This window comes from Bombina bombina, chromosome 7, assembly GCF_027579735.1.
Source record: "Bombina bombina isolate aBomBom1 chromosome 7, aBomBom1.pri, whole genome shotgun sequence".
NCBI lineage: Eukaryota > Metazoa > Chordata > Amphibia > Anura > Bombinatoridae > Bombina > Bombina bombina.
The window spans coordinates 510,423,857-511,000,572 of NC_069505.1; the positions used below are offsets into that span (position 1 = coordinate 510,423,857).

At 40.7% G+C, this 576,716-nt stretch overlaps 4 protein-coding genes across 7 annotated transcripts; 2 read left to right on the forward strand and 2 right to left on the reverse strand.

Annotated features, from left to right (window-relative positions):
• The first annotated feature begins 21,670 nt into the window (after positions 1–21,670).
• LOC128666916 (oocyte zinc finger protein XlCOF6.1) lies at positions 21,671–279,766 on the forward strand. Of its 3 annotated transcripts, XM_053721734.1 has the most exons (8): positions 21,671–21,797; positions 33,275–33,385; positions 142,515–142,670; positions 146,244–146,333; positions 183,629–183,736; positions 196,664–196,762; positions 198,681–198,785; positions 278,565–279,766. In XM_053721734.1, the coding sequence occupies exons 3-8, from the start codon at positions 142,619–142,621 to the stop codon at positions 279,449–279,451; spliced, it is 1,341 nt and encodes a 446-aa protein (XP_053577709.1). In that variant the 5' UTR covers positions 21,671–21,797; positions 33,275–33,385; positions 142,515–142,618; the 3' UTR covers positions 279,452–279,766. The 3 variants fall into 3 exon arrangements, with proteins under 3 accessions (XP_053577709.1, XP_053577708.1, XP_053577707.1); XM_053721733.1 differs by lacking the exons at positions 21,671–21,797; positions 33,275–33,385 and adding an exon at positions 103,087–103,201; XM_053721732.1 differs by lacking the exons at positions 21,671–21,797; positions 33,275–33,385 and adding an exon at positions 103,139–103,275.
• Positions 84,996–87,521, forward strand: LOC128666919 (gastrula zinc finger protein XlCGF17.1-like). The gene has a single exon (XM_053721737.1). It carries the CDS (start codon positions 84,996–84,998, stop codon positions 85,917–85,919), a length of 924 nt encoding a protein of 307 aa, XP_053577712.1. The 3' UTR covers positions 85,920–87,521.
• Positions 279,767–387,098: 107,332 nt separating the features above from the next.
• LOC128666915 (zinc finger protein 501) lies at positions 387,099–472,447 on the reverse strand. Of its 2 annotated transcripts, none has more exons than XM_053721731.1 (5): positions 472,364–472,447; positions 441,269–441,409; positions 431,030–431,156; positions 429,096–429,209; positions 387,099–388,660 (listed from the first exon to the last, which is right to left on the reverse strand). In XM_053721731.1, exons 2-5 carry the CDS (start codon positions 441,305–441,307, stop codon positions 387,579–387,581), a joined length of 1,362 nt encoding a protein of 453 aa, XP_053577706.1. In that variant the 5' UTR covers positions 441,308–441,409; positions 472,364–472,447; the 3' UTR covers positions 387,099–387,578. The 2 variants fall into 2 exon arrangements, with proteins under 2 accessions (XP_053577706.1, XP_053577705.1); XM_053721730.1 differs by having other exon boundaries at positions 387,099–388,663.
• Positions 472,448–529,004: 56,557 nt separating this feature from the next.
• On the reverse strand, positions 529,005–529,952 carry LOC128636476 (olfactory receptor 6Q1-like). The gene has a single exon (XM_053689488.1). The coding sequence runs from the start codon at positions 529,950–529,952 to the stop codon at positions 529,005–529,007; it is 948 nt and encodes a 315-aa protein (XP_053545463.1).
• Positions 529,953–576,716: the final 46,764 nt, after the last annotated feature.

Consider the following 576,716-nt stretch of genomic DNA (forward strand, 5'->3'; position numbering starts at 1 on the left):
TTACTGCATGTATGTGTTTAAAATTTGGGTATCCTGAAAAACAAATGATAATCCAGTTCAGTTTAATAATTGTGAAGTACTTTCTAACGGCTAGATTTAGAGTTTTGTCGGTAAAAAGCCGCGTAGCTAACGCTGCTTTTTTTGCCAACGCACCCTTCCAACAACGCTGGTATTTAGAGTTGTCTGAGGGCTGCGTTAGGCTCAAAAAAGGGTGCGTTGAGCCTAACTTAGCTCCACTTCAACCCTCAATACCAGCGTTGCTTACGGTAGCGGTAAGCTGGCAAAACGTGCTCGTGCATGATATCCCCATAGGAAACAATGGGACATTTTGCGCTGAAAAAAAACCTAACACCTGCAAAAAAGCAGCGTTCAGCTCCTAACGCAGCCCCATTGTTTCCTATGGGGAAACACTTTCTAAGTCTGCACCTAACACCCTAACATGTACCCCGAGTCTAAACACCCCTAACCTTACACTTATTAACCCCTAATCTGCCGACCCCGCTATCGCTGACACCTGCATTATACTATTAACCCCTAATCTGCCACTCCGTACACCGCCACAACCTACATTATACTTATGAACCCGTAATCTGCTGCCCCTAACACCGCCGAACCCTATATTATATTTATTAACCCGTAATCTGCCCCCCCAACGTCGCCGCTACCTAACTACACTTATTAACCCCTAATCTGCCGACAGGACCTCGCCGCCACTATAATAAATGTATTAACCCCTAAACCGCCACACTCCCACCTCGCAAACACTAGAATAAATAGTATTAACCCCTAATCTGCCCTCCCTAACATCGCCGCCACCTATCTACAATTATTAACCCCTTATCTCCCACCCGCACCGTCGCAGCTACTATAATAAAGTTATTAACCCCTAAACCTAACTCTAACCCTAACCCTAACACCCCCTAACATAAATATAATTTATATTAAATGAAATAATATTCTTATAATTAACTAAATTATTCCTATTTAAAACTAAATACTTACCTATGAAATAAATCCTAATATAGCTACAATATAATTAATAATTACATTGTAGCTATTTTAGGATTTATATTTATTTTACAGGCAACTTTGTATTTATTTTAACTAGGTACAATAGCTATTAAATAGTTAATAACTATTTAATAGCCACCTAGTTAAAATAAATACAAAATTACCTGTAAAATAAATCCTAACCTAAGTTACAATTAAACCTAACACTACAATATCATTACATTTATTAAATAAATTACCTACAAATACCTACAATTAAATACAATTAAATAAACTATTCTATAATACAAAAACAAACAAACACTAAATTACAAAAAATAAAAAAGAATTACAAGCAGTTTAAACTAATTACACCTAATCTAAACCCCCTAATAAAATAAAAAAGCCCCCCAAAATAAAAAATTCCCTACCCTATTCTAAAATACAAAAGTAATCAGCTCTTTTACCAGCCCTTAAAAGGGCTTTTTGCTGGGCCTTGCCCCAAAGTAATCAGCTCTTTTACCTGAAAATAAAATACAATACCCCCCCCCCACATTACAACCCACATACCCCTACTCTAACCCACCCAAACCCCCCTTAAAAAAAACTATCACTAACCCCCTGAAGATCTCCCTACTTTGAGTCGTCTTCACCCAGCCGAGCCGAATTCTTCATCCAAGCGGAGCAAGAAGATGTCCTCCATCCGGTAGAAGTCTTGATCCAAGCGACAAAGAAGAGGTCCTCCATCCGGGCGATGTCTTCTTCCAAGCGGCATCTTCTATCTTCTTTCTTCCGGATCCATCTTCATCCCGCCAACGCGGAACATCCTCCTTCCCCGACGGACTAACGACAAATTAAGGTTCCTTTAAGGGACATCATCCAAGATAGCATCCCTTCAATTCCGATTGGCTGATAGATTTTTTTCTACCTTAATTCCAATTGGCTGATAGAATTCTATCAGCCAATCGGAATTAAGGTAGAAAAAATCTGATTGGCTGATGCAATCAACCAATCAGATTGAAGTTCAATCCGATTGGCTGATCCAATCAGCCAATCGTATTGAACTCACATTCTATTGGCTGATCGGAATTGAAGGGACGCCATCTTGGATGACATCCCTTAAAGGAACCTTCATTCGTCGTCAGTCCGTCGGGGAAAGAGGATGTTCCGCGTCAGCGGGATGAAGATGGATCCGGAAGAAAGAAGATAGAAGATGCCGCTTAGAAGAAGACATCGCCCGGATGGAAGACCTCTGCAGCTTTAAGTTTGTGCTGGATTGTAAATCGTTATGCAGCTTAATTCTAGCATTGACTTATAATGGTCATTGAGAATAATTACTTGGCTGTACGTTAGCTGTATATTTAGTTTCTTTCAACGTGAAGATAATGTTATTGATGTTAACAGTATATTTGCTATCTGAGGGAAAGGTAGTGATTGCTCATTGGCATTCAGTAGGTTATTACAAAAGTAAAATACAACCTCTCATTATTTTAAGATTTTATATACAAAAAGAAGTGTTTTTAATAATTGTGGGCAGCAAAACTACATTAACCAGTTGCTTTCTTTTAATGTTACTTTAAATAAAAGTTATATTTTATAAGTATTGTTTCAGAAATATATTCTCAAATTTATTATCATATTATCAGTGCATAGAAGCATACTTTTTTGACACACTCACCCACAAGTGACAAGGCACTTAAAGGGACAATGAACCCAAAAATGTTGTTTTGTAATTCAGAAAGAGCATGCAATATTAAGCAACTTTCTAATTTACTCCTATTATCAATTTTGCTTTGTTCTCTTGCTATCTTTATTTGAAAAGGAAGGCATCTATGCTTTTTTTTGGGTTCAGTACTCTGGACAGCAATTTTTTATTGGTGGATGAATTTATCCACCAATCAGCAAGGACAACCCAGGTTGTTCACCAAAAATGGCATCTAAACTTACATTCTTGCATTTTAAATAAAGATACCAAGAGAATGAAGAAAATTTGATAATAGGGGTAAATTAGAAAGTTGCTTAAAATTTCATGCTCAATCTGAATCACGAAAGAAATTTTTTGGGTACAGTGTCCCTTTAAGGAGAGATCATAAATTTGGAGAAAATATAAAGGTTCCAAATTTTTTGGCTAAACAAATGAGACATTGTATATTGCTGACAAGATAACCAAATGTCCAAAGTCTAACATGATAACCCACTGATATATAACCATATATAGGATATCCAAAGTTACGTCTCTTTTTTGTTACACTATAAAGACCTTTGTATTACTGCATATTGCCTATGCAAGTCTGGACCTTTAAAGAGCCCATTGCATTGTCTGATTCCATTCCAGCCTCCTCCTTCCAGCATTTATAAAAATGTTTAACACATTCAACCACTGTTTCTTTCTGATTTTGTTTGCAAGCTAATGCAATTGACATACTTTGTTTATCCTTCCGTAATATGCAGTAATACAAAGGTCTTTATAGTGGTTATCTTGTCAGCAATACAGTATACAATATCTCATCGTCAGCAGTACACAATATATATCTTTGTCAGCAGAACATTATATTTAGATTATCAGCAATAAAGAATATGGGGCATATTTATCAAGGTCTGGCGGACCTGATCCGACACTGCGGATCAGGTCCGCCAGACCTCGCTGAATACAGCGAGCAATACGCTCGCCGTATTCAGCATTGCACCAGCAGCTCACAAGAGCTGCTGGTGCAACGCCGCCCCCTGCAGACTCGCGGCCAATGGGCCGCCAGCAGGGGGGTGTCAATCAACCCGATCGTACTCGATTGGGTTGTATTGTAGCGATGTCTGTCTGCCTGCTCAGAACAGGCGGACAGGTTATGGAGCAGCGGTCTTTGTGACCGCTGCTTCATAACTGCTGTTTGTGGCGAGTCTGAAGAGCCCAATGTGTTTGTCAGCAGTACAAATCATCTGACAACATATGCAAATATAAGCAGAATGGATATGATACTGAATAGTTACAGTTATAAAGAAATGCTCTACGCTCACTTTTTGTCTTTTAACGCCGGGTTTGTAAAAACTCGTAATACCAGCGCTGTAGGAAAGTGAGCGGTGAGAGAAAACTGCTCGTTAGCACCGCACCCCTGTTACCGCTCGTAAAACTCGTAAGCTGCCCGTAAGTTATTATCTAAAGATAGATAAAAAATGAATGTAATTAATATAAGTGAATATAAAAAACTGTGCGAGGGAAACCCCCCCCCCCCAAAAAAAACCCCACCCCCTCTGTGAAAAGGAGCCTGTAAGATTGGATACAAAGGTTATTTAAACAATATAACTAACTCGTCATGTATGGCTCATATATCATATAACTCAAAGACAGAAACAGGACTACCTACCAATGATTTTCTTTTTTTTTTTTTTAACTGCAAAATTATAGGGTTCCTTACTAATTAATAGTGTTACTCTATGCTTATTATATGTATAAGTGTCGATATCTATAAAAAGTACACAGTAATATGTAACCTCTTGTAAATATATATAATCTCACTAAATACTAAGCATGTTATAATATGTTTAAGTAACTTAACAGAGGTAAATCTGAACCCACAAACTTACACATTAGACTATCAGTCTGAAGACATATCAAAATAATAATAGGAGAACCTACAATATATAAGTTTATACCACACAGTTGGGTTGTAAGTCGTTCTCATATAAATGGTGGAATAGCATAGCAATTTTTAGCCCCAATCAATATAAAAAACATCACAAGCCTTAAAGGGACAGTCAACACCTGATACTTCATAACTCCATACCTTAGATCAGTAATAGAAGATGCAGCTGCACCGCATTGCATGTTGATGAGTTCGAAGGGTATGGAGTGATCACCCAAAATACAAACGTTTATTTCAGGTAGATATGGCCGACAAACTCCTCCCCCTTCTCCATCGTCCCCTTCTCTAATCTTTTCCCTGCTCGTTCCTGTTGAAAGGGTGACGTTGCTGTTTTGATAATGCGCATGCGCATTATCTTCTACCCGCTCGCAAACTCAAGCCGAAATCGTAAGTGCTACCCATTGCGCATGCGCGATTCTCATTGAACGCATGTTAACCCCAACCGAGGATTGGATTATGATTGGAGGATTCAATCAAAAAGAAAGTTATTAAGTAACAGTGGGGGGAGTTTGACGGCCATATCTACATGGAAAAAGCATATGTATTTTGGGTGATCACTCCATACCCTTAGAGCTCATCAACATGCGATGCGGTGCAGCTGCATCTTCTATTACTGATCTAAGGTATGGAATTATGAAGTATCGGGTGTTGACTGTCCCTTTAACTTTATATCGAGCTACATAGACCTATAATTAAATACAGTGTGGAAATTCTAAAATGACTTACCACAGTTTAACCAATATAGTGACCAAAAATGCCACTATCTTTGCAACCTAGAGTATAGCACTTTGGATACATTTTAAGAGTAACTAGACTGTTAAATAATACAAAGACCAACAGGTAAAGATGGATATATAGAAAAAGCTGCTGATGTAAAAAGCTTTAAATGGGGGGGGGGGGGAGAAAAAAAACAAAGGGCTAGCAGGGCTCCCCCGCGCATCTAGCCTATTCAGCAGCGGAATATAAGTCCCCCTGTATATAATAATGGGGTAAGGGCTTTTCAACAAGACAGTTTATTTCACGTATTTGCCCATAGCTCATGCAGACATCCTCTATATAATTAAAAGTGAAAGTAAATGCTAGCGTTAAAATGCTAGGATTTACTATTGAAACAAATAAAGGGCACTTTCATTCATGAAGTATAAGAAACTTCATGTAGAAAGCTCCTATATTTGATTCAATCGATCGCTGCTCTTAGCTCTTACAGCAGCACACGGCTAAAGAAATTTTGGACTAAGAGGTGACGTTTTCACCTCTTAGCCAATAGTCGTGCGGTAAATTTGGCTTGATCCCATGGGAGCCGGATTTACCGCATGGCTATTGGCTAAGAGTTGAAAACGTCACCTCTTAGTCTCTTTAGCTGTGCGCAGCTGTAGGAGCTAAGAGCAGCGATTGATTGAATCAAGTAAGGGAGCTTTCTACATGAAATATCTTATACTTCACGAATGAAAGTGCCCTTTATTTGTTTCAATAGTAAATCCTAGCATTTGTAAAACGCTAGGATTTACTTTCACTTTAAAGCAAAGCAAATCTCAGCAGAGTGTCCTTTTATACACTGGAGTATGTTAATCTTCCCAAAGTAATGTTATAAAAAATTATATTCCCAGTGATAACATAGGTCCCAGAGGGGACATTTAACATATAACCACAGAATTCAGCAGGACATTATTATCTTCGAAAAGTTATCAACAGGGCACTTCCGTAGGTTATACCAAATGATCACAGTCTGAGAGAAATATTTAAGCTGCAACCATCTTCTCGAGCCCCATGTCAGGTTTAACTGCTAGAGATTCAGGGCATCCGACTCAATGTAATATGTTTCTCCACTATTTACCAGGGATCACAATATGCACTGGGACAGAGGTATAAAGCAAGGAAACTTTTGGGAAAGCTTTCAATGCTCCGGATATATAACTGTCACCATAGCAGGTTTTTACAAGTTTTTTTTCCCTTTATGCGTTTTTAAATAAACAAGCAGTTTAGCTGCAAGACAGTCTCTGGATGAATGTAGGAAGAAAGATATAGTTACCGGTATATCTGCTCACCTCTGTTCAGTAGCGAGGATAGGGCTCTGGGTACGGCTTCCGCCGCCACTCGAAGCTCTTACCTACTTGCAACACTTGATTTAAGAGGGGCCAGTTCAAGGCAACACTTTCTGTCATGAGATGCAGGACACATGCAGGACACAGCAAAGATGGTACAACTCTATTTTATTGTAGAGCATGGAAATATACATTTGGTAGCATTGATCTCACTAAGTAACTGCGACACAGACAAATGGACCTAAGCCCGCCCCCATCTGGTGACGTCACTTCCCACTCTCATCACATCTTCCCCCCCTTTTCAAAGAACAAAACATACATTTCTTTCATGTAATTAGCAAGAGTCCATGAGCTAGTGACGTATGGGATATACATTCCTACCAGGAGGGGCAAAGTTTCCCAAACCTCAAAATGCCTATAAATACACCCCTCACCACACCCACAATTCAGTTTTACAAACTTTGCCTCCTATGGAGGTGGTGAAGTAAGTTTGTGCTAGATTCTACGTTGATATGCGCTCCGCAGCAGGTTGGAGCCCGGTTTTCCTCTCAGCGTGCAGTGAATGTCAGAGGGATGTGAGGAGAGTATTGCCTATTTTGAATGCAGTGATCTCCTTCTACGGGGTCTATTTCATAGGTTCTCTGTTATCGGTCGTAGAGATTCATCTCTTACCTCCCTTTTCAGATCGACGATATACTCTTATTTATATACCATTACCTCTGCTGATTTTCGTTTCAGTACTGGTTTGGCTTTCTACAAACATGTAGATGAGTGTCCTGGGGTAAGTAAGTCTTATTTTCTGTGACACTCTAAGCTATGGTTGGGCACTTTGTTTATAAAGTTCTAAATATATGTATTCAAACATTTATTTGCCTTGTCTCAGGATGTTCAACATTCCTTATTTTCAGACAGTCAGTTTCATATTTGGGATAATGCACTTGAATCAATTATTTTTTCTTACCTTAAAAATTTGACTTTTTTCCTGTGGGCTGTTAGGCTCGCGGGGGCTGAAAATGCTTCATTTTATTACGTCATTCTTGGCGCGGACTTTTTTGGCGCAAAAAATCTTTTCTGTTTCCGGCGTCATACGTGTCGCCGGAAGTTGCGTCATTTTTGACGTTCTTTTGCGCCAAAGATGTCGGCGTTCCGGATGTGGTGTCATTTTTGGCGCCAAAAAGCATTTAGGCGCCAAATAATGTGGGCGTCTTATTTGGCGCTAAAAAATATGGGCGTCGCTTTTGTCTCCACATTATTTAAGTTCATTTTTTCTTTGCTTCTGGTTGCTAGAAGCTTGTTCATTGGCATTTTTTTTTCCCATTCCTGAAACTGTCATTTAAGGAATTTGATCTATTTTGCTTTATATGTTGTTTTTTCTCTTACATATTGCAAGATGTCTCACGTTGCATCCGAGTCAGAAGATACTTCAGGAAAATCGCTGTCTAGTGCTGGAACTACCAAAGCTAAGTGTATCTGCTGTAAACTTTTGGTAGCTATTCCTCCAGCTGTTGTTTGTATTAATTGTCATGACAAACTTGTTAATGCAGATAATATTTCCTTTAGTAATGTACCTTTACCTGTTGCAGTTCCATCAACATCTAAGGTTCAGAATGTTCCTGATAACATAAGAGATTTTGTTTCTGAATCCATCAAGAAGGCTATGTCTGTTATTCCTCCTAGTAAACATAAAAAATCTTTTAAAACTTCTCTTTATACAGATGAATTTTTAAATGAACATCATCATTCTGATTCTGATGACTCTTCTGGTTCAGAGGATTCTGTCTCAGAGATTGATGCTGATAAATCTTCATATTTATTTAAAATGGAATTTATTCGTTCTTTACTTAAAGAAGTACTAATTGCTTTAGAAATTGAGGATTCTGGTCCTCTTGATACTAATTCTAAACGTTTAGATAAGGTCTTTAAATCTCCTGTGGTTATTCCAGAAGTTTTTCCTGTTCCTAATGCTATTTCTGAAGTAATTTCCAGAGAATGGGATAAATTGGGTAATTCATTTACTCCTTCTAAACGTTTTAAGCAATTATATCCTGTGCCGTCTGACAGATTAGAATTTTGGGACAAAATCCCTAGAGTTGATGGGGCTATTTCTACCCTTGCTAAACGTACTACTATTCCTACGTCAGATGGTACTTAGTTTAAGGATCCTTTAGATAGGAAAATTGAATCCTTTCTAAGAAAAGCTTATCTGTGTTCAGGTAATCTTCTTAGACCTGCTATATCATTGGCTGATGTTGCTGCAGCTTCAACTTTTTGGTTGTAAACTTTAGCGCAACAAGTAACAGATCATGATTCTCATAATATTATTATTCTTCTTCAACATGCTAATAATTTTATCTGTGATGCCATTTTTGATATTATCAGAGTTGATGTCAGGTTTATGTCTCTAGCTATTTTAGTGTCAGGTTATGGCTTAAAACTTGGAATGCTGATATGGCTTCTAAATCAACTCTACTTTCCATTTCTTTCCAGGGTAACAAATTATTTGGTTCTCAGTTGGATTCTATTATCTCAACTGTTACTGGTGGGAAAGGAACTTTTTTACCACAGGATAAAAAATCTAAGGGTAAAAACAGGGCTAATAATCGTTTTCATTCCTTTCGTTTCAACAAAGAACAAAAGCCTGATCCTTCATCCTCAGGAGCAGTTTCAGTTTGGAAACCATCTCCAGTCTGGAATAAATCCAAGCCTTCTAGAAAAGCAAAGCCAGCTTCTAAGTCCACATGAAGGTGCGGCCCTCATTCCAGCTCAGCTGGTAGGGGGCAGGTTACGTTTTTTCAAAGAAATTTGGATCAATTCTGTTCACAATCTTTGGATTCAGAACATTGTTTCAGAAGGGTACAGAATTGGTTTCAAGATGAGACCTCCTGCAAAGAGATTTTTTCTTTCCCGTGTCCCAGTAAATCCAGTGAAAGCTCAAGCATTTCTGAATTGTGTTTCAGATCTAGAGTTGGCTGGAGTAATTATGCCAGTTCCAGTTCTGGAACAGGGGATGGGGTTTTATTCAAATCTCTTCATTGTACCAAAGAAGGAGAATTCCTTCAGACCAGTTCTGGATCTAAAAATATTGAATCATTATGTAAGGATACCAACGTTCAAAATGGTAACTGTAAGGACTATCTTGCCTTTTGTTCAGCAAGGGCATTATATGTCCACGATAGATTTACAGGATGCATATCTGCATATTCCGATTCATCCAGATCATTATCAGTTCCTGAGATTCTCTTTTCTGGACAAGCATTACCAGTTTGTGGCTCTGCCGTTTGGCCTAGCTACAGCTCCAAGAATTTTTACAAAGGTTCTCGGTGCCCTTCTGTCTGTAATCAGAGAACAGGGTATTGTGGTATTTCCTTATTTGGACGATATCTTGGTACTTGCTCAGTCTTTACATTTAGCAGAATCTCATACGAATCGACTTGTGTTGTTTCTTCAAGATCATGGTTGGAGGATCAATTCACCAAAAAGTTCATTGATTCCTCAGACAAGGGTAACTTTTCTGGGTTTCCAGATAGATTCAGTGTCCATGACTCTGTCTTTGACAGACAAGAGACGTCTAAAATTGATTTCAGCTTGTCGAAACCTTCAGTCACAATCATTCCCTTCGGTAGCCTTATGCATGGAAATTCTAGGTCTTATGACTGCTGCATCGGACGCGATCCCCTTTGCTCGTTTTCACATGCGACCTCTTCAGCTCTGTATGCTGAATCAATGGTGCAGGGATTACACAAAGATATCTCAATTAATATCTTTAAAACCGATTGTACGACACTCTCTAACGTGGTGGACAGATCACCATCGTTTAATTCAGGGGGCTTCTTTTGTGCTTCCGACCTGGACTGTAATTTCAACAGATGCAAGTCTCACAGGTTGGGGAGCTGTGTGGGGATCTCTGACGGCACAAGGAGTTTGGGAATTTCAGGAGGTGAGATTACCGATCAATATTTTGGAACTCCGTGCAATTTTCAGAGCTCTTCAGTCTTGGCCTCTTCTGAAGAGAGAATCGTTCATTTGTTTTCAGACAGACAATGTCACAACTGTGGCATACATCAATCATCAAGGAGGGACTCACAGTCCTCTGGCTATGAAAGAAGTATCTCGAATTTTGGTTTGGGCGGAATCCAGCTCCTGTCTAATCTCTGCGGTTCATATCCCAGGTATAGACAATTGGGAAGCGGATTATCTCAGTCGCCAAACGTTGCATCCGGGCGAATGGTCTCTTCACCCAGAGGTATTTCTTCAGATTGTTCAAATGTGGGAGCTTCCAGAAATAGATCTGATGGCGTCTCATCTAAACAAGAAACTTCCCAGGTATCTGTCCAGATCCCGGGATCCTCAGGCGGAAGCAGTGGATGCATTATCACTTCCTTGGAAGTATCATCCTGCCTATATCTTTCCGCCTCTAGTTCTTCTTCAAGAGTAATCTCCAAGATTCTGAAGGAATGCTCGTTTGTTCTGCTGGTAGCTCCGGCATGGCCTCACAGGTTTTGGTATGCGGATCTTGTCCGGATGGCCTCTTGCCATCCGTGGACTCTTCCACTAAGACCAGACCTTCTGTCGCAAGGTCCTTTTTTCCATCAGGATCTCAAATCCTTAAATTTAAAGGTATGGAGATTGAACGCTTGATTCTTGGTCAGAGAGGTTTCTCTGACTCTGTGATTACTACTATGTTACAGGCTCGTAAATCTGTATCCAGAGAGATATATTATAGAGTCTGGAAGACTTATATTTCTTGGTGTCTTTCTCATCATTTTTCTTGGCATTCTTTTAGAATTCCGAGAATTTTACAGTTTCTTCAGGATGGTTTAGATAAAGGTTTATCTGCAAGTTCTTTGAAAGGACAAATCTCTGCTCTTTCTGTTCTTTTTCACAGAAAGATTGCTAATCTTCCTGATATTCATTGTTTTGTACAAGCTTTGGTTCGTATAAAACCTGTCATTAAATCAATTTCTCCTCCTTGGAGTTTGAATTTGGTTCTGAGGGCTCTTCAAGCTCCTCCGTTTGAACCTATGCATTCATTGGACATTAAATTACTTTCTTGGAAAGTTTTGTTCCTTTTGGCGATCTCTTCTGCCAGAAGAGTCTCTGAATTATCTGCTCTTTCTTGTGAGTCTCCTTTTCTGATTTTTCATCAGGATAAGGCGGTGTTGCGAACTTCTTTTGAATTTTTACCTAAAGTTGTGAATTCCAACAACATTAGTAGGGAAATTGTGGTTCCTTCATTATGTCCTAATCCTAAGAATTCTAAGGAGAAATTGTTGCATTCTTTGGATGTTGTTAGAGCTTTGAAATATTATGTTGAAGCTACTAAGTCTTTCCGAAAGACTTCTGGTCTATTTGTTATCTTTTCCGGTTCTAGAAAAGGCCAGAAAGCTTCTGCCATTTCTTTGGCATCTTGGTTGAAATCTTTAATTCATCATGCCTATGTCGAGTCGGGTAAAACTCCGCCTCAAAGGATTACAGCTCATTCTACTAGGTCAGTTTCTACTTCCTGGGCGTTTAGGAATGAAGCTTCGATTGATCAGATTTGCAAAGCAGCAACTTGGTCCTCTTTGCATACTTTTACTAAATTCTACCATTTTGATGTATTTTCTTCTTCTGAAGCAGTTTTTGGTAGAAAAGTACTTCAGGCAGCGGTTTCAGTTTGAATCTTCTGTTTATGTTTTTCATTAAACTTTATTTTGGGTGTGGATTATTTTCAGCAGGAATTGGCTGTCTTTATTTTATCCCTCCCTCTCTAGTGACTCTTGCGTGGAAAGATCCACATCTTGGGTAATCATTATCCCATACGTCACTAGCTCATGGACTCTTGCTAATTACATGAAAGAAAACATAATTTATGTAAGAACTTACCTGATGAATTAATTTCTTTCATATTAGCAAGAGTCCATGAGGCCCGCCCTTTTTTGTGGTGGTTATGATTTTTTTGTATAAAGCACAATTATTCCAATTCCTTATTTTATATGCTTTCGCACTTTTTTTCTTATCACCCCACTTCTTGGCTATTCGTTAAACTGAATTGTGGGTGTGGTGAGGGGTGTATTTATAGGCATTTTGAGGTTTGGGAAACTTTGCCCCTCCTGGTAGGAATGTATATCCCATACGTCACTAGCTCATGGACTCTTGCTAATATGAAAGAAATGAATTTATCAGGTAAGTTCTTACACAAATTATGTTTTTTTTTTCCATTTGAATATAACAAATAACAAGTTACAGAAAATATAAACAACGTGAATTACATCCAAACTTGAACATCGGGGTAGACTACCCTTGTCCACAGTGACCATGGGATTAATCTGCCCATACTTCCGGTCACTGTTCTAACTAAACTTAATCCCGATATGGGGCCGGAAGTTTCACCACTCTTCCGCTTGATGTAACTCTACATGAACTGTCCTCTGATACAGAAGAAGGTGATTGAGAGTCCGCTGGAGGCAAAGACATATCCCCGCTGTGATCTTGCTGAGGGGAAGGCACCCCTTTTAAAACAGGGGATCCCACCGGCGGTGGTACTGAGGCATCCAGTTCCAAACTTTCAGGTACAGGCTGAAGATGTTTTCGGTTACGGCGTGTAACTTTCCATCCTTCAGTAAGGACTACATAAGACCTTGGTTCTGGAGAACGTCCAATTAGACTTGTGCATGGCCGAAAAATTCGTTTCGTATCGATTTGGATGTTTTCAAATTTCGGTTCGGATCGATTAGAATTCGGAAAAATTCGAATGAATTTGTTTCGGATTCATTCGGATTTGAATAAATTCGGCTGGATTCGGTCCGAATCGGAAATTCGGAATTTCGGTATGTGTTAGGTGGGATGTGCTGTGTATTAGACTAGTATTAAGTACTGTATATTTGGTGTAACCCATAGCAGAGTGATATAACCTAATATACTGTACAATACTAGTGTAATCCATGGCCATCCGAATGTAACGAATAAATCCGAACTAATTCAAATTTATTCGGTAGATTCGGTACTACCGTAATTCGGAAATTCAAATCGATCTGAATCTCCGAATTTCAAATCAGAACGAATCGAAACGCACATGTCTACCAATTACCGTAACAAGCGTCTTCCATTTGTTCTCATCATCCAGTTTAATTCTGACACTTTGCCCCGCATTCAGCTCCTGCAAGGGCCTCACAGAATGTCTCCTGTCGTAGAAGAATCGATAGCCCCTTTTTGCCTCTTCATCCCTCCTAAGGACTTCGTCCTGAGGAATACAGCTAGTTGGCTGGAAGACACCCACAGAGGGTAAGGTGGTGCGAATCTGGCGTCCTAGCATCAGCTGGACTGGGCTAAACCCTGTGGCTTGAATGGGCGTCGCCCTATAGGACAAGAGGGCAAGGTACGGCTCAGATTGCTTTAAAATGAATTTTGTTGTTTGAACTGCCCTTTCAGCCGTTCCGTTGGCCTGCGGGTAATGTGGACTTGACGTGGAATGTATAAAATCATATTCCCTACTGAAAGAACTGAACTCTGTGGAAGCGAACTGCATTCCGTTATCACTCACCAGCTCCATTGGTATGCCCCACCGGGCTCTTGAGACGAGTGATAATGGCTTGACTTGTGATTTCATTCAAAGGTGCAATTTCCAAATACCTGGAATAGTAGTCGATCACGACTAAGAACTTTTTCCTGTGCAGTTTGCACAAATCAGCAGCTATTTTCTGCCACAGGCAGTGTAAAAATCAAGGGCTCCCTTCTCTGAGTAGGCCGGCGTTCCCGGCAAAAGGCACATTTAGAAACATGGCTTGCAATGTCGGAACTGATTCCAGGCCACCATACTGCCGTAGCTGCCCTTTCTCTGCACTTTGAAATGCCTAAGTGGCCATCGTGAATCCTGTTTAACATCTCCTGCCGCATGTTAATAGGAATAACAATGCGGTCCTAGAACAGCACCAGCCCATCCAGCTCAGTAAGCTGCAACCTTTCTGACTGGTAAGAACTTAAAGACATCCAGGCTGCCGACTCTCGGGCCAACCTTCTTTTATGTACTTTATAAATTCTTGAAGGTCTGTATCTAAATATGTCTCTTTCTTTATTTGTTCTAGCTTCCCTGAAGAAATGGATTTGGAGGCCAGAACTGAATCTACATACACTTTCACATCTGATTCCGTTGAAGACTCTTCAGCAGCAGCCAGTGGGAGCCTGGATAGTGTATCTGCCACAACCAGTTGTTTCCCCGGCACATGCACTGCCTGAACGTTGAATCTGAGCAGCCTCATTAGAAGTCTCTGGCATCTTAGGGGTGTTTTGTCAATATCATAGGAATTTATTAGAGGGACTAGCAGTTTATGATCAGTCTCCAGACTAAATTTCTCTAAACCCACTAGGTAATGCTGAAAGCGCTCACAGGCCCAAACTGCAGCCAGGCACTCTTTCTCAATTTGGGCATATTTTGACTAGGCAGCCGTCAGGTCAGTGTACGGAAACAGTAGGCGATGGGCTGTAGTTTGTTTTTATTCAGCTGCAGGAGGGCGGCCACTAACCACAGTCCCGTAGAACCCCAACACTGGGGCAGACCCCAGCAGGGACTTGACCTGCATAAAAGATTCTTCCTGTGAAGGTCCCCAGACCCAGGCAACATCTTTCTTTAGCAATTCTGTGATAGGGTGTAGTATTGTGAATACATCTGGAAGGAACCTGCCCACATAATTTACAAGGCCCAATATTTGTCTCAGCTCATGTACATCAGAAGGACTTTTCATCTGTTTAATAGCACGGATTTTTTCTGGGTCTGGCTTGATGCCATCCCCATTGATGATATGCCCAATGCAACATAACTCAGCTTTTCCAAAATGGCATTTCTCTTTGTTTAGCTTCAGCCCGGACTCTCTGATAGTCTGCAGCACACAGCTCAATCGCTGATCATGTTCCTCCAATGTAGACCCATACACCAAGATGACGTCCATAATGACTGCCGTGGTCTCTTAGGAGAGAACTCATTTCACTTTGGAAGATTTCAGGAGCAGAGGATATCCCGAAGGGGAGTCTGCAAAAACAAAACCGACCTACTGGTGTAATGAAGGTAGTCAGTTTGCCAGAAGCCGCTAGAAGCATCCAATGTAGAGAAGAACTTCGCCCCGCCAATTTCGGAGCTATGTCTCCAAGTGTCGACAGCACATATCTCTCTCTCTCTTCACCGCCTCATTCAGCCTTTTCAAGTCTACGCAGATGCGTACCTTCCCGTTTTTCTTCGCAACGGGCACAATGGGGGCACACCAGTCAGTTGCTTCAACAACCTCTTCAATAACCACCATATTCTTCATACGCAGAAGCTCCTTCTCCACTTGAGGCATGAGCGAGAACGGAATTCTGTGGGGAGTGATAATGCTGTATGGGACTGCATCACCTTTAAGTGATATACGGACTGGGTTGCAATTCAGTAGGCCCAATTCACCAAACATATCTTCTGAGCTCTCATTCACTCTGGCTACTAGGCCCAAACCACAGGCTGCTTTTCTGCTCAATAAGTTGTTAACACACTGACCTCTAATCACATGCACCCACATGGTGAATTTCCTTTGCTTGTACTCGCAGCTGGCAAGAATTTTACCCGCACAATCAATGCGGCACCAGGACTATGGACTTTTGTTGTAACTTTCGCCAGCTGGGGCTGTCGAGGCAGTTTTATGAACGCTGCAAGAGACATTACAGTGATGTCTGCTCCTTTTGCAATCTTTAAGGCAACTTTGGCTCCCATTACAGTAAGAGTAACCCTCCAATCATCTTCTGAACCCGGCCGTTCAACAACAGACCCCACAAAGGACACTTCTTGACCCTACTGGTCGCTATCCACCTGCATCTCCTTAATATATTATTCAGTCTTACACACAGCTTCAAAATGGCCCATCCTGTTACATTTTCTACATCTTTTGTCTTTAGCAGGGCATATGACACTCTGATCATGGGCACGGTTGCACCGTGTGCATCGAGCATGCTGCGCCCATCCACTTCTGGGCCTATCTGTTGCCCTAGGTCTACCGCTCACACTGTGCCTTTCACTAGCAGCTCTCCTGAACTGCTGCACCTAATCCACAATACTCTCAGACCTCAGATCAGCACTTTGCTTTTTCACCAGTTCACTCTGGCGGGCCATCATAATAGCCCATCTAATGTTAAATCAGACTAACTGTAGCTTCAGTGAGACATCAGCATCTGCAATTCCTATGACTATTCTGTCTCTGAATTGCTCTTCTTTAGCAACACCAAACTCACAGAATTCAGCTAGTTCTTACAGGCTGCGCACAAATGACTCCACAGATTCTCCCACACGCTAAGCACGTTTGTGAAAACAAGCTCTCTCATGAATCACATTTCTTTTGGGTACAAAGTGGGCACTGAGTTTATTTATAACTATTTCAAAGTAAAATTCTTCCCCTTCTATGAGAGTAAAAGCATTGAACACAGGCTCCACATCTTTCCCCATAGAGTATAAAAGAGAATTAACTTTTACTTCACCACTCTCCTTGTCCAGCTTGGAAGCAATCCTGAAGCGCTGAAACCGCTGACGCCATGTGGGCCAAGCTGCACGCTGAGAGAAGTCAAAAGGCTCAGGTGGGGTAAACTTTGACATCATCATCGATCAGGAAACAGAAGCGCAGGCAAGAACTTCTGACACCATATCATGAGATGCAGGACACAGCAAAGATGGTACAACTCTATTTTATTGCAGAGCATGGAAACACACATCTGGTAGCATTGATCTCACTAACTGCGACACAGACAAACGGACCTAAGCCCCGCCCCCAATCTGGTGACGTCACTTACCACTCATCACACTTTCAACTTTGGTTTTCGTCTGCAGCGTCTTCATTACAGGGAAAAAAACAATCCTTCCGCTTTCACATCTCTGCTTCTGGTTAAGATACGCTGGGTCAGGTCATCAGCTGGTATACTGTTACCAATTGCGGTGACTGCCGCAAGCCAACACCGGCAAATAAAGACTTCTTGCACCTGTACAATTTGTACTAACGGCCCAAATCAGGCCCAGGAAACAGCTTGGGCCATGGGGCAAGTGGCGTGGGGTATAGGTTCTTACACGCTACAAACACTCTTGCAGCCGTTGAGGAGCACCGGTCTCGCAATGCTCTGCCCCCAACAGGAAGTAAAAAAAACTTAACTTTTAATTACTGCTTATAAAATGTATAAGGACATCTTAAAATTCTAAAAAACATTTGAACATGCCTGCCGCCCGTGTAGACAGGTTCCTATGTATACGATAGATGTGGACCAGATCCACTGTTAGATACTATAGATTAGCACAATCTGGCTGATTATCCCCAATTGCACACTGTACTGCGAGTCTGGGAATAAAAAGGTCCCTATCTCTCTGATTTAGCCGATGGCTCTATCTGTGCACTCGCAGTACCCTTGTGCAATTATTTAAAGTGACTGTAAATTTTGATGATAAAGTGCCCAGTTTTTAAAAATTCGATTAAAAACAGGGGCTTTTAATCTTGACTGCCACTCCAGCTTCCCCCGGTCATCACAAGCCTCTTCTTATGTCAGAAATGACGGATCGGTCATACTCCAATCAAGGCTTCCCAGTTCCCCCCTGGGGGAATCAGTGTCTGATTCAGTGCTGTGATTGGAGGATGACGGATTCCTCATTTTAGACCCAGGAAGAGGCTTTGCGACGGGCGGAGGAAGCAATGCAGCGGCTGTCAAGATTAAAAGGCAAGTATTTTCACAATACGAGTGAAATGTAAATTTTGATGAATTAAAGTGCCCCTGTTTTTAATCAAATTTTTTAAAAACGGGGCACTTTATCATAAAAAATGTACATTCATTTAGACTGGTCCAGGATAACCACAGTTATTGTAAAGCAATTAAACAGAAATAATGCTTTTTTGCATGTAGATGTTGCACTGGGATACTGAGTCTAGAAATTAGCATATGAGCCTACCTAGGTTTAGCTTTCAACAAGGAATACCAAGAGAACAAAGCAAATTTGATGATAAAAGTAAACTGCAAAGTTGTTTAAATTGCATGCCCTATGATCTGAATCATGAAAGTTTGATTTTGACTAGACTGTCCCTTTAACTCACAATTGCATAGCGAAAATTATAGTATATGATACGGGGAGACAAACAAAACAGTGTTTAAACAGGTCAAAATATCTGCCAATGGAAATGGAGAACTGCTAAATAATAGTAATAAACATAATAATAATACTTCTGATTACTGCTTTTTAAACTTTAGGGGTGTTTGTAGCCTACAGATAATGTGTCACCAGTAATTGTGTATTTTTGTCTTTATGAAACTAGTGTACATAAGGGACACTGAACCCAAATTTTTTCTTTAGTGATTCAGATAGAGCATGCAATTTTAACAACTTTCTAATTTACTCCTATTATCATTTTTTTCTTCATTCTCTTGCTTTCTTTATTTGAAAAAGAAGGAATCTAAGCTATTTTTTTTGGTTCAGAACCATGGAAATGCATGAACCCTGGAAATGCTGGAAATTTTAAGCAACTTTCTAATTTACTCCTATTATAAAATTTTCTTCATTCTCTTGGTATCTTTATTGGAAATGCAAGAATGTAAGTTTAGATGCCGGCCCATTTTTGGTGAACAACCTGGGTTGTTCTTACTGATTGGTGGATAAATTCATCCAGCAATAAAAAAGTTCTATCCAGTGTTCTGAACACAAAAAAAAACCTTAGATTCCTTCTTTTTCAAAAAAAGATAGCAAGAGAACGAAGAAAAAAATGATAATAGGAGTAAATTAGAAAGTTGCCTGCTCTATCTGAATCACAAAAGAAAAAAAAATGGTGTTCGGTGTCCCTTTAATGCAGTGGACACATTTGTATACTGCCCTTAGACAGTTATGCATAAAATGCATAACTGTCTAAGGGCAGTATACAAATGTGGATAATGCCATATGGATAATGAATACATGAGTGTTATGTTTAGGATTAATGAAAATGCTCCTCCTGTGGTTTTATAATGTTAATAAAATAGTTATGAAATAAACTGTCAGTGCCTAAAATGTGTAAAGAATTAGTAAATCTTTCCAGGGAATCAACATAGATATTGCAATGCTGTTTCTTAGCATTAAGTATGATTGCTCTTTGCATTACTGACCTTAAAAACTAAAAGGTTACTAGCTCTACTGCTGAAAGGGTTAAAACTGGTGACCGGGTCAAAAAAATGTCTGTTTTAATAGTTTTCACATCTAACCACGACATTTAGAAATGTTTAGCACAAATTCCATTTTATATCGTACATCGCCACCTTGTGGGCATTTTTAAGTTTGCAATCACTCCTGTATCCCTGTAATCAGTACAATAGATATCTATTTTCCGCCCTATGTACGAATTGACCGTCTGACACCTCTTTTTATTCTGATTGGCTACCAATCCTTTTTTCCTTTTACGGAACTGAAATTGCATTATGGGAACTGTAGTCCAGAAACACATTTCCTGTTTTACCTGAAGTCGTTTAACTTTAAAAGGTTAGCTAGGTAAGTGTAAGCGCAACCACCTTTCATGTATATGGGAGCTCTCTATAATAATATGACATAAGTTATTGCCTAGGGCAGGGTAAGTTTTAGGTCAGTGTTTTAGGGAGGGGCACACTACCCATATGGGCTGTAGTAATGGTCAATTCTCTGAGTATACTGTGTTTTTGCACAAATTACATTTCATGTTATCCCTACTGATTATGGTTGTCACAATGGTTATGTTAACTTGGAATTATGAATTACACATGTTACAGGGTGTGCAGGTAAGAACATGTATTGTGTCATATGATTATTAGTCATGCTCCACCCTGCAGCATGTGTAACTCATACAAATCCTGCAACTCTACTAATGATCCTGCAAATCTATGGGTTTAGCTCCCACAAAGGGTAAACACATAGTTAAAGTACCACTCAGGAGATAGCTGTTTAGCCAATCGGCAGCTACGTTGGCATGACTGCTGCTAATTAGCTCAGCAACCATGACTCCTCAGGACCAGTAATTATCTGCAGTTCCCCATTGGTACTGGTAAAATCATCAAATGCTCTAAATTAGAGCAGGTTATTTTTTGAAATTCAATGCCCCTTTAAATTCTGTTACTGATGAGATTTTTTTTCTTTAAAGGGACATAAAACAAGTTGGGATAGAGACAAAATATAAGATGTACTTTAATTACTTTACCTGCAAATTTATACTGTAGTGCCTCGCCATTAACCCTTTCATTTAAGTTTCTGAATTTTAAAGCTCTAACTCCCCCCACACCTTTCCTTCTATGGCTGTATCTATATCTATTGTTGGTTTGGTAGAATGCAAAAACGCATAGGGATTATCTGCTGGAGCATGTCTAGAAGCTGTGAACTCAGTTGAAATACAATGCCTGTGTCTAAACACTGATAAGGGGGGTGGGTGGAGTTGGCTGCTCCAGGCAGCTTAGCTATGTAATTCATCTTGCTTATGTTTGAAGATTATTTTAAAATACTTGCCAGCTATTTTTAAACAATTTTTTATGCAAACTATTTTTGACTTAAAGGGACAGTCTACACCAGAATTTTTATTGTTTTAAAAGATAGATAATCCCTTTATTACCCATTCCCCAGTTTTGCATAACCAACGTAGTTATATTAATATACTTTGAACCTCTGTGATTATCTTGTATCTAAGCCTCTGCAAACTGCCCCTTTATTACAGTTCTTTTGACAGACTTGCTCCCAGATAACGTCACGTGCACAAGCACAGTGTTATCTATATGAAATACATGAACTAACACCCTCTACTGTTAAAATGCATTCTGGAAAGAGGTGGCCTTCAAGGTCTAAGAAATTAGCATATGAACCTCCTAGGTTAAGCTTTCAACTAAGAATACCAAGAGAACAAAGCAAAATTGGTGATAAAAGTAAATTGGAAAATTGTTTAAAATTACATGCCCTATCTGAATCGTGAAAGTTTATTTTGGCCTAGACTGTCCCTTTAATTAGCCCTTTTAGGATATGCACAGATCTCAACCTGTTTTATGTTCCCTTAAAAGGTGGAAATGGAGTTTGATGAAGTTGCAATTTATTTCTCTGAGGACGAGTGGATCTGTTTAAATGATGAACAAAAAGAGCTTTATGAGGATGTGATGATAGAGAATTACCAGACCCTCAGGTCTCTAGGTAAGAATTTATATTACACATAAAGGACACAGGAGATATAAGCTAGGATTGCTACATTATTCCAGTATTTGTTTTCTAAATTAAATTATGAGATTGGGGCTTGACAAATCCTGTGAGCAAGGGAGTAAAGTACTCTAGAATGGTACTTCTTTCTCTGATATCTTTTATCTTATTATATATTTACTAGAATGCAAAATGGAGTAATAGCTTTCCTTCTTCTTGGGTCCCTTTTTAGCATGTATAAATATCCCACTTTGCCACCACCAAAACACCCTCAGACCATCACATTGCATCCACCATGATTGACAAATGGCGTCAAACACTCCTCCAGCATCTTTTCATTTGGTCTGCGTCTCACGAATATTATTCTTTGTGATCCGAACGCCTCAAACTTAGATTAGTCTGTTCATAACACATTTTTCCAATCTTCCCCTGTCCAGTTTCTTTGTTCTTTTGCCCATCATAATCTTTTCTTTTTATTGGCCAGTTTGAGATATGACTTTTTCTTTGCAACTGTACCTAGAAGGCCAACATCCCAGAGTCACTGCTTCACTGTTGACATTGAGACTGGTGTATTATGGGTACTATTTAAAGAGCTGCCAGTTGAGGACCTGTGGGGCGTCTGTTTCTCAAGCTAGACACTCTTATGTATTTGTCCTCTTGCTCAGTTGTACACTGGGCCTCCCATTCCTCTTTCTTTTCTGGTTAGAGACAGTTTGTGCTGTTCTGTGAAGGGAGTGATACATAGTGTTGTACAAGATCTTCAGTTTCTTTGCAATTTCTTGCATGGAATAGCCTTCATTTCTCAGAATAGACTGACAAGTTTCAGAAGAAAGTTCTTTGTTTCTGGCCATCTTGGGCCTGTAACCGTACCCACGATTGCTGATGCTCCAGATACTCAATTAGTCTAACGAAGGCCAGTTTATTGCTTCTTTAATCAGCACAACAGTTTACAGTTGTGCTAAAATAATTGCAAAATTGTTTTCTAATGATCAATTAGCCTTTTTAAATGATAAACTTAGATTAGCAAACACAACGCGCCATTGGAACAAAGGACAAATTATAGCTAATAATGGGCCTATGTAGATATTTAATTAAAAGCAGTTGTTTCCAGCTACAATTGTCATTTACAACATCATTAATGGCTACACTGTATTCCTGATCAGTTTGATGTTGTTTTAATGGAAAAAAATACTTTTTTCTTTTGAAAACAATGACATTTCTAAGTGTCCCACAACTTAACACTAGTGTGTATTTGGATGTATTTTTTTGTTCCCCTAGGATTACCTGGGTAAAACTGACATTACCCCAGCGGCTGGGGGTAAAGCCCGATGTAATAATCCTAGTATTACCCAATTTTTTCTGTATAAAGCCCATCTACACTATTTTTATTTATTTTTGCCTAATTTTTTTGCTAATCCTCTGGCATCCACCCCAAGTAAATCTTGGGGAATCCGTCTTTGCCCAGCCTTGAACCCCCCAGGCGGAGTAAACAATATAGTGAAGATGGGGAATTAGAGAGCATCTGTAGCGGGTCTCGGTACCCCAGACTGGGTATATCCGGTAAAGTTAGCTTCCTCCCAACAAACGCCAACCCATGAACCTCCACTGGATACCGCTACTATTAGAATAACAACCGCTGCAAGTTGTTATAGCTACCCCCAAGAACATTAGCCAAGACTGAATGCTTGAGGGTCAAAATAGGAACTGCTTTATTGTACAGAAAACACAGCTTTTATACATTTCCAACAAAAGGGGGGTAGTTATAACAAATATTATACAATGAAACAAACATCAGACTTACGCCTAGATTTAGAGTTCTGCGTTAGCCGTCAAAACCAGCATTAAGGGCTCCTAACGCTGGTATTTAGAGTCAGTCAGGAAAGGGTCTAACGCTCACTTTCCAGCCGCGACTTTTCCATACCGCAGATCCCCTTACGCCAATTGCGTGTCCTAGCTTTTCAATGGGATCTTCCTAACGCTGGTATTTAGAGTCTTGGATGAAGTGAGCGGTAGACCCTCTAACGACAAAACTCCAGCCGCAGAAAAAAGTCAGGAGTTAAGAGCTTTATGAACCGGCGTTAGCCCATAAAGCTCTTAACTACTGTGCTCTAAAGTACACTAACACCCATAAACTACCTATGTACCCCTAAACCGAGGTCCCCCCACATCGCTGCCACTCTAATAAAATTTTTTAACCCCTAATCTGCCGACCGGACACCGCCGCCACCTACATTATCCCTATGAACCCCTAATATGCTGCCCCTAACACCGCCGACACCTACATAATATTTATTAACCCCTAATCTGCCCCCCCCAACGTCGCCGCTACCTACCTACACTTATTAACCCCTAATCTGCCGACCGGACCTCACCGCCACTATAATAAATGTATTAACCCCTAAACCGCCTCACTCCCGCCTCTCAAACCCTATAATACATTTTATTAACCCCTAATCTGCCCTCACTAACATCGCCGACACCTAACTTCAAGTATTAACCCCTAATCTGCCTACCAGACCTCACCGCTACTATAATAAATGTATTAACCCCTAAAGCTAAGTCTAACCCTAACACCCCCTAAGTTAAATATAATTTAAATCTAACGAAAATTTTTTTTTCTTATTAAATAAATTAATCCTATTTAAAGCTAAATACTTACCTGTAAAATAAACCCTAATATAGCTACAATATAACTAATAGTTACATTGTAGCTATTTTAGGATTTATATTTATTTTACAGGCAACTTTGTATTTATTTATTTATTTTTTTGTTTTTTTTGTTTTGAAAAAGCTTTATTGAAAGTTAACAAAATACAATTCACAAATAAAGATGACAGCGTATCACAGTATTCAGTGTCACATTATGAGAATTACATGTATCATAGGAATCTGTTAAGTAAGACATTCAACGTAACACATATATATGGTCATAAGAAGATTAAATTAAGTGAAAACGACAAACATCCCTATCAAATTAGAGTATGACGTTCATCAGAAGCAACGATGTTCGTCCTGAGAAGAAGATACGAAAAGAAAAAGGGATCCAGAAAAGGTGGCGAGAAGAGTAAGAAAGGGGGAAGGGGGTTTCATCTTGGGACAAGGGAGGGGGGAGATGAGAGAGAGGAAAAAAAAAAAAAAGAAGGGGGGTATAGTAGGGTATAGTACACAAAACTCTATATTGGTGCGGGAGTAATTGAAAAGTCTAAAATTTATCTAATTGATGGTCTCCAAAGTTCTTTCATATATTCATGAACTTCGACCCTGTCCTCCCTCAGATATCTAAATCTTTCTAATGATAAATGTTTATCCACTTGAGCCTCCCAATCGGCAGTCTGAGGGATACTAGTTGATTTCCAGTTTTTAGGGATGAGAGCTTTCGCGCTATTTAACATGATATATAATAAGTTTTTTTTAGGTTTCTCTGTAAGTTTGGGTAGTCTATGGAACAGAAGGAGGCTAGGATCTCTGTGTAATGTAATATTAAGTTTAGAGTCCATTATGTTCAATACTGCTGACCAGAACGTAGCTAACATTCCACACGACCACCATATATGAAGAATAGAACCAGTCTCCCCGCAGCCCCTCCAACATCTACCATCTGATTTCTTATATATTTTTTTGATCCTGACTGGCGTGAGATACCAGCGGGACATGAATTTGTAGTTGGATTCTAGAGTTCTAGCCGAAACTGAGGCCTTGGTATGGTTATGGAATATTTTTTGCCAATCAGTGTCTGTAAGGTCACAGTCCAGATCGCTGTTCCACTGCCTAACAAAAGTAGGCATGTGAGAATCCTTATGAGATATCAATAGCCTGTACATAATAGATATCAAGTGTTTAGGAGTGTGTGTTAATAAACACAAAGACTCCAGCGGAGTCAGCTGTCTTGACACTCTGTCAGCTCTTTTGTGTGTAAGCAGATAGTGTTGGAGCTGTCTATGGAAGAACCATGGTATGTCTAAGCCCGACTCCACCAGAACTCCCAGATCTTTGAGTTTTTTGTTTGAGATCAGCCTGTGGAACATTGTCTGGTCTAATTGTGTTTTATTTAGAGCTGCATGTGGGATATTAGAAAATGGGATGTCTGGATTTTGTATAAAGGGGGTGAGAGGCGAAGGGTTAGAAGAGATATGTGGGTATTCCACTAGGGATTTATCCCATGTCACAAAGAACTCTCTCATAAAAGGATATTGTGTGGCCGCCGTGGGTCTGTTTTTACTGGAGATCCAGCCCAACGAGCCCGCGTTTTGAGCTCCCAGAATGTGCCGTCCCAGTTGGACCCATATCTTATCTTTGGAATTAGCACACCATTCCACCTAATGTTGTAGATTAATCGCCTTTTTGTATATTAAGAGGTTTGGGATGCCCAAACCCCCCTTTTCCTTAGGTAGGTATAACGTGCTTTTGGAGATCCTAGGTCTGGTGCCCCCCCAGATGTAGTCTTCTAGCTGACCCTGCAATATTAGTAGGTATTGGCCAGGAAATGGGATAACTTTGTATTTATTTTAACTAGGTACAATAGCTATTAAATAGTTAATAACTATTTACTAGCTACCTAGTTAAAGTAATTACAAAATTACCTATAAAATAAATCCTAACCTAAGTTACAATTAAACCTAACACTACACTATCAATAAATTAATTAAATAAACTACCTACAATTTCCTACAATTAAATCAACTAAACTAAATTACAAAAACAAACAAACACTAAATTACAAAAAATAACAAAAGATTACAAGAATTTTAAACTAATTACACCTACTCTAAGCCCCCTAAAAAAATAACAAAGCCCCCCAAAATAAAAAAATGCCCTACCCTATTCTAAAATAAAAAGTTAACAGCTCTCTTACCTTACCAGCCCTTAAAATTGCCTTTTGCGGGGCATGCCCCAAAGAAATCAGCTCTTTTGCCTTAAAAAAACCCCCATACAATACCCCCCCAACATTACAACCCACCACCCACATACCCCTAATCTAACCCACCCAAACCCCCCTTAAAAAACCTAACACTAAGCCCCTGAAGATCTCCCTACCTTGTATTCACCCAGCCGGGTATCACCGATCCGTCCAGAAGAGGGTCCGAAGTCTTCATCCTATCCGGCAAGAAGAGGTCCAGAAGAGGGTCCGAAGTCTTCATCCTATCCGGCAAGAAGAGGTCCGATCAGCCAATAGAATGCAAGCTCAATCTGATTGGCTGATCCAATTCCAAGATTCAAGTTCCAAGATTGAACTTGAATCTGATTGGCTGATTCAATCAGCCAATCAGATTTTTCCTACCTTAATAACGATTGGCTGATAGAATCCTATCAGCCAATCGGAATTCGAGGGACGCCATCTTGGATGAAGTCATTTAAAGGAACCTTCATTCGTCATTAGTCCGCCGGTGAGGAAGGATGGCTCCGCGTCGGCTGCTTCAAGATGGACCCGCTCCGCTCCGGGTGGAAGAAGATAGAAGATGCCGCCTGGATGAAGACTTTGGACCCTCTTCAGGACCTCTTCTTGCCGGATAGGATGAAGACTTCGGACCCTCTTCTGGACGGGTCGGTGATACCCGGCTGGGTGAATACAAGGTAGGGAGATCTTCAGGGGCTTAGTGTTAGGTTTTTTAAGGGGGGTTTGGATGGGTTAGATTAGGGGTATGTGGGTGGTGGGTTGTAATGTTGGGGGGTATTGTATGTTTTTTTTTTTCAGGCAAAAGAGCTGATTTCTTTGGGGCATGCCCCGCAAAAGGCCCTTTTAAGGGCTGGTAAGGTAATAGGGTTAACTTTTTATTTTAGAATAGGGTAGGGCATTTTTTTATTTTGGGTGGCTTTGTTATTTTTTTAAGGGGCTTAGAGTAGGTGTAATTAGTTTAAAATTATTGTAATCTTTTTTAATTTTTTGTAATTTAGAGTTTTTTTTGTAATTTAGTGTTTGTTTGTTTTTTAATTTAGTTTAGTTGATTTAATTGTATGTAATTATAGGTAATTGATTTAATTTATTTATTGATAGTGTAGTGTTAGGTTTAATTGTAACTTAGGTTAGGATTTATTTTACAGGTAATTTTTGTAATTATTTTAACTAGGTAGCTATTAAATAGTTATTAACTATTTAATAGCTATTGTACCTAGTTAAAATAAATACAAAGTTGCCTGTAAAATAAATATAAATCCTAAAATAGCTACAATATAATTATTCGTTATATTGTAGCTATATTAGGGTTTATTTTACAGGTAAGTATTTAGCTTTAAATAGGATTAATTTATTTAATAAGAAATAATTTATTTCGTTAGATTTAAATTATATTTAATTTAGGGGGGTGTTAGGGTTAGGGTTAGACTTAGCTTTAGGGGTTAATACATTTATTATAGTAGCAGTGAGGTCCGGTCGGCAGATTAGGGGTTAATACTTGAAGTTAGGTGTCGGCGATGTTAGTGAGGGCAGATTATGGGTTAATAAAATTTATTATAGGGTTTGCGAGGCGGGAGTGAGGCGGTTTAGGGGTTAATACATTTATTAGAGTAGCGGCGAGGTCCGGTCGGCAGAATAGGGGTTAATAAGTATAGGTAAGGTAGCAGCGACGTTGGGGGGGCAGATTAGGGGTTAATAAATATAATGTAGGTGTCGGCGACGTTGGGGGCAGCAGATTAGGGGTTCATAGGAATAATGTAGGTTGCGGCGGTGTACGGAGCGGCAGATTAGGGGTTAATAATAAAATGCAGGGGGTCAGCGATAGGGGGGGCGGCAGATTAGGGGTTAATAAGTGTAAGGTTAGGGGTTGTTTAGACTCGGGGTACATGTTAGGGTGTTAGGTGCAGACTTAGAAAGTGTTTCCCCATAGGAAACAATGGGGCTGCGTTAGGAGCTGAGTGCTGCTTTTTTGCAGGTGTTAGGTTTTTTTCAGCTCAAACTGCCTCATTGTTTCCTATGGGGGAATCGTGCACAAGCACGTTTTTCAAGCTGGCCGCTACCGTAAGCAACGCTGGTATTGAGAGTTGAAGTGGCGGTAAATTATGCTCTACGCTCCCTTTTTGGAGCGTAACGCAGCCCTTCAGAGAACTCTAAATACCAGCGTTATTTAAAAGCTAACGCACCCCTTTGGCCGCAAAACTCTAAATCTAGGTGAATGTTAGTTAAACAAGATTCTAATCACATCCTGACTTACAAAAGGACAATGGATGACTCACACAATAACAGAAAGACACTTCACACCTAGACTAGATATAGAGACACAACAGCAGGAGGTCTCAGCATTGGATTGTCTGTGCTGTGTGTAATCTCCTTCTCTGTGTCTCATACCTAGACTATATAAACTCAAGCATTCTGAGACTGGGGGGGGGTGGTGGTTGGAGCAGTCAATACTGAATTGGGCTGTCACCTTATACTCCAACAAAACACAGGAATCCCAACTCTGTATCAGTTCCCTCCAGTCCTCAGAGTCTCTGGGAATTGATGGAACCTGGGTAAACCTGAATCCAGGGTAAAAGTACTCCAAATGTACCCTGGGCACCCACCTCCCAAATCATAGAATCCTCTCAAGTTCCTGGGTCCATAGTCGGTGGGGAGGAGGCTGGCCTGCAGTCCTCACAGAGTACAAAAGTAACGGAAGCTTCCGTTACAGCATCGTATATATGTTTAATGCAGTGATTTGCAAGAACTATTGTCTTAAAAGGACAAAAATAGTGCTGTGATTAGCTTTATCCAGAAGCGTTTGGGTAATCCTAGGATTACCCGGGTAAAGCCAGATGTTTAATCTTACATCTGGCTTTACCCACAGCCGCTGGGTAATGTCATTTTTACCCGGGTAATCGCAGGATTACCTGATATCTGACTCTACCCGCAACACACACACACACATATATATATATATATATATATATATATATATGTGTATATATGTATATATGTGTGTATATATATATATATATATATATATATATATATATATATATACAAATAATGTAGACTCCAGAGGAAAACTATACAAAGCTCCACACTTTATCTAAAGGGGTTGAAAAATACACCACGTAGAATCCTAGCAACAGATTATAGATGTTGGACTGTACATTAAGGTCCTAATCATGGGGTTGCAAGCAGGAAACAATTGAACTGAACCCCAAGCACACAGAGAATAGCTGCACTCCTCAAAAGCGCATATAAAATTACAAAATGTACTGATTAACTTTAAGACAGACTCAGGGAGTGGTGGAAAAAAAATAGCTTCTTACGCATTTCACACTACACAGAGCACTTACTCATAGATAACGGCATAATTCCAAGACACAGCTTAATACTGAATACAGCCAATCACATTAATGAGATAGACTTAATGGGGCAGTGTAGTCAAAATGTAACTTACATAATTCAGATAGGGCATGTAATTTTAAACAACTTTCCCATTTACTTTTATCATCAAATTTGCTTTGTTCTCTTGGTATTCTTTGTTGAACGTTAAACCTAGGTAGGCTCATATGTTAATTTTTAAGCCCTTGAAGGCCGTCTCTTATCTCAGTGTATTTTTTAAAAGTGTTTCACAGCTAGACAGTACTAGTTCATATGTGGTGTGTGTGTGTGTGTGTGTGTATATATATATATATATATATATATATATATATATATATATATATATATATATATATATATATATATATATTATATATTCGATATAGAAAATAAGGCAACAGCACCACAGTACAGGGTCCTTTCTTAAAGGTGAAAAATGTTCTTTATTGAGGTATTACAACCATAAAAGCGACGTTCCGAACCTACATGGTCCTTAATCATGCAACCATGTAGGTCCGAAACGTCACTTTTATGGTTGTAATACCTCAATAAAGAACATTTTTTACCTTTAAGAAAGGACCCTGTACTGTGGTGCTGTTGCCTTATTTTCTATATGGACTGTATACATTGGAGTTTGGCTGATACTCCTTGGTAACGAGCACACATATTGAAAACTGGTGAATTCTATGGTGCTGGACTCTACCTCTCTACCTTTTTTATATATATATATATATATATATATATATATATATATATATATATATATATATATATATATATCGTTGTGCTCACTCCCTTGAAGTTATTTATGAGTCAGCACTGATTGGCTAAATGCAAGTCTGTCAAAAGAACTGAGATAAGGGGCAGTCTGCAGAGGCTTAGATACAAGGTAATCACAGAGGTAAAAAGTATATTAATATAATCGTGTTAGTTATGCCAAACTGGGGAATGGGCAATAAAGGGATTATCTATATTTTTAAGGGACAGTCTACACCAGAATTTTTATTGTTTAAAAAGACAGATAATCCCTTTATTACCCATTCCCCAGTTTTGCGTAACCAGCACAGTTATATTAATACACTTTTTAACTCTGTGATTACCTTGTATCTAAGCCTCTTCTGACAGCCTCCTGATCACATGACTTTATTTATTATATATTGAGTTTCATTTAAGCCAGTTAGTGCAGTGTTGTGCTGACTCTTAAATAACTCCCCGGGCGTGAACACAATGTTATCTATATGGCCCACATGAACTAGCAGTCTCTTGCCGTGAAAAAGCTAATAAAAAATCATGTGATAAGAGGCTGTCTATAGCGACGTAGAAACAGGCAGACATGTAGAGGTTTAGATGTTATACAGTGTATTAATATAACAGTGTTGGTTGTGCAAAGCTGGGGAATGGGTAGTAAAGGTGTTATCTTTCTCATGATATTCTGTGTTGAAGACAAACCTAGGTAGCATATGGAGCACTATATGGCAGGAAACTGCTGCCATATAGTGCTCTAGACACATGCACGCTCCTGAGTCTTATGTCCCTGCTTTTCACCAAAAGAAACCAAGAGAACAAAGACGATTTGATGATAGAAGTAAATTAGAAAATGGTTTAAAATTGCATTCTCTATTTGAATCTTGAAAGAAACAAATGTGGGTTTCATGTCCCTTTAGGAAACAAATAGTTTAACAGAATTCGGTATGATTGTCTCTTGGAATTGGGGGACCAGCCATGGACTAACACATTTGGCGCATCTTCTGGTTTCTGTTTCACTTAACCCCTTAACGACCAAGGACGTGCCTGGCATGTCCTCTGGGCTTCCAGCTGCTTTCATGGTATTGTAGCGATGCCCTAATATTGAGGCATTGTGCAATACCCTTTTTTTAGCAAACCGATGCAGAGAGGGCCACTCTGTGGCCCTCTCTGCATTGGCCAGCGATGGTGCCGATTGTTGGTGGCGTGGGAGGGATACGACGGAGGCTGGTGGGTGGTCCATCGCTGGATCAGTGCCGGCGAGCAGGGATCCAGTTCCGGCAGTGCGCATTAGGAGACAGGAGCGCGTGCATGCACTATTAACTGCTGTGTAAGGGAAAGAGGGAGGGGGGAATAAGTGTTGGGAAAGGGATCTGGAAGGGGGAGGAGGTAGGGTATTGATGGGGGGGGCAGCTACTCTACAGAAAAACTGGATATTTTTATTATTTATTAAAAAAAGCCAAATTTTTTAGCAAACCGGGTACCGGCAGACAGCTGCCAGTACCCAAGATGGGGGAAAATAGGTAGAAGGGGGCGGGTTAGAGAGCTGTTTGGGGGGATCAGGGAGGTTAGGGGGCTAAGGGGGGATCCAACACTGCATTATATATATATATATAAATAAATACATAAAAAAATTAAAAAAGCCTTTTATTTTAGTACTGGCAGACTTTCTGCCAGTACTTAAAGTGAAAGTAAATCCTAGCATTTTACAAATGCTAGGATTGACTTTTGAAACAAACAAAGGGCACTTTCATTCATGAAGTATAAGATACTGCACAGCTATTGGCTAAGAGGTGAAAACGTCACCTCTTAGCAAAAAAATTTTTTAGCCGTGGGCTGCTGTAGCATCTAAGAATGGCGATTGGTTGAAACAAATAAAGGAGTTTTCTTTATGAAGTATCTTGCACTTCATGAATGAAAGTCCCCTTTATTTGTTTCAATAGTAAATCCTAGCGTTTGTAAAACGCTAGGATTTACTTTCACTTTAAGATGACGGTGACAATTGTGAGGTGGGGGAGAGAAAAAGAGAGCTGTTTGAGAGGGGTCAGGGAGGGATCAGAGGGTGGGATGCATTAGGTGGGAGTCTGATCTCTACACTAAAGCTAAAATTAACCCTACAAGCTACCTAATTACCCCTTCACTGCTGGGCATATTACAAGTGTGGTGCGCAGCGGAATTTAGCGGCCTTCTAATCACCAAAAAGCAATGCCAAAGCCATATATGTCTGCTATTTCTGAACAAAGGGGATCCCAGAGAAGCATTTACAACCATTTATGCCATAATTGCACAAGCTGTTTGTAAATAATTTCTGTGAGAAACCTAAAGTTTGTGAAAAAGTGAACACATTTTTTTATTTGATTGCATTTGTCGGTGAAATGGTGGCATGAAATATACCAAAATGGGCCTAGATCAATACTTTGTGTTGTCTGGTCACTAAGGGGTTAACCACTGAAATCTTTTTATGCAGGATATATTTATATGAAACCTTCACTTGTTACAAAGCTTGAGCGGGGAGAGGAGCCGTATGTGCGCTGTGTCCAGAGGATCCCTCAGGAGGAACTTTATATCAGTAATAAAGGTGAGTAATAAAACCGTAAAGAAAGTGCTCTGCGACTTAAAGGGCCATGCAACCCAAAATTTCTTTCATTATTTAGGTAGAAGATACAGATTAAAACAACTTGCCAGTTTACTTCTATTATCCAATTTGCTTCATTCTCTTGGTATCATTTGTTGAAGGAGCAGCATTGCACTACTGGTTTCTAACTGAACACATGGGTGAGCCAATAACAATTGTTATTTATATGCAGCCACCAATCAGCAGCTAGAACCTAGGTTCTTTGCTGCTCCTGAGCTTTCCTAGATAAACCTTTCAACAAAGGATAACAAGAGAAGGAAGCAAATTAAATAATAGAAGTAAATTGGAAAGTTGATTAAAATTGTATGCTGTGTCTAAATCATGAATGTCTAATTATGACTTTACTGTCCCTTTTAAAGGGGCTCTGAACACCTTGTAATTAGAAGACATTTCTGTTGTCTTGCAATAGAATAACATATTGGATAAGTCTGAACTTTTTAAAAACAAATTAACATTTTGTTTACTGTAGAGTTTTTCAATAGCCAAACTCTGCCCATTAGTTGCCTTATTTGAAGGAGCCAATCTGGGCTTGGTCCTGGAGAAGACAAGGCAAGCTACGGTCATAATGTTAATGTAAAGTGCACTGCTCCACAGTTGTTATCTTCTGAAGCCAATTAGGGAAATATGTATCACGGTTAGCCCTGATGAGTCTACAGTGTGCGTTTCCAATTCCAAAATCAATAGTCTATTGCAAAGTTGTTTTACTATGCATAATTAATTATTTAATACAGGAGTCATTGTGTCCTAATTATTTCACACACACGTGCTAAGGTCCCACATTAAAAATCACTTCATCTTCCTCTAACACCAACATTTTGGATTTTATATCTGTATTATTCCGTAACCATAACAGAAACTGCAGAAGATAAAATGTATATTTGTCACCTTTGGCCAGCTTGCAATTTATGTAAAATAAAATCAGCAGGTCAAAAATATCCAATTATTAAAATATTTTAAACATTTTACAATTACGCAAAATTCATTTTTCTTAGAGGGGTGGGATAGCTCATTTTGATAATGTATACTTGCTACTATCCCTATCCAAACTCACTGAACATGAAATAGCAAACCTAAAAATGTATCCTATATAGGCCTAGATTACGAGTGGAGCTTTCACAAGCACAATATTTGCGCTCCACTCATAATACCAGCGCTGGAAGCGCATGGAAGCTTTGCGCTCCAGTGGGAGCCTCGTTCTGATGCTTATAGACACGGCACAGAACCTAGCGCAGCAAAGGGGATACTTAAGCAGCGTTGGGCAGTAAAGTTTTTAAATATATATATATATATATATGTATATAGTCACGTTGATTGGATAGCCGTGTTAGTCCAGAGATTTAGATATCAAAATAACAAGAGTATTGCATTGAGCAATGATACTTTTTTATTGGACTAACTATACATTTATAAGATGACAAGCTTTCAGAAGAGTGTCTTGCTTTTTCAAGTCTGAAGCAATACTATTTATGTACTATACTACAAGCAATGTTATTTTGATATATGAATATATACATATGTTTATGTGTTTATATTTGTATATACACATATTAATACAGGTGGCCCTCGGTTTACAATGGTTCAATTTTCACCGTTTCAGAATAACAACCTTTTTTTTCAGTCATGTGACTGCTATTGAAAAGCATTGAGAAGCAGTGCATTGATTAAAATAGCCAGTAGGTGGAGCTGTCCGCTTGTGTTGCAGCAAAGATATGCAAAGCCAAGCACAGAAACAGGCTGGAATTAATTAGTCTAGCTAGACATGAGCTATCGAGCAGCTTTCATAGGAACAAGATCTTTCTGTCTATAAATCAGTCCAGATTGAAATGCATAGAAAGAACTGTTTGCAGAAAAATGCAAGTAAAGTCTGTGTTGTGTGATTATTTTATTATAATGCTGTTTAGCAAATGTTTTTGTTCATTTAACTTAGTTTAATTATATATTCTGTGTTGTGTGATTATTTTATTAGGTGTATAATTCTGTTTAGCAGTTAAAGTCTTCATTTCAAAGCTTTAAAAATAATGTATTAGGTGTTACTTATGCCAATTTTGAGAGGGGCCTGGAACCTAACTCCCTCACTTCCCATTGACTTACATTATAAACTGTGTTTCAATTTACAACGGTTTCGATTTACAACCATTCCTTCTGGAACCTAACCCCGGCGTAAACTGAGGGCTACCTGTATATATACATATATATATATATAGTAGGTAAGAGGCGGCACTCACTGGTCTTTCCAAAGTGTACTTTAATTGAACAAAGTGACGTTTCGGGGGGACACTCCCCTTCCTCAGAGTGTGTCCCCGAATCGTCACTTTGTTCAATTAAAGTACACTTTGGAAAGACCAGTGAGTGCTGCCTCTTACCTAATATATTTAACCTTTGGCACCCTGGCAGTTGCTATTGTGCTGAGAGTGCTCTTTTTTGGAAATATATATATTAGGGATCCACTAAAATTTCGGCAGCCAAAAGTTTCGACCGAAAATGGGCCTATCCCATTTGGGCCGAAAGAGGGGCAAATCAGCCGAAAATTGCATGCTCTATCTGCCCCACACCTACACTTGCTGGCCGCCGCTTACTGCATCCACCCGCACCTAAAATTAAGGCCGGTGCAGCTAGAGGTCTTCTAGGCCATTTGGTTAGCAACTACATTTCCCACAATACCTCTCGCTGCAGCACAGCCTACTCCCTCCTTTCCTACCTAGAGCGGTTCCTCTTTCTGCAGAATCTGCACTTCCTGTTCTGAAAGGCTCCGGTGTACTGTTGGTTTAGTGCTGTGGAGGAAGAGTTACTCCAGTTCAGCTCCGTGAGAAACAACGGAGGTTTGATTTACAGCTGTGTAGTGTGGGGAGGTAGAGGGGATTTGCTCTGTGTTAGGCTGCTGTAAATCAAACCTCCGTTGTCTCTAAGGGAGCTAAACTGCTGAACCGGAGCAACTCTTCCTCCACAAAATGCTGAATGATAATTGCAGTAATAGACAAAGCTTCTACGTTTTAAATCCCTAGTAAACAGTTATGCAAACAGGGCTTGATTTAGTGTATTGAACAGATTTTGTTATGGAGAAATGTAGCAGAATATAAAACTCCAGCTTCATAACACCCATTAATACTTTATCATTTATAACCAGCCTACATACTGTTTAAAGGGACACTGAACCCAAATTTTTTCTTTTGTGATTCAGATAGAGCATGACATTTTAAGCAACTTTCTAATTTACTTCTATTATCAATTTTTCTTCATTCTCTTGGTATCTTTATTTGAAATGCAAGAATGTAAGTTTAGATGCTGGCCCAGTTTTGGTGAACAACATGCAAATCTAACACATTATTTTTAGGACTCAGTTTATATTAAGCTAATAAGTAGAAGAACTCTAGTAGCTATAGGTCCGAGATAGATACTTATCAATAACAAATGTGACATAAACAGTAAAAGTTCAGAAGATTGGGCTAAAATAATGCCCAAGGTACTACTAGGTAGATATACCTTACCAAATTACTGTCCTTTGGCCTCAAGGCCTGAGATTTAGTCCAGACTCACAAATAAGATCACTCATGGACTTTTCAAGGAGAAGAGCTTGGGGACCTGTTCAAGGAGCGGGCTCTCTGCTTAGAGGCAACTTTTTGCCAAATTCTTGGATCCACCTTAGCTTGCCTTTTCTTTGGGGGCTTCTTAGGTTCTTCTACAGGTAATCCAGTAGGGGCCTCGATCTCTAAGGCTGCACAGAAGTCCCCAATGTCCTCCAAAGACTTACAATTTAATTTCCTATTACCGTGCAGGACGTATAAATGGAAAGGGAAACCCCATCTGTATAGAATCCGCTTTTGGCGCAGTAGTGTAGTCAGGGGTGCCAAATTCCCTTCTTCTCTGCAGTGTCCTTTGCGATAAATCCTGGAAAAACTGTAGGATGACACCCCTAAACTTCACCGGCTGATTCTTGCGGGAAAGGTTCAACAGTTTCTTTTTCTCTGAAGTCCTTAAACGTCATGATAATGTCCCTCGGCGGTGCAGAGTCAGGGGGTTTGGGCCTCAGGGCTCTGTGGGCTCTAACCCAGGGGATATCTGCAGTCGGGGAGGAGCTCTTAAGATGAGCGAAGAGGGCTGGAAAATAAGTCTGGAAATCCTTTGGAAGCACCGACTCAGGGATGCCACGTATTCTGAGATTTTTCCTGCGACTGCGATTTTCGAGGTCTTCTATCTTGTCATGCAAATCCGATAGCAACTCAATATAATGATGTGTGGCATCCTGAGTCGTGTTAATTTCCCCCTGTAGGTGATCTGTGAATTCCTCTAGTGCTTCCACTCTATTGCCCATGGAATGCAGATCTTGTTTCATTTCCGCTATTTCATCTCGGATGCATGAGCGGATAATGTCTGCGATGTCTTGTTTGGACGCTAGTGTGGAAAGAATATTGTTAGGCACAGAGGTACTCTCCCCAGGATCCTCTACACTTTTTTGTGGAGTCACCACCTTTTTTATAGGTGACCTGATGGTTTCTGTGATGATTCCTGCTTTTGCTCCTGTAGGGGAGAAGAACTGATCCACCACACTGTCCCTTTCACTACTCATTTTCAGTGGTTTGTTGAGCTTAGCCCAGGGGAGAACCCGGAAGAAAAAGTTCAGCCCTGTAGTTATAGTGTGGGCCACTGAATTAACATTGTAGTAGCAAAGCTGTGCCTTGTAATTGCAGTACAAAAATAAAATAAAAATAAAAGGTGCACCTAAGTTTTTCAGAATATTGTCCTGAGCTTCCCTGAGATTTCTGCCAGTCCCCGCTCCTACAGTCCTCCCTCCTTACCTTTATGCCGCTCAACAGCACCCAACCGTTAGTTATTTATATTCCAAGCCCGGTTAGATATATGCTTCAGACAGAACGTTAAACTTTTTGCCCCTGCTGCGTGTGGCCTCTAACTGTGTGCAGAGATGTTAGTATGGCGGCCTGTTATGGGAGGACTGGTGAGTCCGATAGCGTGTGGGTAAGTTATCACACGTGTGAAAGATGCGTGAGGGTTCTCTCTCAATCACCGCCGATTACCTGAGGTGTTAGAGTCCGGCCAGCCTGCGCACCGTTTTTCTATCACAGCTGAGGTCCTCTGCTAATCGTTGCGCTGCAGAGTTTCAGGAATTGCAGAGTGCGACATAGGCCATGAGAGTGATGCTGGCCCCGCGGCTTATGCGGGTAGTTGAAAGTCTCAAATTCGGCCCCTGGCCTCTCTGGGCAATACTCTGTCAGTCCTTCATAAATTGAGGGTAAAATTAGCGCAGATGTGGCTTTATTAGGCAGTGATATTGAAGCTGGTTTCCGGAGCTATGGTGTTAAGCAGCCATCTTAGCTGTGGCCAGCTCCCCATGCAGTTATGTTTTAATAAATTAAAGATTCTACTATTTTTTTTTTATTAAGGAACAATACACTTTATTCTGGGGGATATAAGAGAACATTTTTTTCATTAACCAGATATCTGATCTCTGGTTAATAAATGCTAGTGAAAATTTGCAAGCTTACAGGCGCACGTTAAATTAGCGTTCCTTTTGTAATCTAGCCCATAATAGGGAAAGTCAACACCAGAATTTTTGTTGTTTGAAAAGATAGATAATCCCTTTATTACCTATTCCCCAGTTTTGCATAACCAACACGGTTATATTAATATACTTTTTACCTCTGTGATTACCTTGTATCTCAGCCTCTACAGAATGCCGCATTATTTCAGTACTTTTGACAGACTTGCATTTTAGCCAATCAGTGCTGACTCCTAGGTAACTTCACGTGCATGAGCTCAATGTTATCTATTTGACACACATGAACTAACGCCCTCTGGTGGAGAAAAACTATCAAAATGCATTCAGATTAGAGGTGGTCTTCACTGTTTAAGAAATTAGCATATGAGCCTACCTAGGTTTAGATTTCATCTAAGAATACCAAGAGAACAAAGCAAAATTGGTGCTAAAAGTAAATTGGAAAGTTGTTTAAAATGACATGCCCTATCTGAATCATGAAAGTTTATTATGAACTTAACTGTCCCTTTAACAAAATATAATTTATTATACACTCATCCAATTCTCCCATTTATTAGGATTCCTGTATTTTATTTTTTTATTATTTCAAAAACACATGACTATCGGCCCTAACATCAACAACATATCAAAATGAGGCTGACAATCACTTGACCGTTATATGGACTTTAAACCCCGTTCTCTTGCTATCTTTATTTGTAAAATAAGATTGTAAGCTTAGGAGCTGGCCCATTTTTGGTTCAGAACCTGGGTTGCGCTGAACCTAAGCTTACATTACTGCTTTTTCAAATAAAGCTACCAGGAGAACAAAGAAAAAATTTGAATTGGAATAAATTGCTTAAAATTGGGTGCTCTGAGTCATGAAAGAATTTTTTTGGGGGGTTTAGTATCCCTTTAATTTTGACTTTCGGGTCCTTTTAACAGAGCCTTATTAATGTTAGTGCTCACCAGTAGCGCGGATGTGGTAAGGGCTAAACTCGTCCTTATCTTTTTTTGTTCCATTGCTGTTGTAACCATCTCAGCGTGTTGGGAGAAGCTGTCAGCACCAGTAGAGGTGGTGAAATACAGGTGGCATTCAGTTTACGCCGGGGTTAGGTTCCAGAAGGAATGGTTGTAAATCGAAACCGTTGTAAATTGAAACCCAGTTTATAATGTAAGTGAATGGGAAGTGAGGGAGTTAGGTTCCAAACCCCTCTCAAAATTGTCATAAGCAACCTATAATACATTATTTTTAAAGCTTTGAAATGAAGACTTTAAATGCTAAACAGCATTATAAACAGTATCAAATATTCACACAACACAGAATATATCATCAAACTAAGTTTAATGAACAAAACATTTGCTAAACTGCATTATAAACCTAATAAAATAATCACACAACACAGACTTCACTTGCATTTTTCTGCAAACAGTTCTTTCTATGCATTCCAATCTGGACTGATTTATAGACAGGAAGATCTTGTTCCTATGAAAGCTGCTCGATAGCTCATGTCTAGCTAGACTAATTAATTCCAGCCTGTTTCTGTGCTTGGCTTTGCATATCTTTGCTGCAACACAAGCGGACAGCTCCACCTACTGGCTATTTTAATCAATGCAATGCTTCTCAATGCTTTTCAATAGCAGTCACATGACTGAAAAAAAGGTTGTTATTCTGAAACGGCGCAAATTGAACCGGTGTAAATCGAGGGTCACCTGTACTGTGATCAGAATTTTTTTTTATTTTTTTTTAAATACAATTTTTATTGAGGAAGTTAGATATACGTTTGGTTACAAAAAACACAATCACAGAAACTCATAGTCATAGCAATTACAACAAGAAAATATATCTGGAAGGGGTATGAAAACTGCCCGAAAGATCCATACAGTGAGAACAATCATTCTTGTTAAAATGAAATATATGTTATATGCTGAAAGCAGACTTAGACTCAATGTATTTCCATTTCTGGATGTGATAAATTAGACCCCATTTTCAATAAACAGTATATTGCTTAACATAGTAAATCGTAATATGGTGCAGGTGCATAAAATTGAGGAACCCACTAGCGGGAATTTAATTATATAGATGGTTAAGGCAGTCAGTCCCACATTGTGAGTAAGAGGTAAAGTATTAATTAAGTTACAAGCGCACCTATATGTATGAGAGGGGAAGTAGTGAGCAGCGGACAAAAGCCTCTTCTATCAGGTTTGGTATCATGTAGGCAAAAGTAAGAATAGCTGTAAATTTGATAAAAACAGTTAAACTGCTAAAAGGGTATGTAAAGCAGTCAAAACAGATTAGTGCTCCATATTATAATAGCCAAAAGTTAAAAAGTTACTTAGGAGGGACATATCCCCCAAGTATAGAAAGTATTAATGTTGCATATGGCTTTTAGTGTGATTAGACTGCCTGGATACCACTTTTGGACCTAATTGCTTTTAGATATAGTTATCACTGTCACAGGAAACCCCTCCCTGGAGGCGAATGACAGTGATATGGACGTGTACCTTGCAAAATAGCGATGGCAATTAACCAGCAGTAATAAACACATAGCCTTTATACAGTATAATGTGGCAATCTATGGTGTGCTGAATTGGACTAGTTGCGTATACCATGACAGACAAGTTTGGCATAAGAACTAACATTGCCAACATTGTGAGCGCAGCAGGGAGCATAAGACAGAAACAAGAAATCAACTCTTAACCTATAACAAAACATATATAGAAAACAATAAAGTTAGCTGCAAACATAAGAACTGACTGACTGCCCTATGTTGTAGGCAAATAAACTGAGCTAGAACCTAGACCATTAACCAATAACTGCCCAAACAAGGTAGGAGATCAATAGGTGTCAAACGTTATCCTATGCCTACTCTGGCACCTGCAAACTTGAACTCTTGCTGAGTGTCCCAATAAGGTACCGTGTCCTTCAGGCAGTTTTAATTTGGGGAATAAAATAATGTAACCCTTTTGATTTACTGTGTTTATTATTATTATTATTATTATTATTGCTTTTACAGTTTTTCCCCCAGCATATTTGTCAGTGTAACACAATACTTTCCCTTAAAGGGACTATTCAGTTGTACATTGTGCCATTTCTATCACTTCACTTAGGGGTTAACAATATGGGCTCCATTTATGAAGCAGCGGATGCTGCTTCGGAGCCCCATGAATTTAAGAAGCAGCGGCCATAAGACCGCTGCTCCTTCACTTGTCCGCCACCTTTTAGGTGGCAGTTTGAAATCATTCCGATCTGATTAGGATGATTGACAGCCCCTGCTAGCACCCAACTGACCACCAGTGAGCAGGGGGCATGCCCAAGCCTTTCACTAGAAATGCTTGTGCAATGATAAATGTCAATCATGTCCGCTCGACATTTAGTAAATGTACCCTATGGGTGTCTTCCTTACTGCTTATATGCTTCAGTCTTGATACTTTAGCTACTGTCTTTACTTATTTATCTATATTTTACTATGGAGCAAGTTGGTGCAGCTCAGTGCTCTGGACCATCAGCTAATTATTTTGAAGGGAGATCCACTGATAATTTAACTCCTTCCTGTTAGGATTTTCAGGTATATCTATCTGCTCAGCTATGCACCTCATGAGTTTAGTCTGTATAGACAGACAGGGCTTTTCTACACTGCCTTTATATCAGTGTTCATGGGTATATGGGCTACTACGGCTGCACCTGGTAGGGGTGCGGGATTCTTATGAAAATTTAAAGAATATGTTTACTCTGCCATTAAAGGGACAGTCAAGTCCAAAATAAACTGTCAAAATTAAAATAGGGCATGTAATATTTAAACAACTTTCCAATTTAATTTGATCACCAATTTTGCTTTCTTCTCTTGGTATTCTTAGTTGAAAGCTAAACCTAGGAGGTTCATATGCTAATTTCTTAGACCTTGAAGGCCGCCTCTAATTTGAATGGTTTTTCGCCATTAGAGGGCATTAGTTCATGTGTTTCATATAGATAACATTGAGCTCACGCACATGAATTTACCGAGGAGTGAGCACTGATTGGCTAAAATGCAAGTCTGTCAAAAGAACTTAAATAAGAGGGCAGTCTGCAGAGGCTTAGATACAAGGTAATTGCAGAGGTAAAAAACGTGTATATTTATAACTGTGTTGCTTATGCAAAACTGGGGAATAAGTAAAAAAGGGATTATCTATCTTTTTAAACAACAAAAATGCTGGTGTTGACTGTCCCTTTAATAAATTATTGACTGTTATTTTAAATTCAGACACTTGGAAGGGATGGAAGATTATTTTTCTCTGGTCTTGATCAGCATCAGCATTAGCTCTTAGGAGCCACTCTTCTAATTTCTCAAAAGATGAAAGGGGTATTAATGAATGTGAAGATTTGCTCTTCTGAGGATGTTTTCTGAAACTCAGGATCCTGCCACTGAGGATGTGTTGTTTTTTTGTTTTTGTTTTTACAGCTGTGCATCGGAAAGGTTTTCATTTCGTCCGAAATTTTTTTTTTTTTTAATTTTAGCTCATGTTCGTTCTTGGTTGTATTAGTTTCCAATGAGTTAAAGTGCAAATTATTGCCATTTTTCTAATCTGAAGCCGTAATCTGCTATATTAGCTTTAATTTTGTCATTCTATGTAATCATTAAATTTCTTTTATTTATACGTTTCATTTTTGGCCACTACATTTTTGGTAAAACTAAAAAGTTTACTTAAAAGTACAGACGACCTCCAAGCAGTAGCAGGCAGCCAGGACAGAAGATAAGCTTCAACGTCACATGCTTCTTCTTTTTCACCTTAACCTATGATGAAAAGAAAATATGGATGTTATTGGTTGTGAACATGCCTTTGGTGATTCCATACTTCATTCATACACCCCCTTCCTATCGTTCACAGTGCCCTAGTAAAAACGTCAGTCTTACTGCTACCTTTACCTAAATATGTAAGGAAATTGCTTTTACCTTACATGAGGAGGAGTTAGATTATGACCAGCCAGAGGTGTCTGGTAGTTCTTCCGGAGCTGTGCCAAGTCAAGAACACCATAGTGACAGCTCAAAATGAGTTGCAGTTCCTTCCTCTGCAAGGGCTAGGCCTAATCCTCCTGCTACCACCACTACAGGCAGCTAACGTCATAGATTGATGTCGTAAAATCACTGGGCACTTCCACCGCAGTGTGAAGGGTAGCCAATTACTTTCTATTTAGGTTACAAATTATTAAAACAAAGAACAAATACAACACAGTCACTTTACATATAAACACTAATTTTCCATATCACATTTTCCATATCACTAATTCGGTTGAATTCGGTGTGATGTGGTGTTACTCATGCGCTGTCAGTAACACCATGCTATTGCGTCAACCATTTTACTGTGTCCTCAAAATCCCATACCACACATACTTGTCATTGGTTGAATTAGCGCAATGTGATTTTAGTCTTGCAGTGTCAGTAACACCATGGTAATGCGTCAACCAACAACCATTTTTACTTACTGCACAGCACACACAGCTCTCACGCTCAGATGCCTAATCAACATTCTCTTCTCCTAAACACACAACTCTCATATCACTATTTTGTGCACATAAATCTGACACTGTCACTCACTCATTTACAAACATTCATGTCACAAACATGTCACAAACAAACCCAGTAAGTATCTTAATAAGTATGTCCTAGTGTGATTAGGAAGTAGGTAGGTCAGTTAAGGTTTTAGTACAAGTTTGTAAGAGGAGAATGATGAGATGAAGGCGTTGTAGGAATTAGTAATGGTTGTTATTGGTTACAGGTTATACTGTAAACGATAAAAGGGAAAGAGCGCAGACTCAAGTGCAGTATTTAAAGTTTATTCAAGCAACAGACGAATAACAAATTGAACACTCACAAGATGGTGCATAAGTCTATGCATATAATAGCCGATTGCTAAGTCCCAAAAGCCGATCCCTTATGGCAGTACTTCCAGGGATGTATGACAGGTCAGTTCACTTTGCCGGCTTTACAAACGAACACACCCGCTCTGCAGTCGCGGGGTAAATGACGTTTCCTGTAGCCGTCTGAAGGAGTGCTGGATCACTGACAATTCCTGGACTACGGATCCCGCCGGGGATCAAAAAAGCTAAGCAAATTCTACGCGTTTCGTCTCGTATAGTCGAGACTTTGTCAAGAATGCTTAGCTGCACTTCTTTGCGCATTATATACCCATGGTGGGATAAAAATAATTGATCCCAACTAATTAATATATATTGTATATAAGGGTATATAAAGAGCACAGAATATCGGACAGTTAATACAATTATAAATACATGTCCATTTGCAGGACCTTTGCTTTCGCATTGTCTAGTAGTTGTTTATCATATCCTTTTTCCAAAAAAATTTTTTTTGGGCCCATATGAATTCTAATATTTATAATTTGAAATTTACATATGAGAGTTCCCCTGAATCAATTCCTTTTCTAGATCTGGTATTATATCACGATGCACAAACTAATAAAGTGTGTGTAAAGAACTTTCACAAACCCACTGATAGAAACAGTTTACTTAACGCAAAAAGTGGGCATTATAAACAGTGGAAGAATAATGTACCACTGGGTCAGTACCAAAGAATTCGACGCAACTGTACTTACTTAGAAGATTTTAATAATGAAGCTGAACATTTGACAAAAAATTTTTGGAAAAAGGATATGATAAACAACTACTAGACAATGCGAAAGCAAAGGTCCTGCAAATGGACAGGACACAACTTATAAAAGGACAAAATAAGAATAAGAGCAAAGCTAGGAATAGCTATGAGGAAGGGAATGTTAAATTTATTACTAGATATAATAATCAACATCAACAAATCAAAAGAATCTTGGGCAAACACTGGGAAGTATTAAAATTAGATCCTGTGCTTCATAATGTTTTAGGGGATAAACCAGAGGTTATTTTCAAAAAAAGCAAGGATATTAAAAATTATCTAGCTCCCACTAAACTTAGACATAAAGCAAACAATGGAACATTGACTAATTGGTGTGGGGGACAAGTAGGGCTGTATCCTTGTAAAGCTATAGAGTGTGTCATGTGTCCTCTCATAGATGCACAACATACTAGTTTCTCAAACTCAGATGGTAATCACACTTACAAATGCAAATATAGATGTACTTGCCACTCTACGTATGTAGTATACCTACTCACTTGCAAATGTGGCAAAATCTATGTAGGAAGAACAAAAAGAAAAATAAAGTATAGATTGAGAGAACATATTAGGAACATAGAGTCAGGTTTTGATAATCATAGTGTATCTTATCATTTTAAAGTATGTCACAATCAGAACCCTAATGATCTTAGTATTAAAATTATAGAATGGGTTGCACCAGATAAATGGGATACTAACAGATTGCTGAAGTTAAGGCAAAGGGAAACCTTTTGGATAAAAACACTAGACTGTCTGGAACCCAAAGGGTTAAATATAGAATTAGATATCCAGGCTTTTTTATGAAATCAACAAATCTTTTTATGACATTTAATCGTTGTGGTGGTTCTATGTATTTTAACAATCACATATATATATTTATTCATTTTGGAGTATTATTAATTTGTGCTCATGTTTTTTAGCCTTTTGTATATATTTTAAATTTAGTGTAGATGTATTAATTGGAAATGTTGTATTATCAATATAGAACTAGATATTTTTGCTGCTATATTTAATGCCATTTTTTAGAAAATGTTTTAATCAATTACTATGTATTTATAATTGTATTAACTGTCCGATATTCTGTGCTCTTTATATACCCTTATATACAATATATATTAATTAGTTGGGATCAATTATTTTTATCCCACCATGGGTATATAATGCGCAAAGAAGTGCAGCTAAGCATTCTTGACAAAGTCTCGACTATACGAGACGAAACGCATAGAATTTGCTTAGCTTTTTTGATCCCCGGCGGGATCCGTAGTCCAGGAGTTGTCAGTGATCCAGCACTCCTTCAGACGGCTACAGGAAACGTCATTTACCCCGCGACTACAGAGCGGGTGTGTTCGTTTGTAAAGCCGGCAAAGTGAACTGACCTGTCATACATCCCTGGAAGTACTGCCATAAGGGATCGGCTTTTGGGACTTAGCAATCGGCTATTATATGCATAGACTTATGCACCATCTTGTGAGTGTTCAATTTGTTATTCGTCTGTTGCTTGAATAAACTTTAAATACTGCACTTGAGTCTGCGCTCTTTCCCTTTTATCGTTTACAGTTTATCTTGTTGGGGACCCTGGAGTCTACCCCTATTTTGGAGGAGCAGCGACCATTCACCTTATTTGATAATATATTATTTAATACTCCTGACATGCAAAGACTGTAAGTAATTCATCAAAACGGACTATATATATATATGATCTTTTCTACATAGGATGGACTGAAGTATTTATTTAAAACATCCATTGAATTATTTACATAATTGTAATTTTTTTTTTTTTTTTTATGTACTAGGGTATGCATATTGTGTCATTTAGTACTATTTGATATCCAGGCTTTATTTTTTCCTTATTTTATTTTAAGTTAGCGCCCGGTTGTGTGTCACTCTGTTGCACACATATCCTGTTCTTGGTTACAGGTTATGTTAAGGTGGGTGATTGATCAAGTAAGTAGCAATTACATTAATGTAAGGATAGAAAGGTTTATTTTGAGAATGAAGATGAAAAATGAAATATTATTAGTAATATACAATATTAGTATATTAGTATTTCGTGTTTTGTTGCCTCACAACCTGGAATTAACATGGATTGTTTGAGGATTTGCATCATTTAATTTACAGAACATGCCCACAACTTTGAAGATGTATTTTTTTTATTTTTTATTGTGAAGCAAACTACAAATAGGACAAAATAACAGAAAAAGTCAATCTGCATAACTATTCACCCCCCTAAAGTCAATACTTTGTAGAGCCACCTTTTGCGGCAATCGCACCTCCAAGTCGCTTTGGATAAGTCTCTATGAGCTTGCCACATCTTACCACTGGGATTTTTGCCCATTCCTCCTTGCAAAACTGCTCCTTCAAGTTGGATGGTTTGCGCTTGTGAACAGCAATCTTTAAGTCTGACCACAGATTTTCTATTGGATTGAGGTCTGGGCTTTGACTAGGCCATTCCAACACATTTACATGTTTCCCCTTAAACCTCTCAAGTGTTGCTTTAGCAGTGTGTTTGGGTCATTGTCCTGCTGGAAGGTGAACCTCCGTCCTAGCCTCAAATCACGCACAGAGTGGTACAGGTTTTGCTCAAGAATATCCCTGTATTTAGCATCATCCATCTTTCCCTCAACTCTGACCAGTTTCCCAGTCCCGGCTGCTGAAAAACATCCCCACAGCATGATGCTGCCACCACCATGTTTCACTGTGGGGATGGTGTTCTTTGGGTGATTTGGTGTGTTGGGTTTGCGCCAGACATAGCATTTTCTTTGATGGCTGAAAAGTTAAATTTTAGTCTCATCAGACCAGAGCACCTTCCTCCATACATTTTGGGAGTCTCCCACATGCCTTTTCGCAAACTCAAAACAGGCCATTTTGTTTTTTTGCTGAAAGTAATGGTTTTCTTCTGGCCACTCTGCCATAAAGCCCAACTCTATGGAGCGTACGGCTTATTGTCGTCCTATGTACAGATACTGCAGTCTCTGCTGTGGAACTCTGCAGCTCCTCCAGGGTTACCCTAGGTCTCTGTGCTGCCTCTCTGATTAATGCCCTCCTTGCCCGGTCCTTGAGTTTTGGTGGGCGGCCGTCTCTTGGCAGGTTTGCTGTTGTGCCATGTTCTTTCCATTTGGTTATGATAGATTTGATGGTGCTCCTGGGGATAATTAAAGATTTGCATATTTTTTTATAACCTAACCCTGACTTGTTTTTTATATATATATATATATATATATATATATATATATATATATATATATATATATATATATAGGTATCCTCGGCGCCAATAAGCTACCACACAAGCTCCACCCAAAAAACAAGCGAGACCTCTCAACCAGATCTGAAAGGAAATAAAGGAAATTATGCGGCGGGGGAGCGCTGCAAAAACCCCTAAAAGGGGATTGGAAAGCTAAAGGTGGGGATCTAGAGGTAAAGGTATTTATAAGAGTATGTACACAAAGAGGATAGTCTAAAAAGTATATATGTTTAATATATATTAAATCTCTTAAAATTGTAGGATTACATAAAAAAACAGGTTACATAAAATTCACAACAAAGAGGTAAACACATCTGCGATAATTGATGGATATAATAATAATAATAGATATCATATAAATTAGTTATCCAGGTGGGATCCAAAAGTCTACTAAGTTAATAAAAAGTGCTGTCCATAATATCTAATGTAGATTAAAAAGTGCTGTCCAATGAAGTCCAATTTCTCCAACATAGGTGTGTCCGGTCCACGGCGTCATCCTTACTTGTGGGATATTCTCTTCCCCAACAGGAAATGGCAAAGAGCCCAGCAAAGCTGGTCACATGATCCCTCCTAGGCTCCGCCTACCCCAGTCATTCTCTTTGCCGTTGCACAGGCAACATCTCCACAGAGATGGCTAAGAGTTTTTTGGTGTTTAAATGTAGTTTTTATTCTTCAATCAAGTGTTTGTTATTTTAAAATAGTGCTGGTATGTACTATTTACTCTGAAACAGAAAAGAGAAGAAGATTTCTGTTTGTAAGAGGAAGATGATTTTAGCAAACGTTACTAAAATCGATTGCTGTTTCCACACAGGACTGTTGAGATGAAGTAACTTCAGTTGGGGGAAGCAGTTGGCAGACTTTTCTGCCTGAGGTATGACTGGCCACATTTCTAACAAGACTTTGTAATGCTGGAAGGCTGTCATTTTCCCTATGGGGACCGGTAAGCCATTTTCTTAGATTAAGTAAAAGAATAAAGGGCTTTATAAGGGCTTAAAAAACTGGTAGACATTTTTCTGGGCTAAAACGTTTACTTTGCTAAGCATATTTGACAGATTATAACTCTTTATAGTTATTATAATCTTGGGGATTGTTGTTAAAAAACGGCAGGCACTGTATGGACACCTTTTTCAGATGGGGGCCTTCTCTAGCTATAGGCAGAGCCTCATTTTCGCGCCACTAATGCGCAGTTGTTTTTGGAAAGCAAGGCATGCAGATGCATGTGTGAGGAGCTAAGAACCACTGAAAAAGCTTATAGAAGGCGTCATTTGGTATCGTATTCCCCTCTGGGCTTGGTTGGGTCTCAGCAAAGCAGATACCTGGGACTGTATAGGGGTTAAATGTAAAAACGGCTCCGGTTCCGTTATTTTAAGGGTTAAAGCTTTCAAATTTGGTGTGCAATACTTTTAAGGCTTTAAGACACTGTGGTGAAATTTTGGTGAACTTTGAACAATTGCTTCATGCTTTTTCGCATATTCAGTAATAAAGTGTGTTCTGTTTAAAATTTAAAGTGACAGTAACGGTTTTATTTTAAAACGTTTTTTGTGCTTTGTTGACAAGTTTAAGCCTGTTTAACATGTCTGAACCATCAGATAAGCGATGTTCTATATGTATGAAAGCCAATGTGTCTCCCCATTTAAATATATGTGATAATTGTGACATAGTGTCCAAACAAAGTAGGGACAATGATGCCACAGATAATAATAGTGCCCAAGATGATTCTTCAGATGAGGGGAGTAAGCATGGTACTGCATCACCCCCTTCTGTGTCTACACCAGTTTTGCCCACACAAGAGGCCCCTAGTACATCTAGTGCGCCAATACTTATTACTATGCAACAATTAACGGCTGTTATGGATAATTCTATTGCAAATATTTTATCTAAAATGCCTACTTATCAGAGAAAGCGCGATTGCTCTGTTTTAAACACTGAAGAGCAAGAGGACGCTGATGATAACGTTTCTGACATACCCTCACACCAATCTGAAGGGGCCAGGAGGGAGGTTTTGTCTGAGGGAGAAATTTCAGATTCAGGAAAAATTTCTCAACAAGCTGAACCTGATGTTGTAATATTTAAATTTAAATTAGAACATCTCCGCGCACTGCTTAAGGAGGTATTATCTACTCTGGATGATTGTGACAATTTAGTCATTCCAGAGAAATTATGTAAGATGGACAAGTTCCTAGAGGTTCCGGTGCCCCCCAATGTTTTTCCTATACCCAAGCGGGTGGCGGACATAGTAAATAAGGAATGGGAAAGGCCCGGCATACCTTTTGTTCCTCCCCCTATATTTAAGAAATTATTTCCTATAGTCGACCCCAGAAAGGACTTATGGCAGACAGTCCCTAAGGTCGAGGGGGCGGTCTCTACTCTAAAAAAAAGCACTACTATTCCCATAGAAGATAGTTGTGCTTTCAAAGATCCTATGGATAAAAAATTAGAGGGTTTGCTTAAAAAGATGTTTGTTCAGCAAGGTTACCTTCTACAACCAATTTCATGCATTGTTCCTGTCACTACGGCAGCGTGTTTCTGGTTCGAAGAACTAGAAAAGTCGCTCAATAAAGAATCTTCGTATGAGGAGGTTATGGACAGAGTTCAAGCACTTAAATTGGCTAACTCTTTTATTCTAGATGCCGCTTTGCAATTAGCTAGATTAGCGGCGAAAAATTCAGGGTTTGCTATCGTGGCGCGCAGAGCGCTTTGGCTAAAGTCTTGGTCAGCGGATGTGTCTTCCAAGACAAAATTGCTTAACATCCCTTTCAAGGGCAAAACACTGTTTGGTCCTGATTTGAAAGAGATTATTTCAGACATCACCGGGGGAAAGGGCCACGCCCTTCCTCAGGATAGGTCTTTTAAGGCTAGAAATAAGCCTAATTTTCGTCCCTTTCGCAGAAACGGACCAGCCTCTACTTCTACATCCTCTAAGCAAGAGGGTAATACTTCTCAACCCAAACCAGCCTGGAGACCGATGCAAGGCTGGAACAAGGGTAAGCAGGCCAAGAAGCCTGCCACTGCTACCAAAACAGCATGAAGGGATGGCCCCCGATCCGGGACCGGATCTGGTGGGGGGCAGACTTTCTCTCTTTGCTCAGGCCTGGGCAAGAGATGTTCAGGATCCTTGGGCACTAGAAATAGTTTCTCAAGGTTATCTCCTGGAATTCAAGGAACTACCCCCAAGGGGAAGGTTCCACAGGTCTCAATTATCTTCAAACCAAATAAAAAGACAGGCATTCTTACATTGTGTAGAAGACCTGTTAAAGATGGGAGTAATTCATCCAGTTCCAATAGGAGAACAAGGGATGGGGTTTTACTCCAACCTGTTCATAGTTCCCAAAAAAGAGGGAACATTCAGACCAATTTTAGATCTCAAGATCCTAAACAAATTTCTCAGGGTTCCATCGTTCAAAATGGAAACCATTCGAACGATCCTTCCTACCATCCAGGAAGGTCAATTTATGACCACGGTGGATTTAATGGATGCGTACCTACATATTCCTATCCACAAGGAACATCATCAGTTCCTAAGGTTCGCTTTTCTGGACAAGCATTACCAGTTTGTGGCACTTCCATTCGGATTAGCCACTGCTCCGGGAATTTTCACAAAGGTACTAGGGTCCCTTCTAGCGGTTCTAAGACCAAGGGGCATTGCAGTAGTACCGTACTTGGACAACATCCTGATTCAAGCGTCGTCTCTGTCAAAAGCAAAGGCTCATACGGACATCGTCCTAGCCTTTCTCAGATCTCACGGATGGAAAGTGAACATAGAAAAAAGTTCTCTTTCCCCGTCAACAAGAGTTCCCTTCTTGGGAACAATAATAGACTCCTTAGAAATGAGGATTTTTCTGACAGAGGTCAGAAAATCAAAACTTCTAAGCTCTTGTCAAGTACTTCATTCTGTTCTTCGTCCTTCCATAGCGCAGTGCATGGAAGTAATAGGATTGATGGTTGCAGCAATGGACATAGTTCCTTTTGCACGAATTCATCTAAGACCATTACAACTGTGCATGCTCAGACAGTGGAATGGGGATTATACAGACTTGTCTCCGACGATTCAAGTAGATCAAAGGACCAGAGATTCACTCCGTTGGTGGCTGATCCTGGACAACTTGTCACAGGGAATGAGCTTCCGCAGACCAGAGTGGGTCATTGTCACGACCGACGCCAGTCTGGTGGGCTGGGGCGCGGTCTGGGAACCCCTGAAAGCTCAGGGTCTATGGTCTCGGGAAGAATCTCTTCTCCCGATAAACATTCTGGAACTGAGAGCGATATTCAATGCTCTCAAAGCTTGGCCTCATCTAGCAAAGGCCAAATTCATAAGGTTTCAATCAGACAACATGACGACAGTTGCATATATCAACCATCAGGGGGGAACAAGGAGTTCCCTGGCGATGGAGGAAGTGACCAAGATAATTCAATGGGCGGAGGATCACTCCTGCCACTTGTCTGCAATCCACATCCCAGGAGTGGAAAATTGGGAAGCGGATTTTCTGAGTCGTCAGACATTCCATCCGGGGGAGTGGGAACTCCACCCGGATATCTTTGCCCAAATAACTCAATTATGGGGCATTCCAGACATGGATCTGATGGCCTCTCGTCAGAACTTCAAGGTTCCTTGTTACGGGTCCAGATCCAGGGATCCCAAGGCGACTCTAGTAGATGCACTAGTAGCACCTTGGACCTTCAACCTAGCTTATGTATTCCCACCGTTTCCTCTCATTCCCAGGCTGGTAGCCAGGATCAATCAGGAGAGGGCTTTGGTGATCTTGATAGCTCCTGCGTGGCCACGCAGGACTTGGTATGCAGACCTGGTGAATATGTCATCGGCTCCACCATGGAAGCTACCTTTGAGACAGGACCTTCTTGTTCAAGGTCCATTCGAACATCCGAATCAGGTCTCCCTCCAACTGACTGCTTGGAGATTGAACGCTTGATTTTATCAAAGCGTGGGTTTTCAGATTCTGTAATAGATACTCTGATTCAGGCTAGAAAGCCTGTAACTAGAAAAATTTACCATAAGATATGGAAAAAATATATCTGTTGGTGTGAATCTAAAGGATTCCCATGGAACAAGATAAAAATTCCTAAGATTCTATCCTTTCTACAAGAAGGTTTGGAGAAAGGATTATCTGCAAGTTCTCTGAAGGGACAGATCTCTGCGTTATCTGTTTTACTTCACAAAAGGCTGGCAGCTGTGCCAGACGTTCAAACGTTTGTTCAGGCTCTGGTTAGAATCAAGCCTGTTTACAGACCTTTGACTCCTCCCTGGAGTCTTAATCTAGTTCTTTCAGTTCTTCAAGGGGTTCCGTTTGAACCCTTACATTCCGTAGATATTAAGTTATTATCTTGGAAAGTTTTGTTTTTGGTTGCAATTTCTTCTGCTAGAAGAGTTTCTGAGTTATCTGCTCTGCAGTGTTCTCCGCCCTATCTGGTGTTCCATGCAGATAAGGTGGTTTTGTGTACTAAGCCTGTTTTTCTACCGAAAGTTGTTTCCAACAAGAATATTAACCAGGAGATAGTTGTACCTTCTTTGTGTCCGAATCCAGTTTCAAAGAAGGAACGTTTGTTACACAATTTGGACGTAGTCCGTGCTCTAAAATTCTATTTAGAGGCCACTAAAGATTTCAGACAAACATCGTCTTTGTTTGTTGTTTATTCTGGTAAAAGGAGAGGTCAAAAAGCAACTTCTACCTCTCTTTCTTTTTGGCTTAAAAGCATTATCCGTTTGGCTTATGAGACTGCCGGACGGCAGCCTCCTGAAAGAATCACAGCTCATTCCACTAGGGCTGTGGCTTCCACATGGGCCTTCAAGAACGAGGCTTCTGTTGACCAGATATGTAAGGCAGCGACTTGGTCTTCACTGCACACTTTTGCCAAATTTTACAAATTTGATACTTTTGCTTCTTCAGAGGCTATTTTTGGGAGAAAGGTTTTGCAAGCCGTGGTGCCTTCCATTTAGGTGACCTGATTTGCTCCCTCCCTTCATCCGTGTCCTAAAGCTTTGGTATTGGTTCCCACAAGTAAGGATGACGCCGTGGACCGGACACACCTATGTTGGAGAAAACAGAATTTATGCTTACCTGATAAATTACTTTCTCCAACGGTGTGTCCGGTCCACGGCCCGCCCTGGTTTTTTTAATCAGGTCTGATGAATTATTTTCTCTAACTACAGTCACCACGGTATCATATGGTTTCTCCTATGCATATTTCCTCCTGTACGTCGGTCGAATGACTGGGGTAGGCGGAGCCTAGGAGGGATCATGTGACCAGCTTTGCTGGGCTCTTTGCCATTTCCTGTTGGGGAAGAGAATATCCCACAAGTAAGGATGACGCCGTGGACCGGACACACCGTTGGAGAAAGTAATTTATCAGGTAAGCATAAATTCTGTTATTAATGATCCATGTGTGCTGATTCAATAGATTATCAATGTGTCCAAAGTTGTATCCAAAAAATATTGTGTCCAAGAAAGTGTACAAAAAATGTATATTTGTGTTGAAAAACAAAAATAAAAATAATGATGAATAACAAAAAATCCAATAAATTCAAAAAATGTGAATTGTGTATCAAAAAGTGGCCAAACAGAGGTGTACACCTAAAAGTATGAATAAAAATATGAGATAAAAAAAGTATAAATATAATGAATAAGAATGGGAAAAAAAGGCTATAAAATGTGTCAGACCAATAAACCCTTCCGGGGATATAGGGTGAGTCACTTGTATAGTTAATGACTTGTGAAATTCAAGTATAATTGACTTGCTGAAAATAAAATATCGAATGGATCCCAGATAGAAAAAGTCTTATTTAGGAAAGTCTTATATCCAGATGTTATATGATGATAAAAAGTATATTAGGTTCTTGTAATTTTAGGTCCCTTCTGATATGATGTCCATACGTGTGTTCAAAATCCTAAAACAAAATAAACAGACATAGAGCAGTACAGCTACTAGCCAATAGAAATATAGGTAGTGCACTTACCAATGGAATCTGAGCCGCTATCAGTAGTTCAAATGTCTACGCATTTCGGTCCTCTTCTGGGACCTTTTTCAAGACTGATAGCGGCTATGTCATAAACGTGCCTTAAATAGAGGTTTCCTACCAATGAGTTATTGACATTATCGCGCCAAAGTTTTCTTAAATATCGGCGCCAAACTGTTGTATAAGACCGGAGGTAATGTCTTAATGGATGGCAACTTCCGCTTCCTGCCTTGCTTTGGTTGGCAACGTCCGTGTAGAGTGCGTAACCGGAAGTGATGTTTTGTCCTGCATCGCCACTTCCGGACTTGCGCAAATATAGAATATACAACTGATAGCTATTAGAAACTGTATTAATGGATAACGTGTGACAATAGTATTTGGCAAATGTTAGGCAAATAATACTGTCGGCCCTATTATATTGGGATTAGAATAAAATTAAAATTACATAGCGAACTCAGATTCCAAAATTGGTAAGCACTTTTATCTAATGTTTTTACAGATGATTACACTTACATGTGTAATGTTAGCGACTATAGGGGTCTGTATAAATAACATTGTAAATAACAATGTATATGACAATAAGGTTAATAATCGAATATCCACAGATATAATATAAATAACAAAAATATATAGATACAGGGAGTGCAGAATTATTAGGCAAATGAGTATTTTGACCACATCATCCTCTTTATGCATGTTGTCTTACTCCAAGCTGTATAGGCTCGAAAGCCTACTACCAATTAAGCATATTAGGTGATGTGCATCTCTGTAATGAGAAGGGGTGTGATCTAATGACATCAACACCCTATATCAGGTGTGCATAATTATTAGGCAACTTCCTTTCCTTTGGCAAAATGGGTCAAAAGAAGGACTTGACAGGCTCAGAAAAGTCAAAAATAGTGAGATATCTTGCAGAGGGATGCAGCACTCTTAAAATTGCAAAGCTTCTGAAGCGTGATCATCGAACAATCAAGCGTTTCATTCAAAATAGTCAACAGGGTCGCAAGAAGTGTGTGGAAAAACCAAGGCGCAAAATAACTGCCCATGAACTGAGAAAAGTCAAGCGTGCAGCTGCCAAGATGCCACTGGCCACCAGTTTGGCCATATTTCAGAGCTGCAACATCACTGGAGTGCCCAAAAGCACAAGGTGTTCAATACTCAGAGACATGGCCAAGGTAAGAAAGGCTGAAAGACGACCACCACTGAACAAGACACACAAGCTGAAACGTCAAGACTGGGCCAAGAAATATCTCAAGACTGATTTTTCTAAAGTTTTATGGACTGATGAAATGAGAGTGAGTCTTGATGGGCCAGATGGATGGGCCCGTGGCTGGATTGGTAAAGGGCAGAGAGCTCCAGTCCGACTCAGACGCCAGGAAGGTGGAGGTGGAGTACTGGTTTGGGCTGGTATCATCAAAGATGAGCTTGTGGGGCCTTTTCGGGTTGAGAATCCATGGATCGCAGGCTTTTGAGTGTCCTTGCAAAGAAAGGTGGCTATATTGGTCACTGATTTGTTTTTGTTTTGTTTTTGAATGTCAGAAATGTATATTTGTGAATGTTGAGATGTTATATTGGTTTCACTGGTAAAAATAAATAATTGAAATGGGTATATATTTGCTTTTTGTTAAGTTGCCTAATAATTATGCACAGTAATAGTCACCTGCACACACAGATATCCCCCTAAAATAGCTATAACTAAAAACAAACTAAAAACTACTTCCAAAACTATTCAGCTTTGATATTAATGAGTTTTTTGGGTTCATTGAGAACATGGTTGTTGTTCAATAATAAAATTAATCCTCAAAAATACAACTTGCCTAATAATTCTGCACTCCCTGTATAGGATCAACAAACATATTTCAGCAAGTTATATAACGTTTATATTAGCTTAATAACACCATGAGATCAGATGTTGGTTAAGATCTATATAAAAGGTTTAAAACTACTGTTAAAAAGTAATATAAATATATATATATATATATATATATATATTCAAAAGTTCGATGAACATTTTGCATAAAACTAGAATCCACAAACAATCCGAACTTTTAAAAATCTTAAAAAATCTTCTTCAGCCCATACAGTGAGAAGACGATTGATCAAAATATTAAAATAGGTGATTTATAAATAATTTTAAAAGGAGACATTAAAAAGACTCATGGTAAGAAACCCCACAAGCTCATCTTTGATGATACCAGCCCAAACCAGTACTCCACCTCCACCTTGCTGGCGTCTGAGTCGGATTGGAGCTCTCTGCCCTTTACCAATCCAGCCACGGGCCCATCCATCTGGCCCATCAAGACTCACTCTCATTTCATCAGTCCATAAAACCTTAGAAAAATCAGTCTTGAGATATTTCTTGGCCCAGTCTTGACGTTTCAGCTTGTGTGTCTTGTTCAGTGGTGGTCGTCTTTCAGCCTTTCTTACCTTGGCCATGTCTCTGAGTATTGCACACCTTGTGCTTTTGGGAACTCCAGTGATGTTGCAGCTCTGAAATATGGCCAAACTGGTGGCAAGTGGCATCTTGGCAGCTGCACGCTTGACTTTTCTCAGTTCATGGGCAGTTATTTTGCGCCTTGGTTTTTCCACACGCTTCTTGCGACCCTGTTGACTATTTTGAATGAAACACTTGATTGTTCGATGATCACGCTTCAGAAGCTTTGCAATTTTAAGAGTGCTGCATCCCTCTGCAAGATATCTCACTATTTTTGACTTTTCTGAGACTGTCAAGTCCTTCTTTTGACCCATTTTGCCAAAGGAAAGGAAGTTGCCTAATAATTATGCACACCTGATATAGGGTGTTGATGTCATTAGACCACACCCCTTCTCATTACAGAGATGCACATCACCTAATATGCTTAATTGGTAGTAGGCTTTCGAGCCTATACAGCTTGGAGTAAGACAACATGCATAAAGAGGATGATGTGGTCAAAATACTCATTTGCCTAATAATTCTGCACTCCCTGTATAGTAGTTGGTAATCCTCTAGAAGTTGCCTCCATGGGAACTGGTATCAGGAGTTTGTTTTCTGAGGGATTTTCATAATAAATGCGATATTTCTATACTACTATTAAAACCTTTAGGGAACACGCAATCTATGTTAAAAATCCATTTGGATTCCAATCTCAGGAGTTGTTTTTTCGAAATCCCCTCCTCTCCAATTTTTCAAGGGTTTGCATATACCCATATACCTGAGGCTCCAACTACTACTGTTATGTGCTTTTTTAAAGTGCTTGTATAAAGGAAAGTCTTCTTTCTTCCATTTTATCTTTAGAAGATGCTCGCGTATCCGATCTTTTAATTTTCTTGCTGTCTGGCCTACATACTGGAGACCACATCCATACTCGATCAGGTATATTACACCTGTATCTTGACATCTTATGGTCTCTTTCATAACAAAAGTTTATTTCGTGACCTTAGATTTGAATGTGTGAGTCTTTTTACCATGTTTACATGCTTTGCACGAATAGCATGGAAAGAAGCCTTTCAGTTGTTTACCAAATACATCCCTCGGTTTGTTGTTAAAAACCGTAGGTATACTCGGTGCAATTATTGATTTTAGATTACGGGTCTTACGGTAGACAAACTTGGGTGATTCACTTAGATCCTTCCCAAAAATACTGTCCTCTTTAAGAAAGTGCCAGTGCTTTTTTATGATGTTTTCTATTAAAAATCTATTTTCCCTGTATTCCGTTATTATGTTACTGTAATAGTTGTTCCTTCGTCATGTTTTTTCTCTTTATACTTCAATAGAGAGTTTCTTTCAATTTCTTCAACCTCCTTGATCATTCTATTAATAATATTTACATCATAACCCCTGTCTAGGAACCTCTCTTTGAGAATTTGTGATTGTTCATTCCATTCCTTGTTGTTAGAACAATTTTTTCTTATTCTCATAAGTTGTCCTTTTGGAATATTTGACTTCCATCTGGGGTGATGGCAGCTTGTTTGATGAATGTAATTACTACAATCAACTGTTTTAAAATAGGTATTATTATTAGGTAGTATTATTTGCCTAACATTTGCCAAATAGTATTGTCACACGTTATCCATTAATACAGTTTCTAATAGCTATCAGTTGTATATTCTATATTTGCGCAAGTCCGGAAGTGGCGATGCAGGACAAAACGTCACTTCCGGTTACACACTCTACACGGACGTTGCCAACCAAAGCAAGGCAGGAAGCGGAAGTTGCCATCCATTAAGACATTACCTCCGGTCTTATACAACCGTTTGGCACCGATTTTTAGAAAACTTTGGCGCGATATTGTCAATAACTCATTGGTAGGAAACCTCTATTTAAGGCACGTTTATGACATAGCCGCTATCAGTCTTGAAAAAGGTCCCAGAAGAGGACCGAAACGCGTAGACATTTTAACTACTGATAGCGGCTCAGATTCCATTGGTAAGTGCACTACCTATATTTCTATTGGCTAGTAGCTGTACTGCTCTATGTCCGTTTATTTTGTTTTAGGATTTTGAACACACGTATGGACATCATATCAGAAGGGACCTAAAATTACAAGAACCTAATATACTTTTTATCATCATATAACATCTTGATATAAGACTTTCCTAAATAAGACTTTTTCTATCTGGGATCCATTCGATATTTTATTTTCAACAAGTCAATTATACTTGAATTTCACAAGTCATTAACTATACAAGTGACTCACCCTATATCCCCGGAAGGGTTTATTGGTCTGACACATTTTATAGCCTTTTTTTCATTCTTATTCATTATATTTATACTTTTTTTTATCTCATATTTTTATTCATACTTTTAGGTGTACACCTCTGTTTGGCCACTTTTTGATTAACAATTCACATTTTTTGAATTTATTGGATTTTTTGTTATTCATCATTATTTTTATTTTTGTTTTTCAACACAAATATACATTTTTTGTACACTTTTCTTGGACACAATATTTTTTGGATATAACTTTGGACACATTGATAATCTATTGAATCAGCACACATGGATCATTAATATTGGACTTCATTGGACAGCACTTTTTAATCTATATTAGATATTATGGACAGCACTTTTTATTAACTCATTTATATGATATCTATTATTATTATTATTATATCCATCAATTATCGCAGATGTGTTTACCTCTTTGTTGTGAATTTTATGTAACCTGTTTTTTTATGTAATCCTACAATTTTAAGAGATTTAATATATATTAAACATATATACTTTTTAGACTATCCTCTTTGTGTACATACTCTTATAAATACCTTTACCTCTAGATCCCCACCTTTAGCTTTCCAATCCCCTTTTAGGGGTTTTTGCAGCGCTCCCCCGCTGCATAATTTCCTTTCTAACCCTGACTTGTACTTCTCAACAACATTGGCCCTTACTTGTTTGGAGAGTTCCTTGGTCTTCATGGCAGTGTTTGGTTAGTGGTGCCTCTTGCTTAGGTGTTGCAGCCTCTGGGGCCTTTCAAAAAAGGTGTGTATATGTAATGACAGATCATGTGACACTTAGATTGCACACAGGTGGACATCATTTCACTAATTATAGTATGTGACTTCTGAAGGTAATTGGTTGCACCAGAGCTTTTTATGGGCTTCATAACAAAGGGGGTGAATACATATGCACATGCCAATTTTCTGTTTTCTATTTCTAAAATATTGTTTTATGTATATATTTTTCTCATTTCACTTCACCAACTTAGACTATTGTGTTCTGATCCATCACATACAATTCAGATTGATAAAACATTGAACTTAAGGCTGTAATGTAACAAAATAGGTAAAAAGTCAAGGGGGGTGAATACTTTTGCAAGGCATTGTATTGTAATTTAAACTTACCAGGACTTAGGCTACACCACCTATAGTTACCGTTGTCCTGGTAAAGTCAGCTTGATGCTGTAATTTTGGTTTCTTTCTGAATTTGGAAATGATTAAGGGTAAGGTTTATATTTGGCGGTTGGTTAGGTTAGGGTTTGTAAAGGTCTTACCTGGATTGGAGTCTGTAGCAGAGATATATGCTCACCCTTAAAGGTATCACAGCCCAAAGTGATCAGGTAAGAAAACCACCTGGGCTGTGAATAAATGCACAGGGGCTGTGTGCAAAAACCAAGGACCCGAGTATGCTGTGCAAACAAGGGTAAATCCAAGAGAGTAGTCAAGGTATTGCAGAGATCAAAGGAAGTCAGCAGGTAAACGATGAACAGAGCCGGGGTCACAAGCCAGGGTCAGTCTTAGGGATTCAAGACACCTAAACTAGAAACAGGAAACATGAAACAAAGAACTGACACTGAGCACAAGAAAAGGCAGGGCTATATAGCCAGATAATAAGCTGCTAATTGGTAGGAAGTCCCAGGTAAGCCTGACTGACAGGTTGTAATTGAGCACAAGTGATCCAGGCAAAGCAATATCCAGAGTCCAGCCCCAGTGCTGCAGGCAGGATAAGGAAAAGTAATGAAAGGCTTACATACACACACAAATAGAGAGAAGCAGCCGTGGCTTAGAGGCAAGAGAACACGCCTAGGATAAGAGAGGACCCAAGTTCAAGTCCCTCGCTTGCCCCTAAAGGGCTGATCCCGCCTGGCTGTCTGCATGGGACGGTGGGAACCGTGACGGTCCCCTCCCCTTAAAATCGCCCCGGGCGTGAACAGGTTGGGTAGAGGCCACTTTGAGTTTGGTAGCAAAGTCAGTCTCATCTTCGGACATGTCAGAAGTGTCATCTGGCAGGATGGCGACTCTCCCGTAGTCATCCAGACCTACAATTTTGTCGTCTTCTACATTACTGGGAAACACTATGCCAATAGTGTCCTTGGCAGCCTTCTTCCTATTCTTTTTCATCTTGGCTGCTGTCGAAGTACTAGCAGGTGAGGCATTCACAGCTTCAATGCTTTCTCGAATATCACAAGATCCTGCTTGCAGACAAGGGTACCATTCAAGGCATAAGTGCAGTCAGGTGGCAGTACTTTGGCAGGGCAGAAAGTAATGCTGGTGCTTGCTGGTACAGAAGTGATGATGGTTTCAGGATTAGGCAAATCATCAGAAAGTTGAGAAAATGCTTCAGGAGCAAGAGCTAGAGGCATAACCGGGGTCTGAGGGATTTCAGGACTAGCAAGAGCAGGTTCTGTAGGTCTACAGGAAATAACAGTCTCAGAGGTTTGTAGACTCTTCTGAACAGCAGAACATGGACAGCCGTAACAGCAACCTTGGCAGCTCACATAATTGCATGTAGAACAAAGAGGGTGAACAAAAACAGTGCCCGTTTGGAGAGCTGAAGACTGAGGTGGGCGAATAGGGCAATTGGGGATAAAGTGCCCTCTTTCCCCACAGTAAAAGCAATGACTCCTCTTTCTGGCTCTCTCTTGGGAAGCCTGCCTATTCCGGATTACCCCTATCTCCATGGGCTCCTCAATGTCTTGGGAAGGAGTATACGATTCATTAGGAGTATCAAGGTTTGCGGGTGAGTACTGGTAAAAAGCATCCCAGTCACAAGGAAGCCGTGATCTGTGGAAACGTGGAACAGTCCTAGGAACCTTAGTTTGCCTTGTGGTAGTACACTGAGTGGCCATGGCTGTTATGAAAGCCCCCCAGTTGTCTAGGACAGGACTCTTAGCTAGGAGCATCTGGTGTGCCCATTTTTTTATCTGCCCAGAAAGCAGGTTGATGGCTGAGCGGACCATGATGAAGTCAGTGGCATACGTAAGAGACTTTAAGGCAAACAACAGCTCACAATCCACCTTAAAGGACAAGAAGCAGGAATGGCTACCATCGAATCTCTCAGGTAATAGTAGAAAAGGTTCACGATACGCTGGTTCTGGGTGTACCGTACCTTTAAGAGCACAAAAGTCCTGCTACAAATCCAGAACAGTCTGAGACAAGTTGGATACTTGCTGGGTCAGGGCAGTGAGCATCCTGTTCATCTCTGTGGGCTACATAATGGTCAGTTCTTATGTGTCTTACCTGGATTGGAGTCTGTAGTAGAGATATATATTCCTTACAGGTATCACAGCCCAAAGTGATCAGGTAAGAAAACCACCTGGGCTGTGAATAAATGCACAGGGGCTGTGTGCAAAAAACAAGGATCCGAGTATGCTGTACAAAAAAGGGTAAATCCAAGAGAGTAGTCAAGGTATTGCAGAGATCAGAGGAAACCAGAGGTGCAGGTAAACGATGAACAGAGCCGGGGGGTCACAAGCCAGGGTCAGTCTTAGGGATTCAGGAACAAGCCTAGGATAAGAGAGGACCCAAGTTCAAGTCCCTCGCTTGGCCCCAAAGGGGCGACCACGCCTGGCTCTCTGCATGGAACGGTGGGAACCGTGACAGGGTAATGCTTTTGTTAATACTCACTGAAGGGTTAGTACTAGTTGTAGGGACAAGAGAGACTAGAGATAGTAATACTAGTGTTACGTTAGAGAAGTTGGTTTGGTTTAAAGTTAAGGATGGTTAGTAGCACTAGTTAATGGGTTAGGAAAGTTAGGCTATGATTTGGTTTTCAGAAGGATGATGAAGAAAGATGATGACGTTTTAGAGTATCCGTAATTGGCACTAAGACTTTGAAACCGTCACCTTGGCGGTTGGTGAAGGATAAGTTGTATGTATCATCATCAGAAGGTCTGTCTGTCCCGTGGACACAGCCATGCTCTGTTCCCTAAGCATCCACAACGTTGTATTAAAGGCAGCATGATGTTACAGGGCAGCAGCAGAAACATAAAGTCTCAGTAATTGGCACTGAGACTTTGGGTCCCTCACCCTGGCAGTGGGCAAAGGATTTAATTAAATAACATAATGTTCGGTAAAACAGACACAGACAGTTGCACCGAGAGTGTAGCTTCAATGAACTCAAAGTGTGGAAGGCAGGCAGCTTGTGGATACAGGAGCATACAATATCAAAGTCTCAGTAATTGGCACTGAGACTTTGGGTCCCTCACCCTGGCGGTGGGCAAAGGATTTAATTAAATAATATCATGTTCGGTAAAACAGAAACAGACAGTCACACCAAGAGTGTAGCTTCAATGAACTCATGGTGTGGAAGGCAGACAGTGTGTGCACACAGGAGCATACAGTATCAAAGTCTCAGTAATTGGCGTTGAGATTTTGGATCCATCACACTGGCGGTGGGCAAAGGATATTAGTAGTACCACATAACACACAACTCAAGTAGCCAAAAGCAAGCAGTATAAAACATTTGACATTTAATGGATTGTAAAATTATTACTTGACTAGAGAAAGTTGACAGTTCTTCTAAATTCAATCATCCTGGAACTGTAATGTAGGGTATCCCATCTTCGGCACATTGAATTTTAAAAATGTCATCTGCTCCATAAGGGTTGGGTCAAGCCGTGAACGCTTAGTGATGAGAGTGTTGCCAGTTATATAGAATATTCTCTCACTTTGGACGCTGCTAGTTGGACATGAAAGCAGCTCCTGGGCAACTACAGACAGGGCATTCCAAACTTCTGTAGACTTCTGATCCCAGTATACTAATGAATCAGAAGTGGAAGGTAATGGAGTTTCTTTGAGGTAAGCTTTCACCTTCTCTGAAGCACTAATCTCGCTTGTAAGGGTATAGGTGGTCCCAACCAAATTAAAATTTGGTTGCTTTTCTGAGTTTTCTGGTCTCGGAAGATGAGGAGGAAGAAAGTTGGGTACTGCTGCCACAAGGAGCTAAATTATGCTCCTCATCTTTTCCCTCTCTCAACATACCCCTTTTTCTTTGAAGCTCTTGTACACTTTACACAAGCTCATCCATCCAAAATGACAGATATTTTGTACGGTTTGCTATCGTACCCTTCAGCCTTGGATCGCACAGGGTAGCTAGCTTTTAATGTGGCATGTCAAGTAAATCACACAAGCATTTTTTTTAACTCCTCCCTCAGCTTCTTCATAAAAGAGGTTACCTCAGCATAGGGCCTGCCACCAGGTAGATCCTCACTGCCATCAAGGAAGCTGTCCATTGTGCTGATCAGGTGATAAAAGATTGGTACTATCTGACCCAGGCTTGCACTATCTTAACATAGGTCTTCAGTGGCATCTCTGATTAGCTTCCACTACCTGCCTATCATCCATTCCTCTCAAGAGGGCACATCACCCCAATGTGCCCTTGGGAAGATAAGGAGTGTATTGCCCTCTGCTGTTCCAGGATCCGCTCCAGCATGTTTAAAGTCGAATTCCAGTGGTTAGACACATCTTGCAGAAGGAGGTGCTGGGGCAGATCCGCCCTGTCTTCATCCCTCAACATCTGGTTACCCTTCAATCTTCGGTCGAAGTGTACAGTGGTCTTACGACACAACTCTATGATGTAAGCTAGCCTTCCTTCACTGTCCCTTGGGAGAAAGGCTGTCACAACAAGATAAAGGGTGTGTGCCGCACAAAACTCACACCAGCAAAATCTCCATCTCAAAGTGCTTTGACCATGTTAGCTGCCCCATCTGTAACTATGAAGCCCATGTGAACATTGTTCTCAGCCTTCTCTCCACCCCATTGCTGCAGCATTTTTTCAGGTCTGCCAAAATGCTGGCTGAGGTATGCTGGTGATCCATAACTTCTGTGTAGAGAAGGAAGGAACGTTACTGTTGCCTTCCAGCTACAGTTCTCTGCCCAGAGGCGTTGGGTTGCTACCAGTGCGCTGGATGCACTCAATAGGTTGGAAGTGAAGTGCATGTTCTGTCCAGCAGCATTTGACATCTCTACTGTTCCACTATGGCACTGGTGAAGGAAAAGTGAAGGTATCACCTTCCTCCTAAAGGTGGATTCAGGGCATCTACAATCTGCTTGAAGGGCTCTCCTTCAATCATTTTAAAAGTAGCACCTCCAATAAGCTGTGTAACCTTATTGGACTGCTGTTTTGACATCCCCCTCCAATGAAAACCACCAAAATGCTCAAGGGCGGGCTGCTGCTGCCGACTGCCTTAACCTGCCGTTCTCTCTGACCCTGCTTTTGGGAGGATAGAAAACGCTGAAGATTGTCCTCTGTCCTGGCTTGTGTTATTGCTACTAATGGAGGTTGATGCCAATCTTAGCGTGCTGCGGCTTTCTGTGGCAGTGCTGCTCCTACTCTGATCAATAAGAAGAACAGCTATATGGTGGTTCATCCTTTCGCTTGTAAGATGCTGTGAGGTAGAGGGGGGCTGCTGCCTTGCAGGTAATCCACTGTATCTGCTGCTGTAGTAGTAGTGGTGGTGGTGGTGGTGGAGGCACTGGTATTGGTATCAGCAGGAGGGCAAGGCCTAGCCCTTGCAGAGGAAGGAACTGAAACTTGTTCTGGGCTTTCACCATGGTGTTCTTGACTTGGCACAACTCAAGAAGAACTACCAGAAGGAGGTGTGATGGTGATGGTTGAGGAGAGACAGCATTCCTAGAGTCATCTCCTACACCCTCCTCTATTACAGACACCTCTACAGGGAGTGCAGAATTATTAGGCAAGTTGTATTTTTGAGGATTAATTTTATTATTGAACAACAACCATGTTCTCAATGAACCCAAAAAACTCATTAATATCAAAGCTGAATAGTTTTGGAAGTAGTTTTTAGTTTGTTTTTAGTTATAGCTATTTTAGGGGGATATCTGTGTGTGCAGGTGACTATTACTGTGCATAATTATTAGGCAACTTAACAAAAAACAAATATATACCCATTTCAATTATTTATTTTTACCAGTGAAACCAATATAACATCTCAACATTCACAAATATACATTTCTGACATTCAAAAACAAAACAAAAACAAATCAGTGACCAATATAGCCACCTTTCTTTGCAAGGACACTCAAAAGCCTGCGATCCATGGATTCTGTCAGTGTTTTGATCTGTTCACCATCAACATTGCGTGCAGCAGCAACCACAGCCTCCCAGACACTGTTCAGAGAGGTGTACTGTTTTCCCTCCTTGTAAATCTCACATTTGATGATGGACCACAGGTTCTCAATGGGGTTCAGATCAGGTGAACAAGGAGGCCATGTCATTAGATTTTCTTCTTTTATACCCTTTCTTGCCAGCCACGCTGTGGAGTACTTGGACGCGTGTGATGGAGCATTGTCCTGCATGAAAATCATGTTTTTCTTGAAGGATGCAGACTTCTTCCTGTACCACTGCTTGAAGAAGGTGTCTTCCAGAAACTGGCAGTAGGACTGGGAGTTGAGCTTGACTCCATCCTCAACCCGAAAAGGCCCCACAAGCTCATCTTTGATGATACCAGCCCAAACCAGTACTCCACCTCCACCTTGCTGGCGTCTGAGTCGGACTGGAGCTCTCTGCCCTTTACCAATCCAGCCACGGGCCCATCCATCTGGCCCATCAAGACTCACTCTCATTTCATCAGTCCATAAAACCTTAGAAAAATCAGTCTTGAGATATTTCTTGGCCCAATCTTGACGTTTCAGCTTGTGTGTCTTGTTCAGTGGTGGTCGTCTTTCAGCCTTTCTTACCTTGGCCATGTCTCTGAGTATTGCACACCTTGTGCTTTTGGGCACTCCAGTGATGTTGCAGCTCTGAAATATGGCCAAACTGGTGGCCAGTGGCATCTTGGCAGCTGCACGCTTGACTTTTCTCAGTTCATGGGCAGTTATTTTGCGCCTTGGTTTTTCCACACGCTTCTTGCGACCCTGTTGACTATTTTGAATGAAACGCTTGATTGTTCGATGATCACGCTTCAGAAGCTTTGCAATTTTAAGAGTGCTGCATCCCTCTGCAAGATATCTCACTATTTTTGACTTTTCTGAGCCTGTCAAGTTCTTCTTTTGACTCATTTTGCCAAAGGAAAGGAAGTTGCCTAATAATTATGCACACCTGATATAGGGTGTTGATGTCATTAGACCACACCCCTTCTCATTACAGAGATGCACATCACCTAATATGCTTAATTGGTAGTAGGCTTTCGAGCCTATACAGCTTGGAGTAAGACAACATGCATAAAGAGGATGATGTGGTCAAAATACTCATTTGCCTAATAATTCTGCACTCCCTGTAGTTTGTCATAATCCAATTCCTCCTCTTGTAAGGTAAAAGCAACATCCTTACATATTTGGGCAGAGGTGGGAGTGACATTGGCATCTAACACTCGTTTAGAATGTGGCATCAACATAAGGCTAACCTCCTCTTCCTCAGGCCTACTGCTGGTATTAGCCATTTCTGTCTCAGGACTGGAAACGGTCCTAATTCTCTTTTGTCCACAAGGAGTACTACTTTCTGGGAACAAGAGGGGACTGCTGCTGACTGTGGAAATGAAGGTGGGGGTGGAGGAATCGGAGGAGGCTATAGATCCGGTGGTTTTGTCACAGTAGCAATGTTGGTGGTACTTGCGATGTGGATCAATTGGGAAATAATTTGCGTATAACACTGGCCAAAGGTTGTGACCCAAACAAACTTTCTGTTGTTCCAAGTAGTTTTCTCAGCTGGTGGCTGTGGCTGAGATTCTACAAAGGAAGCACGCTTTATGAGTGGTAGGGAGTCACCGCCACCACTGATGGTGACAGCCAGTGAACCCATATTATTATTATTATTATTATCAGGTATTTGTAGAGCGCCAACAGGTTCCGCAGCGCAATATGCCGTCCCCTTATGTCTCTAACAGTATTGCTTGTGGTGGTGGTAGTGGTAGTGACATTGCATGTTCGATGTGTCTGTAGTGGAAGCTGCCACTGATGTTCTTGTTGGGCCCCTGTGGTCTTTGGGGAAGGAAAGGGTCTGTGGCTGCGCTTTTAGGGGCCAGGGCCCTTCTTGGCGAGATTATTTCTCTGTAGTTTTTTTTTTTTATTATTAAAAATAAATGGTTGCTTTTGGTAGATTATATGTTATGTACTGAAGTGAAATGTGCTTGTTGTGTGTTTTTTATTTATTTTTTTATTGAAAAGAAAATACTATAAAGTAAACCTTTTTTTTAAATAGTGCTGGTATAAAAAATGAGTGCTGCCTTATAAAAAACAGACTCCGTAAATAATTGGTTAAAGGGACAGTAAACTTAAAAAGTAATGTTATATCATTTTGTACATAGTGCAGAATTATATAACATTATCTTAGCGGCAGCTTTCTAAATCAAAAGCATTTCGAGATTTTTGCTATCAAAGTTGGGCTTACCTGGTCTCCTCTCCAGGATCTTCTGAGTGGGTCTTGGTTTTCAAATCGCGCCATTGAACTGAATGTAGCTTGCTACCAGACAGGAGAGGGAGCGAGCTACATTCAGTTCAGTGGCGAGATGTGATTAGACAGCACGCCGGCGAAGCTCTTTTGAAAACCAAGACCCGCTTAGAAGATCCTAGAGAGGAGACCAGGTAAGTCCAACTTTGATATCGAAAATCAAAGGTAAGTCTGATTCCTGGCACCCTGACACACGCTTGTAAAAGGGCACATATATGCCAGTTAGCACTCCACTCTATTCAAGATCGTTGAGTGTTGGAAATCATTTCTCAGAGGTATAGAACAATCTCTCGTACAAAACCTCCTTGAGGAAGATTTATCCTATCTCAAGTTCCTCAAGATCCCTTAAAAGGCCCAAGCCAAGATCTGAAAACGATGGGAGTTGTTGCATAGAGATCACGTCATGTTCCTGAGATTTGCTTTCCTAGACGAGCATTATCAGTTTTTGGCGCTTCCATTTGGTTTGGCAATGGCAGCCAGAGTATTTACAAAAGTTCTGGGAGCATTATTGACTGTGGTTCGAGCTCAAGGAATCTCTGTAGTTTCTTACTTGGATGATCTATTCGACCCTCTTTTCATCTGGTTGTGTCTCACTCACTCAATTTGTTTTTTGTTTTTTTTTCCATTTGCTTTACAGTCAGTTAGAAAATCAATCTAGCTCCTTAACTCCTTAGAACCCTGTGACTTTTTTCTTGGGTTCATAATCAATAAGATTATCACTAACATGTTGGCAGACTCAGCAATCCCTTGTTCAGGGGGGTTTCTTTTCTTTGGCCAGTGAGGGCAGTGATTTGTACAGACGCCAGTCTTGAAGATTTGGGTGCAGTCTAGAGGTCTTGCAGTGTGGTCTATTCTGGAGGCAAGGTTATAAATATACATTGCAGAAATATGAGCAATATATAAAGCTATCCAGAGTTGGCCACAGGCAGGAATCTTTTCATCGTTGTGGATTACATCAATCACCAGGGCTCGCAGTTCCATGCCGATGAAAGAAAATGTTTGGGTTTCATATCGCTTTACTGTGGTTTTAAATCCAATGTATTTTTAAATTAATTCTAATTAAATATAATTTTGTAGTTAAACCGCTAAACCAAAACAACTGAGTGCTCTATAGCAATCCATATAGTAGTCCATTTTGCAAATAGTTTATTAGGAATTAAAATATATCTGTTGGGATAAGATGAATATATACAGGTATATTTACACATGTATTTACAACAAATCAGTCCAATTTAGAGGGCAACTCTCTTGCTATAATAACCCTAATTTGTGCAATTCCAATTACCAAATATAAGAATCACAGAGAATTAACCCCAGGAAAAAAGGTAGAATTATCTAATTATGTAATGTGTGCTTTGTCTCTCTGTCCAAGATTAGCCATCTTTCAACAGGTGTAAAAGAGAAGAGAGAGCTGTGTTTAGTTACGGGTTTACCCCTGTACCTAATCACTGGTTCACAATTCACTAGGGTGTGGCCTATTATATGCCATTTAAATGCTGTATGGGAGTATCCATAGACTAGGCCAAAAACTTTTCAAATACACACATAAAACTACCTAGATACCAGCTGCATAGTATTCAGTTTATGGGTAACACTTTAAAGGGACAGTCTACCATAGAATTGTTATTGTTTTAAAAGATAGATAATCCCTTTATTACCCATTTCCCAGTTTTGCATAACCAACAGTTATATTAATATACATTTTGCCTCTTTGATTACCTTGTATCTAAGAACCTTCTTCCAGCCCCCTGATCACATGACTGTGACTGTTTATTATCTATTGTCTTGCATTTAGCATTGTGTTGGGCTAAATCTTAAATAACCCCATGTGCCTGAACACAGTGTTATCTATATGGCCCACGTGTACTTTCTGTCTCTTTGTGTTGAAAAGGAATTTAAAAAGCATGTGATAAGAGGCAGCTGTCAAGGGCTTAGAAATTAGGATATGAGCCTACCTAGGTTTAGTTTAAACTAAGAATACCAAGAGAAAAAAGCTAATTTGATGATAAAAGTAAATTGGAAAGTTGATTAAAATTACAAGACCTATCTGAATAATGAAACTTTAATTTTGACTAGACTGTCCCTTTAAGGTGAAATTAATTTTACAGTGCAGTGTCCCTTTTATGGTTAAAGGGACAGTACACTGTAAAATTGTTTTTATATTAATGTATTTTCAATGACTTTTTATACCAGCTGCAGAGTATAAAATGTATAAGAAATTGCATTTTCAGGTTTATTTGTGTATATGAAGTAGCCTGTTTTGTGCTTTTAAACCACAGCCTATTTACAATAGGTTGAGCTTCATGTAATATCATATCTCATTATGTACACACACTTGTTTCCTTATCTTATGTTTGTCTGGAAAACTAAAGTTCAATACAGAAAGTGAAAAATGGGAAATTATCATGTTATTACTTAACTATCCTGCACCCCACTGAGAGTGTAATTTTTTTCTGCTGGCTGTGTTTACTTAGGCTATTCAATAGCTGAGACTCCAGTATCAAAACTTTCAGTATAGGTTGGGAAATCATAAGCTAAATCAGCTATTTGAAATGCCAAAATAAGGGTAAAGGAGCTACTTGTAAACAATTTAATACACTCCAGCAGGTAAAATGGATCATTGGGAACAATTTAAATGGGAGAACATTTTTGGGTGAACTGTCCCCAATTATTCATTTTACCTATGTATAATATTGTTTAAAATTAGCTCCTTTACCTTTATTTTGGTATTGCAACCAGTTGATTTTGCCTGATGTATCCTTGTCTATGCTGGAAATTTCAAGAATCCAACTTTAGATATGGTATAACAAGTCATTAATATAAACACATTAAGGGTAAACTATTTTACAGTACATTTTCCTTTCTCCAACATTGGTGTGTCCGGTCCACGGCGTCATCCATAACTTGTGGGAATATTCTCCTCCCCAACAGGAAATGGCAAAGAGCACAGCAAAAGCCGTCCACACAGTCCCCCCTAGGCTCCGCTCACCCCAGTCATTCTCTTTGCCGCTGAACAAGCAGCATCTCCACGGAGATGGTGAAGAGTATGTGGTGATTAGTTGTAGTTTCTTCTGTTATGTGTGATCAGTCCACGGGTCATCATTACTTCTGGGATATAACTCCTCCCCAACAGGAAATGCAAGAGGATTCACCCAGCAGAGCTGCATATAGCTCCTCCCCTCTACGTCAGTCCCAGTCATTCTCTTGCACCCAACGACTAGATAGGATGTGTGAGAGGACTATGGTGATTATACTTAGTTTTTATGACTTCAATCAAAAGTTTGTTATTTTAAAATAGCACCGGAGCGTGTTATTACTTCTCTGGCAGAGTTTGAGGAAGAATCTGACAGAGATTTTTTACTATGATTTTAACCGGAGTCGTTAAGATCATATTGCTGTTCTCGACCATCTGAGGGAGGTAAAGGCTTCAGATCAGGGGACAGCGGGCAGATGAATCTGCATTGAGGTATGTGGCAGTTTTTATTTTCTGAATGGAATTGATGAGAAAAGCCTGCCATACCGTTAAAATGACATGTATGTATACACTTCAGTATTCTGGGGATGGTATTTCACCGGAACTACTGTGTTAAAGGTCACTAATCCTTTTAATAACTATTCTCATGTTAAACGTTTTTGCTGGAATGTAGAATCGTTTACATTGCTGAGGTACTGTGTGAATAAATGTTTGGGCATTATTTTCCACTTGGCAGTTTTTTGCTTTAATTGTGACAGTTTCGTTTCTCTTCACTGCTGTGTGGGAGAGGGAGGGGCCGTTTTTGGCGCTCTTTGCTACGCATCAAAAAATTCCAGTCAGCTACTTTTATATTTCCTGCATGATCCGGTTCATCTCTGACAGATCTCAGGGGTCTTCAAACTTCTTTGAAGGGAGGTAAATTCTCTCAGCAGAGCTGTGAGAATTCTTATAGTGACTGTGTATAAAAAACGTTGTTTTGTTTTCTTATGTACAAATTTAATTAGTGTTGTTTTTTACTAATGGGAACAAACCTTTGCTAAAAGTTGTGTTGTTTTAAAATTTGATGCAATAACTGTTTTTTTCAGTTCATTATTTCAACTGTCATTTAATCGTTAGTACCTCTTTGAGGCACAGTACGTTTTTTGCTAAAAAAGATTATAACCAAGTTGTAAGTTTTTTGCTAGTGTGTTAAACATGTCTGACTCAGAGGAAGATATCTGTGTCATTTGTTCCAATGCCAAGGTGGAGCCCAATAGAAATTTATGTACTAACTGTATTGATGCTACTTTAAATAAAAGTCAATCTGTACAATGTGAACAAATTTCACCAAACAGCGAGGGGAGAGTTATGCCGACTAACTCGCCTCACGCGACAGTACCTGCATCTCCCGCCCGGGAGGTGCGTGATATTTTGGCGCCTAGTACATCTGGGCGGCCATTACAGATAACATTACAAGATATGGCTACTGTTATGACTGAAGTTTTGTCTAAATTACCTGAACTAAGAGGCAAGCGTGATCACTCTGGGGTGAGAACAGAGTGCGCTGACAATGCTAGGGCCATGTCTGATACTGCGTCACAGCTCGCAGAGCATGAGGACGGAGAGCTTCATTCTGTGGGTGACGGTTCTGATCCAAACAGATTGGACTCAGATATTTCAAATTTTAAATTTAAATTGGAGAACCTCCGTGTACTACTAGGGGAGGTCTTAGCAGCTCTCAACGATTGTAACACTGTTGCAATACCAGAGAAACTGTGTAGGTTGGATAAATACTTTGCGGTACCGGCGAGTACTGACGTTTTTCCTATACCTAAGAGACTAACTGAAATTGTTACTAAGGAGTGGGATAGACCCGGTGTGCCGTTCTCACCCCCTCCAATATTTAGAAAGATGTTTCCAATAGACGCCACCACTCGGGACTTATGGCAAACGGTCCCCAAGGTGGAGGGAGCAGTTTCTACTTTAGCTAAGCGTACCACTATCCCGGTGGAGGATAGCTGTGCTTTCTCAGATCCAATGGATAAAAAATTAGAGGGTTACCTTAAGAAAATGTTTGTTCAACAAGGTTTTATATTACAACCCCTTGCATGTATCGCGCCGATTACGGCTGCGGCAGCATTTTGGATTGAGTCGCTTGAAGAGAACCTTAGTTCCTCTACGCTAGACGACATTACGGACAGGCTTAGAGTCCTTAAACTAGCTAATTCTTTCATTTCGGAGGCCGTAGTACATTTAACCAAACTTACGGCTAAGAACTCAGGATTCGCCATACAGGCACGCAGGGCACTGTGGCTAAAATCCTGGTCAGCTGATGTTACTTCTAAGTCCAAATTACTTAATATACCTTTCAAGGGGCAGTCCTTATTCGGGCCCGGTTTGAAAGAAATTATCGCTGACATTACGGGAGGTAAGGGCCACGCCCTACCTCAAGACAAGGCCAAAGCTAAGGCTAGACAGTCTAATTTTCGTCCCTTTCGGAATTTCAAAACAGGAGCAGCATCAACCTCCACTGCACCAAAACAGGAAGGAGCTGTTGCTCGTTACAGGCAAGGCTGGAAGCCTAACCAGTCCTGGAACAAAAGCAAGCAGGCCAGGAAACCTGCTGCTGCCCCAAAGACAGCATGAACCGAGAGCCCCCGATCCGGGACCGGATCTAGTAGGGGGCAGACTCTCTCTCTTCGCCCAGGCCTGGGCAAGAGATGTTCAGGATCCCTGGGCACTAGAGATCATATCTCAGGGATACCTTCTAGACTTCAAATTATCTCCCCCAAGAGGGAGATTTCATCTGTCAAGGTTGTCAACAAACCAGATAAAGAAAGAAGCGTTTCTACGCTGCGTACAAGATCTGTTAACAATGGGAGTGATCCATCCGGTTCCGGGGTCGGAACAAGGACAAGGGTTCTACTCAAACCTGTTTGTGGTTCCCAAAAAAGAGGGAACTTTCAGGCCAATCTTAGATTTAAAGACTCTAAACAAATTCCTAAGAGTTCCATCGTTCAAAATGGAAACTATTCGGACAATCTTACCCATGATCCAAGAGGGTCAGTACATGACCACAGTGGATTTAAAGGATGCTTACCTTCACATACCGATCCACAAAGATCATCACCGGTATCTAAGGTTTGCCTTCTTAGACAGGCACTACCAGTTTGTAGCTCTTCCATTCGGATTGGCTACGGCTCCAAGAATCTTCACAAAGGTTCTGGGTGCCCTTCTAGCGGTACTAAGACCGCGAGGGATTTCGGTAGCTCCGTACCTAGACGACATTCTAATACAAGCTTCAAGCTTTCAAACTGCCAAGTCTCATACAGAGTTAGTTCTGGCATTTCTAAGGTCGCATGGATGGAAAGTGAACGAAAAGAAGAGTTCTCTCTTTCCTCTCACAAGAGTTCCATTCTTGGGGACTCTTATAGATTCTGTAGAAATGAAGATTTACCTGACAGAAGACAGGTTAACAAAACTTCAAAATGCATGCCGCGTCCTTCATTCCATTCAACACCCGTCAGTAGCTCAATGCATGGAGGTGATCGGCTTAATGGTAGCGGCAATGGACATAGTACCTTTTGCACGCCTACACCTCAGACCGCTGCAATTATGCATGCTAAGTCAGTGGAATGGGGATTACTCAGATTTGTCCCCTACTCTGAATCTGAATCAAGAGACCAGAAATTCTCTTCTATGGTGGCTTCATCGGCCACACCTGTCCAGGGGAATGCCATTCAGCAGGCCAGACTGGACAATTGTAACAACAGACGCCAGCCTACTAGGTTGGGGCGCTGTCTGGAATTCTCTGAAGGCTCAGGGACTATGGAATCAGGAGGAGAGTCTCCTTCCAATAAACATTCTGGAATTGAGAGCAGTTCTCAATGCCCTTCTGGCTTGGCCCCAGTTAATAACTCGGGGGTTCATCAGGTTTCAGTCGGACAACATCACGACTGTAGCTTACATCAACCATCAGGGAGGGACAAGAAGCTCCCTAGCAATGATGGAAGTATCAAAGATAATTCGCTGGGCAGAGTCTCACTCTTGCCACCTGTCAGCAATCCACATCCCGGGAGTGGAGAACTGGGAGGCGGATTTCTTGAGTCGCCAGACTCTTCATCCGGGGGAGTGGGAACTTCATCCGGAGGTCTTTGCCCAAATACTTCGACGTTGGGGCAAACCAGAGATAGATCTCATGGCGTCTCGCCAGAACGCCAAACTTCCTCGCTACGGGTCCAGATCCAGGGATCCGGGAGCAGTTCTGATAGATGCTTTGACAGCACCTTGGAACTTCAGGATGGCTTATGTGTTTCCACCCTTCCCGCTGCTTCCTCGATTGATTGCCAAAATCAAACAGGAGAGAGCATCAGTAATTCTAATAGCACCTGCTTGGCCACGCAGGACTTGGTATGCAGATCTAGTGGACATGTCATCCTGTCCGCCTTGGTCTCTACCTCTAAGACAGGACCTTCTGATACAGGGTCCATTCAAACATCAAAATCTAACTTCTCTGAAGCTGACTGCTTGGAAATTGAACGCTTGATTTTATCAAAACGTGGTTTTTCTGAGTCGGTTATTGATACCCTGATTCAGGCTAGGAAGCCTGTTACCAGAAGGATTTACCATAAAATATGGCGGAAATACCTATACTGGTGCGAATCCAAAGGTTACTCCTGGAGTAAGGTTAGGATCGCTAGGATATTGTCTTTTCTACAAGAAGGTTTAGAAAAGGGTTTATCAGCTAGTTCATTAAAGGGACAGATTTCAGCTCTGTCCATCTTGTTACACAGACGTCTGTCAGAAAATCCAGACGTCCAGTCCTTTTGTCAGGCTTTAGCTAGGATCAAGCCTGTGTTTAAAGCTGTTGCTCCACCATGGAGTTTAAACTTAGTTCTTAACGTTTTACAGGGTGTTCCGTTTGAACCCCTTCATTCCATTGATATAAAAATGTTATCTTGGAAAGTTCTGTTTTTAATGGCTATTTCCTCGGCTCGAAGAGTCTCTGAGTTATCAGCCTTACATTGTGATTCCCCTTATCTGATTTTTCACTCAGACAAGGTAGTTCTGCGTACTAAACCTGGGTTCTTACCTAAGGTAGTCACTAACAGGAACATCAATCAAGAGATTGTTGTCCCATCCTTGTGTCCAAATCCTTCTTCAAAGAAGGAACGTCTTTTACACAATCTGGATGTAGTTCGTGCCCTCAAGTTCTACTTGCAGGCAACTAAAGATTTTCGCCAAACTTCTTCCTTGTTTGTCGTTTACTCTGGACAGAGGAGAGGTCAAAAAGCTTCTGCTACCTCTCTCTCTTTTTGGCTTCGTAGCATAATACGTTTAGCCTATGAGACTGCTGGACAGCAGCCTCCTGAAAGAATTACAGCTCACTCCACTAGAGCTGTGGCTTCCACTTGGGCCTTTAAGAATGAGGCCTCTGTTGAACAGATTTGCAAGGCTGCAACTTGGTCTTCGCTTCATACTTTTTCCAAATTTTACAAATTTGACACTTTTGCTTCTTCGGAGGCTATTTTTGGGAGAAAGGTTCTTCAGGCAGTGGTTCCTTCTGTATAATGAGCCTGCCTATCCCTCCCGTCATCCGTGTACTTTTGCTTTGGTATTGGTATCCCAGAAGTAATGATGACCCGTGGACTGATCACACATAACAGAAGAAAACATAATTTATGCTTACCTGATAAATTCCTTTCTTCTGTTGTGTGATCAGTCCACGGCCCGCCCTGTTTTAAGGCAGGTAAATATCTTTTAAATTATACTCCAGTCACCACTTCACCCTTGGTTACTCCTTTCTCGTTGTTTCTTGGTCGAATGACTGGGACTGACGTAGAGGGGAGGAGCTATATGCAGCTCTGCTGGGTGAATCCTCTTGCATTTCCTGTTGGGGAGGAGTTATATCCCAGAAGTAATGATGACCCGTGGACTGATCACACAACAGAAGAAAGGAATTTATCAGGTAAGCATAAATTATGTTTTTTTATTCTACTATCAAGAGTTTGTTATTTTAAAATAGTGCTGGTATGTACTATTTACTCTGAAACAGAAAAAGATGAAGAGTTCTGTTTGTGAGAGGAATATGATTTTAGCAGCAGTAACTAAAATCGTTTGCTGTTTCCACATAGGACTGTTGAGATGAGATAACTTCAGTTGGGGGAAACAGTTGGCAGACTTTTCTGCTTAAGGTATGACTAGCCATATTTCTAACAAGACTGTGTAATGCTGGAAGGCTGTCATTTCCCCTCATGGGGACCGGTAAGCCATTTTCTTAGTCTCAAACAGAATAAAGGGCTTAATATGGGCTATAAAACTGGTAGACACTTTTAGGAGCTAGATCGATTGCTTTATTTGGGCATTTTATACAGCTTTATGTTGAAATTCACACTTTATAAACTTTGGGGAAAGTTTTTTTACGTCAGGCACTGGTTTAGACACCTTCCCAGTCAGGAAGGGCCTTCTCTGTAGTAGGCAGAGCCTCATTTTCGCGCCATTACTGCGCAGTTACTTTTGAGAGCAGGACATGCAGCTGCATGTGTGTGGGTCTGAAAGTAGTTGAAAATGTTCCTAGAAGGCTTCATTTGGTATCGTATACCCCCCTGGGTTTGGTAAAGTCGCAGAAAAGGCGGTAGCTGGGACTGTAGAGGGGTTAAAACTGTAACCGGCTCATTTTAAGGGTTAAAGGTCTGAAATTTGGGGTGCAATGCTTTGAATGCTTTAAGACACTGTGGTGAAAATTTGGTTAAATTTGAACAATTCCTTCATAGTTTTTCACATATTCAGTAATAAAGTGTGCCCTGTTTAAAATTTAAAGAGACAGTAACGGTTTTGTTTTAAAACGGTTTTTCTACTTTATTGACAAGTTTAAGCCTGTTTAACATGTCTGTGCCTTCAGATAAACTATGTTCTGTATGTATGGAAGCCAATGTGTCTCCCCCTTCAAAATTGTGTGATAATTGTGCCATAGCGTCCAAACAAAGTAAGGACAGTACTGCCACAGATAATAAAGTTGCCCAAGATGATTCATCAGATGAAGGGAGTAGACATAGTTCTACATCATCTCCTTCTGTGTCTACACCAGTTTTGCCCACGCAGGAGACCCCTAGTACTTCTAGCGCGCCAATGCTTGTTACTATGCAACAATTGACGGCAGTAATGGATAACTCCATAGCAAATATTTTATCCAAAATGCCTGTATTTCAGAGAGAGCGCGATTGCTCTGTTTTAAACACTGTAGAGCAGGAGGGCGCTGATGATAATTGCTCTGTCATACCCTCACACCAATCTGAAGTGGCCATGAGGGAGGTTTTGTCAGATGGGGAAATTTCTGATTCAGGTAGAATTTCTCAACAGGCAGAACCTAATGTTGTGACATTTAAATTTAAATTAGAGCATCTCCGCGCACTGCTTAAGGAGGTGCTATCTACTCTGGATGATTGTAACAACCTGGTCATTCCAGAAAAATTGTGCAAGATGGACAAGTTCCTAGAGGTTCCGGTGCACCCCGACGCTTTTCCTATACCCAAGCGGGTGGCGGACATAGTGAATAAGGAGTGGGAGAAGCCCGGCATACCTTTTGTCCCCCCTCCTATATTTAAGAAATTATTTCCTATGGTTGACCCCAGAAAGGACTTATGGCAGACAGTCCCTAAGGTCGAGGGGGCAGTTTCTACACTAGCCAAGCGCACTACTATTCCTATCGAGGATAATTGCGCTTTCAAAGATCCTATGGATAAAAAATTGGAGGGTTTGCTTAAAAAGATTTTTGTACAGCAAGGTTACCTCCTGCAACCTATTTTGTGCATTATTCCTGTCACTACAGCAGCGTGGTTCTGGTTCGAGGAACTAGAAAAGTCGCTCTGTAGAGAGACTCCGTATGAGGAGGTTATGGACAGAATTCACGCACTTAAGTTAGCTAATTCCTTTATTTTAGATGCCGCTTTGCAGTTAGCAAGAATAGCGGCGAAAAATACAGGGTTTGCAATTGTGGCGCGCAGAGCGCTCTGGCTAAAGTCTTGGTCAGCGGATGTATCTTCCAAGACAAAATTGCTTAATATCCCTTTCAAGGGTAAAACCCTTTTTGGGCCAGAATTGAAAGAGATTATCTCAGACATCACTGGGGGTAAGGGCCACGCCCTTCCACAAGATAGGCCTTTCAAGGCCAAGAATAAGTCTAATTTTCGTTCCTTTCACAATTTCAGGAACGGACCGGCCTCCAACTCTGCAGCCTCTAGACAAGAGGGTAATGCTTCACAAACCAAACCAGCTTGGAAACCGATGCAAGGCTGGAACAAGGTTAAGCAGGCCAAGAAGCCTGCTGCTGCTACCAAAACAGCATGAAGGAGTAGCCCCCGATCCGGGACCGGATCTAGTAGGGGGCAGACTCTCTCTCTTTGCTCAGGCTTGGGCAAGAGATGTTCAGGACCCCTGGGCACTAGAAATAGTTTCTCAGGGTTATCTTCTGGAATTCAAGGAACTACCCCCAAGGGGAAGGTTCCACATGTCTCACTTATCTTCAAACCAAATAAAGAGACAGACATTCTTACATTGTGTAGAAGACCTGTTAAAAATGGGAGTGATACACCCAGTTCCAACCGTGGAACAAGGAATGGGTTTTTACTCAAATCTGTTTGTAGTTCCTAAAAAAGAGGGAACTTTCAGACCAATTCTGGATTTAAAGATCCTAAACAAAGTGCCATCGTTCAAAATGGAAACTATTCGAACGATTTTACCTACAATCCAGGAGGGTCAATTTATGACTACCGTGGATCTAAAGGATGCGTATCTACATATTCCTATCCACAAAGATCATCATCAGTTCCTAAGGTTCGCCTTTCTGGACAAACATTACCAGTTTGTGGCTCTCTCATTCGGGCTAGCCACTGCTCCAAGGATTTTCACAAAGGTACTCGGGTCCCTTCTAGCGGTTCTAAGACCAAGGGGCATTGCAGTGGCACCTTACTTGGACGACATGCTGATACAAGCGTCGTCTCTTTCAAAGGCAAAGGCTCACACAGACATCGTTCTGGCCTTTCTCAGATCTCACGGATGGAAAGTGAACATAGAAAAAAGTTCCCTGTCTCCGTCGACAAGAGTTCCTTTCTTGGGGACAATAATAGATTCTTTCGAAATTAAGATTTTCCTGACAGATGTCAGAAAGTCAAAACTTCTAAACGCTTGTCAAGTTCTTCACTCTGTTCCACGACCTTCCATAGCTCAGTGCATGGAAGTAGTAGGGTTGATGGTTGCAGCAATGGACATAGTTCCTTTTGTGCGAATTCATCTAAGACCATTACAACTGTGCATGCTGAAACAGTGGAATGGTGACTATACAGACTTGTCTCCAGTGATTCAAGTAGATCAGAAGACCAGAGACTCACTCCGTTGGTGGCTAACCCAGGATCACCTGTCCCAGGGAATGAGCTTCCGCAGACCAGAGTGGGTCATCGTCACGACCAACGCCAGTCTAGTGGGCTGGGGCGCGGTCTGGGACTCCCTGAAAGCTCAGGGGCTATGGTCTCGGGAAGAGTCTCTTCTCCCGATAAACATTCTGGAACTGAGAGCGATATTCAATACTCTCAGGGCTTGGCCTCAACTAGCAAAGGCCAGATTCATAAGATTCCAATCAGACAACATGACGACTGTTGCTTACATCAACCATCAGGGGGGAACAAGGAGTTCCCTGGCGATGAGAGAAGTGACCAAAATCATAAAATGGGCGGAGGATCACTCCTGCCACCTATCTGCGATCCACATCCCAGGAGTGGAAAACAGGGAGGCGGATTATCTGAGTCGTCAGACATTCCATCCGGGGGAGTGGGAACTCCACCCGGAGATATTTGCCCAGTTGACTCAATTATGGGGCATTCCAGATATGGATCTGATGGCATCTCGTCAGAACTTCAAGGTTCCTTTCTACGGGTCCAGATCCAGGGATCCCAAGGCGACTCTAGTGGATGCATTAGTAGCGCCTTGGACCTTCAACCTAGCTTATGTGTTTCCACCGTTTCCTCTCATTCCCAGGCTGGTAGCCAGGATCAAGCAGGAGAGGGCCTCGTGATCTTGATAGCTCCTGCGTGGCCACGCAGGACTTGGTATGCAGACCTGGGGAATATGTCATCGGCTCCACCATGGAAGCTACCTTTGAGACAGGATCTTCTAGTACAAGGTCCATTCGAACATCCAAATCTAGTTTCCCTCCAGCTAACGGCTTGGATATTGAACGCTTGATTTTATCTAAGCGTGGGTTTTCGGATTCTGTAATAGATACTCTGGTACAAGCCAGAAAACCTGTAACTATAAAAATTTACCATAAAATATGGAAAAGATATATCTGTTGGTGTGAATCCAAGGGATTCTCATGGAGTAAGATCAAAATTCCTAGGATCCTTTCCTTTCTACAAGAAGGTTTGGATAAGGGATTATCAGCGAGTTCTCTAAAGGGACAGATTTCTGCTTTATCTGTCTTGTTACACAAACGACTGGCAGCTGTGCCTGATGTTCATGCTTTTGTTCAGGCTTTGGTCAGGATCAAGCCTGTTTACAGACCGTTGACTCCTCCCTGGAGTCTGAATTTAGTTCTTTCAGTTCTTCAAGGGGTTCCGTTTGAACCTCTACATTCCATAGATATCAAGATGTTATCTTGGAAAGTTCTGTTTTTGGTTTCTATTTCTACTTCTAGAAGAGTTTCTGAGTTATCTGCTTTGCAGTGTAATCCGCCCTATCTGGTGTTCCATTCAGATAAGGTTGTTTTGCGTACTAAACCTGGTTTCCTTCCAAAGGTTGTTTCCAACAAGAATATTAATCAGGAAATAGTTGTGCCTTCTTTGTGTCCGAATCCAGTTTCAAAGAAGGAACGTTTGTTACACAATTTAGATGTAGTTCGTGCTTTAAAGTTCTATTTAGAAGCAACAAAGGATTTCAGACAAACGTCTTCTCTGTTTGTCGTTTATTCTGGCAAGAGGAGAGGTCAAAAAGCTACTGCTACCTCTCTTTCCTTTTGGCTAAAAAGCATCATCCGATTGGCTTACGAGACTGCCGGACTGCAGCCTCCTGAACGCATCACAGCTCACTCTACTAGGGCTGTGGCTTCCACATGGGCCTTCAAGAACGAGGCTTCTGTTGATCAGATATGTAAGGCAGCGACTTGGTCTTCCCTGCACACTTTTGCCAAATTCTACAAATTTGATACTTTTGCTTCTTCGGAGGCTATTTTTGGGAGAAAGGTTTTGCAAGCCGTGGTGCCTTCTGTTTAGGTAACCTGATTGGCTCCCTTCATCCGTGTCCTAAAGCTTTGGTATTGGTTCCCACAAGTTATGGATGATGCCGTGGACCGGACACACCAATGTTGGAGAAAACAGAATTTATGCTTACCTGATAAATTACTTTCTCCAACGGTGTGTCCGGTCCATGGCCCGCCCTGGTTTTTTAATCAGGTTTGATGAATTTCTTTCTTTAACTACAGTCACCACGGCACCTTATGGTTTCTCCTGTTTTTTCTCCTGTCCGTCTGTCGAATGACTGGGGTGGGCGGAGCCTAGGGGGGACTGTGTGGACAGCTTTTGCTGTGTTCTTTGCCATTTCCTGTTGGGGAGGAGAATATTCCCAAAAGTTATGGATGACGCCGTGGACCGGACACACCGTTGGAGAAAGTAATTTATCAGGTAAGCATAAATTCTGTTTTTAAGCTATCCACATAGTTTAACATTTTTCAAAAAGGTAATTTTGTCATTGTTAAAGGGACAGTATACACCAATTTTCATATAACTGCATGTAATAGACACTACCATAAAGAAGGATATGCACAGATACTAATCTAAAAATCCAGTATAAAATCTTTTAAAAACGAACTTAGAAGCTCCAAGTTTAGAACTGTTGATGAGGTTAGCTGGAACACCCAGTGAAAGGGTCTGGGAGCAAGCAGGAATCTGTAGACATCAGTATACATCTGACACTTTGGGCCTTGGTTAGGAGTCTGAAAATCAGCACAATGTTATTAAAAAATAAGTAAAACTATACATTGTTACAAAAACACTCCCAGATGCGATATATAAATGGATCATCTACAAAACATTTATGCAAGGAAATATCTAGTGTACAATATCCTTTTAAGTAACTGAACTATCATTGTATTTTTTTCCAACAGATCAATTAATGAGTTTGGATATTCCTTGTCAAGGTCAGAGTACAGACTCTTCTTTAAGTGTCTTTAAAGATCAAAGAACCGATGTAAGAAATAAAACATACCAATGTTTTACGTGTGGGAAGGTATATGCCAAGGAATTAAGTCTTAAAAGACATAAGAAAAGTCATACAACTACGAAACAGGTTTTTTGTTCTGAATGTGGGAAAAGTTTAAAAAATCAAACGTGTCTAACTATACACATGAAAATTCATACAGGAGAAAAAGCATTTTCATGTTCTGAATGTGGAAAATGTTTCACACAGCAATCGACTCTTGCTGCTCATCAGAGACTCCATACAGGAGAGAAACCCTTTTCATGTTCTGAATGCAAAAGATGTTTTACCCAACAATCAACTCTTAATCAACATCGGAAATGTCATACAGGAGTAAAAGCATTTTCATGTTCTGAATGTGGGCAACGTTACAGTCGGAAATCATTGCTCAATAAACATCTACAATCTCATATTTCTTTAGGCCCATTATCATGTAATGAAGATGGGCAAAATTTTAATGAGAAATCAAGTTTTAATACACACCAGCAATCTCATGTTAGACACAGGCCATTTTCATGCCCTGAATGTGGTCAATGTTTTTTTATCCGATCCAGCCTTAAGTCGCATCTGAAAATTCACACGGGAGAGAAACCATTTTCATGCTCTGAATGTGGAAAATCATATACTCAGAGAGCAACACTTAATGCTCATAAAAAAACTCATACCGGAGAAAAACCATATTCATGTTCTAAATGTGGAAAATGGTTTATCTGGAAATCAGCTTTTAATAAACACCTGAGGGTTCATGCAGGAGAAAAATATTCATGTTCTGAGTGTGGAAAATCATATTCTCAGAAAGGATCGCTTAATAAACACCAGAAAATTCATATAGGAGTTTGACATAATGTAGTGTACACTCTGACCAAATAATATTAAAGGGATATTTCGGTGAAATTTTAAATGCACATAGATGAAGTACATCTTTGACTAGAAACATATGCAATATACATATATTGGCAAAAAAATTATTACTGTTTTAGTGTTAACATTTTTCTCTGCACGTGCATGTGAAGCACAGGTAGATATTCTCAGTGCACCAGCATTTTATGTAATTGCAGCTGCTCAGAGGACCAGTTTAGCTTGTATCATATCAGCTATCAACAAATTGAGTAATTTCATGATGGTACAAGCACCTTAGGATCTCAGAGCAAGTGCTATGTTTAAAATGCTGGTGCACGGTGCATACTTAAATACACTTTTTAAATAGCTATAGCTTTTACTAGAATCATTGTTGCTAATACATGTATATTACATAAATGCTTCTATTCAAAACTGAAATGCATCCACATGGATTTCAATTTTGGCTGGAATGTCCCTTTTAACATAAATTTAAAAAAAAGAAAAAAGCTAAAGCACAACCACTAGCCAATACTGAAGGGGGCACAGAAACACAGTACCGTACCTGACTACCCAACTCTGGTACCTTATCCAATAATAAATCCTCAGCACCAAAAGTAAAATTCAAAATTTATTCAGCAGGGGGTGTGTGTCCGAACGGCAGCCATAACAGACTGGAAAGACTGAATCTCTGAGAAATTTCAACTTAATCTACTAATTATCACTAGAACACTCTACAATCCCTTCAAAGTAATACTTTATTTTGCTTTCTGAAACGGATTCAAGCCAGCATATACCTACTTTTTTCTACAATACAACCGTAGTAAGCTGTTCTGGACCGTTAGATCTTAGGCCTTGCCTGCTATACAGACTTCAACATCCCCGGGTAAAACAGAAGAAAAACTGAGCAGCTGCTGGTCTGTTGCCACCTCATCTGCACTCTATAATATGGAGATGATACTACATAAGGGGGGGGGGTTCTCACTGCTATTTATGCATCCTTGAAGAAGCTAGAGATGAAGATATCAATCAAGTTCACAAACCTCTCATGCTTTTAAATATTCCATAGCGCAACCTGAAGCTCTGGCAGAAGATATGGGGAGAACTGCTGAATTTTTAGCATGTGGAGAACGTTCCTGCAAACAGGGTGAGCAGACCGAATTGGTTTTGGTTGGTCCCAGCCCTAGTCTACCTGAAGCCAAAGATGGTTCCTTTTGATCTTGCCACTGTCCTGGGGGATGTGGCCAGCTCCTTGGAGCAGAAATTCAAACAGCCGTTCGTGCAGGGGGAGACCTCCACAGGAAACAAATGGGCAAGTTTACCAACTAAGATCTGGAACCGAGACGATCCTTTGCTGCTGAGACTTGCCGTGATTGCTAGCGGTCCAGTATGTGAGTCATTGTGTTTTGCAGACATAACATGTCTGAAAGGAGGGCCCAATTTTCTTTGGAATGCTTGCCCTGTCATACCACAGCACACATTGCAACAAACGGATCGCCGCAAAAGAAAACCGAAGGACAAGATAACTACTTTTTCTCTTATGACCCAGTAGGCATTGGTTAATTATTTTAATCTAGTATCAATTAGGTTGCCAGGTAATATGCCTGCAACCATGATCTTCCCCAAGATACTCTACTTGCTGGTAAATGATAACTTTACAGTTCAATGTGCCCAGATTTATTGTAGGGAGTATTCCTATCACCTTAAGCTATCTAACTGGATGTACTTTACCAATGTACGCTATCCTGTTGACATATAAAGCACCTAGTAACAAGTCAGTGGTTTCTTAAAATGTGCAGCTCTTTAGTAGAATAAGCATAATGTTTTAGTAAAGGGTGTTATGTTCAAAATTATATTATTATAGCCTAATTTAATCTTAAGAAAAAAGGGTAGGGAGGGCACTAAAAAAGTTTAAACACTGTGATTATATAGAATTATTCTGTCTGTTTTGGCAGAATATAAAATATAAAATAACCACTACCTCGGGTGATTAACTACGAAAGTGGGCTTTTACATTTATTAAGGGAGCACACTTAATGTTGAAAGAATCTGGAGATCCGTTTGTTTGAATAGACTAAATATGTGAACCAAATAGGTGAGCTGTATTGACCTCATAGACTGTTAACTCTATATGTCACACGTGGTATTTTAGTCAAAGTAGGGGATATATACACTTATAGTCAAGAGAATAAAACAAAGAAAAATAACTGACTTATTACCTATATCTAATATGTTATAATGTGTATACAGTGAAATAACATAACAAATAAGCAAAATCAATCTATAAAGAAATATAATCAATTTAAATAATCAGTGCTATTCCTTACTAATTACCTAACAGATAAATAATTTCTAAAAAGAACTCTATAGGGACGTCTCCCTTTAAGTACTGATAAAAGTCCTTATAACCACCTTGAGAAGTTAAAAACTTCAAAAGTTTGTAGCTTCCTTGTTAAAATAGGCGCTGAGATGGAAGCTTGTAAATAATGACAGTCTCTGAGTATTGCAACATTAGTAGCGTATTGTAGTACAACAATAGTAACATATAATAACAGTCTTCTTAATTAAATTATTGCAACAAGATGTAATGTTTGCTGTTTCCTTATCAAACAAATCCTGTTGTAATGAATGTGACAAAAATAAGCTTGCGGGTCTAACATCGACCAGACTCACCACCTGGAATATTGCCTTATTCCTGAAAGGGTTCTTCTCACCGCTGCTCACGGCTCGTATCGCCCTTCCGGTTCCGGCGTCTGTTTTTCCTTGCGGCGTGTGAGTACACTGTCGAGTTCCAAGTTCTGTGTTTATCACGTGACCCAAATTCAGCTTTGTGATTGGTCTCTCTTTTTTGGTCTATGCCGTCTTTTCGTTCCACTCTTGAGATAACTTTTGCTTCAACATGTACTTGTTTTGAAAGCTTAGATGAACGAGGCACCTCAACCAATTATTTTGACGTGTTTCGCCCATATTTCAGGCGAAATTTTCTATCAACTATAAGCGTATATATATCCCCTACTTTGACTAAAATACCATGTGTGACCTATAGATATATAGAGTTAACAGTCTATGAGGTCAATACAGCTCACCTATTTGGTTCACATATTTAGTCTATTCAAACAAACGGATCTCCAGATTCTTTTAACATTAAGTGTGCTCCCTTAATAAATGTAAAACCCCACTTTCGTAGTTAAAGGGACACTGAACCCAAATTTTATCTTTCATGAATCAGATTGAGCATGCACTTTTAAAGGGACAGTTCACCCCAAAAAAATTCTCCCCTTTAAATTATTCCCAATGATCCTTTTAACCTGCTAGAGTGTATTAAATTGGTTACAAGTAGCTCCTTTACTCCTATTTCAGCATTTGAAATAGCTGATTTAGCCTGTGGTATCGCCACCTACACTGAACAAATTAATACTGGAGTATAGGCTATTGAATAGCCTAAGTATACACAGCCAGCAGAAGAGATTACACTCTCAGTGGGATGCAGGATAGTTAAGTAATAAAATGATAATTTTCCATTGTTCTCTCTATGTATTGAGCTTTGGTGTTCCAGCCAAATAAAAGATAAGGAAGCAAGTCTGTTTACACAAACTTAGAACATAATGAGATCTGATATCACCTTTAAAGGAACATTAAACCCCAATTTTTTCTTTCATGATTCAGATAGAGAATACTATTTTAAACAACTTTCTAATTTACTTCTATTATCTAATTTGCTTCATTCTCTTAATATTATTTCCTGAAAAGCATATCTAGATAGGCTCAGAAGCTTCTGATTGGTGGCTGCACATAGATGCCTCATGTGATTGGCTCACCCGTGTGCATTGTTATTTCTTTAACTAAGGCTATCTAAATAATGAAGCAAATTAAATAATAGAAGTAAATTGGAATGTTGTTCAAAATTGTATTCTCTGCCTGAATTATGAAAGAAAATATTTGGGTTTAATGTCCCTTTAAGTTCAGCCCATTGTAATAGGCTGTGGTTTCAAAGCACAAAATCGGCTACTTCATATACACAAATGAGCATGAAAATGGAATTTCTCAAATATTTTATACTCTGCAGTTGGTATAACAAGCCATTTAAAATACATTAATGGAAAAACTATTTTACAGTGTACTCTCCCTTTAAGCAACTTTCTAATTTACTCCTATTAACAATTTTTCTTCATTCTTTTGCTATCTTTATTTTAAAAGCAAGAATGTAAAGTTTAGATGCCGGCCCATTTTTGGTTCAAACCCTGGGTTGTCCTTGCTGATTGGTGGATAAATGCTGTCCAGGGTTCTGAACCTAAAATTGGCTGGTTAATTAGCTTAGATGCCTTCTTTTTCAAATAAAGATAGCAAGAAAACAAAGAAAAATTGATAATAGGAGTAAATTGTAAAGTTGTTTAAAATTGCATGCTCTATCTGAATCATGAATGAAAACATTTAGGTTTAGTGTCCCTTTAATCACCCGAGGTAGTGGTTATTTTATATTCTACCAAAACAGACAGAATAATTCTATATAATCATGTTTAAGCTTTTTTAGCGCCCTCCCTACCCTTTTTTCATAACTTTGTTTGTATTTAGGAACCTTTAGAGGAGGTTCTTAGAGAGCGGCATACACTCCCCTAGCGCACCTTCATCTCTGCTCCTGCATCTAATTTAAAGGGACATGAAACCCAAAAATTTATTTTCACGATTCAGATAGAGCATACAATTTAAAACAACTTTCCAATTTATTTTTATTATTTAATTTGCTTGCTTCTCTTATCTTTTGCTGAAAGGTTTAGCTAGGCATGTTCAGGAGCAGCAAAGAACCTAGGTTCTAGCTGATGATTGGTGGCTGCATAAATATAACGATTGTCATTGGCTCACCCATATGTTCAGTTAAAAATCAGTAGTGCATTGCTGCTCCTTCAACAAATTATACCAAGAAAATTAAGCAAATTTGATCATAGAAGTAAACTGGAAATTTGTTTAAAATTGTATGTTCTGCTTAAATCATGAAAGAACATTTTTGGGTTTCATGTCCCTTTAAGTTTAAACAAAGGTCTCTCTGTGAAGCACTCTGTTGTATAACTAAACTCAGCTTAAAGTCTTTCCAAAGTTTAGTTTCTATCTAAGACTATGATTTACCCCTTAGGCCTGTGCTCTATATGTTAGTATTTTCTGTACCTACTCATTTGACACTGTGTAAAATCTACATTGCACATTTAATGTGAGATGAATATTACAACTGGATCTAGCAAATTCCTTAAATAAGGCTGACTGACCATAGAGATAAAAAGTAGTAGTTTTACTGTGAGAATAGTTGTCTGGAACTGAGTCCAACTTGCAGTCCATATGGACCTATTGCAATCTCACTAAATAACTCATAACTTTTTATTAATAGCCTGACTTTTTACAGTTCCTATTACCCTTCAGACCTATCCTAGCATTTGATAGCAGTTTAGGTACTTTACATTTCCCATGAATAGTGTTCTAATCTAACTTTATTACCCCCGTACATTACAGTATATACTTATCTATCATTCTCTTCTTTCATACTTTGAACGTCATTATATTAGGTCACATTAGCTAGTATTTCCTCAAGCAACACATTGCCCTGTGACAACCTTCTCACCAGCACGATTTTTTTTTATTTCTTTTCTTTTTTATGTACTGATATGTGTTATATGCGTATGCCTGATTGATGTAATATTAAGGATTTGTTATTATATATATTATATATTTCGACACTTATTGTATGTGTTTTTTTTATTTCTTACGCAAAACCTCAATAAAAGATTATTTTAAAAAAACCCAACATTTTTTATTCAGCAAACAAATAACTGCAACGTTTCGGCCATCTTGGCCCTAATCATGCATATACAGCTTAATTCACATCCTTAAAAGTTTAACTTATGATTTTTGCTATACATTAACAGGTGATTACAGTGGTCATGTATCTTTAACAAATCTTTGTTGCCATTTAGTGGTTATTGAGATTATTACCCGTTATTCTCATCAACTAATACCATATGGAAACGGGTTTCCTTATATCCAAAACTTACGACCTGAGATTCATTCAGTCTCATGTAGAATATTAATTAATGTATATCCTATTTTGTTCATCATCCACATTCCTGTTTAATGTACTTTGGAAGAAGATATACTCTAGAAGAAAACAGAATATAATATTTCACTATTAAGACCCTTTAGGGTGTAAACTCTCTATTTTATGTATCCATTGGGACACTCTGGTACCTTGGTACCACCAAGATTAAGGAATACTAAACCCATTTTTTATGGTTCAGATAGAGCATGCAATTTTAAATAACTTTCTAATTTACTCCTATTATCAAATGTTCTTCATTCTCTTGATACTTCTGTAATTACCTTGTATCTGTGCTTCTGCTGACTGCCTCTTTATCTCAGATCTTTTGACAGACTTGCATTTTAGCCATTTAATGCTGACTCTTAAATAACTTCACGTGCATGAGCAAAGTGTTATCTATCTGAAACACATGAACTAACGCCCTCTAGTGGTTAAAACTGTCAAATGCAGAGGCTGCCTTAGAAATTGGCATATGAGCCTACCTATGTTTAGCTTTCAACTAAGAATAGCAAGAGAACAAAGCAAATTTGATGATAAAAGTAAATTAGAAAGTTGTTTAAAAGTACATGCCCTATCTGAATCATGAAAGTGTGATTTGGACTTTACTATCCCTTTAACCCTTTGAGTGCCAACGATGGCTCTGAGCCGTCACAAATTGTCCCAGTCAAGTGCTGAAGACAGCTCAGAGCCGTTGCTAGCACTCAACCACCTTGAAGGCAATCTGGGGGCTCCCACCTACTCCCACCCTGGTGATCTGGCTTGAACTCAATATAGAACGTGAAGAAAGACTAAGATACACTGATAAGATAAAGTAGCAAAAAAGTCTTTGTTCATTTCAGATATACTAATCAAGGAGCAATAACAACAATACATGACAAATATAATTTGATCTGTATAAGTTAAGAGAGTATCTACTACATCACACTTATATTATATACAAAACCGACTTATAAGATCTATTCAACAACTAATACACTCTAATTAAGAGGAGTGAAATAATCTCCATAAGCTAAAGGATTAGATCCTTAGCAACATCTATTACACCTATATATGGTAAATTATATCTGATTTGCACTGATATTGCTGCTAGAGTACATTAATTACCTATTATCAATACTAATAATACAGTTCAAACTATACATCATATCACCTAAGATGGGAACAAGTCTTTTGGAAACAACACAATTAGTAATCTGTAATTGATTCTTCTTTTCTAGTTTCCAAAAATATACAGGTATCCTAAATAAACATTTACACTAGGGATATAGCACATTTAGTAAGCACATTATGGCTGAAAGTAACATTCCCACAGGGGTCGTAGATGCTGACAGAAGAAAGCACATAATGAACACAGCCTTAAAAGGTAATACTCTGAGAACAAAAGATGTAGCAGAAGGAAATATTACATCTATCTTTTCCAATTTAGAGAATAAAAATACAAAGAAAGCAACCTTTGGTGGGATATTGAATTTCTAGAATTATATATCAGTGAGAATAAGGTCCCTAGAGGGCTTAGGATGAAAAAATACCCTTCATTTGCATTACACAATGTTGAATTTATGGAAGAAAGGAATGATAATCTAACTAACTGCTCCATTATATTAATGAAGCAGTTACTTAGACACAAAAAAGAGGAGAGAGATTTATTATTAGCTCAAATAGAAGACATATTAGAACTTCTTAAACCATTTGAACACACAAAAAATATATAGATTACAAAGCACAACTAGATGCTACCATGCAAGAACTAGATACTACATTATCAGAAAGGAAGGTCAGCAAATACCAGAGAGATTTCAAAGATTATGAATTAGACATAGTCTACTCCTGGCAGAAAAATCAACCACACAGACAACGCAAGGTGAAGAACAACACGGGTAATTCCCAAAAACAAAAACAAGAGAAAGGATACATTTAATCATACATCAAATGCTAAACGAGTAACCTTCTTAAGTATAGATACAGATCATACAGAGAATACCTCAGTGATAGAAGAGACTGAAGCAAATACATCCAAATCTAGTGTAGAATCAGACAGTCCAGGCACCTCACAAGGGAGAATCAAATTAACAACACTAGTAAAAACACCTGTCACTAGCAGCACACCAAAAAAGGAACCACAACTACGCTACCCGAGCAGAATCAAAAAAGGGACTCAAAAGAAATAGGATCAGTAATTAATCTGTCTGACATACAGCTTACCAGTTCACAAAACTCACTACTCAATAAAGGACTAACTTTTGCACCGTCCACCAATTTTGACCTATTTTCTACAATTTTAGATGTTAATGTGCTAGTCAGAAAAATCACACTATTCAAGCACTACATTCCACTACAAGCAACACGAGGTGACTTAATTAACTCACGCACAGAAGAGAACAAAGAGAATAGAGTTGAAAACTCAATAGGCTTACAGTTTCAAGATCTATGTGATCTTAACACACTCATTTCACTCCAAGCTATCACTCAGAGAGAAGACAGTACACACAACCCCATTCCTATACCTATAACACCATTCCTATAACACCTCATCACGCATAAAATCATATTTCTATCCAGTCCACTGCAGAAGTGAATCTTTACATTCCTCTCTAGACAAGTTGTCTACAATAAAAGACAATCTGACCACCAGCGAAAAACAAAAACTTAAGTCGCTCAAAGAGAATAGAGAGTTGGTTGTTACCACAGCAGATAAAGGAGGGGCAGTGGTAGTCCTCAACACAATAGACTACAGAAATTAAGTCCTATCCCAACTTAATGACACAAATACATATTCCAAACTAATTTACAATCCCACAATCAAATATAAAAAAGAATTATATGATATACTAGATTCAGCTCTAGAAGAAGGTTTTCTCTCAAAAGAACAAACAGAATGCTATATGACAGAGAATCCAGCCATCCCCACTTTCCGCATAGTACCCAAAATTCACAAGACCCTCCTCAATCCACCAGGTAGACCCATAGTGGCCAGTAGAAGGTCACTATGTGAGAGGGTGGGGGATTGGCTGGATAATGTATTACAACCCATAGCCAATTGGCTGACCACTATCAAGGGAAATTATAGATGCGGTAGAAGACCTTGCAAAAGTTGCTTCTACACTAAAAAAAGCCTGACATTTCAGTCCACACAGACCAGCAAAACATATAATATAGCTCAAAGAATGGATTGTACATCAAGATACATTATCTATTTGATTACATGTAAACAATACCTATTACAATATATTGGCATAACCACATGTCCATTAAAGGACCGCATAAGAGAGCATTTGAACTCAATAGAAGAAGAAATACCTATGACACCAGTAGCAAAACATTTTCACCTACATGAACACAGACTAACACACTTCTCATTCCAAGCAATAGAACACAGAGAGGAACCCATTAGGAGGAGATAGAACAAAAACCCTCCTTAGAAGAGAAGTATATTGGATTTTCACTCTACAGACCAGGAAGCCTCAATGAATCAATAAAAGATATGATGTAAATCTATTTACTGATTAGCTATCCATTATCCATATTACCCTTACCAATATCAAATTGATGACCAAATTCTAAAAAAAAAAGATAACATAAAGATATGAACACAATAATGAAATTACCCTTACCAATATCAAATTGATGACCAAATTCTAAAAAAAAAAAGATAACATAAAGATATGAACACAATAATGAAATTACTCCTAAAAACCTCCATAATCAATACGTCAACTTAAACAAAACTATAACTATTACATAACAACAGATAAGAGACATCCACCCAAAGAAAGACTTTCTTCCAACTTAGTTTATTCTCTAAAGTGTAAAATCTTATACCAGTAGACTAATTTTAATTTTTAAATCTTTCCCTTTCTCTTTAGTCCCCTCTTCTACCATGAGTTAATTTAGACCTTTATAATACAGATTTATAACACAAAATGCATTTGAGGCTATCCCTGGATTATGGATATAATAGACCATAAACTAGATCAGGAATGGATCTAATTTATAGAAATCCCTTTACATCAGATACCCGGCATGGATAATCTATCCTTTCTAATATTAAATAAGAAAGGGAAGGGTTTAAACAACAAACAAAAAATAATCGTAAAAGAATACTAAATATTCTCTACAAGTCTGCAAACTAGGCCCTTTCTCCCCTAATGCTCTATATCTATTTGAATTTCTATAAAACAAGATAAGATTAATTGCCATATGTTACAGGATTCACCAGTAACAAAAATAAAACATAACAAACAACATATAGACTAGAGAGAATAGCTTTTAGGACCAGACTATCCAATAGCAGGACACATAATTATTAGAACCAAAATTAGACAAAAAAGCATTAAAGGACCTTAAACCAGCAGAGCAGATTAGAAGCAAAAATAAAAATAGCAAAAATAAAAATAGCAACAAATAAGAAACATACCTTGGTAGAAGAGGCAAGTGACAAAACATAAATCCAAACAAAAATAGTCAAATGAATGTCTCACAATTAAAGATAGATTTTATTCTCATAGTATACAATAATGCTTTTTCTTACTATATTCCCTTTTTTTTTTTTATTATATTATTGTTTTATATATAAAAAACTTTTTTTCACTTTTTTATTCCTTTTACTTTCTTTATTCTTTTCTATCGTAGTGAAATTATTTTCATTTTTTAGCTCATCTTTAGCTTACTGAATTCTTTAGTTTAGCTAAGTGAATATTACTTTAGATTATTATATTTGTACACTAGTATAACACGCTAACAAGTGATGATATAGTCATGCACTAAAGTCTAGCAATTGTATTAATAAATTATTTTACTGTTCCCTCTGTTCTCTAATTCTCTAACTTCTGTGGCTCCTATTCCAAATTGGCTTTATATTAACTCTATATTCAAGTGCCAATACAATTTTAGAAAAAGACTAAAATAAGGGTTAATTTACATTCAAGCCAGTATATTTCTGACACTTTAATCAATTAATCAACACACATACACACCCCCTTCAACCTTATAGGCCCCATCCACCTATAATAGGACCCACGGCAGTAGAGACAATTATCTCTGATGAAGCGCATGCGCGAAACGCGTCAGATTGTGAGTTTACCTGGCTTCTATATACCTGTATCCAAATAAATTGAAGCATATACTCAAGAGACCCAGTGTGCTTCTTTTCTTCCTCATCCTGATTTGAATAGTGAGAGGCATCGTCGGGGCTTCACGATTCATGCGGTGACATCACCGCGCAACTTTATTTAAAATTAACAATGGACAGTATAGGGAAATGGGGGCATGCTGCTTAGAAACCTGTACAGACCCCCAAGACCCACCGTTAGAAAGGTAATCGCCTAACCTTTCCAACTGTATAAGTCTTGGGGATCTGGAATTTTTTTTTATAAAAGTAAAAAAAAAATATATTTAAAAAAAAAAAAAAAAAAAGCTCAAATCCAGCTTAGCACCCAGGTGGGATATGGCTTAGGGTTAACAGAACATACTGATTACTTGTACCTTAATTACTAATTAAATGCTCCTTATTGTATGCACTGTAGAATCACTCCGTGTTTTTAATATATGTATTAGTTACTATTTATTCCGATATGTTTTTCTTTCTTTCTAAAACTATCATATAACATGTACATCTGTATACAAGAGATACAACATGTGCACAATGAAGCAAGGACTGCAGAGGTGTAGGTAGACACTGTATACTTAGCCCAGTTTTTTAAACAAAGGGTTAGAGTTTGAATCTAGTTTTAAGCTAATACTTAATATAACGTCCTTTTTCTTATGCAGAACCTCTTGATTGAATCTACTTGTCAATCACTAAAAGTGATGGTAAATCCTATGGTTTTGTGAAACGTTAGGATTTACCATTGGAACAAATAAAGGGGACTTTCATTCATGAAGTATAAAAAACTTCATACTGAAAGCTTCTTTTTTTTGTTCCAAGCGATCCGCCGCGCTAAGGCAGCCCACCGGCAGAATGCTATTTTCGCTATCTGTCAGAGAGGATTTCCCGCAATGCTATTGTCTAATAGGTGGATACGTCACCTCTCTGCCAGATAGTGAAAATAGCCTTTGGCTGGTGGGCTGCCTTAGCAGCTCAATGAAAGCAATCACTTGGAACAAATAAAGGAGCTTTCAGCATGAAGTACCATCACTTTAAGGTAAGCTCCTCAATACAGATGTCAGTCTTCAGGATTGAACCACTGACGGGGAGTCGCAAGGAGCACTAGAAGTCTGGACTCCTCTGGTGGCGAGGTTTCAGATTATCTTGGAGCTCTAAGTCTTCAGTCATGGCTCCTCTTGAAGAAGGAAATTATCTTTATGAACAGATTCGCAGTCATCTGGATATGATTGAGGTAGAACAGATTTAATGTTCTCTTTCAGCTGTTCTCCTTTCAGTAGGGTAGATCTGGGAAGTGGCTTTATCAGCAGTCCTCTGTTCTCCAGGGGAGTGGTCTCTTCATTGGTAGAATAGATCAGCTGGTTACCAAGCAGGATTTTCTCGATTTATTCCAATGGTTTTCCCCTTGAACTGTAACCTTCCGGGTAGTGTGCCAGATTCAGGTACCTAAAGGCACAATTGATACACAATTTTCTGTCTAACTCATCTGTTTTCTTTCATTTGGTTTTCTTCCAAGAATTATTGTTTGAATCAGGAGTCTGCTTCAGTAATCCTAATAGCTCCAGCTTGGACCTGCAGGACCTAGTATGTTAACCTGGTTCAAATGTCCAGTTGCCAGCCTTGATTTCTTTAAGGCTAACTTGTGTTTCAGGGGTAAAACAACATTTATGGCTGAGTATCAGGGACACAGGAGGTTGATAGGGACCCGTCACCATTCTGTTGGTAGAGTCATGTTGGAAGGGGAGATTAGTGAGTGGGATTGTGTGTTTAGGTGGTTTGTGGGTGTGTCTCTGTAGTTTGTGGGTGTGTCTCTGTAGTTTGTGGGTGTGTCTGGGTTTTCTGTGGTTGGGTCTAAGGGAAATTCTGCAAATAGGGGACATATGGCTGTCTCAGAGGGACAGCAGGACAGAGCTCAGAATCAGGAACATGCTGAACCCCGGTTCTAGGGTACTAGCTGCACCCAAACTCAGTGCATGTGTGACTTGATGATCATATGCCCATTGAACCAGCTGCCCCTACTGTCAGTGTATATATGATCACCTGATCCCAGGGCCAATTTGCCAGCTGCACCCACACATAGTTGATTTGTAACTTGTTGACTCAATGCTCACTGTACCAGCAGAAGCCACACCTAGTGTATAGGTGCCCTACAGACTTCTGACCCAGTATTCCAGCTGTACACAAACCCAGTCATGTGTTAGACAGTAAAACATATTTTTTATATTATAATTACATTAAATTATTTGCCTTATAAATTAATCTCTGAAGCTTTGAATTGCTGGTTATTCTGTTTATTTAAACCCTGGCCGTTGCCTGTGTACCAGTATTCATGGCTGTCCATCCCTGTACGTTTTTTTTTTCTTCCACTTTTGAGTCATTGGGAGTTACAGTCAATAAGAGGCCATATAACTGCCCCTCTGAAACAGCACATGCACGATCTATCTTCCTACTAACAAATTAGATTGCCCCAAGACTGGAGCATGCTCAGTTATTTTTAAATGGGGCAGGTGGCATAACTTCTCATTGGCTGTACTAATGATGATTCCAAAGCGAAAAAAAAGGCTGTACACGAATGGGACACTTGTAAAAATGCACTCACAGAATATCAGGCTAAAGCTTTGGAAAACGCTTAATTGGATCATCATGAAATGTAAACAAGGTCAAATTAAAATCACAATTTTACTTAAAATGACTTAGAAAGTTAGTAATCTATTTAATTTGACTGTATATAATGCTCAAATTTATGAAATGTAGAAGAAATGCACATGCTTAAAGGGACATGAGCATGCAATTTTCAGAGACTTTTCAAATTGTTTGTATTATCAAATTTACTTTGTTCTTCTTGTATCCTTTGTTGAAAAACATACATAGCTGCTGATTGGTAGCTAAGCATATATGCCTCTTGTCATTGACTCACCAGACTTATTTAGCTAGGTCCCAGTAGTGCATTGCTGCTCTGGAGTTGACTTTATATGATAAACCCCCTTTTAGGGGTTAAAATAGGGTTGCCAGCAGTTCGGGTTTCCATTTGTGTTCTGGTTAAAAGCAGCCAAAAAAGGTGACATAGTGCATTTGCAACATATTGCACGTATACATATTGTGTGTCTCTGTGTGGGAGTGTGTCTCTGTGTAAGTGTCTTTATTTGTGAGAGTGTGTCTGTGTGTGTAAGTGTATTTGTGTGGGAGTGTGTCTGTGTGTAAAAGTGTCTTTGTTTGTAAGTGTCTTTGTGTGTGAGAGTGTGTGTCTGTGTTTTTCAATGTCTTTCTGTGTGCGTGAGTCTTTGTGTAAAAGAGTGAGTGTATCTGTGTGTGTGTGAGAAAGATAGTGTGTGAGAGACAATGTGTGTTGGTGTGTGATAGTGTGTGTCTTTGTGTTTGTCAGTTTCTTTCTGTGTGTGTGAGTCTGTGTGCAAAAGAGTGAGTGTATTTGCGAGTGTGTGAGAGAGAATGTGTGTGTCTGTGTTTGTCAGTGTCTTTATGCGTGTGTGAGTCTGTGTGTGAAAGAGTGCGTGTATTTGTGTGTGAGAAAGAGAATGTGTGTGTTGGTATGTGTGTGTTTGTCAGTGTCTTTCTGTGTGTGAAAGAGTGAGTGCATTTGTGTGTGAGAAAAAGAGTGTAAGAGAGAATATGTGTGTTGGTATTTGTATGAGAGTGTGTGTCTGTGTTTGTCAGAGTCTTTAAGTGTGTGTGAGTCTGTGTGTGAAAGAGTGAGTGTATTTGCGTGTGTGAAAGAGTGAGTGTATTTGCGTGTGTGTGTGAGAGAAAGAGAATGTGTGTGTTAGTGTGTGAGATACAGAGTGTGTGAGAGTGTAAATATCTGTGCAAGTTTGTGTTATTATACATAGGGGCCGAATTATCATTGTCTGGCGGACATGAAACGCTGTCGGCATTTAACATTGCACAAGCAGTTCTAGTGAACTGCTTGTGCAATTCCGCCCCCTGCAGATTTGCGGCCAATCAGCTGCTAACAGGGGGTGTCAATCAGCCCAACCGTATGAGATTGGGCGGATTGATGTCCGCAGCCTCAGAGCAGGTGGACCAGTTAAGGAGCAGCGGTCTTAAAGTAACATGAAACCCAATTTTTTTCTTTCATGATTTAGAAAGAGTATGCAATTTTAAACAACTTTCTAATTTACTTCTATTATCTAATTTGCTTCATTCTCTTTATATACTTTGCTGAAAAGCATATCTAGATAGGCTTAGTAGCTGCTGATTGGTTGCTGCACATAGATTCCTCATGTGATTGGCTCACCCATGTGCATTGCTATTTCTTCAACAAAGGATATCTAAAGAATGAAGTAAATTAGATAATAGAAGTAAATTGGAATAATGTTTAAAATTGCATGCTCTACCTGAATCATGAAAGAAAATGTTTGGGTTTAGTGTCCCTTTAAGACCGCTGCGTCATAACTGCTGTTTACGGCGAGCCTGAAGGCTTGCGCGGAAACAGGGGCATCAGAGGCCATACGGCTCTTGAAAAATCGGCCCCTATAGTGTGTACTCTGCTGGGCACAGCACAAGAGTGTTCGGGTTTGGCGTGGACTAAAGGTGGCAACCCTTGTTATATGCAAACAATAGTGTAAAAAAATGTTCTAACATATATTCCACTTTTATGACCAATTAACATCAATATTTAGACATGTATGTATGTTACCAACAATTTTATAACATTTATATTATGTTGGACTTGACTATGCAGAACTAATGCAGCAGACAGGACCATGAAATACCAGTATAATTAGTCCTTATTTCTGTATGAGAAAACAAAGTATTGTCAGAGACTGATTTGATAGTGTAATATTATTTCAGTGTGGGTGCATTTGTGCACTTGCATATTAGTATCGCTTGTATTGGTACTTAAAGGGCTATTAAACCCAAAAGTTATCTTTCATGATTCAGATAGAGAATACAAATACAATTAAACAACTTTCTAATTTACTTCAATTATCTAATTTGCTGCAACCTTTAGATATTCTTTGTTAAAGAAATAGCAATGCACATTGGTGAGCCAAGCACATGAGGCATCTATGTGTAACCACTAATCAGAAGCTTCTGAGCCTATCTAGATATGCTTTTCAGGAAAGAATATAAAAAGATTTAAGCAAATTAGACAATAGAAGTAAATTAGAAAGTTGTTCAAAATGGTATTCTCTATCTGAATCATAAAAGAAAAAATGTGGGTTGAATGTCCCTTTAAAGGGATACTAAACCTAATTTATTTTCTTTCATGATTCAGATAGAGGATGCAATTTTAAGCAACTTTTTTAATGTACCCACCAATCAGCAAGCGCTCTCCAGGGTACTGAACCAAAAATGGGTCGGCTCGTACTTACAGTTTTTTCAAATAAAGATACCAAGAGAACAAAGAAAAATTAATAATAGGGGTAATTTAGAAAGTTGCTTAAAATTGCATGAATCATGAAAGAAAAAAATGTGGGTTCAGTATCCCTTTAATATTTTATAAGAATCACAACAGGGTGTAGCAAAATAAGTTCACAGTCAAACTATATATTTACCAACAATGTATATAAAATTATATTCACACCCATATAAAAATGTCTAACTGTATAATAATAAGTAGTGTATTACATAGGGAAAACAGAACAATTTGCTAACTTTAGCACTACCACTAAATAGACAGTAGGAGGAGCAAGACATGCTATCAATGTATCATATGTCAATCAAACAGAACAGACCTCACTTTCCGTGAAATAACGACGTTTGCTAATATGCATTCTGGGAGTCGTAGTTCTTTTGTATAGTCTTCCTCAATTTATATTAATGCTACTAATGACAATAACAATGTATAGCGGGAGTCATAGGCAATATCAAGATACTCCACGTTATGAGGCGCTTAATAGCGATGCCACTTGCATTACATACTGGGAAATGTAGTTATATTATTGATTTTAACCGTGTGTTTGAACTACTAATAGTGTCCCTGCAGTGCATGCTGGGAGTTTTAGCTACATTGTTGTAGCGTTGTTTATGTATCTTCATAGTGACGTAAACTGCAATGCATACTGGGAGTCGCAAGGTATTTTGCGTTTTCCGGATCTGTGTAGGTGCCCGATAACCACGGCCGGTGATGTATAAAGGCCGGTAGGTGCATCAACAAAAGACTGGAGGCTGAGACATGTGTATAACACTGTATAGTCTGTGGTGGGAGTGATAAGGTAGCTCACTTTATGTATGTGTTTATATCTGTCTTTATATGTGGTACTGGAGAGGGGGGTCAAAGGGAACCTCACTATAATATTATAAATCTGTGTATATGGTGCTAGGAAGTGCTTGTTTATTTGGAAGGCATATGGAACCTCTCTATAGTGTTATATGTCTGTCTATTAGGTACTGGGGAGGGGGCTGTGTGTGAGACAGATGAAGCCTCTCTATAGTGTTATATGTCTGTCTATTAGGTACTGGGGAGGGGGCTGTGTGTGAGACAAATAAAACCTCTCTATAGTGTTATATGTCTGTCTATTAGGTACTGGGAAAAGGTGTGTGTGTGTGTGTGAGACAAATAAAACCTCTCTATAGTGTTATATGTCTGTATATTAGGTACTGGGAAAAGGTGTGTGTGTGTGTGTGTGAGACAAATAAAACCTCTCTATAGTGTTATATGTCTGTATATTAGGTACTGGGGAAAGGTGTGTGTGTGAGACAAATAAAACCTCTCTATAGTGTTATATGTCTGTATATTAGGTACTGGGGAAAGGTGTGTGTGTGAGACAAATAAAACCTCTCTATAGTGTTATATGTCTGTCTATTAGGTACTGGGGAAAGGTGTGTGTGTGAGACAAATAAAACCTCTCTATAGTGTTATATGTCTGTATATTAGGTACTGGGGAAAGGTGTGTGTGTGAGACAAATAAAACCTCTCTATAGTGTTATATGTCTGTCTATTAGGTACTGGAAAAGGTGTGTGTGTGTGTGAGACAGATAAAACCTCTCTATAGTGTTATATGTCTGTCTATTAGGTACTGGGGAAAGGTGTGTGTGTGTGACAAATAAAACCTCTCTATAGTGTTATATGTCTGTCTATTAGGTACTGGGAAAGGTGTGTGTGTGTGTGAGACAGATAAAACCTCTCTATAGTGTTATATGTCTGTCTATTAGGTACTGGGGAGGGGCTGTGTGTGAGACAGATAAAACCTCTCTATAGTGTTATATGTCTGTATATTAGGTACTGGGGAAAGGTGTGTGAGACAGATAAAACATCTCTATAGTGTTATATGTCTGTATATTATGTACTGGGGAGGGGTTGTGTGTGAGACAGATGAAGTATCTCTATAGTGTTATATGTCTATTAGGTAATGGGGAGGGGGCTGTGTGTGAGACAGATAAAACCTCTCTATAGTGTTATATGTCTGTATATTAGGTACTGGGGAAAGGTGTGTGTGTGTGAGACAGATAAAACCTCTCTATAGTGTTATATGTCTGTATATTATGTACTGGGGAGGGGCTGTGTGTGAGACAGATGAAGTATCTCTATAGTGTTATATGTCTATTAGGTAATGGGGAGGGGGCTGTGTGTGAGACAGATAAAACCTCTCTATAGTGTTATATGTCTATTAGGTAATGGGGAGGGGGCTGTGTGTGAGACAGATAAAACCTCTCTATAGTGTTATATGTCTGTCTATTAGGTACTGGGAGGGGGCTGTGTGTGAGACAGATAAAACCTCTCTATAGTGTTATATGTCTGTCTATTAGGTACTGGGGAAAGGTGTGTGTGTGTGAGACAAATAAAACCTCTCTATAGTGTTATATGTCTGTATATTAGGTACTGGGGAGGGGGCTGTGTGTGAGACGTATAAAACCTCTCTATAGTGTTATATGTCTGCATATTAGGTACTGGGGAGGGGGCTGTGTGTGAGACAGATAAAACCTCTCTATAGTGTTATATGTCTGTCTATTAGGTACTGGGGAGGGGCTGTGTGTGAGACAGATAAAACCTCTCTTTAGTGTTATATGTCTGTCTATTAGGTACTGGGGAGGGGTTGTGTGTGAGACAGATAAAACCTCTCTTTAGTGTTATGTCTGTATATTAGGTACTGGGGAGGGGGCTGTGTGTGAGACAGATAAAACCTCTCTTTCTCTTGTTAAGTGTATCCAGTCCACGGATCATCCATTACTTATGGGATATTAACTCCTCCCCAACAGGAAGTGCAAGAGGATTCACCCAGCAGAGCTGCTATATAGCTCCTCCCCTAACTGCCATTACCAGTCATTCTCTTGCACCCAACGAATAGATAGGATGTGTGAGAGGACTGTGGTGATTATACTTAGTTTCATACCTTCAATCAAAAGTTTGTTATTTTATAATAGCACCGGAGTGTGTTATTCCTTCTCTGGTAGAATTTGAAGAAGAATCTACCTGAGTTTTTCTATGATTTTAGCCGGAGTAGTTAAGATCATATTGCTGTTTCTCGGCCATCTGAGGAGAGGTAAACTTCAGATCAGGGGACAGCGGGCAGATTAATCTGCAAAGAGGTATGTAGCAGCTTATTATTTTCTGACAATGGAATTGATGAGAAAATTCTGCCATACCGATATAATGTAAACTCAGCCTTAAATGCAGTAGCAGCAACTGGTATCAGGCTGTCATGTATGTATATTTTACACTTCAGTATTCTGGGGAATGGCACTTCACTGGAATTATACTGTATGCATAAAACTTTAGCCTAATTTGCAGGGACTAGCAACAGGCTTTTTAATAACACTCAATTTATTAATGTTAAACGTTTTTTGCTGGCATGTAAAATCGTTTAATTTTCTGAGGTACTGGGTGAAAAAATGTTTTGGGCACTATTTTTTTTTTCCACTTGGCAGTCGTTTTATTTAATTTATGACAGTTTACTGATCTCTCTCACTGTTATGTGTGAGGGGGAGATTCAGTCAGAAGTTTATTGTCTTCCCTGCATGATCCGGTTCATCTCTACAGAACTCAGGGGTCTTCAAAACTTGTTTTGAGGGAGGTAATCACTCACAGCAGAGCTGTGAGATTGTAGTTGACTGTGATAAAAAAACGTTTTTCTGTATTTTTTATTTTTTCTGCTATCAGGGTTAGTTATCCTTTGCTAATGGGAGCAATCCTTTGCTAAAATTGTGTTTTTTACAAAGATTTGATGCTATAACTTTTCAGTTTATTAATTTTCAACTGTCATAACTTTTTCTGTGCTTCTTATAGGCACAGTACGTTTTCATATTATAGTAAATTACTTGAAAAGTATTTCCAAGTTGCTAGTTTATTTGCTAGTGTGTTAAACATGTCTGATTCAGAGGAAGATATCTGTGCTATAAGTGCTAAAGCCAAAGTGGAGCCCAATAGAAATTTATGTACTAACTGTATTGATGCTACTTTAAATAAAAGTCAATCTGTACAAATTGAACATATTTCACCAAACAACGAGGGGAGAGTTATGCCGACTAAGTCGCCTCACGTGTCAGTACCTTCATCTCCCGCTCGGGAGGTGCGTGATATTGTAGCGCCGAGTACATCTGGGCGGCCATTACAAATCACATTACAGGATATGGCTACTGTTATGACTGAAGTTTTGGCTAAATTACCAGAACTAAGAGGTAAGCGTGATCACTCTGGGGTGAGAACAGAGTGCGCTGATAATATTAGGGCCATGTCAGACACTGCGTCACAATTTGCAGAACATGAGGACGGAGAGCTTCATTCTGCGGGTGACGGTTCTGATCCAAACAAACTGGATTCAGATATTTCAAATTTTAAATTTAAGCTGGAAAACCTCCGTGTATTACTAGGGGAGGTGTTAGCGGCTCTGAATGATTGTAACACAGTTGCAATACCAGAGAAAATGTGTAGGTTGGATAAATATTTTGCGGTACCGGCGAGTACTGACGTTTTTCCTATACCTAAGAGACTTACTGAAATTGTTACTAAGGAGTGGGATAGACCCGGTAAGCCGTTCTCACCCCCTCCGATATTTAGAAAGATGTTTCCAATAGACGCCACCACACGGGACTTATGGCAAACGGTCCCTAAGGTGGAGGGAGCAGTTTCTACCTTAGCTAAGCGTACCACTATCCCGGTGGAGGATAGCTGTGCCTTTTCAGATCCAATGGATAAAAAGTTAGAGGGTTACCTTAAGAAAATGTTTGTTCAACAAGGTTTTATATTGCAACCTCTTGCATGCATTGCGCCTGTCACGGCTGCAGCAGCATTTTGGTTTGAGTCTCTGGAAGAGACACTTGAATCAGCTCCATTAGATGAGATTACACACAAGCTTAAAGCCCTTAAGTTAGCTAACTCATTTATTTCAGATGCCGTAGTACATTTAACTAAACTTACGGCTAAGAATTCCGGATTCGCCATTCAGGCACGCAGAGCACTGTGGCTAAAATCCTGGTCAGCTGACGTTACTTCTAAATCTAAATTGCTTAATATACCTTTCAAAGGGCAGACCTTATTCGGGCCCGGGTTGAAAGAAATTATCGCTGACATTACAAGAGGTAAAGGCCATGCCCTGCCTCAAGACAGAGCCAAACCTAAGGCTAGACAGTCTAATTTTCGTTCCTTTCGTAATTTCAAAGCAGGAGCAGCATCAACTTCCTCTGCACCAAAACATGAAGGAGCTGTTGCTCGCTACAGACAAGGCTGGAGACCTAACCAGTCCTGGAACAAGGGCAAGCAGGCCAGGAAACCTGCTGCTGCCCCTAAGACAGCATGAATCGAGGGCCCCCGATCCGGGAACGGATCTAGTGGGGGGCAGACTTTCTCTCTTCGCCCAGGCTTGGGCAAGAGATGTCCAGGATCCCTGGGCGTTAGAGATCATATCTCAGGGATACCTTCTAGACTTCAAATTCTCTCCCCCAAGAGGGAGATTTCATCTGTCAAGGTTGTCAACAAACCAAATAAAGAAAGAGGCGTTTCTACGCTGCGTACAAGATCTTTTATTAATGGGAGTGATCCATCCGGTTACGCGGTCGGAACAAGGACAAGGGTTTTACTCAAATCTGTTTGTGGTTCCCAAAAAAGAGGGAACTTTCAGGCCAATCTTGGATTTAAAGATCCTAAACAAATTCCTAAGAGTTCCATCGTTCAAAATGGAAACTATTCGGACAATTTTACCCATGATCCAAAAGGGTCAGTACATGACCACAGTGGATTTAAAGGATGCTTACCTTCACATACCGATTCACAAAGATCATTACCGGTATCTAAGGTTTGCCTTTCTAGACAGGCATTACCAGTTTGTAGCTCTTCCATTCGGATTGGCTACGGCTCCGAGAATCTTCACAAAGGTTCTGGGTGCTCTTCTGGCGGTACTAAGACCGCGAGGAATTGCGGTAGCTCCGTACCTAGACGACATTCTGATACAAGCTTCAAGCTTTCAAACTGCCAAGTCTCATACAGAGTTAGTACTGGCATTTCTAAGGTCGCATGGATGGAAGGTGAACGAAAAGAAGAGTTCTCTCTTTCCACTCACAAGAGTTCCCTTCTTGGGGACTCTTATAGATTCTGTAGAAATGAAGATTTACCTGACAGAAGACAGGTTAACAAAGCTTCAAAATGCATGCCGTGTCCTTCATTCCATTCAACACCCGTCAGTAGCTCAATGCATGGAGGTGATCGGCTTAATGGTAGCAGCAATGGACATAGTACCCTTTGCACGCCTACATCTCAGACCGCTGCAATTGTGCATGCTAAGTCAGTGGAATGGGGATTACTCAGACTTGTCCCCTACTCTGGATCAAGAGACCAGAAATTCTCTTCTATGGTGGCTTTCTCGGCCACATCTGTCCAGGGGGATGCCATTCAGCAGGCCGGACTGGACAATTGTAACAACAGACGCCAGCCTACTAGGTTGGGGCGCTGTCTGGAATTCTCTGAAGGCTCAGGGACAATGGAATCAGGAGGAGAGTCTCCTACCAATAAACATTCTGGAATTGAGAGCAGTTCTCAATGCCCTTCTGGCTTGACCCCAGTTAACAACTCGGGGGTTCATCAGGTTTCAGTCGGACAACATCACGACTGTAGCTTACATCAACCATCAGGGAGGGACAAGAAGCTCCCTAGCAATGATGGAAGTATCAAAGATAATTCGCTGGGCAGAGTCTCACTCTTGCCACCTGTCAGCAATCCACATCCCGGGAGTGGAGAACTGGGAGGCGGATTTCTTAAGTCGTCAGACTTTTCATCCGGGGGAGTGGGAACTTCATCCGGAGGTCTTTGCCCAAATACTTCGACGTTGGGGCAAACCAGAGATAGATCTCATGGCGTCTCGACAGAACGCCAAGCTTCCTCGTTACGGGTCCAGATCCAGGGATCCGGGAGCGGTTCTGATAGATGCTTTGACAGCACCTTGGACCTTCGGGATGGCTTATGTGTTTCCACCCTTCCCGATGCTTCCTCGATTGATTGCCAGAATCAAACAGGAGAGAGCATCAGTGATTCTAATAGCGCCTGCATGGCCACGCAGGACTTGGTATGCAGATCTAGTGGACATGTCATCCTGTCCACCTTGGTCGCTACCTCTGAAACAGGACCTTCTGATCCAGGGTCCCTTCAAACATCAAAATCTAATTTCTCTGAAGCTGACTTTGAACGCTTGATTTTATCAAAACGTGGTTTTTCTGAGTCAGTTATTGATACCTTAATACAGGCTAGGAAGCCTGTTACCAGAAAGATTTACCATAAGATATGGCGCAAATACTTATATTGGTGCGAATCCAAGAGTTACTCATGGAGTAAGGTTAGGATTCCGAGGATATTGTCTTTTCTACAAGAAGGTTTAGAAAAGGGTTTATCCGCTAGTTCCTTAAAGGGACAGATTTCAGCTCTGTCCATTCTTTTACACAAACGTCTGTCAGAAATTCCGGACGTTCAAGCTTTTTGTCAGGCTTTAGCTAGGATCAAGCCTGTGTTTAAAACTGTTGCTCCACCATGGAGTTTGAACTTAGTTCTTAATGTTTTACAGGGGGTTCCGTTTGAACCCCTTCATTCCATTGATATCAAGTTGTTATCTTGGAAAGTTCTGTTTTTAATGGCGATTTCCTCGGCTCGAAGAGTCTCTGAGTTATCTGCCTTACATTGTGATTCTCCTTATCTGATTTTTCATTCAGACAAGGTAGTTCTGCGTACTAAACCTGGGTTCCTACCTAAGGTGGTCACTAACAGGAATATCAATCAAGAGATTGTGGTTCCATCTTTGTGTCCTAATCCTTCTTCGAAAAAGGAACGTCTGCTACACAATCTAGATGTAGTCCGTGCCCTGAAATTTTATCTACAGGCAACTAAGGATTTTCGACAAACGTCTTCCCTGTTTGTCGTTTATTCTGGTCAGAGGAGAGGTCAAAAAGCTTCGGCTACCTCGCTCTCCTTTTGGCTTTGTAGCATAATACGGTTAGCCTATGAGACTGCTGGACAGCAGCCTCCTGAAAGAATTACAGCACATTCTACTAGAGCTGTGGCTTCCACTTGGGCCTTTAAGAATGAGGCTTCTGTTGAACAGATTTGCAAGGCTGCAACTTGGTCTTCTCTTCATACTTTTTCCAAATTTTACAAATTTGACACTTTTGCTTCTTCGGAGGCTGTTTTTTTGGGAGAAAGGTTCTTCAGGCAGTGGTTCCTTCCGTATAAAGAGCCTGCCTGTCCCTCCCGTCATCCGTGTACTTTAGCTTTGGTATTGGTATCCCATAAGTAATGGATGATCCGTGGACTGGATACACTTAACAAGAGAAAACATAATTTATGCTTACCTGATAAATTTATTTCTCTTGTAGTGTATCCAGTCCACGGCCCGCCCTGTCACTTTAAGGCAGGTAATTTTTCCATTAAACTACAGTCACCACTGCACCCTATGGTTTTCCTTTCTCTGCATGTTTTCGGTCGAATGACTGGTAATGGCAGTTAGGGGAGGAGCTATATAGCAGCTCTGCTGGGTGAATCCTCTTGCACTTCCTGTTGGGGAGGAGTTAATATCCCATAAGTAATGGATGATCCGTGGACTGGATACTCTACAAGAGAAATAAATTTATCAGGTAAGCATAAATTATGTTTTAGTGTTATATGTCTGTATATTAGGTACTGGGGAGGGGCTGTGTGTGAGACAGATAAAACCTCTCTATAGTGTTATATGTCTGTCTATTAGGTACTGGGGAGGGGCTGTGTGTGAGACAGATAAAACCTCTCTACAGGGAGTGCAGAATTATTAGGCAAATTGTATTTTTGAGGATTAATTTTATTATTGAACAACAACCATGTTCTCAATGAACCCAAAAAACTCATTAATATCAAAGCTGAATAGTTTTGGAAGTAGTTTTTAGTTTGTTTTTAGTTATAGCTATTTTAGGGGGATATCTGTGTGTGCAGGTGACTATTACTGTGCATAATTATTAGGCAACTTAACAAAAAACAAATATATACCCATTTCAATTATTTATTTTTACCAGTGAAACCAATATAACATCTCAACATTCACAAATATACATTTCTGACATTCAAAAACAAAACAAAAACAAATCAGTGACCAATTTAGCCACCTTTCTTTGCAAGGACACTCAAAAGCCTGCTATCCATGGATTCTGTCAGTGTTTTGATCTGTTCACCATCAACATTGCGTGCAGCAGCAACCACAGCCTCCCAGACACTGTTCAGAGAGGTGTACTGTTTTCCCTCCTTGTAAATCTCACATTTGATGATGGACCACAGGTTCTCAAAGGGGTTCAGATTAGGTGAACAAGGAGGCCATGTCATTAGATTTTCTTCTTTTATACCCTTTCTTGCCAGCCACGCTGTGGAGTACTTGGACGCGTGTGATGGAGCATTGTCCTGCATGAAAATCATGTTTTTCTTGAAGGATGCAGACTTCTTCCTGTACCACTGCTTGAAGAAGGTGTCTTCCAGAAACTGGCAGTAGGACTGGGAGTTGAGCTTGACTCCATCCTCAACCCGAAAAGGCCCCACAAGCTCATCTTTGATGATACCAGCCCAAACCAGTACTCCACCTCCACCTTGCTGGCGTCTGAGTCGGACTGGAGCTCTCTGCCCTTTACCAATCCAGCCACGGGCCCATCCATCTGGCCCATCAAGACTCACTCTCATTTCATCAGTCCATAAAACCTTAGAAAAATCAGTCTTGAGATATTTCTTGGCCCAGTCTTGACGTTTCAGCTTGTGTGTCTTGTTCAGTGGTGGTTGTCTTTCAGCCTTTCTTACCTTGGTCATGTCTCTGAGTATTGCACACCTTGTGCTTTTGGGCACTCCAGTGATGTTGCAGCTCTGAAATATGGACAAACTGGTGGCAAGTGGCATCTTGGCAGCTGCACGCTTGACTTTTCTCAGTTCATGGGCAGTTATTTTGTGCCTTGGTTTTTCCACACGCTTCTTGCGACCCTGTTGACTAGTTTGAATGAAACGCTTGATTGTTCGATGATCATGCTTCAGAAGCTTTGCAATTTTAAGAGTGCTGCATCCCTCTGCAAGATATCTCACTATTTTTGACTTTTCTGAGCCTGTCAAGTCCTTCTTTTGACCCATTTTGCCAAAGGAAAGGAAGTTGCCTAATAATTATGCACACCTGATATAGGGTGTTGATGTCATTAGACCACACCCCTTCTCATTACAGAGATGCACATCACCTAATATGCTTAATTGGTAGTAGGCTTTCGAGCCTATACAGCTTGGAGTAAGACAACATGCATAAAGAGGATGATGTGGTCAAAATACTCATTTGCTTAATAATTCTGCACTCCCTGTATAGTGTTATATCTCTGTCTATTAGGTACTGGGGAGGGGTTGTGTGAGAGACAGATACAACCTCTCTATAGTGTTATATGTCTGTCTATTAGGTACTGGGGAAAGGTGTGTGTGTGTGTGAGACAGATAAAACCTCTCTATAGTGTTATATGTCTGTCTATTAGGTACTGGGGAGGGGCTGTGTGTGAGACAGATAAAACCTTTCTATAGTGTTATATGTCTGTATATTAGGTACTGGGGAGGGGGCTGTGTGTGAGACAAATAAAACCTCTCTATAATGTTATATGTCTGTATATTAGGTACTGGGGAGGGGGCTGTGTGTGAGACAGATAAAACCTCTCTTTAGTGTTATATGTCTGTCTATTAGGTACTGGGGAGGGGCTGTGTGTGAGACAGATAAAACCTCTCTATAGTGTTATATGTCTGTCTATTAGGTACTGGGGAGGGGCTGTGTGTGAGACAGATAAAACCTCTCTATAGTGTTATATCTCTGTCTATTAGGTATTGGGGAGGGGTTGTGTGTGAGACAGATAAAACCTCTCTATAGTGTTATATGTCTGTCTATTAGGTACTCGGGAGGGGCTGTGTGTGAGACAGATAAAACCTCTCTATAGTGTTATATGTCTGTATATTAGGTACTGGGGAGGGGGCTGTGTGGGAGACGGATAAAACCTCTCTATAGTGTTATATGTCTGTATATTAGGTACTGGGGATAGGGTTGTGTGTGAGACAGATGGAGCCTCTCTATAGTGTTATATGTCTGTATATTAGGTACTGGGGAGGGGGCTGTGTGTGAGACAGATAAAACCTCTCTATAGTGTTATATGTCTGTATATTAGGTACTGGGGAGGGGGCTGTGTGAGAGACGGATAAAACCTCTCTATAGTGTTATATGTCTGCATATTAGGTACTGGGGATAGGGTTGTGTGTGAGACAGATGTAGCCTCAGATGTAGTTCTGTGTGTGTATATAAGGTTTTGGGGAGGGAGCTGTTTGTGTATAATACATTATAGCTTTATACACAGTGCTTTGCTTATAAGTAGTATTACATTAGAATGAAGAAGGTATTAATGAATGTTTTTTATTCTCAGCTTTCCCTGAGTTGAGACTCTGTGGATGTAATAATACCCTCCCCCACTATACTATTTATAATTACACTGTGAAAACTGAAAAACAACACTTCATATAGGCCAACGTAGCATTGTATGTTTGTTATATAACCCTATGCAGTAGTGTGTATATACATTATTATGGAAAGTTTGTTTAAAATCTAGGAGCAAGCCTATAAATTTAGAAGCCAGACATTTTTGTCCATCAATATTTATGGTGTATATATTTTAAACCAGGGCTCGACAAATTTGTCCAAAATCTAGGAGCCAGTTCAAAAATAAAGTCAGGCTAAATGCCAGGGAGATATAACTGGATTGCAAACAGATTGGATACAGCAAATAATGATCAGTGTTATACTGCTCTACGAGTCGGGCGTGCTGTTGATCTTGGAGCGATGTGCTGTTTGCGAGTGTGCTGCGGGCTGTATGCTGAGGTGTCGGGTGCGCTGTGTGGTCTTTTATTCTCCTGCTTGATATGTGTTTCTCCAACATAGGTGTGTCCGGTCCACGGCGTCATCCTTACTTGTGGGATATTCTCTTCCCCAACAGGAAATGGCAAAGAGCCCAGCAAAGCTGGTCACATGATCCCTCCTAGGCTCCGCCTTCCCCAGTCATTCTCTTTGCCGTTGTACAGGCAACATCTCCACGGAGATGGCTTAGAGTTTTTTAGTGTTTAACTGTAGTTTTTATTATTCAATCAAGAGTTTGTTATTTTAAAATAGTGCTGGTATGTACTATTTACTCTGAAACAGAAAAGAGATGAAGATTTCTGTTTGTAAGAGGAAAATGATTTTAGCAACCGTTACTAAAATCGATGGCTGTTTCCACACAGGACTGTTGAGAGGAATTAACTTCAGTTGGGGGAACAGTGAGCAGACTTTTGCTGCTTGAGGTATGACACATTCTAACAAGACGATGTAATGCTGGAAGCTGTCATTTTCCCTATGGGATCCGGTAAGCCATTTTTATTACAGAAAGAAAAAAAGGGCTTCACAAGGGCTTTTTAAGACTGTAGACATTTTCTGGGCTAAATCGATTTATATATATACATATTTTATACTCCATAGCCTTGAGGAATTATTTTAATCTTGGGAATTATGTAAAATAACCGGCAGGCACTGTATTGGACACCTTATTCTCTAGGGGCTTTCCCTAATCATAGGCAGAGTCTCATTTTCGCGCCTCTATTGCGCACTTGTTTTTGAGAAGCATGACATGCAGATGCATGTGTGAGGAGCTCTGATACATAGAAAAGACTTTCTGAAGGCGTCATTTGGTATCGTATTCCCCTTTGGGCTTGGTTGGGTCTCAGCAAAGCAGATACCAGGGACTGTACAGGGGTTAAATATAAAAACGGCTCCGGTTCCGTTATTTTAAGGGTTAAAGCTTCCAAATTTGGTGTGCAATACTTTTAAGGCTTTAAGACACTGTGGTGAAATTTTGGTGAATTTTGAACAATTCCTTCATACTTTTTCGCAATTGCAGTAATAAAGTGTGTTCAGTTTAAAATTTAAAGTGACAGTAACGGTTTATTTTAAAACGTTTTTTGTACTTTGTTATCAAGTTTTTGCCTGTTTAACATGTCTGAACTACCAGATAGACTGTGTTCTGAATGTGGGGAAGCCAAGGTTCCTTCTCATTTAAATAGATGTGATTTATGTGACACAAAATTTAGAGAAAATGATGCCCAAGATGATTCCTCAAGTGAGGGGAGTAAGCATGGTACTGCATCATCCCCTCCTTCGTCTACACCAGTCTTGCCCACACAGGAGGCCCCTAGTACATCTAGCGCGCCAATACTCCTTACTATGCAACAATTAACGGCTGTAATGGATAATTCTATCAAAAACATTTTAGCCAAAATGCCCACTTATCAGCGAAAGCGCGACTGCTCTGTTTTAGAAAATACTGAAGAGCATGAGGACGCTGATGATATTGGTTCTGAAGGGCCCCTACACCAGTCTGAGGGGGCCAGGGAGGTTTTGTCTGAGGGAGAAATTTCAGATTCAGGGAAAATTTCTCAACAAGCTGAACCTGATGTGATTACATTTAAATTTAAATTGGAACATCTCCGCGCTCTGCTTAAGGAGGTGTTATCCACTCTGGATGATTGTGAGAATTTGGTCATTCCAGAGAAACTATGTAAAATGGACAAGTTCCTAGAGGTCCCGGGGCCCCCCGAAGCTTTTCCTATACCCAAGCGGGTGGCGGACATTGTAAATAAAGAATGGGAAAGGCCCGGTATACCTTTCGTCCCTCCCCCCATATTTAAAAAATTGTTTCCTATGGTCGACCCCAGAAAGGACTTATGGCAGACAGTCCCCAAGGTCGAGGGGGCGGTTTCTACTCTAAACAAACGCACCACTATACCCATAGAAGATAGTTGTGCTTTCAAAGATCCTATGGATAAAAAATTAGAAGGTTTGCTTAAAAAGATGTTTGTTCAGCAAGGTTACCTTCTACAACCAATTTCATGCATTGTTCCTGTCACTACAGCAGCGTGTTTCTGGTTCGATGAGCTAGAAAAGGCGCTCAATAATAATTCTTCTTATGAGGAGATTATGGACAGAATTCATGCTCTCAAATTGGCTAATTCTTTCACCCTAGACGCCACTTTGCAATTGGCTAGGTTAGCGGCGAAAAATTCTGGTTTTGCGATTGTGGCGCGCAGAGCGCTTTGGTTAAAATCTTGGTCAGCGGATGCGTCTTCCAAGAACAAATTGCTTAACATTCCTTTCAAGGGGAAAACGCTGTTTGGCCCTGACTTGAAAGAGATTATCTCTGATATCACTGGGGGCAAGGGCCACGCCCTTCCTCAGTATAGGTCTTTCAAGGCCAAAAATAAACCTAATTTTCGTCCCTTTCGCAGAAACGGACCAGCCCCAAGTGCTACGTCCTCTAAGCAAGAGGGTAATACTTCTCAAGCCAAGCCAGCCTGGAGACAAATGCAAGGCTGGAACAAAGGAAAGCAGGCCAAGAAACCTGCCACTGCTACCAAGACAGCATGAGATGTTGGCCCCCGATCCGGGACCGGATCTGGTGGGGGGCAGACTCTCTCTCTTCGCTCAGGCTTGGGCAAGAGATGTTCTGGATCCTTGGGCACTAGAAATAGTCTCCCAAGGTTATCTTCTGGAATTCAAGGGGCTTCCCCCAAGGGGGAGGTTCCACAGGTCTCAATTGTCTTCAGACCACATAAAAAGACAGGCATTCTTACATTGTGTAGAAGACCTGTTAAAAATGGGAGTGATTCATCCTGTTCCTTTAGGAGAACAAGGGATGGGGTTCTACTCCAATCTGTTCGTAGTTCCCAAAAAAGAGGGAACATTCAGACCAATCTTAGATCTCAAGATCCTAAACAAGTTTCTCAAGGTTCCATCGTTCAAAATGGAAACCATTCGAACAATTCTTCCTTCCATCCAGGAAGGTCAATTCATGACCACGGTGGATTTAAAGGATGCGTATCTACATATTCCTATCCACAAGGAACATCATCGGGTCCTAAGGTTCGCAGTCCTGGACAAGCATTACCAGTTTGTGGCACTTCCGTTCGGATTAGCCACTGCTCCAAGGATTTTCACAAAGGTACTAGGGTCCCTTCTAGCGGTGCTAAGACCAAGGGGCATTGCAGTAGTACCTTACTTGGACGACATTCTGATTCAAGCGTCGTCCCTTCCTCAAGCAAAGGCTCACACGGACATTGTCCTGGCCTTTCTCAGATCTCACGGGTGGAAAGTGAACGTAGAAAAAAGTTCTCTATCTCCGTCAACAAGGGTTCCCTTCTTGGGAACAATAATAGACTCCTTAGAAATGAGGATTTTTCTGACAGAGGCCAGAAAATCAAAACTTCTAAACTCTTGTCAAATACTTCATTCTGTTCCTCTTCCTTCCATAGCGCAGTGCATGGAAGTAATAGGTTTGATGGTAGCGGCAATGGACATAGTTCCTTTTGCGCGAATTCATCTAAGACCATTACAACTGTGCATGCTCAGTCAGTGGAATGGGGACTATACAGACTTGTCTCCGACGATACAAGTAGATCAGAGGACCAGTGATTCACTCCGTTGGTGGCTGTCCCTGGACAACCTGTCACAGGGGATGAGCTTCCGCAGACCAGAGTGGGACATTGTCACGACCGACGCCAGTCTGGTGGGCTGGGGCGCGGTCTGGGGACCCCTGAAAGCTCAGGGTCTTTGGTCTCGGGAAGAATCTCTTCTCCCGATAAATATTCTGGAACTGAGAGCGATATTCAATGCTCTCAAGGCTTGGCCTCAGCTAGCAAAGGCCAAGTTCATACGGTTTCAATCAGACAACATGACGACTGTTGCGTACATCAACCATCAGGGGGGAACAAGGAGTTCCCTGGCGATGGAAGAAGTGACCAAAATCATTCAATGGGCGGAGACTCACTCCTGCCACTTGTCCGCAATCTACATCCCAGGAGTGGAAAATTGGGAAGCGGATTTTCTGAGTCGTCAGACATTTCATCCGGGGGAGTGGGAACTCCATCCGGAAATCTTTGCCCAAATTACTCAATTGTGGGGCATTCCAGACATGGATCTGATGGCCTCTCGTCAGAACTTCAAGGTTCCTTGCTACGGGTCCAGATCCAGGGATCCCAAGGCGACTCTAGTAGATGCACTAGTAGCACCTTGGACCTTCAAACTAGCTTATGTATTCCCGCCGTTTCCTCTCATCCCCAGGCTGGTAGCCAGGATCAATCAGGAGAGGGCATCGGTGATCTTGATAGCTCCTGCGTGGCCACGCAGGACTTGGTATGCAGACCTGGTGAATATGTCATCGGCTCCACCATGGAAGCTACCTTTGAGACGAGACCTTCTTGTTCAAGGTCCGTTCGAACATCCGAATCTGGTCTCACTCCAACTGACTGCTTGGAGATTGAACGCTTGATCTTATCAAAGCGAGGGTTCTCAGATTCTGTCATTGATACTCTTGTTCAGGCCAGAAAGCCTGTAACTAGAAAAATTTACCACAAAATATGGAAAAAATATATCTGTTGGTGTGAATCTAAAGGATTCCCTTGGGACAAGGTAAAAATTCCTAAGATTCTATCCTTTCTTCAAGAAGGTTTGGAGAAAGGATTATCTGCAAGTTCCTTGAAGGGACAGATTTCTGCCTTGTCTGTGTTACTTCACAAAAAGCTGGCAGCTGTGCCAGATGTTCAAGCCTTTGTTCAGGCTCTGGTTAGAATCAAGCCTGGTTACAAACCTTTGACTCCTCCTTGGAGTCTCAATTTAGTTCTTTCAGTTCTTCAGGGGGTTCCGTTTGAACCCTTACATTCCGTTGATATTAAGTTATTATCTTGGAAAGTTTTGTTTTTGGTTGCAATTTCTTCTGCTAGAAGAGTTTCAGAATTATCTGCTCTGCAGTGTTCTCCTCCTTATCTGGTGTTCCATGCAGATAAGGTGGTTTTACGTACTAAACCTGTTTTTCTTCCGAAAGTTGTTTCTAACAAAAACATTAACCAGGAGATAGTCGTGCCTTCTTTGTGTCCGAATCCAGTTTCAAAGAAGGAACGTTTGTTGCACAATTTGGATGTTGTTCGTGCTCTAAAATTCTATTTAGATGCTACAAAGGATTTTAGACAAACATCTTCCTTGTTTGTTGTTTATTCTGGTAAATGGAGAGGTCAAAAAAGCAACTTCTACCTCTCTCTCTTTTTGGATTAAAAGCATCATCAGATTGGCTTATGAGACTGCCGGACGGCAGCCTCCTGAAAGAATCACAGCTCATTCCACTAGGGCTGTGGCTTCCACATGGGCCTTCAAGAACGAGGCTTCTGTTGATCAGATATGTAAGGCAGCGACTTGGTCTTCACTGCACACTTTTACTAAATTTTACAAGTTTGATACTTTTGCTTCTTCTGAGGCTATTTTTGGGAGAAAGGTTTTGCAAGCCGTGGTGCCTTCCATCTAGGTGACCTGATTTGCTCCCTCCCTTCATCCGTGTCCTAAAGCTTTGGTATTGGTTCCCACAAGTAAGGATGACGCCGTGGACCGGACACACCTATGTTGGAGAAAACAGAATTTATGTTTACCTGATAAATTACTTTCTCCAACGGTGTGTCCGGTCCACGGCCCGCCCTGGTTTTTTAATCAGGTCTGATAATTTATTTTCTTTAACTACAGTCACCACGGTATCATATGGTTTCTCCTATGCAAATATTCCTCCTTTACGTCGGTCGAATGACTGGGGAAGGCGGAGCCTAGGAGGGATCATGTGACCAGCTTTGCTGGGCTCTTTGCCATTTCCTGTTGGGGAAGAGAATATCCCACAAGTAAGGATGACGCCGTGGACCGGACACACCGTTGGAGAAAGTAATTTATCAGGTAAACATAAATTCTGTTTTTGGGGCCCACTAATTCTGTGAAAAGCATTTTTAGAGGTTAACAGGTTCCCAGCAGACTGATATGTCAGGGAACTGTGCACACTACACAACTTCAATAGCTCACAGGCTCCGGACCTTACATTCATTGGCAGAACAGTATATATGTGTATATATATAAAAAAAAAAAATATATATATATATATATATATATATATACATACATACATACTTTATGCATAGAAGGGCACTCTCAGGCGATTTTATTAGTCAAATACTTGATTTATTTTCCATACATAAAACGTTCAAATTTAAATGGTCAGTCAACGTTTCGGCCCCTATTTGGGCTTTCTTCAAGACAAATAGTATCTACAAAAAAAGAAATTGATATAAAATATGCAGAATACAACATAACGTGTGAAATCATACAACAGACACCCTTCACCTTCCAGTCACTAAAAAAGTTGGAGAGGTTTTTAGGATTAATTGGCACCTAATTAGAGGCGACAAGTCTTTACCGTTGAAAGACACGCCACCACCCAGATTGGTTCATAGAAGTGGTTGTAGTCACTATTAATGAAAACAGACCCGTGGCATAGTGAGAAAACGTGGCTACAAAAAACCAAGGGTGGCTGCTACAAATGTGGCAGCTGTGTGACATGCATTAACCTGCTGACTGGTCAGAAATTCCATCATCCGAATTCCACAAAAGTGTATTGGATTAGACACCACCTAACATGTACATCTCAGTATGTGGTGTACTATCTCTCTTGTCCATGTGGCCGATTTTATGTGGGCAAGACTAGTACGTCCTTTCTTGAGAGATTGGCCAATCACAAGAGTGCCATTCGAGCAGCCTTTAAAGAGGGTCATTCAGACCAACCGGTTGCCAGGCATTTTTTGGAACATAAACATCCTATATCATCCCTGAGAGCGATGCTCATTGATAGAGTGGCCCCCTTTAAACGTGAGGAGACAGAGACAAAGAGTTGCTAATATGTGAAACACGCTGGATTTTCAGACTAAACACACTCATGCAAGGCGGCCTAAATGTGGAACTTGATTATTCTTTGTTTTACTGACACACTATTGTGCTGTTTGGTTCCGTTATATTGCACGTAAACTATACTGCCTTCATTGTGGGATGGTGGCTTGTTTGAACATGGTCGTCCTCTGTGATTTATTGATAGTTTGTAGGTGATACCTTATGTTTTGAACTCTTGTAGCTATGGGTCTCTGCCCCATTATGGTTTCTCCCCTCTGGCTTTTTATCCTAGTATGAGATTGAGCGACCGTGTAGGTATGTGTTTATGTTGTGGCATCTTGGTCTCTGACCACTGTTCTTTCAGTCTTACGTGACTGTTTTTGGGATAGTGGTTAAGTAGATCTAGCCAGTTACAGGAAGTATGATTGGGTATCCTGACATGGTAGTTTCTGGATACTACTGCCCTGAATGAAATATTTACATACTCGGCTTGTCTTGCCTCTACTCGGGTATATTTATTTATGATAGTGAACTATCCATCAGTTGTAGTTGGTCTTGGCTCTGATTGTACGGCTTTAAGCATATGAGTATCTATTGTCTTTGCCAGCGTGGTGCCGTGGCACCTCATTATGGGTGATGGTTTGTGTTGGATGGGATCCTATCTGTCAATTCACTGCAGGTGTACTATGAGCGTACACAGTCTCTTTCAGCACATAGGTGGAGACTAGCATAGTTGGTTTGAGATTGGCCCAGTGTCAGCTGCGGCCCGTTTCCCATTTAGTGGTATTTATAGGCGGGTCCTTTGAAAGTGTAGCTTCGGGCTGTCATGGCTCTTTCAACTGGGAGTATGGCTTCTTTGCCGAATTATGGTTGGTGTCTGTTTTTAGGTATGTGGTACTGCAATTCGGAGCCTGTTAAACTGTTGTATTTGTGTTGAACCTCTTAATATGGTGATAGTTGGGACGGTAGTGCCCTATTTTATGAGTTTTTTTGGCTAAGGTGATCGATGTCTATTAGAGACACTGTCTTTCGTTTGAATTTCTGTGAATTATCTTTTCCTCTGTGCTAGAGTGGCTGGGTCTTATTAGTGTGCTTGTACATATTGGTATATTTGCTACTAGGGTTGCACCGATACCGATACTAGTATCGGTATCGGTACCGATACCAAGTACTTGCATGAGTACTTGTACTCGTGCAAATGCACCGATACTTAAACCGATACCTCCACTTACTACCCATATGCTATCTTGTGGTGTATTTTTCAAACTGCATGTTCCCATTTCATTTAAAGCTGGAGTGGAGACTAAACTAAAAATTGTTTACTACTGTTCTGCCAATACATATTGCTCTTATTTGTATTATTGTAGGAGAGATCACTGTACTGCATTCAGACAAACCCCTGAAGTACTGGGCAGTTAATAAACTGAGATTTTCAGTTCTGGCTAAAATTGACCAAAAATATATTTCTGCCCCATGCAGTAGTGTGGAAAGTTGAACCTCCTTACTGATAGCAAAAACAGACTTATAGCTGAACATGCAGAGATGCTGCTGTTCTGTTCCTTAAAAAGAACTTGCCACTAACTTTTGAAAAATTATTCTAATTGCTAGATAAATTTTATATTTGTTATTTATTGTTTTTGTTAATATATTTTATTGTAATATTTTTATTTCTAAACATGTTCTGTGAACTATGTGACAAAACTTATTTTATTATTTCATAATGTCTTTTGAGCTACAGTCCTTCATAATTATAAAGAAGGAATCTTAAATAATTAGTCTGTATTGTGCTTGGTAAACTGTCACATGACATAAAAAAAAAAGTATCGGTAATTGGTATCGGCGAGTATTTGAAAACAAGTATCGGTACTTGTACTCGGTCTTAAAAAAATGGTATTGGTGCAACCCTATTTGCTACTTGTTAGTGCATTTGTGCTAGGTGCCGAGGCCCCCTGGTGTGGGTGTTGGTTTGTTTTCGATGGAGGTCTATTTATTTATTTTTTATAAGCGCCCAATGTTTCTGTAGATATGCTGGTGTAGGTGGGGGCTAGCAATGTGGGTTTGAGACTGGCTAAAGGTCAACTGCTGCCCATTTTCCACCTAATGGAGTTTTAAGGATGGGTTTTTTGAAAGTTTAGTCTCTCGCTGTCATGGCTTTTTGTACTAAGAGCACGGCTGCTTTGCCGAGTTATATGTATTTTTTCTATGATATTGTTCGCGCATTTTTAAGCCTCCTCCTGTGTTTGATTTTCACCACTTGATATGGTGAATGGTAGGATAAGTACCTTCGTATATGAGTTTTTCAGTGGTTATTTGAAGCGTTGTCTGTTTCTGTGTTTAATATATTATTCTGTGCCCACGTGGCCGTGTCTGATCAGTGTGTCCTTGCATGTTTGATGTACTGATGCTGCCTTTTTATGTATTTGTGAGTTTACGGATTTCGGCTATTCATGTGGCAGTTCTGCCCACTGTATGAGAATTCACTGCTGTTTGTCACTGGTATTGCTAATTTATTTTTTAGTCCTCAGTCTCCTTGTGTCACGGCAGTGCCTGGATTTGAACCTGGGACCCCTGGTTCCCAGCCTGTTTTTCATTTCCTGTGCCACCAGAGGTATCTATTTATGTTTGCAGCATTTTGGAGACCTGTTACCTCCAGTGGGTTACTCTCTGGCTCCACCTGCAGGCAGTTTTCAAATCAGCTCTGCTATAAAGGGCTTCTTCACTAATCATTTGGTGCCTTGACATTGTGATTGATTTCCTTTGTTTTTGCCTCTGTTGTTCTGTTTCCTGAATTCCTGTTTTGCTGTTGGATCCCCTGACATCTGAACTCGGCTTGCTTATTGACCATTCTTCTGGATTCCCCTTTTGCTTTAAGAAAGATTGGACTGCTTTCCTGGCTACTGACCCTTGACTTGTATTCTGATAATTCTTTTGTATCCTGTATGCTTACTTGGCTACTGTGTCTAATCACCTGTGCTGTAAGAACTGTATGTTAATCTGCTTGCTGAGTCTCAACAACTATACTGTGACATTTGTTTATCCTGAAGCCAAGTACCTCTGCTGGGAGACAGAACATCTCTTCTGTGAGTACCTGTATACTTCCTTGGCTGTTTGTACTAAACGCCACTGCTGTAAAAACTGTATATTTATCTGCTTGCTGAGTCTAAGCAACTCTACTGTGACATTTGTCTTCCTGAACCCAAGTTGCCTTACCGAGATACTGGCGTATGCTCGGCCTCTTCCTGAACCCAAGTTGCCTTACCGAGATACTGGCGTATGCTCGGCCTCTTCCTGAACCCAAGTTGCCTTACCGAGATACTGGCGTATGCTCGGCCCCTTCCTGAACCCAAGTTGCCTTACCGAGATACTGGCGTATGCTCGGCCTCTTCCTGAACCCAAGTTGCCTTACCGAGATACTGGCGTATGCTCGGCCTCTTCCTGAACCCAAGTTGCCTTACCGAGATACTGGCGTATGCTCGGCCTCTTCCTGAACCCAAGTTGCCTTACCGAGATACTGGCGTATGCTCGGCCCCTTCCTGAACCCAAGTTGCCTTACCGAGATACTGGCGTATGCTCGGCCCCTTCCTGAACCCAAGTTATCTACAGATCCCCAAAGGAAGGTGATCTGATAGAGGAGCACTCTCTTATTGAAAAAAATAAATGCACAAGAAAAAATGTTTTTAGACAAAAATTAGTAATACATAATATTGTAATAAAAAATATGCTAAAGAACAAATGGTGAAATGTTCAAATGTGAACTATAGCATATGATTGGTGCATATTCATCATAGGAAACGTGTCATAAAATATACACATAAAAAGAACTTTTTTGTAAAAACAGATAAAAAAATGAGAGCGGGTTAACATGAAGATTATATGGACTATTACTCATAAACCGCTATATTCAACATGTGCATCCTAGCGAAAATAGAATGAAAAAGCTTTAGTAATATTTATAAATTTACATAATCGGATCTGATTCTAACAATTTCATAAATAATAAAAATAAAGACAGCAATCATATAAAAACCACAATGTAAACAGAACCAATATAAAGAACACACAAAATCCGGATATTCTTGATCTTTTAAAATTAGGTGTTAATCAAGAACTCGATGGGTTAATAAATAAACTATAAGTATATGTGAAAATAAGTTCATGTCCTAACTTGGGAACCTGACAAATAAATATTAAAACAGTGTGTATGACTGATTGAATGAATGGCGACATAAGTTAAAATTAAATTCATGAAAAGGAATCAAAACACAATCTTACCGAGGTGTTAAAGCAGCGTAAATAATTACTGCTATTCAATAAAAGAAACAGAATTTTATTTTTAATATATTATATTTTTTTTTAAATTAATATATAAAACCTGTTTCCATAATTTAGATGTATTAATGTTTTTCATATATTTATAGCCACCATCTTTTGCAAATAGTTACTCACTCTCAGAGTCTTAGAACTGTGTGGAATTTCTGCAGCACACCTGCCCAGTCTTTCAGGTAGGCCTCGAATCTCATGCTTCATGGTACGTGTGATATTCTGCTGCTCCTCTCTTTGTGTTAATACCAGTTGTTGTAGTACTGCAATATTTTCTTGCTGGCTGTGTGGCAGTGGCCTGTTGCTGTGAGGCCGTAGCCTGTAGTAAAGCCTTTACAACAGACTATCAGTGTGTTGCCCACTACCTCCACCATATGTGACCTGGGATCTTGGAAACGCACAGTCCTCAAAGCTGGAAACACCACACAAGGTTTAGCTTTATAAAATAGTCTGTTTATTATCAGGTCTGGCAAAAACAGGCAAAATAAACATAAACAAAAGAGGCTTGCTCTACTGAGCACTTACTAACAAGTACAACTGTCTGCACTAAGCAGCTTTTCACAAAAGTAATATTGCACAGACCTTTAAAACTTTGTCCTTTAGAGATAATTCCTCTCAGTATCTCAGGAGAGTGTTTGCAGTTTCCCTTTACTGCTGGCAAATCTACCTCTCAACCCCTGACTGGGGATTTTATTAGCACCTGCTGTCAATTACCACATGCAGGTGAGTAGCTAGCTGAGTCGGACAGAATTCCTGGACTGGACTTTTTGACATAATGTGCTACCTGCAAACTGTGGGGTGGAGCACTGGCCCACCCTACTCTCCAAATGCTCCACCCCAGGGACCCAGAAATAAATCACATATTTTCTCTATGTGGTAAACAAACATAACAATTCTCCCTGGGGTTGTCAGACCATACCCCGCACTGCAGCACTTTTGAGGGAATATAGACACCTTCCATTACTATGCCTTGGGTTCTGTCACAATAAATATATATATAGAATTTATGATTTCAGATTTTCAGAGAATATGAATGATAACACAAAAACTTTTCTTTCACTCATGGTTAGCATTTGACTGAAGCCATTTATTATCAATCAGCTGTGTTTACTCTTTTTAAATCATAATGACAACAGAAACTACCCAAATGACCCTGATCAAAAGTTTACATACCCTGGTGATTTTGGCCTGATAACATGCACACAAGTTGACACAATGGGGTTTGAATGGCTATTAAAGGTAACCATCCTCTCCTGTGATCTGTTTGCTTGTAATTAGTGTGTGTGTATAAAAGGTCAATGAGTTTCTGGACTCCTGACAGACCCTTGCATCTTTCATCTTTCATCCAGTGCTGCACTGACGTTTCTGGATTCTGAGTTATAGGGAAAGCAAAATAATTGTCAATGGATCTGCGGGAAAAGGTAGTTGAACTGTATAAAACAGGAAAGGAATATAAAAGGATATCCAAGGAATTAAGAATGCAAATCAGCAGTGTTCAAACTCTAATCAAGAAGTGGAAAATGAGGGGTTCTGCTTGATAACATACTGCATTCATCTTGCCATCAATTCTGACCAAATTTCCTGTGCCTTTGTAGCTCACACATCCTCAAAACATCAGCGATCCACCTCCGTGTTTCACAGTAGGAATGGTGTACCTTTCATCATAGGCCTTGTTGACTCCTCTCCAAAAGTAGCGTTTATGGTTGTGGCCATAAAGCTCAATTTTGGTCTCATCCCTCCAAATGACTTTGTGCCAGAAGGTTTGAGGCTTGTCTCTGTGCTGTTTGGTGTATTGTAAGCGGGATACTTTGTGGCATTTGCGTAGTAATGGCTTTCTTCTGGCGACTCGACCATGCAGCCCATCTTTCTTCAAGTGCCTCCTTATTGTGCATCTTGAAACAGCCACACCACATGTTTTCAGAGAGTCCTGTATTTCACTTGAAGTTATTTGTAGGTTTGTCTTTGTATCCCGAACAATTTTCCTGGCAGTTGTGGGTGAAATTTTAGTTGGTCAACCTGACCGTGGTTTGGTTTCAACAGAACCACTCATTTCTTTCATGTAATTAGCAAGAGTCCATGAGCTAGTGACGTATGGGATATACATTCCTACCAGGAGGGGCAAAGTTTCCCAAACCTCAAAATGCCTATAAATACACCCCTCACCACACCCACAATTCAGTTTTACAAACTTTGCCTCCCGTGGAGGTGGTGAAGTAAGTTTGTGCTAGATTCTATGTTGATATGCGCTTCGCAGCAGGCTGGAGCCCGGTTTTCCTCTCAGAGTGCAGTGAATGTCAGAGGGATGTGAAGAGAGTATTGCCTATTTGAATTCAATAGTCTCTTTCTACGGGATCTATTTCATAGGTTCTCTGTTATCGGTCGTAGAGATTCATCTCTTACCTCACTTTTCAGATCAACGATATACTCTTATATACCATTACCTCTACTGATTCTCGTTTCAGTACTGGTTTGGCTATCTACTATATGTAGATGAGTGTCCTGGGGTAAGTAAGTCTTATTTTTTGAGACACTCTAAGCTATGGTTGGGCACTTTATATATAAAGTTCTAAATATATGTCTTTAAACTTATATTTGCCTTGATTCAGGATGATCAATATTCCTTATTTCAGACAAGTCAGTTTCATTATTTGGGTTAATGCATATGAATAATCAATTTTTTTTCTTACCTTAAAAATTATTTTCAAATTGACTTTTTTCCCCTGTGGGCTGTTAGGCTCGCGGGGGCTGAAAATGCTTCAATTTATTGCGTCATTCTTGGCGCGGACTTTTTTGGCGCAAAATTTTTTTTTGGTCATTTCAGGCGTCAGTTGTTCGTGATTACGTCATTTTTTTGGCGTTACCGGATGTGGCGTCATTCTTGGCGCCAATAAATTTAAGGCGCCAATAATGTGGGCGTCTTTTTTGGCGCTAAAAAATGTGGGCGTAATTCTTGTCTCCACCTTTTTTTCACATTATTTCAGTCTCATTTTTCATTGCTTCTGGTTGCTAGAGGCTTGTTCATTGGCATTCTTTCCCATTCCTGAAACTGTCATTTAAGGAATTTGTTAATTTTGCTTTATATGTTGTTTTTTCTATTACATATTGCAAGATGTCTCAGATTGACCCTGGATCAGAATCTACTTCTGGAAAGACGCTGCCTGATGCTGGTTCTACCAAAGTTAAGTGCATTTGTTGTAAACTTGTGGTAACTGTTCCTCCGGCTGTAGTTTGTGATGAATGTCATGATAAGCTTGCTAATGCAGATACTATTTCCATTAGTAATATACCATTACCTGTTGCTGTTCCCTCAACATCTAATACTCAGGATGTTCCTGTTAATATAAGAGAATTTGTTTCTAAATCTATTAGGAAGGCTATGTCTGTTATTCCTCCTTCCAGTAAACGTAAAAGGTCTTTTAAAACTTCTCATTTTTCAGATGAAATTTTAAATGACCGTCATCATTCTGATTTGTCTGTTTCTGATGAGGATTTTTCTGGTTCAGAGGATTCTGTCTCAGATATTGACACTGATAAATCTTCATATTTATTTAAGATGGAATTTATTCGCTCTTTACTTAAAGAAGTTTTAATTGCTTTAGAGATGGAGGAATCTAGTCCTCTTGATACTAAATCTACTAAGCGTTTAAATTCGGTTTTTAAACCTCCTATGGTTATTCCAGAAGTTTTTCCTGTCCCTGATGCTATTTCTGAAGTAATTTCTAGGGAATGGAATAATATGGGTACTTCATTTACTCCTTCTCAAAGGTTTAAGAAATTGTATCCTGTGCCATCTGACAGATTAGAGTTTTGGGACAAAATCCCTAAAGTTGATGGGGCTATCTCTACTCTTGCTAAGCGTACTACTATTCCTACGGCAGATAGTACTTCCTTTAAGGATCCTTTAGATAGGAAGATTGAATCCTTTCTAAGGAAAGCTTATTTATGTTCAGGTAATCTTCTTAGGCCTGCTATTTCTTTGGCTGATGTTGCTGCCGCTTCCACTTTTTGGTTGGAGGCTTTAGCACAACAAGTATCAGACCATAATACTCATAGCATTGTTAAACTCCTTCAACATGCTAATAACTTTATTTGTGATGCCATCTTTGATATCATTAGAGTTGATGTCAGGTATATGTCTTTAGCTATTTTAGCTAGAAGAGCTTTATGGCTTAAAACTTGGAATGCAGATATGTCTTCTAAGTCAACTTTGCTTTCTCTTTCTTTCCAAGGTAATAAATTATTTGGTTCCCAGTTGGATTCTATTATTTCAACTGTTACTGGGGGGAAAGGAACTTTTTTGCCTCAGGACAAAAAATCTAAAGGTAAATACAGGGCTGCTAATCGTTTTTTTGTTCCTTTCGTCAGAATAAGGAACAGAAGCCTGACCCTTCCCCTAAAGGAACGGTTTCTGTCTGGAAACCTTCTCCAATCTGGAATAAAACCAAGCCTTTTAGAAAGTCAAAACCAGCTCCCAAGTTCACATGAAGGTGTGGCCCTCATTCCAGCACAGCTGGTAGGGGGCAGGTTACGATTTTTCAAAGACATGAGGATCAATTTACCAAGAGTTTGTTGATTCCTCAGACAAAGGTAACCTTTTGGGGTTTTCAAATAGATTCAGTGTCCATGACCTTGTCTCTAACAGAAAAGAGACGTCTGAAATTGGTTTCAGCCTGTCGAAACCTTCAGTCTCAATCATTCCCTTCGGTAGCTTTGTGCATGGAAATTCTAGGTCTCATGACTGCTGCATCGGACGCGATCCCCTTTGCTCGTTTTCACATGCAACCTCTTCAGCTTTGTATGCTGAACCAGTGGTGCAGGGATTATACAAAGATATCACAATTAATATCCTTAAATCCCAATGTACGACACTCTCTGACGTGGTGGATAGATCACCATTGTTTAGTCCAAGGGGCTTCTTTTGTTCGTCCAACCTGGACTGTGATCTCTACAGATGCGAGTCTGTCAGGTTGGGGAGCTGTATGGGGATCTCTGACAGCGCAGCGGGTTTGGGAATCTCAGGAGGCAAGATTACCAACCAACATTTTGGAACTCCGTGCGATTTTCAGAGCTCTTCAGTTCTGGCCTCTTCTGAAGAGAGAATCGTTTATTTGTTTTCAGACAGACAATGTCACAACCGTGGCATATGTCAATCATCAAGGTGGGACTCACAGTCCTCAGGCTATGAAAGAAGTATCTCGGATACTTGTATGGGCGGAATCCAGCTCCTGTCTAATCTCTGCGGTTCACATCCCAGGTGTAGACAATTGGGAAGCGGATTATCTCAGTCGCCAGACGTTAAATCCGGGCGAATGGTCCCTTCACCCAGAGGTATTTCTTCAGATTGTTCAAATCTGGGGACTTCCAGAAATAGATCTGATGGCCTCTCATCTAAACAAGAAACTTCCCAGGTATCTGTCCAGATCCAGGGACCCTCAGGCGGAGGCAGTGGACGCGTTGTCGCTTCCTTGGAATTATCATCCTGCCTATATCTTTCCGCCTCTAGTTCTTCTTCCAAAAGTAATTTCCAAAATTCTAATGGAATGCGGATCTCATTCGGATGGCCAGTTGCCAACCTTGGACTCTTCCGTTAAGACCAGACCTTCTGTCTCAAGGCCCTTTTTTCCATCAGGATCTCAAATCATTAAATTTGAAGGTATGGAAATTGAACGCTTGATTCTTAGTCATAGAGGTTTCTCTGACTCAGTAATTAATACTATGTTACAGGCTCGTAAATCTGTGTCTAGGAAGATTTATTATTGAGTCTGGAAGACTTACATTTCTTGGTGTTCTTCTCATAAATTCTCCTGGCATTCTTTCAGAATTCCTAGAATTTTACAGTTTCTTCAGGATGGTTTGGATAAAGGTTTGTCTGCAAGTTCCTTGAAAGGACAAATCTCTGCTCTTTCTGTTCTTTTTCACAGAAAGATTGCTATTCTTCCTGATATTCATTGTTTTGTTCAGGCTTTGGTTCGTATCAAACCTGTCATTAAGTCAATCTCTCCTCCTTGGAGTCTTAATTTGGTTCTGAGGGCTTTACAAGCTCCTCCGTTTGAACCTATGCATTCTCTGAACATTAAATTACTTTCTTGGAAAGTTCTGTTCCTTTTGGCCATATCTTCTGCTAGAAGAGTTTCTGAGTTATCTGCTCTTTCTTGTGAATCTCCTTTTCTGATTTTTCATCAGGATAAGGCAGTGTTGCGGACTTCATTTAAATTTTTACCTAAGGTTGTGAATTCTAACAACATTAGTAGAGAAATTGTTGTTCCTTCATTGGGTCCTAATCCTAAGAATTCAAAGGAGAGATCTTTACATTCTTTGGATGTAGTAGGAGCTTTGAAATATTATGTTGAAGCTACTAAAGATTTTAGAAAGACTTCTAGTCTATTTGTTATCTTTTCTGGGTCCAGAAAAGGTCAGAAGGCCTCCGCCATTTCTTTGGCTTCTTGGTTAAAGTCTTTGATTCATCATGCTTATGTAGAGTCGGGTAAATCCCCGCCTCAAAGAATTACGACTCATTCTACTTGGTCAGTTTCTACTTCCTGGGCATTTAGGAATGAAGCTTCTGTTGATCAGATTTGCAAAGCAGCAACTTGGTCTTCTTTGTATACTTTTACGAAATTCTACCATTTTGATGTGTTTTCTTCTTCTGAAGCAGTTTTTGGTAGAAAAGTACTTCAGCTGTTTCAGTTTGATTCTTCTGCTTATAATTTCAGTTTTTTTCATTATTGAGATTAAAACTTTTGTTTTGGGTTGTGGATTATTATTATTTTTCAGCGGAATTGGCTGTCTTTATTTTATCCCTCCCTCTCTAGTGACTCTTACGTGGAAGTTCCACATCTTGGGTATTTATTATCCCATACGTCACTAGCTCATGGACTCTTGCTAATTACATGAAAGAAAACATAATTTATGTAAGAACTTACCTGATAAATTAATTTCTTTCATATTAGCAAGAGTCCATGAGGCCCACCCTTTTTTGTGGTGGTTATGATTTTTTTGTATAAAGCACAATTATTCCAATTCCTTATTTTGATGCTTTCGCTCCTTTCTTATCACCCCACTTCTTGGCTATTCGTTAAACTGAATTGTGGGTGTGGTGAGGGGTGTATTTATAGGCATTTTGAGGTTTGGGAAACTTTGCCCCTCCTGGTAGGAATGTATATCCCATACGTCACTAGCTCATGGACTCTTGCTAATATGAAAGAAATGAATTTATCAGGTAAGTTCTTACATAAATTATGTTTTTCCACATCTTGATTAGAGTTTGAACACTGCTGATTTGCATTCTCAATTCCTTGGATATCTTTTTATATCCCTTTCTTGTTTTATACAGTTCAACTACCTTTTCCCGCAGATCCTTTGACAATTCTTTTGCTTTCCCCATTACTCAGAATCCAGAATCGTCAGTGCAGCACTGGATGAAAGATGCAAAGGTCTGTCAGGAGTCCAGAAACTCATTGACCTTTTATACACACACATTAATTACAAGAAAACAGATCACATGTGAGGATGGTTACCTTTAATAGCCATTAAAACCCCTTGTGTGCATGTTATCAGGCCAAAATCACAAGGGTATATATATATATATAGAGAGAGAGAGAGTTACAAGGTGTTTACTGTCCCTTTTTAAAGGGACAGTAAACCCAATATTTTTCATGCAGATAGAGCATTCAATTTTTAGCAACTTATTAATTCCTATTATTAATTTTTCTTTGTTCTCTTACTATCTTTATTTAAAAAGCCGGAATGAAAAACGTAGGAGCCGGCACATTATAGGTTCAGCACCCTGGATAGTGCTTGCTTATTGGTGACTACATTCAGCCAACCAATAAGCAAGTGTATCACAGGTTCCGAACCAAAAAAGGTCCAGTTCTTAAGCTTTACATTGCTCCTTTTTAAATAAAGATAGCAAGAGAACGAAGAAAAATTGATAATAGGTGTAAATTAGAAAGGTGCATAAAATTACTGCGCTATCTGAATGACGAAAGATAAAAATTGGGTTTAGTGTCTCTTTAATGTGTAAAGTTAGAAAATAAGATTAGTAGTACTTTACACTTTACATATAATCACTCTCCCCTGCCAGGGCTCAATAAAATTGTTAAATCTATGAGCCAGCACATAAATGAGGGTCGAGAAAATGTTGGCTATATATATAAAATTCTTCCCATGAACTTTTAATTGTTGCACTACCTGGCTTAAGTGTAGCCAAAAATCAACTAACTAATTAACATTTTTTTTTTTTTCAAATTATCAATATACAATGTTAAATTTGTACTTTGACTATCTATGTATTTATGTATATAAAATTGTGTATGTATATACAAGTATATGTATAGGCAGAACATGCTGTGATAAGAGATGTCATCGCAGAAAATGCAGCATGTTTGCAGAAATAACAGGGAACATGCAGCAACTATTTGCACTTTTGCTTTGTAGTGGTGCTCCACATCAGGCTGTTCTCTCTTCAAACAGCATTGTGCTCTGGCTGCACTGTGAAAGTTTCCTTAACCCCTTAAAGTGAAGGTAAAGTTTTGTTAAGTAGCAATTGTTTTTATCTACCTTATACTCTGTTAAATCCAGTCGCTAGGTTTTTTTTTCCCAAATTTTTTTAATTATTTCGGTATATTTTATCTTTATTTGTCATGCTGTTACCTACAGAATCTCCGCCCATCCTCCATTTCCTGTTTTCTGACACTGTGATGTATAGAGCGGTCCCACCCGCTCTATACGTGTCTAGTAAGCTTGTGCACATCGAGCATGGAGTAACTGCGCATGCGCATAATCTTTTGAAAAGGATCTATGCGCATGCGTTAATCACGGTTGCTCGTTGCCTTTCATGTTGAGATGCGCTCTGTGTTCTTGCCAAAAGAAATTACTTGGTGCGCATGCGCGAATTGGGGACGCGCTAGTTTGGCCGCAAAGAACTACAAAAGGCTACGCATGCGCTTACTTAACTAAACCTTGCTGACGTCAATTGACGGCCGCCTAACGGCCAGAGAAACAATTGGCTATTCAAACAACGTGATCGTTGTCTAGAAAAAAAAAAGAAATAACGGGTTGATTTACTGCGAGCCGGATCGAGGATAATAATCAAAGATATCTAAAGTTAGATTGAGGTACATAAATAATGATGAATTAAAGTGCTATTATTTTGCAATGAGATATTGATTTCTTTGATACAGTACGTTTTACATTACCTTCACTTTAAGGAGCGGACATTTCAGACAAAAATTTCCCCAAAAGATCAAAACATTTTTAGCATTTTTGCCATCACTACTTTTCAACATAGCCTTTTTTTAATAGTTGCCTATCAAAACTATATATATATATATATATATATATATATATATATATATATATATATATATATATATATATATATATATATATATATATATATATATATATATATATATATATAGTTTTGATATTTTTTTTTTTTTAGTAGACAACCCAAAGTATTGATTTAGGCCCATTTTGGTATATTTCATGCCACCATTTCACTGCCAAATGCAATCAAATTAAAAAAACAAAACTTTATCTTTTCCACAATTTTAGGTTTCTAACTGAAATTTTTTACAAACAGCTTGTGCAATCATGGCACAAATGGTTGTAAATGCTTCTCTGGGATCCTCTTTGTTCAGAAATAGCAGACATATATGGCTTTGGCGTTGCTTTTTGGTAATTAGGAGGCTGCTGCGCACCACACTTGTATTATGCCCAACAGTGAAGGGGTTAATTAGGTAGCTTGTAGGGTTAATTTTAGCTTTAATGTAGAGATCAGTCTCCCACCTGAAGCCCGGTTCCTCTCCGAGTGCAGTGAATGACAGAGAGACGTGAAGGGAGTATTACCTATTGAATACAATGGTCATCCTAACGGGGATCTATTTCATAGGTTCTCTGTTATCGGTCGTAGAGATTCATCTCCTACCTCCCTTTTCAGATCGACGATATACTCTTATATACCATTACCTCTACTGATTCTCGTTTCAGTACTGGTTTAGCTATATACTTTATGTAGATGAGTGTCTTTTGGTAAGTATGTTTTCTTTTATTTAAGACACTCTCCGCTATGGTTTTGGCACTTTATATGTAAAGTTCTAAATATATGTTTTGTACTTATATTTGCTATGATTCAGGTTAATCAGTATATTTCCTTCTTGCAGACTGTCAGTTTCATTTTGGGAAATGCATATTTAAAAAAAAAAAAAATAATCTTCTTACCTGAAATTTTTCAAATTGACTCTCTTTTCTAAATTGCGGGCTGTTAGGCTCGCAGGAGCGCAAAATGCTATAATTTATTGCGTCATTCTTGGCGCGAGACTTTTTTGGCAGGAGAATTACGTTTGTTGACGTAATTTTGTGATTTCTGGCGTCTTAGTTGGCGCAGAGAGTTTTCACGTAGTTGCGTCATCTATGACGCTCGTGTTTGTTGCAGACGTTCTTGGCGCCAAAAAATATTTTGTCAGTTGTGGGCGTCATACTTGGCGCCAGATTTTTGACATTATTTAAGTCTTTATTTCATTTTGCTTCTGGTTTCCAGAGGCTTATTTTGTTTGCATTTTTTCCCATTCCTGAAACTGTCATATAAGGAAATTGATAATTTTGCTTTATATGTTATTTTTTCTATTACATATTGCAAGATGTCTCAATCTGACCCTGTCTCAGAATCTACTACTGGAATCCTGCTGCCTGATGTCGGTTCTACCAAAGCTAAGTGCATTTGTTGTAAACTTGTGGTAACTGTTCCTCCGGCTGTAGTTTGTGTTAGTTGTCATGATAAACTTTCAAATGCAGACAATATTTCCATTACTAGTAATCCATTACCTGTTGTTGTTCCTTCAACATCTAATGTTCAGGATATTCCTGTTAATGTGAGAGAATTTGTTTCTAATTCCATTCAGAAGGCTTTGTCTGTCATACCACCTTCTAATAAACGTAAAAGGTCTTTTCTCATGAAATTGATGAATTTTTAAATGACTGATAGCATTCTGATTTATCTATCTCTGATGAGGATCTATCTGGTTCAGAAGATTCTGCCTCAGATATTGACACTGACAAATCTTCATACTTATTTAAAATGGAGTATATTCGTTCCTTATTAAAAGAGCTGTTGATTGCATTAGATATGGAGGAGACTAGTCCTCTTGATATTAAAACCAGTAAATGTTTAAATTCGTTTTTTTAAACCTCATGTAGTTATTCCAGAGGTTTTTCCAGTTCCTGATGCTATTTCGATGTAATTTCTAGGGAATGGAATAGACTGGGTACTTCTTTTACTCCTTCTTCTTCAAAGTTTAAGAAACTGTATCCTTTGCCGACTGATAGATTGGAGTTTTGGGAAAAGATCCCCAAAGTTGATGGGGCCATCTCTACTCTTGCTAAACGTACTACTATTCGTACGGCAGATAGTACTTCTTTTAAAGATTCTTTAGATAGGAAACTTGAATCTTATCTAAGGAAGGCTTATTTATGTTCAGGTCATCTTCTTTGGCTGATGTTGCTGCTGCTTCAACTTTTTGGTTGGAAACTTTAGCACAACAAGTACCAGATCATAATGTGTATAGCATTGTTAAGCTAATCCAACATGCTAATAATTTCATTTGTGATGTCATTTTTGATATCATTAGAATTGATGTCAGATATATGTCTTTAGCTATATTAGCTAGAAGAGCTTTATGGCTTAAATCTTGGAATGCTGATATGACTTCTAAATCAACGTTGCTATCTCTCTCTTTCCAAGGTAATAAATTATTTGGTTCTCAGTTGGATTCTATTATTTCAACTGTCACTGGGGGGAAGGGAGCTTTTTTGCCTCATGAAAAAAAATCTAAGGGTAAATTTAGGGCTGCTAACCGTTTTTGTTCCTTTCGTCAAAATAAGGAACAGAAACCTGACCCTTCCCCTAAGGGAACGGTTTCCAATTGGAAGCCTCCAGTCTGGAATAAATCCAAGCTATTTAAAAGATCAAAATCAGCCCCCAAGTCCGCATGAAGGTGCGGCCCTCATTTCAGCGCAGCTGGTAGGGGGCAGACTAAGATTTTACAAGGATGTTTAGATCAATTCAATCCAAAATCATTTTATTCAGAACATTGTTTCTCAAGGGTACAGAATAGGTTTCAAAGTAAGACTGTCTGTGAGAAGTGTCTTTCTCTCTCGCATTCCAGTGAACCCAGTAAAGGCTCAGGCTTTCCTGAAGTGTGTTTCAGACCTGGAGTTATCTGGGGTAATTGTGCCAGTTCCTTTTCAGGAACAGGGTCTGGGGTTTTATTCAAATCTGTTCATTGTTCCAAAGAAGGAGAATTCTTTCAGACCAGTTCTGGATCTAAAAATGTTGAATCGTTATGTAAGAATACCAACATTCAAGATGATGACTATAAGGACTATTCTGCCTTTTGTTCAGCAAGGGCATTATATGTCCACAAAAGACTTACAGGATGCATATCTTCATATTCCGATTCATCCAGATCACTATCAGTTCCTGAGATTCTCTTTTCTAGACAAGCATTACCAATTTGTTGCTCTTCCTTTTGGCCTAGCAACAGCTCCATGGATCTTTTCAAAGGTTCTCGGTGCCCTACTCTCTGTAATCAGAGAGCGGGGTATTGCAGTGTTTCCTTATTTGGACAATATCTTGGTACTTGCTCAGTCTTTACATTCTGCAGAATCTCACACGAATCAACTAGTGTTGTTCCTTCAAAGACATGGTTGGAGGATCAATTTACCAAAAAGTTCCTTGATTCCTCAGACAAGGGTCACCTTTTTAGGATTCCAAATAGATTCAGTATCCATGACTTTGTCTGAAATTGGGTTCAGCTTCTCGGAACCTTAAGTTTCAATCATTCCCTTCAGTAGCTATGTGCATGGAGGTTTTAGGTCTCATGACTGCAGCATCGGACGCAATTCGTTTTCACATGAGACCTCTTCAGCTTTGTATGCTGAGCCAATGGTGCAGGGATTATACAAAGATATCACAATTAATATCCTTAAATCCCAATATTCGACTATCTCTGACTTGGTGGTTAGATCACCATCGTTTAGTTCAAGGGGCCTCTTTTGTTCATCCAATCTGGACTGTGATCACAACAGATGCGAGTCTTTCAGGTTGGGGAGCTGTCTGGGGATCTCTGACAGCGCAGGGGGTTTGGAAATCTCAGGAGGCGAGATTACCAATCAATATTTTGGAACTTTGTGCGATTCTCAGAGCTCTTCAGTTTTGGCCTCTACTAAAGAGAGAACCGTTTATTTGTTTTCAGACAGACAATGTCACAACCGTGGCGTATGTCAATCATCAGGGTGGGACTCGCAGTCCTCAGGCTATGAAAGAAGTATCTCGGATACTTGCTTGGGCGGAATCTAGCTCCTGTCTAATCTCTGCGGTCCATATCCCAGGTATAGACAATTGGAAAGCTGATTATCTCAGTCGTCAGACTTTACATCCGGGAGAGTGGTCTCTTCACCCAGATGTGTTTTTTCAGATTGTTCAGATGTGAGGGCTTCCAGAAATAGATCTGATGGCTACTCATCTAAACAGGAAACTTCCCAGGTATCTGTCCAGGTCCAGGGATCCTCAGGCACGGAAGCAGTGGATGCGTTGACACTTCCTTGGAATTATCAACCTGCTTATATTTTTCTGCCTCTAGCTCTTCTTCCAAGAGTGATTTCCAAAATCATAATGGAGCGTTCGTTTGTACTGCTGGTGGCTCCAGCATGGCCACACAGGTTTTGGTATGCGGATCTTATTCGAATGTCCAGTTGCCAACCTTGGCCACTTCCGTTAAGGCCAGACCTTTTATCTCAAGGCCCGTTTTTCCATCAGGATCTCAAATCATTAAATTTGAAGGTATGGAGATTGAACGCTTAGTCATAGAGGTTTCTCTGACTCAGTGATTAATACTATGTTGCAGGCTCGTAAATCTGTGTCTAGAAAGATTTATTATCAAGTTTGGAAGACTTACATTTAGTGGTGCTCTGCTCATAAATTCTCTTGGCATTCTTTTAGAATTCCTAGAATTTTACAGTTTCTTCAGGATGGTTTAGATAAGGGTTTGTCTGCAAGTTCCTTGAAAGGACAAATCTCTGCTCTTTCTGTTCTGTTCCACCTAAAAATTGCTAATCTTCCTGATATTCATTGTTTTGTTCAGGCTTTGGTTCGTATCAGGCCTGTCATTAAATCAATCTCTCCTCCTTGGAGTCTTAATTTGGTTTTGAAGGCTTTACAGGCTTCTCCGTTTGAGCCGATGCATTCTCTGGACATTAAATTACTTTCTTGGAAAGTGTTGTTCCTTTTGGCCATCTCTTCTGCTAGAAGAGTTTCTGAATTATCTGCTCTTTCTTGTGAATCTCCTTTTCTGATTTTTCATCAAGATAAGGCGGTTTTGCGTACTTCGTTTAAATTTTTACCTAAAGTTGTGAACTCCAACAACATTAGTAGAGAAATTGTTGTCCCTTCTTTGTGTCCTAATCCTAAGAATTCTCTGGAGAGATATTTACATTCTTTGGATGTGGTAAGAGCTTTGAAATATTATGTTGAAGCTACTAAAGATTTCAGGAAGACTTCTAGTCTATTTGTTATCTTTTCTGGTTCTAGGAAAGGTCAGAAGGCCTCTGCTATTTCCTTGTCTTCTTGGTTAAAGCTTTTGATTCATCATGCTTATTTGGAGTCGGGTAAATCCCCGCCTCAGAGGATTACGGCTCATTCTACCAGGTCAGTTTCTACTTCCTGGGCTTTTAAGAATGAAGCTTCTGTTGATCAGATTTGCAAAGCAGCAACTTGGTCTTCTTTGCATACTTTTACTAAATTCTACCATTTTTATGTTTTCTTCTTCAGAAGCAGTTTTTGGTAGAAAAGTACTTCAGGCAGCTGTTTCAGTTTGATTCATCTGCTTATAATTTCAGTTTTTTTCATTATTAAGATTAAAGGGACCTATAACACCTTCAAAAAATCCTTTAAACTAACTTATACTGATTAATAATAACACACTACGCATGAATCTCTATTCTTGAGGGTCAGTTTACCTCAAACAGTTCAATTAGAGTGTCTTCCATCAAACTGCTGATCCAGCACTTGGTAAAACTATGTATGCCGCCATATTGCCACACAGGCACAGCAGTCATGTGATGAACATGGCATATACTTTTATTAATCAAGTCAGAGGATTATCAGAACACTCGCTCACTGTGGAGCTGTGCGAGTGCTACATTAGCTGTATATATTATTATATTTATCTTATGTGCCTCATAAAAAAACATTCAGTTTGTGAAGGCATTATAATAAAAGCACTGCCACTTTTTTGCATTATAAATACATCTGCACTATTGTCTGCAGCACAGCTCCAGGAATGCACAGTCACACCTCCGTGAACGGTTGTAAATGATCTTAGCATACTACAGAGGGGGAGAAGGGGAGGGGGCATGTTCGTTGGAAGATAGCAGCTCTGATGAATAAGTGAATAACTAATGTATGCACTGTTAGTTTTTCAGTTGCTAGTTACAACGGAACATGCCTCCTTCCCTTCCCTCTCGCCCTCCCGTAATTTGCTATGAGAAATCACAACTGTTCACGGAGATATGCATTCCTGGAGGGGGAGGAGGCATGTTTCGTTGTAACTAGCAGCTGAAAAACTAACAGTGCATACATTAGTTATTCACTTATACATCAGAGCTGCTATCTTCCAACGAACATGCCCCCTCCCCTTCTCCCCCTCTGTAGTATGCTAAGATAATTTACAACCGTTCACGGAGGTGTGACTGTGCATTCCTGGAGCTGTGCTGCAGACAATAGTGCAGATGTATTTATAATGCAAAAAAGTGGCAGTGCTTTTATTATAATGCCTTCTCAAACTGAATGTTTTTATATGAGGCACATAAGATAAATATAATAATATATACAGCTAATGAAGCACTCGCACAGCTCCACAGTGAGCGAGTGTTCTGGTAATTCCCCTCTAAACTGGATAAATAAGAATATGTGCATCACATGACTGCTGTGTCTGTGAGTAAAACGGGCGTTACAATATGGCTGCAAACATAGCAGCATTGAGAGCAGTATCAGCATTCTGTTTGACAACATTATTTTGAACAATACTGGGGGTAAACTGCCCAGAGTGCATACACATCCTTGATTACTAGATATGAATTATATTTATGTTTGACAGCAGAAGTTAGTTTGGAGAATTTGCAGCAGGTGTTTAGTGTCCCTTTAAAACTTTTGATTTGGGTTGTGGATTAATTTTTCAGGGGAATTGGCTGTCTTTATTTTTATCCCTCCCTCTCTAGTGACTCTTGCGTGGAGTTCCACATCTTGGGTATTTGCTATCCCATACATCACTAGCTCATGGACGCTTGCCAATTACATGAAAGAAAACATAATTTATGTAAGAACTTACCGGATAAATTCATTTCTTTCATATTGGCAAGAGTCCATGAGACCCACCCTTTTTATGGTGGTTATGATTTTTTTGTATAAAGCACAATTATTCCAATTCCTTGTTGATGCTTTCGCTCCTTTCTTATCACCCCACTTCTTGGCTATTCGTTAAACTGAATTGTGGGTGTGGTGGGGGGTGTATTTATAGGCATTTTGAGGTTTGGGAAACTTTGCCCCTCCTGGTAGGAATGTATATCCCATACGTCACTAGCTCATGGACTCTTGCCAGTATGAAAGAAATTAATTTATCAGGTAAATTCTTACATAAATTATGTTTTTTTTATATACTCACAAATTATATAATAACCTAGTTAAAGTTGGATTTGTTTTTCATAACAAGGCCTAGAAAGGATCCAGCTTTTAGGTGGTGCTGGTTGAGGTTGGTGGGGGCCCAGGGCTTAATTTTAAGGCACCAGTGGGTACCTGGGTTTGTTGAGCCCTATACTATATTTCTCCTTTTGGCGATAAATTATATTTGAGATTCATTTCTCTCTGTTTTTAGGTTTCTGTTACTGTCAAGAACAGGCCTGATACACATTAGTCACTGCATTTGGCACTAAAGAATTTTAGTAGCATCTGACGGATTTAGTGGTGCTGTACAAGAAAATGTCTAAGAATACCCAGATGCAAACCTCATATCTTCATGGTAATCATAGAGGTAAGCAGGTCACGTTATTACCGCAATTTTCTAATTTTACAATCGCAATAGAATATCTGGGAAAACATCAGAAAATTCTGCAGACTGGTCCCATTAATTAACTGAATGTTTGCTGGGTTTAATAAAGTTTTTTGGTATAGGTCACTTCAATTATATGTGGTATTGTTGGCCACATACTGGGTTTACTAAAGCAGGAGTTGACCAATTTGTTTTGGCTACTCCAGTATTTTTGGGTAGCTACTAAGTTTCATTCTCACATATTTTTTTTTTTTAAGTGGTTTGGAAATAATTTTATTTTAGCAAAACTATCCAATACTTACCAGGTGAGGTCCTCTCTCAAAAGGGGGACACCTTCATTCCTAGTTCTGTCCATCATAGTATCAGAGCTAGGTCCCTCTTTGGATTTTGCCTGGTAAATTATGATGAAGGCTGGTTTGGCTTGTTTTCCCACCGGGCTGCTTACACTTTTTATATAGAGAGTATTTATAACAAAAATGCATGAACAATATTTTTAGGAGCCATGACTCCCTGGCATCCAGATTTGTGAAGCCCTGCACAACAGAATTGGCAACTATAGATGATGTAACTCCCTGATATTCTTTACATCTTGGCTCTCCCTGAGTAATACCAGTGAGAGACACCTCGTTTGGGGAAGATGGGCAGTAAAGAACACATTAAATACAAAAAAATTCCATAATTAACAAGCATATAATAAAAAAGCAATACAGCATCACTCTGATTTTTATCTGAATAGTATAATGTTTCTAACAAATTAAAAGATTTTTTTTTCTCAATTTGACTACCCCCTGTCCCCTGTGCCATGTGACAGCCATTAGCCAATCAGTCTCATATACGTATACACTGTGAGCTCTTGCACGTGCCCAGTAGTAGCTGGTGCCTCAGAAAGTCTGCATACAAAAATAATTTGCACAATTTGATAATGGAACTAAATTGGACAGCCTCTTTAAACTGCATTCTCTATCTAAATCATAAAAGTTTAATTTTTACTTTATTGTCCCTTTAAAATGTGCCTACCCTTCCCCCTTTGCGGTTAGTTGTTCATCTCAAAGTGGACAGAACTAAGGACTTCTTTTCTCCTGGCTTATTCTTTTGAGATCCTGTATTGTAATTTGTTGGAGCATGTTATTTTAGTTCTACTGACCCACAAGCCCATGTGATTGTTAAACACACAATTAAAGTCCCGCTCAGGACACACAGAAAATTGCTGTTCCTGAACAGACAAGGACATACTCTCATACAACAGTAAACGTTGTGTTGTGACCCGGTAATCAGTCCCGACCAAAAGTTTGAAGAATCCTGAATTAGGACATGTAATTTTTTTCACTACAAGAAATAATATACAAATAATATATCCTAAGACCACATCCACATTCTTTTTGCATTTGTTTGTGATTGGTTTAACATCAGTGGTAGAACTAATATTACATATTTATATACAGTAAGGAAAAATATCACTATAGTTTACTAGTCAGCAGGAAAAAAGTTACTGGTCAGGAAGGATAACATTACTGGTTTGCTTAATGTTAAATAGGTTGTAAACCTAGCACAATTTGCATTACATATTCATAAAGTATAAGCCAGTGCTCGTCAGATTTGTTCTAAATATTAATATAAAAGGACATAAAACCCCAAAACTTTAATGATTCAGATAGAGCACACAATTTTAACCTCTCTCCGCCCGTACTTATTTGTCTACATCAGAACAAATTTCTGATGTAAACAAATAAGTAAAAAATTCAAATTACGCGACCGTTTCATTGATGGGATCGCGTCAGTGGGGAGTGCCTATGACGCCCTCCAGCCCGCAATCCCATTTAGGAAGAGCCTTTGGCTGTAGTAAAGCCAAATGGCTATAACGTTCAACGCCGTTCTAATGGCTTTAAAGCCCAGTGCGGTTAGGCGGCATAGAACATCATAAGGTAGTGAAGGGGTTAAACAACTTTACAATTTACTTTTATTATCTAATTTGCTTCATTCTTTTGGAATAATTTGCTGAAGGAGCAGCAAAGCGCTACTGAGAGATAGCTGAACCGATCTAGTGAGCTAATCACAAAATGTGTGCAGGCACCAATAACCAACTAGCACCCACTAGTGTAGGATATGTACGTATTCTTTTTCAACAGCGGATACCAAGAGAACAAAGTACATTTGAAAATAAAAGTTAATTTAAGTGTCTTAAAATTACATGCTCCTATCTAAATCAAGCAAATTTATTATTGACTTTCCTATCCCTTTAATAAAATTATATATTTTGAGATTTTTATCTGAGCTGTATATTTGTTTTTAAAACTAAATAAAGAGTTTTAAACTGTTAACATTGTTCTGATTTCTGACAATACAAATCAGGACTGTATATTCATTGTGATAATATAATTAAACGCTTTAGGATCTTATTCCCACTGAGTCACTATAGAATCACTATATGGTTCTTTCTTTCTTTCAAGATTTACAGCATGAATGAGGACTTTGGTGCTGAAGCGCCACTGTGACAAATCAAAACCCATATATATATATCATTTCTTTTTTTTCTTTATTAAAATGTTAGTATTTTTAATTTTTGACTACACTGTCCCTTTAAATGATTCTTCAATACTTTTATCCTTACTAAAGCATTGTATTCGTTATTATATAGTGTGTTAATCTGTTCAGCAAATAGCAGCAAAGATAAACAGGTTTTAGCCACACAGACTACAAATGATTAGTAAAATGTGCAACTAGGATAGATTAAATATAAGTTTGTAGAACTAGAGAATAATTTTTAAAATTGAAAGGGACAGTCTACACCAGAATTGTTATAGTTTAAAAAGATAGATAATCCCTTTTATTACCCATTCCCCAGTTTTGCATAACCAACACAGTTATAATAATACACTTTTTACCTCTGTGATTACCTTGTATCTAAGCCTCTGCAAACTGCCCCCTTATCTCAGTTCCTTTGACAGCATTTTAGCCAATCTGTGCCCTCTCATAAGTATGACACACATGAACTAACACCATCTATCTGTGAAAAAACGTCAAATGCATTGAGATAAGAGGCAGCCTTCAAGGGCTTAGAAATTAGCATATGAGGCTACCTAGCTGTAGCTTTCAACAAAGAATACCAAGAGAACAAAGCAAATTTGATGGCAAAAGGGAATTGGAAAGTGGTTTAAAATTGCATGCCCTATCTGAATGATGAAAGTTTTATTTTGACTAGACTGTCCCTTTAAGAACATAGAGCTATTGCCTCACATCTCGAGGTGGCAACCCTAGCTGCAACTACCCAGTGATGATAAATGACTCCGTCCTCACCCCTTGCAGATCTGCCCAACACAACAGGTTTGCACAAACAGCCAACCAGATCACTCCTTAATTGGCCAGGGGGCATTCTGGGTCTTGTAGTTCCTAGCCACATGGCCTGAAAAGGATCCAGCCACACCCCTATATAGAGATCCTACAGAGGGCGCTGGTGCCCAAATTAGTCTGGAATAAGCTTTAGGGATTAAATGTATTATAGTAGAAGCTTTGTATGTATAAAAAAAATTATATTGTTGTGCTGTTTTTTTTTATCAGCTGACTCTGTGGTTAAGCATGAAGGAGACCCATATGCGTGTGATTATGTGAAGCTTGAGGAAGAAGAAGTTCCTATAAATTCAATTAAAGGTAACTCTCACTAAATAAAGGAAAGATTCTGTGATGGTCGTTTTGTCTTTTGTACAGTTATATTTTCCTAAAGGGACACTGAACCCAAATTTTTTCTTTAGTGATTCAGATAAAGCATGCAATTTCTCCAACATAGGTGTGTCCGGTCCACGGCGTCATCCTTACTTGTGGGATATTCTCTTCCCCAACAGGAAATGGCAAAGAGCCCAGCAAAGCTGGTCACATGATCCCTCCTAGGCTCCGCCTACCCCAGTCATTCTCTTTGCCGTTGTACAGGCAACATCTCCACGGAGATGGCTTAGAGTTTTTTAGTGTTTAACTGTAGTTTTTATTATTCAATCAAGAGTTTGTTATTTTAAAATAGTGCTGGTATGTACTATTTACTCTGAAACAGAAAAGAGATGAAGATTTCTGTTTGTAAGAGGAAAATGATTTTAGCAACCGTTACTAAAATCGATGGCTGTTCCACACAGGACTGTTGAGAGGAATTAACTTCAGTTGGGGGAACAGTGAGCAGACTTTTGCTGCTTGAGGTATGACACATTCTAACAAGACGATGTAATGCTGGAAGCTGTCATTTTCCCTATGGGATCCGGTAAGCCATTTTTATTACACAGTAAATAAGGGCTTCACAAGGGCTTGTTAAAACTGTAGACATTTTCTGGGCTAAATCGATTCATATATAAACATATTTAGTCTTGAGGAATCATTTAATCTGGGTATTTTGTAAAATAATATCGGCAGGCACTGTTTTGGACACCTTATTCTCTAGGGGCTTTCCCTAATCATAGGCAGAGCCTCATTTTCGCGCCGGTATTGCGCACTTGTTTTTGAGAAGCATGACATGCAGTCGCATGTGTGAGGAGCTCTGATACATAGAAAAGACTTTCTGAAGGCGTCATTTGGTATCGTATTCCCCTTTGGGCTTGGTAGGGTCTCAGCAAAGCAGATACCAGGGACTGTAAAGGGGTTAAAGATAAAAACGGCTCCGGTTCCGTTATTTTAAGGGTTAAAGCTTCCAAATTTGGTGTGCAATACTTTTAAGGCTTTAAGACACTGTGGTGAAATTTTGGTGAATTTTGAACAATTCCTTCATACTTTTTCGCAATTGCAGTAATAAAGTGTGTTCAGTTTAAAATTTAAAGTGACAGTAACGGTTTTATTTTAAAACGTTTTTTGTACTTTGTTATCAAGTTTATGCCTGTTTAACATGTCTGAACTACCAGATAGACTGTGTTCTGAATGTGGGGAAGCCAAGGTTCCTTCTCATTTAAATAGATGTGATTTATGTGACACAGAAAATGATGCCCAAGATGATTCCTCAAGTGAGGGGAGTAAGCATGGTACTGCATCATTCCCTCCTTCGTCTACACGAGTCTTGCCCACTCAGGAGGCCCCTAGTACATCTAGCGCGCCAATACTCCTTACTATGCAACAATTAACGGCTGTAATGGATAATTCTATCAAAAACATTTTAGCCAAAATGCCCACTTATCAGCGTAAGCGCGACTGCTCTGTTTTAGATACTGAAGAGCATGAGGACGCTGATGATAATGGTTCTGAAATGCCCCTACACCAGTCTGAGGGGGCCAGGGAGGTTTTGTCTGAGGGAGAAATTTCAGATTCAGGGAAAATTTCTCAACAAGCTGAACCCGATGTGATTACATTTAAATTTAAGTTGGAACATCTCCGCGCTCTGCTTAAGGAGGTGTTATCCACTCTGGATGATTGTGAGAATTTGATCATCCCAGAGAAACTATGTAAAATGGACAAGTTCCTAGAGGTCCCGGGGCCCCCAGAAGCTTTTCCTATACCCAAGCGGGTGGCGGACATTGTAAATAAAGAATGGGAAAGGCCCGGTATACCTTTCGTCCCTCCCCCCATATTTAAAAAATTGTTTCCTATGGTCGACCCCAGAAAGGACTTATGGCAGACAGTCCCCAAGGTCGAGGGAGCGGTTTCTACTTTAAACAAACGCACCACTATACCCATAGAAGATAGTTGTGCTTTCAAAGATCCTATGGATAAAAAATTAGAAGGTTTGCTTAAAAAGATGTTTGTTCAGCAGGGTTACCTTCTACAACCAATTTCATGCATTGTCCCTGTCACTACAGCCGCGTGTTTCTGGTTCGATGAGCTAGAAAAGGCGATCGATAGTGATTCTCCTCCTTATGAGGAGATTATGGACAGAATCCGTGCTCTCAAATTGGCTAATTCTTTCACCCTAGACGCCACTTTGCAATTGGCGAGGTTAGCGGCAAAAAATTCTGGGTTTGCTATTGTGGCGCGCAGAGCGCTTTGGTTGAAATCTTGGTCAGCGGATGCTTCTTCCAAGAACAAATTGCTTAACATTCCTTTCAAGGGGAAAACGCTGTTTGGCCCTGACTTGAAAGAGATTATCTCTGATATCACTGGGGGTAAGGGCCACGCCCTTCCTCAGGATAGGTCTTTCAAGGCCAAAAATAAACCTAATTTTCGTCCCTTTCGTAGAAACGGACCAGCCCCAAGTGCTACGTCCTCTAAGCAAGAGGGTAATACTTCTCAAGCCAAGCCAGCCTGGAGACCAATGCAAGGCTGGAACAAGGGAAAGCAGGCCAAGAAACCTGCCACTGCTACCAAGACAGCATGAAATGTTGGCCCCCGATCCGGGACCGGATCTGGTGGGGGGCAGACTCTCTCTCTTCGCTCAGGCTTGGGCAAGAGATGTTCTGGATCCTTGGGCACTAGAAATAGTCTCCCAAGGTTATCTTCTGGAATTCAAGGGGCTTCCCCCAAGGGGGAGGTTCCACAGGTCTCAATTGTCTTCAGACCACATAAAGAGACAGGCATTCTTACATTGTGTAGAAGACCTGTTAAAAATGGGAGTGATTCGACTTCCGGGGCGGTGCTCACAGAGCCATGCTGCTCCAACGCCGGCTCGCTAGTTTGAGCGTCCTATGCTAACCGCAAAGCCTATTTCCTAGCCAGCATCTTGGACCTACTGCTGAGCGGATACGTGTACCTGAAAACCGGTCCACAGGCGCCGAAGTCCCTGAGTGGCGTAAGGCCGACTCGCCACGGTCACAGCTCGAGTGGTGTAAGCCCTTCGGGTCCACGGAGACTGTCCGACGAAGGCCCCACACCATGTCTAAATGACATCCTTTAGACGCAACCTCGAAGTGAGACTCACCTTGCCGTGAATAATCTACGCTCACTACAACACGAATGGTCTATTACCATCATATAAAAGCTACAGTCTTGTGATCTGCAGGTATTGCTCCCGTACCGCGGGCCGGTGAATCCGCCTGGTTACCTACAGTCGAGAGGAGAAGCTACAGACGCTCAACAGACCAGCTTACCCTTACAGCGGAACAACAAAGTCAGTCACTATCAGCTGTTGCCCGGTCCCAAGGGCGCATACAAAGCGAGAAGTCACAGGTCCGTTAAGGCGATAGGTATCTCCTGCTTCTACAAAAGCCGCAGTCTGACGGCCTGCAGGTGCCGTTCCCACAGCTTGGTGATCTGCGGGTACTGTTACCGCTACAGCATTATCTGCCTACTACCAGCATATAAAGGCCACAGCTCAGTGCTCTGTAGGTACTGCTTCTATGCCGTTGGCCGGTGAAACCGCCAGGTTACCAACAGTCCACAAGAGAAACTATAGACGCTTATCAGACCAGTCTATCCCTATAGCAGGAAATTAATAGTGAGTGACTGTCAGTTTCTTCTCGGCTCTAAGGGACTATATCGAACAAGAAGCTACCAGGTCGTCAAGGCAATAGGTACCTTTCGCTGCTCTCGAGGTGGAGAGGCCTCCGATCTGCCTATAAGCCTGTAAAAGAAATCTTTTGAACCGCAGGAGTTATGTTTTGCTGACCCTATGGAGAAGAAAATGGATATTTTAACCAGAGGAATCCTCAACATCTAGAAGATCCTTTTTTTCCCCCCTCTCTCCGTGGAGCGGTCATACGGATTATTACCACTGCCCATCTGGCTTCTTCACAAAACTACCTAGTCATTTAGTTGACTAGCAGTATCCCTATTACTGGTCTTGGCAAGAATCTGTCAAGACAGGACTGTCACCATTATCTCTGGACATGCAAGTACTTTTCTAAGTTGGTTCCCTACTGTTTTTTTGTTTCTCTTTTTCTCCCCCATCCTTTTCATTTTTCGTGCTTGATACTTATTGTGCATTAAGTAACTTTAGTAGAATAAGACAATAGCTGTTTTTTCTATATCTTATCGCTTTATCTTAGCAAGCTAAAGTCATAGTTATATATACACAAAGAAAAAGGGAAGAAAGAGAGAAAAAGAACACAAATCCTGTTAAATTATGCTCCAGTGCGCAAAAAGTTATGCGCTTACTATAATAATCTGATATCATAGATGGTCTAGGCCTGTATAACTAGATGGTTATCTGTTTTTTTATGGTTCTTTTTATGTTACATATAACCTGTCTTAGACATCTCTTAGAGGGTCAATTCTAGTAACTAACTAAATCAAAATATGCTTACCTATCTATTATTGTGTAAAGTGTATATGGTTTCTGTCTTTTTGTCTTTGTATACCAAATGGCTGTTAAAAGCAACTAACTAAAGTAGTAAGTATATATGCTAAGAAGTCAAATATCTTAAATTTTGTCTGAACAAGATTAGTATCTGTAGATCAGGACAAACAAATATCTTTTTGTCATAGATATCATATCTATTAATATCAATAGGCTCTAGCTACACCGGTTTAATACACACAAAAAAGGGAAAAAAAGAAAAAAAAACACTTTTCACTCTATTTTTACCACTTTTTTTTTTTTCCCCTTCACTGTAATAAAAAAAAAAAAAAAAAAAAAAAATAAAAAAAAAAAAAAAATGGGAGTGATTCATCCTGTTCCATTAGGAGAACAAGGGATGGGGTTCTACTCCAATCTGTTCGTAGTTCCCAAAAAAGAGGGAACGTTCAGACCAATCTTAGATCTCAAGATCCTAAACAAGTTTCTCAAGGTTCCATCGTTCAAAATGGAAACCATTCGAACAATTCTTCCTTCCATCCAGGAAGGTCAATTCATGACCACGGTGGATTTAAAGGATGCGTATCTACATATTCCTATCCACAAGGAACATCATCGGTTCCTAAGGTTCGCATTCCTGGACAAGCATTACCAGTTCGTGGCACTTCCTTTCGGATTAGCCACTGCTCCAAGGATTTTCACAAAGGTACTAGGGTCCCTTCTAGCGGTACTAAGACCAAGGGGCATTGCAGTAGTACCTTACTTGGACGACATTCTGATTCAAGCGTCGTCCCTTCCTCTAGCAAAGGCTCATACGGACATAGTCCTGGCCTTTCTCAGATCTCACGGATGGAAAGTGAACGTAGAAAAGAGTTCTCTATCTCCGTCAACAAGGGTTCCCTTCTTGGGAACAATAATAGATTCCTTAGAAATGAGGATTTTTCTGACAGAGGCCAGAAAAACAAAACTTCTAAACTCTTGTCAAACACTTCATTCCGTTCCTCTTCCTTCCATAGCGCAGTGCATGGAAGTAATAGGTTTGATGGTAGCGGCAATGGACATAGTTCCTTTTGCGCGCATTCATCTAAGACCATTACAACTGTGCATGCTCAGTCAGTGGAATGGGGACTATACAGACTTGTCTCCGACGATACAAGTAAATCAGAGGACCAGAGACTCACTCCGTTGGTGGCTGTCCCTGGACAACCTGTCACAAGGGATGACCTTCCGCAGACCAGAGTGGGTCATTGTCACGACCGACGCCAGTCTGATGGGCTGGGGCGCGGTCTGGGGACCCCTGAAAGCTCAGGGTCTTTGGTCTCGGGAAGAATCTCTTCTACCGATAAATATTCTGGAACTGAGAGCGATATTCAAGGCTCTCAAGGCTTGGCCTCAGCTAGCAAAGGCCAAGTTCATACGGTTTCAATCAGACAACATGACGACCGTTGCGTACATAAACCATCAGGGGGGAACAAGGAGTTCCCTGGCGATGGAAGAAGTGACCAAAATCATTCAATGGGCGGAGACTCACTCCTGCCATCTGTCTGCAATCCACATCCCAGGAGTGGAAAATTGGGAAGTGGATTTTCTGAGTCGTCAGACATTACATCCGGGGGAGTGGGAACTCCATCCGGAAATCTTTGCCCAAATTACTCAACTGTGGGGCATTCCAGACATGGATCTGATGGCCTCTCGTCAGAACTTCAAGGTTCCTTGCTACGGGTCCAGATCCAGGGATCCCAAGGCGACTCTAGTAGATGCACTAGTAGCACCTTGGACCTTCAAACTAGCTTATGTATTCCCGCCGTTTCCTCTCATCCCCAGGCTGGTAGCCAGGATCAATCAGGAGAGGGCGTCGGTGATCTTGATAGCTCCTGCGTGGCCACGCAGGACTTGGTATGCAGATCTGGTGAATATGTCATCGGCTCCACCATGGAAGCTACCTTTGAGACGAGACCTTCTTGTTCAAGGTCCGTTCGAACATCCGAATCTGGTCTCACTCCAGCTGACTGCTTGGAGATTGAACGCTTGATCTTATCAAAACGAGGGTTCTCAGATTCTGTTATTGATACTCTTGTTCAGGCCAGAAAGCCTGTAACTAGAAAAATTTACCACAAAATATGGAAAAAATATATCTGTTGGTGTGAATCTAAAGGATTCCCTTGGGACAAGGTAAAAATTCCTAAGGCCTAGATTTAGAGTTCGGCGGTAGCCGTCAAAACCAGCGTTAGAGGCTCCTAACGCTGGTTTTGGGCGCCCGCTGGTATTTGGAGTCAGTCAGGAAAGGGTCTAACGCTCACTTTTCAGCCGCGACTTTTCCATACCGCAGATCCCCCTACGCCATTTGCGTAGCCTATCTTTTCAATGGGATCTTTCTAACGCTGGTATTTAGAGTCGTTTCTGCAGTGAGCGTTAGAGCTCTAACGACAAGATTCCAGCCGCCTGAAAATAGCAGGAGTTAAGAGCTTTCTGGCTAACGCCGGTTTCTAAAGCTCTTAACTACTGTACCCTAAAGTACACTAACACCCATAAACTACCTATGTACCCCTAAACCGAGGTCCCCCCACATCGCCGCCACTCGATTAAAATTTTTAACCCCTAATCTGCCGACCGCCACCTACGTTATACTTATGTACCCCTAATCTGCTGCCCCTAACACCGCCGACCCCTGTATTATATCTATTAACCCCTAACTTGCCCCCCACAACGTCGCCGCAAGCTACTTAAAATAATTAACCCCTAATCTTCCGACCGCAAATCGCCGCCACCTACGTTATCCCTATGTACCCCTAATCTGCTACCCCTAACATCGCCGACCCCTATGTTATATTTATTAACCCCTAATCTGCCCCCCACAACGTCGCCGACACCTACCTACACTTATTAACCCCTAATCTGCCGAGCGGACCTGAGCGCTACTATAATAAAGTTATTAACCCCTAATCCGCCTCACTAACCCTATCATAAATAGTATTAACCCCTAATCTGCCCTCCCTAACATCGCCGACACCTAACTTCAATTATTAACCCCTAATCTTCCGACCGGAGCTCACCGCTATTCTAATAAATGTATTAACCCCTAAAGCTAAGTCTAACCCTAACACTAACACCCCCCTAAGTTAAATATAATTTTTATCTAACGAAATAAATTAACTCTTATTAAATAAATAATTCCTATTTAAAGCTAAATACTTACCTGTAAAATACATCCTAATATAGCTACAATATAAATTATAATTATATTATAGCTATTTTAGGATTAATATTTATTTTACAGGCAACTTTGTAATTATTTTAACCAGGTACAATAGCTATTAAATAGTTAAGAACTATTTAATAGTTACCTAGTTAAAATAATTACAAATTTACCTGTAAAATAAATCCTAACCTAAGATATAATTAAACCTAACACTACCCTATCAATAAAATAATTAAATAAACTACCTACAATTACCTACAATTAACCTAACACTACACTATCAATAAATTAATTAAACACAATTGCTACAAATAAATAAAATTAAATAAACTATCTAAAGTACAAAAAATAAAAAAGAACTAAGTTACAGAAAATAATAAAATATTTACAAACATAAGAAAAATATTACAACAATTTTAAACTAATTACACCTACTCTAAGCCCCCTAATAAAATAACAAAGCCCCCCAAAATAAAAAATTCCCTACCCTATTCTAAAATACAAATATTACAAGCTCTTTTACCTTACCAGCCCTGAACAGGGCCCTTTGCGGGGCATGCCCCAAGAATTTCAGCTCTTTTGCCTGTAAAAAAAAACATACTATACCCCCCCCCAACATTACAACCCACCACCCACATACCCCTAATCTAACCCAAACCCCCCTTAAATAAACCTAACACTACCCCCCTGATGATCTTCCTACCTTGTCTTCACCATGCCAGGTTCACCGATCCGTCCTGGCTCCAAGATCTTCATCCACCCCAAGCGGGGGCTAGACATCCACTGAAGAAGTCCAGAAGAGGGTCCAAAGTCTTCCTCCTATCCGGCAAGAAGAGGACATCCGGACCGGCAAACATCTTCTCCAAGCGGCATCTTCTATCTTCTTCCATCCGATGACGACCGGCTCCATCTTGAAGACGTCCAGCGCGGATCCATCCTCTTCTTCCGACGACTAGACGACGAATGACGGTTCCTTTAAGGGACGTCATCCAAGATGGCGTCCCTCGAATTCCGATTGGCTGATAGGATTCTATCAGCCAATCGGAATTAAGGTAGGAATTTTCTGATTGGCTGATGGAATCAGCCAATCAGAATCAAGTTCAATCCGATTGGCTGATCCAATCAGCCAATCAGATTGAGCTCGCATTCTATTGGCTGTTCCGATCAGCCAATAGAATGCGAGCTCAATCTGATTGGCTGATTGGATCAGCCAATCGGATTGAACTTGATTCTGATTGGCTGATTCCATCAGCCAATCAGAAAATTCCTACCTTAATTCCGATTGGCTGATAGAATCCTATCAGCCAATCGGAATTCGAGGGACGCCATCTTGGATGACGTCCCTTAAAGGAACCGTCATTCGTCGTCTAGTCGTCGGAAGAAGAGGATGGATCCGCGCTGGACGTCTTCAAGATGGAGCCGGTCGTCATCGGATGGAAGAAGATAGAAGATGCCGCTTGGAGAAGATGTTTGCCGGTCCGGATGTCCTCTTCTTGCCGGATAGGAGGAAGACTTTGGACCCTCTTCTGGACTTCTTCAGTGGATGTCTAGCCCCCGCTTGGGGTGGATGAAGATCTTGGAGCCAGGACGGATCGGTGAACCTGGCATGGTGAAGACAAGGTAGGAAGATCATCAGGGGGGTAGTGTTAGGTTTATTTAAGGGGGGTTTGGGTTAGATTAGGGGTATGTGGGTGGTGGGTTGTAATGTTGGGGGGGGGGTATAGTATGTTTTTTTTTACAGGCAAAAGAGCTGAAATTCTTGGGGCATGCCCCGCAAAGGGCCCTGTTCAGGGCTGGTAAGGTAAAAGAGCTTGTAATATTTGTATTTTAGAATAGGGTAGGGAATTTTTTATTTTGGGGGGCTTTGTTATTTTATTAGGGGGCTTAGAGTAGGTGTAATTAGTTTAAAATTGTTGTAATATTTTTCTTATGTTTGTAAATATTTTATTATTTTCTGTAACTTAGTTCTTTTTTATTTTTTGTACTTTAGATAGTTTATTTAATTTTATTTATTTGTAGCAATTGTGTTTAATTAATTTATTGATAGTGTAGTGTTAGGTTAATTGTAGGTAATTGTAGGTAGTTTATTTAATTATTTTATTGATAGGGTAGTGTTAGGTTTAATTATATCTTAGGTTAGGATTTATTTTACAGGTAAATTTGTAATTATTTTAACTAGGTAACTATTAAATAGTTCTTAACTATTTAATAGCTATTGTACCTGGTTAAAATAATTACAAAGTTGCCTGTAAAATAAATATTAATCCTAAAATAGCTATAATATAATTATAATTTATATTGTAGCTATATTAGGATGTATTTTACAGGTAAGTATTTAGCTTTAAATAGGAATTATTTATTTAATAAGAGTTAATTTATTTCGTTAGATAAAAATTATATTTAACTTAGGGGGGTGTTAGTGTTAGGGTTAGACTTAGCTTTAGGGGTTAATACATTTATTAGAATAGCGGTGAGCTCCGGTCGGAAGATTAGGGGTTAATAATTGAAGTTAGGTGTCGGCGATGTTAGGGAGGGCAGATTAGGGGTTAATACTATTTATGATAGGGTTAGTGAGGCGGATTAGGGGTTAATAACTTTATTATAGTAGCGCTCAGGTCCGCTCGGCAGATTAGGGGTTAATAAGTGTAGGTAGGTGTCGGCGACGTTGTGGGGGGCAGATTAGGGGTTAATAAATATAACATAGGGGTCGGCGATGTTAGGGGTAGCAGATTAGGGGTACATAGGGATAACGTAGGTGGCGGCGATTTGCGGTCGGAAGATTAGGGGTTAATTATTTTAAGTAGCTTGCGGCGACGTTGTGGGGGGCAAGTTAGGGGTTAATAGATATAATACAGGGGTCGGCGGTGTTAGGGGCAGCAGATTAGGGGTACATAGGGATAACGTAGGTGGCGGCGGTTTACGGAGCGGCAGATTAGGGGTTAAAAGTGTAATGCAGGGGTCAGCGATAGCGGGGGCGGCAGATTAGGGGTTAATAAGTGTAAGGTTAGGGGTGTTTAGACTCGGGGTACATGTTAGGGTGTTAGGTGCAGACGTAGGAAGTGTTTCCCCATAGGAAACAATGGGGCTGCGTTAGGAGCTGAACGCTGCTTTTTTGCAGGTGTTAGGTTTTTTTTCAGCTCAAACAGTCCCATTGTTTCCTATGGGAGAATCGTGCACGAGCACGTTTTTGATGCCGGCCGCGTCCGTAAGCAACTCTGGTATCGAGAGTTGCATTTGCGGTAAAAATGCTCTACGCTCCTTTTTTGGAGCCTAACGCAGCATTTTATTGAACTCTCGATACCAGAGTTAATTTTATGGTGCGGCCAGAAAAAAACCCGCGGAGCGTTAACAGCCCTTTTACCGCCGAACTCTAAATCTAGGCCTAAGATTCTATCCTTTCTTCAAGAAGGATTGGAGAAAGGATTATCTGCAAGTTCCTTGAAGGGACAGATTTCTGCCTTGTCTGTGTTACTTCACAAAAAGCTGGCAGCTGTGCCAGATGTTCAAGCCTTTGTTCAGGCTCTGGTTAGAATCAAGCCTGTTTACAAACCTTTGACTCCTCCTTGGAGTCTCAACTTAGTTCTTTCAGTTCTTCAGGGGGTTCCGTTTGAACCCTTACATTCCGTTGATATTAAGTTATTATCTTGGAAAGTTTTGTTTTTGGTTGCAATTTCTTCTGCTAGAAGAGTTTCAGAATTATCTGCTCTGCAGTGTTCTCCTCCTTATCTGGTGTTCCATGCAGATAAGGTGGTTTTACGTACTAAACCTGGTTTTCTTCCGAAAGTTGTTTCTAACAAAAACATTAACCAGGAGATAGTCGTGCCTTCTTTGTGTCCGAAACCAGTTTCAAAGAAGGAACGTTTGTTGCACAATTTGGATGTTGTTCGCGCTCTAAAATTCTATTTAGATGCTACAAAGGATTTTAGACAAACATCTTCCTTGTTTGTTGTTTATTCTGGTAAAAGGAGAGGTCAAAAAGCAACTTCTACCTCTCTCTCTTTTTGGATTAAAAGCATCATCAGATTGGCTTATGAGACTGCCGGACGGCAGCCTCCTGAAAGAATCACAGCTCATTCCACTAGGGCTGTGGCTTCCACATGGGCCTTCAAGAACGAGGCTTCTGTTGATCAGATATGTAGGGCAGCGACTTGGTCTTCACTGCACACTTTTACCAAATTTTACAAGTTTGATACTTTTGCTTCTTCTGAGGCTATTTTTGGGAGAAAGGTTTTGCAAGCCGTGGTGCCTTCCATTTAGGTGACCTGATTTGCTCCCTCCCTTCATCCGTGTCCTAAAGCTTTGGTATTGGTTCCCACAAGTAAGGATGACGCCGTGGACCGGACACACCTATGTTGGAGAAAACAGAATTTATGTTTACCTGATAAATTACTTTCTCCAACGGTGTGTCCGGTCCACGGCCCGCCCTGGTTTTTTAATCAGGTCTGATAATTTATTTTCTTTAACTACAGTCACCACGGTATCATATGGTTTCTCCTATGCAAATATTCCTCCTTTACGTCGGTCGAATGACTGGGGTAGGCGGAGCCTAGGAGGGATCATGTGACCAGCTTTGCTGGGCTCTTTGCCATTTCCTGTTGGGGAAGAGAATATCCCACAAGTAAGGATGACGCCGTGGACCGGACACACCGTTGGAGAAAGTAATTTATCAGGTAAACATAAATTCTGTTTTTAAGCAACTTGCTAATTTACTCCTATTATCTATTTCTTTTACAAGATACGATGAGTCCACGGATTTCATCCTTATGGGATATCGCTTCCTGGTCAACAGGAGGAGGCAAAGAGCACCACAGCAGAGCTGTATATATAGCTCCTCCCTTCCCTCCCACTCCAGTCATTCTCTTTGCCTGTGTTAGAAATAGGAAGAGGTAAAGTGAGGTGATAGTTTAGCTTCTTCAATCAAGAGTTTTTTTTATTTTTAAATGGTGCCAGTGAGTACTATTTTCTTTCAGGGTGTAGCCAGGACCTGGTCAACCTCTTGTAAGCAGAGCTACAGGTGGCTTTAAGGCATGGGGAACTGGTGGGATTAATTTTTCACTGTGCCTCCCATATTGTATGCTGCCCTTCTTAAAATGGTCTTAGCCCTGCTAACTAAGGCCCTTCATGTCTCCACAGACTGGCAAGAAGATGCAGAAGACTTCTTCAGAGCTGTGGGACGATACATGCTGTAGATCAGCACTCAGGTATGTGCAGCCATTACTTCTGGGACAGACCCTAACTCAGGACACGCTGCAGCCTATCTTTTTTGTACCCCCTAATTTTCCCCAAGGCCTCTTAGGTATTATCAGAAGTATAAAGATGAAAACCAAAGCGCCACTTAAGGCTTGATCCGCATAAACCAAAAAATACAAAAAATAGGATAAAATAAAACACTACTTTAATTGCACATAAAATAAAATAAAATAATTCACATAACAAATTGTTCTAAAAACACTAATTAAAATACTTTCTTAGAGTAATTTAAAAACGTGGGTCTGCACTTAGACTATTCCAAATAACAGAGGTTGTTAGAAACGTGGGAGTCGAAACTCCTCTACTCCTGATCGGTAATGACTTTGCAAGTATCTATTGAAATGGGTCGATCTGTGATATCGTCTGCGGTTCTATTACAAACTGCAAATGTTATAAATGTGCACTGGGTCAAAACCCTCTGTGCTTAACAAAGTGATCAGACCAATATCGTGAGTGAATGTTAAATACGCTTGACAAATAAATCTAAATCTAAATTCCAAATCCTCTAATGTCTGTGGCAAAAGGAAATAAACAGTGTGTTAAAAACAGAATTGTATAAACAATGACGAAGCATGAAGTTTTTGTGATATAAAAATTAAGCGTGAATATCTCAAATTACAACAAAATAAATTCAATCTCTGCTGTGCAGATTTTCAAAATCAAGTGAAAAACAAAGAAAAAAGAAGAAAATAACAGTGGCCACTGTGGATTCAAAAAATGTGAAAATTAAAAATTATAAAAAATAGTCCAACATGTGATGCTCCTTAGACTCTAAAATGTAAAGTGTTCCTTTGGTGTTCCTAAAAAATGTAAAATGTACAATCCAACGAGTGATGCTCCTTAGAGCCTAAAATATGAAGCGTTCCTTAACTGCGTTCCACTGTTATTTTCTTCTTTTTTCTTTGTTTTTCACTTGATTTTGAAAATCTGCACAGCACAGATTGAATTTATTTTGTTGTAATTTGAGATATTCACGCTTAATTTTTATATCACAAAAACTTCATGCTTCGTCATTGTTTATACAATTCTGTTTTTAACACACTGTTTATTTCCTTTTGCCACAGACATTAGAGGATTTGGAATTTAGATTTAGATTTATTTGTCAAGCGTATTTAACATTCACTCACGATATTGGTCTGATCACTTTGTTAAGCACAGAGGGTTTTGACCCAGTGCACATTTATAACATTTGCAGTTTGTAATAGAACCGCAGACGATATCACAGATCGACCCATTTCAATAGATACTTGCGAAGTCATTACCGATCAGGAGTAGAGGAGTTTCGACTCCAACGTTTCTAACAACCTCTGTTATTTGGAATAGTCTAAGTGCAGACCCACGTTTTTAAATTACTCTAAGAAAGTATTTTAATTAGTGTCTTTAGAACAATTTGTTATGTGAATTATTTTATTTTATGTGCAATTAAAGTAGATAGTGTTTTATTTTATCCTATTTTGTGTAGTATTTTTTGGTTTATGCGGATCGAGCCTTAAGTGGCGCTTTGGTTTTCATCTTTATACTTCTGAATTTACTTTTTGACTACTAGGAGTCAATAAACCGAAGCTAGGTCTCATATCTGGAGGGCGCTTAGTGCTATCCGTTTACCTCTTAGGTATTATGGTGGATGTGGTGGGGGAGGATTAATGACCGCTCAGTCACATTTAGATGCAAACGTTATGTGGGAGCGCAATGGACTTGGGCTGACGCTGGGGTGTTATATGGGACTGAATGGGAATGTAGAATATGCTCTCACAGTCTGGTCTCAGGTTTTTATGGGGATCCGTGTATTTTTATTGCGAACATACATATTGGCAGCTAGGAGCGGCGAGTGAGAGACCGCTTGTGTTTGTTTTCAGCTGCGCTTGCAGCGACATGCAATGGCCCACGAGGTTTAGATTTCGGCACTGGGATACACCCACGACGGGCGGAGCTTTCCTCCCTCACTCTGGAAGCCGCGCTGGCGTGGGTGAAGTGCTCGGCTACTTCTTTAACTGCCGGGACCACATGGTCATAAGAAGAAGCGGTCATGGGCGGTATTTTCTAGGAGCGGAGTGCACATCGAGGGGGCAGGTAGGCGCCACAGCAGAGCTGTAGAGGCGACTGAGGCTTGTTTATTGATCCGGTTTAAGAGTCTCCTCTGTTATTTTGGTTATTATTAAGAGTACAGCTGTCCACTTTATTCTGAGCTGTTTATTATCCTTATTAGTTACAAGGGCAAGACAAAGTCTGTTTTGTTGTTATACTGGGATTCAGAAATTAACATGGACATGGATATGAATGTTACATGTTCCTTATGTTTGAATGCAACTGTGGAACCTCCCGTTAGCTTTTGCCCTTCGTGTACTGAGAGGGCTTTGCAGTTTAGGGAGCAAATGTTTTTTGATACAAATTTAAATAAGGCGGATGCTTCTCAAGGTTCTAACGATGAGAATCGGAGTATGCCACATCTTTCTCCCAAGCGTCACAGTCCCTAACGCCTACCCAGGCACAGTCCAGTACCTCTGCAGTTTCAGCTGCATTTACTCTACAGGACATAGCAACTGTCATGTCCTCTACTATTTCTGAAGCGTTGTCTGCCTTTCCTGTACTCCAAGGCAAACGCAGGAGGAAAGACGACCTCGTGGCTAATGCGACTTTGGATGCTTTAATTGCGAGGTCAGAAATGCCTTTACAAGAGTCAGAACTGGAGCCCCTATCTGAGGGTGAGCTATCTGAATCGGATAGCGCCCTGCTACCGACGGATTCTGAAGTGATGTCTTTCCGGTTTAAGCTGGAACACCTCCGCCTGCTATTGAAGGATGTTTTAGTGACTCTGGACGACTGCGACTCTATCGTGGTCCCTCCAGAAAAATTTAGTAAGTTGGACAGATATCTAGAAGTTCCTTCTTATTCAGATGGTTTTTCCAGTTCCCAAAAGAACTTCGGAAATTATTGCTAAGGAATGGGAGAGGTCAGGTATACCGTTTTCTCCCTCTCCCGTTTTCAGGAAGATGTATCCCATAGCGGATGCTATCAGGAATTCTTGGCAGACGGTACCTAAGGTGGAAGGTGCTATTTCCACTTTGGCTAAACAAACTACTATCCCTATTGAGGATAGTTGTGCTTTCAATTACCCTATGGATAAGAAATTAGAGGGTCTTCTTAAGAAGCTTTATGTTCATCAAGGATTACTTCTGCAGCCGGGAGCCTGCATTGTCACGGTTACCACGTCGGCTGCTTATTGGTTTGATGCTCTGGAGGAATCTCTTAAAACTGAGACTACTTTGGAAGAGATTCAGGACAGAATTAAAGCCCTTAAGCTGGCTAATTCTTTTGTGACTGACGCTTCGCTGCAAATTACTAAGTTGGCGGCTAAGAGCTCAGGGTTTTCTATCTTAGCGCGTAGGGCCTTATGGCTGAAGTCCTGGTCTGCCGATGTGTCGTCCAAAACTGAGCTTTTGGCTTTTCCTTACAAGGGAAAGACCTTGTTTGGTCCTGACTTGAAAGAAATTATTTCTGACATCATGGGAGGTAAGGGTCACCTCCTCCCTCAGGATAAGAAGTCCAAACAGAAGGGTCGTCAGAGTAATTTTAGTTCCTTTCGAAATTTCAAGGGAACTCCCTCTCCCCCTTCCTCTAAGCAGGAGGGGGCTATTCTCAACCCAGGTCCACGTGGCGGCCCAACCAGGCTTGGAACAAGGGCAATTAACCCAAAAAACCTGTTGCTGCCACTGCCAGCATGAAGGGGCGGCCCCCGATCCGGGACCGGATCTAGTGGGGGGCAGACTATCATTTTTCGTCCAGGCTTGGATAAGAGACGTTCAAGATCCTTGGGCAATAGATATTGTATCTAAGGGATACAAACTGGAATTCAAAAATTCTTCCCCCAGAGGAAGATTCCTTCTTTCTCGATTGTCTGTAGACCAGATAAAGAGAGAGGCGTTCTTACGTTGTGTAAGAGACCTATCATCCATGGGAGTAATTTGTCCCGTTCCAATACAGGAACAGGGACAGGGGTTTTATTCAAATCTGTTTGTGGTTCCCAAAAAAGAGGGAACTTTCAGACCTATCTTAGATCTCAAGAGTCTGAACAAGTTTCTCAGAGTTCCATCTTTCAAGATGGAAAGTATTTGTACCATTCTTCCAATGATCCAGGAGGGTCAATTTATGACTACCGTGGATCTAAAGGATGCATATCTTCATGTTCCTATCCACAGAGATCATCACAAGTTCCTGAGGTTTGCCTTTCTCGACAAACACTTTCAGTTCGTGGCTCTTCCTTTTGGAAGGTGAATTTGGAGAAGAGTTCTCTAGTTCCACAGACAAGGGTTGCCTTCCTGGTAACTCTAATCGACTCTCTATCCATGAAAATATTTTTGACGGAGGTCTGAAAATTGAAAATTCTGAACACATGCCGAGCCCTTCAGTCCAATCCCTGGCTGTCTGTGGCTCAGTGCATGGAGGTAATTGGCTTGATGGCAGCGGCAATGGACATCATTCCATTTGCTCGGTTTCATCTCAGGCCTCTGCAACTGAGCATGCTCAGACAGTGGAATGGAGATTATACAAATTTGTCTCTTCAAATGCATCTGGATCAGGAGACATAGAGATCATCTATCCCAGGGGACATGCTTTCGCAGACCTTCATGGGTGATGGTGACAACGGATGCCAGCCTGTTGGGATGGCGAGCAGTCTGGAATTCCCTGAGGGCTCAGGGGGTCTGAACTCAGGCGGAGTCTCTCCTTCCCATCAATATCCTAGAATTGAGAGCAATATTCAATGCGCTTCAGGCTTGGCCTCAGTTGGCTTCGGCCCAATTCATCAGATTCCAGTCGGACAACATTAAGACGGTGGCTTACATCAATCATCAGGGGGGAACAAGAAGTTCCTTAGCGATGACCGAAGTAGCCAGGATAATACAGTGGGCGGAGTCTCACTCTTGCCATCTGTCCGCGATTTACATCCCAGGGGTGGAAAACTGGGAAGCGGATTTTCTGAGCAGACAGACATTTCATCCGGGAGAGTGGGAACTCTATCCGGAGGTATTTGCCGATCTGATTCTCAGATGGGGCAGGCCGGAGTTGGATCTCATGGCATCTCGCCAGAATGCCAAGCTTCCGAGATACGGGTCCAGGTCCAGGGATCCCCAGGCCGAACTGATAGATGCCTTGGCAGTGTCTTGGTCATTCAGCCTAGCTTATGTTTTTTCCTCCATTTGCTCTCCTTCCCCGGGTGATTGCCTGAGTCAAGCAGGAGAGGGCGTCGGTGATACTCATCGCCCCTGCGTGGCCTCGCAGGACTTGGTATGCCGATCTGGTGGACATGTCATCCCAGCCTCCGTGGAAACTTCCATTGAGGAACGACCTTCTTATTCAGGGACCCTTCCATCATCCGAATCTAGTTTCTCTGCAGCTAACTGCTTGGAGATTGAACGCTTAATTTTATCTAAGCGAGGGTTTTCTGATTCGGTTATCGATACTTTGATTCAGGCACGTAAGCCTGTTACTAGAAAGATTTACCATAAGATATGGCGTAAATATCTTTATTAGTGCGAATCAAAGGGCTACTCGTGGAGTAGGGTTAGGATTCCCAGGATTTTGTCTTTTCTCCAAGAAGGATTGGAGAAAGGGTTGTCAGCAAGTTCCTTAAAGGGACAGTTTTCTGCTTTGTCTATTTTGCTTCACAAACGTCTGGCAGATGTACCAGATCTTCAATCTTTTTGTCAGGCTCTGACTAGAATCAGGCCTGTGTTTAGATCTATTGCTCCTCCTTGGAGTTTGAATTTAGTTCTTAAAGTTCTTCAAGGGATTCCGTTTGAACCTATGCATTCCATAGATATTAAGTTATTATCTTGGAAAGTTTTGTTTTTGGTTGCTATTTCTTCTGCTCGCAGAGTTTCTGAGCTTTCAGCATTACAATGTGATTCTCCTTATCTTATTTTTCATTTGTATAAGGTAGTGTTACGTACCAAACCTGGTTTTCTTCCTAAGGTTGTTTCAACTAAAAATATTAATCAGGAAATTGTTGTTCCTTCCTTGTGTCCTAATCCTTCCTCTAAGAAGGAGCGACTGTTGCATAATTTGGACGTGGTCTGTGCCTTGAAGTTTTACTTACAGGCAACTAAGGATTTTCGTCGATCTTCTTCCCTGTTTGTTGTATTTTCTGGGAAGTGTAGGGGTCAGAAAGCTACGGCTACCTCTTTCTTTTTGGCTGAAGAGTATCATCCGTTTTGCATATGAGACTGCTGGACAGCAGCCTCCTGAACGAATTACGGCTCATTCTACTAGGGCTGTGGCTTCCTCATGGGCATTCAAAAATGAAGCTTCTGTTGAACAGATTTGCAAAGCTGCAACTTGGTCTTCTCTTCACACTTTTTCAAAATTTTCAAAATTTGATACTTTTGCCTCGTCTGAGGCTGTTTTCTCCAACATAGGTGTGTCCGGTCCACGGCGTCATCCTTACTTGTGGGATATTCTCTTCCCCAACAGGAAATGGCAAAGAGCCCAGCAAAGCTGGTCACATGATCCCTCCTAGGCTCCGCCTACCCCAGTCATTCTCTTTGCCGTTGTACAGGCAACATCTCCACGGAGATGGCTTAGAGTTTTTTAGTGTTTAACTGTAGTTTTTCATTATTCTATCAAGAGTTTGTTATTTTCAAATAGTGCTGGTACGTACTATTTACTCAGAAACAGAAAAGAGATGAAGAATTCTGTTTGTATGAGGAAAATGATTTTAGCAACCGTAACTAAAATCCATGGCTGTTCCACACAGGACTGTTGAGAGCAATTAACTTCAGTTGGGGGAACAGAGTGCAGTCTCTTACTGCTTGAGGTATGACACATTCTAACAAGACGATGTAATGCTGGAAGCTGTCATTTTCCCTATGGGATCCGGTAAGCCATGTTTATTACGATTGTAAATAAGGGCTTCACAAGGGCTTATTTAAACTGTAGACCTTTTCTGGGCTAAATCGATTGATTATTAACACATATTTAGCCTTGAGGAATCATTTTATCTGGGTATTTTGATATAATAATATCGGCAGGCACTGTTTTAGACACCTTATTCTTTAGGGGCTTTCCCAAAGCATAGGCAGAGTCTCATTTTCGCGCCGGTGTTGCGCACTTGTTTTTGAGAGGCATGGCATGCAGTCGCATGTGAGAGGAGCTCTGATACTTATAAAGGACTTCTGAAGGCGTCATTTGGTATCGTATTCCCCTTTGGGTTTGGTTGGGTCTCAGCAAAGCAGATACCAGGGACTGTAAAGGGGTTAAAGCTTAAAACGGCTCCGGTTCCGTTATTTTAAGGGTTAAAGCTTCCAAAATTGGTGTGCAATATTTTCAAAGCTTTAAGACGCTGTGGTGAAAATTTGGTGAATTTTGAACAATTCCTTCATGTTTTTTCGCAATTGCAGTAATAAAGTGTGTTCAGTTTAAAATTTAAAGTGACAGTAACGGTTTTATTTTAAAACGTTTTTTGTACTTTCTGATCAAGTTTATGCCTGTTTAACATGTCTGAGCTACCAGATAGACTGTGTTCTGAATGTGGGGAAGCCAGAATTCCTATTCATTTAAATAAATGTGATTTATGTGATAATGACAATGATGCCCAAGATGATTCCTCAAGTGAGGGGAGTAAGCATGGTACTGCATCATTCCCTCCTTCGTCTACACGAGTCTTGCCCACTCAGGAGGCCCCTAGTACATCTAGCGCGCCAATACTCCTTACTATGCAACAATTAACGGCTGTAATGGATAATTCTGTCAAAAACATTTTAGCCAAAATGAACCCTTGTCAGCGTAAGCGTGGCTGCTCTGTTTTAGTTACTGAAGAGCATGACGACGCTGATATTAATATCTCTGAAGGGCCCCTAACCCAATCTGAGGGGGCCAGGGAGGTTTTGTCTGAGGGAGAAATTACTGATTTAGGGAACATTTCTCAGCAGGCTGAATCTGATGTGATTACATTTAAATTTAAATTGGAACATCTCCGCATTTTGCTTAAGGAGGTATTATCCACTCTGGATGATTGTGAAAATTTAGTCATCCCAGAGAAACTATGTAAAATGGACAAGTTCTTAGAGGTGCCGGGGCTCCCAGAAGCTTTTCCTATACCCAAGCGGGTGGCGGACATTGTTAATAAAGAATGGGAAAGGCCCGGTATTCCTTTCGTCCCTCCCCCCATATTTAAAAAATTGTTTCCTATGGTCGACCCTAGAAAGGACTTATGGCAGTCAGTCCCCAAGGTCGAGGGAGCGGTTTCTACTTTAAACAAACGCACCACTATTCCCATAGAGGATAGTTGTGCTTTCAAAGATCCTATGGATAAAAAATTAGAAGGTTTGCTTAAAAAGATGTTTGTTCAGCAGGGTTACCTTCTACAACCCATTTCATGCATTGTCCCTGTCACTACTGCCGCATATTTCTGGTTTGATGAACTGCTTAAGGTGCTCGATAGTGACTCTCCTCCTTATGAGGAGATTATGGACAGAATCAATGCTCTCAAATTGGCTAATTCTTTCACTCTAGACGCCTCTTTGCAATTGGCTAAGTTAGCGGCTAAGAACTCTGGGTTTGCTATTGTGGCGCGCAGAGCGCTTTGGTTGAAATCTTGGTCGGCTGATGCGTCTTCCAAGAACAAGCTACTAAACATTCCTTTCAAGGGGAAAACGTTGTTTGGTCCTGACTTGAAAGAGATTATCTCTGATATCACTGGGGGTAAGGGCCACGCCCTTCCTCAGGATCGGCCTTTCAAGGCAAAAAATAGACCTAATTTTCGTCCCTTTCGTAAAAACGGACCAGCCCAAGGTGCTACGTCCTCTAAGCAAGAGGGTAATTCTTCTCAGGCCAAGCCAGCTTGGAGACCAATGCAAGGCTGGAACAAGGGAAAGCAGGCCAAGAAACCTGCCACTGCTACCAAGACAGCATGAAATATTGGCCCCCGATCCGGGACCGGATCTGGTGGGGGGCAGACTCTCTCTCTTCGCTCAGGCTTGGGCAAGAGATGTTCTGGATCCTTGGGCGCTAGAAATAGTCTCCCAGGGTTATCTTCTGGAATTCAAGGGACTTCCCCCAAGGGGGAGGTTCCACAGGTCGCAGTTGTCTTCAGACCACATAAAAAGACAGGCGTTCTTACATTGTGTAGAAGACCTGTTAAAAATGGGAGTGATTCATCCTGTTCCATTAAGAGAACAAGGGATGGGGTTCTACTCCAATCTGTTCATAGTTCCCAAAAAAGAGGGAACGTTCAGACCAATCCTAGATCTCAAGATCTTAAACAAATTTCTCAAGGTCCCATCGTTCAAGATGGAAACCATTCGAACTATCCTTCCTTCCATCCAGGAAGGTCAATTCATGACCACGGTGGATTTAAAGGATGCGTATCTACATATTCCTATCCACAAGGAACATCATCGGTTCCTAAGGTTTGCATTCCTGGACAAACATTACCAGTTCGTGGCGCTTCCTTTCGGATTAGCCACTGCTCCAAGGATTTTCACAAAGGTACTAGGGTCCCTTCTAGCGGTGCTAAGACCAAGGGGCATTGCAGTAGTACCTTACCTGGACGACATTCTGATTCAAGCGTCGTCCCTTCCTCAAGCAAAGGCTCACACGGACATTGTCCTGGCCTTTCTCAGATCTCACGGCTGGAAAGTGAACGTGGAAAAGAGTTCTCTATCCCCGTCAACAAGGGTTCCCTTCTTGGGAACAATTATAGACTCCTTAGAAATGAGGATCTTTCTAACAGAGGCCAGAAAAACAAAGCTTCTGGACTCTTGTCGGATACTTCATTCCGTTCCTCTTCCTTCCATAGCTCAGTGCATGGAAGTGATCGGGTTGATGGTGGCGGCGATGGACATAGTTCCTTTTGCGCGCATTCATCTAAGACCATTACAACTGTGCATGCTCAGTCAGTGGAATGGGGACTATACAGACTTGTCTCAGAAGATACAAGTAAATCAGAAGACCAGAGACTCACTCCGTTGGTGGCTGTCCCTGGACAATCTGTCTCAAGGGATGATGTTCCACAGACCAGAGTGGGTCATTGTCACGACCGACGCCAGTCTGATAGGCTGGGGCGCGGTCTGGGGATCCCTGAAAGCTCAGGGTCTTTGGTCTCGGGAAGAATCTCTTCTACCGATAAATATTCTGGAACTGAGAGCGATATTCAATGCGCTCCAGGCCTGGCCCCAGCTTGCGAGGACCAGGTTCATTCGGTTTCAATCAGACAACATGACGACTGTTGCGTACATCAACCATCAGGGGGGAACAAGGAGTTCCCTAGCGATGGAAGAAGTAACCAAAATTATTCTTTGGGCGGAGTCTCACTCCTGCCACCTGTCTGCTATCCACATCCCAGGAGTGGAAAATTGGGAAGCGGATTTTCTGAGTCGTCAGACATTGCATCCGGGGGAGTGGGAACTCCATCCGGAAATCTTTGCCCAAGTCACTCACCTGTGGGGCATTCCAGACATGGATCTGATGGCCTCTCGTCAGAACTTCAAAGTTCCTTGCTACGGGGCCAGATCCAGGGATCCGAAGGCGGCTCTAGTGGATGCACTAGTAGCACCTTGGACCTTCAAACTAGCTTATGTGTTCCCGCCATTTCCTCTCATCCCCAGGCTGATAGCCAGGATCAAGCAGGAGAGGGCGTCGGTGATTTTGATAGCTCCTGCGTGGCCACGCAGGACTTGGTATGCAGATCTGGTGAATATGTCATCGGCTCCACCTTGGAAGCTACCTTTGAGACGAGACCTTCTTGTTCAGGGTCCGTTCGAACATCCGAATCTGGTTTCACTCCAGCTGACTGCGTGGAGATTGAACGCTTGATTTTATCGAAGCGAGGGTTCTCAGATTCTGTGATCGATACTCTTGTTCAGGCCAGAAAGCCTGTGACTAGAAAGATTTACCACAAAATTTGGAAAAAATATATCTGTTGGCGTGAATCTAAAGGATTCCCTTGGGACAAGGTTAAGATTCCTAGGATTCTATCCTTCCTTCAAGAAGGATTGGAAAAAGGATTATCGGCAAGTTCCCTGAAGGGACAGATTTCTGCCTTGTCGGTATTACTTCACAAAAAGCTGGCAGCTGTGCCAGATGTTCAAGCCTTTGTTCAGGCTCTGGTTAGAATCAAGCCTGTTTACAAACCTTTGACTCCTCCTTGGAGTCTCAATTTAGTTCTTTCAGTTCTTCAGGGGGTTCCGTTTGAACCCTTACATTCCGTTGATATTAAGTTATTATCTTGGAAAGTTTTGTTTTTAGTTGCGATTTCTTCTGCTAGAAGAGTCTCAGAATTATCTGCTCTGCAGTGTTCTCCTCCTTATCTGGTGTTCCATGCAGATAAGGTGGTTTTACGTACTAAACCTGGTTTTCTTCCAAAAGTTGTTTCTAACAAAAACATTAACCAGGAGATTATCGTACCTTCTCTGTGTCCAAAACCAGTTTCAAAGAAGGAACGTTTGTTGCACAATTTGGATGTTGTTCGCGCTCTAAAATTCTATTTAGATGCTACAAAGGATTTTAGACAAACATCTTCCTTGTTTGTTGTTTATTCAGGTAAAAGGAGAGGTCAAAAAGCAACTTCTACCTCTCTCTCTTTTTGGATTAAAAGCATCATCAGATTGGCTTACGAGACTGCCGGACGGCAGCCTCCCGAAAGAATCACAGCTCATTCCACTAGGGCTGTGGCTTCCACATGGGCCTTCAAGAACGAGGCTTCTGTTGATCAGATATGTAGGGCAGCGACTTGGTCTTCACTGCACACTTTTACCAAATTTTACAAGTTTGATACTTTTGCTTCTTCTGAGGCTATTTTTGGGAGAAAGGTTTTGCAAGCCGTGGTGCCTTCCATTTAGGTGACCTGATTTGCTCCCTCCCTTCATCCGTGTCCTAAAGCTTTGGTATTGGTTCCCACAAGTAAGGATGACGCCGTGGACCGGACACACCTATGTTGGAGAAAACAGAATTTATGTTTACCTGATAAATTTCTTTCTCCAACGGTGTGTCCGGTCCACGGCCCGCCCTGGTTTTTTTTTAATCAGGTCTGATATTTTATTTTCTTTAACTACAGTCACCACGGTACCATATGGTTTCTCCTATGCAAATATTCCTCCTTAACGTCGGTCGAATGACTGGGGTAGGCGGAGCCTAGGAGGGATCATGTGACCAGCTTTGCTGGGCTCTTTGCCATTTCCTGTTGGGGAAGAGAATATCCCACAAGTAAGGATGACGCCGTGGACCGGACACACCGTTGGAGAAAGAAATTTATCAGGTAAACATAAATTCTGTTTTTGGGAGAAAAGTTCTTCAAGCAGTGGTGCCTTCCGTTTAGGTTCCCTGTCTTGTCCCTCCCTTTCATCCGTGTCCTATAGCTTTGGTATTGTATCCCATAAGTAAGGATGAAATCCGTGGACTCATCGTATCTTGTAAAAGAAAAAGGAAATTTATGCTTACCTGATAAATGTGTTTCTTTTACGATACGATGAGTCCACGGCCCACCCTGTTTTTGTATGACAGGTCTTTTATTTTTGCTAAACTTCAGTCACCTCTGCACCTTGGCTTTTCCTTTCTCTTCCTAACTTCGGTTGAATGACTGGAGTGGGAGGGAATGGAGGAGCTATATATACAGCTCTGTTGTAGTGCTCTTTGCCTCCTCCTGTTGACCAGGAAGCGATATCCCATAAGTAAGGATGAAATCCTTGGACTCATCGTATCGTAAAAGAAACAAATTTATCAGGTAAGCATACATTTCCTTTTTTTTCTTCATTCTATTGCTATCTTTATTTGAAAAAGAAAGCATCTAAGCTATTTGTTTGGTTCAGGACCCTGGAAAGCACTTGTTCATTGGTGTATGAATTTATCCACCAATGAACAAGAACAACCCAGGTTGTTCACCAAAAATCGGCCGGCATCTAAACTTACATTCTTGCATTTCAAATAAAGATACCAGGAAACTTCAAATAAAGATACCTAGAGAATGAAGAAAAATTGATAATAGGAGTAAATTAGAAAGTTTCTTAAAATTGTATGCTCTATCTGAATCACAAAAGAAAAAATTTGGGTTCAGTGTCCCCTTAAAGGAACACTAAACCCAAATTTTTTTCTTTCATGATTCAGATAGAGCATGCAATTTTTAACCCCTTAACGACAAGGGTCGTACAGGGTACGTCTTACACAAACTGGTCTTTAAAGACCAGCGACGTACCCTGTACGACCTAGCTGTTTTAAGCGGCTGGAAGCGATCCTGATCGCTTCCAGCCGCTTTCAAGGTATTGCCGTGATGCCTCGATATTGAGGCATCATGGCAATACCTTTTCTGGCACACCGATGCAGAGAGGGCCACTCTGTGGCCCTCTCTGCATCGGCCAGCGATGGTGCCGATCGTTGGTGGGTGGGAGCAGCTGCAGGGAGGAGGGTGGGCGGCCCATCGCTGGGAATCTACTTTCGTATTAGTCCCCGGTGCGTGCGGGAGCGTGCACGGGGGCGGGGCCATGTTTGCGCGCGCGTGCCCCGCGATCTAATCTCAGTTAGTCACTCAGTTAACGGTCCGGTTCTGGTGGGGGTGGGTGGTAATCTGTGGTGGGAGCGGGGGAAGGGGGGTCAAATTTTTATTTATAAAAGGGATCTGGGAGAGAGGGGAGGGGGGTATTGAGGGGGGGCCAGCTACACTACAGAATTTTTTTTTTATTAAATACAATGCACAAAAGTTTGAAAAGTGGGTACTGGCAGACAGCTGCCAGTAACCAAAATGGCACCAAATAGTGAGAGGGGGAAGATTAGAGCGCTGTGGGGGGGGGGGGGGGGTCCGGGGGGTTGGGTGCTATGGGGGATCCTACACAGCAGCATATGTAAATATGCTGGAAATTAAAAAAAAAAATTAAGATAGCTTTTATTTTAGTACTGGCAGACTTTCTGCCAGTGCTTAAGATGGCGGGAACAATTGTGGGGTGGGGGAGGGAAGAGAACTGTTTGGGAGGGATCAGGGGGTGGGATGTGTCAGGTGGGAGGCTGATCTCTACACTAAAGCTAAAATTAACCCTGCAAGCTCCCTACAAGCTACCTTATTAACCCCTTCACTGCTAGCCATAATACATGTGTGTTGCGCAGCGGCATTTCGTGGCCTTGTAATTACCAAAAAGCAACTCCAAAGCCATACATGTCTGCTATTTCTGAACAAAGGGGATCCCAGAGAAGCATTTACAACCATGTGTGTCATAAGTGCACAAGCTGTTTGTAAATAATTTCAGTGAGAAACCTAAAATTGTGAAAAATTTTACGATTTTTTTAATTTGATCGCATTTTGCGTTGAAATGGTGGCATGAAATATACCAAGATGGGCCTTGATCAGTACTTGAGGTTGTCTACTACACTACACTAAAGCTAAAATTAACCCTAAAAGTTCCCTACATGCTCCCTAATTAACTCCTTCACTGCTGGGCATATTACACGTGTGGTGCGCAGTGGTATTTAGCGGCCTTCTAATTACCAAAAGCAACGCCAAAGCCATATATGTCTGCTATTTCTGAACAAAGGGGATCCCAGAGAAGCATTTACAACCATTTATGCCATAATTGCACAAGTTGTTTGTAAATAATTTCAGTGACAAACCTAAAGTTTGTGAAAAAAATTGTGAAAAAGTGAAAATAAATTTTTATTTGATCGCATTTGGCGGTGAAATGGTGTCATGAAATATACCAAAATGGGCCTAGATCAATACTTTGGGATGTCTTCTAAAAAAAAAATATATACATGTCAAGGGATATTCAAGAATTCCTGAAAGATATCAGTGTTCCAATATAACTAGCGCTAATTTTGAAAAAAAAGTGGTTTGGAAATAGCAAAGTGCTACTTGTACTTATTGCCCTATAACTTGCAAAAAAAGCAAAGAACATGTAAACATTGGGCATTTCTAAACTCAGGACAAAATTTAGAAACTATTTAGCATGGCTGTTTTTTGGTGGTTTTAGATGTGTAACAGATTTTGGGGGTCAAAGTTAGAAAAAGTGTGTTTTTTTTCCATTTTTTCCTCATATTTTATAATTTTTTTATAGTAAATTATAAGATATGATGAAAATAATGGTATCTTTAGAAAGTCCATTTAATGGCGAGAAAAACGGTATATAATATGTGTGGGTACAGTAAATGAGTAAGAGGAAAATTTCAGCTAAACACAAACACCGCAAAAATGTAAAAATAGCCCTGGTCCTTAAGGGAAAGAAATTGAAAAATGGCCTTGGTCCTTAAGGGGTTAAGCAACTTTCTAATTTACTCCTATTATCAATTTTTCTTCATTCTCTTGCTATCTTTATTTTTAAAAGCAGGAGTGTAAAGCTTAGGAGCTGGCACATTTTAAATTCAGAAATCTGGCTAGCCCTTGCTTATTGGTGGCTACATTTAAGCCACCAATATGCTAGCATAACCCAGGTTCTCAACCAAAAATGGGCTGGCTCCTTAAAAAAAATGATAATAGGAGTAAATTAGAAAGTTGCTTAAAATTGCTGCTCTATCTGAATCAGGAAAAAAATTGGGGTTAGTGTCCCTTTAAATGGTTACACTGCAGACACAGATTGCTGTGTAGAAACTTTCTAGCTGGAAAAAAAAATCTCAGAGATAAAACTATTATTTAGAGAACATTTCAACAGTAATATTTAGTTTGTATCTATGTAGTGATGTATTTAGGTATTCTGCCGCCATGTGTGTCACCCCTGCACTAATAGTATAGACTAGTGCTTCTTAAACTGGGTGTCAAGGCCCCCCTTGGGGAAGTCTCTGGAAAAAAATTGTTTGGGGGTCCCCACAAGGCTTGACAATGTACTGTGAGTGTGTGTTGCGAATGAGTATGTGTATTTGTATCAGTGAGTTACTTTTCTTTCTAATGACACAATGAGTCCACAGATCATCTAATTACTATTGGGAATATCACTCCTGCCCAGCAGGAGGCAACAAAGAGCACCACAGCAAAGCTGTTAAATATCACCTCCCTTCCCTCCAACCCCAGTCATTCTCTTTGCCTACGTTAGAGCAAGGAAGTGGTAAAGTTAGGTGTTAGAAAAAGATTCTTCAAGCAAAATTGTATTATTTTTTTAAGTAGTGCAAGATTGTGCTGCTTTGTTCTGGGGTGTAGCCATAGTCCATATCGGTCTCTTCAGTAGAGCAGTGGTGGCTTTAGAGCAATGGGAACTGGTGGGACATAATTCTCACTGCGCCTCCCATGTAGTTTATGCTGCCCTAATATTTAAAGCCTGAGTAAGATTACTCAGTCTTTATCTCTTTTTCCATAGGTCCATGTGAGGGAGAGGACCTCTCAAACCTAGTGAGCTGCCTTGCTGCCTGGCAGATTTATGAGGTAAGTGCGGACTTTATTTTTTATGGGACTAGTAAAATAAAAAGGACTCAGAAAAAGTATTGGGCACTTTATTCATAAGGGACACTTATGTTATCCTATATATGTGAGGGGACTTATATAGGCAGTGTATTACGCAGGCACTGGGGCTGAGGAAAATAAGGCTCAGTTTTAATGTGGTTTCACTGTCCTCTGCAGTTTCTGATGCGTTGTCTGCCCCTTCCCATGCTGCAGGGAAAGCGCAAGAGGAAAAATAAACATTCAGTAAGTGAGGTTACTGACACAGTTGTTGCTGTTTCGAATGCCCCCTCCCAGAATCCTGAGGAGGAGGATACTTCAATAGCATCTGAGGGTGAAATCTCAGATTCTGACAGTGTAATTCCTCCTGCTGATACTGAAGTTGTATCTTTCAGGTTTAAGCTAGAACACCTCCGTCTGTTACTTAAGTAAGTTTTAGCTACTCTGGACGACAGCGACACCACGGTCATAGTTAATCCTAAAAAATCCAGTAAGCTAAACAAATATTTTGATGTACCTTCCATGGTGGAGGTTTTTCCTGTACCAGATCGAGCTACTGAGAGCATTGCTAAGGAATGAGAGAGACCGGTATCCCTTTTTCTCCATCCCCTATATTTTAGAAGATGTTTCCCATAGCGGACTCTATCAAGGAGTCTTGGCAAACAGTACCCAAGGTGGAAGGGGCAATTTCCACTCTGGCTAAGAGGACTACTATCCCATAGAGGATAGTTGTGTCTTAAAGGATCCTATGGACAAAAAGTTGGAGGGGGTTACTCAAAAAGATGTATGTTCACCATGGTTTACAATGGCAACCTGCAGTGTGCATTGCTACCGTCACTAGTGCGGCGGCATACTGGTTTGATGCGTTGTCTGATTCTATTAGGACAGACACTCCCCTTGAAGAGATCAAGGATAGGATAAAGGCCCTTAAGTTGGCCAATTCCTTTATTACGGATGCTTCCCTACAGGTTATTAAACTGGGAGCAAAGATTTCGGGTTTTAGCTTTATGATTAAAGTCTTGGTCTGCGTATGTGTCATCTAAGTCTAAATTTTTGGCGATTCCTTACAAGGGAAAGACCTTGTTTGGTTTGGACCGGGTTTGACGGAAATAATTAAGGGAGGAAAGAACCATTTGCTCCCTCAGGATAAGAGAAACAAACAAAAGGGACGTCAGAGTAATTTTCGTTCCTTTCAAAATTTCAAGGGAAATCCTTCCTCTTCCAAGCAGGAGCAGTCCAAACCTTCCTGGAGACTCAATCAGTCTTGGAACAAGGGAAAACAATCCAAAAAGCCTGCTATTGAATCAAAGACAGCATGAAGGGCCTGCCCCCGGTCCGGGACTGGATCTTGTGGGGGGCAGACTTTCCTTCTTCACTCGGGCTTGGGTTCGAGATGTTCAGGATCCCTGGGCGGTGGACATCGTGTCCCAGGGATACAAACTAGAGGTCAAGAATTTTCCTCCCAGGTGCAGGTTTCTGCTTTCAAGATTATCTGTAGACCAGACAAAAAGAGGCGTTCTTACACTGTGTACGGGACCTCTCCTACCTGGGAGTGATAGTTCCTGTTCCGATTCAGGAACGGGGTCTGGGGTTCTATTCCAATCTGTTCGTGGTTCCTAAAAAGGAGGGAACCTTCAGACCAATTTTAGACCTCAAAAGTCTGAACAAATTCCTCAGAGTACTGTCCTTCAAGATGGAAACTATTCGTTCCATTCTTCCTTTGATCCAAGAGGGTCAATTTATGACTACCGTGGATTTAAAGGACGCGTACCTGCATGTTCCCATCCACAGGGACCATCACAATTTTCTAATGTTTGCTTTTCTAGTCAAACACTTCCAGTTTGACGCTTCCATTCGGCCTTGCCACAGCTCCCAGAATATTCTAAAAGGTTCTAGGATCCCTGTTGGCGGTGCTCCGATTGCGAGGCATTGCAGTGGCTCCTTATCTGGGCGACATTCTGGTCCAGGCGCCATCTTTTCAACAAGCAAGATCCCACACGGAAATGTTATCTTTCCTGCGATCTCATGGATGGAAGGTAAATTTGAAAAAGAGTTCCTTAGTTCCAAATATATGGGTAATTTTCTTGGGAACCATAAAAGATTCCTTATCAATGAAGATTTTTCTGACAGAAGTCAGGAAATCAAAGATTCAGTTCTCTCCCCGGACATCAGTGGCTCAGTGCATGGCGGTAATCGGTCTGATGGTAGCGGCAATGGACATCATCCCGTTCGCCCGTTTTCACCTCAGACCTCTGCAGTTAAACATGTTCAGTCTGTGGAACGGAGATTATGCGGATCTGTCTCCGCGAATACAGCTAGAGCAGGAGACAAGAGATTCTTTTCTTTGGTGGTTGTCTCAGGATCATCTCTCCCAGGGAACCTGCTTTTGCAGACCCTCTTGGGTGATTGTGACAACAGATGCCAGTCTTCTGGGATGGGGAGCAGTCTGGGGCTCTCTAAAGGCTCAGGGAACTTGGAATCAGTCAGAGTTTGTTCTGCCCATAAACATTCTGGAGCTCAGAGCAATCTTCAATGCTCTTCTGGCCTGGCCCCAGTTAGCCTTGGCCCGGCTCATCCGGTTCCAGTTGGACAACATAACTTCTGTGGCTTACATCAACCATCAGGGAGGAACGCAGAGTCCCTTGGCCATGACAGAGGTAGCCAAGATAATTCAGTGGGCGGAGACCCACAATTGCTGTCTGTCGGCGATCCACATCCCAGGAGTGGACAACTGGGAGGCGGACTTCCTGAGCAGGCAGACGTTTCACCCGGGGGAGTGCGAACTCCATCCGGAAGTGTTTTCCATCCTGATTCTCAAATGGGTTCAGCCGGAATTGGATCTCATGGTATCTCAACAGAATGCCAAGCTTCTGAGATAAGGGTCGAGGTCAAGGGACCCTCAGGCTGTACTGATAGACGCCCTGGCAGTCCCTTGGAATTTCAGTCTTGCATACCTATTTCCTCCGTTCGCTCTTCTACCTCTGGTCATTGCTCGAATCAAGCAGGAGAGGGTGTCGGTGATCCTCATTGCACTGGCGTGGCCTCGCAGGATTTGGTATGCATATCTGGTGGACATGTCATCTTTTCCACCTTGGAGACTTCTGTTGAGGATGGACCTTCTACTTCAAGGGCCCTTCCTTCATCCAAATCTTGTTTCTTTGAAGCTGACTGCTTGGAGATTGAACGCTTAATTTTATCCAAGTGTGGCTTTTCAGAATCAGTCATTGAGACCATGATTCAGGCTCATAAACCTGTGACTAGAAAGATTTTACTATAAGATATGGCGTAAATATCTGTATTGGTGTGAATCCAAGGGCTAGCCTTGGAGTAGAGTTAGGATTCCTAGAATTCTGTCCTTTCTCCAAGAAGGTTTGGAGAAGGGATTATCGGCGAGTTCCCTAAAGGGTCAAATATCTGCTTTGTCTATTTTGTTACATAAACGTCTGGCGGACGTACCAGACGTGCAATCGTTTTGTCAGGCCTTGGTCAGGATTAGGCCTGTGTTCAAACCAGTTACTCCTCCATGGAGTCTTAATTTAGTTCTTAAGGTTCTTCAAGGTGCTCTGTTTGAGCCTATGCATTCCTTAGATATTAAGTTGTTATCTTGGAAAGTTTTGTTTCTTGTTGCTATTTCATCTGCTTGTAGAGTGTCAGAGCTCTCGGCATTACAGTATGAGTCTCCTTACCTTATTTTTCATTCGGATAAGGTAGTTTCACGTACCAAGTTAGGGTTTCTCCCTAAAGTAGTTTCTGACTGGAACATTAATGAGGAGATTGTTCCTTCCTTGTGTCCTAATCCTTCTTCTCAGAAGGAACGGCTTCTGCACAATCTGGACATGGTTCGTGCACTAAAATTCTATTTACAGGCGACTAAGGATTTTCTTCAGTCTTCTGCTCTGTTCGTGGTATTCTCTGGGAAACGTAAGTTGCAGAAAGCTACGGCTGCTTCTCTTTCTTTGTGGCTGAAGAGTATCATTCGCTTTGCCTATGAAACTGCTGGACAGCAGCCTCCTGAGAGAGTTACGGCTCATTCTACAAGGGCTGTTTCCTCTTCCTGGGCATTAAAAAATGAAGATTCTGTGGAACAGATTGGCAAGGCTGCAACTTGGTCCTCTCTTCACACTTTTTCAAAATTCTACAAATTTGACACTTTTGCCTCGGCTGAGGCCGCTTTTGGGAGAAAGGTTCTTCAAGCAGTGGTGCCTTCCGTTTAGGTTCCCTGTCTTGTCCCTCCCTTATCATCTGTGTACTTTATCTTGGGTATTGATTCCCAATAGTAATTAGATGATCCGTGGACTCATCGTGTCATTAGAAAGAAAACAAAATGTATGCTTACCTGATCAATTTATTTATTTCTTGACACGATGAGTCCACGGCCCGCCCTGTTCTTAAGACAGGTTGTTGGTATGTTAGAAACTTCAGACACCTCTGCACCTTGTTGCTTCCTTTCTCTCCTTTACTTCGGTCGAATGACTGGGGTTGGAGGGAAGGGAGGTGATATTAAACAGCTTTGCTGTGGTGCTGTTTGCCGCCTCCTGCTGGGCAGGAGTGATATTCCCAATAGTAATTAGATGATCCGTGGACTCATCGTGTCAAGAAAGAAATACATTTATCAAGTAAGCATACATTTTGTTTTTTCCTGTGTTTTTCTTAAAGGGACAGTCTACTCTAGAATGTTTATTGTTTTAAGAGATAGATAATCCCTTTATTACCTATTCCCCAGTTTTGCATAACCAACACGGTTATATTAATATACTTTTTACATCTGTGATTACCTTGTATCTAAGCCTCTACAGACCGCCCCCTTATCTCAGTTCTTTTGAAAGACGTGCTGCATCATAAATAACTCCATTGAAGTGAGCACAATGTTATCTATGGCACACATGAACTAGCGCTGTCTAGCTATGAAAAACTGTCAAAATGCACTGAGATAAGGGGCGGCCTTCAAGGGCTTAGAAATTAGTATATGAGCTTAAATAGGTTTAGCTTTCAACAAAGACTACCAAAGAACAAAGCAAAATGTATGATAAAAGTAAATAGGAAAGTTGTTTTACATTTTTAATGCAGGCAGAGCAGTAAATCACTACCTTGACACTGAGGCAGCTCCCACATAACCTCCTGCAATCTGAGAAACATCTGTGACATGCTAAGATGAAACACCTAGGCAGTTAAAGGGATATTCCAGCCAAAATTGAAAACCACATTGGTGCATTTCGGTATTGAACAGAAGCAATTTTGTAATGTACATGCATTAGCAAAAATGCTTCTAATAAAAGCTATAGCTGTTTCAAAAGTGTATTTAAGTATGCACCGTGCACCAGCATTTTAAACACAGCACTTGCACAGAGAGCCTAATGGCTCAATTTGTTAATTGCTGACATGATACAAGCCCCACTGGTGCTCTGAGCAGCTGCAGTAAATAAAATGCAGGTGCACTGAGAATATCTACCTATGCTTCACATGCATAAAAAATGTTAACACTAAAACAGTGATAACTTTTACTAGAAGCATTTTTGCTAATACATCTATATTGTAAATATCTTTCTATCCAAAGAAGTAATTAATCTATGCACATTTAAATGTTGACTGGAATCCCTTTAACCCCATGACTACCAAAGAGGCTGCAACATATTTACAATGCAGTTCTCTTTAGTATACATTGCATTTTCTTTGCATAAATGTTTTGTAGATGATCTATTTATATAGCCCAGAAGACTATTGTCTACTTCAGTGATTTTTAACCTTTTTTTAGCCGTGGCACACTTTTTTACATTAAAAAATCCTGTGGCACACCACCATCCCAAAATTTAAAAAAATCACACATTGTAGCCTAATACAGCATATATATATATACACACACACATACTGTATGTATTGTGCTGTTATGCCATGCCTCCTACAAACTACCCCTGCACTGGGAGTAAAAAACAAGCAAAGTTTAAAAAATATGTCACACTGTTGTCAGTCTGCCGTGGCACACCTGAGGATCTCTCACGGCACACTAGTGTGCCACGGCACACTGGTTGAAAAACACTGGTCTACTTACTCCAGCTTGCTCCTGTTTGTTTAATCTGTCTTTTTATATGCAGGGGGTGGGGGTCTGCTCTTTCTGCTTTCCCAGCCCCTTTCACTGGGTGTCCCAGCCTAACCTTTTAAACAGTGCTAAACTGGGAGCTTCTAAGTGAGTTTTTAAAAGAATTTATACTGGATTTTTAGATCAGTATCTGTGCATATTCTTTATAGAAAATATTCAATTTATTATTTCATATTCAAAGCAAGTGCTATTGCATTGTCTTTTATTGTGCATTTGGTTTATTTGTTAATTAAATTGTATTGTATTTAGTGATCCTTTTAATTCTGAACATTTTAGGTTTTCCATTCCTGTTAAAAGTGGAAGCGCACACCACAGGCTTAAAGGGACATTAAACAATTTAAGATAGTAATGTAAAATGATAAATCATATTTATAAAAAAAACTCTGCAATAGACTTTCATTATTTATTTTGTCCCCTTTTCCTGTAATTCCATTCTGAAATTGTGAGCTTTCCAGTTCCTGTTAGGAATGGAAGTGCAGAACACTGTTATATCCCACACAGCCATTGGCTGCACACTCTAGTGACCTAATTATAACTGTCCCTAATTGGCCACAGCAGAGAAGGTAACCTAAGTTACAACATGGCAGCTCCCATTGTTTTATAGACACTAAAACGTTACACTTATTTTGTCACTATTTAAACAGCTAATGAAACTTTATAAAATACATCTGCATGTTATTCTCATACTAATATTTTATATGAATGCATCATTCTCTCTAGCATTTATTTATTGTTTAATGTCCCTTTAACACTGCTGTATTCCACACAGTCATCGGCCAGACCCCTTAGTTTATAACTGTCCCTAATAAGCCATAGCAGAGAACCTAGGTTACAAGATGTCCGCATCCCATTGCTTTATGGTCACTTATATTTTAAATGTTTAAAGGGTCATAAAGATCATAAAATTACATGTTCTAATTTGTTAAAGAGAAATAAATGTAGCCAGCAATCAGCAAGCGCTACCAAATGGGCCGGCTCCTAAGCATTCCTGCTTTTACAAATAAAGATCCCAAGAGACAAAGAAAAATTGGTAATAGGAGTAATTTAGAAAGTTGCTTAAAATTGCTGCTCTATACCAGTGTTTTTCAACCAGTGTGCCGTGGCACACTAGTGTGCCGTGACAGATCCTCAGGTGTGCCACGGCAGACTGACAACAGTGTGACATATTTTTTAAACTTTGCTTGTTTTTACTCCCAGTGCAGGGGTAGTTTGTAGGAGGCATGGCATAACAGCACAATACATACAGTATGTGTGTGTTTGTGTGTATGTGTATACATATATGCTGTATTAGGCTACAATGTGTGATTTTTTTTTAAATTTTGGGATGGTGGTGTGCCACAGGATTTTTTAATGTAAAAAAGTGTGCCACGGCAAAAAAAAGGTTAAAAATCACTGCTCTATACGAATCATGAAAGAAAAAATTTGGGTTTCATGTCCCTTTCAAAAGCATGTAATGTCAAGACTATCAACCCTGCACTACTGTGTGTTTAACCCCTGCAAAGGTGGGGGAGTGATTGCCTTTCATTTGGTGGGGTTTGGGAGGGTTACCAAGTCTTAAGGGAGCTGAGATTGAGGGGTTTGTATACTTACTCCCCATTCAGCTCCCTTCTTCTGCCTGCAACACCCCAGCACTTCTGGCTTTCAGGGGAAGCTTTCTTTGTAATGTCACCTTGCTTGGTGATGTCACCAGTATCCCCAGAATCCACAGCAAAGCCAAACTGCTTGGCCACTCCGTAAAGGCCTCAGCAGTGCCCTTCCTCCCTCACTGGATTACGACACGTTGACGGCATCTACACTTAAAGCACTGTGCAGATGACAACCAATGGTCGTCATCTGCACTTAGAGGGTTAAGAACCAAAATATATATTAATAAAATATTTTTGAGTAAGAAATGAATGTAATAGTTTGTCATTGTTGGTTGTAATTACAGGGCGTCTTGAGGAAAATCCAGGCACTGGATTAATAAATGTAAAGGAAGAGGATGAGGCAGATAACATCAATAGTCCTCAGATGGAAATACATTCAAATGTCCCTGCTGGTGAGTATTAGTACGTGAGCATCCGTCTGGGCTTCCTTCAAATTTCAGTTTCTGCTTTTAGTTTAAGGGACATCAAACACTAAATAAATGCTATATATAATGTTGTATTTGTTAAGAAGATAAAATCCGGAGAACAATATATAGATTTTATTTTTAAAGGGACAGTCTACTCCAGAATTTTTATTGTTTTTTTTTTAAAACTTATTTATACCACATGAGGGAGAAATAGGCACAAAGAAATGGAAAAAAAACAATAACAGCATTGAAATGCAGTACATACAAAGAAAGTAAGTACATCACAACCCATACAGGGCTTGGACCCTGGCATCATATAAAGAAAGTCCATTGAGTGTGACTTAATAGTCCTGCATCAGGGTGTCTTGGGAGTCAAAGTTCATGCCTCTTCTCCTCACCTTTTTCCTCTTTTCTTTTTAAATATTTACAATAAACAACAACAATAAACAAAGAAAAAGAAAACAAAAATAAAAAGAAAAACTATAACAATCAAAGAAATAAATAAGAAAATAAAGGGAGAAGGGGGGGGTATACCATCAGAGACTGTGGTATCCCTTACTTACCCGGAGCTCCCTTGGACCGCCAGCCGTGTCTTAATGTACTGAAGTAATAGGTGTAAGGGGCAAATTATGGTGGAATGTACCTATCTATTGTGTGACTACGTTAGAAAAACACCACTTTCCCCTAAGGTTTTCCTTCAGGATGAAATCACTGCTTCTAAACGGATATAGGACACGTTCCCTGACAGCGTCAGGTAGGTGTAGTAGATAAGGTTCCCATTTCTTTATATACTTAGCTATCCTTTGTTCAACGTTCCCCCTAACATCCGCTTGTTCTATGAGCATCTGTGTGTGTATCTTGGTAAGTAGCTTTTGAAGAGGTGGAGATGAACTATCTGCCCAGTGTTGTAGGATCATTTGTTTTGCAGTCAAAATAGACACAGAAACAAAAGTATCATAGGGGCTGACATTATGTTCTGGGAGTAGAAACAGGACTCTTTGTGCCGAAAGGAAGACTCGAGTTTTGGTGACTTTAGATAGCCAGTAGGTTAGTTTACCCCAGAACCATTGTAGCTTAGGGCAGTCCCAGAATAGGTGAATCCAGTCAGGACTTGCATGGTTACATTTAACACATACATCTTGTGCTCCCGGGATCCATTTGGCCCTGAGGGCTGGAGTAATGTAAGCTTGTTGCAAAATTTTGGTATGCGTCTCTCTTAGGTTTGCTGATAATGTAATAGATCTAACTTCTGTTAAACTGTTTAGAAGCCCTTCGCCATCAATCTGTATGTTTCTACATCTGGACCACCTTGATGCTAGTTTTTGGGTGGTAAGGGTGTCAAAGTGCCTGAGTACTAGGTTATATGTGTTTGCCAGCTTGTAGGAACCCTGTTTAGCCAGTGAGCATAGTGCAGTCAAATTATTGTTTTCTGTGTGTAGAAGACCATCAGTTTTTAATTGTGTGACATAGTGCCTACACTGTAGGTATGCAAATCTATGTGTGTTTGGGAGCGAATATGTGTTTCGTAAATCTTGAAAGGAATGAACCGTAAGAGTTAGGGGGTTAAATAGTTGCCCGATTTTGGTAAGACCCTTTTCCTGCCATGTCCGAAACACTTCAGTAGTGTATCCAGGCAAGAAGGAAAGGTTGCCCTGGATTGGGAGGAATTTGCTAGCAGTAAATTGTATGCCCCATAACTTGCCCAGCTTGGCCCATGCTCTCAGTGGGTCTCTAAATAGTATATGTTGTTGGATTTTTGAGGGTAAAGAGTTAGGCCTGGCGTGTGGCAGGAAGGCTAGGTGCATTGGATATATTATGCTAGACTCTAAAGTAGGGGTCGTAAATTGTCCGTTTCCCGTCAGCCAGTCCAGTACTATTTTTGTGAGGGTCGCCCAGTTATACCAGGCAATATTTGGAAGGCGTAATCCTCCCTTCTCATACGGCATGGCCAAAGTCATTCTATTTATTCTTTGTTTCTTACCTTGCCAGACGAATTGACCTAACGCAGATTGGAGTGTTTTAATGTCTTTATGAGTTAGCATCAAGGGTAGTATTTGTAAGGGGTAGAGTATCTTGGGTAGAGCTATCATTTTAAAAAGATGTATTCTACCAGTCAATGACAGTGGAAGTCCGCTCCATCCCTGTAGTGTGTCTCTAACAATCTGAACCATCTTTCCTATGTTTAGGGGGTATAGTTTGGAGGGGTCAACGTGCACTTGTATACCCAGGTATTTAAACGTACCCTCTGTCACTTTGAATCCGCTGTTTAATAGTATGTTATGTGTAGTGTTTTTCAGCCAAGTTAGCTCTGATTTATCCCTATTAATTTTATAACCGGAGAATGATCCGAAGCTGTCAATGATTTCAATAAGTTTGGGTATATTGACCTCTGGGTTGCCTACAAACAAGAGGAGATCGTCAGCATAAAGCGAGAGGTGTTGTTTGATTCCGTTTATCTCTAATCCCTCACTGTGCTGTCTAATGTAACAAGCTAAGGGCTCTATGGCCAAGTCGAAGAGGAGGGGCGACAGGGGGCATCCCTGCCGAGTTCCCCTTTGTAGAGCAAAGGAAGGAGATAGCCCTCCATTGATAATCAGTGAGGCTTTAGGAGCTGAGTATAGCTTTTGGATGAGGTTAAAGAAGGCGCCCGTGACACCAAACTGTGTCATGGAGGAGTATAGGTGGTCCCACTCAATTCTATCAAAAGCCTTTTCGGCGTCTAACGCCAAAAGGCAAGCATCAGGCAAATTAGAGTCTGTGTCTGAGTGGGTACCATACCAATAATGGGCAGACACCGCCAGTGTCTTTCTAAGATTTACCACTGAGGAGCGTCTGGTAATGAATCCCGTTTGGTCTGAATGCACCAACGAGGGTAGGACAGTAGCCAGTCTGTTAGCTAGTATGGTCGTCAGTAATTTATAGTCGCTGTTAAGCAACGAGATGGGTCTGTAAGAAGGAGTGAGTGTGGGGTCTCTGTCTGGTTTGGGGATGATACCGATATTAGCTTCAGTAAAACGACAGTTAGGGCGGGTATTATGCAGTAGATATTCCGTGTATAGGGATGCTAATATGGGGCTAACCTCCTTCTCCAAAATCTTATAGTACTCTGCTGGCAGCCCATCAGGGCCTGCCGCTTTGTGTAATTTGAGTCGTTTAATCCCCCTAGAAATTTCCTGTTGGGATATTGGGGCATTTAAATTTTCTCTCTGTTCATCTGTGAGGGAAGGGACTACAAGGTCTCTCCAGAACGCACTTTTTCTTCCTACATCTATGCTTTGTTGGGAGTATAGAGTTTGGTAATATTTGACAAATTCAGTCAAGATCTCTTCAGTCTGCGTTGTCAGTCCCGATTCCATCCGAATAGCAGTAATGAATGACTTAGGGTTGTGGGCTTTGACTAAGTTGGCTAGCAATTTGCCCGCTTTGTTGCCATGTATATAGAAGTGTCCTTGTCTGTAGACAGTGTGTCTATGGTCTTGTTGCTCTAAAAAGGTGTCTCTAGTTCTCTTTAGATCATAATATGTTTGTCTCGTTATATAAGAAGGTTTAGAAAGGTAGTGATTGTATGCCTCTGTTAGTCGCGTCAAGAGGTCGCTGTCTGTCTGTCTGTCTGGAAAGTTTATTAGTATGCGCCACGAAGGCAGTAATATGACCCCTCAGGACTGCCTTAGAGGTATGCCATAAGAGATCTAGGTTATCTAAATGTTGGTTGTTATCTGATAGATAATGTGTCCATGCCTGCGTAAGACACTGACGAAAGCCTATATTATTATACAGGTGAGAGGGGAATCTCCATGATTTACTTGATTGTTTTTGCTTTACAGGTTGCAATTTTATATGTATTGGGGCATGGTCCGATATCGTGACCTGACTTATTGTAGGTGAGTGAATTTGGGGTGACAAAGCACCCGAGGTCAGGAAGAAATCAATGCGTGATAAGGTACCATGTGACTTGGAAATGCAGGTATAGTCCCTCTGGTCTGGGTTGTGTGTTCTCCATACGTCAGTCAGGCCTAGTGTTTCCTTGAATGTATGTATTAGTCGGGTCTCCCTTTTATATCTGGATATGTCCTTATTGGTTGTAATCCCTAGGGAGGGGTCTCTAAACCTATCCAGTGGGAGTGTTTGTGCTAAGTTGAAAACTCCTCCAATTATTAGAAGTGAGGTGTTGTAAGTAGCTAATTTCGCAAGCAAGCTGGTCCAGAATGCAGGACTATATGCATTAGGGCCATAGACATTACACAGGATATAGGTGGTAGTTTGAATATGCATTGTTGTAATTAGGTATCTGCCTCCGCTGTCTTACCTCCGTATCTGTAAAGGAGATTGGTAGCCCTTTCCTAACCAGGATCGCCACTCCTCTTTTCCTACCCTCTGTTGGTGTGTATAGAATTTGACCCACCCATCTAGATTTAAGTTTCTCATGTTCATTGGCAGACAGTCTGGTTTCCTGAATCAGTGCTATATCAGATCTAAGTGTATTGAGGTGGTGAAGTATCATGCTCCTCTTCGCTGGGGAAGTTATCCCTCCAACATTCCAAGAGGTAACCTTATAATTTATCGCCATAGTGGAGTACTTATAATGAGGGGTATGCGAGCCACCAAGTGGGGGCTCCATAGTCTTGTCTATAGCAGGTGATTGTGTGTGTATGAGGTGGGTGTGGGTAAAACTCACTGTGGATGTTGGACCTTGTAAATGCCAGCGGCTGACGGATCCATAGGTACCCCGGGTTCAATCTAAAAGAGAGAGGAGTAACAGACATTAGCAGTGCTTCATAGGGCATACATGATGGTAATTTATCAGAGCAATACAGGCCATGTCCCCCGTGTCCCATAGGTTGGGCAGTGGTACAGGAAGTATTAGAACTGGGAAACAAGGACATTCTTACTCGTTGGTCAGCTTTTTCCCCTCCGCATAGGGCATATGAGGTCCAGCCGTTATAAACAGTACAAGGAGAAGAGGGGGCATTTATAGGGGGAATGTCTCTCTTAGATATCTGAGCATTATCCTGAGAGGCTAGATATAATGTAATGGACTTCGGGGAGCAATTAGACACGAAATCCTCATTTCTTTTAACTAGCAGCAAGGAAGGTAGACTTGTAAACAGATTTGGAACTGTGCGTGCCAGATGCCGCCCAATAGAGATAAGGTTATGTACGGCCATATATGCGTTGTATTCTGTTATAGGCATGTAGTCCATAAGGGACCATGCACCCGTAAGGATATTAGAAGTTGGGGGCATAGGAGGTGACCGTATTGTAGGCAAAACATAGCATAAGGGTAACATAACAACATGGTATAGCAGTATAGTGTAAACAGATGTGGCAAGTAGTGCAGTAACAGTAAAAAACCATAAACAGATCTGACACTGTGTGTGCCGGATGTCGCCCAATAATGATAGGCTATGCAGGGCCAAATATGCGTTGTACCTTGCTAGAGGCATGTAGTCCAAAAGGGACCATGCACCTGTGAGGATATTAAAGGCTGGGGGCATAGAGGGCGACCGTATTGTAGGCAATACAAAACATGAGGTGAACATAATAATATGATATAACAGTATAATGTAAACAGTTGTGACAAGTAGTGCAGTAACAGTAATAAACCGTAATAACTTTAGAACTATAAATTTTTCAGTCCATTCCACTCCCCACTTGTATGGGGAAGCGGTGGGGGGCATAACTTCTTGTAAAACAGACGCCAGAATATGGCTCCAGGTACGTGTGCACCTCCATGGTGCTCCTTCTATTCTGGAGATTATCCAAGAATCTCTCCTTCCATGGGAGAGCATTTGTAGTAGTAGATTGTCTATAGTAAGACAGAGGAGGGCTGGGAGATGGTTGTGCCTGGTCAGCGAACAGCTCCCTGTTCCTCCGCATCCAGGTACACTTGCAGTTCTTTAGGGGTGCTGAAGAACCTGGGTCCGGTCGGCGTCTGTAGCCTCAGCTTGGCAGGGTACAAGGAGGCCTGTCTCCCCTCCTTATAGAGGCGGGAGCAAAGAGGAGCGAAGTCCTTGCGTAATTTGGTTACTTCTGTAGAAAAGTCCTGAAAGATCAAGAGTCTTTTGCCTTCAAACATTAGGTCTCCTTTGTGGGCACGGTAGGCTCGCAGGAGTGCTAGCTTCTCCTGATAATTGAGGCACTTAAAGATTGTTTGGCGGGGTTTGGAGTTGGAGGTTTCTAGGCCATTGTCTGGGCCTATTCGGTGCACTCTTTCTATATCAAAAGGAAGATGGTCTGGATTTATCCTGAGTATTTTAGGTAGAGTCATTGCTGTAAATTCTAGGAGATCTTTACCTTTCACAGATTCGGGTAGTCCCACTATTCTGAGGTTATTTCTCCGACTGCGGTTTTCTAAGTCCTCCACTTTTTCTTGTAGAGCTTGGTTTTGGCGTAAGAGTTGTCGCACAGACGTGGTGGTAGATTCTTGTCGGTCCTCCACATCAGAAATACGCTGCTCTGCCTGCGTAAGTCTCGTAGAAAATTGACGAACCTCGCTGGTAAGGGTGTCCACACCCGCCTGGAGAGACTCCATTTTTGGCAAGAAAAAGGATTTGAGCTCTTGCAGTAAACCCGTGGGGTCTATGATTGGAGTATCTGAGGCCCTAGGAGGGGTCGAGGGGTCTGCATGTATTTCAACTGTGGCCTTTCTTTTGTCTAGCTGCTTGTTTCTGGAGGACATTTTCCCAACCAGTGAATTGGGGACGGAGGGAAGATACTGATCCAACTTCATGCAAAGGCACTGTGATAATGCTGTTTAATAACAAGGAAAGTCAGATGTAATGTTGTTCAGTGGCCCCTAGGTGGTGCTGTAGGACTATGGTTGCACAGCAGTCAGCTATTTTGTAGTCAGGCAGTGTTTCTTATCAAAATGCCAAGGCCCTTCTTTATTGTATTGCACGATATGGGAACCACAAAAGCTTTCCGAATGTAGCAGGTCCCCCAGGTATTAATATATAGTAGTTAGGTTGTGGTATTAACAGTCCAGCATGTGATAGGGGTTCTCCCTACAGGTGTGTAGATCTAACAGGTCAAAAAACTATGAACCAGGGCTTAAAAGTTAAACAGCAAATGTCCCAGAGAAAGTCTCAGTGCCTGTCTGTTGTATTTTAAAGGCAGTAATATCCCAGATGTTAATGGGCAGAGTAGGCGTACCCTCAACAATCTTACCGGCCCCTTGCTGTGTGCTGTGTCCGGCTCGGTTTGTGGGTTTCGATGGCGCAAGCTACCCCTCTGCTGGCACCAGCTACAGATGCAGTCTTCCTTATGGCTCCTGCAGGGCCCGGTATCAGCGGTGGTGCGAGGGGGGCTCTTTCAAGATGGCGCCCGCAGATGGAGAAGCCCTGCGCAGCGTTGCTCACCGGCCCCTTGTTGTCTGCTGTGTCTGGTTTAGTTTGCGGGTTTCGGGGGCACAAGTTATCCCTCTGCTGACTCCAACCTTAGAAGCGGTCTTCCTTATGGCTCCTACAAAGCCCGGTAGCAACCGCAATGCACAGGGAACACTGTCAAGATGGCGCCCGCAGATAGAAGGCTCTGCGCAGCGATGCTTCTTAATCCGTCCTTCCTTGGGCAAGGGCGATCTCTGGCCCTTCACGGTACTTGGTCGGCTGGGGGGTTAAATACCCAGCAAGACTTAATTGTGGGAAAACGGCTGGCAGCAAAAAAATAGGTTTAAATGCATTTGGGTTATGGAGCTCTTCTTCCCTGCTGCCAGCCGTTAGTGCCGCCCACCGGAAGTCCAGAATTTTTATTGTTTAAAAAGATAGCTAATCCCTTTATTACCCATTCCCCAGTTTTGCATAACCAACACTGTTATATTCATATATGTTTTACCTCTGTGATTACCTTGTATCTACGCCTCTGCGGACTACCCCCTTATCTCAGTTCTTTTGACAGACTTGCATTTTAGCCAATCAGTGCCCTCTCATAAGTATAACGGCTGTGAGCACAATTGTATCGATATTGCACACATGAACTAACTCCCTCTAGATGTGAAAAACTGTCAAATGCATTCAGATAAGAGGTGGCCTCCAAGGGCTTAGAAATAGCTTATGAGCCTGTGACGGATACCCCGGCTACCCCGACTGGGTAGCTCCGCCAAACGGGTCCTGCTTCCTCCCTGCCGACTGCAGCTATGTAGCTGGCAAGTGACCACAGCCTGTAGCCACCCCTGATGCTTGACAGCATCAGTACCCAGGGTCCCACCCTGTGGCAGACTCCAGCTACCCAGACTGGGTAGCTCTGCCTGATGATCCTTTCTCTGCCTGGAACAGGCTGGCTATGTAGCCCAGGAAAGTGATTTTAGCTGGAGCTCACCCAAATAACTAGACAGACTAGCCTTCAGGTGAACAAGAACTGCTTTTATTGAAAACACACACTCCTTTTATACAGGCAGCTCATCTTAATAAGACAAAGGACCATCCCACAATTTTCCCGCCATTCCCGCCCCTCCAGACTGACCGGTGCCTCCATAGGAGCCACAGTCCCACATAATCTCAATACCTTTCGCGGTGATCCCGGTGGAGCGGCGGCACTTCCAGGGTGTCATTTTAAAGCATGATCAGCATGATTCGTTACTGGGAATCGGAGTTACAGTCCGTTGAAGTTATGGGGTTAGGGGTGTCCAAAACCCACGGTTCCCAAAGGAGCTCCCCTTCGGCAATTCCCCCACACCTTGTACTCCCCAGGGGCTACTAATCTTCAAAAGAGCGGAGCTCTGGGGCACATGGTTGCTGGAGCGACCTGGGTTAAAGTTAGCAGGTGTTCTGCTGTCCTGAGGCCGACCGGGAGTTCCAGGAGCCTGGTCAGCCTTAAAGGGGTTAGGTGGGTGTCTGTTGTGAGGCGGCCGACCGGGAGTTCCAGGAGCCCGGCCAGCCTAGGAGGGTTTTCCTGGTCATAAACTAACTCCTTCTCTGAACACAAAAACAAGCCAACACAAAGCAAACAGTCTCCAGAGATGGTGGTTGCTCTGAGGAGCCCAAAACCACTGAGAAACAACAGGGGTGGTGTTGTAGGGGGGTGGGGGGGGTAGCCTCAGCCGTCTGATATCCGTGACAGAGCCTACCTAGGTTTAGCTTTCAACAAAGAATACCAAGAGAGCAAAGCAAATTTGATGATGAAAGTAAATGCCCCTTTAACGTTTTTAAACAAATTAATTTCCTTTTTACTGCAGTTATTTTTCAATTTTTAATTTCCACCCACTGTTTACCTTATTTGGAGGAGCCAATCTGGGCTTTAGTCCACAGACAACAAGGCTAGCTACTGTCATAAATTTAGTATAAAGTAAATTGTTTTGCAGTTGTTATCTGATAAAGCCAATTAGGCACAGATATGTAGCAGACTTGGCCTTAAGAAGTCAGCAGGCTTCATTTCACGTTCTGACAGTTAGAAATTGCTCCATTTTCTGAGTTAAATGACATGAAAATATAAACATGAAAATATATCCCAAGGTTGTATCATGTATACTAAAGAATTTGTATAAAAAAATCTCAATGCCTTTAAAGGGACAGTCAACACCAGAATTTGTATTGCTTAAAAAGATAGCTAATCCCTTCATTCCCATGTTTTGCTTAAACACCACTGTTATATTAATACACGTTTTACCTCTGTAATTACCTTGTATCCAAGCCTATGCAGACTGCCCCCTTATTTCAGTTCTTTTGACAGACTTGAATTTTAGCCAATCAGTGCTGACTCCTAGGTAACTTCATGTGCGTGAGCTCAATGTTATCTATATGACACACATGAACTAACGCCCTCTAGTGGTCAAAATGCTTCAGATTAGAGGCAGCCTTCAAGGTCTAAGAAATTAGCATATGAGCATACCTAGGTTTAACTTTCAACTAAGAATACTAAGAGAACAAAGCAAAATTGGTGATAAATGTAAATTGTTAAAATGACATGCAATATTTTAATCATTCAGTTTTTTTTGGACTTGGCTGTCCCTTTAATTTCCCTTTAAAGGGACAGTCTACACCAGAATTTGTATTGTTTTAAAAGATAGATAATCCCTTTATTACTCATTCCCCAGTTTTGCATAACCAACACAGTTATAATAATATACTTTTAACCTCTGTGATTATCTTGTATCTAAGCCTCTGCAAACTGCCCCTTTATTTCAGTTCTTTTGACAGACTTGGAGTTTAGCCAATCAGTGCCTGCTCCCAGATAACTTCACGTGCACGAGCACAATGTTATCTATATGAAATACATGAACTAACACCCTCTAGTGGTGAAAAACTGTTAAAATGCATTCTGAAAAGAGGTGGCCTTCAAGGTCTAAGAAATTAGCATATGAACCTCCTAGGTTAAGCTTTCAACTAAGAATACCAAGAGAACAAAGCAAAATTGGTGATAAAAGTAAATTGTAAAATTGTTTAAAATTACATGCCCTATCTGAATCATGAAAGTTTATTTTGGCCTAGACTGTCCCTTTAAGTTCTAGCTTCTATACAGTAAAGGGCACGTCACATTAAAACCTAGACTTACTTTATCTAATCTCCTCTTCTGCTGAGGATTTTTTGTGGCTTATAAAGTGTTAAATCACTGGCTGTGTGTGGTGTTGTATTATCTATTTAACAGTTTAATTTTCCTTTTAAAGAGACACTAAAGTTAAAATTATACTTTAATGATTTAGATAAAGCATGCAGTTTTAACCCCTTCCTGCCGGTACTTATTTGTGACATGAACAAAGTTAAGATGTTAACAGATAAGTAAAAATTGAAATCACGTAATCGTTCATGCGCCCTCCAACCCGCTATCCCAGTTAAGGCTGTGACACACTGCAAGCGATGCGGCGCAAGGCGAAGCACCTGCTTTGCATCGCTTCTATAGTTCAAATATTTAAACTCTGAGCTTGCAGCTACGCAATCTGTTGCGGCTGAACGCACAGAGATAAAAAGGCAGGACACACTGAGCGCGCACAGCCGCATCTTCACGTTGTGCGTCCGCGCCGCTCTCATTGTGTCACAGTATTTAGGAAGCTGTTATGGCTTCAGTACATCAGAGCGGCTAGGACGTTCCATACCATCCTAACGGCGCTAAAGCCCAGCACACTTAGGACGGCATGGAATGTCCTAACGGCGGGAAGGGGTTAAGAGACTTTCAATTTTATTTCCATTACTTTTTGTTACTTTTTTCCATGCGCACTTTCTGACGCACCTTCTCCTAATGAGCATGTGCACACGTATACTAATCTGTGATTGGCTGATGGCTGTCGCATGATACAGGAAGCCGGCAAATGGGGAAAAAAATCTACTGCTTATTTGAAAGTATTTTCTTTTTTATTATGCACTTGTTTAAGTTTCAGACAAACAATGTGTGCACATTGTTCTCAGCAGACGATATTTGATAAGGGAAATCTTGTTCCAGTTACTTAATAATACCTCAGGGGAATTGGAAAGTCTTCAATTTCCAAAATGTAAATACAGGAGAAGGGGGCAAAATAATTAATGAAATAAACTACTTTGCAATATACTTTCATTGTTTATTTTCCCCCTTTTCCTGTACTTTAACTCTGAACATTGAACTGAAAGAGCACATTACAGGCTTCACAAGCCCTAACCCTGCCACATATCTATGCCTAATTTGTAGTTTATTATTTTATCATTTCTGCTGGAGGTTTTGTTAACACAATGACCGTGACAAGCCCGGTCATCTCCCGACACTTCTGGATTGGCTCCTCCAGATAAAGAAATTGGTGAGTGGAGTTTGACCATTGCAAAATGATTGCAGCAAGCAAGGCGTTAATAGGTTCTAATCTAACAACATTCAGACCCTGCTGATAAATGATTCTATTGGAAGACATAGAAACATGTGATTACAAGGTGTTAACTTTCCCTTTAAACCCTTGTGGAGTTTATATGGAATATAGTAGATTACGTCCCAGAAAAAAAATGCCTTAAAGGGACAGAAACCCACATTTTTTTCTTTCATGATTCAGATAAAGTATCAATTTTAAGCAACTTTCTAATGTGCTCCTATTATCAATTTTTCTTTGTTCTCTTGCTATCTTTATTTAAAAATCAGGAATGTAAAAGCTTAGGAGCCGGCCTATTTTTGTTTCAGAACCTGGGTTACGCTTGCTGATTGGTGGCTAAATGTAGTCAACAATAAGCAAGTGCTATCCAGGGTCCTAAGCTTTACATTTCGGCTTTTTAAATAAAGATAGCAGGAAAACAAAGAAAAAATAATAGGAGTAAATTACAAAGTTGCTTAAAATTGCTGCTCTATCTGAATAATGAAAGAAAAAAATTGGGTTTAGTCTCCCTTTAAGACAGGAAACCCCAACATTTTCGTTCATGATTCGGTTAGAACATACAATTTCAATCAACTTTCCAATTTATTTCTATTATCTAATTTGCTTCATTCTCTTGTTATCCATTGCTGAAGGGACAGCATTGCACTACTGACAGGAAGCTGAACATATCAATTTATAGCCAATCACAAGAGACAAATGTGTGCAGGCACCAATCAGTAGCAGCTCCCACTAGTGTAGGATCTGTGCGTATTCATTTTTAACAAGGGATACAATGAGAACGAAGCACATTTGAAAATGGAAGTGAATTTAAAAGTGTCTTAAAATGACCTACTCTATCTGACTCATGCAAGTTTTAATTGTGACTTTCCTATCCCTTTAAAGCAAGAGTCTAATGCACTGGTTTTCAAACCTCTCCTCGGGCCTCCCCAACAGGCCAGGTTTTCAGGATCACCTTGAGTGAGAGCCGGTAAAATAACCATGTTGACTAATCAGCTGATTATTTCACCTGTGCTCCAGTTCAGATATCCTCAACATGTGAAAACCAGTGGTCTAATGTAAAATAACTAAATGCTTTACTTCATTAGAGCGTGACTTATTAAATCTAGTGTCTTTTGCTAAGTGTTTAACCACCAATAACATATCTTTCATTTATACAGACAAAAATAATTCTGCTTTAGTGAAAGTTGAGATAACAGAAGATATGTGTTTAAGTAAGGAATACACAGATGAGGACACCAGTGACAATATCAGCCCAGGTGAGCGTACATAGCTGTAGTGTCTGAGGCACATGGATGACAGGTGAGCGTACATAGCTGTAGTGTCTGAGGCACATGGGTGACAGGTGAGCGTACATAGCTGTAGTGTCTGAGGCACATGGGTGACAGGTGAGCGTACATAGCTGTAGTGTCTGAGGCACATGGGTGACAGGTGAGCGTACATAGCTGTAGTGTCTGAGGCACATGGGTGACAGGTGAGCGTACATAGCTGTAGTGTCTGAGGCACATGGGTGACAGGTGAGCGTACATAGCTGTAGTGTCTGAGGCACATGGGTGACAGGTGAGCGTACATAGCTGTAGTGTCTGAGGCACATGGGTGACAGGTGAGCGTACATAGCGGTAATGTCTGAGGCACATGGGTGACAGGTGAGCGTACATAGCTGTAATGTCTGAGGCACATGGGTGACAGGTGAGCGTACATAGCTGTAGTGTCTGAGGCACATGGGTGACAGGTGAGCGTACATAGCTGTAGTGTCTGAGGCACATGGGTGACAGGTGAGCGTACATAGCTGTAGTGTCTGAGGCACATGGGTAACAGGTGAGCGTACATAGCTGTAGTGTCTGAGGCACATGGGTAACAGGTGAGCGTACATAGCTGTAGTGTCTGAGGCACATGGGTAACAGGTGAGCGTACATAGCGGTAGTGTCTGAGGCACATGGGTGACAGGTGAGCAAACATAGCTGTAGTGTCTGAGACCTGTGGGCTACATGTGAGGGTGCACTTATGATGTCTGAGGCCCATGGGTTACAGGTGAGAGTGCACGTATGTTTTGTCTGAGGAACACTGGTTACATTTGAGTGTGCACATTTGTTGTCTGACGGACGCTGGTTACATTTGAGTGTGCACATATGTTGTCTGACGGACGCTGGTTACATGTGAGTGTTCATGTATGGTGTCAGAAGTATGTGGGTTACTGGGTCAGCGTGCAGACATGTTGTGTCTTAGGCACACTGGTTAAAGGTAGAAATACATTTGTATTATGATTGATCGACACAGCTGAATGTGCACATATATTTTGTCTATGGGACACTGATTACTGGTGAGTGTGCACGTGTTTTGTGTCTGAAAAATGTGGGTTACAGCTGAGCGTGCATATATGTTGTGTCTGAGGAACACTGGTTACAGACAAGAATGCATGTACATTCTGTCTGAGGGCCACTAGTTACAGGTGAGCATCCATATTATATCTTGTGTGGTTACAGGTGAGCGTGCACATATGTTGTGTTTGAGGGACACTAGTTACAGGTGAGCGTGCACATATGTTGTGCCTGAGGGACACTGGTTACAGGTGAGCGTGCACATATGTTGTGCCTGAGGGACACTGGTTACAGGTGAGCGTGCACGTATGTTGTGCCTGAGGGACACTGGTTACAGGTGAGCGTGCACGTATGTTGTGCCTGAGGGACACTGGTTACAGGTGAGCGTGCACATATGTTCTGCCTGAGGGACACTGGTTACAGGTGAGCGTGCACGTATGTTGCGTCTGAGGGACACTGGTTACAGGTGAGCGTGCAAATATGTTGTGCCTGAGGGACACTGGTTACAGGTGAGCGTACACGTATGTTGCGCCTGAGGGACACTGGTTACAGGTGAGCGTGCACGTATGTTGTGTCTGAGGGACACTGGTTACAGGTGAGCGTGCACGTATGTTGTGCCTGAGGGACACTGGTTACAGGTGAGCGTGCACGTATGTTGTGCCTGAGGGACACTGGTTACAGGTGAGCGTGCACGTATGTTGCGTCCGATTGCTACATTTAAAAAAATATATATTTAAAAAAATGAAACGTATAAAAGGAAGGGGGTTTAAATTCATGTGTTTTGCGATGTTGTCTATATCATGCTAAAATTAAAAAGCTGAACACAGAATAAAAAATAAATCTGCTTTAATTTGTACAGATGAAGAGAGCCCTGATATAGTGAAAGTCGAGATAACGGAAGATCTGTATTCGGGAAGACAGTTGGAATGGTCGGATGAGGAAGTCGATGGCAACGTCAGCCCAGGTGAGGTATTGTTTGTGAGAGAACACGATTACAGGTCTCTCTGGTATGGCTGAGGGATGCGGTTCACAGACAAGTGTGCGTGTTGCAGGTAATCATTTTTGTGTAAGTTGTGTCTGAGGGTAACTAGTTGCTTTTGAACTTGCTCATATGCTACGTCTGTGGGCCCCAAGGTAGAACATACTCAAATGCTACGTCTGAGGGCCCCAAGGTAGAACATACTCATATGCTATGTCTGAGGGCCCCAAGGTAGAACATGCTCATATGCTATGTCTGAGGGCCCCAAGGTAGAACATGCTGATATGCTACGACTGAGGGCCCCAAGGTAGAACATACTCATATGCTACGCCTGAGGCCCCAAGGTAGAACATACTCATATGCTACGTCTGAGGGCCCCAAGGTAGAACATACTCATATGCTACGTCTGAGGGCCCCAAGGTAGAACATACTCATATGCTATGTCTGAGGGCCCCAAGGTAGAACATGCTCATATGCTACGTCTGAAGGCCCCAAGGTAGAACATGCTCGTATGCTACGACTGAGGGCCCCAAGGTAGAACATACTCATATGCTACGTCTGAGGGCCCCAAGGTAGAACATGCTGATATGCTATGTCTGAGGGCCCCAAGGTAGAACATGCTGATATGCTACGACTGAGGGCCCCAAGGTAGAACATACTCATATGCTACGCCTGAGGGCCCCAAGGTAGAACATGCTCATATGCTATGTCTGAGGGCCCCAAGGTAGAACATGCTCATATGCTACGTCTGAGGGCCCCAAGGTAGAACATGCTCGTATGCTACGACTGAGGGCCCCAAGGTAGAACATACTCATATGCTACGTCTAAGGGCCCCAAGGTAGAACATGCTGATATGCTATGTCTGATTGCCCCAAAGTAGAACATGCTGATATGCTACGACTGAGGGCCCCAAGGTAGAACATGCTCATATGCTACGCCTGAGGCCCCAAGGTAGAACATACTCATATGCTACGTCTGAGGGCCCCAAGGTAGAACATACTCATATGCTACGTCTGAGGGCCCCAAGGTAGAACATGCTGATATGCTACGTCTGAGGGCCCCAAGGTAGAACATGCTGATATGCTACGTCTGAGGGCCCCAAGGTAGAACATACTCATATGCTACAGCTGAGGGCCCCAAGGTAGAACATACTGCAATGTCACCATGTTTGCAGGAAAAGCAGGTCCCTTTAAAGAGATCTGGCTGCACTGTGTTGGAGACATAAAATCCATTTTTTTTATTTCATAATTCAGATAGAACATACAATTTTAAACAACTTTCCAATTTATTTTTATTATCAAATTTTCTTTGTTTTCTTGTTATCCTTTTAAAAAAAAAAATGGGATCTAAGCTCTGGAGTGTTCACTACATGGCAGCAGTTTTGCAACAGTGTTGTACATTAGCATGAACACTAGAGGGCAGCACCCATTCCTGTCATGTAGAGCTCTAGACATATGTTAACTACCTATCTAAATATCTCTTCAACAAAGAATAACATGAGAACAAAGCAAATTTGATAATAGAAGTAAATTGGAAACTTTTTTAAATTATATTCTCTATCTGAATAATGAAAGAGAAAACTTTTGGGTTTTGATGTCCCTTTACATTTTCCTCTTATTTGTATTTTAATTGACACTAATCTGTTTTAATCTAAAAAAAAAATATTTTACAAGATATGACGAGTCCACAGATTTCATCCTTATGGGATATTGCCTCCTGGTCAGCAGGAGGAGTCAAAGAGCTCCACAGCAGAGCTACATAAATAGCTCCTCCCTTCTCTCCCAACCCAGTCATTCTCTTTGCCTGTGTTCGTGATAGGAAGAGGTAAAGTGAGGTGTTAGTTTAGATTCTTCAATCAAGAGTTTATTATTTTTTGTGTAGTGCCTAAGTGTGCTACTTTGTTTTAGGGTGTAGCCTAGACCAGATCAGTCTCTTCAGTTACAAAAAAGAGAAGCATCTGGTGGCTTCAAAGCAATGGGAACTGGAAGGATTCTATTTCTCTGTGCCTCCCATGATATGTGCTGTCCTTCTGGATTATGGTCTTAGCATATAGTAACTAAGGCCCTTCGGTGTCCAAAGAGCTGCTGGAGGGAGAAGACCTCTTGATCCTGTGGAACGTTTTTCATGCTGTTACTCAGCATGGAGGTAAGTGCAGTCTTTATTATTCTGGGACATAAGATTAACTCAGAATAGGGTGTATGCTTCCCTATATGATGTGTGGGGACTTAGATTTTATTCACTTCCCCTGTTACTTGGGGTCTCTACACTATGTGATAAGTTATTGGGCATTGTTTTCATACTGTCTCATAACCCATATAGACTCCCTTCGGTAATGCCTTCAAGGGCTTAATGTTATATGTTTGCAGCCCAGGAGGGTTACCTTTTCAGTACTGATAGGGTTTATCCTTTCAGTACTACCTTCAAGGGCTTTATTTACTACATGTTTGCAGCCCAGGAGGGTTATCTGTGTTCAGGGATGTGATGAGAGAGTCGCTGCTTCAGTGTGTTTGCAGAGCGTTCTGACACTCTACCGGCTTTTGTGCAATATTAACTTGTAGCCTACAGAGAAATCCATGTGGTTCATGCCATCACTCCCATGGGGTATATTTTTTCTATATAATCTGCTGACAGGGAGGTTTTTTATTTAATTCCCGTGTTTTTACAAACCCCAAAAGACTGATGCCTACTTGCGTGTTTTGTGCATGTCTTTCTCTGGTGGCTTATTGTAATGGAAGCAGCCGCTTGGGAGATTTACTTTATTGTACAGGGGTTAACTGTGAGAAGCTGGCTAGTGTTTATTAGTGCCATGCGGTTCTCCGACGGCTCTATTTGCTAGGTCATAGTAACCGGGAACCGGTTGTGCGCCTTTTTCCTTAATCCCTTCTATCGGCGCCAGATGCCTCTCGACTGTGTTCACAAATATAGTTGAAAGGCTCTGCGCCTTTTTAAGTGTCTTTTCCCCACTTTCTATGGGCTCTCGGTGATAGTTTTCACAGGCTCGGTTGCGGCGGAGTTCCGGTTCTAGGGAACACACTGCTGAGGGGGATTACATTTACAGTGTTGTTACTGAGGGGGTTGACTTAAGATTTTTGGATCACCAATAAAGGAGCCTGGAAAGATGGCAGTGTGCCAATAAAGGAGCCTGGAAAGATGGCAGTGTGCCAATAAAGGAGCCTGGAAAGATGGCAGTGTGCCATTTTATTTATGCAAACGCATCCCTGTTTTTCTGTGTCAGACTACTTTGACCCTACTTTTATAAGTTGTGTTCCTGAAACTACCCATGTCCACTGTCATGTACCCCTTAAAGGTGCTGTGGACCAGTGGCCAGGTCAAGGGTTTTGCGTTCACTCCTTGCTGCAGCCGTGCAAGTTTCTATTCTGCAGCTCAGATAAAGGGATACTGTTGTTCTTTTACATTTAAAGAGACAGTAGCATCATTCCGTAAGCCTTTGCGGCATAGGATGGTACAAATGCTGTTGAGGATGAGTTTCTTTGAGATTTTCAAAGATAGTAACGTCTTGGTCTGTGTGCATTTTATTCAAAAGATTTCAGTTATTTGCCTTGACAGTTCATCCTTATGACTGAGGCTGAGACAAATGTACTCAGACATAATGTTAATTTTGGGAATTAAAGGAATTGGGTTGTTTCCTATATTCAAGTTTGTTTTCTCTTTAGAACCTATTCTCTCCTTGACGATTGCTGTTTGGGAGTTGGTTAAACCAGGGAGCTAATGTAGTTTAGTGGTTAACTTTGTGGCTTTGCAGCACAATGGTTGTTGGTTCGTATCCAGGTGCTGGGTGACCTTTTTACAATCATTCTCTCTGGTTCCAAGTCTGTTTTCCTTAGCCGTCTCAGCTAAGAGATTAGACGTCATTCCTTATGGGGATAGAGTGGTTTCGATCACTACGTGAATTTTCATACCCTTGGAGGATAGTCCTAAGGGGCTATACTTTTTTATGGGTCACACACCAAAGTTTAAAATGTCAACCATCTGTGTGTTTTCTGCCGTCACTGGTGTGGCGGCATATTGGCTAATTCTTTTGTTTTCCCTGGACATTTGAAATAGTGTCTCAAGGATAACAAGCTGGAATTTTAATATTCTTCCCCTAGAGGAAGATTCCTTCTTTTCGATTGTCTATAGACCAGATGAAGAGGGAGGTGTTCTTACGCTGAGTAAGAGACCTATCCTTCATGGGAGTATTTTGTTCCGTTCCGATTCAGGAACGGGGACAGCCGATGACATGTGCAGCGCATTGAGACCCTTACGGGTGATTAGCTGCACCTTTTTTTTTTAAAAAAAAAGTCTTTATTTCAATCTGTTTGTGGTTCCCAAAAAGAGGGCATTGTCAGATTAATCTTAGCTCTCGACCAGGACTATTTGTGCCATTCTTCTATTGATCCGGGAGGGTCAATTTATGTCTACTATGGATCTAAAGGATGCATATCTCATGTTCCTATCCACAGAGATCATCTCAAGTTCCTGAGGTTTGTCTTTCTGGACAAACATTTTCAGTTTGTGGCTCTTCCTTTTGGTCTGGCCACAGCACCCAGGATTTTCACAAGGTTTCTGGGTTTGCTGCTAGCGGTTCGGAGACCGCGGGATTGCAGTGACGCCTTAGCTGGACGATATATCTGGTCCAGGCGTCGTTTTATCAGCTAACAAAGTCTCATACCGACATGGTTCTATCCTTCTGAGGACTCACGGGTAGTCAGTGAATCTGGAAAAAGAGTTTGTTAGTTCCACAGACAAAGGTTCCCTTTTTTGAGGGGCTCTAATCGACTCTTTATCCATGAATTTCTTTCTGACGGGGGTCAGACAATCTAAGATTCTGGATGTATGCAATCCAGAATTGACCCATCAGTGGGTCAGTGCATGGAGGTTCATCTCAGTCCTCTGCAACTGAGCATGCTCAGTCAGTGGAATAGAGATTACACAAATTTGTCTCCTCAGATAAATCTGGAGCTGGAGACAAGGGACTCTCTTTTATGGTGATTGTCGCTTGATCATCTATCTCGGGGACCATGCTTCCGCAGTCCCTCATGGGCGATAGTGACAACGGACGCCAGCCTGATAGGATGGGGAGCAGTCTGGAACTCCCTGAGGGCTCAGGGTGTGGGTCTCAATCGGGGAATCTACTCCCATCAATACCCTAGAGCCAAGGGCAATATTCAATGCGTTTCAGGCTTGACCTCAGTTGGCTTCGGCCAGGTTCATCAGATTCCAGTCAACAATATTACGACTGTAGCTTTCATCATTCATCAGGGAGGAACAGGAGTTCCTTGGCGATGACAGAAGTAACCAACTTATTTCAGTGGGCAGAGGCTCACTCTTGTTTTTTGTCGGCTATCCACATTCCAGGAGTGGAATACTGGGAAGCGGTTTTCTGACCAGACAGCCTTTTATCCAGGGGAATGGGAACTCCATCCAGAGGTATTTGCCAATCTGATTCTCAGATGGGGCAGGCCGGAGTTGTTTCTTATGGCATCTCGTCAGAAGGCGAAGCTTCTGAGATACGGTCCAGGTCCAGGGATCCCCAGGCCGCACTGATAGATGTCTTGGCAGTGCCTTGGTCGTTCAACTTAACTTGTGTGTTCCCTCCATTGTTCTCCTTCCCAGTGTGATTGCTCGGGTCAATCAGGAGAGGGTTTTGGTGATTGCATCCGGCGTGACCTCGAAGGCCTCGGTATGCCGAGCTGGTGGAAATATCATCTCTTCCACCGTGGAAGATTCTGTTGAGGGAAGATCTTCTCATTCAGGGATTCCTCCATCATCCGAATTTGATTTCTCTTCAGATGACTGCTTGGAGATTGTCCGCTTGATTTTGTCTAAGCGAGGGTTCTGTGATTCGGTCATTGATTCCTTGATTCAGGCGTGTAAGCCTGTCACTAGAAAAATTTACCATAAGATATTGCGTAAATTTCCTTTGGGTGTGAATCCGAGGGCTACTCATGGAGTAGGGTTAGGATTCCCAGAATTTTATCTTTTCTCCAGGTAGATTTGGAGAAAGGGTTGTCAGGGTTGAATTTAGTTCTTAAGGTCAAGGGGTTCTGTTTGAACCTAGGCATTCTATAGATACATTATTATCTTGGAAAGTTTTATATTTGATTACTATTTATTCTGCTCGCAGAGTTTCTGAGCTTTCCGCATTTCAATGTGATTCTCCTTACCTTATTTTTATTCCGGTAAGGTAGTGTTACGTACCGAACCTGGTTTTCTTCCTAAGGTTGTTTCCCACAAACATATTAATCAGGAAGTTATTGTTCCTTCATTTGTCCTATTTCTTCTTCTAAGAGGGAGCGTCTGTTACATAACTTGGATGAGGTCCATGCCCTGAAGTTTTACTTGCAGGCGACTAAAGATTTCCGTCAATCATCTTCATTATTTGTTGTTTTCTCTGGAAAACGTAGGGGTCAGAATGCTACGGCTACCTCTCTTTCTTTTTGACTGAAGATTATCATCCGTTTTGCATATGAGACTGCTGGACATACGGCTCATTCTACTAGGGCTGTGGTTTCCTCGTGGGCATTTAAGAATGAGGCTTTTGTTGATCAGATTTGCAAGGCTGCAACTTGGTTGTCTCTTCACACTTTTTCCAAATTTGACATTTTTGCCTCGTCCGAGGCTGTTTTTTGGGAGAAAGGTGCTTCAAGCAGTGGTGCCTTCCGTTTAGGTTCTTGTCTTGTCCCTCCCTTTCATCCGTGTCCTATAGCTTTGGTATTGTATCCCATAAGTAAGGCTGAAATCTGTGGACTCGTCATATCTTGTAAAAGAAAATGAAATTTATGCTTACTTGATAAATGTATTTGTTTTACGATATGACGAGTCCACGGCCCACCCTATCCTTTTCTAAGACAGGTCTTTTTTTTTTTTTTTTTGTTAAACTTCAGTCACCTCTACTCCTTGGCTTTGCCTTTCTCTTCCTAACTTCGGTCGAATGACTGGGTTGGGAGGGAAGGGAGGAGCTATTTATGCAGCTCTGCTGTGGAGCTCTTTGCCTCCTCCTGCTGACCAGGAGGCGATATCCCATAAGTAAGGATGAAATCCGTGGACTCGTCATATCGTAAAAGAAATTTATCAGGCAAGCATAAATTTCCTTTTTTAACATGAACGTAAATATAATTTAACCTGTTGAAAGCAAATGCACAATTGTGAAGATTTGGCATTGTGGAGTTAATCAAAATTTGAATGATATTTCAAAATGACCTGCAGAACATTGTTCACACAAAACAACAAAAAAACTCATTGCTGAAAGTGGGGGGAATTTTTTTTTTTTTGCGTCTAGGGATGTAGGTTATAGACAAGCATGTGCACCAATACTAAGGGTGGCAAGTTACAGCCAAGTGTGCATTTATGAGTATTTGAGGTGAGTGTGACGCATGTGCATTTTTGACGTTTGAGGGATACCGTTTTGGGCGAGCATGCATGTCATGTCTCATGTACGCTAGCTACAGGTGAGCTTACACATCTTTACTGGGTGCTGAGGGCGTTACAGGTTGTTTGTGAGGGGTGAAGGTTACAAGTAAGCATGTCTGATGGGTGTGGTTTATAGGTTAACATGCACAGTTCATGTCTGATCAGAGTGTGTTACAGATGAACGTGCATGTATATTGTATTTGAGATACAGGTGAGTGTGTGTGCCGTGCCTGAGAGGTGTGTTTTGTGTAGATGCATTGTGCATATAATGCATGATGGATCAGGGTTATAGGCAAGAAGTGTATGTTGTATTTGCGTGTGTGGATGCATATACTGTATATTAGGGTGTGGTGTACAGTGTATGTCATGTCTGAAGAATGTGTTGTAGGTCACTGTAGATGTATGTACTGTATGATGGATGCAGGCTACACGTATGTATGTACTGTATGAGGGATGCAGGCTACACGTGTGTATGTACTGTATGAGGGATGCAGGCTACACGTGTGTATGTATGTATTGTATGAGGGATGCAGGCTACACGTGTGTATGGATGTATGTATTGTATGAGGGTTGCAGACCACACGTGTTTATGGTTGTATGAGGGATGCAGGCTACACGTGTGTATGGATGTATGAGGGATGCAGGCTACTTGTGTGTATGGATGTATGTACTGTATGATGGATGCAGGCTACACGTGTTTATGGTTGTATGAGGGATGCAGGCTACACGTGTGTATGGATGTATGAGGGATGCAGGCTACTTGTGTGTATGGATGTATGTACTGTATGATGGATGCAGGCTACATGTCTGTATGGATGTATTTACCGTATGAGGGATGCAGGCTACATGTGTGTATGGATGTATGAGGGATGCAGGCTACACGTTTGTATGGATGTATGTACTGTATGAGGGATGCAGGCTACACGTTTGTATGGATGTATGTACTGTATGAGGGATGCAGGCTACACGTTTGTATGGATGGATGTACTGTATGATGGATGCAGGCTACATGTCTGTATGGATGTATTTACTGTATGAGGGATGCAGGCTACATGTGTGTATGGATGTATGAGGGATGCAGGCTACACGTGTGTGTGGCTGTATTTACCGTATGAGGGATGCAGGCTACACGTTTGTATGGATGTATTTACTGTATGAGGATTGCAGGCTACACGTGTGTATGAATGGATGTACTGTATGATGGATGCAGGCTACACGTGTGTATGGATGTATTTACTGTATGAGGGATGCAGGCTACATGTCTGTATGTATGTACTGTATGAGGGATGCAGGCTACACGTGTGTATGGATGTATGTACTGTATGAGGGATGCAGGCTACACGTGTGTATGGATGTATGTACTGTATGATGGATGCAGGCTACACGTGTGTATGGATGTATGTACTGTATGATGGATGCAGGCTACATGTCTGTATGTATGTACTGTATGAGGGATGCAGGCTTACACGTGTGTATGGATGAAGGCTACATGTCTGTATGTATGTACTGTATGAGGGATGCAGGCTACACGTGTGTATGGGTGTATTTACTGTATGAGGGATGCAGGCTACACGTGTGTATGGATGTATGTACTGTATGATGGATGCAGGCTACATGTCTGTATGGATGTATGAGGGATGCAGGCTACACGTGTGTATGGATGTATTTACCGTATGAGGGATGCAGGCTACACGTGTGTATGGATGTATGAGGGATGCAGGCTACACGTTTGTATGGATGAATGTACTGTATGATGGATGCAGGCTATACGTGTGTATGGATCGATGTACTGTATGATGGATGCAGGCTACACGTGTGTATGGATGTATTTACTGTATGATGGATGCAGGCTACACGCGTGTATGGATGTATTTACTGTATAAGGGATGCAGGCTACACATGTGTATGGATGTATGAGGGATGCAGGCTACACGTGTGTATGGATGTATGTACTGTATGATGGATGCAGGCTACATGTATGTATTTACTGTATGAGGGATGCAGGCTACACGTTTGTATGGATGTATGTACTGTATGATGGATGCAGGCTACACGTGTGTATGGATGGATGTATTGTATGATGGATGCAGGCTACACGTGTGTATGGATGGATGTATTGTATGAGGGATGCAGGCTACACGTCTGTATGGATGTATGTACTGTATGATGGATGCAGGCTACACGTGTGTATGGATGGATGTATTGTATGAGGGATGCAGGCTACACGTGTGTATGGATGAATGTACTGTATGATGGATGCAGGCTACACGTGTGTATGGATGTATGTACTGTATGAGGGATGCAGGCTACACGTGTGTATGGATGTATGAGGGATGCAGGCTACACGTGTGTATGGATGGATGTATTGTATGAGGGATGCAGGCTACATGTGTGTATGGATGTATGAGGGATGCAGGCTACACGTGTGTATGGATGTATGTATGTACTGTATGAGGGATGCAGGCTACACGTGTGTATGGATGTATGTACTGTATGAGGGATGCAGGCTACACGTGTGTATGGATGTATGAGGAATGCAGGCTACACGTGTGTATGGATGCAGGCTACACGTCTATGGATGTATGTACTGTATGATGGATGCAGGCTACACGTCTATGGATGTATGTACTGTATGATGGATGCAGGCTACACGTCTATGGATTTATGTACTGTATGATGGATGCAGGCTACACGTGTGTATGGATGTATGTACTGTATGAGGGATGCAGGCTACACATCTTTATGGATGTATGAGGGATGCAGGCTACATGTGTGTCTGTATACAGATATGTAATCATTCATTGCTGGTCAGTGTACAGATATGTATTCATTGCTGCTCAGTATACAGATATGTAGTCATTCATTGCTGGTCAGTATACAGATATGTATTCATTCATTGCTGCTCAGTATACAGATATGTATGCATTCATTGCTGGTCAGTATACAGATATGTATTCATTCATTGCTGGTCAGTATACAGATATGTATGCATTCATTGCTGGTCAGTATACAGATATGTAGTCATTCATTGCTGGTCAGTATACAGATATGTAGTCATTCATTGCTTGTCAGTATACAGATATGTAGTCATTCATTGCTGGTCAGTATACAGATATGTAGTCATTCATTGCTGGTCAGTATACAGATATGTAGTCATTCATTGCTGGTCAGTGTACAGATATGCATTTATTGCTGGTCAGTGTACAGATATGGATTCATTGCTGGTCAGTATACAGATATGCATTCATTGCTGGTCAATATACAGATATGTATTCATTCATTGCTGGTCAGTGTACAGATATGTATTCATTCATTGCTGGTCAGTGTACAGATATGTATTCATTCATTGCTGGTCAGTGTACAGATATGTATTCATTCATTGCTGGTCAGTGTACAGATATGCATTCATTCATTGCTGGTCAGTATACAGATATGCATTCATTCATTGCTGGTCAGTATACAGATATGTATTCATTGCTGGTCAGTATACAGATATGTATTCATTCATTGCTGGTCAGTATACAGATATGTATTCATTCATTGCTGGTCAGTGTACAGATATGCATTTGTTCATTGTTGGTCAGTGTACAGATATGCATTCATTCATTGCTGGTCAGTGTACATATATGTATTCATTCATTGCTGGTCAGTGTACATATATGTATTCATTCATTGCTGGTCAGCATACAGATATGTATTCATTCATTGCTGGTCAGTGTACAGATATGCATTCATTGCTGGTCAGTATACAGATATGTATTCATTCATTGCTGGTCAGTATACAGATATGTATTCATTCATTGCTGGTCAGTATACAGATATGTATTCATTCATTGCTGGTCAGTATACAGATATGTATGCATTCATTGCTGGTCAGTATACAGATATGTATGCATTCATTGCTGGTCAGTATACAGATATGTATTCATTCATTGCTGGTCAGTATACAGATATGTATTCGTTCATTGCTGGTCAGTGTACAGATATGTATTCGTTCATTGCTGGTCAGTGTACAGATATGTATTCGTTCATTGCTGGTCAGTGTACAGATATGTATTCGTTCATTGCTGGTCAGTGTACAGATATGTATTCGTTCATTGCTGGTCAGTGTACAGATATGTATTCGTTCATTGCTGGTCAGTGTACAGATATGTATTCGTTCATTGCTGGTCAGTATACAGATATGTATTCATTCATTGCTGGTCAGTATACAGATATGTATTCATTCATTGCTGGTCAGTATACAGATATGTATGCATTCATTGCTGGTCAGTATACAGATATGTATGCATTCATTGCTGGTCAGTATACAGATATGTATTCATTCATTGCTGGTCAGTATACAGATATGTATTCATTCATTGCTGGTCAGTATACAGATATGTATTCATTCATTGCTGGTCAGTATACAGATATGTATGCATTCATTGCTGGTCAGTATACAGATATGTATGCATTCATTGCTGGTCAGTATACAGATATGTATGCATTCATTGCTGGTCAGTATACAGATATGTATGCATTCATTGCTGGTCAGTATACAGATATGTATGCATTCATTGCTGGTGAGTATACAGATATGTATGCATTCATTGCTGGTCAGTATACAGATATGTATTCATTCATTGCTGGTCAGTATACAGATATGTATTCATTCATTGCTGGTCAGTATACAGATATGTATTCATTCATTGCTGGTCAGTATACAGATATGTATGCATTCATTGCTGGTCAGTATACAGATATGTATGCATTCATTGCTGGTCAGTATACAGATATGTATGCATTCATTGCTGGTCAGTATACAGATATGTATGCATTCATTGCTGGTCAGTATACAGATATGTATGCATTCATTGCTGGTCAGTATACAGATATGTATGCATTCATTGCTGGTCAGTATACAGATATGTATTCATTCATTGCTGGTCAGTATACAGATATGTATTCATTCATTGCTGGTCAGTATACAGATATGTATTCGTTCATTGCTGGTCAGTGTACAGATATGTATTCGTTCATTGCTGGTCAGTGTACAGATATGCATTCATTGCTGGTCAGTATACAGATATGTATTCATTCATTGCTGGTCAGTATACAGATATGTATGCATTCATTGCTGGTCAGTATACAGATATGTATGCATTCATTGCTGGTCAGTATACAGATATGTATTCATTCATTGCTGGTCAGTATACAGATATGTATTCAATCATTGCTGGTCAGTATACAGATATGTATTCATTCATTGCTGGTCAGTATACAGATATGTATGCATTCATTGCTGGTCAGTATACAGATATGTATGCATTCATTGCTGGTCAGTATACAGATATGTATGCATCCATTGCTGCTCAGTATACAGATATGTATGCATTCATTGCTGGTCAGTATACAGATATGTATGCATCCATTGCTGGTCAGTATACAGATATGTATGCATTCATTGCTGGTCAGTGTACAGATATGCATTAATTGCTGGTTAGTATACAGATATGTATGCATCCATTGCTGGTCAGTATACAGATATGTAGTCATTCATTGCTGGTCAGTATACAGATATGTAGTCATTCATTGCTGGTCAGTATACAGATATGTAGTCATTCATTGCTGGTCAGTATACAGATATGTATGCATCCATTGCTGGTCAGTATACAGATATGTAGTCATTCATTGCTGGTCAGTATACAGATATGTAGTCATTCATTGCTGGTTAGTATACAGATATGTATGCATCCATTGCTGGTCAGTATACAGATATGTAGTCATTCATTGCTGGTCAGTATACAGATATGTATGCATTCATTGCTGGTCAGTATACAGATATGTATTCATTCATTGCTGGTCAGTATACAGATATGTATTCATTCATTGCTGGTCAGTATACAGATATGTATTCATTCATTGCTGGTCAGTATACAGATATGTATTCATTCATTGCTGGTCAGTATACAGATATTTAGTCATTCATTGCTGGTCAGTATACAGATATGTAGTCATTCATTGCTGGTCAGTATACAGATATGTAGTCATTCATTGCTGGTCAGTATACAGATATGTAGTCATTCATTGCTGGTCAGTATACAGATATGTAGTCATTCATTGCTGGTCAGTATACAGATATGTAGTCATTCATTGCTGGTCAGTATACAGATATGTAGTCATTCATTGCTGGTCAGTATACAGATATGTATGCCTTCATTGCTGGTCAGTATACAGATATGTATGCCTTCATTTCTGGTCAGTATACAGATATGTAGTCATTCATTGCTGGTCAGTATACAGATATGTAGTCATTCATTGCTGGTCAGTATACAGATATGTAGTCATTCATTGCTGGTCAGTATACAGATATGTATGCATTCATTGCTGGTCAGTATACAGATATGTAGTCATTCATTGCTGGTCAGTATACAGATATGTATGCATTCATTGCTGGTCAGTATACAGATATGTAGTCATTCATTGCTGGTCAGTATACAGATATGTAGTCATTCATTGCTGGTCAGTATACAGATATGTAGTCATTCATTGCTGGTCAGTATACAGATATGTAGTCATTCATTGCTGGTCAGTATACAGATATATAGTCATTCATTGCTGGTCAGTATACAGATATGTATGCATTCATTGCTGGTCAGTATACAGATATGTATGCATCCATTACTGGTCAGTATACAGATATGTATGCATTCATTGCTGGTCAGTATACAGATATGTAGTCATTCATTGCTGGTCAGTATACAGATATGTATTCATTCATTGCTGGTCAGTATACAGATATGTATGCATTCATTGCTGGTCAGTATACAGATATGTATTCATTCATTGCTGGTCAGTATACAGATATGTAGTCATTCATTGCTGGTCAGTATACAGATATGTATGCATTCATTGCTGGCCAGTATACAGATATGTAGTCATTCATTGCTGGTCAGTATACAGATATGAAGTCATTCATTGCTGGTCAGTATACAGATATGTATGCATTCATTGCTGGTCAGTATACAGATATGTATGCATTCATTGCTGGTCAGTATACAGATATGAAGTCATTCATTGCTGGTCAGTATACAGATATGTATGCATTCATTGCTGGTCAGTATACAGATATGTAGTCATTCATTGCTGGTCAGTATACAGATATGTAGTCATTCATTGCTGGTCAGTATACAGATATGAAGTCATTCATTGCTGGTCAGTATACAGATATGTATGCATTCATTGCTGGTCAGTATACAGATATGTATGCATTCATTGCTGGTCAGTATACAGATATGTAGTCATTCATTGCTGGTCAGTATACAGATATGTAGTCATTCATTGCTGGTCAGTATACAGATATGTATGCCTTCATTGCTGGTCAGTATACAGATATGTATGCCTTCATTTCTGGTCAGTATACAGATATGTAGTCATTCATTGCTGGTCAGTATACAGATATGTAGTCATTCATTGCTGGTCAGTATACAGATATGTAGACATTCATTGCTGGTCAGTATACAGATATGTAGTCATTCATTGCTGGTCAGTATACAGATATGTAGTCATTCATTGCTGGTCAGTATACAGATATGTATGCATTCATTGCTGGTCAGTATACAGATATGTAGTCATTCATTGCTGGTCAGTATACAGATATGTAGTCATTCATTGCTGGTCAGTATACAGATATGTAGTCATTCATTGCTGGTCAGTATACAGATATGTATGCATTCATTGCTGGTCAGTATACAGATATATAGTCATTCATTGCTGGTCAGTATACAGATATGTATGCATTCCATTGCTGGTCAGTATACAGATATGTATGCATTCATTGCTGGTCAGTATACAGATATGTATGCATTCATTGCTGGTCAGTATACAGATATGTATTCATTCATTGCTGGTCAGTATACAGATATGTAGTCATTCATTGCTGGTCAGTATACAGATATGTATTCATTCATTGCTGGTCAGTATACAGATATGTATGCATTCATTGCTGGTCAGTATACAGATATGTATTCATTCATTGCTGGTCAGTATACAGATATGTAGTCATTCATTGCTGGTCAGTATACAGATATGTATGCATTCATTGCTGGTCAGTATACAGATATGTAGTCATTCATTGCTGGTCAGTATACAGATATGAAGTCATTCATTGCTGGTCAGTATACAGATATGTATGCATTCATTGCTGGTCAGTATACAGATATGTATGCATTCATTGCTGGTCAGTATACAGATATGAAGTCATTCATTGCTGGTCAGTATACAGATATGTATGCATTCATTGCTGGTCAGTATACAGATATGTAGTCATTCATTGCTGGTCAGTATACAGATATGTAGTCATTCATTGCTGGTCAGTATACAGATATGAAGTCATTCATTGCTGGTCAGTATACAGATATGTATGCATTCATTGCTGGTCAGTATACAGATATGTATGCATTCATTGCTGGTCAGTATACAGATATGAAGTCATTCATTGCTGGTCAGTATACAGATATGTATGCATTCATTGCTGGTCAGTATACAGATATGTAGTCATTCATTGCTGGTCAGTATACAGATATGTAGTCATTCATTGCTGGTCAGTATACAGATATGAAGTCATTCATTGCTGGTCAGTATACAGATATGAAGTCATTCATTGCTGGTCAGTATACAGATATGTATGCATTCATTGCTGGTCAGTATACAGATATGTATGCATTCATTGCTGGTCAGTATACAGATATGTATGCATTCATTGCTGGTCAGTATACAGATATGTATGCCTTCATTGCTGGTCAGTATACAGATATGTAGTCATTCATTGCTGGTCAGTATACAGATATGTATGCATTCATTGCTGGTCAGTATACAGATATGTATGCCTTCATTGCTGGTCAGTATACAGATATGTATGCATTCATTGCTGGTCAGTATACAGATATGTAGTCATTCATTGCTGGTCAGTATACAGATATGTATGCATTCATTGCTGGTCAGTATACAGATATGTAGTCATTCATTGCTGGTCAGTATACAGATATGTAGTCATTCATTGCTGGTCAGTATACAGATATGTATGCATTCATTGCTGGTCAGTATACAGATATGTAGTCATTCATTGCTGGTCAGTATACAGATATGTATGCATTCATTGCTGGTCAGTATACAGATATGTATGCATTCATTGCTGGTCAGTATACAGATATGTAGTCATTCATTGCTGGTCAGTATACAGATATGTATGCATTCATTGCTGGTCAGTATACAGATATGTATTCATTCATTGCTGGTCAGTATACAGATATGTAGTCATTCATTGCTGGTCAGTATACAGATATGTAGTCATTCATTGCTGGTCAGTATACAGATATGTATTCATTCATTGCTGGTCAGTATACAGATATGTATGCATTCATTGCTGGTCAGTATACAGATATGAAGTCATTCATTGCTGGTCAGTATACAGATATGTAGTCATTCATTGCTGGTCAGTATACAGATATGTAGTCATTCATTGCTGGTCAGTATACAGATATGTATTCATTCATTGCTGGTCAGTATACAGATATGTATTCATTCATTGCTGGTCAGTATACAGATATGTAGTCATTCATTGCTGGTCAGTATACAGATATGTATGCATTCATTGCTGGTCAGTATACAGATATGTAGTCATTCATTGCTGGTCAGTATACAGATATGTAGTCATTCATTGCTGGTCAGTATACAGATATGTATGCATTCATTGCTGGTCAGTATACAGATATGTATTCATTCATTGCTGGTCAGTATACAGATATGAAGTCATTCATTGCTGGTCAGTATACAGATATGAAGTCATTCATTGCTGGTCAGTATACAGATATGAAGTCATTCATTGCTGGTCAGTATACAGATATGAAGTCATTCATTGCTGGTCAGTATACAGATATGTAGTCATTCATTGCTGGTCAGTATACAGATATGTATTCATTCATTGCTGGTCAGTATACAGATATGTATTCATTCATTTGCTGGTCAGTATACAGATATGAAGTCATTCATTGCTGGTCAGTATACAGATATGAAGTCATTCATTGCTGGTCAGTATACAGATATGAAGTCTTTCATTGCTGGTCAGTATACAGATATGAAGTCATTCATTGCTGGTCAGTATACAGATATGAAGTCATTCATTGCTGGTCAGTATACAGATATGTAGTCATTCATTGCTGGTCAGTATACAGATATGTAGTCATTCATTGCTGGTCAGTGTACAGATATGTATTCATTCATTGCTGGTCAGTGTACAGTTATGTAGTCATTCATTGCTGGTCAGTATACAGATATGAAGTCATTCATTGCTGGTCAGTATACAGATATGTAGTCATTCATTGCTGGTCAGTATACAGATATGTAGTCATTCATTGCTGGTCAGTATACAGATATGTATTCGTTCATTGCTGGTCAGTGTACAGATATGTATTCGTTCATTGCTGGTCAGTGTACAGATATGTATTCGTTCATTGCTGGTCAGTGTACAGATATGTATTCGTTCATTGCTGGTCAGTGTACAGATATGTATTCGTTCATTGCTGGTCAGTGTACAGATATGTATTCGTTCATTGCTGGTCAGTGTACAGATATGTATTCGTTCATTGCTGGTCAGTATACAGATATGTATTCATTCATTGCTGGTCAGTATACAGATATGTATTCATTCATTGCTGGTCAGTATACAGATATGTATGCATTCATTGCTGGTCAGTATACAGATATGTATGCATTCATTGCTGGTCAGTATACAGATATGTATTCATTCATTGCTGGTCAGTATACAGATATGTATTCATTCATTGCTGGTCAGTATACAGATATGTATTCATTCATTGCTGGTCAGTATACAGATATGTATGCATTCATTGCTGGTCAGTATACAGATATGTATGCATTCATTGCTGGTCAGTATACAGATATGTATGCATTCATTGCTGGTCAGTATACAGATATGTATGCATTCATTGCTGGTCAGTATACAGATATGTAGCATTCATTGCTGGTGAGTATACAGATATGTATGCATTCATTGCTGGTCAGTATACAGATATGTATTCATTCATTGCTGGTCAGTATACAGATATGTATTCATTCATTGCTGGTCAGTATACAGATATGTATTCATTCATTGCTGGTCAGTATACAGATATGTATGCATTCATTGCTGGTCAGTATACAGATATGTATGCATTCATTGCTGGTCAGTATACAGATATGTATGCATTCATTGCTGGTCAGTATACAGATATGTATGCATTCATTGCTGGTCAGTATACAGATATGTATGCATTCATTGCTGGTCAGTATACAGATATGTATGCATTCATTGCTGGTCAGTATACAGATATGTATTCATTCATTGCTGGTCAGTATACAGATATGTATTCATTCATTGCTGGTCAGTATACAGATATGTATTCGTTCATTGCTGGTCAGTGTACAGATATGTATTCGTTCATTGCTGGTCAGTGTACAGATATGAAGTCATTCATTGCTGGTCAGTATACAGATATGTAGTCATTCATTGCTGGTCAGTATACAGATATGTAGTCATTCATTGCTGGTCAGTATACAGATATGTATGCATTCATTGCTGGTCAGTATACAGATATATAGTCATTCATTGCTGGTCAGTATACAGATATGTATGCATTCATTGCTGGTCAGTATACAGATATGTATGCATCCATTACTGGTCAGTATACAGATATGTATGCATTCATTGCTGGTCAGTATACAGATATGTATTCATTCATTGCTGGTCAGTATACAGATATGTAGTCATTCATTGCTGGTCAGTATACAGATATGTATTCATTCATTGCTGGTCAGTATACAGATATGTATGCATTCATTGCTGGTCAGTATACAGATATGTATTCATTCATTGCTGGTCAGTATACAGATATGTAGTCATTCATTGCTGGTCAGTATACAGATATGTATGCATTCATTGCTGGCCAGTATACAGATATGTAGTCATTCATTGCTGGTCAGTATACAGATATGAAGTCATTCATTGCTGGTCAGTATACAGATATGTATGCATTCATTGCTGGTCAGTATACAGATATGTATGCATTCATTGCTGGTCAGTATACAGATATGAAGTCATTCATTGCTGGTCAGTATACAGATATGTATGCATTCATTGCTGGTCAGTATACAGATATGTAGTCATTCATTGCTGGTCAGTATACAGATATGTAGTCATTCATTGCTGGTCAGTATACAGATATGAAGTCATTCATTGCTGGTCAGTATACAGATATGTATGCATTCATTGCTGGTCAGGTATACAGATATGTATTCATTCATTGCTGGTCAGTATACAGATATGTAGTCATTCATTGCTGGTCAGTATACAGATATGTAGTCATTCATTGCTGGTCAGTATACAGATATGTATGCCTTCATTGCTGGTCAGTATACAGATATGTATGCCTTCATTTCTGGTCAGTATACAGATATGTAGTCATTCATTGCTGGGTCAGTATACAGATATGTAGTCATTCATTGCTGGTCAGTATACAGATATGTAGTCATTCATTGCTGGTCAGTATACAGATATGTATGCATTCATTGCTGGTCAGTATACAGATATGTAGTCATTCATTGCTGGTCAGTATACAGATATGTATGCATTCATTGCTGGTCAGTATACAGATATGTAGTCATTCATTGCTGGTCAGTATACAGATATGTAGTCATTCATTGCTGGTCAGTATACAGATATGTAGTCATTCATTGCTGGTCAGTATACAGATATGTATGCATTCATTGCTGGTCAGTATACAGATATGTATGCATTCATTGCTGGTGAGTATACAGATATGTATGCATTCATTGCTGGTCAGTATACAGATATGTATGCATCCATTACTGGTCAGTATACAGATATGTATGCATTCATTGCTGGTCAGTATACAGATATGTAGTCATTCATTGCTGGTCAGTATACAGATATGTATTCATTCATTGCTGGTCAGTATACAGATATGTATGCATTCATTGCTGGTCAGTATACAGATATGTATTCATTCATTGCTGGTCAGTATACAGATATGTAGTCATTCATTGCTGGTCAGTATACAGATATGTATGCATTCATTGCTGGCCAGTATACAGATATGTAGTCATTCATTGCTGGTCAGTATACAGATATGAAGTCATTCATTGCTGGTCAGTATACAGATATGTATGCATTCATTGCTGGGTCAGTATACAGATATGTATGCATTCATTGCTGGTCAGTATACAGATATGTAGTCATTCATTGCTGGTCAGTATACAGATATGTATGCATTCATTGCTGGTCAGTATACAGATATGTAGTCATTCATTGCTGGTCAGTATACAGATATGTAGTCATTCATTGCTGGTCAGTATACAGATATGAAGTCATTCATTGCTGGTCAGTATACAGATATGTATGCATTCATTGCTGGTCAGTATACAGATATGTATGCATTCATTGCTGGTCAGTATACAGATATGTAGTCATTCATTGCTGGTCAGTATACAGATATGTATGTCATTCATTGCTGGTCAGTATACAGATATGTATGCCTTCATTGCTGGTCAGTATACAGATATGTATGCCTTCATTTCTGGTCAGTATACAGATATGTAGTCATTCATTGCTGGTCAGTATACAGATATGTAGTCATTCATTGCTGGTCAGTATACAGATATGTAGTCATTCATTGCTGGTCAGTATACAGATATGTATGCATTCATTGCTGGTCAGTATACAGATATGTAGTCATTCATTGCTGGTCAGTATACAGATATGTATGCCTTCATTGCTGGTCAGTATACAGATATGTAGTCATTCATTGCTGGTCAGTATACAGATATGTAGTCATTCATTGCTGGTCAGTATACAGATATGTAGTCATTCATTGCTGGTCAGTATACAGATATGTATGCATTCATTGCTGGTCAGTATACAGATATGTAGTCATTCATTGCTGGTCAGTATACAGATATGTATGCATTCATTGCTGGTCAGTATACAGATATGTATGCATCATTACTGGTCAGTATACAGATATGTATGCATTCATTGCTGGTCAGTATACAGATATGTATTCATTCATTGCTGGTCAGTATACAGATATGTAGTCATTCATTGCTGGTCAGTATACAGATATGTATTCATTCATTGCTGGTCAGTATACAGATATGTATGCATTCATTGCTGGTCAGTATACAGATATGTATTCATTCATTGCTGGTCAGTATACAGATATGTAGTCATTCATTGCTGGTCAGTATACAGATATGTATGCATTCATTGCTGGTCAGTATACAGATATGTAGTCATTCATTGCTGGTCAGTATACAGATATGAAGTCATTCATTGCTGGTCAGTATACAGATATGTATGCATTCATTGCTGGTCAGTATACAGATATGTATGCATTCATTGCTGGTCAGTATACAGATATGAAGTCATTCATTGCTGGTCAGTATACAGATATGTATGCATTCATTGCTGGTCAGTATACAGATATGTAGTCATTCATTGCTGGTCAGTATACAGATATGTAGTCATTCATTGCTGGTCAGTATACAGATATGAAGTCATTCATTGCTGGTCAGTATACAGATATGTATGCAATCATTGCTGGTCAGTATACAGATATGTATGCATTCATTGCTGGTCAGTATACAGATATGAAGTCATTCATTGCTGGTCAGTATACAGATATGTATGCATTCATTGCTGGTCAGTATACAGATATGTAGTCATTCATTGCTGGGTCAGTATACAGATATGTAGTCATTCATTGCTGGTCAGTATACAGATATGAAGTCATTCATTGCTGGTCAGTATACAGATATGAAGTCATTCATTGCTGGTCAGTATACAGATATGTATGCATTCATTGCTGGTCAGTATACAGATATGTATGCATTCATTGCTGGTCAGTATACAGATATGTATGCCTTCATTGCTGGTCAGTATACAGATATGTATGCCTTCATTGCTGGTCAGTATACAGATGATGTAGTCATTCATTGCTGGTCAGTATACAGATATGTATGCATTCATTGCTGGTCAGTATTACAGATATGTATGCCTTCATTGCTGGTCAGTATACAGATATGTATGCATTCATTGCTGGTCAGTATACAGATATGTAGTCATTCATTGCTGGTCAGTATACAGATATGTATGCATTCATTGCTGGTCAGTATACAGATATGTAGTCATTCATTGCTGGTCAGTATACAGATATGTAGTCATTCATTGCTGGTCAGTATACAGATATGTATGCATTCATTGCTGGTCAGTATACAGATATGTAGGCATTCATTGCTGGTCAGTATACAGATATGTATGCATTCATTGCTGGTCAGTATACAGATATGTATGCATTCATTGCTGGTCAGTATACAGATATGTAGTCATTCATTGCTGGTCAGTATACCAGATATGTATGCATTCATTGCTGGTCAGTATACAGATATGTATTCATTCATTGCTGGTCAGTATACAGATATGTAGTCATTCATTGCTGGTCAGTATACAGATATGTAGTCATTCATTGCTGGTCAGTATACAGATATGTATTCATTCATTGCTGGTCAGTATACAGATATGTATGCATTCATTGCTGGTCAGTATACAGATATGTATGCATTCATTGCTGGTCAGTATACAGATATGTAGTCATTCATTGCTGGTCAGTATACAGATATGTAGTCATTCATTGCTGGTCAGTATACAGATATGTATTCATTCATTGCTGGTCAGTATACAGATATGTATTCATTCATTGCTGGTCAGTATACAGATATGTAGTCATTCATTGCTGGTCAGTATACAGATATGTATGCATTCATTGCTGGTCAGTATACAGATATGTAGTCATTCATTGCTGGTCAGTATACAGATATGTAGTCATTCATTGCTGGTCAGTATACAGATATGTATGCATTCATTGCTGGTCAGTATACAGATATGTATTCATTCATTGCTGGTCAGTATACAGATATGTAGTCATTCATTGCTGGTCAGTATACAGATATGTAGTCATTCATTGCTGGTCAGTATACAGATATGTAGTCATTCATTGCTGGTCAGTATACAGATATGAAGTCATTCATTGCTGGTCAGTATACAGATATGTAGTCATTCATTGCTGGTCAGTATACAGATATGTATGCATTCATTGCTGGTCAGTATACAGATATGTATTCATTCATTGCTGGTCAGTATACAGATATGAAGTCATTCATTGCTGGTCAGTATACAGATATGAAGTCATTCATTGCTGGTCAGTATACAGATATGAAGTCATTCATTGCTGGTCAGTATACAGATATGAAGTCATTCATTGCTGGTCAGTATACAGATATGAAGTCATTCATTGCTGGTCAGTATACAGATATGTAGTCATTCATTGCTGGTCAGTATACAGATATGTAGTCATTCATTGCTGGTCAGTGTACAGATATGTATTCATTCATTGCTGGTCAGTGTACAGTTATGTAGTCATTCATTGCTGGTCAGTATACAGATATGAAGTCATTCATTGCTGGTCAGTATACAGATATGTAGTCATTCATTGCTGGTCAGTATACAGATATGTAGTCATTCATTGCTGGTCAGTATACAGATATGTATTCATTCATTGCTGGTCAGTGTACAGATATGTATTCGTTCATTGCTGGTCAGTGTACAGATATGTATTCGTTCATTGCTGGTCAGTGTACAGATATGTATTCGTTCATTGCTGGTCAGTGTACAGATATGTATTCGTTCATTGCTGGTCAGTGTACAGATATGTATTCGTTCATTGCTGGTCAGTGTACAGATATGTATTCGTTCATTGCTGGTCAGTATACAGATATGTATTCATTCATTGCTGGTCAGTATACAGATATGTATTCATTCATTGCTGGTCAGTATACAGATATGTATGCATTCATTGCTGGTCAGTATACAGATATGTATGCATTCATTGCTGGTCAGTATACAGATATGTATTCATTCATTGCTGGTCAGTATACAGATATGTATTCATTCATTGCTGGTCAGTATACAGATATGTATTCATTCATTGCTGGTCAGTATACAGATATGTATGCATTCATTGCTGGTCAGTATACAGATATGTATGCATTCATTGCTGGTCAGTATACAGATATGTATGCATTCATTGCTGGTCAGTATACAGATATGTATGCATTCATTGCTGGTCAGTATACAGATATGTATGCATTCATTGCTGGTCAGTATACAGATATGTATGCATTCATTGCTGGTGAGTATACAGATATGTATGCATTCATTGCTGGTCAGTATACAGATATGTATTCATTCATTGCTGGTCAGTATACAGATATGTATTCATTCATTGCTGGTCAGTATACAGATATGTATTCATTCATTGCTGGTCAGTATACAGATATGTATGCATTCATTGCTGGTCAGTATACAGATATGTATGCATTCATTGCTGGTCAGTATACAGATATGTATGCATTCATTGCTGGTCAGTATACAGATATGTATGCATTCATTGCTGGTCAGTATACAGATATGTATGCATTCATTGCTGGTCAGTATACAGATATGTATGCATTCATTGCTGGTCAGTATACAGATATGTATTCATTCATTGCTGGTCAGTATACAGATATGTATTCATTCATTGCTGGTCAGTATACAGATATGTATTCGTTCATTGCTGGTCAGTGTACAGATATGTATTCGTTCATTGCTGGTCAGTGTACAGATATGAAGTCATTCATTGCTGGTCAGTATACAGATATGTAGTCATTCATTGCTGGTCAGTATACAGATATGTAGTCATTCATTGCTGGTCAGTATACAGATATGTATGCATTCATTGCTGGTCAGTATACAGATATATAGTCATTCATTGCTGGTCAGTATACAGATATGTATGCATTCATTGCTGGTCAGTATACAGATATGTATGCATCCATTACTGGTCAGTATACAGATATGTATGCATTCATTGCTGGTCAGTATACAGATATGTATTCATTCATTGCTGGTCAGTATACAGATATGTAGTCATTCATTGCTGGTCAGTATACAGATATGTATTCATTCATTGCTGGTCAGTATACAGATATGTATGCATTCATTGCTGGTCAGTATACAGATATGTATTCATTCATTGCTGGTCAGTATACAGATATGTAGTCATTCATTGCTGGTCAGTATACAGATATGTATGCATTCATTGCTGGCCAGTATACAGATATGTAGTCATTCATTGCTGGTCATTATACAGATATGAAGTCATTCATTGCTGGTCAGTATACAGATATGTATGCATTCATTGCTGGTCAGTATACAGATATGTATGCATTCATTGCTGGTCAGTATACAGATATGAAGTCATTCATTGCTGGTCAGTATACAGATATGTATGCATTCATTGCTGGTCAGTATACAGATATGTAGTCATTCATTGCTGGTCAGTATACAGATATGTAGTCATTCATTGCTGGTCAGTATACAGATATGAAGTCATTCATTGCTGGTCAGTATACAGATATGTATGCATTCATTGCTGGTCAGTATACAGATATGTATGCATTCATTGCTGGTCAGTATACAGATATGTAGTCATTCATTGCTGGTCAGTATACAGATATGTAGTCATTCATTGCTGGTCAGTATACAGATATGTATGCCTTCATTGCTGGTCAGTATACAGATATGTATGCCTTCATTTCTGGTCAGTATACAGATATGTAGTCATTCATTGCTGGTCAGTATACAGATATGTAGTCATTCATTGCTGGTCAGTATACAGATATGTAGTCATTCATTGCTGGTCAGTATACAGATATGTATGCATTCATTGCTGGTCAGTATACAGATATGTAGTCATTCATTGCTGGTCAGTATACAGATATGTATGCATTCATTGCTGGTCAGTATACAGATATGTAGTCATTCATTGCTGGTCAGTATACAGATATGTAGTCATTCATTGCTGGTCAGTATACAGATATGTAGTCATTCATTGCTGGTCAGTATACAGATATGTATGCATTCATTGCTGGTCAGTATACAGATATATAGTCATTCATTGCTGGTCAGTATACAGATATGTATGCATTCATTGCTGGTCAGTATACAGATATGTATGCATCCATTACTGGTCAGTATACAGATATGTATGCATTCATTGCTGGTCAGTATACAGATATGTATTCATTCATTGCTGGTCAGTATACAGATATGTAGTCATTCATTGCTGGTCAGTATACAGATATGTATTCATTCATTGCTGGTCAGTATACAGATATGTATGCATTCATTGCTGGTCAGTATACAGATATGTATTCATTCATTGCTGGTCAGTATACAGATATGTAGTCATTCATTGCTGGTCAGTATACAGATATGTATGCATTCATTGCTGGTCAGTATACAGATATGTAGTCATTCATTGCTGGTCAGTATACAGATATGAAGTCATTCATTGCTGGTCAGTATACAGATATGTATGCATTCATTGCTGGTCAGTATACAGATATGTATGCATTCATTGCTGGTCAGTATACAGATATGAAGTCATTCATTGCTGGTCAGTATACAGATATGTATGCATTCATTGCTGGTCAGTATACAGATATGTATTCATTCATTGCTGGTCAGTATACAGATATGTAGTCATTCATTGCTGGTCAGTATACAGATATGAAGTCATTCATTGCTGGTCAGTATACAGATATGTATGCATTCATTGCTGGTCAGTATACAGATATGTATGCATTCATTGCTGGTCAGTATACAGATATGAAGTCATTCATTGCTGGTCAGTATACAGATATGTATGCATTCATTGCTGGTCAGTATACAGATATGTAGTCATTCATTGCTGGTCAGTATACAGATATGTAGTCATTCATTGCTGGTCAGTATACAGATATGAAGTCATTCATTGCTGGTCAGTATACAGATATGAAGTCATTCATTGCTGGTCAGTATACAGATATGTATGCATTCATTGCTGGTCAGTATACAGATATGTATGCATTCATTGCTGGTCAGTATACAGATATGTATGCATTCATTGCTGGTCAGTATACAGATATGTATGCCTTCATTGCTGGTCAGTATACAGATATGTAGTCATTCATTGCTGGTCAGTATACAGATATGTATGCATTCATTGCTGGTCAGTATACAGATATGTATGCCTTCATTGCTGGTCAGTATACAGATATGTATGCATTCATTGCTGGTCAGTATACAGATATGTAGTCATTCATTGCTGGTCAGTATACAGATATGTATGCATTCATTGCTGGTCAGTATACAGATATGTAGTCATTCATTGCTGGTCAGTATACAGATATGTAGTCATTCATTGCTGGTCAGTATACAGATATGTATGCATTCATTGCTGGTCAGTATACAGATATGTAGTCATTCATTGCTGGTCAGTATACAGATATGTATGCATTCATTGCTGGTCAGTATACAGATATGTATGCATTCATTGCTGGTCAGTATACAGATATGTAGTCATTCATTGCTGGTCAGTATACAGATATGTATGCATTCATTGCTGGTCAGTATACAGATATGTATTCATTCATTGCTGGTCAGTATACAGATATGTAGTCATTCATTGCTGGTCAGTATACAGATATGTAGTCATTCATTGCTGGTCAGTATACAGATATGTATTCATTCATTGCTGGTCAGTATACAGATATGTATGCATTCATTGCTGGTCAGTATACAGATATGTAGTCATTCATTGCTGGTCAGTATACAGATATGTAGTCATTCATTGCTGGTCAGTATACAGATATGTAGTCATTCATTGCTGGTCAGTATACAGATATGTATTCATTCATTGCTGGTCAGTATACAGATATGTATTCATTCATTGCTGGTCAGTATACAGATATGTAGTCATTCATTGCTGGTCAGTATACAGATATGTATGCATTCATTGCTGGTCAGTATACAGATATGTAGTCATTCATTGCTGGTCAGTATACAGATATGTAGTCATTCATTGCTGGTCAGTATACAGATATGTATGCATTCATTGCTGGTCAGTATACAGATATGTATTCATTCATTGCTGGTCAGTATACAGATATGAAGTCATTCATTGCTGGTCAGTATACAGATATGAAGTCATTCATTGCTGGTCAGTATACAGATATGAAGTCATTCATTGCTGGTCAGTATACAGATATGAAGTCATTCATTGCTGGTCAGTATACAGATATGTAGTCATTCATTGCTGGTCAGTATACAGATATGTATGCATTCATTGCTGGTCAGTATACAGATATGTATTCATTCATTGCTGGTCAGTATACAGATATGAAGTCATTCATTGCTGGTCAGTATACAGATATGAAGTCATTCATTGCTGGTCAGTATACAGATATGAAGTCATTCATTGCTGGTCAGTATACAGATATGAAGTCATTCATTGCTGGTCAGTATACAGATATGAAGTCATTCATTGCTGGTCAGTATACAGATATGTAGTCATTCATTGCTGGTCAGTATACAGATATGTAGTCATTCATTGCTGGTCAGTGTACAGATATGTATTCATTCATTGCTGGTCAGTGTACAGTTATGTAGTCATTCATTGCTGGTCAGTATACAGATATGAAGTCATTCATTGCTGGTCAGTATACAGATATGTAGTCATTCATTGCTGGTCAGTATACAGATATGTAGTCATTCATTGCTGGTCAGTATACAGATATGTAGTCATTCATTGCTGGTCAGTGTACAGTTATGAAGTCATTCATTGCTGGTCAGTATACAGATATGTATGCATTCATTGCTGGTCAGTGTACAGTTATGAAGTATTGATGTCAGAAGTTTTTACGAAGCACATATTTTAGATGCATTGAGTATGAAAGAAGTGAAAGCTGCAAATGTGTCATATTCTTCCCATTTAAACTGACTTGCTGCAATCTCCATGAGCCATAGACAATGACCACCAGCAGGTACTCCTGTTAAGATTGCCAGAACGGAAACTGGAAGGAGATACAGAGCAGGGCTGGGAACATTCATTTAACAGGGCTAGAAAAAAATATGCTACCATGTAGATCAGCTTGGTGTTGGACAGATGTCTAGACTGGCTGTAAAGCCAAAATTGTTCTTTCATGATTTAGTTAGAGTATGCAATTGGAAATAGCTTTCCTATTTACATCTTCTATGCTTGTTCTGTTAGTATCCTTTGTTAAAGAGTAAACCCAAGTAGGCTCATAGGAGCTCAGGAGATGCTTCCTTAGAATTTCATGGTATTGCTTTTTGCAACAAAGTATAATATTGCTACAAAAATGGTTGTAATTACTGCTGCCATAGACACTGAGCCTACCTAGGTTTAAAGGGATACTGAACCCAATTTTTTCTTTCGTGATTCAGATAGAGTATGCCATTTTTTTTTTTTTTCAATTTTATTTTTATTATTTTCTTGTTACAAAAAAGAAAAAGGGTAACCGATCAATTCGTTACATTTCCATCAATTGTACAATGAACACCTTACATTACTCTATACATATTCCAATTGTTAATTTCAGTAAAGATTATTTTAGACCATTCATGTAGACTTAAGGAAACATTATTCCCCACCGGGGATCCCAGTACTAACCCGCATAATAAATAAATAAATAAAAAAAAAAAAGGGGAAGTTAAAACTTGAGTTACCTCTGGCTACCATAAACCTAAATGAATCAGTTCCGAATTCCTAAAGGGCTATATTAGTTGTTCAATCTCATTAGGGGAAAGAATTTTAATAAACTGTGACCACTTAAAAAAAAAAAAAAAAACTCTTCACATCTTTGTCATTCTGTAGATTAGTGTCAAACTGTTCAATTATACATTGTTTTTTCAAACAGTTTTTTACTTATGAAATAGTTGGAATTGAACTTGTTTTCCACTTCTTCAGGATCAGATATCTGACGGCAAGAATCACTAAATTTATCGTTTTACTACTAGTTTGTGAGAGGGCTGTATCTTCGAGGAGAAAGATTATCTTATTTGGTGTTAGGTTCACAGACGAGATACCCACCGTTCTAGTAAGCCAGAATTGTATCTTTGACCAAAAGTTCTTAATTTTTGGGCAATCCCATATCATGTGCAGCAGGTTAGCCGATATAAGAACATTTTGGGCATTTGTTAAATCTAATGTGATGACATTTAAACCCTTTTTCTCTTGTTAAGTGTATCCAGTCCACGGATCATCCATTACTTGTGGGATATTCTCCTTCCCAACAGGAAGTTGCAAGAGGATCACCCACAGCAGAGCTGCTATATAGCTCCTCCCCTCACTGCCATATCAAGTCATTCTCTTGCAACCCTCAACTAAGATGGAGGTCGTAAGAGGACTGTGGTGTTTTATACTTAGTTTATTTCTTCAATCAAAAGTTTGTTATTTTTGTACTGTTTATCTCAGGCAGTATTTAGAAGAAGAATCCCCCTGCGTTTTCTATGATCTTAGCAGAAGTAACTAAGATCCTTTGCTGTTCTCACATATTCTGAGGAGTGAGGTAACTTCAGAGGGGGAATAGCGTGCAGGTTTTCCTGTAATAAGGTATGTGCAGTTAAAATATTTTTCTAGGGATTAAATGCAGTGATAGCGACTGGTATCAGGCTTATTAATAGAGATACATACTCTTATAAAAGTGTATTTTAAAACGTTTGCTGGCATGTTTAATCGTTTTTTACATATGTTTGGTGATAAAACTTATTGGGGCCTAGTTTTTTCCACATGGCTGGCTTGAATTTTGCCTAGAAACAGTTCCCTGAGGCTTCCCACTGTTGTAATATGAGTGGGAGGGGCCTATTTTGGCGTTTTTTTTGCACAGCAAAAATTACAGACACAGACATCCAGCTTCTTCCTGCATGATCCAGGACTTCTCTGAAGGGCTCAAAAGGCTTCAAAAGTCGTATTGAGGGAGGTAAAAAGCCACAGTAGAGCTGTGGCAGTTGTTGTGACTGTTTAAAAAACGTTTTTGTCATTTGTTATTCCGTTTTTGGTATTAAGGGGTTAATCATCCATTTGCAAGTGGGTGCAATGCTCTGCTAACTTATTACATACACTGTAAAAATTTTGTTAATGTAACTGCATTTTTTCACTGTTATTTCAAAATTTGGGAAAATTTGTGTTTCTTAAAGGCGCAGTAATTTTATATTGCTTGTAAACTTGTTTTAAAGTGTTTTCCAAGCTTGCTAGTCTCATTGCTAGTCTGTTTAAACATGTCTGACACAGAGGAACCTACTTGTTCATTATGTTTGAAAGCCATGGTGGAGCCCCATAGGAGAATGTGTACTAAATGTATTGATTTCACCTTAAACAGTAAAGATCAGTCTTTATCTATAAAAGAATTATCACCAGAGGGTTCTGTCGAGGGGGAAGTTATGCCGACTAACTCTCCCCACGTGTCAGACCCTTCGCCTCCCGCTCAGAGGACGCACGCTAATATGGCGCCAATTACATCAGGGACGCCCATAACGATTACCTTGCAGGACATAGCTGCAATCATGAATAAAACCCTGTCAGAGGTATTATCTAGATTGCCTGAATTAAGAGGCAAGCGCGATAGCTCTGGGGTTAGGAGAGATACAGAGCGCGCAAATGCTGTTAGAGCCATGTTTGATACTGCGTCACAGTATGCAGAACATGAGGACGGAGAGCTTCAGTCTGTGGGTGACATCTCTGACTTGGGGAAACCTGATTCAGAGATTTCTAATTTTAAATTTAAGCTTGAGAACCTACGTGTATTGCTTGGGGAGGTATTAGCTGCTCTGAATGACTGTAACACAGTTGCAATTCCAGAGAAATTGTGTAGGCTGGATAGATACTATGCGGTGCCGGTGTGTACTGACGTTTTTCCTATACCTAAAAGGCTTACAGAAATTATTAGCAAGGAGTGGGATAGACCCGGTGTGCCCTTTTCCCCACCTCCTATATTTAGAAAAATGTTTCCAATAGACGCCACTACACGGGACTTATGGCAGACGGTCCCTAAGGTGGAGGGAGCAGTTTCTACTTTAGCAAAGCGTACCACTATCCCGGTTGAGGACAGTTGTGCTTTTTCAGATCCAATGGATAAAAAATTGGAGGGTTACCTTAAGAAAATGTTTATTCAACAAGGTTTTATTTTACAGCCCCTTGCATGCATTGCGCCTGTCACTGCTGCGGCGGCATTCTGGTTTGAGGCCCTGGAAGAGGCCATCCAGACAGCTCCATTGAATGAAATTATTGACAAGCTTAGAACGCTTAAGCTAGCTAACTCATTTGTTTCTGATGCCATTGTTCATTTGACTAAACTAACGGCTAAGAATTCCGGATTCGCCATCCAGGCGCGTAGGGCGCTATGGCTTAAATCCTGGTCAGCTGACGTGACTTCAAAGTCTAAATTACTCAACATTCCTTTCAAGGGGCAGACCTTATTCGGGCCTGGCTTGAAGGAAATTATTGCTGACATTACTGGAGGCAAGGGTCATACCCTTCCCCAGGACAGGGCCAAATCAAAGGCCACAGTCTAATTTTCCTGCCTTTCGAAATTTCAAGGCAGAAGCAGCATCCACTTCCTCCGCTTCAAAACAAGAGGGAACTGTTGCTCATTCCATACAGGCCTGGACACCTAACCAGTCCTGGAACAAGGGCAAGCAGGCCAGAAAGCCTGCTGCTGCCCCCAAGACAGCATGAAGGAACGGCCCCCTATCCGGAAACGGATCTAGTGGGGGGCAGACTTTCTCTCTTCGCCCAGGCGTGGGCAAGAGATGTTCAGGATCCCTGGGCGTTGGAGATCATATCTCAGGGATATCTTCTGGACTTCAAAGCTTCTCCTCCACAAGGGAGATTTCATCTTTCAAGGTTATCAGCAAACCAGATAAAGAAAGAGGCATTCCTAAGCTGTGTGCAAGACCTCCTAGTAATGGGAGTGATCCATCCAGTTCCGCGGACGGAACAAGGACAGGGATTTTATTCAAATCTGTTTGTGGTTCCCAAGAAAGAGGGAACCTTCAGACCAATCTTGGATCTAAAGATCTTAAACAAATTCCTCAGAGTTCCATCATTCAAAATGGAAACTATTCGGACCATCCTACCCATGATCCAAGCGGGTCAGTACATGACCACAGTGGACTTAAAGGATGCCTACCTTCACATACCGATTCACAAAGATCATCATCGGTTTGCCTTTCTAGACAGGCATTACCAATTTGTAGCTCTTCCCTTCGGGTTGGCCACTGCCCCGAGAAATTTTACAAAGGTTCTGGGCTCACTTCTGGCGGTTCTAAGACCGCGAGGCATAGCGGTGGCTCCGTATCTAGACGACATCCTGATACAGGCGTCAAGCTTTCAAATTGCCAAGTCTCATACAGAGATAGTTCTGGCATTTCTGAGGTCGCATGGGTGGAAAGTGAACGTGGAAAAGAGTTCTCTATCACCACTCACAAGAGTCTCCTTCCTAGGGACTCTTATAGATTCTGTAGAGATGAAAATTTACCTGACGGAGTCCAGGTTATCAAAACTTCTAATGCTTGCCGTGTCCTTCATTCCATTCCACGCCCGTCAGTGGCTCAGTGCATGGAAGTAATCGGCTTAATGGTAGCGGCAATGGACATAGTGCCATTTGCGCGCCTGCATCTCAGACCGCTGCAATTATGCATGCTAAGTCAGTGGAATGGGGATTACTCAGATTTGTCCCCTCTACTAAATCTGAATCAAGAGACCAGAGATTCTCTTCTCTGGTGGCTTTCTCGGGTCCATCTGTCCAAGGGTATGACCTTTCGCAGGCCAGATTGGACGATTGTAACAACAGATGCCAGTCTTCTAGGTTGGGGCGCAGTCTGGAACTCCCTGAAGGCTCAGGGATCGTGGACTCAGGAGGAGAAACTCCTCCCAATAAATATTCTGGAGTTAAGAGCAATATTCAATGCTCTTCTAGCTTGGCCTCAGTTAGCAACACTGAGGTTCATCAGATTTCAGTCGGACAACATCACGACTGTGGCTTACATCAACCATCAAGGGGGAACCAGGAGTTCCCTAGCGATGTTAGAAGTCTCAAAGATAATTCGCTGGGCAGAGTCTCACTCTTGCCACCTGTCAGCCATTCACATCCCAGGCGTAGAGAACTGGGAGGCGGATTTTCTTAGTCGTCAGACTTTTCATCCGGGGGAGTGGGAACTCCATCCGGAGGTGTTTGCTCAACTGGTCCATCGTTGGGGCAAACCAGAACTGGATCTCATGGCGTCTCGCCAGAACGCCAAGCTTCCTTGTTACGGATCCAGGTCCAGGGACCCGGGAGCAATGCTGATAGATGCTCTAGCAGCTCCTTGGTTCTTCAACCTGGCCTATGTGTTTCCACCGTTTCCTCTGCTCCCTCGACTGATTGCCAAAATCAAACAGGAGAGAGCATCGGTGATTCTGATAGCGCCTGCGTGGCCACGCAGGACCTGGTATGCAGACCTAGTGGACATGTCATCTCTTCCACCATGGACTCTGCCTCTGAGGCAGGACCTTCTAATACAAGGTCCTTTCAATCATCCAAATCTAATTTCTCTGAGACTGACTGCATGGAGATTGAACGCTTGATTCTATCAAGGCGTGGCTTCTCCGAGTCAGTCATTGATACCTCAATACAGGCTCGGAAGCCTGTCACCAGGAAAATCTACCATAAGATATGGCGTAAATATCTTTATTGGTGTGAATCCAAGAGTTACTCATGGAGTAAGGTTAGGATTCCTAGGATATTGTCCTTTCTCCAAGAGGGTTTGGACAAAGGCTTATCAGCTAGTTCTTTAAAAGGACAGATCTCTGCTCTGTCTATTCTTTTGCACAAGCGTCTGGCAGAAGTTCCAGACGTCCAGGCATTTTGTCAGGCTTTGGTTAGGATTAAGCCTGTGTTTAAAACTGTTGCTCCCCCGTGGAGCTTAAACTTGGTTCTTAAAGTTCTTCAGGGAGTTCCGTTTGAACCCCTTCATTCCATTGATATTAAACTTTTATCTTGGAAAGTTCTGTTTTTGATGGCTATTTCCTCGGCTCGAAGAGTCTCTGAGTTATCTGCCTTACATTGTGATTCTCCTTATCTGATTTTTCATTCAGACAAGGTAGTTCTGCGTACCAAACCTGGGTTTTTACCTAAGGTGGTTTCTAACAGGAATATCAATCAAGAGATTGTTGTTCCATCATTGTGTCCTAATGCTTCTTCAAAGAAGGAACGTCTTTTGCATAATCTGGACGTAGTCCGTGCCTTGAAGTTTTACTTACAGGCTACTAAAGATTTTCGTCAAACATCTGCCCTGTTTGTCGTTTACTCTGGACAGAGGAGAGGTCAAAAAGCTTCGGCAACCTCTCTCTCCTTTTGGCTTCGGAGCATAATACGCTTAGCCTATGAGACTGCTGGACAGCAGCCCCCTGAAAGGATTACAGCTCATTCTACTAGAGCTGTGGCTTCCACCTGGGCCTTTAAAAATGAGGCCTTTGTTGAACAGATTTGCAAGGCTGCGACTTGGTCTTCGCTTCACACCTTTTCAAAATTTTGCAAATTTGAAACTTTTGCTTCTTTGGAGGCTGTTTTTGGGAGAAAGGTTCTACAGGCAGTGGTTCCTTCAGTTTAAGTTCCTGCCTTGTCCCTCCCATCATCCGTGTACTTTAGCTTTGGTATTGGTATCCCACAAGTAATGGATGATCCATGGACTGGATACACTTAACAAGAGAAAACATAATTTATGCTTACCTGATAAATTTATTTCTCTTGTAGTGTATCCAGTCCATGGCCCGCTCTGTCCTTTTAAGGCAGGTCTAAATTTTAATTTAAACTACAGTCACCACTGCACCCTATGGTTTCTCCTTTCTCGTCTTGTTTCGGTCGAATGACTGGATATGGCAGTGAGGGGAGGAGTTATATAGCAGCTCTGCTGTGGGTAATCCTCTCGCAACTTCCTGTTGGGAAGGAGAATATCCCACAAGTAATGGATGATCCGTGGACTGGATACACTACAAGAGAAATAAATTTATCAGGTAAGCATAAATTATGTTTTCTGGAGTAAAATGAGTCATATGGAGTATCTTAACCTGTGACTCCCTCAAAGAAGCAGAAAGAGTAGTATGCAGTCATTTGTATCGAGGAGGTAAGTAGAATAGGATCTAAGGAATCATGCGCTTACATAGTAGCCCATTTGGAGTGTATTTTTGCCAATATATCTGGAACGTTAACTGCAGTCAGAGTTTGATAAATATATGAGATTGACATAAACCCATTTTTAGAGAGAATAAGCCAATTCTCAAGTGTTCCTAAAGACCAGTCCCAGCCATGTTCATTTGTCATTTTAGAAACAAGATGTCTTGCCTGGAGATAAGAAAAAAAAAGTTTTATTAGACAGGTGGTGATCCTCTTTAAGAGTATTGAAAGACTTAATACATCTTCTCTCAAAATCTAATAGCTGATGAATCCTAGCAAGACCTAAGGTTTCCCAGTTCTTAAAAAGAGATGATTGTATCCCTGGCTGGAACTGGGGATTGTCCACTAATGGAATATATCTTGAGAGCTTAAAGTTTACCTGCAGAGATTTGCAAATCTTTTTCCACATTTGGATCGGGCTATATATAGATTTTATTCTTTTTATATCAGAAGGAATTATTCTTTTATCACAATGTATTAAAGCTATTGGAGAGAATGGATAAGTTATACTGCTTTCAAGTTCACAATTTGTTACATAATTACTATTGTTCAACCAGTCAATTACAATTCGTGCTAGAAATACCTGATTATATAAGCGAAGATCCAGAAGAGAGAGTCCCGCATATTTTATAGGGAGAGCTAATTTAGATAAATAAATTCTAGGTTTCTTAGTCTGCCATATAAAGGATTGTAAAGCCGTATTAAATGCTAAAATATCTTTTGTTTTGAGAATCAAGGGAGTATTCTGAAGAACATACAGTATTTTGGGGAGAAGAATCATTTTATACAGGGCTATACGTCCTGATAAAGATAAAGGAAGATTCTGCCAGCCTTTAAGGGCTCCTTTTGTTTTGTTAAGTACTGGGAGTATGTTTAATTTATACCAGTTATCCGGATTAGAAGATATCCAGATACCTAAGTATTTAAATGAATCCTGCACTAGTCTGAAGGGGATTGTTAATGACATATTCTTAGTCTGTTTAATCCACAATAACTCCGATTTTGTGGCATTGACCTTGTAACTAGAGAAAGATCCGAATTGTTCTGTTATTGAGAGAAGTTTAGGAATATTCCTGTAAGTATTCGATATATATACCAGGACGTCATCTGCATATAGTGCTATTCGCATTTCCTTATTTCTGACTTTGATTCCTTCGATTTGATGTCAAATTTGTATAGCATAGGGTTCAATAGCAAGATTAAAGAGGAGTGGGGAAAGAGGGCATCCCTGCCTAGTACCCCTTTCCAAACATATATTTTGAGTCATACCACCATTTACTAAAATTTTTGTGGCGGCATTTTTATATAAATTATTTAAAAAAACTTAAGAAAATTATCTCTAAAGCCAAATTGATACAAAGTAAATGATATGTGGTCATGATGTACTGAGTCGAATGCCTTTTCGGCGTCTATTGAAATGATCGCCTTGTCAGGAATGTCCTCTCCCCCCTCTGAGCCCGTCTCCCCCTTCCTCTTAAAATAGTCTAATGTAAGAAATACCTCTCTTATTTTAGCTGAGGAATTGTGATTTGTTAAGAACCCCGCTTGATCCCTATGAATGAGATTAGTGAGAAGCGGTTGGAGTCTGTGTGCCAAAATGGTGGTCATTATTTTATAATCTGAGTTTAGTAACGCAATGGGTCTATACGACTCTTTTTTGGTGGGAGCTTTCCCTTGTTTTAATATAAGAGCTGTATAAGAGGCAACAAACTCCCTTGTTGGCATATTGCCTTTGATATATAGATCGTTAAAGAGTGAAGATAAATATGTTGTTATTTCAGATGATAGTATTTTGTAAAATTAGTTCGGGAGAGCATCTGGTCCCGGCTTTTTATTAGAGGCTAGATTCTGAATTATTTTAAAGATTTCTATATCAGTAATCGGGCAATATAATGTTGCAAGTGATTCGGGAGTTAGAGTTCGAAAATATATTTTTTTTCCAGAACTTTTCACGTTCCATATTATTTGAGGTCTTCGCGGAGTATAAAGCTTTGTAGTACTCCTCAAATACACTGAGTATTTCTTCTGGTGATTTAAATAATTTGCCTTCCGAACTATCGCCTAGATTTAGAGTTTTGCGGTAGCCGTCAAAACCAGTGTTAGGGGGTCCTAACGCTGTTTTTTACCGCCCGCTGGTATTTAGAGTCAGTCATTAAAGGGTCTAACGCTCACTTTGCAGCCGCGACTTTTCCATACCGCAGATCCCCCTACGCCAATTGCGTATCCTATCTTTTCAATGGGATCTTTCTAACGCCGGTATTTAGAGTCTTGGCTGAAGTGAGCGTTAGAAATCTAACGACAAAACTCCAGCCGCAGAAAAAAAACAGGAGTTAAGAGCTTTTTGGGCTAACGCTGGTTCATAAAGCTCTTAACTACTGTGCTCTAAAGTACACTAACACCCATAAACTACCTATGTACCCCTAAACCGAGGTCCCCCCACATCGCCGCCACTGTATTAATTTTTTTTAACCCCTAATCTGCCGACCACACACCGCCGCCACCTACATTATCCCTATGTACCCCTAATCTGCTGCCCCTAACACCGCCGACCCCTATATTATATTTATTAACCCCTAATCTGCCCCCCCAACGTCGCTGCTACCTTACCTACAATTATTAACCCCCTCATCTGCCGACCGGACCTCACCGCTACTATAATAAAGTTATTAACCCCTAATCCGCCTCACTGCCACCTCAATAACCCTATAATAAATAGTATTAACCCCTAATCTACCGACCGGACCTCACCTCTACTCTAATAAATGTATTAACCCCTAAAGCTAAGTCTAACCCTAACACCCCCCTAAGTTAAATATAATTTAAATCTAACTAAATAAATTAACTCTTATTAAATAAATTATTCCTATTTAAAGCTAAATACTTACCTGTAAAATAAACCCTAATATAGCTACAATATAACGAATAATTACATTGTAGCTATTTTAGGATTAATATTTATTTTACAGGCAACTTTGTAATTATTTTAACCATGTACAATAGCTATTAAATAGTTAATAACTATTTAATAGTTACCTAGTTAAAATAATTGCAAAATTACCTGTAAAATAAATCCTAACCTAAGTTACAATTAAACCTAACACTACACTATCAATACATTAATTAAATACAATACCTACAAATAAATACAATTAAATAAATTAACTAAAGTACAAAAAATAAAAAAATATTTACAAACATTAGAAAAATATTACAACAATTTTAAACTAATTACACCTACTCTAAGCCCCCTAATAAAATAACAAAGCCCCCCAAAATAAAAAAATGCCCTACCCTATTCTAAAATTAAAATAGAAAAGCTCTTTTACCTTACCAGCCCTTAAAAGGGCCTTTTGCGGGGCATGCCCCAAAGAATTCAGCTCTTTTGCCTGGAAAAAAAACATACAATACCCCCCCCAACATTACAACCCACCACCCACATACCCCTAATCTAACCCAAACCCCCCTTAAATAAACCTAACACTAAGCCCCTGAAGATCTTCCTACCTTATCTTCACCACACCGGGTATCACCGATTCGTCCAGGCTCCGATGTCTTGATCCAAGCCCAAGCGGGGGGCTGAAGACATCCATCATCGGGCTGAAGTCTTGATCCAAGCGGCGGCTGAAGAAGTCCATCTTCGGGCAGAAGTCTTCATCCTATCCGGGCAGAAGAGGACATCCGGACCGGCAAACATCTTTATCCAAGCGGCATCTTCTATGTTCTTCCATCCGATGACGAGCGGCTCCATCTTGAAGACCTCCGGCACGGATCCATCCTCTTCTTCCGACGACTAGACGGCGAATGAAGGTTCCTTTAAGGGACGTCATCCAAGATGGCGTCCCTCGAATTCCGATTGGCTGATAGGATTCTGTCAGCCAATCGGAATTAAGGTAGGAAAATTCTGATTGGCTGATGGAATCAGCCAATCAGATTCAAGTTCAATCCGATTGGCTGATTGGATCAGCCAATCAGATTGAGCTCGCATTCTATTGGCTGTTTCCTACCTTAATTCCGATTGGCTGATAGAATCCTATCAGCCAATCGGAATTCGAGGGACGCCATCTTGGATGACGTCCCTTAAAGGAACCTTCATTCGTCTAGTCGTCGGAAGAAGAGGATGGATCCGCGCGGAGGTCTTCAAGATGGAGCGGCTCGTCATCGGATGGAAGAACATAGAAGATGCCACTTGGATGAAGATGTTTGCTGGTCCGGATGTCCTCTTCTGCCCGGATAGGATGAAGACTTCTGCCCGAAGATGGACTTCATCAGCCGCCGCTTGGGCTTGGATCAAGACATCGGAGCCTGGACCGATCGCTGATACCCGGTGTGGTGAAGAAAAGGTAGGAAGATCTTCAGTGGCTTAGTGTTAGGTTTATTTAAGGGGGGTTTGGGTTAGATTAGGGGTATGTGGGTGGTGGGTTGTAATGTTGGGGGGGGGGTATTGTATGTTTTTTTTCCAGGCAAAAGAGCTGAATTCTTTGGGGCATGCCCCGCAAAAGGCCCTTTTAAGGGCTGGTAAGGTAAAAGAGCTTTTCTATTTTAATTTTAGAATAGGGTAGGGCATTTTTTTATTTTGGGGGGCTTTGTTATTTTATTTAGGGGGCTTAGAGTAGGTGTAATTAGTTTAAAATTGTTGTAATATTTTTCTAATGTTTGTAAATATTTTTTTATTTTTTGTAACTTAGTTCTTTTTTATTTTTTGTACTTTAGTTAGTTTATTTAATTGTATTTATTTGTAGGTATTGTATTTAATTAATTTATTGATAGTGTAGTGTTTAGGTTTAATTGTAGATAATTGTAGGTATTGTATTTAATGAATTTATTGATAGTGTAGTGTTAGGTTTAATTGTAACTTAGGTTAGGATTTATTTTACAGGTAATTTTGTAATTATTTTAACTAGGTAGCTATTAAATAGTTCTTAACTATTTAATAGCTATTGTACCTGGTTAAAATAAATACAAAGTTGCCTGTAAAATAAATAATAATCCTAAAATAGCTACAATATAATTATTTGTTATATTGTAGCTATATTAGGGTTTATTTTACAGGTAAGTATTTAGCTTTAAATAGGAATAATTTATTTAATAAGATTTAATTTATTTTGTTAGATTTAAATTATATTTAATTTAGGGGGGTGTTAGGGTTAGACTTAGCTTTAGGGGTTAATAAATTTAATAGAGTAGCGGTGAGGTCCGGTCGCCAGATTAGGGGTTAATACTTGAAGTTAGGTGTCGGTGATGTTAGGGAGGGCAGATTAGGGGTTAATACTATTTATTATAGGGTTATTGAGGCGGGAGTGAGGCGGATTAGGGGTTAATAACTTTATTATAGTAGCGGTGAGGTCCGGTCGGCAGATTAGGGGTTAATAATTGTAGGTAGGTGGCGGCGACGTTGTCGGGGGCAGATTAGGGGTTAATAAATATAATATAGGGGTCGGCTGTGTTAGGGGCAGCAGATTAGGGGTACATAGCTATAATGTAGGCTGCGGCGGTGTACGGAGCGGCAGATTAGGGGTTAAAAAAATATGCAGGGGTCAGCGATAGCGGGGTCGGCAGATTAGGGGTTAATAAGTGTAAGGTTAGGGGTGTTTAGACTCGGGGTTCATGTTAGGGTGTTAGGTGCAGACTTAGGAAGAGTTTCCCCATAGGAAACAATGGGGCCGCGTTAGGAGCTGAACGTTGCTTTTTTGCAGGTGTTAGGTTTTTTTTCAGCTCAAACTGTCCCATTGTTTCCTATGGGGATATCGTGCACGAGCACCTTTTTAGAAGCTGGCCGCGTCCGTAAGCACCGCTGGTATTTAGAGTTGCAGTGTCTGTAAATTATGCTCTACGCTTCCTTTTTGGAGCCTAACGCAGCCCTTCTGTGAACGCTAAATACCAGCGGTATTTAAAAGGTGCGGCCAAAAAAAAGCATGCGTAGCTAATGCACCCCTTCTAACGCAAAACTCCAAATCTAGGCCTATATGTTTTATTATAGGGGAAGCTTTGTCAAATTTAACCAGCTTTGCCAGAAGTTTCCCGGTTTTATTGCCATAGTGATACAGCTTGGCCTGCCACTTAAGATCTCTCTGAGTGGCTTTATACATTAAACAAGAGTCCCTTTCTGTTAAAGCATTCGTGTATCTAAGCCAATTTTCTGACGTTCTCTGGCATATATACCGGTTATAAGCCTTAGTAACTGCCCTCACTAGTTCCTTTTCTCTATTTTTAAGTTTTTTAGTCATAGATATACTGTATGCTAATATTTCCCCCCACAAAACTGCTTTAGCTGATTCCCAAAATATAATTGATGTATGTGTTCACGATTAAAAAAGGCATATTCACGAAATCTTTGAATGAGCCAATTTTTGAATTTTAAGTCAGAGGCTAAGTAATGTGGGAAATGAAACCTAGTAATTTTATGCTTTGAAGGGTTTGTTTGAAACTCAAGAGATATTGGGGCATGGTCCGAAATAGTGATAGACAAGATTTCAGCTTTTACCTTTAATTTGATTAATCTTTCATCAATCAAAAAGAGATCTATCCTAGACAGAGATTTATGTGCCCATGAGTGACACGTGTATTCTCTTGCGTCCAGATTCTGTACTCTCCATATATCACATAGCTTCAAATTCCGAAGCAATTTAGTGAACAGTTTTGACTCCAGATTATCCCTCTAGGTTTTAATCAAAATAGACTTCTGTCTGTCTATCGAAAGGGTACTGCGGGGCCAAGTCCCCTCCAAGTACTAAATATCCCTCTGCATATAACATAAGTTTGTTTTGTAATGTTTCCCAAAAAGAGAGACTGAACATGTTAGGAGCATAGACATTACATAATGCATATAGTGTTTCTGAAATCCTAATTTTTGCCATCAGATACCTCCCCTCTTGATCAGATTCTACATGAATGACTGTGTGCTAATTTCTTCCCCAAAAGAATTGCTACCCCGCTTTTTCTATTTAAAGTGGAAGAAAACAAGAGTTTCTTGACCCAAGATGTTTCTAGCTTAAGTACTTCCTCAGGTTTTAAGTGGGTTTCTTGTAAAAAAAAGCTATATCCGTGTTGCTTTTCCTTAATTGAGATAATATTAATTTTCGTTTTATAGGAGAGGTAAGTCCTTCTATATTCCAGGAGGTCAATTTAAAATTGTTCTCCGTATACATCATCTACTCATTAAACATAAAAGATATCCAGGAAAAAAAAAAAAGAAAAAAAAAGGAAACCCCAATATCCCATAATAAAACAATCAGTTAGAGGGAGTCCAACCCCACTCCCTCGCCAACCCTTATACTCGAGGATTTTCATAATTGTTAACCGAGAAGTTGACTCCAACTTTCTCCTCCTTCCCTCTATCCTATTTTGATGCTGAAGGATAAGTCTCCGCATAAAATTTTTTAGCATCCTGTGCTGACTCGAAAAAATAAGTGTGCCCATCTATCAGTACTTTCAACTTTGCCGGGTAGAGTAAAATAGCCCAAGCACCTTTTTTTATAAAAGTTGTACAGTGTGGGGCAAGTTCCCTTCTTTTTGTGGCTGTTTCTATTAAATAGTCTTGAAACATAATAATTTTTTCACCCTTGAGGAAGATATGCTGGTGTTTGCGATAAGCTTGAAGCAAAGTAACTTTATGTTGAAAATTTAGAATTTTTGCTATTATTGGCCTCGGTCTTGTATTCTCTTTACTTAAGCTAAGTGAACCTGTTCTATGAGCCCTTTCAATAATTATCTGTGGGTGAGATTCAGGGATCTGAAGTAGTCGGGGTAGAGTGACTGACAATAATTTTTCTAGGTCCTCAAATAGTTTTCCCTCTGGAACCCCTATCACTCTTAAGTTGTTCCTCCTTGACCTATCTTCTAAGTCCTCAATTTTACTCTGCAATTTTAATAGTGTGTTGTTAGTGGCTTCAAGGGTAGATTTATAAGACATAGTCAATTCCTCAAGGTCTGAGATCCTTTGCTCAGCCTCAGATATTCTATGCGAAAATTGTTTTATTTCGTTGGACAAGGGTACAATATCCTGTTTTATTTCATCCTGCAATAGGTCAATTTTAGGGGTTAAGGCTAAGGAAATACTAGTAACTAGTGTTTGTATGTCTAAAGATTCCATCGTGAGTGAGGGGTTTACCATAGGAGGTTGTATCTCTGCCGGAGTTTCAAGAATAGTTTTATTTTTCTTGTCTCTTTGTCTCCCCGTCATAGCTAAAGGAGCTGTTTTAGGGTGACCGTGCAAATATTTATCCATATGTGACTAAAAAGCACCAAAAATACCACGTGAGTTGTGAGGGGCGGAGGGTAATAACAAAAAATAAAATAAAAAAAAGGGTGGGGATTTTGTGAAGTGATCTCGTGTAAGTGAAAGGGAAGGCCGAAAGGCGTGCAGGATATAAGGGGTGATAACCACCCAATTATCTACTTGTACAAGGATAAAAAATAAGTTATAAGAACACTTTGTGAAAGTGAAGGTTGTGTCAGATTGTGATTATGATCTCCTTTACAGTTATGAAGGTAAACAATGCGTGTGCTTATTTTACCCAATCTCTTTGGCCTAGAGTTAGTTACTCATTACAATTTATTCCAATACCAGGTGTTCCTTTAAGTATGGTTCTTAGTTATTCCGCCTCCAGCTAGGATGTTCCCTTTAATCGCTATAGTCACCAATTAGGGAAATTTATTATCAAGGTTACTACCTTGGAGAAAAAAAAAAAAGGCAAGCTTAGACCTAGATTTGGAGTTTGGCGTTAGCCGTGAAAACCAGCGTTAGAGGCTCCTAACGCTGGTTTTAGGCTACCGCCGGTATTTGGAGTCACTCAAAATAGGGTCTAACGCTCACTTTTCATCCGTGACTTTTCCATACCGCAGATCCCCTTACGTCAATTGCGTATCCTATCTTTTCAATGGGATCTTTCTAACTCCAGTATTTAGAGTCGTTTCTGAAGTGAGCGTTAGACATCTAACGACAAAACTCCAGCCGCAGGAAAAAAGTCAGTAGTTAAGAGCTTTCTGGGCTAACGCCGGTTTATAAAGCTCTTAACTACTGTACTCTAAAGTACACTAACACCCATAAACTACCTATGTACCCCTAAACCGAGGTCCCCCCACATCGCCGACACTCGAATAATTTTTTTTAACCCCTAATCTGCCGACCGCCACCTACGTTATCCTTATGTACCCCTAATCTGCTGCCCCTAACACCGCCGACCCCTGTATTATATTTATTAACCCCAACCTGCCCCCCACAACGTCGCCTCCACCTACCTACACTTATTAACCTCTAATCTGCCGACCGCAAAGCGCCGCCAGCTACATTATCCTTATGTACCCCTAATCTGCTGCCCCTAACACCGCTGACCCCTATATTATATTTATTAACCCCTAATCTGCCCCCACAACGTTGCAGCCAGCTACCTACAATAATTAACCCCTAATCTGCCGACCGCAAAGCGCCGCCACCTACGTTATCCTTATATACCCCTAATCTGCTGCCCCTAACACCGCCGACCCCTATATTATATTTATTAACCCCTAATCTGCCCCCCACAACGTCGCCTCCACCTGCCTACACTTATTAACCTCTAATCTGCCGACCGGAGCTCACCGCTATTCTAATAAATGTATTAACCCCTAAAGCTAAGTCTAACCCTAACACTAACACCCCCCTAACTTAAATATAATTTACATCTAACAAAATTAATTAACTCTTATTAAATAAATTATTCCTATTTAAAGATAAATACTTACCTGTAAAATAAATCCTAATATAGCTACAATATAAATTATAATTATATTATAGCTATTTTAGGATTAATATTTATTTTACAGGCAACTTTGTATTTATTTTAACCAGGTACAATAGCTATTAAATAGTTAAGAACTATTTAATAGCTAAAATAGTTAAAATAATTACAAATTTACCTGTAAAATAAATCCTAACCTAAGTTACAATTAAACCTAACACTACACTATAAATAAATTAATTAAATAAACTACCTACAATTACCTACAATTAACCTAACACTACACTATCAATAAATTAATTAAATACAATTCCTACAAATAAATACAATTAAATAAACTAGCTAAAGTACAAAAAATAAAAAAGAACTAAGTTACAAAAAATAAAAAAATATTTACAAACATAAGAAAAATATTACAACAATTTTAAACTAATTACACCTACTCTAAACCCCCTAATAAAATAACAAAGCCCCCCAAAATAAAAAAATGCCCTACCCTATTCTAAATTACTAAAGTTCAAAGCTCTTTTACCTTACCAGCCCTGAACAGGGCCCTTTGCGGGGCATGCCCCAAGAAGTTCAGCTCTTTTGCCTGTAAAAAAAAACATACAATACCCCCCCCAACATTACAACCCACCACCCACATACCCCTAATCTAACCCAAACCCCCCTTAAATAAACCTAACACTAAGCCCCTGAAGATCATCCTACCTTGTCTTCACCTCACCAGGTATCACCGATCCGTCCTGGCTCCAAAATCTTCATCCAACCCAAGCGGGGGCTGGCGATTCATCATCCGGTGGCTGAAGAGGTCCAGAAGAGGCTCCAAAGTCTTCATCCTATCCGGGAAGAAGAGGCGATCCGGACCGGCAACCATCTTGATCCAAGCGGCATCTTCTATCTTCATCCGATGACGACCGGCTCGATCCTGAAGACCTCCACCGCGGACCCATCTTCTTCCGGCGACGTCCAACTGAAGGATGACGGTTCCTTTAAGGGACGTCATCCAAGATGGCGTCCCTCGAATTCCGATTGGCTGATAGGATTCTATCAGCCAATTGGAATTAAGGTAGGAATATTCTGATTGGCTGATGAGATCAGCCAATCAGAATCAAGTTCAATCCGATTGGCTGATCCAATCAGCCAATCAGATTGAGCTCGCATTCTATTGGCTGATCGGAACAGCCAATAGAATGCAAGCTCAATCTGATTGGCTGATTGGATCAGCCAATCGGATTGAACTTGATTCTGATTGGCTGATTCCATCAGCCAATCAGAATATTCCTACCTTAATTCCGATTGGCTGATAGAATCCTATCAGCCAATCGGAATTCGAGGGACGCCATCTTGGATGACGTCCCTTAAAGGAACCGTCATTCGGCTAGTAGGCGTCGGGAGAAGAGGATGTTCCGCGTCGGAGGTCTGCAAGATGGATCCGGAAGAAAGAAGATTGAAGATGCAGTTGATAGAAGACTTCATCCGGATCATGGACCTCTTCAGCTCCCGCTTGGATGAAGACTTCATCCGGATCATGGACCTCTTCAGCTCCCGCTTGGATGAAGACTTCAGCCGGATCATGGACCTCTTCAGCCCCCCGCTTGGGCTTGGATCAGGACATCGGAGGAGCTCTTCAGGACGGATCGGTGAAAATGGCAGGGTGAAGATAAGGTAGGAAGATCTTCAGGGGCTTAGTGTTAGGTTTATTTAAGGGGGGTTTGGGTTAGATTAGGGGTATGTGGGTGGTGGGTTGTAATGTTGGGGGGGGATTGTATGTTTTTTTTTACAGGCAAAAGAGCTGAATTCTTTGGGGCATGCCCCGCAAAGGGCCCTGTTCAGGGCTGGTAAGGTTAAAGAGCTTTGAACTTTAGTAATTTAGAATAGGGTAGGGCATTTTTTTATTTTGGGGGGCTTTGTTATTTTATTAGGGGGCTTAGAGTAGGTGTAATTAGTTTAAAATTGTTGTAATATTTTTCTTATGTTTGTAAATATTTTTTTATTTTTTGTAACTTAGTTCTTTTTTATTTTTTGTACTTTAGCTAGTTTATTTAATTGTATTTATTTGTAGGAATTGTATTTAATTCATTTATTGATAGTGTAGTGTTAGGTTAATTGTAGGTAATTGTAGGTAGTTTATTTAATTAATTTATTGATAGTGTAGTGTTAGGTTTAATTGTAACTTAGGTTAGGATTTATTTTACAGGTAATTTTGTAATTATTTTAACTATTTTAGCTATTAAATAGTTCTTGTACCTGGTTAAAATAAATACAAAGTTACCTGTAAAATAAATATAAATCCTAAAATAGCTATAATATAATTATAATTTATATTGTAGCTATATTAGGATTTATTTTACAGGTAAGTATTTAGCTTTAAATAGGAATAATTTATTTAATAAGAGATAATTAATTTCGTTAGATGTAAATTATATTTAACTTAGGGGGATGTTAGGGTTAGACTTAGCTTTAGGGGTTAATACATTTATTAGAATAGCGGTGAGCTCCAGTCGGCAGATTAGGGGTTAATAATTGAAGTTAGGTGTCGGCGATGTTAGGGAGGGCAGATTAGGGGTTAATGCTATTTATTATAGGGTTAGTGAGGAGGATTAGGGGTTAATAACTTTATTATAGTAGCGCTCAGGTCCGGTCAGCAGATTAGGGGTTAATAAGTGTAGGCAGGTGGAGGCGACGTTGTGGGGGGCAGATTAGGGGTTAATAAATATAATATAGGGGTCGGCGGTGTTAGGGGCAGCAGATTAGGGGTACATAGGGATAATGTAAGTAGCGGCGGTTTACGGAGCGGCAGATTAGGGGTTAATAATAATATGCAGGGGTCAGCGATAGCGGGGGGCGGCAGATTAGGGGTTAATAAGTGTAAGGTTAGGGGTGTTTAGACTCGGGGTACATGTTTGAGTGTTAAGTGCAGACGTAGGAAGGGTTACCGCATAGCAAACAATGGGGCTGCGTTAGGAGCTGAACGCGGCTTTTTTGCAGGTGTTTGGGTTTTTTTCAGCTCAAACAGCTCCATTGTTTCCTATGGGAGAATCGTGCACGAGCACGTTTTTGAGGCTGGCCGCTTGCGTAAGCAACTCTGGTATCGAGAGTTGAAGCTGCGTTAAAAATGCTCTACGCTCCTTTTTTGGAGCCTAACGCAGCCATTCTGTGGACTCTCAATACCAGAGTTATTTTTATGGTGCGGCCAGAAAAAAGCCGGCGTTAGTTTTTCGGGTCGTTACCGACAAAACTCCAAATCTAGCCGTTAGTTTCTTGGTTCCTACTTAATATTTGAACGGCCTTGTATTACCCCTAATTCCAAAAAAAAAAACATAGGGACCTAGAAGGGAGAGAGCTCAGTGATATTTTCACTTTATGTATAATGTTGATTAGATCACTTTATTCTCTTCTTTATTTTCTTCTTTCCTTCCCCTTTTTCCTCCTCTATTTTCCCCCTTCCTTCCCTCCTTAAAAAGTGTATAATTAGGTGCTTCAAAACTTAAAGAATAAGTTGCTATTCTAATTATATATTTAATGACAAGGCAAAAATACTAGGAATCATTAATAGACTACTTAGCATCAATGGTCTCCTAAATGTAATACGTTGCTATATAGCTTTTATTTCCCTGAATAGAAGGAGCCCCTGATGTGTTATACAGAAGAAAAAAAAAGTAGTTAAGGCAATAAATGTATATCCTTCCCCTTTATTTTCTTCCTCTATACTTTCCCTAAATATTTTATTCCTGTTCCCTTCCCCCCCCCCCCCCCGTGTTAGATCCTCATATTTACTAATCACAGCTCTCTAGAGCTAGTAATGAACAGCAGAATAATTATACAAAGTTGTTACCAACACAAGAACAAACAAAAAAGTTAGTTAGGCATAGGGAAGGAGAAAGATACTACAGCGTTTTATATATAATTGTCTCCACTATTTAGCTCTTTCTCATCCTGACCATCTGATCAGCATTATAAGTATATATATTTTTTTTCTCAATACATGTGGGGATCTTATCGATTCTAAACGTATCAGACACTTTCAGCTTTCTTAACAAGCAGCAGACAGTGTTGCAAAAAGTGTCCTTTAGTCTTTATCAAAAGATACTTGTGAAACGAAGATTAGTTTCTTCTATGTTAACTGTATCGCTCCCCAGTATTTATACAGTTATATTCCAAAAAGGCAAACAAGGCAAATTTCTCCACAGTCTATAACATTTTTTTTAGGATACTTTCTTCAGGCTGAGACCGCTTTTTCCCATATTATGTTGCCCTTCTTGACAGTTATTGAGTCCCCCTACTTCCTCTGTACATGCTCAGAGCAAATTTTACTCAATGTTTATTTTCCAGGTATGCAGTACACAATCTGGAGATAAAGTGTAGACTCACCTCTCTTCGTCTGCCTCTTGTCGCGAGTCAGTTGGATGAGAATAGAAAAATTTCTTGCCTGGGCAATAGCCAGTCCTAAAGAAGCGGTTTCCTGATGTTGGGCCCCACAGTCAGGATCCTCTATCACAGCTCCAGATAGTCTCACCTCCTCTCACGCAGCATCAGTGAGAGAGGAGGGGTAAGAATTCCAAGCCGATTTCTCTCGGTGTTGAAAGGTGTTCCTTAAGCTTTGCTTTTCCCCTCAGGCGGATCCAGCAACCAGCTCCCCTCACACAACACCGGTGAGAGAGGGAGAACTTCAGCGGCTGCCCCAACAAGATTCCGGGAGAATCTCCAAGAAAACCTAAGCAGATCAATCACACAGTCCCAAGACTGACGGTAGGGAGCCTAATCGGCCCGACATAAGTGTAGAGCAAATAAGAGGATCAACAATTCAGGCAGTCCACGTTGTGATACAGTGCTCCTCCGATCCACCACCGTATTAGATCCAGTCCCCGCCTCCTCTCACTCCGTGTCCGTGGGGAGAGGGGGAGAGTTGGCGTGCACCGAGCAGGAAGGGTCCCAAGCAGACTACGGGAGAACCGCAATCAGCAAGCAGAGACATGGTCCGTAACCGCAAAGGACGCTCCCTAACCACAGGAAGGAGATAACAAGCACCTTCGGCGAAAAAGGCAGACAGGGATATCAGGAGTCCGAGGTGAGCCTATCTCTGCTAAGTTACAGGAGGAACAGTCCCGCTTCCACCGCCAGGATTAAAGGAATATCCCGTATGTTAAGTGCTTATTTCTTTTAGTGGTGCTGTGGGTTGATTTTGACAGTTGTCAATTCCTCTATTATAGAGGTTCTTTTCAGTATGAGGGTATTTCCTGACTTAGTTTAAATTGCTATAACAGCTAGATGTAGTATAGCTGTTGTGGTTCCAGGAGCGATGTCTTAAGCTATCCCGGTAGCCAGCCCAGTAATTGGGGTAAGGCGCGAAACAAACCGCCAGCAGCTTGTAGGACTGGAGCAGAGAGCTCAGCAACACGTACTTGCTCCTCCTCCACCGGAACCAGACAACCAGAGCCAGAGCATGCCATTTTAAACAACTTTCTAATTTACTCCTATTATAAATGTTTCTTCATTCTCTTGCTATCTTTATTCGAAAAATAAGGCATCTAAGCTAAGGAGCCATACAATTTTTGGTTCAGAACACTGGACAGCACTTGTTTATTGGTGGGTGAATTTATCCACCAATCAGCAAGAACAACCCAGATTGTTCACCAAAAATCATCCGGCATCTAAACTTCCATTCTTGCTTTTCAAATAAAGATACCAAGAGAATGAAGAAAATTTGATAATAGGAGTAAATTAAAAAGTTGCTTCAAAATGCATGCTCTATCTGAATCACAAAAGAAAAAAAATTGGGTTCAGTGTCCCTTTAACCCTTTCCTGATTAACAAAGTTCAGATGTAAACAAATAAAAATTTAAGTCACGTGATCGTTCATGCGATCATTTGATTTCAATGATGGGATCGGGTCAGGGGGGAGTGCCTATGACGCTAGACACGCCCTCGAGCCCGCAATCCCATTTAGCAAGCGGCTATGACTTTGTGACAGCCGAACGGCTAGGATGTTCCATGCCGTCCTAACGGCGCTAAAGCCCAGCACAATTAGGACAGCATGAAACGTCCTGACGTGGGAATGGGTTAAAGTGATATGAAACCCAACATTTTTCTTTCGTAATTCAGATAGAGCATGCAATTTTAAACCACTTTCTTATAGACTTCTATTTTAATTTTTCTTTCTCTTGGTATCTTTTGTTGAAAAGCAGGAACGTAAGCTTAGGAGCCTGCCCATGTCTCGAGAACTATATTGCAGCAGTTTTGCAAGAATGTTATCCATTTTTAAGAGCACTAGATGGCAGAACTTTTTCCTGTCTTGAAATGCTCCATACTCCAGGTATCTCAGAATATCATGGGAACAAAGCAAATTTGATAATTGAAGTAAATTGGAAGCGTTTTAAAAATTGTATCCTCTATCTGAATCACACAAATTTTTGTTTTTCATATCCCTTTAACAATCCCTTTAACCCCTTAATGACCGGACCATTTTTCAATTTTCTTACCCTTAATGACAATGGCTATTTTTACATTTCTGCAGTGTTTGCGTTTAGCTGTAATTTTCCTCTTACTCATTTACTGTACCCACACATATTATATACCGTTTTTCTCGTCATTAAATGGACTTTCTAAAGATACCATTATTTTCATCATATCTTATAATTTACTAAAAAAAAATGATAAAATATGAGGAAAAAATGGAAAAAAACACACCTTTTATAACTTTGACCCCCAAAATCTGTTACACATCTACAACCACCAAAAAACACCCATGCTAAATAGTTTCTAAATTTTGTCCTGAGTTTAGAAATACCCAATGTTTACACGTTCTTTGCTTTTTTTTGCAATTTATGGGGCAATAAATACAAGTAGCACTTTACTATTTCCAAACCACTTTTCTCCAACATAGGTGTGTCCGGTCCACGGCGTCATCCTTACTTGTGGGAATATTCTCTTCCCCAACAGGAAATGGCAAAGAGCCCAGCAAAGCTGGTCACATGATCCCTCCTAGGCTCCGCCTACCCTAGTCATTTTTTTTGCCGTTGCACAGGCAACATCTCCACGGAGATGGTTAAGAGTTTTTTGGTGTTTAAATGTAGTTTTTATTCTTCAATCAAGAGTTTGTTATTTTAAAATAGTGCTGGTATGTACTATTTACTCTGAAACAGAAAAGAGATGAAGATTTCTGTTTGTAAGAGGAAAATGATTTTAGCAACCGTTACTAAAATCGATGGCTGTTTCCACACAGGACTGTTGAGATGAATTAACTTCAGTTGGGGGAAACAGTGGGCAGACTTTGCTGCTTGAGGTATGACACATTTCTAACAAGACTTGGTAATGCTGGAAGCTGTCATTTTCCCTATGGGAACCGGTAAGCCATTTTCTTAGTTTAGTATAAGAATAAAGGGCTTCACAAGGGCTTTAAAGACTGGTAGACATTTTTCTGGGCTAAAACGATTACTTTATAAGTATATTTAGTGGATTATAACTATAAATAGTTCTTTTAATCTTGGGGATGTATTAAAAAAACGGCAGGCACTGTATTGGACACCTTTTTCACTGGGGGCCTTTTCTAGTCATAGGCAGAGCCTCATTTTCGCGCCACTAATGCGCAGTTGTTTTTGGAAAGCAAGGCATGCAGATGCATGTGTGAGGAGCTATGAACCACTGAAAAAGCTTATTGAAGGCGTCATTTGGTATCGTATTCCCCTCTGGGCTTGGTTGGGTCTCAGCAAAGCAGATACCAGGGACTGTATAGGGGTTAAATGTAAAAACGGCTCCGGTTCCGTTATTTTAAGAGTTAAAGCTTTCAAATTTGGTGTGCAATACTTTTAAGGCTTTAAGACACTGTGGTGAAATTTTGGTGAATTTTGAACAATTCCTTCATACTTTTTCACATATTCAGTAATAAAGTGTGTTCAGTTTAAAATTTAAAGTGACAGTAACGGTTTTATTTTAAAACGTTTTTTGTGCTTTGTTATCAAGTTTATGCCTGTTAACATGTCTGAACCATCAGATAGACGATGTTCTGTATGTTTGAAAGCCAAGGTTCCTCCCCATTTAAATATATGTGATGAATGTGACATAGTGTCCAAACAAAGTAGGGACAATGATGCCACTGATAATGATGTTGCCCAAGATGATTCCTCAAGCGAGGGGAGTAAGCATGGTACTGCATCATCCCCTTCTGTGTCTACACCAGTCTTGCCCACACAAGAGGCCCCTAGTACATCTAGTGCGCTAATCCTTCTTACTATGCAACAATTAACGGCTGTAATGGATAATTCTATTAAAAACATTTTGTCCAAAATGCCCACTTATCAGAGAAAGCGCGATTGCTCTGTTTTAGATACTGAAGAGCATGAGGACGCTGATGATAATGGTTCTGACATACCCTCACACCAATCTGAAGGGGCCAGGAGGGAGGTTTTGTCTGAGGGAGAAATTTCAGATTCAGGGAAAATTTCTCAACAAGCTGAACCTGATGTTATTACTTTTAAATTTAAATTAGAACATCTCCGCGCTCTGCTTAAGGAGGTGTTATCTACTCTGGATGATTGTGACAATTTGGTCATTCCAGAGAAATTATGTAAGATGGACAAGTTCCTAGAGGTCCCGGTGCCCCCCGATGCTTTTCCTATACCCAAGCGGGTGGCGGACATTGTAAATAAGGAATGGGAAAGGCCCGGCATACCTTTTGTTCCTCCCCCTATATTTAAGAAATTATTTCCTATGGTCGACCCCAGAAAGGACTTATGGCAGACAGTCCCCAAGGTCGAGGGGGCGGTTTCTACTCTAAACAAACGCACTACTATCCCTATAGAAGATAGTTGTGCTTTCAAAGATCCTATGGATAAAAAATTAGAGGGTTTGCTTAAAAAGATGTTTGTTCAGCAAGGTTACCTTCTACAACCAATTTCATGCATTGTTCCTGTCACTACAGCAGCGTGTTTCTGGTTCGAAGAACTAGAAAAGTCGCTCAATAAAGAATCTTCGTATGAGGAGGTTATGGACAGAGTTCAAGCACTTAAATTGGCTAACTCTTTTATCTTAGACGCCACTTTGCAATTAGCTAGATTAGCGGCGAAAAATTCAGGTTTTGCTATTGTGGCGCGCAGAGCGCTTTGGCTAAAGTCTTGGTCAGCGGATGTGTCCTCCAAGAACAAATTGCTTAACATCCCTTTCAAGGGTAAAACGCTGTTTGGCCCTGACTTGAAAGAGATTATTTCAGACATCACTGGGGGAAAGGGCCACGCCCTTCCTCAGGATAGGTCTTTTAAGGCTAAAAATAAGCCAAATTTTCGTCCCTTTCGCAGAAACGGACCAGCCTCAAATTCTACACCCTCTAAGCAAGAGGGTAATAGTTCTCAAACCAAACCAGCCTGGAGACCGATGCAAGGCTGGAACAAGGGTAAGCAGGCCAAGAAACCTGCCACTGCTACTAAAACAGCATGAAGTGTTGGCCCCCGATCCGGGACCGGATCTGGTGGGGGGCAGACTCTCTCTCTTTGCTCAGGCTTGGGCAAGAGATGTTCAGGATACTTGGGTGCTAGAAATAGTTTCTCAAGGTTATCTCCTGGAATTCAAGGAACTACCCCCAAGGGGGAGGTTCCACAGGTCTCAATTGTCTTCAAACCAAATAAAAAGACAGGCATTCTTACATTGTGTAGAAGACCTGTTAAGAATGGGAGTGATTCATCCTGTTCCATTAGGAGAACAAGGGATGGGGTTTTACTCCAATCTGTTCATAGTTCCCAAAAAAGAAGGAACATTCAGACCAATTTTAGATCTCAAGATTCTAAACAAATTTCTCATGGTTCCATCGTTCAAAATGGAAACCATTCGAACAATTCTTCCTACCATCCAGGAAGGTCAATTCATGACCACGGTGGATTTAAAGGATGCGTATCTACATATTCCTATCCACAAGGAACATCATCGGTTCCTAAGGTTCGCCTTTCTGGACAAGCATTACCAGTTTGTGGCACTTCCATTCGGATTAGCCACTGCTCCAAGGATTTTCACAAAGGTACTAGGGTCCCTTCTAGCGGTGCTAAGACCAAGGGGCATTGCAGTAGTACCTTACTTGGACGACATACTGATTCAAGCGTCGTCTCTGTCAAAAGCAAAGGCTCATACGGACATTGTCCTAGCCTTTCTCAGATCTCACGGGTGGAAAGTGAACATAGAAAAAAGTTCTCTGTCCCCGTCAACAAGAGTTCCCTTCTTGGGAACAATAATAGACTCCTTAGAAATGAAGATTTTTCTGACAGAGGCCAGAAAATCAAAACTTCTAAGCTCTTGTCAAGTACTTCATTCTGTTCTTCTTCCTTCCATAGCGCAGTGCATGGAAGTAATAGGTTTAATGGTTGCGGCAATGGACATAGTTCCTTTTGCACGAATTCATCTAAGACCATTACAACTGTGCATGCTCAGACAGTGGAATGGGGATTATACAGACTTGTCTCCGACGATCCAAGTAGATCAAAGAACCAGAGATTCACTCCATTGGTGGCTGAACCTGGACAACCTGTCACAGGGAATGAGCTTCCGCAGACCAGAGTGGGTCATTGTCACGACCGACGCCAGTCTGGTGGGCTGGGGCGCGGTCTGGGAACCCCTGAAAGAATATTTTCCCCCTTTAAACATTCTGGAACTGCGAGCGATATTCAATGCTCTCAAAGCTTGGCCTCAACTAGCAAAGGCCAAATTCATAAGGTTTCAATCAGACAACATGACGACTGTTGTATATATCAACCATCAGGGGGGAACAAGGAGTTCCCTGGCGATGGAGGAAGTGACCAAAATAATTCAATGGGCGGAGAATCACTCCTGCCACTTGTCTGCAATCCACATCCCAGGAGTGGAAAATTGGGAAGCGGATTTTCTGAGTCGTCAGACTTTCCATCCGGGGGAGTGGGAACTCCATCCGGAAATCTTTGCCCAAATAACTCAATTATGGGGCATTCCAGACATGGACCTGATGGCGTCTCGTCAGAACTTCAAGGTTCCTTGCTACGGGTCCAGATCCAGGGATCCCAAGGCGACTCTAGTAGATGCACTGATAGCGCCTTGGACCTTCAACCTAGCTTATGTATTCCCACCGTTTCCTCTCATTCCCAGGCTGGTAGCCAGGATCAATCAGGAGAGGGCTTCGGTGATCTTGATAGCTCCTGCGTGGCCACGCAGAACTTGGTATGCAGACCTGGTGAATATGTCATCGGCTCCACCATGGAAGCTACCTTTGAGACAGGACCTTCTTGTTCAAGGTCCATTCGAACATCCGAATCTGGCTTCACTCCAACTGACTGCTTGGAGATTGAACGCTTGATTTTATCAAAGCGTGGGTTTTCAGATTCTGTCATCGATACTCTTGTCCAGGCTAGAAAGCCTGTAACTAGGAAAATTTACCATAAAATATGGAAAAAATATATCTGTTGGTGTGAATCTAAAGGATTCCCATGGAACAAGATAAAAATTCCTAAGATTCTATCCTTTCTACAAGAGGGTTTGGAGAAAGGATTATCTGCAAGTTCTTTGAAGGGACAGATTTCTGCTTTATCTGTTTTACTTCACAAAAAACTGGCGGCTGTGCCAGATGTTCAAGCTTTTGTTCAGGCTCTGGTTAGAATCAAGCCTGTTTACAAACCTTTGACTCCTCCTTGGAGTCTCAATTTAGTTCTTTCAGTTCTTCAAGGGGTTCCGTTTGAACCCTTACATTCCGTAGATATTAAGTTACTATCTTGGAAAGTTTTGTTTTTGGTTGCAATTTCTTCTGCTAGAAGAGTTTCAGAGTTATCTGCTCTGCAGTGTTCTCCTCCTTATCTGGTGTTCCATGCAGATAAGGTGGTTTTGCGTACTAAACCTGGTTTTCTTCCGAAAGTTGTTTCTAACAAAAACATTAACCAGGAGATAGTTGTGCCTTCTTTGTGTCCGAATCCAGTTTCAAAGAAGGAACGTTTGTTACACAATTTGGATGTAGTTCGTGCTCTAAAATTCTATTTAGAGGCTACAAAGGATTTCAGACAAACATCTTCTTTGTTTGTTGTTTATTCTGGTAAAAGGAGAGGTCAAAAAGCAACTTCTACCTCTCTCTCTTTTTGGCTTAAAAGCATCATCCGATTGGCTTATGAGACTGCCGGACGGCAGCCTCCTGAAAGAATCACAGCTCACTCCACTAGGGCTGTGGCTTCCACATGGGCCTTCAAGAACGAGGCTTCTGTTGATCAGATATGTAAGGCAGCGACTTGGTCTTCACTGCACACTTTTACCAAATTTTACAAATTTGATACTTTTGCTTCTTCTGAGGCTATTTTTGGGAGAAAGGTTTTGCAAGCCGTGGTGCCTTCCATCTAGGTGACCTGATTTGCTCCCTCCCATCATCCGTGTCCTAAAGCTTTGGTATTGGTTCCCACAAGTAAGGATGACGCCGTGGACCGGACACACCTATGTTGGAGAAAACAGAATTTATGCTTACCTGATAAATTACTTTCTCCAACGGTGTGTCCGGTCCACGGCCCGCCCTGGTTTTTTTAATCAGGTCTGATGAATTATTTTCTCTAACTACAGTCACCACGGTATCATATGATTTCTCCTATGCATATTCCTCCTTTACGTCGGTCGAATGACTGGGGTAGGCGGAGCCTAGGAGGGATCATGTGACCAGCTTTGCTGGGCTCTTTGCCATTTCCTGTTGGGGAAGAGAATATCCCCACAAGTAAGGATGACGCCGTGGACCGGACACACCGTTGGAGAAAGTAATTTATCAGGTAAGCATAAATTCTGTTTTTTTCAAAATTAGCGCTAGTTACTTTGGAACCCTGATATCTGTCAGGAATACCTGAATATCCCTTGACATGTATATATTTTGTTTTAGAAGACATCTCAAAGTATTGATCTAGGCCCATTTTGGTATATTTCATGCCACCATTTCACCGCCAAATGCGATAAAAAATAAAAATAAAAAAAAAAGTTCACTTTTTCACAAATTTTGTCACAAACTTTAGGTTTCCCACTGAAATTATTTACAAACAGCTTCTGCAATTATGGCACAAATGGTTGTAAATGCTTCTCTGGGATCCCCTTTTTCAGAAATAACAGACTTATATGGCTTTGTGGTTGCTTTTTGGTAATTAGAAGGCCGCTAAATGCCGCTGCTCACCACACGTGTTTTATGCCCAGGAGTGAAGGGGTTAATTAGGGAGCTTGTATGGAGCTTGTAGGGTTAATTTTAGCTTTAGTTTAGTGTAGTAGACAACCCCAAGTATTGATCTAGGCCCATTTTGGTATATTTTATGCCACCATTTCACCGCCAAATGCGAGCAAATAAAAAAAAAAAACCTTTACATTTCTCCAACATTGGTGTGTCCGGTCCACGGCGTCATCCATAACTTGTGGGATATTCTCCTCCCCTACAGGGAATGGCAAGGAGAGCACACAGCAAGAGCTGTCCATATAGCCCCACCCAGGCTCCGCCCCCCCAGTCATTCTCCTTGCCGCTCTGAACAAGTAGCATCTCCACGGCGATGGTGAGGAGTTTGTGGTGTTAGTTGTAGTTTTTTATTTCTTCTATCAAGAGTTTGTTATTTTGAAATAGTACTGGTATGTACTATTTACTCTGAAACAGAAAGAGATGAAGAGTTCTGTTTAAAAGAGGAGTATGATTTTAGCAGCAGTAACTAAAATCAGTTGCTGTTCCCACGCAGGACTGTTGAGCTGAGAGAACTTCAGTTGGGGGGAACAGTTTGCAGACTTTTCTGCTCAAGGTATGACTATCCACAAGACTGTGTAATGCTGGAAGGCTGTCATTTTCCCTCATGGGGATCGGTAAGCCATTTTCTTAGACTCAGAAAGAATAAAGGGCTTATTATGGGCTATTAACTGGTGGACACTCTTAAGGGCTAAATCGATTGTTTATTTAAGTTGTTTTTTTTAAAGTTTGAAGTAGTTTTCACACTTTTATTGTTTGGGGAACGTTTTTATCGCCAGGCACTAGTTAAGACACCTTTCCAGTCAGGAAGGGCCTTTCACTGTAGTAGGCAGAGCCTCATTTTCGCGCCATTATTGCGCAGTTTCTTTTGAGTGCAGTGCATGCAGCTGCATGTGTGAGGGTCTGGTATCCACTGAAAACGTTCCTAGAACCCCCCTGGGATAGATGAAGTCGCAACAAAGGCTGTGGCTGGGACTGTAGTGGGGTTAAAATTGCAAACGGCTCCGGTTTCCACATTTTAAGGGTTAACAGCTTGAAAATTGGGGTGCAATACTTTGAATGTATTAAGACACTGTGGTAAAGATTGGATAATTCCTTCATAGTTTTTCACATATTCAGTAATAAAGTGTGCCCTGTTTAACATTTAAAGAGACGGTTTTGTTTTAAAACGGTTTTTGTGCTTTATTAACCAGTTTAAACCTGTTTAACATGTCTGTACCTTCAGATAGATCATGTTCTGTATGTATGGTAGCCAATGTGGTTCCTCATTCAAATATATGTGATAATTGTGCCATAGCGTCCAAACATAGTAAGGACAGTACTGTCACAAATAGTAAAGTTGCCCAGGATAATTCCTCAGATGAAGGAAGTAGAGAGAGTTCTACATCCTCTCCTTCTGTGTCTATACCAGTTATGCCCGCGCAGGCGACCCCTAGTGCTTCTAGCGCGCCAATGCTTGTTACTATGCAACAATTGACGGCAGTAATGGATAACTCCATAGCTAATATTTTATCCAAAATGCCAGCATTTCAGAGAAAGCGTGATTGCTCTGTTTTAAACACTGTAGAGCAGGAGGGCGCTGATGATATTTTTTCTGTCATACCCTCACACCAGTCTGAAGTGGCAGTGAGGGTGGTTTGTCAGATGGAGAAATTTCTGATACAGGAAGAATTTCTCAGCAGGCAGAACCTGATGTTGTGACGTTTAAATTTAAGTTAGAGCATCTCCGCGCATTACTTAAGGAGGTACTAACTACGCTGGATGATTGTGACTCTTTGGTCATTCCAGAAAAATTGTGCAAGATGGACAAATTCCTAGAGGTCCCGGTGCACCCTGATGCATTTCCGATACCTAAATGGGTGGCGGACATAGTGAATAAGGAGTGGGAGAAGCCAGGCATACCTTTTGTCCCTCCTCCTATATTTAAGAAATTGTTCCCTATGGTCGACCCCAGGAAGGAAAACAGTCCCTAAGGTCGAGGGGGCGGTTTCTACACTAGCCAAACGCACGACCATTCCCATTGAGGACAATTGTGCTTTCAAAGATCCTATGGATAAAAAGTTGGAGGGTTTGCTTAAAAAGATTTCATATAATTAGCAAGAGTCCATGAGCTAGTGACGTATGGGATATACATTCCTACCAGGAGGGGCAAAGTTTCCCAAACCTTAAAATGCCTATAAATACACCCCTCACCACACCCACAATTCAGTTTTACAAACTTTGCCTCCCATGGAGGTGGTGAAGTAAGTTTGTGCTAGATTCTACGTTGATATGCGCTTCGCAGCAGGCTGGAGCCCGGTTTTCCTCTCAGCATGCAGTGAATGTCAGAGGGATGTGAAGAGAGTATTGCCTATTTGAATTCAATGATCTCCTTCTACAGGGTCTATTTCATAGGTTCTCTGTTATCGGTCGTAGAGATTCATCTCTTACCTCCCTTTTCAGATCGACGATATACTCTTATATATATACCATTACCTCTACTGATTCTCGTTTCAGTACTGGTTTGGCTTTCTACTACATGTTAGATGAGTGTCCTGGGGTAAGTAAGTCTTATTTTCTGTGACACTCTAAGCTATGGTTGGGCACTTTTATATAAAGTTCTAAATATATGTGTTTAAATTTATTTGCCTTGATTCAGGATGTTCAATATTCCTTATTTCAGACAGTCAGTTTCATTATTTGGGGTAATGCATTTGAATAATAAATTTTTTCTTACCTTTGACTTTTTCCTGTGGGCTGTTAGGCTCGTGGGGGCTGAAAATGCTTCTTTTTATTGCGTCATTCTTGGCGCAGATTTTTTTGGCGCAAAAAATTTTCTTTGTCATTTCCGGCGTCGTACTTGTCGCCGGAAGTTGTTTATGTTTGCGTCATTTTTTTGACGTTTTGCGCCAAAAATGTCGGCGTCGCCAGATGTGGCGTCATTCTTGGCGCCAAAAGCATTTAGGCGCCTAATAATGTGGGCGTCTTTTTTTGGCGCTAAAAAATATTGGCGTCATTATTGTCTCCACATTATTTAAGTCTCATTGTTTATTTGCTTCTGGTTGCTAGAAGCTTGTTCATTGGCATTTTTTCCCATTCCTGAAACTGTCATTTAAGGAATTTGATAGATTTTGCTTTATATGTTGTTTTTTTCTATTGCATATTGCAAGATGTCTCAGATTGACCCTGGATCAGAAGCTACTTCTGGAAAAACGCTTGACTGAGTTCAGTCCTACCAAAGCTAAGTTCATTTTTTTTTTTAAATGTTATGAATGTTTATCTTTAGCTATGGTTTGTAATAGGTTTTCATGATAAACTTTTACATGCAGAATCCATTAGTATTTATGCTTTATATATTGCCATTCTTTTTACATCTTATGTACAAGAAATATTTAGAAGATTTTTAAGAAATATTTTTCTGATTCTATTTTAAAGGCTTTGTCTGACTTTGTGCCTTCTAATAAAATTTTTAGGTCTTTTTCAACTTCTTTTTTAATTATTGAAGTTTCAAATGACCAACAACATACTGATTTATCCTTCTCTGATGATGTTTTTTTCTCATTGAGAATTTTCTTCATCAGATATTGACACTAACAAATCTACTTTTTTATTAAAGTACATTTGTTCTTTGTTGAAAAGGTGTTGATCATTTTACATTAAGGTAACTAGTTCTTTTTCAAGACTAGCTAACACTATTTCTGCTTATTTATTCTTCTGTGTTTTCAGAGGTTTTTTTCCAATTCCTTATACTAGGGAATGGAATAGGCTGAGAATTTTCTTTTATTCCTTCTTCAAAGGTTTTAAACTATACTCTTTGCCGGCAGTGTAATTCAATTTGGAGGGTTCTCCAATTTATTGGGGCTATCTCTACTCCTACTAATTATGCTATTGTTTCTATAGCAAAATAGTATTTATTTTCCTTTAGATGGTTGTATCTTATTTATGGAAAATTATTTAGTTTCAGGTACTCTTCTTGGACCTATGATTTATTTGGATGTTGCAATTGCTTCATTTTTTCTGTTTACTTTAAGTTCAAGTATCAGATTATGATTTATTTTAGCATTGTTAAAGGGATAAAATTTACTAGACTAGGTGCTGTTGCATTTGTCTTGTTGTTTTGCATTTATTGATTATGCAAGTCCACTGTATTGTCTGGTCCTTTAACTGGACTATCATGCTAATAATTTCATTTGTGTCTTCATTTTATTGAATATTTTCGCAAATGAGGTTAATCTATGTCTTTAGCTGTTTGAGCTAGAAGAATTTTGTGATTTCTAAAAATCCATATTTCTTTTGTTCTAAGATAATCAATTATTTGTTTTATAATTGGATTCAATTCTTAACTGTTACTCTGGGCTTCAAGATTGAGTTCTAAGACTAAAACTTTAAGCTTATACTAGTTTGGTTGTTCTTATTATGGAATGAATTCCTGAATTCTTTCCCAAGTAACATGTTTTTAATTGGAAAATTTTTCCGTTCGAAATCAGCTCCCTTAAATTGCGATGTATGTGCCGTATTCCAGCTTGGCTGGCAAGGGGCAGGTTAAGACTTTTTTGAAATTTATTTGGTTCTATTCAGGTCCAAATTTCTTTGATTTTATTCCAGTAAGGCTAACACTTTCTTTAAGTGTATTTCGGTCCTATTTATTTTGGGTACTGTTGAAGCATGGCTAGTCACCCGTGGGGTTCAAGTGCTGCTCAGACCTGGAATCTTCTGGGGTATTTCTTCCAGTTCCATTTTTTGGAGTTTTTATTCAAACTATTCTGCCTTTTTTTGGTCAGTGATAGCATTATTTGTTTTCTTTAGATACAATAAATGCATATTTTTTCTGTATTCATTCAGATTATTTTCTGAGGATGCGGAATCTCATATGATTCACTTTGTTCTTCAGGACATAGTTAGAGGATCTTTTTTTCAAAAGCTCTTGATTCCTCTCACAAGGGTCACCTTTTTTGGGTTTCCAGATAGTTTGTGTCACTGTCTTTGTCTCTATCAGACAAGGGACAATTGTATTGGGTTCCGTCTGTCGGTACCTTTAGTCTCTATTATTTCCTTCAGTTGCTATATATGCATATAAGTTTTAGGTCTTATGGCCACAGCATTGGATTCAATTCCCTTTGCTCATTTTCAATAGAAAGAACCTTTCCAGTCTTTTATGCTGAATTATGGTGCAGGGATTCTAGGATTTCGCATTTTAAATCTTCAAATCCTAATATTTATCTCTCTTGATTTGGTGGTTAAGATCACCATCATTTAGTTCTACAGGTCTCTTCGTTTCTTTCAACCTGGACCATGATCTCTACAGATGTGAGTCTTTTTGGTTGGGAGGCTGTCTGAGGATCTCTGTCAGCACAAGGGGTTGGGAAATCTCAGGAGGCGAGATTACCATTTGATATTTTAGAACTCCGTGTTTTCTCAGAGTTTTTCAGTTAGTTTCTTTTTGAGGAAGAGACGTTTATTGTTTTTCAGACAATATCACAACTATGGTGTATGTCAATCATCAGGGTAGGACTATCAGTCCTTAGGCTGTGACAGAAGTGTCTCGGATATTAGCTTAGGCTAAATCCAGCTCCTATCTAAATTCTGTGGGGTTTTTTTTTTTTTTCCCCAGGTATAGATATTTGGGAAACGGATTATCTCTGTTAATCAAGCTTTACATCCGGGAGAATGGTCTCTCATACCCAGATATGTTTTTCAATTTTTTCAGATGTGAGCATTTCTAGAAATAGATCTGTTGGCATCTCATCTGAATAAAGAACTTCCCAGGGGCCTATTCAGGTCCGGGGATCCTCAGGCGGAAGTAGTGTATGCATTGACATTTCTTTGGAAATTATCTTTTTGCCTATTTCTTTCCGCCTCTAGTTCTTCTTCCAAAGTGATTTCCAAAATTCTTATGGAGTATTTGTTTGTTATGCTGGTGGCTCCAGCATGGCCTCTCAGGTTTTGGTATGCAGATTTCATTCGGATGGCCAGTTGCCGATCTTGATCACTTCCGTTTAAACCAGACATTCTTTCTCAAGGCCCATTTTTTCCATCAGGATCTCAAATCATTAAATTTGAAGGGATGGAGATTGAACGCTTGGTTTCAGGCTCGTAAATCTGTCTCTAGAAAGATTTATTATTGAGTCTGGAAGACCTACTTTTCTTGGCATTCTTTTAAAATTCATAGAATTTTATTATTTTTTTCAGGTTGGTTTGGATATGGTTTTGTCTGCAGTTCTTGTTAGGACAAATCTCTACTCTTTCTGTTCTTTTTTCACAGAAAGATTGCTAATCATCCTGATATTCATTGTTTTGTTCAGGCTTTGGTCCGTTTCAAGCCTGTCATTAATTCAATCTCTCCTCTTTGGAGTCTCAATTTGGTGCTGAGGGCTTTACAGGCTCCGTTTTTAGAAACTGCATTTTCTGAACATTAAATTACTTTCTTGGAAAAGTATTGTTCCTTTTGGTTATTTCTTCTGCTAGAAGAATTTTTGAGTTATCTGCTCTTTTTTGTGAATATCTTTTTCTGATTTTTCATCGGGATAAGGCAGTGTTACTTCCTGATATTCATCATTTTTTTCAGGTTTTGATTCGTATCAAACCTGTCATTAAGCCAATTTCTCCTCCTTGGAGTTTTATTTGGGTTCTGAAGGTTTTTCAGGCTCTTCTATTTGAGCATATGCTTGCTCTGGACATTAATTACTTTCATGGAAAGTATTGTTCTTTTTGGACATCTCTTCAGCTAGAACAGCTTTTGAATTATCTGTTCTTTCTTGTGATTCTCTTTTTTTCTGATTTTTTTCATCAGGAAAAGGTGGTTTTTGCTGTCCTCATTTCAATTCTTACCTAAAGTTGTAAATTCTAACAAACATTAGGGAGGAATTATTCTTTTCCTAAGACTTCTTTGGTGAGATTCTTACTTTCTATGTTGAAGCTATTCAGATTTCAGATAGACTTCTAGTCTATTTTTTATCTTTTCTGGTTTTAGGAAGGTCAAAAAGCTTCTGCCATTTATTTGGCATCTTCCTTAAACTTTTGATTCATCATGCTTATTTGGAGTCGGGTGGATTCCCGCCTCGGAGGATTACGGCTCATTCTACTAGGTAAGTTTCTACTTCCTGGGCTTTTTAAGAATGAAGCTTCTGTTGATCAGATTTGCAAAGCAATGACTTGGTCTTCTTTGCATACTTTTACTATGTTCTACCATTTTGATGTTTTCTCTTCTTTAGAAGCAGTTTTGGTAGAATGGTACTTCAGGCAGCTGTCTCAGTTTGATTCTTCTGCTTATAATTTCAGTTTTTTTCATTATAAAGCTGAAACTTTTTTGATTTGGGTAGTGGATTCATTTTTCAGCGGAATTGGCTGTCTTTATTTTTATCCCTCCCTCTCTAGTGACTCTTGCGTGGAAGTTCCACATCTTGGGTATTTATTATCCCATACATCACTAGCTCATGGACTCTTGCTAATTACATGAAAGAAAACATAATTTATGTAAGAACTTACCTGATAAATTCATTTCTTTCATATTAGCAAGAGTCCATGAGGCCCACCCTTTTTTGTGGTGGTTATGATTTTTTTGTATAAAGCACAATTATTCCAATTCCTTATTTTTTTGATGCTTTCGCTCCTTTCTTATCACCCCACTTCTTGGCTATTCGTTAAACTGAATTGTGGGTGTGGTGAGGGGTGTATTTATAGGCATTTTAAGGTTTGGGAAACTTTGCCCCTCCTGGTAGGAATGTATATCCCATACGTCACTAGCTCATGGACTCTTGCTAATATGAAAGAAATGAATTTATCAGGTAAGTTCTTACATAAATTATGTTTTTTGTACAGCAAGGTTACCTCCTTCAACCTATTTCGTGCATTATTCCTGTCACTACAGCGGCGTGGTTCTGGTTCGAGGAACTGGAAAAGTCGCTCAGTAGGGGCAAGAGATGTTCAGGATCCCTGGGCACTAGAAATAGTCTCTCAGGGTTATCTTCTAGAATTCAAGGAACTACCCCCATGGGGAAGGTTCCACATGTCTCACTTATCTTCAAACTAAATAAAGAGACAGGCATTCTTACATTGTGTAGAAGACCTGTTAAAGATGGGAGTGATACACCCATTTCCATCTGTGGAACAAGGTCAGGGGTTTTACTCAAATCTGTTTGTAGTTCCCAAAAAAGAGGGAATTTTCAGACCAATTCTGGATTTAAAAATTCTAAACAAATTTCTCAGAGTTCCATCCTTCAAAATGGAAACCATTCGAACAATTTTACCTACAATCCAGGAGGGTCAATATATGACTACCGTGGATTTAAAGGATGCGTATCTACATATTCCTATCCACAAAGATCATCATCAGTTCCTAAGGTTCGCCTTCTGGACAAACATTATCAGTTCGTGGCTCTCCCATTCGGGCTAGCCACTGCTCCCAGAATTTTCACAAAGGTGCTCGGGGCCCTTCTAGCGGTTCTAAGACCAAGGGGTATTGCAATGGCACCTTATCTGGACGACATTCTAATTCAAGCGTCGTCTCTTTCCAAGGCAAAGGCTCATACAGACATTGTTCTATCCTTTCTCAGATCTCACGGGTGGAAGGTGAACGTAGAAAAGAGTTCCCTGTCTCCGTCGACAAGAGTTCCCTTTTTGGGAACAATAATAGATTCTTTAGAAATGAAGATCTTCTTGACAGAGGTCAGAAAGTCAAAGCTTCTAAACGCTTGTCAAGTTCTTCTCTCTATTCTACTGCCTTCCATAGCTCAGTGCATGGAAGTAGTAGGGTTGATGGTTGCAGCAATGGACATAGTTCCTTTTGCTCGAATTCATCTAAGACCATTATAACTGTGCATGCTCAAGCAGTGGAATGGGGACTATACAGACTTGTCTCCAAAGATTCAAGTAGACCAGATGACCAGAGACTCACTCCGTTGGTGGTTGTCCCAGGAGTGGGTCATTGTCACGACCGACGCCAGTCTATTAGGCTGGGGCGCGGTCTGGAATTCCCTGAAAGCTCAGGGTCTATGGTCTCGGGAAGAGTCTCTTCTCCCGATAAACATCCTGGAACTGAGAGCGATATTCAATGCTCTCCGGGCTTGGCCTCAACTAGCGAAGGCCGGATTCATAAGATTCCAGTCAGACAACATGACGACTGTAGCTTACATCAACCATCAGGGGGGAACAAGGAGTTCCTTGGCGATGAGAGAGGTATCCAAAATCATCAAATGGGCAGAGGATCACTCCTGCCACCTATCTGCAATTCACATCCCAGGAGTAGACAACTGGGAATCGGATTATCTGAGTCGTCAGACTTTCCATCCGGGGGAGTGGGAACTCCACCCGGAGGTTTTTGCCCAGTTGACTCACTTATGGGGCATTCCAGACATGGATCTGATGGCATCTCGTCAGAACTTCAAGGTTCCTTGCTACGGGTCCAGATCCAGGGATCCCAAGGCGACTCTAGTGGATGCATTAGTGGCGCCTTGGTCGTTCAACCTAGCTTATGCGTTTCCACCGTTCCCTCTCCTTCCCAGGCTTGTAGCCAGGATCAAACAGGAGAAGGCCTCTGTGATTCTGATAGCTCCTGCGTGGCCGCGCAGGACTTGGTATGCAGACCTGGTGAATATGTCATCGGCTCCACCATGAAAGCTACCTTTGAGACAGGATCTTCTAGCACAAGGTCCATTCGAACATCCAAATCTAGTTTCTCTGCAGCTGACTGCTTGGAAATTGAACGTTTGATTTTATCCAAACGTGGGTTTTTCAGATTCAGTGATAGACACTCTGGTCCAAGCCAGAAAAACTGTGACTAGAAAGATTTACCATAAAATATGGAAAAGATAAAACTGTTGGTGTGAATCCAAAAGATTCTCCTGGAATAAGATTAAAATTCCTAAGATCCTCTCCTTTCTCCAAGAAGGTTTGGATAAGGGATTGTCAGCGAGTTCTTTTAAAGGACAGATTTCTGCTTTATCTGTCTTGTTACACAAACGGCTGGCAGCTGTGCCAGATGTACAAGCTTTTGTACAGGATTTGGTCAGAATCAAGCCTGTTTATAGACCCTTGACTCCTCCCTGGAGTTTAAATTTAGTTCTTTCAGTTCTTCAAGGGGTTCCGTTTGAACCTTTACATTCCATAGATATCAAGTTACTATCTTGGAAAGTTCTGTTTTTGGTTGCCATCTCTTCTGCTAGAAGAGTTTCTGAATTATCTGCTTTGCAGTGTGATTTACCCTATCTGGTGTTCCATTCAGATAAGGTTGTTTTGTGTACCAAACCTGGTTTTCTTCCAAAAGTTGTTTTCAACAAGAATATTAACCAGGAAATAGTTGTTCCTTCCAGTTTCAAAGAAGGAACATTTGTTACACAATTTAGATGTAGTCCGTGCTTTAAAGTTCTATTTAGAAGCAACAAAGGATTTCAGACAAACTTCTTCTTTGTTTGTCGTTTATTCTGGTAAGAGGAGAGGACAAAAAGCTACTACTACCTCTCTTTCTGGCTGAAAAGCATCATCCGATTGGCTTATGAGACTGCCGGACGGCAGCCTCCTGAACATATCACAGCTCACTCTACTAGGGCTGTGGCTTCCACATGGGCCTTCAAGAACGAGGCTTCTGTTGATCAGATATGTAAGGCAGCGACTTGGTCTTCTCTGCACACTTTTGCCAAATTATACAAATTTGATACTTATGCTTCTTCGGAGGCTATTTTTGGGAGAAAGGTTTTGCAAGCCGTGGTGCCTTCTGTTTAGGTAACCTGATTTGCTCCCTCCCTTCATCCGTGTCCTAAAGCTTTGGTATTGGTTCCCACAAGTTATGGATGACGCCGTGGACCGGACACACCAATGTTGGAGAAAACAGAATTTATGCTTACCTGATAAATTACTTTCTCCAACGGTGTGTCCGGTCCACGGCCCGCCCTGGTTTTTTAATCAGGTTTAAAAATTTCTTTCTCTATACACTACAGTCACCACGGCACCCTATAGTTTCTCCTTTTTTTCTCCTAACCGTCGGTCGAATGACTGGGGGGCGGAGCCTGGGAGGGGCTATATGGACAGCTCTTGCTGTGTGCTCTCCTTGCCATTCCCTGTAGGGGAGGAGAATATCCCACAAGTTATGGATGACGGCGTGGACCGGACACACCATTGGAGAAAGTAATTTATCAGGTAAGCATAAATTCTGTTTTTTCACAATTTTAGGTTTCTCACTGAAATTATTTACAAACAGCTTGTGCTATTATGGCAGAAATTGTTGTAAAAGCTTCTCTGGGATCCCCTTTGTTCAGAAATAGCAGACTTATATGGCTTTGGCGTTGCTTTTTGGTAATTAGAAGGCCGCTAAATGCTGCTGCGCACCACACGTGAATTATGCCCAGCAGTGAAGGGGTTAAATTAGGTAGCTTGTAGGGAGCTTGCAGGGTTAATTTTAGAGATCAGCCTCCCACCTGACACATCCCACCCCCTGATCCCTCCCAAACAGCTCTCTTCCCTCCCCACCCCACTATTGTTCCCGCCATCTTAAGTACTGGCAGAAAGTCTGCCAGTACTAAATAAAAGTTTTTTTTTTTGTTTTTTTTAAATAAAAATAATAAAATATTTTAGTTGTGATGGACCCCTGCCTTAGCACCAACCTCCCTGATCCCCCCCCTCCAGCTCTCTAACCCTCTCCCCTACCTAATTACCACCATCTTGGGTACTGGCAGCTGTCTGCCAGTACCCAGTTTGGCCCCACAAACCAAAGTATTTTAATTTTATTTTCAACTTTTATTTTTATTTTTTATTATTTCTGTAGTGTAGCAGCCCCCCCCACAATACCCCCACCCCCTCCCAGAACCCTATAGTTTCTCCTTTTTTTCTCCTAACCGTCGGTCGAATGACTGGGGGGGCGGAGCCTGGGAGGGGCTATATGGACAGCTCTTGCTGTGTGCTCTCCTTGCCATTCCCTGTAGGGGAGGAGAATATCCCACAAGTTATGGATGACGGCGTGGACCGGACACACCGTTGGAGAAAGTAATTTATCAGGTAAGCATAAATTCTGTTTTTTCACAATTTTAGGTTTCTCACTGAAATTATTTACAAACAGCTTGTGCTATTATGGCAGAAATTGTTGTAAAAGCTTCTCTGGGATCCCCTTTGTTCAGAAATAGCAGACTTATATGGCTTTGGCGTTGCTTTTTGGTAATTAGAAGGCCGCTAAATGCTGCTGCGCACCACACGTGAATTATGCCCAGCAGTGAAGGGGTTAAATTAGGTAGCTTGTAGGGAGCTTGCAGGGTTAATTTTAGAGATCAGCCTCCCACCTGACACATCCCACCCCCTGATCCCTCCCAAACAGCTCTCTTCCCTCCCCACCCACTATTGTTCCCGCCATCTTAAGTACTGGCAGAAAGTCTGCCAGTACTAAATAAAAGTTTTTTTGGTTTTTTTTTTAAAATAAAAATAATAAAATATTTTAGTTGTGATGGACCCCTGCCTTAGCACCAACCTCCCTGATCCCCCCCCCCTCCAGCTCTCTAACCCTCTCCCCTACCTAATTACCACCATCTTGGGTACTGGCAGCTGTCTGCCAGTACCCAGTTTGGCCCCACAAACCAAAGTATTTTAATTTTATTTTCAACTTTTATTTTTATTTTTTATTATTTCTGTAGTGTAGCAGCCCCCCCCACAATACCCCCACCCCCTCCCAGATCCTTTTATATGTAAAAAAAAAAATGATTTAGCTTTTTTTTCCCCTTCCTACTTCATTGGTGTCAGTGTGGCTAATGCGCGCACACGCTCCCTCCTCCCACCCGGACAACGGCACCATCGCTACCGGTGCAGAGAGGGCCACAGAGTGGCTCTCTCTGCATCGGAGGCTCGTAAAAGGGTATTGCAGGATGCCTCCATATCGAGGCATCACTGCAATACCCTCAGAGCTGCTGGAAGCGGTTGTGATCACTTCCAGCACTCTGTTAGACAACTGACGTACCAGGTACGTCTATTGTCATTAACAGTTAGTTTTTGCATGACGTACCTGGTACGTCAGTTGTCATTAAGGGGTTAACAACAAAGCAAAAATGATAAAACATGCAGGTCTCTGTTATAAGTCTTATCTAAACCATGAAAATGTAATTTAGACTTTACTGTCCCTTTAAGTAGCATTAACTGCATTCATTTAGAATATTGCTACATGAGAAGTGCACTAAATTGGTGCACTTTCAGTCTTTACGTTTCAACAGATGTACGCTCGTTCCTTAGAGGAAGTGTACTTCTGAAAAAATGCACAGTAAACTAGGCAAGTATGGAATCTGCCTGGTTACTGTGACAGTAGACCTATTTAAACTGCTTTTATTGTAACGTGCATTTAGCCTTGTTTGTCTGATACTTTGCACTGTATTCATGCTCTCATAATTTAACTCTAGCTTATACATTCCCCAGTACAGGCTGCACCGTGCACTGAACATAACATATAATATATTTTTTTAGTCATATTATAATAACAGCAAAATGTATGGTAACCTATTTAATTTTATCTAGACGTTATGGGTTGTATGTTATGAATTTGGCATTTATTTTAGTAAGTAAGGGCACAGTTGATATATAGAAACAAAAACTTCACAAAAGTATTGCTCAAATAAACAGGAGCTAAATATAGCTGTTTTGATAGTGCGCCCAATTTTGGTGGTCAGTGAACAGATGGGTGCGGGCATTGTAATACTTTGTAATATAACATTTCCTTCCATGACTTCATTCATTACTGTTGGGAAATACAACATCTGGCCACCAGAAGGAGGCAAAGACACCCCAGCCAAAGGCTTAAATATCCCTCCCACTTCCCCTATCCCCCAGTCATTCTTTGCCTTTCGTCACTATAGGAGGTGGCAGAGAAGTGTCAGAAGATTTTGGATAGTCCTGTAATGGGTATATTCCCTTCAAGAAAGGACTGGAGATTCAAGTAATGTGAACCTCTCAGTGAGAGTATGGATAAAAGTTAGAGTCTGGAGATGCAGGGAAAGTTTTTCTGCGAACCCATCCAGACTGTTGCCTAACAGCTCCTGAGCAATCAGTGTTGTCGAGTTTCACTGCTTGCTGTTACACACTCAAGTCCATGTCAGAGCGTTGCTGCAAGACTGTCACACTTGAGAGGCTGTGTCTGTTCCACAGCATGTATCCTGGAGGGTAAGACTGTTTTATATATACCCTTTTTTTCTTATACAGGGTCACAGTGTGGCTCCTTTATGCCTCGATAGGATCAATCGTTAATATCTCCTTCAGGGAGATTATTTGAACAGCTAGGGGCTATTTATAACTGCTTTAATGTGATAGTTTTTGGGCTCATAGACTGTGTGCTTTTGGCTTGACACAAACAGGTTTCACTTTTGTTTTTAAATGTTGCGCAGCTCATAATAGCTTAGCGCCTTTTTCATAGCAGGGGAAGTCCTGTTCTATGCACCACGTGACCGGGTGCAGTCTTTTCATTTTCCTATGATCCTGCTGTGGACATCACTCCTAAGGAGAGTGTTTTCACTGTTAGCTGTCTGGGAGGTGGTGAGTGCCCCAGCCATTGGGATTATAAAGGTGCCATTTTTTTTAATAAAAGCTTTTTTTGTCTGTCCTTCTGTGGATATATACTTAGCTATGGAGGACTCTGATACTACATTAGAGAAGGTTCCGCTCCTGATTAATAATTCCTGTTTATATTGTGAGGAGGCCGTGGTTTGCCCGCCTGATCAGTTTTGTTCCATTTGCCTAAGCATTGTTCTAAAGTCTAAGAAGGGAGAAAGCCTGCTAATACTCATAGCGCTATCAACCCCTCTGAGCCGTCTACCTCTCCGGAATCTATGTTGTGTTTTTTATTAATGGAGGTTCTGTCTACGCTAGAGTTTCCAGAGGCTAAACTCCCTGAGGAACCTAAGATCCCTAAATTAGACTGGGTTCATGAATAAAGGAAGATCCCTCTGACTTTTTCTGTGCCAGTTAAAATGGCAAACATTATTAGTAACGAATGGGAAAGAATAGAAACTTCTTTTTCCCCCTCGTCTACTTTTAAAAAATTATTCCCGGTCCCTTACTCTCAATTGGATTTGTGGGGCTCCATCTTTAAGGTGGATGGCGCTAAGTGTACTACTATCCCCCTGGACGATAGTCCTTTTAGAGAGCCTATATATATAAAAAAATGGATACTTTGCTGAGGAAGAGGTTTCAACATACAGGGTTTTTCAACCGGCGGCGGCTGTAGCCATGGTTGCTGGAGCAGCTACCTACTGGTAGCTGTCTGAGCTCATTGAGGTGGAAACTCCCCTTGAGGATATACAGGAGAGAATTAAAGCTCTGAGCCCCAAGGCAGAACACTGTGCGATCTGCATTCTTATCACAGAAACGGAAGGGTCTCTGCAGAAAGAACGGCAGCGTCATTTAAAACATTTTTTTGCCTGCACTTTTAATTTATTCCTGCAGGTGTCACTGTTATATTCTATCTCAATGTAAATATTTGCTACGTTCCTCTCTTTTCAAATTCCTTCCACTTCCTAAACTCCAGTGCGGTACAGGGTAACAGCACATTGCAGAAAAGTTAAGTCAGGGCTTAACAAATGTAAATCTAGGAGTGTAGGAGACAACCAAAATACTTAGACAGATTTTGTTTTGTTCTTTAATAAATGTGTGTGTATGGTGTGGGTGTGTATGTTGTGTATATTGGGTGTGTGGGTGTGTATATGGGGTGTGTGTAGAGATCACAGAAGCTAAAACTTTACCAAATAAGTTAATTGGATATGCACAGTATTGGAATAATGGGGTTGTGGACCCTTACCAAGCCTTTTTCAGAATACTGTGAATATCCCTTTAACTAATTTTGGGAAAAGCTTCAGCCTTTGTCATGTATAACAGATTTTTTTTTATTTTTTTTTAAATGGGTGTGTATTCTATTATTTGTTGTTCCAGTGTTTGTTTGTTTTTAAAGATCTCTTTACTGGAATCAACTCTGAGGTTGTCATAAATAAATAATATACAGTGTGTGTGTGTGTGTGTATATATATATATATATATATATATATATATATATATATATATATATATATATATATATATATATACACACACACTAATTTCAAGTGCCATCCTTTAGGAAGCATATATTATACATCAGCAGTATAAGCATGGAGCAGAAGCCCCTCCAAAATAGGCATATAGACTCTAGCAGTACAGTACAGCAGGTTCTCAGGCAGACTGACACTGTGGTAACGTACAGCAGACATCAGCAAGGCTGTACATGAACCTGTCCTCATGCACATGAGTAAGGGCAACAAACACAGCAACACCGGCTCCTTAGAGACACTGCAGAAAAATTTTCACTAAAAAAATTCTCATCGCAGAAAATTAAAAAAAGTTCTACCTCTGGGGCTCTGAGAATTGCTAACTCCTTCATCTGTGCATTTAGGCGAATAATCTGCATATTTGCATGAAAGGCTTCTGGCTTTGCGGTCCTAGCCCGCTGGGCTCTCTGGTTGAAGTTTTGGTCTCCAGATAGGACTTCTAAATCCAGACTCCTTTCTCTTCCTTTCAAGGGAAAGATTTTATTCGGTCCAGAGCTGGACTCCATTATTTCTACTGTTACCGGAGGGAAAGGTGCCTTCCTAGGATAAGAAGAATAGGCCTAAGGGACAGCAAATTTTCGTTCTGACAAATCACGACGACAGCAATCCTCATCTAAGTCCGAGCAGCCGAAGAGTACTTGGAAGCCGGCTTAGTCCTGAAATGAATCCAAACAGACTAGAAAGCCTGCCAAGAACAAATCGTCATGAAGGGGCGGCCCCTGATCCGGGATCAGATCTTATAGGGGGCAGACTGTCTCTTTTTTTCAAACACTTGGTTCCAGGATGTACAGGATCCTTGGGTCCTGGATGTTGTATCTCAGGGATACTGGATAGGTTTCAAATCTCATCTGCCCAGGGGCAGATTCCTACTCTCAGACTGTCTACAAGACCAGAAAAGAGGACTGCCTTTTAGGTTGCATACAGGATCTCTGCTCTCTAGGAGTAATTGTCCTGGTACCTACAGCAGAAAGAGGTTTGGGGTTTTATTCAAAGCTTTTCGTGGTTCCAAAAAAGGAGGGAACTTTTTGTCCAATTCTGGACTTAAAGTGCCTAAACAAATTTTCTAAATGTGTTCCCTCTTTCAAGATGGAAACAATACGGTCAATACTTCCTCTGGTTCAGGTAGGACAGGTTTATGACTACCATAGACCTGAAGGATGCATACCTTCACGTTCGGATACACAGGAAACCTTTTCAGTTCCTGAGGTTTGCTTTTCTGGACCAGCACTTCCAGTTCATAGCTCTACCGTTTGGCCTAGCTACTGCTCCAAGGATATTTTCGAAGGTTCTGGGGGCTCTCCTAGCCATTGCCAGAACACGAGGTATTGCAGTAGGGCCTTACCTGGATAATATCTTGGTACAGGCATCATCTTTTCTTCTAGCAGATGAACACACTGAGTCCCTTCTCTGTCTTCTTCGATCACATGGATGGAAGATAAACTTGGAAAAGAGTTCTCTTACTCCAAGTGCCAGGGTGAATTTCCTGGGGACAATAATAGACTCCATATCCATGAGAGTATTTCTCAGAGATCAGAGAACGTTGAAAGCTAACCTCTGCATGTCTTGCCCTCCAGGCCTCCTTTAGACCCTCAGTGGCCCAGTGTATGGAGGTGATTGGACTCATGATGTCCTGTGTGGACATCATTCCCTTTGCCAGATTCCATCTCAGACCCTTACAACTATGCATACTGAGACAATGGAACGGCGACCATTCAGATCTGTCTCAACAGACTGTGCTAGACAGAGACTCACTCTCTTGGTGGTTCTGTCCAGATCATCTGTCCTAAGGCATGTGCTTATTGAGACCGTCCTGTGAGATTGTGACTATGGGCGCAAGCCTTAACGTCTGGGGAGCCGTTTTGGGTGCCAAGAAGGCACAAGGGCTGTGGACTCAGGTGGAGTCCTCCCTTCTGATCAATATATTGGAACTCCGGGCAATCTTCAATGATTTGAAGGCTTGGCCCCTTCTGGGTTTGTCCCAGTTTATCAGATTCCAATCAGACAATATAACCTCGGTTGCCTACATCAACCATCAGGGGGAACGAGAAGTCCCTTGGCGATGAGTGGGCGGAGACTCAGAGCTGTATGCTGTTAGAGATCCACATTCCGGGTGTGGACAACTGGGAAGTGGACTTCCTCAGCAGGCAATTTTTCACCCAGGGGAATGGTCTCTCCACCCAAGGTGTTTGCAGAGATATGCAGCGAGTGGGGGACGCCAGAGATAGATCTCATGGCATCCCATCTCAATTCCAAGCTACCCAGGTACGTGTCGAGAAATTCTCAGGCGAAACTGATAGATGCCCTAGCAGTGCCATGGAGGTTCAGACTCGTATATCTTTTTCCTCCATTAGTGCTTCTCCCTCATGTGGTGGCCCACATCAAGCAGGAGCGAGCACCAGTGATTCTGATTGCTCTATCGTGGCCGTGCAGGAAGTGGTTTGCGGATCTGTTGGGGATGTCCTCATCTCCCCAATGGAAGTTACCTTGTCGCAGAGATCTGCTGATACAGGGTCCCTTTGTACATCAAAACCTAGATTCTTTGAGGCTGACTACATGGAGATTGAATGTTTAGTCTCAGCCAAGAGAGGGTTTTCTGAGAGTGTTATTGACACTTTGATTCAAGCTCATAAGCCAGTTATTCATCGTATCTATCATAAAGTGTGGAGGACTTACTTGTACTGGTGTGAAGTGCATGGGTTTTCCTGGCATAAGGTTAAGCTTGACAGAATTTTGTCTTTTCTCCAGGATGGACTTGAGAAGGGTCTATCTGCTAGTTCCCTGTGTCTGTGTTACTGCACAGAAGATTGGCTATATTTCCATATGTGCAGTCCTTCATTAAGGCTCTGACTAGGATCAGACCTGTGTTTAGATCTGGGGCTCCGCCTTGGAGCCTCAATCTTGTTCTTCGTGTTTTGCAGCAGGCTCCGTTTGAGGCTATGCATACTGTTGACGTTATATTGTAATCTTAGAAGGTTATTTTTTTGTTGGCTATTGCCTCTGCATGCAGAGTTTCTGAGATTTCTCCTTTGCAATGTGACCCCCTTATCTTGTTTTCCATGCTGATAATGCGGTTTTACGTACTAAATTAGGGTTTCTCTCTAATGTGGTGTCTGACATAACATTAATCAAGAGATTGTTGTTCCTTCTTTGTGTCCTAATCCTTTTTCAGCAAAGGATCGTTTGCTTCATAATCTAGATGTGGTTTGTGCCTTGAAGTTTTATCTTCAGGCTACTAAGGAGTTCAGGCAATCTTCCTCTTTGTTTGTCTTCTATTCAGGGAAGCGTAGGGGGCAGAAGGCTACAATGACTTCCCTATCTTTCGGGTTGAGGAGTATCATCCGCTTAGCTTACGAGACAGCGGGAAAAAAGCCTCCTGAGAGGATAATGGCTCATTCTACTAGAGCAGTGGCTTCCTCCTGGGCTTTTAAGAACGAAGCCTCTATGGATCAGATTTTTAAGGCGGCTACTTGGTCCATCTTACACACTTATTATAAATTTTACAAGTTTGATGTGTTTGTTTCGGCCGAAGCTGCTTTCGGGAGAAAAGTTTTGCATGCTGTGGTTCCCTCAGACTAGGGTCCGCCTCTCTTTTGTTCCCTCCCGTTATTCCTTCAGTGTCCTCTGGAGCTTGGATATAGTTTTCCCAACAGTAAGGAATGAACTCGTGGACTCTCCTTATGGAAGGAAAACATAATTTATGCTTACCAGATAAATTCCTTTCCTTCCTGGCAGGGAGAGTCCACGACCCCGTCTGTAATTTATTTTTATTGGGTGGCTGCCTTTTTATATTATTTCTTCTGGCACCTTTATACCCTGATGTTTCTCCTACTTTTCCTTGTTCCCTCGGCAGAATGACTGGGGGATGAGGGGAGTGGGGGAGGTATTTAAGCCTTTGGCTGGGGTATCTTTGCCTCCTCCTGGTGGCCAGATGTTGTATTTCCCAACAGTAAGGAATGAAGTCGTGGACTCTGCCTGCCAGGAAGGAAAGGAATATTTATCTGGTAAGCTTAAATTATGTTTTTCTGTTATTTATAAATGTTACTTAATCTTTCCAAAGCACAAATCAATTGCATAATTTAACATAAATTGATTTTGTGATATTATGTGTAGCATTCCTTTGTGTGTTTGTATATGTATAGTTCTCTCGTAATTCTAGACTTCAGATAAAAAAAAAATCTGAAAAAATGTAGTTTATAAATAACTATCCTTATTTAATTTCTTTCCAACAGAGAACTGGGATATTTGTAGTAAAGGCTGGAGTGCTGATCCTAATTCTAATGTTGAAAATAATTCTTCTGAAAACAAGGAATCAAGTGATGTTGCACATAAGAAAATTAATGCAGGCGAGAAAGCATTTTCATGTTCTGAATGTGGAAAATGTTTTACCCAGAAATCAAGTCTGGTTAGACATCAGAAACTTCATACAGGAGGGAAAGAATTTTCATGTTCTGAATGTGGAAAATGTTTTATATGGAAATCAAATTTTATTAAACATCAGAGAGTTCATACAGGAGAGAAAGCATTTTCATGTTCTATTTGTGGGAAGAGATTCACCCAGAAATCAAATCTTCTTGGTCATCAGTCAGTACATACAGGAGAGAAACCGTTTTCATGTTTTGAATGTGGGAAATGTTTTCGACGGAAAACAGATCTTAAAACGCATCTGAAAATTCATACTGGAGAACGCGTATTTTCATGTTTTGAATGTGGGAAATGTTTTACCCAGCATATAAGTCTGATTACTCATCAAAAAATTCATACAGGTGAAAAAGCATTTTCATGTTCTGAATGCGGGAAATCTTTTATCCAGAAATCAGATTTTACTAAACATCAGAAAATTCATACTGGTGAAAAAGCATATTCATGTTCTCAGTGTGGGAAATGTTTTACCCAGAAATCCAATCTTATTAGTCATCAGAAAATTCATACAGGAGTGAAAGCATTTTCATGTTCTCAATGTGGGAAATGTTTTACCCAGAAATCCAATCTTATTAGTCATCAGAAGATTCATACTGGAGAGAAAGCATTTTCATGTTCTGAATGTGGGAAGAGTTTTACCTGGAAATCCAGTCTCATTACACACCAGAAGAGCCATAAAGGAGACAAAGCAATATAATTTTCTTAATGTGAAGCATGTTTTAATCTCCAGTAAAGGTTTTTATGAAACCAGAACATATTCTGAATGGAACAAACAATTTGCAGACAGGGCCCTGCAGTAATGGTTAAGTCCAGTGAGTTTCCTGTCTGTTTGGGAACTGAAAGCATGATTTGTATACCTCTTTAAAAGAGCCAGATAAGTTTAGACACCATTGTTGGAAGCCACTATTTTGGCCAATCAGTCATCAAGTTGTTGATCTCCAGGTTACGTTTACTGTATATAATCCTGTTTTTTCCTGAATAAAACACTTCTCCAGGATACTTGTTTAAAAGAGCAATGTATGCTTAGTGTGCCTGAGCTGTTCTCATTGAAGGTTTCTGATATTTGCATAGAGTAATAAAATCACTTAAAGGGACATGAAACCCAAATTTTTTTTCTTTCATGATTCAGAAAGAGAATACAACTTAAACAACTTTCCAATTTACTTCTATTATCTAATTTGTTTCATTCTTTAGATAGCCCTTGTTGAAGAAATAGCAATGGACATGGGTGAGCCAATCACACGAGACATCTATGGGCAGCCACCAATCAGCAGCTACTGAGCCTATCTTCAACAGAGGATATCAAGAGGATGAAGCAAATTGGATAATTAAAATAAATTGGAAATTTCTTTAAAATTGCATGCTCTCTCTAAATCATGAAAGAAAGAAAAAAGTGTTTCATGTCCCTTTAAATGACCATTAAATACAGTGCATGTGTATTATCAAGTGTGTCATAAAAGACAATACAAACATACTTTCTCTTATTTTAAGATGAGCAGTAGATATTTCAAGAAGGTGGTAAAATTCCATGATCCATTATTTCTTGTAATTATACTCCTGGCCTATAGGAGGAGGCAAAGATTCCAAAACTCGAAGAGCCCTTAAAACCCATGAAACCTTACTGGAAACTAGTCTTATCTTTGCCTTCACAGGAGGAAGGTGAAGAAGGAAGGTGCTTTAGGTGTTGGTGAGAAGGGTGCTTAGACCAATCAGTTTTCTTCTCGGATAGCTACTTTATGGACAGAGTGATAACTTTGGAGTATGGGTAGTGGCACAAGAACACCCTATGCAAGTTAGTCACAGTCCTGCCACAGGTTTTGCAGGGAACGGTCCTTAGCCGCCTCTTGTTGGTTCAGCGTTATACTGCATTATTTAGATCCTCTGCTGTCACGCGTACAGCACTGTTTTGGCTATCTGCTGGAAGCAGTTCCTGTTGCTTATGGTAAGACCATTTGTATGGGTGCCTAAAAGGTAAGTGTGGGGTTGTTGTGGAACCTGCTTAGCCTGTAGGCTATTGGTAAGTACTCTCTTATGTGTATATCATAGCCTGGGGATCATTAAGTCAAGCATTTTAGGTTTGGGCATATACATACCTTATCTCACCCTATAATAGGCCTTGAGGTGCGTTAATATTTATGGTAGCAAGTATCTGCTTCTTTAACGCTTAATTTTTAAACTTGAGTTTATGTATACAGGCATACAATCAAATATTAAATTGTAGTTCAAAATTGTACATATGAGAAAGTACATTATAAATGATGAACAAAAAGCAACCATTTTTTTAAAAAAATTTTTTTGGAGATGAATAACATAATAGAGGAGGTATTTACAACATTTATAGTACAGTGCTCACCATTGGAGTTGCAAATGTGAAAACAATTGTTGGAAACCTAGTTGAATAGAATCATATAACTCTCAATAGAATAATAGAATGTTCCACAGAAAATAATATATAATAATAAAATATTTTCTACCTTCCCAATTATCAGAATTATAAGAAAAAAATAAATATATGTTTGCGTGATTTCAGGTGAGTCCACTTTTGGACCGTTTTACTCAAATAATCTAGATATAATGGTGCAATTACATTATAGGCAACTCTTGGGTCCTCAATCAAAAAATGATAATATAACGTTGGGAGCAATACATGTAAAAAATATAATTGTTATATAATTATCACAGGTATAAGCTTACTAAACATTTTTCAATGGATATAAGACGCCAACAACATAAACACCTACTAAACACCTTATTCAAAAATGTACTTAGCTAAGTTTCTATTACGTATAAAGAAACATTACAGTCATCACTTAAAGCTTAATAATACTCAGGAGAATAAAAAAAATAAGCATTTGGGTAAATGGATCTTAGCAATATTACTGGGCATATCACAACGAACCAGGCTGTTACATTTTGGTGAGAAAGCAATTAAAGTTTATCCCTTTAAAAAAAAATTGCTCACTGTATAGATCTGTCAATATATAACTATAGACCAGGGTCGGCTCCAGAACAAATGAAATTATGGGGGGCGGCATTTTTTTTTCCACGAGGGGGCACGCATTTACAAAGCATGTATGAAAGTCAAAAATAAGAGCAGACCTACACTTTCCAGAAAAGGGACACACGCACACACAAAATATACAAACAAATTTATGATCCAACAGGTATATTTTTGAGAGCCCTGTTAAATGGGCTTTATAGAGGTTATACATTTTTACTTTTCAAGAGAATGCAGGAGTCGGCTTTATTAACATTTTAGTAGCACAGGTTTCCCAGGTTTTGGAAACTTCTGTATGGACACTAAGAAGTAGGACAAAAATAGGGACAAATGCAAAACATTTAAATAAATTTACTTTAACCATGTACAGGTGGCCCTCGGTTTACGCCGGTTCAATTTGCGCCGTTTCAGTATAACAATCTTTTTTCAGTTATGTGACTGCTATTGAAAAGCAGTGCACTAATTAAAATAGCCAGTAGGTGGAGCTGTCTGCTTGTGTTGCAGCAAAGTTTTGCAAGCTTAGCAGACTGAAATTAATCTGTGTATACAGAACAAACATTAGCTATCGAGCAGCTTTCAAAGGAACAAGATCTAGCAGCCACTTCCCTATTATCTTCCTGTCAAGCTGCTTGAGGTGAGGGTGCCTAACTGCCTATTAATCACTGCAGATTGAAATGCATAGAATAGGTGCAGACCCAATATTATCTATCATGCTAACAATGCAGAGAGCTGTTTGCAGAAAAATGCAAGTAATTTTTTTTGTTCATTAAACTTAGTTTGATGATACAGTCTGTTGTGTGATTATTTAATTAGGTTTATAATGCTGTTTAGCATTTAAAGTCTTCATTTCAAAGCTTTAAAAATAATGTATTAGGTGTTACTTATATCAATTTTGAGAGGGGCCTGGAATCTAATGCCCTCACTTCCCATTGACTTACATTATAAACTGGGTTTCAATTTACAATGGTTTCGATCTACAACCATTTCTTCTAGAACCTAACCCTGGCGTAAACTTAGGGATACCTGTATTTAAATATATGGATCCATCCCATACTGACTACTTAACATTCTTTATGACTCTAGTACACTGGTTTTCAAACCTATCCCCAGGCCTCCGTAACAGGCCACATTTTGTGGATATCTGAACTGGAGCACAGGTGAAATGGAGGCCTGAGACAGGTTTGAAAACCAGTGCTCTACCAGTATTTATTTTTGGTAGACAAGCTGTACAAAACATTACCCACTGCTTTTGAGTGACAAGTATACTATTGAAATTAAATGACAAGAGTAGATCATCATTCATATTTACTAGTTTTGACATGTCAATAAAACAGAATATGAGAGAATGTGGGAAAATAGTGCGCTGGTATATAGAGTATCAGACCGCTTACAGTGTTTTTTAGATCCTTCAATCTAAAAATAGTGTATAGTGAAAGAAAGGGGAGGTCTTGTAAGGGCGCTAATATCTGAAGATACTTATGTGAAATTATTAATATTATCTGTGATAAATATTCGTAATAAGATGAAATCAAATAGGAACAGTTTCTAAAAAACAAGTGATTTATTTGGTTACAATATGATTTGAGAAAATATATATAGAGACGTCTCTAGTACAATTCAATTAAAAACAATAATGAAATTTAGCATAAAAAATAATAAAAAGTGGTACTGATTAGTACTTCATGAGAAATTTAGGTTACTGTTTAATAGTTTAGTCACAAAGAAAATTCTATGGGGTGTGACTAAACAGTTAGCCAAAATTTCTCGTGAGTTATTAAGTTTGTATACAGTTATACATAGAAATCTATTTAAAATACCAATACCGGCTTGATAAAACTTTTGCAAAGGCTATATTTTGCACAAAAAATTATAGTGGAGCTTAAAGAGGAGCTGTGCATAAGAGGAAAATTATATAGGGTTATGCTCTAGCCCGGATTAGATCAATCCTTATATCTGTATTCTCAGCGAACTAATTGACATGTCCATATGTATGAACCAAGAGAAATTTCCAGTAATATTATACTGCTGATGGTTTAGGATTACAGTTCGCAATCTTTCATGCAGATGGTACCTTATAGTAAGCTCGAGTAGCAGCAGGGTATCCTGTGCGTCCTGCGGCTCAGTTCTTCTGACAGTGTCCTCGTGTTGTTGGCGTCTGACGTCACACCCGATGTGCGGGGGCTTGTCTTGCGTCTGCCAATCACTGCTTAGACAGTTGTTGGTATCCAAAATACCTTTTTACGTCCGATATTATGTATTCACAATTCTTCTTGTATCTGATACCTGTACTTATTTAGGCACCGATCAGCAAAGAAGTATCCGTTGAGAGTAAGTTCACCTGCACTTAGTGCTGTTAGCACGCAGGTTCCGATGAGGTTTCTCCTTAGTGTCCTTTATTGACAGTCAACCCGGGTTGGTTCAATCAGCTGATAGGATAGTGGAGTCAAGAAAACAGTCTTTAACTTCTACGCGTTTCACTCCCTCCAGGAGCTTTATCAAGAATGATTTGGACTGTTTGACTCCTCTCTTTAATAGGTGTATCCTGAATCCCATTGGTTCATGGTAATCCCATAGTTAAGGTGGTATAATTTCTTTGCACTTGCTCCTAATACATTGCTCCATTCTGTTGTTGATCATGGATCAGCTAATCATATATACCAAACATATTTAAGATCCTGAAAGAGCCAAAAACCATTTTTCTATATATTAAGACCGATAAAAGAAATATAGTTAAAATAGACCAAATGTCTTCAAATTGAATCTAAATGCCTAAAGGATACAGGTTATGGGGAAATTAGATTAATTGTGTTAATCATGCATAAGAAATATATATATATATTCCCTAATCGAGAAGAAATGGTGAGATGTCCAGTTCTGAATTTAGACCTTTGGGGAATAGCGTGTCAAATTTAAAGATATACTCTGCCTCTTTTAGAAGCAGTTTTTTCTGTATGTCCCCACCTCTCCAGTGTTTTTCTACTTTGTATATACCCCAATAAGATAGATCTTTTGTATTGCCCTTATGCATGGTTTTAAAATGTTTATAAAGATGTGTGTCCTCTATTCCATTCTCTATATTATTGAGATGTTCCCTGATTCTATCTCTCAGAGTTCTCTTAGTTTCTCTGAAATAAAAAAGATTGCAGGTGCATTTTAAGACATAAATAATTCCTTTATGTGAGCATCTTATGAGTTCTTTAATTAGTATGGTGCTATTAGGACCTATCTGAATCATATTGGATTTATTGCTGTGCTTACATGACTTACATGTGTAACATGGAAAGAAACCTGTTAGCTTCTGTCCATGAAGATCTTTTTGTATTAATTTTTTATTTTTGTTTTTTTTTAGTTCACTGGGTGCAAGGGCTGATTTTAAATTACTTGCTTTTTTGAAAACAAAACTGGGGTTGTCTGTTACTTTTTCTCCCAAAATGTTATCTTCCTTAATGAGATGCCAGTGTTTTTTTATAATTTTTTTTTCACCACATTATGGTCAACGTGGTAATCAGTTATGAAAGGAATTTTTATTACATTTTCGTCTGTATTTGTTTTTTCTTTGTATACTAGCAATGATTCCCTATTGGTATTTTTAGCCCTTTCTAATGCTTTTTTGGTATGCATTGTGTTATAGCCTCTTGAGTTAAATCTTTCAATTAGTGTTCCTGCCTGGTCTTCAAAATCTGCCAACCTAGAGCAGTTTTTTCGGACTCTTAGACACTGTCCTAATGGTATGTTGTCTTTCCAGGCGACAACTTTTGGCATGCAGATAATTGTTACAATCAACTTGTTTGAAATATGTTTTTGTCTCTAACTTGTTGCCCAGTGCCATAATTTCCAGATCCAGGAAAGTGATTGTCTCTTTGCTTTGATTATGTGTAAAATGCAAACCTAGATTATTTTGATTCATTTTTTCAAACATTTGGATTAGATTGGTTTCTTGCCCTTTCCAAATTATTATAAGGTCATCAATGTACCTTTTGTAGAGTACAAGGTTTGCACCATAGCCGCCGGGTCCAAAGAAATTTTCTTCCCAGAGACCCATAAAAAGATTGGCGTAGCTAGGTGCAAACCTTGTACCCATGGCTGTTCCTTCTATTTGGAGATAAAACTTGTTATTAAAGGAGAAATAATTGTTCTCTAGAATGAATTTGATGCTACTCAAAATAAATTCCTTATGTATTTCTGGCATGTCTGTGTCTTTTGTTAGATAGTGGTTGATTGCCTTCTATCTCATTGAAGCCCATAGACTCTTAGATAACACTACAACATATAAAAAGCCCATAGACTCTTAGATAACACTACAACATATAAAAAATTGGATCTCAATCCCACAAATAAATATGTACAAACACTGAATAAATTGTTGGTAGAGGGTAAAAGATCAGGTATATTAAACGAAAAAGAATTCCGATTCCTAACCCCTCAAAATCCACGAATACCGATCTTTTACTTTCTACCAAAAATTCACAAGAGCCTAACCGATCCCCCTGGTAGGCCCATCATATCAGGGATTGACTCTATCTCCTCCAATCTTTCAAGATATGTAGATGGCTATCTGCAAAAATATGTAACAAACTTAGGTTCCTATTTGAGGGACTCTACCCAAGTACTTAACATCTTAAATACTTTCCAATGGGAAGATGATATGTATTTAGCCACCTGTGACGTAACGTCACTGTACACAGTGATAGACCACAAAAAAGGTATGGAGGCAATCAACCACTATCTAACAAAAGACACAGACATGCCAGAAATACATAAGGAATTTATTTTGAGTAGCATCAAATTCATTCTAGAGAACAATTATTTCTCCTTTAATAACAAGTTTTATCTCCAAATAGAAGGAACAGCCATGGGTACAAGGTTTGCACCTAGCTACGCCAATCTTTTTATGGGTCTCTGGGAAGAAAATTTCTTTGGACCCGTCGGCTATGGTGCAAACCTTGTACTCTACAAAAGGTACATTGATGACCTTATAATAATTTGGAAAGGGCAAGAAACCGATCTAATCCAAATGTTTGAAAAAATGAATCAAAATAATCTAGGTTTGCATTTTACACATAATCAAAGCAAAGAGACAATCACTTTCCTGGATCTGGAAATTATGGCACTGGGCAACAAGTTAGAGACAAAAACATATTTCAAACAAGTTGAACAATTATCTGCATGCCAAAAGTTGTCACCTGGATGCCTGGAAAGACAACATACCATTAGGACAGTGTCTAAGAGTCCGAAAAAACTGCTCTAGGTTGGCAGATTTTGAAGACCAGGCAGGAACACTAATTGAAAGATTTAACTCAAGAGGCTATAACACAATGCATACCAAAAAAGCATTAGAAAGGGCTAAAAATACCAATAGGGAATCATTGCTAGTATACAAAGAAAAAACAAATACAGACGAAAATGTAATAAAAATTCCTTTCATAACTGATTACCACGTTGACCATAATGTGGTGAAAAAAATTATAAAAAAACACTGGCATCTCATTAAGGAAGATAACATTTTGGGAGAAAAAGTAACAGACAACCCCAGTTTTGTTTTCAAAAAAGCAAGTAATTTAAAATCAGCCCTTGCACCCAGTGAACTAAAAAAAAAACAAAAATAAAAAATTAATACAAAAAGATCTTCATGGACAGAAGCTAACAGGTTTCTTTCCATGTTACACATGTAAGTCATGTAAGCACAGCAATAAATCCAATATGATTCAGATAGGTCCTAATAGCACCATACTAATTAAAGAACTCATAAGATGCTCACATAAATGAATTATTTATGTCTTAAAATGCACCTGCAATCTTTTTTATTTCGGAGAAACTAAGAGAACTCTGAGAGATAGAATCAGGGAACATCTCAATAATATAGAGAATGGAATAGAGGACACACATCTTTATAAACATTTTAAAACCATGCATAAGGGCAATACAAAAGATCTATCTTATTGGGGTATATACAAAGTAGAAAAACACTGGAGAGGTGGGGACATACAGAAAAAACTGCTTCTAAAAGAGGCAGAGTATATCTTTAAATTTGACACGCTATTCCCCAAAGGTCTAAATTCAGAACTGGACATCTCACCATTTCTTCTCGATTAGGGAATATATATATATATATTTCTTATGCATGATTAACACAATTAATCTAATTTCCCCATAACCTGTATCCTTTAGGCATTTAGATTCAATTTGAAGACATTTGGTCTATTTTAACTATATTTCTTTTATCGGTCTTAATATATAGAAAAATGGTTTTTGGCTCTTTCAGGATCTTAAATATGTTTGGTATATATGATTAGCTGATCCATGATCAACAACAGAATGGAGCAATGTATTAGGAGCAAGTGCAAAGAAATTATACCACCTTAACTATGGGATTACCATGAACCAATGGGATTCAGGATACACCTATTAAAGAGAGGAGTCAAACAGTCCAAATCATTCTTGATAAAGCTCCTGGAGGGAGTGAAACGCGTAGAAGTTAAAGACTGTTTTCTTGACTCCACTATCCTATCAGCTGATTGAACCAACCCGGGTTGACTGTCAATAAAGGACACTAAGGAGAAACCTCATCGGAACCTGCGTGCTAACAGCACTAAGTGCAGGTGAACTTACTCTCAACGGATACTTCTTTGCTGATCGGTGCCTAAATAAGTACAGGTATCAGATACAAGAAGAATTGTGAATACATAATATCGGACGTAAAAAGGTATTTTGGATACTAACAACTGTCTAAGCAGTGATTGGCAGACGCAAGACAAGCCCCCGCACATCGGGTGTGACGTCAGACGCCAACAACACGAGGACACTGTCAGAAGAACTGAGCCGCAGGACGCACAGGATACCCTGCTGCTACTCGAGCTTACTATAAGGTACCATCTGCATGAAAGATTGCGAACTGTAATCCTAAACCATCAGCAGTATAATATTACTGGACATTTCTCTTGGTTCATACATATGGACATGTCAATTAGTTCGCTGAGAATACAGATATAAGGATTGATCTAATCCGGGCTAGAGCATAACCCTATATAATTTTCCTCTTATGCACAGCTCCTCTTTAAGCTCCACTATAATTTTTTGTGCAAAATATAGCCTTTGCAAAAGTTTTATCAAGCCGGTATTGGTATTTTAAATAGATTTCTATGTATAACTGTATACAAACTTAATAACTCACGAGAAATCTTGGCTAACTGTTTAGTCACACCCCATAGAATTTTCTTTGTGACTAAACTATTAAACAGTAACCTAAATTTCTCATGAAGTACTAATCAGTACCACTTTTTATTATTTTTTATGCTAAATTTCATTATTGTTTTTAATTGAATTGTACTAGAGACGTCTCTATATATATTTTCTCAAATCATATTGTAACCAAATAAATCACTTGTTTTTTAGAAACTGTTCCTATTTGATTTCATCTTATTACGAATATTTATCACAGATAATATTAATAATTTCACATAAGTATCTTCAGCTATTAGCGCCCTTACAAGACCTCCCCTTTCTTTCAATAAAACAGAATAGAATATCCATGCCAACAGGGATCTCATTTTATTCTCAATTACCTAAACCGATCTTTTTTTTTTTATCCCTTCTAGAACACCTAAAAAAATGACATTTTAAATTGGTATAAGCAGTTAAAACATTGCAGAAGCAGTTAGATGTGGTTAAATAACCCTTACTCATAACCATAACCTGGGAGCCCTGCCAGATAGTGGCCAGTCAGCATGAGTCACTGAACCAGAATCAGCAAATAGGACCTGGACCGAGGGCCCAGCATGTCAGGGGGCCCACAAATGGCATTTCCATGACTCCTAGTGTGCTGCTTAAGTTTGGGCTGACAGCTGCCCTATCATTTACTAAGAACTTAAGTGTGGGTTTAGTGGAGGCCCAAGCCCCAGAATGGGGGTCTTGTGACTGGATGTGGGGTTTGTTGCTGGGGGCAATAGGGTGTGGGGGGCCCTGTCAGGGGTTTGTCACTGTGAGGGCCATGGAGTATAGGATCTGGCCCTGGAGGTTGGGGGCCCTGTCTCTGGCCCTTGACGTTGGTGGTCCTTGAGGTTGGGGGCCTGAGGCGCAGGGCAGGAAAGCTACCATGTTCAATTGCATAATTTTTTATACATTTGGGTCAGTGTGAGACAGTAAGGGCCCTTCCCTAATTTTTGCCCTGGGCCCTGATTGGTCTCAGTCCGCCCCTGTTCACAACTAAAACACATGCATGAACACATAAGGAGTATTTTTATTTTTAAAATCATTGTGCTGTGTATTCATGTAACCATTGGGCCTGTACAAACTTTATTTTAAATAGTGACCTATTATTCATATGTTTAAATAAAATAAACAAAAAAAGTATAAAGTTTCAAAGATATTTAAACAAATATTGAAAACCAAGGTGCTCACCATATTTTCCTTTCCAGTGCACGAGTTATACCATTTTCACCTCTGGGTGAACACAACACCCCCTAATCCCTTTGCGTCAAATACCTAGGACCCCCTGGATTTGGGGTATATAGCTGTGGATTGTAACTTTTTTTTTTTTTTTGCAATAAACTTAACATGATTTCTCCAACATAGGTGTGTCCGGTCCACGGCGTCATCCTTACTTGTGGGATATTCTCTTCCCCAACAGGAAATGGCAAAGAGCCCAGCAAAGCTGGTCACATGATCCCTCCTAGGCTCCGCCTACCCCAGTCATTCTCTTTGCCGTTGTACAGGCAACATCTCCACGGAGATGGCTTAGAGTTTTTTAGTGTTTAACTGTAGTTTTTATTATTCAATCAAGAGTTTGTTATTTTGAAATAGTGCTGGTATGTACTATTTACTCAGAAACAGAAAAGAGATGAAGATTTCTGTTTGTATGAGGAAAATGATTTTAGCAACCGTCACTAAAATCCATGGCTGTTCCACACAGGACTGTTGAGAGCAATTAACTTCAGTTGGGGGAACAGTGAGCAGTCTCTTGCTGCTTGAGGTATGACACATTCTAACAAGACGATGTAATGCTGGAAGCTGTCATTTTCCCTCTGGGATCCGGTAAGCCATGTTTATTACGATTGTAAATAAGGGCTTCAAAAAGGGCTTATTAAGACTGTAGACTTTTTTTGGGCTAAATCGATTGATTATTAACACATATCTAGCCTTGAGGAATCATTTTATCTGGGTATTTTGATATAATAATATCGGCAGGCACTGTTTTAGACACCTTATTCTTTAGGGGCTTTCCCAAAGCATAGGCAGAGCCTCATTTTCGCGCCGGTGTTGCGCACTTGTTTTTGAGAGGCATGGCATGCAGTCGCATGTGAGAGGAGCTCTGATACTTAGAAAAGACTTTCTGAAGGCGTCATTTGGTATCGTATTCCCCTTGGGGCTTGGTTGGGTCTCAGCAAAGCAGATACCAGGGACTGTAAAGGGGTTAAAGTTCAAAACGGCTCCGGTTCCGTTATTTTAAGGGTTAAAGCTTCCAAATTTGGTGTGCAATACTTTTAAGGCTTTAAGACACTGTGGTGAAAATTTGGTAAATTTTGAACAATTCCTTCATGTTTTTTCGCATTTGCAGTAATAAAGTGTGTTCAGTTTAAAATTTAAAGTGACAGTAACGGTTTTATTTTAAAACGTTTTTTGTACTTGTTATCAAGTTTATGCCTGTTTAACATGTCTGAACTACCAGATAGACTGTGTTCTGAATGTGGGGAAGCCAGAATTCCTATTCATTTAAATAAATGTGATTTATGTGACAATGACAATGATGCCCAAGATGATTCCTCAAGTGAGGGGAGTAAGCATGGTACTGCATCATTCCCTCCTTCGTCTACACGAGTCTTGCCCACTCAGGAGGCCCCTAGTACATCTAGCGCGCCAATACTCCTTACTATGCAACAATTAACGGCTGTAATGGATAATTCTGTCAAAAACATTTTAGCCAAAATGAACACTTATCAGCGTAAGCGCGACTGCTCTGTTTTAGATACTGAAGAGCATGACGACGCTGATATTAATATTTCTGAAGGGCCCCTAACTCAGTCTGATGGGGCCAGGGAGGTTTTGTCTGAGGGAGAAATTACTGATTCAGGGAACATTTCTCAACAAGCTGAACCTGATGTGATTGCATTTAAATTTAAGTTGGAACATCTCCGCATTCTGCTTAAGGAGGTATTATCCACTCTGGATGATTGTGACAAGTTGGTCATCCCAGAGAAACTATGTAAAATGGACAAGTTCCTAGAGGTGCCGGGGCTCCCAGAAGCTTTTCCTATACCCAAGCGGGGTGGCGGACATTGTTAATAAAGAATGGGAAAGGCCCGGTATTCCTTTCGTCCCTCCCCCCATATTTAAAAAATTATTTCCTATGGTCGACCCCAGAAAGGACTTATGGCAGACAGTCCCCAAGGTCGAGGGAGCGGTTTCCACTTTAAACAAACGCACCACTATACCAATAGAGGATAGTTGTGCTTTCAAAGATCCTATGGATAAAAAATTAGAAGGTTTGCTTAAAAAGATGTTTGTTCAGCAGGGTTACCTTCTACAACCAATTTCATGCATTGTCCCTGTCGCTACAGCCGCATGTTTCTGGTTCGATGAGCTGATAAAGGCGGTCGACAGTGATTCTCCTCCTTCTGAGGAGATTATGGACAGAATCAATGCTCTCAAATTGGCTAATTCTTTCACCCTAGACGCCACTTTGCAATTGGCTAGGTTAGCGGCTAAGAATTCTGGGTTTGCTATTGTGGCGCGCAGAGCGCTTTGGTTGAAATCTTGGTCGGCTGATGCGTCTTCCAAGAACAAGCTACTTAACATTCCTTTCAAGGGGAAAACGCTGTTTGGCCCTGACTTGAAAGAGATTATCTCGGATATCACTGGGGGTAAGGGCCACGCCCTTCCTCAGGATCGGCCTTTCAAGGCAAAAAATAAACCTAATTTCTCCAACATAGGTGTGTCCGGTCCACGGCGTCATCCTTACTTGTGGGATATTCTCTTCCCCAACAGGAAATGGCAAAGAGCCCAGCAAAGCTGGTCACATGATCCCTCCTAGGCTCCGCCTACCCCAGTCATTCTCTTTGCCGTTGTACAGGCAACATCTCCACGGAGATGGCTTAGAGTTTTTTAGTGTTTAACTGTAGTTTTTATTATTCAATCAAGAGTTTGTTATTTTAAAATAGTGCTGGTATGTACTATTTACTCAGAAACAGAAAAGAGATGAAGATTTCTGTTTGTATGAGGAAAATGATTTTAGCACCGTAACTAAAATCCATGGCTGTTCCACACAGGACTGTTGAGAGCAATTAACTTCAGTTGGGGGAACAGTGTGCAGTCTCTTGCTGCTTGAGGTATGACACATTCTAACAAGACGATGTAATGCTGGAAGCTGTCATTTTTCCCTATGGGATCCGGTAAGCCATGTTTATTACGATGTTAAATAAGGGCTTCACAAGGGCTTATTATGATTGTAGACTTTTATGGGCTAAATCGATTCAGTATTAAAACCTATTTAGCCTTGAGGAATCATTTTATTTGGGTATATTTATATTAGATGATATTATAATGTCGGCAGGCACTGTATGAGACACCTTATTTCTCTGGGGCTTTCCCAAAGCATAAGCAGAGCCTCATTTTCGCGCCGGTGTGGCGCACTTGTTTTTGAGAGGCATGGCATGCAGTCGCATGTGAGAGGAGCTCTGATACTTACAAATTTTACAAGTTTGATACTTTTGCTTCTTCTGAGGCTATTTTTGGGAGAAAGGTTTTGCAAGCCGTGGTGCCTTCCATTTAGGTGACCTGATTTGCTCCCTCCCTTCATCCGTGTCCTAAAGCTTTGGTATTGGTTCCCACAAGTAAGGATGACGCCGTGGACCGGACACACCTATGTTGGAGAAAACAGAATTTATGTTTACCTGATAAATTTCTTTCTCCAACGGTGTGTCCGGTCCACGGCCCGCCCTGGTTTTTTAATCAGGTCTGATATTTTATTTTCTTTAACTACAGTCACCACGGTACCATATGGTTTCTCCTATGCAAATATTCCTCCTTAACGTCGGTCGAATGACTGGGGTAGGCGGAGCCTAGGAGGGATCATGTGACCAGCTTTGCTGGGCTCTTTGCCATTTCCTGTTGGGGAAGAGAATATCCCACAAGTAAGGATGACGCCGTGGACCGGACACACCGTTGGAGAAAGAAATTTATCAGGTAAACATAAATTCTGTTTTTCGTCCCTTTCGTAGAAACGGACCAGCCCAAAGTGCTACGTCCTCTAAGCAAGAGGGTAATACTTCTCAAGCCAAGCCAGCTTGGAGACCAATGCAAGGCTGGAACAAGGGAAAGCAGGCCAAGAAACCTGCCACTGCTACCAAGACAGCATGAAATGTTGGCCCCCGATCCGGGACCGGATCTGGTGGGGGGCAGACTCTCTCTCTTCGCTCAGGCTTGGGCAAGAGATGTTCTGGATCCTTGGGCGCTAGAAATAGTCTCCCAAGGTTATCTTCTGGAATTCAAGGGACTTCCCCCAAGGGGGAGGTTCCACAGGTCTCAGTTGTCTTCGGACCACATAAAAAGACAGGCATTCTTACATTGTGTAGAAGACCTGTTAAAAATGGGAGTGATTCATCCCGTTCCATTAAGAGAACAAGGGATGGGGTTCTACTCCAATCTGTTTATAGTTCCCAAAAAAGAGGGAACGTTCAGACCAATCTTAGATCTCAAGATCTTAAACAAGTTTCTCAAGGTTCCATCGTTCAAGATGGAAACCATTCGAACTATTCTTCCTTCCATCCAGGAAGGTCAATTCATGACCACGGTGGATTTAAAGGATGCGTATCTACATATTCCTATCCACAAGGAACATCATCGGTTCCTGAGGTTCGCATTCCTGGACAAACATTACCAGTTCGTGGCGCTTCCTTTCGGATTAGCCACTGCTCCAAGGATTTTCACAAAGGTACTAGGGTCCCTTCTAGCTGTGCTAAGACCAAGGGGCATTGCTGTAGTACCTTACTTGGACGACATTCTGATTCAAGCGTCGTCCCTTCCTCAAGCAAAGGCTCACACGGACATTGTCCTGGCCTTTCTCAGATCTCACGGATGGAAAGTGAACGTGGAAAAGAGTTCTCTATCTCCGTCAACAAGGGTTCCCTTCTTGGGAACAATAATAGACTCCTTAGAAATGAGGATTTTTCTGACAGAGGCCAGAAAAACAAAACTTCTAGACTCTTGTCGGATACTCCATTCCGTTCCTCTTCCTTCCATAGCTCAGTGCATGGAAGTGATCGGGTTGATGGTAGCGGCAATGGACATAGTTCCTTTTGCACGCATTCATCTAAGACCATTACAACTGTGCATGCTCAGTCAGTGGAATGGGGACTATACAGACTTGTCTCCGAAGATACAAGTAAATCAGAGGACCAGAGACTCACTCCGTTGGTGGCTGTCCCTGGACAACCTGTCACGAGGGATGACATTCCGCAGACCAGAGTGGGTCATTGTCACGACCGACGCCAGTCTGATGGGCTGGGGCGCGGTCTGGGGATCCCTGAAAGCTCAGGGTCTTTGGTCTCGGGAAGAATCTCTTCTACCGATAAATATTCTGGAACTGAGAGCGATATTCAATGCTCTCAAGGCTTGGCCTCAGCTAGCGAGGGCCAAGTTCATACGGTTTCAATCAGACAACATGACAACTGTTGCGTACATCAACCATCAGGGGGGAACAAGGAGTTCCCTGGCGATGGAAGAAGTGACCAAAATCATTCTATGGGCGGAGTCTCACTCCTGCCACCTGTCTGCTATCCACATCCCAGGAGTGGAAAATTGGGAAGCGGATTTTCTGAGTCGCCAGACATTGCATCCGGGGGAGTGGGAACTCCATCCGGAAATCTTTGCCCAAGTCACTCAGCTGTGGGGCATTCCAGACATGGATCTGATGGCCTCTCGTCAGAACTTCAAAGTTCCTTGCTACGGGTCCAGATCCAGGGATCCCAAGGCGGCTCTAGTGGATGCACTAGTAGCACCTTGGACCTTCAAACTAGCTTATGTGTTCCCGCCGTTTCCTCTCATCCCCAGGCTAGTAGCCAGGATCAATCAGGAGAGGGCGTCGGTGATCTTGATAGCTCCTGCGTGGCCACGCAGGACTTGGTACGCAGATCTGGTGAATATGTCATCGGCTCCTCCTTGGAAGCTACCTTTGAGACGAGACCTTCTTGTTCAGGGTCCGTTCGAACATCCGAATCTGGTTTCACTCCAGCTGACTGCTTGGAGATTGAACGCTTGATCTTATCGAAGCGAGGATTCTCAGATTCTGTTATCGATACTCTTGTTCAGGCCAGAAAGCCTGTAACTAGAAAGATTTACCACAAAATTTGGAAAAAATATATCTGTTGGTGTGAATCTAAAGGATTCCCTTGGGACAAGGTTAAGATTCCTAGGATTCTATCCTTCCTTCAAGAAGGATTGGAATAAGGATTATCTGCAAGTTCCCTGAAGGGACAGATTTCTGCCTTGTCTGTGTTACTTCACAAAAAGCTGGCCGCTGTGCCAGATGTTCAAGCCTTTGTTCAGGCTCTGGTTAGAATTAAGCCTGTTTACAAACCTTTGACTCCTCCTTGGAGTCTCAATTTAGTTCTTTCAGTTCTTCAGGGGGTTCCGTTTGAACCCTTGCATTCCGTTGATATTAAGTTATTATCTTGGAAAGTTTTGTTTTTAGTTGCAATTTCTTCTGCTAGAAGAGTTTCAGAATTATCTGCTCTGCAGTGTTCTCCTCCTTATCTGGTGTTCCATGCAGATAAGGTGGTTTTACGTACTAAACCTGGTTTTCTTCCAAAAGTTGTTTCTAACAAAAACATTAACCAGGAGATTATCGTACCTTCTCTGTGTCCGAAACCAGTTTCAAAGAAGGAACGTTTGTTGCACAATTTGGATGTTGTTCGCGCTCTAAAATTCTATTTAGATGCTACAAAGGATTTTAGACAAACATCTTCCTTGTTTGTTGTTTATTCTGGTAAAAGGAGAGGTCAAAAAGCAACTTCTACCTCTCTCTCTTTTTGGATTAAAAGCATCATCAGATTGGCTTACGAGACTGCCGGACGGCAGCCTCCCGAAAGAATCACAGCTCATTCCACTAGGGCTGTGGCTTCCACATGGGCCTTCAAGAACGAGGCTTCTGTTGATCAGATATGTAGGGCAGCGACTTGGTCTTCACTGCACACTTTTACCAAATTTTACAAGTTTGATACTTTTGCTTCTTCTGAGGCTATTTTTGGGAGAAAGGTTTTGCAAGCCGTGGTGCCTTCCATTTAGGTGACCTGATTTGCTCCCTCCCTTCATCCGTGTCCTAAAGCTTTGGTATTGGTTCCCACAAGTAAGGATGACGCCGTGGACCGGACACACCTATGTTGGAGAAAACAGAATTTATGTTTACCTGATAAATTGCTTTCTCCAACGGTGTGTCCGGTCCACGGCCCGCCCTGGTTTTTTTAATCAGGTCTGATAATTTATTTTCTTTAACTACAGTCACCACGGTACCATATGGTTTCTCCTATGCAAATATTCCTCCTTAACGTCGGTCGAATGACTGGGGTAGGCGGAGCCTAGGAGGGATCATGTGACCAGCTTTGCTGGGCTCTTTGCCATTTCCTGTTGGGGAAGAGAATATCCCACAAGTAAGGATGACGCCGTGGACCGGACACACCGTTGGAGAAAGCAATTTATCAGGTAAACATAAATTCTGTTTTTATGCAGAATGAACCACTTTTATAGCAATTTTAAGATGGAAATGTTATGTATTATGAATTATGTATAAATCACCTTACGAGATTTAAGAGATTTTACATTGAAAAAGATATATACGTAATCTGGGTATTTGTCTAATAACCATAATCATATGTGACGTGATTGTTTTCATGTTTGATGAGTACTGGTTCCGTTTCTCCAACATAGGTGTGTCCGGTCCACGGCGTCATCCTTACTTGTGGGATATTCTCTTCCCCAACAGGAAATGGCAAAGAGCCCAGCAAAGCTGGTCACATGATCCCTCCTAGGCTCCGCCTTCCCCAGTCATTCTCTTTGCCGTTGTACAGGCAACATCTCCACGGAGATGGCTTAGAGTTTTTTAGTGTTTAACTGTAGTTTTTATTATTCAATCAAGAGTTTGTTATTTTAAAATAGTGCTGGTATGTACTATTTACTCTGAAACAGAAAAGAGATGAAGATTTCTGTTTGTAAGAGGAAAATGATTTTAGCAACCGTTACTAAAATCGATGGCTGTTTCCACACAGGACTGTTGAGAGGAATTAACTTCAGTTGGGGGAACAGTGAGCAGACTTTTGCTGCTTGAGGTATGACACATTCTAACAAGACGATGTAATGCTGGAAGCTGTCATTTTCCCTATGGGATCCGGTAAGCCATTTTTATTACAGAAAGAAAAAAAGGGCTTCACAAGGGCTTTTTAAGACTGTAGACATTTTCTGGGCTAAATCGATTTATATATAAACATATTTTATACTCCATAGCCTTGAGGAATTATTTTAATCTTGGGAATTATGTAAAATAACCGGCAGGCACTGTATTGGACACCTTATTCTCTAGGGGCTTTCCCTAATCATAGGCAGAGTCTCATTTTCGCGCCTCTATTGCGCACTTGTTTTTGAGAAGCATGACATGCAGATGCATGTGTGAGGAGCTCTGATACATAGAAAAGACTTTCTGAAGGTGTCATTTGGTATCGTATTCCCCTTTGGGCTTGGTTGGGTCTCAGCAAAGCAGATACCAGGGACTGTAAAGGGGTTAAATATAAAAACGGCTCCGGTTCCGTTATTTTAAGGGTTAAAGCTTCCAAATTTGGTGTGCAATACTTTTAAGGCTTTAAGACACTGTGGTGAAATTTTGGTGAATTTTGAACAATTCCTTCATACTTTTTCGCAATTGCAGTAATAAAGTGTGTTCAGTTTAAAATTTAAAGTGACAGTAACGGTTTATTTTAAAACGTTTTTTGTACTTGGTTATCAAGTTTTTGCCTGTTTAACATGTCTGAACTACCAGATAGACTGTGTTCTGAATGTGGGGAAGCCAAGGTTCCTTCTCATTTAAATAGATGTGATTTATGTGACACAAAATTTAGAGAAAATGATGCCCAAGATGATTCCTCAAGTGAGGGGAGTAAGCATGGTACTGCATCATCCCCTCCTTCGTCTACACCAGTCTTGCCCACACAGGAGGCCCCTAGTACATCTAGCGCGCCAATACTCCTTACTATGCAACAATTAACGGCTGTAATGGATAATTCTATCAAAAACATTTTAGCCAAAATGCCCACTTATCAGCGAAAGCGCGACTGCTCTGTTTTAGAAAATACTGAAGAGCATGAGGACGCTGATGATATTGGTTCTGAAGGGCCCCTACACCAGTCTGAGGGGGCCAGGGAGGTTTTGTCTGAGGGAGAAATTTCAGATTCAGGGAAAATTTCTCAACAAGCTGAACCTGATGTGATTACATTTAAATTTAAATTGGAACATCTCCGCGCTCTGCTTAAGGAGGTGTTATCCACTCTGGATGATTGTGAGAATTTGGTCATTCCAGAGAAACTATGTAAAATGGACAAGTTCCTAGAGGTCCCGGGGCCCCCCGAAGCTTTTCCTATACCCAAGCGGGTGGCGGACATTGTAAATAAAGAATGGGAAAGGCCCGGTATACCTTTCGTCCCTCCCCCCATATTTAAAAAATTGTTTCCTATGGTCGACCCCAGAAAGGACTTATGGCAGACAGTCCCCAAGGTCGAGGGGGCGGTTTCTATTTTAAACAAACGCACCACTATACCCATAGAAGATAGTTGTGCTTTCAAAGATCCTATGGATAAAAAATTTGAAGGTTTGCTTAAAAAGATGTTTGTTCAGCAAGGTTACCTTCTACAACCAATTTCATGCATTGTTCCTGTCACTACAGCAGCGTGTTTCTGGTTCGATGAGCTAGAAAAGGCGCTCAATAATAATTCTTCTTCTTATGAGGAGATTATGGACAGAATTCATGCTCTCAAATTGGCTAATTCTTTCACCCTAGACGCCACTTTGCAATTGGCTAGGTTAGCGGCGAAAAATTCTGGTTTTGCTATTGTGGCGCGCAGAGTGCTTTGGTTAAAATCTTGGTCAGCGGATGCGTCTTCCGAGAACAAATTGCTTAACATTCCTTTCAAGGGGAAAACGCTGTTTGGCCCTGACTTGAAAGAGATTATCTCTGATATCACTGGGGGCAAGGGCCACGCCCTTCCTCAGGATAGGTCTTTCAAGGCCAAAAATAAACCTAATTTTCGTCCCTTTCGCAGAAACGGACCAGCCCCAAGTGCTACGTCCTCTAAGCAAGAGGGTAATACTTCTCAAGCCAAGCCAGCCTGGAGACCAATGCAAGGCTGGAACAAAGGAAAGCAGGCCAAGAAACCTGCCACTGCTACCAAGACAGCATGAGATGTTGGCCCCCGATCCGGGACCGGATCTGGTGGGGGGCAGACTCTCTCTCTTCGCTCAGGCTTGGGCAAGAGATGTTCTGGATCCTTGGGCACTAGAAATAGTCTCCCAAGGTTATCTTCTGGAATTCAAGGGGCTTCCCCCAAGGGGGAGGTTCCACAGGTCTCAATTGTCTTCAGACCACATAAAAAGACAGGCATTCTTACATTGTGTAGAAGACCTGTTAAAAATGTGAGTGATTCATCCTGTTCCTTTAGGAGAACAAGGGATGGGGTTCTACTCCAATCTGTTCGTAGTTCCCAAAAAAGAGGGAACATTCAGACCAATCTTAGATCTCAAGATCCTAAACAAGTTTCTCAAGGTTCCATCGTTCAAAATGGAAACCATTCGAACAATTCTTCCTTCCATCCAGGAAGGTCAATTCATGACCACGGTGGATTTAAAGGATGCGTATCTACATATTCCTATCCACAAGGAACATCATCGGTTCCTAAGGTTCGCATTCCTGGACAAGCATTACCAGTTTGTGGCACTTCCGTTCGGATTAGCCACTGCTCCAAGGATTTTCACAAAGGTACTAGGGTCCCTTCTAGCAGTGCTAAGACCAAGGGGCATTGCAGTAGTACCTTACTTGGACGACATTCTGATTCAAGCGTCGTCCCTTCCTCAAGCAAAGGCTCACACGGACATTGTCCTGGCCTTTCTCAGATCTCACGGGTGGAAAGTGAACGTAGAAAAAAGTTCTCTATCTCCGTCAACAAGGGTTCCCTTCTTGGGAACAATAATAGACTCCTTAGAAATGAGGATTTTTCTGACAGAGGCCAGAAAATCAAAACTTCTAAACTCTTGTCAAATACTTCATTCTGTTCCTCTTCCTTCCATAGCGCAGTGCATGGAAGTAATAGGTTTGATGGTAGCGGCAATGGACATAGTTCCTTTTGCGCGAATTCATCTAAGACCATTACAACTGTGCATGCTCAGTCAGTGGAATGGGGACTATACAGACTTGTCTCCGACGATACAAGTAGATCAGAGGACCAGAGATTCACTCCGTTGGTGGCTGTCCCTGGACAACCTGTCACAGGGGATGAGCTTCCGCAGACCAGAGTGGGTCATTGTCACGACCGACGCCAGTCTGGTGGGCTGGGGCGCGGTCTGGGGACCCCTGAAAGCTCAGGGTCTTTGGTCTCGGGAAGAATATCTTCTCCCGATAAATATTCTGGAACTGAGAGCGATATTCAATGCTCTCAAGGCTTGGCCTCAGCTAGCAAAGGCCAAGTTCATACGGTTTCAATCAGACAACATGACGACTGTTGCGTACATCAACCATCAGGGGGGGAACAAGGAGTTCCCTGGCGATGGAAGAAGTGACCAAAATCATTCAATGGGCGGAGACTCACTCCTGCCACTTGTCTGCAATCCACATCCCAGGAGTGGAAAATTGGGAAGCGGATTTTCTGAGTCGTCAGACATTTCATCCGGGGGAGTGGGAACTCCATCCGGAAATCTTTGCCCAAATTACTCAATTGTGGGGCATTCCAGACATGGATCTGATGGTCTCTCGTCAGAACTTCAAGGTTCCTTGCTACGGGTCCAGATCCAGGGATCCCAAGGCGACTCTAGTAGATGCACTAGTAGCACCTTGGACCTTCAAACTAGCTTATGTATTCCCGCCGTTTCCTCTCATCCCCAGGCTGGTAGCCAGGATCAATCAGGAGAGGGCATCGGTGTTCTTGATAGCTCCTGCGTGGCCACGCAGGACTTGGTATGCAGACCTGGTGAATATGTCATCGGCTCCACCATGGAAGCTACCTTTGAGACGAGACCTTCTTGTTCAAGGTCCGTTCGAACATCCGAATCTGGTCTCACTCCAACTGACTGCTTGGAGATTGAACGCTTGATCTTATCAAAGCGAGGGTTCTCAGATTCTGTCATTGATACTCTTGTTCAGGCCAGAAAGCCTGTAACTAGAAAAATTTACCACAAAATATGGAAAAAATATATCTGTTGGTGTGAATCTAAAGGATTCCCTTGGGACAAGGTAAAAATTCCTAAGATTCTATCCTTTCTTCTAGAAGGTTTGGAGAAAGGATTATCTGCAAGTTCCTTGAAGGGACAGATTTCTGCCTTGTCTGTGTTACTTCACAAAAAGCTGGCAGCTGTGCCAGATGTTCAAGCCTTTGTTCAGGCTCTGGTTAGAATCAAGCCTGTTTACAAACCTTTGACTCCTCCTTGGAGTCTCAATTTAGTTCTTTCAGTTCTTCAGGGGGTTCCGTTTGAACCCTTACATTCCGTTGATATTAAGTTATTATCTTGGAAAGTTTTGTTTTTGGTTGCAATTTCTTCTGCTAGAAGAGTTTCAGAATTATCTGCTCTGCAGTGTTCTCCTCCTTATCTGGTGTTCCATGCAGATAAGGTGGTTTTACGTACTAAACCTGGTTTTCTTCCGAAAGTTGTTTCTAACAAAAACATTAACCAGGAGATAGTCGTGCCTTCTTTGTGTCCGAATCCAGTTTCAAAGAAGGAACGTTTGTTGCACAATTTGGATGTTGTTCGTGCTCTAAAATTCTATTTAGATGCTACAAAGGATTTTAGACAAACATCTTCCTTGTTTGTTGTTTATTCTGGTAAAAGGAGAGGTCAAAAAGCAACTTCTACCTCTCTCTCTTTTTGGATTAAAAGCATCATCAGATTGGCTTATGAGACTGCCGGACGGCAGCCTCCTGAAAGAATCACAGCTCATTCCACTAGGGCTGTGGCTTCCACATGGGCCTTCAAGAACGAGGCTTCTGTTGATCAGATATGTAAGGCAGCGACTTGGTCTTCACTGCACACTTTTACTAAATTTTACAAGTTTGATACTTTTGCTTCTTCTGAGGCTATTTTTGGGAGAAAGGTTTTGCAAGCCGTGGTGCCTTCCATCTAGGTGACCTGATTTGCTCCCTCCCTTCATCCGTGTCCTAAAGCTTTGGTATTGGTTCCCACAAGTAAGGATGACGCCGTGGACCGGACACACCTATGTTGGAGAAAACAGAATTTATGTTTACCTGATAAATTACTTTCTCCAACGGTGTGTCCGGTCCACGGCCCGCCCTGGTTTTTTAATCAGGTCTGATAATTTATTTTCTTTAACTACAGTCACCACGGTATCATATGGTTTCTCCTATGCAAATATTCCTCCTTTACGTCGGTCGAATGACTGGGGAAGGCGGAGCCTAGGAGGGATCATGTGACCAGCTTTGCTGGGCTCTTTGCCATTTCCTGTTGGGGAAGAGAATATCCCACAAGTAAGGATGACGCCGTGGACCGGACACACCGTTGGAGAAAGTAATTTATCAGGTAAACATAAATTCTGTTTTTATGAAGGATTGGGGAGGGGGGCTGGGAACAACAGCCCCGGGGATGTGTATGTCCTGCACTGACTGCCTCACAAGGTACAGGCATTACCTCATATCCACGGGACACAAGCAGACATCCTCATCACACTGGGGCAGATCTGGGAATACACCAGCCAAGACAAACATATCTTTCCTTTACAAAATCCAGCTAAAAGCAACTTGCAAACCTATACATTTATTTCAAAATTTAATACAGTGTACGTACCTGGCCCTGGCTGGCTGTGCTGAGCCTATACGTGCTTCCTAGTAAATTATCATTCAATCTTCCCCCTCCCCAACCTGCCTGAGTCAGACACAGGGTGGGGCCATTACATCCAACAATCCTCCAGCTCACTTACCCCAGTGCAGAAAAATAAAATACACGCTGATTTATCCAACCACCTCAAAAATATTGATATAATCAAATCATATCAATATTTTTTGAGGGGGCACAGCATTCCATTTGGGCTGGCATTGCCTGTCAATACCCCCCTTGAAGCCGACCCTGCTATAGACCAGTACCTACAAAGTGGCTTCACTAACCCTTCTCTAAAAGGTATATACAGTTGTCATGTGAATCTCTAAATATCACATGGTTGTCGTATGACTTTAGAATTAGTAAATATATATTTATAGTTGTCACATGACCCTCTAAACATCACATGGTTGTCACATGACTCTAGATTTGATAGGGATGTCAAATTATTCTCTAAAGAAACTTGCCGATATGCAGCAAATCAAAAGTAATTTAGCTCTGTGTACTTCAGGGAATCTATGTAGTTTTAAGTGACACTTCTATGTTTATTAATGCAAGTCCATCTACAGGCCTGCCATTGTGGGGGTATGGTAGTTGAGTAACTCAGTAACTGAGTTCCCAGGAACACCTGGGCTTGGATTCTGTGGTCAGATGTAGTGATGCACTACAGCTTGGTTTTGCAGCCTGATAGCACATGGCAGGCCTGTAGATATACTTGCATAAACAAACATATATGATTTATGAAATGGAAAATGTGATCTTTAAGTGGCACTTAAAATTACATAGTTTCCCTTAAGTACACAGAGCTAAATTACTTTTGATTTGCTCATGGGGGTCAGCTTGCTAATTGCTGTCAGAAATAGAACATTATTTATTGTATTATCATTTTTACACATTTGCAAAGCATTTCACTAAAGCTGCAATATTTGACGATTTTTTAATTTAAATATTTTATTTTCCCCCTTTATGGGCATAGGAAAAAAAAATTTTTTTTATAGTTCAGGCACATCAATTAAAATGTCCTCAACAACAAACCTTGAGTAGAAAGCTATGCAGTATAGGAGACTAGTATCAATATTCTCTAGCAGTGGATAACAATTATCTGACCATTAGGTGGAGCTGTTTCACATGTATAAAACTGCCCATAATAAAGAAACTTATAGTCCACTCCTCAATACCAAGGAAGGTATTTTGCAATCCAGTAAATTTATGAGCATATTAAAAAAAAAAAAAAAAACTAGCACTGATATATATTTACTTTTAACTCTTATCTGTAAAGTGTACCAAGTGAGTTTGTTTTTAGTGAAGTGGCAGCAATATATGGAAAAAAAAACAGAAGAACATGCTGAAATATGTTTTCTGCACTATAATATTGTTCTAGTTAACTGGGAGTAGTGAAGAAATTGTGTAGTGTCTAGCTTTACAGTAGAGACTTAAATTTATTTTATATCAGTGTGCAGTTTAAAAGGGATTTATGCCATTTTTCTATGTTTGGGAAGCCATTTAAGAAGGTTATTTTCAAGCACTTTATTTTTCCCAGTTGTCTACTTTCAATGTTTAAAATTTTAATAAACATGTTCAGTTTATACCAGATTTGTGTAGAAATTGTGTTGATTTTTCAAAACTTTAAAAGTACAGAATATCGGCCCCTGTTATCGGGCTGAAAGGCGGCCAATAATCGGTATCGGCCCTGAAAAAATTATATCAGTTGTCATATGGCTCTCTAAATATTACATGGTTGTCATATGACTCTTTAGAATTGAAAAGAATGTGAAAAGATTCTCCAGATATTTACAATTGTCATATGACTCTCTAAATAGCACATGGTTGTCACATGACTTTAGAATTGAAAACAATGGAAATTGATTCTTCAGATATTTACTGTTGTCACATGATCCTCTAGATATCACGTATGTCACATAACTCTAAATATCACATGGTCATATGACTCTTTAGAATTTAAAAGAATGTGAAAAAATTCTCCAGATATGGTTGTCACATGACACTCAACATCACATGTTAGTCACATGACTTTCTAAAAATCACATGGTTCTCACATGACTTTAGATTTAATAGGGATGTCAAATCATTATCTAAATTGGATTCAGTTATCAAAAGATCATCTAGATATCACATGGTTATCACATGACTCTCTAAATATCACATGGTTGTCATGACTCTATAGAATTGAAAAGAATGTGAAATAATTCTCCAGCTATTTACTATTGTCACATGATCCTCTAATAGATATCACATGAATGTCACATGACTCTCTAAATATCACATGGCTGTCATTTGACTCTTTAAAATTGAAAAGAATGTGAATAGATTCTTCAGATATTTACTGTTGTCACATGATCCTCTAGATATTACATGGTTGCCACACGACTCTCTAAATATCACATGGTTGTCATATAACTCTTTAGAATTGCTACAGATATCAAATGTTTCTCCATATATGGTTGTCACATGACCCTCTAGACATCACATGGTTGTCACATGACTTTCTAAAAATGAAATGGTTCTCACATGACTCTAGATTTGATATAGATGTCAAATCATTCTCTAAAATTCTTTAATCTTCACATGATCATCTAGATATCACATTTTTGTTACATGACTCTATATATCACATGGTTGTCATTATGACTCTTTAGAATTGAAAAGAATGTGATATAATTCTCCAGATATTTACTGTTGTCACATGATCCTCTAAATATCACATGGTTGTTATGTGACTCCAAATATCACATGACTCTTTAGAATTGAAAAGAATGTGAAATGATTCTTCAGATATGGACAATTGTCACATGACCCTCTAGATATAACACGGTTGTCATATGACTCTTTAGAATTGCTACAGATGTCAAATGATTCTCCATATATTTATAGTTGTGACATGACCCTCTAGACATCACAGGGTTGTCACATGACTTTCTAAAAATCACATGGTTCTCACATGACTAGATTTGATAGGGATGTCAAATCATTCTCTAAATTTATTGTTGTCACATGATCGTCTTGAAATCACATGGTTGTCACATGACTAAATATCACATGGTTGTCATATGGCTATTTAGAATTGAAAATAATGTGAAATGATTCTTCAGATATATTCAGTTGTCACATGACTCTAAATATCACATGGTTGTCATATGACTCTTTAGAATGGAAAAGAATGTGAAATAATTCTCTCGATATTTACTGTTGTCACATGACCCTCTAGACATCACATGGTTGTCACATGACTTTCTAAAAATCACATGGTTCTCACATGACTCTAGATTTAATATGAATGTAAAATCATTCTCAAAATGTATTCAGTTGTCACATGATCCTCTAGATATCACATGGTTGACACATGACTCTAAATATCACATGGTTGTCATATGACTCTTTAGAATTTAAAATAATGTGAAATAATTCTCCAGATATTAACTGTTGTCACATGACTTTTAAGAATTGATAGTGAAGTCAAATAATTCTCCAGATATATAATTGTCACATGACCCTCTAGATATCACATGGTTGTCATATGACTTTTTAGAATTGAAAAGAATGTGAAATGATTCTCCAGCTATATATATTGTAACATAACTCTAAATATCACATTGTTGTCACATGACTCTTTAGAATTGAAAAGAATGGGAAATGATTCTACAGATATTTACTGTGTTCACAAGATCCTCTAGATATCACATGGTTGTCACCTGACACTCTTAATATCACATGGTTGTCATATGACTCTTTAGAATTGCTAAAGATGTAAAATGATTCTCCATATATTTATAGTTGTCACATGACCCTCTAGACATCACATGGTTGTCACATGACTTTCACATGGCTATCACATGACTCTCTAAATATCACATGGTTGTCATATGACTCTTTAGAATTGAAAAGAATGTAAAATAATTCTCCCAGCTATATATAGTTGTCACATGACTTTTTAAACATCACATGGTTGTCACACGACTCTTTAGAATTGAAAAGAATGTGAAATTATCAGATATTTACTGTTGTCACATGATCCTCTAGAATTGAAAAGAATGTGAAATGATTCTACAGATATGTACAATTGTCACATGACTCTAAATATCACATGGTTGTCATATGACTCTTTAGAATTAAAAAGAATGTGAAATGATTCTACAGATATGTACAATTGTCACATGACTCTCTAAATATCACATGGCTGTCATATGACTCTTTAGAATTGAAAAGAATGTGAAATGATTCTACAGATATGTACAATTGTCACATGACTCTCTAAATATCACATGGTTGTCATATGACTCTTTAGAATTATTAGGGAAGTCAAATGATTCTCCAGATATATACAGTTGTCACATGACCATCTAGATATCACATGGTTGTCATATGACTCTTTAGAATTGAAAAGAATGTGAAATAATTCCAGATATTTACTATTATCACATGATCCTCTAGATATCACATGGTTGTCACTTAACTCTCTAAATATCACATGGTTGTCATATGATTTTTTAGAATTGAAAAAAATGTGAAATAATTCTCCAGATATTTACTGTTGTCACCAGGGCCAGATTTCCCATTAGGCACAGTAGGCATGGACGCATTATTTCTTTTGCTGTAACTTATTATTGATTTTATGCTGTTTGCGTATTCTCCAAAAGATTTTTTGAACTTAGCACTTCGAGATTCGCCGGTCTTCTTTCTGCTTACAGTAGGCATGTGCCTACAGGTGCACTGCAGCAAGGGGCACCTGCCTGTATAACTTAACTATGCACCCAGGCCCGCAATTAAGAGCCATTTTTTAAATTCTAATAGGGTCTCTGTAACCCTGTCATCTTGTTTGAGCTTCTACTGCACAAGCTGCACACAACCCCGATGAGCATTAGCATGTCTCTTGGCTAGCGCCCAGGCGGCTTCCGCTGCCATCAGACATTTAGCACCGACTCCATATTCAAGGTTACTGGGACGAGATGTATAGGTCCACCAGCATCCAATCTCCGTTTAGCTTAGTGCATTCTGGGAATTTAAGTCCTACTCTGCCACTCATGCTCCAGGGTACCCGCATTTTTCTGCTCTGTTACCATAGAAACGAGTCTGCAGCTGTATTGTTTTGTGGCAAATGAGCAAGAGAGGTAGGTGAAAGTAGTAAGTTGTGTGCGTGTGCACGCGCATATCTGTATCTGGTTTGTGACTCTCCCTGTGAGCTAAAGAATTTCTATTATAATGTTTTGTCCAATTGATTTGAAAGTACATACCCCAGATTCACCCTGCTATAGGAATAGATCACTGGCACTATTTCAGCTGTGACAATAAGAGGCTATGTAAAGAGTATGTCTGTGGACTGCAAAACAATGCAGAATATACTACACAAAAAACAGTTTAGATTTTTTATTTGTATGCTGATAAATTCTGTGTATAAAAATAATTTGTCCTTTTAATTGCTGATTATATTCTAGTAATTATATATATATATATGGGGTCTGTATGTGTGTATACTGTATATATATATATATATATGCGTGTGTGTATATATATATAAGTATATATGTGTGTATGTATATATATATATATGTGTGTGTGTGTATATGGCGGGTGGGCGGCCCAGCAGTGGAGGGGGGAGGGAGTGGGAGGGCCCTACGCTACAAAACAATAATAATAAAGGGACTGGGAGGGATGGGGCACCTATACTACAGAAAAGGATTTTGGGGGGTTTGGGGTGCCCTAACTAATGATCGAAGGAGGGAGGACACTACACTACAGTATATATTAAATGAAAAAAATTAAATTAAACAAAATTCCTCTGTTTTTTACTTTTTTTTTGTGAGGGGGGGGCGGTTCAGGTTTTTGTGCCTACAGGCACTTGAGAAGTAAATCCGGCCCTGGTTGTCACATGACCCTCTAGACATCACATGGTTCTCTAGATTTAATAGGAACTTGATGGACTTCGGTCTTATTTCAGAATGTGAAATAATTCTCCAGATATTTACTATTGTCACATGATCCTCTAGATATCACATGGTTGTCACATGACTCTCTAAATATCACATGGTTGTCATATGACTCTTTAGTATTGAAAAGAATGTGAAATGATTCTCCAGATATAGTCAGTTGTCAAATGACTCTCTAAATATCACATGGTTGTCATATGACTCTTTAGAAATGCAGATCAGATTTACTGAACAGTGTGTGTTTACATTGACAGACACTGTTATAATTAGTTTGGTTTAGATATAAGCCCTAAGGGGGTGGGACGTTACATCGCTGTCTGTTTACACACTTGAATGCGAGATTGTGAACAGCATTGGTAGTAGCTGATGATGTATAAATAGTATCATGTTAGTCACATGACTTTCTAAAAATCACATGGTTCTCACATGACTTTAGATTTAATAGGGATGTTAAATCATTCTCTAAATTGTATTCAGTTGTCAAAAGATCATCTAGATATCACATGGTTATCACATGACTCTCTAAATATCACATGGTTGTCATGACTATAGAATTGAAAAGAATGTGAAATAATTCTCCAGCTATTTACTATTGTCACATGATCTTCTAATAGATATCACATGAATGTCACATGACTCTCTAAATATCACATGGCCGTCATATGACTCTTTAGAATTGAAAAGAATGTGAATAGATTCTTCAGATATTTACTGTTGTCACATGATCCTCTAGATATTACATGGTTGCCACACGACTCTAAATATCACATTGTTGTCATATAACTCTTTAGAATTGCTACAGATATCAAATGTTTCTCCATATATGGTTGTCACATGACCCTCTAGACATCACATGGTTGTCACATGACTTTCTAAAAATGAAATGGTTCTAACATGACTCTAGATTTGATAGGGATGTCAAATCATTCTCTAAAATTCTTTAATCTTCACATGATCATCTAGATATCACATTTTTGTCACATGTCTCTAAATATCACATGGTTGTCATTATGACTCTTTAGAATTGAAAAGAATGTGATATAATTCTCCAGATATTTACTGTTGTATCCTCTAAATATCACATGGTTGTTATGTGACTCTAAATATCACATGACTCTTTAGAATTGAAAAGAATATGAAATGATTCTTCAGATATGTACAATTGTCACATGGCCCTCTAGATATAACACGGTTGTCATATGACTCTCTAAATATCACTTGGTTGTCATATGACTCTTTAGAATTGCTACAGATGTCAAATGATTCTCCATATATTTATAGTTGTGACATGACCCTCTAGACATCACAGGGTTGTCACATGACTTTCTAAAAATCACATGGTTCTCACATGACTCTAGATTTGATATGTCAAATCATTCTCAAAATGTATTCAGTTGTCACATGATCCTCTAGATATCACATGGTTGACACATGACTCTAAATATCACATGGTTGTCATATGAGTCTTTAGAATTTAAAATAATGTGAAATGATTCTCCAGATATTTACTGTTCTCACGTGATCCTCTAGATATCACATGGTTGTCATATGACTCTCTAAATATCACATGGTTGTCATATGACTTTTAAGAATTGATAGGGAAGTCGAATAATTCTCCCGATATATAGTTGTCACATGACCCTCTAGATATCACATGGTTGTCATATGACTCTTTAGAATTGAAAAGAATGGGAAATGATTCTCCAGCTATATATATTGTAACATGACTCTCTAAATATCACATGGTTGTCACATGACTCTTTAGAATAGAAAAGAATGTGAAATGATTCTCCAGCTATATATATTGTAACATGACTCTCTAAATATCACATGGTTGTCACATGATTCTTTAGAATTGAAAAGAATGGGAAATGATTCTACAGATATTTACATTATCCTCTAGATCAGTGTTTTTCAACCAGTGTGCCGTGGCAGACTGACAACAGTGTGACATATTTTTTTAAACTTTGCTTGTTTTTTACTCCCAGTGCAGGGGTAGTTTGTAGGAGGCATGGCATAACAGCACAATACATACAGTATGTGTGTGTTTGTGTGTATGTGTATATATATATATATATATATATATATATATATATATATATATATATATATATATGCTGTATTAGGCTACAATGTGTGATTTTTTTTTAAATTTTGGGATGGTGGTGTGCCACAGGATTTTTTAATGTAAAAAAGTGTGCCACGGCAAAAAAAAGGTTAAAAATCACTGCTCTAAATATCACATGGTTGTGACCTGACTTTCACATGGTTGTCACATGAAAAGAATGTGAAATAATTCTCCAGATAGTTACTATTGTCACATGATCCTCTAGATATCACATGGTTGTCATATGACTCTCTAAATATCACATGGTTGTCATATGACTCTTTAGAATTGATAGGGAAGTTGAATGATTCTCTAGATATATACAGTTGTCACATGACCATCTAGATATCACATAGTTGTCATATGACTCTTTAGAATTGAAAAGAATGTAAAATGATTCTCCCAGCTATATATAGTTGTCACATGACTTTTTAAAAATCACATGGTTGTCACACGACTCTTTAGAATTGAAAAGAATGTGAAATGATTCTACAGATATTTACTGTTGTCACATGATCCTCTAGAATTGAAAAGAATGTGAAATGATTCTACAGATATGTACAATTGTTACATGACTCTCTAAATATCACATGGTTGTCATATGACTTTTTAGAAAACAGAATTTATGTTTACCTGATAAATTACTTTCTCCAACGGTGTGTCCGGTCCACGGCGTCATCCTTACTTGTGGGATATTCTCTTCCCCAACAGGAAATGGCAAAGAGCCCAGCAAAGCTGGTCACATGATCCCTCCTAGGCTCCGCCTTCCCCAGTCATTCGACCGACGTAAAGGAGGAATATTTGCATAGGAGAAATCATATGATACCGTGGTGACTGTAGTTAAAGAAAATAAATCATCAGACCTGATTAAAAAACCAGGGCGGGCCGTGGACCGGACACACCGTTGGAGAAAGTAATTTATCAGGTAAACATAAATTCTGTTTTCTCCAACATAGGTGTGTCCGGTCCACGGCGTCATCCTTACTTGTGGGAACCAATACCAAAGCTTTAGGACACGGATGATGGGAGGGAGCAAATCAGGTCACCTAGATGGAAGGCACCACGGTTTGCAAAACCTTTCTCCCAAAAATAGCCTCAGAAGAAGCAAAAGTATCAAATTTGTAAAATTTGGTAAAAGTGTGCAGTGAAGACCAAGTCGCTGCCTTACATATCTGATCAACAGAAGCCTCGTTCTTAAAGGCCCATGTGGAAGCCACGGCCCTAGTGGAATGAGCTGTGATTCTTTCAGGAGGCTGCCGTCCGGCAGTCTCATAAGCCAATCTGATGATGCTTTTAAGCCAAAAAGATAGAGAGGTAGAAGTTGCTTTTTGACCTCTCCTTTTACCAGAATAAACAACAAACAAGGAAGATGTTTGTCTGAAATCCTTTGTAGCATCTAAATAGAATTTTAGAGCACTGACAACGTCCAAATTGTGTAACAAACGTTCCTTCTATGAAACTGGATTCGGACACAAAGAAGGTACAACTATCTCCTGGTTAATATTTTTGTTGGAAACAACCTTCGGAAGAAAACCAGGCTCAGTACGTAAAAACCACCTTATCTGCATGGACCAGATAGGGCGGAGAACACTGCAGAGCAGATAACTCAGAAACTCTTCTAGCAGAAGAAATTGCAACCTAAAACAAAACTTTCCAAGATAATAACTTAATATCTATGGAATGTAAGGGTTCAAACGGAACCCCTTGAAGAACTGAAAGAACTAGATTAAGACTCCAGGGAAGAGTCAAAGGTCTGTAAACAGGCTTGATTCTAACCAGAGCCTGAACAAACGCTTAAACGTCTGGCACAGCTGCCAGCCTTTTGTGAAGTAAAACAGATAAAGCAGAGATCTGTCCCTTCAGAGAACTCGCAGAAAATCCTTTCTCCAAACCTTCTTGTAGAAAGGAAAGAATCTTAGGAATTTTTATCTTGTTCCATGGGAATCCTTTAGATTCACACCAACAGATATATTTTTTCCATATATTATGGTAAATTTTTCTAGTTACAGGCTTTCCAGCCTGAATAAGAGTATCTACTACAGAATCTGAAAACCCACGCTTTGATAAAATCAAGCGTTCAAACTCCAAGCAGTCAGTTGGAGGAAAACCAGATTCGGATGTTCAAATGGACCCTGAATAAGAAGGTCCTGTCTCAAAGGTAGCTTCCATGGTGGAGCCGATGACACATTCACCAGGTCTGCATACCAAGTCCTGCGTGGCCACACAGGAACTATCAAGGTCACCGAAGCCCTCTCCAGATTGATCCTGGCTACCAGCCTGGGAATGAGAGGAAACGGTGGGAATACATAAGCTAGGTTGAAGATCCAAGGTGCTACTATTGTATCCAATAGAGTCGCCTTGGGATCCCTGGATTTGGACCCGTAACAAGGGACCATGAAGTTCTGACGAGAGGCCATCAGAACCAAGTCTGGAATGCCCCATAATTGAGTTATTTGGGCAAAGATTTCCAGATGGAGTTCCCACTCCCCCGGATGCTCCTCCATCGCCAGGGAACTCCTTGTTACCCCCTGATGGTTGATATATGTAACAGTCGTCATGATGACTGATTGAAACCTTATGAATTTGGCCTTTGCTAGTCTAGGCCAAGCCTTGAGAGCATTGAATATCGCTCTCAGTTCCATTATGTTTATCGGGAGAAGAGAGTCTTCCCGAAACCATAGACCCTGAGTTTTCAGGGGTTCCCAGACCGCGCCCCAGCCCACCAGACTGGCGTCGGTCTCAAAAAACTCTAAGCCATCTCCGTGGAGATGTTGCCTGTACAACGGCAAAGAGAATGACTGGGGAAGGCGGAGCCTAGGAGGGATCATGTGACCAGCTTTGCTGGGCTCTTTGCCATTTCCTGTTGGGGAAGAGAATATCCCACAAGTAAGGATGACGCCGTGGACCGGACACACCTATGTTGGAGAAATGCAGATCAGATTTACCGAACAGTGTGTGTTTACATTGACAGACACTGTTATCATTGGTTTGGTTTAGATATAAGCCCTAAGGGGGTGGGACGTTACATCACTGTCTGTTTACACACTTGAATGCGAGATTGTGAACAGCATTGGTAGTAGCTGATGATGTACAGCTTGTTTACACCCAGGATGTTTGTTTTATGCTGCACAAATCCAGGGCCAGACTGGGAATAAAAAGCAGTCCTGGAAAAATTTTAGACCAGTCCTATAATCCGTCACACACACACACACATATATATATATATATATAAAAAATTTAATGTGGCGCTGCATGCTTCCAGGAGACCACTGCGCTGACACCCGAAGCAAAGCCCTGTACTTACATTTAAGCATGCACCTATCGTCACAGCGCCCCTCCCCCCGCCGCTCTTGGGATTAATAATAGTAAAAAATAAATTTAATACATTTTAAAAAAACTGTCTTTACTGCGCCCTGTGCGACCGCACAGGTCTCACACCCCAAAGGCCGGGCCTGCATGTGCTGAGCTCTCTGTGTAGCTGCCAAGTTAACTGGTGGCCCTCTGCCCAGGCGGCCCACCAGGATTTTTCCCGGTATCCGGCCCTGCTCATATCGTCTGTATAGGACACATAGAGGTTTAATTAGTGATGAAACATTACTGAGTGGGTTAACATGTTTGATGTAGCAAGCTAATATAAGGAGGTAAGATCGTATACTTATTGACACAATTCTCTATATGCAAGCAGTCTTTTTGTGAACAATACTTTGCACATCAGGCTTCCATCTTTCACATAATGATAAGGCACATATTATATACAATATGATTTAACAGATGACAATTTTAACACTGATCAGCTTTTTGATTTAGATTGGATTCATGACCTATCTATACACAGTTGCTGTTTGATATTGCGGTCACTTCCTGGGGGTGGGGTCCTTTTTTCTTTTTATAAGTTTGTTTGGTTTGAGTATACAATTTGTCAGAAGGGGACTGTTTGATTCACCAAAACGTCACGTATTGAATACAATTATTCACTTGATGCAAGTCCAGAGTTTCTTTTGTCTTGGTATATCTCCCATGCTCCTGTCACGCTGATCGAAGGTGATTGCAAATCCCTTTTGTTATCTGATATATATATATATATATACACTGTAGATATACTGTGTGTGTATATATATATATATATATATATATATATATATATATAAATATTATTTATTTATAAAATATTTTACTAGGAAGGATACATTGAGATTTCTCTCATTTTCAAGTATGTCCTGGGTCCACAAAACATTGCATTATTACAATAGGGTGCAATAAAATTAAAAAACAATAATAATACACAATATATGCAAACATTTAACATAGAACAGGTAGGGACTATATAATCAACCATGACAGGTGCATTCTGTTTTGAGATATGTAGAGAGGGATCTCTTAAAGGATATTAGGCTTGGGGAAGGTTTAAAGTGTGCGGGAGATCATTCCATAATTGTGGTGCTCTGTAGGAAAAGGAGGATTGAGCTGCTTTCTTTTTGTATTGAGGCAAGCTAAATAATGTGCTGTTATTGGATCTGAGGTTATAGATGGTGGGAATAGCAGGGGAGAGCATTCTGCTCAGGTAGGGTGGGAGCTTCCCAGAAAAGCTCTTAAACACAAGGCAGGAAAGATGGAGGGTGCGTCTGGATTCCAGCGACAGCCAGTTTATTTCTTTTAGTATGTCATAATGGTGGGTCCTGTAGTTACATTGTAGCACAAAGCGGCAGAACGAGTTATATAATGTATTAAGTTTATTAAGGTGAGTTTGCGGTGCAGGTGTGTATACTATGTCCCCGTAATCCATGATAGGCATCAGCATTTGCTGTACAATCTTTTCCTTTACTGTAAGCCTGAGGCAGGATTTGTTTCTGTACAGGGCACCTAGTTTTGGATAAAGTTTAGATGCAAGTTTTTCTATGTGGAGGCCAAAAGATAGATTGGGGTCTAACAACATACCCAAGTAGTTGAACGAGTGGACTGCGGTCAGTGTGCAATTGGATTTTGTTTTGATGCGTAGATGGGAAATTGTAATTTGTGTAATTTAAGTCCCATTCCAAAGATCATTGTGGCAGTTTTGTCAGTGTTTAGGAAGAGTTTGTTTTTTGAGATCCACTTTTCTACTTCTGTGAACTGGTCTTTAAGCACTGCTTCAAGCTGTGGCAGATCGGAATTGTTTGCATAGATTACCGTGTCATCTGCGTACAGTTGAGGATTTGCAGATCATTTATAAATAATGTGAATAGTAGGGGGCCGAGAATGGAACCTTGGGGAACACCACACGTGACTGGGAGAGGGAGGGAGTCACTGTCAGAAATTAAACCATCTTCCAGAGGCTACCTGGTTGCAGAGGGCAGCTGAAGTATGATGGTCTTTGAATTTTCTTTAAAGACTGTGGCAAATATACTTTAAATTCAGCTGAGGGACGGCTAGATTTGGAGTTTCGTCGTTAACGACCCGAAAAACTAACGCCGGCTTTTTTCTGGCCGCACCATAAAAATAACTCTGGTATTGAGAGTCCACAGAATGGCTGCGTTAGGCTCCAAAAAAGGAGCGTAGAGCATTTTTAACGCAGCTTCAACTCTCGATACCAGAGTTGCTTACGCAAGCGGCCAGCCTCAAAAACGTGCTCGTGCACGATTCCCCCATAGGAAACAATGGAGCTGTTTGAGCTGAAAAAAAACCAAACACCTGCAAAAAAGCCGCGTTCAACTCCTAACGCAGCCCCATTGTTTGCTATGCGGTAACCCTTCCTACGTCTGCACTTAACACTCTAACATGTACCCCGAGTCTAAACACCCCTAGCCTTACACTTATTAACCCCTAATCTGCCGCCCCCGCTATCGCTGACCCCTGCATATTGTTATTAACCCCTAATCTGCCGCTCCGTAAACCGCCGCTACTTACATTATCCCTATGTACCCCTAATCTGCTGCCCTAACATCGCCGACCCCTATATTATATTTATTAACCCCTAATCTGCCCCCCACAACGTCGCCTACACTTATTAACCCCTAATCTGCCGACCGGACCTGAGCGCTACTATAATAAAGTTATTAACCCCTAATCCGCCTCACTAACCCTATAATAAATAGTATTAACCCCTAATCTGCCCTCCCTAACATCGCCGACACCTAACTTCAATTATTAACCCCTAATCTGCCGACTGGAGCTCACCGCTATTCTAATAAATGTATTAACCCCTAAAGCTAAGTCTAACCCTAACACTTAACACCCCCCTAAATTAAATATAATTTACATCTAACGAAATTAATTAACTCTTATTAAATAAATTATTCCTATTTAAAGATAAATACTTACCTGTAAAATAAATCCTAATATAGCTACAATATAAATTATAATTATATTATAGCTATTTTAGGATTAATATTTATTTTACAGGCAACTTTGTATTTATTTTAACCAGGTACAATAGCTATTAAATAGTTAAGAACTATTTAATAGCTAAAATAGTTAAAATAATTACAAAATTACCTGTAAAATAAATCCTAACCTAAGTTACAATTAAACCTAAACACTACACTATCAATAAATTAATTAAATAAACTACCTACAATTACCTACAATTAACCTAACACTACACTATCAATAAATTAATTAAATACAATTCCTACAAATAAATACAATTAAATAAACTAGCTAAAGTACAAAAAATAAAAAAGAACTAAGTTACAAAAAATAAAAAAATATTTACAAACATAAGAAAAATATTACAACAATTTTAAACTAATTACACCTACTCTAAGCCCCCTAATAAAACAACAAAGACCCCCAAAATAAAAAATGCCCTACCCTATTCTAAATTACTAAAGTTCAAAGCTCTTTTACCTTACCAGCCCTGAACAGGGCCCTTTGCGGGGCATGCCCCAAGAAGTTCAGCTCTTTTGCCTGTAAAAAAAAACATACAATACCCCCCCCCCCAACATTACAACCCACCACCCACATACCCCTAATCTAACCCAAACCCCCCTTAAATAAACCTAACACTAAGCCCCTGAAGATCTTCCTACCTTATCTTCACCCTGCCAGGTTCACCGATCCGTCCTGAAGAGCTCCTCCGATGTCCTGATCCAAGCCCAAGCGGGGGGCTGAAGAGGTCCATGATCCGGCTGAAGTCTTCATCCAAGCGGGAGCTGAAGAGGTCCATGATCCGGCTGAAGTCTTCATCCAAGCGGGAGCTGAAGAGGTCCATGATCCGGATGAAGTCTTCTATCAACGGCATCTTCAATCTTCGTTCTTCCGGATCCATCTTGCAGACCTCCGACGCGGAACATCCTGCTGGCCCGACGGACTAACGACGAATGAAGGCTCCTTTAAGGGACGTCATCCAAGATGGCGTCCCTCGAATTCCGATTGGCTGATAGGATTCTATCAGCCAATCGGAATTAAGGTAGGAAAATTCTGATTGGCTGATGGAATCAGCCAATCAGATTCAAGTTCAATCCGATTGGCTGATTCAATCAGCCAATCAGATTGAGCTCGCATTCTATTGGCTGATCGGAACAGCCAATAGAATGCGAGCTCAATCTGATTGGCTGATTGGATCAGCCAATCAGATTGAACTTGAATCTGATTGGCTGATTCCATCAGCCAATCAGAATATTCCTACCTTAATTCCGATTGGCTGATAGAATACTATCAGCCAATCGGAATTCGAGGGATGCCATCTTGGATGACATCCCTTAAAGGAGCCTTCATTCGTCGTTAGTCCGTCGGGCCAGCAGGATGTTCCGCGTCGGAGGTCTGCAAGATGGATCCGGAAGAAAGAAGATTGAAGATGCCGTTGATAGAAGACTTCATCCGGATCATGGACCTCTTCAGCTCCCGCTTGGATGAAGACTTCAGCCGGATCATGGACCTCTTCAGCTCCCGCTTGGATGAAGACTTCAGCCGGATCATGGACCTCTTCAGCCCCCCGCTTGGGCTTGGATCAGGACATCGGAGGAGCTCTTCAGGACGGATCGGTGAACCTGGCAGGGTGAAGATAAGGTAGGAAGATCTTCAGGGGCTTAGTGTTAGGTTTATTTAAGGGGGGTTTGGGTTAGATTAGGGGTATGTGGGTGGTGGGTTGTAATGTTGGGGGGGGGGTATTGTATGTTTTTTTTTACAGGCAAAAGAGCTGAACTTCTTGGGGCATGCTCAGGGCTGGTAAGGTAAAAGAGCTTTGAACTTTAGTAATTTAGAATAGGGTAGGGCATTTTTTATTTTGGGGGGCTTTGTTATTTTATTAGGGGGCTTAGAGTAGGTGTAATTAGTTTAAAATTGTTGTAATATTTTTCTTATGTTTTGTAAATATTTTTTTATTTTTTGTACTTTAGCTAGTTTATTTAATTGTATTTATTTGTAGGAATTGTATTTAATTAATTTATTGATAGTGTAGTGTTAGGTTAATTGTAGGTAATTGTAGGTAGTTTATTTAATTAATTTATTGATAGTGTAGTGTTAGGTTAATTGTAGGTAATTGTAGGTAGTTTATTTAATTAATTTATTGATAGTGTAGTGTTAGTTTTAATTGTAACTTAGGTTAGGATTTATTTTACAGGTAAATTTGTAATTATTTTAACTATTTTAGCTATTAAATAGTTCTTAACTATTTAATAGCTATTGTACCTGGTTAAAATAAATACAAAGTTGCCTGTAAAATAAATATTAATCCTAAAATAGCTATAATATAATTATAATTTATATTGTAGCTATATTAGGATTTATTTTACAGGTAAGTATTTATCTTTAAATAGGAATAATTTATTTAATAAGAGTTAATTAATTTCGTTAGATGTAAATTATATTTAAGTTAGGGGGGTGTTAGTGTTAGGGTTAGACTTAGCTTTAGGGATTAATACATTTATTAGAATAGCGGTGAGCTCCGGTCGGCAGATTAGGGGTTAATAAGTGTAGGCAGGTGGAGGCGACGTTGTGGGGGGCAGATTAGGGGTTAATAAATATAATATAGGGGTCGACGGTGTTAGGGGCAACAGATTAGGGGTATATAAGGATAACGTAGGTGGCGGCGCTTTGCGGTCGGCAGATTAGGGGTTAATTATTGTAGGTAGCTGGCTGCGACGTTGTGGGGGGCAGATTAGGGGTTAATAAATATAATATAGTGGTCGGCGGTGTTAGGGGCAGCAGATTAGGGGTACATAAGGATAATGTAGCTGGCGGCGCTTTGCGGTCGGCAGATTAGGGGTTAATAAGTGTAGGTAGGTGGAGGCGACGTTGTGGGGGGCAGGTTAGGGGTTAATAAATATAATACAGGGGTTGGCGGTGTTAGGGGCAGCAGATTAGGGGTACATAAGGATAATGTAGGTGGCGATCGGCAGATTAGGGGTTAAAAAAAATTATTCGAGTGTCGGCGATGTGGGGGGACCTCGGTTTAGGGGTACATAGGTAGTTTATTGGGTTTAGTGTACTTTAGAGTACAGTAGTTAAGAGCTTTAGAAACCGGCGTTAGCCCAGAAAGCTCTTAACTACTGACTTTTTTCCTGCGGCTGGAGTTTTGTCGTTAGATGTCTAACGCTCACTTCAGAAACGACTGTAAATACCGGAGTTAGAAAGATCCCATTGAAAAGATAGGATACGCAATTGACGTAAGGGGATCTGCGGTATGGAAAAGTCGCGGCTGAAAAGTGCGCGTTAGACCCTATTTTGAGTGACTCCAAATACCGGCGGTAGCCTAAAACCAGCGTTAGGAGCCTCTAACGCTGGTTTTCACAGCTAACGCCAAACTCCAAATCTAGGTCGGAGAGAGATATATTAGTGTCGGTTTGGCCTGCAAAAAAAGTTAAGGGAGGGGGTATCTATGGACATTTGAGCTAGGGGTCAGACAGGCAAAAAACACAGGGAAAGTTCACAAATTACAGAGATAAGAGAGGTATCCATTGAGGGAAAAAAAAAAAATTAAACAAGGAACAAGCAAGATATATGGTCCTCCAATATGCATTTAAAATAAAGAATAAAAATAATAGCAAATACATATTACAACACACACATTAGTAATAACAGGGTAGAATATAATGAGATAACTATCTTCCAGAGGCTACCTGGTTGCAGAGGGCTGTGGGGCAGCTGAAGTATGTTGGTCTGTGAATTTTCTTTAAAGACTGTGGCAAATATACATTAAATTCATATATACAGTATATATATATATATATATATATATATATATATATATATATATATATACAGTTGCAAGAAAAAGTATGTGAACCCTTTGGAATGATATGGATTTCTGCACAAATTGGTCATAAAATGTGATCTGATCGCAGAACCTGCTCTCAATCTATATGGATATACCCATTACTACATAGTACAGCAATTTCTTTCATGTAATTAGCAAGAGTCCATGAGCTAGTGACGTATGGGATATACATTCCTACTAGGAGGGGCAAAGTTTCCCAAACCTTAAAATGCCTATAAATACACCCCTCGCCACACCCACAATTCAGTTTTACAAACTTTGCCTCCCGTGGAGGTGGTGAAGTAAGTTTGTGCTTAGATTCTACGTTGATATGCGCTTCACAACAGGTTGAAGCCCGGTTTTCCTCTCAGAGTGCAGCGAATGTCAGAGGGATGTGAAGAGAGTATTGCCTATTCGAGAACAATGGTCTACCTCTAGGGGATCTTTTTCATAGGCTCTCTGTTATCAGTCGTAGAGATTTCTTCTACCTCCCTTTTCAGATCGACGATATACTCTTATATACCATTACCTCTACTGATTCTCGTTTCAGTACTGGTTTGGCTATCTGCTTTATGTAGAGGAGTGTCCTGGGGTAAGTATGTCTTATTTTTTGTGACACTCTAAGCTATGGTTGGGCACTTTATATGTAAAGTTCTAAATATATGTCTATAAACTTATATTTGCCTTGATTCAGGATAAACGGTATTCCTTATTTTCAGACTGTCAGTTTCATTATTGGGATAATGCATTTAATTATTTTTTCTTACCTTGAAAAATTTTCATTTGGCCATTTTTCCTGCGTGCTGTTAAGCTCGCGAGGGCGGGAAATGTTTCTTTTTATGTGGCGCGTTCTTCTTCCGGCGCGGTAATTTTTCACCGGAAGTTGTATTCTATTACGCATGCTTATTCAGACATTTTTTTGCGCCAAAAAAATGGGGCGTCTCTTTTACTCACATTATTTAAACATTTCTCTTCATTGCTTCTGGTTGCTAGAAGCTTATTTTTTTGCATTCTTTCCCATTCCTGAAACTGTCATTTAAGTAATTTGATAATTTTGCTTTATATGTTGTCTTTTCTATTACATATTGCAAGATGTCTCATCCCGACCCTGGATCAAAATCCACTAATGAACAGACGCTGCCTGATGCTGGTTCTACCAAAGTTAAGTGCATTTGTTGTAAACTTGTGGTAACTGTTCCTCCGGCTGTAGTTTGTGTTAGTTGCCATGATAAACTTTCCAATGCTGATTGTGTCTCCATTAGTAATAATCCTTTACCTGTTGTTGTTCCTTCAACATCTAACGTTCAGGATGTTCCTGTTAATGTAAAAGAATTTGTTTCTAATTCTATTAGGAAGGCTCTGTCTGTTATTCCTCCTTCCAGTAAACGTAAAAGGTCTTTCAAAACTTCTCACATTTCAGATGAATTTGTAGGTGACCGTCATCATTCTGACTTATCTGATTCTGATGAGGTTTTTTTCTGGTTCAGAAGATTCTACTACAGATATTGATTCTGATAAATCCTCATATTTATTTAAAATGGAGTTTATTCGTTCATTGCTAAAAGAAGTTTTGATTGCATTAGATATGGAGGAATCCAGTCCTCCTGATACTAAAACTGCTAAACGTTTAAATTCGGTTTATAAGCCTCATGTATTAATTCCGGAAGTTTTTCCAGTTCCTGATGCTATCTCAGATGTGATTGCTAGGGAATGGGATAGTTTGGGTACTTCATTTACTCCTTCTCCAAGGTTTAAGAAATTGTACCCTGTGCCATCTGATAGATTGGAGTTTTGGGATAAAATCCCTAAAGTCGATGGAGCTATCTCTACCCTTGCTAAACGTACTGCTATTCCTATGGCAGATAGCACTTCGTTTAAAGATCCTTTGGATAGGAAGATTGAATCTTTTTTCTTTTTTAAGAAAAGCTTATTTATGTTCAGGTAATTTACTTAGACCTGCTTTATCTTTGGCTGATGTTGCTGCAGCTTCAACTTTTTGGTTGGAGGCTTTAGCGCAACAAGTGACAGATCATAATGCATATAGCATTGTTAAACTTCTTCAACATGCTAATAACTTTGTCTGTGATGCCATTTTTGATATCATTAGAGTTGATGTCAGGTATATGTCTTTAGCTATTTTAGCCAGAAGAGCTTTGTGGCTTAAATCTTGGAATGTAGATATGACTTCTAAGTCAACTTTGCTTTCTCTCTCTTTCCAAGGTAATAAGTTGTTTGGTTCTCAGTTGTATTCTATCATTTCAACTGTTACTGGAGGGAAGGGAGCTTTTTTGCCCCAGGGCAAAAAATCCAAAGGTAATTTTAGGGCTGCTAATCGTTTTCGTTCCTTTCGTCAAAATAAAGAGCAGAAGCCCGACCCTTCTCCTAAAGGAACAGTTTCCGGTTGGAAACCTAATCCAGTCTGGAATAAATCCAAACCTTCCAGAAAGTCAAAACCTGCTCCTAAATCCGCATGAAGGTGCGGCCCTCATTCCAGCGCAGCTGGTAGGGGGCAGGTTACGATTTTTCAAAGATGTTTGGATCAATTCGATTCACAATCTTTGGATTCAGAACATTGTTTTACTAGGGTACAGAATAGGTTTCAAGGTAAGGCCACCTGTGAGAAGATTTTTTCTCTCACGCATTCCAGTAAATCCAGTAAAGGCTCAGGCGTTTCTGAAAAGTGTTTCAGACCTAGAGTTAGCTGGGGTAATTATGCCAGTTCCAGTTCTGGAATGGGGTCTGGGATTTTATTCAAATCTATTCATTGTGCCAAAGAAAGAGAATTCTTTCAGACCAGTTCTGGATCTAAAAATATTGAATCGTTATGTAAGGATACCAACATTCAAAATGGTGACTATAAGAACTATTCTGCCTTTTGTTCAGCAAGGGCATTATATGTCTACAATAGACTTACAGGATGCATACCTGCATATTCCTATTCACTCAGATCACTATCAGTTTCTGAGATTATCTTTTCTAGACAAGCATTACCAGTTTATTGCTCTTCCATTTGGTCTAGCAACTGCGCCAAGGATCTTTTCGAAGGTTCTAGGTGTCCTTCTCTCTGTAATCAGAGAACAGGGTATTGCGGTATTTCCTTATTTGGACGATATCTTGGTACTTGCTCAGTCTTTACATTCTGCAGAATCTCACACAAATCAACTTGTGTTGTTTCTTCAAAGACATAGTTGGAGGATCAATTTACCAAAAAGTTCTTTGATTCCTCAGACAAGAGTAACCTTTTTAGGTTTCCAAATAGATTCAGTGTCCAAGACTTTGTCTCTGACAGAAAAGAGACGTCTGAAATTGGTTTCGGCCTGTCGAAACCTTCAGTCTCAATTGTTCCCTTCGGTAGCATTATGCATGGAGATTTTAGGTCTCATGACTGCTGCTTCGGACGCGATCCCTTTTGCTCGTTTTCACACGAGACCACTTCAGCTTTGTATGCTGAACCAGTGGTGCAGGGATTATACAAGGATATCACAAATAATATCCTTAAATCCCAATATTCAATCATCTCTAACTTGGTGGATGGATCACCATCGTTTAATTCAAGGGGCCTCTTTTGTTCATCCAACCTGGACTGTGATTTCAACAGATGCGAGTCTTTCAGGTTGGGGAGCTGTATGGGGATCTCTGACGGTGCAGGGGGTTTGGGAATCTCAGGAGGCGAGATTACCAATCAACATTTTGGAACTCCGTGCGATTTTCAGAGCTCTTCAGTTCTGGCCTCTTCTAAAGAGAGAATCGTTTATTTGTTTTCAAACAGACAATGTCACGACCGTGGCATATGTCAATCATCAAGGTGGGACTCACAGTCCTCAAGCTATGAAAGAAGTATCTCGGATACTTGTATGGGCGGAATCCAGCTTCTGTCTAATTTCTGCGGTTCACATCCCAGGTGTAGACAATTGGGAAGCGGATTATCTCAGTCGCCAGACGTTACATCCGGGCGAATGGTCTCTTCATCCAGAGGTTTTTCTACAGATTGTACAAATCTGGGGTCTTCCAGAAATAGATCTGATGGCTTCTCATCTGAACAAGAAACTTCCCAGGTATCTATCCAGATCCCGGGATCCTCAGGCGGAAGCAGTGGATGCGTTGTCAATTCCTTGGAATTATCATCCTGCTTATATCTTTCCGCCTCTAGTTCTTTTTCCGAAAGTAATCTCCAAAATTCTAATGGAGCACTCATGTGTACTGCTGGTGGCTCCAGCATGGCCTCACAGGTTTTGGTTTGCGGATCTCGTTCGGATGGCCAGTTGTCAACCTTGGACATTTCCGTTAAGGCCAGACCTCCTATCTCAAGGTCCTTTTTTCCATCAGGATCTCAAATCATTAAATTTGAAGGTATGGAAATTGAACGCTTAATTCTTAGTCATAGAGCTTTCTCTGACTCAGTGATTAATACTATGTTACAGGCTCGAAAATCTGTCTCTAGAAAGATTTATTATCGGGTTTGGAAGACTTACATCTCTTGGTGTTCTTCTCATTAATTTTCCTGGCATTCTTTCAAAATTCCTAGAATTTTACAATTTCTTCAGGATGGTTTGGATAAAGGTTTGTCTGCAAATTCCTTGAAAGGACAAATATCTGCTCTTTCTGTTCTTTTTCACAGAAAGATTGCTCATCTTCCTGATATTCGTTGTTTTGTACAGGCTTTGGTACATATCAAACCTGTCATTAAGCCAATCTCTCCTCCTTGGAGTCTTAATTTGGTTTTGTCAGCTTTACAGGCTCCTCCGTTTGAGCCTATGCATTCTCTGGACATTAAATTACTTTCCTGGAAAGTATTGTTCCTTTTAGCTATCTCTTCTGCTAGAAGAGTTTCTGAGTTATCTGCTCTTTCTTGTGAATCTCCTTTTCTGATTTTTCATCAGGATAAGGCAGTGTTGCGGACTTCATTTCAATTTTTGCCTAAGGTTGTGAATTCTAACAACATTAGTAGAGAAATTGTTGTCTCTTCATTATGTCCTATTCCTAAGAATTCTAAGGAAAGGTTGTTACATTCTTTGGATGTAGTTAGAGCTTTAAAATATTATGTTGAAGCTACTAAAGATTTTAGAAAGACTTCTAGTCTATTTGTTATCTTTTCTGGTTCCAGGAAAGGTCAGAAGGCTTCTGCCATTTCTTTGGCGTCTTGGTTAAAGTCTTTGATTCATCATGCTTATGTGGAGTCGGGTAAGTCCCTGCCTCAAAGAATTATGGCTCATTCTACTAGGTCAGTCTCTACTTCCTGGGCTTTTAGGAATGAAGCTTCTGTTGATCAGATTTGCAAAGCAGCAACTTGGTCTTCTTTGCATACTTTTACTAAATTCTACCATTTTGATGTGTTTTCTTCTTCTGAAGCAGTTTTTGGTAGAAAAGTACTTCAGGCAGCTGTCTCTGTTTGATTCGTCTGCTTATAATTTCAGTTTTTTTCATTATAAGATTAAAACTTTTGATTTGGGTTGTGGATTATTTTTTTCAGTGGAATTGGCTGTCTTTATTGTATCCCTCCCTCTCTAGTGACTCTTGCGTGGAAGTTCCACATCTTGGGTATCTTCTATCCCATACGTCACTAGCTCATGGACTCTTGCTAATTACATGAAAGAAAACATAATTTATGTAAGAACTTACCTGATAAATTCCTTTCTTTCATATTAGCAAGAGTCCATGAGACCAACCCTTTTTTTTGTGGTGGTTATTATTTTTTTGTATAAAGCACAATTATTCCAATTCCTTATTTTTTGATGCTTTCGCTCCTTTTTCACCCCACTTCTTGGCTATTCGTTAAACTGAATTGTGGGTGTGGTGAGGGGTGTATTTATAGGCATTTTAAGGTTTGGGAAACTTTGCCCCTCCTGGTAGGAATGTATATCCCATACGTCACTAGCTCATGGACTCTTGCTAATATGAAAGAAAGGAATTTATCAGGTAAGTTCTTACATAAATTATGTTTTTTTCCTGACTTGCTCTTTGGATGATTAAATTTCATTTATAAGCATCACCTCCCCCCCCCTCCCATGTTCCGAGCCCACACTAGGGTTCAATTTTGGTGAATTTTTCACCACAAATCCCTGCAATTTACTTATGATGTATCAATGTTTTGACAGCTATTGCAACCGGACCTGTGTGTCCGATCCTTTTTGTCTGTTTATGTTTGAACAGGGGCCCTGCGTGTCCCCAAGTGTTACCTTACATTCTAAAACTGAATAAAAATTCATTAAAAAAAAAAATGTGATCTGATCATCATCTAAGTCACAACAATAGACAATCACAGTCTGCTTAAACTAATAACACACAAAGAATGAAATGTTGCCATGTTTTTATTGAACACACCATGTAAACATTCACAGTGCAGGTGGAAAAAGTATGTGAACCCCTAGACTAATGACATCTGCAAAAGCTAATTGGAGTGAGATGTCAGCCAACTGGAGTCCAATCAATGAGATGAGATTGGAGGTGTTGTTACAGCTGCCCTGCCCTATAAAAAACACACACCAGTTCTGGGTTTGCTTTTCACAAGAAGCATTGCCTGATGTGAATGATGCCTCACACAAAAGAGCTGTCAGAAGACCTACGATTAAGAATTGTTGACTTGCATAAAGCTGGAAAGGGTTATAAAAGTATCTCCAAAAGCCTTGCTGTTCATCAGTCCACGGTAAGACAAAACATAATTTATGCTTACCTGATAAATTTATTTCTCTTGTGGTGTATCCAGTCCACGGATCATCCATTACTTGTGGGATATTCTCCTTCCTAACAGGAAGTTGCAAGAGGATCACCCACAGCAGAGCTGCTATATAGCTCCTCCCCTAACTGCCATATCCAGTCATTCGACCGAAAACAAGCAGAGAAAGAAGAAACCATAGGGTGCAGTGGTGACTGTAGTTTAAAATTAAAAAATACCTGCCTTAAAATGACAGGGCGGGCCGTGGACTGGATACACCACAAGAGAAATAAATTTATCAGGTAAGCATAAATTATGTTTTCTCTTGTAAGGTGTATCCAGTCCACGGATCATCCATTACTTGTGGGATACCAATACCAAAGCTAAAGTACACGGATGAAGGGAGGGTCAAGGCAGGTACTTAAACGGAAGGTACCACTGCCTGTAAAACCTTTCTCCCAAAAATAGCCTCCGAAGAAGCAAAAGTATCAAATTTGTAGAATTTTGAAAAAGTATGAAGCGAAGACCAAGTCGCCGCCTTGCAAATCTGTTCAACAGAAGCCTCATTTTTAAAGGCCCATGTGGAAGCCACAGCTCTAGTAGAATGAGCTGTAATCCATTCTGGAGGCTGCTGGCCAGCAGTCTCATAGGCTAAGCGGATTATGCTTCTTAGCCAAAAAGAAAGAGAGGTTGCTGAAGCCTTTTGACCTCTCCTCTGTCCAGAGTAGACAACAAACAAAGCAGATGTTTGACGAAAATCTTTAGTAGCTTGTAAGTAAAACTTTAAAGCACGAACCACGTCCACATTGTGTAATAGACGTTCCTTCTTTGAAGAAGGATTAGGACACAAAGACGGAACAACAATCTCTTGATTGATATTCTTATTAGATACCACCTTAGGTAAAAACCCAGGTTTGGTACACAGAACTACCTTATCTGCATGGAAGATCAGAGAAGGAGAATCACATTGTAAGGCAGATAACTCGGAAACTCTACGAGCCGAGGAAATAGCTACCAAAAAAAGAACTTTCCAAGATAAAAGTTTAAACACAAGCTTGATTCTAACTAAAGCCTGACAAAATGCCTGAACGTCTGGGGCATCCGCCAGACGCTTGTGCAAAAGAATAGATAGTGCAGAAATCTGTCCCTTTAAAGAACTAGCTGACAATCCTTTCTCCAATCCTTCTTGGAGAAAAGATAATATCCTGGGAATCCTGACCTTACTCCATGTGTAGCCCTTGGATTCACACCAATAAAGATATTTACGCCATATCTTATGATAGATCTTCCTGGTGACAGGCTTTCGTGCCTGAATTAAGGTATCAATGACTGACTCGGAGAAACCACGCTTTGATAAAATCAAGCGTTCAATCTCCAGGCAGTCAGCCTCAGAGAAATTAGATTTGGATGGTTGAAAGGACCTTGAAGTAGAAGGTCCTGTCTCAGCGGCAGAGTCCATGGTGGAAAGGATGACATGTCCACCAGATCTGCATACCAAGTCCTGCGTGGCCAAGCAGGTGCTATCAAGATCACCGATGCTCTCTCCTGCTTGATTTTGGCAATCAGACGTGGGAGCAGAGGAAACGGTGGAAACACATAAGCCAGGTTGAAGGACCAAGCCACTGCTAGAGCATCTATCAGCGCTGCCTTGGGGTCCCTGGACCTGGATCTGTAACAAGGAAGCTTGGCGTTCTGGCGAGACGCCATGAGATCCAGTTCTGGTTTGCCCCAACGATGAATCAATTGTGCAAACACCTCCGGATGGAGTTCCCACTCCCCCGGATGAAAAGTCTGATGACTTAGAAAATCCGCCTCCCAGTTCTCTACACCTGGGATATGGATAGCTGATAGGTGGCAAGAGTGAATCTCTGCCCAGCGAATTATCTTTGAGACTTCTAACATCGCTAGGGAACTCCTTGTTCCCCCTTGATGGTTGATGTAAGCCACAGTCGTGATGTTGTCCGACTGAAATCTGATGAACCTCAGAGTTGCTAACTAAGGCCAAGCCTGAAGAGCATTGAATATCGCTCTCAGTTCCAGAATATTTATTGGAAGGAGTAACTCCTCCTGAGTCCACGATCCCTGAGCCTTCAGGGAGTTCCAGACTGCACCCCAACCTAGAAGACTGGCATCTGTCATTACAATTGTTCAATCTGGCCTGCGAAAGGTCATACCTTTGGACAGATGGACCCGAGATAGCCACCAGAGAAGAGAATCCCTGGTCTCTTGATCCAGATTTAGTAGAGGGGACAAATCTGTGTAATCCCCATTCCACTGACTGAGCATGCAGAGTTGCAGTGGTCTGAGATGTAGGCGTGCAAACGGCACTATGTCCATTGCCGCTACCATTAAGCCGATTACTTCCATGCACTGAGCCACCGAAGGGCAAGGAATGGAATAAAGAACACGGCAGGAATTTAAAAGTTTTGATAACCTGGACTCCGTCAGGTAAATTTTCATTTCTACAGAATCTATCAGAGTCCCTAGGAAGGAAACTCTTGTGAGGGGGGATAGAGAACTCTTTTCCTCATTCACCTTCCACCCATGCGACCTCAGAAATGCCAACACTATGTCCGTATGAGACTTGGCAATTTGGAAGTTTGACGCCTGAATCAGGATATCGTCTAAATAAGGGGCCACTGCTATGCCCCGTGGCCTTAGAACCGCCAGAAACGACCCCAGAACCTTTGTAAAAATTCTTGGGGCTGTAGCTAACCCAAAGGGAAGAGCTACAAACTGGTAATGCCTGTCTAGGAAGGCAAACCTGAGAAACCGATGATGATCTTTGTGTATCGGAATGTGAAGATAAGCATCCTTTAAATCCACTGTAGTCATGTATTGACCCTCCTGGATCATAGGTAGGATGGTACAAATAGTCTCCATCTTGAATGATGGAACTCTGAGGAATTTGTTTAAGATCTTTAGATCCAAAATTGGTCTGAAGGTTCCCTCTTTTTTGGGAACCACAAACAGATTTGAGTAAAATCCCTGTCCCTGTTCCTCCTTTGGAACTGGATGGATCACTCCCATAACTAGGAGGTTTTGTACACAGTGTAAGAATGCCTCTCTCTTTATCTGGTTTGCAGATAATTGTGAAAGGTGAAATCTCCCTTTTGGGGGGGAAACCTTGAAGTCCAGAAGATATCCCTGGGATATAATTTCCAACGCCCAGGGATCCTGGACATCTCTTGCCAATGCCTGGGCAAAGAGCGAAAGTCTGCCCCCTACTAGATCCGTTACCGGATAGGGGGCCGTTCCTTCATGCTGTCTTAGAGGCAGCAGCAGGCTTTTTGGCCTGCTTACCTTTGTTCCAGGCCTGGTTAGGTCTCCAGACCGTCTTGGACTGAGCAAAAGTTCCCTCTTGTTTTGCATTAGAGGAAGTTGATGCCGCACTTGCCTTGAAGTTTCGAAAGGCACGGAAATTAGACTGTTTGGCCCTTGATTTGGACCTATCCTGAGGAAGGGCATGACCTTTTCCTCCAGTCATATCAGCAATAATCTCCTTCAAACCAGGCCCGAATAGGGTCTGCCCCTTGAAGGGAATGTTAAGCAGCTTAGACTTTGAAGTAACGTCAGCTGACCATGATTTAAGCCATAGCGCTCTACGCGCCTGGATAGCAAAACCAGAATTCTTAGCCGTTAGTTTAGTCAAATGAACAATGGCATCAGAAACAAAAGAATTGGCTAGCTTAAGTGCTCTAAGCTTGTCAAGTATGTCATCCAATGGAGTCGCTACCTGTAAAGCCTCTTCCAGAGACTCAAACCAGAACGCCGCAGCAGCAGTGACAGGAGCAATGCATGCAAGGGGCTGTAGGATAAAACCTTGTTGAATAAACATTTTCTTAAGGTAACCCTCTAACTTTTTATCCATTGGATCTAAGAAAGCACAACTGTCCTCGACAGGGATAGTAGTACGCTTTGCTAGAGTAGAAACTGCTCCCTCCACCTTAGGAACTGTCTGCCATAAGTCCCGTGTGGTGGCGTCTATTGGAAACATTTTTCTAAAAATAGGAGGGGGAGAAAACGGCACACCTGGTCTATTCCATTCCTTAGTAATAATTTCTGTAAACCTTTTAGGTATTGGAAAAACATCAGTGCACACCAGCACTGCATAGTATTTATCCAGTCTACACAATTTCTCTGGCACTGCAATTGTATCACAGTCATTCAGAGCAGCTAAAACCTCCCTGAGTAACACATGGAGGTGTTCAAGCTTAAATTTAAATGTAGAAATATCAGAATCAGGTTGCATCATCTTCCCTGAGTCAGAAACATCACCCACAGAAAGAAGCTCTCCTTCTTCAGCTTCTGCATATTGTGAGGCAGTATCAGACATAGCTCTTAAAGTGTCAGTATGCTCTGTGTTTCGTCTAACTCCAGAGCTATCTCGCTTTCCTCTAAATTCAGGTAGTCTGGCTAATACCGCTGACAGTGTATTATCCATGACTGCCGCCATGTCTTGTAAAGTAAACGCTATGGGCGCCCTGGATGTACTTGGCGCCATTTGAGCATGAGTCCCTTGAGCGGGAGTCAAAGGATCTGACACGTGGGGAGAGTAAGTCGGCATAACTTCCCCCTCGTCAGATTCCTCTGGTGATCAATTTTTTAAAGACAGAATATGATCTTTATTGCTTAAAGTGAAATCAGTACATTTGGTACACATTCTAAGAGGGGGTTCCACCATGGCTTTTAAACATAATGAACAAGGAGTTTCCTCTATATCAGACATGTTTGTACAGACTAGCAATGAGACTAGCAAGCTTGGAAAACACTTTAAATCAAGTTAACAAGCAAATATAAGAAACGGTACTGTGCCTTTAAGAGAAACAAATTTTGTCAGAATTTGAAAAACAGTGAAAAAAGGCAGTAAATAAAACAAAATTTTTACAGAGTGTATAATAAACTAACAGAGCATTGCACCCACTTGTAAATGGATGATTAACCCCTTAGTTCAAAAAACAGATAAAAAAAACGATATAAACGTTTTTTAACAGTCACACCAACTGCCACAGCCTTGCTGTGGGCCTACCTTCCCCAACAAACGATTTTGGAAAGCCTAAGAGCCCTTTAGAGATGTCCTATAGCATTCAGGGGACTCCTGGAGGAAGCTGTATGTCTCAGTCTGTAAAAGTTACTGCACAAAAAAGGGCTAAATTAGGCCCCTCCCACTCATAGTAACACAGTGGAAAGCCTCAGGAAACTGTTTCTAGGCAAATTTAAGCCAGCCATGTAGAAAAAACTAGGCCCCAATAAAGTTTTATCACCAAAGTATATATAAAAACGTTTAAACATGCCAGCAAACGTTTTATATTGTAAATATAAAAGAGTATTACCTCAGAAAGTAAGCATGATACCAGTCGCTATTAAATCACTGTATTCAGGCTTACCTTACATAAATTTGGTATCAGCAGCATTTTCTAGCATTCACATCTTCTAGAAAAAATCTTAGCTGCACATACCTCATAGCAGGATAACCTGAACGCCATTCCCCCGCTGAAGTTACCTCTCTCTTCAGTCATGTGTGAGAACAGCAATGGATCTTAGTTACAACCTGCTAAGATCATAGAAGTCACAGGCAGATTCTTCTATTTTTCTGCCTGGGACAAAATAGTACAACTCCGGTACCATTTAAAAATAACAAACTTTTGATTGAAGCAAGATAACAGCTACATTTCACCACTTTCCTCTTACTACCTCCATGCTTGTTGAGAGTTGCAAGAGAATGACTGGATATGGCAGTTAGGGGAGGAGCTATATAGCAGCTCTGCTGTGGGTGATCCTCTTGCAACTTCCTGTTGGGAAGGAGAATATCCCACAAGTAATGGATGATCCGTGGACTGGATACACCTTACAAGAGAAATTGTCAATAAATGGAGAAAGTTCAGCACTGCTGCTACTCTCCCTAGAAGTGGCCGTCCTGTAAAGATGACTGCAAGAGCACAGCGCAGACTGCTCAATGAGGTGAAGAAGAATCCTAGAGTGTCAGCTAAAGACTTACAAAAGTCACTGGTAAATGCTAACATCCCTGTTAGCGAATCTACAATACGTAAAACACTAAAAAAGAATGGATTTCATGGGAGGATACCAAAGAGGAAGCCACTGCTGTCCAAACAAAACATTGCTGCACATTTACAGTTTGCACAAGAGCACCTGGATGTTCCACAGCAGTATTGGCAAAATATTCTGTGGACAGATGAAACCAAAGTTGAGTTGTTTGGAAGAAACACACAACACTATGTGTGGCGAAAAAGAGGCACAGCACACCAACATCAAAACCTCATCCCAACTGTGAAGTATGGTGGTGGGGGCATCATGGTTTGGGGCTGCTTTGCTGCGTCAGGGCCTATCATCGAAGGAAAAATGAATTCCCAAGTTTATCAAGACATTTTGCAGGAGAACTTAAGCCATCTGTCTACCAGCTGAAGCTCAACAGAAGATGTTGCAACAGGACAATGAAGGGTGTTGCAACAGGACAATGACCCAAAGCATAGAAGTAAATCAACAACAGAATGGCTTAAACAGAAGAAAATATGCCTTCTGAAGTGGCCCAGTCAGAGTCCTGACCTCAACCCGATTGAGATGCTGTGGCTTGACCTCAAGAAAGCGATTCACACCAGACATCCCAAGATTATTGCTGAACTGAAACAGTTCTGTAAAGAGGAATGGTCAAGAATTACTCCTGACCGTTGTACACATCTGATCTGTAACTACAGGAAACGTTTGGTTGAAGTTATTGCTGTCAAAGGAGGTTCAACCAGTTATTAAATCCAAGGGTTCACATACTTTTTCCACCTGCACTGTGAATGTTTACATGGTGTGTTCAATAAAAACATGGCAACATTTCATTCTTTGTGTGTTATTAGTTTAAGCAGACTGTGATTGTCTATTGTTGTGACTTAGATGATGATCAGATCACATTTTATGACCAATTTGTGCAGAAATCCATATCATTCCAAAGGGTTCACATACTTTTTCTTGCAACTGTGTATATATATATATATATATATATATATATATATATATATATATATATGTCTGTGTGTGTATATATGTATTTACAGACATATATACTGTACATATATAAACACAAAAATACATATATAAACATATCTAGTGTATCTAGTGCATTGGAGCCCTTTGCAGTTAAGTAGAGGAAAACATGTAAAAGCATAATTGTTCAATATTCATATTTAATAAAGTGTTATACTGTGTATTTCACATTCCAATGTTCTGCACATAGCAGAATATGTTCTAAGTATATATATATATATATATATATATATATATATATATAGTACAGTTATAGATAAATACTATACCCAAATACCATAATATATACAGTCATGGCTAAAAATATAGGCACCCCTGCATTTGTCAGATAATGCACCAATTTACGCAGAAAATAGTTTAAATTACAAATGCTTAGGCATTCTCGTAATTATTTATTTTGTTTGTATTGGTATGACACAAAAAAGTGGAGGAAAAAAAAAAGCCAAATCTGACACAAAACTCCAAAAATGGATTGGACAAAATTATTGGCACCCTCAATTAAAATATCTGGTAGGACACCCTTTGGAAAAAGTAAATTAAATCAATCACTTCCTGTAATGAGTTTCTTACACCTCTCTACTGGAAGTTTGGACCACTCTTCTTTTGCCAACTGCTCCAGGTCTCAGATTGGAAGGGTTCCATTTTCCAACTGCTGTTTTGAGATCTTTCCACAGGTGCTCTATGGGATTGAGATCTGGACTCATTACTGGCCAGTTCAGTACTCTCCAGCGCTTTGTCTTAAACCATTTCTGGGTGCTTTTTTGACTTGTGCTTTGGGTTATTGTCCTGCTGTAAGACCCTTGACCTCTGACGGAGACCCAACTTTCTGACACTGAGCCCTACATTGCACCACATAATTCTTTAGTAGTCTTCTTCTGCCAAACATGATGGAAGTTCACTGATATTTTGGGGTTGCTTTGCTGCTTCAGGCACTGGATGTCTTGACTGTATGCATGGCATTATGAAATCTGAAGACTACCAAAGAATTCTGTGGTATCGCTTGTGCAAAACAGTTTGCGCCTCACTTGTAATCTAAACCTTTATTTTTTTAATCTTTTAAAAACAATAACTCCACAAACAACTGAGAAAGCGCCAAAATGTGCTAGAAAAATTCATACAAATAACATGCACAGAAATATTAATAACAACAATAATACATTAAAAATACATTTAAAAAACAATTGCAAGTCAAGCTCTATATGATATTCCTACTTTATTGCAGTTAGAGTCTCTTTACAATCAGCGTGTCACAATGTCCAAAAAACAGCAAAGTAGTTTCTCCTTGTTGTGCAGCTCCCTTTTAATCACTGGTGTGATATCGGTGAAAAGATGTACACTTTAAAACTAGAGGAAAGAAAAAATGGAGCGCAAAGGGAAAAACAGAAAAAACAGAATTTATGCTTACCTGATAAATTTCTTTCTCTTACGGTGTATCCGGTCCACGGCTTCATCCTTACTTGTGGGATATTCTCAAGGAAGTGGCAAAGAGAGCACACAGCAGAGCTGTCCATATAGCTCCCCTCAGGCTCCGCCCCCCCCAGTCATTCGACCAACGGTTAGGAGAAAAAGGAGAACCATAGGGTGCAGTGGTGACTGTAGTTTACAAAAATAAATTTAAACCTGACTAAATTGCCAGGGTGGGCCGTGGACCGGATACACCGTAAGAGAAAGAAATTTATCAGGTAAGCATAAATTCTGTTTTCTCTTACATTGGTGTATCCGGTCCACGGCTTCATCCTTACTTGTGGGAACCAATATCAAAGCTTAAGGACACGGATGAAGGGAAGGAAACAGTCAGGTAACCTAAACGGAAGGCACCACTGCTTACAAAACCTTTCTCCCAAAAATAGCCTCCGAAGAAGCAAAAGTATCAAATTTGTAAAATTTAGCAAATGTATGCAGTGAAGACCAAGTCGCTGCCTTACAGATCTGTTCAACAGAAGCCTCATTCTTGAAAGCCCATGTGGAAGCCACAGCTCTAGTGGAATGAGCTGTAATTCGTTCAGGAGGCTGCTTTCCAGCAGTCTCATAAGCCAACCGGATGATGCTTTTCAGCCAGAAAGACAGAGAGGTAGCAATCGCTTTTTGACCTCTCCTCTTGCTAGAATAGACAACAAACAAGGATGATGTTTGTCTGAAGTCTTTAGTTATTTTTAGATAAAACTTTAAAGCACAAACCACATCAAGATTGTGTAACAGACGTTCCTTGTTAGAAACTGGATTAGGACACAGAGAAGGAACAACTATTTCCTGGTTAATATTCTTATTGGAAACCACTTTTGGAAGAAAACCAGGTTTGGTACGCAAAACAACCTTATCTGTATGGAACACCAGATAGGGTGAATTACACTGCAAAGCAGACAATTCAGAAACTCTTCTAGCAGAAGAAATAGCTACCAAAACAAAACTTTCCAAGATAGTAACTTAATATCTATGGAATGTAGAGGTTCAAACGGAACCCCTTGAAGAACTGAAAGAACTAAATTTAGACTCCATGGAGGAGCCACAGGTCTGTAGACAGGCTTGATTCTGACTAAGGCCTGTACAAACGCCTGAACATCTGGTACGGCTGCCAGACGCTTATGCAACAGAACGGACAGAGCAGATATCTGTCCCTTTAGAGAACTAGCTGCCAACCCTTTCTCCAATCCTTCTTGGAGAAAGGATAGTAACCTTGGAATCCTAATCTTACTCCATGAGTAACCCTTGGATTCGCACCAACAAAGATATTTCCGCCATATCTTATGGTAAATTTTCCTGGTAACTAGCCTGGATCAGAGTATCTATAACTGATTCAGAGAACCCACGCTTAGCTAGAATTAAGCGTTCAATCTCCAAGCAGTCAGTTGCAGAGAAACTAGGTTTGGATGCTTGAATGGACCTTGGATTAGAAGGTCCTGCCTCAAAAGGTAGCTTCCATGGTGGAGCCGATGACATATCCACCAGGTCTGCATACCAAGTCCTGCGTGGCCACGCAGGAGCTATCAGAATTACCGAAGCCTTCTCCTGCTTGATTCTGGCTACTAGCCGAGAGAGAAGAGGAAACGGAGGAAAGACATAAGCTAGATTGAACGACCAAGGCGCCACTAAGGCATCTACCAATGTCGCCTTGGGATCCCTGGACCTGGACCCGTAACGAGGAACCTTGGAGTTCTGGCATGACGCCATCAGGTCCAGATCTGGAAAGCCCCATAGTTGGGTTAACTGGGCAAAAACCTCCGGATGGAGTTCCCACTCCCCCGGATGGAAAGTCTGAAGACTCAGATAATCTGCCTCCTAGTTGTCCACTCCTGGGATGTGAATTGCGGATAGATGGCAGGAGTGATCCTCTGCCCATTTGATGATCTTGGATACCTCCCTCATCGCCAGGGAACTCTTTGTTCCTCCCTGATGATTGATGTACGCCACAGTCGTGATGTTGTCCGACTGAAATCTGATGAATTTGGCCTCCGCAAGCTGGGGCCAGGCCTGGAGCGCATTGAATATCGCTCTCAATTCCAAAATGTTTATCGGGAGAAGAGATTCTTCCCAAGACCATAGACCCTGAGCTTTCAGGGAGTCCCAGACCGCACCCCAGCCTAAGAGGCTGGCGTTGGTCGTGACAATGATCCACTCCGGTCTGCGGAAACTCATTCCCTGAGACAGGTGATCCTGAGACAACCACCAGAGGAGTGAGTCTCTGGTTTTCTGGTCCATTTGTATCTGGGGAGACAAATCTGCATAATCCCCATTCCACTGTTTGAGCATGCACAGTTGCAGTGGTCTTAGATGAATTCGAGCAAAAGGGACCACGTCCATTGCCGCAACCATTAGCCCTATTACCTCCATGCACTGAGCCACAGAAGGCTGAGGAATGGCATGAAGAACTCGACAAGTGTCACACTCAGTGTAAACCTAGGAAATATAATTTTAACAAAATGAGTTGTATGGACCTCAACCGATGAGAAAGCGTTAAGATTGGTATATGTAGCAAAAAGTTACTGGGTGATTACACTATAGTGGAAGTGGATGTAATACCCAATGTAACACCAGGCTGTAATTGTTATAGGGACAGGTAAGTAATTAACCCTATGGCTGCCACATGTGCAGGTAAAATGCACTGAGGAATAATGCAGCAGGGAAAATTAAGTTACAGCCCAGAGGTCAGAAAACAACAGTATTTACTATATGTAAATAAGTGTGAACAGCTGTAATGGAAATATATTAAGTATATGTTTATTGTCATAAGCACAATAGGTTGTATCATTTCTGTAGCATAAAATCATTAACCTAGTAGCTTTGCTACAGACCGGACTGGCAGTAGTAAAAGAGATTGGCAGCCAAGTATAAGATGGCCGGCGCCTTTGATAAAGTAGTTTCAAAACGCGCGTCAGGCGTTCACACTGTCTCCCTGCATATGTTGATCACAATCACCTAGATTACGAGTTTTGCGCTAAACAGGGTGCAAAACTAATGCAAGAAAAGTTGCGTTATTTCACCCGCATAGCGCTGCCATTACAAGTTTCTAAAAAAAAGCCTCCTTGTGCGTGCGATTTGGTGGCGTTAAGCTCCATACCGCACAAAATCCAAGGGCTGCTTTGACGTGCTCCCCCATAGACATCAATGGGTAGAGAGTGTTAGAAAAAACACGAACACGTGAAGTGTGGGATGTCGATCACCGTAACGCAACCCCATTGATGTCTATGGGGAAAAGGGGAAAAAAAAGTTACATTTAAATCTAACACCCTAACATAAACCCCAAGTCTAAACACCCCTAATCTGCTGCCCCCGACATCGCCGACACCTAAATAAAGTTATTAACCCCTAATCTGCCGCTCCTGACATCGCCGCCACTAATAAAAGTTATTAACCCCTATTCCGCCGCTCGCCGACACTATAATAGTTATTAACCCCTAATAAAGTTATTAACCCCTAATCTGCCGCCTCCGACATCACCGCCACTATAATAAAGCTATTGACCCCTATTCCCACACAGCCCGACATCGTCGCCACTACAATAAAGCTATTAACCCCTATTCCACCGCTCCCCAACATCACAGCCACTAAATAAAGCTATTAACCCCCAAACCTCTGGCCTCCCAATCTCCGCCACTAAATAAACCTATTAACCCCTAAACTGCCAGCCCCCCACATTGCAAAACACTAAATTAAACTATTAACCCCTAAACCCAACACCCCACTTTAAATTAAAATTACAATATAACTCTATTTAAATAAATAAAAACTTACCTGTGAAATAAAAATAAACCTAACATTAAACTATAATTAACCTAACCTTACTATTCTAATAAAATAAAAAACACTACCAATTAAAATATCTAAATTACAAATGAAAAAAACCTAACACTACGAAAAACATTAAAAAATCTAAATTACAACGAATAAAAAACAAATCCTACGAAAAATTTAAAAAATCTAAGTTTACCAAAAATAAAAAACACTAAAATCACAAAAAATAAAAATCACTGAGATTACAAAAAATAAATGAAATTATCAAAAATAAAAACAATTACACCTAATCTAATAGCCCTATAAAAATAACCCCCCCCCCAGCCTACAATAAACTACCAATAGCCCTTAAAAGAGCCTTTTGTAGGGCATTGCCCTAAAGAAATCAACTATTTTACCTGTAAAAAAATACAAAGTCCCCCCAACAGTAAAACCCACCACCCAACCATCCCCTCAAAATAAAAAACCTAACTCTAAAAAAAACTAAGCTACCCATTGCCCCTAAAGTGGCATTTGTATGGGCATTGCCCTTAAAAGGGCATTTAGCTCTTTTGCATTGCCCTTAAAAGGGCATTTAGCTCTTTTTCAATTGCCTATCTCTAATCTAAAAAAAAAAAAACACTTAATTTTTTTTTTAAAAAAACTAACACTAACCCCAGAAGATCTACTCATGGTTCCTGAAGTCTGGACATCCAGGCTGCAAGAGGTCTTCATCCAGACCGCGAGGTCTTCATCCATCCCGGGAGCGTCTTCTATCTTCATCCTGGGGGCGCGGAGCGGAGCCATCCTGGAAGCCGATCCCATCCTGCACGGAGCGTCCTCTTCATACGGTCGCCGCCGTAAACTGTAGTTGAATGGAAGGTAGCCATTTCAAAATTGCGTCCCTTGCATTCATATTGGCTGATTTGATTCTTTAAATTCAAATCAGCCAATAGGATGAGAGCTTCTGAAATCCTATCGGCTGTTCAAATCAGCCAATAGGATTTCTCTTGTAAGGTGTATCCAGTCCACGAGTTCATCCATTACTTACTTGGGATATTCTCCTTCCCAACAGGAAGTTGCAAAGAGGACACCCACAGCAGAGCTGTCTATATAGCTCCTCCCCTAACCCCCACCTCCAGTCATTCTCTTTGCAACTCTCGACAAGATAGGAAGTATAAAGAGATATGTGGTGACTTAGTGTAGTTTTGCCTTCAATTAAGAGTTTGTTATTTTTAAACGGTACCGGCGTTGTACTGTTTTACTCTCAGGCAGAAATTAGAAGAAGAGTTCTGCCTGGAGGTTGATGATCTTAGCGGTTTGTAACTAAGGTCCATTGCTGTTCTCACACATAACTGAAGAGTATGGGATAATTTCAGTTGGGGGAACGGTCTGCAGATTACCTGCTTTGAGGTATGTTCAGTACTTTTATTTCTAGATAAAGGATAAGTTCTAGAAAATGCTGACAGAATCTTGTGTATATTGAGGTAAGCTAGATGCAGTGATTTTGCAACGACTGGGATCATGCTTACAAAATGGGGTAGTACTCATGTTAATACTCATATTAATTAGTGACAAAACGTTTACGTTTCATAAATGGGACGTTTTTTTCTCTGAGGGTGATAAGTCTTTACTTGGGGCCTAGTTTTCCACATGGCATAGTCAGATACTCCTAGGAGTATTTCCTTAAGGCCCCTCTGACATCGAGTACATGGTGGGAGGGGCCTATTTTCACACTTAGTTGCGCAGTTTCTTTCAGACTGAGACATCCAGCTTCCCTAGAGGAGTTCTCTTGCATTTGAGGACCACTATAGAGGGCTTATTTCTTCCCTAATCGTATTTGAGGGCAGGTAGGAGCCACAGCAGAGCTGTGGCAAGGTGCTTAACTGTTTTTTACCGGTGGTTGACGTTTTTTAAATCCGGTTTGGGGGCTAAGGGGTTAATCATCCATTTGCAAGTGGGTGCGATGTTGCTTTAGTCCCTTACTCACACTGTAAAAATGTTGAAGTCTTTATTACATTTTAACACTGTTTTGCAGTTTAAGTGCTAGTTTTTTTCTCTTAAAGTCACAGTACCGTTTTGTTTAATTGCTGTTTCACATTTATTAAAGTGTTTTCCAAGCTTGCTGGTGTCATTACTAGTCTGTTAAACATGTCTGACATAGAGGAAACTCCTTGTTCAATATGTTTAGAAGCCATTGTGTAACCCCCTCTTAGAATGTGTACCAAATGTACTGAAGTATCTATAAACTATAAAGACCATATTATGGCTTTTAAAGATTTATCACCAGAGAACTCTCAGACTGAAAAAAAGGGAGGTTATGCCATCTAGCTCTCCCCATGTGTCAGAACCTATAACTCCCGCCCAAGTGACGCCAAGTACATCTAGCGCGTCTAATTCTTTTACCTTACAGGACATGGCGGCAGTTATGAATTCTACCCTCACAGAGGTATTGTCCAAACTGCCAGGGTTACAAGGAAAACGAGACAGCTCTGGGGCTAAAACAAATACAGAGCTTTCTGACGCTTTAATAGCTGTGTCCGATATACCCTCACTAGGCTCCGAAGCCGGTGCAAGGGAGTTTCTATCTGAGGGTGACATTTCAGAATTAGGGAAGGCTTTACTTCAGTCCGATTCTGAAATGACAGCATTTAAATTTAAGCTCGAACACCTCCGCTTATTGCTCAGGGAGGTTTTAGCGACTCTGGATGACTGTGACCCCATTATAGTTCCAGAGAAATTGTGTAAAATGGACAAATACTTTGCAGTGCCTGTTTACACTGATGTTTTTCCAGCCCCTAAGAGGTTTTCGGAAATTATTACCAAGGAATGGGATAGACCAAGTGTGCCATTCTCTCCCCCTCCTGCTTTTAAAAAGATGTGTCCCATAGATGTCGCCATACGGGACTCGTGGCAGACGGTACCTAAGGTGGAGGGAGCTGTTTCTACCCTAGCTAAGCGTACAACTATCCCTGTCGATGAAAATCTTTATTCATCAGGGTTTTATTCTCCAGCCTCTTGCATGCATTGCTCCAGTTACTGCTGCAGCGGCTTTTTAGTTCGAGTCTCTTGAGGAGGCTCTACAGGTGGAGACCCCGTTAGATGATATCTTAGACAGGATTAAAGCTCTTAAGTTAGCTAATTCCTTTATTTCTGACGCCGTTTTTCATTTAACCAAGCTAACGGCTAAGAATTCAGGTTTTGCCATTCTGGCGCGTAGGGCGCTATGGCTTAAGTCCTGGTCAGCAGATGTTACTTCAAAGTCTAAGCTTCTTAACATCCCCTTCAAAGGACAGACCCTATTCGGGCCTGGCCTGAAGGAGATCATCTCTGACATTACCAGAGGAAAAGGTCACACCCTTCCTCAGGATAGGTCCAATAAATTAAGGACCAAACAGAATAATTTCCATTCCTTTCGAAACTTCAAGGGTGGCGCAGCTTCGGCTTCCTCTAATGCAAAACAAGAGGGAAATTTCGCCCAGTCCAAACCAGTCTGGAGACCTAACCAGACTTGGAACAAAGGGAAGCAGACCAAAAAGCCTGCTGCTGCCTCTAAGACAGCATGAAGGAGTAGCCCCCGATCCGGGACCAGATCTAGTCGGGGGCAGACTTTCTCTTTTCGCCCAGGCTTGGGCAAGAGACGTCCAGGATCCCTGGACACTAGAGATTGTTTCCCAGGGATATCTTCTGGAATTCAAAGGTTCATCTCCAAAGGGGAAATTTCATCTCTCACAACTATCTGCAAACCAGATAAAGAGAGAGGCATTCTTACATTGCGTTCAAGACCTACTGGTTATGGGAGTGATCCACCCAGTTCCAAGAGAGGAACAGGGGCAGGGTTTCCATTCAAACCTGTTTATAGTTCCCAAAAAAGAGGGAACTTTCAGACCAATCTTGGATCTCAAGATCCTAAACAAATTTCTCAGGGTCCCATCCTTCAAGATGGAGACAATCCGAACTATCCTCCCTATGATCCAGGAGGGTCAATAGATGACTATCGTGGACTTAAAGGATGCTTAGCTCCACATTCCGATTCACAGAGAGCATCATCAGTTCCTCAGGTTCGCCTTCCTAGACAGGCATTACCAGTTTGTGGCTCTTCCCTTCGGGTTAGCCACGGCGCCAAGAGTCTTTACGAAGGTTCTAGGGTCCCTTCTGGCGGTTCTAAGGCCGCGGGGCATAGCGGTGGCTCCTTACCTAGACGACATTCTGATCCAGGCGTCGAATTTTCAAATCGCCAAGTCCCATACAGACATTGTTCTGGCCTTTATGAGGTCTCACGGGTGGAAAGTGAACAGAGAAAAGAGTTCTCTCTCTCCTCTCACAAGAGTTTCCTTCCTAGGAATTCTGATAGATTCAGTAGAAATTAAATTTTTTCTGACAGAGGTCAGGATATCAAAGCTTCCAACTTCCTGCCGTGTTCTTCATTCCACTTCTCGACCGTCAGTGGCTCAGTGTATGGAAATGATCGGCCTAATGGTAGCGGCAATGGACATAGTTCCGTTTGTCTGCTTACATCTCAGACCACTGCAACTTTGCGTGCTCAATCAGTGGAATGGGGACTACACAGATTTGTCTTCTCTGTTAAATCTGGATCAAGAGACCAGGGATTCTCTTCTCTGGTGGTTATCTCGGGTCCATCTGTCCAGGAGAATGAGTTTCCGCAGGCCAGAGTGGACTATAGTGACGAAAGATGCCAGCCTTCTGGGCTGGGGCGCACTCTGGAACTCCCTGAAGGCTCAGGGTTCGTGGACTCAGGAGGAAGCCCTCCTTTCCGATAAACATTCTGGAACTCAGAGCGATATTCAATGCTCTTCAGGCTTGGCCTCAGCTATCTGCGGTCAGATTCATCAGAGTTCAGTCGGACAATATCACGACTGTAGCCTATATCAACCATCAGGGGGGAACAAGGAGTCCCCTGGCAATGATGGAGGTTTCCAAGATAATTCTATGGGCAGAGGTTCACTCTTGCCATCTCTCAGCTATCCATATCCCAGGAGTAGAGAACTGGGAGGCGGACTTTCTAAGTCGGCAGACCTTTCATCCGAGGGAGTTGGAACTCCATCCGGAGGTATTTGCCCAGCTGATTCAACTATGGGGCAAACCAGAACTGGATCTGATGGCGTCTCGTCAGAACGCCAAGCTTCCTTGTTACGGGTCCAGGTCAAGGGATCCCCAGGCAGCACTGATAGATGCTCTAGCAGTGCCCTGGTCCTTCAGCCTGGCTTATGTGTTTCCACCATTTCCTCTCCTCCCTCGTTTGATTGCCAAGATCAAGCAGGAGAGAGCTTCTGTGATTTTGATAGCACCTGCGTGGCCACGCAGGACTTGGTATGCAGATCTGGTGGACATGTCATCCTTTCCACCATGGACTCTGCCGCTGAGGCAGGACCTTCTACTCCAAGGTCCATTCAAACATCCAAATCTAATTTCTCTGCGTCTGACTGCTTGGAGATTGAACGCTTGATTTTATCAAAACGTGGTTTCTCCGAGTCGGTCATTGATACCTTGATTCAGGCTCAAAAGCCTGTCTCCAGGAAAATCTATCATAAGATATGGTGTAAATATCTTCATTGGTGTGAATCCAAGGGTTACTCATGGAGTAAGGTCAGGATTCCTAGGATTTTATCTTTTCTCCAAGAAGGATTGGAAAGGGGATTATCAGCTAGTTCCTTAAAGGGACAGATCTCTGCTCTGACTATTCTTTTGCACAAGCGTCTGGCAGATGTTCCAGACGTTCAGGCGTTTTGTCAGGCTTTAGTTAGAATCAAGTCTGTGTTTAAACCTGTTGCTCCGCCATGGAGTTTAAATTTAGTTCTTAAAGTTCTTCAAGGGGTTCCGTTTGAACCTTTGCATTCCATAGATATCAAGCTTTTATTTTGGAAAGATCTGTTCTTAGTAGCGATCTCTTCGGCTCGAAGAGTTTCAGAGTTATCTGCCTTACAGAGTGATTCCCCTTATCTGATCTTCCATGCAGATAAGGTAGTTTTGCGTACCAAACCTGGGTTTCTTCCTAAGGTAGTATCTAATAAGAATATCAATCAGGAAATTGTTGTTCCGTCACTGTGTCCTAATCCTTCTTCAAAGAAGGAACGTCTGTTACACAATCTTGACGTGGTTCGTGCTTTAAAGTTTTATTTACAAGCTACTAAGGATTTTTGTCAAACATCTGCATTGTTTGTTGTCTACTCTGGGAGGAGGAGAGGCCAAAAGGCTTTGGCAACTTCTCTTTCTTTTTGGCTGAGAAGCATAATCCGTTTAGCTTATGAGACTGCTGGCCAGCAGCCTCCTGAAAGAATTACAGCTCATTCTACTAGAGCGGTAGCTTCCACTTGGGCTTTTAAACATGAGGCCTCTGTTGAACAGATTTGTAAGGCGGCGACTTGGTCTTCGCTTCATACTTTTTCTAAATTCTACAAATTTGATACTTTTGCTTCCTCGGAGGCTATTTTTGGGAGAAAGGTCTTGCAGGCAGTGGTGCCTTCCGTTTAAGTTCCTGCCTTGTCCCTCCCTTCATCCGTGTCCTAAAGCTTTGTTATTGGTATCCCACAAGTAATGGATGAACCCGTGGACTGGATACACCTTACAAGAGAAAACAAAATTTATGCTTACCTGATAAATTTCTTTCTCTTGTGGTGTATCCAGTCCACGGGGTGTTTTTATTTTTAAAAATACAGTCACCACTGCACCCTATAGTTTCTCCTTTTTCTTACTTGTCTTCGGTCGAATGACTGGAGGTGGGGGTTAGGGGAGGAGCTATATAGACAGCTCTGCTGTGGGTGTCCTCTTTGCAACTTCCTGTTGGGAAGGAGAATATCCCACAAGTAATGGATGAACCCGTGGACTGGATACACCACAAGAGAAAGAAATTTATCAGGTAAGCATAAATTTTGCTTTTAGTAGCTCTCATCCTATTGGCTGATTTGAATTTGAAGAAGAGGGACGTCATTTTAAAATGGCTACCTTCCATTCAACTTCAGTGTACGGCGGCGACCATATGAAGAGGACGCTCCGCGCAGCATGGGATCAGCTTCAAGGATGGCTCTGCTCCGTACCGCTGGGATGAAGATAGAAGATGCCCCCGGGATGGATGAAGACCTCGCCTGGATGAAGATTTCTCGCGGCCTGGTTATCCGGACTTCAGAAACCGTGAGTTGATCTTCTGGGGTTAGTGTTACTTAGTTAGTGTTTTTTTTAAAAAAAATAGTTTTTTTAGATTAGGGTTGGGCACTTGGAAAAGAGCTGAATGCCCTTTTAAGGGCAATGCAAAAGACCAAAATGCTAGGTTTTTTATTTTGGGGGGTTGGTTGGGTGGTGGGTTTTACTGTTGGGGGACTTTGTATTTTTTTACAGGTAAAAGAGCTGATTTCTTTAGGGCAATGCCCTACAAAAGGCCATTTTAAGGGCTATTGGTAGTTTATTGTAGGCTAGGGGGTGTTTTTATTTTGGGGGGCTTTTTTATTTTTATAGGGCTATTAGATTAGGTGTTATTGTTTTTATTTTTGACAATTTTGTTTATTTTTGTAATCTCAGTCGCCTAGATTTGGAGTTTTGTCGGTAAAGACCTGCGGTGCTAACAAGCCTTTTTTTCCAGCGCACCCTTAAGACAACGCTGGTATTACGAGTTGTCTGAATGGCTGCGTTAGCCTCAGAAAAGTTAGCGTTGAGCCAAATTTAGCTCCACTTCGACCCTCAATACCAGCGTTGCTTACGGTAGCGGTAAGCTGGAAAAACGTGCTCGTGCACGATCATAGGAAACAATGGGGAAGAATCTGCTGAAAAAAAACCTAACACCTGAAAAAAAGCAGCATTCAGCTCCTAATGCAGCCCCATTGTTTCCTATGGGGAAACACTTTCTAAGTCTACACCTAACACCCTAACATGAACCCCGAGTCTAAACACCCCTAACCTTACACTTATTAACCCCTAATCTGCCGCCCCCGCTATCGCTGACACCTACATTATACTATTAACCCCTAATCTGCCGCTCCGGACACCGCCGCAACCTACATTATAGCTATGAATCCCTAATCTGCTGTCCCTAACATCGCCGACACCTATATTATATTTATTAAAGGATTACTTTCTGTTATAATTTTTAAGCTAAACAACTAACATATTAAAGTTAATAAACATTAATTAAAACCTACTGATCTATATTTTCTCCAAAACGAAGTTTCATAACGTTCTAAAAGTTATATCTTTTATTCGCCGATGATGTCACGTTATCCTGCCCACTATTTTCAGCACTGCATGTTCAAAATACTTAAAACAATAACTTTGTGTTTAAAGCACCATTTTGAAACCTAGGTATTGTAAACGGATTGGTACAGAGCAAAGGATACCCACGGAGTGGGTTTGGAAAACAATTAAATTTGCAGTCAAGATTTCTGATATACGGTAGAGATATGTTAATGAAATGCTATTGATAAAAAGCGTATTTGGGGTAGTTAGTTAGTAACAGGCATAGAAAATATTTACTTACAGTGGCCCTTTAACCCCTAATCTGCCGACCGGACATCGCCGCCACTATAATAAATGTATTAACACCTAAACTGCCGCACTCCCGCCTCGTAAACACTATAATAAATTGTATTAACCCCTAATCTGCCCTCCCTAACATCGCCGCCACCTACCTACAATTATTAACCCCTAATCTGCCGCCCCCAACGTCGCCGCTACTATAATAAAGTTATTAACCCCTAAACCTAAGTCTAACCCTAACAACCCCCTAAATTAAATATAATTTAAATAAAACGAACTAAAATTACTATAATTAAATAAATTAATCCTATTTAAAACTAAATACTTACCTATAAAATAAACCCTAATATAGCTACAATATAACTAATAGTTACATTGTAGCTATTTTAGGATTTATATTTATTTTACAGGCAACTTTGTATTTATTTTAACTAGGTACAATAGCTATTAAATAGTTAATAACTATTTAATAGCTACCTAGTTAAAATAATTACAAAATTACCTGTAAAATAAATCCTAACCTAAGTTACAAATACACCTAACACTACACTATCAATAAATTAATTAAATAAATTACCTACAATTATCTAAACTAAAATACAATTAAATAAACTAAACTATAATACAAAAACAAACACTAAATTACAAAAAAAATTTACAAGAATTTTAATCTAATTACACCTAATCTAAGCCCCCTAATAAAATAAAAAAGCCCCCCAAAATAATAAAATTCCCTACCCTAAACTAAATTACAAAGTAATCAGCTCTTTTACTAGCCCTTAAAAAGGCTTTTTGCGGGCATTGCCCCAAAGTAATCAGCTCTTTTACCTGTAAAAAAAATACAATCCCCCCAACATTACAACCCACCACCCACACACCCCTACTCTAAAACCCACCCGATCCCCCCTTAAAAAAACCTAACACTACCCCCTACCTTGAGCACTACCCCTCCTGAAGATCACCCTACCTTGAGCCGTCTTCAGCCAGCCGGCCATCGATGGGACAGAAGAGGACATCTGGACCGGAAGAAGTCTTCATCCGATCGGGGCAGTGCCATCTTGAATCCATCCGACGCAGAGCCATCCTCTTCTTCCGATGTCCTAAGGCCGAGTGAAGGTTCCTTTAAATGACGTCATCCAAGATGGCGTCCCTTGAATTCCGATTGGCTGATAGGATTCTATCAGCCAATCGGAATTAAGGTAGGAAAAATCCGATTGGTTGATTTAATCAGCCAATCGGATTGAAGTTCAATCCGATTGGCTGATTTGATCAGCCAATAGAATGCAAGGTCAATTCTATTGGCTGATCCAATCAGCCAATCAGATTGAACTTCAATCCGATTGGCTGATTAAATTAACCAATCTGATTTTTCCTACCTTAATTCCGATTGGCTGATAGAATCCTTTCAGCCAATCGGAATTCGAGGGACGCCATCTTGGATGACGTCATTTAAAGGAACCTTCATTCGACCTTAGGACATCGGAAGAAGAGGATGGCTCCGCGTCGGATGGATTCAAGATGGCTCCGCTCTGGTTGATTGAAGATAGAAGATGCCGCTTGGATGAAGACATCTGCCGCTTGGAGGACCTCTTCTGCCCCGATCGGATGAAGACTTCTTCCGGTCCAGATGTCCTCTTCTGTCCCATCGATGGCCTGCTGGCTGAAGACGGCTCAAGGGAGGGGGTAGTGTTAGGTTTTTTTAAGGGGGGATCGGGGCGGATTGTATTTTTTTTTTACAGATAAAAGAGCTGAGTACTGATTACAGGTAAAAGAGCTGATTACTGATTACAATGCTCCGCAAAAAGCCCTTTTAAGGGCTGGTAAAAGAGCTGATTACTTTGTAATTTAGTTTAGGGTAGGGAATTTTATTATTTTGGGGGGCTTTTTTATTTTATTAAGGGGCTTAAATTAGGTGTAATTAGATTAAAATTCTTGTAATATTTTTTTATTTTTTGTAATTTAGTATTTGTTTTTGTATTATAGTTTAGTTTAATTAATTGTATTTTAGTTTAGATAATTGTAGGTAATTTATTTAATTAATTTATTGATAGTGTAGTGTTAGGTGTATTTGTAACTAAGGTTAGGATTTATTTTACAGGTAATTTTGTAATTATTTTAACTAGGTAGCTATTAAATAGTTATTAACTATTTAATAGCTATTGTACCTAGTTAAAATAAATACAAAGTTGCCTGTAAAATAAATATAAATCCTAAAATAGCTACAATGTAATTATTAGTTATATTGTAGCTATATTAGGGCTTATTTTATAGGTATTTAGTTTTAAATAGGATTAATTTATTTAATTATAGTAATTTTAGTTCGTTTTATTTAAATTATATTTAACTTAGGGGGTGTTAGGGTTAGACTTGGGTTTAGGGGTTAATAACTTTATTATAGTAGCGGCGATGTTGGGGGCGGCAGATTAGGGGTTAATAATTGTAGGTAGGTGGCGGCGATGTTAGGGAGGGCAGATTAGGGGTTAATAAAATGTATTATAGTGTTTGCGAGGCGGGAGTGCGGCGGTTTAGGGGTTAATACATTTATTATAGTGGCGGCGATGTCCGGTCAGCAGATTAGGGGTTAATAAGTGTAGGTAGGTGGCGTCGTCCTTGGGGGGGGGCAGATTAGGGGTTAATAAATATAGGTGTCGGCGATGTTAGGGACAGCAGATTAGGTGTTCATAGCTATAAATGTAGGTGGCGGCGATGTACGGTCGGCAGATTAGGGGTTAAATTATTTTTAATATAGTGTTTGCTATGTGGTGGGGCCTCAGTTTAGGGGATCATAGGTAGTTTATGGGTGTTAGTGTACTTTATAGCACTGTAGTTAAGACCTTTATGTTCCGGCGTTAGCCCATAAAACTCTTAACTACTGACTTTTTTTTTTTGCGGTTGGAGTCTTGGCGTTAGAGGCTGTACCACTCACTTCTTCCAAGACTCATAATACCGGCGTTAGGCAAATCCCATAGAAAAGATAGGATACGCAATTGACGTAAGGGGATTTGCAGTAGCCTCGAGTCGCGGAAAGAAAATATAATTTATGTAAGAACTTACCTGATAAATTCATTTCTTTCATATTAGCAAGAGTCCATGAGCTAGTGACGTATGGGATATACATTCCTACCAGGAGGGGCAAAGTTTCCCAAACCTCCAAATGCCTATAAATACACCCCTCACCACACCCACAATTCAGTTTAACGAATAGCCAAGAAGTGGGGTGATAAGAAAGGAGCGAAAGCATCAAAAATAAGGAATTGGAATAATTGTGCTAATTATTATTATTATTATTATTATTATTATCGGTTATTTGTAGAGCGCCAACAGATTCCGCAGCGCTATTAACAAAGGCGGAGTACAAAAAAAAACAGTTATAGGGATCAAATGGGTAGAGGGCCCTGCCAAGAGTTGCACTGTTGTAGTCAGCTCTTGAGAAGGTGATCAACAAACAGCTGGACTCTTAAGCTTACATGCTAGGGGGGTTCAGGGGATAGCAATGGAGGAGAGGAACTGGTATAAAGTAAGGTTAGCGTAGGTTGTATGCATCTCTGAACAGTAGAGTCTTTAGGGAGCACTTGAAGCTTTTAAAACTAGAAGAGAGTCTTGTGGAGAGAGGCAGAGAGTTCCACAAGATGGGAGCCAGTCTGGAGAAGTCCTGTAAACGGGAGTGTGATGAGGTGACAAGAGAGGAGGAGAGTAGGAGGTCTTGAGCAGAGCGAAGGGGACGGGACGGAGAGTATCTGGAGACAAGATCTGAGATATAGGGCGGAGCAGTGCAGTTGAGGGCTTTGTATGTCAGAGTGAGAATTTTGTGTTTGATCCTAGAGACAAGAGGAAGCCAGTGAAGAGATTGGCAGAGAGGTGCAGCAGATGAAGAGCGACTTGTAAGGAAGATGAGTCTGGCAGAGGCATTCATTAAAGATTGTAAAGGAGCTAGGCGGTAGGTGGGGAGACCAGAGAGGACAGAGTTGCAGTAATCGAGGCGGGAGAGGATGAGAGAGTGGATTAAAATCTTAGTTGTGTCTTGTGTAAGGAAGTGTCTAATTTTAGAGATGTTTTTAAGGTGGAAGCGGCAGGCTTTAGCCAAAGACTGAATGTGAGGAGTGAAAGAAAGATCTGAGTCAAATGTGACCCCGAGACATCGGGCATGCGGGGTAGGGGTAATGATGGAGTTGTCAACAGTTATAGAGAGATTGGGGGTGGAGAGTTTTGAAGAAGGGGGGAAAATAAGGAGCTCAGTTTTGGAGAGATTTAGCTTGAGGTAGTGAGAGGACATCCAGTTGGAGATGTGAGAAAGACAGTTAGTGACACGGGTTAGCAAGGAAGGAGAAAGGTCTGGTGCAGAGAAGTAGATTTGGGTGTCGTCGGCATACAAATGATATTGTAAACCATTGGACTTTATTAGGGAACCTAGTGAGGACGTGTAGATTGAGAAGAGAAGGGGACCGAGGACAGAGCCTTGTGGTACTCCGACAGAAAATGGTGACGGGGCAGAGGAGGCCCCAGAGAAGGCTACACTAAAGGTACGGTTTGACAGGTAGGAAGAGAGCCACGAGAGAGCTGTGTCACATATGCCGAAGGATTGGAGGGTTTGGAGCAAGAGAGGGTGGTCAACAGTGTCAAAGGCTGCAGACAGATCAAGGAGAATAAGCAGAGAGAAGTGGCCTTTTGATTTTGCTGTAAGTAGGTAGTTGGTAACCTTAACAATTGCTGTTTCTGTGGAGTGATGGGGACGAAATCCAGATTGCAATGGGTCAAGGAGGGAGTTTATTGTAAGGAAATGGGAAAGGCGTGCATAAGCTAGTTTTTCGAGAAGCTTTGATGCAAGAGGGAGGAGGGAAATAGGGCGGTAGTTGGATGGGGAGGTAGGATCAAGAGAAGGTTTTTTGAGGATAGGTGTGACCAGTGCATGTTTCAGTGATGAGGGAAATATACCGGTGCTGAAGGAGAGGTTGAAAGTGTGTGTGAGTATAGGGGTAAGGGTGGCAGAGAGGGAGGGGAGTAGCTGTGAGGGGATAGGGTCAAGGGGACAGGTAGTGAGCTGAGAGCGCAGTATAAGTGCCGAAACTTCTTCCTCAGTAACAGGGGAGAATGAGCTAAGTTTAAGGTTATGTGGGTTGTGGTTGATTGAGAGCATTTGAGGGGGTGAGAGAATGGAATTATGTTGAGAGCTGATTTCATTTCTGATGGAGTTGATTTTGTTATTGAAGTGGTTGGTAAAGTCTTGAGCTGACAGAGAAGTTGTATTAGGAGGTGGGGGAGGGCGGAGAAGAGTATTGAAAGTGGAGAACAAACGTTTTGGGTTTGAAGAAAGATTAGAGATAAGTTTAGAGAAGTAGTGTTGCTTATGGAAATTAAGGGCAGAGTAGTAGGAGTTCAAGATAAATTTGTAGTGTTGAAAATCAGCTGAACTCCTAGATTTTCTCCAGTGCCGCTCAGCAGTACGGGAACATCTGCGTAGGTATCGTGTCAGAGGAGTATGCCAGGGTTGAGGATGAGTGTTTGATTTCCGAGCTATGGTAAGAGGGGCCAGATTGTCAAGGACGGATATAAGGGTGGAATTATAGTGGCAGATAGATTGGTCAGGGCATGAAAAGGAGGAGAAGGATGAGAGGAGAGGTTTGATGGAATTAGAAAGCTGTTGTTGATCTAATGATGTAATGCTTCTGTGAAGTTTGGTGTGAGGAGCAGAAGGAGGGAGAGTTGTAGGGAGGGATGATATGTTGCAATTAAGGAGATGGTGGTCAGAAAGAGGAAAGGGGGAGTTTGTGAAGTTTGAGAGGGTGCATCGATAGCTAAAGATCAGGTCAAGGGAGTGACCATCTTTGTGAGTGGGAGAATCAGTCCATTGTGACAAACCAAAAGAGGAAGTGAGTTGCAGAAGTTGTTTTTCAGAGGAGGCAGTGGGATTCTCAAGAGGGATGTTGAAGTCACCAAGAATGAGGGAAGGGGTGTCTGAGGAAAGGAAATAAGGTAGCCATGCAGCCAAGTGATCTAAAAATTGAGTTGAGGAGCCAGGAGGACGGTATATGACTGCGACACGTATAGAAAGAGGAGAGAATAAGCAAATCATGTGGGTTTCGAATGAAGAAAATGTGAGGGAAGAGATGGGATGTATTTGTTGAAAGGTGCAATGAGAGGAAAGTAAAATACCTACACCACCTCCTTGTCTATTACCAGACCTAGGAGTGTGGCTGAAGTGGAGACCCCCATGTGACAGAGCAGCAGTGGATGCTGTGTCTAGGGGAGAGAGCCAGGTTTCTGTTAGGGCCAGAAGGTTGAGGGAGCGGGAGATAAAGAGGTCATGTATAGAAGTGAGTTTGTTGCAAACAGAGCGAGAGTTCCAAAGTGCACAAGTGAAAGGGGAAGTGGCTTTTGATGCAAGAGGAATGTGAGTAAGGTTGTCAGAGTTTTTTTTTTTGAGTCTGTGGGATGGTACACATGGATGTGCACGGCTAGGCAGTTGTTAGGGACCAGGATTAGGGGAGATGTCGCCAGCAGTTAGTAGAAGCAAGAGGGAGAGTGACATAAGATGAGATACAGATTTGCAGTAGTGAGACTGCTTTTGAGACAAGGTGCAGGGGGGAGAGAGAGTGTTTAGGAATAGGTAAAGTTCATGAGTACAAAAGTAATGTGAGTTTAAGAGAGATGGGCTAATAAACAGTGCAGATGGAGAGGGAGAAGGAGTAATTGAATAATGTAGTTTGTTATAGAGACAAAAGGCAGCAAAAAGGAATAAGAAGATATTAGGCATTTTTACAAAAGAGGGAACCAGTTAAATACATAAGACACAGTATTACAGTAGCAATCGCATTTGAAAACAGTAAGGTATATCAAACATAATATTACAAAAGTACTTGCCTTGTGTCTTGCCCCTTGCCCAATCCTTGTTCAATTCTTGTATAATTCTATTGCTATATTGCTAGTGAATCACTTATAAAATGTTCACTTTGAAAATGTGAACATATGTTGTTAGAGCAATGCACATCACTGTGCAATGCACATCTCAGACTGGTGTGAAGTATATATGCAGGGAGGGCAGTCAGCTGAGTCCACTAAATTCAGTTGATTGCTAATCAAAGACAATTGGAAAGGCCAATTGGAAAGTTAGATTCTGGTCTGGTCAGGGTGAGATGTTAAGTAAACAGACAATAAAATTTGGGGGAGGTTAAAACTATGGAATAAGACAGCTATACATTTTAGAATAATAGCAAGTATTGATAAGGATTGAACATCACATGGCAGTTAAATGAACATTAGAAATAACACATTGGATAACAGTACAACAGATGGAGGACTAAATTAACAAACTAAAATCATTTGCTCTATGTAAATATTCACGTACCAGAAGAGAGTTACAGGAGAGTAAAAAACACCAGAGAGCAGTGAATAGTTGCAGAATGACAGGGTCTCTATTCACGTACCAGAAGAGAGTTACAGGAGAGTAAAAAACACCAGAGAGCAGTGAATAGTTGCAGAATGACAGGGTCTCTATTCACGTACCAGAAGAGAGTTACAGGAGAGTAAAAAACACCAGAGAGCAGTGAATAGTTGCAGAATGACAGGGTCTCTATTCACGTACCAGAAGAGAGTTACAGGAGAGTAAAAAACACCAGAGAGCAGTGAATAGTTGCAGAATGACAGGGTCTCTATTCACATACCTGAAAGCAGAGGAGAGAGAATAGGGTTAGCTTGATGCAGTGTGCAATTTTTCAGCAGATGTCAATAGGCAGCATGTTCTCTTAATAAGCAGCACTGTGCTGAGTAGTGAATGCAGTTCTTGTATAATTCTATTGCTATATTGCTAGTGAATCACTTATAAAATGTTCACTTTGAAAATGTGAACATATGTTGTTAGAGCAATGCACATCACTGTGCAATGCACATCTCAGACTGGTGTGAAGTATATATGCAGGGAGGGCAGTCAGCTGAGTCCACTAAATTCAGTTGATTGCTAATCAAAGACAATTGGAAAGGCCAATTGGAAAGTTAGATTCTGGTCTGGTCAGGGTGAGATGTTAAGTAAACAGACAATAAAATTTGGGGGAGGTTAAAACTATGGAATAAGACAGCTATACATTTTAGAATAATAGCAAGTATTGATAAGGATTGAACATCACATGGCAGTTAAATGAACATTAGAAATAACACATTGGATAACAGTACAACAGATGGAGGACTAAATTAACAAACTAAAATCATTTGCTCTATGTAAATATTCACGTACCAGAAGAGAGTTACAGGAGAGTAAAAAACACCAGAGAGCAGTGAATAGTTGCAGAATGACAGGGTCTCTATTCACGTACCAGAAGAGAGTTACAGGAGAGTAAAAAACACCAGAGAGCAGTAAATAGTTGCAGAATGACAGGGTCTCTATTCACGTACCAGAAGAGAGTTACAGGAGAGTAAAAAACACCAGAGAGCAGTGAATAGTTGCAGAATGACAGGGTCTCTATTCACGTACCAGAAGAGAGTTACAGGAGAGTAAAAAACACCAGAGAGCAGTGAATAGTTGCAGAATGACAGGGTCTCTATTCACGTACCTGAAAGCAGAGGAGAGAGAATAGGGTTAGCTTGATGCAGTGTGCAATTTTTCAGCAGATGTCAATAGGCAGCATGTTCTCTTAATAAGCAGCACTGTGCTGAGTAGTGAATGCAGTTCTTGTATAATTCTATTGCTATATTGCTAGTGAATCACTTATAAAATGTTCACTTTGAAAATGTGAACATATGTTGTTAGAGCAATGCACATCACTGTGCAATGCACATCTCAGACTGGTGTGAAGTATATATGCAGGGAGGGCAGTCAGCTGAGTCCACTAAATTCAGTTGATTGCTAATCAAAGACAATTGGAAAGGCCAATTGGAAAGTTAGATTCTGGTCTGGTCAGGGTGAGATGTTAAGTAAACAGACAATAAAATTTGGGGGAGGTTAAAACTATGGAATAAGACAGCTATACATTTTAGAATAATAGCAAGTATTGATAAGGATTGAACATCACATGGCAGTTAAATGAACATTAGAAATAACACATTGGATAACAGTACAACAGATGGAGGACTAAATTAACAAACTAAAATCATTTGCTCTATGTAAATATTCACGTACCAGAAGAGAGTTACAGGAGAGTAAAAAACACCAGAGAGCAGTGAATAGTTGCAGAATGACAGGGTCTCTATTCACGTACCAGAAGAGAGTTACAGGAGAGTAAAAAACACAAGAGAGCAGTGAATAGTTGCAGAATGACAGGGTCTCTATTCACGTACCAGAAGAGAGTTACAGGAGAGTAAAAAACACCAGAGAGCAGTGAATAGTTGCAGAATGACAGGGTCTCTATTCACGTACCAGAAGAGAGTTACAGGAGAGTAAAAAACACAAGAGAGCAGTGAATAGTTGCAGAATGACAGGGTCTCTATTCACGTACCAGAAGAGAGTTACAGGAGAGTAAAAAACACCAGAGAGCAGTGAATAGTTGCAGAATGACAGGGTCTCTATTCACATACCAGAAGAGAGTTACAGGAGAGTAAAAAACACCAGAGAGCAGTAAATAGTTGCAGAATGACAGGGTCTCTATTCACGTACCAGAAGAGAGTTACAGGAGAGTAAAAAACACCAGAGAGCAGTGAATAGTTGCAGAATGACAGGGTCTCTATTCACGTACCAGAAGAGAGTTACAGGAGAGTAAAAAACACCAGAGAGCAGTGAATAGTTGCAGAATGACAGGGTCTCTATTCACATACCTGAAAGCAGAGGAGAGAGAATAGGGTTAGCTTGATGCAGTGTGCAATTTTTCAGCAGATGTCAATAGGCAGCATGTTCTCTTAATAAGCAGCACTGTGCTGAGTAGTGAATGCAGTTCTTGTATAATTCTATTGCTATATTGCTAGTGAATCACTTATAAAATGTTCACTTTGAAAATGTGAACATATGTTGTTAGAGCAATGCACATCACTGTGCAATGCACATCTCAGACTGGTGTGAAGTATATATGCAGGGAGGGCAGTCAGCTGAGTCCACTAAATTCAGTTGATTGCTAATCAAAGACAATTGGAAAGGCCAATTGGAAAGTTAGATTCTGGTCTGGTCAGGGTGAGATGTTAAGTAAACAGACAATAAAATTTGGGGGAGGTTAAAACTATGGAATAAGACAGCTATACATTTTAGAATAATAGCAAGTATTGATAAGGATTGAACATCACATGGCAGTTAAATGAACATTAGAAATAACACATTGGATAACAGTACAACAGATGGAGGACTAAATTAACAAACTAAAATCATTTGCTCTATGTAAATATTCACGTACCAGAAGAGAGTTACAGGAGAGTAAAAAACACCAGAGAGCAGTGAATAGTTGCAGAATGACAGGGTCTCTATTCACGTACCAGAAGAGAGTTACAGGAGAGTAAAAAACACAAGAGAGCAGTGAATAGTTGCAGAATGACAGGGTCTCTATTCACGTACCAGAAGAGAGTTACAGGAGAGTAAAAAACACCAGAGAGCAGTGAATAGTTGCAGAATGACAGGGTCTCTATTCACATACCAGAAGAGAGTTACAGGAGAGTAAAAAACACCAGAGAGCAGTAAATAGTTGCAGAATGACAGGGTCTCTATTCACGTACCAGAAGAGAGTTACAGGAGAGTAAAAAACACCAGAGAGCAGTGAATAGTTGCAGAATGACAGGGTCTCTATTCACGTACCAGAAGAGAGTTACAGGAGAGTAAAAAACACCAGAGAGCAGTGAATAGTTGCAGAATGACAGGGTCTCTATTCACATACCTGAAAGCAGAGGAGAGAGAATAGGGTTAGCTTGATGCAGTGTGCAATTTTTCAGCAGATGTCAATAGGCAGCATGTTCTCTTAATAAGCAGCACTGTGCTGAGTAGTGAATGCAGTTCTTGTATAATTCTATTGCTATATTGCTAGTGAATCACTTATAAAATGTTCACTTTGAAAATGTGAACATATGTTGTTAGAGCAATGCACATCACTGTGCATAATATGAAAGAAATGAATTTATCAGGTAAGTTCTTACATAAATTATGTTTTCTTTCATGTAATTAGCAAGAGTCCATGAGCTAGTGACGTATGGGATAGCAGATACCCAAGATGTGGAACTTCCACGCAAGAGTCACTAGAGATGGAGGGATAAAATAAAGACAGCCAATTCCGCTGAAAAAATAATCCACAACCCAAATCAAAAAGTTTTAATCTTATAATGAAAAAAACTGAAATCATAAGCAGAAGAATCAAACTGAAACAGCTGCCTGAAGTACTTTTCTACCAAAAACTGCTTCAGAAGAAGAAAAAACATAAAAATGGTAGAATTTAGTAAAAGAATGCAAAGAAGACCAAGTTGCTGCTTTGCAAATCTGATCAACAGAAGCTTCATTCCTAAAAGCCCAGGAAGTAGAAACTGACCTAGTAGAATGAGCCGTAATCCTTTGAGGCGGGGACTTACCCGACTCCACATAAGCAAGATGAATCAAAGACTTTAACCAAGACGCCAAAGAAATGGCAGAAGCCTTCTGACCTTTCCTGGAACCAGAAAAAATAACAAATAGACTAGAAGTCTTTCTAAAATCTTTAGTAGCTTCAACATAATATTTCAAAGCTCTTACTACATCCAAAGAATGTAAAGATCTTTCCAGAGAATTCTTAGGATTAGGACACAATGAAGGGACAACAATTTCTCTACTAATGTTGTTAGAATTCACAACTTTAGGTAAAAATTGAAATGAAGTCCGCAACACCGCCTTATCCTGATGAAAAATCAGAAAAGGAGATTCACAAGAAAGAGCAGATAACTCAGAAACTCTTCTAGCAGAAGAGATGGCCAAAAGGAACAAAACTTTCCAAGAAAGTAATTTAATATCCAGAGAATGCATAGGTTCAAACGGAGGAGCCTGTAAGGCCCTCAGAACCAAATTAAGACTCCAAGGAGGAGAGATTGACTTAATGACAGGTTTGATACGAACCAAAGCCTGTACAAAACAATGAATATCAGGAAGATTAGCAATCTTTCTGTGAAAAAGAACAGAAAGAGCAGAGATTTGTCCTTTCAAAGAACTTGCAGACAAACCCTTATCCAAACCATCCTGAAGAAATTGTAAAATTCTAGGAATTCTAAAAGAATGCCAAGAGAATTTATGAGAAGAACACCAAGAAATGTAAGTCTTCCAAACTCGATAATAAATCTTTCTAGAGACAGATTTACAAGCCTGTAACATAGTATTAATCACTGAGTCAGAGAAACCTCTATGACTAAGAATCAAGCGTTCAATCTCCATACCTTCAAATTTAATGATTTGAGATCCTGATGGAAAAATGGGTCTTGAGATAGAAGGTCTGGTCTTAACGGAAGTGTCCAAGGTTGGCAACTGGCCATCCGAATGAGATCCGCATACCAAAATCTGTGAGGCCATGCTGGAGCCACCAGCAGTACAAACGAACGCTCCATTAAAATCTTGGAAATCACTTTTGGAAGAAGAACTAGAGGCGGAAAGATATAGGCAGGATGATAATTCCAAGGAAGCGACAACACATCCACTGCTTCCGTCTGAGGATGCCTGGATCTGGACAGATACCTGGGAAGTTTTTTGTTTAGATGAGAGGCCATCAGATCTATTTATGGAAGTCCCCAGATTTGAACAATCTGAAGAAATACCTCTGGGTGAAGAGACCATTCGCCCGGATGTAACGTCTGGCGACTGAGATAATCCGCTTCCCAATTGTCTACACCTGGGATATGAACCGCAGAAATTAGACAGGAGCTGGATTCCGCCCATACAAGTATCCGAGATACTTCTTTCATAGCTTGAGGACTGTGAGTCCCACCTTGATGATTGAGATACGCCATGGTTGTGACATTGTCTGTCTGAAAACAAATAAACGATTCTCTCTTCAGAAGAGGCCAGAACTGAAAAGCTCTAAAAATCGCACGGAGTTCCAAAATGTTGATTGGTAATCTCGCCTCCTGAGATTCCCAAACCCCCTGCGCTGTCAGAGATCCCCATACAGCTCCCCAACCTGAAAGACTTGCATCTGTTGAGATCACAGTCCAGGTTGGACGAACAAAAGAGGCCCCTTGAATTAAACGATGGTGATTCATCCACCAAGTTAGAGAAGATCGAACACTGGGATTTAAGGATATTAATTGTGATATCTTTGTATAATCCCTGCACCACTGGTTCAGCATACAAAGCTGGAGAGGTGTGAAAACGAGCAAAAGGGATTGCGTCCGATGCAGCAGTCATGAGACCTAGAATTTCCATGCATAATGCTACCGAAGGGAACAATTGAGACTGAAGGTTTCGACAAGCTGAAACCAATTTCAGACATCTCTTTTTTGTTAGAGACAAAGTCATGGACACTGAATCTATTTGGAAACCTAAAAAGGTTACCCTTGTCTGAGGAATCAAGGAACTCTTTGGTAAATTGATCCTCCAACCATGTCTTTGAAGAAACAACACAAGTTGATTTGTATGAGATTCTGCAGAATGTAAAGACTGAGCAAGTTCCAAGATATCGTTCAAATAAGGAAATACCGCAATACCCTGTTCTCTGATTACAGAGAGAAGGGTACCGAGAACCTTCGAAAAGATCCATGGAGCTGTTGCTAGGCCAAACGGAAGAGCAACAAACTGGTAATGCTTATCTAGAAAAGAGAATCTCAGGAACTGATAGTGATCTGGATGAATCGGAATATGAAGGTATGCATCCTGTAAGTCTATTGTAGACATATAATGCCCTTGCTGAACAAGAGGCAGAATAGTCCTTATAGTCACCATTTTGAATGTTGGTATCCTTACATAACGATTCAATATTTTTAGATCCAGAACTGGTCTGAAGGAATTCTCCTTCTTTGGTACAATGAATAGATTTGAGTAAAACCCCAGACCCCATTCCAGAACTGGAACTGGCATAATTACCCCAGCCAACTCTAGGTCTGAAACACATTTCAGAAACGCCTGAGCCTTCACTGGATTTACTGGAATGCTTGAGAGAAAAAATCTTCTCACAGGCGGTCTTACCTTGAAACCTATTCTGTACCCTTGTGAAACAATGTTCTGAATCCAAAGATTGTGAATCGAATTGATCCAAACATCTTTGAAAAATTGTAACCTGCCCCCTACCAGCTGTGCTGGAATGAGGGCCGCACCTTCATGCGGATTTGGGAGCTAGTTTTGACTTTCTAAAAGGCTTGGATTTATTCCAGACTGGAGAAGGTTTCCAAACGGAAAACCGTTCCTTTAGAGGAAGGGTCAGGCTTCTGCTCCTTATTCTGACGAAAGGAACGAAAATGATTAGCAGCCCTATATTTACCTTTAAATTTTTTGTCCTGATGCAAAAAGGCTCCCATCCCCCCAGTAACAGTTGAAATTATTGAATCCAACTGAGAACCAAACAATTTATTACCTTGGAAAGAGAGAGAAAGCAAAATTTGATTTAGAAGTCATATCTGCATTCCAAGTTTTAAGCCATAAAGCTCTTCTAGCTAAAATAGCTAAAGACATATACCTGACATCAATTCTAATGATATCAAAAATGGCATCACAAACAAAGTTATTAGCATGTTGAAGAAGTCTAACAATGCTATAAGCATTATGGTCTGATACTTGTTGCGCTAAAGCCTCCAACCAGAAAGTTGAAGCTGCAGCAACATCAGCCAAAGAAATAGCAGGTCTAAGAAGATTACCTGAACATAAATAAGCTCTCCTTAGAAAGGATTCAAGCTTCCTATCTAAAGGATCCTTAAAGGAAGTATTATCTGCCGTAGGAATAGTAGTACGTTTAGCAAGAGTAGAGATAGCCCCATCAACTTTGGGGATTTTGTCCCAAAACTCTAATCTATCAGATGGCACAGGGTACAATTTCTTAAACCTTGGAAAAGGAGTAAATGAAGTACCCAGACTATTCCATTCCCTAGAAATCACTTCTGAAATAGCATCAGGGACTGGAAAAACTTCTGGAATAACTACATGAGGTTTATAAACCGAATTTAAATGCTTAGCAGATTTAGTATCAAGAGGACTAGACTCCTCCATATCTAATGCAATCAACACTTCTTTATGTAAAGAACGAATAAACTCCATCTTAAACAAATATGAAGATTTATCAGTATCAATATCTGAGGCAGGATCTTCTGAACCAGATAGATCCTCATCAGAAACAGATAAGTCAGAATGATGGCGGTCACTTAAAAATTCATCCGAAATATGAGAAGTTTTAAAAGACCTTTTACGTTTACTGGAAGGAGGAATAACATACAGAGCCTTCCTAATAGAATTAGAAACAAATTCTTTTACATTAACAGGAACATCCTGAACATTAGATGTTGAAGGAACAACAACAGGTAAAGGATTATTACTAATGGAGACACAATCTGCATTGGAAAGTTTATCATGGCAACTAACACAAACTACAGCCGGAGGAACAGTTACCACAAGTTTACAACAAATGCACTTAACTTTGGTAGAACCAGCATCAGGCAGCGTCTTTCCAGTAGTAGATTCTGATCCAGGGTCAGGATGTGACATCTTGCAATATGTAATAGAAAAAACAACATATAAAGCAAAATGATCAAATTCCTTAAATGACAATTTCAGGAATGGGAAAAAATGCAAAATAACAAGCCTCTGGCAACCAGAAGCAATGAAAAAGTGAGACTTAAATAATGAATGAAAAAAGTGGAACAAAAAAGACGCCCACATTTTTGGCGCCAAGTATGACGCCCACATTATTGGCGCCAAGTACAACGCCCATATTTTTTGGCGCCAAGTATAACGCCACATCCTCTGACGCCGAAACCGACGCCCACATTTTTTGGCGCAAAAAAACGTCTGAATACACATGCGTCAAAAAAATGACGTAACTAAAAACAACTTCCGGCGTCAACTACGGCGCCGGAAATGACAAAATTTTGCGCCAAAAAAGTTTGCGCCAAGAATGACGCAATAAAATTAAGCATTTTCTGCCCCCGCGAGCCTAACAGCCCGCAGGGAAAATTAGTCAATTGAAAATTTTCAAGGTAAGAAAAAAATATTTATTCATATGCATTATCCCAAATAATGAAACTGACAGTCTGAATGAAGGAATACTGATTATCCTGAATCATGGCAAATATAAGTTTAAAGACATATATTTGGAACTTTACATATAAAGTGCCCAACCATAGCTTAGAGTGTCACAAAAAATAAGACTTACTTACCCCAGGACACTCATCTACATATAGTAGATAGCCAAACCACTACTGAAACGAGAATCAGTAGAGGTAATGGTATATAAGAGTATATCGTCGATCTGAAAAGGGAGGTAGGAGAAGAAATCTCTACGACCGATAACAGAGAACCTATGAAATAGATCCCCTAGAGGAAGACCATTGTATTCAAATAGGCAATACTCTCTTCACATCCCTCTGACATTCACTGCACTCTGAGAGGAAAACCGGGCATCAGCCTGCTGCGAAGCGCATATCAACATAGAATCTAGCACAAACTTACTTCACCACCTCCATGGGAGGCAAAGTTTGTAAAACTGAATTGTGGGTGTGGTGAGGGGTGTATTTATAGGCATTTTGAGGTTTGGGAAACTTTGCCCCTCCTGGTAGGAATGTATATCCCATACGTCACTAGCTCATGGACTCTTGCTAATTACATGAAAGAAAAGTGAGCGGTAGACCCTTTCCTGCCTGACTCTAAATACCAGCGGGCGTTAAAAAGCAGCATTAGGACCCCTTAACGCTGCTTTTTAAGGCTAACGCAGAACTCTAAATCTAGGCGAGTGTTTTTTATTTTTCGTGATTTTAGTGTTAATTATTTTTGGTTTTTAAATTCTTCGTAGGATTTGGGTTTTTTTTAGCTGTAATTTAGATTTTTTAATTTTTTTCGTAGTGTTAGGTTTTTTTAAATTTGTAATTTAAATATTTTATTTGGTAGTTTTTTTAAAAAAATTTTATTAGAATAGTTATGTTAGGTTAATAATTTATAGTTTAATGTTAGGTTTATTTTTATTTCACAGGTAAGTTTTTATTTATTTAAATAGAGTTATATTGAGATTTTAATTTAAAGTTAAGGGGGGGTGTTAGGTTTATGGGATAATAGTTTAATTCAGTTTTCTGCGATGTGGGAGGCCGGAGGTTTGGGGGTTAATAACTTTATTTAGTGGCAGCGATGTCAGGGAGCGGCAGAATAGGGGTTAATATCTTTATTATAGTGGCGTCGATGTCGGGGAGCGGCAGAATAGGGGTTAATATATTTAACCCCTTAAGGACCAGCGACGTACCCTGTATGTCACTGGCCTTTTTTTGGGACTTGATTGTTTTATAGCGTGGTCTTGCCACCAGTGTTGAGACTGCTCTATTCCACAAAGCCTGCTGGAGGGAGAGTATTAATAGCGTCTTTTTGCTAGACTTGTGCTATTATGTCCTGAAAAAACCCTTAATGACCAGTGACATACAGGGTACATTGTGGTCATTAAGGGGTTAAATTGTGTTGGCAATGTGTGTGGGCAGTAGATTAGGGGTTAATGTAATAGCCGCAATGTGGGTGGGCGGTTGATTAGGGGTTAACAAGTTTTAAATAAATTTTGCAATGCGGAAGAGCCTTGGTTTAGGGGTAAATAGGTAGAACGGGAATACCCAGTGTTTTTAAATAACCAGCTAGGGATATTGCAAAAGACTAGTTAAGACTAGTTAGCCCACTCTAGTATAATAGGGACCTTTTATAATCGCAGTACACTGACTGGTGGGGATAATTACCCACTTTGTGCTGATCCTGCATATTCAATAAAATAGCGTTTTTTCTTTCTTTGATAGTGCTCACGAGTGATATGTGTAGGGGTGCAGATTTGTATTTTTGTGTGGTTTTAATACATATCTTTTATACTTGATGGCGATGTCCATATATTTTAATATACTTTACTAAATGTTGTTTTATTGTTTGCGCCCTTTTCCAATTCAATGATTGTTTGTGACCACTCTCTATAAAGTGTGCTCCAGAATGCTTATTTTCTCTCTATTTATATACATTTATTTCATTTAACATTAGGCATTGCCTCACTAAAGCTACATAGGTTTACCGAAGGGGGATTCTCTTAAACGTGGTTACTGAACCCTATTCTCCCTGGATCTATTCGGGGGTTATTTTGTTATATACCTACTATCTTCTACCTACCATACCGCAAGCATTTTAGCCTGTAATGCAACGTCCATTCCGCACTCAAAAAAATTACGTTTGAGTGCAGGATTTTCATAGCGCCCGTATTACAGGTTGTGCGTGCAGGCTAAAAAGCTTGCGTTACAGCCTATACCGACACGATCCATACTGTCATCTGAGAGCAGTGGTTATGGATTTTGTGCAAAAAAAAAAGTTTCACAAAACTCATAACTAAAATGTTACAAAGTACACTCACACCCATAAACTACCTATTAAAGGGATAGTATACACCAGAATTTTTATTGTTTTAAAAGATAGATAATCCCTTTATTACCCATTTCCCAGTTTTGCATAACCAACACAGTTATAATAATATACTTTTAACCTCTGTGACTACCTTGTATCTAAGCCTCTGCAAACTGCCCCTTTTTTCAGTTCTTTTGACAGACTTGCAGTCTAGCCAATCAGTGCCTGCTCCCAGATTACTTCACGTGCACGAGCACAGTGTTATCTATATGAAATATGTGAACTAACACCCTCTAGTGGTGAAAAACTGTTAAAATGCAATCTGAAAGAGGTGGGCTTCAAGGTCTAAGAAATTAGCATATGAACCTCCTAGATTAAGCTTTCAACTAAGAATACCAAGAGAACAAAGCAAAATTGGTGATAAAAGTAAATTGGGAAATTGTTTAAAATTACATGCTCTATCTGAATCATGAAAGTTTATTTTGGCCTAGACTGTCCCTTTAACCCCTAAACCGCCACCCACCCGCATCGCAAACACTATATTAAACCTATTAACCGCTAAAATGACGCCCACCCACTTTGCGACTATTAAATAAAGTTATTAACCCATATTCTGCCTCCCACCCACATCGCCAACACTATTTAAATATATTAACCCCTAAACCGCCGCTCCCCGACACTAAATAAACCTATTAACCCTTAAACCTCCGGGCCCCCACATCGCCGCTACTAAATAAACCTAATAACCCCTAAAACACCAGCACCCCACATCGTAACTACTAAACTAAACCTATTAACCCCTAAACCACCGCCCCCACATCGCAAAACACTAAATTAAACTATTAACCCCTAAACCTAACACCCCCAACTTTAAATTAGAATTACAATATAACTATATTTAAATAAATAAAAACTTACCTGTGAAATAAAAATAAACGTAACATTAAACTATAAATTAACCTAAGATTACTATTCTAATAAAATAAAAAACCTAAATTACAAATTTAAAAAAAACCTAACACTACAAAAAAATTTAAAACCTAAATTACAAATAAAAAAAAATAATCCTACGAAAATTTAAAAAAAAATCTAAGTTTACAAAAACTAATAAACACTAAAATTATGAAAAAATAAAAAAACACTAAGATTACAAAAAATAATAAACGAAATTATCAAAAATAAAACCAATTACACCTAATGTAATAGCTCTATAAAAATAAAAAAGCCCCCCAAAATAAAAACACCCCCTAACCTACAATAAACTAGCAATAGCCCTTAAAAGAGCCTTTTGTAGGGCATTGCTTTAAGTTAAACAGCTCTTTTACCTGGCAAAAAATACAATGTCCCCCCAACAGTAAAACCCACCACCCAACCAACCCCCCAAAATAAAAAACCTAATTACCCATTGCCCCTAAAGGAGCATTTGTATGGGCATTGCCCTTAAAAGGGCATTCACCTCTTTTTCACTCCCCTTAAAAGGGCATTCAGCTCTTTTACACTTTGCCAAAAGCCCTAATCTGAAAAAAACACCCCAAAAAATAAAAAAATACCTAACACGAACCCCAGAATATCTACTCACGGCTCCTGAAGTCCGGACATCCATCTCCATCCACGAAGTCCTCATCCAGGCCGCTAGAAGTCTTCATCCAGACGGCAACATCTTCATCCATCATGGGGGAGTCTTCTATCTTTATCCCAGGGACGCAGAACGGAGCTATCCTGGACCGGCGATGACATCCTGGGTGGAGCATCCTCTTCATTCGGTCACTGCCGAACACTGAAGTTGATGTATAAAGGAGTAAGCCAGGCAGTAGGGGGGTGGGGGGAAACCTTGGTGGTCTGGTATCTGTGACATCTCCCCACTTCTAGTCCGGCAGATCCGACTAGACCCCAACGGGTTGGCCTGGGGCTGTCTAGCGGTGGCCCTCCACTTGTCAGTTGCTGGGAGGGGACATCCTGTCCCTCCTGGGCTTGTGGTATCCTTGTTGCTCCCTGCTGGCCTTCATCCCCCTGCGCTCTGAGCGCAGGGATATTCACATAAGGGACAGTCCCAAGCCAGGTTTCCAAGGCTGGCTCCAAAACATTTGCTCTCCCACAAGTCTCAGTGTCCTTAAGTCTCATGGTCACACTGCCTTCCTCTGTGACCCTCGGCTGAGTACCTGCCAACCCTCCCACAAACAAATCTGTTGCCGGGTTCCAGCTGTATTCCCACCCCAGACTGTAGGTTGAGGATGTTACTTGGTGGGGCAGGCAAAATTCAGGTGCCCAAACTTGTGGCACCAACTGCATGGGCGGGTATCCCCCTTGCCCAATGCGATGCCTGCCCCTGTGAGAAATCCTCTGGGACCCTTGTATGGTAGGGATCAGGCCAAGCTGCTGGGGAGAGAGACCGTCTGTCTCCACTCCCTGGAAGCAGTTCAGCCGCTGTGGAGAGAGGTCTGCCACCTCCTCTCCCTGAAAGGGGTGCTGCCGGTGGGGAGGGAGACTGACCCTACTGGGGACAGAGGTCTGCCACCTCCTCTCCCTGGAAGGGTTTCTGCCGCTTGTCTCCACTCCCTGCACCTGGCTCTGCCACCGGGGAGAGAAACGGACTGCCGTCCCTCCTGGTACCTGGCTCTGTCACTGGGGAGAGAGACCGACTGTCTCCTCTCCCAGGAAGGGGTTCTGTTGACGGGGAGGGAGGACGAATACCTCCGCTCCAGGGGGATGACTCTGCCGCTGGGGAGAGAAACCAACTGCCGTCTCTCCCTACACCTGGCTCTGCCGCTGGGGAGACTGACTGTCTCCTCTCCCAGAAAGGGGTCCTGTTGAAGGGGAGGACAACTACCTCCACTTCCCGGGGATGGCTCTGCCGCTGGGGAGAGAAACCTGACTGCCATCTCTCCCTGCACCTGGCTCTTCCGCTGGGAAGACTGACTGTCTCCTCTCCCAGAAAGGGGTTCTGTTGAAGGGGAGGGAGGACGACTACCTCTGCTCCCGGGGGATAGCTCTGCTGCTGGGGAGAAAAACCGACTGCCGAACTGAACAAAGTCTAGCAGCCTCTTGTATTCCTTTTCCAGTGCCTCTTCCTGGTCACTTACAAAATCCAGATTGTCTAGTAGCCAGGATTCCTCCAAGAGATCCAGCAGTTCCTCTTGGTGCCCGCAGATTTTTTCCAGTCTCTGGTCTATCTTGCTGCCAAAGTGTGGGTCCTCTGTCATTTTTTTAAATAGTAATCCAGGGCCGCTGTAGCCAAAGCCCTCTGTAGGGGAGCCATCCTCCATCCATGGCTGCTCTTGTATAGCGTACCATCGGAGGGCCCTGTAGCTGACATCCAGTATCATCCCAGGAGAGGACTCGTGAGTCCCACTGGAGCAAGTATATTTCCTCATCAGTGGGGAGGGTCGTTATCCGATAGCCCTGTTCTTGTTGAAGAGCGTCCATCCAGAGTTGCCAGCGGATAAAGTCCCTCACTCCCAGCTTGTCCTGTGCAGACATAGGACTGACCAGCTAGGCCAGCGCCTCTTGCAGTCTCTGTCGGAACTCGGCTTCCATGGTTACCGGCTACTGTGGCACTTCTCTGTCAGCAGGAACCCCGGCTACCCTGACTGGGTAGCTCCGCCAAAAGGGTCCTGCTTCCTCTCTGCCGACGGCAGCTGTGTAACCACCAAGTGATTACAGTCAGTAGCCCACCCTGATACCAGACAGTACCAGTATTAAAGATCCCACCCTGTGACAGACTACGGCTACCCGACTGGGTAGCTCTGTCAGAGGGTCCTTCCTATACTTGACAACAGGCCACTATGTAGCAGAGAAAGTGATTATAGCAATTCCCACCCAAATAACTAGTCAGACTAGCATTCAGGTGAAACAAGAACTGATTTTATTAGGAAACACACACTCCTGAAAAAAACACCCCCAAAAAAAAAAAAAAAATACCTAACACGAACCCCAGAATATCTACTCACGGCTCCTGAAGTCCGGACATCCATCTCCATCCAGGGTCCTTCCTATACTTGACAACAGGCCACTATGTAGCAGAGAAAGTGATTATAGCAATTCCCACCCAAATAACTAGACAGACTAGCATTCAGGTGAAACAAGAACTGATTTTATTAGGAAACACACACTCCTGAAAAAAAAAACCCAAAAATAAAAAAAAATACCTAACACGAACCCCAGAATATCTACTCACGGCTCCTGAAGTCTGGACATCCATCTCCATCCAGGGTCCTTCATATACTTTTTTTTTATTTTTTGGGGTGTTTTTTTTCAGGAGTGTGTGTTTCCTAATAAAATCAGTTCTTGTTTCACCTGAATGCTAGTCTGTCTAGTTATTTGGGTGGGAATTGCTATAATCACTTTTCTCTGCTACAGGGTACTCAGTTCACTGCAGAGCTTACCCAGCAGCTATGAAAGATATGCTGGATGAAGCCATTGTACAGCTCTTCTTACCATCCCCAAACAAATGGACTCTGTGAGAGGTTTAATGGAACCTTGAAACAGATGCTTTGAACAATCAACCAGACCCATCAGGACTGGGAGCGTTATCTACCCCATTTGTTGTTTGCTTATCGGGAGGGAAGTTCTGGGACAGGCTCAAGGAATTAACCATCATAATATGGGAGAATCTCCAAGCTGCCAAAAGAAATGGTATGATCGGTCTGCTCGGGACCACACATACCAGGTAAGTCAGAAAGTCTGGGTTTTGAAACCTAAAAAACAGAATAAATTGCAGGCCGCCTGGCAAGGGCCATATCGAGTTGTGGAACAGATCTGTGACACCACCTATGTAGTTGTCCGGTGTTCAGATGAAAGGATTAAGAGAACCTTTCATGTGAACATGTTGATGGCATACAGGGAGAGAGAGGAGGCAGATGCTATCTGTGCCTCGGCAACGGAAGATTGGGGAAATCTTCCTTTGACAGAACTGCCGGGGGAGTCGGGTGCGCAGGCCGGCGTTAGTCAGGTAGTAATAAATACAGGGTTAGGAGTAGAAGCTTGAGAAAACGTACGGAAGGTGCTGGAGTGCCAGGACATGTTTTCAACCCTCCCGGGCGATAACTCTATAGCCATGCATCAAGTAGATACACCAGAGCAGGCCCTAATAAGGCAACCAGCGTATCGAAATCCAGATACAGTCAGGGAGGGAATGAGGAAAGAGATTAAGGAGACGTTAACTTTAGGGATCATAGAGCAATCGGTTAGCCCCTGGGCCTCACCAGTGGTTCTAGTGGCCAAGAAAGATGGGACTACCTGTTTCTGCGTGGATTATAGGTGACTGAATGACAAGACTGTGACGGACGCCTATCCTATGCCGAAAATAGACGAATTGCTGGACCAGATAACGAGAAGGAGTTTTCTGACAACCATAGATTTGTGCAAGGGCTATTGGCAAATCCCTCTGGGCGCAGATGCGTTTCCGAAATCAGCCTTCATCACCCAATTTAAAGTCATGCCATTTGGGATGAAGAATTCCCCGGCTACATTTCAGAGGATGATAGACCGACTGCTGGACGGGTTGCTGGACTTTGACTGCACCTATCTAGATGACATAGCCATCTACAGTAGTTCCAGGGCAGATCACCTTCAGTAAATCGGGACGATGCTAGATCGGATCAGGGAGGCAGGGCTGACAGTGAAACCACACAAGTGTCTTATTGGTATGTCCGAGCTTCAGTACTTGGGGCACTGGGTTGGGTGTGGGCAACAAAGACCTGAACCAGCTAAGATAGAGGCTATCACAATTGGCCTGTTCCCCGCACCAAGACCCAGGTGCTCGCCTTCCAAGGCACTGCAGGTTGATATCAGAAATTCGTCCCTACTTAAATCACCATTGCCAAACCCCTCACAGACTTAACCAAAATGAATCTCCCCAGACAGGTCCTATGGTCCTTCGAGTGGGAGGCAGCCTTCCAGCAAATGAAACTGTCCCTAATCCAAGCCCTAATCCTTGCTGTTCCTGATCCATCCAAACATTTTGTCGTTCACACAGATGCCTCCATGTTTGGATTGGGAGCAGTATTAAGCCAAGTCGCAGAGAATGGTAGCGAGCACCCAGTTGCTTATATCAGCTGCAAACTGTTCCCCCAAGAAGTTGGATATGCCACGGTCAAGAAGGAGTGTCTGGCCATGGTATGGGCCCTGAGAAAATTACAACCATATTTGAATGGGCGCTCCTTTACTGTGCAAACTGACTTAATTTCACAATTCAGTACCTCCCAAACTGAAATGCTGGCAGACTCTCCGGGAAGACGGAACTGGCTAGAAAAATTTCCCAGACCTCCCCATACTGACCCAAGTAGATCTAGCGGGGTCTGTTGGACTATGGGTCAGAAGGAAGTACTGTTACAAAGTTAGAGTACCCTTGTTGGGGGAGGTTTTTTTTTTGCTTTGGTGGGCCTGCTAGGATACCTTCCTGGCCAGTGAGTGCACTGGGAACAGAATTCCATCCTCCTGCTTTGTTGTGTTCAGCCATGTTTGGAAGTACACTGAGGATTGGAGCCCTTCCCCCTCCTAAACGTTGACACCTGTTTCTACCTTGTTTTCCCCATGGACTATCCCAGAGGGGAGAGTCGTTAGAGGGGAACTGAGTGCAAAATATGTCTGCAAAGGAAGGCCTGGTGATGAACTGTGAGCGGTTCACTGAATCTATTGCATGCTAATGAACCTGATGCAGTTTAAATACCTGTATGTTGTCCCAATAAAGTATGTGTCTGTTTTTACCCTCAAACATTCTGTCTCGGCTAACGTTCTTAGGAGGGGAGCCTTCTCCGTTTCGGGGGATTGGTCGGTGTTTAGCAGGAAGAAACCTACATTAGCGGGTATATCCAGTTGGGATACCGAGATTCGCTACAAAGCCGAACTGCAAAACAAAGCAGGAGACATTAACATAATATCTGAAGGCATTTAACGCTTATCAGAAAGAAAAAAAGTGTGCATTAAAAAAACTAAAATGAATTTTAGTGTGCCAAAACCGGACGTGCGCATAGCAGAGGACAAACATGTGCTAACCCAACGTGCGTAAACCAGCCAACACGCAAAAGAACTATAGAAAGACTAAAGGGACATGTAATAACCCAACAACCAATAACCCTATGTGCGCAACTGCGTGACAAAAAAAAACGAAGAGCACAAAACAGTAAGGGAATAGTATAAAGGATTTTGCCCCAGGACCATATATCTTAGCAAAAAATAAATAATAATAATAATAAATATATATATATATACACACAAAAAACAAAAAAATAAAAAAATATTAGCGCACATCCAAAATGAAACCACACTTATTTTGATATAAAGTCTGCAATAAATGCCTGTTTAAAACTCTATGCTCTTTAATAACATTGGGATCTTAGTCACACAATATGGCCATATTCTGCTCAGCCAGTCACCACTTACAAGGTGTCCCAAAAATAGACTGGTCTTAACACTATAAATTTTAACCTTACTGGGCTGAATCCTTTGATTCTAGTATAGAAATCCATTCTATGCCTCAAAATGTATATATATATATATATACACACACACAGTACTGTGCAAAAGTCTTGGGCAACCATTAAATTTGTTGTTTTAGCAATGGTATAATGACCATATATAATTATTTCTCAGTCTCTTTATTAGAATACAACCAGAAAATATAAGATATTTGTATGCAGTATTAAAAAAAAAAAAAAAACTGCTTCTATAGGCTAAAGTGACAAGTATTTAGTGTTACCTCCTCGTACACTTGAGCAATAGCCGGAACCTGGCTCTCGTAAACCTAAATGGAATGGAACCCTAATTAATGTCATTGCTAACACCTGTATTTGTCATACTATTTCATGTAAAAATGACTGCTGTGAAAAAGGTCTATTACACCAGGTTTATGCAAGACATGCTTGAGCATTACATACACATGTGCTATGAGTTTAATTCATTCGAAGCTTGCTAATAAGACCAACTTTCAATCACATCATTCCTTTAACCCCTTAATGACCGGACCATTTTTCAATTTTCTTACCCTTAATGACAATGGCTATTTTTACATTTCTGCAGTGTTTGTGTTTAGCTGTAATTTTCCTCTTACTCATTTACTTTACCCACACATATTATATACCGTTTTTCTCGCCATTAAATGGACTTTCTAAAGATACCATTATTTTCATCATATCTTATAATTTACTATAAAAAAATATAAAATATGCGGAAAAAATTGAAAAAAAAACACACACTTTTTCTAACTTTTACCCCCAAAAGCTGTTACACATCTACAACCACCAAAATACACCCATTCTAAATAGTTTCTAAATTTTGTCCCGAGTTTAGAAATACCCAATGTTTACATGTTCTTTGCTTTTTTTGCAAGTTATAGGGCCATAAATACAAGTAGCACTTTGCTATTTCCAAACCACTTTTTTTCAAAATTAGCGCTAGTTACATTGGAACACTGATATCTTTCAGGAATATCCCTTGACATGTATATATTTATATTTAGAAGACATCCCAAAGCATTTATCTAGGCCCATTTTGGTATATTTCATGCCACCATTTCACCGCCAAATGCGATCAAATAAAAAAAATTGTTGACTTTTTCACAATTTTTTTCACAAACTTTAGGTTTCTCGCTGAATTTATTTACAAACAACTTGTGCAATTATGACATAAATGGTTGTAAATACTTCTCTGGGATCCCCTTTGTTCAGAAATAGCAGACCTATATGGATTTGGCATTGCTTTTTGGTAATTAGAAGGCCGCTAAATGCCGCTGCACACCACACGTGTATTATCCCACCTGACACATCCCACCCCCTGATCCCCCCTGACCCCCCTCAAACAGCTCTCTTCCCTCCCCACCTCACAATTGTCACCGTGATCTTAAGTACTGGCAGAAAGGCTGCCAGTACTGAAATAAAAATATATTTTTTTATTTTTTGTCATACAGTCTGCAGTGATGGATCCCCCCTTACCCCACAACCTCCCTGATCCCCCCCATACATCTTTCTAACCCTCCCCCTCTATCTATTTGCCGCCATCTTGGGTACTGGCAGCTGTCTGCCATTAACCAATTTGCTCCCCAAAATAGTTTTTTTTACTTTTTTAATATAAAATATTTGTTTTCTGTAGTGTAGCTGGCCCCCCTAAATAATCTACATCCCTCCCAGATCCCTTACTAAAAAACAGAGATGGCCCTTTCTGCATCGGTATGTGAAATGGGGGATTGTAGTGATTCCTCAATATTGAGGCATCACTACAATCCCTTGTAAGCAGCTGGAAGCGATCATGATCGCTTCCAGCACTTCAGACAACAGAGGACGTACCAGGTACGTCAACTGTCATTAAGGGAAGTTTTTTCTATGACGTACCTGGTACGTCCTCTGTCATTAAGGGGTTAAAAATGCCAAAGATCACAGAATATGACAGGCATAAAATCATACTTTTGCATCAGCAAAGTCACTCTCAAAAGAAAATCGGCAAACAACTTGGATACTCAAGATGTGGTATTCAAGCTGTTATAAAGAAATTTGAAGAATCAGGAGAGGTCAAGGACAAAAAAAGGACTGGAAAGCCAAGAAAACATTCAAAATCTAAAGAGAAGTTTCTCAGAGTTTCTTCTTTAAAAGACCGAAAGAAGTCCAGCAAGAACCTGGCTCAGCATCTGCAGTTTCATCTGAATGCCAAGTTGACTCTTCTACAGTCTGAAGAAGCTTGATCAGGAATGGTCTTTGTTGAAGAGTAACAGCTAATAAACCCCATTTTTGGAAGGGGAACAGGGTGAAAAAGCTACAATATGCTAAAACTCACAAAGATTGGAATAAAGATCAGAGGAAAAGAGTTTTATGGAGTGACAAATCTAAGTTTGAAATTTTTGGGTATAATCGTCGACAATATGTGAGAAGAGTTGGAGAGAGATGAAAGAATGAGTGCTTGCGGCCTTCAGGGGAACATAGTGGAGGGTCTGTCCTGGTTTGGGGCTGCATTTCTGCCAGTGTCGTTGGTGATATTGTCCGAATTAATGGGATCATCAAAAAACAGCTGATAAATCACCTGGACAGAGAAATAAATAAAATATAATCTAAAGAAGAACTCTGGGAAGTGCAGAAAGAAGCCTGGTATACTATACCAGAAGATTACTTCAGAAAACTTCAGGATAGTCTCCCCAAAAGTGTTCAAGATGTGCTTAGTACCAAGGGAGGTCACACTTAATACTGACTTTTGCCTGAAGAAGCCATTTTGTTCTGAAAAACAAAAGTTATGCTTACCAGATACATTCCTTTTTTCCTGGCAGGGAGAGTCCACAACTTCATTCATTACTGTTTGTAATATTAACACCTGGCCACCAGGAGGAGGCAAAGGCACCCCAGCCAAAGGCTATAAATATCCCTCCCACTTCCCTATCCCCCCAGTCATTCGGCCGAGGGAACAAGTTAAAGCAGGAGAAACATTAGGGTATATAGGTGCCAGAAGAAAAATAACAGGGGAGCCGCCTAAAACATATATTACGGGCGGGGTCTTGGAATTTATCTGGTAATCATAAATGTTGTTTTCTTTCCAAAGGCAGGTAGAGTCCACAACTTCATTCATTACTGTTGGGAACCAATACCCAAGCTCCAGAGGATAATAAATGAATAAAACGAGAGGGCAAAAAAAGAAAGGAGGACCCTAATCTGAGGGCACCACAGCCTATAACACTTTTCCCCAAAAAACTGCCTCTGCAGAAGCAAAAACATCAGATTTATAGAACTTTAAAAAAAGTATGTGAGGACCAGGTAGCCACCTTACAAATCTGATCCATGGAAGCTTCGTCTTAAAAGCCCAAGAAGAAGAAACTGCTCTAGTGGAATAAGCCGTTATCCTCTCAGGAGGCTGTTGTCCAGCCTTCTCATAAGCCAAACGGATGATGCTTTTCCGCCAGAAAGATAATGAAGTCGAAGTGGCCTTTTGACCCCTGTGCTTACCAGAATATAACACAAACAAGAAAGAGGATTGCCTGAAATCCTTCGTAGCCTAAAGATAGAATCTTAAGGCGCGTACAACATCTAGATTGTGGAGCAGGTGTTCCTTCGAGGAAGAAGGATTAGGACAAAGAGAAGGAACAACAATCTCATGATTGATGATGTGATTCAAGGCTACCTTAGGTAGGAAACCTAACTTAGTACTTAAAACCGCCTTATTTGCATGAAAAATAAGGTAAGGCGAATCACACTGTGTAAGGCAGCTGGAGGAATATTCAGTTAATAAACTAATGAAGAGTTAAATTGGATCACAACTGCAGAGGAGTATAGGGAAAGTATTACAATATTTTCAGGATAGTCCTGATTTGTTGGTTACAGGAGAGGATAGATTACCCCTGTTATCACAAGGTTAGTCTCCTGCAAGACTGTTATTTGGAATTAGGAACTTGAGTTGTGAAAGTTCAGTAGAAAGTAGTTAGAATGTGTTGAATTAATGACTTTAGTTAGTTGGTGAACAAAGGTACAACAAATGAAATTACTAGGCTGTGATTATATAGAGTTTAAAGAGTTAACTTGTAGCTTAATGAGAATTGTAGGCAGAAGTGTACCTTTAATTTGTTTTAGCAGTCCGTTTGTGCTGGTAAGTTGGCGTGCTGCCTTGCAAGGGAGAGCCGCACTCTGGAGCTGCAGAGTCTCACACACTGAGAGCGGAGCGTGAGTGACGTCACAACGGGGGTGTGAAACAAGAAACCAATCCAGATCGCAAGATTGCTGACAGGCAAGGAGAGGGAGAGACCCGAAAATGCTCACTATTCTGTTTGTTTGTTCAGCTATTAGAAAGTAGTTGCGACTATAGCAATTATGTTTGAATCCTATGTATCAATCCAGCAACAAAATCAGGTTGTCTTTGCCTTGTCCTGTTTGGAACAGCCAGCAGTATTGAGTTGGAAGCGAGTGAATATTATTAATTCCGATTTATGAAGGCAATATTTCTGTTGTAGTATAATACTGCATCAGTTGTTTAAAGTCCATAATCTTTATGAGGCAAATGTAGAAAATTATACAGCATATAAGCTGTGGAGCCAAGAGTTGATAAGTTGTGAAGGCTTGAGACTTCTAGTACTTAGCTACACTGACTAAAACTATTGGCAAAGTGCCAGAGGCATGATGGGAATATATAGGCCTGCCTTAAAGGGACAGTAATCCGGTCTCATATATATGACACACTGTAAGGCAGAAAGCTCAGAAACTCTGCGAGCTGAGGCAATGGCCAACAAAAACAAAACCTTCCAGGATAGAAGCTTAAGATCAACAGAATGCATAGGCTCAAACGAAGCCTGCTGCCAAACACGAAGAACAAGGTTGAGGCTCCAAAGAGAAGCAACAAGTTTAAACACAGGCCTGATTCTAGCCAGAGCCTGAACAAAGGACTGCACGTCAGGAAGATCCGCTAATCTCTTGTGCGCAGTAAGACCAACAGGGCCGAAATCTGACCCTTCAGAGAACTGGCAGATAAACCCTTTTCCAAACCATCTTGAAGAAAGGATAGAATCCGGGTAACCTTCACCCTGTACCATGGAAAACTGCGTTCCTCACACCAATGAAGGTAACTATGATATACCTTGGTGTTAAAAACCAAATCCTTTGTGGCCAAGAAGGAGCCATTAGTATCACCGGAGCCTGCTCCTGCTTGATGCGAACCACTATTCGCAGAAAAAGGGCCAATGGAGGAAAAAGATATGAGATTGAACCTCCATGGAACCACTAATGCGTCTACCAATTCCGCTTGAGGATCTCTATCTTGACCAGTATCTGGGTAGCTTGGTATTGAGATAAGAAGCCATGACATCTATCTTAGTAATTTCCCATGTGAGAGTTATCTCTGAGAACACCTCGGGGTGGAGAGCCCACTCCCCTGGGTGAAAGGATTGTCTGCTGAGGAAGTTCGCTTCCCAGTTGTCCACCCCTAGGATGTGAATCGTGGACAGAATACAATTGTGAGATTCCGCCCATTGAAGGGTTTGACATACCTCTATCATTTCTAGGGAACTTCTCGTTTTTCCCTGGTGGTTAATGTAAGCCACCAAGGTTATATTTTCTGATTGAATTCTTATATACCGGGTAAAACAGTGCAGGGGCCATGCCCTTAGAGCATTGTAAATCGCCCGAAGCTCCAAGATATTGATCGGAAGAGCTGATTCCTCTCGGGACCACATCCCCTGAGCCCTCTTGGGACCCCAGCCTAAGAGGCTGGCATCCGTAGTCACAATCTCCTAGGATGGTCTCAAGAAGCATGTGCCTAGGGACAGGTGATCTTGACAGAGCCACCAAGAGAGAGTCCCTTGTCAGATTGTCCAAAACATTTTGTTGCAGCAAATGTGTGATCTCCGTTCCACTGCCTCAACATGCATAGTTGTAGAGGTCTGAAATGGAATTGAGCAAAAGGAATAATGTCCATGGAGGACACTATGAGACCAATTACCTCCATGCACTGAGCCACCAAAGGATTTAGCGTGGTCTGAAGGGATAGACATGCTGCCAATAGCTCTGAGCATCTCTGATCTGTCAGAAAGATCTTCATGGATAATGAGTCTATGATAGTTCAGAGAAAAAAAAACCTGGTACTGGGAAACAGGAAACTCTTTTCTAGGTTTATCTTCCATTAGTGAGTTCGGAGAAGACACATAAGAAACTCCATCTGATATCTTGCTAAAAGAAAAGATGGAGCTTGAACCAAGATATCGTCCAGGTACAGGGCTGCAGCGATAACTTGAGACATGGCCATAGCTAGGAGAGCTCCCAATACCTTTGTGAACATTCTGGGAGCAGTAGCTAAGCCAAATGGCAAGGCTATGAACTGGAAATGTTGGTCCAGGAATGCAAACCTCAGGAACTGAAAATGATCCTTGTGGATTGTGGTTATGAACTGCCCTTCCTGTATCAAAGGAAGGATGGACCTGATAGTCTCCATTTTGAAGGACGGGACACTGAGAAACTTGTTGAGACATATTAAGTCTAGAATAGGGCGATCGGTTCCCTCTTTTTTGGGAACTACAAAGAGGTTTCAAGTAAAACCCCTGGCCCTTTTCTGATGAGGGCACCTGGATGATTACTCCCAAGGAGAGGAGATCCTGAGTGCAGTCTAAAAAGGCTGCTCTTTTCTCTGGTCATGTAGATAATCTTGAGAGAAGAAATCTGCCCCTTGTGGGGACAAGATTTGAACCCTATTTTGTAACCCTGGGAAATAAACGTCTAATACACAGGGATCCTGAACGTCTTGGACTCAAGCCTCTAGGGAAAAAAAAACAGTCTGCCCCCTACTCGATCCGGTCCTGGATCGGGGGCCGGCCCTTCATGCAGAATTGTTATCTGTAGCCTTCTTGGCCTCTTTGGACTTGTTCCATGACTGGTTGGGCTTCCAAGTACTCTTAGGCTGTTCAGGTTTGGAGGAGGACTGAGTCTGCTGAGTTTTGTCTGAACGAAAGGAACGAAAAGTAGAGGATTGGCGACCCTTAGTTCTTGCCTTCTTATCCTGGGGAAGGAAAGCACCCTTTCCTCCGGTTACTGTGGAGATGATGGAGTCCAGGCCTGGCCCTAAATCAAAATCTTCCCCATAAATGGTAAGGAAAGAAGTCTGGTCTTAGAAACCATATCTGCGGAACAAGACTTTAACCAAAGAGCTCTATGCGGAAAAATTTCAAAACCTGAAGTCTTACAATTCAGACGGACAATTTGCATATTAGCATCACAAATAAAGGATTTGGCTAACTTGAGAGCCTTAATCCTGTCCTGTATATCCTTCATGGGGGATTCAACCTCAATTAGTTCTGACAACCAATCACACCAGTAGGTACCAGCACCTGCTGCCACAGCAGCCGCTGGCTGAAATAGGAAACCCATATGTTGAAACATCTTTGGTAGATAGCCTACCAACATCCTGTCCATGGGATCACTAAAAGAGGAGCTATCCCATATAGCCATAGTAGTTCGCTTGGCGAGAGTAGAAATGGCCCTGTCTACATTAGGGATAGAGATCCATAACTCCAAATGAGATTCAGGGACCGGAAACAGGTAGAAGAAGGGGACAATGGTTAGATCATCCTCAGAAAGGTGAAACAAACTAGCCAACTCAGAATGAAGAGGTGTTAACCCCCAAGTCAGTGGAACTGTGCTTAACCCTTCTCTTGCGTTTTCAAGAGATAGGCAAAGCATTTAATGCAGCTGATACCACAGACTGTAGCTGTGAAGTAAAGTCTTCTGGCAACAAAATTACCTCCAGCCGGAGATAAAGGTGAGCGGCACGAGGCACTGCCTGTGTCATACGGTTAAAAGGTGACTGCCACTGCAGAATAGGCATCTCATGGACAACAGAGTCCTGAGAGGTAGAAGGCTCAGAGGACATTAAAAGTACCAGGGGATAGACCAGATTTAGACCCCTTCTTGGTCTTTAACACAGAACATAAGCAGACAGAACAGAATTGTGCAGGTGGGCAAACCATAGTCTACTCACAATATAAACATGCATTCATCCCAGAGATCGCTGAAACAGAACCCTCTGAGGGGTTAATATCAGAGTCCTCCATAGCGGGTATAAGGTCTCAATATTATAGCAACCACAAATAATTTTTTCAACACTTAGCGTAGCACTTTTACCCTCAGCCTTGGCTGAGGTACTCACCACCTCCTAGCTAGACAAGCGTGACCGGAATGAAGTCAGGATCTCTCCCAATGCCTTCAGCAAACTTGTTATGCTGATCCCTACACAGGAACACACTTCTGACCAGCTTCAGAGAAAAACTGCGCCCTTGTCACATGGTGCACATCTAAAGACCGCCCCCAACTAGAAGAGAAATCGCGTGAAGCTCAATATCAGCTGTGTAGCAGTAAAAAAGGCCCCAGTGGGAAATTTTCCCAAACTGTCCTGCATATTCTGTCAATGTTCTTAATGAGTAAAAAAAAAAAAAAAACCTTACACACGTTGGCAATGAGCTAAGCAGTACACATAGATTGGCCCTAACTGATCAGTAAATAACCTCCATATTATAAAAGGTATTAAATGTCCCCATATCCGGAAGATAATAAAATATCACACTGTGAACGGTTTATTTCAATGTCCCCATAACCTCAGGGAATTTGCAACCCTACTAGGCTTAATTCCTAAAAGTAATAGAAAGGACTTACCCTCCAGGATCAAAGCTGTGAAGCAGGCACAGCGCCTCAAGCTCTGACAGTCTCACCAAACACATCTGACAGGGACCTGAAGATAAGGAGCAAACAGTGTAAAGCGTTAACACTGATTTCACAGGAGGTGATAGCTTTAAGTCTAGATAGTGGTCAGAGATCGTTCCCATCTAGAGCCAGCGTTCACCACAACTCTCACTGAGAGGATTTCATGGTTAAACACTTGAAGGGAACATACCCACTAATGGAATACAAATTTCTTCTAACACTTTTCTGCCATCCTCCTATAGCACTGGTTTTCAATCCTGTACTCAGGCCTCCCCAACAGGCCAGGTTTTCTGGATTACCTTGGATGAGAGCAGGTAGAATAATCATGTTTACAAATCAGCTGATTATTTCACCTGTGCTCTAATCAGAAATCTCCAACAGGTGGCCTGTTAGGGAGGTCTGAGGACAGGTTTGAAAACCAGTGTCCTATAGTGATGAAAGGCAAAGAATGACTGGGGGGATAGGGGAAGTGGGAGGGATATGTATAGTCTTTGGCTGGGGTGTTTTTGCCTCCTCTTGGTGGCAAGGGGTTGATATTCCCAATAGTAATGAATGAAGTCGTGGACTCTCCCTGCCTTTGGAAAGAAATTGTGTTTTTTTATATTTTGTGTACATATTTCCTGTATTTTCTGTTTGTATATTAATAAAGAGACAGAAAAATAAATATGGATGGTTATTAAAACTTTGCTAAAACAACAAATCTAATTGTGGCCTAAGACATTTGCACAGTATTGCATAAAAATATATATATATTTATATAATTTAGCAGGTGGAGTGCACTCTCACTTCATTAACAGCTTGCCAGGGTGCATGCGGGAAAATAGCATAGATAAAACAGTCGCTTGTACTCGCTGGTCTTTTCAAAAATGGTCCTTTATTGTAACATTTCGGGGACCGTATCCCCTTCCTCAGACGTCTGGAAAAGGGGATATGGTCCCCGAAATGTTACAACTGCGAGTGCAAGCCACTGTTTTATATATATATATATATTTATAAAGTGCCCAGAACATAGCTATAGAGTTAATAAATTATACCTACCAATAGATACTCGTCCACCAGCAAATAAGCAGCAGACAGCCAAACCAGTACTGAAACATATCAGCAGAGGTTTAAGGAAAAGGAGTATATTGTAGATCCATAAAGGGATTCAAAAAACAAGTCCCTGTGACCAATTAAGGAAGGTTTATGAAAATGTTCCAATGAGATGAAAAAAGAATTACAAACCATACCCCATATACATCCCTTTAAGAAGTACTCTGAGGGGAAACCAGGCCTTAACATAGACTAAAAAAAAACCCTCTCTCTGAATAATCAAAAGCACATCTTCATTTGTCAACCAACTCATGCAAAGGCAAAGTAAAGACTGAGGTATGTGTGAAGGGTTTTATAAGGCTCTTTGAATTTGGGAATATTTACATCCCACTAATGGTAGAGAAGGGTAATTCCCAGGAGTAATGGATCATGAACTCACACCACCTGTATGAAAGAAATATACATTTAAAAAAAAAAAAAAGGTTTTGCTTGTGCACTAATATATTTTTCACTGCAACATTCTTAAAGTCTTAAATGTATAATCACTTTAATAAGGCTCCACACATTTCCCCAGAAAACCTTGCACTGAAGTTATTTGAGGCTAGTAATGTGAGTGGTGTAAACTAAGAAAGTTGTCCCCTGGCTATGATGTACTGTGTCACAAAAGTACATACTAATAGCCTGTGGGCTATGTGAGTGCAAATGTTAACATGTACTTAACTAAAATGCACCCCTTACCTCTTGCAGAAATTACTACTTCCAGTAGAAAGCCCATCCAGTGCTGTGTACATCACAGCAAAGGATCACTATGAGGAGCATAATTGATGACCCAACAGTATGAGGCTAGAGGACCAGTCCTTGTGACAGGATTGTGCTAACTCCTTCAGCAGGAGTAATCATGTCACTACCCTATACTCCAATCTTCCCTTTGTAGTTCTGTAGCAGCTCACTTGGAGAAAAATGGGCCTCAAATTGGTTTGAGGACCCCTCTCAATATAGCATCTGGAGCACCTCAATTCTTCACCCACCTCCTGTGAGGAAAATATTAAAACTGGCTTAAAAGAACTATAGAACGTCTTTGGGCTGCAGTATGTTTCCTAGGGGTCCCTTCTAATGGGTCACTCAAATTAAGTTGAGGTACAAACATGACTGCAAAATAATAAGCAAAACTGCAGGTAATTGGAAATAAAGATATATCGCAAAACTTTATCAGTGTATTTGCACAAAATACAACAATCAGCCAATAAAAAACACCTCAGAACCCTAAAAGACAGAGAAAAAAGCAAAATAATTTCCCTCAGAAAAAAACATTTTATTACCCACCCCTCAGCAGCTCCAAAAGGGTACTCACACACCCCTGGACATAATCTATAACAAAAAAAAAGTTGTTTATTTGCATTTTAGATAACTGATTAAAGTTATCATGTTTGGTTATCACTGTCTTACCCTAGTCTCCTACTTAGCTAAAGTGTGCTTAAGATTGCAGTACTTACCATGAGTATTTGTTAAAGAGATATTGTACACTAGATCTGTCTTTGCATAAATGTTTTGTAAATGATCCATTTATAAAGACCATCTGTGGGCGTTATTGTAAAAAAAGTTATAGTTTTGCTTATTTGTAATAACATTGTGCTGATTTTCACACTCCTAACCAAGCCCTAAAGTTTTAAATGTTTACTTAAGTTTGTGTAATGGGTCTTTTTATATGAAGGGGAGGAGGGAGTGTCTGCTTTCCCAACCCCTTACACTGGTTGCCCCAGCCTAACCTCATCAACAGTGCTAAATTGATATCTTCTAAGTAAGTTTTAAAAGGTTTTATACTGGATTTTTATATCAGTATCTGTTCTTCTTTATAGTAGTGAGTATTACATGTAGTTCCATTAGGTGAGGCCACTCAGCCAGTAATTCCAGCTGGTTACATTTTGGGAAAACAGTATTCCACCTGATGCTACAGAAGAGAGAGCCAGGCAGGAAACCCGCTTTGCTCTTTGTTACTTCTAAGGTTCTACTTAACACTTAGACTTCTTCTTTGGATAAGGTGATCAAGAGTGGTCATAAGTAAGATCCCCATAACAAACACCACACTACAATTCAGATTATATATTTTTTATTAGCAGACTTAATACTTTTTTCTTGAATCTGAATCTAACAGGTGAAGTTAATGACACCTTTATGTTATTTAATTATTTCATTTTCTTTTCAGTTTCTTTATTCTGAATTTTTCTTCTACCTGTGGTTTAAATATAAAACAGGAATATTACATTGGTTGAGATCTCACACTTATGTACCAAACTTTGGTATTGGGAGGATAAAGAGTTGACATATTTTTAAAATAGATTCTGTCTATTTTGTCCGCTCCTTTTTACTTGTTTAAAAGTTCATTTTCCTGCCTGAAAGATGAGCTCACATCCAATAAAGAAACAACAAATATTAATTTGCCAGTAAAAAAAAAAAAGTCACTTGTATTCATTTCTTATACTCAAACTATGAAGACCAAAATTTCCCCTGTATTCATTTTCTGTGAAGATTTAATTGCTAAAGAAAACGTTTTGATATTCAGAATATCAAGCTTATTGTAGAACAAAACATTTCATATAATTAAGGTGAGTTTTTTCATGTCTTAGAAGGTCTGATCGTTGAATAAAACTTTTTCGGCAATCTGAACATGAAAATGGTTTAACTCCTGTATGGATTTTCCGATGCTTACCAAGGCTTGATTGCTGGGTAAAACACTTCCCACAATCAGAACAGGAATATGGTTTTTCTCCTGTATGAACTTTTTCATGTTTAATAAGGCTTGATTGGGAGGCAAAACCTTTCCCACATACAGTACACGAATAAGTTTTCTCTCCTGTATGAATATTCTGATGCGTAATAAGATTTGACTGTCGATTAAAACATTTACCACATGTAGAACAGGTAAAAGGTTTCTCTCCTGTATGAATTTTCTGATGTCTAATAAGGCTTGTTTGCCATGTAAAACATTTTCCACAATCAGGACATAAAAATGGTTTCTCTCCTTTGTGAATTTTCTGATGTGTTGCAAGATTTGATTGGCAGGTAAAACTTTTCCCACATTCAATACATGAAAATGGTTTCACCCCTGCATGAATTTTCTGATGTATAATAAGGCTTGACTGCCAGGTAAAACATTTACCACATTCAGAACATAAAAACGGTCTCTCTCCTTTATGGATTTTCTGATGATTAATAAGATTTGATTGCCAGGTAAAACATTTTCCACATTCAGAACAAGAAAATGGTTTCTTTATACTATGAGTCTTCTGATGTGCAATGAGATTTGATAAGTGGGTAAAACATTTCCCGCATTCTGGGCATGGCAATAATCTCACTTTTGCATCATTTATCTCAGGTTGAAAATGATTTACTCTTGGAGCAAACAGGTCCTCATATGCCGAGCATGTTGATGGTACTAGTTGTGATGTCTTATCATGGATTCCAAAATGATCTAAGCATTTAAACATGTTCTGTTTTGTGTGAAAGATGTCTTTATATCCTTGAATACTGCAGTCACTGTTATTATGCTCTATTTCAGCACAGTTCAAATCGGATTCAGAGACTTTGTTACATACTTTGAACCAGGTGATTGCATCCTCTTGACTTTCAGAAATATTCCAGTAAAGGGATCCATCTGCTGGAAAAAGTATACAATACACTCATTAACATGCCAAATGTATCTAATTTTAAATTAATGTATCTAATACTGTGGCTACTTTAAATAGGCCATACCAACGGAATGAGGCAAAATTATTCTATTCTTCAATTGGTCAAGGGTCCATGTTTACAATACCCTTTGACACTTAATGTGGGTCTTGGCAAATACTGGGTATAAGTCACCATGACAACTAAAAATTCTGAACAGGTGATTAGAAACTTCTATATTTTTGCCTATAGCTTGCATTCGTCTTCACTCTTGAGGCATACTGTAAGAACCAGGTGTATGCTCCTATGTCTCTATATAAAAAACTTGGTAAGTAGAGGTGGTCATTTGGGCACCAACCTAGGACCTAAAGCTTCCTGGGACCTTCCTCCTTTTACATCTCTCTTGTAGTACTCCCTAGCTTAAGTCACTTGCTCATATTTGTCTATTCAATACACAGACAGCACACTCATCCTCACTTGAGTATGGTCCATGAATGATAGTCACCATGCATGGCTAATTGAGCCTGGACTAGCAAGACACCACATACCTGCCAGGTGTGATAGAAAGTTAATCATCTAGTGGGTATTATCACTCGGACCCCCATTAATAGGCTAAAGTAAATCTGTATAGATTTTGGAAAACAATTTTATAAACTTTTGGAACCTAAACAAAATATACAAATAACCACATAAATTAACTTTTAAACACACATTTACATTGTTGTAAACACTGCTGCCAAATGGCTAAGGATACGTGCACGCTACTGAGCTCACCTTGGTTTACTCTTTAAACAAAGTATATCAAGAGAACTAAGCAAAATTGATCATAAAAGTAAACTGGAAAGTTTAATAAAGTTGCATACTCCATCAGAATCAAGAATGTGTAATTTTGACTTTACTGTCCCTTTAACTCTTTTTGTATCCTTTGTTGAAGAAACAACAATGCACTAATGGAAGCTAGCCAAGAACATCTGGTGAGCCAATGACAAGAGGCATATATGTGTAGCCACCAATATTTAAAATATGGTAATTTAAAATATTTTATTTGATAATATTAGCACTCAGAAATTGTATTTATAAGCTTGACTGTCTCTTTAATACGTGCCTGAGCTTTATGGGAATTTCACTTAAGCTGGGTATATTAGTTGTTGACCAAGAACTGAAAATTATTTCATACTACTAACTTCTTGAACTGACTCCTAGATCATAAACAAATGTCTCTGCCTTAAATGACACTAAATACAATAAAACTGCATAATGCACAATAAAAACACAATTTGATATCACTCAGAATTTCAAATGAGCAGATTTTTAGTTGACACGTTTTAAAATCCTTCAATGCCCCCCCCCCATATCATTTGACAGTCATCAGCCAATCACATGCTCATATACTGTATGTATACACGCTAAACTTTGCACATGCTCAGTAGGAGCTGGTGTCTCAGAAAGTGAGCATAGTGCGCAATTTGATGATGGAAGTGAATGAGAAAGATTTATTTTTTTTAAATGACAGGCTTTTTCTGAATCGTGAACGTTCACTTATGACGTTAGTGTCTCTTTAACCCTTTGAGTGCTAAGCCCTTTCCCACCTGGGTGCTAAGCTGATTAAAAAAAAAATGATTTTGTGAAAAGGTTAGGCGATTACCTTTCCAATGGTGGGTCTTGGGGGTCTGTAGCTGCTTAGATGCCTGAGATACGGGCTTCTAAGCAACATGCCCCCTTTCCCTATACTTTGTATTGACAAATTAATAAAGTTGCGTGGTGACATCACGTCATTGCGCGTGACATCACCGCGCAAAACGTGATGCCCCGGCGATGCCTGCCACTCTACAGGCACGATCGCCGGGGTAGGAGCGGGTGGGAGCCCCCAGATCTCCCTCAAGGTGGGAGAGTGCTAGTGATGGCTCTGAGCCATCATTAGCACTAGAGTGGGAAACTCTGTGACGGCTCAGAGCCGTCATTAGCACTCAAAGGGTTAAATAAGCAAATGCGGATGCATGATATGCTTATACACTACTGTGCCAAAAATGACTTATCTGAGCAACAACAGTTTACTTAGACAACCCAATACCAGTCTAAATATAAACAAATGTTAATAAAACAAAGTAACAATTCCTTAATTTTAAACTAGTTTAAGGTGCAGTACTGTGAATCAAGATTGGCTTATTTCTATTTAGAATTTCATTGACTTCTGCTCAGACCTATAACACCTTTGACCATGAGTCCACTATCTAATACAAGCATTTTGTCAAGATTTTTTGTATGTGTTTATGGTTTCAGTGGCATATGTAAATATCCTGTGAATGTCCAGTGCACCTGCATATAAACACCTCACCTGCTCAGCAAGTGGTGACTTGTAAGAAACAAACTTAGTAATTCTTGTTATAATACATGACCTTTCAGCAGGCTCAAGAAAGAGTTTACATTTTCAAGATCCAGAAAGAAGACTTATGGATTGTCTACTACTGAAGTAACAATACTCACTCTTTAGGAGATCTCATTATTATTATAGACCCCAGGAAGGATACCCAGGTCTAAGGAGACTACGAGCTCTTTGGCTGATTTTCCAACAGTGATCACGTAGCAGCAGAAAAACCCTCTATGTGTGTGGTCCATCGCTATGTCAGGGTATTGCTGAATGACATTATATAAGATATATATATATATATACATATACTGTATATGCATTATATAAATAATTAATTTAAATTAAAATATTAACCATGGGTACAAATGTTTTGACATTGTAAAATACAGGTCTTTTTATTAATGAAACTGAACAGACCAGACCTCCTGCTGTTCAGACCACATCTTTAGAATCTTTATTTTCACCCTGTCTCCATAAGATGGGGACCTCAAAGGCATTGCCTTCAAAGAAACTTCCTGCATTGACAATGGGTGATAAAGTTAGCTGATAATGGACCTCCGGTAGTCAGGAGCCCCAATGTCTGAACCTAGAAACAAGCTCTCAGGAAAGGTAAACATTTACAGTTTAGTGTTAAAAAAAAAGACACACTAAACCCAATATACAAGCCCCCAGACTGTGTCTGTGTCAAAGGTAACAAAAGGAAAAGTATCTTAGCATGTGTATTTTGAAAGCATAAGGGTTTGAAGATTTAAAGTTAAACCAATTGTCTATATATGACTTAATATAATAATTACTGATAAATACTGTATGTATATATAAATATATATATATATATATATATATATATATATATATATATACAGTGGATATAAAAAGTCTACACAACCCTGTTAAAATGTCAGGTTTCTGTGATGTAAAAAAATGAGACAAAGATAAATCATTTCAGAACTTTTTCCACCTTTAATGTGACCTATAAACTGTACAACTCAATTGAAAAACAAACTGAAATCTTTTAGGTAGAGGGAAGAAAAAATATAAAACTAAAATAATATGGTTGCATAAGTGTGCACACCCTTAAACTAGTACTTTTTTGAAGCACCTTTTGATTTTATTACAGCACTCAGAATTTTTGGGTATGAGTCTATCAGCATGGCACATTTTGACTTGGCAAGATTTGCCCACTCTTCTTTGCAAAAACACTCAAAATCTGTCAGACTGCGAGGGCATCTCCTGTGCACAGCCCTCTTCAGATCACCCCACAGATTTTCAATCTGATTCAGGTCTGGGCTCTGGCTGGGCCATTCCAAAACTTTAATCTTCTTCTGGTGAAGCCATTCCTTTGTTGATTTGGATGTATGCTTTGGGTCGTTGTCATGCTGAAAGATGAAGTTCCTCTTCATGTTCAGCTTTCTAGCAGAAGCTTGAAGGTTTTGTGCCAATATTGACTGGTATTTGGAACTGTTCATAATTCCCTCTAGCTTAACTAAGGCCCCAGTTCCAGCTGAAGAAAAACAGCCCCAAAGCATTATGCTGCCACCACCATGCTTCACTGTGGGTATGGTGTTCTTTTGGTGATGTACAGTGTTGTTTTTGCGCCAAACATATCTTTTGGAATTATGGCCAAAAAGTTCAACCTTGGTTTCATCAGACCATAACACCTTTTCCCACATGCTTTTGGGAGACTTCAGATGTGTTTTTGCAAAATGTAGCCTGGCTTGGATGTAAGAAAAGGCTTTTGTCTTGCCACTCTAACACATAGCCCAGACATATGAAGAATACGGGAGATTGTCACATGTACCACACAGCCAGTACTTGCCAGATATTCCTGCAGCTTCTTTAATGTTGCTATAGGCCTCTCAGTAGCCTCCCAGACCAGTTTTCTTCTCGTCTTTTCATCAATTTTGGAGGGACATCCAGTTCTTGGTAATGTCACTGTTGTGCCATATTTTCTCCACTTGATGATGACTGTCTTCACTGTGTTCCATGGTATATCTAATGCCTTGGAAATTATTTTGTACCCTTCTCCTGACTGATACCTTTAACAATGAGATCCCTCTGATGCTTTGGAAGCTCTCTGTGGACCATGGCTTTTGCTGTGGGATGCGAGTAAGAAAATTTCAGGAAAGACCAACTAGAGCAGCCAAACTTTATTTGGGGTTAATCAGAGGCACTTTAAATGATGGCAGGTGTATGCTGACTCCTATTTAACATAAATTTTGAATGTGATTGCTTAATTCTGAACACAGCTACATCCCCACTTATGCAACCACATTATTTTAGATTTTTTTGTTTTCTTCCCTCCACCTAAAAGATTTCAGTTTGTTTTTCAATTGAGTTGTACAGTTTATAGGTCACATTAAAGGTGGAAAAAGTTCTGAAATAATTTATCTTTGTCTCATTTTTTTACATCACAGAAACCTGACATTTTAACAGGGGTGTGTAGACATATATACTGTATATATATATATATATATATATATATATATGAGTCATGTTAAATACATCTAAGATGTGTCTGATGCCCAAAATACTGTATTAAATATGAAGTGAAACGAATATATGGCCATACATTTAAAATGTTTGACTGTATTTCTAAATAAAACTTTACATTTATTTTTCTTTGCTTCAAGAATCTGGTGTGAAAATGAGGTTTTTAAAGAAATACATACTAGATAAATTGTCCTATGAAGTATAGCATAGATAGGAGTCCATACTTTTAATTATTAAGGAATGTATTCCTATTAGATTAAGTAAAATAATATAAATATGTATATATCTATGGTGATATTGGTTTCAACAAAACTCTATTGCAGGTATGTATGGAATATAGAGATATGCTCAAAAATGCAATGTAATACCAGGGTATTAAATGCTATGATTCTATGAAGAGCAAATAATTAAGAATATAATGACTTATTAATATGGCTATATGATTAATCACATCAGACTGCTACTTACAGACTATATATATATGATTATAAAATAGTTGATGGAAAAGAGCTATTGGTCCGCGCCAACCAGGCCCCTATAAGCCTAAGGGTGGTGGTACCTAGTTACCACCAAATAAATGCTTATATGAAAAAGGAGGATGATCCCTAAGGCGCCTTACTACGGAGGCAAGGGGGTAGTAATGATATACTTCGGATTGAGTACTTGAACAGTTTATTACAACAATTGGTACAGGTAAATCACATAAAAATAAAACAATATGGTCATGGATCCATGAAACAATAAAAATCAGAAATAAACTTTAAAATAGTTTAAAATAACGTAAAAACGTTTCTTAAAATACTAATGGTCCTACACAGATGTCTAGACCCATGGCGGGGTATAGTGCAATAATAATACAAGTGTATAATAGAGTGGAGATAATGTCCAAAATTGAAAAAGACTCTATTTTGGAATTGTTCGTGCTGCTCCTATAGTAGTCTGAAATGTCTATATCAGTAGAAATGGAGAAATTGAGCGCAGCAGCACAATCAGGATTAGAGTGTAACCGTCAAGTCAAATTTGATGTTTTGAGTGCGACGTGTGGAATAAAAGGTGCAGAACTTGCAAATAATCCAAAAGATGCTGTTGAATTTGTGCTATACAGTTTAGATCAATTCAGTGATGCAAAAAACTAGTGGGTGATGGTGTGCATGGTGCAGACAATAAAAATGCAAAAATAGAATGAAAAAGTTGAAAAAATTAAAAATTAGCGTGAGAAAAAACAACATTCACATATTCTAAGGTGACGATCGTCAAAAAATGTGAAAAAGAATGTGGATTAACACATTAAAAAATGTATATTAGCACAGTAAAAAATGAAAAAACATAATTTATGCTTACCTGATAAATTTATTTCTCTTGTAGTGTAGTCAGTCCACGGGTCATCCATTACTTATGGGATTATATCTCTCCCCAACAGGAAGTTGAATCACCCAAGCAGAGCTGCTATATAGCTCCTCCCCTCACATGTCATATCCAGTCATTCGACCGAAACAAGACGAGAAAGGAGAAACCATAGGGTGCAGTGGTGACTGGAGTTTAATTAAAATTTAGGTCTGCCTTAAAAGACAGGGCGGGCCGTGGACTGACTACACTACAAGAGAAATAAATTTATCAGGTAAGCATAAATTATGTTTTCTCTTGTTAAGTGTAGTCAGTCCACGGGTCATCCATTACTTATGGGATACCAATACCAAAGCTAAAGTACACGGATGATGGGAGGGACAAGGCAGGAACTTTAAACGGAAGGAACCACTGCCTGAAGCACCTTTCTCCCAAAAATAGCCTCCGAAGAAGCAAAAGTGTCAAATTTGTAAAATTTTGAAAAAGTGTGAAGTGAAGACCAAGTTGCAGCCTTGCAAATCTGTTCAACAGAGGCCTCATTTTTAAAGGCCCAGGTGGAAGCCACAGCTCTAGTGGAATGAGCTGTAATTCTTTCAGGAGGCTGCTGTCAAGCAGTCTCATAGGCTAAACGTATTATGCTACGAAGCCAAAAGGAGAGAGAGGTAGCCGAAGCCTTTTGACCTCTCCTCTGTCCCGAGTAAACGACAAACAGGGAAGAAGTTTGACGAAAATCTTTAGTTGCCTGTAAATAGAACTTCAGGGCACGGACTACGTCCAGATTATGCAAAAGTCGTTCCGTCTTTGAAGAAGGGTTAGGACATAATGATGGAACAACAATCTCTTGATTGATATTCCTGTTAGAAACCACCTTATGTAAAAACCCAGGTTTAGAACGCAGAACTACCTTGTCTGAATGGAAAATCAGATAAGGAGAATCACAGTGTAGGGCAGATAACTCAGAGACTCTTCGAGCCGAGGAAATAGCCATCAAAAACAGAACTTTCCAAGATAACAGCTTAATATCAATGGAATGGAGGGGTTCAAACGGAACACCTTGAAGAACTTTAAGAACTAAGTTTAAGCTCCACGGCGGAGCAACAGTCTTAAACACAGGCTTAATCCTAGCCAAAGCCTGACAAAAAGCCTGAACGTCTGGAACATCTGCCAGACGTTTGTGTAACAGAATAGACAGAGCAGAAATCTGTCCCTTTAATGAACTAGCAGATAAACCCTTTTCTAAACCCTCTTGTAGAAAGGACAAAATCCTAGTTGAGCAAAGACCTCCGGATGAAGTTCCCACTCCCCCGGATGAAAAGTCTGACGACTTAGGAAGTCCGCCTCCCAGTTCTCCACGCCTGGGATATAGATCGCCGACAGGTGGCAAGAGTTGGACTCTGCCCAGCGAATTATCTTTGATACTTCCAACATCGCTAGGGAACTCCTGGTTCCCCCTTGATGGTTGATGTAAGCCACAGTCGTGATATTGTCCGACTGAAATCTGATGAACCTCAGTGTTGCCAACTGAGGCCAAGCTAGAAGAGCATTGAATATCGCTCTTAATTCCAGAATATTTATTGGGAGGAGTTTCTCCTCCTGAGTCCACGATCCCTGAGCCTTCAGGGAGTTCCAGACTGAGCCCCAACCTAGAAGGCTGGCATCTGTTGTTACAATCGTCCAATCTGGCCTGCGAAAGGTCATCCCTTTGGACAGATGGAGTCGAGAAAGCCACCAGAGAAGAGAATCCCTGGTCTCTTGATCCAGATTTATTAGAGGGGACAAATCTGAGTAATCCCCATTCCACTGACTGAGCATGCATAATTGCAGCGGTCTGAGATGAAGGCGCGCAAATGGTACTATGTCCATTGCTGCTACCATTAAGCCGATTACTTCCATGCACTGGGCTACTGACGGGTGTGGAATGGAACGAAGGGCACGGCAAGCATTTAGAAGTTTTGATAACCTGGCCTCCGTCAGGTAAATTTTCATCTCTACAGAATCTATAAGAGTCCCTAAGAAGGGAACCCTTGTGAGTGGTAATAGAGAACTCTTTTCCACGTTCACCTTCCACCTATGCGACCTCAGAAATGCCAGAACTATCTCTGTATGAGACTTGGCAGTTTGAAAACTTGACGCTTGTATCAGAATGTCGTCTAGGTACGGAGCCACCGCTATGCCTCGCGGTCTTAGTACCGCCAGAAGTGAGCCCAGAACCTTTGTAAAGATTCTTGGGGCCGTAGCTAACCCGAAGGGAAGAGCTACAAACTGGTAATGCCTGTCTAGGAAGGCAAACCTTAGATACCGATAATGATCCTTGTGAATCGGTATGTGAAGGTAGGCATCCTTTAAGTCCACTGTGGTCATGTACTCACCCTCTTGGATCATGGGTAGGATGGTTCGAATAGTTTCCATTTTGAATGATGGAACTCTTAGGAACTTGTTTAGGATCTTTAAGTCCAAGATTGGTCTGAAGGTTCCCTCTTTCTTGGGAACCACAAACAGATTTGAATAAAATCCTTGCCCTTGTTTCGACCGCAGAACTGGGTGGATCACCCCCATTAATAAGAGGTCTTGTACACAGCGTAGAAACGCCTCTTTCTTTATTTGGTTTGCTGATAACCTTGAAAGATGAAATCTCCCTTGTGGAGGAGAAGCTTTGAAGTCCAGAAGATATCCCTGAGATATGATCTCCAACGCCCAGGGATCCTGGACATCTCTTGCCCAAGCTTGGGCAAAGAGAGAAAGTCTGCCCCCCACTAGATCCGTTTCCGGACAGGGGGGCCTTACTTCATGCTGTCTTAGGGGCAGCAGCAGGTTTTCTGGCCTGCTTGCCCTTGTTCCAAGACTGGTTGCCTTTCCAACCCTGTCTGTAACGAGTAGCAGTCCCTTCCTGTTTTGGGGGCAGAGGAAGTTGATGCTGCTCCTGCCTTGAAATTACGAAAGGCACGAAAATTAGACTGTTTGGCCTTTGATTTGGCCCTGTCCTGAGGAAGGGAGTGACCCTTACCTCCAGTAATGTCAGCAATAATTTCTTTCAAGCCGGGCCCGAATAAGGTTTGCCCTTTGAAAGGAATATTAAGCAATTTAGATTTAGAAGTTACATCTGCTGACCAGGATTTAAGCCATAGCGCTCTGCGCGCCTGGATGGTGAATCCGGAGTTCTTAGCCGTTAGTTTGGTTAAATGCACCACGGCATCCGAAACAAATGCATTAGCTAGCTTAAGGGCTTTAAGCTTGTTCATAATCTCATCCAATGGAGCTGTGCGAATAGCCTCTTCCAGAGACTCAAACCAGAATGCCGCCGCAGCAGTGACGGGCGCAATGCATGCAAGGGGCTGTAATATAAAACCTTGTTGAACAAACATTTTCTTAAGGTAACCTTCTAATTTTTTATCCATTGGATCTGAGAAAGCAAAACTATCCTCCACCGGGATAGTGGTACGCTTGGCTAAAGTAGAAACTGCTCCCTCCACCTTAGGGACCGTCTGCCATAAGTCTCGTGTGGTGGCGTCTATTGGGAACATTTTTCTAAATATCGGAGGAGGGGAAAAAGGCACACCGGGTCTATCCCACTCCTTGCTAATAATCTCTGTAAGCCTTTAAGGTATAGGAAAAACGTCAGTACACACCGGTACCGCATAGTATTTATCCAGCCTACATAATTTCTCTGGGATTGCCACCGTGTCGCAATCATTCAGAGCCGCTAACACCTCCCCTAGCAATACACGGAGGTTCTCAAGCTTAAATTTAAAATTTGAAATTTCTGAATCCGGTCTCTCCGGATCAGATCCGTCACCCACAGAATGAAGCTCTCCGTCCTCATGTTCTGCAAATTGTGACGCAGTATCGGACATGGCTCTCGTGTCATCGGCGCGCTCTGTCCTAAATCCAAAGCTATCGCGCTTGCCTCTTAACTCAGGCAAATTAGATAATACTTCTTTCATAACATTAGCCATATCATGCAAAGTGATTTGTAAGGGCCTTGATGTACTTGGCGCCACAATCTCACGCACCTCCTGAGCGGGAGGCGAAGGTACTGACACGTGAGGAGAGTTAGACAGCATAACTTCCCCCTCGATGTCTGGTGATAATTTCTTTACCGGTAAAGACTGACTTTTATTTAAAGTAACATCAATACAATTGGTACACAAATTTCTATTGGGCTCCACATTGGCTTTTAAACATAATGAACAAGTAGATTCATCTGTATCAGACATGTTTAACAGACTAGCAATGAAGGCTAGCAAGCTTGGAAAAAAACTGTCAGTGAATTAACAAGCAATATGAAAAAACGCAGCAGCGCTTTTAAAAACACAAAAAAACTGTCACAGTTGAAATAACAATGAACTAATTCAGTTATAGCCAACAATTTTAACAATAAATGTATGAATTTAGCAGAGGATTGCACCCACTAGCAAACAGATGATTAACCCCTCAATACCCACAACCGGATAATCAATTTTAGATTTAACGTTTTTCTCACAGTCAAACACACTGTCACAGGTCTGCTGTGACTGATTACCTCCCTCAAAATTGAATTTTGAAGACCCCTGAGCTCTCTGGAGACGTCCTGGATCAAGGAGGAAAAGGCAGGAAGACTGTGCTAGAATTTTATCTGCGCAACAAGGCGCTAAAAAAGGCCCCTCCCACTCATATTACAACAGTGGGAGACCTGTTACAACGGTTTCTATGCAGAAATAAACGTTAGCCATGTGGAAAAAAATCATGTCCAAAAAGATTTATCACCAAAGTACCTCACAAAACGAATAACATGCCAGTAAACGTTTTAAAAACAACTTTTCCAGTGTTATGTAAAGTTATCACTAAGCCTGCTACCAGTCGCTTCTACTGAAGTTAAGGCTTATACATTTATTTCAGTATTAACAGTATTTTCTCAGTCAAATTCTAGTCCCTAGAAAATAACTCAACTGCGCATACATTTAACAGCCTGATACCAGTCGCTACTACTGCATTAAAGGCTGTACTTACATCATATGGGTAACGGCAGTGTTTTCTTAGTCAATTCCATTCCTAGAAAATATTATACTGCACATACCTCATTTGCGGAGGACCCCGCATGCTATTCCCCTTTCTGAAGTTACCCCTCCTCAGAATGCGCGAGAACAGCCAGTGGATCTTAGTTACGTCTGCTAAGATCATAGAAAACGCAGGCAGATCTTCTTCTTCTAAATACTGCCTGAGAGAAAAAACAGCACACTCCGGTGCCATTTTAAAATAACAAACTTTTGATTGAAGAATTAAGTAAAAAACTCCTGTCTCCTCTCACAACCTCCTTTGTTGAGACTTGCAAGAGAATGACTGGGTATGACATGTGAGGGGAGGAGCTATATAGCAGCTCTGCTTGGGTGATCCTCTTGCAACTTCCTGTTGGGGAGAGATATAATCCCATAAGTAATGGATGACCCGTGGACTGACTACACTTAACAAGAGAAATAAGGTTTCTCACAAGTAATGATTGATAGCCAATGGCTATATGGGGTTCTCAAAAGGTGTCTTTTAAAATCCAATAGTGACCTAAAGGGAAAAAAAGAACAACAACATTGCACAATAACGTTTTAACAAAATTGAGAATATTTGTTGTTCCAATATTCTCAATTTTGTTAAAACGTTATTGTGCAATGTTGTTGTTCTTTTTTTCCCTTTAGGTCACTATTGGATTTTAAAGATTTTAAAAGACACCTTTTGAGAACCCCATATAGCCATTGGCTATCAATCATTACTTCATCAATAAACAAATTGAAATCCTGCGATCGTACACACGATCGCAAGATTTCAATGATGGGATCGGGTCAGGGGGCATCCCTGTGAAGCTAAGGCACGCCCTCCAGACCGCGATCACATAATGCATCTTTTAAGTCAATGGTATATATAAATCGACTCTCCTGCAAAGAAAGTATATTGTGAGTTGTTTTTATTTTAAAACTTGGTACTTTCAAAAATTAGTTTAGTGTTTTGAGATCCTAAATAGGCCAAAAAGTACCTTTCTTCTTTGGAACTATGAACAGGTTGGGGTAGAAACCATGATTCTCTTCCACAACAGAAATTAGAACCATCCCAGCTGTTTCCAGGTGTTTTACACAAGCCAACAAGGCTTTGGCCTTTGAGTTATCTAAAGGCATATCAGACACGAGAAATTCTCTTCAAAGAGGTCTTGTTCCCTTGGGAAATGAAGCTTAACACCCAAGCAAATTGAACCAACTACTTACAGGCCTCCTGAAAAAAAGTTACATTTGCCCCAGAATGTCATCTGGCTTATGGTCTGCATCTTCATCCAGACTTAGAGGCTGGACTGGGCTTATTGGATTGGTTGGACATTTACCAGGAAGAGTTGGGCTTGCAAGGGGTCTTGGAAAAATCTGTCCTCTGAGAAGATGTGGAAGATGCCTTTTGATTCTTAGACTGACAAAAAGGAGCAAAAACCTCCAGCAGACCTTAACCCTGCCTTAAAGGGACAGTCAATCTAAAAAATGTTCCAACTTATTTAGATAATGTTGGCAACGATTAGTATTGCAAACATTATCCTAATATGTATAGATATGTAGTGTGAAAGTAAAAATAGTTACTAGTTCATCTCCAGCCGTTTTGAGATTGCCGCCTGAGCCCTCCTACCCCCAAGCGTCATCCTGATTATGTACTGATCTCAAAAATGAAACTACTCGAATCATAGCTTGTTTATTTAACTGCTTTACAAAACCATTGCTTTATTAACCTTGTCTGCATGCTGTCATTTTTAGTTACTTACAGAATTATCCCTCTTCAGCATAAACGGCGCACTGCACATGCGCAAATTGGGGGACCACGCAGGATTGAGTAGTTTCATGGTGGAGATGAGTACATAATCAGGATGACGCATGGGGGTAGGAGGGTTTAGGCGGCCATCTCAAAACGGCCGGAGATGAACTAGTAACTATTTTTACTTTCACACTACATATCTATCCACATTGGGATGTTTGCAGTACTAATTGTTGCAAACATTATCTAAATAGGTTGGAACATTGTTTAGGTTTACTGTCCCTTTAAGTCATTTTAATCTTGTGGCAGGAAAAATCCCTTATCTCCAGCGACCACTGCAATAATTGCATCTAGGCCTGGTCCAAACAAAAAATGGAAGATGTAAGAGTCTGCTTTTAGAAAACATGTCTGCAGACCATGACTTGAGCCATAAGGCTTGTCTAGCTAAAACAGCCATTACAGCACTTTTTGCATTAATCATTTCAGATAGCGCTAAACTTACTCACACGCGGAAAACATGTTTATTAGCCTATTAACCAGAGTAAACCTCTATCTCAACTCAGCAAAATATGTGATAACTTGTTGCAGTCCTCAGCTGACCATTCAGTCTTCCTCTGTCACACACTAGGGCTAGTGTGGACACGTCCATCCTACTGAAGAATTGTGTAGATGGAACAGGACCAGTAGTAGAGGTGTGTAATGCCGGGCACTAAATGACTAGTACGAATTGTGTTGTTTTGTCCTTCCCTGCTATCGTGATGCAGCAATCCGTATTGTTGCCTATAACACCACTTTGCCATTACTTTGAGAAGTACTGGAGCTAAACGGGTGTCAGTTTTGGTGACAGGAAACCACATGGTTCAGAAATAACTGCACACTGTGATACTCGTTTGAGAAGGGGGCCATTTTCCACATTTGTAGCTGTTCATAGAATGTTAACATATTAAATCTGATTGAATGAGGGGAGTGTTCGGAGTCACTGTTAGTTCAGACCTTTTCTAAGGGAGTGCCAGCATTGCACATCGACGAGGGGGATACTTATTGGTACAAATTTAAGCTTGCTATTAACTGGTTTTGGTATATTTTGTTTATTATCATGTTTAATACTTTGTTTTACTTACTATCAGCTCGCTTCCATTGAGCCGTAATTCCGTTTGCATGCGCTCGCAAACCGATAAATATGCTGTTGGAAGCAATTTTGTTTATCGACTGTTTCCAATGGTGCGTTATAACTCAATATCGGCAGCCAGACTCCGGCTGCCGAAAAAATCTTTGCGTCCCATAGAAAGTAATAGAAGTCGTTAATTCGATAAATTATACCAGGTTTCCAATGAAAGCGCAAACCGTTAATACACTGTCGGAGGCTCTCGATACATTGAGAAATATTACACCCAGCTCAACTAGGTGTAAAAGAGGAAAATTGTGGTTTTTGAGACCTATTTTCTATTGAAATTATAAAACTTGTAAATAATGCAAGTGTTTTAATGTAGAAATAAATTGTAATAAGTAATATTTATTGTTGTCTCATGTATAGGAATAGTTGAACTTATATTCTAATAGAAAAATCTGTATATATTTAAATATAATAATATATGCAAGAACATATCTACAGAATTCAAACTAGACCTATGCCTAGGGCAGCAATACATATTACTTATATTTAGGAAGTGGTAAATATAATTATACTAACAAATAGTATTTGATTATTGTTAAAATATGGATAAGTGTATCTTTATTTTTCTTGAGAGGTGATCACAGATAAGGAGCACGGACGTTAAACGTAAATTCTATAGCATAATGTTGGGTTACCTGAGCAACTAATTGATTTTCATGAAATCCGACGTCAGATGGAAGCGTTATCACAACGTTAACTTACAGCTACACGAAAAGAGCGACTGCACGCAATGCGCAAAATATTTCAATGGAATCCTGGTACTAAAATGGAGCTGTAAATGACTTTTAGCTGTCGGCCGCTTCGGTAGCTTACGGCTCCATTTTTAACGGCTCAATGGAAGCAAGCTCTAAGTCTGGTAACTACATTGGCCCTTAAAGGAGACAATGCAGACAGGATGTTGTTTCCACTATTGCCACTTATTTTCTAGATAAAAACCCTGCCCTGAAACAAGTACCAGACCAGACAATTTAGAACATTCATCTGAAAGATATACTAGACAATTAACAACTTGCTTTTCCTGGAAATTATCAATAGCGGGGACTTCTTTAACAACCAGGAAGTATAAGACCATTGTAGAATAAAGAACATAAAAAAAGGATAGGAACATAAAATTTCCTGGATGAAGTCTGTTAGCATAGGATATTTTTAGTATCAGTTTCTTTAGAACTGCAATGTGAATAGACAAGAAAATCCTATGGTTTATTTGGCTATGAGAGGAAATTAAAAGTAATCATAATTGCAGACCTGCTATGAGGTCACCAATTGCCGATATGCACAATTGCATCACATTGTCAAAATTAATCTTTACATTGCATTGACTCAACTGGGGTCCTGATGTTCAGAATGTTTAAGATCTGAGATAATTCTGAACTACTGGTGGGGGCACCATCAGACTGGTGGTGACCGTAGCTTAGCTTGGCAGTATTACACTTTCTACCATCACCAATTGAGAAACAAACTTTACAGAATAATAAATACACAGAGAAAGAGCTCAGTGGGGTTGCCTTCCAACTGAGTTAGCAAACAAATATCCCATCTAGAGCAACCACCATCAATTCAATGACCACTATACTATCTTTAAAGGGACAATGTAATCAAAAATAAACTTTCAGGATTCAGATAGGGCATGCAATTTTAAACAACTTTCCGATTTACTTTTATCATCAATTGTGCTTTGTTCTTTTGGTATTCTTTGTTGAAAGATAAACATATGTAGGCTCATATGCTAATTTCTAAGCCCTTGAAGGCCGCCTCTTATCTCAGGGGATTTTGCCATTTTTTAACAGCTAGACAGCGCTAGGTTATGTGTGCCATATAGATAACATTGTGCTCACGCCCATGTAGTTAGCTAAGAGTCAGCACTGATTGGCTAAAATGCAAGTCTGTCAAAAGAACTAAGATAAGGGGGCAGCCTGAAGAGGCTTAGATACAAGGTAATCACAGAGTATATTAACATAACAATGTTGGTTATGCAAAATTAGGGAATGGGCAATAAAAAGATTATCTATCTTTTAAAAAAAATAATAGACTCTCTGCATGATATCACCACCTGCCCTTTAATAAAATTCATATACAGAGATTCAGACCCTGGATCCAGTGAGGCTTTGATTCTCATCGTTTATGGAGAATGGGGCTGTACAAGGTGATTTGTCAACTAATAAAATGTTCTCTTTAGGAGTCACATGCATAAGGAAAAGCAGGAAGCCATCATCATAAAGGTATAGGAAAGTCAAAATTTAGATACAGCATGTCATCCTAAAAGGGACACGGAAGCCAATATTTTTATGTAATGATTCAGATAGAGCATGCAATTTTAAGCAACTTTCTAATTTACTCCTATTATCAATTTTTCTTCGTTCTCTTGCTATCTTTATTTGAAAAAGAAGGCATCTAAACTAAGAAGTCAGACAATTTTTGGTTTAGAGCCCTGGATAGCACTTGTTATTGGTGGGTGAATTTATCCACCAATCAGCAAGAACAACCCAGGTTGTTCACCAAAAATGGGCTGGCATCTAAACTTACATTCTTGCTTTTCAAATAAAGATACCATGAGAATTAAGACAATTTGATAATGGAAGTAAATTAGAAAGTTGCTTAAAATTGCATGCTCTATCTGAATCACAAAATACAAAAAATTGGGTTCAGTGTCCCTTTAATTCACTTATATTTTCACATTTATTTTGTTGTCTTGGTACTCTTTCTTGAACTATAATAAATACATATCCTACACTACTGATCGATGTGATTGGTGGCTACACACATTTCTCTAATCATTGGTTCACCAGATATGTTCCGCTAACTCCCAGTAGTGCATTGTTGTTTAAAATGGCATGCCCTGTCTGAATCGTGCAAGTTTAATTTTTTACCAGACTGTCCCTTTAAATCACTAAAGTTACGCACAGAAGGAAACTTCTAAAAGTGAGCTCCAAATATTCAGAAAAAAAATCCTGATTATCTGAGAGCCTGATGAGAATGAGGAGCAGAACTCTGATATGTACGAAATAGCGTAAATACATTTAAAGAGATAGTACCTCAATTTTACTGTTCATTTGTAAAAGTGCACAAAAGTGCCTAAAACTGTATGTAGCGTTATCTGGTGATGTAACTATAGCCCCAGGCTATCTGTATTATGTGTACATGTTCCTGCTAATAGCCTGCGGGCTACAGTATGTGAGTGCCTAGTATCTAATTACCTGTCAGCACAAACTAACTGCTTCCAGAACAGTCCATCTTGTGTAGTATGCACTGACACTGGATCTAAGGAAAAAATATTTCAGTGAGGTCAACAGGAGGAGGCTGCAGGACCAGTACCAGTGATACCTATGGCAGGCAAGTGACAAACTCCGGTGGGAGATTTACTTTCTCTGCCAATGTACTCCTTTACACCCCTCTGTCCTATTTCCGGCTCTCTGAGGGGGCTATCGGTTCTCACAACAGTTTGATAACCACTTTTAATCAATGTGTAGATTAGCTCAAGTTTCACATCCTCCTTGAGTCAAAAAAAAGGAAATTTATGCTTACCTGATAAATTTGTTTCTTTTACGATACAATGAGTCCACGGATTTCATGCTTACTTATGGGATATCGCCTCCTGGTCAACAGGAGGAGGCAAAGAACACCACAGCAGAGCTGTATATATAGCTCCTCCCTTCCCTCCCACTCCAGTCATTTGACAGAAGTTAGGAAGAGAAAGGAAAAGCCAAGGTGCAGAGGTGACTGAAGTTTAACAAAATAAAAGACCTGTCATACAAAAACAGGGTGGGCCGTGGACTCATCGTATCGTAAAAGAAACAAATTTATCAGGTAAGCATAAATTTCCTTTTCTTTTACAAGATACGATGAGTCCACGGATTTCATCCTTACTTATGGGATACAATACCAAAGCTATAGGACATGGATGAAAGGGAGGGACAAGACAGGGAACCTAAACGGAAGAAACCACTGCTTCAAGAACTTTTCTCCCAAAAACAGCCTTGGACGAAGCAAAAGTATCAAATTTGGAAAATTTGGAAAAAGTGTGAAGAGAAGACCAAGTTGCAGCTTTGCAAATCTGTTCAACAGAAGCATCATTTTTGAATGCCCATGAGGAAGCCACAGCCCTAGTGGAATGAGCCGTAATTCGATCAGGAGGCTGTTGTCCAGCAGTCTCATATGCAAAACGGATGATGCTCTTCAGCCAAAAAGAAAGAGAGGTAGCCATAGCTTTCTGACCCCTACGCTTCCCAGAAAACACAACAAACAGGGAAGAAGAATGACGAAAATCCTTAGTGGCCTGTAAGTAAAACTTCAAGGCACGGACCACGTCCTAATTATGTAACAATCACTCCTTCTTAGAAGAAGGATTAGGACACAAGGAAGGAACAACAATTTCCTGATTAATATTTTTATTTGAAACAACCAGGAAGAAAACCAGGTTTGGTACGGAACACCACCTTATCCGAATGAAAAATAAGATAATAAGAATCACATTGTAAAGCCGAAAGCTCAGAAACTCTGTGAGAAGAAGAAATAGCAACCAAAAACAAAACTTTCCAAGAAAATAACTTAATATCTATGGAATGCATAGGTTCAAACAGAACCCCTTGAAGAACTTTAAGAACTAAATTCAAACTCCAAGGAGGAGCAATTGGTCTAAACACAGGTCTGATTCTAGTGAGAGCCTGACAAAAAGACTGAACATCTGGAACATCTGCCAGACACTTGTGCAACAAAATAGATAATGCATAAATCTGTCCCTTTAAGGAACTTGCTGACAACCCTTTCTCCAATCCATCTTGGAGAAAAGACAAAATCCTGGGAATCCTAACCCTACTCGAAGAGTAGCCTTTGGATTCGCACCAATAGATATTTGCGCCATAACGTGGTTTAGAAAGGAGCGCCAAATCTTGGCGAGGTCTGGTGCGGTATAGGTGTGAAAATATGGTATTCTGTCTGAGAAATTGTATAGCGCTATAGCTCAGCTACAATTATGGTAGTTGTGCTGTATAGATGTGTAGGTTTTGATATCTAGATATAAGATCTAAGAGTGGCACAGTTGATACATAAAAGCATTTAATACATATTAAACATATAAAACAAGGGTGTCGTTTAAAATATATTTTAACAGAACGGCAAGAAATAATGTGTAAAAACACATAAACACATAAATATCTATAAAAACACGCGTGTTTTGCTTTTTAGCTGTATGTATAATGTCTCATAAAATTCGTCTCATATATAGTTGTGTTGGCATAAATCTGAAAATAATAAACAATAAAAAATAATAAAAAACAATGAAAAGTAAATAATGTCCAATAATCCCTTCTCAAAGTTAAGAGATATATAAAAAAAGGTTAAGTAGTGTCCAAAAATCCCTTCTCAAAGTTAAGAGATATAAATAGATTTTCACATGTGTATCCAAAAAATAAACTGTCCAAATTTAAGTGTTGTCCAAAAACGTGGTATAAATGAATAGTGCAAATCCAGCAGATTCAAAAGTTCTATTAAAAAAGCTTTGCAAAAAACATTTCAAAGAGACATTTAAAAAACATCAAAATGAAGGTAGAAAAAAAGGTCTATCAAAATATGGTGACAAAGAATAATCCGTGAAGTCAATCCAAAATAGTGATAAAAATAAGTCCAAAAAAGATGTAAAATATCCAAAAGATAAAAAACAAAAAATAAATGATTAGTATGTGCACAAACTAGTGAGAGTGATCCCAAAAAGGGGGCTTATGTGGAGGGGTTATGTTTCCATGTAGAAAAATTATTTGCTATATAAAAAGAAAAAATAAAAAATAAAAATAAGCAAAAATACAAAAATATAAATAAAAATAATCCTAGGGAATCTTCAAACCCTGAAAATAAAAGATAATAACAATAGTGTAATACTGTATTATAATTCAACAATCAAGGAATAAATAGCTCACCATAGCTCTATCAACGCGTTTCGGCCCTCAAGAGAGGCCTTTATCAAGACTATAGTATGGTGTGGGTGAGCTGAAGACTTTATACCTTTCTCTAACCAATCAAATTGCATTGAAATTGCGCCAAATTTTTGCGCCAAAAATGTGGTACCGGAAGTGCTCATCTGTATATAAAAAAAAAAAAAAAAAAAAAAAAAAAAGTTCACATTTGTCTCTGTATCATTTAGATAAGGCTTTTATTTAGAGTTTGTCTATGTCTATGTTTATTAAACATTGTCTATGTTGTTCCTAATGTGTTTATTCGTGTTATGTGCCTTAGTAGTTAGCTGTGGGGTCAAATGTTATGGTTTGCCGGTGTTTTTTTTAACCGGAAATGGCCGCTGAGATGTAAACATCCGGTTAAGCTATATCGGATGTTATGGGTGAGGCGGAAGTGGTATTTACTCTGTACCAATCAGATCCGGAGGGGCAGAAAGCAGTTATCCCACATGTAGAGCCAGTTTTACAACTTGGCATGAAATATATGACAAAATACCGGTACGTTTCTGAACCGGAAGTAGCCGGAAAAAGTAAGATACTTTAACATCCGGTAAGATTGAGCCGGATGTTGCACCTTACCGGTCATGGTTAAACTACAGAAGGGACTATGACCAACAACATTACAGGAGACAACACAACTTTGGATATGAGGAGCAAATGCACACACCAAATAGAACTTACGAGAATAAATTTCAGCCCAACCACACCAACTACTCCCACAATTCCTATCACAATAGGATGGAACATAACTTCAGAATGGAACATCAAGGGTATAGAAATACACCCAACACCAACAGGTCGAAGCCAAGTGACAACAAAGAAAACCGGGCAAACAAACAAGTCGACCAAAGACAGTTAAACCCTACATCCACTAACATTATTTCTAACGTCAACCACAATGACGTTCCCACAGCCTCCAATTCCAGTCATTTTTTAGTGAATCACCAATTGACGACCAAAGAACTAGAAAGAACCTCCATAAAGAGGAAGAATTCCAACACAGACGAATTCCAACACCCTATGGAAAAAAGAATAAGCACAGAGGAAAGAGGGGCGGAAGGAGAATAAATGGCAAAATTGAGAAAGAACATACAAACAGTCCAGAGAATTAAGTGAATACCAAGGGAATATACAACCTCAGCTCTATTACTCTAACGGACAAAGAAAAATCTATTTTAAGCTACGGCCTCTCCTTTGCCCCATCCAAAGGCCTCAACAAATTTGACACATTTGTCAACATCAAACAATTCACAAGAAAGCTAACACTGAAACGGCATTTTATGAAGTCACCTCTCGAATATGACAATAGACCCACAGATTCATACCAACACACTGACTTAAAACCCAATTCATCCTTCTACCCTACATCTAGCAAGGGCAACGCCATCGAAATCTTTGAGACGATGGTATGCAACGACTTGAAGAAAATTAGTCAGAATCAACTAATGAAACACAAACAAAATCTATCTAAGAGCCAGATGCTAACCATCAAAGCACTGGAAAAGAACAGAAACTTAGTGATCAAACCCGCCGACAAGGGGGGCGGCATAGTAGTCCTGGATAAAGAAGACTACTACACAGAATGCAGACGAATCTTGTCAGACACCAAGACCTACGAAATTATGAGGAACAACCCCACAGATGGTTTCAAGAAGGAAATGGACAGGATTCTAGGAGAGGCACATAACAACAAAATACTGAACCATAAAGAATTCAGATACATAAGCGTGGAGCATCCCATCACTCCCGTCTTCTACTACCTCCCGAAAATCCATAAGACCCTCCACAACCCTCCGGGAAGACCCATCATATCCGGCATAGGGTCTCTAACCAGTAATCTGTCTGAATATCTAGATAAGAACTTACAGAAATATGTGACACAACTACCATCGTACGTGAGAGATTCCACACAGATTCTGAACAGTCTGGAGAATACAGAATGGAAAGAGAACTACCTACTCGCCACCTGTGACGTCACCTCCCTATATACCTGCATACCACACAAAGGAGGTCGAGAAGCTGTAGAGTACTTTCTCAAGAAGGACCACACAGTGCCGGCACTACAGAAGACATTCATTCTGGAAGGGATTAACTATATTCTAACGCACAACTATTTCCACCACGATGGGAAATTTTATAGACAGCTGTGCGGCACCGCCATGGGGACTAGGTTCGCGCCGAGCTATGCGAACCTTTACATGGGCAAATGGGAACACATATTTTGGGAGTCGTGCCCAGCCGGCGCGGACCTAGTCTCCTACTACAGGTACATAGATGACATCCTCCTGATATGGAAAGGCTCCAAAGAAGATTTAGAACACACTATAAGGGTTATGAATAACAACACCAACAACCTGAAATTTACCTACGAGATCAGTGACAAGGAAATCACATTCCTCGATCTAAAAATTACCATCAAAAATGGGAAACTTCAGACTTCAACATTTTTTAAACCTGTGGATTGTAACAACTATGTCCACAGGGACAGCTGCCATCATTTCAAATGGAAGGAGAATATACCAAAGGGACAGTTACTAAGATTGAAAAAGAACTGTTCGGACCCCATTTTATGGGAAACCCAGGCGGAAGAACTGAAAAAACGCTTTCTTGAGAGAGGATATGAAGAGGAAAAACTCCACAAAGATATAGAAGAAGTCAGGCAAAAGGATCGCAAGGAACTTCTCAAGTATAAAGACAAGAGAATTAGGAGAGACATGAACACCGACTCCATAGAGGTTGCCTTTATCACGCAGTACAGCGAAAACAGGAGAACCATCGAGAAAATAATAGAAAAGCACTGGCATCTACTGAAGGATGACGACACAATTGGCGAAACACTCATCAACAGACCGAAATTTATCTATAGAAAATCAGATAACCTTAAGAACATTCTATCTCCTAGCATTCCACGCCCAACAACACCTCAGACGAGAGATATATCCGGGAAACCCATAAAAGGTTTTTTCCCATGCCCGAGCTGCAAGGCGTGTAAGAGAGGCTTGAAAATCAAAAACTTTTCACCGCACAACTCCAGTATCAAACATGAAATAAAGGATCTGATCAGATGCAGCAGCAAGGGGGTAATTTACATAATACAATGCAAATGTGGACTACAATACGTCGGACAAACCTCGAGATGCCTAAAAGACAGAATACGGGAACATGTGCTACAGATTGAACATGGCAGCACAGACACCGCACTGTATAGACACTTTTCTATTAAACACAAAGGAAACATCAAGGATCTAAACTTCTATGGTATCCAGATAGTAAAGCCTAATTGGAGGGGAGGCAACTATGAAAAGAAGCTCCTAATCGCGGAATCCAGATGGATATTTGAGCTGGATTGTCTCTACCCGAAGGGTCTGAACAACAAGGAAGACCTCTCACATCTTTTAAGCTTGAAACACACATAAATTTGACTTCTGAATATCTATTCGGAAAACACTGCTGCCCTCATACAGAAGGAAAACAATAAAGAAAACATAACGAGGTCAATATATGACACGACAAGAACAAAATATATCTAATGAAGATGTCCTGCATAGATCCACACAAAGATCTATATTAGGATCTCTAAAGCCAATCTAATCATCTTTATTTTTATTGCTCTACTCAAATAGCCATAAGATGAGTTCCAACAAACCTTATTACACATACAGAGAGACTATATAGATGCCAATAACATTAACAAGATATGATCCCCTAATATGTCAACAGCATATGAGATGCCAATAATATTAACAAGATATGATCCCATAATATGTCAACAGCATAAGAGACACTTGACTTAGCAACCTCTCCATCTGGGAAATATCTAACAGAATAAGTTAGAAAGTAACCGAAGCCTGACTCTTCATAAGAATATAAACTCAATTTAAAATGTGTATAGAGGTAACATAATCCCAATACCAACAACATGATTACACCTCATAACAAATTTAAATTCACAATTCCCCAAAAGACAACTAATCAATTAGATCGATAAAAGTACCCATTGATCTCACAATCTACATAAATACATTCATATACTTGTATGAGACAAGTTTCCTTCATATCCACATCAGATTTAAAAAAACTCCTATCATAGTGCGCACATGGTTAACTGATTTTTATACCAGGCACATTTAGATAGAAAATAAGACTTCCAATACCCAATATTGCACATGACAAAAAGAGAATACAGGTTGATACAAATGTACTCCTTCTATAGATTTTCTAACCAATCATAGATGCATTGTAAAAAAGTTTTTCTTTATACTACATATCTTTTATATTTTTATCCTAAAAAGTTTTTTTAGAAAGTTTCCAAAAGTTCCTTTAAGGTTTTTAGATCTCTATTTATTAGATTATGTATTTTTCGATATATATATATATATATTTTCCAATATATATAAACTGTGTATTTTACAATATACACTCTCTGTACCGTGATCCCTACATTGATTTTGTTCACTAGACAAATACCAAGGTTAACACTTTTTGTCCCTTTGAATTTGAATAGGCTAGGATACACACCACTTCCGGTTTAACCATGACCGGTAAGGTGCAACATCCGGCTCAATCTTACCGGATGTTAAAGTATCTTACTTTTTCCGGCTACTTCCGGTTCAGAAACGTACCGGTATTTTGTCATATATTTCATGCCAAGTTGTAAAACTGGCTCTACATGTGGGATAACTGCTTTCTGCCCCTCCGGATCTGATTGGTACAGAGTAAATACCACTTCCGCCTCACCCATAACATCCGATATAGCTTAACCGGATGTTTACATCTCAGCGGCCATTTCCGGTTAAAAAAAACACCGGCAAACCATAACATTTGACCCCACAGCTAACTACTAAGGCACATAACACGAATAAACACATTAGGAACAACATAGACAATGTTTAATAAACATAGACATAGACAAACTCTAAATAAAAGCCTTATCTAAATGATACAGAGACAAATGTGAACTTTTTTTTGTTTTGTTTTGTTTTTTTTTTTTTTTTTTTATACAGATGAGCACTTCCGGCTCAACACTTCCGGTACCACATTTTTGGCGCGAAATTTTGGCGCAAAAATTTGGCGCAATTTCAATGCAATTTGATTGGTTAGAGAAAGGTATAAAGTCTTCAGCTCACCCACACCATACTATAGTCTTGATAAAGGCCTCTCTTGAGGGCCGAAACGCGTTGACAGAGCTATGGTGAGCTATTTATTCCTTGATTGTTGAATTATAATACAGTATTACACTATTGTTATTATCTTTTATTTTCAGGGTTTGAAGATTCCCTAGGATTATTTTTATTTATATTTTTGTATTTTTGCTTATTTTTATTTTTTCTTTTTTCTTTTTATATAGCAAATAATTTTTCTACATGGAAACATAACCCCTCCACATAAGCCCCCTTTTTGGGATCACTCTCACTAGTTTGTGCACATACTAATCATTTATTTTTTGTTTTTTATCTTTTGGATATTTTACATCTTTTTTGGACTTATTTTTATCACTATTTTGGATTGACTTCACGGATTATTCTTTGTCACCATATTTTGATAGACCTTTTTTTCTACCTTCATTTTGATGTTTTTTAAATGTCTCTTTGAAATGTTTTTTGCAAAGCTTTTTTAATAGAACTTTTGAATCTGCTGGATTTGCACTATTCATTTATACCACGTTTTTGGACAACACTTAAATTTGGACAGTTTATTTTTTGGATACACATGTGAAAATCTATTTATATCTCTTAACTTTGAGAAGGGATTTTTGGACACTACTTAACCTTTTTTTATATATCTCTTAACTTTGAGAAGGGATTATTGGACATTATTTACTTTTCATTGTTTTTTATTATTTTTTATTGTTTATTATTTTCAGATTTATGCCAACACAACTATATATGAGACGAATTTTATGAGACATTATACATACAGCTAAAAAGCAAAACACGCGTGTTTTTATAGATATTTATGTGTTTTTACACATTATTTCTTGCCGTTCTGTTAAAATATATTTTAAACGACACCCTTGTTTTATATGTTTAATATGTATTAAATGCTTTTATGTATCAACTGTGCCACTCTTAGATCTTATATCTAGATATCAAAACCTACACATCTATACAGCACAACTACCATAATTGTAGCTGAGCTATAGCGCTATACAATTTCTCAGACAGAATACCATATTTTCACACCTATACCGCACCAGACCTCGCCAAGATTTGGCGCTCCTTTCTAAACCACGTTTTGACACATATTTTCTAAAAGTGGGCACCTGGGGACCCACTATAGACAGGAGCTATAGGTCCACACTTTCAGCGCTGTAAGAAAACATTGAATCTATCATCTAATCTTCCCCTGATATTTGCGCCATATCTTATGGTAAATTTTCCTAGTAACAGGCTTACGTGCCTGAATCAAAGTATCTATAACCGAATCAGAAAAACCTCGCTTAGATAAAATTAAGCGTTCAATCTCCAAGCAGATAGCTGCAGAGAAACTAGATTCGGATGATGGAAAGGTCCCTGAATGAGAAGGTCTTTCCTCAATGGAAGCTTCCACGAAGGCTGGGATGACATGTCCACCAGATCGGCATACCAAGTCCTGCGAGGCCACGCAGGGGCGATGAGTATCACAGATGCTCTCTCCTGTTTGACTCTAGCATTCACCCGGGAAAGGAGAGCAAATTAAGGAAACACATAATCTAGGCTGAAGGACCAAGTCACTGCCAAGGCATCTATCAGCTCGGCCTGGGGATCCCTGGACCTGGACCCATATCTCGGAAGCTTAGAATTCTGATGAGATGCCATGAGATCCAGCTCCGGCCTTCCCCATCTGAGTTTCAGGTCGGCAAATACCTCCGGATGGAGTTCCCACTCTCCCGGATGAAATGTCTGTGTGCTCAGAAAATCTGCTTCCCAGTTTTCCACCCCTGGGATGTAGATCGCGGACAGATGGCAAGAGTGAGACTCCGCCCACTGAATTATCCTGGCTACTTCTGTCATCGCTAAGGAACTTCTTGTTCCCCCCTGATGATTGATGTAGGCCACCATAGTTATGTTGTCCGACTGGAATCTGATGAATTGGACCGAAGACAACTGAGGCCAAGCCTGAAGCGCATTGAATATATATTGATGGGAAGGAGAGACTCCGCCTGAGTCCAGACCCCCAGAGCCCTTAGGGAATTCCAGACTGCTCCTCATCCTAACAGGCTGGCATCCGTTGTCACTATCACCCATGAGGGTCTGCGAAAGCACGTCCCCTGGGATAGATGATCCAGCGACAACCACCATAGAAGAGAGTCCCTTGTCTCCTGATCCAGATGTATTTGAGGAAACAAATTTGTATAATCTCCATTCCACTGTCTGAGCATGCTCAGTTGCAGAGGCCTGAGATGAAACCGAGCAAATGGAATGATGTCCATTGCCGCTACCATCAACCCAATTACCTCCATGCACTGAGCCACTGACGGCCGAGGATTGGTCTGAAGGGCTCGGCATGTGTTCAGAATCTTTAATTTTCTGACCTCCGTCAAAAATATTTTCATGGATAGAGAGTCGATTAGAGTTCCCAAGAAAGGAACCCTTGTCTGTGGAACTAGAAAACTCTTCTCCAGATTTACCTTCCACCCATGAGTCCTCAGGAAGGACAGAACAATGTCGGTATGAGACTTTGTGAGCTGATAAGACGACGCCTGGATCAGAATATCGTCCAGATAAGGCGCCACTGCAATGCCCAGCGGTCTCAGAACCGCTAGCAGCGACCCCAGAACCTTTGTGAAAATTCTGGGTGCCGTGGCTAGACCGAAAGGAAGAGCTACGAACTTGTGATGATCTCTGTGGATAGGAACATGAAGATATGCATCCTTTAGATCCACGGTAGTCATAAATTGACCCTCCTGGATCAATGGAAGAATGGTATGAATAGTTTCCATCTTGAAAGATGGAACTCTGAGAAACTTGTTTAGACTCTTGAGATCTAAGATAGGTCTGAAAGTTCCCTCTTTTTTGGGAACTACAAACAGATTTGAAAAAAAACCCTGTCCCTGAATTGGAACGGGACCCTCTAATTTCTTATTCATAGGGTCCTTAAAAGCACAACTATCCTCAATAGGGATAGTAATCACGCCTTAAGAGACAGGCTGGATTTTAACAGCAATCCAGCTGGCTGATCTAAGGTCCAAGATGCCTGAGGAAACAGTATATCTGAGAAACGCGTCGCACTGTTTCTCCACAAGCCATATATTATTTGGCACTAAGATGAGTGGTAAACTTTTTTATATTTTTTAATAAATATGTTTTTATGTAAATCCACTCTGAGTACTGTGTATGATATTCTGCTATGCTACTTTTAGTGTGCTAATGCTCTGACACCCACACATTGCTATTGGACCTTAGATCAGCCAGCTGGATTGCTGTTAAAATCCAGCCTGTCTCTATAGGCATAAGTGATTGCCTTCAATACATGTGAGTACCCTGTATATCACTGGTTATTATTGTTACCGAACCATCATTGATCTGCACCATTGGCGCCTCCATCTATTGCTTTTATTTTTAGACTGTCTCCTATTGGATGTTGGTAGAGAGCTGCCTCTAGGACCAGCTAACTGGACTGCTGATGAAATCCAGCCCGCCCCCACTGGCATAATTGATTGCCTTTATCACTTGTGAGTACCCTGTGTTCATATTATATCGGCACACTACAAAAAACACCATTGATCTGCACCATTGGCGCCTCTTTCTTGTTGTTTTTTATCAATAGGGATAGTAGTTCGTTTAGCCAAAGTGGAAATAGCACCTTCCACCTTAGGCACCGTCTGCCAAGAATTCCTGATAGAATCCGCTATGGGATACATCTTCCTGAAAACGGGAGAAGGAGAAAATGGTATACCCGGTCTCTCCCATTCCTTAGCAATAATTTCCGAAGTTCTTTTGGGAACTGGAAAAACATCTGAATAAGAAGGGACTTCAAGATATCTGTCCAACTTACTCAATTTTTCTGGAGGGACCACGATTGAATCACAGTCGTTAAGAGTCACCAAAACCTCCTTCAATAACAGGCAGAGGTGTTCCAGTTTAAACCGGAAAAACATCACTTCTGAGCGCTATCCGATTCAGAAAGCTCACCTTCAGATAGGGGCTCTAATTCTGATCCCTGTAAAAGCATTTCTGACCTCGCTATTAAAGCATCCAAAGTCATATTAGCCACGAGGTTGTCCTTCCTCCTGCGTTTGCCTTGCAGTACGGGAAAGGCAGACAACGCTTCAGAAAGTGTCGAGGACATAACAGCTGCTATGTCCTTTAAAGTAAATGCAGGTGAAACTGCAGAGGTACTGGACTTTGCCTGGGTAGGCGTTAGGGACTGTGACGCTTGGGGAGAAAGATGTGGCAAACTCTGATGCTCATCGTTAGAACCTTGAGAAGAATCCGCCTTATTTAAATCTGTATCAAAAAACATTTGCTCCCTAAACTGTAAAGCCCTCTCAGTACACGAGGGACAAAAGGTAACGGGAGGTTCCACATTTGCATTCAAACATAATGAACATGTAACATTAATATCCATGTTAGCATAAACAAAAAGAAAACAAAACAGACTAGGTCTTGCCTTGCAACTAATGTGTTAATAAACAGCTCTGAATAAAGTGGACAGCTGTACTTTTAACAATTGATCATCAAAATGACAGATGATACCCAAAATTAAATTAAAATGAGGACATCATAGGGAAATAAAAAATACGATCAAGTAATATTACTTTTAAAAATTTGGATCGTTAAACTAGCCTCTGCCGCCTCAACAGCTCTGCTGAGGCGCCTACCTGCCCCCTCGAAGTTGTCTCCGCTCTCAAACACAAACTGCCAAAGACCGTTTGCTCTATAACATAAGACCATGCAGTCCCGGCAGAGAAGAAGCTTTGATAACCCTCTCATCAACAGCAGCGTATCAGAAATGTAGTAGCGCAGCATCCAAAGCGCGGGAGAAAAACTCCGCCCTTCGTGGGCGTCACTAACTCCCCACGTCATAGTGATTGGGCCCTCAAGAACCGTGAGCCATATGGCGCTGCAATCGCAGCGTAACGGGCATGGGGTCTCAAATACTCTCAAGCCTCACTCACCTACGCTCGCTTCACAGTCTAAAATAAAAAAAAACACTGACAAACAAAAACCAAGCGGTTTGCAAGTGACCGTAACACAACACACCGGGTCCCACAAACACCGGAGGCAAGCTCCGCTTTTAGTGTCAGGCATAATTAACTAATCTCCCAGCGTCAGCCCAAGTCCATATGCGCTCCCACATACATAAATGTGCCCTGAGCGTCCCAAGGTATCAACCCCCACCACATCCTCCTTAACCCCTGTATGGAGGTCCTGGGTAAAAATAGGGGCTTACAGACAGACAGGCTGCAGCGACTCCTGAGTTAAGGCTGTCCCAGAAAAAAGAGCTGCACATACCTTGTTGCTGATCGACAGCATGAATCGTCCCACAGCTATTAAGACGTCTTCAGTATTTTCTTGTCATTCTGTGGAGACATACAGGGCCTTAGTTAGAATTGCTAAGACCATTTTGATAAGGGCAGCATACATTATGGGAGGCGCAGTGAGAAATGAATCCCACCAGTTCCTAATGCTTAAAAGTCACCTGTAGCTCTGCTAACAAGAGGCTGACCAGGTCCTGGCTACACCCTGTAATAAAATAGTACTCACTGGCACCATTTAAAAATAAAAAACTCTTGATTGAAGAAACTAAACTAACACCTCACTTTACCTTTTCCTATTTCTAACACAAGCAAAGAGAATGACTGGAGTGGGAGGGAAGGGGGGAGCTATATATACAGCTCTGCTGTGGTGCTCTTTGCCACCACCTATTGACCAGGAGGCAATATCCCATAAGTAAGGATGAAATCCGTGGACTCATCGTATCTTGTAAAATAAATGACTAAGAAATCATGGGAAGTTGGAAGGGATTAAAGCTCTGTTCTGAGGGGTGTTATGCCTCCCCCTGTAGGACTAGACTTTAATCACATATGTGATTGCTCGTGGACTGTAACCATCTTTTAAAATAAATAAATAAATAAGTGTTCATTGGTATCCTCTGATTTACCTAAGACCAAACGTATATATTTCTTTCCAATGGCATGCAGAGACCACAAATTCATTCAATTACTAGAGGGAATTCAACTCCTGGTCACCAGGTGGAGGCAAAGCTTCAAGTATCCTCCCACTACCCACAATCCCCAGTCATTCTTTGCCTGTGTGTCATTGTAGGTAATGTGCAAATAAGGTGTCTGAAGAAATCAAGTTGTTAATCCTTTAATGGGTACTTTTCCCTGCAAGCAAGGATTGGGGTTATGCTGTTTCCATGTAATTCTTTTTAGTAAGAGTAATGGTGGATTTTAGAAGTTGGAAGACGGCGAGATGGTTTTTGCTTACCTTCCAACATTTTTGCTACCCCTATATAGAAAACCAGGGTTGTTTTTTCTTTATCTACAGTTCCTTGTTTTGAAGGGGAAAAAAGGATACTTATAGAACAAGGTGGATCCTTATGGGACTGAATATCCCTTTTAAAGGTTAGGGATTTATTGGGCAGCAGTTCAGGGAACTGTTCTGTCATGTGAAGGCTCTTGATTTTGGCTATGGGGATTTGTTTGCTCAAGTTTATCTTTTATTTAGTTTGGGTAGTATCTCTTTAAGAAAGTTGTTGGACCGCACCTTACTTTTGAATTTGCGATCATGTGACAGCTCTGTTACTTCTTGAGTGCTGAACAGTTTTGTTTCTAGCCGGCTGTTTGGAAGCCGGATTTTCTAGGAGACAGACTGGATTTTCTAGCATTAGGTCGTTTTTCCTACCTGTCGCTTCTCTCTTACGTTTGCAGCTTTCTAGGATCTGCAGTTTGAACAGGATTTATCTGCTGGTGTGGATTGGATTCCTGCTTATCGGTTGGGTGAGTCTCTCTAGCATGGCTGGGGTATAGAGGTGCCAGTTTATACAATTATTTATCTATGCTTAGAATTTTATTCTAATATTTAAAATGAAAATAGAGTGTAAGGGAAATAAAGGGCTATTTTATTTACTATGGAAGCCGATCAGCTTTCTCTGTCATTTGATAAATGTCTTTATTGTGCATGCACGCAAAATATGCATGGAAGTAAAACAAAAACAAAACGATGCAGATGCAGGGGGATCTCCATTGTTTAGTAAGGGATCTGGGAGGGGGAGGGATGTAGATTATTTAGGGGGGCCAGGTACACTACAGAAAACAAATTTTTCATATAAAAAAGTTAAAAAAAAATATTTTTGGGGGCAAATTGGGTACTGGCAGACAGCTGCCAGTACCCAAGATGGTGGCAAATAGGTAGAGGGGGAGGGTTAGAGAGATGTATGGGGGGGGATCAGGGAGGTTGCGGGGTAAGGGGGGATGCAGACTGCAGACTGTATGAAAAAATAATAATAAATTATTTTTATTTCAGTACTGGCAGACTTTCTGCCAGTACTTAAGATGGCGGTGACAATTGTGAGGTGGGGGAGGGAAGAGAGCTGTTTGAGGGAGGTCAGGGGGGGGATCAGGGGGTGGGATGTGTCAGGTGGGAGGCTGATCTCTACACTAAAGCTAAAAATTAACCCACAAGCTACCTAATTAACCCCTTAACTGCTGGGCATATTACAAGTGTGGTGCGCAGCAGCATTTAATGGCCTTATTATTACCAAAAAGCAACACAAAGCCATATATGTCTGCTATTTCTGAACAAAGTGGGTCCCAGAGAAGCATTTACAACCATTTGTGCCATAATTGCACAAGATGTTTGTAAATAATTTCAGTGAGAAACCTAAAATTGTGAAAAATGTACGTTTTTTTTATTTGATCGTATTTGTCGGTGAAATGGTGGCATGAAATATGCCAAAATGGGACTAGATCAATAATTTGGGTTGTCTACTACACTACACTAAAGCTAAAATTAAACCTAAAAGCTCCCTACAAGCTCCCTAGTTAACCCCTTCACTGCTGGGCATAATACACGTGTGGTGTGCAACGGCATTTAGCGGCCTTCTAAAAAGCAACGCCAAAGTCATATATGTCTGCTATTTCTGAACAAAAGGGATCCCAGAGAAGCATTTACAACCATTTATGCCATAATTGCACAAGTTGTTTGTAAATAAATTCAGCGAGAAACCTAAAGTTTGTGAAAAAATTTGTGAAAAAGTCAACAATATTTTTTATTTGATCGCATTTGGCGGTGAAATGGTGGCATGAAATATACCAAAATGGGCCTAGATCAATACTTTGGGATGTCTTCTAAATAAAAATATATATACATGTCATGGGATATTCAGGGATTCCTGAAAGATATCAGTGTTCCAATGTAACTAGCTCTAATTTTGAAAAAAAGTGGTTTGGAAATAGCATAGTGCTACTTGTACTTATTGCCCTATAACTTGCAAAAAAAGCAAAGAACATGTAAACGTTGGGTATTTCTAAACTCAGGACAAAATTTAGAAACTATTTAGAATGGGTGTTTTTTGGTGATTGTAGATGTGTAACAGATTTTGGGGGTCAAAGTTAGAAAAAGTGGGGGGACTTCCGGGCAGCGGCCATCACTGGTTGCACTGAGCTTCAGCTCCTGAGCCCTTCACCACCTTTCTTCTCATTTTGGGCTGAAAATTCGATATTAACATATCTAATCAGGTGGAGAGGTTTATCGGAGGAGGCCCTGACCCAAGAGATAGGGTTTTGGATCGTGGTGTGGCTCCCCAGCCCTCAGTACCGGACTTTATTGTTTGAGGCCTTCCCCTATTTTTTGAAGCCTCTCTTGTCCCCATAACTACTGCACCTATTGTGCAGCCAACGCCCTACGTGGCAAATTATGATGGAGCTATCGATAAATGAGTCTGAGAGAAAAACCTGTATACTTCTAGAGGAGCACTTAAAAAATCTGCACTTACTAATCGAGAGGTGCTTTGATGTGAAATCATCTACCCTTACTAGCGGCAATGTTAGCCTAACGGATGCAGCATGGGAGGCAGACTCTCTTGAAGGAGATGATGTGCACCTAGTGGAAGATCATACCATAACTGTTTCCTGTCCTCAGCCGAGAGTTGCACATGCTGATGGCCAACTTTTACCTACAATGCAGAATATGTACTGCAAGGCTACCGATGAAGGGCTTGTGGATGCAGCTGCTAGTAGGAATTGTGGACGCGTAAAGGAAAGGGAACTTCTAGGACACTACAAGGGTTGTACTGAAAGGGAGATCCCACATGGCCACAACAATCAAGTATTGCCTGGAGCTCATGCCGCTACTACAGGGATTATAGTATGCGCTCCTGGAGAAGCCACTCTACAGCAACGAGACCCATATGGTCAGAGTCCTGCTCTTATCTACCCTCCGCAGCAACTGAGTGAGCCAGATCACTGCTCATGCTTGGCAGTAGTGAGACCCACAGGAGATGACTGGCTGAGCACATCTGTTAATAGCCGGCACAAGACTCTATCATATTCTGCATCAAAGGATGCCATTCTTGGAACAGCAGCCCCAATTAACATCTCAGATTGCAACCACTGCATTCAAAGTCTCTTAGATATAAGTAAATCACTCACATACAGACCCCGGACCATAGCTGGGAACTTGATAACAGCGCACAATCCTCCATCACCCGGGTCAATGGACAGAAGGCTCCTCATTTCTATGAGACAGTTTTGTGGTATAGATAAAACTGGGATTGGGTAATTCATATGTAGCGCTTGAATTATTTACAAATGCATAGCAGTACACAGACTACCTGATTGTTTTATTGTCACTAGCCTACTTAGTTTATAATAGCAGTAAATATATGTGTAGCTTAGCTGACTGTAGCAACCATTATAGTGCTCTCTTGTCGTATTTTCAATATTTCTTTTTTATATAAGTCAGAACCTTAGGTTTGACTAATCCCAGAGATTACGTGGTTCATTTATCCTCTCTCTCTCTTTTGGTAAATAAGCTCCTGTGTCCTCCTCTACATATAGATCTGAAGCACCGGGTCCCCAGATATACATAGAACAAAAGGTTCAGCTTAGAATTAACTGCCAATCACTGTTTAATTTTATTAAATAGATGTGAATATAAAAAAAAAAAAAGTTAGAAAAAGTGTGTTTTTTTCCATTTTTTCCTCATATTTTGTTTTTTTTATATAGTAAATTATAAGATATGATGAAAATATGGTATCTTTAGAAATTCCATTTAATGGCGAGAAAAACGGTATATAATATGTGTGGGTACAGTAAATGAGTATGAGGAAAATTACAGCTAAACACAAACACTGCAGAAATTTAAAAATAGCCATTGTCATTAAGGGTAAGAAAATTGAAAAATGGTCCGGTCATTAAGGGGTTAATAAGGTTTTATTATCCAAGGATAAGGATTCCTTATCTGAGCCTTATTTTTCTCAGAATAATGCTGTTCAGGGGTTGCCTCAGCCTTCTGCTAACATCTCCCAGTCTTTGACATAATCACATGCAGTGCCCTGCGGTTCCTCTCAGGCAGTCTCTGGGAGTGTTTGTTTGCCTAAAGATTTTGTTGCGCAGTTGACTTCTGCAGTTTCTGCAGCCCTAAGTGCTTTACCTAGTTCTGGTAAAGGGAAGAGGACATCTAAGAACATTTCTATGGGTTTTGATTCCGCAAGACTGATTTGGTAAGTCTTTCTCAGTTATCTAGCGAGGATCATTCCTCTGCAGCTTCTGAGGGTGAGATCTCTGATTTAGAATCTGCAGTTCCTAGTACAATAGATTCTGAGGAGGTTAAGTTTAGATTTAAACTGGAGCATCTCCGTTTACTTTTGAAGGAGGTTTTAGCTAATTTGGATGACTCTGAAACTGTTGCAGAGGCTCCAAAAAAGGCTAATAAACTGAATAGAGTTTTTGATGTCAAACCTAAATCTGTGGAGGTTTTTCTTGTTCCAGATCGCATGTCTGACATATCTCAGGAATGGGTGAAGCCGGATGTTCCGTTTAACTCATCTCCTGTGTTTAAAAAGATGTTTCCTGTGGCTGATTCAGTGCGACATCTGTGGCGCACAGTTTCTAGAGTAGAGGGCACTATATTTACCTTAGCCAAGAGAACTACTGTTCCTCTCGAGGATAGTTCCTCTTTTAGAGACCCTATGGATAAGAAACTGGAGGGTTATTTAAGAAAGATGTTTCTTCATCAGGGTTTGCAGTGGCAACCAGTTGCTAGTATTGCGACAGTTACTGGTGCGGCCTCTTATTGCTGTGACTGTTTGTCTGAACTAATTTCAGAGGAGCCTACGATAGAGGAAATCCAGTATAGGATCAAGGCTCTAAAGCTGGCTAATACTTTTATCTGTGATGCCAGTATGCAAGTTGCTAGGCTGGGAGCCAAGATTTCTTTTTTTGCTATACTAGCCCACAGAGCCTTTTGGTTTAAGTCTTGGTCTGCGGATGTGACTTCTAAATCCAAGCTTCTGTCTCTACCTTTTAAGGGTAAGATTTTATTTGGTTCTGGTCTGGCAGAGATCATTTCCACGGTTACTGGTGGAAAGGGAGTTTTGTTACCACAGGATCGTCAGACCCAAGGGTCGTCAGACTTCAATTTTCATTCCTTTTGTAACTTCAAGGGACAGAGGTCTTCCTCGTCTTCTAAATCTGAGCAAGCCAAGAATTCTTGGAGAGCTAGCCAGCCATGGAACAAGGGTAAGCAATCCAGAAAGCCTTCCACTGAGGCTAAGTCAGCATGAAGGGGCCGCCCCAATCCAGTTCTGGATCAGGTAGGGGGCATACTTTCCTTTTTTCAGCAGGCTTGGATTCGCAACGTTTCAGATCCTTAGGCAGTGGATGTAGTCTCCCAGGGATACAGGATAGGATTCAAGTCTTGTCCCCCCAGAGACAGATTCCTATTATCAAGATTATCTGTAAACCAGGTAAAGAGAGAGGCCTTCTTAAACCGAGTAAGGGATTTGTCCTCTCTGGGGGTGATTATCCCAGTTTCTCTAGCAGAACAGGATCAGGGATTTTATTAAAATCTTTTTGTAGTTCCCAAAAAGGAGGGAACATTTCAACCCATTCTAGACTTAAAGTTTCTCAACAAGTTTCTCAAGGTCCACCTTCAAAATGGAGACTATTCGTTCTATTCTCCCTCTAGTTCAGGAGGGTCAGTTTATAACCACTATAGACCTAAATGATGAGTATCTTCATGTGCCTATCCACAGGGAACATTTCAAGTTCCTGAGGTTCGCTTTTTTGGATCATCATTTCCAATTTGTAGCCCTGCCTTTCGGACTTGCCACTGCTCCTCAAATCTTTACGAAGGTTCTAGGGGCTCTTTTGGCTGTGGCCAGATCTCTAGGGATTGCGGTGGCTCCTTACCTGGACGATATCTTGGTCCAGGCTCCATCTTTTCAGTTAGCAAAATCCCATACAGATTCTCTGTTAGCTATTCTCCGCTCTCATGGGTGGAAGGTAAATCTAGGGAAAAGTTCCTTTGTGCCAAATACCAGGGTATGTTTACTGGGGGACAATCATAGACTCAATATCTATGAAGATTTTTTTGACGGAGGTCAGAAAATTCAAGCTTCTGGAGGCCTGTAATTCTCTTCAGTTCTCTTGTTCGTCCATAGGTGGACTGTATGCATGGAAGTAATTGGTCTTTTGATGGCATCCATGGACATTATTCTGTTTATTCTGTTTGCTCGCTTCCATCTGAGACCTCTACAGTTATGTATGATCAATCAATGGAACGGAGACCACTCTGATCTCTCTCAGAGGATAGTTTTAGAGACTCTTAGACAAGGATGTCTCTGTCTTGGTGGATTCTCCCAGGACTATTTGTCTCAGGGCATTTGTTTCCTGAGACTTTCTTGGGAGATTGTGACCATGGATTCCAGTCTGTTAGGCTGGGGAGCAGTTTGGGGGTCCCTAAGAGTTCAGGGACTTTGGACTGAGGAGGAGTCTGCCCTCCATATAAATATCCTAGAATTGAGAGCAATTCTCAATGCTCTATCAGCTTGGCCTCAACTGAGTTTAGCCCGGTTTATCAGATTTCAATCGGACAACATCCCTTCGGTGGCTTATATCAACCACCAAGGAGGAACTCTGAGCTTGTTAGCTATGAAGGAGGGGACTTGCATTCTTCAGTAGGCAGAGTCTCACAATTGTTATCTCTCTACCATTCATATCCCTGGGGTGGACAATTGGGAAGCGGTTTATCTGAGCAGACAGACGTTTCATCCAGGGAAGTGGGCTCTCCATCCGGAAGTTTTTCGATGTTAACCCTCAATTGGGGAGTTCCGGAGCTGGATCTGATGGCATCTCATCTAAAACACCAAGCTTCCAAGATACGGAGCAAGATCAAGTGATCCTCAAGCAGCTCTGGTAGACGCCCTGGCAGTGCCATGGGATTTTGGTCTAATTTATCTGTTTCATCCGGTTGCCCTTCTTCCTCGGTTGATAGCTTGTATCAAACAGGAGCAGGTTTTGGTTATTCTATTAGCTCCAGCGTGGCCTCGAAGAACTTGGTTTGCAGACCTAGTGAGGATGTCGTAATTTCCCCCCTGGAACTTGCCTCTGAGGAAGGATCTTTAACTTCAGGGTCCCTTCCTCCATCAGAACTTAGTCTCTCTGAGGCTGACTGCTTGGAGATTGAATGCTTAGTCTTGTCCAGACAAGGTTTATCTGTGAAGGGTTTTGAGACTATGATTCAGATTTGTAAGCCTGTTAATCACAAGATTTATTATAAGGTATGGCGTAAATACCTTCATTGGTGCGGATCTAGGGTTTTTTCTTGGAGTCTGATGAGATTTCCCTGTATTCTGTCCTTTCTTCAGGAGGGCCTGGGGAAGGGTTTATCAGTCAGTACTCTAAAGGGTCAGATTTCGGCTCTGTCGATTCTTCCGAAGAAGCGTCTGCCAATTTTGCCAGATGTTCATTCTTTTGTCCAGGCTTTGGTTAGAATCAGGCCTGTTTTTAGGTCAATTGCTCCTCCTTGGAGTCTTAATCTAGTTCTTAATGTTCTGCAGCAGGCTCCATTTGAGCCTACGCATTCTGCTGATATCAAGTTATTGTCCTGGAAGGTTTTGTTTCTGCTGGCAATTTCCTCTGGAAAATGTAGGATTTATGTAGGATTTCTACATAAGGTGGTCTCGGAACGCAATATTAACAGAGTATGTTTTCCAACAAAAGATACCAAAAGAACAAAGCAAGTTAGACAATACAAGTGGAAAGTTGCTTAAATTTGAATTCTCCATCTGAATCATAAATGGAAAAATGTGGGTTCACATCCCTTTAAGAGCTAACTAATTAACCCCCTCACTGACAGGAATTTTAGAAGTGTGGTGTGCAGCTGCAATTAGTGTCCTTTTAATAACCAAAAACCAATGGAAAAGCCATGCATTTGTTATTTTTAAACAAAGGGGATACCAGAAAAGCTTTTACAAACATTTGTCTTGCCCTTTAAGGACATTTGCTGTAGTGCAGGGATTACCCTCACATCCCCTGATCCCTCCCAAACTGCTCTGTCCTGCCTCACCCCCTGGTCAGTATGAAGTTTAGGGCTTGTAGTTTATTTTTACTTTCTGTAGTGTAGGGTTCCTTCCTGAAGCTCTTTAACCCTCCCACTGTTTCCCACCATCTTTGTTACTGTCAGCTAGTCTGCCAATAACAAATTAGTGTATTTTTTACTTTTTTTTAATTATTATAATATATCTTTTTTTCTGTAGTAGTAGTGTAGGGTTCCCCCTCACGCATATTATATACAGTATCCAACAAAAGTGAGTACACCCCTCACATTTTTGAAAAGATTTTATTATATATTTTCATGTGACAACACTGAAGAAATTACACTTTGCTACAATATAAAGTAGTGAGTGTACAGCCTGTATAACAGTGTAAATTTGCTGTCCCCTCAAAATAACTCAACACACAGCCATTAATGTCTAAACCATTGGCAACAAAAGTGAGTACACCCCTAAGGGGAAATGTCCAAATTTTTTTTGCAATAGTGTAGGGAACCATGCCCCTCCCTCCTCTGCTGGACCGCCTATCCACCTCCCTCCTTCCCTCCCACCGGAACCATCGGATGATCATTGCAGACAGTGACACAGACAGTGTAACTATCTGTAAAGATCGGGCAGTCTGGCTTCATATGGTAAAGGAGCCCAATAAGTGAAGGTAGATGCCCACAGCCCACAAACAGCAAGTCTCAGTTGTTGCTTGACAACCGAAACTGCACGGGTTCCCAACATGTACGACGTAGATCTACGTCATGCAGTATGCTGAGCCTTGCACTGGTTGACGTAGATCTAAATCAGATTGGGCAAAGGGATTACTGCTGTTTATCTGAAACACGAATGTGGTAGAGCATTTGTTTTTGTAAATACTCACCTCTATCATTTATCAGAAATTCCTCCTCCTGAGTAATGATATGACATCCACACACATACGGCTCCTCCCCCTGCTCAATCCTTGAGACAAGTGAAGGTTTCACATGAACAATACCTGTAAGGACATATTTCAATGGTTATTTAACTATATATAAGTATTAAGCTTTAAAATAGAGGTCTTAAAGGGACACACAAGTCAAAATAATCTTGTATGATTCAAATAGAGCAGCAGTTTGAAGACACTTTTCAATTTACTTCTATTATCAAATTTTGCACAGTCTTTTAATATTCACACTTTTTGGGGAACAGGATCCTACTGAGCATGTGCACAAGCTCACAGGGTATACGTATACTAGTCTGTTGAAATAATAGATATACAGGGACTCACAATAGACTGTTAGTGTCAGATATCTATAAGAGGCGCCAGATAATGGAGGAAGTGAATACAAAATACAATATAAAAAAATAATGTAAAATGTGGTGTAAAGACAAGTGATATATAACGAGCACCACTCCAAAGTCACTGATACACTCGCAATAGTGAGAAGGGGGAAAGAAACTGGCAGAAATCTCACTGAGGCAGCTCTTCTACGATGTCCAGCTAGACACTTCAGAAACACTAGAACAATATAAATAGAATGCACCTCATAGGGTAGACCAGCTAAGCACAGGTATATATGGAGTAGCAAATAGGTCCTAATCACATGCAGATGAGCACTAGGTGCATTCTATTTATATCATTCTAGTATACTAGTCTGTGATTGGCTGCTGTCTGTCACATGATACAGGGGGCCAGAAAATGGGAGAAAAAATAAATTTGTCAGAAAAAAAAAAAAAAAAAGATCCTTTAAACATTTCAATTTAGGGGCCAAAATGGATATTTTATTTTTTTCTCACTTGCACAACCAGTGACTTAATTTTGAAAATCCAACCAAACAGACTTCTATTACTAGTGTTAAAAGTTTTAAAGGGACAGTAAACATTAGAAATAAAAATGTTGCTATGCATTTAACATTGTTTTAAAAAAAATAATAAAAAAAAAATAACTTATATTTGCCCTTGAGGTTCCCGCATCTTCCTGCGCTCTTGCTAAAGGTCTTTCTAAAAACTCTCAGATATCCATTTAAAGGGACAGTAATCACCAATTTTCATATAACTGACACTACTATAAAGAAGAATATGCACAGATACTGATCTAGAGATCCAGTATAAAACCTTTTAAAAACTTACTCAGAAGCTCCCAGTTTAGCACTGTTGATGGGGTTTAGGCTGGGAAACCCACTGAATAGGGCTGGAAATTCAAGATGAGCAGACACATAAATATATATGTATATAAGTATATATATATTTATTGCTGCCCAACACTGTGCGAGTTGCCCTCTGTGCAAAGTGTTTGTGTGCATCTGCCGGCATGAAAGCAAGGCTCGCATTGGAGCCTATGGAAGCACGCTCCCTTAAGCGATTGGCTTCCAGCAATGCTAACACCAGCTCGTGTTCGCATTGCTCTTAACTTGTAATACCAGCACACATATGTTCTGGTATTACCATGCTAATCACAAATATCGTGCTTGCGTAAACATAAATCTGCGCTTAACTTGTAATCTAGCCCTTCATTGCAGATCAAAATCAGGGGTTTTATGTCCCTTCAATGCAAGGCAGCAGAAAGATTGTGTAAATACAAGTTTTTACGATACATTTCATTTTGTGCATAATATAACTGACTGTAACGCCCTAAACAGTGTTTTCTTCTTTATCCTATTAGCTATAACGCAGAACCTCCCAACCATCTATGCTTTTGGAATACTCTGAAACATCTTGTTGGAATGAATCCCTTGTTTTTTTATTTTTATTATACAAGCTAATGACAGAGACGGGCAGTTCTGGGATCTTTTCAGCCATAATGACAATAACATAATGACAACAAGCATTTCTTACCTAAAGACTTAAGGATATAATAGTTCTCCATCATCACATCCCTATAAAGCTGTTTCTGTTCTTCGTTCAAGCAGCACCACTCCTCCTTGGAGAAATAAATAGCAACTTCATCAAACTCCATTTGTCCCTAAACATAAAAAAAGAGAGAGACTCAGTGTGACAAACCAGCCAAGCCCTTGTCTTATGGTAAATGGTTAAAGGACCAGTCAACACAGTAGATTTGCATAATCAACAAATGCAAGATAACAAGACAATGCAATAGCACTTAGTCTGAACTTCAAATGAGCAGTAGACTTTTTTTTCTGACAATTTTAAAAGTTGTCTTTTTCCACTCCCCCTGTATCATGTGACAGCCATCAGCCATTCACAAATGCATACACGTACCATGTGACAGCCATCAGCCATTCAGAATATGCATACACACTTACTCTTGCACATGCTCAGTAAATATAAAAAGACTGTGCACATTTAGTTAATATATTGGAAAGTTGTTTAAAAACAGAATTTATGTTTACCTGATAAATTACTTTCTCCAACGGTGTGTCCGGTCCACGGCGTCATCCTTACTTGTGGGATATTCTCTTCCCCAACAGGAAATGGCAAAGAGCCCAGCAAAGCTGGTCACATGATCCCTCCTAGGCTCCGCCTACCCCAGTCATTCGACCGACGTTAAGGAGGAATATTTGCATAGGAGAAACCATATGATACCGTGGTGACTGTAGTTAAAGAAAATAAATTATCAGACCTGATTAAAAAACCAGGGCGGGCCGTGGACCGGACACACCGTTGGAGAAAGTAATTTATCAGGTAAACATAAATTCTGTTTTCTCCAACATAGGTGTGTCCGGTCCACGGCGTCATCCTTACTTGTGGGAACCAATACCAAAGCTTTAGGACACGGATGATGGGAGGGAGCAAATCAGGTCACCTAGATGGAAGGCACCACGGCTTGCAAAACCTTTCTCCCAAAAATAGCCTCAGAAGAAGCAAAAGTATCAAACTTGTAAAATTTGGTAAAAGTGTGCAGTGAAGACCAAGTCGCTGCCCTACATATCTGATCAACAGAAGCCTCGTTCTTGAAGGCCCATGTGGAAGCCACAGCCCTAGTGGAATGAGCTGTGATTCTTTCGGGAGGCTGCCGTCCGGCAGTCTCGTAAGCCAATCTGATGATGCTTTTAATCCAAAAAGAGAGAGAGGTAGAAGTTGCTTTTTGACCTCTCCTTTTACCGGAATAAACAACAAACAAGGAAGATGTTTGTCTAAAATCCTTTGTAGCGTCTAAATAGAATTTTAGAGCGCGAACAACATCCAAATTGTGCAACAAACGTTCCTTCTTTGAAACTGGTTTCTGGCACAGAGAAGGTACGATAATCTCCTGGTTAATGTTTTTGTTAGAAACAACTTTTGGAAGAAAACCAGGTTTAGTACGTAAAACCACCTTATCTGCATGGAACACCAGATAAGGAGGAGAACACTGCAGAGCAGATAATTCTGAAACTCTTCTAGCAGAAGAAATTGCAACCAAAAACAAAACTTTCCAAGATAATAACTTAATATCAACGGAATGTAAGGGTTCAAACGGAACCCCCTGAAGAACTGAAAGAACTAAGTTGAGACTCCAAGGAGGAGTCAAAGGTTTGTAAACAGGCTTGATTCTAACCAGAGCCTGAACAAAGGCTTGAACATCTGGCACAGCTGCCAGCTTTTTGTGAAGTAACACAGACAAGGCAGAAATCTGTCCCTTCAGGGAACTTGCAGATAATCCTTTTTCCAATCCTTCTTGAAGGAAGGATAGAATCTTAGGAATCTTAACCTTGTCCCAAGGGAATCCTTTAGATTCACACCAACAGATATATTTTTTCCAAATTTTGTGGTAAATCTTTCTAGTTACAGGCTTTCTGGCCTGAACAAGAGTATCGATAACAGAATCTGAGAACCCTCGCTTCGATAAGATCAAGCGTTCAATCTCCAAGCAGTCAGCTGGAGTGAGACCAGATTCGGATGTTCGAACGGACCTTGAACAAGAAGGTCTCGTCTCAAAGGTAGCTTCCATGGTGGAGCCGATGACATATTCACCAGATCTGCATACCAAGTCCTGCGTGGCCACGCAGGAGCTATCAAGATCACCGACGCCCTCTCCTGATTGATCCTGGCTACCAGCCTGGGGATGAGAGGAAACGGCGGGAATACATAAGCTAGATTGAAGGTCCAAGGTGCTACTAGTGCATCCACTAGAGCCGCCTTGGGATCCCTGGATCTGGACCCGTAGCAAGGAACTTTGAAGTTCTGACGAGAGGCCATCAGATCCATGTCTGGAATGCCCCACAGTTGAGTGATTTGGACAAAGATTTCCGGATGGAGTTCCCACTCCCCCGGATGCAATGTCTGACGACTCAGAAAATCCGCTTCCCAATTTTCCACTCCTGGGATGTGGATTGCAGACAGGTGGCAGGAGTGAGACTCCGCCCATTGAATGATTTTGGTCACTTCTTCCATCGCCAGGGAACTCCTTGTTCCCCACTGATGGTTGATGTATGCAACAGTTGTCATGTTGTCTGATTGAAACCGTATGAACTTGGCCATCGCTAGCTGAGGCCAAGCCTTGAGAGCATTGAATATCGCTCTCAGTTCCAGAATATTTATCGGTAGAAGAGATTCTTCCCGAGACCAAAGACCCTGAGCTTTCAGGGATCCCCAGACCGCGCCCCAGCCCATCAGACTGGCGTCGGTCGTGACAATGACCCACTCTGGTCTGCGGAAGGTCATCCCTTGTGACAGGTTGTCCAGGGACAGCCACCAACGAAGTGAGTCCCTGGTCCTCTGATTTACTTGTATCCTCGGAGACAAGTCTGTATAGTCCCCATTCCACTGACTGAGCATGCACAGTTGTAATGGTCTTAGATGAATGCGCGCAAAAGGAACTATGTCCATTGCCGCTACCATCAAACCTATCACTTCCATGCACTGCGCTATGGAAGGAAGAGGAACGGAATGAAGTATCCGACAAGAGTCTAGAAGTCTTGTTTTTCTGGCCTCTGTCAGAAAAATCCTCATTTCTAAGGAGTCTATTATTGTTCCCAAGAAGGGAACCCTTGTCGACGGAGATAGAGAACTCTTTTCCACGTTCACTTTCCATCCGTGAGATCTGAGAAAGGCCAGGACGATGTCCGTGTGAGCCTTTGCTTGAGGAAGGGACGACGCTTGAATCAGAATGTCGTCCAAGTAAGGTACTACAGCAATGCCCCTTGGTCTTAGCACAGCTAGAAGGGACCCTAGTACCTTTGTGAAAATCCTTGGAGCAGTGGCTAATCCGAAAGGAAGCGCCACAAACTGGTAATGCTTGTCCAGGAATGCGAACCTTAGGAACCGATGATGTTCCTTGTGGATAGGAATATGTAGATACGCATCCTTTAAATCCACCGTGGTCATGAATTGACCTTCCTGGATAGAAGGAAGAATTGTTCGAATGGTTTCCATCTTGAACGATGGAACCTTGAGAAACTTGTTTAAGATCTTGAGATCTAAGATTGGTCTGAACGTTCCCTCTTTTTTGGGAACTATGAACAGATTGGAGTAGAACCCCATCCCTTGTTCTCCTAATGGAACAGGATGAATCACTCCCATTGTTAACAGGTCTTCTACACAATGTAAGAATGCCTGTCTTTTTATGTGGTCTGAAGACAACTGAGACCTGTGGAACCTCCCCCTTGGGGGAAGCCCCTAGAATTCCAGAAGATAACCTTGGGAGACTATTTCTAGTGTCCAAGGATCCAGAACATCTCTTGCCCAAGCCTGAGCGAAGAGAGAGAGTCTGCCCCCCACCAGATCCGGTCCCGGATCGGGGGCCAACATTTCACGCTGTCTTGGTAGCAGTGGCAGGTTTCTTGGCCTGCTTTCCCTTGTTCCAGCCTTGCATTGGTCTCCAAGCTTGCTTGGCTTGAGAAGTATTACCCTCTTGCTTAGAGGACGTAGCACTTTGGGCTGGTCCGTTTCTACGAAAGGGACGAAAATTAGGTTTATTTTTGGCCTTGAAAGGCCGATCCTGAGGAAGGGCATGGCCCTTACCCCCAGTGATATCAGAGATAATCTCTTTCAAGTCAGGGCCAAACAGCGTTTTCCCCTTGAAAGGAATGTTAAGTAGCTTGTTCTTGGAAGACGCATCAGCTGACCAAGATTTCAACCAAAGCGCTCTGCGCGCCACAATAGCAAACCCAGAATTCTTAGCCGCTAACCTAGCCAATTGCAAAGTGGCGTCTAGGGTGAAAGAATTAGCCAATTTGAGAGCATTGATTCTGTCCATAATCTCCTCATAAGGAGGAGAATCACTATCGACCGCCTTTACCAGCTCATTGAACCAGAAACATGCGGCTGTAGCGACAGGGACAATGCATGAAATTGGTTGTAGAAGGTAACCCTGCTGAACAAACATCTTTTTAAGTAAACCTTCTAATTTTTTATCCATAGGATCTTTGAAAGCACAACTATCTTCTATGGGTATAGTGGTGCGTTTGTTTAAAGTGGAAACCGCTCCCTCGACCTTGGGGACTGTCTGCCATAAGTCCTTTCTGGTGTCGACCATAGGAAACAATTTTTTAAATATGGGGGGAGGGACGAAAGGAATACCGGGCCTTTCCCATTCTTTATTTACAATGTCCGCCACCCGCTTGGGTATAGGAAAAGCTTCTGGGAGCCCCGGGACCTCTAGGAACTTGTCCATTTTACATAGCTTCTCTGGGATGACCAAATTGTCACAATCATCCAGAGTGGATAATACCTCCTTAAGCAGAGCGCGGAGATGTTCCAACTTAAATTTAAACGTAATCACATCAGGTTCAGCTTGTTGAGAAATGTTCCCTGAATCTGTAATTTCTCCCTCAGACAAAACCTCCCTGGCCCCATCAGACTGGTTTAGGGGCCCTTCAGAACCATTATTATCAGCGTCATCATGCTCTTCAGTATCTAAAACAGAGCAGTCGCGCTTACGCTGATAAGTGTGCATTTTGGCTAAAATGTTTTTGACAGAATTATCCATTACAGCCGTTAATTGTTGCATAGTAAGGAGTATTGGCGCGCTAGATGTACTAGGGGCCTCCTGAGTGGGCAAGACTCGTGTAGACGAAGGAGGGAATGATGCAGTACCATGCTTACTCCCCTCACTTGAGGAATCATCTTGGGCATCATTGTCATTGTCACATAAATCACATTTATTTAAATGAGAAGGAACTCTGGCTTCCCCACATTCAGAACACAATCTATCTGGTAGTTCAGACATGTTAAACAGGCATAAACTTGATAACAAAGTACAAAAAACGTTTTAAAATAAAACCGTTACTGTCACTTTAAATTTTAAACTGAACACACTTTATTACTGCAATTGCGAAAAAATATGAAGGAATTGTTCAAAATTCACCAAAATTTCACCACAGTGTCTTAAAGCCTTAAAAGTATTGCACACCAAATTTGGAAGCTTTAACCCTTAAAATAACGGAACCGGAGCCGTTTTTAACTTTAACCCCTTTACAGTCCCTGGTATCTGCTTTGCTGAGACCCAACCAAGCCCAAAGAGGAATACGATACCAAATGACGCCTTCAGAAAGTCTTATCTATGTATCAGAGCTCCTCACACATGCGACTGCATGTCATGCCTCTCAAAAACAAGTGCGCAACACCGGCGCGAAAATGAGGCTCTGCCTATGATTTGGGAAAGCCCCTAAAGAATAAGGTGTCTAAAAAAGTGCCTGCCGATATAATCTTATCAAAATACCCAGATTAAATGATTCCTCAAGGCTAAATATGTGTTAATAATGAATCGATTTAGCCCAGAAAAAGTCTACAGTCTTAATAAGCCCTTGTGAAGCCCTTATTTACTATCTTAATAAACATGGCTTACCGGATCCCATAGGGAAAATGACAGCTTCCAGCATTACCTCGTCTTGTTAGAATGTGTCATACCTCAAGCAGCAAGAGACTGCTCACTGTTCCCCCAACTGAAGTTAATTCCTCTCAACAGTCCTGTGTGGAACAGCCATGGATTTTAGTAACGGTTGCTAAAATCATTTTCCTCATACAAACAGAAATCTTCATCTCTTTTCTGTTTCTGAGTAAATAGTACATACCAGCACTATTTTAAAATAACAAACTCTTGATTGAATAATAAAAACTACAGTTAAACACTAAAAAACTCTAAGCCATCTCCGTGGAGATGTTGCCTGTACAACGGCAAAGAGAATGACTGGGGTAGGCGGAGCCTAGGAGGGATCATGTGACCAGCTTTGCTGGGCTCTTTGCCATTTCCTGTTGGGGAAGAGAATATCCCACAAGTAAGGATGACGCCGTGGACCGGACACACCTATGTTGGAGAAATGGCATGTTCTATCTGAATAATGAAAGTTTAATTTTGATTGAGTGTTCCTTTACTTTAGTACCTGTAATGGATTTTGTTACAATGAACAAAGGGTTGTAAACACCTAGACATAAAGTTGGGTGCCGTTTGTGTGCTGTATATGGGAAATGGGCAGGTCTACACCTTTATCTCTCTCCAGTCCTCAGGAGTGTTCCGTTGCCAAGAGGAGCTTGTCTCTAAGGTGAGGATCTGGCAACAAGGAAAATTGACATTGGTCCAGTTATGTCTCCCTGGGGTGTCTGACACACACAGCAGTATTGGGATTGGCTATTGGTTCTAAAAGAAGGACGTGAAACCCAAAATTTTTCTTTCATGATTTAGGTAGAACATACTAGCTGAAACAACTTTCCAGTTTAATTTTATGATCAAATGTGTTTCATTCTCTTGGTATCATTTGTTGAGGTAACAGCAGTGCACTTCTGGTTTCTAACTTAACACATGGGTGAGCCAATGACATTTGTCATAAACATGCAGCCACCAATCAGCAGCTAGAACCTAGGTTCTTTGCTGCTCTTGAGCTTTCCTAGATAAACCTTTCAGCAAAGGATAACCAGAGAAGGAAGCAAATTAAATAAAAGAAGTAAATTGAAAAGTTGTTTAAAATTGTATGCTCTGTCTCAATCACGAAGATCTAATTATGACTTTACTGTCCCTTTAAGTGGCTGTGCAGAACAAAACTATGTATCTTTGAATGGAGTCAATGCAGAGAAAACAGTTTCTTGAGATTGCTCTGCAAAAGAAGCCTGGCTGTAGCCCCTCCTACTACGCCGGCAGCTGATCCGTGCTTCAGGATAGTATATGGACAGACAGAGACTGTAAGTTTAGTACATTTAGTTAATCTGTTTCCCATTTATTTTGTACCTGTAAATGTAATAATGTTCCCTGTAGTGTTACCTTTTCCTATTAAACTTTAATTTAACCCTTTGAGTGCTAAGCATTTTCCCACCTGGGTGCTAAGGTTTTCTTAAAGGGTTTTTTATTTTTAATATTTTTTTAAAATATTTTTTTTTACTCTTTTTTTTTAAATTTATTTCCCCAAGACTTGCACCGTTGGAAAGGTTAGGCGATTACCTTTCCAACGGTGGGTCTTGGGGGTCTGTAGCTGCTTAGATCCCTGAGATACAGGCTTCTAAGCAGCATGCCCCCTGCTCCTATATTTAACATTGTTGCGCGGTGACGTCATCGCGTTTATTGCGCGTGATGTCACCATGCAAAACGGAAGCCCCGGCGATGCCTTTCATTATGCAGCACCGAGGAGCAGGTGGGAGGCCACAGATCTCCCTCAAGTTGGGAGAGTGCTAGTGATGGCTCTGAGCTGTCATTAGCACCAGAGTGGGAAACTCTGTGACGGCTCAGAGCCGTCATTAGCACTCAAGGGGTTAATAACTCTTCTTGGCTGGTTTTATTTTTAATCTTTAACTCCTTGAGTGCTAACGACGGCTCTGAGCCGTTGCAAATTGTCTCAGTCAGATGCTAACGATGGCTCAGAGCCGTCACTAGCACTCTCCCACCTTGAGGGAGATCTGGGGGCTCCCACCTGCTCCTACCCCGGTGATCGGGCCTTTATAGTGACAGGCATCACCAGGGCTTCACGTTTTCTGTGATGACGTCACAGCGCAACTTTATTTAAAATTCACAATAGACAGTATAAGGAAATGGGGCAAGCTGTTTAGATGCCTGTATCTCAGGCATCTAAGCAGCTACAGACCGCCAAACCTTTCCAACGGTATAAGTCTCTGGGATCTGGGGGGGGGGGGAATAATAAAAAAAATATTTAAAAAATAAAAAACCCTAAAATCAAGCTTAGCACCCAGGTGGGAAAATGCTTAGCACTTAAAGGGTTAAAAGGACCATTAAACTTGAAATTTCAACAACACATAAAATGTTTAATTATTGCAATATACATTCATTATTTATTTTGCTGCCTTTTGCTGTAAAATATTTGATTATTTTACTTTCTCCCAGGGAGGTTTGGGTTAATACTTTTAGGCAATTTATGTAAGCTTTTGTTTTATAAGTTTTGCATTAACAATCATTATAGGAAAATCATTCTTTGCAATAGTAACTAAGTTGAATCAGTGCTAAACCACCTTAAAGGATTCTAAACCCACATTTTTTTCTTCCATGATTCAGACAGAGCATGCGATTTTAAGCAACTTTCTAATTTACTCCTATTATACATTTTTATTTGTTCTCATGCTATCTTTTTTTAGAAAAAAGCAGGAATGTAAGCTTAGGAGCCGGCCCATTTTTGGTTTAGAACCTGGGCAGCGCTTCCTGATTGGTGGCTAAATGTAGCAAACTAATCAGCAAGCTCTACCCAGGTACTGAACCAAAAATGGGCCGGCTCCTTACCTTAAATGCCTGCATTTTTAAATAAAGATAGCAAGAGAACAAAAAAATTATCATAGGCATAAATTAGAAAGTTGCTTAAAATTGCATGCTCTATCTGAATCATGAAAGAAAAAATTTGGGTTTCATGTCCCAAAGGGACATTAAACCCAAATTTTTTTCTTTCATGATTTAGAAAGAGCAAGCAATTTTAAACAACTTTTTAATTTGCTTCTATTATCTAATTTGTTTCATTCTCTTGATATGCTTTGCTAAAAAGCATATCTAGATATGCTCAGTAGCTGCTGATTGGTAGATGCACATAGATACCTCGTGTGATTGGCTCACCCATGTGCATTGCTATTTCTTACAAATGATATCTAAAGAATGAAGCAAATTAGATAATAGAAGTAATTTGGAAAGTTATTTAAAATTGTATTCTCTACCTGAATTATGAAACAATTTTTTGGGGTTTAGTGTCCCTTTAAGTGAAGAGATAAGGGCAGCCTTCCCCAGTCTCTCTCAACTAACAGACTTATCTGAATATTAGTTTGTGATTGGTTAGCAAGGATTATTTTGTTCTGGGGGACAGGGAAATCAGTGAAATGAATAATCATAAAACAATATACTCATTTGACAAAATAAAGCTGCAGTTTCCATTGCAAAATGATTCTCAGATATGAAGGTTCAAAATCATGTAGTTTACAATTTGTGTTTAGTAGTCCTTTAAGGTTTGGGCACCCAAAAGTAATGTTTAAGTGTTTTTATAAACCGTGTGTTTTTTGGTTAGATTAAATATTATTGCGATCAGTCAATGATTTACAACATTGAATTAAAGGGACATTCAACACCAAAATTGTTATTGTTTAAAAAGATAGACAACACCTTTACTACCCATTCCCTAGCTTTGCACAACCAACATTGATATATTAATATACTTTATAACATTTAAACCTCTATATTTCTGCCTGTTTCTAAGCCACTACAGACAGCCTCTTATCACATGCATTTTTAATTTGCTTTTCACAACAAGAGACTGCTAGTTCATGTGGGCCATACAGACAACATTGTGTTGAAGCCCGTGGGTTGTGGATGACACGACACTAATTGGCTTAAATGCAAGTCAATAGATAATAAATAAAAAGTCATGTGATCAGGGGGCTGTCAGAAGAGGCTTAGATACAAGGTAATCCATTTAACTAAACTAAATTTAAAAACAAAGGGCCAGATTACTATTCAAGAGCTACGGATTGTGCAAGACCCACTACTTTGTAACACTGCTGATCACTCAAAGCTGTATACAATAATAATAAAAAGTTAAATTCTTTTTTACGTGTGTTACATTTCAATGAAAAGAAGGGAGCACTAGTAGTATCATAACTCTTACAAGCAAAATCCTTCTAGCTAACTTGTTATGTGTTCGGACAACTCAATTCTCTTCAGTTTTGATTGGTTCGTGCTCAATCTGCTCAGTACCAGTCACCCACACCATAGTGGCCACTTACCTCTCCAGTCATGTAGTCCTCTGAGGTTTCATTCAGCATCTTCTCTACTTGTTGATCTCAAGTGATTCCACAAGCAATTGGCTATGATGATGTCTACAGAGAACTTCAGGTTCTCAATTTGTCAATCATGGTAACAATAACCTAAATATGGAAAGAGGGAAGACATTTTAGTTGATGGATAAGAGTTAACATCACAAAAAAACTTGAATATAGTGCAATATAATGAGAAAAACTAAGCAGAAAGACTATGGTGCACAGTGACACTCAAAGCGAAGTCGCACTCCATATAAAAAAAAAATATCCTCCATTCCTGGAGATACACACATAAACTGGTTTAGACACCAGCAACTCGCTGACTTTTTCTCCAAACACCCTCAAAAAGCACAACTTGTACGCTCCCTAACCAGTTTTGAGAGTAGTTGTATTTATGATACACAACAGGGGTTTTCTAACTCTCTCACATAAATTACTAATGCAACCATACAATGCATCCCTACCTTCATACACTCAGAAATGGGAGGGAGAAATAGGTGACATTCAAACCCAAAAAGAGTGGCAACATTTTTTATCCACCATGACAAAATCCTCATCGTCCATATATGTAATGGAAATGAACGTTAAACTATTATATAGGTGGTACTACACCCCACACCGCCTACACACCATCCTCCCCACGCTCACACCGGAATGTTGGAAAGGCTGTACAGCAATCGGCACCCCCACACATATTTGGAGGACATGCCCAACCGCCCAGAAATTTTGGGAGGCTATTAAGATCGAGTTTGAGAAGATCTTATCCATAAGCCTTGAACTCAATATTTGGTTCTTCCTCTTTAACAAATTCACCCAAATAAAAACATAATTTATGCTTACCTGATAAATGTATTTCTCTTGTAGTGTGTTCAGTCCACGGGTCATCCATTACTTATGGGATATATTCTCCTTCCCAACAGGAAGTTGCAAGAGGATCACCCAAGCAGAGCTGCTATATAGCTCCTCCCCTCACATGTCATATCCAGTCATTCGACCGAAACAAGACGAGAAAGGAGAAACTATAGGGTGCAGTGGTGACTGGAGTTATAATTTAAAATTTAGAACCTGCCTCAAAAAGACAGGGCGGGCCGTGGACTGAACACACTACAAGAGAAATAAATTTATCAGGTAAGCATAAATTATGTTTTCTCTTGTTAAGTGTGTTCAGTCCACGGGTCATCCATTACTTATGGGATACCAATACCAAAGCTAAAGTACACGGATGATGGGAGGGACAAGGCAGGAACATTAAACAGAAGGAACCACTGCCTGTAGAACCTTTCTCCCAAAAACAGCCTCCGAAGAAGCAAAAGTGTCAAATTTGTAAAATTTGGAAAAAGTATGAAGTGAAGACCAAGTTGCAGCCTTGCAAATCTGTTCAACAGAGGCCTCATTCTTAAAGGCCCAGGTGGAAGCCACAGCTCTAGTGGAATGAGCTGTAATTTTTTCAGGAGGCTGCTGTCCAGCAGTCTCGTAGGCTAAGCGTATTATGCTACGAAGCCAAAAAGAGAGAGAGGTAGCCGAAGCCTTTTGACCTCTCCTCTGTCCAGAGTAAACGACAAACAGAGAAGAAGTTTGTCGAAAATCTTTAGTTGCCTGTAAGTAGAACTTCAGGGCACGAACCACGTCTAGATTATGCAAAGAAGGATTAGGGCATAACGATGGAACAACAATCTCTTGATTGATATTCCTGTTAGAAACAACCTTAGGTAAAAACCCAGGTTTAGTACGCAGGACTACCTTGTCTGAATGAAAGATCAGATAAGGAGAATCACAATGTAAGGCAGATAACTCAGAGACTCTTCGAGCCGAGGAAATAGCCATCAAAAACAGAACTTTCCAAGATAAAAGCTTAATATCAATGGAATGAAGGGGTTCAAACGGAATACCCTGAAGAACTTTAAGAACCAAGTTTAAGCTCCACGGAGGAGCAACAGCTTTAAACACAGGCTTAATCCTAGCCAAAGCCTGACAAAAAGCCTGGACGTCTGGATTCTCTGCCAGACGCTTGTGTAAAAGAATAGACAGAGCAGAAATCTGTCCCTTTAGTGAACTAGCGGATAAGCCCTTTTCTAAACCCTCTTGTAGAAAAGACAATATCCTAGGAATCCTAACCTTACTCCATGAGTAACTCTTGGATTCACACCAATATAAATATTTACGCCATATCTTGTGGTAAATTTTTCTGGTAACAGGTTTCCGAGCCTGTATTAATGTATCAATAACCGAATCCGAAAACCCACGTTTTGATAGAATCAAGCGTTCAATTTCCAAGCAGTCAGCCTCAGAGAAATTAGGTTTGGATGGTTGAAAGGACCCTGAATTAGAAGGTCCTGCCTCAGGGGTAGAGACCATGGTGGACAGGATGACATGTCCACTAGGTCTGCATACCAGGTCCTGCGTGGCCACGCAGGCGCTATCAGAATCACTGATGCTCTCTCCTGTTTGATCCTGGCAATCAGTCGAGGTAGCAACGGAAAAGGTGGAAACACATAAGCTATGTTGAAAACCCAAGGGGCTGCTAGTGCATCTACCAGCACCGCACCCGGGTCCCTGGACCTGGATCCGTAACAAGGAAGCTTGGCGTTCTGGCGAGATGCCATGAGATCCAGATCCGGTTTGCCCCAACGACGAATCAGTTGAGCAAATACCTCCGGGTGGAGTTCCCACTCCCCCGGATGAAAGGTCTGGCGACTTAGAAAATCCGCCTCCCAGTTCTCCACGCCTGGGATGTAGATCGCTGACAGGTGGCAAGAGTGAGACTCTGCCCAGCGAATTATCTTCGAGACTTCCAACATCGCTAGGGAACTCCTGGTTCCCCCTTGATGATTGATGTAAGCCACAGTCGTGATGTTGTCCGACTGAAATCTGATGAACCTCAGTGTTGCTAACTGAGGCCAAGCTAGAAGAGCATTGAATATTGCTCTTAATTCTAGAATGTTTATCGGGAGGAGGCTCTCCTCCTGAGTCCACAATCCCTGAGCCTTCAGGGAGTTCCAGACTGCTCCCCAGCCTAGTAGGCTGGCATCTGTTGTTACAATCATCCAATCTGGTCTGCGAAAAGTCATTCCTTTGGACAGATGAACCCGTGACAACCACCAGAGAAGAGAATCTCTGGTCTCCTGGTCCAGGTTTAGCAAAGGGGACAGATCTGAGTAATCCCCGTTCCATTGACTTAGCATGCATAGTTGCAGCGGTCTGAGATGTAGGCGCGCAAATGGCACTATGTCCATTGCCGCAACCATTAAGCCGATTACTTCCATGCACTGAGCTACTGATGGGCTTGGAATGGAGTGAAGTACACGGCAAGCATTGAGAATCTTTGATAACCTGGACTCCGTCAGGTAAATCTTCATCTCTACAGAATCTATAAGAGTCCCTAGAAAAGGGACCCTTGTTAGTGGTAACAGAGAACTCTTTTCCACGTTCACTTTCCACCCATGCGACCTCAGAAATGCTAGAACTATCTCTGTATGAGACTTTGCATTTTGAAAACTTGACGCTTGTATCAGAATGTCGTCTAGGTACGGAGCCACCGCTATGCCTCGCGGTCTTAGTACCGCCAGAAGTGAGCCCAGAACCTTTGTAAAAATTCTCGGGGTCGTAGCTAACCCGAAGGGAAGAGCTACAAACTGGTAATGCCTGTCTAGAAAGGCAAACCTTAGGTACCGATAATGATCTTTGTGAATCGGTATGTGAAGGTAGGCATCCTTTAAGTCCACTGTGGTCATATATTGACCCTCTTGGATCATGGGTAGGATGGTCCGAATGGTTTCCATCTTGAACGATGGAACCCTTAGGAATTTGTTTAAGATTTTTAAGTCTAAGATTGGTCTGAAGGTTCCCTCTTTCTTGGGAACCACAAACAGATTTGAATAAAACCCTTGCCCCTGTTCCGTTCGCGGAACTGGGTGGATCACTCCCATCACTAAGAGGTCTTGTACACATTGTAGAAATGCCTCTTTCTTTACTAGGTTTGTTGATAACCTTGACAGATGAAACCTCCCTTGTGGAGGAGAAGTTTTGAAATCCAGAAGGTATCCCTGAGATATAATCTCCAACATCCAGGGATCCTGTACATCTCTTGCCCAAGCCTGGGCGAAGAGAGAAAGTCTGCCCCCCACTAGATCCGTCTCCGGAAAGGGGGCCCTGTCTTCATGCTGTCTTAGGGGCGGAAGTAGGCTTTCTGGCCTGCTTGCCCTTGTTCCATGACTGGTTGCCTTTCCAACCCTGTCTGTAACGAGCAGTAGCTCCTTCCTGTTTTGGAGCGGAGGAAGTTGATGCTGCTCCTGCCTTAAAATTACGAAAGGCACGAAAATTAGACTGTTTGGCCTTTGATTTGGCCCTATCCTGAGGAAGGGTGTGGCCCTTACCTCCAGTAATGTCAGCAATAATTTCCTTCAAGCCGGGCCCGAATAAGGTCTGCCCTTTGAAAGGAATGTTTAGTAGTTTAGACTTAGAAGTTACATCTGCTGACCAGGATTTAAGCCATAGCGCTCTGCACGCCTGTATGGCGAATCCGGAATTCTTAGCCGTAAGTTTGGTTAAATGCACTACGGCATCCGAAACAAACGCATTAGCCAGCTTAAGGGTTCTAATCTTGCTCAAAGATTCATCCAATGGTGCTGTGCGAATCGCCTCTTCCACAGACTCAAACCAGAATGCCGCTGCAGCAGTGACAGGCGCAATGCATGCAAGAGGCTGTAATATAAAACCTTGTTGAACAAACATTTTCTTAAGGTAACCCTCTAATTTTTTTTTTTTTTTTTTAAATACACGTACAAAACCCTTTATTTAAATTGCCGGGGGCCAGAAAAGTTTGGATTTTGGAATATTTGTATGTTTACATTTTTTTTTTTTTTTTTTTTTTTTTTAACTTTTGAAAAATATTTTTTTATTGAGGTTGAAGTAAAGGTTAACAAACAGTGAACCAGCAGCACAGGTTAAGTACAGAATACAGAGTAGTATTAAAACTCAATATAGAAGACAGAGATTATGCAATTCACATACTTATAGCAAATAGTGAGAAAAAGGTAATGAAGTTTGTAGTGAACAACCCGTGCAGGGGTAGGAATGACCTCTAATTTTTACTATAGACCAACCACTACTTGACATAACAAGGAACATTATAACCTGAGTGTATATATGTAGGAGTCCATTTGATAAGGCAAATAATGTGTAGGAGAATAGAGGAGTATTAAGAGTTGAAGAACCCTAAATAGAGGGAACCCATAGGTTCAATTATTCAATAAAGAGACTCAACATTATTCACTGGTAGTGGTATGGTTTAAGGGGGGGGGGAGATCAGTGGGCCAGAGCCACTTTTAGTTTAGGGGGGGATTTTAGGGGGGCGGGCCTTAATGAGTGTGGGGAGAGTATAGATATCTTAGGGGCTATAAAACTTATAGGGGTCTAATAGTAAGGCTACTTAGTCATAAGCTCAAATGTTTACACTAGTAAATATAATTTGGTAGGAGACATCATAGAGAGAATCCATATAGGGGTAGAGAACCATTATACCTGAGTCCAGAAGCTAAATAGTGATAAGTTCAGGAGATGTTGTGTCTGGCGTAATGTAATGTATAAGTAATCCAGCCTTTGCTCTAGCTTTTGGGCTTGTGGGTAGACATAAAATACATAAGTTAAGATTCCAGGTATATGTGACTAATATAAAGGCAGAGGGGTGGTTCGATAGTTACAGCCTATATTGGACTTAAGCAAAGGGATATAGCGTAAATGTTAAGATGGCGCATAAATAGATTGCATGCAGCCTGGGGGAGACGTGTCTAAAAACTATAAATATAATGTTTTGTGGGTATGGAGAGGCTGCCGTATAGGCGAGGAGGTAAAAAGCTTGAATCATGTAACATAGTTATAGTCTAGCTATGATGTGGCATAACATATATACTTTATCTAAACTTTATAGCTTTATGCATAGGATTCATAAGGAATCAGGTTTCAACTGCAAGGGGGCAATTCTAGAAGAAAATAAAGATTTCAACCATCACTTAGTCTAGTCTTTAACACTGAAGGACAATTTAAGTACCCAGGGAAAAGGAAAAGATAGTCAGAGTAGACATTGTTAAAACCACATCCTGTTAGATAAGATAAGTATACACAATATAACTTAACGGTATTGTTGCTTATAGGAGACTGGTAGCATAACATAGGAAGGGAAAAGGACCGTTTAAACTTGGAGCCCTGTGCAGGAAGTCGCACCAGGCTAAGATGGGGCAAGACTCTAAATATCAGCCATAGAGAGGACATTTAGCGTTATTTAGGGTTACAATATATATTAAGCACAATATGGGACATGTGCAAACTTAGTTGAATTTCTAGTGACATACAAAGTGTGGGGATGAGATCAGGTATAAAACAAACAACGCAACCTTAACATGAACATATTCCTTGTACTGATAAACCTCGTAATAAAAGGGATATAACAACATGGGTGCAGGAATATTGGTGTATCTAATAACTGTAATGTATAAAGTTCCTCTCTGAGCAAAAAAAAAACCGGCTTCTGACACAGCAACCATGACTAGCCTACTCCGTAGCGGCACCACAGCCTCCTCCATAGTATACTGGGTAATGAGAGCGTTTCTGTATCAGCGCCACATAGGTAAATGAAAATCCGGAACGACTCCTCCACATAAGGAAAGTATGTGCTATGTGCATCATATGAATTCTCCAAGCCTTCTGTGTGGGGTTCAGTCAAAGTATTCCCTTCTGTGAAGCATGTGTGTCCCTGCTGTGAGCTGACAGTCTCTGCGTTATGTAGCGGAGCGGGTCTAAATGCTGTAAGACAGTGAAACTCGTGACACTGAAAGGAGGCCTTCATCTTATCAAGGGGTAAACTGAGGTCGATGGCTCTACCAGAGGGGCCGGCCGCATCCCCATCCAGAGTCACCAAGGACAGCGAATCATTAGGCGTGTCTGTCCATTGTAGCTCCGTTTCTATCAGTTTAGGTCGGCTGACCAAGTAGACAGGGAGTTCCCTGTGTTCCTGCTTGAGAGGTTGCTGAGCTGGTAGGCAGGTAATTGGTGGCTGCAAGCTCACTCTCAGTTCTAGGGTAGAGGGTGCTGGCGTGTAGCTTTCCCTGAACACTCCCATCAGGTCGTGGTATATGCAGGACATCCGGCGGTCTATAGCTTCAAACTGGGCCAAAACGGTTCCGAGTGACACCTCCATGCTTCAAAAGTCACCCCCTCTCCTGGTCTGGTGTTCAGTAAGCTGAGATATGAGAGAGGGATGCCACGAGGAAAGTAAAATGGCTGCCTCGCTACTGCCGTTGCAACTATTCTTATGGTGGTAATTAGCGGCAAACTTCTGTAGTTAGGTTGCAAAATAATAGCAGTAACCTCTCACATCACACTCTCTACTTTGAGGATAGAATGAGCTGCATTGAATAGTCTAAATTAGATAAATAGTTCAACCCTCTAATTTTTTATCCATTGGATCTGAGAAAACACAGCTATCCTCCACCGGGATAGTGGTATGCTTGGCTAAAGTAGAAACTGCTCCCTCCACCTTAGGGACCGTCTGCCATAAGTCTCGTGTGGTGGCGTCTATAGGGAACATTTTTCTAAAAATCGGAGGAGGGGAAAAAGGCACACCGGGTCTATCCCACTCCTTGCTAATAATCTCTGTAAGCCTCTTTGGTATAGGAAAAACGTCAGTACACACCGGTACCGCATAGTATTTATCCAGCCTACATAATTTCTCTGGGATTGCCACCGTGTCACAATCATTCAGAGCCGCTAACACATCCCCTAGCAACACACGGAGGTTCTCAAGCTTAAATTTAAAATTTGAAATTTCTGAATCCGGTCTCCCCGAATCAGAACCGTCACCCACAGAATGAAGCTCTCCGACCTCATGTTCTGCAAATTGTGACGCAGTATCAGACATGGCTCATCGGCGCGCTCTGTCCTTAACCCAGAGCTGTCGCGCTTGCCTCTTAACTCGGGCATATTGTATAATACTTCTTTCATAACATTAGCCATATCATGTAAAGTGATTTGTAAGGGCCTTGATGTACTTGGCGCCTCAATTTTACGCACCTCCCGAGCGGGAGACGAAGGTACTGACACGTGAGGAGAGTTAGACGGCATAACTTCCCCCTCGTTGTCTGGTGATATTTTCTTTTTCGGTACAGATTGACTTTTATTCAAAGTAATATCAATACAATTGGTACACATATTTCTATTGGGCTCCACATCGGCTTTTAAACATAATGAACAAGCAGATTCCTCTGTATCAGACATGTTTAAACAGACTAGCAATGAAGCTAGCAAGCTTGGAAATTACTTCAATAAGTTTACAAGCAATATAAAAAACGCTGCAGCGCTTTTCTTTTTCTTTTTTTTTTAAAAAAAACACAATTGAATAACAAAGAACTAGTTCAGTTATAGTCAACAATTCTTTAAATGTATTAATTAGCAGAGGATTGCACCCATTAGCAACAGGATGATTAACCCCTCAGTACCCAAAACGGATATCAAATTAAGATTTAACGCTTTTATCACAGTCAAAAACACTGTCACAGGTCTGCTGTGACTGATTACCTCCCTCAAAAACGAATTTTGAAGATCCCTGAGCTCTCTAGAGACGTCCTGGATCAAAGAGGAAGAAGCAGGAAGACTGTGCTAGGATATTAACTGCGCAACAAGGCGCTAAAAAAGGTCCCTCCCACTCCTATTACAACAGTGGGAGACCTGATATAACGGTTTCTATGCAGAAATATGCGTTAGCCGTGTGGAAAAAAATCATGCCCAAAAAGATTTATCACCAAAGTACCTCACAAAACGATTAACATGCCAGTAAACGTTTTAAAAAACAACATTTCAGATGCTGTGTAAAGTTATTACTAAGCCTGCTACCAGTCGCTTCTCTACTGCAGTTAAGGCTCACACATTATATCAGCATTAACAGTATTTTTTCAGTCAAATTCTAGTCCCTAGAAAATAACTCTACTGTGCATACATTTATCAGCCTGATACCAGTCACTACTACTGCATTTAAGGCTGTACTTACATCATACGGGTAACAGCAGTGTTTTCATAGTCAATTCCATTCCCAGAAAATATTGTACTGCACATACCTCATTTGCGGGAGACCCCGCATGCTATTCCCATTTTCTGAAGTTACCCCACTCCTCAGAATGTCGAGAACAGCCAGTGGATCTTAGTTACGCCTGCTAAGATCATAGAAAACGCAGGCAGTTTCTTCTTCCAAATACTGCCTGAGATAGAAAAACAGCACACTCCGGTGCCATTTAAAATAACAAACTTTTGATTGAAGAATAATTAGGTAAAAACTCCAGCTCCTCTCGCGACCTCCTTCTTTGTTGAGGGTTGCAAGAGAATGACATGTGAGGGGAGGAGCTATATAGCAGCTCTGCTTGGGTGATCCTCTTGCTACTTCCTGTTGGGAAGGAGAATATATCCCATAAGTAATGGATGACCCGTGGACTGAACACACTTAACAAGAGAAATGTAAGTTACGTCTAGCTCTGTTGACCATTATGACAAATTCAGCTAAGAGACTGATCCCAAAAAATTTGAAAAGTACCAACCTCCCTTCTATCCAAGTTTGGAAGGAGACAACCAGTCAATCCCTTCAATTAGAAAATACCACTACACCCGTAACAAACAAATAGACGATTACTACTCAGTCTACTTCCTATGGGAAGAATATCTCAATCAGACAACACCCGTACCCACAGCTGGCACCCTTACACTCCCCTCAAACCCACAGACGCCTAGCACTCTTTATCGACGAATTTGTAATGATACCCCATATCCCCTAACTAGACAGGAGACCACCTTTGTAGCCTACTAAAATAAAAATATACATGTTTTTTTCTCTGCAGGAACCATTACCTTTAGTAGACTGAACTCACTTTTTATTTATCTAGCACTGATAATATCTTATGTAATTTAAAATAGTACATGCAATGATCTATATAATTATAACACAACCTGGTTAGCAATTTGTTAAATATCACCTATGCAAAGGATACATTGTTGTTATTTATGTCTCCTAACCAGCGAAACGCTGTTGTATATGTACCTACCTTTTTTTTACATTGTATATAATGATTATACTTTCTTCAATAAAGCTTTTTTTGAAAAAATAAAAATAAATAAATAATAAAAAAAATATATTGAAGCATACAATAGACACGGGAGGTGAGATATAAAATACATCTTACGTGTTTCACGCTGCAATAGAATGTTTAATCATAGATGACATCATAACACAGACAAAGCTTTTAACCCCCTCACAGTCAATCACATCAGCACACGAGACACTCTTAAAGGGACAGTCTAGTCAAAATTACACTTTCATGATTCAGATAGGGCATGTAATTTTAAACAACTTTCCAATTCACTTTTATCATCAAATTTGCTTTGGTCTCTTTGTATTCTTTGTGGAAAGCTAAACCTAGGTAGGCTCATATGCTAATTTCTAAGCCTTTGAGGCTGTCCCTTATTTCAATGCATTTGGCAGTTTTTCACAGCTAGAGGGCATTATTTCATGTATGCCATACAGATAACATTGTGACCACGCCCGTGGACGCCCGCGGAGTTACAAATGAGAGGGCACTGATTGGCTAAATGCAAGTCTGACAAAAGAACTGAAATGAGGGGGCAGTCTACAAAGGCTTAGATACAAGGTAATCACAAAGGGATTATCTATCTTTTAAAACAAAAAACATTCTGGTGTAGACTGTCCCTTTAATATTAAATAATATATTAAAAGACCACTCAATGCAGTAGAATTGCATAATTAAGAAGTGCATAATAACAAGACAATGGTTTAACACCTACTCTGAATTTCAAATAAGCAGTAGATTTTTTTCTGGCAAATGTATTTTTTTCTTCTATTTTCCGGCTCCCTCTGTCATGTGACAGACATTAGCCAATCACAGACTAGTATACGTATACCCTATGAGCTTATGCACATGCTAAGTAGGATCTTGTTCCCCAGAAAGTGTGTATATAAAAAGACTGTGCAAAATTTGATTACTATTGAAGTAAAATAGTTATTTAGAAAAAAAGGAAGAGCATCTCATTCAAGAAAATAACTAATATCCCACTCCTGCAGGAAATCTAGTTTGCAAACTATTGCCTAGATTACGAGTTTTGCGGTAACAGGGGTGCGGTGCTAACAAGCAGTTTTTTCTCACCGCTCACTTTCCTGCAGCGCTGGTATTACGAGTTTTCAGAAACCCGTAGTTAAAAGACAAGAAGTGAGCGTAGAGCAAAATTTTGCTCCAAATCTCACTCCAATACCAGCGCTGCTTAAGTCAGCGGTGAGCTGGTGTAACATGCTCGTGCACGATTTCCCCATAAGAATCAACGGGGAGAGCCGGCTAAGAAAATGTCTAACACCTGCAAAAAAGCAGCGTATAACTGACTAACGCAGCCCCATTGATTCCTATGAGGAAATAAAATTTATGTTTACACCTAACACCCTAACATGAACCCCGAGTCTAAACACCTCTAATCTTACACTTACTAACCCCTAATCTGCCGCCTCCAACATCGCCGACACCTACATTATATTTATTAACCCCTAATCTGCCGCCCCAAAAGTCGCCGCTACTATAATAAACATATTAACCCCTAAACCGCTGCACTCCCGCATCGCAAACACTAGTTTAATATTATTAACCCCTAATCTGCCGACCCTAACATCTCCGCCACCTACCTATATTTATTAACCCCTAATCTGCCGCCCCCAACGTCGCTGCCACTATATTAAAGTTATTAACCCCTAAACTTAAGTCTAACCCTAACACCCCCCTAACTTAAATATAATTTAAATAAATCTAAATAAATATTCCTATCATTAACTAAATAATTCCTATTTAAAACTAAATACTTACCTATAAAATAAACCCTAAGATAGCTACAATATAACTAATAGTTACATTGTATCTATTTTAGGATTTATTTTTATTTTACAGGCAAGTTTGTATTTATTTTAACTAGGTAGAATAGTTACTAAATAGTTATTAACTATTTAATAACTACCTAGCAAAAATAAATACAAAAGTACCTGTAAAATAAAACCTAACCTATGTTACAATAACACCTAACACTACACTATAATTAAATTAACTAAATTAAATACTATTAAATAAATTAAATTAAATTAGCTTAAGTACAAAAAAAACACACTAAATTACAGAAAATAAAAAACAAATTACAGATATTTAAACTAATTACACCTAATCTAATAGCCCTATCAAAATAAAAAAATGCCCCCCCAAAATAAAAAAAACCCCTAGCCTAAACTAAACTATCAATAGCCCTTAAAAGGGCTTTTGCGGGGCATTGCCCCAAAGTAATCAGCTCTTTTACCTGTAAAAAAAAAATACAAACAACCCCCCCAACAGTAAAACCCACCACCCACACAACCAACCCCCCAAATAAAATACTATCTGAAAAACCTAAGCTCCCCATTGCCCTGAAAAGGGCATTTGGATGGGCATTGCCCTTAAAAGGGCAGTTAGCTCTTTTGCGGCCCAAAGCCCTAACCTAAAAAAACCCCACCCAATACACACTTAAAAAAACGAACACTAACCCCCTGAAGATCGACTTACCGGGAGACGTCTTCATCCAAGCCGGGCCGAAGTCCTCAACGAAGCCAGGAGAAGTCTTCATCCAGACGGCATCTTCTATCTTCATCCATCCGGCGCAGAGCGGGTCCATCTTCAAGACATCCGACGACTAACACAGAATGAAGGTACCTTTAAGTGACATCATCCAAGATGGCGTCCCTTAGATTCCGATCGGAATTAAGGTAGAAAAAATCCTATTGGCTGATGAAATCAGCCAATAGGATTGAAGTTCAATCCTATTGGCTGTTCCAATCAGCCAATAGAATGCGAGCTCAATCCTATTGGCTGATTGGATCAGCCAATAGGGTTGAACTTCAATTCTATTGGCTGATTGCATCAGCCAATAGGATTTTTTCTACCTTAATTCCGATTGGCTGATAGAATTCTAAATTGCTAAATATAGAAATTATTTAAGGAACAATAGATGTCATTTACCCCTCTGAAAGTAAAACATACAATACACATACATACAATACACATATCAAACGTAATACTCTAGAAGTAAGCAACAAACGTATACTACTTCTAATTCAGATATACATGTAGAATACCAGTACCAAGCACTAAAATTCTATTTAGGTATGGTATTTCAGTGTATATATAGATCTTAGCAGGATCTAGTATATTTACTTACATATAAAAATGAGAGTTAATGGATGTAGATATATCTTGGAAGTGTCAACATATCAGTATATTTATTTATTATTTATAATTATTTTTATTTCTAGGAACAAAGTATTTGTACTTATAAGGTGGAGATTACCTATTATATATGTACAACATTAATATACATTTACATAGAAAAATGTTATGCCATTTAGTATGCACTACTACATGTATTATATATACAAATTTGGTTATTATACAACTAAGGCCTATATATATATTTTGTGAATTTTCCCGCTAAGTAACACGAACTATGGAGACTGATCCTTTAAAAAATCCAAATAATAATTCTTTTTTAGTAGGTTGAACAAAGGATAATGAAAGGATAATGAACTAAGATCATATGAAAATATGGGCACTAAATATACAAATTAATTATTTTCTTTGTGATGCCGTATATAGCAACATGAACTATGGCGCCATAAGCTTTTTAATAACAAATTAAATAATTTTGAAATTAGGTTCAACAAAGGACAACATAAGAACTAAGACCATGAGAAATTCTAAACAAACTGATTAAGAACAGGAACATAAGGGGTTAAGCTGAAGCGATGAAGCATGGAAGACACAGATAAATAGGCAGCAGGTGGTTCAATCAGGTATCTTGAGAAAGGCGTAACGCCGAAACGCGTAGAAACCTGACCATTTGAATTTGGAGAAAGTGAGGAGTGAGCCAAACAACTTAGCTCCAGAGGAGGACTTTGTCGGCTGTGATAGCAGTGAGGAGACCGGTGAAAGCAATACCGAGTCTGGGTTAAACAACTCACAAAGACAGAAGTAAGCTGTGGATCTGAGCTCACGGAATCACCATCAAGGTCCGCCACTGGGGAAGCGATAATCTAAGGAGACAAAATCACCAATACCGCTGGTAAACGGAGGCTAAGAGATATAGCACTCCACCGGCTTTCCTGTACCATAGAAGGAAGACGTCAACAGTGCACTGTTCGAAAGAAGGAATCCCTACATCCAGCGTTAAACCGTATGTAACTTACCTCCTGGTACAATAATAGACGCTGAAACTTAAGAACTAACATTACAGTAAAGTGTAAGCAACAAAGTAAAGAGTTGCGAGTTAAAGTACCGCACTAGGAAATATCTGTCATATATGTTTCCTCATACGATCTAAATGATGGAAGAATAGTAACCCCTGTTTGCCATAATATGAGCCCATAAGGAACTGATATATACCTACGAAACCCTTCAATATCTGTGCAGTTCCTATGCTGTAATAACGGGCATTTGCTACATGTATTCATATATGTTTTTTAATTGCCAGTCCTTTGTTTAGAGGTAAAAAAGTAACCTTTTTATCAATAGGTATACAGTTTATATTTTTGCGCATATACCTGCATGTTTGCGCAATTTAAATTTTGCGTTTTTTACTGCTTTTAATATATGAAAAAACACCAGTGTTTTAGGATTGTATATTATACAGAATGTTAATTTGTGAGTAGACTGCTTGATTAATAAATACATATTTTAAAGTACTTTTATTAAATAAACATCTTGTTGAATTGTGGAACTCTAGTTTAGAGATTTTTATTTTCATCTTCATATAGGGAGAATATCCCTTTTTTACACACTTTTTCACACACTTCTGTACACTCGTATAGAGAGAATATATTGGACCCACAGTGGGACAACATTTACATTCACACCACTAAAGACAGAACTGCATTAATTTGCGCCACCTTATTTTGGATCTAATCTCAGTAGGATCTTGTTCCCCAGAAAGTGTGCATATAAAAAGACTGTGCAAAATTTGATAATGGAAGTAAATTGGAAAGCGACTTAAAACTGCTGCTCTTTCTGAATCATTAAAGTTTATTTTTACTTGAGTGTCCCTTTAATTACAATCCTTAAAAGGGACAGTCTAGTCAAAAATAAACTTTCATGATTCAGCTAAGGCATGTAATTATAAATAACTTTCCTATTTACTTTTATCATCAATTTTGCTTTGTTCTCTTGGTATTCTTAGTTGAAAGCTCAACCTAGGTAGGCTCATATGCTAAATTTCTTAACCCTTGAAGGCCGCCTCTTGTCTGAAAGCATTTTTGACAGTTTTTCACAACTAGAAAGTGTATTAATATAACAGCGTTGGTTATGTAAAACTGGAGAATGGGTAATAAAAGGATTATCTATCTTTTTAAACAATAAAAATAATGGTGTAGTCTGTCCCGAGAAAACATATGGCTAGATTACGAGTTTGGCGTTAGCCTTAAAAAGCAGCGTTAAGGGGTCCTAACGCTGCTTTTAACGCCCGCTGCTATTACGAGTCAGGCAGGAAAGGGTCTACCGCTCACTTTTTTTCCGCGACTTTTCCATACCGCAAATCTCCGTCAATTGCGTATCCTATCATTTTAATGAGATTTTCCTAACGCCGGTATTACAAGACTCCTACCGCATTTAAAAGTCAGTAGTTAAGAGTTTTATGGGCTAACGCCGTAACATAAAACTCTCCGGATGTCCTCTTCTGCCCGGATAGGATGAAGACTTCTGCCGGTCCGGATGTCCTCTTCTGCCCCATCGGATGACCACTGGTGCCCGGCTGGGTGAACACGGCTCAAGGTAGGGTGATCTTCAGGGGGTTAGTGTTAGGTATTTTTAAGGGGGGATTGGGTGGATTTTAGAGTAGGGGCATGTGGGTGGTGGGTTTTAATGTTGGGGGGGTATTGTATTTCTTTTTTTACAGGTAAAAGAGCCGATTACTTTGGGGCAATGCCCCGCAAAAGGCCCTTTTAAGGGCTATTTGTAATTTAGTGTAGGGTAGGGAATTTTATTATTTTGTTTTTTTTTTTATTTTATTAGGGGGATTAGATTAGGTGTAATTAGTTTAAAATATTGTAATTTCTTTTTTATTTTCTGTAACTTAGTGTTTGTTTTTATTCGTAATTTAGTTTATTTAATTTAATTGTATTTAATTGTAGGTAGTTTAGGTAATTAATTTAATTATAGAGTAGTGTTAGGTGTAATTGTAACTTAGGTTAGGATTTATTTTACAGGTAATTTTGTATTTATTTTAGCTAGTTAGCTATTAAATAGTTAATAACTATTGTACCTAGTTAAAATAAATACAAAGTTGACTGTAAAATAAAATTAAATCCTAAAATAGCTACAATGTAACTATTAGTTATATTGTAGCTATATTAGGGTTTATTTTATAGGTAAGTATTTAGTTTTAAATAGGAATAATTTATTTAATTATAGTAATTTTATTTAGATTTATTAAAAATAGATTTAGGTTAGGGGGGTATTAGGGTTAGACTTAGGTTTAGGGGTTAATACATTTAATATAGTAGCGGCGACGTTGGGGGTGGCAGATTAGGGGTTAATAGCAAAGTTTATAGTGTTTGCAAGGCGGGAGTGCGGCGGTTTAGGGGTTAATACATTTATTATAGTGGCGGCGATGTCCGATCAGTAGATTAGGGGTTAATAATTGTAGGTAGGTGGCGGCGATGTTAGGGACGGCAGATTAGGGGTTAATAACAAATTTTATAGTGTTTGCGAGGCAGGAGTGCGGCGGTTTAGGGGTTAATACATTTATTATAGTGGCGGTGATGTCCGGTCGGCAGATTAGGGGTTAATAATTGTAGTTAGGTGGCGGCGACGTTGGGGACGGCAGATTAGGGGTTAATAACTATAATGTAGGTGTCAGCGATGTTGGGGGCAGCAGATTAGGGGTTCATAGGTATAATGTAGATGGTGGCGGAGTCCGGAGCGGCAGATTAGGGGTTAACAATATAATGCAGGTGGCGAGGATGTCGGGGGCGGCAGATTAGGGGTTAATAAGTGTAAGATTAGGGGTGTTTAGACTCAGGGTTCATGTTAGGGTGTTAGGTATAGACTTAGAAAGTATTTCCCCATAGGAAACAATGGGGCTGCGTTAGGAGCTGAACGCTGCTTTTTTTTTTTCCAGCCATCTCAGCCCCATTGTTTCCATGGGGAAATCAAGCACGAGCATGTTTTGCCAGCTTACCGCTACTGTAAGCAACGCTGGTATTACAGTGAGAAGTGGAGCTAAATTTTGCTCAACGCTCACTTTTCTGAGGCTAACGCAGCCATTCAGAAAACTTGTAATACCAGAATTGTTTAAAGGGAGCGCTGGAAAAAAAAAGGCTTGTTAGCAACGCACGGCTTTACCGACAAAACTCGTAATCTAGCAGATAGTGATTATCATCAGAAAAACACCATTTAAGGACCATGAGAATATTATACTCAACAAATGCATAATAAAAAGATAAACTTAGTTTGAATTTCAAATAAGTAGTAAAAAATGTTCTCACAAATTTTAAAGTTCATTCAATTTTCTTTACACACTGCATCATCTGACAGCCAACAGCCAATCACAAAATGTATATAAAAAAAGATAAAGTGCACATTTAGATAATTGAAGTGAATTGGAAAGCTGATTAAAATGGTGTTCTCTATTTGAATCATGAAAGTTTCATTTTGATTTTAGTGTTCCTTTAACCCCTTAACGACCGAGGACGTGCAGGGTACGTCCTCTAAAGGATGTCAGTTAACGACCAAGGACGTACCCTGCACGTCCTCGGTCTGGAAAGCAGCTGGAAGCGATCCTGCTCGCTTCCAGCTGCTTTCCAGTTATTGCAGTGATGCCTCGATATTGAGGCATCCTGCAATAACACTTTCTGGCCATCCGATGCAGAGAGAGCCACTCTGTGGCCCTCTCTGCACCGGACATCGATGGCCGGTATCGTTGGTGGGTGGGAGCCGACTTGGGAGGCGGGTGGGCGGCCATCGGTGAGCTGTGTAAGGTGGAGGGGGCGGGATCGGGGGCGGAGCCGACGGGGGTGCGCCACGGTGGTGGCGGGCGGGCGCGTGCACGGGGCGGGAGCGGGTGGGAACCGCTACACTACAGAAAAAAAGTTAAAAGAAAAGTGTAAATAAAAAATGAAATAAACTTTTTTTTTAAAGCATCTAAGGCAGTGCTTTCCAAACTGTGTGTCGTGACACATTAGTGTGTCGGCAGCAGTGTGTAGGTGTGTCCCTGCTACGCACAATTTTTTTATTTTTTGGGGGGGTTTTCGAATTTCCGCCGGCCTGCTACACATTTCAGGTGGTTGACACATGATTGATACCTAGTGGGTAACAGATCATCTTAACCTATTGGCGCAGCTCAGCGAGAACTGAAACTATTTCCATTAGCGGCTTTGGCGGCACATTGGCTCCTGACTGCACGTGTAGTCTCCTCAATCAGCTTGTGACTGCATGTGAAGTCAGTAAGCGGGACAGCAGTGTGTTTGCAGTGTAAGCAGTAGTCGGACTCGCAGAACTCTGAGGGTGGCAGCTTAAAGGCTGAGCTGAATTCATTAGTCAGTGGGGGGGGGGGGGGGGGTTGCAGCTAGCTCCCAGCATTGCATTGCTGCTCCTGTTATATGGGTAGGAAGTGGAAGCTTAAAAATGCTTGATGATGAAATGCGAGTGTCTTTAGCTAATATTCCACCAACTATTCAGAAACTGTGTTCATCCCATCAACCTCATAAATCCCATTAAAATAGTAAGTAGCTATTGGTGTTATTAAACTTTTTTTTAAATTCTTGCACATACTTACATACTGTTACTTGTAAATACATTTTGTTATTATATAATCTATGTGTCCGTATCTCTTAAAACAAGTTTGTTTAACCTGCTGTTTGCTAGTACAACCGAATTACTGTGTCGTGAAATGATGCAGGTCTAAAAAGTGTGTCACCAACATGAAAAGTTTGGAAAGCTCTGATCTAAGGGATCTGGAAGGGGTGGGGGGTTGGTCTTGGGGGGGGGGGGGGGGGGGGGAAAGCATATTTTTCACTAAACTGGGTACTGGCAGACAGCTGCCAGTACCCAAGATGGCGCACATTAAGTCAGAGGGGGAGGGTTAGAGAGCGGTTTGGTGGGGGATCAGTGAGGTTGGGGGCTAAGGGGGATCCTACACAGAAGCATATGTAAATATGCTTAAAAAAAACGCACAAAAAAGCCCAAATATACCTTTTATTTTAGTACTGGCAGAGTTTCTGCCAATACTTAAGATGGCGGGGACATTTGTGGGGTAGGGGAGGGAAGAGAGATGTTTGGGAGGGATCAGGGGGTCTGATGTTTCAGGTGGGAGGCTGATCTCTACACTAAAGCTAAAATTAACCCTGCAAGCTCCCTACAAGCTACCTAATTAACCCCTTCACTGCTAGCCATAATACACGTGTGATGCGCAGCGCCATTTAGCAGCATTCTAATTACCAAAAAGCAACGCCAAAGTCATATATGTCTGCTATTTCTGAACAAAGGGGATCCCAGAGAAGCATTTACAACCATTTGTGCCATAATTGCACAAGCTGTTTGTAAATGATTTCAGTGAGAAACCTAAAATTGTGAAAAATTTTACGTTTTTTTTAATTTGATCGCATTTGGCGGTGATATGGTGGCATGAAATATACCAAAATGGGCCTAGATCAATACTTGGGGTTGTCTACTACACTACACTAAAGCTAAAATTATCCCAAAAAGCTCCTTACATGCTCCCTAATTAACCCCTTCACTGCTGGGCATAATACACGTGTGGTGCGCAGTGGCATTTAGCGGCCTTCTAATTACCAAAAAGCAATGCCAAAGTCATATATGTCTGCTATTTCTGAACAAAGGGGATCCCAGAGAAGAATTTACAACCATTTATGCCATAATTGCACAAGCAGTTTGTAAATAATTTCAGTGAGAAACTGAAAGTTTGTGAAAACATTTGTGAAAAAGTGAATGATTTTTTGTATTTGATCGCATTTGGCGGTGAAATGGTGGCATGAAATATACCAAAATGGGCCTAGATCAATACTTTGGGATGTCTACTAAAAAAAAATATATACATGTCAATGGATATTCAGGGATTCCTGAAAGATATTAGTGTCCTAATGTAACTAGCGTTAATTTTGAAAAAAAATGGTTTGAAAATAGCAAACTGCTACTTGTATTTATGGCCCTATAAGTTACAAAAAAAGCAAAGAAGAACATGTAAACATTGGGTATTTCTAAACTCAGGACAAAATTTAGAAACTATGTAGCATGGGTGTTTTTTGGTGGTTGTAGATATGTAACAGATTTTGGGGTTCAAAGTTAGAAAAAGTGTTTTTTTTTCCATTTTTCCTCATATTTTATATTTTTTTTTATAGTAAATGATAAGATATGATGAAAATAATGGTATTTTTAGAAAGTCCATTTAATGGCGAGAAAAACGGTATATAATATGTGTGGGTACAGTAAATGAGTAAGAGGAAAATTTCAGCTAAACACAAACACTGCAGAAATGTAAAAATAGCCTTGGTCCCAAACGGACAGAAAATGGAAAAGGGGTTAAAGGGACATTAAAGACTAATTCATGCTAGATAGAATGATGTGTTCAAAGAAAAGATTAGTCTGAGAATAACATGTAGATGTATTTTTTAAAGTTTCCTTAGTTGTTTAAATAGTGACAAAATAAGTGTAAAGTTTTAGTGTCTATAAAACAATGGGAGCTGCCATGTTGTAAATTAGGTTACCTTCTCTGCTGTGGCCAATTAGGGACAGTAATAAATAGATCACTAGAGTGTGCAGCCAATGGCTGTGCAGAAAATAAAAAAGTGTTCTGCACTTTCATTTGTAACAGGAACTGAAATGCTCACAATTTCAGAATGGAATTACAGGAAAAGGGGACAAAATAAATAATGAAAGTATATTGTAGACTAATATATATATATATATATATATATATATATATATATATATATATATACACACACACACACACACATACACAATTTATAATTTTTCCAATACCATCTCAAAGTGTTTAATGTCACTTTAAAGTATATGGGGGGAAAAAAATACATGACAACAAAAAAGTTCAACACCATAATCTTTTTGCAAATAAATCTCTGTTTTTTTAATATAAAATGATAGGAAGATACAAATGGCTACATTTCAGGCTACATGCCCCTAGTCATGTCATCGAAGGATCTTTAAATGCTAAGACATTTAGATGATAATCTCAATAGAAGGGTTTTAACGTGTTATATTTTTTATTGTATAGAAAATACTTTATAAGGATTAGTTGGACTCTCAATCTCTTTTTCTATATATTTGAGGGGATATACCCTCTCCATAAATTATTAGTGTATACATATCTTTCCTCCAATTGACTCATAAATACATTTGCATAGGTTGGGACGACGTTGGAACCCATTGCAGTTCCTTGTTTTTGCAGATAAAAACTATCATAAAATAGAATAAAGTTACAATACAAAATGATTTCCAGCAATTCCAAAAAAATTGCTGTTGTAAATAAAACGAGCCAGATGTATTTAAGATATTCCTGATAGTCCCAAGGCCACTTATGTGTGATAGAAGCATATAATCTAACTATACTATATCTAAGTATGCAAAACACACTTATCTGTATCTAAGGATAAATCACCAATTTTCTGTAAAAATAAAAATCACTTGTATCTTTCAAATATGAGACTGATAACAAAAGGAATGGTCTAAGAATTGTATCCAAGAATATGGACATGTTAGACAGAATTCAATCTGTACTAACCACAATTGATCTACCAGGGTACAAGGGTACTAGCCTCTTACTTTATCAAAAAATTCTTGGTATCACTATCAATCAGATTTTTCTTAAAAGTCTTGTCTACACACATTTGTACCTCTTTCTAAATTTCAGGTGTTAGATATCTGATAGTTGTAGGGTTGCACCGATACCGATACTAGTATCGGTGCCAATACCAAGTATTTGCACGAGTATGATACTTAAACCGATACCTCCACTTCCTACCCATACGCCATCTTCTGGAGTTTTTCAAACTGCATGCTCCCATTTCATTTTAAGCTGGAGTGAAGACTTAACTAAAAATTGTTCACTTCTGTTCTTCAATACAAATTGCTGTTATTTGTATTATTGTACGTTTGAGAGCAGTGCTCCAAAAGCTGCTACTATACAGCTGGAAGCCTACCTGGGAGAGATCACTGTACCTCAATCAGATAAAACCCTGAAGTACTGAGCAGTTAATAAACTGAGATTTCCAGTTCTGGCTAAAATGGCCCAAAAATATCTTTCTGCCCAATGCAGTAGTGTGAAAAGTGAAAGACTGTTCAGCTTAGCGTCAAACGTCCTTACTGATGTCAGAAACAGACTTATAGCTGAACATGCAGAGATGCTTCTGTTCCTTAAGAACTTGCCACTAACTTTTGAAAAATTATTCTAATTGCTAGATTGCCTGTTATACTGCTAGTTCTCATCTTGAACAAGTATGTTCAAAACATACTGTACTCTGAGGAACATCCTTAGCCAGGGCTGGACTGGCAATAAAAAGCAGCCCTGGAAAAATATGAAGACCAGCCCTATTTTCTGTTGAGTCAGTAGAATGCAAATGCCCCATTTTTCTCAAAGGGGATTACTGGGACACTCCTTCCCCAATGTTTTTTTCAGAATTAACTTACAGTATCTCACAAAAGTGAGTACACCCCTCTCATTTTTGTAAATATTTTATTTTATCTTTTCATGTGACATCACTGAAGAAATTACACTTTTATACAATGTAAAGTAGTGAGTGTACAGCCTGTATAACAGTGTTAATTTGCTGTCCCCTCAAAATAACTCAACACACAGCCATTAATGCCTAAACTGTTGGCAACAAAAGTGAGTACACCCCTAAGTGGAAATGTCCAAATTGGGCCCAAAGTGTCAATATTTTGTGTGGCCACCATTATTTTCCAGCACTGCCTTAACCCTCTTGGGCATGGAGTTCACCAGAGCTTCACAGTTTGCCACTGGAGTCCTCTTCCACTCCTCCATGACATCACAGAGTTGGTGGATGTTAGAGACCTTGTGCTCCCCCACCTTCCGTTTGAGGATGCCCCACAGATGCTCAATAGGGTTTAGGTCTGGAGACATGCTTGGCCAGTCCATCACATTTACCCTCAGCTTCTTTAGCAAGGCAGTGGACATCTTGGAGGTGTGTATGGGGTTGTTATGTTGGAATACTGCCCTGCGGCCCAGTCTACAAAGGGAGGGGGATAATGCTCTGCTTCAGTATGTTACAGTACATGTTGGCATTCATGGTTCCCTCAATGAACTGTAGCTCCCCAGTGCCGGCAGCACTCATGCAGGCCGAGACCATGACACTCCCACCACCATGCTTGACTGTAGGCGAGACACACTTGTATTTGTACTCCTCACCTGGTTGCCGCCACACACGCTTGACACCATCTGAACCAAATGAGTTTATCTTGGTCTCATCGGACCACAGGACATGGTTCCAGTAATCCATGTCCTTAGTCTGCTTGTCTTCAGCAAACTGTTTGCAGGCTTTCTTTCTTCTGGGACGACAGCCATGCAGACCAATTTGATGTAGTGTGCGGCGTATGGTCTGAGCACTGACAGGCTGACCCCCCCACCCCTTCAACCTCTGAAACAATGCTGGCAGTACTCATACGTCTATTTCCCAAAGACAACCTCTGGATATGACGCTGAGCACATACACTCAACTTCTTTGGTCGACCATGGCGAGGTCTGTTCTGAGTGGAACCTGTCCTGTGAAACCGCTGTATGGTCTTGCCCACCGTGCTGCAGCTTCGTTTCAGGGTCTTGGCAATCTTCTTATAGCCTAGTCCATCTTTATGTAGAGCAACACTTCTTTTTTTCAGTATGAGAGAGTGTGAGAGCGATAACACCAAATTTAACACACCTGCTCCCCATTCACACACTAACGAGTCACATGACACCGGGCAGGGAAAATGGCTAATTGGGCCCAATTTGGACATTTCCACTTAGGGGTGTATTCACTTTTGTTGCCAACAGTTAAGGCATTAATGACTGTGTGTTGAGTTATTTTGAGGGGACAGCAAATTTACACTGTTATACAGGCTGTACACTCACTACTTTACATTGTAGCAAAGTGTCATTTCTTCAGTATTGTCACATGAAAAGATATAATCAAATATTTACAAAAATGTAAGGGGTGTGCTCACTTTTGTAAGATACTGTATATTTATTTAAGAGACCACTGCAAAATTATCAATTTCTCTGGTTTTACTATTTATAGGTATGTGTTTGAGTAAAATTAACATTTTTGTTTTATAAACGCCTGACATTTCTCACAAATTCAGAATAAAAATATTTTCATTTAGAGCAGAAATTTGCAGAAAATGACAACTGATCCAAATAACTAAAAAGATGCAGTGTTTTCAGTCCTTGAATAATGCAAAGAATACAAGTTTATATTCTTTTTTAAACACTATACTAATGTTTTAACTTCGCAAGGGTTCAGAAATCAATATTTAGTCGAATAACCTTGACTTTCAATCACAGATTTAATGCGTCTTGGCTGCTCTCCACCTGTCTTCTCACATTGCTGTCGGGTGATTTTATGCCACTCCTGGCGCAAAAACAAAATCAAGCAGTTCGGCCTTGTTTGATGGCTTGTGAACATCCATATTCCTCTTGATCACCTTCCAGAAGTTTTCAATGGGGTTCAGGTCTGGAGATTCATATAATGCACACACAGCAGAACATTTTGCTGGTATACTTTATACAGCATGTGGGGGCAGGTTTCAAAAGAGGTTAATCAGGGATACATATTTAGCCCAAGTGTTCATTGGTGCTGTTAAAGGGATACTAAACCCACTTTTTTTCTTTCATGATTTCGATAGAGCATCAATTATAAGCAACTTTCTAATTTACCCCTATTATTAATTTTTCTTCTTTCTCTTGCGCTCTTTATTTGAAAAAGCAGGAATCTAAGCTAACATTTTTGGTTCAGCACCTGGGTTGCGCTTGCCGATTGGTGGTAAAATGTACCCACCAATGAGAAAGCGCTATCCAAGGTGCTGAACCAATAATGGGCCGGCTTCATAGCTTAGATCCTGGCTTTTTTAAATAAAGATAGCAAGAGAACGAAGAAAAAATGATAATAGGAGTAAATTAGAAAGTTGCTTATAATTGCATGCTCTATCTCAGTGCTTTCCAAACTGTGTGTCGTGACACATTAGTGTGTCAGGAGCAGTGTGTAGGTGTGTCCCTGCTTCAGTACAATTTTTTTTTTAATTTAACATTTTGTAAAAAATGTTTTTGGTTTCTGACTTACCGCCTGCCTGCTACGCATATCATGTGGTTGACACGTGATTGATACCTAGTGGGTCATAGATCATCTTAACCGATTGGCACAGCTCAGCAGGAACTGAAACTATTCCCATTGGCGGCTTGGGTGGGAAAATTGGCTCCTGACTGCACGTGTAGTCTCCTCAATCGGCATCTGTAGTCAGTGAGTGGGACAGCAGTATGTTTGCAGCACGGGCAGTAGTCAGTCGGACACGCAGAGCCCTGATGGCGACAGCTTAAACGATGAGCTGAAGTCAGAAGTCAAAGTGTTGGTTTTTTTCCAGCTAGCTCCAATAGTGCATTGCTGCTCCTGCTCTTCATATATGGATAGGAAGTGGAGGCTTAAAAATGCTTGATGATGAATTGCGAGTGTCTTTAGCTAATATTCCACCAAATATTCAGAAACTGTGTTCATCCCATCAACCTCATACAGCCCATTAAAATAGTAAGTAGCTATTGGTGTTATTAAACTTTTTTAAATTCTTGCACATACATACTGTTACTTGTAAATACATTTCATTTTTATATCATTTATGTATGTGTCCGTATCTCTTAAACAAGTTAGTTTAACCTCCTGTTTACTAGTACAACGGAATTACTATGTCGTAAAATGATGTAGGTCTAAAAAGTATGTCGCCAACATGAAAAGTTTGGAAAGCTCTGCTCTATCTAAATCATGAAAGCAAAAATGTGGGTTCAGTATCCCTTTAACTCTTTCACTACCGGGACTTCCAGACAAAAACTTGTCCAAAATACCAGAGCATTTTTAGCATTTTTGCTATCACTCCATTTAAACAGAAATAGAGCCTTGTTTTTTTTTTATTTACCTATCAAATCTATATATATTTTTTTTAAGTAGACAACTCAAGGTATTGATCTAGGCCCATTTTGGTATATTTCGTGCCACCATTTCACCGCTAAATGACATCAAATAAAAAAAAAAAAGTACTTTTTTCACAAACTTTGGATTTCTCACAGAAATTATTTACAAACAGCTTGAGCAATCATGGCACAAATGTTTGTAAAAGCTTCTCTGGGATCCCCTTTGTTCAGAAATAGCAGACATATATGGCTTTGCCATTGCTTTTTGGTAATTATAAGGCCGCTAATTGCAGCTGCGCACCACACTTCTATTATTCCCGGCAGTGAAGGGGTTAATTAGGTAGCTTAAAAAGTTAATGTTAGCTTTAGTGTAGAGATTAGCCTCCCACCTGACACTTCCTACCCCCTGATCCCTACCTGATCCCTCCCAAACAGCTCTCTTCCCTCCTCCACTGGTAACCCCCATCTTAGGTACTGGCAGACAGTCTGCCAGTATTAAAAAATAAGGCTTTTTTGAAGGCTGCCTCTTATCTGAATGCATTGTGACAGTTTTCACAACTAGAGGGTGTTAGTTCATGTGTGCCATATAATTAACATTGTACTCGCGTCCGTGGAATTACCTAGGAGTCAGCACTAATTGCCTACATGCTAGTCTTTCAAAAGAACTGAAATAAAGGGGGCAGTCTGCAGAGGCACAGATACAAGATAATCACAGAGGTAAGAAGTATATTAAAAGGGACATTCCAGACAAATTTGGAATCCACATGGATGCATTTCAGTTTTGAATAGAAGAATTTTTTTTAACATGCATATGTAAGCAAAAATGCTTCTAACAAAAGTTATAGCTGTTTCAAAGTGTATTTAAGTATGCACTGTGCACCAGCATTTTAAACACAGCACTTGCTCAGAGAGCCTAAGGTGCTTGTTCCATCTGGTAATGACACAATTTGTTAATTGCTGACATAATACAAGCCCCACTTGTGCTCTGAGCAGCTGCAGTATTTAAAATGCTGGTGCACTAAAAATATCTAGCTATGCATCACATGCACGTGCAGAGAAAAATGTTATTACTAAAACAGTGATATATTTTACTAGAAGCATTTTTGCTAATATATGTATATTGCAAATATGTTTCTATTCAAAGATGTAATTCATCTATGTGCATTTAAATTTTAATATAACAGTGCTGGTTAGGCAAAACTGGGGACTGGGTAATAAAGGGATTAGCTATCTTTTTAAACAATAAAAATTCTGGAGTAGACAGTACAGCCAAACAGCTATGACGTTCCATGCCATCCTAATGGTGCTAAAGCCCAGCATGGTTAGGACGGCATGGACCGTCATAACAGCGGGAAGGGGTTAGAAAAAAACACATCAATATTTTAATTACTAAATCTGTATTTTTTTTATTTTATTTTTTTTAAATGATGTATTTTTTGGGGATAAAAAAAAAAAACACTTTTCGTACAGATTTAAGAAATGTCTTGATGGCTTTTCACATCAGTTATATTAATAGTTAATAATGCTGCTAATAAATTAATAAATGCCACCAAGGCATTTTTAAACTATCTAAAAATGTGTTTGTTTGTTTTTTAATTACTTTCAATTACAATCTTAAAGGGACATGAAATACAAATGTTTTCTTTCATGATTCAAATAGAGAATACAATTTTAAACAACTTTCTAATTTACTTCTATTATCTAATTTTCTCTCCTTCTCCTGAGCTTGCCTAGCTAAACCTTTAAGCAAAGGATAACAAGAGAAGGAAGCAAATGAAATAATATAAGTAAATTGGAAAGTTGTTTAAAATTGTATTCTCTATCTGAATCATGAAAGAAAATTTTTGGGTTTCATGTCCCTTTAAGGAAAGAGTGCAAGCTTATACGTGCAATAGGAGATAGCTTTAACTTTATTATATATATATATATATATATATATATATATATATATATATATATATATATATATATATATAAAATAAAACATAAATAAAATGTATATTTGATAAAATGCATTGGTGTAAGTTGGTGAAGGGTAGTTAGCTGTTAACCTGCCAGACATCAGCTCCACGATCCATCCTACAGTGTCTGCCTCAGTAACTCCTGCAGATGACAGACAGCCAGCCCCCTCATAGTCTCCTGCACAATCCCAGTTCCACATCTAAACTTATGTCTTGCCCCCTATGAAGCGCTCTCTTATGGTGAACTTACCTACTGCCTCCTCTCGATACAAAGACCAGGCTGGTAATTATAGTTCCCATCGCCATGCAGAAACTTTAGTTAATAGTGGGCAGGGCTAAGCTAACCCCGTCGGCCCACCAGGCATTTGCACAGTTTGGCCAAAGGTCAGACCGGCCCTGCTATAGATAAATTCAATCTATCACATATGTAAAGGGACATTCAATTTTTTTTATTGTTTAAAAGATAGATAACACTTTTACTACCAATTCCCCAGCTTTTTATAACCAACACTGTTATATTAATATACTTTTTAACCTCTAAGTTTGCCTGTTCCTAAGCCCCAGCAGGCCGCCTCTTATCTCAGTGCTTTTTATTAGCTTTTTAAATCTTACATAACAGCCAGACAGTGCTAGTTCATATGTGCCATATAGATAAAATGATGCTCACCTGTGGATAATGATAATGATTATAAAAGAACCAGCACTAATTGGCTAAAATACAAGATTGTAAAAAGCAGAGATGAAGGGCAGTCTGCATGGTAATGATAGAGGTAAAAAGTGTATTAATATAACAGTATTGGTTATGCAAAACTGGGGAATGGGTAATAAGTGGATTATCTATCTTACATAAGGTTCCTCCCGTCCATCAAGTTCAACCTATACAAATATGATATACTTACAGAAAAGCTTCAGTTGAGCTTAAATTAATCCAATTAAAAGGTGACCCATTTAACACAAGTAATCATATCCATGAATTCTGTTTCTAGCCAGAAATGTATCTAAACCACTTTTAATTGTATCTAAGGTATTGGCATTTACTACCTCCTCAGGTAATGAGTACTATATATAAGTTCTCTCTATCACATACATAAAGCTACTTCCCCAGTACCTTATAAATAAATATATATATATATAACACTATAAAGAGGTTCCCTCTATCACATACATACATACATTTCCTCACAGTAATTTTTATAATAATATAGTGAGGTCCTATCTATCAAATACAGTACATAAAGCTCCTTCCCCAGTACCTTATATAAAGACATGACACTATACAGATGTTCCCTCTATCACATACACGAAGCCCTATCTCCAGTACCTTATATAAAGACATGACACTATACAGATGTTCCCTCTATCACATACACGAAGCCCTCTCTCCAGTACCTTATATAAAGACATGGCACTATACAGATGTTCCCTCTATCACATACATGAAGCCCTCTCTCCAGTACCTTATATAAAGACATGACACTATACAGATGTTCCCTCTATCACATACATGAAGCCCTCTCTCCAGTACCTTATATAAAGACATGACACTATACAGATGTTCCCTCTATCACATACATGAAGCCCTCTCTCCAGTACCTTATATAAAGACATGACACTATACAGATGTTCCCTCTATCACATACATGAAGCCCTCTCTCCAGTACCTTATATAAAGACATGACACTATACAGATGTTCCCTCTATCACATACATGAAGCCCTCTCTCCAGTACCTTATATAAAGACATGACACTATACAGATGTTCTCTCTATCACATACATGAAGCCCTCTCTCCAGTACCTTATATAAAGACATGACACTATACAGATGTTCCCTATATCACATACATGAAGCCCTCTCCAGTACTTTATATAAAGACATGACACTATACAGATGTTCTCTCTATCACATACATGAAGCCCTTTCTCCAGTACCTTATATAAAGACATGACACTATACAGATGTTCCCTCTATCACATACATGAAGCCCTCTCTCCAGTACCTTATATAAAGACATGACACTATACAGATGTTCTCTCTATCACATACATGAAGCACTCTCTCCAGTACCTTATATAAAGACATGACACTATACAGATGTTCCCTCTATCACATACATGAAGCCCTCTCTCCAGTACCTTATATAAAGACATGACACTATACAGATGTTCTCTCTATCACATACATGAAGCCCTTTCTCCAGTACCTTATATAAAGACATGACACTATACAGATGTTCTCTCTATCACATACATGAAGCCCTCTCTCCAGTACCTTATATAAAGACATGACACTATACAGATGTTCCCTCTATCACATACATGAAGCCCTCTCTCCAGTACCTTATATAAAGACATGACACTATACAGATGTTCTCTCTATCACATACATGAAGCCCTTTCTCCAGTACCTTATATAAAGACATGACACTATACAGATGTTCTCTCTATCACATACATGAAGCCCTCTCTCCAGTACCTTATATAAAGACATGACACTATACAGATGTTCCCTCTATCACATACATGAAGCCCTCTCTCCAGTACCTTATATAAAGACATGACACTATACAGATGTTCTCTCTATCACATACATGAAGCCCTTTCTCCAGTACATATATGATAGAGGCTTTGCTTCTGTCTCACACATAAACTGCCCCTCCCTAGTGCCATATATACGTATAGAGATGCGATGTGAGAGTAAGATTAGTTCAGACTCAGACAAGCTGTCCAACCTCAGTATCCTCTATACAAATATATACTGCTAAATACTTTCACACACAGCCTCCTTCACAGAACCTTTTAGGCTGAGATATAAGACAACTAACACATTTAATGCACATATACATTTGTAAAGTTACCTTGTACAATCCGCCATGTTGTACCCCGATGAGACCTGGAAAGAAGACCAGCAGTCCTACATCTCCCATGACGCTCCGCACAAGATACCCGGAAGTCATTCCTGGCGGAGCGGAGAATAGATGTTGCAGACCTTCTGAATCGAGAGAGAGCTAATCGCTTTGTTGTTTTTTCTTTTTGTGCAATGAGAGTTGTGTCTGGTGTTTATCAATACATGACTAACCCATGTGTCTGTCATATGTCTGTCAGTGTGAGTGTAGCAGACATCCCAAGTCTCCCGGAAGGTGGTGCTGGGCTTTAGCTGCTAACTCTGTGTATCTAGGCGTACCATAATTTTTAGAAGTGAAACTGGGACCACCTGGTGCAGTGCCAGTGGGGGTGTGATCAGGGGCGTGGTCGAGGGGGTGTGGTGATTGCCGACCGGAACTAATTTTCCAGAGAGTAAATTAACCTTTGTGATCACTACCTATCACAAAAGGCAGCTTTTGCTAAGCAGTTCCCCAGAATGCCAGACGGGAAATGTCCCCATTACAGAACAGCCCCTGATGCACATATTACAGAGGTAATGTGTAACTTACAATGGGCACTTACCTAGCACACAGACTCTGCACACATGTGAACACTTAAACCAGAAGTGAACTGCTAAGGCAAAGGTCCTATAACAAGATGGCGGTGCTCTGTTACTGTTGTTATGGAAAGGACTAAGCATACTGTGGAAATGTTTTTTAATATTCACATAGCTTTATTGTAAACGTAACGTACCCGTGCACTGCACACACTGGATAAATAACGTTACATATATAGATATTTACACAGTGTCTGCTACTGAGCGAATGTAGCTGTTACTATAGCAATGCCTGCTCAGTGAACAGCAGTAGCCCTTGGCTTGCAGCCTGATGCTCATTATGTGACCGCAAAGCCAGGTGTGCCAGGAGAATACCCTTCCCTAGTCACTGGCACTGCTGGGGTTAAAGTGTCACCCGGGGTGGACTGTTAATGTCTTGCTACCATGGCAACTGCATGTCCCATAGTGCTTTGTACCTCACATGCTGCTGACCTTCACACTAGCCACACATCTGTGACTGACGTCACCCACTTCTGCGCTATTCAGCGCTGTACTACTTAGTTTCACAGTGCCACTGACTGTAAACAAAGTATGTCAGGCAGTCAGTAAGGCACATGGACAGAATGGGCTCAAAAATGTCTGTTTTTTAAAAAGACAGCAAACAGAAATACCGGACTGTCCGGTCAAATACCAGACACCTGACAAACTGGGACAGAATGAACAATTGGGTGGGACACTGGGACAGCGCCTCCAAACAGGGACAATCCCAGTCAAACTGGGACTTATGGTAAGCCTATGTGTATCTATCTTACAGCGGCTTAGCTATAGCGCCTTCCATTATGTATGTATGTAGTGTATATCGTATATATAGGGACACAGATGCACATACATAAATTTGGACAAAATATATGTGATGTAACAGAGGCAAATGCACGTGCAGATGTATTAGGGGCAGAGCCAGAGGCAGCACACAGACACTTGAGGTGTATAAAGGAACAGTAGTACAGACATGTAAATGTATAATGATATATAGTGGCACAGACACATGCAGATGTATAATGAGATATAGAGGCACAGACACATGCAGATGTATAATGAGATATAGAGGCACAGACACATGCAGATGTATAATGAGATATATAGGCACAGACACATGCAGATGTATAATGAGATATATAGGCACAGACACATGCAGATGTATAATGAGATATATAGGCACAGACACATGCAGATGTATAATGAGATATATAGGCACAGACACATGCAGATGTATAATGAGATATAGAGGCACATACACATTCAGATGTATAATGAGATATATAGGCACAGACACATGCAGATGTATAATGAGATATAGAGGCACAGACACATGCAGATGTATAATGAGATATATAGGCACAGACACATGCAGATGTATAATGAGATATATAGGCACAGACACATGCAGATGTATAATGAGATATAGAGGCACATACACATGCAGATGTATAATGAGATATAGAGGCACAGACACATTCAGATGTATAATGAGATCTAGAGGCACATACACATTCAGATGTATAATGAGATATAGAGGCACAGACACATGCAGATGTATAATGAGATATAGAGGCACATACACATTCAGATGTATAATGAGATCTAGAGGCACAGACACATGCAGATGTATAATGAGATATAGAGGCACAGACACATGCAGATGTATAATGAGACCTAGAGGCACAGACACATGCAGATGTATAATGAGATATAGAGGCACATACACATTCAGATGTATAATGAGATATAGAGGCACATACACATGCAGATGTATAATGAGATATAGCGGCAGAGACACATGCAGATGTATAATAAGATATAGAGGCACATACACATGCAGATGTATAATGAGATATAGAGGCACAGACACATGCAGATGTATAATGAGACCTAGAGGCACAGACACATGCAGATGTATAATAAGATATAGAGGCACATACACATGCAGATGTATAATGAGATATAGAGGCACAGACACATGCAGATGTATAATGAGACATAGAGGCACAGACACATGCAGATGTATAATGAGATATAGAGGCACATACACATGCAGATGTATAATGAGATATAGAGGCACAGACACATGCAGATGTATAATGAGACATAGAGGCACAGACACATGCAGATGTATAATGAGATATAGAGGCACATACACATGCAGATGTATAATGAGATATAGAGGCACAGACACATGCAGATGTATAATGAGATATAGAGGCACAGACACATGCAGATGTATAATGAGACATAGAGGCACAGACACATGCAGATGTATAATGAGATATATAGGCACAGACACATGCAGATGTATAATGAGACATAGAGGCACAGACACATGCAGATGTATAATGAGACATAGAGGCACAGACACATGCAGATGTATAATGAGACATAGAGGCACAGACACATGCAGATGTATAATGAGACATAGAGGCACAGACACATACAGATGTATAATGAGACATAGAGGCACAGACACATACAGATGTATAATGAGATATAGAGGCACAGACACATGCAGATGTATAATGAGATATAGAGGTACAGACATGCAGATGTATAATGAGATATAGAGGCACAGACACATGCAGATGTATAATGAGATATAGAGGCACAGACACATGCAGATGTATAATGAGATATAGAGGCACAGACACATGCAGATGTATAATGAGACATAGAGGCACAGACCCATACAGATGTATAATGAGACATAGAGGCACAGACACATGCAGATGTATAATGAGATATAGAGGCACAGACACATGCAGATGTATAATGAGACATAGAGGTACAGACACATGCAGATGTATAATGAGACATAGAGGTACAGACACATGCAGATGTATAATGAGACATAGAGGTACAGACACATGCAGATGTATAATGAGATATAGAGGCACAGACACGTGCAGATGTATAATGAGATATAGAGGCACAGACACGTGCAGATGTTTAATGAGACATAGAGGCACAGACACATGCAGATGTATAATGAGATATAGAGGCACAGACACATGCAGATGTATAATGAGACATAGAGGCACAGACACATGCAGATGTATAATGAGACATAGAGGCACAGACACATGCAGATGTACAATGAGACATAGAGGCACAGACACATGCAGATGTATAATGAGACATAGAGGCACAGACACATGCAGATGTATAATGAGATATAGAGCCACAGACACATGCAGATGTATAATGAGACATAGAGGCACAGACACATGCAGATGTATAATGAGACATAGAGGCACAGACACATGCAGATGTATAATGAGATATAGAGGCACAGACACATGCAGATGTATAATGAGACATAGAGGCACAGACACATGCAGATGATTAATGAGATATAGAGGCACAGACACATGCAGATGTATAATGAGACATAGATGCACATACACATTCAGATGTATAATGAGACAGAGGCACATACACATGCAGATGTATAATGAGATATAGAGGCACAGACACATGCAGATGTATAATGAGATATAGAGGCACATACACATGCAGATGATTAATGAGATATAGAGGCACAGACACATGCAGATGTATAATGAGATATAGCGGCAGAGACACATGCAGATGTATAATGAGATATAGAGGCACAGACACATGCAGATGTATAATGAGATATATAGGCACAGACACATGCAGATGTATAATGAGACATAGAGGCACAGACACATGCAGATGTATAATGAGACATAGAGGCACAGACACATGCAGATGTATAATGAGACATAGAGGCACAGACACATGCAGATGTATAATGAGACATAGAGGCACAGACACATACAGATGTATAATGAGACATAGAGGCACAGACACATACAGATGTATAATGAGATATAGAGGCACAGACACATGCAGATGTATAATGAGATATAGAGGTACAGACATGCAGATGTATAATGAGATATAGAGGCACAGACACATGCAGATGTATAATGAGATATAGAGGCACAGACACATGCAGATGTATAATGAGATATAGAGGCACAGACACATGCAGATGTATAATGAGACATAGAGGCACAGACACATACAGATGTATAATGAGACATAGAGGCACAGACACATGCAGATGTATAATGAGATATAGAGGCACAGACACATGCAGATGTATAATGAGACATAGAGGTACAGACACATGCAGATGTATAATGAGACATAGAGGTACAGACACATGCAGATGTATAATGAGACATAGAGGTACAGACACATGCAGATGTATAATGAGATATAGAGGCACAGACACGTGCAGATGTATAATGAGATATAGAGGCACAGACACGTGCAGATGTTTAATGAGACATAGAGGCACAGACACATGCAGATGTATAATGAGATATAGAGGCACAGACACATGCAGATGTATAATGAGACATAGAGGCACAGACACATGCAGATGTATAATGAGACATAGAGGCACAGACACATGCAGATGTACAATGAGACATAGAGGCACAGACACATGCAGATGTATAATGAGACATAGAGGCACAGACACATGCAGATGTATAATGAGATATAGAGGCACAGACACATGCAGATGTATAATGAGACATAGAGGCACAGACACATGCAGATGTATAATGAGACATAGAGGCACAGACACATGCAGATGTATAATGAGATATAGAGGCACAGACACATGCAGATGTATAATGAGACATAGAGGCACAGACACATGCAGATGATTAATGAGATATAGAGGCACAGACACATGCAGATGTATAATGAGACATAGATGCACATACACATTCAGATGTATAATGAGACAGAGGCACATACACATGCAGATGTATAATGAGATATAGAGGCACAGACACATGCAGATGTATAATGAGATATAGAGGCACATACACATGCAGATGATTAATGAGATATAGAGGCACAGACACATGCAGATGTATAATGAGATATAGCGGCAGAGACACATGCAGATGTATAATGAGATATTGAGGCACATACACATGCAGATGTATAATGAGATATAGAGGCAGAGACACATGCAGATGTATAATGAGACATAGAGGCACAGACACATGCAGATGTATAATGAGATATATAGGCACAGACACATGCAGATGTATAATGAGATATATAGGCACATACACATGCAGATGTATAATGAGATATAGAGGCACAGACACATGCAGATGTATAATGAGATATATAGGCACAGACACATGCAGATGTATAATGAGATATATAGGCACAGACACATGCAGATGTATAATGAGATATATAGGCACAGACACATGCAGATGTATAATGAGATATATAGGCACAGACACATGCAGATGTATAATGAGATATATAGGCACAGACACATGCAGATGTATAATGAGACATAGAGGCACAGACACATGCAGATGTATAATGAGACATAGAGGCACAGACACATGCAGATGTATAATGAGACATAGAGGCACAGACACATGCAGATGTATAATGAGATATAGAGGCACAGACACATGCAGATGTATAATGAGACATAGAGGCACAGACACATGCAGATGATTAATGAGATATAGAGGCACAGACACATGCAGATGTATAATGAGACATAGATGCACATACACATTCAGATGTATAATGAGACAGAGGCACAGACACATGCAGATGTATAATGAGATATAGAGGCACATACACATGCATATGTATAATGAGACATAGAGGCACAGACACATACAGATGTATAATGAGATATAGATGCACATACACATTCAGATGTATAATGAGACATAGAGGCACAGACACATACAGATGTATAATGAGATATAGAGGCACATACACATGCAGATGTATAATGAGATATAGAGGCACATACACATGCAGATGTATAATGAGATATAGAGGCACATACACATGCAGATGTATAATGAGATATAGAGGCACATACACATGCAGATGTATAATGAGATATAGAGGCACATACACATGCAGATGTATAATGAGATATAGAGGCACATACACATGCAGATGTATAATGAGATATAGAGGCACATACACATGCAGATGTATAATGAGACAGAGGCACATACACATGCAGATGTATAATGAGATATAGAGGCACAGACACATGCATATGTATAATGTTATATAGAGGCACAGACACATGCAGATGTATAATGAGATATAGCGGCAGATACACATGCAGATGTATAATGAGATATAGAGACACAGACACATGCAGATGTATAATGAGTTATAGAGGCACAGACACATGCAGATGTATAATGAGATATAGAGGCACAGACACATGCAGATGTATAATGAGTTATAGAGGCACAGACACATGCAGATGTATAATGAGATATAAAGGCACAGACACATGTAAATGTATAATGAGATATAAAGGCACAGACACATGCAGATGTATAATGAGATATAGAGGTACAGACACATGCAGATGTATAATGAGATATAGAGGCACAGACACATGCAGATGTATAATGAGATATAAAGGCACAGACACATGCAGATGTATAATGAGATATAGAGGTACAGACACATGCAGATGTATAATGAGATATAGAGGCACAGACACATGCAGATGTATAATGAGTTATAGAGGCACAGACACATGCAGATGTATAATGAGATATATAGGCACAGACACATGCAGATGTATAATGAGACATAGAGGCACAGACACATGCAGATGTATAATGAGATATAGAGGCACAGACACATGCAGATGTATAATGAGACATAGAGGCACAGACACATGCAGATGTATAATGAGATATAGAGGCACAAACACATGCAGATGTATAATGAGATATAGAGGCACAGACACATGCAGATGTATAATGAGATATAGAGGCACAGACACGTGCAGATGTATAATGAGATATAGAGGCACAGACACATGCAGATGTATAATGAGATATAGAGGCACATACACATGCAGATGTATAATGAGACATAGAGGCACAGACACATGCAGATGTATAATGAGACATAGAGGCACAGACACATGCAGATGTATAATGAGACCTAGAGGCACAGACACATGCAGATGTATAATGAGACATAGAGGCACAGACACATACAGATGTATAATGAGACATAGAGGCACAGACACATACAGATGTATAATGAGATATAGAGGCACAGACACATGCAGATGTATAATGAGATATAGAGGCACAGACACATGCAGATGTATAATGAGATATAGAGGCACAGACACATGCAGATGTATAATAATATATAGAAGCACAGACACATGCAGATGTATAATGAGATATAGAGGCACAGACACATGCAGATGTATAATGAGATATAGCGGCAGAGACACATGCAGATGTATAATGAGATATAGAGGCAGAGACACATGCAGATGTATAATGAGATATAGAGGCACAGACACATGCAGATGTATAATGAGATATAGAGGCACAGACACATGCATATGTATAATGAGATATAGAGGCACAGACACATGCATATGTATAATGAGATATAGAGGCACAGACACATGCAGATGTATAATGACATATAAAGGCACAGACACATGCAGATGTATAATGAGATATAGAGGCACAGACACATGCAGATGTATAATGAGATATAGAGGCGCAGACACATGCAGATGTATAATGAGATATAGAGGCACAGACACATGCAGATGTATAATGAGACCTAGAGGCACAGACACATGCAGATGTATAATGAGACATAGAGGCACAGACACATGCAGATGTATAATGAGATATAGAGGCACAGACACATGCAGATGTATAATGAGACATAGAGGCACAGACACATGCAGATGTATAATGAGACATAGAGGCACAGACACATGCAGATGTTTAATGAGACATAGAGGCACAGACACATGCAGATGTATAATGAGACATAGAGGCACAGACACATGCAGATGTATAATGAGATATAGAGGCACAGACACCCCTCACATTTTTGTAAATATTTTATTATATATTTTCATGTGACAACACTGAATAAATGATACTTTGCTACAATGTAAAGTAGTGAGTGTACAGCCTGTATAACAGTGTAGAGCTCTAAAGCAACAGGATAATATATAAATCCTCTAGGAGGCGCTCAGGGCAATATAGACAAAATGTAAATGGAAAATACAAATGATACCTGTACAACTATGTTAAAATGTTGTTCTTAATGTCCCACTATCCCATATAAAATATACTGGCATAACAAGTTACAGGAGTGACCTAGGAGGAATGACAGGGCTAGTGTTATCTTAGAGGGGTATGGCTGACATGGCCCCACCCCTGCCTGATACTCTAATAATGACCTTTTTAGCTTAGCACTTCTCTCAAAGGTTGATAGTTAAATACAAAGTCGAGGGATACCACTAGATGTGTAGAATATATACAAAGTGATCTTAAATTAAGAAATTTCGGCATAGTTTTGTTGTTGTTTGAGTTATGTTTTGTACATTGGTGTCATTGTCAATCACCATGCATTTATATGGAGTGGGGCTACTGTTTTCAAATGGACTTATCACGGACAGTCTAGCTCTACTATTTCATTTTACTATACGGGAGTTCGTTCTCCTTTCTTTTGGAGACTGATGGTTTCTCCCTCTTTTGTTTCTGTTTAAACTTTTGTATCAACAATGACATCCTTTTGTACCATGCTGCTAAATAATGATTATAAAAATGAATAAATAAAATATATATATATATATATATACTGGCATAGGAAGCATACAAAGTCAATTATCTATATACTTATAGCTCCAATTCCAAGCTTTAACGATATCCAGAATGTGGTAAACTTGATGTAAAAGGTGAATAGGCAGCTCTCTTACTTCATCAGGAATGGAAGATCTACAATAAAATATGAAACAGAAAGAGGCGCCACATGTGCAAATCAATAGTACAAAGTGTGTGACAAACAGAAGGAATACACACAGGGTACTCACATTCGGAAAAGGCATTCAGTCATGCTGATAGGAGCAGACTGGATTTCTACAGTGTAAATGTGCTTTCCCCTCAAAATAACTCAACACACAGCCATTAATGTCTAAACCATTGGCAACAAAAGTGAGTACACCCCTAAGTGGAAATGTCCAAATTGGGCACAAAGTGTCAATATCCTCTGTGGCCACCATTATTTTCCAGCACTGCCTTAACCCTCTTGGGCATGGAGTTCACCAGAGCTTCACAGGTTGCCACTGGAGTCCTCTTCCACTCCACCATGACGACATCACGGAGCTGGTGGATGTTAGAGACCTTGTGCTCCTCCACCTTCCGTTTGAGGATGCCCCACAAATGCTCAATAGGGTTTTGGTCTGGAGACATGCTTGGCCAGTCCATCACCTTTAGCAAGACAGTGGTCGTCCTGGAGGTGTGTTTTGGGTCATTATCATGTTGGAATACTGCCATGCGGCCCAGTCTCTGAAAGGAGGGGATCATGTTTTGCTTCAGTATGTCACAGTACATGTTGGCATTCATGGCTCCCTCAATGAACTGTAGCTCCCTAGTGCCGGCAGCACATATGCAGGCCCAGACCATGACACTCCCACCAGGGAGTCATATTCTATTATGAAGAGTAAAAGCAGGAATGATTCAGCCCTCTGAGGCAAAGGACTGTAGTGTTAGGACTAAGTAAGTGGTGACTGGCTAAGCAGAATATGGCCATATTGTGTGACTAAGATCCCAATTTAATTTAAAAAGAATAGTTGTCCCTTGATGTTGTTTGCAGGCAATTTTTTGCAGCAGTTCAAAAAATATGTTGTGCTTTTGAAAATGGATGTGCGCCAATACCTTTTTGTTTGTGTAATTACTGGGTCATATTGGCAGCCAGGGCCGCCATCAGGGGGTGACAGGGGTGACTCCTGTCAGGGGCCCAATGGGCCAGGGGGGGGCCCATGAGGCAAGAACTTAAAAAAAAAAAAAAAAAATAATAATTTTGGCAGCCACCAGTGGGTACTACAGCAGAGTGCTAATTGAGCATGGGAAATGTTATTACAAGGAGTAAAGTATTAGCATTTGAGAGGATTTCTGAGTGTGCACTAAACTACTATGCACAGTGTGAGACAGACTTGGCACTTTGTACAGTGTGTGCCTGAGTCAAACGGCAGATCACCTTCATTTGCAGAGGAGGTAGGACTTACTTAGCAAATGTTTTTTATTTCTTTGTGCAATTTCGGATTGTAACTTCAGTGTGGTAGTAGTTGTATGGTGGGGCCAGGGGTCCATAAAAACACATTTTTTTAGCAGCAGTGTATTTATAATTATTTGACAATGCTGTAGAAATTCTATATTTAAAACCATGCAGAAATGTTTCCTCCTCAATACACAAATGGTAGGTGCTCTTTTGGCAGATATGCATTTATATATATATATATATAGATATATATATATATACAGTATATATATATATATATACATATATATATATATATATATATACTGTATATATATTAATTACATTCCAGTTTACTGCCCCTTTATGCAAGGACGTTCCAGACGCAAGAAGGCATTTTATCTAAGATTTTTACATCTACATAAAATGTTATACTCTCAGACTAAGATTGCCCAGTGTTTGAAATGAGACAGGTTAACTTAAAACTGTTCAGTTTACACTACAGCTGACTTAATTTTGAAATACATAGCAACAAGCCTAAATCCTGCATTTAACCAGATCTAATGGTATGAGTACCACAGCTTATGGTTCCACCAAGACCATATAGAGTACAGCATTTTCAAAATCCATAAGTACAGCTGACAGAAGGGAACATTTTTACACTATATTTGAAGTGGTGCTCTTGGATGGGGAAAATGGGGAAAAAACAAGCAAACATATGTCAACCTTTTAAAAGTACTTTTCTTCATCTAGCCATCTACCCAGATCATTAATGTACAATTTTGAATTCACAGAATTATTTTTGTTTGCACATTTACAAATTATGATTCTTTAAAAAGTGATTTCTTAATTTCTGCATTTTTTTATCATGCATGTCACACACTGTTGATTTAGGGGATGCAAGGTGCATAAATGTTTCCTCCTGTGAGTGTTTCTGTGGGTGTCTGTGTTTATGTCTTTGTGCTTTGGTTTGTGTCTCCATGGGGCCTATCTATCAAGCTCCGAATGGAGCTTGACACCCTGTGTTTCTGGCGAGACAGACATTTCATAAATTGGCCTATATGAGTGTGTATGTATTTTTTTCTGTGGGTCTCTCTGTGAGGGTGGGTGTGTATGTATTTGTACATTTTCTGTGGATGGCTGTGAGGGTTTGTGCATATGTATTTGAGCTTTTTCTATGTGTGTCTCTGTGAGGGTGTGTGTATGTTTGCCTTTGTGTATTTTCTCTGGATGCCTCTGTGATGGTGGGTGTATATGTCTGTTTTTTTGTGGATGTCTCTGTGAGTGTGTGTGTGTGTATGTATGTATGTGTTTTCTGCAGATGTCTCAATGAGGGTGTGTGTTTTCTGTGGGTATATCTTTGAGGGTGTGTGTATGTCTTTGTGTGTTTTCTGTGGGTGTCTCAGTGAGGGTGTGTGTGTGTATGTCTTTCTGTGGCTGTCTCTCTGTGTGTATGTGTGTGTGTTTTCTGTGGGTGTCTATGTGTGTGTGTTTGTGTGTGTGTGTGTGTATGTCTGTGTGTTTTCTGAGGCTGTTTCTGTCGGTGTTTCCTTGGGTGTATGTGCAAGTTTGAGTTTGTGTGTGTGTCCATTGTCTGTTCCTTTTTAGGACATTTTGACCTTACTACTGATTATTCACATCTTTCTACAGACTTTGAGACTAACAAGACCTTTCTGGAAGTCACCAATCCACCATTTAACCTTTAAATTGTTGTTTAGGCAGTTCAGGGCCCTTCCTTTCAGCCACTGCATGATGTTGTCATCATTTAGTTGGTATCTTCCTTTGCAAAAAGATAATCAGAATCCAAAATCCATATTTTGTTTTCTAAATCTCCTTTTTTTTTTTTTTTTACAAAACTGTAGTTTACCTCATTCAGGTCAATGTAAACAAGTGCTGAGTGTCTGGGTGTCTGTGTCTGAGTGTGTTTCTTTGCGTGTCTGCTAGAGTGTCTATATGTGAATCCTTATGTGTGAGTGTGTGTTTTAGTATATGAGTGTGTCTGTGTGTATGTTACTACCTTTACAACATTTCCAAGTTTAAATAGACACTTAGGAATAAAGTGCATATACGTTTTAGTCACTTGGTCAAAAATTGCACGTTAAGGAGGGGGGGGGCCTGATCAATGGTTAAGTCAGGGGCCCCAAAATTTCTAGTGGCGGCCCTGTTGGCAGCACTCCCAAAGATGTGTATATAAACTTTTTGTAAGGTGTGCTTGACTGTAGGGAAGACACACTTGTCTTTGTACTCCTCACCTGGTTGCCGCCACACACGCTTGACACCATCTGAACCAAATAAGTTTATCTTGGTCTCATCAGACCACAGGACATGGTTCCAGTAATCCATGTCCATAGTCTGCTTGTCTTCAGCAAACTGTTTGCAGGCTTTCTTGTGCATCATCTTTAGAAGAGGCGTCCTTCAGGGACGACAGCCATGCAGACCAATTTGATGCAGTGTGCGGCGTATGGTCTGAGCACTGACAGGCTGACTGCCCACCCCTTCAACCTCTTCAGCAATGCTAGGAACACTCATACGTCTATTTCGCAAAGCCAACCTCTGGATATGACACTGAGCACGTGCACTCAACTTCTTTGGTCGACCATGGTGAGGCCTATTCTGAATGAACCTGTCCTGTGAAACCGCTGTATGGTCTTGCCCACCATGCTGCAGCTCAGTTTCAGGGTCTTGGCAATCTTTTTATAGCCGAAGCCATCTTTATGTAGAGCAACAATTCTTTTTTGTAGATCCTCAGAGAGTTCTTTGCTATGAGGTGCCATGTTGAACTTCCAGTGACCAGTATGAGAGAGTGTGAGAGCTATAACACAAAATTTAACACACCTGTTCCCCATTCACACCTGAGACCTTGTAACACTTTAAAATATGTTACAATACCTTTTTTGTTTGTGTAATTACTGGGTCATATTGGCAGCACTCCCAAAGATGTGTATATAAACTTTTTGTAAGGTGTGCTAAACCAAATTTTGCATTTGTATTAAAACATAATTAGGAAGACTGACCATCTCCCATTGGTTAAAGCACCCCACCCAAGCTCAGGTGTGCTCATGACAGTGTAATAGAGTTGTGAATATTAAGCCAGGGAGTCTCATTCTATTATGAAGAGTAAAAGCAGGAATGATTCAGCCCTCTGAGGCAAAGGACTGTAGTGGTAGGACCAGTCTATATTGGGGCACCTTGTAAGTGGTGACTGGCTAAGCAGAATATGGCCATATTGTGTGACTAAGATCCCAATTTAATTTAAAAAGAATAGTTGTCCCTTGATGTTGTTTGCAGGCAATTTTTTGCAGCAGTTCAAAAAATATGTTGTGCTTTTGAAAATGGATGTGCGCCAATACCTTTTTGTTTGTGTAATTACTGGGTCATATTGGCAGCACTCCCAAAGATGTGTATAAAAACTTTTTGTAAGGTGTGCTAAACCAAATTTTGCATTTGTATATATATATATATATATATATATATATATATAACAAACAGTCCAATGATTGCACTCTCTGGATTTAGCACACAGCAAAACTTTAATGTGAACGTTTTCGGAGCATTCACTCCTTCCTCAGACTGAGGAAGGAGTAAATGCTCCGAAAACATTCACATTAAAGTTTTGCTGTGTGCTAAATCCAGAGAGTGCAATCATTGGACTGTTTGTAATTTGGAATCTATTGCACCCTGGTCCTTGCCCTTGCTGCGAGTGGGAGTGCGCTTTTTATCTACAATTGATTTATATATATATATATATATACATATATATATATATATATACACCTTTGAGTCCTTCCCAGTCAAAAACCTTGTCATATACCATATCCCTTTAAAACACATTACATTTATTTCAATAATAAACTTATATTTCACATTTAATATGTGTGTATATATTATATATATTTACAGGGCTCAAAATGTCCACTCAACTAAATGGAAATGGAATGTGGCGAGTAGTGAAAGATAATGAGTGACTGTTGAATCAACATTCATTTATTATAGTAGGCACAGCTGCTGTAAAGATGGATACACTGGCTTGAAGGTGGAGTGCCGCAATGAAAGCAGAGTGACGTTGCGTTGGCGCAAAGATGGAGAAGCTTGGTTGGCGTGGAGATGTAGTGTTGAAGAGAGGCACTGGTGTTGTCATAAGGAGTGCAGGTTATGCAAGGTGAATAAGGGCCTGGACTGGCTGATTTGAGGCCTGGAGGCAATACAAAATGAAAGGATAGGGTGCATGTGTAAACAGAGAAATCTGAGGTGAGAGACTTTTGGAGCTGTACTCATTTTGAGGGCTTTTCAAAGATTTTCGCTTTCAGGTATCAAAGTCAGGTTTTAAAGTAGGGGAATTTGCCTAAACATTAATTTAAAGGATTATTGTAGGGAAATTAGAAATGCTCTATACCCATAGAACAGTTCATTTTAGCAAGTAACTCCCTTAAAGGGATAATGCACTTAGGCGAGCAGTTAAAGGGACAGTAAACTTATAAAATAATGTTACATAATGCTGCACATAGTGCCGCATTATATAACATTATCTTAGCAGCAGGTGGCAAAAACAAACGCATTGTAAGATATTTTATATCAAACTTGGATTTAGCAGCTCTCCGCTCCAGGATCTTCTGAGCGGGTGTTGGATTTTAAAAGCGCTTCGTGGGCACGCTGTCTAATCACAGCGCGCCCGATCGCATCATTGAAATGAATGTAGCTCGCTCCCGCTCTGGTTTAGTAGTGCTCTGGTTTGTTTTTGCCACCTGCCGCTAAGATGTTATATAATGCTGCACTATGTGCAGCATTATATAACATTATTGTGACAGACCCCTCTGTCAACCACCCTACGGATTATGGATTCAAGCATTATGTTAAGTCACCCTGTGCCCATTATAGGTACAGGGTGCAAATCCAACAGTACTGAAGGGGTTAACTTCAGTTTTGAGTAACTGTTAGTTTTGAGTAACTGTATTGTCTTAGACAGTTGTTGTTAGCAGTTGTTGTTGCACCAGTTTTAAGCTGTGGCTAGAAGCAAAATAAATTGCTGATTTAGACTTAAACTTGTACTGAATTATTTAGACAACGTTTTTAAGATGAGGATGTCTCTGCCTAACTAAAAGATATTGCGGATCCTACTGCCTCTCCGCTACAATTATTTTATGTTTACTGTCCCTTTAATGTTTTTTGTATTCAAAGTACTGCAGGGACACTTTTTTTTATATATAAAAGGGCTGGTCTCTTTCTTCAACCCCCCACTGTCTCTACCTCTGGATATAGCTTTTTATAATAATAATGCAGTATTGACAAGATCAGTGTGACAAAACCAATCTCGCCACTGTACATTGGAGGGCCTGTTATGGAACATTCTTTGGGCTGGAGGTACATGGGCTTAAGGATACCCAGAGACTGCATGGAAATATGGAATTTTATATGCTGGACACCCCATGTACTTTCATACCTCTGTCTTATGTCTATGTCACCCTGTATCCATAAATACAGGATGGGTACAGGGTGTGAGTGCCCCTTGTGGGAGCAATTGTGACTCTATAAGCAAAGTGGGCATAAAAGACTTTATAGCTAATAAGAACTGTTCCTATATTCTGTAATAAGATGTATTCTATGTATGTTTAAGATCTGATTGTGTCTCAGGAGTCTGTCTGGGTAAACTGATTGTGTCATTGTGTGATTATGTTAACTAGACTGCCCAACATCAGATTGTCTGAGTAAACGTTCTTCCCTAGTTAATTAACTTAATATGTTAATCTGTTTTACCTGTGAATAGACAATTGTTTGATGCATTGTTCATATGTTTGCCTTACTGTTAAACCAATGCCCTTTGTAACCTGAAGCCAGGGTGTATAAATCTGTGTGCTGCCTTCAAATAAAGCAGATATTCTGTTTAAACCTGAAACTGGCTGGGTTGTGAATTGCTGATTGTCTATGCAGGACATTGTTCATCTGGGGTTAACCCTTGGTACACAGTTGGTACCGTAACATTGGTGGCAGCGACGGAATGAACCTTATCGCCCAGAAGAGCAACTACACAAGCCAGTAACCTCAGGAAGAGGGGGATTATTACAATACTGACTAAGATGGAAAAGAGAAAAGTAAATTTTGCAGCTTTTGAAAACTTCCTGGAAACAGAAGGAGAGATTGATGGGTACCTTGCGGATTTTGAGAGGCAATGTGCACTACACAAGGTACCCGCAGAGGACTGGGTCACGATATTATCTGGAAAATTATCCGGCCGGGCCAGAGAGGCTTTTCGGGCCATTCCAGATGAGGAAGTCAGGGATTATAATACTGTAAAAGAGGCTCTGCTCTCCAGGTATGCGGTTACACCGGAGGCATACCGGAGACGGTTCAGAGACACTGTTAAATTAGCTGGAGATTCCTACCTTGAGTGGGCATGTAAGGTGCACCGCACAGCAGCTCACTGGATAGCGGGGTGCCAAGCCATATCTGGGGAAGAGGTGCTGCAGCTATTCCTGTTGGAACATTGCTTCGACAAATTACCCGCAGGAGTTCGAGAGTGGGTTCGGGACCGTAAACCCTCCACCCTGCAGGAAGCGGCTCGCTTGGCAGATGAGTATACGGATGCCCGCAAACTGGACATTGCTACCACTAAGCCCCCTGCTAGAGTGGAGTACAGACCCCCAGTCACCCCAGCAGCTGCCAGTTACCAAACCCCGGCGCACCGCTATACCACACGGCCTCCGGCCACGAACTACCCTCAGAGAGCCCTGTTCAATTCGCGGGGCTACTCACAACCTATTCGGTGCTTTAGATGTAAGCAACTAGGGCACAAAAGACCAGAGTGTCCCCTAAACGCAGCGAACCAAGCGCAGTCCTGGAGAAGACCCGCCGGCGGAATCCCACGTAATCCTCAGCCTGCGGCCCGCTACGTAGAGGCGCAAGAATGCTGGAGCATCCTACATGAGGCAGACCTTGTGCAAGCTGCCCACCGGAATAACCGGCAACTGGTTAAAGTGAATGGGAAGAAGGTCAGTGGTCTACGGGATACTGGTGCTACCATGACCTTGCTTCAAAAGAACTTGGTGTCTGAGAAACAGTACACTGGAGACACTGTGGCTGTGAGGGTAGCAGGGGGCGATGTGTTCAGCCTACCTGTTGCCAGGGTACATTTGGATTGGGGAGTGGGCGCTAGACCTGTGAATGTGGGGGTCAAGAAGGACTTACCTGCTGATGTTCTTCTTGGAAATGACTTGGCCCCCCTTGTTTCTGCCTACGCTCCTATGGGTCCCGCTGATGTTAACTCTGTGACTACCCGTGCCCAGATCCGTGCAGCAGAGACTGACCCACCTGCTGCTAAGCCCCAGGACGCTGAGCTCAGTAAATCTCTATCCGCTATTGATATGTGGAGGTCCCGTTACAATGCGCTGATGAAGGAGAAGAGGAGCGCAGAGGAAAAAGCACGTTTAGAACAGGAATCTCTGCTAGACAAGCTGCACCGACAAACTGCAGAAAACACCAGCTTGAGAGTGGAACATGAAACATTAAAGACAAACTTAGTGACACTGGAGGAGAAGCTGACGCTGGCTCATAGTGAGGTGCAGCAACTCAAGGGCACCCTATGTCAGTATGAAGGGATTGTGGATACCTATAAAGAGCAGGTACAGAAAACTCGTAAAGAAGCTGATGGGATTTTGAAGGACTGTTTGGCCCTGGTCTGGGCACTGAGGAATTTGAACCCTTGTTTGTATGGACAGGAATTCTCTCTCATAACGGGAATACAGATGGATTGTCCCAGCAAACTGACATGCCTACCAGGCGCTCTGGTGGTATATGCCACAGTATATACCCTGGACAGCCGAGCATGACAAACCAGAGGGAGAGGAGTTTGATGGTCCTGTCCCCCAGCAACACGGCTGTTTAGCCAAAGGGGAGACGATTGGTCTCCCCCTCCAGCAGCACAGCTATGTATCCGAAGGGGAGACAGTCGGTCTTCCCCTCCAGCAACCAGGCTCCCACCAGGCTACTTCCATGGTAGTGCTGGCACCCGGGCAGAGTACAGCTGGTCTCTGCCCACCTCGCAACCCACCAATTCAGCGTACCAGTCCCCCACACAGCTGTGGTGAGGCACCTGGACATGGACAAGTTTTCCCCGTACTCAGGTGTAGTAACCATTTATTGTGGGTGGGCTGTACTACTAATTGTGTTTTATGGGTGGGTTGCTGGACTAACCAGGGCACTGACCGGCAGGAGGTCAGATACCCTGTTAGTCTGTTTGGAAAAGGGGAGAGATGTGACAAAACCAATCTCGCCACTGTACATTGGAGGGCCTGTTATGGAACATTCTTTGGGCTGGAGGTACATGGGCTTAAGGATACCCAGAGACTGCATGGAAATATGGAATTTTATATGCTGGACACCCCATGTACTTTCATACCTCTGTCTTATGTCTATGTCACCCTGTATCCATAAATACAGGATGGGTACAGGGTGTGAGTGCCCCTTGTGGGAGCAATTGTGACTCTATAAGCAAAGTGGGCATAAAAGACTTTATAGCTAATAAGAACTGTTCCTATATTCTGTAATAAGATGTATTCTATGTATGTTTAAGATCTGATTGTGTCTCAGGAGTCTGTCTGGGTAAACTGATTGTGTCATTGTGTGATTATGTTAACTAGACTGCCCAACATCAGATTGTCTGAGTAAACGTTCTTCCCTAGTTAATTAACTTAATATGTTAATCTGTTTTACCTGTGAATAGACAATTGTTTGATGCATTGTTCATATGTTTGCCTTACTGTTAAACCAATGCCCTTTGTAACCTGAAGCCAGGGTGTATAAATCTGTGTGCTGCCTTCAAATAAAGCAGATATTCTGTTTAAACCTGAAACTGGCTGGGTTGTGAATTGCTGATTGTCTATGCAGGACATTGTTCATCTGGGGTTAACCCTTGGTACACAGTTGGTACCGTAACAATCAGTATATATAGGCAAACTTAGCTATTTCAAATGATTGTCCCCTTTATCAAGCCAAAGGCTTTATCAAGCCCATGGTTAGTTATCCAGGTTATCACCAATGCAAAATTAAAAAAGCTACACAGTATTGTTTTATGTCCCTGCTGTCTTAGATTGAACCTACCCTGGTTTACACAACTTTACATCATATGAGAGAGAGATAGTTGCTGTCTATACATTGTGCCAAAAGGACAGCAAAGGTATATATTTTTAATAATTGTATTAAAGGGATACTAAACCCATTTTTTTTTATTTAATGATTCAGATAGAGCATCCAATTTTAAGCAACTTTCTAATTTACTCCTATTATCAATTTTTCTTTGTTCTCTTGCTATCTTTATTTAAAAAATCAGGAATGTAAAGCTTAGGATCCGGCCCATTTTTGGTTCAGCACCTGGGTAGTGCTTGCTGATTGGTGGCTAAATGTAGCCAACAATAAGCAAGTGCTATCCAGGGTACTGAACCAAAAATGGTCCGGCACCTTAGCTTAGATTCCTGCTTTTTCAAATAAACGGCCAGATTACGAGTTTTGCGTTATGAGCGGCTCAGTAATAACTTGCAAGTTATTTCCACCGCTCACCTTTAAAAGCGCTGCTATTACTGGTTTTCCAAAAACTGCTTTCGTGGGCAATATGGTTGCATTGAGCTCCATACCGCACACAAATACCAGCGCTGCTTTGAGCTGGTTTTACGTGCTCGTGCGCAATTTCCCCATTGACATCAATGGGGAGAGCCGGCTAAAAAAAAGCCTAACACCTGCAATAAAGGAACGTAAAGCTCCGTAACACAGCCCCATTGATTCCTATGGGGAAAGAAAATTTATGTTTAAACCTAACACCCTAACATAAACCCCGAGTCTAAACACCCCTAATCTGCCGCCTCCGACATCGCCGACACCTACATTACACTTATTAATCCCTAATCTGCCGCCCCCGACATCGCCGACACCTACATTACACTTATTAACCCCTAATCTGCCGCCCCCGGCATCGCCGCTACCTACATTACACTTATTAACCCCTAATCTGCTGCCCCCAACGTCGCCACTATACTAAAGTTATTAACCCATAAACCTCTGGCCTCCCACATCACTAACACTAAATACATATATTAACCCCTAAACCTAACCCTAACTTTAATATAATTAAAATAAATCTAAATAAAACTTACTATCATTACCTAACTAATTCCTATTTAAAACTAAATACTTACCTGTAAAATAAACCCTAAGATAGCTACAATATAACTAATAGTTACAATGTAGCTATCTTAGGTTTTATTTTTATTTCACAGCTAAGTTTGTATTTATTTTAACTAGGTAGACTAGTTAGTAAATAGTTATTAACTATTTACTAACTATCTAGTTAAAATAAATACAAATTTACCTGTAAAATAAAACCTAACCTGAGTACCACTAACATCTAACATTACACTAAAATTAAATAAATTACATTAATTAAATACAATTAACTAAATTACAAAAAAATAAACACTAAATTACACAAAATAAAAAATAAATTATCAAATATTTAAACTAATTACACCTAATCTAATAGCCCTATCAAAATAAAAAAGCCCCCCCAAAATAAAAAAAAACCCTAGCCTAAACTAAACTGCCAATAGCCCTTAAAAGGGCCTTTTGCGGGGCATTGCCCTAAAGAAATCAGCTCTTTTACCTGTAAAAAAAATTACAAACAACCCCCCAACAGTAAAACCCACCACCCACACAACCAAACCCCCCAAATAAAATCCTATCTAAAAAACCTAAGCTCCCCATTGCCCTGAAAAGGGCATTTGGATGAGCATTGCCCTTAAAAGGGCATTTAGCTCTTTTTCTGTGCCCAAAACCCTAATCTAAAAATAAAATCCACCCAATAAACCCTTAATAAAACCTAACACTAACCCCCAAAGATCCACTTACAGTTTTTGAAGACTGGACATCCATCCTCATCAAGCCGGGAGAAGTCTTTATCCAAGCGGGCAGAAGTCCTCAATGAAGCCGGGAGAAGTCTTCATCCAAGTTCCAAGAACTCGTCCTCCAGGTGGGCAGAAGTCTTCATCCAGACGGCATCTTCTATCTTCATCCTTCTGACGCGGAGCGGCTCCATCTTCAAGACATATGACGCGGAGCATCCTCTTCAATCAATGGCTCTTGAAGAATGAAGGTTCCTTTAAATGACGTCATCCAAGATGGCGTCCCTTGAATTCCAATTGGCTGATAGAATTCTATCAGCCAGTCGGAATTAAAGGGTAAAAAATTCTATTGGTTGATTGAGCTTTAATCCTATTGGCTGATCCAATCAGCCAATAGGATTGAGCTTGCATTATATTGGCTGATTGGAAGAGCCAATAGAATGCAAGCTCAATCCTATTGGCTGATCCAATCAGCCAATAGAATTGAAGCTCAATCCTATTGGCTGATTGCATCAGCCAATAGGATTTTTTACCCTTTAATTCCGATTGGCTGATAGAATTCTATCAGCCAATCGGAATTCAAGGGACGCCATCTTGGATCATGTCATTAAAAGGAACCTTCATTCTTCAAGATCCAACGAAAGTAGAGGATGCTCCGCGCCGGATGTCTTGAAGATGGAGGCGCTCCGCGTCGGAAGGATGAATATAGAAGATGCCGTCTGGATGAAGAATTCTGCCCGCCTGGAGGACGACTTCTTGCTGCTTGGATGAAGACTTCTCCCGGCTTCGTTGAGGACTTCTGCCCGCTTGGATGAAGACTTCTCCCGGCTTGATGAGGATGGATATCCAGTCTTCAAAAACTGTAAGTGGGGCTAACCGCTGTATGGAGACAAAAATCTATTAAAAGTATTGCCTAGATCTGGAATTGCCTAGGTCTGGAATCATGGATCTAGGGGTATATATTTGTAAGCAGAGGTCAGTGGATCAATTGATTCATCTTTGGACAGATTCTTGTACACAAACTCTGAACCCTGCATTACGGTACTAACGCTGAGACTCGGCAAGCTGACTGGTCTCCTATCTTATAACAGAGCTAGCTCTCCCTCCGGAGGGTCAGGGATCCGCTCCGGAGGACATCTGCAGACAATCCAGTCATAAGAGATCAGAGGAGCTGGAGTGACAACGCTCTGCAGCGCACAGTAACGTGGAGATCGCAGTTCAGAAGGGCCGATTGGGTGAGTGAGGCAATTTACCTAGAGTCGACATTGAGCCCCGGATTTAATGCGGGGAAGCCAAGAAGTCACACGGACATCAGAGTGGCTGTAACTTAGGTAAGGCAGGAGTGTCCGGTGCCCAAACTATAAGGGTAAGGATAAGATTTAACCACTACACACACTGGGTGCTGTTATGGCGCGAAATCCGCCATTTTAAGACTTAACTGCGTAGTGTTAATCTGAGTCTCCTAGTGGGCAGCAGTGAGGACGCTCACAGGGGAAAAAACCTTCACTTTAGCTCATGTTGGGCAATCTGCTGTGAGACAGGAGTGTTTAGAATAAATTCCACACAAATAAGAAGAGACATATTTTGAAAAGTTATTCACTCAATATAACTAAAGACAACGCATTTAAAGAACAAAGAGTCTTCCTTCCCCACCTACCTGTTCTAGCCCAATTGCACATTGGGTGAAGACTCCAAAAAAAGCTGATCACATTGACATTTACAGTCCAAATAAAAAATAGAGAGCTGAAAAACTACACAGGTGCTTTTGGAGAAGTGAATAAATCTTACAGGAGTTGTTGAGCGCACTCCCCCCCCCCCCCCCCTTTTCCTGCTGTTTCTTTCTGTACAGCAGGTCATATCTACGATCCCTTTTCCGACTTGGTCCAGTGTGGACACTCTCCCTGGGGAGTTGTGCTAACACCTGACTCATCACTCAGAGACATTCTCTAATTTTTACACTTGACTTGCTTTTCATACCTTGGATGCTGTAGCACAGTGCACCTGATTTGTTTGAAAGACACCACACAGTCTTTGGTTGAATGTTTTAAGGGGCCTGGGAGACTTTCTTGCAGGATCTACTTACTGTGTAGTCAGTGTACACTGTGACTTTGTGTGGCCCTTATCTTCAGATCCTGACACCCAAAACCTCGCTCTACTATTGTGGTTTATCCCCATCCAAGTGAAAACCCTGCTGATACCTGTGGCTGTATTGCCAGATACAGTAAAAATTTGTGTTCTGGAGAGCACAGTGCCACCATAATGGTAACAAGGCCATAAAGCTATCTACATAGCCCCTTCAGAACCTAGATTCTTCACCAAGGTTGCTGGTTGCCGAGATTACCTGATTCAGGCCTATACAAGGGACTTGTTTCATTCGTTCCTGTTTTGAGTAAAGTAAGCATGAGGTGCTAAGAACCTGCAGCACCCCTCCCTACCGGTGTGAAATAACTGTGGTTATCTAGGATAATCTGTTTTGGACTGGATCTGCATACTTCCTTGGTGATAATTCCATTCAGAACTTATATTGCTCTTTACAATATGTCGCAACAGGCTAAAAAGAAGCAGAGAGGAAATCAATCCTCAAAACATACAGTCCGGGACCACTTTCAACCTATAAGAGACCCAAATCCCGAAATCTCTGATGATGACAGATCATTATCCCCAGCCCCCTTGGAAGAGAGGTCCAATGTGAAATACTCACCACCCTCACGTTCGCAAGGTGAAGTGATTAACATAGACTCTATGAAACAGCTCTTAGATAAGCAAAGCCAATCTTTTGCGAAGAGATTTGATAAGTTGGAAAGATCCTTTGATGACTTACGAAAAGATATTACTACAGTTAATGAACGCACAGATATCATTGAGCGTAAGCAGGAAGACCTTCTAGTTGATCACATGAACTGGGTTAGCTATACCCAGAACCTTGCTTATCAAGTATCTTCTCTAGAAGCAAAGCTAGCTGATCTTGAGGACCGATCTCGACAGAACAACGTTAGAATTAGGGGAATCCCTGAATCTGTTGGTCCTCAGGAATTAGAGAAATATGCCCAGGCGTTGTTCAGAGCTATTCTAGGGCCTTCTGGAGAGGCAGAAGTGAGAATTGATAGGATCCACAGAGCAGCTAGGCCAAAAAATCTCCCTATGGACAAACCCAGAGATACTATAACTAGACTGCATTACTGTACTTATAAAGACAAGCTCCTGAGGGCAACACTGAGACAACCTCAGCTTTCAGATCAATTTAAGGATGCTGCATTATATCCAGACTTGTCTTCCTACACGCTGCAACAAAGGAGATCCTTTAATGATGTCACTAAAGTACTGCGACTGAACCAAATCCGTTACCGGTGGGGGTTCCCCACTAAACTAATCATCACCAAAGATGGTGCCCAACATACTGCCCTCACTCCGAGGCAAGCTCAGGATTTACTGAGGACATTGCATCTTCCAGCTGCTGATGAAGTTGAAGATCCGCCTCATCCACAGAGAGCGGGGCCTCCGCTGAGAGCGGTAGCTCCGGGCTGGAATCCAAACAGACAGGACCCTGCCCGTTGACTCTCTTTCCTTTTGCTGCGGGAGGTCACTTCTTGTCTAAATTAAGCCTTTGATGGCCATGACCTGATGTTTCTATCTATCGGGTCGCCCTGCACAAGGACTAAGACTGCTAGAAGTTCTCTACTGGCACCAGTGGAGTGGTAAAGTAACCTAGGGACAGTTACCTTGTTAAATGTTTAAAGTTTCATCATGTTTCCTTTCAAGATCCATTAGAGCTGTTTATAACTGCTTAATATAACTAAGATTCTATTACATGTTCGCATTTAAAATTGTGATGGCTATTTGTTATTGCTATTCACTGTGGTCAGATATACTTTTAACTGTTCAAATTTTTCTACCTGTTTGCATTCAAGTTTCGAATTGTACCATCCTCTTACATGACTACATTTGAGAACAACAACTGTTTTGTCGTCTACTAATCAATGCCTTTACCACTCTTTATAGTCCTAAGGTTAGCTATGGTTAGGTATCATGTCATGCGCCAGTACTCAGGCCCCCCACTCCCCCCTTCCCCCCTCTCCCCCTTCCTCCAAGCCCCCTCCCTTCCCCCTCCCTCCCTCCCCCTTCCTCCTCTTCCCCTTCCCCCCCTCCCCTCCTCCCCTTCCCTCCGCCTCCCCTCCTCCCTCCCCCTCCCCTCCTCCCCCCTCCTCCCTCCCCCTCCCCTCCTCCCCCCTCCTCCCCTCCTCCCCCCTCCTCCCCTCCTCCCCTCCCTCCCCCTCCTCCCCCCTCCTCCCCTCCTCCCCTCCCTCCCCCTCCTCCCCCCTTCCCCCCTGCCTCTTCCCTAGTTTGTCCATTTAAAAATTGTGAAGGCTATTTGTTGTTGCTATTTACTACCCAATGCTTGCACCGTGTTTTATAATTTAAGGTAGAACATGGTAAGGCGCCCTGTTAAATGTTCAATCCTGGGGTCAGATATTCTGCTAAATATCCACATTTTTCTACAGGTTTGCTTTCAAGTTTTGAAATGTGTCATCCTCTTACATGTCTACATTTGAGAACAATAACTGTTTTGTTAGCTATCAATTAATGCCTTTATCACACTTTATAGTCCTAAGGTTAACCATGGTTAGGTACCTTGTCATACGCCAGTACTCAGGCCCCCCTTACCCCCTCCCCTGCACCCTGATGTGGATGACTATACCTGCTACTCGGCTTCTTTCCAGTCCTTCTCGAGACTCGATTATTTATTTTGCCATTCGTGGACATTGAAGAAAGTATCGGCAGTGGCAATTGTGCCCTGTGTGTGGTATGATCACGACGCAGTTGTTCTGGAAGTGATTTTTTCACAGACAGGAGGCGCGGGGCGCTCTTGGAGGTTGCCTGAGTATCTGCTCGTGGATGCGCTGGTCCCTTCTTGGACGCAAGAGATAGAGGATTTTCTTTGAATCAATGACTCTGAAACTGTGTCTGCATTCACCCTTTGGGCAACGCTTAAGGCATTTCTCCGGGGTCTCTTTATTCAGAAGGATAATGAAAATAAAAAATCCAGGGGAGCTCCCCTGGCCCAACTATACTATGACTACATTACCCTGAGGAAGCAGCTCAGAGGGGCCAGATCGTGCTCACTGATCAATAAAGTTCAATCCCTTAAAAAGCAAATTGAAACTTATGAGTTGGAGCGGGTCCAAAGAAATCTTTATCTCCTGAAACAAAGATATTATCACAAGGGTGATAGAGCGGATAAACTGCTAGCTCACAAATTACAGCAGAGATCTCTGCTGAACAAGATAGCATATATCGCAAAGGATGATAAAAGATACTATTCTCCAAGCGACATTGGTAAAGCCTTTGCTGATTATTATAGCCATTTGTACCAGATTTCAGAGGACCCTTGATCACATTTTGCCCCAAAATCTGCGACTCTTGAGTTCCTAGACATGCTTCAGCTACCGCGGGTTCCTGAGAACTTTGTGGACTTACTCGCAGCTCCTATCACTATGAAGGAAGTTACGGTGACTATCAAGAGCCTTAAGGCACATAAATCCCCGGGTCCTGATGGTTTTGATGCCCTATTCTATAAAAAATTTGCGATTCTCCTATGTCCTCTCCTAACTCGAGTGTTCCATGCGGCCGTGGATACTGGTGGTTTTCCCAAGGACTTTCTTGAAGCGTCTGTCATTACAATACCTAAACCGGGGAAAGACCCCTCACTTTGTGAGAGTTATCGACCAATCTCCCTTATAAATAGAGATGTTAAAATCTACGCCAAGATCCTGGCCACACGTCTGAATAAGACCTTGCCATCCCTGATCCACCCTGATCAAGTGGGGTTACCCTGGACGCCAGGGTTCGGATAATACAAGAAGACTTCTAAATATCTTCTTCAAGACAGCTTCGCTCGGGATCCCACTGGTTACCCTGTCTTTAGATGCTGAAATGGCATTTGACAGGGTCCGGTGGGATTACATGATAGCGGTTTTACATGCATTCCATTTTCCTGCCTTATTTGTGACGGCAGTAATGGCATTGTATTCGGGTCCCTCAGCTAGGGTAAGAGGGTTGGGATTTGTTTCTAGTGCCCCCTGTCACCCCTTCTTTTTGCCCTGATGATGGAGCCTTTAGCGATTAGGCTTCGATCGACCCCATCTGTTCAGCCCTTAATACTTTACGACACTCCACACACCTTAGCGCTTTTCGCAGACGACCTGACAATATTTATGTCAGAGCTGGAGGAATCGCTCCCAGAGCTGTTCAAAATACTAGCTGAGTTTGCAAACGTACTACAAGCTAAACTATAATAAGACAGAAGCATTCGCTATGGGACTGACCACACCTATACTAGACAACTTGAGATGCTTATATCCATTTAAATGGTCCATGGAGGGATTAAAACACCTAGGCATAATGCTCTCTCATGACCCCAAAATAATTGTGACTACAAACTATGAGTCCCTTCTTCAGGACTTGAGGCAGACCATTGGTAGGTGGAAGGCTTCAGAAGTGTCATGGACGGGCAAAGTTATGGCCCTGAAGATGCTGCTGCTCCCTCGGCTGACTTACCTCTTTAGGTGTCTTCCTGTGGCTGTCCCTGCCTATCTCCTTAATCATTTTCAGTCAGTCTTCACCAAATACATCTGGAAAGGTCGTCATGCGAGGTTGTCTCTCTCCCAATTACAAAAGCCCAAGAAATGTGGGGGCATTTCAGCTCCTAACATCACTTATTACTATAAAGCAGCCATGCTTTCACACATTACAGCTTGGGAGGTTCAGGATTGTACCACTCGTTGGTTTCAAATAGAACAGAGCTCCTTACCTGCTGGAGTTGATTTAGCTGATTTGATCTGGATCCCGGATCATGCTGATATCCTAAAAGGGATTCATAGCCGCATAGTTAAAACTTGCTTGCGTTGCTGGAGGGCGCTACAATCATATGACATGGTTGCGCCGCACCCCTCCCCAATACATTCAATCAAGGAATTGATGCATTGCCTTCCTGATTCGAGACCTAAAAGATGGGAAACCTTGGGGATCAGACTGATTTCAGACCTTTATAGGGGAGACATCCTCGTGGTACCGCCTCATGACTATCCACTAGACGACTTTCCCAGAGATTTACAATTCGAATATCTTCGTTTAGTTTCACTCCTTCTGTCCTGGGGGTTCCCTAGATCAGATACCCGTGTTCTTACCAAATGAGAGAGGAGATGGATGTCAGGCAGATTGCTGCGGGGTACCTTATCGTTCCATTATAAGCTATTACTTGACTCCTCACACTTCACTAAAACACAATCCACTAGGGACTGGGAGAGAGACTTAGGGGTGATGTGTCCTGAGGGGGTTTGGCAGCGTGCTCTCCAAGACGTCAATACAGCGGTCCGCTGCTCTAATCTGTTTGAACTATATATAAAAAATTTACTCAGATGGCACTGGGTCCCGACCAGGTTGCATAGAATTTTTCCCTCTCGTTCAGCGGAGTGTTGGAGAGGTTGTACACAGAGAGGCACACACCTACATATTTGGTGGGAATGTCCTAAGTTAAGGAACTTTTGGGCTCAAGTGACAGACTTACTGATACAGATGCACCTGGTTAGGCGTCTCACTGGAGACACAGCACTCTTCCACCTTGATTTGCAAGACTTTCCAAAGCCAGTAAGATCCCTTTGTGTTATTATTCTCCTAGCCGCTAAACTAGTTATAGCAAGACAATGGGCAAGGAACACACTCCTAACGCTAGCACCAGTATTTGAGACCCTTGACTATATACAGAAAGTGGAAGAATACTCACTAAGAGTTGAGGGACGCTATAACCTTTACTGTTCGGTCTGGTATTTATGGGATGAATATAAGAGGGGTAGACTGAACCGGACTAAAGTACCTGGATCAGCTGACGACCAGGACAATGTTTCACATTATATGGAATGATTGGTTCACAGATACCTGCTCACCCCTTTGACGCATATCAGGCTATCCATCTTTCATCCTCTCTCTCTAACCCTTCTTTAGCTCTTCTCCTCTCCCCTCTCTCCCCCTTCCCCCCATCCTTTCCCAACCCTTCCCTCTTCCCCCCCCCCTTTTTTTTTTCTTCTCCCCCCTCTTAGAGAGGTTCTTCGGGCTCCTTCTTCATTTATTCCCTACCTTGTTTATTGTATTTGTCTACAACTCTATAATGTTTGTACGATGTTTAATCAAGATTAGATTAAGCTTGTAATTCTCTCAGTTTTGTAAATAATGATATGGACTCTCTGAGTTGTCAGCGATATGTCTTCAGCTATGCTCCAGTTTTCAGATCCCTTGAATGGATCTCTGTAACTGTTTGTATTTGTTTTGTTTGCCTCAATAAAAAACATTTTAGAAAAAAAAAACAACAAAAAAAATGTAAGTGGATCTTCGGGGGTTAGCGTTAGGTTTTATTAAGGGTTTATTGGGTGGGTTTTATTTTTAGATTAGGGTTTTGGGCACAGAAAAAGAGCTAAATGCCCTTTTTTAAGGGCAATGCCCATCCAAATGCCCTTTTCAGGGCAATGGGGAGCTTAGGCTTTTTAGATAGGATTTTATTTGGGGGGTTTGGTTGTGTGGGTGGTGGGTTTTACTGTTGGGGGGTTATTTGTATTTTTTTTTTTACGGGTAAAAGAGCTGATTTCTTTGGGGCAATGCCCCGCAAAAGGCCTTTTTAAGGGCTACTGGCAGTTTAGTTTAGGCTAGGGTTTTTTTTATTTTGGGAGGGCTTTTTTATTTTGATAGGGCTATTAGATTAGGTGTAATTAGTTTAAATATTTGATAATTTCTTTTTTATTTTGTGTAATTTAGTGTTTATTTTTTTTTGTAATTTAGTTAATTGTATTTAATTAATGTAATTTATTTAGTTTTAATGTAATGTTAGGTGTTAGTGTGAGGCAGGTTAGGTTTTATTTTACAGGTAAATTTGTATTTATTTTAACTAGATAGTTAGTAAATAGTTAATAACTATTTACTAACTAGTCTACCTAGTTAAAATAAATACAAACTTAGCTGTGAAATAAAAATAAAACCTACGATAGCTACAATGTAACTATTAGTTATATTGTAGCTAGCTTAGGGTTTATTTTTTACTAGAACAGTTTGTAGCTCAGCTCCACTGTCAGGTGCAGGCCAAAAAGGGTGCTGTAATCCCTTTAGTCACAATAAATCCACAGAAGAAGGCAGCACCTTGCAGTATAAAAATATCTTTATTTCCACATGCTGGAATAAAACAGTGACGTTTCGGGTGGAACACCCTTAATCATACCACCCGAAACGTCACTGTTTTATTCCAGCATGTGGAAATAAATATATTTTTATACTGCAAGATGCTGCCTTCTTCTGAGGGTTTATTTTTTAGGTAAGTACTGTATTTAGTTTTAAATAGGAATTATTTAGTTAATAATAGCCATTTTTATTTAGATTTATTTTAATTATATTAAAGTTAGGGGTGTTAGGGTTAGACTTAGGGTTAGGTTTAGGGGTTATTAACTTTAGTATAGTGGCGGCGGTGACGTTGGGGCGGCAGATTAGGGGTTAATAATATTTAACTAGAGTTTGTGATGCAGGAGTGTGGCGGTTTAGGGGTTAATATGTTTATTATAGTGGCGGCGATGTCCGGAGTGGAAGATTAGGGGTTAATATTTTTATTATAGTGTTTGCAATGCGGTAGGGCCTCAGTTTAGGGGTTAATAGGTAGTTTATGGGTGTTAGTGTACTTTGTAACACTTTAATTATGAGTTTTATGCTACAGCTTTGTAGCGCAAAACCCATAACTACTGACTTTAGATGGCGGTACGAATCTTGTCGTTATAGGCTGTACCGCTCACGTTTTGGCCTCCCAGGCAAAACTCGTAATACAGGCGCTATGGAAGTCCCATTGAAAAATTACTTTTTGAAAGGTGCGGTAGTTACGTTGCGTTACGGCCAAAAAAGTGTGCGGTACAGCTATACCTGCAAGACTCATAATAGCAGCGGTAGTGAAAAAGCAGCGTTATGAGCCATAACGCAAAACTCGTAATCTAGCCGAAAGATAGTAAGAAAAAGAAGAAAAATTGATAATAAGAGTAAATAGGAAAGTTGCTTAAAATTGCATGCTCTATCTGAATCATTAAAGAAAAAAAATTGGGTTTAGGATCCTTTTAACCCCTTAATGACCACAGCACTTTTCCATTTTCTGTCCGTTTGGGACCAAGGCTATTTTTACATTTCTGCGGTGTTTGTGTTTAGCTGTAATTTTCCTCATACTCATTTACTGTACCCACACATATTATATACCGTTTTTCTCGCCATTAAATGGGATTTCTAAAGATACCATTATTTTCATCATATCTTATAATTTACTGTAAAAAAAAAATTATAAAATATGAGGAAAAAATGGAAAAAAAACGCAGTTTTTCTAACTTTGACCCCCAAAATCTGTTACACATCTACAACCACTAAAAAACACCCATGCTAAATAGTTTCTAAATTTTGTCCTGAGTTTAGAAATACCCAATGTTTACATCTTCTTTGCTTTTTTTGCAAGCAGGGCCGGATTGGGCAGCCGGGATACCGGGAAAAATCCCGGTGGGCCGCCGGCCGACAGCTCAGCTGGGCTGGCTCAGCTGCTGCAGAGACTGAGAGCAGCACATTTTTGATGCGGGCGGCTAATTGATTTTTTTTTTGCCCTGATCAGACAGTGCGGCTGTTAGGCTGCCACTAGTTTCCTTTGCTAGTTTGCTCTGCAGCCCACCACACTGGTTCAAAGTCAAACAAAATATATATATTTTTTATTTTATTATTTTTTTTTGTGCACAATTTTTTTAAAAATGATTTCCCGCAATTTTTTACCCGCCCGGCACAGGTGAGTGAGTGACAGGCAGGCAGTGACGTCAGCACCCGCCGTCACGTGACCCACTTGCCACTTATTCTGACTCCTGAGCGTTACGCGACCACAGCCTTCACACACGCGGCTGCAGCACTGCACTGAGCACTCACAGTTGAACCAGCCCGCCGGTGACACTAAACTCTGCAGAGAGGCTGTCTGAGCCAGATCGCACTGAGTCTGCAGATGGGCGGTAAGTAAGCAGGGTTTGTGCACACAATGCATTGCTCAATGCTTACCACCAGTTACCACTCAGTGACCGCTCACATGTTCCACTCACTATAAACTACCCCGGCATCCTGAGTCCATACTCTGTTACAGTACAGAGTATGGAGGATGCAGCGCAGGGGTAGTTTATAGTGAGTGGAACATATCATGTACTCTCCAGTTACACCATAAAGTACGTGGATGGGAATATCTAGGCAGTAGTGTGTCATGACATTGCGCCTGAGTTGGGGGCATAATGTTTTTTGGGGGGCACGCATCATTTTATTGCAGGGGAGATCTGAGGCATCATTTTATTGCTGGGGGCATCGTTTTTTTCAGGGGGGCTGAGGGCATCATTTTATTGCAGGGGGACTGGGCATCATTTTATTGCTGGGGGCTTAATTTTATTGCAGTGGGGCTAGGGGCATCATTTTACTGCAGTGGGGCTGGAGCATCATTTTATTGCAGGGGGGCTAGGGGCTTCATTTTATTGCTGGGGGCATCATTTAATGCAGTTGGGATGGGGCATTATTTTATTGCAAGGGGGCTGGGGGTTTAATTTTATAGCTGGGGGCATCATTGCAGTGGGGCTGGGGGCATAATTTTATTGCAGGGGGGCTGGGGGCATAATTTTATTGCAGGGGGACTGGGCTTCATTTTATTGCAGGGGGGCTTTATTTTATTACAGGGGGCTGGGGACATCTTTTTATTGCTGGGGGCATCATATTTTTGTTGGGGGAATCATTTTATTGCTGTGGGGATGGGGCATCATTTTATTGCTGTGAGGATGGGGCATCATTTTATTGCAGGGGGATGGGGCATCATTTTATTGCAGGGGGATGGGGCATCATTTTATTGCAGGGGGGATGGGGCATCATCTTTGTGCTGGGGAGATGGGGCAATATTTTTGTACTGGGGCATCATATTTTTTTATTGTAGGGGGGCTTCATTTTATTGCTAGGGGCATCATTTATTGCAGTGGGGCTGGGGGCATCATTTTATTGCACTTTGAGTGTCTGTCAGTCAGTGTGCACTGTGCAGTGAGTGAAATCTGAAGCTGGGACGTCTGGGTGCTGCTGCTGCAGCATCAAAGCAAGGGGGGGTACTCTGTGAGTGACCCATATATATGGCATCAAGTCACAGTGTCAAAAGAGGTCAATATTTTGCTTTTCTAGGCATTTTAATTAGCCACCTAAAAATCCTATACTCTGTGGTGTGTGTATGTTTTGTGCCTGCATGTATGTGTGTGTCGATTTGTATGTGTAGGTTTTGTGTCTGCATGCATGTGTATGTTGTGGTGTGTGTCTGTATGCAAGTGTATATAGTGTGTCTGCAAGTATGTGTAAGTATGTCTGCAAGTATTTCATTTGTGTATAAACTGCCTGCTTAACTCACAATATTTGTATTTTTTATATATATATATATATATATATATAATCTATATGAGTTGAAGGGGAAAAGTTGGCTGGCTTGGAGGGGGCGTGACTATGTTGGAGGGGGCGTGGTTATGTTGGAGGGGGCGGGGTTGGGCCTGTCTATACAAATTTCCAGGGCTGGTCTGATTTCCCAGTCCGGCCCTGTTTGCAAGTTATAGGGCAATAAATACAAGTAGCACTTTGCTATTTCCAAACCACTTTTTTTCAAAATTAGCGCTAGTTACATTGGGACACTGATATCTGTCTGGAATCCCTGAATATCCCTTGACATGTATATATATTTTTTTAGAAGACATCCCAAAGTATTGATCTAGGCCCATTTTGGTATATTTCATGCCACCATTTCACTACAAAATGCGATCAAATAAAAAAAAATGTTCACTTTTTCACAAATGTTTTCACAAACTTTAGGTTTCTCATTGAAATTATTTACAAACAACTTGTGCAATTATGGCATACATGGTTGTAAATGTTTCTCTGGGATCCCCTTTGTTCAAAAATAGCAGACATATATGGCTTTGGCATCGCCTTTTGGTATTTAGAAGGCCGCTAAATGACGCTGCGCACCACACGTGTATTATACCCAGCAGTGAAGGGGTTAATTAGGGAGCATGTAGGGAGCTTGTAGTTTTAATTTTAGCTTTAGTGTAGTGAGGTAGACAACCCAAAGTATTGATCTAGGCCCATTTTGGTATATTTCATGCTACCATTTCACCGCCAAATGCGAACAAATAAAAATAAAACGTAAAATGTTCCCAATTTTAGGTTTCTCACTAAAATTATTTACAAACAGCTTGTGCAATTATGGCATAAATGGTTGTAAAAGCTTCTCTGGGATCCCCTTTGTTCAGAAATAGCAGACATATATGGCTTTGGCTTTGCTTTTTGGTAATTAGAAGGCAGCTAAATGCCGCTGCGCACCATACGTTTATAATGCCCAGCAGTGAAGGGGTTAATTAGGGAGCTTTTAGGGAGCTTGCAGGGTTAATTTTAGCTTTAGTGTAGGTATCAACCTCCCACATGACACATCACACCCCCAGATCCCTCCCAAACAGCTCTCTTCCCTCCCCCACCCCACAATTGTCCCCGCCATCTTAAGTACTGGCAGTAAGTCTGCCAGTACTAAAATAAGAGTTTTTTTTTTTTTTTTTTTTTAAATAATAATTCTGTTCTGTAGTATCCTCCCTTAGCCCCCAACCTCCCTGATCCCCCCCAAACAGCTCTCTAACCCCCCTCTCTCTGCCTTATTGCACCATATTGGGTACTGGCAGCTGTCTGCCAGTGCCCAGTTTGAAATGAAATATGTTTTTTTTTATTATTTTTTTTAAAAATACTATTTTCTGTAGTGTAGCTGCCCTCCCTCAACCCCCAACCCCCCAACCCCTACCAGATCGCTAAACATTTGAGCTGCTAAAGTTTTGAGCTGCCCACCCTCACTCCCACCGAGTACCATCATTGTTTCATAGTGTAGGGTTCCCGCCCGCGTGCGCGCGCACCTGCGCGTGCACCCGCAATCGATCCCGCCCCCCTTCCCACCGATGGCCGCCCACCCGCCTCCCTTGGTAAGCTCCCACCCACCAACGAACATGGCCATCAATGGCCGATGCAGAGAGGGCCACAGGGTGGCTCTCTCTGCATCGGACGGCTAAAAAATGTTATAGCAGGATGCCTCAATATCGAGGCATCACTGCTATAACATGAAAGCAGTTGGAAGTGATCAGGATCGCTTCCACTGCTTTCAAAGACCAACAACGTACAGGGTACGTCCTTGGTCGTTAACTGCATTTTTTTGCAGGACGTACCCCATACGTCGTTGGTCGTTAAGGGGTTAAAAGGACTTTGTTTATGGTTTAACATGAAAAATATTAAAATTTGTTTGCACAATAAGGTGTTTCACAATGGCTAAACATATATATAGGGGTCGATTTTCAAGCACATACGCGTTCCTGTCCACCGCAGCTCGCCTCTGGCAGGCTGAATTCTGCTTCCGGAATTCAGCATTGCACAAGAATGCAATTTTGCGCTCTTGTGCAACGCTGCCCACTGTCAATCTTACCGGTCAGACGAGAGATCAGGGAAATTGAAATTCGCCACCTAAGAGGTGGCGAAAGGTTAAGGAAGCAGAGGTCTTATGACCGCTGCTTGTTAAATACAGGACTGCAGGTTCTCTTGTGAGAACCTGCAGTCATAGGCAGGTGAAGCCTGCCGAAGGGTTTGATAAATCGACCCCATAGAGGGGGTAGAGTAGTGTGTGTGGTGTGGAAAGGTGATGAGTTGGATCAGAAGTAGTGAGTAACATTTAGGGATAGATTACACATATTAACATATAAATATATACAGCCATGGCCAAAAATATTGGCACCCCTGCATTTCTGTTAGATAATGCACCACTTTGCTCAGAAAATTGTTGCAATTACAAATGTTTAGGCATTCTCATGTTTATTTCTTTTGTTTGTATTGGTATGTAACAAAAAAGCCAAATCTGAACATTCCACGCAAAACTCCAAAAATGGACTGGACAAAATTATTGGCACCCTCAATTTAATAAATTTAATATTTGGTAGCAGACCCCTTGGAAAAAATAACTGAAATCAATCGCTTCCTGTAACCATCAATTAGTTTCTTACACCTCTCTACTTGAATTTTAGACCTTTAGGTCTTCTTATGCCAACTGCTCCAGGTCTCTCAGATTGGAAGGGTTCCTTTTCCCAACTGCTGTTTTGAGATCTCTCCACAGGCGCTCTATGGGATTGAGATCTGGACTCATTGCTGGCCAGTTCAGTACTCTCCAGCGCTTTGTCTTAAACCTTTTCTCAGTGCTTTTTGGTGTGTGCTTTGGGTGATTGTCCTGCTGTAAGACCCATGATCTCTGACGGAAATCCAACTTTCTGACATTGGGCCCTACAATGCACCACAGAATTCTTTGAAAGTCTTCAGATTTCATAATGCCATGCACACAGTCAAGACATCCAGTGCCTGAAGCAGCAAGGCAACCCTAAAAAATCAGTGAACCTTCACCATGTTTGACTGTAGGGACTGTATTCTTTTCTTTAAAAGCCTCATTTCTTTTTTCTGAAAACAGTAGAATGATGGGCTTAACCAAAAAGCTGTAATTTTGTTTTATCTGTCCACAGCACATTCTCCCAAAAGGATTTTGGCTTCCTCAGGTAAGTTTTGGTAAACTCCAATCTGGCTTTTTTATGTTTCTGTGTCAGCAGTGGGGTCCCCCTGGGTCTCCTACCATAGTGTCCCTTTTCATTCAGATGGTGACGTATAATGTGAGCTGACACATTTGTATCCTGGGCCTGAAGGTCAGCTTGAATTTGTCTGGAAGTTGATCGAGGTTCTTTGTCCACCATTTGCACAATCCTTCGTTGCAATTTTTTTATCAATTTTTCTTTTTCATCCACATCCAGAGAGATAAGCTATAGTTCTAATAGAAAAAAGGGGGAAGAGGGATGGCACTACTATAGGTTAGTAATGGAGAAGGGCTGTAATTGTACTATAATGGCCTTATATAGTCTAAAGAGAGCCCACAGGTTCTGTGTATAGTCTGAAACTTCAAAAGAAAATAACTAGACATTATTGTAGGAAAGTATACACATGTATAGCACTCTGTTCCCCTGAATTATTCTAAATGGGTACAACAGTGTGGATTTATTATCATAAGCGGTTAAAAATAAAACTTTATTAGATTCATTTAAAAGATGGGAACTTTAAAAACATATGTGTTTACAAGTTATGTACAGTGCTCAAAGAGCTTGATATCTAATAGACACAGTGTATAAAGTGTTGCTTAAATTATGCTAGAATTGGAGTATTATTGAAGGTAACCCTCAACCAGTCACTAGTTCCAGTAACGATCATTGATGTTGTAGGTCTATTTGTAAATTATATAGTCTCAAAAATAACCTCTAATATGGTTAGAACAGAAGCCAGCACCGTTTGGTCAGGTGTGCTTGTAATAAGATAGATAATAGTGACCACTTATATAATAATTCACTTACAAATGAGTGTCTGTTCAGCAGATTTTATTATTCAATATCCATTGCTATATGTCACATGGTATGTTGGGGATAGTATAGTATACCTTTTGATTATGTAAAACTTTTCTGGGTTTATAGTAAGGTCAAGTATCATCAGTCACCATTTCTATCATTGTATATCGGTTGTTCTATATCACATGGCATATTAACTCTTAAAAAGAGTAGGACCTCTATGGATATATGATAGGGTTAATATAATAATGTCCTTTAAGTTGTATCAAGTCTCTATTAGTTTATAATAGGATTAAGTATAAATTACCAAATTATCAAAAACAGAAGCTTGGAATAAACTCTTTATAAATTACCACATCTTAATGGATATTAATAATATCAGCAGTTATCATAAAGCAACTGAAAATAATAAGTTATATTGCGATGTGGTTATTTACCATTAGAGGACAGTATTGTATAACTTTTATAAATCGAACAAAGTTACATATCTCTCAGTAAAGGGTCCTTTATTGAAATTACCCGATATATTGAGTTTGGTAATATTGCTCACTATAATTGTGAGCATCTATTGATGTTATAATTATTCAAATAATCTTTGTTATAATAGTTGCTTTCAGATTGCAAGTGTCCATACAAATGAGGATTGTACCTGATCGATGCTTACTATAAGTAGCTAAGTATTGAGTTAACCCCAGGCACATACAATGGACTTTTCATATTCACTATAAAAGGGCTATATAATGATCTCCTGTCTGAAGGACAGGGTGCACTTGTTATAAAAGAGCTTAGTGGTATAAATATAAATTAATAAACAAAAGGGGATGCCTCCTGTGTTAGTATCCGTCAACCATTGTAATATTAAGCTCTTATAAGTCTAAGTACCGCTATAACCAATAAGATAGAGAGGAATATATTTATGAGAGTAGGGTCCCAACTGCCCTTTCCCCTAACATGTTTCGCCGGCAACTCCGGCTTTTTCAAAGGCCCTTTGAGCACTGTACATAACTTGTAAACACATATGTTTTTAAAGTACCCATCTTTTAAATGAATCTAATAAAGTTTTATTTTTAACCGCTTATGATAATAAATCCACACTGTTGTACCAATTTAGAATAATTCAGGGGAACGGAGTGCTATACATGTGTATACTTTCCTACAACAATTTCTAGATGTTTTCTTTTGAAGATTAGTTACAGTGCCATGGGCTGTAAACTTCTTGACAATGTTGCGCACAGTGGACACAGGAACATTAAAGGGACACTCAATCAAAATTAAACTTTCATTATTCAGATAGAGCATGCCATTTTAAACAACTTTCCAATTTACTTCCATTAACTAAATGTGCACAGTCTTTTTATATTTAAACTTCTTGAGTCACCAGCTCCTACTGAGCATGTGCAAGAATAAGTGTGTATGCATTTGTGAATGGCTGATGGCTGTCACATGGTATGTGTATGCATTTCTGATTGGCTGATGGCTGTCACATGGTACAGGGGGAGTGGAAAAAGACAACTTTTAAAATTGTCAGAAAAATAATCTACTCATTTGAAGTTCAGACAAAGTGCTATTGCATTGTCTCATGATCTTGCATTTGTTGATGATGCAAATGAACTGTGTTGACTGGTCCTTTAAGATCTATGGAGATGGACTTGTAACCTTGAGATTGTCCATGCTTTTCCACAATTTTTGTTCTCAAATCCTCAGACAATTCTTTGCTGCTCTTTCTCTTCTCCATGCTCAGTGTGGCACACAGAGACACACAACAGAAAGGTTGAATACATTTTTCACTATTTTAACGGGTTGCTGGTGTGATTTCTATATTGTCAGCACCTGTTAATTGATACAGGTGAGTTTAATTACAAATTACAGTAGCGGGGGGCATGTCTTAGCAGCAATGCTGGACTGTCGCATACTCCAGAGCGCCGGATGAACCTCTCATAAACCCGCCGATTACAAGAGACTGCACAGCAAAAATCATCCTCATAGATTACCACTCAGTAATACAATATTTAGCTTCAACAATACTGTATTCGGGAGAACTGACTAGACAACAAAGGCCTAGAGAGGCGGCTCACGATAGACAGCGCTACCCCCCTCAGTACTCCAAGGTATTTTGCCATCACCACACATCAGGGTATATTTGCACAGACCCTATTCATTTTGATCTGTCACAAAAGGGACACAAGACCACAGAAAAAGATAAAACTCCTGGAAGGGAAGTTAAAACGGAAAACCTTCACCACTTTACAGCTAAAATGGCCACTGTAAGGAAACCAATCCTACAAGATACCCTAAGCATCAACATGGCCAGGTTCGAAGAATTATGCCAGCACCTTATAAATAATGCTCTACTGGATTACCTACTGAGTCGCTTTACTACCATAAACACACCATCTACAACTGTGGCGAGACCGATGGCAGCAAACTCATCTGACTACTGACAGGGGAAATCCCCGCACCCGGGAACTAACCCTGTTATACTACACAAGACGCAAAATGGAGAAACCTTGTTGGCGGTCTCAGGCGCCCATCCTGCAACAACTCTAGAGGTAAAGAATTCCCTGTGGGCACAGTTAACCTTTAATGAACTATCTAGCACCCCAAGAGTGGGGGGACACATTGATACACATGGCCGACTGTGAGTTTGTGGGGGGGCTCCCAAAAATCCATGATGGAAAAGTAAAATCACTCCCTTCTCAACACCACTGCTCTAAATAATAATAACTGTGGCGAGATGCATGCAGGTTACTGTCGAGAGATTCCCCGGTACTTAGAAGCTAACTCTGTGACACTTCACAAACCTCTAAACAGAGGGGCCCGGTCGATGACTTTGTATAACCTTATAGCAGCAGCCCCTGGTATACAAAACTCTCAAACAAAACCACCTGATACCCGATAAGAATGGCAACCGAAGGGAGGACATTTCCAGACACCCATGGTCGATTGGGAGTTAGTGGGGGGCTCCCAGGATTCCATGATAGGAAAACAAGCAAATTCCCTTCCCAATACCGCTGTTCCAAATGATAATCGTAGAAAGATTGCTTCAGTAACAAATAAGCAATATGGTTATATACACCCTTCAAACCTTATTGGAGAGACCCTAGAGGATAATAATATTGGTCCACGACCGACCTCGAACCACTATGATACTCTCTCTCAAAGGTTCTTTTACAACATTTGTAAGACTCAGCTTATAATGCAAGTAAAATCCTGGGGCTAATAAAATAAAAGTATTTTGGGTCTGTTTTCAGCTGCTCCATAATAGTGGTGAATATACTGTTGGGACACTGACCAGAGTTATGTTGTGTTAATTACATAATCCTTAGTCTAGTTTATATAACGTAATTTTCTAATATCTTGTGTTCTCTTTTTAATTGAATATGTTATAGCTATTACACTCAAAGGCCTAGATTTGGAGTTCGGCGGTAAAAGGGCTGTTAACGCTCCGCGGGCTTTTTTCTGGCCGCACCATAAATTTAACTCTGGTATCGAGAGTTAAAACAAATGCTGCGTTAGGCTCCAAAAAAGGAGCGTAGAGCATTTTTACCGCAAAAGCAACTCTCGATACCAGAGTTGCTTACGGACGCGGCCGGCCTCAAAAACGTGCTCGTGCACGATTCTCCCATAGGAAACAATGGGACTGTTTGAGCTGAAAAAAAACCTAACACCTGCAAAAAAGCAGCGTTCAGCTCCTAACGCAGCCCCATTGATTCCTATGGGGAAACACTTCCTACGTCTGCACCTAACACCCTAACATGTACCCCGAGTCTAAACACCCCTAATCTTACACTTATTAACCCCTAATCTGCCGCCCCCGCTATCGCTGACCCCTGCATATTTTTTTTAACCCCTAATCTGCCGCTCCGTAAAACGCCGCCACCTACGTTATCCCTATGTACCCCTAATCTGCTGCCCTAACATCGCCGACCCCTATGTTATATTTATTAACCCCTAATCTGCCCCCCACAACGTCGCCGACACCTACCTACACTTATTAACCCCTAATCTGCCGAGCGGACCTGAGCGCTACTATAATAAAGTTATTAACCCCTAATCCGCCTCACTAACCCTATAATAAATAGTATTAACCCCTAATCTGCCCTCCCTAACATCGCCGACACCTAACTTCAATTATTAACCCCTAATCTGCCGACTGGAGCTCACCGCTATTCTAATAAATGTATTAACCCCTAAAGCTAAGTCTAACCCTAACACTAACACCCCCCTAAGTTAAATATAATTTACATCTAACGAAATTAATTAACTCTTATTAAATAACTTATTCCTATTTAAAGCTAAATACTTACCTGTAAAATAAATCCTAATATAGCTACAATATAAATTATAATTATATTATAGCTATTTTAGGATTAATATTTATTTTACAGGCAACTTTGTAATTATTTTAACCAGGTACAATAGCTATTAAATAGTTATTAACTATTTAATAGTTACCTAGTTAAAATAATAACAAATTTACCTGTAAAATAAATCCTAACCTAAGTTATAATTAAACCTAACACTACCCTATCAATAAAATAATTAAATAAACTACCTACAATTACCTACAATTAACCTAACACTACACTATCAATAAATTAATTAAACACAATTGCTACAAATAAATACAATTAAATAAACTAGCTAAAGTACAAAAAATAAAAAAGAACTAAGTTACAGAAAATAAAAAAATATTTACAAACATAAGAAAAATATTACAACAATTTTAAACTAATTACACCTACTCTAAGCCCCCTAATAAAATAACAAAGCCCCCCAAAATAAAAAATTCCCTACCCTATTCTAAATTAAAAAAGTTACAAGCTCTTTTACCTTACCAGCCCTGAACAGGGCCCTTTGCGGGGCATGCCCCAAGAATTTCAGCTCTTTTGCCTGTAAAAGAATAAATACAATACCCCCCCCCCCCCAACATTACAACCCACCACCCACATACCCCTAATCTAACCCAAACCCCCCTTAAATAAACCTAACACTAAGCCCCTGAAGATCTTCCTACCTTGTCTTCACCATCCAGGTATCACCGATCCGTCCTGGCTCCAAGATCTTCATCCAACCCAAGCGGGGGTTGGCGATCCATAATCCGGTGCTCCAAAGTCTTCCTCCTATCCGGCAAGAAGAGGACATCCGGACCGGCAAACATCTTCTCCAAGCGGCATCTTCGATCTTCTTCCATCCGGTGCGGAGCGGGTCCATCTTGAAGCAGGCGACGCGGATCCATCCTCTTCTTCCGATGTCTCCCGACTAATGACGGTTCCTTTAAGGGACGTCATCCAAGATGGCGTCCCTCGAATTCCGATTGGCTGATAGGATTCTATCAGCCACTCGGAATTAAGGTAGGAATTTTCTGATTGGCTGATGGAATCAGCCAATCAGAATCAAGTTCAATCCGATTGGCCGATCCCATCAGCAAATCAGATTGAGCTCGCATTCTATTGGCTGATCGGAACAGCCAATAGAATGCGAGCTCAATCTGATTGGCTGATTGGATCAGCCAATCGGATTGAACTTGATTCTGATTGGCTGATTCCATCAGCCAATCAGAAAATTCCTACCTTAATTCCGATTGGCTGATAGAATCCTATCAGCCAATTGGAATTCGAGGGACGCCATCTTGGATGACGTCCCTTAAAGGAACCGTCATTAGTCGGGAGACATCGGAAGAAGAGGATGGATCCGCGTCGCCTGCTTCAAGATGGACCCGCTCCGCACCGGATGGAAGAAGATCGAAGATGCCGCTTGGAGAAGATGTTTGCCGGTCCGGATGTCCTCTTCTTGCCGGATAGGAGGAAGACTTTGGAGCCTCTTCTGGACCGGATTATGGATCGCCAACCCCCGCTTGGGTTGGATGAAGATCTTGGAGCCAGGACGGATCGGTGATACCTGGATGGTGAAGACAAGGTAGGAAGATCTTCAGGGGCTTAGTGTTAGGTTTATTTAAGGGGGGTTTGGGTTAGATTAGGGGTATGTGGGTGGTGGGTTGTAATGTTGGGGGGGGGGTATTGTATTTATTCTTTTACAGGCAAAAGAGCTGAAATTCTTGGGGCATGCCCCGCAAAGGGCCCTGTTCAGGGCTGGTAAGGTAAAAGAGCTTGTAACTTTTTTAATTTAGAATAGGGTAGGGAATTTTTTATTTTGGGGGGCTTTGTTATTTTATTAGGGGGCTTAGAGTAGGTGTAATTAGTTTAAAATTGTTGTAATATTTTTCTTATGTTTGTAAATATTTTTTTATTTTCTGTAACTTAGTTCTTTTTTATTTTTTGTACTTTAGCTAGTTTATTTAATTGTATTTATTTGTAGCAATTGTGTTTAATTAATGTATTGATAGTGTAGTGTTAGGTTAATTGTAGGTAATTGTAGGTAGTTTATTTAATTATTTTATTGATAGGGTAGTGTTAGGTTTAATTATAACTTAGGTTAGGATTTATTTTACAGGTAAATTTGTTATTATTTTAACTAGGTAACTATTAAATAGTTAATAACTATTTAATAGCTATTGTACCTGGTTAAAATAATTACAAAGTTGCCTGTAAAATAAATATTAATCCTAAAATAGCTATAATATAATTATAATTTATATTGTAGCTATATTAGGATTTATTTTACAGGTAAGTATTTAGATTTAAATAGGAATAATTTATTTAATAAGAGTTAATTTATTTCGTTAGATAAAAATTATATTTAACTTAGGGGGGTGTTAGTGTTAGGGTTAGACTTAGCTTTAGGGGTTAATCCATTTATTAGAATAGCGGTGAGCTCCGATCGGAAGTTTAGGGGTTAATAATTGAAGGTAGGTGTCGGCGATGTTAGGGAGGGCAGATTAGGGGTTAATACTATTTATGATCGGGTTAGTGAGGCGGATTAGGGGTTAATAACTTTATTATAGTAGCGCTCAGGTCCGCTCGGCAGATTAGGGGTTAATAAGTGTAGGCAGGTGTCGGCGACGTTGAGGGGGGCAGATTAGGGGTTAATAAATATAATATAGGGGTCGGCGGTGTTAGGGGCAGCAGATTAGGGGTACATAGGGATAACGTAGGTGGCGGCGATTTGCGGTCGGAAGATTAGGGGTTAATTATTGTAAGTAGCTGGCGGCGACGTTGTGGGGGGCAGGTTAGGGGTGAATAAATATAATACAGGGGTCGGCGGGGTTAGGGGCAGCAGATTAGGGGTACATAAGTATAACGTAGGTGGCGGTCGGCAGATTAGGGGTTAAAAATTTTAATCGAGTGGCGGCGGTGTGGGGGGAGCTCGGTTTAGGGGTACATAGGTAGTTTATGGGTGTTAGTGTACTTTAGGGTACAGTAGTTAAGAGCTTTATAAACCGGCGTTAGCCAGAAAGCTCTTAACTCCTGCTATTTTCAGGCGGCTGGAATCTTGTCGTTAGAGCTCTAACGCTCACTGCAGAAACGACTCTAAATACCAGCGTTAGAAAGATCCCATTGAAAAGATAGGCTACGCAAATGGCGTAGGGGGATCTGCGGTATGGAAAAGTCGCGGCTGAAAAGTGAGCGTTAGACCCTTTAATCACTGACTCCAAATACCAGCGGGCGCCCAAAACCAGCGTTAGGAGCCTCTAACGCTGGTTTTCACGGCTACCGCCGAACTCCAAATCTAGGCCAAATGAAGCAGTAAATCTGATATTATCCCTAAGCTAATATGAAGTGCTTAAACCGCTCCCATCTTTATACTGCCCATAAAGTAAGCGATACTAGTACAAATTTAATCACACTGCCATCCCTTAACACCTCATTGACCCTCCCCTTGTGGCTAGCTGCCATCTTTATTTTTTAATAAACTACACTAGACAGTATTTTGGGCAGATTTATAAAATTAACCAGATATCCGATCTCTGGGTAATTTTTTAAGCACTAATTGCTACCCTGATCTTGCGGTAGCAATAATCAGTCACTTGTAATAGCTGGTTAATTATTGCGCTCCCGCAAACGGGCAAATTTGCCAGTTTGCGGGAGCTCAATAATTTAGCGCTCCACTTATAATCTAGCCCCAAGTGAGGTAAGAAAAAGAGTCATAAAAATAATAAAGGATTAGTGAAGGTAGGTATCTGAACACTGGAGCAATTCACAAGTCATGGTAAGTAAGATACTGTGAGTTTAATGTGCCATACAAATATACTATCATCACATTATACAGCAGTAGATCACAGTGAGACTGTACATTATGGTGGGAACTGACAATAAGCCCTGGTGTAGATTACCACTGTAGTAGCTGGTGTTATCCTTCTGTGTTGCTGGACAAGGCTGAGACTGGTGTTAGGGCTTTTACAGGTCTGGCAGGGCTGGAGTTTTACTTGCCCATTTAGGTGGGCTTGCTCAATTCAGGCCCTGTAAATGTAAGTGCTCTGCCAGTGTCTCTCCAGCTTCACTGGGCCATACACATGCATGAATTCTTGGTGTCTGGGGGCATTCAGCCTGGAATTTATATTTAAAGCTTGTATGATTCTCAGATCTTTGGGTAGAAGGCTTCAAGCACCAAATGTTTAACACAGTGCAGCCATCTGCACCAGCCGGGATTATTAATTGTCTCCCCGCTCCCCTATTTTGCTGCCGGACCTTATGGTCAATCTCCAGTGCCTTAGCCACGCCCACCTATCAACCCATCACACATAAATGTTATTTATTACCCACAGGCTACTCTGACACCAGTGCCATAATGACAGGCAGGAAATGTCCATTACAAACACTGACAGCAAGGAGTGCAGGAGGCTGGCCCAGGCACCATATGTGAATGAAAATGGTCCTGTACTCTGGAGCAGCTGGAAAAGTTGTCAACTATAGTTTAGAAGTTATTGCAATTGTATTTAAAAGGATAGTCTAGTAAAAATGTAACTTTCATGATTCAGATAGAGGGGCCGATTTATCAAGGGCCGAATAGCCCCTGATGCCCCTGTTACCGTGTAAGCCTTCGAAAACAGCAGTTTTGAAGTAGCTCCTTAACTGGTCCGCTGCCTCTTAGGCTGCGGTCTGCAATCCGCCCGATCGTGTACGATTGGGTTGATTGGCACCCCCTGCTAGCGACCAATCGGCAGAGGGCAGCATTGCACAAGCAGTTCACTAGAACTGCTTGTGCAATGTTAAATGCCGACGGTGTATGCTGTCGGCATTCAGCGATGTCTGGCAAACATGATACACTACAAAGTAGACTTTGATAAATCAGCCCCAGAGCGTTCAATTTTAAGCAACTTTCTAATTTACTCCACTCAATCAATTTTTCTTTGTTCTCTTGGTATCTTTATTTAAAAAAGCTTAGGAGCCGGCCATTTTTTGTTTTGTTTCAGCACCTGGGTAGCGCTTGCTGATTGGCGGCTACATGCAACATGATTAAGGTCATATAGACCAAAACATTGTTGTACTATTTTGGTTATGTCCCAATAAAAACATAGCCTTGCTATTAAAGTGGCATTGCTGCCTTTTTGGATTACATTTAGACACCAATCAGCAAGCGCTACCCAGGTGCTAAAAAAAAAAGGGCCGGCTCCTAAGCTTACATTCTTGCTTTTTCAAATAAAGATACCAAAAGAACAAAGAAAATTTGATAATAGGAGTAAATTAGGGAGAGAGGGAATATGAGAGATAAAGGAGGGGGAGGGGGTGTGAGAGAGAAAGGGGGGAGTGGGGGATGTGAGAGAGAAAGGAGGGAAAACAATATGAGCTAGAAAGGAGGGAGAGAGGGATGTGAGAGAAAAATAAGAGAGGAATGTGAGAGAGAAATAAGGGAGAGAGGGATGTGAGAGAGAAATAAGGGAGAGAGGGATGTGAGAGAGAAATAAGAGAGGAATGTGAGAGAGAAAGGAGGGAGAGGGATGTGAGAGAGAAATAAGAGAGGAATGTGAGAGAGAAAGGAGAGAGAGAGGGATGTGAGAGAGAAATAAGAGAGGAATGTGAGAGAGAAAGGAGGGATAGAGGGATGTGAGAGAGAAATAAGAGAGGAATGTGAGAGAAAAAGGAGGGAGAGAGGGATGTGAGAGAGAAATAAGAGAGGAATGTGAGAGAGAAAGGAGGGAGAGAGGGATGTGAGAGAGAAAGGAGGGAGGGAGAGAGGGATGTGAGAGAGAAATATGAGAGGAATGTGAGAGAGAAAGGAGGGAGAGAGGGGTGTGAGAGAGAAATAAGAGAGGGATGTGAGAGAGAAATAAGAGAGGAGTGTGAGAGAGAAAGGAGGGAGAGAGGAATGTGAGAGAGAAAGGAGGGAGAGAGGAATGTGAGAGAGAAAGGAGGGAGAGAGGGATGTGAGAGAGAAATAAGAGAGGAATGTGAGAGAGAAAGGAGGGAGAGAGGGATGTGAGAGAGAAATAAGAGAGGAATGTGAGAGAGAAAGGAGGGAGAGAGGGATGTGAGAGAGAAAGGAGGGAGAGAGGGATGTGAGAGAGAAATAAGAGAGGAATGTGAGAGAGAAAGGAGGGAGAGAGGGATGTGAGAGAGAAATAAGAGAGGAATGTGAGAGAGAAAGGAGGGAGAGAGGGATGTGAGAGAGAAATAAGAGAGGAATGTGAGAGAGAAAGGAGGGAGAGAGGGATGTGAGAGAGAAATAAGAGAGGAATGTGAGAGAGAAAGGAGGGAGAGAGGGATGTGAGAGAGAAAGAAGGGAGAGAGGGATGTGAGAGAGAAATAAGAGAGGAATGTGAGAGAGAAAGGAGGGAGAGAGGGATGTGAGAGAGAAATAAGAGAGGGATGTGAGAGAGAAATAAGAGAGGAATGTGAGAGAGAAAGGAGGGAGAGAGGAATGTGAGAGAGAAAGGAGGGAGAGAGGAATGTGAGAGAGAAAGGAGGGAGAGAGGGATGTGAGAGAGAAATAAGAGAGGAATGTGAGAGAGAAAGGAGGGAGAGAGGGATGTGAGAGAGAAATAAGAGAGGAATGTGAGAGAGAAAGAAGGGAGAGAGGGATGTGAGAGAGAAAGGAGGGAGAGAGGGATGTGAGAGAGAAATAAGAGATGAATGTGAGAGAGAAAGGAGGGAGAGAGGGATGTGAGAGAGAAATAAGAGAGGAATGTGAGAGAGAAAGGAGGGAGAGAGGGATGTGAGAGAGAAATAAGAGAGGAATGTGAGAGAGAAAGGAGGGAGAGAGGGATGTGAGAGAGAAAGGAGGGAGAGAGGGATGTGATAGAGCAATAAGAGAGGAATGTGAGAGAGAAAGGAGGGAGAGAGGGATGTGAGAGAGAAATAAGAGGGGGATGTGAGAGAGAAATAAGAGAGGAATGTGAGAGAGAAAGGAGGGAGAGAGGAATGTGGGAGAGAGGAGGGAGAGAGGGATGTGAGAGAGAAATAAGAGAGGAATGTGAGAGAGAAAGGAGGGAGAGAGGGATGTGAGAGAGAAATAAGAGAGGAATGTGAGAGAGAAAGGAGGGAGAGAGGGATGTGAGAGAGAAAGGAGGGAGAGAGGGATGTGAGAGAGAAATAAGAGAGGAATGTGAGAGAGAAAGGAGGGAGAGAGGGATGTGAGAGAGAAATAAAAGAGGAATGTGAGAGAGAAAGGAGGGAGAGAGGGACGTGAGAGAGAAATAAGAGAGGAATGTGAGAGAGAAAGGAGGGAGGAATGTGAGAGAGAAAGGAGGGAGAGAGGAATGTGTGAGAGAGAGAAAGGAGGGAGAGAGGAATGTGAGAGAGAAAGGAGGGAGAGAGGGATGTGAGAGAGAAATAAGAGAGGAATGTGAGAGAGAAAGGAGGGAGAGAGGGATGTGAGAGAGAAAGGAGGGAGAGAGGGATTTGAGAGAGAAATAAGAGAGGAATGTGAGAGAGAAAGGAGGGAGAGAGGAATGTGAGAGAGAAAGGAGGGAGAGAGGAATGTGAGAGAGAAAGGAGGGAGAGAGGGATGTGAGAGAGAAATAAGAGAGGAATGTGAGAGAGAAAGGAGGGAGAGAGGGATGTGAGAGAGAAATAAGAGAGGAATGTGAGAGAGAAAGGAGGGAGAGAGGAATGTGGGAGAGAGGAGGGAGAGAGGGATGTGAGAGAGAAATAAGAGAGGAATGTGAGAGAGAAAGGAGGGAGAGAGGGATGTGAGAGAGAAATAAGAGAGGAATGTGAGAGAGAAAGGAGGGAGAGAGGGATGTGAGAGAGAAATAAGAGAGGAATGTGAGAGAGAAAGGAGGGAGAGAGGGATGTGAGAGAAAAATAAGAGAGGAATGTGAGAGAGAAATAAGAGAGGAATGTGAGAGAGAAAGGAGGGAGAGAGGAATGTGAGAGAGAGAGAAAGGAGGGAGAGAGGAATGTGAGAGAGAAAGGAGGGAGAGAGGGATGTGAGAGAGAAAGGAGGGAGAGAGGGATGTGAGAGAGAAAGGAGGGAGAGAGGGATTTGAGAGAGAAATAAGAGAGGAATGTGAGAGAGAAAGGAGGGAGAGAGGGATGTGAGAGAGAAATAAGAGAGGAATGTGAGAGAGAAAGGAGGGAGAGAGGGATGTGAGAGAGAAATAAGAGAGGAATGTGAGAGAGAAAGGAGGGAGAGAGGGATGTGAGAGAGAAATAAGAGAGGGATGTGAGAGAGAAATAAGAGAGGAATGTGAGAGAGAAAGGAGGGAGAGAGGGATGTGAGAGAGAAATAAGAGAGGAATGTGAGAGAGAAAGGAGGGAGAGAGGGATGTGAGAGAGAAATAAGAGAGGAATGTGAGAGAGAAAGGAGGGAGAGAGGGATGTGAGAGAGAAATAAGAGAGGAATGGGAGAGAGAAAGGAGGGAGAGAGGGATGTGAGAGAGAAATAAGAGAGGAATGTGAGAGAGAAAGGAGGGAGAGAGGGATGTGAGAGAGAAATAAGAGAGGGATGTGAGAGAAAAATAAGAGAGGAATGTGAGAGAGAAAGGAGGGAGAGAGGAATGTGAGAGAGAAGGGAGGGAGAGAGGAGGGAGAGAGGGATGTGAGAGAGAAATAAGAGGAATGTGAGAGAGAAAGGAGGGAGAGAGGGATGTGAGAGAGAAATAAGAGAGGAATGTGAGAGAGAAAGGAGGGAGAGAGGGATGTGAGAGAGAAAGGAGGGAGAGAGGTATGTGAGAGAGAAATAAGAGAGGAATGTGAGAGAGAAAGGAGGGAGAGAGGGATGTGAGAGAGAAATAAGAGGAATGTGAGAGAGAAAGGAGGGAGAGAGGGATGTGAGAGAGAAATAAGAGAGGAATGTGAGAGAGAAAGGAGGGAGAGAGGGATGTGAGAGAGAAATAAGAGAGGAATGTGAGAGAGAAAGGAGGGAGAGAGGGATTTGAGAAAGCAAGGAGGGAGAGAGGGATGTGAGAGAGAAATAAGAGAGGAATGTGAGAGAGAAAGGAGGGAGAGAGGGATGTGAGAGAGAAATAAGAGAGGGATGTGAGAGAGAAATAAGAGAGGAATGTGAGAGAGAAAGGAGGGAGAGAGGAATGTGAGAGAGAAAGGAGGGAGAGAGGAATGTGAGAGAGAAAGGAGGGAGAGAGGGATGTGAGAGAGAAATAAGAGAGGAATGTGAGAGAGAAAGGAGGGAGAGAGGGATGTGAGAGAGAAAGGAGGGAGAGAGGGATGTGAGAGATAAATAAGAGAGGAATGTGAGAGAGAAAGGAGGGAGAGAGGAATGTGAGAGAGAAAGGAGGGAGAGAGGAGGGAGAGAGGGATTTGAGAGAGAAATAAGAGGAATGTGAGAGAGAAAGGAGGGAGAGAGGGATGTGAGAGAGAAATAAGAGAGGGATGTGAGAGAGAAATAAGAGAGGAATGTGAGAGAGAAAGGAGGGAGAGAGGAATGTGAGAGAGAAAGGAGGGAGAGAGGAATGTGAGAGAGAAAGGAGGGACAGAAGGAAGTGAGAGAGAAAGGAGGGAGAGAGGGATGTGAGAGAGAAAGGAGGGAGAGAGGAATGTGAGAGAGAAAGGAGGGAGAGAGGGATGTGAGAGAGAAAGGAGGGAGAGAGGAATGTGAGAGAGAAAGGAGGGAGAGAGGGACGTGAGAGAGAAATACGAGAGGAATGTGAGAGAGAAAGGAGGGAGAGAGGGATGTGAGAGAGAAATAAGAGAGGAATGTGAGAGAGAAAGGAGGGAGAGAGGAATGTGAGAGAGAAAGGAGGGAGAGAGGGATGTGAGAGAGAAAGGAGGGAGAGGAGGATGTGAGAGAGAAAGGAGGGAGAGAGGGATGTGAGAGAGAAAGGAGGGAGAGAGGGATGTGAGAGAGAAATAAGAGAGGGATGTGAGAGAGAAATAAGAGAGGAATGTGAGAGAGAAAGGAGGGAGAGAGGAATGTGAGAGAGAAAGGAGGGAGAGAGGAATGTGAGAGAGAAAGGAGGCAGAGAAGGATGTGAGAGAGAAGGAGGGAGAGAGGGATGTGAGAGAGAAAGGAGGGAGAGAGGAATGTGAGAGAGAAAGGAGGGAGAGAGGGATGTGAGAGAGAAAGGAGGGAGGGAGGAATGTGAGAGAGAAAGGAGGGAGAGAGGGATGTGAGAGAGAAATAAGAGAGGAATGAGAGAGAGAAAGGAGGGAGAGAGGGATGTGAGAGAGAAATAAGAGAGGAATGTGAGAGAGAAGGGAGGGAGAGAGAAAGGTGGGAGAGAGGGATGTGAGAGAGAAAGGAGGGAGAGGAGGATGTGAGAGAGAAAGGAGAGAGAGGAGGATGTGAGAGAGAAAGGAGGGAGAGAGGGATGTGAGAGAGAAATGAGGGAGAGGGATGTGAGAGAGTGATCTTGCAAACCGTGAAAAGGGGTTGGTCAAGGGCATTACAGGGGTGTGGTCAAGATTTTTCCCCTACACTTAGACCCAGCAGGCAGAATTCATAAAGTCTTGTGAAATATCTTGTTTCCTTGTCCCATGTCTCTATGTCAAAGCTGAAGATGTAGTCTTGTTTTTAATTTTTCTTTATTGCTCTTTAAGGCCCCTGATATTCAAAGCATCGACAGACAGAAGAGAAACTGCATGTCTGGCCTTGTCGGCCTCGCAGTCCGTCGGTCTGTCGTAATTTTGTGCTGACGAATAGCGATGTGTCTCCCATAGGAAATAATAAGAATTGCGGCTTCTGCAAAAGTCCGCCAACATTGCCACTTGTCGGCACTTTCGTGACAAAAGCATACTGACAATAGCAACCAAAGTTCAGAAATCTTCTTAAATAAAGTATAGGATTGTGATCAACTCCATATTGTTTTGTCGCATTGAGATTTTAACGCACCTTCACAAAGGCGCAATGCTATTTAGAAGTTCAATAATATAGGTGCAACCAGTTTAAAAACCCTGTCATGAAGGTGTGATCTTGTTTGAGCATCTTTTATGCTGATACAAAGTTGCAATGTCGATGGTTAACGCTTTACTGTTTCAATACTGTTAAAATTTAGTATATAAGAAGATATCATAAGTCCTTTTAATAGTAACCTGTAGTCTCCATCTTGTTTTAGCAGCATGCCAAACTGAAAATGGCGCTTTAACAAACAATACAAATAAATAATGTAAAAAACAATACTTGTCAAAGATTAAAAGTGATGAAATAGCTATAGAGTAAGTGTGCCCAGCATTCAGATGGTTAATCAGTGGTGAGGATGGAAATGGATTGCAACAGGTTAATCTCACAGATGTAAATGAGTATTTCCCTTCCACAGTGAAAAAAGATTTTAAATCCTAAACCCTTTACTGTAACCTTAAGTAGTGGGAAAGGGCTCTTGTATACATTAGTCTCAGGTGACCTCCCAGTTTCCATTTTGAAGACAAATACTTAACATACGAAAAGGCCTTTTTGGGAGCTTCTCTGTTAAAAAGGTGTTCACAGCTTTATATTAAGGATTCACAAACACAGATGCCCAAAAGGCTACGTGTCAATAAGAGTTTGTATAAGCCAGAAACATATACAGTATATATAGGCAAACAATAAAATATACTAAAGAAAGAACAAAATACATTGCTATAAGAATTCAAAGATGAATCTTCAAGGAATCCAATACACTGGAGTCTATTTTTTAAAATATATAAGAAACAAAAAAAACAACAACAAACTAAGCAAAATAAATAAATTAAACAATTAAAATCATTGAATTTTAAGCCCCAGTGCAAGTAGTCAAAGATAAAAAAGGCATAAAAAAAAGAGATCTTACACTTACACTAAGACACGTGAATGCATACCCTCAAGGCACGTGCTTACATACAGTCCTAGACTGCTCACAGACCAATGATTTCCACCACTCTCGTCAAGGACTGTCAATAGTAAGGGGATAATGCAGATACATGTATAGTTATTAGACCAATGGTATCTCCACCATAAAGCACCATCTACCATTTTCTCAAATGTACCAGAATATGTTCAAGATTTACGTCCTAATTATTGAGAATTGATTCTCTTTTCTGGGTCCCATATGACTGTCTGTTCTATCAACGTCTGTGAACGTATGGTCTGAAAGGTACAGTCTACTTGAAAAATTTTATTGTTTAAAAAGATAGATAATCCTTTTATTTACCATTTCCCAGTTTTGCATAACCAACACTATTATATTAATACACGTTTTACCTATATAATTACATGATTGTATCTAAGCCTCTGCAGACTGCCTCCTTATCTCAGTTCTTTTGACAGACTTGTATTTTATCCAATCAGTGCTGACTTCTCATAAATAACTCCATGGGGGTGAGCACAATGTTATCTATATGACACACATGAACTAGCACTGTGCATTTTGACCGTTTTTCAAAGTTAGAGGTGGCTTCAACAGCTTAGAAATTACTTTATGAGCCCACCTAGGGTTAGCTTTTAACAAAGAATACCAAGAGAACAAAGCAAATTTAATAATAAAAGTAAATTGGAAAGCTGTTTAAAATAGCATGCCCTATCTGCATTTTTAAAGTTTAATTTTGACTTGACTGTCCCTTTAAGTAATTGTCCAAATGGTGGAGTTCTATGATTAGCCCAATAATGCAATATTAACTATCTATTAATCAACAAGATCATGATAATATAAGGAAGAGAACCTGCTTAGCTATTATGGTCACTTTGACTTTAATCACCTTTGTAAGCCAGTAGGAAATTTTACTCCAATACCATTTTAATTTTGGGCAATCCCATATCATATGAATCAAGTCAGATGAGTTAGAAGAGCATACATCTGTCGCCCCTGGTACCCATCTAGTCCTCAGCCTAGGTGTGATATATGAGTGATGAAGTAATTTCGTGTGGGACTTTCTCAAGTTCGTAGAAAAAAGTGGTTTCTATAAAGGGACAGTCACCACCAGAATTGGTTGTTATTTTAAAAGATAGATAATCCCTTAATTACCCATTCCCCAGTTTTGCATAGCCAACACAGTTATAATAATACATGTTTTACCTCTGTAATTACCTTGTATCTAAATCTCTGCAGACTTCCCCCTTATTTCAGTTCTTTTGACAGACTTGCATCTTAGCCAGGCTCACTGTTATCTAAATGAAACACATGAACTAATGCCCTCTAGTGGTGAAAAACTGTCAAATGAAGAGGCGGCCTTTAAGGTCTAAGAAAATAGCATATTAACCTCCTAGGTTTAGCTTTCAACTAAGAATACCAAGCGAACAAATCGAAATCGGTGATAAAAGTAAATTGGAAAGTCGTTTAAAATTACATGCCCTATTTGAATTATGAAAGGTTTTTTTGGACTTGACTGTCCCTTTAAAGGGACATAAAACCCAAAAAATTTTTTTCATGATTCAGATAGAGGATACAATTTTAAACAACTTTATAATTTACTTCTAATCTGTTTCATTCTCTTGGTATCATTTGTTGAAGGAGCAGCAATGCCCTAATAGTTTCTAACTGAATACATGGGGGTGAGCCAATCACAATCAATATATATATGTAACCACCAATCAACAGCTACTAGCTAGGTTCTCTGTTGCTCCTGAGTTTGCTTAGATACACCTTCCATCAAAGGATAACAAGAGAAGGAAGCAAATTAAATAATAGAAGTAAATTGGAAACTTGTTTAAAATTGTATTCTCTATCTGAATCACGATAGAAAATTTTTGGGTTTCATGTCCCTTTAATTTTCGTAAAAACTACAGGTAACATCTCTTTCAGTTACAACAGGAAGTCACAGCTGTGGGCTTTTAACAAACAAAACCATTTTGTATTTTGATCAAGAAACTTGATGACCAATGCAAAATCCATTTCTGGAGCAAATCACAGTTAGATTATAATCGACCCCTAAATGTTTTACATGGAGATTAAATGTTTTGTTTAATATCCCTTTAAGTTTTTTATTCGGTTGCACACACCATTTTTTAAATTTCCACATATGTAGAATAATTACAATGGAATCCATTCTATATATTACATTATTTTTTCAGCAGTGTTGACCAATAATTGCACAGGGGAAAACAGAAGACAACAATGCAATGATTGAACTTATTTCAATTAGTACAATTCTGCATCTGCTATTACATTGTATTTTTAAAGGGGCATATAGGTCAGTAGTGTAGGTAATTCTCTTTTTCTCAGAACATAGAGCATACTTACCAATCAGCAACAGTGGTATGGCAGATATTGACAATGCCCACATGCATGTGGTGACAATCTTAGCAAATAAAAGGCTAACACAGCTGTTCCATAGTAGTGTGCTCAGGATTGAATAGCCCCATCATTCTACCAAGTAATATGTCCCTTTAAACATTTGTAGTTAATTAACACTTTTCTTAATGCAAGCTTAACATCCTCATTTCTTAAGGAGTAAATAACAGGGTTTAGCATTGGAGTGACCACGGAGTAGAACACAGAGATAAGTTTATTTGTTGAGAAAGTAGAACCACCTTCCACCCGCATGTAAGTGAAACCCATGGTCCCATAAAAGATACAAACCACAGACAAATGAGAGATGCATGTGGAAAATGCTTTAAACCTTCCATGGGAAGAGGACATCTTCATGATGGCTAATGTAATGTAAGTGTAAGTTATAAAGATTACCAACAAGGAGCTTATCAAAACCAGCACAGACACGACAAAGTCAACAATTTCTTTGACTTTTTTGTCCCCACATGCCAACCTGACCAGTGGCGAAGCATCGCAAAAGTAATGTTCAACTTGATTAGGTCCACAGAAGTCCAACTTAATCATAAACCAGATGGGCAGGATTGGAGTCAAGAAACCTCCAAGCCAAGAACAAATCAGTAAACATAAGACACAATTATTTTGCATAATTATTGTATATTGTAAAGGGTTGCAGATAGCAATATATCGGTCGTAAGCCATTGCGGACAAGAGATAACACTCTGCAGCTCCAAGAAATGTGAAGATAAATAACTGAGCAATGCAGGCACTATAGAAGATCTCACGGTTTCCTGTAAGAATGTTGACCAATAAATTGGGTAATGTTACACTGATATACCAGATTTCCAGAAAGGACAGATTCCCTAAGAAAAAATACATCGGCTTCCAAAGTCTTAAATCTTGAAGTATCAATAAAATTATCAAAAGGTTTTCCAAGATGGTCATAATGTAAACCAAGAGAAATAAAGCAAAGATAGAAAATTGGCATTTCCAACAGCCAGAAAAAGCAACTAGAAGAAATGTAGTCACAGTTGTCCTGTTTGTCATCGCTAGATATCACCTTTGGATTAATATTAAAAAAAAAAAAATCAATAAAGAATTGATTAACCTAGAAGCTCTGTGACATACTAACTCATGATTTATATAATCACAGGCCATTTAGTAATAACATCCTCTGTTTTAATACTAGCTAGCTTTAGGATTTTACCCTCTGATAATCTGATAATTTATAGCTTAAAGGGACAGTCAACACCAGAATTTTTGTTGTTTAAAAAGATAGATAATCCCTTTATTACCCATTCACCAGTTTTGCAAAACCAACACAGTTATATTAATACACTTTTTACTTCTGTTACTAACTTGTATCTAAGCATCTTCTGACCGCCCCTAATCACATGACTTTTAGTTATTATCTATTCACTTGCATTTTAGACAATTAGTGCAGTGTCTGCCACTAGCCACGGGCGTGATCACAATGCTATCTATATGGCTTACATGAGCTTGCTCTTCCCTGCTGTGAAAAGTAAATAAAATAGAGGCAGTCTTCAAGGGCTTAGAAATTATCATATGTGCCTCCCTATGTTTGCTTTCTACTAGAATGCCAAGAGAACAAAGCAAAATTGTTGATAAAAGTAAATTGGAAAGTTGTTTAAAATTACATGCCCTATTTGAAAAATTAAAGTTTTTTTTGGACTTGACTGTCCCTTTAAATAAAAAAATTGTACTAGAAGAAAAGTGTACATTATATGCAATAAAGCAATACTTAGCACACACCCTGAATGGTGTTTGAGGGCTAGATTATAAGTGGAGTGCAATTTATTGCTTCCGGTCGCGCATTTACTCCGCTAGAAGTAAGCTTTTTGCACTTGTCAGGTAGCGCATGTATTACAAGTTGAAAGTAAAATAAATTTGCACAAGCGCTAACCCAAGGCGAGCAAAAAAATGCACTTCGAATATCACGAAGGCTTTAACATATTTCTCTATAGACTTTAATTGAAGCACAAAATGTTGAAAAAAACACCCATTAAGAGACAACTAAATAATTTACCTGCTGCTTATATTTAACTCAGAATTTATACTTTTGAATAAATCCACATGTTTGCTGTTAAATTTCCTTATTTTTTTAAACATATAGGACTAGATTATGAGTGGAGCTCTATTTATAGCTCCGCACTAACTGCGCTCGACTTCACGTTGGATACTGTTGCACTTTACAAGTTGAAAGTAAAAAAAAAAATTCTGATACATGCGACCACGTTAACATATTCTCCCATAGACTTCAATAGAGCGTGAAAAGTGTGTGTGTGGGGGGGAAACAAAGTTGTGCAAACCCGATCACATTTTCTTAAGTGCACTAACCTGACAAGAGTTAATAATATTTCACATTCCAATATTCTTAAATAAATATTTCTATATATACCTGATGGGTTTTTTGGTAGACTATCTATCTATCTATCTATCTATCTATCTATATATATATATATATATTTAAAAATACATAGAACATATTCCCCTATGTGAAGAACATTAGAATGTGAAATATTTACAGTACAAACACAGTTAAACACTTTATTAAATATGAATATTGCATAAAAACAATTTTACATGTTTTCTGCTACTTAACTGCAAACGGCTCCAAAGCACTTCTATATATGTCTGAAAATACATATATACACATATAAATACATATGTACACACATATAAACAAATATTTATAAATATACATATTTAGACATGTATATGTATGTATCTCTATTTTAAACCATTTGCAACCTTTTTTTCTAACAATCTTTGATCACTTTTTATTGCAACTGTTAGCATGCCACACGTAATATGGCCCATATTCATCAAATAAAAAATGTCTTTGCTATGTAATGAGTTACAGCCAAGTGTTTAAGGTTCTTGAGCAAAGCATTTTATAGATATAATCCCCAAATTTTAACTTATACTACATGAGATCTAAGTATTTGTATAAACTTTTATTATTTGAATATGACCTTTAATATATACAATTTAAAAAAAAAAATACAACTGTCCCAAGTGATGTTTGAATAAAGAAATCGACTCCAGCTTTAGATAAATTTAAAAAGGGACCTTTATTTCTCTTTCATGGTCCAAAGTAACAAACAAAAGCAGCAACGTTTCGGACCTATACCAGTACCTTACCAATAAAAATACAACACAATGCAAGTGGGAGCGCTAAAATGCTAAAGGTAGGATAAGAACAAAAGTTGATAAGTGAACCCAAAATTAAAAATAAAGAACAATTTATTCACAAATGATCTCTTTAAAATGAACAAATACCACCTAAAATCATAGTAGTAAAATTGGACGTCTCCTATATAATATCACATATAAAACAGGGCTGAAATATGTAAGCAGAAATACACTCCAAGAGGGTATATCTAGGGGATATGGGATATCTAATCCCAGTGTCCCAAGTTGCTGTGACTGGTACCGGTAAGATGCTATTAGAGTCTTATCCTATGTAGAAACTGATCAGTCTTAGGTTAATACGGTCAGATCAATGATTGGCAGCGTAAATCGCAACAATGCAAGCGATTATATCTTCAGGCGATATTAAATGGCAATCCTTAGTCTCCAGAGACGGAGTACATTCACAGTACCTTATGGATGCCGGTGGTAAAACCGGGAGCTTACCAGCCTTCTCAATGTCAGTCTCCTCTGGAAGTCACGGAATCTCGTGTCTGTTAGACCTCCCAGGTCAGGGGTTAGATCCTGTTAGCGGAGGCTGAATCATTCTCTCAGATTGTCAGAGTAGTGTGACCATCCGCTCTTAGTGCATATAGCACGCAGGATGGAGATATTAGGATGATATTTCTTTCTTTTCAAATCTTGCATCAGCAGGTAGTTAGGAACTCCGGTTCACCAGCCAGTTCCAAGATAAATTCCCAATAGGGTGGTTTGCAAGTCCACACTTGCAAAATAAGTAGTTTACAAAGAAAATCTTCACTTTCAAGTAGACTTTACTGTTAAATAGTATTTACAAATCCACTTCATTGCTCCATGTAAGTATAAAAGTATAACAAAGACTGCTCCAACAACCTTAGTCATGTGATGTTTAAACCTGTGAACTTTAACATATTAGAAAGATCTTTATGAACTGAGTGAGCTAGACCATTTACAACTATGTTTGCATTTTAAATGTCCCATAGAGAAGTAAAGAGTCCCTTACTGACACAGTTCCTATGTGTTCACAAGCAAACTGTCTACGCAAATCATGTTCACTGAACATTTTAAAGCATACGTATGCATGCATATATATGTTAAAGCCGTTTACGCCACTCATAATCTGGCCCTTTATATGTTCAGCCTGCTCCCAGTAGTGCATTGCTCTCCTTCAACAGAGCATACCAAGAGAATGAAACAAATTAAAAACAAATACAAAATTAAACTGGAAAGTTGTTTAAAATGAAATACTATATCTGAAGCATTAGAGAACAATGTTGGGTTTCATGTCCCTATAAAGAGTAACGACTTATCGCAAAATTATAGTAGAAATTATATTGGGCTAGATTACAAGTGGAGTGCTAGAGCGCTAACTGTGCTAGCGTTAAACCGTTTGCGCGAGTTGGGTTGCACTGGTATTACGAGTTCAGAGTAAAAAGAGTAAAAAGTTATTGCTCCATAGCTTACATGAAATAGGCCTGATGGTTCTATAGTGACAATGTGAAAATTTCAGGGAAAAATTCTCAGACGAAAGTAATGATACACTTAAGACTCCCTAGCTGCCGTCTATCTCCCTTAACCCCTTAAGGACCGGGCACTTCAGACAAAAACTTTCCCAAAAGACAAGAGCATTTTTAGCATTTTTGCCATCACTACATTTAAACAGAAATAGAACCTTTTTTTTTTTTACCTATCAAAACTATATATATTATTTTTAGTAGACAACCCAAAGTATTGATCTAGGCCCATTTTGGTATATTTCATGCCACCATTTCACCGCCAAATGCAATAAAAAAAAAAAAAAAATTGTTAACTTTTTCACAATTTTAGGTTTCTCACTGAAATGATTTATAAACAGCTTGTGCAATCATGGCACAAATGGTTGTAAATGCTTCTCTGAGATCCTCTTTGTTCAGAAATAGCAGACATATATGGCTTTGGCACTGTTTTTAGGAAATTAGAAGGGTGCTAAATGCCGCTGTGCACCACACTTGTATTACACCCAGCAGTGAAGGGGTTAATTAGGTAGCTTGTAGGGTTAATTTTACCTTTAGTGTAGAGATCAGCCTCTCACCTGACACACCCCACCCCCTGATCCCTCACTGACCCCTCTCAAACAGCTCTCTTCCCTCCCCCACCCCCAAAGGTCACCCCCATCTTAAGAACTGGCAGAAAGTCTGCCAGTATACAAATAAAAGGTTTTTTTTTTGTTTTGTTTTTTACATTTTTCTTTTAAATTATATATTTTCTGCAGGGTAGTATCCCCTCTTACCTTCCAACCTCCCTGATCCCCCCCAAACAGCTCTCTAACCCTCCCCCCTCTACCTATTTGCCGCCATCTTAGGTACTGGCAGCTGTCTGCCAGTACCCAGTTTGCTGCAAAATAGGCAATTTAAAAAAAACATAATTTATGTAAGAACTTACCTGATAAATTAATTTCTTTCATATTAGCAAGAGTCCATGAGCTAGTGACGTATGGGATATACATTCCTACCAGGAGGGGCAAAGTTTCCCAAACCTCAAAATGCCTACAAATACACCCCTCACCACACCCACAATTCAGTTTAACGAATAGCCAAGAAGTGGGGTGATAAGAAAGGAGCGAAAGCATCAAAAATAAGGAATTGGAATAATTGTGCTTGTTACAAAAAATCATAACCACCACAAAAAAGGGTGGGCCTCATGGACTCTTGCTAATATGAAAGAAATGAATTTATCAGGTAAGTTCTTACATAAATTATGTTTTCTTTCATGTAATTAGCAAGAGTCCATGAGCTAGTGACGTATGGGATAATAAATACCCAAGATGTGGAACTTCCACGCAAGAGTCACTAGAGAGGGAGGGATAAAATAAAGACAGCCAATTCCGCTGAAAAATAATCCACAACCCAAAACAAAAGTTTTAATCTTAATAAGGAAAAAAACTGAAATTATAAGCAGAAGAATCAAACTGATACAGCTGCCTGAAGTACTTTTCTACCAAAAACTGCTTCAGAAGAAGAAAACACATCAAAATGGTAGAATTTAGTAAAAGTATGCAAAGAAGACCAAGTTGCTGCTTTGCAAATCTGATCAACAGAAGCTTCATTCCTAAAAGCCCAGGAAGTAGAAACTGACCTAGTAGAATGAGCCGTAATCCTCTGAGGCAGGGATTTACCCGACTCAACATAAGCATGATGAATCAAAGACTTTAACCAAGACGCCAAAGAAATGGCGGAGGCCTTCTGACCTTTCCTGGAACCAGAAAAGATAACAAATAGACTAGAAGTCTTTCTAAAATCTTTAGTAGCTTCAACATAATATTTTAAAGCTCTCACTACATCCAAAGAATGTAAAGATCTCTCCAGAGAATTCTTAGGATTAGGACATAATGAAGGAACAACAATTTCTCTACTAATGTTGTTAGAATTCACAACCTTAGGTAAAAATTTAAATGAAGTCCGCAACACCGCCTTATCCTGATGAAAAATCAGAAAAGGAGATTCACAAGAAAGAGCAGATAACTCAGAAACTCTTCTAGCAGAAGAGATGGCCAAAAGAAACAGAACTTTCCAAGAAAGTAATTTAATATCCAGAGAATGCATAGGTTCAAACGGAGGAGCTTGTAAAGTCCTCAGAACCAAATTAAGACTCCAAGGAGGAGAGATTGACTTAATGACAGGCTTGATACGAACCAAAGCCTGTACAAAACAATGAATATCAGGAAGATTAGCAATCTTTCTGTGAAAAAGAACAGAAAGAGCAGATATTTGTCCTTTCAAGGAGCTTGCAGACAAACCTTTATCCAAACCATCCTGAAGAAACTGTAAAATTCTAGGAATGCTAAAAGAATGCCAGGAGAATTTATGAGAAGAACACCAAGAAATGTAAGTCTTCCAGACTCGATAATAAATCTTCCTAGACACAGATTTACGAGCCTGTAACATAGTATTAATTACTGAGTCAGAGAAACCTCTATGACTAAGAATCAAGCGTTCAATCTCCATACCTTCAAATTTAATGATTTGAGATCCTGATGGAAAAAAGGACCTTGAGATAGAAGGTGGCCATCCGAACAAGATCCGCATACCAAAACCTGTGAGGCCATGCTGGAGCCACCAGCAGTACAAACGAACGCTCCTTTAGAATTTTGGAGATCACTCTTAGAAGAAGAACTAGAGGCGGAAAGATATAGGCAGGATGATAATTCCAGGGAAGCGACAATGCGTCCACTGCCTCCGCCTGAGGATCCCTGGATCTGGACAGATACCTGGGAAGTTTCTTGTTTAGATGAGAAGCCATCAGATCTATTTCTGGAAGTCCCCAGATTTGAACAATCTGAAGAAATACCTCTGGGTGAAGAGACCATTCGCCCGGATGTAACGTCTGGCGACTGAGATAATCCGCTTCCCAATTGTCTACACCTGGGATGTGAACCGCAGAGATTAGACAGGAGCTGGATTCCGCACATACAAGTATCCAAGATACTTCTTTCATAGCCTGAGGACTGTGAGTCCCCCCTTGATGATTGACATATCCCACGGTTGTGACATTGTCTGTCTGAAAACAAATGAACGATTCTCTCTTCAGAAGAGGCCAGAACTGAAGAGCTCTGAAAATCGCACGGAGTTCCAAAATGTTGATTGGTAATCTCGCCTCCTGAGATTCCCAAACCCCCTGCGCTGTCAGAGACCCCCATACAGCTCCCCAACCTGTCAGACTCGCATCTGTTGAGATCACAGTCCAGGTTGGAAGAACAAAAGAAGCCCCTTGAACTAAACGATGGTGATCTGTCCACCACGTCAGAGAGTGTCGTACATTCGGATTTAAGGATATTAATTGTGATATCCTTGTATAATCCCTGCACCACTGGTTCAGCATACAAAGCTGAAGAGGTCGCATGTGAAAACGAGCAAAGGGGATCGCGTCCGATGCAGCAGTCATGAGACCTAGAATTTCCCTGCATAAAGCTACCGAAGGGAATGATTGAGACTGAAGGTTTCGACAAGCTGAAACCAATTTCAGACGTCTCTTGTCTGTTAGAGACAAGGTCATGGACACTGAATCTATTTGGAAACCTAAAAAGGTTACTCTTGTCTGAGGAATCAATTAACTCTTTGGTAAATTGATCATCCAACCATGTCTTTGAAGAAACGACACAAGTCGATTCGTATGAGATTCTGCAGAATGTGAAGACTGAGCAAGTACCAAGATATCGTCCAAATAAGGAAATACCGCAATACCCTGTTCTCTGATTACAGATAGAAGGGCACCGAGAACCTTTGAAAAGATCCTTGGAGCTGTTGCTAGGCCAAACGGAAGGGCCACAAACTGGTAATGCTTTTCTAGAAAAGAGAATTTCAGAAACTGAAAGTGATCTGGATGAATCGGAATATGCAGATATGCATCCTGTAAATCTATTGTGGACATATAATGCCCTTGCTGAACAAAAGGCAGAATAGTCCTTATAGTTACCATTTTGAATGTTGGTATCCTTACATAACGATTCAATATTTTTAAATCCAGAACTGGTCTGAAGGAATTCTCCTTCTTTGGTACAATGAATAGATTTGAGTAAAACCCCAGACCCTGTTCCAGAACTGGAACTGGTACAATTACTCCAGCCAATTCTAGATCTGAAACACATTTCAGAAATGCCTGAGCCTTCACTGGGTTTATTGGAATGCGAGAGAGAAAAAATCTTCTTGCAGGTGGCCTTACCTTGAAACCTATTCTGTACCCTTGTGAAACAACGTTTTGAATCCAAAGACTGTGAATCGAATTGATCCAAATATCTTTGAAAAATCGTAACCTGCCCCCTACCAGCTGTGCTGGAATGAGGGCCGCACCTTCATGTGGACTTGGGAGCTGGCTTTGGCTTTCTAAAAGGCTTGGATTTATTCCAGACTGGAGACGGTTTCCAAACAGAAACCGTTCCTTTAGGGGAAGGGTCAGGCTTCTGTTCCTTATTCTGACGAAAGGAACGAAAACGATTAGCAGCCCTATATTTACCTTTAGATTTTTTGTCCCGAGGTAAAAAAGTTCCTTTCCCCCCAGTAACAGTTGAAATAATAGAATCCAGCTGGGAACCAAATAATTTATTACCTTGGAAAGAAAGAGAAAGCAAAGTTGACTTAGAAGACATATCTGCATTCCAAGTTTTAAGCCATAAAGCTCTTCTAGCTAAAATAGCTAAAGACATATACCTGACATCAACTCTAATGATATCAAAGATGGCATCACAAATAAAATTATTAGCATGTTGAAGAAGTTTAACAATGCTATGAGTATTATGGTCTGATACTTGTTGTGCTAAAGCCTCCAACCAAAAAGTGGAAGCGGCAGCAACATCAGCCAAAGAAATAGCAGGCCTAAGAAGATTACCTGAACATAAATAAGCTTTCCTTAGAAAGGATTCAATCTTCCTATCTAAAGGATCCTTAAAGGAAGTACTATCTGCCGTAGGAATAGTAGTACGTTTAGCAAGAGTAGAGATAGCCCCATCAACTTTAGGGATTTTGTCCCAAAACTCTAATCTGTCAGATGGCACAGGATACAATTTCTTAAACCTTTGAGGAGTAAATGAAGTACCCAGATTATTCCATTCCCTAGAAATTACTTCAGAAATAGCATCAGGGACAGGAAAAACTTCTGGAATAACTATAGGAGGTTTAAAAACCGAATTTAAACGCTTAGTAGATTTAGTATCAAGAGGACTAGATTCCTCCATCTCTAATGCGATTAAAACTTCTTTAAGTAAAGAGCGAATAAATTCCATTTTAAATAAATATGAAGATTTATCAGTGTCAATATCTGAGACCGAATCCTCTGAACCAGAAAAATCCTCATCAGAAACAGACAAATCAGAATGATGACGGTCATTTTAAAAATTCATCTGAAAAATTAGAAGTTTTAAAAGACCTTTACATTTATTGGAAGGAGGAATAACAGACATAGCCTTCCTAATAGATTTAGAAACAAATTCTTTTATATTAACAGGAACATCCTGAGTATTAGATGTTGAGGGAACAGCAACAGGTAATGGAACATTACTAATGGAAATACTATCTGCATTAGCAAGTTTATCATGACATTCATCACAAACTACAGCCGGAGGAACAGTTACCACAAGTTTACAACAAATGCACTTAACTTTGGTAGAACCAGCATCTGGCAGCGTCTTTCCAGAAGTAGATTCTGATCCAGGGTCAATTTGAGACATCTTGCAATATGTAAAAGAAAAACAACATATAAAGCAAAACTTATCAAATTCCTTAAATGACAGTTTCAGGAATGGGAAAAAATGCCAATGAACAAGCCTCTAGCAACCAGAAGCAATGAAAAATGAGACTGAAATAATGTGAAAAAAAGGTGGAGACAAGAATGACGCCCACATTTTTTAGCGCCAAAAAAGACGCCCACATTATTGGCGCCTTAAATTTTTTTGGCGCCAAGAATGACGCCACATCCGGCGACGCCAACATTTTTGACGCAAAAACGTAAAAAAATGACGCAATCACGAACAACTTCCGGTGTCAAGTATGACGCCGGAAATTACAAAAAAAATTTTTGCGCCAAAAAAGTCCGCGCCAAGAATGACGCAATAAATTGAAGCATTTTCAGCCCCCCGCGAGCCTAACAGCCCACAGGGAAAAAAGTCAATTGAACAATTTTTAAGGTAAGAAAAAAATTGATTATTCATATGCATTATCCCAAATAATGAAACTGACTGTCTGAAATAAGGAATATTGAACATCCTGAATCATGGCAAATATAAGTTTAAAGACATATATTTAGAACTTTATATATATATAAAGTGCCCAACCATAGCTTAGAGTGTCACAAAAAATAAGACTTACTTACCCCAGGACACTCATCTACATATAGTAGATAGCCAAACCAGTACTGAAACGAGAATCAGTAGAGGTAATGGTATATAAGAGTATATCGTCGATCTGAAAAGGGAGGTAAGAGATGAATCTCTATGACCGATAACAGAGAACCTATGAAATAGATCCCGTAGAAGGAGACCATTGAATTCAAATAGGCAATACTCTCTTCACATCCCTCTGACATTCACTGCACTCTGAGAGGAAAACCGGGCTCCAGCCTGCTGCGAAGCGCATATCAACGTAGAATCTAGCACAAACTTACTTCACCACCTCCACGGGAGGCAAAGTTTGTAAAAACTGAATTGTGAGTGTGGTGAGGGGTGTATTTATAGGCATTTTGAGGTTTGGGAAACTTTGCCCCTCCTGGTAGGAATGTATATCCCATACGTCACTAGCTCATGGACTCTTGCTAATTACATGAAAGAAATAATATTATAATACCCATTTTTTTGTAGTGTAGCTGCCCCCCCTCAATACCCAAACCCCTCCACCTCCCAGATCCCTTTTCCTCAAATGATCCCACATATGATCCCCCTCATTGCCCCTCCTCCCTCCTTCACCCTCAATGATGCAGCTTTAAGTTTTTGTTTTATCCCCCTGTAGCATGGCATAGCAGTGCCACCCATTCCCGCCCTCCTCCCGCCTCCTCCAGCAATAGGCCGCCCACCGCCCACCTCCCCCCTTACCCTCCCACCCACCAACGATTGGCCCCACCACTGTCTGATGCAGAGAGAGCCACAGAGTGGCCATCTCTGCTTCGGTAACTCTGAAACTCTATTTCTGCAGTGCCCCACTCTCAAAATTTGCGAGATTGCGGCAGAGAGAAGCCCAGAACTGCAGTGACGTACAGGGTACGTCGCTGGTACTTAAGGGCATAACGATCAGCGACGTACAGTGTACGGCGCTGGTCGTTAAGGGGTTAACTCCATAAAAAATGCATCTGACAGGCAGATCTTCACTAATCATCTTCTGCACCTCTCTTCCAACCCTTCACTGGCTTCTTCTAACTTCAAAATAAAATCCTGACTCTGACATTCAAGGCCCTCAATAACCCATCTCCCCCTATATCTCTGACCTTGTCTCCAGATTCTATCCCTTCCGTCCCCTACGCTCTGCTCAAGAACTCAGTTTCTCCTCCTCTCTTGTTACCTCTTCACATTCCCGTCAGCAAGACTTCTCCAGATTGGCCCCTATCTTGTGGAACTCTCTGCCTTGCTCCACAAGACTCAATATTAGTTTTCAAACATTCATACGCTCATTAAAGTCACTACTGTTCAGGGATGCATACAGTATACACTAACATCTTCTTATCTTAGTTCCTTTTCCCCCTTTTATCATCCCCTTGAACCCTCTAAGCATGTAAGCCTACGAGCTCAGCTGTTTTGTAGACCACCATCATGAGAGTTGATTTACAACAGAGCAACTCTTGGCAGGGCCCTCTATCGATTTAGCTCCCATAATTGTTACCTTGCTTATTAACCTATGTTTATAACGCTGTGGAATCTGTTGGTGCTCTACAAATAACTGATAATATTGATATTGCCACAGTCTGTTTTAACTTAGGAATATACAAGTACTGCCCCACGCACAGTTGAAATTTGTTTAACTATAAACAATATTACACTATATGATTTTTCTTCTGCTTTGTGAATAACTGTGATTTTGTTGATGTGACAACTACAACAACAAAAAAAACACCTCTTTCTATTCATCCATTCACCTGACTGTCTATCTATCTTTTGCTTCCCATAACAAATTGTGTGACCTATAGTTTCTAGAAGTAGGACTATACCACTATAATCACAAATCCATTTACTTTGGTGTTTCAAATTGTATTTTTATTAAAATCTATCAATTTATCAAACATAAAAAGTATGGACATAACTGGTTTTAGCTGTTTTATAGTAAAATTAAGAAACTTAAACTCTGGGTATCCACCAACATCCTACATGCAAGGACAATTAGAAAATAAATTGTACATCTTTACACATAAGTTCTTAATGTTCTAAATTTCCATGATCTATCTATAATCTATCTATCTATCCATCTATCTATTATTTATCTCTATCTACCTCTCTAGCTAGCATGTATCTATCTATCCATCTAGATATCTATCTATCTATCTATCTATCTATCTATCTATCTGAGCAACAAAAAAACTCAACTTTTTAAACAACCATTAAAATGTCTTTGCATTTTACATAAAAAGTATAAATGCCCACTAAAAAATCCTAGTGAGATGGCACTTAGTCCCAACCACTCTCCATAAAATATATGACACACACTCACCCAGGTGCTGGCGAGAGTGTGGGCAAACTGGTACTACTTCTCATTTGGCTAAAACTTTTCGCAACTATAAACCAATTGAGTATAGCCATAACTTATACGCCAGAGATCTGCCTCTTACACATGGGAATATAGAATGTAACCCCAGCCAGTAAAGCACTGATTATCTATTTGTTTATGGCCACTAAACTAACGATATCTAGAGCATGGAAAAATAGTGACCCCCCCAGCTTTTTCCCAAGTCGTTTCCACAATACAATACATTAGGCAAATGGAATTGTATTCCCACAGGGTCCTTGACAGGGTTGATTTTTACATTGAAACTTTGTTTCTCTGGACTGAACTATTCCCCGACTAAATTCCTGAGACTACATTAGACACCCTCAATCAAACCCTCTCCCCCTGTATTGACTATACGACACATTGCCTATCATACCAAACATTGAATAAATCAAAGAAATTGATGCACAATGTTTTATCAGAAAACAAGTTTAATAACGTCATATCTGCAGTTTGCCATTGGAATAATACTGTTTATCTTAAATGACTGTAAAGTACAGTTTATCTGCTTGTATTGTTTGATCTTGTTGGCATATATTCATTCTCATGTCTACACATATGACTTCCTCTGATTATATAATACAATTTTGTACTTGTATTTGTTCACCTCAATAAAAATTATTAAAAAAAAAAAAGTATAAATGCAATCAAATGTTATTAAAGTGTCATACAATATTTTAGATCTATTATTTGAAAATAGATTGAACCAGTGTATAAACAGTATATATATATATATATATATATATATATATATATATATATATATATATATATATATATATTCTTGTTATTGTTGTTACCTGCATTAAACGGTTTGATATAAGTTAAATTCTTTATTAAAATACATAAAAAACAAGATTCTAAGAAATAAACAGATATACTACAGAAGTGATAAGGAGATACAGAGGCTCTATGTTAAGATATAGAAGCATACTTTAATACTGACAGTGAGCCCGATGATTTGATGAGATTATCTAAAAAGTCTCATAATTACTGCGAGGTCCCTCATAAAAAAACTTAAAAGACAAATTTTATCTTGAGAGCTTTTTATATAATTTTGAAGGATTTTGGAAGTGAAGGAGAAATACCTACATTACAATATAATGCTCAAATAACCTTTCAAAGATTTTGAGTGAGTTCTGTCACTGCTGGTGACAGGCACACAGAGAGAATTGAAAATATACAAATATACAAAAAATATACAAAGACAGATAAAACAGATAAATAGCTTAACAAAAAGACAGACAGTACAAAAATTACCTTAACAAAAATATCTGGAAACCATTTACCAAGTCAACACTTTAAGGGAACTTAATACAAATCCTGCAGTTTCGTCTCCTTAAGAAAAGTGGAATATTCACTAAAAATGACATACTATTTATAAAGATTGCATTCTCCAGAGATCCTTTTTACATGTCTCAGTATTACAGCAGCTTAAATAATATTTGGCACTAGGGAAGCAAGTGCACCAGAGGTCTTAAACACAGTGGAGGGTTACCTGAAGTCTTTTGGGGGCAGCAAAGTTAATTTTGCTAAAATCAAGAATTAATTGATGCAATTACTATAAACTGTATGGCCATCAGTTATCAAGTTATGAAAATAACTGATTTGAGAGATACAGATTAAACTTAGCGATCTTTGAAATAAAAGTAGAAAGACTAATTGATTGATAAATAAATATAAACAAACTGACAGATGGGCAGGTATACTATATGTGTGAGAGAGAGAAGAGAGAGAAAGAGAGAGACAGAGATATAACCGCTAACATTCACACCAGGTCGCTCCAGCGGCCCTTTACCCCAGAGCTTTGCTCTTTTGGCGATTGGTACCCCCTAGGGAGGGCAAGAGGTGGGGTAATTACCGGAGGGGAGCTCCCTTGGGAACTGGGGGTTCAGGAGCCCCCTACAACTCCTATTTCCTCTTGGCCTTCCGGCCCCCGGCCATAGATCACAATGCTTTTTGGACTGTAGCAAATGGGGACTGATGACTTTCCAACAACACCCTGAAAGTGCCACCGCTCCCCCGGGGATCACCCTGGAATATAAAACCAGTTAGAGTGGTTGCGCCTATAATGTTAAAAACAAAGTCTGAAAATGGATAACACTAAGGTCAATACTTACAAAAATAGTAAAATAATTTAAATTAGGCAAGATAGTAAAAAATAAAGTTTACTAGTTAAAAAATATGTTGAGCATATAACTCAAATATATTATACATATAAATACAAATAATAATAGTAGTATCTATAATCTAGAATTTATATCTATAGCTTAAAATGTATCTCTGAGGTTATATGAAATCCTACTAATAATAATTGCCTTATATATACTCAGCAGCCTCCAGAATACATAACATACCTATGTGACTGGCCAGTCAAAAGCTCAAAAAACTTATAAGCTTAATGGTCTAATAGGAGACCAAGTGTGTGTCTAAACGGTATCAATTCATAATATAAAATATGATACTTAAAAAAATCTATGTTTAAAAAATAAATAAAAAATAATCTATTAGATGTTTCGAAAATTCATTCATTGGTCAAAGAATAAAATGGCGATTTCTTTAAAAAAGGATACTCAAAAGTATCAATGATAGTGTAACAATTTGTATCAATAAGAGTGTCACATTTTTTAGAAAAATAAATAGTCCGTTAGTTAGTTTGTAGATATATCCATTATTTCAGATATGATGTAAAAAATTGTATTGCAAGTTATGAGAATGTCCTTAAATTGAACGTTCAATACAACCGGGGAGTGAATATCTTACTATGAGCAGTTTCTCTTTCAAAAGGTCTCCTTGTGGCTCCTCCGATCCTGACTGAGCACAGCGTCCCTTAGATCACTACAGGACGGTCTCCTTATGACTCCTCCAATCTTGGCTTAGTCCAGCGTCCCTTAGAACACTACCGGAAGTCCACTCTGACCTCAGGGAATTAGTTACCACTCCTTACTGGTCTGTAGGGTTCAATAGCCGTGTCTCTGTAGCCCAGCTGATTACTTCATTCGCAAATGAAGTAATCAGCTGGGCTACAGAGACACGGCTATTGAAGGGACGCTGGGCTCAGTCAGGATCGGAGGAGCCACAAGGAGACCTTTTGAAAATAGAAACTGCTCATAGTAAGATATTCACTCCCCGGTTGTAGCCACAAGTCCTCTTAACAAACGCTCATAGCTGAAAAAGGCTTTAACCGGTAATTGCTAGTACTTTTTTATTGAACGTTCAATTTAAGGACATTCTCATAACTTGCTATACAATTTTCTACATCATATCTGAAATAATGGATATATCTACAAACTAACTGACTATTTATTTTTCTAACAATTGTGACACTCTTATTGATACAAATTGGGACACTCTCATTGATAATTTTGAGTAGATTTTTTAAGTATCATATTTTATATTATTAATTGATACCATTTAGACACACACTTGGGCTCCTATTAGACCATTAAGCTTATTAGTTTTTTGAGTTTTTGACTGGCCAGTCACATAGGTATGTTATGTATTCTGGAGGCTGCTGAGTAGATATAAGGCAAATTTTATTAGTAGGATTTCATATAACCTCTAAGAGATACATTTTAAGCTATAGATATAAATTCTGGATTATAGATACTACTATTATTATTTGTATTTATATGTATAATATATTTGAGTTATATGCTCAACATATTTTTTAACTAGTAAACTTTATTTTTTACTATCTTGCCTAATTTAAATTATTTTACTATTTTTGTAAGTATTAACCTTAGTGTTATCCATTTTCCGACTTTGTTTTTAACATTATAGGCACAACCACTCTAACTGTTTTTAAAATTTAACTTCTATATCTGCCAATGTTTCTGTGTTTTATTGGCACAGTGTGGTTGTTAAGTGGAGATACACTACACTATTTACTATTTCCATATCCTCTTTCTTGCTAATCACCCTGGAATAGCCACCTCTGTACCACTGGGACTCTATAAGACAATAGACACTATGGGGGGCGTCAGCCTGTCTGGAGGGGCGGGAATGGCGGGTGATCTGAGGGTCTAATAAGACTCCTTATCAAGATGAGTTTGTGTATAAAAGAAGTGTGTTTCCACAATAAAGTTGTTATTTGTTTCACCAGAATACTAGTTCTGTCTGGTTATTTGGGTGTGCTCTGCTATAATCACTTTGCTCCTCTACATAGTGGCATGTTCCAGGTATAGGAAGGACCCTTCTGGCGGAGCTACCCAGTCTGAGTAGCCGGAGTCCGTCAGATTTTGTTGGCAGCGGTGGGATGCTTCCTTCCACCTGGAACGTTCAAACCACCAAATGAAGACCTCCTCGGATGGAGCAGCAATACACTGGGCTCAGGAAGAATACGCTGAAAGACTTGCTGGAAGTTGCCAGTAATAAGTCCAAGGCAGCAATCATTGCCAAACTAATGGAAAGTGATCGGGCTAATGAGCCAGCTGGTGGGTCCGATAGCGACAAGAGCAGTGAGTGGCCCAGTGAGGCATCCACGGTAGAGACAATAATGTCCGAGGTACAGAGGGAGCTCTAGTTACGAATGGCTCTCTATAAGACCACCCCACCCGTGGAGGTAATCACTCGGCTGATATCTGACACCACCCAACTCAAATAGCGGAGGTTCACAAGTCTATGGGGGGAGCCGTGCCGTCTCCCCTGGGTCCACCTTCCCAGCTGAAAAAGCTACCTCATGAGACTTTATGGCCCTTCAAAGACGATGAGGAGGATATCAACAGCTACCTCCAAGTATTTGAGGCACAATGCGAGTTGCAGGAGGTTGCCAATACCGCAATACCGTATGAGTCACCCTCCTGCTTGGAAAGCTGTCTGGATGAGCTTTAGAGGCTTTCAACACTGTTACCTCGGGAGACCAAAAGAACTATGACTGGGTAAATGAACGCATCCTTGCCCGCTATAGTTTCACGCCGGAGGCTCATCGGCAGAAGTTCCAGGAACTAAGGAAGCAAGAGGGGCAACCTTTTACAAAGTGGACACACCGGTTTACCCGGTCCTTGGACTCTTGGTTTGCAGGCTGATATGTAACTACCCTGGCCAAAGCTACCCAGCTCATTCTGTTGGAGCACTTCTATAACCACTCCCCGGAGGGGGTACGAGAATGAGTCTGAGATAGGAGGCCCAAGACCAAGCGGCCGTCCTGGCTGATCAGTATTTGGATGCATGGCGTCAGGCCCGCCATGAGCCGTGACCGATGACCCACTCCACTACCAACCCCTGCTCGACCCCCCGGCACCTCCCCGATACCTCCAAACCTTGCCAGCATCTGCCCGCCTCTCCGGGACTAGCTCACCCTGGGGGTGCTTTGAGTGTGGTCAGATGGGTCATATCCAAAGGTACTGCCCGGAAGGGGAGAAGCCAAAGAATCCCCTCAGGTTCAGTGGGCAAGGGCCCCAGCTGGAGGCTACAGGGCCACTGCCCACTGCTTGGACACGGAAGGCCCTGTGGATTACACCTAATGGGCAGAGGAAGAGGTCAGGACCCTGCTATCGGAGACAACCGCCTGCACTACCGCAAGGTCGTCTGGATCAACGGCCGACCGGCCCAGGGATTACGAGACAGTGGAGCAACTGTTCCCCTTGTCCAGCCACACATGGTCACCAATTCGGAACAAACCAGGAAATCCCTTGCGGTTCATGTGGCTGGAGGTATGATGCTCCGGATCCCTACTGCACAGGTGCACCTGGATTAGAGTGCCGGCCCCCGTGCTGTGGAACTAGGGGTTATGAACCATTTGCCAGCTGAGGTTTTGCTAGGAAACAACTTGGGGCACCTCGCTTCCTCCTTCGTAAGGGTCAGCCCGCCGGATGCTTGCCCTGTCACCACCAGCCAGCAAGCCGTACAGCAGGCCACTACACTCGATATGGTGACCCAGGTAAGACACTCTGCCCTGACCCCTACCATGACCACTGACTAGATCTCCTGGGCATCCCCCACTGACTTCGCCCAGGAGACATTGAGAGACCCGACCCTAGCTCCTTACCATGCCTGGGTAGGGACTGACCCCGGGGGCCCAGGAGGGGACCATTTTGAGTGGGAGAGAGGGCTCCTATACTGGATTCCCGAGAGAAAGAGGGCAGTTGCCCAAATCCCAGCTGGTGGTACCGCAGAAATATTGGTACGAGCTGCTGGGTATAGGGCATGACATTCCCCTAGCAGGACATTTAGGAGTCACTAGGACCCGTCACCAACTGACTCAGACATTCTTTTGGCCAGGGGTTACAGGGGATGTTAGGCAGTACTGCAGGACCTGTGACGTTTGCCAGAGGGTAGGCAAGACAGGAGACCACAAAAATGCAATGAAGCCCAGCACTATCTGCAAGCGGGTGCATGCTCTAAGAGTCCTGCCAAAAAACCCCAAGTGAAGTAAAAGTCCAAGAAAGAGCAGCACCACCAAATAAGCAATTAAAGCTTTCTTTATTGGGACCTTAAATGCCACATGGCTAAGGTCAGATAGACCGAAACGTCATGTTTTTCTGTCTTCATGATGTCCCAATAAAGAAAGAAAGCTTGAATTGCTTATTTGGTGGTGCTGCTCTTTCTAAGACAGAAGACCACCCCAAAGCCCCCTTGCACCCATTCCCCATCATTGATGAGTCCTTCAGCAGGGTAGCCGTAGATATTATTGGCCCCTTGTCCCATCCCAGCACCTCCGGGAAAAAGTATATACTAACCGTGGTGGACTATGCCACCCGGTACCCAGAGACGATCCCCTTGCCCAATATCCACACAGAGACAGTGGTGGATTCCCTGCTCTGGATATTTGCCAGGGTGGGTTTTCCCCAGGAAGTGGTCTCTGACCAAGGGACCCAGCTCACTGCCGAGCTCACCCGGCAACTGTGGAGGCCTTGCGGGATAAAGCCCCTACAAAGCGTTCCATGCCACCCCCAAACTAATGGGTTATGTGAGAGGTTCAACTGAACCCTGAAGCAGTTACTTAAGACGTTCTTGGCCTCTCACAAAGACTAGGAAAGATACCTGCCGCACCTCCTGTTTGCATACTGAGAGGTGCCCCAGGAATCTACTGGGTTCTTCCCTTTTTAATTAGTGTATGGCCGGAGGGTGAGAGGGCCCCTAGACCTATTGAGAGCCCACTAGGAAGGATCAGTGGGGGAGGAAGAGCCCTCCATTGTGGGGTACGTCCTAGAATTCAGGGACCGACTGAAGGACCTCGCCGAGAGGGTGCAAGAGAACCTTCAGGTCGCTCAGGGCAGGAAGAATTGGTGGTACGACCGGAATGCCTGTACCCAGACCCTGGCAATAGGGCAGAAGGTCCTGGCCCTGAACCCTGTGAAAACAGACAAGCTACAGGCTACCTGGCAGGGACCCTACCGAGTGGTAGAACAGCTGAATGACACGGCCTATCTGGTAGCCAAATGCTCAGATGACCGGGTCCGCCAGACCTTCCATGTGAACATGCTGAAGGTATACCAGGAAAGGGCAGAGGATGTAGCCGCCATATGTGCTCCGGCTGTGGAGGGCTCAGAGAGTCTTCCCATGCCAGAGCTCCCAGGGCAAAACAGGGTGCCCCCAGGCGTATGTGACATACAGATAGATGAAAGGCTAGGGACTAGGCAGAGGGAGCAAGTCAGGCAGGTGCTAGGGAACCGGCAAGACATGTTCTCCACTACCCCTGGGTACACCATGGCAGCGGTGCACCGAGTGGAGACCCCGGGACAGGTGCCCCTGCGACAGCCAGCGTACCGGGTTCCTGAGGCAGTGAGAGAAAATATGCGCAGCGAGCTCAGGGAAATGCTGGACATGGGTGTCATTGAACTGTTCAACAGTCCCTGGGCATTTCCGGTGGTACTGGTACCCAAACGGGATGGGACCACCGGGTTCTGCATAGACTACCGTAGGCTCAATGACAGAACCACAACCGATGCCTACCCTATGGCCCGTATCGATGACCTGCTAGACAGGATCACCTGCGGCAACTTCCTGACCACCCTAGACCTTTGCAAGGGATACTGGCAGATCCCCTTGGCCCCAGAGTCCGTTCCCAAGTCGGCATTCATCAACCCCTTCGGCCTATTCCAGTTTAAGGTCATGCCGTTTGGGATGAAGAATGCCCTGGCAATCTTCCAGAGGATGGTTGATCACCTCTTGAAAGGCCTCCAGGATTATGCCTGCGCATACTTAGATGATATTGCCATCTACAGCGACAACTGGGAGGAATATTTGGTCCATCTAGGCATCGTTCTAGACTGCATCATCGCCACCGGTCTGACCCTGAAGCCCGACAAATGTACGATAGGGCGCTCAGAGGTCCAGTACCTTGGACACCGAGTAGGCTGCGGGAAGCGGCGGCCGGAGCCGGCCAAGATTGAGGCAGTCGCGAACTGGCCAACCCCCAAGACCAAGACCCAGGTTTCTTTCCTAGGGACCGCAGGGTACTACTGCAAATTTGACCCCAACTACAGTGCCCTGGCCAAACCCCTGACCAACCCAATCCAAAAATGGCTGCCCCGACAGGTCCTGTGGTCCGCCGAGTGTGAAGCCGCCTTCCAAAGCATTAAGACAGCCTTGATTACTGCCCCTATCCTGGCCGCTCCTAACCCAAACAAATGTTTTTGTGTTCATACAGATGCCTCCATTTTCGGGTTGGGAGCAGTGCTGAGCTAGGTGGACAAAGAAAGGCTCAACCAACTCGTAGCCTACATCAGTAGGAAGCTGTTACCCAGAGAGGTAGGCTACGCGGTGGTGGAGAAAGAATGCCTGGCCCTGAAGAAACTACAACCCTACCTGTATGGACGGGCCTTCACAGTTCTCACGGACCACAACCCACTGGTTTGGCTCAACCGAGTTGCAGGGGACAATGGACGCCTGTTGCGGTGGAGTTTAGCCTTGCAGCCCTTTTCTGACAAACTAGATTGGGCCGACCCGTGTATGGATCTAGCTGGGTCTGCCGGACTTTTTAGGGGGGAGCACTGTCACGGATTCCAGGCTGCCAAGGTTAAATCTCCTACTACCTAGCCCCCCTCCATTTTCTCTTCGGATCTGGAGTTTTTAGAGCATTTGCGATCTCCCAGACATTTGGTTCACTTGTTTTGTGCTCCTTACATCCTCACGGAAGAGCTGATCTCTGACCGCCCAGCCCCTCTACGGCTGGCCAGGCTCATGGAACTACCGGCTGGCCGCGCCTCACCGAATAACTGCTAACATTCACACCAGGTCGCTCCAGTGGCCCTTTACCCCAGAGCTCCGCTCTTTTGGGGATTGGTACCCCCTAGGGAGAGCAAGAGGTGGGGTGATTACCGGATTACCCCACCTCTTGCTCTCCCTAGGGGGTACCAATCCCCAAAAGAGCAGAGCTCTGGGGTAAAGGGCCGCTGGAGCGACCTGGTGTGAATGTTAGCAGTTATTCGGTGAGGCGTGGCCGGCCAGTAGACATTGAGAGACCTGACCCTAGCTCCTTACCATGCCTGGGTAGGGACTGACCCCGGGGGCCCAGGAGGGGACCTTTTTGAGTGGGAGAGAGGGCTCCTATACTGGATTCCCGAGAGAGAGAGAGAGGGCAGTTGCCAAAATGCCAGCTGGTGGTACCGCAGAAATATCGGTACGAGCTGCTACGTGTAGGGCATGGCATTCCCCTAGCAGGACATTTAGGAATCACTAGGACCCGTCACCGACTGACTCAGACCTTCTTTTGGCCAGGGGTTACAGGGGATGTTAGGCAGTACTGCAGGACCTGTGACGTTTGCCATAGGGTAGGGAAGACAGGAGACCACAAAAATGCAATGAAGCCCAGCACTATCTGCAAGCGGGTGCACACTCTAAGAGTCCTGCCAAAAAACCCCATGTGAAGTAAAAGTCCAAGAAAGGGGGGGCGGAGTTAACTGCCGATGTGACTAGACATGTCTTACAGGAGCTCCTGACTTTAATATGTAATAATTGATGGTATTTTATGAATATAAGCTGTAATGCCTCATTAAAGGGATACTAAACCCAAATTTATTATTTCATGATTCAGATAGAGCATGCAATTTTAAGCAACTTTCTAATTTACTCCTATTATCAAATTTTTTTCATTCTCTTGGTATTTTTATTTGAAATGCAAGAATGTAAGTTTAGATGCCGGCCCATTTTTGGTGAATAACCTGGGTTATTCTTTCTGATTGGTGGATATATTTATCCACCAATAAAAAAGTGCTGTCCAGAGTACTAAACAAAAAAAGAAGCTTAGATGCCTTTTTTCAAATAAAGATAGCAAGTGAACGAAGAAAAATTCATAATAGGAGTAAATTAGATTGTTGCTTAAAATGGCATGCTCTATCTGAATAACGAAAGAAAAAATTTGGGTTCAGTGTCCCTTTAAGAGACCTATCTCATACCCAAGAACACTGGAGAGAGTTAAGTGATTCAACCGGAGGTGTGCTGCTATCCTATGTTTAATACTCGCACCGCTTATAATGGCGGTTCAGATCAGTTCAAGCTGCTTACAAGCCATGCAGACTGACCAGTGGATTAACAGCTGGGAACGTGATCTCCTGCAGCAGATCGCTAATCAAATGGGCGATTTTAGACAGCAGATGAGGGAAGTATTCCCACATAAACCGACACAATCCATGGATTGCTTAGTAGGCCGCTCCGCATATGATGCAACTTCTAGGTGCCCATATAGACCTGAAAAACATAATTTATGTAAGAACTTACCTGATAAATTCATTTCTTTCATATTAGCAAGAGTCCATGAGCTAGTGACGTATGGGATATACATTCCTACCAGGAGGGGCAAAGTTTCCCAAACCTCAAAATGCCTAATAAATACACCCCTCACCACACCCACAAATCAGTTTAACGAATAGCCAAGAAGTGGGGTGATAAGAAAAAAGTGCGAAAGCATAAAAAATAAGGAATTGGAATAATTGTGCTTTATACAAAAAAATCATAACCACCTCAAAAAGGGTGGGCCTCATGGACTCTTGCTAATATGAAAGAAATGAATGTATCAGGTAAGTTCTTACATAAATTATGTTTTCTTTCATGTAATTAGCAAGAGTCCATGAGCTAGTGACGTATGGGATAATGAATACCCAAGATGTGGATCTTCCACGCAAGAGTCACTAGAGAGGGAGGGATAAAATAAAGACAGCCAATTCCGCTGAAAAATAATCCACACCCCAAAACAAAGTTTAAATCATAAAATGAAAAAAACTGAAATTATAAGCAGAAGAATCAAACTGAAACAGCTGCCTGAAGTACTTTTCTACCAAAGACTGCTTCAGAAGAAGAAAACACATCAAAATGATAGAATTTAGTAAAAGTATGCAAAGAAGACCAAGTTGCTGCTTTACAAATCTGATCAACCGAAGCTTCATTCCTAAATGCCCAGGAAGTAGAGACTGACCTAGTCGAATGAGCTGTAATCCTTTGAGGCGGAGTTCTACCCGACTCAACATAAGCATGATGAATCAAAGACTTTAACCAAGATGCCAAAGAAATGGCAGAAGCCTTCTGACCTTTCCTAGAACCAGAAAAGATAACAAATAGACTAGAAGTCTTTCTGAAATCTTTAGTAGCTTCAACATAATATTTCAAAGCTCTAACTACATCCAAAGAATGCAACGATCTTTCCTTAGAGTTCTTAGGATTAGGACACAATGAAGGAACCACAATTTCTCTACTAATGTTGTTAGAATTCACAACCTTAGGCAAAAATTTAAACGAAGTTCGCAACACCGCCTTATCCTGATGAAAAATCAGAAAAGGAGACTCACAAGAAAGAGCAGATAATTCCGAAACTCTTCTAGCAGAAGAGATGGCCAAAAGAAACAAAACTTTCCAAGAAAGTAATTTAATATCCAGCGAATGCATAGGTTCAAACGGAGGAGCTTGAAGAGCCCTCAGAACCAAATTCAAACTCCAAGGAGGAGAAATGGACTTAAAGGGACAGTACACTGTACAATTGTTTTTCCATAAATGTATTTTAAATGACTTGTTATACCAACTGCAGAGTATAAAATATTTGAGAAATTGCATTTTCGGGTTTATTTGTGTATCTGAAGTAGCTGGTTTTGTGCTTTGAAACCACAGCCTATTACAATGGGTTGAGCTTCAGGTAATATCAGATCTCATTATGTTATCACTTTTATGTACACAGACTTGCTTCCTTATCTTATATTTGTCTGGAAAACTAAAGCTCAATACATAAAGAGAACAATGGAAAATTATCATTTTATTACTTAACTATCATGCCCCCCACTGAGGGTGTAATCTCTTCTGCTGACTGTGTTTACTTAGGCTTATCAATAGCGTATACGCCAGTATCAAAACTTTCAGTATAGGTTGGGAAACTATAAGCTAAATCAGCTATTTCAAATGCTGAAATATGAGTAAAGGAGCTACTTGCAATTAATTTAATACACTCTAGTAAGTAAAAAGGATCATTGGGAATAATTTAAAGGGGAGAAAGTTTTTGGGTGAACTGTCCCTTTAATGACAGGTTTTATACTGATTTGTGGGTGTGGTGAGGGGTGTATTTATAGGCATTTTGAGGTTTGGGAAACTTTGCCCCTCCTGGTAGGAATGTATATCCCATACGCCACTAGCTCATGGACTCTTGCTAATTACATGAAAGAAAGCATGAAAGCAGCCGTGTGGACACACATGAGGTGCTTTCACTAGCCGATCTGGTAACCGAGGCCCTAAATCCAGCTGCCCTCATATATGGGGAGAATGGCAAGCCTGATCTACACATCCAGACTGGAATGCAAAATGGAGGCCCAGGCGTTAGTACGGCTGAAGCAGTGATACTAATCATTACACCCCACAGCTGCACAGAGAAGAAGAAGATGCTGCTCGATCCTGGTGCTTGTGTGCCGCCTATCCGGTTTGTTTCCAGATGTGGACCGGAGAGAACTGTGTCTATGGTGAGAATCGGAGTGGCTCCCGGGGTTGGCCGCATGTCCACTGCCTCCGGCTTTGGGAGATCGCTCTTTCCTGGTGACTATTAGGCCCCGATACCTCCGCTGATAGAACCAGCTACCCGTTTTTCAGTTTCTTTGGGGTCTTCCCACCTACCGGATTCTGAGGTACCGCTACTATCGTTAAGTAGAAGAGGAATTGGCTGAAGGTGCTGGGAGATGTTATTAGGTCTGCTAGTGACCCTTAGATCGGCTGTAATGCCATAGTAGCCCTGAATGGGATCCTGGCAATTGGTGGGTCACAGCTTCTATCCAGCCTCCCCGGGAGATCTGAGATTTGCCTTCAGTAAGACTGCAGACTGCTAACTGTATAATGGAGATCTTGAGACATAATCTTAAACTCACATCGTTTTGCTAAACAGTTTGTTAATGTATTCCCACATGTTAATTGAAAAGTTCCTATGATGTTCCCTTTTTTTTTTCTCTCTCTTTTTCCTAATGCTAAGGTCTATTATGCTAATATAGTTTGTCTAGAGGATTAATGCAGAGATTTACAGTGTAACCTATCTAGTCTATTATATTACTATGTCCCTGTGACAACTAATGTGTACAAAGCCACCAGACTATATAAAAGTTTCTCAACTTGGTTTCTGCATCTCACATTTTGGTGGTCCAGGATGACCAACTTGATGTAAGGGACTATTCACACTAGGCTCCACTTGTTTGCATGGACTGACTGTTATTATCTAATGATAATCGTAAGCCCCATCTTAGAACTCTATATACATAAAGCATAGTCTACTTTCATTTTGGTGGTTATATACTAATAGTAGTTGGTTGGTGGTTCTCCACAATAATATTCTATACAGCTGTTAACAACACTTATGCCAAAAAATCAATACTTAGTCAGGTTGTTCTCGTGCTCTCAAACTTACTACTTCTAAAACTATGTACGGTTCCTATTGTGAGGTTTGTGTCCTATCTTATTTTGGAAGTTTTTTATTGATCGAAACAGCCACCTGTTGTTGGGTATAGGGCCCATGCCCAGTCAACAGGGTTGGTCTAGGTAAGAAGATGAAAATTTCCATTCCCTATATCTCAGGAGCAAAAAGCAGTCTTTATACAATATAAACACAGAATCTTACTAATGTCTTAGAGGACAAAACAACCAATGTTTATAGGATATATTACGGTAGTAATGTTTCTTAACTACTCCTGATCTACATTACTATAATTAGATAGTAATGACTTAGTTAATGGCATGGTAAGAGAGATGCATGTATTCTACTTTCATAGAGATTGGGCATACCCCTGAGCCCTATTCCTGTCATTCCTGGTATAGTGTTACTGTAACTTTACTGTTGTTGTTTGTAGCCCCAGTAGGGGTTGACTAAATCAAGGCGGAGACTGCCTATATGTTCGGAAATACCGTAATTGGATAATTGAATATTCTTATGCCTCCGTTCAGTTCTACTCATGGAGTTCATTATCTTTTGTTCAAAATAGCGTTTTTAAAATGGCCTGACCCAGACCCTGGATTTTTGTCTATAACTTACCCATACCCCCTGTTCTCCCCCCCCCCCCCGACTCCATTGGGCTTACACTGTAAGCGCCGGAAACTGCATCCTTTAGCACCCTACCCCCATATACCTTTATTTGTTGTATATTCCCAATCGTATCCTCAAGCCACAATGTAATTGTTTCAGAGGTCCAAGAGTGACCACTACCTTCCACATGAGGTATGCCATTGATCTAGTTCATCTTTCTATCCTACTTTAAGGGAAATTGATAACACCTACATCACCCTGAAAAGTGTGACCAAAAATAAATAAAAAGAGATTTGGTCGAGCTAACATGGGTTACTTAACTAATAACATTTATCTTTATGTGTTATAATGTCATACTATGCCTGTCAGTTCTAAGATACACAGTGGCGACCATTTATACCACTTTGATGTAATATTCTGGAAAATATTTATGTCACTAATTGCAATGTAACCATACGACTGTCTTTGTTATATAATTTTATTCTCCAATAAAATAAATTGTAAAAAAAATCTACTGGGTTCTCCCCTTTTGAATTAGTGTTTGGCCGGAGGGTGAGGGGGCCCCTAGACCTATTGAGAGCCCACTAGGAAGGATCAGTGGGGGAGGAAGGGCCCTCCATTGTGGGGTATGTCCTAGAATTCAGGGACCGACTGAAGGACCTCGCCGAGAGGGTACGAGAGAAACTTCAGGTCGCTCAGGGCAGGAAGAATTGGTGGTACGACCGGAATGCCCGTACCCAGACCCTGGCAATAGGGCAGAAGGTCCTGGCCCTGAACCCTGTGAAAACAGACAATCTACAGGCTACCTGGCAGGGACCCTACCGAGTGGTAGAACAGCTGAATGACATGGCCTATCTGGTAGCCAAATGCTCAGATGACCCGGTCCGCCAGACCTTCCATGTGAATATGCTAAAGGCATACCAGGAAAGGGCAGAGGACGTAGCCGCCATCTGTGCTCTGGCTGTGGAGGACTCAGAGAGTCTTCCCATGCTGGAGCTCCCAGGGTAAAACAGGGTGCCCCCAGGCGTAGGTGAAATACAGATAGATGAAAGGCTAGGGACTAGGCAGAGGGAGCAAGTCAGGCAGGTGCTAGGGAACCGGCAAGACATGTTCTCCACTACCCCTGGGTACACCATGGCAGTCGTGCACCGAGTGGAGACCCGGGACAGGCGCCCCTGCAACACCGGGACGGGACCACCGGGTTCTGCATAGACTACCGTAGGCTCAATGACAGAACCACAACCGATGCCTACCCCATGGCCCGGGTCGATGACCTGCTAGAAAGGATCGCCCGCAGCAACTTCCTGACCACCCTAGACCTTTGCAAGGGATACTGGCAGATCCCCTTGGCCCCAGAGTCTGTTCCCAAGTCGGCAATCATCACCTCCTTCGGCCTATTCCAGCTTAAGGTCATGTGGTTTGGGATGAAGAATGCCCCGGCAACCTTCCAGAGGATGGTTGATCACCTCTTGAAAGGCCTCCAGGATTATGCCTGCGCATACCTAGATGATATTGCCATCTACAGGGACAACTGGGAGGAACATTTGGTCCATCTAGGCATCGTTCTAGACTGCATCATCGCCACCAGTCTGACCCTGAAGCCCGACAAATGTACGATAGGGCGCTCAGAGGTCCGGGACCTTGGACACGGAGTAGGCTGGGGGAAGCAGCGGCCGGAGCCGGCCAAGATTGAGGCAGTCGCGAACTGGCCAACCCCCAAGACCAAGACCCAGGTTTCTTTCCTAGGGACCTCAGGGTACTACCGCAAATTTGTCCCCAACTACAGTGCCCTGGCCAAACCCCTGACTAACCCAACCCAAAAACAGTTGCCCCGACAGGTCCTGTGGTCCGCCGAGTGTGAAGCCGCCTTCCAAAGCATTAAGACAGCCTTGATTACTGCTCCTATCCTGGCCGCTCCTAACCCAACCAAATGTTTTTGTGTTCATACAGATGCCTCCATTTTCAGGTTGGGAGCAGTGCTGAGCTAGGTGGACAAAGAAAGGCACAACCACCCCGTAGCCTACATCAGTAGGAAGCTGTAACCCAGAGAGGTAGGCTACGCGGTGGTGGAGAAAGAATGCCTGGCCCTGAAGAAACTACAACCCTACCTGTATGGACGGGCCTTCACAGTTCTCACGGACCACAACCCACTGGTTTGGCTCAACCAAGTTGCAGGGGACAATGGACGCCTGTTGCGGTGGAGTTTAGCCTTGCAGCCCTTTTCTGGCAAACTAAATTGGGATAGCTCTCGGACAGCCCCAGGTCGACCCGTGTGTGGATCTAGCTGGGTCTGCCGGACTTTTTAGGGGGGAGCACTGTCACGGACAATGGACGCCTTTTGCGGTGGAGTTTAGCCTTGCAGCCCTTTAACTTCACTATCCAATATCAGCCAGGAAAAGCAATGGGAATGCTGAAAGACTTTTCTAGCAAACTAAATTGGAATAGCTCCCGACCCGTGTGTGGATCTAGCCGGGTCTGCCAGACTTTTTAGGGGGGAGCACTGTCACAGATTCCAGGCTGCCAAGGTTAAATCTCCACCCCCTACTACCTAGCCCCCTCCATTTTCTCACCAGATATGGAGTTTTTAGAGCACTTGCAATCTCCCAGACATTTGGTTTACTTGTTTTGTGCTCCTTACATCCTCACGGAAGAGCTGATCTCTGACCACCCAACCCCTCTACAGCCTGGAACTACCGGCCGGCCGTGCCTCACCGAATAACTGCTAACATTCACACCAGGTCACTCCAGCGGCCCTTTACCCCAGAGCTCCGCTCTTTTGGGGATTGGTACCCCCTAGGGAGAGCAAGAGGTGGGGTGATTACCGGAGGGGAGCTCCCTTGGGAACTGGGGGTTCCAGACCCCCTACAACTCCTATTTTGCTCCAGCCCCCAGCCATGTATCACATTGTTTTTTTAACTGTAGCATCTGGGGAGCGAGGGCTTTCCAACGACACCCTTGAAGTGCAGTCGCACCCCCCGGGATCACCACAGAATGGCCACCTCTGTACCACTGGGAGTCTATAAGACAATGGACACTATGGGGAGCGCCATCCTGTCTGGAGGGACGGGAATGGCGGGAGATCTGAGGTTCTGATAAGTGTGTTTTCACAATAAAGTTGTTTCACCCAAATACTGGTTCTGTCTGGTTATTTGGGTTAGCTCTGCTATAATCACTTTGCTCCGCTACATAGTGGCATGTTCCAGGTATAGTAAGGACCCTTCTGGCGGAGCTACCCAGTCGGGGTAGCTGGAGTCTGTCACAGGGGGGATAGCAAGAAGAGAGAGAGATGGAGAGGAGGAGAGAGAGAGATAGAGAGAGAGAGAGAGAGAGAGAGAGAGAAAGACACATAGAGAGAGAGAAATAGAAGATAGAAAGAGAGGGCAAGAGAGAGAAGAAAGAGAGGAAGAGACAGAGAGAGTTAGAGAGAGAGAGAGGGAAAGAGGAGAGAGAGAGGAAGATAGAGAGCGAAAGAGGAGAGAGGGAAAGAGAAGAGAGAGAGGGGAAGAGAGAGAAGAGAGAGTGGAAGAGAGAAAGAGAAAGAGAGAGAGGAAGAGAGAGAGAGGGAAAGAGAAGAGAGCAGAAGAGAGAGAAGAGAGAGAGGGAAAGAGAGAAAGAGAGAGAGAAAAGAGAGAGAGGAAGAGAGAGAGAGAAAGAGAGAGAGAGGAAGAGAGAGAAAGAAATAGGAGAGAAAGAGAGAGGGGAAGAGAGAAGAGAGAGAGGAAGAGAGAGAGAGATCACACACATACAGTATACACTCACCGACCACCTTGTTAGGTACACCTTGCTAGTACTGGGATGGACCCCCTTTTGCCTTCAGAACTGCCTTAATTCTTTGTGGCATAGATTCAACAAGGTGTTAAAAACACAGATCTAGTGACTGTGGGGTCCATTGGAGTACAGTGAACTGATTTGTCATGTTCAGGAAACCAGTTTGAGATGATTTGAGCCATCAGAAGATGGGTAAACTGTAGTCATAAAGCGATGGACATGGTCAGCAACAAAGTGGTGTTTAAACAATGCTCAATTGGTACTAAGGGGCCCAAAGTGTGCCAAGAAAATATCCCCCACACCATTACTTCACCACCACCACCAGCCTGAACTGTTGATACAAGGCTGGATCCATGATTTCATGTTGTTCATGCCAAATTCTGACCCTACCATCTGAATGTCGCAGCTGAAATTGAGACTCATCAGACCAGGCAACATTTTTCCAATCTTCAATCGTCCAATTTTGGTTAGTCTGTGCGAATTGTAGCCTCCATTTCCTGTTCTTAGCTGACAAGAGTGGCATCCAGTGTGGTCTTCTGCTGCTGTAGCCCATATGCTTCAAGGTTTGACATGTTGTGCGTTCAGTGATGGTATTCTGTATACCTTGCTTGTAACAAGTGGTTATTTGAGTTACTGTTGCCTTTCTATGATCTCAAACCAGTCTGCCCATTCTCCTCTGACATCAACAAGGCATTTTCGTCCACACAACTGCTGTTCACTAGATATTTTTTCCTTTTTGGACCATTCTCTGTAAACCCTAGAGATAATTGTGCATGAAAATCCAAGTAGATCAGCAGTTTTTGAAATACTCAGACCAGCCCGTCTGGCACCAACAACCATGCCACGTTCAAAGTCACTTAAATCCCCTTTCTTCCTCATTCTGATGCTTAGTTTGAACTTCAGCAAGTCGTCTTCACCACGTCTAGATGCCTAAATTCATTGAGTTGCTGCCATGTGATTGGCTGATTAGCAATTTGTGTTACCAAGCAATTGAACAGGTGTATCTAATAAAGTGGCCGATGAGTGTATATATAGGATGTCAAAATAACCAGAGTATTGCAGTATGCAATAATTCCTTTTTATTGGACTAACATGGGGCCAGATTACAAGTACATATTCAACAAAACAAATTGTCGTGTTGATCATTTTCTTATTGTACAGACCTATGTATTTAAAACCTGCATAGGTTTAAAGGGACATGAAACCCAAAATGTTTCTTTCATGATTCATATAGAGCATACATTATTAAACCACTTTCCAATTAACTACTATGATCACATTTTATTCATTCTCTTGGTATCCTTTTTTGAAGAAGCAGCAATGCACTTCTGGGAGCTAGCGGAAAAAATTAGGTCAGCCAATGAAAAGAAGCATATATGTGTAGACACCAATCAGCAACAAGCTCTCAGTAACACATTGCTGCTCCTGAGCCTACCTAGGTATGATTTTCAACAAAGGATAACAGGGGAACAAAGCAAATTAGATAACAGAAGTGAATGAAAAAGTTGTTTGAAATTGCATGTCCTGTCTGAATCATGAAAGTAACATTTTGGGGTTCATGCCCCTTTAAGTCAACGTATATATACTAGAACCTATTGCTGCAGAGCTGGAAGAAAATGAAAATAGAAAATTCCTCTGCTGTATATTACTGTATGTGGAATTTAGATGTTATTTTTGAATATTTTATTGCTTTAAAGACAGCATTTGTTTAAATTTGGTGACAGTTTTTGGTGTTTGGGGGTTAAGAGTCAGAAGTAATTTAAAGGGACAGTCTGCACCAGAATTGTTATTGTTTAAAAAGAAAGATAATCCCTTTATTACCCATTACTCAGTTTTGCATAACCAACACAGTTATATTAATATACTTTTTACCTCTGTGATTACCTTGTATCTAAACCTCTGCAGACTGCCCCCTTATTTCAGTTCTTTTGACAGACATGCATTTTAGCCAATCAGTGCTTACTCCTAGGTAACTCCACATGCGTGAGCACAATGTTACTTATATGAAACACAAACTAACGTCCTCTAGTTAGAAGGCTTATGTCCCGCTGTCTCGTAGGCCAAGCGACGAGTGACCGGCTTCCTGGCCTGAACGAGAGTATCAATTACTCTCTCAGAGAATCCTCTCTTGGCTAAGACTAAGCGTTCAATCTCCACGCAGTCAGCCTCAGAGAATCTAGATTTTGATGTTGGAAGGGACCTTGTACCAGCAGATCCCTGTGACAGGGTAACCTCCATGGCGGAGAAGATGACATCCCCACCAGATCCGCAAACCATGTCCTCTGCGGCCACGCCGGAGCAATCAGTATAGCCGAAGCTCGCTCCTGTTTGATGCGGGCCTCTACACGAGGTAGAAGTGGCAACGGTGGAAAAATGTAAACTAGGTTGAACTCCCAAGGCACCTCCAAGGCATTGACCAGCTCTGCCTGGACCGCAACCCGTATTTGGGTAGCTTGCAATTGAGTCTAGACGCCATGAGATCTATCTCCGGCATCCCCCATCTGTGACAGATCTCCAAAAACACCTCGGGGTGGAGAGACCATTCCCCCGGATGGAAGGATTGTCTGCTGAGAAAATCAGCTTCCCAGTTGTCCAAACCCGGAATGAATTGCTGATAACGAGCAGTCGTGGGACTCTGCCCATACCAATATCTGAGATACCTCCTCCATTGCTAGAGAGCTTCTCGTCCCCCCCTGGTGGTTGATGTAGGCGACTGAGGTAATGTTGTCTGTCTGGAATCTGATGAAGCTGAATGACCCCAGGAGAGGCCAAGCTTTCAGAGCCTTGTGGATCACTCGAAGTTCCAGAACATTGATCGGGAGGAGAGACTCCTCTCGAGTCCACCTTCCCTGTGCCATCCTGGCACCCCAAACAGCCCCCCATCCTGCCAGACTCGCGTCTGTGGTCAAAATCTCCCAGGACGGTCTCAGGAAGGATGTCTCTTGGGATAGCTGTTCCGGACGGATCCACCAAGAGAGGGATTCCCTTGTCCGTTTGTCCAGAGAAATCTTTTGGGATAGGTCTGAGTGGTCGCCGTTCCACTGCCTCAACATACACAGCTGAAGAGGTCTGAGGTGGAACCTGGTGAATGGAATAACATTGATGCTGGATACCATGAGTCCAATCACCTCCATACACTGAGCCACAGAGGGTCTTGAGGAGGACTGAAGAACAAGACAGGTGGACGCAATCTTCCTGCGTCGCTGATCTGTAAGAAATATTTTCATGGATATAGAATCTATTATCGTGCCTAGGAATTCCACTCTGTTGCTGGGAACCAGGGAACTCTTTCCTGAGTTTATCTTCCATCCATGAGATTGGAGAAGAAGAGCCCTCGAGTGTTCCTCTGTGAGACTGAACGACGGCGCCTGGACTAGGATGTCATCCAGATAGGGCGCCACAGCAATGCCTCTGGATCTTGCTACTGCAAGCAGCGCCCCCAGAACCTTCGTGAAGACTCTCAGTGCTGTTGCCAGATCGAAGGAAAGGGCCATAAACTGGAAATGTTGGTCCAGAAACGCAAATCTCAGGAACCTGACGTGATCCCTGTGGATTGGCACATGAAGGTAGGCATCCTTTAAGTCTATAGTTGTCATGAACTGTCTCTCTTGAATTAGGGGCAGAATAGATCTGATCGTTTCCATTTTTAATGATGAAACAGCCAGAAATTTGTTTAAACATTTTAGGTCCAGAATCAGGTAGAACGTGCCCTCCTTCTTTGGGACCACAAAAAGGTTTGAATAGTTCCCTAGACCTCTCTCTACTGGAGGTACTGGTACAATTACTCTGAGAGAAGAGAGATCCCTCACACATTCTAGAAAGGTGTCCCTCTTCTCTGGTCTTGAAGACAGGTTTGACAGGAGAAATCTGCCCCTAGGCGGATGAGATCTGAACCCTATCCTGTAACCCTGGGCGAAGACCTCCATAACCCAAGGGTCCTGAACATCCTGCAACCAGACTTCTGAGAAGAGAGATAATCTGCCCTCTACTCTGTCCGTTGACCGATCGGGGGCCGCCCCTTCATGACGATTTTGTCTCGGCGGGCTTATTGTTCTGCTTGGATTTATTCCAAGACTGAGCTGGCTTCCAAGTTCCCTTGGACTGCTCTGCTTTTGCCGCGGGCTGCTGGTGATGGGCCTTGTCCCAATGAAAGGGACGAAAAGTAGATCCCTTAGGTTTAGCCTTCTTATCTTGTGGCAGGAAGGCACCCTTGCCTCCCGTGACCGTGAATATGATTGAGTCCAGTTCTGGACCAAATAGGATCTTTCCCTGAAAAGGAAGGGATAGAAGCCTAGATTTAGAGGTCATGTCCGCATACCATGAATTCAGCCGCAGAGCCCTATGGGCTAGGACGGAAAAACCTGATATTTTTGCATTCAGGCGAATAATCTGCATATTGGCGTCACAAATAAAAGAATTAGCTACCCTCAAGGCCTTAATTCTATCCTGTATCTGGTCAAGGGGAGTCTCCCTCTCGACCATCTCAGACAGGGACTTGCACCAATATGTCAAAGCTCCGGCTACCACAGCTACTGCCGCTGTTGGCTGAAAAACAAACCCTGTGTGCTGAAACATCTTTCTCAACATGTTTTCTAACTTTTTATCCATGGGCTCCTTAAACGACTAGCTATCCTTCAAGAGGAATCGTTGTATGCTTTGCGAGCGTGGAGATAGCACCATCCACCTTAGGGACATTCCCCCAAAGCTCGAGCTGAGAGTCCAGAACGGGGAACAGTTTATTAAAAGAAGAGGAAGGGGAAAAGGATGAACCCAATTTCTCCCATTCATTCATACTAATGTTAGCCATCTTAACAGGAACCGGGAAGGTCTGAGGCACCACCCTGTCCTCATATACTTTATCAAGTTTAGGAATCAAAGGTTCCTCCGGTAGTTTTGGTTCCGGAACCTCCAGCATCGCAAGCACTTGCTTCAGTAGAAAGCGTAAATTTTCCATCCTAAACTTAAAGTCTTGCTCCTCCGCAGCCGGAGGTTTAGATGACACAGACTCCGACCCATAAGGAACATCCTCCGAAGAGTCAGAGTTGTCCTTGTCAGCGGATAATCTTTCCGAGATATCTATTGGAGTAGATGACCCCTGGGCCGTATTGTTTTACCCTACGCTTGCGCTTAGCCAAATGTGGTAAGGCACTAATCACTGCAGACACAGCCATTTGCAGTTGATCCGCAAAATCTGACGGCCAGCGGCCCTCTCCCTTAGGAGGATTAGTCATGCCCTGGGGAGCTGCATGTGTAATCGGAGATGAATGTAGGGAACGCACCTCACGGGACGGAGAACCCTCAGAGGTGGACGGCTCGGTAGTACTAAACATCTTATTCTTTCTAGATGTAGTAATCTTGTCAAGGCATGTGGAACAGAGTTGAGCAGGCAGATCTACCAGAACCTCCTTACAATAAACACAGGTATTAGACTTTGTTAAAGAGGGAGTACCCTTCAACGCAGTCAGAGTCCTCCAATGCTTACACCTTTATTACGGACTAGATATAATATATAAATGGCACCTTTATACTTCCAATGGCCGGGGCACTCACCACCTCCTTAGACCCGGACCACAGGAAAAAAAAACTCTTCGTCTCCTGAAACCGCCGGTCAAGAAGAGGAAGTTGAATAGGCCCCACCCGGTCACATGGAGTGCCTCGCAGGACCGCCCCTGCACTAGGGAGAAAAAAACGCGCCAAATCGGCCGCGTAAAGTAACTCCCGGAAATGAAACCTGTAGTCCACCCATTGCCAGAGCCTTATCTCACACATATTGCAGCAATGACACAACAATAACATTATGTACAACCTCCCCCCCCCCCATTCAATAATTCCCCTTCCAGGGATATTAACCCTTGATTCTATAAAGATAAAAGGCGTCACACTGTGACCCTGTCTTCTTGGGTTATCATTATGTATATAAAAAATGAAACGATCTTACCAGAATCTATGCCGTGGAACAGGAACACGGTCTCTCAAGTGTGACAGTGTAGTAGCATCGCTCCTGACATGGATTGGAGTGCAGGAAGCAGGCAGCGAAACTCGTCAACGCTGATTGCTTATAGAGCTGTTAATGTGAGTCGGGATGGTTTTGCAGAAAGACTCTCTCTGCATCTCCAGACTCTAACTTTCACCCATGCTCTCACTGAGAGGCTGACAGGACTATTTAAAACTCCAGTCTAACTTCGAAGAGTACTACCCTCCATAAGAGACTACTCCGAATCTTCCGACACTTCTCTGCCAACCTCCTGCTAAGAAAGGCAAAGAATTACTCGGGGATGAGGGTAGTGGGGGAGGTATTTAAGCCTTTGGCTGGGGTGTCTTCGCCTCCTCCTGGTGGCCAGGTTCTAAATTCCCACAAGTAATGGATGAAACCGTGGACTCTCCTCCCCTTTAGATGGAAAGTAAATTGGAAAGTTGATTAAAATGACATGGCCTATTTGAATCATGAAAGCTCATTTTTGAGTAGAGTGTGCCTTTAATGTCTGAAATTGACCTCTGTTGCTGGTCTTTGGTACTATGTCTTTGTCTCCAGCCTTTGAACTAAAGTGTGTCTTTGCCTGACCCTTTGGGGGATATTTATCAAAGTGCGAGCGGACATGAAACGATGTAGTGTTTCATGTCCGCTGCACATCGATAAATGCCCACAGCGTACGCTTTATCATTGTACAAGCAGTTCACCAGAATGGCTTGTGCAATTCCCGCTCTCTGCAGATTCGCAGCCAGTCGGCCGCTAGCAGAGGGTGTCAATCAACCCAATCGTATTCGATCGGTTTAATTTCTGTCTGCCGCCTCAGGGCAGGTGGACAAGTTATGGAGCCGCTGCTTCATAACTTCTGTTTCCATTCAGAGCTTGATAATTCGGCCCCTTTGCCTTAATTGACCCTGAGGTCTTTGTGGCCTTCTGGGATTGAATGACAGTTTTAGTCACTTTGCTTGGTTTGACATTATCACATTGTAACATACACCCTAGTATGCTGTACTTTATTTCAGTATCTTCAAAGGTAACATTACTTCTGTGCACCAACTATTCTAGTGTCACTGGTGGGTCATATCAGAGCAGGGCCTCTTAGTAAGTTACTATCATACCTTGGTACCTGGGTCTACTTCCAAACTAGCATTTCAACACAGCCATGTTACAGTATAAATTAGCTAATATGCGCCTAGATTACGAGTCTTGCGTTAGCCTTAAAAAGCAGCGTTGAGGGGTCCCAATGCTGCTTTTTAATGCCTGCTGGTATTACGAGTCAGGCAGGAACAGGTGTACCGCTCACTTTTTTTCCACAATTTTAGCATACCGCAAATCCCCTTACGTCAATTGTGTATCCTATATTTTTAATGGGATTTGCCTAACGCCGGTATTACGCTTGCTGGAAAAAGTGAGCGGTACACCCTCTCCTGTGCAGACTCCTACCGCATTTAAAAGTCAGTAGTTAAGAGTTTTATGGGCTAATGCCGTAACATAAAACTCTTAACTAAAGTGCTAAAAGTACACTAACACCCATAAACTACCTATTAACCCCTAAACCGAGCCCCCCCCACATCGCAAACACTTAAATAAAATGTTTAACCCCTAATCTGCCGACCGGACATCTCCGGCACTTTAATAAATATATTAACCCCTAAACCGCCGCACTCCCGCCTCGCAAACACTAGTTAAATTTTATTAACCCCTAATCTGCCGTCCCTAACATCGCCGACACCTACCAACATTTATTAACCCCGAATCTGCTGACCCCAACGTTGCCGCTACTATATTAAATGTATTAACCCCTAATTCTAACCCTAACACCCCCCTTACTTAAATATAATTTTAAAATATATAAATAAAATTACTACAATTAATTAAATTATTCCTATTTAAAACTAAATACTTACCTGTAAAATAAACCCTAAGCTAGCTACAATATAACTAATAGTTACATTGTCGCTAGCTTAGGGTTTATTTTTATTTTACAGGCAACTTTGTATTTATTTTAACTAGGTACAATAGTTATTAACTATTTAATAACTGCCTAGCTAAAATAAGTACAAATTTACCTGTAAAATAAACCCTAACCTAAGTTACAATTACATCTAACACTACACTATAATTAAATTAATTCCCTAAACTAACTACAATTAAATACAATTAAATAAACTACATTACGAAAAAAAAAAAAACACTAAATTACAGAAAATAAAAAAGAAATTACAAATTTTTAAAATAATTTTTATTTTGGGGGTCTTTTTTATTTTATTAGGGGGATTAGATTACGTGTAATTAGTTTAAAAATTAGTAATTTATTTTTTATTTTCTGTAATTTATTGTTTTTTATTTTCCGTAATTTAGTTTATTTAATTTAATTGTATTTAATTGTAGTTAGTTTAGGGAATTAATTTAATTATAGTGTAGTGTTAGATGTAATTGTAACTTAGGTTAGGGTTTATTTTACAGGTAAATTTGTACTTATTTTAACTAGGAAGTTATTAAATAGTTAATAACTATTTAATAACTATTGTACCTAGTTAAAATAAATACAAAGTTGCCTGTAAAATAAAAATAAACCCTAAGATGGCTACAATGTAACTATTAGTTATATTGTAGCTAGCTTAGGGTTCATTTTACAGGTAAGTATTTAGTTTTAAATATGAATAATTTAGTTAATTATAGTAAATTTATTTAGATGTATTTAAATTATATTTGTTAGGGGGGGTGTTAGGGTTAGGGTTGGACTTAGGTTTAGGGGTTAATATGTTTATTATAGTGGCGGCGGCAGATTAGGGGTTAACAGATTTGGTGTTAATAAATATAATGTAGGTGTCGGCGATGTTGGGGGCATCAGATTAGGGGTTCATAAGTATAATGTAGGTGGCGGCGGTGTCCGGAGCGGCAGATGAGGGGTTAATAATATAATGGAGGTGGCGACAATGTCGGGGGCAGCAGATTAGGGGTTAATAAGTGTAAGATTAGGGGTGTTTAGACTCAGGGTTCATGTTAGGTGTAAACGTAAATTTTCTTTCCCCATAGGAAACAATGGGGCTGCGTTAGGAGCTGAACGCTGCTTTTTTGCAGGTGTTAGTTTTTTTTCAGCCAGCTCAGACCCATTGTTTCCTATGGGGAAATCGTGCACAAGCACGTTTTACCTGCGTACCGCTACCATAAGCAATGCTGGTATTGAGGTGAGATGTGGAGCTAAATTTTGCTCAACGCTCACTTTTCTGAGGCTAACGCAGGCTTGCAAAAAACTCGTAATACCAGCGTTGTCTTAAGTGAGCGGTGAGAAAAAAAGGAGCGTCAGCACCGCACAGCCTTACCGAAAAAAACTCATAATCTAGCCGATGGATTCCACTGAGTTGGCCAGAGCCATGACAAACCAAAGCCATTAAGCACAAGCTATCAGTGGCGTCACTAGGGGGGTGCGGGCCGCACCTAGGTGACTGCCTCCAGGGGGTGACACCAAAAAAAAAAAATTTTTTTTTTTTTTTTTTTTTAAATTTTATTGAAATTCAAAGAAATACAATGTTGAGATGCATAGATTATTTTATTAGAGGCTGGCATTTGTGAACATTAGTGGGACTGGGGAAGTTGTAGACACACAATTTTTTTGCCCCTTGAGCCAGTGCTGCAATTTCAACAGTTTTCCCGGCTGCTTTTGCTTGTTTGTACTTTTCTCCTCCCCTGCCCAATTTCACTATGAATGTTGTGGGTGTGCCGTGGGGCTTGCCTAAACCTGCCTTCCTATCTGTGCTCACTGCTCAGTGACACGCGGCCCAGGGCTGTGAACTGACAGACTTGGAACAGAGTCAGAGAGCAGAATTTTCATAATTTTAGAGTGCTCTGTTTATCTTTCATTTGATGTTCTGCTGAGCCAGGGAGTAGCTCTAGGCATGAGCTTCATAATTAATGCAGTGCAGTTTACATATTTTGTATGTGTGTGTCTCAGTGTTTTTGTGTGTGTGTTTTTGTGTGTGTGTCTGAGTGTGTTTCAGAGTGTTTGTGCATCTGAGTATGTTTTTAAGTGTGTCTGAGTGTTTGTATGTGTGTTTGCCTGTGTTTTTGTGTGTGTCTGCTTTCTGGGGGGGGGGTGACACCATGACTTACCGCACCGGGTGACACCAACCCTAGTGACGCCACTGCAAGCTATAATAGCTATGCTGGCATTCCTAGAAACCATTGTATCCAACAATCAGTAACATCCCTCTAGTAGCTTAGCCACATCTGCTATACAGGAACTCTCTTAAAGGGACACTCAAATCAAAATAAAGTTTTGTGATTCAGATAGAACATGCAGTTTTAAGTCACTTTCCAATTTACTTCCATTATCAAATTTTGCTTTCTGGGGAACAAGATCCTACTGAGCATGTGCACAAACTCACAGGGTATACTAGCATGTGAATGGCTGATGTCTGTCACATGATACAAGGGTCTGTAAAATGGGAGAAAAAATAAATTAATCTACTCCTTATTTGAAATTCAGAGTAGGTGCTAAATCATTGTCTTTTTATTATTAACTAGTCCTAAAGTGTACACGGGACAAAAATGTTTTAAGTACCGTGGTCCCACCCCTTGCTCTCTCTCTCCCTCCTCTTTTTTGCGCTCTCTCTCTCCCCACTCTTTTGCTCTCTCTCCCCTCTTTTTTGCTCTCTCTCCCCTCTTTTGCTCTCTCTCTCTCTCCCCTCTTTTGCTCCCTCTCTTTTGCTCTCTCTTTCCCTCTCTTTTGCTCACTCTCGCCCTCTCTTTTGCTCACTCTCTCCCTCTCTTTTGCTCTCTTTCCCCCCCTCTATTTTGCTCTCTCTCCCCCTCTATTTTGCTCTCTCTCCCCCTCTATTTGCTCTCTCTCTCCCCTCTCTCTTTTGCTCTCTCTCCCCTCTCTTTTGCTCTCTCCCCTCTCTTTTGCTCTCTCTCTCCCCTCTTTTGCTCTCTCTCTCTCCCCCCTCTTTTGCTCTCTCTCTCTCCCCCCTCTTTTGCTCTCTCTCTCCCACCTCTCTTTTGCTCTATCACCCCTCTTTTGCTCTCTCTCTCCTCTCTCTATCCCCCTCTTTTGCTCTCTCTCTTTCCCCCTCTCTTTTGCTCTCTCCTTCTCTCTCCCCTCTCTTTTGCTCTCTCTCTTCCCCCTCTTTTGCTTTCTATCCCCCTCTATTTTGCTCTCTCTCCCCCTATATTTTGCTCTCTCTCCCCTCTCTTTTGCTCTCTCCCCTCTCTTTTGCTCTCTCTCTCCCCTCTCTCTTTTGCTCTCTCTCCCCTCTCTTTTGCTCTCTCCCCCTCTTTTGCTCTCTCTCTCCCCTCTTTTGCTCTCTCTCTCTCCCCCCTCTTTTGCTATCTCTCTTCCACCTCTCTTTTGCTCTATCACCCCTCTTTTGCTCTCTCTCTCTCTCCTCTCTCTATCCCCCTCTCTTTTGCTCTCTCTCTTTCCCCCTTTCTTTTGCTCTCTCCTTCTCTCTTTCTCTCTCCCCTCTCTTTTGCTCTCTCTCTCCCCCCTCTTTTGCTTTCTATCCCCCTCTATTTTGCTCTCTCTCTCTCCCCCTCTCTTTTGCTCTCTCTCCCCCCTCTTTTGCTCTCTCTCTCCCCCTCTCTTTTGCTCTCTCTCCCTTTCCCCCTCTCTTTTACTATCTCTCTTTTGCTCTCTCTTTCCCCCCTCTTTTGCTCTCGCACTCTCTCTCTCTCTCTCCCTCCTCTCTTTTGCTCTCTCTCCGCCTCTCTTTTGCTCCCTCTCTCTTCCCCTCTCTTTTGCTATCTCTCTCCCCCTCTCTTTTGTGCTCTCTCAATCTCTTTCCCCTCTCTTTTGCTCTCTCTGCCCTCTCTCTCTCTCTTTCCCCCCTCTCTTTTGCTCTCTCTCTCTCTTTTGCTCTCTCTTTTCCCCCTCTTTTGCTCTCTCTCTCTCTCCCCCTCTCTTTTGCTCTCTCTCCCCTCTCTTTTGCTCTCTCCCCCTCTCTTTTGCTCTCTCTCTCTTTCCCCCCCCCTCTTTTGCTCTCTCTTTCCCCCCCCTCTTTTGCTCTCTCTCTTTCTCTCCCTCCTCTCTCTTGCTCTCTCTCCCCCCTCTCTTTTGCTCTCTCTCTTTCCCCCTCTCTTTTGCTATCTCTCTCCCCCCTCTCTTTTGCTCTCTCTCTTCCTCCTCTCTTTTGCTCTCTCTCTCCCCCCTCTTCTCTTTTGTTTTCTCTCACCCCTCCTCTCTTTTGCTTTCTCCCCTCTGTTGCTTTCTCCCCCGCATGGCCATGCCCACTCGTCACGCCTGCCGACCACGCCCCCATCACGGCACGCCCACTCGGCCACGCCCCCATCATAACACACCCGACCACGCCCCATCACATCACGTCCGGCCACGTTCCCGTCACGTTGCTCCCGCCCGGCCACGCCCCCTCCACGGCAGCTTCCGAAAAACACTTTCTATGTTGCTCAAGGCCAGGTATAGAGGAGCTTATAGTCCTGATCCTGTTTGCGGTGATCAAAGAACAGCTCACGGTTATCCTGTCAAGATCGTTGATACGTAGCAGGAACTATATTGGAACTATACAGAACCGTAAAAGGGGCCTTTAATATCCTCAACAGCTCAATGGACTTCACAATTTGAAAGGCATTTTATCCTTGTATATTGAGTAAGTGCATATTTGTCAGCGCTAATTGTGTGTTTAATAAAACTACACTTGAGTCGGAGTTTGCTCTCTTGTTATTTTTTACAGATCAAGGCCAGGTATGTTTGTCCTCACACAGTCTCTACTGCGCATGACTGCATCTGACAAACATACCTGGCCTTTTATTATATAGGATTATGCAAATCTACTGCATTGAGTGGTCCTTTAAGCTGCACATTCTGGGAGCGATCACATACGTTGTGTATTTTTCAGTGCCACAGCTGAAACCCACGTTGCCGTAAGTTCACCTCTTACGTCGGGTAAATCACATAACACACCCCGCCATATGAATAAACTGGCGTAAGCCAATTTTTATAAGTACCGTGGTCCCACCCCTTGCTCTCTCTCCTCTTTTTTTGCGTGCTCTCTCTCCCCCCTCTCTTTTGCGCTCTCTCCCCCTTTTCTTTTGCTCTCTCTCCCCCCCTCTTTCTCTCTCTCCCTTTTTTTGCTCTCTCTCCCCTCTTTTTTGCTCTCTCTTTCCCCCCTCTTTTGCTCTCTCTCTCTCCCTCCTCTCTTTTGCTCTCTCTCCCCCTCTTTTGCTCCCTCTCTCTTCCCCTCTCTTTTGCTATCTCTCTCCCCCTCTCTCTCTCTTTTGCCCTCTCTCCTCTCTCTTTTGCTCTCTCCCCCTCTCTTTTGCTCTCTCTTTCTCCCCTCTCTTTTGCTCTCTCTTTCCCCCCTCTTTTGCTCTCTCTCCCACCTCTCTTTTGCTCTATCGATCCTATTTTGCTCTCTCTCTCCTCTCTCCATCCCCCTCTCTTTTGCTCTCTCCCTTTCCCCCTCTCTTTTGCTCTCTCTCCCTCCTCTCTTTTGCTCTCTCTCTCGCTCCCTCCTCTCTTTTGCTCTCTCTCTCCCCCCCTCTTTTGCTCTCTCTCTCCCCCTCTCTTTTGCTCTCTCTCTCCCCCTCTCTTTTGCTCTCTCTATTTCCCCCCTCTCTTTTCCTCTCTCTATTTCCCCCCTCTCTTTTGCTCTCTCTCCCCCTCTCTTTTGCGCTCTCTCTCTCTCTCCCTTTCCCCCTCTCTTTTGCTCTCTCTTTCCCCATCTCTTTTGCTCCCTCTCTCTTCCCCTCTCTTTTGCTCTCTCTCTTCCTCCTCTCTCTCTTCCCCTCTCTTTTGCTCCCTCTCTCTTCCCCTCTCTTTTGCTATCTCTCTCACCCCTCTCTTTTGCTATCTCTCTCACCCCTCTCTTTTGCTATCTCTCTCACCCCTCTCTTTTGCTATCTCTCTCACCCCTCTCTTTTGCTATCTCTCTCCCCCCTCTCTTTTGCTATCTCTCTCCCTCCTCTCTTTTGCGCTCTCTCTCTTTCCCCCTCTCTTTTGCTATCTCTCTCCCCCCTCTCTGTTGCGCTCTCTCTCTCTCTTTCCCCCTCTCTTTTGCTCTCTCTTTCCCCCCTCTTTTGCTCTCTCTCTCCCCCTCTTCTCTTTTGCTCTCTCTCACCCCTCCTCACTTTTGCTTTCTCCCCTCTCTTTTGCTCTCTCCCCTCTGTTGCTTTGTCCCCCGCCTGGCCACGCTCACTCGTCACACCTGCAGGCCACGCCCCCATCATGACACGCCTGCTTGACCACACCCCCATCACACGCCCGGCCACCCCAGTCACGTCACGTTCGGCCACGTCCCCGTCACGTCGCTCCCGCATGGCCACACCCCTCCACAGCAGCTTCCGAAAAAACACTTTCTCTGCTGCTCAAGGCCAAGTATGTTTGTCCTCGCGCAGTCTCTACTGCGCATGACTGCATCTGACAAACATACCTGGCCTTTAATATATATATATATATAGGATTATGCAAATCTACTGCATTGAGTGGTCCGTTAAGATGAACATTCTGGGAGCAATCACATACGTTGTGTTTTTTTCAGTGAAACTGCTGAAACACACGTCGCCGTAAGTTCACCTCTCACATCGGGTGAATCACATAACACACGCCACCATATGATAAACTGGCATAAGTAGGAAAAACTGCCAAGGTTCAGAAAAGTGCGCTACTACACATTTCTAGTGTCGCCAGTAACTTACTCCAGTATATTAAAAATAATAATTAATAAACCAATACGTAAAAACACCATTCAAAACCCCTAAACCGCCATTCCCCCACATCGCAAACACTAATTAAAGTTATTAACCCCTAAACCGCCATCCCCCCACATCGCAAACACTAAATGTATTAACACCTAAACCGCCATCCCCCAGATCGCAAGCACTAAGTAAAACTATTTACCCCTAAACTGCCATCCACCCACATTGCAAAGTAATAAACTAATATCTAAACCCCCTAACCTAACGCCCTAAATTAACCCCAATTCAAATACACCTGAATTCAAGTAAAAATAAATTATCTACCTTAATTATTTTTTTTAAATTACATATAAAACATAATTAAAATCTAAGTTTCAACTAAAAAGAAACTAACATTAATTGATCAAAAAAAAATAAAAAAAAAATAAAAAAGCTACATTACAAAAAAATAGTAACATTACAAAAAATAAAAAAACCTACCATTACAAAAACGAAATTATCCAAAATAAAAAAATATTACTATTCTAATGCCCCAAAATAAAAAAACACCCCAAAATAATAAAATAACCCTAATCTACAAATACACTACTAATAGCCCTTAAAATGGCCTTTTAAACGACATTGCCCTAAAGCTAACAGCTCTTTTGCATAAAAAAATACAACAATTGCCCCCTAACATTTACAACCCCCCAAAGTAAAACAAATCCTAATTACAAAATCTCTAATCTAACCATTGCCCCCGAAAAGGGCATTTTCGATGGGCATTGCCCTTAAAAGGACATTCAGCTCTTTTTGTGCCTATTAAAAAAAACACACAAAAAACCCTAATCTTAAAAAAAAAAAAACACCCCAAAAATAAAAAAACCCTAACACTATCCCCAAAATTGGTACTCACCATTGATGAAGGGCAGCGCTCCATTTTCATCCCTGCGGAGATCCATCTTCATCCATCGCAGGACCATCTTCTTTAATCTTCATCCAGGCTGCAGTCCATCTTCTATTTTCATCCCGGGGTGGTGGCAGCGACACCTTTTATATAGGGGTTCCCTTGCATTTCCTATTGGCTGATTTGATTCTTCAAATTCAAATCAGCCAATAGGCTGAAAGCTGCTGGAATGTAAACCTGAACCTACTTCACGCTGAAACCTTAATCAAAACAGTGTTTTATGGTGCCTCAATATGCCAATGATTTTCATACACACACGCATACAAGATTGACTGAAACATGGGTGCTTAAAAGCCAGCACTCCACAGAGCCCTATTAGATTGCATTAAAGTGCCATAAAACAGGTTGAGATCTGTGCATATCCTAAAAGGGCTAATTAAGTAAAAATAATTTGCATAAAAAAATTGTTTAAAATTGCTGGCAAGTATTTTAACATAATTTTCAAAATAAGCTAAATTGATTACAAAGCCATGCTGTCTGGAGAAGCCTGATCCACCCCTCCTTATCAGTGTTTAGCATCAGAGACACAGGCATTGTATTTCAACTGAGTTCACAGCAGTTTATTTGCTTCTAGGCATGCTCCAGCAGATAATGAGTGTTAAAGTGTTGCATTCTACCGTAGCAATGCTGGATATAGATGCAGCCATAAAAG

Coding starts and splice junctions, on each gene's coding strand:
- LOC128666916 (XM_053721734.1), top strand. CDS start 142,619: ATGTCTAAGAATACCCAGATGCAAACCTCATATCTTCATGGTAATCAT. Junction 146,334..183,628: donor TCCTATAAATTCAATTAAAG/GTAACTCTCACT, acceptor TTGTAATTACAG/GGCGTCTTGAGGAAAATCCA. Junction 183,737..196,663: donor ACATTCAAATGTCCCTGCTG/GTGAGTATTAGT, acceptor TCATTTATACAG/ACAAAAATAATTCTGCTTTA.
- LOC128666915 (XM_053721730.1), bottom strand. CDS start 441,307: ATGCTGAATGAAACCTCAGAGGACTACATGACTGGAGAG. Junction 431,157..441,268: donor AGGACTACATGACTGGAGAG/GTAAGTGGCCAC, acceptor TTTTATGTTTAG/GGACAAATGGAGTTTGATGA. Junction 388,664..429,095: donor ATTTCTGATAAATGATAGAG/GTGAGTATTTAC, acceptor TACTTTTTCCAG/CAGATGGATCCCTTTACTGG.
- LOC128666919 (XM_053721737.1), top strand. CDS start 84,996: ATGAGTTTGGATATTCCTTGTCAAGGTCAGAGTACAGACTCTTCTTTA.
- LOC128636476 (XM_053689488.1), bottom strand. CDS start 529,952: ATGACAAACAGGACAACTGTGACTACATTTCTTCTAGTTGCTTTTTCT.